We start from the raw sequence: 576,716 nt of genomic DNA on the forward strand, positions 1-576,716 counted from the left end.
CTTTAAAGCATTTATTTAAAAAACAAAGCTGAAAATTAATGAAGTAAGTCTCCACTATAAGAAGTCGCAAAAAAATAATAAGTGTAAAATAAATCTATAAGAAAGGATACAATAAAGAAAAAACATAAATTAATGAATCAGGGGAAAACACACACAAAATACATGGATTCAATATAACCCAAGTTGTTTTATTAAAACATCTAATAAAATTGATAAATTTCTAATGAGACTGATTAAGAACAACCCAAATTTTGATCACCAGATGAATGACTAAATAAATTTTGGTATATACAATAGAATGGTACGCAGTATTAAAAAAGAATAAACTATAAATATGCACAGCAACATGGATCTAAAAATAAGTAGGTGGAATAAAAAAGTCAGAAAAAAAGTTATACTGTATAATTTTATTTACATGAAACTCTCAAAACTACAAATTCATCCATAGTGACAGAAAGTTGATCCGTTTTAAATCTATATGTATCTAATAATATAATATCAAAACTAGAAATTAAAAACTGACAGAACTTCAAGGAAAAATAAACACACAAACTTAATCAAATAGACATATTAAGCTATTGTTTGAAATGGCAGAGGAAAGGTTGCATGGATTATGAAGGGCACAAAAAATATTTAGTATGAGATTGAATACATTCACTCTCTTCATTGTGGTCGTGGTTTCACAAGTGTACACATGTGCTAAAACGCATCAAATTATACACTAACTATGGATAATTTATTGTGTCAATCACACCTGAACTTCTTTAAAAGACTCTTACGAAGAACAAAAACATGAATAAAATAGAAAAACGTCAGTAGAAACAGACTCACAAGGACTCAAGATTGAATCATCAGACACAAAGTTTAATAACATGATAGATTTATCAGAAGATTAGAATAAAGTGATAATAGAGAACTAGAAGACACGCCAATCGAAAATATGTAGATTATGATGTTTAAAGTAAAAGGATAAAAAATACGGAAGAAATGGTAAGACACAGTGAGCATGTAATTGGATTGAATAGAAGAAATCAGAAAAAGAGAAAGAAATGGAACAGAAGTAATATTTAAAGAGATAATGGCAAATAAATTTTCACAACTGCTAAAAGACACAATACTATATTATGGGGTTTATAACTTGTAAATATATGTGACAACACTACCTCAAATGATGAAGGCTAAATAGAACTATAGTGCTTCAAGTTTCCTATATTTTATGTAAAGTAGCATAATATATGTTAAATCTAAGTGATATATTAAAGATATACAATGCATTCCCTAGAATAGCCACTAAAGAAAGAGAAATTTAAATGGAATTATGAACATTTTGATGAACACAGAAGAAGGCAGGTTAAAAAAAAAAAAGAAAAACTAAAAACTGATGAGACAACTAGAAAATGAATAACGAAGTGGTAGATCTAAATAAAGTATATTAATCATTAATCTAAATGTAAATAGAATAATTCCAATTAAAAGGCAGAGACAGTGAGGCTAGATTTAACTAAATGCTTTCTATAAGAGATATATTTAAAATGTAAAGACACAGATACATTGAAAGCTTAAAAGTTATAAAACCTATGCCATGCGGTCAGAAGAAAGCTGGAGGGACTATATTAACTTCAGGCAAAATAAATAAACTTGAAGACACAGAGTATTACCACAGTATTAAAAGACATTTATGATTAAAGGGTGAATTCACCAGAAAGACATGTATATGTATTTAAGTCAAATACACAATCATAGTTGGAGTTTACAACTGCTTTCTCAGTAATTAATTAATAGAATATGAGACAATAAAATGTGTAAGGTTATAGATCACCTGAGCATTATCATCAACCACCTTCATCTCACTGATATATATATACTAAACTTGACAACAGAATATTCATTCATTTGAAGTGCAAATGGAATATTCATCAAGATAGACTATTATGTTGGGACACAAAACAAGTCTCAAAAATTCCAAAAGATTGAAATCTTAGAGAAATTGAATTAAATTAAAAATCAGCAAAAATATCTAGAAAAGATATTTGAGTCAGGAACATGGGATGTTTATTCATTTATATACATCTTTCAACAATGTTTCATAATTTTCGGAGTATACATTTTATACTTTTGTTAAATTTATTCCTAAGTATTTTCTTCTTTTGATGTTATTGTGAATGGAACTGTTTCCTTCATTTCATTTTTGTATTGTTCATTGCAAGTGTATAGGTACACAATTGGTTTTTTGATATTGATCTTGTATCCTGCAACTGGGATGAACTATTTTAATAGTTCGAATAGTTTTTTAGTGGATTCCTTTAGGATTTTCTACATACGAGGTCATGTCATCTGCAAATAGTTTTACTCCCTTTCCAATTTGGATGCTGCTTATTTCTTCCTTATTCACCTCACTAGAATCTCCAGAAGTGGTGAGAACTGAGATCGTTGTCTTGTTCCTGATCTTAGGGGGAAGCGTTCAGGTTTTCAACAGTAAATATGTTAGCTGTAGTTTTTTCATAAATGCCCTTTATCAGATTGAGGAAGTTCTTTTCTATTCCTCGTTTGTTGAGTGTTTTGTCATGAAAAAGTTTTGGTTTCCTACTGTTTTACATTGCGTGCGCGCACACACACACACATGCATACAGTTTAAATTAACTTTGGGTTTGTGTCATACTAAGATAATTAATAATCTGTTTTTATCTAAGTATATATGAGATATTGTTCTGTGTGAAGAAAACGACTATAAATAGAGAATGGGTTGTAAACCATTTAAAGAGGTCTATCCCATTCCATCAAAGAGGTCACCAGCTTTATAATAAAGTTATATGTCCATAAAACACTTAATTCCTGAAATTACATACATATATTAAAGCGAGTCCAGATAATAATTACATTAGGACACTCTGAAAAGTAAGTACATTGGACCAAAGTTTTTAGGATTTCCCAAATTCAATGGATTCCATATTTTTATTGGTAAGAGGAAGCAACAAAGCTTCTTCTTACATAAATTGTGGGTGAAGAATTTTAAAATTCCAGGAAACTTAAGTAAAAATTCAACCCAAAATGTAAACACCCAAACATTATCCCCTTGCAGTTGCTAGATTCAAATAAAGTCAGATGAAGCGACTCACATCTATTCACTTCACCTTCTAATAGACACCCGTTCACTTCTGTACAAGCCTATCCTACTGAGTTTCCCAAAAAATAAGACCGGGTCTTATATTAATTCTTGCTCCAAAAGACGCATTAGGGCCTATATTCAGGGGAGGTCATCCTGAAAAACCATACTAGCGCTTATTTTCTGGTTAGAGCTTATTTTCGGGGAAACACGGTAGTGGTTTGTTAGCCTATGCACTTATGCCCACGCTCCTTGTCATTGTCCTTTGTGAGTTAAATACCCCTTTCAAACTTCAAAGTCTACCTGCAGTCAAGGCTAAACCCATGCAGAAGGATTCCTAATGCTGTCAATGTGTCGATTCCTTTGAGAGTATTATATAGCCAGGGAAATGAAACTGCACCACTATTTCTATAGGGATCTAATAAAGGCGTTCAGTATTTCAGTAGTCCCCCCTTGTCCATGGGGGATATATATTCCGAGACCCCCAGAGGATGCCTGAAACCACGGATAGTACCGAAGCCTGTATATCTTTTTTCCGATAAATACATACAGATGATCAAGTTTAATTTATAACTTAGGCACAGTAAGAGAGTAACAATAACTAATACTAGAACAATTATAACAACATACTGTAATAAGTTATGTGATTGCCGTCTAATTAATCTCATTGTACTGTACTCACGCTTCTTGTGATGTGAGATGATAAAATGCCTGCGTGAAGAGATGGAATAAGGTGAATGATGTAGGCACAGTGATAGAATGTCAGGCTACTATCGACCTTCTGACACACAGAACACTTTACCACGCCAGAAATGCCAGCATCACGACTCTTGCGCTTTGGGGTCATTGTGAAGTAAAATAACGGTGACTTGAACACAAACACTGAGATACCGTAACAGTCGAGCTGATAACCAAGATGGTCATTACTACCTGACTAACGGGTGGGGAGCGTCTGCAGCGTGGAGACACCGGACAAAGGGAAGTCATGTCCCAGGCCGCGCCAGGCTTCACCATGGTACTCAGAATGACACGCAATTTAAAACGTACGACTTATTTCTGGAATTTTCCACTTCATATTTTCAAACCACAGTTGGCTGTGGGTAACTGGAACTGCGGAAAGTGAAACTGTGGGAGGAGAGGAGGGGAACTACTGTATTCAAGACCCAGAAGAGCAGGTTTTAACAATTTACATTCAACACAGCCCTACAAAATTATGTAACTAAGATAAATAATATATTAATAAAAAACCTTATTACTAACGAACCTAACTGACCCATACAGGACTCTGACAGAGGAATCTTCTTAGTGAAATTAGAAACCATAAGAGAATAAAAGCAGTCATAAAAGAATGTTCTAGAATGACAGATGGGACAAAATTTATAATTACAAACCAAATACAGGGAAAAAAAGCAGATTATAAAGAGGGACTAAAGCCTTTAATGACAACGTCAAAGCAGTGTTTCATATTCTCTCCTCTTATGGAACAATGCCATCAATCTCCAGGCCTTGCTAATTGTCCTGTAAAACTGTGTTCAGTGGTAGACGATGAAAGCATCTAAATTTCTTTGCCAGAGGGGTTTCAGAATCATTCTGTATGCGATTCCCCCTTCAACCAAAAGAATATTAATACGGTCAATGATTCTTATCATTAAGGACTACAGAGATTGTTTCCACAACTTAAGGACAGTTGGATAGCCCTACTAAATTCAGATTTCTTCATTTGATTAGTCCCTCTTGAATTCATTTAACACTTTACCAACTCCTCCTGGTTTTTCTTCTACCTTCCCGCTTAATTAAACTATGCTTTCCAGGCTCCTTTTCTCGGTAGTTCCTTAATATTTATTATTCTCTAGTATTTGCACCTTAGTTTCCTTCTCCCCTTTATATTCTCACTACCGTGTTTCCCTGAAAATAAGACCGGGTCTTATATTAATTTTTGCTCCAAAAGACACATTAGGGCTTATGTTCATGGGACGTTATCCTGAAAAATCATGGTAGGGCTTATTTTCCGGTTAGGTCTTATTTTCGGGGAAACATGGTAGATGCTATCACTTCATACATTTATTTCAACTTTCATCACCTAAATGACTCCTAGCTCCCCACTTCTAGCGCTAGACTCTAAAACCACATTCCTGTGACGCTACCAGACATCTCACCTGAAAGCCCACAAGGCGTTCCAGATACATTGCCCAAGGTAACGTGTCCAAAAACATATTCAACTTCCCCTCCAAACTTGCTTTTTCTAAGAACCAACATTTCTGCATCGAATTGTAAAAGTGAAACACTTGTGAGTCATTGTCGACTCCTCCCATAAAGTAAGGATAGTCTGATCTCTTTCACGTGGCAAGAGGAGCCTGTTATGGTTTCTACTTGCTCTTCCCGCTTCGTCTCCTCCCTCACCTCTCCAAGAAATTTCTCCCATTCTGTGTACATACCATGCACTTTTCCTTTACTTCTGCTAAATTCTCTTTACCCTTCTAAACTGCGAATTCCTACAATCTCCTCTTGGAACCTTAAATTTTGTTCATTACTGTGTTTATTGATAGAAATCAAAGTAACTTTGGTACTAAAGACAAATCCTTGCACTACTGTTCGTAAGCTAGCAGAGCCAATAAGGCTATGAATAATTACAAAGCAGTTTGCTAAGTACCAGGATGAAATGACCACAGGGTGCTAAGGCAACAGAGAAAGCATACACAATCATGTGTATTACCTCTATCGGTTTTGCTTGGACTGAGCCTTGAAGATAGTTAGGAATTTATCAGGTGGGCAAGATTGGTCAGAGGAAGGCATTATCGGTACATTCTGGTAACCGCTAGTACAGTGCAGCACACAAGGGAAATGTGCGGGTGGGAGGACAAGGCTGGAGAAAGAGGGATTACATTATGAAGACCTAGAAAAGGTAAGATAACTAGCAGCCTTGGAATATTATAGAGCCCAGGTCAGAGGCAAAGAGACAATTAGGAGGCCACTCATTAAGCCTCGCAACAAAGGATGGCCGATAACGCAGTGGCCGTGAGATGGGACAGCAGGGTCACACTTGTTCCAGACAGTTACGTAGTTAATCTTCCTAACAAGCCCAAAAGGTAATGTTCCTAAGCAACTCAAGCTTCTAAGGATATTACTTGCTCAAGATGACACAGCTTACAAGCAAGAGGAGCAGCGATTCAAACTTCAAAGACCCTGCTTCTAAGGAGCATCATGTGCCAGTATCTCAAACACATGTCCAAGTAGAAATCAACAAATCATGTTTTCACAACTAATTCTGGCCAGTTCAACTTACCAGAATTGCTAACTAAATGTCTTCTCTCTAGAGAAGTATAGCAAGTGTAGAGGAAGAAATACGCTAGCAGGTTTAGGGTTACAATTCTTAAGATTTTAATACTATTCCAAGCTGTGTAGTTTTAGTTGCAAATCCAAACTCTTACGTTACAGGTATAACTTACACCTCATTAATAATTTTGCATAAGCCACAAAGTTGAAATGTAACCTTATTAGCCTATAAAACCTCTACCCTGCTTACTTATTCTTATTTTTGCTGGGCATATAAAAAGTATTGATCTAAAAATAAAACCTGCTGTGAAAATATGCTTATCAATATTCTTCCTTAAGCGGTAGAGGTTTAACTGGGGAATAAGAGTTAATATCTTAAAATTCATTTACCTAACATGCTACATGTGTGGGGGCGGAGCCCCAGAGAGTAGTTTCCAGGCTCTCGGCCTCACATAGAAGGTGCTGGCTCAGGTAGTAAATGGCCAACTGTGATTGCATGGCCATCAGCTGTGGCTAGTTGGCCGTCAGCTGTAACCAGTGAGCCATTGGCCACAATATAACTGCTGTGGCTAAGGGAGAAAAGAGGAGGAGGAGAAGAGAAGGAAGAATGGGGCTAGCAAGAAGATGGCGGCTGGGCTGGCAAGTGTGGATGGCGGTTTGCGGACAGTGTGGATCCAGCCTCCAGTGAGAGTATAGTGCCGCCAGAGAGAATAAAGTGGTATGACTCCCCTACCTATGGCTCCGTGGGTGTTCCTTTTTGGCCTCACCATATCCTGCGTTCCTGTATGGGGAGCGGGAGCAGAGACCCCGCAGGCCTCCCTGCACGAAAAATGGCGCAGCGAGCAGGGTCCCCCGCACGACACATGGCGTAGTCGGCAGGATACGGTGCCGGCCAAAGCTCTCCAAAGGGCGGTGGAGCAGTTTGTGCGTGTGAACACCCAGTCTGAGGAAGACCAGGAGGAGCAGCTGCCGGAGAGCTGGACCCCCGTGGAGGGGTGGGAGGACGTGGACAGTTCTCCCACCAGCACAGGAAAAGCCATGCAGCTGCTGGAGAGATGGAGCCCCGTGGAGAGGTGGAAAGATGTGGACGGTTCCCCAACCAGCACAGGCCGGAGAAAGCGAAGGTCGTTGCAGCCCTGTGGGCCGGGGAAGTTCCTGCTCAGGCAGCCCGGATGCAGGACTTACAGTCCCAGGAGGTAACGCTTGCTGAGTCCTCCGTGGGAGATGAGGGTGAGGTCAAGGTCGTCCCTCACCCCCAGGACAGTCCTGGCGAATGACTATGGACTATGGGGAATTGCCTTCCATCCCTAATTTAATGGACCGCTTGACTGTTTGTTTGGGAACTGTTGTTAGTGGAACTGGGGGATATTTGCTTTTGTTTCTTGACTGGCCGCCATTGAGAATATGTAAGCACCTTGACTGTGAGTCGCTGTTGTTCCAGCAGGGTACCCTGAGAGGCACAGAGAGAGTGGCAGTGCGCTGAGAGGTCTGGCTGAGCCCTGAAGATACCCTGGCTGTGCCCAGGAAGTCGGGCTGTTCCCAGAGAGAGTAGTAGAGCCCTGAAGGTACCCTGGCTGTGCCCAGGAAGTCGGGCTGTTCCCAGAGAGAGTGGCAGTGCCCTGAGAGCCCTGGCTGAGTCCAGGAAGTCTGGCTGAGCCCTGAAGGTACCCTGGCTGTGCCCAGGAAGTCGGGCTATTCCCAGAGAGAGTAGTAGTGCCCTGAGAGCCCTGGCTGTGTCCAGGAAGTGTGGCTGTGCCCAGAGAAAGTGGCAGTGCCCTGAGAAATCCTAGCTGTGCCCGGGGAAACTAGTGGTACCCTAAGAAGTCCAGGAAGTCTGGCTGTGCCCAGGAGTACTGGTGGTGCCCTGAGAAACCCTGGCTGTGTCCGGGAAGACAGGTGGTACCCTAAGAAGTCCAGGAAGTCTGGCAGTGCCCAGGAGTACTGGTGGTGCCCTGAGAAACCCTGGCTGTGTCCGGGAAGACAGGTGGTACCCTAAGAAGTCCAGGAAGTCTGGCTGTGCCCAGGAGTACTGGTGGTGCCCTGAGAAACCCTGGCTGTGTCCGGGAAGACAGGTGGTACCCTAAGAAGTCCAGGAAGTCTGGCAGTGCCCAGGAGTACTGGTGGTGCCCTGAGAAACCCTGGCTGTGTCCGGGAAGACAGGTGGTACCCTAAGAAGTCCAGGAAGTCTGGCTGTGCCCAGGAGTACTGGTGGTGCCCTGAGAAACCCTGGCTGTGTCCGGGAAGACAGGTGGTACCCTAAGAAGTCCAGGAAGTCTGGCCGTGCCCAGAAGCACTGGTGGTGCCCTGAGAAACCCTGGCTGTGCCCAGAGAGCCTGGCTGTGTCCAGGATATTGCATTCACCCCCAGGCTCCTCGCACAGGTCCCCTCGCGGAAGACGCTTGTCGCGTAGATTGTGAGGCGAGAGCCTGTAGGGGTGGAGTGTGGGGGCGGAGCCCCAGAGAGTAGTTTCCAGGCTCTCGGCCTCACATAGAAGGTGCTGGCTCAGGTAGTAAATGGCCAACTGTGATTGCATGGCCATCAGCTGTGGCTAGTTGGCCGTCAGCTGTAACCAGTGAGCCATTGGCCACAATATAACTGCTGTGGCTAAGGGAGAAAAGAGGAGGAGGAGAAGAGAAGGAAGAATGGGGCTAGCAAGAAGATGGCGGCTGGGCTGGCAAGTGTGGATGGCGGTTTGCGGACAGTGTGGATCCAGCCTCCAGTGAGAGTATAGTGCCGCCAGAGAGAATAAAGTGGTATGACTCCCCTACCTATGGCTCCGTGGGTGTTCCTTTTTGGCCTCACCATATCCTGCGTTCCTGTATGGGGAGCGGGAGCAGAGACCCCGCAGGCCTCCCTGCACGAAAAATGGCGCAGCGAGCAGGGTCTCCCGCATGACAACATGTATAAAACATACATGTGTTTGGAAAATTTTGTAAAATGCAGAGTACCTCTCCTAATGAAGTAGTAAAGCTAAGTGAACACAAATATTCGTCCAAAGTTTTCCTTTACCATGTGAACAAATTGATTTCTTATTCTAAGTTACTTAAGAAGAAATTATCTAAGGTTAGAAATGTCCAATTTTAGAAGCGATATACATCTGTGCAAAACTTAATGTACCAAACTGAACTATATAAATACAAGCAATGTCAGTAGCCCTAAATTTCTTTAAAGCTTACAAAGGAGGGTTTAAGATGACTAATTTACTCAACTGCAATGCTTTATTCTTATTACAACATTAAAGATTTATTTTATACATTAAGAGGAACATGGGAAGACCTGAACTATTTTAGGTAATCCCCCCCATATCAAATGTATTAATGGCAGCCGTATATAAAATGCTGAGGTGTACAGTAACAGCATACCTGTAAATGCTGCAAATATGTATGTATACACACACACACACACACACACATCCTCAAGCCTTGAGAAAAAGATGGCAGGCATATTTCAAGTCACATGTCAACTCCAACGTATTAAATGGCTACCTCAAACAAGATAGTGATACTGGGGGACAATTTGGGCACATGGATCACGAATGCCTGCTATGGGCCTGTGTGCTCCTCTTTACCTCTTTATGCTGGCAAATGCTATACTGAAATACTTTTGTTTCTATTATGGACAGGGCATTTCATTGTTGTTTCATATCAGATAATGCTCCCTGATGTGAAATATAACAAAATATGCAAAATCAAGAGAAAAAGTTCTGTGAGGTATTTTTTCCCATGTCTGACAAAACAATAAAGCTAGTATTAGTTTTCGAGAAAACATTATGTAATGGATAGCTTCAATTAAAGTAACTGGGGTTACATTTTTCAAATGCTCTTCTGATTCATCTGGAAAATTCAGTGTTATTTATGCTCTGTGTCTGTGTCTGTGTGTGTATACACACACAGTTTTAGGAGAAAACATCAGCATTTCAGCTTATTAATTTAAATAATGTCAACTATGCATGTTTATTTGTAAAACTTCCCAAAGTGAAACATGTTACAGTTACCTATAAACATTCATTTTTCACTATTTACAATTTGAATAATTATGGAATGTTTGTATAATGCAACCAATAGGGTTATAGAAAAGTCACATCAACAATATAAATCTGATGCCCAATCCTTTACAAATATGTAATTACTTTCACTGGGTTTTCAAATTGTCAAGTATAAATAAGATGAGGTCAGCAGTACTTCAGATGAGGCACTTTAACATTTACTCAAAAAGATTAAGTGTACAAAGCGTAAAACAAAACTCTTGATATTAATCTTATCCTTAATTTCAGACGTGATTAATCTGAGATGGTCTACATTAAGGAGTGTTACAAACTTTTATTTCTTGCCCTTCTGCCTTCACTTGACCCAAGGCAACATAAAAATGAAATACATAAGATATATAGACATCACCACAAACCAGTTAATGTACTTACATACAAAAGAATTAAACATTATCTAATGACACTGGGGTTTCAGAAAGTGATTATTTTAACACAAAAACTTCTGCATAATTTTTTTCATAAACCTGTATAAACACATTGGTCTCCCAAAGGCAAAAATGGTATCTCGACCATATTCCTAGACAAAAATGCCCTCAAATATACTATTTAATTAACTGAATCAAAATTAATATTCTTATGCATTTTCAAACACTGAATTTTTAAAACTTAGAGAAATTAAAATATTAAATTCTAAAAGTAGAGAAATTAAAAAATTAGACTTACCAATACTTTATAGTTTTAAGATTAAAAAATAATGAACAGATGTTTTGTTTTGCCAGCCTTTTGTGAAAGACCTTTTAAACACATACATTTGGCCAATTCATTTTCAACCTTAAATCAAGTTCTCTGAATATTTACACTGCATCTTTTGGTACTTAAAATAATAAATACTTGATTAAAAGATACAAATTCGTTGCTTCATGAATTCTTAGTTCTGTATTTTCCCCTACTGTGGGATTTCAACACACTTCTATTAGTAAAGACAACGGATAACTCAAATTTTTTAAGTTTATCCAGAAGGGATTAAAATATGTGGTCCTATTAATTCACAGTTTTAGGTGAGAACAGTTAGATTTCATTAAACTTGTTTTCATTTCTGGTAGTTTTTAATCTGAATAATTTCTATAGCTCAGGTACCCAAACGTTGTTTAAAAAACATGAGTTAGTACTCATTTGAACATGGTTAGCTGTTCCAAGTCTATTTATCAAAATCACTTGTTCTGTGTGTGTATAGCAACACATGAGGGCACATGTACTTCTTAATTCCCTAAAACAGTTTTGCTCCTCTAAAGAGAGAAACTTGGCTTTCACTCAATATGCTACCAGACATTTAAGTCTCTTTTAAAATCAGAAGTTGGCCAATTTTCAAATAAATGGAAAGAGAAAATACTTCTTTAGAATGACAAAAATTAAGCTTGGCAAAGTAGTGACTTTTATTTACAATTGCATGTATCAAGATTACAATAGAAACACTAGTGATATCATCTGAACAAAAGCAATGATTTATTGGTAATGGCAATGAATGGAATATTGACAGTCTCTGGCGAGAATCAAGCAATTATCCAGGAGCTGTAGATCTGATTGCAACAGGGTCTTCCAGTGTCTTTTGTACTTTAGTGGCTTTCTCCTTTTTTGCCAACTACCTAGAAAAACAAAAATAACTTTATACGTACATCTTATTGATTTAGAAATATGGGTTATTTTCAAAATAATATTATTAATTGGTAATCGTCTTTAAAACCTGGTATTAATTTTTATCCCTGCATTTTTGTTGGCATGCAGTGTATTTTCATTGTTGAACCAAACTGTGACCCTTCCCTTCAGCCTCAAGGAATTAAAAAGAACACACATGCAGGGTAGTTTTGGTTCCCACACTGTTTTAAGAAAAATACAATTTTTCAAAACAAGGTTCACAGTTTAGAGAAGTTAATAAAAAGATGATGTTATATGAATGAAATGTATTTGGCATATTATTTTTAGGCAATTAGAAATCAATGTCAATCACAAATAATCTCAAATTAAGAGAGTATGTTAAATTTATGTCTTCATGTCCAAGATGACAAGTTTCCAGACTTTTCTCTCAATATATAGATATGGAATGAAAACAGATTAAAAGGACTAATTTTGCCCAATTTTTATTTTTAGAAAACCCTGGTTGCTACAAATGTACTACTAAAAATGTAAAGAATAAATCTTGTCTGTCAATTATTAAAAATTCTCTATTATTGGGTTTTTAAAATGTGGCAGCTATAAATGCTGTAAATGTAGCAGCATAAAAATGTAAAGAATAAACATGGTTTCTTCTAACAGTTCTAGAAAACAAATCCTTTGTGGGAGGATTCAAACTATGTTCTAATTGAATAATTTACTTCAAACCTAAAGTTTATCATTAAATAATGTATTCTCATAGCAGAGATGCCTCTAAAGAAATTAACATGCAAGCTACTGAATATATATTTGTATACAAAAATATTTCTATGTACATTTGTAAATGTAAGTTTCGTATTTTAAATTGATTCTGTTCCAAATGGTAATGTCTGAATCAAGCAAAACTCATAAAAGTCTTCATTCAGCACATTTCTGGTCTAAAATAAAACATGGATGGGTCAAAGTCATTCATGAGAGATTATAAAATCCTCTGCACTGAATTCTCAATCACATGATGCTAGAACTGCTGTTTCCCCACCTCAAGTAAAACCACTTTTATTATTTGAAAAGAACTCCTCTCTGATCCAAGGAAACCATGTGTTAGAAAGCCCCAAAACCCAGAAAGATGCTAAAGAGACAGTTTCAGAAAAAGTATGTGGATGAGAGTAAGAAATTCAGGTTCTACGAGCCAAAAGGAGCTTTCTTAAAAAAGAAGGGGAGATGGAACTATGTGTATCATAAATGAATTTAAGCAGATGAACACTGAAAGCATTACTAATCATTGTATCACTTGGGAACACACCAAAACACAGAGCTATTAGACTAAGCAAAAGAAAACATAACCAATTAATATAAAAAATTAAAATTTTAGCAGATGTGATACAGAAGACACAAATCTGCATACTGTTTCACAGGTTGATAGCTCTCAACTTGCCAGTATGTATTCTCTGTAAAAAAGAAGAAATTTAGCACTCCAGTATGGATTTTCTCACCCCAAACATAAAGCTCTTTTATTCATGTTGAAGTCTTCATATTAATACCTCAGACAAACAAAAATCTAGGTACAGCAAAATTAGGTGTCAAAAATATTTATTCAGTAAGGAGTCAGTCCATTGATCTTCTATATTAATGTTTTAAACTAGTCTAACATTCAGTCCGTAAGTCTTTCAACTGGCCTTGAGCTCACTTGGGCAGGCAAAGCAGACGACGTACCCACAATACATCAGCAATGACTTCTGGGCTACAGTTCCAATGAGAAAAGAAACCCACATCTCTCAACTACAACCTAATCGATATATTGCACTAGTCCTAGTATAAAAGAACTTGATGAATCTGTTCATGCTTGATTTCCAAAATGATTCTATAATAGTTCCTAAAAAATAAAATCTAAACTTCAGATTGGATTAAAACATTATCCAACAACTAGTTAAATCTGAAACCATTTAACGACAATGTACATTTTATTGCAATAGTATTTCTCACAATGTAGTACAACACTAAATATGAGACAGGGAAAACAAAAGTCAGGAGCAATACAGTACGGCAATGAAACTAAGGCACCTGGTTGCAAGCCCCAAACAAAAACCAAAACAAAATGAAAGCCAATGGGAAACATGACTAGATGAGACGGGAAGAAAGAAACGGTTGAGGAAACCTAGGTAACAGTAAGTCTGGTCCAGACGACGGAAGCTGTAGAGATCTTGCACCGACAGTGATGAGAACATGGGAAGGGTGAGAGCGGACAGGTGCAAGATGAGCAGAGAAGCAAGGAGGGGAGTGAGATAAGGTCAATCTTTATATTACTTCATTTTTAAAAATCTTCTGGTTTTAGTTCATTTGAGTTGGATTAAAAAAGCTGAAAAATAAACAGACAGAAATGTTACAAAAATAGCTGATATGGTAAATGGCCAGTTTAGAAAAGTCTGTTTTTATTACTGTGATAGAAAATCTGCTCTGCTTCTCACATGCACCTCATTCCCTAAGCAGAAGCCCCTTCAATTCTGTTACACTTATATTTTATTATTTTTGTATTAAAATAAAGCAATCCATGTAAAGAGCATATTTTAGTAAAGAAAACATCAACTTCCAATTAAGACGGCAAGCTTTTCATGCTGCAACACGAAGAATCCATTTACAACAAATAGCCTAAGTGTATGTTATAATCTGTGCACAATGTCTGTAAGAGCCAGAGACACACATAGGTGTGTTTAGTCTACCAACTCTTAAAAGTATAGCCTTATAAGTTGTAACAGCATGCAAGGTGGTCTAAGATTTCTATCCACATCCAAGATTCATCAGTGTTACCTTAGCTTCCGTCATCTTAGTGACATAAGGAAAAGTTCAATGACACTCTGAAAACTAAAATTATCTAGGAACAACTCATACAACATAAAAATGTAAACTGAAAATGCTAAGCAATTCTATTTTATCATTCATTAAGCCATTTCATATAGTTCTCTTTACCACACAAAGCGGTATCAAAACTTTCTTCTGTGCTGAGAAAATACATGCCAAATCTATTTTTAAATTTGAAATTCTAATTCCTATGTGTAATCCCTGTAAAATTCAGACTCAGTAAAGAAAGGAAGTGCTGCCATACCCGACTTATCCCTGAATGAGTCCTACACTTCCCACTTTCATGCCCAAGTTCCTGTTTTCCGTTCTACCTAGAGTGCCCACTGCTATCTTTTCTTCTGTCTACTTCTACTCCCAAAGTTCAGTTCAAGGCCCTCTTCCTCCATAAAATATTCTCATACTTTCCCCAACCATTGATGGAAAAAAGGAAGTATCACTGGGCTGGGAAAGTATGAGAATACTCCGTGGAGGAAGAGGGGCTTGAACTAAGCTTTGATTAATTTTGATTCACTTTCCAAATGTTTGTGCATTATCTTTCAGGAACATACACTCGCTACAGCCAGGGATCACGACCGTACCTAGCACAGTACGACAGGGACATCAATGCCACACCACCTATCTGTCAGCTCCTTCACTAGAAAGCAAACTTTTCATTTTTAATAACCAACTCCATCTATACGAGGCCCAAATCGGCCAATTTCAGTTACACATAAACTAATTTTATTGCAATTTTCCTACACTGAAGTTGTTGACTTAACATAATAATAAAAAACCCCAAACTGAAATTGGCTTACTTTTGAGGAGTAGCCTACAGGACAATGAATGACACAAGCAGAACAAGTCCCATTCAGAAATTATTAAAAGGAAATATAATGAAATATTTACATTAAGAAAACCATTCAACCAATTTAAAATGCACCAAATATTACAAGCAAGAGATGAAGAAGTCCAGAACACCGAGGAGTCCATCACAGTATTAAATTATCTTGCAGCAGTTCTCAGTGTGGTCCAGGCTGCGTGTCCTGGAGACACTTTCAGGGTATCTTCAAGCTCAAACTATTTTCATAATAAAGCTAAATTGTTATTTGCCTTTCTAACTCTCAATGTCTCACAAGTGTATGACTTGAGTTTTCAAGGCTACATAACCTGTGGTAGAAAAACTGATTGAATGCAGAAGCACATAGGAGAACGAGAGGATTCTATTTTACTAAGCTAGACAGTAAAGAATTTGTAAAAGCATAAAACAATGCTTCTCCTTTCACTAAGTTGGTTTTGTTTTGGAAAATACACACTTTAATTTTAAAATATTATTTGTGTTAGTGTATAATAAGTTTATTTGTAAATAAAAATTTTTTATATTTCTTGTAAGTTTAGCTCACAGAAACAAAAAAGTCTTTTTGATCCTCAATAATATTTAATATTATTTGGTCCTGAGACCAAAAAGTTTGAAAACTATTGCTCTATAGTAATTTTAAATAAGGTAATAAGAAAGTATTTAGTTGAATGAACACGTAGCCAAATTATAAAGCAAGCATGAACACTCTCAAGCAAGAACAGTCTAACACCTTTGCTATCCTAACTACAGTCCAAAACAGGTGAGATTGGTAGTCAAAAAACAGAAAAACTAGTCTAGAAGAGGTGGGATGGGGGATGCTAAAAACAGAGACAGAGACAAATTTTTAGATGGACAATTATCAATGCACATTCAAGAAACTGGAACTAAATGGCAGGCTGGTAAGAAGACAGACAAGATAGAGTAGTAGCTACTTAAAAAATGGAAGTCAAATAGCATAAGCTAAGATGAGAAGCAGGAAACTAGAGTTGAATTAATGGTATGAGAAAATAATAGGTCTTATGAATAGTAATAGATCTTATGAAAACTTCGCAAGGCACAGTTAAAGCTAAATGCAACGGCATTTAATTCAAACAGGCAAAGTAACAAAGCAGGCAGCCAAAATGTCTTTGTTGCTCACACATTTTCCCAGTGCAGCATATTTCACATCATACAAATGTAGATGTTTAATCTCTGCTTCTTCTGACCTGTCATTATACATATGTCAAACATTTAACATGACAGATCTAAGTACATGATTGTTCCTACAGCTCCCAAAAGTTAATTATGCTGTGAAACAGGAAGATGATAGTTGAAAAATGACTAGTTAAAATATCTACTGTCATCAATTTTGTAAAAAACAGCATGTAAGTTCATCCACTGTTATGAAAATTTATGAGTTTTTCTGTAATTGAATTAAAATTAGATGTGTGGATACCATCAAAAATAGACGTTTTCAGGATGTTTTACAGCTCCATCTCCCCAAACAGGGGTCAGGCTGGGTCAGCCTCTTCCTCCAGGCCCGGGCAGCGTAGGGAAATTCTTCTGCTCGCACAATCATCTCAAGTTCTAGACTGCCTGCCAGAGCAGCCGTCAGGAACATGGTGATAACTGCGTCTCCCGTGCTGCTGCATATTTAATCTGTGGACAGCACTCGAGTGCTGTTCTGATAAAGCTCTTGGTGGCAATTCTATGATCTGTGGTTGTATACTTTAAGTGTCACCCTAAGGAACTGCTACCAATTAGAAGTAATTCCATGAATGTACAGAATTTTCTCATTCCTAAACGTCCCATGTTCTTTATAAATTCCTGGCAAACCTCAGGATTGTGTCCTCAAAATAAATTAGAAAGATAAATAAATATCTGCCTGTTCACTGCAAATTTATTTGCTGAAATGTGTTCTTCCAGCACACAGATATAGTTTCAAAGTTAGCATCTCAGTGTAACAAAGCCAAGTCCATTCTTTAAATTAAAATTATTCAAGTCATTTTAAACATTTTCATCAGAAACTATGAAAGTCCAAATCTTAATACAGTTCTTAAAAACTTACTAAAAACAAAGATTTACCTTACTTTGATTTTTCTATTACTCCTACTTTCTGTAACCAAACAATCATTTTCACCCACTTAATTAGATGTCATTCATTAAGACACTATATCAGTAGGGCTTATTTTTATTAGAGATTTCTTTTAGTTGGAGATCTAAAAATGTGATTAATAGAATGTACTGTTCTAGTTTAACCTTATAAAATTTCATGACATATGACTTTGATCTTTGTGAAACTATTTCTTTAAAATTATATTATTACTTCCCCCAAATACCATTTAAACAAACTTACTCGTTTGAAGTCATTCATATTTGTTGCCTGGACTGGAGTACCAATAAAAGTAAAATATGAAATTCTTGTTGTTTCTTCTTCACCTTGATTGGACTGAACAAATATCTACCAAAAAAATAATTTTATAGTAATGATTACAATCCTTTTTTTTCATAAAAATGCTTTAAGTTTAATTATTTCCTTAGATTACTAACAAAAATACCTTCTATTCTTTGTAAGGATTAATTCACATTACATTTAGACCAGCACTCCTGCAGGACGACTAATTCCACTGTTTGCCCTGCTATTCTCATCTTCTCCAGGGATGTCACGGCAAGACACCCACATATCCAAGTTCCTGATAATTTAGTGCAATGGTGTGGAGGGGTCAAAATTAAATTCTTTACAGAGAATGTTGAAAGAGTATGAAATACTTGATTACAGTGGGTAGACTGCTGTTGAAATTTTATAAAAATTATAGTGTTTAACTGAGGAAAATCTCTACAGTTATATTCTTTCTAATATCCATTCATTCTATTTCCTAGAACACTAAAAGAAAAAGTATTGGTAACCAGCTCCTAAAAATATACTATGCCCTGCCTATTTTAAGCTTGATTGTTTATGCTACTATTTAAAAACTCCCCTTAGCATGTTAGGAAACAGAAGCTTTACTCTTAAATCTTTGTTCAGTATATTGGATTTATTTTTTAATTCGCTCCGTATTTTAAAACACAATACTCTGGACGCTGTCTACTTAAGAATATTGTCTCTTTTGATTTGGATAACATATTTCTTTCATTCTCAGATGGCATTTATCTGTCAGTTTTTTTTGTGTGTACAGGCAACTATAGATTCATCTCAAACTGAACTGATCAACTAAAAACTCCAAGTCTATAATTAGTAGACTATTAAACCAGCTCTCCATTTATTTATTTGTAACGCTCTCTAAATCTAAACACAACAGCTTACATTTACTGCTTTTAAAATTCATCTACTTACTTTGATTAGACTTTCTGATTGGATAGCATTGCTGGGTTGCAATACTTAAATTCACAAAATCAATTAATAACTGCTAAGAAACAGCTGATTTGTTTTTACTGAGATCATAACCACTACATTAAGAACTCTATATTCTAGAAAAGTACAGTGAATTTTACAAAGGTACCATTCATTACCAGATATGAATAATAAAGCACAAATATCTTCAGTTGAAGTAAAAATGTTCTAGAATAAACTTTTAACAACAGTTGCCAACTATATAGATATAGATAGACATATAGATTTAGACATAGACAAGATAAACTGACAAATCCACAGATTTTTAAAAATCAACCTTTCCTTCTTGCCTTTAGGGCACATAGATAAATTAAAAAGAAGGTTTAATTAGCTCATTATATATTTTTACTCATTTCAAACCAAGTGGACAAATAACTACTTCACATGGAATCACTGAAGATAGCATGAATTGTCACCACAAACCCATTAATTACTTACAGTTACACTGTTAACATTCTGAAACTTAACATAACGAAGTGGGATGATGCCATCTTCTTTAATATCATCCTCTGTTAGTTCCAGAGCTTGGGTTGGTTCACTTCTTTCTGCTTCTTCAAAATCCATAGATCGGGGTAGATTGATAAAAATTTTTACGTATTTAGGACCCTGACCTATAAAATGGTAGAATGAAATATGTAATATTTTCTTCCCTTTATCATTACATCCACATTGTACAAACAGACACAAATACACACAAATACACACACACACACACACACACACACACACACATATGTATGTATATATGTATCTTTAGGAATTCTAAGAAAGACTGAATATTTTCACAGCCATTCTCCTCAACCCTACCTCCAAGACATTTACTGGTATATTCTTGGCCTGCTAGCACCATATTCTAGGAATGCTAGATGAAAACACATACCTACATATGCACACACACATACACAGACAAAGTTCTTGCCCTCAACTACAAAAGACACACTATGATAAATGTAATACCACTAGCAGGGCAGTATAGGGAAGGTAGCAATGGAGTTGGACAATATATGCAGGTTCACATGTTTCATAAAGAAGGAACCTTTGAGCTGGGTCTTGCAGTTGCCAAACAACGGGTACATTTTCTTTTTTTGAAAGAAAGCATTATCAGTGATACCATTTAGCCAAAAGGCAATTAATTATACAAACTGCCAAATTTCATCTGAAGAATTAAGATGTACTCAGTGTAAGATCACATTTATAGAGTGTCTTAATCCCTTTAACTTCAGGGTACAATATAAGATCCATATTTTATGGCTCATTCAAGAATCTTAAAATATTCACATCTCTTAAATATTCATTTCTACAGCGTTTGCTTTTACAACTACTTTGTATTTTCAGAATAAAGATACAGTTTTATTAATGAAAATTCATTAGAATATGAAAATTTAATTACCATTATATTGTAGTTTACTGAAATGTGGATGATAGAATGCTAGGTAGACCACTTTTGCTCTATATTTTTTAGTAAAAGCAACATCATCTTAACATTTTCCAAAATGTTGGTTTGAGCAAGAATATAAGCATAATCTCATCTATAAACATCCATGTATACATAGCCACATTAACTGTTACGTGTAGCTACTTTAATATTGTTTAACATAATATATATTTATATAATTTATATACTTTAACATATATACTTTATAATTTATGTACTTTAATATATATAATATATATACTTTAATATATACTTCTGATTTGTATTACTTTTCTGTTAGAGTTATGGCCTAGGTCCTTTGTAAACTATTCCTTTTTGATGAACTAATGCAATTTGGAATAAAAACTGACACCAAAAAAAAAAAAAAAATACAGAGGGTGCCGAAAAATGTATACACATTTTAAGAAAGGAAAAATCTATTTCAATTGTAATACTCAATATATACCAATAACAAAAGATGAATGCAAATCACATTTGACTTCTGCAATTACAAGAGGTGCTCAAAGTGGTTACCATCAGCGTCCAGACAGTTCTGATTACAGCGAATATTGCTTGAGCAACATTAGCCAGAGTGTCCACTTATATACATTTTCTTGGCACCCCCAGTACATGGAAACTTAGAATAACAAATGAGAAGGGAATGCTATCTGATGAACAGAGTGCTGACTGTTTCTCCTAATCAATTAAAAAAAAACAAAAAACCATCTAGTCTCTAACCCCCCAACTTTCCCCTACTCCAGCCCACCCCCACCCCACTCCTAGCCCTCAGCAACAAGAACGCTCAACAGAAACAGAAAAGTGGCGGTGGTGAATATGGAAAAATTCTCTATTTAATAAAAAGGGGAATGCTAAGCCTGTACAATCGTATTTACAGAATATGTACAAAGAAGATGAAACTATTAACAGGGCACAAATAGGATGATCTAGAGCCTTAGTTGTATCATCTGTAATAGGAGTTTGAAATAAATAACTCCAAGTTTTGATCCTAAAAAATGGTGCTTCGAAACTAGAGTTTTAGAGTACTAGCTGGAAGAAAAGGTTCACTTGCTTTCAGATTAAGAGGGAACTTAAATTATAAAATAGAAAAAACTTTACAAACAAATCTCACATTATTTGCCTATTCATTTATATCCTTGCTTTGTTCCAAAAACAATTTCACTCTTTCCCAAAACAAGGAATATTTACCTCTATTTAATAAAAAGTTTTAGATATGTGTTAACAGGTCCACAGAGCAGAAAGTTAGTTTACAGAAAAGCTGCCCGTTACTCACCATTATCTGGCCCTTGAAATTTCATTGAATAAAGCTTAACTGGTTGATTGAATGCCACAGTAATGAGTAGCTGTGAAGAAAATAATAATTTCATTTTAAAAGGGCTCTTGAACACCTTGAATACATACAACAACAAAGTAGAATTCAAAAGTAGAAAAAATTTAATTCAGCTAACAAACCCAATATAACATGTAAAATCAGTAAGTTGAAAGTAACTTGATTAGACTGACATTTTACAAATACAATCATCTATTATTCACATAAGAGAATGATGACGACAAACTTAATGAAATAAAATTAACTTAAATTATGCATAAGAAACTAAGGAATTGTGACCCATAAACGGGCAAGCAATCTGCTTTCCAAATAATCAAAATTCCCAAATTAAAACTTAAGCTGTATATTTTAGCATATAAGCTTAACGTTTTCTAGGATAGTTTGTTTGTCAAACATCTATCACGTCACTTGACATTTGGAGACAATGCACAGGTTGTGTGGAGACTCTAGCCCCCCAATGGACTCTATTTGACCCAAAACTCAAGAGAAAGGGATTCTCACAGCCTTACAGTCACCTCCAACTCTCCAGCCTTATTTGACGAAATTTAGAAGGCCAGTAAGGAAACTGGGATTAAAACACTGTTGTAGCGCCTGTCTGTCAGAAACTGATTTAATTTGCTGATCTTCTTTCCAGGTGAAACTGTGCTTCTCCCCTGGGAGGAAGGCTGCAGAGACGCTGAAGCCGATCGTGCGGATACGCGTCATCAAAATATATTCAGAGCAACATCTCCAAGAAACACAACGTGAACAATATTCCCAAAGCTATATAGTAAGGTCACTCTGTTAAGAGCATAAAAAACTGGGGCTTAGATTTATGGTTTCAGAATCATTATCATCTGTATGCCTGAGAAAATACTAGACTATCTGCTTTGGTTATATAAGTACTTTTTATACTTGACCTGTAATAGTCTGTCAAAAAATAATAAGCTGGCATGTTTACAGCCCCGAACCACAGGTGAAAGGGAGATGAGAGTGAAAAGCTAGAAGCAGATCAAGTCAGCAAGAATCTGACACCCTCTTCCTGAAGCCAGTGAGAATCATTTAACTCTTTTAAGAATGAAGCCTAATCAGATTTACATTTTAGAAAACTAACTTGTGTGAACATGTGGAAGATGACTGGAACGGGGACAAAGCAGTCAGTGGAACAGAAAGTAAATCAGGAAAACAACAGTCAAGATGAAAGATGGCTTGACCAAGGCAGCACTCCCCCATGTGCTCTGTGACAACAATGCAACAAGTACAACACCGGTTTCCATCTGGGAGAGAGACCTGGACAAGTAGGAAGTGCTCAACTAATTAGTCTCTATTTCTCAGGGACAAATTCATTAGGGTGGGTATAAAGTATGAAAGGAAGGTGAAGAATGAACAAAAGGACGTAAGAGTGGTGAAGATGCGACTTAGCGTGGGGTAATCCAAGAGTCCTGTGATTCTCCCTCCTGCGCCTGGCAGCTTGTGGAGAACACAGAAAAGGAGGTGGGGCTGCATGGTCAAAGGAGAGGCGTCAAAGAAAATGAAAGTTATAAAAAGGAAAGGAAGAGTGGTCATCTGGAAAGGAAAGACATAAAACCATGCGGTAGCAACAACAGCAGGCATACATACTGATAATCACTACCAGCCATAATTTAAGCATTCCATTACCTGCTCATCACAATCAGATTCCAAGAAAGTCATGTCTTTTCGTAAACAGTTGTCAAATCCATGCTCGTCGCTTTCATTAAGACATTCACAGCCAGCTTTGTTAATAAAAGGCATTAAATCCATCTGAAAAAAATAAACCAAGATATTAGGCAAAACATTGGGTTTGGTATAAAAATCTTATTAAAAAATTTAAGCAATTTTAAAGAAAACGTCTATCTCTTCTAAAATAGTTACTAAAACTTTAATAATAATCCTTTCATTTGAATTTGCGACTGAGATATACAACTCATTATTAAAGCCAAATCTAGGCTTAGCCCTCTTGATAAAGTATCGAAAACCAAGTGTAACACTAAGATTGTAAAATAATGACTTACACTTTTTTAATAATGCTATTTTACAGTGGAAAATACGCAAATTAAAATATCTGTAAGATCCAAAGAAAGTCTACCACATTCTTCTAGTGGCCATGGAATCTAAATCTATATTCATGAAGAATTTAGATTAAAGATGAATAGCAAATAAGGATTAAACATTTTTTTTTACTATGGAAACTTCAAACAGAATTTATGTTCACTACATAAAGAGAAGACTACAGTGAACTCCATGTACCCACCTCCCAGCTACAATTCTCCTCAATTCACGGCCCGTCTTATTTCATCGCTTCCCTGCAAGTAGTCCCTAGGCATTCCCCTGAATATTTTCAAGTAAATCTTAATTTCATTCATAAACATTTCAATGTGTGTATCTAAGATAGGGACTCATTTTAAAAAAATCCTCAATATCATTATCACAACTAAAACAAAAAAATATCATCAAATATCAGTGTTCAAATTTCCTCAATTGTCTCACATATGTTTTATAGGTGAATTGTTAAGACTCAGATAAGAATCAAAAAAAATTACAAAGACTGTATTTGGTTAATAAGTCTCTAAAACGTCTTTTAATCTATAGTCATTTAGCCTTCTGATATCACATAGTCTGGATCTTGCCAGCTGCTTCCCTGTGGTGCCATTTAACATATGCTTGTGCATGTGTCAGCTGGTATTTCCATACGTCCAACACAACGCCAAAGAGTTGCCGTGGTCGTGGTCATCAGTCTTATTTCTGACTTTAGTGGGAAAGCTTCTAGGACTTCCTCAAGATTTTACTGAATGCTTTATAAGAAATGGGTATTAAATTTTGTCAAATACTTTTTCTGCATATTAGGATATCATAATTGTTATCCTCTGGATTGCTGGATTTTGTTTACTAATATTTTATTTAAGAGTTTTTACATCAATACTCCTAACTAGAACTCATCAGTAGCTTTCTTTTTTGGGCACAAAGTTTTGTCAGATTGTGGGATCAATGTCATACGTACTTCAAAAAGAAAGCTGAAAGTGTTCTCTCTTTTCATACGGTCTTAAGTATTTGCAGTCTCACTCTTAGAATCTAGCCTCTTAGAATTCCCCTGTCAAGTCATCTTGGCCTTTATGGAAGAGCTTTTTACTGTTTTCTCTATGGTGACTGGTCTATTTAAGTGTTCTGTTTCTAGCAGAGTTGATTTTGATAAACTGTATTTTTCTAGAAAAGTATCCATTTCATCTACTAAACAGAGAATTTTTAAAGTTTACCAAGTATTATAGATTATCAGTTGAGTGACCGCCTTCCTATCACAAACAATATTCTATTTTTTTATCCACAGATACTAATGAATGATATAGTTCTGAAAGACTAAAGAAAACTTTTTTTTTACACATCAAATAAATAGCAATATGGTAATCATCCATTAGAATAGACCCCATTTATTCATGTAGTAGCCTAAATATTTTCAAAGTAAAAATATTATTTCGTATAACATTAAATGTTACAGTACATTAAATGTTAAATATATTACTCAGGATAACATATTGTAGCCAACTCAAAAAAGTGGGGAGGGAACAAAGGAGTGCTGTAGAGCAAAGTTCAACTATTTGAGAATTATGCTGAACTTCATGAATATTTGCCTTGAAAGGGTAGTTTTGACATTTCTTAAATGCTTAGTCTTCCATTCTACAGAGGTGAATCTTCAATATGGTATCTTGGGTTAAGATCCCAGGCATGAAGACAACATTGTAGTCATACTTCCAATATCTTAATGAGGCAAATAAACTAAATAGCTGAATTATTTAAAAGAGTTTTTATATTTATTTATTCTGCATGGAGCACACAAAATAAGTATCACATTCAAACAGTTACATTGAAGTGCTTTGTGTATCTGGAACAAATTGGCATGCTGCATATTTGACATAACTACAAACTGACGTATTCTGACAATATGCAATGGGAAATAAATATCACTACCTATGCAGCAACTTGCCAATAATGAGGAAAGAATCATGAAAAAACAATCAGACAAATCCAGATTGTGGGGCAGTCTGTAAAACAGATGGTCTAGACCTGTGCTGTATAATAAGATAGCCATTAGCCACATGTGGCAATTTAAAATTAAATTAATTAAAAGTAGATAAAATTAAAAATTCAGTTCCTCAGTTGTCATATAACAAATGCTCAACAGCCACTTGTATCTAGTGGCTACTTTATTCAGACTGATGCTGGTTAAAACTTTTTAAAAAGGCAGTCATAAAAGAAAAAGACAAAGGCAGAGAGAAGTTTCTAAACTAAAGAAAAATAAAGAGAATTGAAAACTTAAATGCAATGCATGACTCTTGACTTGATCCTAGATAGGTAAAACTATAAAGTGTATTTTGGAGATAATTAAGGAAATTTGAATGTAAGCTGTTCATGAGAGATACTGTATGAATGTTACATTTGTTAGGAGTGATAATGAATGGTATCACCGTTATGTAGAATGTTCTTGTTCTTAGCAGCTACATGCTGAAATATTTAGAGATGAATCGTCATGATGTCTATAACTCACTTTTAAATGCTTCTGCAAAAGTTAAGAGTAGATAGGTATCAAAACAGAGCAAAAATAGCAAAACATTCACAACTGATGAACGTGGGTGAAGGGTATATGTGGTTTTAGTACTACGGTCAACTGTTTTTTTTGTTGTTGTTGTTGTAAAACTTTTTAAAACAAGTTTTATCTTTTATTTGTAGAGGGGGAAAATCCAACACAAGACACAAAGAAGTTACAAAAACCTTTCCAAGCTTCAAGCTTTTGGTTAAAGAAAGATCTACTTACTACATCAATTAGGGTAATTTAATGTCTGATTTGATTCTGATGAATAACAAATTTGTAGACCAAAACTTAGTTCTGACGTCAGAACACTAGAATATACTACCATGTTTCCCTGAAAATAAGACCTAGCCAGACAATCAGCTCTAATTCGTCTTTTGTAGCAAAAATTAATATAAGACTGGGTCTTATTTTACTATAAGACCGGGTCTATATAATGTAATAGACCCAGTCTATATAACCGGGTCTGTAATATAATGTAATGTAATATGTTAAAATGTAATATAATGTAATATAATATAGTATAATATAATACCGGGTCTTATATTAATTTTTTGCTCCAAAAGACGCATTAGAGCTGATTGTCCAGGTAGGTCTTATTTTCAGGGAAACACCATAATAAGCCTCAAGATTCAGAACATGTGCAAATGGAAGTTCAATTCTGAATTGCCTCACATGCAAACTTCCGGAGAGGAAGACCTGATTTAGAGGGCATGAAGGGAGCTAGGCATGAGGGGAGCTCTTTACTATGTACTCTTAGCAAATATGGGAGAAAAAAACATGTAATGTTTTAAATTTTCCCAACTTCAATAAACATTTTCAAAAACTAGAAGTCATTATACTCACAAAAACACTCTAACTTCTGAGTAAGAATCTATTATGATTCTTAACCTTTTGAGTATCACAGCTACACCTTTTGCAGTATCTCAAACCTCCCTAGAAGAGATACATGTTTTCTTACTCTGGCTCATCAAATCAGGAGTTTCAAAACTATAGCATGCATAAAATCAGTAATTGTATACAGCCTCTTAGTGTTAAAACATAGTGACTGAAAATTGTTATTCTAAGAAACTCAAAATTATATTTTAAAATTGTCAATACATCTTTGTAATCCTTATATTTAAACCTACTTAAGACATTCAGTGACTCTTATTCTAATTAAGTTTCTATTTGTGTTGTGAGAGCAATGATGTTTCTTGGAAACACATTACCAGTTTTAAATATTTAATATTTTGTTAAGACCTAAATAGTTCAAAACTTTTAATTTCTTGACACCTGATGGAAAAAAATGAAAATGTTTTAACAGCTTTTCATTGTATTCATAACATGTGCATGAAAACTTTTTTTTTTATTTCTTAAAACTTATTTTTTCCTGCTATTTTTCTACCTGAGGCCAAAATGCTGGTATCACACTTAGCTGATGTGTAAAGAAACACCCCTGTAGCTAACTAAGCAGCCCTGAGGACTGCTCTTAAGATGTTTTCATGTGAACACCCTTAGCATAAAGGGAAAAAATGCAAAGATGTAAACATAACAGTTTACAAGTCAAATGATTTCCAAAATTTTCCAAAAGGTGTCACATGTTCATACTTTCTAACTGAATATTGTAATTTCTAATGCTTATATAACAGTTCTATTGTAAATAAATATTAATTGTACTTCCCTAACTAAAAACAATTAGTGCTAGTACCATGTTAAAGACACTTTTTGAAGACATAAGCCCCCACCTCCCCCACACAAAGAATCTCTCATATTTACCTGACTATAGATTCTCCTTATTCAGCATGAACCTGAGAGACTTACAGAAAGGACTGTAGCCCCACGGCACAGATCTGCTTTAATGTACTTGATACACATGCTTTCATCTATCAGCTTTAATTTGAGGTAACATTTTTTTAAAATCACTGTTGGACCTGCCAATACAATAACTTTATAACAAGAAAAATTAAGAAATATTTATTTTGTTATGCAGAATTTGCCAATTTGCATAAACAAATCAGCTACCATAAAGTGCTACTTCTGAATTTTACTTCCTTCCTATTGAATAGCTCTCAAATATAAAGATACTGCATTATAACTATTCATGTTAGGTAGTTTTCAAATACTTTTAAGTTCTTAAGTCTTCAAGTTATTTAGAATAACTTACTCTTAAAACTCTGCAAAACAACATCCAACACTAAAGTCACATTTGGTTATAAAACAAAATTAATAACTAACGCATCTTTACGTTCTGGGGCAAAAAATGTATTTTAAAAAAATCTTAAAATGGCTATTAAAATAGTTCAGAAAGCAAATTTTTAAAAAAGTTGACGAAAATATTTGTAGGAGAAATTCAGGAAAATAGTTTAGGATGGGGACTTAAGATTATAATACACACACACACACACACACACACACAACAGTCAACCAGTGAATTTACTTTTAAAGTTCTCATTTGAAAGCCCTCTGAACTAGTAAAAGATAAAACATGAAAACACAGTCAATTTCATTTTTTGGCAAATAATGGCAAATGGAAAATATATGATAATTTTACTTTTAAGTCTACATACATAGCCTTTTGGAATATCTGTGTCCTCATTGCTTCCAGGGTCATTTTCTAAGTGCTGCTTGATTTTTTCTTCTAATCCCACAGCATCTGCTCCTTGATATTGATCAATTCTCACTTTGTTTCGAAAAAACAAAAACGTAGGAGTTGCTGATATGTTGTTGGTGGCAGCTGTTCCCTAGAATTGGCAAGTTAGACAACGTTACGAATTAAAAGTAATCTTAAACCACTTTGAATATTCTTTCTACATCTCCAAGGAAGATAAATATCACAAGCATGTACTAAAACATGTAAAATAATTTATTCCTAATTGTTATTTAAGAAAAAGCAAGCCTATTCCCTAAACTGCGCTCCCCTTTGAGGCACAACTATATTACATTAGCTTTACATCCACAATGAAGAACAGCCCTGTATTTTTGTGTTTTAGTGTTAAATACTTCGTCCAATAGACAATTAGCTTCCAATACAGAAACAGTGCTTTACAACCCCACCAGGGCGCTCTCTCATAAGTACATTCTGTTTCCCAAATGGTTACTGACATGTCAACACAAACCGCTGGTACCAGGAAAAAGTACAGATGGGATAAACAGTAGCCCATGTCCATGAAAAGGAGGTAACATCCTTTGTATTACAATCCCCACCCAACTCCACTCTGACCTCCCCTCAAGCACGCTGCAACAGCGATCTTTTAAAGCTCTACTCCAACTCCACAATTTTATAAGACTAACTACTGAATGGAAATTAGCTAATAGCCACTGATTCATGGTTTAAACTTTTCATGAAAAATATAAAGGAAATAGTAAAGCCAATGTGTCGCTTTACATATTCAAATTCTATGAAGAGGTACCACGATATTGTTTAATGAAAAAAAGCATAAAGTTTACATAAATGTGTCTTCTCTAAGCCTCATTAAAAAAAAGGACCCTTTAGTGCTGTCCAAAAGAAATATGATGCAAGACATAAATGTGAGCTATATATGCAATTTTAAATTGTCTAGTATCCCGATAAAAGAGTAAAGAGAAACAAGTGAACAATGTAGCTATGGCTACACATAGGACAGCCCAGCTCCAGGAGACAGCACTTCTGGATCAGAGACAATGAATACTTAAAATAAGAGCTAGCATTGTAGTCCAGTAGTTGTGACACAGTACTGAACAAACGTGGAATACAGGGTTTACACCAACCAAATCCCCAAACAACTAACTGCAAATCATATAACATTCTGAAACTATTTTCACTAAAGACTATATTTTTAGTGTTGGAAGGAGTCTTCCAACAATTTTTTCCCAATACAACTCCCTCAATATTTCTACATATGAAAATGCAGAACTGCCACTAAGTAATAGCCATTCCAACTAAGTAATCAGGGCAATCTACCTACAAAACTGCGGCTCAATCGAAAGTAATCAACATTTGAAAGTTTCTGCTGAGTGTGCAGCTTTGGAGCAAAGATTACAAACTGATGAAATTCAAATCAAACCAAGAATTCTCTGCCATGGCTTTCTAATCAGCCAATGCCATTGTAGTAAAAAATGTAATTCCGATTTGCAAAAAAATAAACAAAGATATGTAAAACACAACCGCCAGGTGACCCATTAGTTTAATAACATATTAGTTTTAAATCAGAAGGCTATTAATATAAACAAACCCAAAAGTAATTAATAATTGGACTATCCTTCTTACTAATGCAGCCATAACAGTTTGCAATAATCATGTCAATATAATATTTTCCTCTTTTCAAAAGAATAAATGCTATGTGCATAAAGACATAAATGAATGAAAGATGACAATGACGAAATACAAACTGACTTAGAATTTTATTCTTTTTTAAAGGACGCCTTTCCCTCCTTACCTGACACTGATGTACATCTACTTCCAAGAAAACTGCCTGCGGATACTTATTACTCATAGTGCTGAATGCTGGGGCAATCCTTAAACACGGTCCACACCTGTGAGAAAGATTAGAGATGACGGGTCAAATAATACCAAAGATTGTACTAATTTATACTCTAAACAACTTTGTTGATTAAAACATAAAATAAAATAAAACAAACTCTCTGATCTTTCTGGCTTTAGATTTTCTAATCTTTTCCACTGGACTATTTTGAGATATACTTGCATCAATACCACACTGTCGTAATGACTACAGATTTGTATTATATACAAATCTCGAAATCTAATACTGTTGAGTTTTTCAGCTTTGTTCACTGAAATTAAAAAGGATCTAAATTATTGGAGGAATATACTATTCTTATGAATTGAAAAATGCAATATTGTCAAGATGTCAATTCGCTTCAATTTGGTTTTTAGTAGGGTCAACGTAAAATCCCAGGTGGTTTTCTTGGATAAATTAACAAATTTAAATTCTAAAATTCATAGGGAAATACCAAGGATAGTCCAAGCCATTTTGAGGTTCAAAGCGAGGAAGTTACATTACCAGATATTCAGAACTATCATAAACCTTTATAAATTAAGTGTACAATATTGGTACAAGGTTAAACAAATTGATCAATGTAAAAAGAATACAGAAACAGACCCATCCCATACACAATAACTAAACTGATTTATGAAAAGGTTGACACAGCAGTGCATTGGGGGAAGGATGGTCTTTTTAATAAACAGTGCTGAATCAACTAGATAGCCACATGGGGGTGGGGAGGGGGATGAATCTTAACCCCTACATCACACCATTCGCAAAAACCAATTCCAAATGGATTACAGATCTAAATGTGAAAGGTAAAACATAAGGGTTTTAGGAAAAAATAGAGAGGACACTTTTAAAACCTTGTAGTAAGCAAAAATTTCTTAAAACACACACACACAAAAAACACTGAAGAAAAAAGGAAAGAAATTATATAATGATATATTGGTATATACTTGATAAACTGGAAATATTAACATTAAGACTTTAGTTCATCATGATATCACTTAGATAATGAACAGACTGGTAAAAAATATCTGTCAACATATCCAACACAGGACTTATACTTCTAATATAGTATAAAGAACTCCTTCGAATCAATAAAAGCAAGACTGACACCCAAAAGAAAAATGAGTAAACTCTTGAACTCATGGTTGACAAATGAGGTTCTCCAGTCAAAAAATATGAAAAGATGTTCTACTTCATTAGTCACTATGAAAACCAGAGAACATGCAAATTAAATCTACACCCACCAAAATAGCTAAAATGAGAAAGAATGAAGTATGGTCAAGAATGTGTAGCAACCGAACTGTCAGTAACAGTGCAAACTGGTATAACCACTTTAGGGGAAAGAAAAGAAACGGGCAGTCTCTGCTAAAACAAGATTTATGCCTACCTATGATCATTTCTGGGAGCATATAAAAACAGAAATGTATGCTTTAGCGCATTTGAAAAAATATTGACCGTAGCAGTATTTCTAACAGCCCAAAACTGGGAACTACCTAAATTTCTATCAAAAACAAGGTAAGTACATTAATTGTAGTTATTCATACAGTGGAATACTACATACCAACAAAAATAACTTTTAAAGTCTCATGCAAAAACATGGATGAACTTTACAAATAATACTAAGGAAAGAAGTACACTATATGATTCCATTTATATACAGTTCAAATACAGGGAAAATAAATCAATGGTTATTATAAATCAGGACAATGGTTAACTTTGTCAGAGTTAGTGATCAGATGGGGTAACGAGAGATTTGAAGAGGCCAAAGATTTCTATTTGTCCAGAAGGTGATTACATAGGTGTGTGTTCAGTTTGTGAAAATGTACTAAGCTATACAGTTATAAATGTACACTATGTATGTTATATCTCAATAAAGTCAAAAAATGAGAAGAATCTAGGTTTTAACAAACACACAAGGAAAAGCAAATTCTAAAGCACAATATGTTCAAACTCACAAATGTTCAAACTTAAACTGTGATTGTGTCTCCATTACTAACATTTTAATCAGCATTTTCATCCTGTGCCATCCTTAAGCCTCTCACCAAAACGCTAAGAAAATAACTATTAAGTTCTTAAATATTACATTTGGTGCTTCTGAAAGTAGATTTTTGGACCTAACAATCATCAAATAGGCCCTGAGACTAAATTCTAAAGAAACACACATTTACAGTCTACTAAACCATATTTAGTTCAGCAAAATACTTCTAGCTATTAATGTCTTAAACATTATGGATGGGAGTACAAATTAGTAAATCCTTTCTGAAGGGCCATTTAGGCATTATTTATCAATTTATATGAACATAACCCAAGATTCAACAACCTCACTTTTAAGTCAATCCTATCTTAACACTTACTCAATTTCACAATAATATGCATAAGGAAGTTCAATGCAACTTTTAAAATAAAAAATTTAGGAACAATTTAAATAGCAATTAATAGAGAAGTCGTTTTAAAAGTTATGACATTCACACCAGGGGATAAGGATAATTTGTACTGTTTAAAGAAAACTAACTCTCATGACAAAAACATTCTCTATGATCACATCAAACACACACGCTCACACACACAGTTAAGTGGGTCACACAATAAACAGTTCATTACTTCTGCAAAGTGGGATTGGAAAAGGAAGAAAGTTTAGGGGAGACTTTTTAAACCACCCATACTTCTGCATCCTTTGCTTTTCTATGAACAGGTATTTTTATTTTAAAATATTAAATGTGTTGTCACAAATGAAGCTCAGGTGTTTAGGCTGTACAATAACACACTCATTCCTGAAGAATCTCCCTACTTCTGCAAAAGCATGCACTCAAAATAAAAAGCTGATGGGAAAAATAAGATTGAGGAAAACCATTGAAACCCCCGCAATTCTGTAAAAACATCCCTAAGAAAAACAGTAACTAGTACTCAGGAAATACTTGCGCAGCCAGGCAGGGGCTCAGACTACAGGCGACCTCAGGGGATAGATACCTGAAAGGAACAAAACAGTGAAGTGCCCGCTTCCACTCCAGGTGCTGTGACAATCCAGATGGAAGGGGAGCTTTGAGCCAGTGAGGCTGTCACCAAGGTAGGGACAGGAGGAAGTGCATGCGACACTGAGAATGAACCCTCTGGGAACAAGAGCTAGGTGCTCAGGTTTAACTTTCTTAAAATAACCTGAAAGGGAGCCTGGCTGCGTGGCTGAGGGCTTTTTCCCTCCCTGCTAAAGGTTCTATTTCCAGTCCTGCTTTTCCCTATGTAGGAAAAATAGAACATGAAGCAACACAACTTCCACATTACGTTGACATCGCTGCTCTATTTACCAATCAAGTAGGAGCCAACTGGTGTTAAAGAAACACTTCTTGTAGCTAAACAGACTTAAAATGGCTATCTTGTAAATAACTGTTTCCTTTCCAAATTTAACCTTATCTAGATCCTTTGTTTAATTTTAGTTAGCCTCATAGTTTGGAACTTCAGTCAAAAACTCAAAATAAGTCATAGAACACAGAAGCACAGCAACATACTTTCACATAATTCTAATGAATTGATTGGTTACTTTAAATAAGATGTTTGTCTTTCTTATCATTAGCATTTAAGAGTAAACTTAAAATTTCCGTTATTGGTTGAACTCAAACATGTCACTTGATTTCTGTAGAAATGAGAAGGGACAAGATTCTCCAAGGACCTTTCCCATCTCTCAAAATATTATGCCCCAAGTATGCCTGAATTTCAGAATTGTACTTTTTTTTCTTGCACGGACCTTGATTCGCAGCCCTTAGATACTAATTACACAATCATAGGACCTTTGAACTTGCTGTAAAAAAGACCACAGACCATCTAGTCCAGAGATTTAAAAAGAGTTCTTCTACCTCTGACCCTCTTTTTGATGGAAAGCTTATCTGTTAAGTCCTAGGTGTAAATGGCTATGTAAGGATTCTGTATTATGCTTTTTGGGAGTAAGAGAATACAAGCGACAACCCTCTAACTTTCTCCAATACATAAAGAACCAAACCCACAAAACTAAAACTTTAAAATTGACCTAACCTAACACAATTATTTGGTAAGTGAGAACGCAAGACCTGAAACATTTAAATGACATGTCCAATATCAGACACTGTAGTTAATTAATAGCAGGACCTCAGCTAGAACGGTTAGCTCCTGAATCCAATCCAGGATCAGCTTTCTTTGAAAGTACGTTAAGTTCCTCTTAACAAGATTTTTGTTTACAGTGGTAATATAAATAATTTTCATTTCATGAACTTGTTATTTTTCCATATTTGCTATTCCAGTCGTCAGTGCTCTACCTTGAGTAGATGACGGTACAACCACACTCAGCTAAGTAAATGGGTAAGGAAAACATATGTGCTTTCTAAAGACATGTTCAACTGCAGGGCATAACTTTAAAATAGGTAATTTCTAGATGTATTACATTTACTAATGGATAGGCATAATCTTAACTGGTCTTGTTAATAACACAAAAAAAGCTTGATTCATTGAGTGTTCACTGTATGTTATGCAACTTACAAAAGCCTTACGTTCATTTAAGCTTTACATTTCCTCACTTTCATGACAAGAACAATGAAGAACAGTACTGGAATTTGATCACAAAACCCAACTCTTAGCTGCCAGTCCAAAGCTCCCAAAACAGTGGCCTACACAGTGCTTTTTGTTGTTGTTATTTCTAAATTAACTGCGAAGATTAAAAATATTTTATATGCCCCTGAAAGGAATCCAGACAGATTACATACTGTATGATACCATTTTTATAAAGTTCAAATCCAGGCAGAATTACTCTGTACAGTAAGAATTCAAGAGTGATGAGAAGTAGCCTGCAGGAGGCGGGGTTGGAGAGATGACTCTGGAATGCTGGTACTGGTTAAGCTGGTGTAACCACTTTGAAAATTTTCAAACTACACACTTCAATGATTTCTATACATTTTTGTATACATGCTATACTTCAGTAAAAATAGTTTTAAAAAAATTCTCCGTATATGCTCTAGGGACTCAACCATCCCCCCTAGTGATCTTACTGCAGCTAGCTACCTGCCTCACTCATTAATATTATCTGCCTGTCCTTATGGACTGCTGGGTCTGCTAACTCTGTAATAGAGCTATCTTGGCCCACAGCAATTTTGCAATGTATTATTTGGACAAGCTACATTAACCGTCAGAACTCAACATCCTAACATACACTGCCATTCTTCTTGGATGGTAACAGTAACACCTAACCAACTACAAAGTAAAACCTGCTTAAGAAAATTGAATATATGGTAAACACATTACAAAAGTGATACATTCACCAATTCAGGATAAAAATAATTATACTAAGTTTTATGGAAGAGTAAAATGTATATTCTTTTAACGTTGGCCCTTAGCCACCCATGATAACAACCAAACTGGCACTGCTTATCACCACTAAAATGTATCTGGGTATATTTAAGAAGTAACAGTTTGGAGATACGAGTTATAAAAATATGTCACCACGGTATATAATTCACATTTATAATTTCATTCTCTAAACAACTTAGATTACACATTACTTTACAGGTAGGGGAAATAACACCAGAGCGTGAACCAAATTGTCATTGGTCATAAGATTAGTTGTGCGGGCAGAGCTGTAGCTAATTCATTGAAGGCAACATTTACTGAAAAATGTCAGGCTCTACAATACACACAGAAATGAACCTGCATTTCCTTTCTGCTTAGGCTGAGAAGACCAAGGATAGCACTTAACAATCCAAAGAGTACATTCAGCAATGAGACTAAAGTTATTTAACCTACCTGTAATTCAATTTCTACATTTGTAAAATGGGGATAATTTCAAAGATTACTTTGAGGATTGAATGAGTCAATATAAGTGCTTAAACAAGCCACTTACACAGACTAAATAATATATAAATGTTCATTATTTTAATTGGTTAAAAAAATAATGGAGAAGAATGCCGAGCCCATTCACTGGGGAAAAGACAGTTTTTTCAACAGATGGTGCTGGGAAACTGGATATCCACATACAAAAGAATGAAGTTGTACCCTTATTTTGCACCATGTACGTAAATTAACTCAAAATGAATCAAAGACCTGAACTTAAAAGCTAAAACTATAAAATTCTTTGATGAAAACATAAGAGGAAAATCTTGATGACCCTGGATTTGGCAATGATTTCTGGGATATGACACCAAAATCACATGCAACAGGATAAAAACAGGTAAATTGGACTTCATCAAAATATAAAAACTTTTGTGCTTCAAAGGGGATTATCAAGAAAGTGAAACGGCAACCATGGGAGAAAATATTTGCAAATCATGTATCTGATAAGGGGTTAATATCCAAAATATATAAAGAACTCCTACAACTCAACAACAGAAAATAAAACACTCCAATTCAAAATGGGCAAAGGACTTGAACAGACATTTCTCCATAGAAGATAAACAAACGGTCAATTATCATGCAAAGATGCTGAGCATCTTTACTGAGGAAATACAAAAACAAAACCACCAGATGCCACTTCACACCCACTTAGGACGGCTATTAAAATGTAAAAAGTGTTGGCAGTACATAGAGAAACTGGACCACTCATGCATTGCTGGTGAGAATGCAAAAAAGGTGCAACCACTGTGGAAAGTTTGGTGGTTTCTCAAAACGTTAAACATAGAATAATCATATAATCCAGCAATTCCACTCCTAGGGAAATACCCAAAAGAACTGAAAGCAGGCACTCAAACAGATCCTTGCACACCAATTGTGCTACGTGACATAAGCCAGAAATAAAAGGATAAATATTATAATTCCACTTATATGAGATAGAAAGAATAGGCAAATTCATAGAGACAGAAAGTAGCAGGAAGGTTACCAGGGACTGGGAGGGGGAGACTGGCAGTTTTTGTTTAAAGAGTACAGAGTTTCTATCTGAGATAATGAAAACATTCTAGGAAATAGCTGGCGGTAATGGTGGTACAACATTGTGCATGTACTAATGCCACTGAATTGACACTTAAAAATGGTTAAAATGGTAAATTTTGTTACATATATTCTGCTATCTGTTAAAAAAAATACTGGAGAGCCACTGAAGATTCTTAAAGAGTGGCAATCTGTACAGTGTTTTCGCAAAATTGACAGGATAAAGCATGGAAGTGGAAAATAGGAATAAGGCTTAATGTAGAGTTGGAAAGGAAGAAACAGGTGTCGGAGAAAACTATGTTCTTGGCCTAAAATGGGACAACCTTAACTTTGATCTAAGAGGTTTCTTATATGATTTTACTAGTTGTAGTTGTTTGAGGGTCTAATACTGAAGCTCATACATGTAAATCTGGAGCCACAGCCACAGTGGCAGAGTTCGTGTAGGAATGCATTCATGGCCAAAATATTAAAAGTACTTTGAAGAAAAATACAATCTTGCCAGATTTATAAATGTCACCTAATTATACTTTTGAATTTAAAAGTTACCTAGATTCAACCATTTTATTTATTTGCTCAGTTTTTACAAAGAAAATAAAACGTTCATCCCACCAAAATGCCTTTTAGAAGTAAAAAACAACAGCGCTTTACCAATCAATGTCTGCAGTTACGTTTACAGTTAAATAATATATATTGTTAATGGAAGTGTTTCCTTAGTAGCAACATTTCCCCACTTTTCTCACTTCAGTTACAGATTTATTACTGTCGTCTCTCCCTCCGCTACAGTAAGGGGGGGAAAAGTGTCACTGAGGGACAAAAGTATAAATGCTCCAACTAGAATTAGAAAAGTGAACTAAAACTGAGATTTGTTGTTAAAATCATCTCCTCCCTTTTCGAACATCGGCCTAGGTACTTAACAAATGTATAAATACTCCCCCATATTAAGAACATAAGACATTACAAAATAGCTAAATCTGGGAAGGTACACTTACAGAATGTCACATTCCTCTAAGACATATCTTTATATGTATATGAACTCTTTCCTCTTCAATTTTGTAAATGTCAAAATCCACATGTCAAATGGGTAGTCATTCCACCATATAAAATTCAATGTACTGCCCCTTTTCAATTCTGCATAAACCAGTCCAAAAACAAGTCCTAACTAGTTTTCATCTCTATCTGCATCCCTCCATCCCCTAAAACTAATCCTAATGCCACCACTTATTTACTCAGCATTCATTGAATCACGTTCAACAGATATGAATCACTTTTGTTCTGGGATTTGAAACACTGCCTCATGTTTATATAGTTAGTTGGACAATAACTTTATTGTGCTACATGAACAATTATACCTGCAGTGTACTTCTCCAAGTTGCTGTAAGTGCAAATAATGCCAGGGGATCGAGGTAAATCAAGTGGAAACCTCTAATCAGTAAATACACACACTCACTGAAACCTTGGTTCTCAATGCCCAGTTCCAACACGTTACTCACACAGGACACCGCACGCCCCATATTGAAAATCCACCAGCTCTGCGACAGACAAATCACGTTGAGATTTACCAAAAGCCAGTGAAAATCTTTCCAAGATCCCTGACCTCTTCAATTGTCAGGTAAAAAAAATGGAGTCTATCTGGTCAAACCCAGACGTCTGGACACGTGTTCACCAGCATTACATACACCTATTATTAAAACAACGTGTGTGACCACACGCAATCGCGTACACAGGGGAGCCTAAGCTCCAAAGTGACTAACCAAACGGGTAACAAAAACGTTAAAAGAATTAAAAAGCATCCTAACCCAAAATTAATTTAAAACGCATTAGCTGCGTTTTAGGACTAAACACTACGCAGATCAGTTGGATTGTCCCATTTGGATTTTCCAAAGGCTTTACAAAGATGCCGGTGGTGAAGAGTATCAAAGTGTTCCGTAAATTAACATTTCAGGGTTTCTAAGAGGCAAGTGACAGCTGACCCCCTGGAAAGAAGGGGACAGACGCAAGCAGGTGCGGCTGCATGGGGCTCCCACAGACTAGAAAGAATAGAGGGGGGCCACCCCCAAGGGCTCCTCTGAGGATTCAAAACGCGCAGGCCGGCTTTTCCCGGGCGGGGATCGCGGCCGGCCCGGCCTCCGTGCCCGCCAGACGCCCCTGGGCACAGATGGGGGCTCGGACCCAAGAGCTGAGGCCTATCTGGGCAGCGGCCTGCGGCTGCTCTCAGCGCCTGCCATTCCGGAGCAGGAGACAGACCGCAAGGGAGTCGGGACCAGGAAAGAGTGAAAGGAAAGCAGCGACGGACAGAAAGGGCCCGCAGGACTCGGGCCCGGCCTCACCCTCGCATGGTGAACTTGACCACGGCCAGTCTGGAGCCCGCGCCGCTCAGCTCCGGCTGGAAATCCGGGTCGCTCCCGACCGGCTTCACTCCCACCATTCTCAGAGAGCCCGGAAGGGCGGCCGCGACGCCACTGGCTTCGAAACTGAAGGAGACGTCTGGGAGAGGAACGGGGAAGGCTCAGGAAGGCCGAGGCCTGGACACAGGGCTGGGCGACCGCGGAGGCTCCTCCGGCTCTCAGTGCCGAGTCACGCCAGGGAGCGGAGAGGCCGAGGGGGCGGGGACCGGAGAGGCGAGAGAAGGTAAGGCGTGCGGCCCCCAGCAGCCACCGCGCGGCAAGGCCCCCTGCGCTTGCGCACTTTGGCGTCATTTCCGCGCCGTCCGTTTTGGCTCCTACCGCCCAATCCTATGACGCCAACCGTGGCCCCACCCTCAACTGAGGAGCCCCACCCCGGCTTCAGCGGCGCAGGCGCAAACAAGAGTAGCGGTCACAAGCTCAGGTGCAAAGTGCATCTCAAAAGTTCGTGTATTCCTCCGCGGCTTAGGACCTGAGGTTTTTACCCAGGAGTTGCTTGAGCTGGGAAAGTATAAAGGAACCCCTTTTTCTTCGGGGTTCATGGCTACTGCCTAAGGTCTTACGGCTTCCCCCCCGGACCTTGAGGGTGGTCTAGTCTTATATCCTGGACAAGTCGCCTCTTTAGACAGAACAGACTTTAGGAACAGTTATTTATAGATCGCATAATATGTGGGGCGCTCTTTGTGCAGACATCCAGAAAATATTATGCACTTTAGGTTGCGTCAAAAAATATGAAAACACTATCCCTCTTTTAGGAACTCGGTGATAGATGCAAACAGTACTTAACAAAGAAGTAACAAAGAAGTTTGCAAGGGAAACGGTGGAGACAAGTGAAGTAGGAGGTTGGGGCAGAGTCAACTGGCTAAGAGATGTGACCCCAGAAGGGAATCTCGATAAAGAAGAAAGGAACAGCCAGATGGTGAGAGATGACGGGGTATTCCAGGCAGAGGGAGCAGCAGTGCAAATGCACGGGTTACGAAACTGATAATAGGTAATATTTAACAAATTATGAGCCGGACACGATACAAGCTCATTTAATCCTTACAACTCTGTGAAGTAGGTTCTATTATTATTTCATGTTTAGACTAATTTTCCCAAGTTCACACACCTAATAAGTCAAGCTTGCATTCAAGCTAAGGCAGTCTAACACCAACGTGCTCTTAAATATTAGGCTAGGCGACAAGTCAAGTAATTTGCTTTTGGATTTAGCTGGGGAGATGAAATGGAAAAGGAAGGTCGCGGTCAGGTCATGACTAGCTAAAAAAAAAATTGTATTTGAACATAAAGGCAACGGAGTAATACTGCAGGGCAATTTTGTGATTACAAAAGTGTCTTTGGAAAAAGCCCTGGGGTAGCAGTGAGGAGGATGGAAGACAGACCAGGTTAGGAGGTTACTATAGTGACCCAGGAACTGAGTTACAGGTGCAGCTACAGTGGAAATGAAGAGGAAATTATGTACATGAGAAACAAGACTAAAAACCAAAGGGTTTAGTTATATGATGTTTGGCTGCACCCTCGTGTGTGTGTGTGTGTGTGTGTGTGTGTGTGTACAAATAACTGCTGCTTATTAGCTCATTTTTACCTTATTTCTGAAGTAGAGAACTTAGAATATTTTATATGATACCAATTAACTCTGCTTATCAACTGGATCATTTATTTCATATAAGCCTTGCCTTAAAGTTTTGAGGGAAAATATGCAATTTATGTAATATAAATATTAAATAAAAAAGAAATCCTGCTTCATAATTTCCAAACCCTTTTTAGCTGTATGCTACTGAATTTGAAAATTGAATACCATTTCCCAAGTTGTCCCTAGGTGGCGCAATATCTTTTCAGTCAAAGGGTATGATTTTCCCTTCGATATCAAGTGCTTCTTAAAATAATGCCAGATGGACCATTTGTCCTACTAACACTAGATTCTTTAGTTTTGGACACCAGGCAGTGTCTTGGAATAGAGTTTCCTAGGAAGTTGTAGAGTGATCTATAATCACTCTGATACAAATCTTTTTTTCCTGGAACATACTGAAGAAACTTGCTGACAATTCTGAATCAGTTTCGGGTGTTTCCTAGAACTGTAAATAGTTTATTCTTCTGAAATTTATTCCTGATGTTCAGAAATCATTAAACTGCCTAGAGCTTCTATTAAGGACAGATATTTAGACAAATATATCTATCACCACAGCCTCTGAAATAAAAATCCATATTTTAATTTTTTAAAAAGTGTGTTAGGGGTTGGAATGAACTCTTTGAAATTGAAAAACTAGACATAACTATATATAACTATGTTTTCACTTTATCACTTGTAAAAACAGTTCTCTTTTACTTGTGGTAGTGTAGTAGATATTATCCGGCTGGAAAGTAAAATAGGGAAGAAATAATAAAACTCTTAATAGAGGCTTTCACTGTATTCAAAGCCCTCTCCCAGGCATGCTCTCAAACACACACACACACACACACACACACACACACACACACCCCCTATCAGTCGGTCCATCCTTGAGCAATATCTGCTTACTTTGAATACATCTAAGGGCCAGGGACTAAAGACATTCAGTAAAATAAAAACCATATTAGTGGATTCCACACAACAAGGAAGTGGTTATTTACACAATGTTAAAAACACTGTTTCCCACAAAAATTCAGGATATCAGAATCAAAAAGACAGTAGGAGGAGCAGACCCAGCGTGAGTGGTAGTAAAGCATGACTGCTCGCGGTGGGTGGATGTGTCTCCCCACCAGACTGTGAGCAACTTGACCATAGAACCAGCTCTTCGCATTACCTGCATGCCCAGCTCAGCATCGTACCCAAAACCACATGTTGAATAAATGACGCTTTCCACCTCTGATAATTAAATTTAGGACAAGTAAAAGAAAGAAAGTACAGTACTAGTTTATGAAAAGGGAAGTAAAGTACTCGTAGCCACTGTCCTCCTCATCCCAGATTATTGTGGAGCAAATACCAGGCATGATATAGTTTCATATGTAACTATTCCGGTCTGCATGTCTAGAAAGTAAGAATTCCTTTAAAACAAACTAATCAAAATACCATTGTTACACCTAAAATGTTAACAATGTTCTTCAATATTGTCAAATATTCACTCATTGTTAACAATTCCCCATCTTCTCCTAATTGGTTTTATAACTTCTTTGAATCGATATCAAAATAAGGTATATACATTGTATTGGTTGACATGTTTGTCTTTTGTCTCTTATTAAAACTTTGTTTAATCTTTATTTACTGTTGTATTTTTTATTTGAAAAACTTCAACTGGACAGAATAGAGGAAGGAGGAGGAGAGAAAAAGGAGGAGGCGGAGAAGAAGAAGATGAAGAAGAGGAAGAGGGAGAAGGGGTTGGTAGAGTGATGAGAAGGGTACGTACTCCTTCTTGGTAGTCACTGAGTGGGGAACTCCCCGAGAAGAGTGTGCTCTAACTGACTTCACCTTGCTCAGGCATTCACCAGTTGCCACGCCAGGAATAGGTAACCTCGCTGGAAATCTGAGGTGACCCGAGGAAGCTACTAGCAGGGGCGGTGAGCAAACCACTCTTCATGAAGCTGGGAAATGGCTTTTTCTGGAAGGGGAATCAGGGTAGTGCACCTTTGTGCATTCCACAGTCCACTGTTTGTAGCACATGGATCCTCTTCTTTCACACAGGTTAGGGGAGCGACTCTTCCTCTCATCCTGATAGGAAACAGAAGAGGGAGGTTAGTGGGACAAACCACAGCCCCTGTTGCTACAGCTGGTGACAGGGCCACAGGTGGCATTCATCATCTCCTCCTTTACTGTCCTAATTTCCCCTTGCTGATCTTGGTAGCTTGCTGAGAGGCCCCCAAACGCTCATTTGTGAGGAGCTTGAGCACCCCCAATCTTATCACCTTCACTCCTTCCTAGATGTCATGAGTGTGGAGCAAATTGGGATATTTCTAGAAAAAGACATCCTGTTACTTAGAAATTATTTGATTCAGTGGAGTCATGAGATAGGAAAAAAAGAGAAGTCTCAACAGTTGATGTTTATGTCTTGTGAGAAAGTACTAAGGGAAGCTCTTAAATAGTTTTAACCATACAAAACCTTACAATGAACACTTATTAAACTACTCTTGTGCAACATGATAAAGTGCGAGGACTCTCAGTGCTAATATGAAGCCCCTAAACATGACATGACTTTTAGGGGAATGAGTTCACTAAGGAAAGGACAGAATTAGCAAGTAATTCATCTCTTTTCTCCATCACTCCTTTTGTTGTGTATTTCTCATACTGCACTGTTACAGCCACAAATCTTGGTAGACATTTGTCATTCTTTTTAGCTGCCCAGCATCCAACACACTTTCCAATGTTTAGGGAATTCCCTATTTTGTGAGTGTTGGTGGGAAACAGAATCTGACTTCCTCTATAGAAGCTAAACATGCCAAATGCTCACTTTCTCAGCTTTGCTTTCAGTTAAGTTTCAATAAATACACATTGAACTAAATTTATTGACTGTTTAAATCTTTTAAGGTTTTTGTATAATTCCTCCAGATGAGAGGAATAAATAAATAATTCAAATAAATATACTCAGGATCATCTTACTGAAGGTCTAAATCTTAATTTTCAGGAAGGTTATCCATGTAAAACAGATATGTATGTTTATACAAATGGGTGAATTTTTCTGAACCAGAAGCATTTTATTCACTATTTGAATATTTATTTTACACACACAGAGACTCGGGCAGTAAATTTTGTAAACTTTGGTAGAGGGGGTCCAAAGTGCTAAAAGTCTGAAAGCTTCTCATTAATATTCCTGTTAACCTTTGTATTCCTAGGAAGGTATTTGAAGCCTAGTAAGTGTTCAGTTAGTATGTGTTGAATACAAGAGTCAACCTTATCTAGGAAAGATAACTTACAGATTTCATTTAACGTAAACTAAGATTATCCTGTGGTAACCACTCAGTATTCCTACATTTCCAAAAAGTTCTTACAAGTTGTAAAGGGGATTATTTATGTAACATCTTAAATGTGTTCCTCATTACAGCAGGTATAGTAGGTATATTGATCCCAGCAGGCCCATGAATTAATTTCTTCTATTTAACATAACTTCCCTGTTCTTCTCCCCCAACTCATGTGATTGCAAGGAAGTTAGTCAAAAGTAAAACAAAATCATAGAATTTCAATGTGCAGTATAAGACATTTTCAGAATTATTAACTTTCGAGTGTTCTATTGACTTCAGTGGTCAACATTACTATTTAGTTTTTCTCATATGGTGGCAAGCAGAGCTGATCTCTACAAATGAACAGAAACAGCAAATAAGAAACCACACCTGAAGGCCTAAAAGGATGCTAAATGGCCTAATGAAAGAAAAGGGGGTATGCCAACCAGGACACTGACGGGTGTGTAATGTCTAAGCTGGGGAGAAGGGGATTGAAAAGTCTGCCATTTGCAGAAATAAGAAATTGTTCACTTTCAATAATAAATTGCTGAATATTAAATGAAGCCTTTTGCCCAAACCAACACTTCTCTTTTGGCAAATTAGCAAGGACATTATCCTGTCTGAAGTAGTTTCTGCCCTGTTCTAATCCCCTAATTCTCTGATTCAGGCCTGTCCAGTAGTATTTTACTAACTGAAGGTTTGTTCCAAGAACCAGCATTAATAGCCATCACCTGGAAACTTATTAGAAATGAAGACTCTCAGACCCCACTCCAGACCTACTGAATCAGAAACTTCATTTTGACAAGCTCTCCAGATGATTCAAATACACAGTTACTTTTGAGGACAACAATAGAAGTCTTACTTGTCCTATAAATCCATTAGTGAGATTATAAAGGAAAAACAAAGCCATGGAATGAAAAATATTTTCTCTTTTTAACAGAACTGACCACTGGTCACCAGAATGGTACCAGTTTCCCTTGGCTACCACCCATTCATTCATTTAATAAATATTTGGGAAGAAAATAGGCAGCAAGCATCATACGAAATTAACATTTGTTGAGCTGGTTTAATCTCCTAGATATCCAGGAGGTTATTATGCCGATTTTGTATATGGGGAAATTGAGGGGAATGAAGAGAAGCAACATGTCCTAGATGACACTGACAGTGTGCAGTGGAGAAATCGGGATCCGAATACATGCCTCTCTGCATGCAGAGCTCACGCTCCACCACTCTTGCCGCCCCCACACAGAGTGCACATTCATTCTCTCCTCTGCAGCACTGTTGCACAAGGTCAGACTTCCTCTAGTCGAGTAGCAGAGTTCTTCTATTCCTGTCTGGCCCCCTGTGAGGTGGGCAACAGCTGAATTTGGGGGTCACAAGGAAACTGTAACCAAATTCCAGAGCTGACACTTTTCAGGCTCTTGGACTGAGTCCCGGCGGCAGACGCGTAACTTTGCAATATCCTGGTCACAAGGAACAAACACGTAGACTTGCCATTTCATGCTTTCCTCCATCTTGGTCCTCCCAGCATGAGCATTCGAGGCGAGAAGAGCCTAGACTATACACTTCCCATAACCAAAATGGCAGCCGTGCACTCCTTGCCCACAGTTGACCCCTTCACCTCCGTCCCGTCTCCATGGTGTCAGCTTCGGCCAGGCGTGTATGGAAACGTTGAGCATTTCCCTCCCCCTCATTTTTGCGACAGTTGCAGCGAAAGTCACGGCCGTTGAGGCTGGTGTCAGCTGATTTACTGCAGCCGCGGTGGTGGTGGCGGTAGCGGCACCCTGCAGCCTCGGTGGGGAGACGGCGGCTGGGCTGGGGTTGTGATCCCAAAGATTTTTCCCACCCCACATCCTTCTTAGATACGTTCTTGCCTTGTGCTCCGTTGCGGGGGCGTCCACGAGTGGTCCGACAGACATCACGGCATGAGATGAAGCTGTGACAGGTAGGAGGCTTTAGAGCTTCCCCAGGGGGATCTCCAGCGCCAGATGTGCCCACAACTTGGAGGGCGGGGGGGGGGGTAGGGGGGCGGGGGTCAAGGGTCACAGCCGGCTTCCTCCGGTGGCGGCGTCACCTGTCAGATCTCTGCTGCTGGAAGCTCTGTTCTGTGCCGCGCCTTCAGGTTCAGGCCCACAGCTAGTTGCCTTTGCCAGGAGCGTAGATCCTGCCAGGGGTCTTTGGGGCTCCCTGGCCTGGTAAGTGACACTTGCTTTTGGTGACCATGGCTTTGGTCTTGACATGGGACCGCCCTGCTCTCAGTGGCAATGTAAACAGGGTGAGCTGGTTAGTAATGATGGGTGGGTGCTTATTGACTGTTTTCTGGTAATGTTGTGCTTGCGTTTGGGGTCCACATGGTCCCTCCTTACCTGTTGGTACTCCTCTTTAGTTTTCCCTTGCCTGAGGTATTGAGACGTCTGTTCGAACTTCATCTTTCAACGCCACCTGCCCCTTCTCATCCCCTTGCTCTAGGACTTGATCTAAGAGGACATCTGCTACTCCAGCTCACTAATGGAACCCAGCGTTCTGGAGCCATATGTTTGCAGTCAACGCTGCCCTATCTTTGATTCAGAAATTGCGTTGTATGTTTTGGTTCACTTGCTATGTCAGTTTCTCAGGTGCTAGGCAGAATTTGCTGATTGTTATGGTTTGAAACAATGGCAGCTACAGTTGCCCGGAAGAGGACGTTGGTGTTATTGATGCTCTTGGTGTTAGGATTCAGTGAGAGCTACAGCTTGCTTTCACAGTAACATTTGCCACCAGCCAAGAAAGACAAGCTACGACTCTTTCAGATGTTTATTGCATAGGACTTTGTGGACAAAATGGGAAGAATCACCTGTTGTATGAGAAATTGACTGAGTTTTTGAAATTTTGTTAGCCACGCACAAATTTTCTTGCTTTATATAAGCAGCTTGTGACAGGACGGAGTGGAGCGCAGTTAAAAAGTGAAAATAATGTGTTGAAATGCCTTTATTAGTACAAAGAATAAAAAACTGCCTTGATTTCATCCAAAATAACAGGTTATAATTATTTCAAATTGGGAAAATGGAACAATATAAATAGATAGTAAATGCCTTGTTAATTTCAATTAGTGATTATGGTGGAGAAATTCATTTGTTTAAATGTCTATTTTTATTTTTTAAATGCTCCAGAACCCTACTTCATAGCAAAACTAGAGTAGAACTTTATTATTTCTTGTTGCCACCTGTAGCTAAGTTTTAAAAGGTCTTGATAATTAATCAAAGGGAGTGTGCTTTGTCTTATTTGAGTATTACTGTGGGAGCTTAAATTTTGACATAATGAGCCCGTGTCTTACAATTTCCTTTTATTTTTATCTTGGATATAATTTCTGTTTTGAAACAAAGGAAATGGGGTAGTTTATCTATGTAATAGGCTCAGCACTGAAAACTTTAAAAGTAGTGAGCTGGTTTTTTGCCTTTGTCAAGGGAAAGGTTGGATGACATTTAGCTTTAGTGATGTGCTCTGTGTTACGAGCGAGTCCTTAAAGTTTGTTTGGGCTTCAAGTGCAGAAGATGGAGTTAATCATTCTTAATTCAATGATCATCATTGGGCTGTCCTGTTTTTGTTTTTTTGTTTTCATTCATTGTCTTTTATTTCCAATTCCCACTCAGTTCCCTTACTCATCAATCCGTAAACAACCATTCTAACATGTGTGATGTGTATCCTTCTCTTTGTATGTGTTATTAATTGTATATTGTTTTGGGTGCCCACATTTTTAATTTATAGAGATATCATGCTATATATCTCATGAACAATTTTTTCTCTCCCTACTGTATTTTAAAGATCTATTTGTGTCTCGGTCTATTGCTTCTAACTCCTGCACAGTGTTTCAGAACGTATATCTACTACATTTTATGTCTACTCTATTTATGGATACCCATGTTACCTCCATTTTCCTACCATTATGACAGTGCTATGATAAACATACCTTTCAGACCTCTATGATGCTTTCTTTGGGATTTAGATCCAAGAATATGATTTCTGGATCATAGGGCATTCATATACATATTTTATTGAAGGACTGCCCGATTGTGTTCCAGAACAAGCTGTAATGGTCTACACTCCTGCAGGCAGTTCATGAGAGTTTCTATAACCTTATATCCCAACCAGACTACCAGATAACAAAGTGAAAACTCATTTTAAATTGCATTTCACTATGCCTAATGAGATTGAACATTTCTTTGTGTGCATTTTTTTTTATCTTTTCAAGTTTTCCCTTTTGTAAAGTTGCCAGCTTATCCCTTGCCCCATTTTTAGTTCAAAGTTTCAGTCCTTTTCTTGTTGATCTGCAGTTCCTTCTATTTCCTAGGTATTAGTCCTTTAAATTTTATAAATACATCTCTTCCTAGTCTGTCATTTGTTTATAACTTTTTTCATGATGTCCTTCATTGAACAGAAATCTTCAATTGTGATATCAAATTAAAATTTTTTTGCCTTATGGTTTGTGTTTTGTTTAGGAACTCTTTCCCCAATTCTGTGTTACAAAATTTCTCTCGTATTGTATGTACTCACTTCATAGTTTTCCTTTAAATTTTTAGGTCTTCAATACATCTATCTTTTAACAGTCATGCTCTGTGAAATGATGTTTCGGTCAATGGACCGTGTATCTTATGGGTGGTCCCATAAGATTATGCAGCTGAAAAATTCCTCTTGCCATCATATGTCACAGCTCAAGGAGTTACATAAATACTTACCATTGTGTTATAATTGCCTACAGTATTCAATACAGTAACATGTTGTGTAGATTTGTAGCCTAGGAGCTGTGGGGGAACAGAATTTGTCACCCCAAAACATGTCTCTTTGCCATGTATTATTTTAGGCTGGTTAATTTTAAGAAACAGTAGACACAGGAGAAATTCTGAAAACCAAGAAGTTACCTTTTGTAAAAGATGTTTACATTTGTAAGGGTTTCTCTCTTGCTGGAAGAGGGGCATGACCTTTTCTCTAGAAACTCTTATTAATGCAGAAGATAATGTTATTAAACCTGCATAACAGCCTTACCCTTATTTACTGTTGTTTTCCTGGGAACCTTCCATAACTGACTCCCCACTTTCACCATCTTTTTTCTTCTACTGAAGGTGGTATTTTAGGTGGTGGCTTCAGCCATTTTGGCAGGTTACTCAGTTTTCATGGGTCTCTTCCATGTATACAAGAGGTATACGTGTTATTAAAGTTTTGCTTGGTTTTCTTCTGCTACTCTGTCTTTTATTATAGGGATAGCTCAGCCAAGAACCCAGAAGGATGGAGGGAAATTATTTTTCCTCGCCGACAGAGCAATATACCATATAGCCTAGGTGTGTAGTAGGCTATAGGTTTGTGTAAATGCACTGTATGATGTTTACACATGATGAAATCACCTAAGGACCGTCAACAGATGGTTTTTGGCGCCAATTCAAGACCAGCAGGAATCCCCAATTTGGGGTGTGATGGAAAAGGAAACTTTATTCAGTGCAAAAAGGATCAATTGTGATACAGCACTGCTTAGAACAACATATCTGGGGAACAGCTCAATATTCGTTATAGTTCAGTTATGAAGCTACATGGCTATGGAACTGTATGGCTGTGAGGCTCCCCTGGGGCAAGATGGCCCTGCTCCACTCCAGCAAGACTTTTGTGGTGTTTCAGCTCCCGCTATGGAAACATAGTCTTCAGTCTCTGGTGGAAAAGTGCATTCTCTGAGCCAGAGGGGAGCTGACTTATATAGAGATCGGTCTCGGTGCCTGGTCCCTGATTGGTCTGTCCTCATAAGACTGAGGACTCCAAGTCCTTGCAACTTGATTGGTCCAAAAAGCGCTGTCCTGATTGGTCATGATGGAGCTACTCTGATTGGTCATTGGAGATGCCAATGAGGCTATAGCTGCACAGCTCTGATTGGCTGGGGAAAGTCAGTCCTATTTGTTGAAATACAATTCCAGGAACTCCTTTATAAGCGCTGGCTGGGAAAGCAGGAGCACAGTTCAGGCAGGCAGGCAGTTCTGTGCAGGCTTCTCTCCCTGAAGTGTGGCTTGTGTGAGGACTCTGTTTAGAAATGGCTTCTAGGCTCTGTTTTTTCTCTTTTTCAATTGGAGTCCAGCTAGCCACTAGGCAGGCAGGAGCACTTCTTGGTAGGTACCTTCTTTCTCAGGGTCCCCAGGATGCATTTTTCAGAACACATCCCCGTTGTTAAGCCGCGCATGACTATATGTCACCAGGTAGAGATCCAGTTTTATTTTCCATGTAGTGTGCCAGTTTTCCCAGCATCCTCTCCTTTCCCCATAGATTAGTGGTGTCACACTTACTATATATTAAATTCTCATGTTTACGCTGAATACTGGCCTGTTCCTTTGGTTTATTTGTTCGTGCTCTAATACTATGGCTTTGTTTGTTTTTTTCCCCTACATGAATAATTCTTCCTATTTATTTTTTTTGGCTTTATTTTGAAATAATTATAGAGTCACGGGAAGTTCCAAAAATAGTACAGAGAGAGGTCTGGTTTCCCTCCATGTTTACATTTTATATATCTTCACCCAATTTCCCTCAATGATGACATTTTATACAACTACAGTACACTAGCAAAGCCAAGAAACTGACATTGATACAATGCCGGTATATAGTTCTGTGCCGTACAGAACTGCCCCATCACCAAGAAGATCTCCTTCCTGCTACCTCTTTCTGGTCACATCCATCTCCCTTGCCCCTACTATCCCTAACCTCTGGTCACTAATCAATTTTCCATTTCTATAATTTTATTATAAGAATGTTATGTAAATGGAATTATACAGCATGTGACTTTTGGAGATTGAAATTCATCCAGATTGTTGGATAAGACAAATTTTGAGATTCATCCAAATTGTTGCATAAGTTGAGTAGTATTCCATGTTGTATATGTACCATAGTACATTCACCTGGACATCGGGACAGTTCCCAGTTTTTGGCTATTACCAATAGAGCTTCTATGACGATTCCTGTACTTTTTTTGTGTAGATATAAATTTTCACATTTCCTAAAATAAATGCCTAGGAATGTGATTACTGGGTAATATGGTAAGTGTATGTTTAGTTTTTGAAGAAACTGCCAAACTATTTTCTAGAGTGGCTGCACGATTTTACCCTTCCACCAGCAGTATATGAGAAGTTGAGTTTCTTTGCATCCTTGTCAGCATTTAGTATTATCACTATTTTTAAAAAAATTTAACTGTTCTAATAGATGTGTAGTAATAGCTCATTGTGGTCATAATTTGCATTTCCCACATGGCAAGTGATGTTAAATATTGGTAGGACAAGTTCTCTATTTTCCCGTTTTCAAAGTTGGCTTGGCTATTTGTGAATTTTTACTCTTTTCTATGTATTTTAGAGCTAGAATTTCTGAAAACAGCACAACTAGAATTTTGATTGAGGATGTATTGAATTTATAGATTTATTTTAAGGAGAATTGACATCTTTATGATATTAGGTCATCCTATCCAAGAGCATGGAATGGTCTTCCATTTATGACTGAGTGGAAAGAAATCTTTGATGGAAGAAAATACTACTCATTTTCATATATATATATATATATATATATCGTATCCTACTAGATAAATATCAAAATTCATAGTACAAATCTTGAAATAATTTTAGCACTTGTAGAATTAGGTCTGAAACTAGGTGCTGCCTTTATCCTTTATTCCTGGGTTTTATCTATTACGTTTCTCTGTGACACTATTTGTTGGGATAGATAAACTTGATGATTAGAGTATGGGGTCAGTGAGGTTTATAAGTTCCGTTTCCATTTTATCCATTTCATTGTTGCACTTTATGAAGTGTTAGTAATCTTAACATATATGCATGCCACTGGTCATAGGCAGAACCAACGGAGAGCTTATGTATGGCTTAGTGAAATCCTGTCATCAATAACTGGATGCCTTATGTTCCTACTATGATAGTGATGTTCACTTAGAAATTGAACTCCATGTGTGTGGTTCATTTGTCTTGATCTGTATCTGACACTTGTAACTACTTTGTATTATAGATTAGAGCACAAAGATTTTGTTGGAAGGAGAAGTCCTACATGATAACTGCATTCAGAAAATCCTTGTCCAAGTTGAATTTTTCTTTCTTTTCTATCAAAGAGCATATATACTATATTCATAAAATACTAAATATTTTAAATAAAATTAGGCATCTTTTCCAAAATGTGCTGGTGATGTTTAATGAACATGTAGGGTTTTTTTTTTTTTTGGCTGTGGTTTTGGGTTAGTGGGAGCTATAAAATGATGGACCAATAAAATGTTAGGGCACTGGTCAGTTCAGGGCAGAGAAAATCTCTGAAGTGCTAAATCTCTTTTTTAGAATAGAAAATTACTGGAAATGTATGACTTTTTAACCACTGTCTCTCATTCAGCTTAGCAACTGTAGTTTATCAACTTTCCAGCTCATTCACTATACTTTGCTAGTATTTAGCACGTAAATATTTCTCTCTGAACGTTTGCAGCTAACATGTATCAATGATAAGAGTATGCCAGTCACCTGTTCTCACATTCAAGTTATTTATTTGGCTGTCTTCCTTAAGGGCTCTCATTAAAAAAAAAAAAAAGAAAAAAAAAAGAGGAAGAAGAATTCAAATACAAACAAAAACCACTATTAGTGGCAGTAAAAAGTTCACAAGTTCGCTCTAATAAAATATCACTTTACTTAGTTTAAGAAACAGTTTTATGATTGATTGACAGGCTTAGTGAGTGTATAGTGATTAAAGTAAACCATGTCAGCTAATTTGTTTCATAAGTCCTAAGCTCTGTCTTGCTGTGTGTGGGTCACATATAGAATAAAAGAGGCTGGAATGTAGGCACAACCTTTAGTTGGGGAGAAACAATTAGTGTGTTAATAGGAATTTGATTAAGGAGACATATTAATTATTGCCATGATTATAGGAAAGTTGATAAGCAGTTCTGTGAAAAACAAAGTATGTAAAATCAAGATGTATTTTAAGTTGCTGATGGGTACAACTTTTTCTAAACTAAGGCAAACATACTTCATGCATTGCTTTGTTCATTTATTTAACAAATATTTGGGTGCCTCTTATGTGGCAGGAAACCTAGACCCTGGGAATATAGTATAAAAAAAAAAAACAAATCATCACCTTCATGCAGCTTATGTTCTAGTGGGAGACACAAATGAGAAATAAGTGAAACATTTGGTATGTTCAATGATTGTTAAGTGCTCTGGAGAAATATAATAAAATACTGTTGGGATGGTGGATTTTGCAGTTTACGATGGTCAGGAAAGGCCTCACTGAGAAGAAGACATTTTGTCAGAGACCGGAATTGGCTGAGGGAGTGTGCCTGGAAGAAGTCTGAGGGACATTGTTCGGAAATGGGAATCTGCCTGCTGTCCTTGAAGAAAACCAAGAATCAGGGCAGATGGAGAGAGTAAACAAGGGAGAGCACAACAGCCTCGTTCGTACAGGTTAGGCGGTTGTGTGCAGTGTGGCTTTCACTCCGAGTGGGACAGGAAGCCACAGGAAATTGCTGCGTAGATGTGTGACACGGTGTGATTTTTTTCATCCGTTCGTTTGTTTAAATAGCATCACTCTCCATGCCATGTTGAGACTGTGAGGGAACAAGGGTGGAAACAGGGAGACCGGTTAGGAGGCTGCTGTGTTACCACTGCTGTGAGATGCTGGTGGGATGCAATAGGGCAGTTTGAGTGAAGACACTGAGGAGTCATTGTGTTCTGGATCTACTGGGAAGGTAGAGCCAGTAGAGTTTTCTGATGGATTGGAATATGGAATGTACGTGTGAGGGAAGAATCAAAGATGATTCTGGGATTTTAGCCTGTGGAGCTATAAAGATAGAGCTGCCATGAACTGAAACGAGAAAGTCTGTGGGGAAGAGCAGATTTGGGGAAGAAGACTCACTTTTGAACATGTCAAGTTTGCGAAGCTTATTAGCTCTCCAGATGGAGATACTGAATAGGAAGCCGGACATGTGAGTTTGGAGTTCAGAAGAGAGCCCAAGCCATACATTGGGGAATTGTTGATGTGCCTGTTGACATCTATAGATGGTATTTAAAGCTCTGAGACTTGGTGAGATCATTGAAAGGAGGGAGGGAGTGTTGCTAGAGAAAGAAGTCCAACATTTAAAGGGAAAAATAGGGAAAACAGACTAAAGCAGAGAGGTAGCAGGAAAGTGTGAAGACCTGAAGGCCAGGTGAAGAAGTGTTTTGAGGAAGAGGAAGTATGACCTGTGCCAAATGCTGCTGGTAGGTCAACAAAGATGCGGATTAGGACTTGACATTGGATTTAGCAACGGGGAGGCCATTGGTGACCTGACGAGCAGTTTGTGACGGGCAGAACATTTTTCTGTAGTCTGTGGAGAAGGAGGAGGGGAATGTTACAAATGAGGACATTCTGACGTGGAAAGAGGTGACACAGATCCTCAAGGTTTACAGCTAGGAAATGGGGAAGCTGGGATCTTGCCTTGTCAGTGTGATTCTCAAATTTTCACGCTCAGCCAGCACAATTTACCGAACCCCAGAATATTGTGATGATTCAACTTCTAGTTTGAGAAAGCATGTTCGTTTCTTCGTCTGGGTAGTTTAATTTATGGGTAATGAGAAACTTCGGTGCTCAATTTAAAACGTTGATGGCAACGTGAAGGAAAGAAGTAGGAATGATTGGAGATGCAGGTGAGAATAGAAGTGGGTGGGGGATAAAGTTGAAGTTAGTTCTACCACATGGGAATCTATTTTTCCTAAAATGCAGGGGCTTAGTGAGCGTAGTTTGCTTTTAGCTTAATCAGTGACTCTTGAAACTGAGGCAGGTTGTTGATGGATAGAACATAAGTAGAAGAGTTCAGACATTGTAATGGCAGCTGCAGAAATTTTAAACATGATTCATGTGCCTCAAAATCTATGATTCATTTTAAGAATTGTGATTTATTTTTGACTAGATAGCTCTAGAGTTCTTCAAAACCTGACTTCCATGCAATGAGGGCTGTTTTAGCAATAAGAAATAAGTGTATCTTCAGTTGCCATCTGCTCATTCCACATGTCCTTTTAAAACTGAATACTGGAACTTCCTTTTACAAAACAGTCCTAAAATGTCAAGTTCATTGGGAGTAGATTTCTTGCTACCCAAATAAGAAAGTATAATCTTGTCAATTCAATAACAAGGTTCGTGTTCAGAAGGTTGTGTGCCTCCCAACTCTTGACTTCCTTCTGGAAGTAAACCCTTTGTCCTGAAGAAGCAGCTCAGCAATTTCTTCAGACGTTTTATTACCTAAGCTTTCTCATTGCATTATAATAAACGATCTTCATTATCTGATTCCGTTTTTTTCCAAGTCTTCAATAAAATGGTAGCAAAAGCACAAGCAGAAAGAAAATTCAGATTCTTAATGATCACTTCCTTCATTACATCATCCGGTGAATTTGACTTGAACAAATGATGTAATCTTGACAAATGATGTTTGAGTAAACCTTCAAAAACGGTTCTTTCTTCTTTCATTGCAACTGTGGCGAGTACATGCAGCTATTTCGTGTAATCCCTGCCTCTCATATTCCCCGTCGTAGATGGCTAGTGTAGGCTCACTCTTTTTCATATGTGGCCGTTCCCATGAGAGAATATTTGAGTTTGTTTTTGTCTGCACATCTCGGAGGCCTGCCTGGGGCACCGGAAGTACACAGACCGAGATGAAACTGACTCTCCTGTGAAAATGCCTGTGTTCCTGGGATAGAAATATATCTTGCTTTTGCATTTGAGAGTTAGGAAAGCAATGTAGAGAAATTAACATTGATCTAATACTAGATTTTTCATATATAATCTTAACTGTTTTATAGCTTTTAGAAATCACATGGGATACCAGTATCTCATGGGATGTGGTAGAATGGGATGGTCTTATCAGAGTATCACTCCATAGGTTATTGATAGCTTTAAAGGAGAAAAAAGATCAATTTAAAATAAATTTAAAAATTTTTCCATAATAAAATGTTGGGGGGCTGGCCCGGTGGCTCAGGTGGTTTGAGCTCCATGCTCCTAACTCCGAAGGCTGCTGGTTCGATTCTCACATGGGCCAGTGGGCTCTCAGCCACAAGGTTGCCAGTTCAACTCCTCAAGTCCCACAAGGGATGGTGGGCAGCGCCCCCTGCAACTAAGATTGAACACGGCACCTTGAGCTGAGCTGCCACTGAGCTCCCGGATGGCTCAGTTGGTTGAAATGTGTCCTCTCAACTGCAAGGTTGTCGGTTCGACTCCCGCAAGGGATGGTGGCTTGTGCCCCCTGCAACTAGAAAACGGCAACTGGACCTGGAGCTGAGCTGCGCCCTCCACGATTAAGACTGAAAGGACAACAATTTGAAGCTGAACAGCGCCCTCCATAACTAAGATTGAAAGAACAACAACTTGGAAAAAAAGGCCTGGAAGTACACACTGTTCCCCAATAAAGTCCTGTTCCCCTTCCCCAATAAAATTTTTTAAAAAAAATAGTTGGGGAGAGTCACAAGGGGAAAAGTACATTTCATTTTAGGCTTTTTAGTAAAAGAATAATCGAATGAAAAAAATATTCCAAATCTAATAAAAAACAGGGATGAAAGAGCCTTCCTTGTCCCTTGCATTTTTCTTAGGGCTTCCTAGGCCTTCATATATCTAGGCAGAAGAAAGCTGAAAAAATATGAAGAAGATAATTATGGAAAGTACGGTGTACGAAGAACCAAAGAGGGTTGAGGATTACCAAGTGATCAGCCGTGTCTAACAGACAGCTATAGAAGACCGTAAGGACTGTATAAGGTGGTTGGATTTGGAAAGAATAGGTAGTGGCAACAGTCCGTTAGCTGCAAAGCATCCTCTTTCCTCCCCTCTCTCCTAAGGCGTTCTTTCTCTCTGCAGTTCTGGAGAGTTCTTCCTTGGATTGTCATATCAGAGAAATCGCTGACCTCTTCCTGTAGAGGGAGCCCTTGAGTGTCCTTAGATTAGCTCTGAGGATAGAGACTAGATTACATGAGACCTTTTGTATTAAGGAACTGAAAACGGGTGAGTTAAAGACCACAGGTTTCAAAATGTTGATTGTGATTAGAATGACGGGGAGAGAGAAGGCGAGTGGGAGAGGGGATGAGCGAGAATGAGCGAGGGAGACCTTGATACTAGATTTACAAGCAGCGGCCAGTAACAGGCGAAGGGGTTTTGGACAAAAATGAGATGTGAACATGTTTGAAGGACAAAGGCTAATTTAGGAGACAGAGATTAACATGGTAGATGGTGAGAGGATAATTAAGAGAAAGGTCCTTTAAAGAGTCCAGGAGGAGTTAGATTTAGCAAAAGAGAGGAGATAGTTCTCAGAAATATCTTGCTTGCCACACAATGAGAGCATAATAAATGCTAATCGTTGTTATTCTGTGTTCATTCATTCGGATTCAGTAAATACATATTGACCGCTCGTAAAACAACTATTCTAGGTGCTGGTAAGCCAGTGGACTGTGGTTTGCTTGAGAATAATTAAATAACAAAGGTGGTGGGTTTACATAGGTGATCTGTCTGGTTTTACCCTTGAGGAACACAGACTTTAGTGGAGTGGACGAATTGCTAAGCAAATAACTGCACACAGGTAATGAGTGTTGTGCACCGGCACATAGAAAACGTAGTGAAATGATGGTTGCAGGATTAGGGGTTTGGGGCAGGGCACTCAGAGCATGGAGGAGCTAGCATCTGAAAAGATTATAGGTTCAAGATGGATTCTTAAGGTTAAATGTTTTTTGAAAACTTCATGTTGTGTGTGTATGTGCATATTTAAAACAAAAGAATCCGGTGAATCAGGGCCATTTTATTAATTCTTTTATTTATTAAACTGTCTTTGTAATATAATGAAATACCCAAAGGTGGGGGAGAAACCTTAAGACCAGAGGATTTCTCTTGAGAATTAGGATTCCTGCTCAATCCAGTCTCCCAGTCATCGTTATTGGGGTGCTGTTGTTGTTTTGGGATTTGGTATCATTGCAGAATTATTCTAACCATTGTGTGTGTGTGTGTGTGTACATATAAAAACCCCTTTTAAAACCCAAAATGAAATGTATTTTACACACTATATTGCACCTTTCTCTCCCACAGTATGTCTTGGACATTATTTCATATCTCATACTGCAATGTTCCATTGTATGGCTCTATCATAATTTATTTAATCCCTAATTGATTGGTGGACATAAAATTTTTTCCACATACCCTTTAACAATTAGAGAAATTTTCAAACATATATGAGGTGTGATCAAAAAATACAGTGAATGTTTAAATAAAAAGTATTTATTACAGTAGAAGACATATTGCCATTAACTCTCCTCAAAATACTCCCCCTCGCTTTGAACACTTATCCCATCGTTCTTGCCACTTTCTGAAGCAGTTCTGGAAGTCCCTTCCTTCCTTCCTTTCTTCCTTCCTTCCTTCCTTCCTTCCTTCTTTTTATCTAAGTGATAGTGATATATTCACATCATGAATAGATTCAAATAGATCTAGAAAACTTTATTACACAAAAAGGCATGAAGAGAGAAAAAAATGTGTGGAAAGCCCCACGGGCTGTGGCATAACGATTGAGGATTATGTGGAGTTTAGGAAATTCATTGGATATCCATTGGTTTGGTTATAGGTGACAAGTACCACAGAAGGCAGAGGCTGGGTATCTTAGTTTAAGGTAAATTAGTTAGGCTGTAAAATGATCCAGGTTATTACATAAATTCCAGTGACTGAATTACGTAAAGCATCTTCCAGATCATGTTTAGTTATAATGAAGATTTCCCCAGTAGATGTTCAAGAAATTCTGGTTGCTCAATTAGTACACCATAACCAGATTTCTAGGTTTTAAAGAATTAATTAACACTCATTGAAATATTTAGTAAAAACAAGTATTAAAAATAACATGTCTTTTCCTTTATTTAGAAATTCAAGTTAGGATCGTATAGTCAGTCTTTCAATTTGTTATGAGTGGAATATGTCATATATGCTAAAGGGAATTATAAGCTTTTAAGAAAAATTGGTATCTATGACCTGAAAATAATTTGTTTTAATGGAAAACATGTTAATATACCTTAACAAAGTCAAAATACATGTAGTTTTTCAACACTAAGACTGTGTTCGTTCATTATTGGCTATATATCCAGTTTAGTATATATGACATTTCGTTATACATACCTCATAGTGTTTCTTCTTTGCTGGTGAAACAGCAAAGAAGGTTAGCATTCTTAAGGAGAGAACAAACTTTATGTTTTCTAGCAGAAAAGTGTTATTCTCTCAGGAAAGTGATAGGAAGAATTCAAAACTTTTCAGGAAATAGCCACAAAATGATTTTTCTATTTGATTTCTTTTGTTAAGTATTCATTTTGCCTCGTTAATCCTGTAAGACCAAGTTACATTGATTTGTACAACGTAACTTGTATACACTGAATAAGAGTGAAATACATTGAAACACGAGTGGTGAAATCTCATTAAAAAGTCAAACATACTACTTTGGCCTTGAAGACCTTTAAGAATTTACATTGGATTTAGAATGCACTTTTTTTTTTAAAATTTTATTGGGGAATATTGGAGAACTGTTTTTTTCCAGGGCCCATCAGCTCCAAGTCGTTGTTCTTCGATCTAGTTGTGGAGGGTGCAGCTCAGCTCCAAGTCCAGTCACCGTTTTCAATCTTTGCAGGGGGCTCAGCCCACCATCCCACGTGGGAATTGAACCTGCAACCTTGTTGTTGAGAGTTCACGTTCTAACCAACTGAGCCATCCGGCCGCCCCTCCGGCAGCTAGTTGTCTTCACTCTAGTTGTGGATGGAGCAACTCACTGGCCCATGGGGGAATCCAACCGGCAACCCTGTTGTTCAGAGCTCGCGCTCTAACCAACTGAGCCATCCGGCCGCCCTTAGAATGCACTTATGCACCAGTAATGTTTCATCAAAACTAGAGGACTCAGTGCTTCCCAAATTGATACATGAATTCGATGCAGCTCTAGTCACAATCTCAGCAGGCTTTTCTGCAGAAATTTACAAGTTGATTTTAAAATTTGTATAGAAATTAAGAGGACCTAGAATATCACAGGAATCGGAAAGTAAGAACTAGCACATTTCCATGCTGGAAGGAAATATCACTGTGTTCCTTTGGGGTATAGGTTCCTTGAATTCTTTTATAAATTAAGCAGGACTAGCTTTCATATGTTGGGCTTGTATAAAACTTAAATATACATACATTATGCAGTGACCCACCTAACCCATCTAACTCAAATTCATGTTTCACTTGTTGGCTGACTAATGATGGATTTTAGTTACCTTCTGCCAGTGTATGAAGGGGTCTGGCCACGGGGTGATGGTAGTATTTGTTTCCCTGTCCTCTTCTCCCAACAAAGCTGCTCCTCTCACTTGTAGGGGCCTTAAGCTTTTCCCTTTATGGTAATTTCTTATTTCTCTTACCACTTCATTTATGCCAGGGATATTTTTCTTACAGACTTCGGGGGTGTAGTGTATTTGAATGTGCAGTTAGGAACATTGTACCTTTACATGTAACAAAACTCAAAAACCATGGCCTTAAACAAGTAGGAGGTTTATTTTCCCTCCTGCATAACAGGAAATCTAGTCTAGGTTAGGAGGAGTTTTATAAAGGCTGAGCTCTCCTGTGTTTTGAACTAATGCAGCATCTTAGCAAGGAGAGAGATGGGAGAGATGGCAGAGCCAGTGCCAGTGCCTAAATGTCCTTGACAGTTTTCTGTTCAACGTTTGTACATTCCCCCAAACCCATTTCCCCACAGTCTGCCCTCAGCTCTGAGTTACTACCCTCTTATCTAGGAGGTTTGAATATCAAGTATGTGCTGAGCCCCAGGAGCACAAATCCGTTTCTTCATGTGAGTCCTGTGAGTAAGACTCTCTGTTCCCCGCTCTCTAGCCAAGATCTGAACCCTTATTCCCTTTTCTTTTAATACCATCGTCCAGTTGGTTACCAAGCCCTTTTGATTGATTATTTATTTAGAAGTTGTTTCTGTTTCTTCTATATTTCACTGAAACTACCCTACCCCCGGCAGTAAGACATCAATGTCAGCTACTGATTGTGATTGCCATTGCAGCTTCATTTCGGGCACTGTTTATGATTATTTACTTTGTAAATGTTTCACCTGACACTTGCTGTTTAGATCTTTCGTTATAGTATGCCAGCCAAGGAATAGCATTGTGCATAATTTAAGGACCTGTGACAGTATATGCATCTCAGGGTCAGGACAGGTTAGTTTTTACAGTCTAATTTCCTTAGACTGAATTGGGTCCCCTGAAATTCATATGTTGATGTCCTAACCTCTAGTACTTCAGAATATGACCTTGTTTAGGTCTTTATAGAGGTCATGAAGTTATTATTATCATGTTTCCCCTAAAATAAGACCGGGTCTTATACTAATTTTTGCTCCATAAGAGCGTATTTTCAGGGGATGTCTTATTTTTTCATGGACAACAATCTACATTTATTCAGTCACAGTCATGTCATCTTCTTCTGAACATCATCATAATGTACTTAAATGTGTCCGTCTGGCTGACGATCTTAACTGGGGCTTATTATCGGGGAAACACGGTAGGTGGGCCCTGATCCAATATGACTGATGTCCTTACAAAAAGGGGGAAATTTTGAGACACAGGGCGAATGCCACGTGAGCATAAAGGTGGCCGTCTGCGAGCCCCGGAGTGAGGCCTGGAACACATCCTTCCCTCACAGCCTCAGAAGGAACCAACGCTGCCAACACCTTGATGTCAGGCTTCCAGCCTCCAGAACAGTGAGACAGTACATTCTGCCATTTAAGCCACTCAGTCTGTGGTCTTGACAGCCCAGGAAACAAATCCAATCCCTTAGGAAGGTCCTTAATTGCCCTTAATGAGATCTCTCGGATTCTGGTTGGCCGTCAGTTCCTTACTTTTGTGAGAAGATGGGGATTTGTTTTTTCCCAAATGTTTGTGATGATTTTAGCTTCTGGAGAAGCTGAATTAGAGATCAGTGTGTTTTCTAATGACGTTAGCAATACCTTTATCATGTTATGGGCCATTATTTTCACTTGTTTTAAGGGCTGTGCAAAGCATTATTCTTCCAGTTACCTTGAATTGCCTTGTCGCTTCAAGACCAGGAAGTTCTTTCCTGTTGCATCAGAGTGAGCACATCTCTCTATAGCACACACATTCCTTGGTCCTGAATTTATATGTTTGCATTCTCTTTAAGCCAGGCAGTATGCACTGAATACAAGTCCTGAAATATCTAGAAAAATGGTGTTCTTTTCAGATCTCACCATATTGTGTTCGATGCTGCGAGCTTATTTAATTGAGGGAAATCGTCTTTGGGTGATATAATTTAAAACTGAATGTTGTCACCATGGAAAAATGAACTCCTTCCAGATTCTCTCTTGGAGAAAATCATTGTTGGATATGTTATTCAGCCAGGAACATGCTGTACCAAATGTATTAAAATTGATTCAGTGCTTTGTTTCATTTTCTGATATCAAATAGGAATATGGAAATAATTGCTAGTGTCAGGGTAGTTTATGAAATGGTGAACATGATACAGGGTTTTATTCATCGGAAGTGAAATTGGAATCTTTTTCTTTAGATGTATACCTTTTACTTATAGCAAAAAGATGATGTTTTGGGAGAAAAAAATTAATGAAAGCCATGTATTCTAACAGGAAAATAAAAGATATATATTGTTTTTAGGAAACATTCCAACGTCATTCATAATTTTTTGCTTGCTAATTTTCTTTCTCTTAACCATTTTTTAAAGAGATTTTAGTTTTCGTTCTTATTGATTGATTGATTGATTTAAGGAGTAAAGGTAGTCATTTAAAGAAGAGACTTTTGCTAAAAGCAGCTAGCAGTAAAACCATGGCTATCAGTCGTGTCTTTCACAAAAAGTGGCTATTCCTTCAGATGCTACTGAAAATTTCGTAAGACAGTCTTAGCATTCTAACCTGTCTACCATTATACACATATCTGTTGTTGTTGCCTAAAAATCTTGAGTAGAAAAAAATCACTACAGTGACATTTCTTTTGATTGACCATCTGTGAAGCCTATAGGTGACCCACCTAGTGTCTCATAAGATCTGGTAGAGTCTTCTGTTTTCTGTAGAGCCCTGTTTCATTATTCCAGTCTTCACTTTTCTGTAACTGCTCTGAACTAGTATTTAAGTCTTTAATAAGTGTTAATATTTATTAACACTTAAGTATTGAAGTGTTACTAACACTTAAGTCTAGTTGTTTCACCAACTAGATCTTAATTTTCTCATGCGAAGGAATAATTCCTTATATGCGTGCTCTCCTATAAGAGATATATTGCAGTATACGTTGGTTAATTGATTATTCATCTCAAATTTAAACCTTTGTATTAGAACTAAATTGTTATTATGCAGAAAGGAGTTTAAAGAGAAATTCTTTTTCCCTCAAGGATCAGAGTTTACAGCAAAAGACATTCGTGACCTTGAGACATAATAGGTTTGTGGTAAAATGGTTGAGTGAGTTTCTCACAGAACGTATTCTTTTGAATGTTTAGCATTCTGAAACAACACTGAGTGTTTCTTGGACCTTGATGTTTATTACTGGATTGGAGACTTAAAAAGATCTGGAGGCCTCATTTGTCATTGGTAACATAGCAGAGTGAGTTAGACCATAGGTTCTGGAGTCAGGCTGCCTGGGTTCTGGGGTTGGCCTCCATTACTTCACTTTTCACTTTTGTGACTCTATGACTCACTGTCTATCTGTGAAAGAGGAGTGATAATAGTACTTACTGCGTGATTTGTTGTGAGGATTAATTGAGGTTTTAATTAGATTTATGTATATATATATATATATATAAAATGAGATTTATATATTTTTGTACATGTGTGCATTATATATAATCATTAGAAGAATTCTTGGCACTTAGGAAGTTCAAGTTGGCTTCATAATAGAAATGTATATGTTTTAGAAGGAAATACTGTAATATTTGACATTATTCTGATGACATTTCCAGGATTGGAAACACAATGGCAGGAAACAGCCTTGTTCTACCCATCGTTCTTTGGGGTCGCAAAGCCCCAACACACTGCATCTCAGCAGTCCTTTTAACAGATGACGGGGCCACGATCGTGACAGGATGCCATGATGGGCAGATATGTCTCTGGGATCTTTCAGTAGAATTGGAAGTGAGTATTTGAAATGCCTGTTGTACTTTTTAAATACAAGAAACTACTTAATAGAGAATAACACAGTTCCAGAATAACACTTGGCTTCACAATATATTTTCTGTGAAGTGTATTTTGACTAAAATTGGTACTATGCAGATTGATTATTTCCATTATTCATCAGAGTTAACTTCTGCTGGCTTTTGCCTATTTTCAAATATCATATCTACCCTAAGTGGCATAATATGTTACATTTAAGATTTTTCAAAAGATTTTTACCCATTCTTAAAGGGGCTTTCAAAAAGGTATTTAAAAACAATTTTGAACATTTATACCTTTTAAGGTGAATGTGTTCAAGAGAGCACAACTTTTTATAAAGCGTAAATTTTGTTGTATTTATTTTAAAAATTACGATGTGTTTATTGCCATTCTATCATGGACATGAATGCTCCATGCGCTCTGCTCCTAGGCTTTCTCAGCTGACAGACTAGGAAAATAAGAGTTGGGGACACACACACACACACACACACACACACACACTCTCTTCACATGGTACCTACCATTCCAGTAGAACACCACAGGGTTTATTCTGCTTTTCTCTTTTTTCCATTTTTTTTTTTTTTTTAAGATTTTATTGGGGAAGGGGAACAGGACTTTATTGAACAGTGTGTACTTCCAGGACTTTTTTCCAAGTCAAGTTGTTGTCCTTTCAGTCTTAGTTGTGGAGGGTGCAGCTCAGCTCCAGTTTTAGTTGCTGTTGCTAGTTGCAGGGGGCACAGCCCACCATTCCTTGCGGGAGTCAAACCAGCAACCTTGTGGTTCAGAGCATGCGCTCCAACCAACTGAGCCATCCGGAAGGCAGCTCAGGTCAAGGTGCTGTGTTCAATCTTAGTTGCAGGGGGCGGAGCCCACCATCCCTTGTGGGATTCGAGGAATTGAACTGGCAACCTTGTGGTTGAGAGCCCACTGGCCCATGTGGGAATCGAACCAGCAGCCTTCGGAGTTAGGAGCATGGAGCTCTAACTGCCTGAGCCAACCGACCGGCACGTCTTTTTCCATTTTTAAACCTCCCTTCTGACAAATTTCCCCAGGAATTTTTCTGTAAAGGGGGACAGAGAAAATGGGGTGGTAGCTGGCATGGAATGTAGTGTCAAGAAAGTTGACTTTAAAAGGTGGGGTTGGATGGATGAGAAAATTTTGGATGTGTGAGAAAACTTTCAAGGCCTATTCTAACCATAAACAATGACTGAATTTTTCTCTTAATTATAACTGTGCAAAAGATGGCTAAGATAAATTTAATTTGGAAAATCTCTTTAGGTGTTACATATCAGAACTATAGAACAATCTCAATATTCTTCCCAAGCAATATTTGGTTTTGAACAATTTAGTTTTCCTAGTAAATTAGGATACATTGTTTGCAAAATGGACGCTATGAAGGGTACAAAGGGTCTTTAAAGGTGTTGGTCATATTCTGTTTTTTTAACTCGTATTGAGTATGTGGCTATTCATATCTTATACATATGTTATAAATATCATTTGCATGTATTAAATATTTAATTATGAAATAACCTGTGACCCTGAAGTAGCCTGAAGTAATAATGTGCCATTTGGTACAAACTAGATAAATTTGCGTCCTGATTGCCAGACTACTTTAGAGTAGGAGGCATTCTGTGCAGTTGTGTGACTCTGGGTAATGCTTCCTGTAAGACTCTGTTACTAAATGGTTAGTTAGTCTCTGAAGATCAGTTTTAGTTCCAGATAGTTAACGTTGATATCAGCATTTGTGAGGGTACCTGTCCTCTAGTTTTTATATTTAGGGACGTCAGCCTAGAGACTGCAAATGTGCTTTTAGATCATGAAAGTGTTATTTAAAAATAAGTGAGGTTAAATTATTTTATGTAGTAATTCCCATTCTTCACCCGATTCCTCAGATACTGTAGCTTGGTCCTTAAGACGGCCCTGGTCTGAACCTTGGCTCCATCACTCGCTGTATGATACTGGACAGGTGCCAACTCCTGGTTCCACCTTTGACCTCAGAACTACTTGGCAGGGTGATTGTGGGCATTAAATAGAAAGTCCCTGTTTCGCTGTTCTTAGTTTTTGGTGCTCTGAACAATTCTTCTCAAACCTATATGTGTATATTTATATTGAATATTTAATAGTATTCCTAAAAAATAGTAGTTTTTAAAAATTTGGTCCTTACATCAATAAATTTGTGTATTTCTAGGTTAATCCTCGAGCACTGTTATTTGGTCATACAGCTTCAATCACCTGTTTGTCTAAAGCCTGTGCTTCTAGTGACAAACAATATATTGTCAGTGCTTCTGAAAGTGGGTAAGTATTTTCTTATTCACTTTTTTTCCTCTTAAGTCTTTATTGAAAATAGTACCAGTGTATTAGTAAGTAGGAAATTTCTTTTTCTTTTGGATTATCTTTTAAATAAATGCTTTGGTTATCTAAAATTAAAGATATTTGAACTATGGTGTTAAAAATGTGAATGTGATTAGTGATTTTTACAATACTTTTATTATAATTTATGACTATGTCTTTGCCTTGCTTTTGAGAAACTCAGAATACCACAGAAGTTAAAGCCTGATCATGAATTCCCATGGCATTGTTATTGAGCTGGCAGACAACTTTGAGAGTTTGAAAAACCTGATGATGCTAGGCTAGCATAAATTTGGACGATGAAACCATGTAAATGTTCATACAGTTATATTGATGTATGTTACTACAGTCATGTAACTACATATCTTCCTAAGCTTCAGAAAATAACTTGCTTTTGGGGACAGGGTATTAGACAGTAGTTGTAGGATCCAGAGTGTGAGGAAGTTTTAAAACTTTTTTGGTGCTTAGAAAATTGTATATTTACACAATATGTTATTGAAGAGAATTGGGGAACTGGAAGAGAATTATTTAAGAAGTTGTCTCTTTCAACCTCCCCATAATTTTATGAATTTGAAAAGAACCTTGTGTAACTGTTTGAAACAAGACGAGGCAGCATCAAGTAAAAATATAGTACCTTTTGGTCGATTAAAGGATAATTCACATTAGAATACATAATCTAAATAGATCAAACATTTTTTGAAAACTTGTTTCATACCATGTGGGATATAGGAAAGGGTATTTCAAAGAAAAGCATAATATCAGGGTCATTGTATTTTAGTACTGTTGTTTTCTGTTAAATAAATCTTAGGTTTATTACTTTAAAAGACAAGGCACATTGATTGACATTTCTGATTTTGAATGTTGTGTCTTTTGTTTGAGATATAAGCCTCTTTGTGTGCACGCATATTCTGCAGTAAATACAGAATCAAACCTGGAATATTATGTTTAATTTGAAAAGGTTTGGAATTCAGTTAACTTTAATTTTGATTTGTTTTTTTGCTGTGTTCAATTTTCTAGCTATGTTGACAACCAATGGAAAAATCTCAGTGATTTCAAGTATACCTTTATTTCTTGTTTTTGTCACTTGCCCCTCATATGTCACTTGGGGCTCTGCTCTGCTTCATTATTATCCTAACTTTGAGGTTGAGGGGAGGGAACAACCACTATCTGAAGCAGCCAGTATCTGGAACAGAAGCAGAGGAGAAAGAGAGTTCTGGAGGGCCCCACATCACTTCTGGCCAGAAAGACTCCACGAACCAAAAGGGAGCTTGGAGGTCCAGTCCTAACATGTGCCCAGAAAGAATGCAGATCGAGGTGGGGGTGGGTAGGTTTGAAAGGAGGTGGGGATGGTGGGTTGGGACAACCAGAATTTTTGATGAACAGCAATAATGACTATACACTACTTTTTTTTTTTGTTGATGTACCAGTTTTAATAGAAAATTACTTTTAAACCATTGTGACAAAGTTGAACAGTATTTTTTAAAAATCAGATTTAAAGTTAGCTGTGATTTTGTTTTATAGAGAAATGTGCCTCTGGGATGTGAGTGATGGCAGATGTATTGAATTTACAAAATTAGCCTGCACACATACTGGCATACAGGTGAGTATTTCTGTAACTGTCCAAGTCAGCACAATTTTTTATGGGCATACAATTAAAAAATGTTTTTTAAACACTGCGCTGTGTAGTTTGATATGCAAAATGGGTGGAGATGACAAGAAGGCTAGAATTAGAGTAGTAAAAGTATCCTCATAAGATGGTGCAGTAGGGGGAGGTAATAAAGTCGAGGAGACTGATGTGGAAAGATGTAAGGTAAGCCGATCGCCACTGCTGCTTCTGCTCTTCCAGCCTCTCCTGTTACCCGCGTGAGAGCCTCTCTACTAGCTGGGTAACTCCTCTAGATCCGAAATCATGGGATTCTCGCTTACTAAAGCCTTTATGTTTCCATCATGATTGATACAAATTGACCTATTTTATGGATCATGTCTTTTTTATTGCTTGTGTAGTTGGTCCTTGGGTATATTTTTTTGACTTTCCAACTCTGTAGAAGAAGTGACTATTTCATATGCCTGGCTTATACAGGAATTTACATGGGAATCTATAGCTTCTGAGATACATTCCTAGTATTCTTTCTTCTATGTGTGTGTGTGTGTGTGTGTGTGTGTGTATTTAACCCACTTCACCATATATTTGACCCTCTTTACCCCCCTCCCTCCTTACCCTCTGGTAACCACTAAACTGTTGTCTGTGTCTATGAGTTTTTGTTTTTTCATTTGTCTTGTTCTTATATTCTTTCTTCCTCTTTCATATGGTAATTATCAGGTTCTTTGTGCTTCAGTTTACTCATCATTTACTGTGTTGGGAAAATTACAAGTACATAGAAAACGTGATTCTCAATGGGGCAGGAGAGAGAAGAGGAGAGAACTCACATTTATTGAGTCAAGATTGTATAAGCTTTTTTTTTTGTATGGTGTTTCATTTAGTTCTTCCCACATCCTTAGGGATTAAATAGGAGTCTATCATTTTACATATGAGGAAGCTGAGACCCAGAGTGATGAAATGACTTGGCCCCGATCTCAGAGTGAGTCATCCTGGTGCCACGATCCCAAATCAGATTTATCTGACTCTATGGGCTGTGTTCTTTCTGTTAAAACAAATACAGTCATTTGTTGCAGAAAAAATAAAAAACACCTGTGCCAACACAAATTAGAAAAACAATGGAAAATGTGTGTGAGGGAGATGGTGATTAGTGTGGTAAAGGTCTTTTGTGACAATTTCTTGCCCTGGGAAAGGCCTTTGAAAATTTTCTTTTTCAATGCTGTTGGGATATATGCTTTTTATTTAAAGGGCATACATTGTTTATTTTTGTGTCGTACAAAGAATCATCAAGGTTTATAGAGAGAAAAGGGGTAAAGAAAATTATGTAGAGTCATTGACTTTGTAGATAATTTATTTTAATTGAAAAATTATATAGAAATGTCTTAAACTCATTGGATATAAGTATTGATGGTTGCATAATTTTATGATTTAAAAATCTTTGGTTTACGTTTTAGGAAAAATTATATTTATTCAGCATATTTTCAGTGCCTGTGTATTTATCTGATCCTCAATTAGGCCTTCTGCATTTAAATTGGGAGCCATCTCTAAGAAGATGCTTTTTGGCAGATTGACTCGTGTGTGACAGTTATTTCCTGTGTGAGCCTCACCCTGTCAGATCCAGAAGCGAGTTGTGCTTTATATACTCAGAAATGATAAACTCGGTGACACTGGCACTTAGTGCAATCACAAGGAAGTGCCAACTTAATAAATTGCCATGTGGGGCATCCCTGTTTAATATTTGGAAAACTTATTTCTCCATTTAGGACACTTTCTTTGCCAGTATCAAAGGGTCTAGGAAGGTCAATATTAGTGTGCAAAAGATTGAGAGTATAACCTTAGAGAAAAAGGTGAGAGGTCTAATAAAATGCACCTGCCCTCGGAGAGAGCTCTGCTGTAGTGTCTGCAGTGCCATGTGTCTCCTGGCTGGTGTTGCGTGAACACTGACACGGTTTGCTCCTCTGTACCCACCCTGTCTTGACGCATCCTCCGGTTCTATGGGTTACCAGTAGTCACATTATTATATGTGAGTGCCTGGTAGTCCCTGGGACCTCTAGGGTGTGTCATGTGTTTTTCATCCAACCGCTGAGGTCTAGAGGTGCCCCCTGTGGTTGTCTGTGTTTTATCAGACGTCCTCTTCGAGGTTTAGTGGTGCTACCTTGAGCTAAGTTCATGTGTTCTGTGATCCATGTTTATGTTTCAGCAGTTGTAGCCCTTCTGATACAGGGTACTCCATAGTTGAGAAAAGGTGGTATTCCTCCACATACAATGTTGAGCTCTGAGAACAGGGCTACTAGTGAGTGTGGGAGCAGATCAGACCTGGGTTTCTATGTTATTTCTCCAGTTATGGAGTGGTTACAGCACTGCCCTTTGTGCTGTGTTTAGCTTGATTTGTGTAAGGTCCAATCCTCGAGAAGTACTAGTCTGATCTTTAGGTGTCTTCATCTTCTAAAAATCCTCTAGAAGAATCACTTGACTAAGATTGTCACTATTTTGAGGCTAAGGGAAGACGGGTCCTTTGATAAGTTGTTGGTCTCGTTTTGATAGTTGTTCTTCCTCTGCTCTTTGGTCGATGGGAACCCATCTTATTCTTTTGAATTTATGGTGGTGTTGGTTCTTCTTCTGTTTTTCTTCCACAAAGTAAATGTGCACCATGAGAATGATTAAAACCATTCATATTCTAGTGTGAAATGATACACTTAGATTACTCAGAATTTACTTCTGATTATAATGTTTGGACATAAAGCATCTTTACTTCTAAATTTTACTTGGTCATAGCTAGTAATTATAATACTATACCCACCTGTTCCTATTCATCTAAAATTCATCTTATTTTTGTGACCCGCTGGAGCTTCCCTTTTGCTTTGATTTGTGGAACTGATTTGATTCAAGTGTTTTATTAGTTCATTCAACAGTCCTGTTTCCGATGCTGCCAGAGGATAAAAAAGAATTATCATGAATTCCCCAAAGTTCAAAGGGGAGGATAAGATGTTAGGAAAAGAGTAATTTTTGTTAGATATTTTGAAATATTAACATACCTTGATGTGTGTGTATATACATAGACATATGATATGTACCATACGAGTATATTATGTCAGGAAATATTACTGAAGGAATTGAGCATCATAATAAGCTTGATGGATGCATGGGAATCAAGTATCTGAAGTAAAGGGGAACACTTAAAAATCTCTTTCCTTTTAGTTCTACCAGTTCTCTGTTGGGACTCAGAGAGAAGGAAGGCTTTTATGCCATGGCCATTATCCCGAAATCCTTGTTGTGGATGCCACCAGCCTTGAGGTGTTATACTCCTTAGTGTCCAAGATATCCCCAGACTGGATTAGCTCCATGAGCATTATTCGATCCCACCGGACACAAGGTCAGTGTGTGGTGCCCGTTACGAACTTCACCATGACTTAATGGTTATTTGTTGTGGCGTTCTGTAACGTTATATGGTAATATATCTGGTTAGATTCTTTTATTTAAGAAATAACTAACAATTGGTGGTCTGCCTCTACCTTCATTATGAATCTTTGATTGAATTAAAAATTACAGTGTTAGATTATCTCTATTCCATGGAGTAGATCACTAGCTTTTGGCAATCTTATAGGGTGGGTGTATTTGTGAAGTGGAGGAAGATTTGTCTTAACCTCTTGCAGGCATGGTGGGAGGAATCATAGTTTTACCTGTATATTTCTTAGGCCCAGTTTTGTCACTTAAGAGGCATAAGAAACGTTTCCATTTTTTATGGAGATAATGAAAAGGAAGGGGATGATATACGAGTATATTTAAATTTAATGAAAGTTTGACTGCTCCCTTACCTGAAGCTTATGAATTTAGGTTTTATGTCATGTCTTTCTCTCGATCACAATCTGTGGAGGGTATAATGTACAATAAAATGTCTAGAAGGCAAGCAAGGTAGGTGGGAAAGCAGGGAAACGAGTGCCTTGAAGAAATAAAGTGAGTATGCTCATTCATGATAATTAAAAGTTAATGAATTTCAAAGAATAAATGTTCTTTAATGTAGTGATCAAGAGCATTTGAAATTATTAAAAACTTGGTTGGAATTCAAAAATAAATTCAAGTAGCTAGAAACAGATTTTCCTTGTTGGCAATGTTTATGGTCATCTTTATTATGTTTTAAAATCTGGTTTCTGTTATTTTAGGAAATACAGAATTATGTTTTCATGCCAATTGTAAAACATACTGTTATTTAATTTCATTAAAGTGAACCATGGTTCATGTTACTATGATAACCATGTTCCTATTTAGAAATAAAGCAAATTGTATTAGTGACCTTGGCTTCTTGTTCCCTCTTGGCTTAGAGGACACTGTGGTTGCACTGTCAGTGACCGGCATCCTGAAGGTGTGGATTGTCACCTCCGAAATCAGTGGCATGCAGGTGAGACAAATGAGACGAACATGATTGCTCCGGGTTTCTCCTTACGGAGTCTTCAATTAGCGTTGCTATGTACCTTCCCTTTTTTTCTTGAAGGGGAAGGATAAAGCGATTCTTTTTTGATAGTCTATTGACATACGTAGCATAGACGATCCCCTAGAATGTTGTCTCTGTAAGTGAATTAATTTTTTCATGTTTGATGGTAGACATCTGCTTTATAGGATAGAAATAGAGAAACATATTGCACAGTGTAGGAAGAGGTGGGATTTTCCTCAAATGCTTCTGTTTAAGTTGAAATGTAGTTTGCTCGAGGGAAAAAAATAAAGCAAACCATCACAGAAAGTATATTTAAAACCAGTTTTAGTCTTCTCTCTCTCTCTTTCTCTCTTTCTCTCTCTCTCTCTCTGTCTCTCTCTGTCTCTCTGTTTTTTGGGCTTGAATTCCTTGTTACTTTTTTATCAATAAGAAAGGCAGATTAATTTTCTGACAATATTGATGCTAATCTCTTCAGCTAGGGAATTTTTAGACATTGTATTTGGGAGAAACTGGAGGAATTGATTAGTGTGTTGTTGTTTTTTTTAATTAAAAGCACTTATAGCTACAAAAATTAGGCTTGACTCAAACTTTTATCATAGGTTATAGTCAGAGTGATGACACTTATTACCGTCAGTATTTTAATCTTGAACAGCTTTGTAGCAAAGATGTCATGCCAAGATGTTTTTGTAGTGTTTTTTTGCTGCTCTTTACAGCCTTGGTTCTCACATGAAGGGCTAAAATGATGAACATATCAAGTGATGTCTTTATTTCATTTTTTTTATCATTGGGTGATAATTTTAATTGACAACCAAGCCATTCCTAAAATTTTACAAATCTTTCTCTTTCTAGGATACTGAGCCAATATTTGAGGAGGAATCCAAACCAATTTATTGTCAGAATTGCCAAAGCATCTCTTTTTGTGCATTCACACAAAGGTCACTTTTGGTTGTGTGTTCCAGGTATTGGAGGGTAAGATAATTACATAAGTAAGAAGTTGTAATTTTCTTCTTCAAGATGTTAGTTTATCAGACTTCCAAAGATAATTGTACGGAAGAGCTTGATGCAAGAATGTTTTAACCATTTGGAATTCCTGTGTGATTTTGATACCATATTTTGAGGTGTTGGGATTTGGCCTTATGTAGTTGTCTTTTTTTGTTTGTTTATAGAATGATTCAGTTAATGAGCATTATGGATCTTAATTTCTACCTTTTGCTACTGATTTAGTCATTATCTTGTCAGTACAACATATGCGGTGATAGTAGGTTTTCTGCAGGTGGACATATCTTTGAAGAATCAGCATGTTTTGACCACTGGTGCCTAGCCTAACATATTTTTCAAAGCTTTCCATGTCTTATTTCTTTTAATCCTTATAGCTCAGAGGGGAAGTATATTAGTTATCTAATCCTGCATAACAAATTACTCCAAAACAGTAGTTTAAACCACACACATGTGTCACCACCCATTTACACATGTATCTTCACCCATTTATACTCATGTGTGTAATCACCAGCCCATCTGTGGTCTGGAATCCGGGCATGGCTCAGCTGGGTACCTCTGGCTCAGGGTTTCTCGCAGGCTGCAATCAAGGTGAATGCTGGGACTATGATCTCATCCTAAAGCCCAGCTTGGGGAGGGTCTACTTCCCAACTTACTTACTTGGTAGGTGGCAGGCCTTAGATCCTCCAGACTTTTGGCTGGAAACATTAGTTCCTTGCCATGTGGGCCTTTCACAACCTGGGAACTGTCTTCCCTCAGAGTAAGTGAGCAAGAGGAGGTGTAGCTAAGGGCCGCCTAATCTTAGAACTGAGATCTCATCACCTCTGCCATATTCACTTGTCTAGAAGCAGTCACAAAGTCCAGGGGAGAGGATGACACAAAGGTGTGAGTACAGGGATCGGTGGGGTAATCTTAGAGGCTGCCTGTAGTAGGAATTGCTGCTTTCCCCATTTTGCAGATAAAGCACCTGAGGCACAGAGGGGATAAATGACTGAGGTTTCACAAGTGGTAGTGGAGTTGCTGGATTACATCACAGGTAGTCTGAGTGCCGCAGCTGCTCTGATTACTGCCATGCTGTACTGCCTCAAAGGGAATGGGCTGTGTAGTAGGACTGCCTGAGGCAGCAGTATCTGATCCTTGCCACTTCTATGCTTTCAGATTAAGATTAGAGAGGAAAAGCTACCAGCTGCTTAGTTATAGGAAGTTGTATGGGGTCCTTCTGTGTCTTAAAATTCAAAACACATGCAAGTAGTAATAAAAACAGAGCACAAGAGGATACAGTGAAAAGTATACAGTTTTTCCCCTGGTACTTCCCTTGCCCTCACCAGAGGTAGTACGTAATACCACTTTTGTGTTCATTGTAAGCATTTTATAATCCTGTGAGAACAGCCTTTTCTTAAATGCATACAAAAGAGTGACAAGGCAACCCACAGACTGAGAGATTGTTACCATAAACACATATGATGAAGGACCTGTCTATTATTATTTATAACAAAAACAATTCCTACGAATCAAGCTGAAAAATGCAGACAACTCAATAGGAAAATGGACAAAAACATTTCATAAAAGAGGAAAGCCAGATGGCCAATAAATATATAGAAATGTTCTCAGCTCCATTAATCATCAGAGAAATGCATATTAATGCTAAGATAGCACTACAACCCACCAGGATGATGTTTTCATATGTTTATTGACATAAGGAAATTTTCAGTTTTAGTATGGTTAAATTACCATCTTTTATTGTATGGTCTCCAGAACAGTTGTGACATGGTCTAAAGGCCTCACCACAAGCTAAGATTTTTTTTTTTGTAATCTTTTATTTTTTCCTAATAGTTATATGATTTTATCTTAAATACCTTTGAATGTTTAACCTGAAATTAATTTTGTATAAATTGTGAGATGTAAATCCAATTTTACTTTTATTCCAGATGGACCCTTCCCCCCCACCCCAGTTTCTGATGCCATTTGTTGAATGATTCATTTTTCTATTGTGCCTTTATAATATACTTTATTACTATATTACTTGAATCGGTTTCTGGACTTGATTTGTCTTTCCATTCATGCATGCACTCGTACTGTATTGCTTTATTTTCTCTAGCTTTATAATTTGTTTTGCTAGATAATAGGGTGAGAAGCTGGTCTCCTTTCATTATTCTTTCTTGGACTTTTCATGGCCACGTTTGTAGTGCTAATGTTAGATACTGATAAATAGTATAGCAAATTGTGGTGAATTTAGCTAGGATTTGTTCTAATTTCAAGGCTCTGCGCAAGCAACTCCATTTTCTTTTTTTTTTTTAGAGAAGTGAAATAAACACTCTAGGCTACTGAATTACTCATTCTTCCTGGGGAGAATTTCTAGCAGTATAGAATATATTATCAAATATAGAAAGTGATAGAAAATTTCTGCCAGGAATTATAAGACCAGGATTTCAGTCCTAGTTCTACCACTTACTGGACACTTCACCTTGAGTAGGTGATGTAATACTTATTTCTGTCAGTTTCCTCTCCATAAAGTGGGGTAGCAATACTTGCCTGCCACCTCCTGCAGTGATTCTAAGGGTCATATAAAATAATAATCGCATTTTGTAAACTGAGGTGCCTTACAAATATAAGGCCCTGATGGTCAATAGCCTGTATTGCTGATGAAATTATATAGACTTTTATATGTGAGAATTATGAAATAATAAAACTGAGTCTGTTAACTTCCTATTTACAGTGTTTTAGAACATTGATGAAATAAGGTAAAGTAAGGTCATTCCCCTATTAATAAGGAGGTGTTCTGATGTCAAAATGTATTGTTAGAAATGTTACTAAACATAGAACTAAAGCAGGAGTCGTAACCTTGCATGCTAGAGGTTGGCTCCCTGTCACTTGCCATTCTTCAATGAAGCACTTCTCCCTCTGGATAAGAAAGGTGAAGGCTTTTTGTCCTCACCTGTCCTGGTCTGCTGTCTGACCACGCAGCTGGAAACCTACCTGTGTTCCTGTTGCCGGTGGCTGTGCTCTGGGGCTCACTGACAAAGCATCTTTCACTGACGTAGTGAGCTTGAAAGGCCTGAGTTTGTTAAGTGTATTTCTAGAAGGTTTTCTTCATTTTGTTTTTGTTTGTTTTTTAGTTAAAATGTTGCTGTATCTCACTTAAATGACACCAAAATGGACAAGACTGTGAATTTCTTATTCTTTGTAGGTATTTGATGCTGGAGATTATTCCCTGTTGTGTTCAGGTCCTAGTGAAAATGGACAGACATGGACTGGAGGTGACTTTGTATCAGCAGATAAAGTAATCATTTGGACCGAAAATGGGCAAAGTTACATTTACAAACTACCTGCCAGGTATTCAACAAATAATAAGTTAGGACTTTAATCAAAAGCAAAAGATTCCAAATTTGGGGTATAACTATTTAATTTAGGTGAAAAAAACCTCAGAACTTCTTAAGTTAGATATGTAATTCCAGTTTAACTTTTAAGTACAAAAATTAGGTGAATTTTTATTGGAAATAGACTATTTGAATGATGTTCATTATTTAATTTAATGCCAAATTAAATTAGCTGTAATTTAAAAATCCATTTTTTGTTCATGTCCAAAAACCTCCTGGGGCATGACAAAATATTTAATGTCAGTATTTTAATTGAATGATGTATTTTTCTCATTTTCAGTTCCCTTCCAGCTAGTGATTCATTTCGCAGTGATGTGGGGAAAGCGGTTGAAAATTTAATTCCTCCTGTACAAGATAGCCTCTTGGATCGAACAGATAAAGAGGTAAAATTCTTCAGGTATCATTTACAATTGATGGTTATGTTGAAAAATTTTCAGAACTCTTTTTTGGTGTCTTTTTTGGTAGCTCATCATTTGAAAGGTACAATATAATTCAAGGCACTATGTTAGACATTTTAAAACAGTTTGATATGGTTGATTGTAAGTACGATTTTAAAATTTGCATATCTTACACATGTGATATGCCTATAATACAGCATTTACCGTTCTCTGAGAATACAAATGATCTAATGCTGATTACATAGTGGAAATGGCTTTTTGATAAAGTTCCTATTGATAATGTAAATTTATTTTACACTATCAAGCCATTATAAAACCAGTGACAGATGTAATACCCTTTTGGAAGGGCGAAGATAACCATGTAATAATGCTCACTAATAATAGTTCAGTACTTGAACAAGGCATTGCAGTATCTTCCAAAAATCATGTAGTGATTTAAATCATTAGCTTTTAGAAATGAAGAGTACAAGACATTTTTCTCTATAAAAAACCAAAGTTTATTACAATTTCTTAAAACCTGGTTAATATCAATTGAAAGTTGAAATGCAACAGCACTTGGTACTGGGGTTTCCACTCTATAGTCTTTGAGCAGTAAGAAAGAAATTTTGGTTTTGGAAATAAAGTTTCCTTATGTTCTGGATTTCTACAGCTTTATCATTCTGAACATTTCGTTCCATCTTTATGTAGAGGGGTAGTGAGTGGAAGGGAACTGTTATGTACCATGAGTATTTTGAATATCCAGAATTTATACATGTAGGTACAAATAAGATCCTTTATAACCTGTCCTATATTCTCTTAACGTAAACTCGTGCTGACTGCTCTAACCGAGACAATCACTTCCAATAAAACTAAGGGATACTGACTTTATAAAAAAATCTACACAAAGTAAAACAAATTTATATCATGTTTCCTTAAATATCACCTCCTTTATCATTTCCAATTAAAATATATTATTATTAATATAGGGTATGAGACATTCATATGTTAAAATGTGAAATATTGGTTATTCCAGCTGCTGTAGCAACTTCTTGTTCAGCATGTTGTTTATCCATTAATACTTTTACTAGTTTTCAGACTTTAAGAAAAGTCAAATAATTGATTATACTTAGTATATAGTTTCCATAGGCTAGGTCTTTTTAGGAAAACAACTAATATCAAACATACTAATTAGATTACTTGTTCACTATAATTGTCCAAACTGAATTCTCTTCATTACTGATTTTCAGGATAAGATTCTATGTTTTAATAATCAATTATCTGTGAATTGATACTCAAAAATTTAATTTTAGGATTCTATCACTGTTTAGAGTTTTCAAATATATGATCTGACTGAAGGTATAAGATCCTAATCAGAAAAATAATTTGTTTTAAAAATGAAAATATACAGAAGACCCTAATGAATGGTTTTTCTTCCTAGTAATTTATAGCTAACATAATTCAAATTGATTATGTAAATGTGACTTTGTAAAATGTTATACTATTAGCTGAAGAATATTCTCATTTAAAAAAAAAATGGAGTCCTCATAGATACAGAGAAAAAAACTGATGGTTGCTAGATGGGAGGGGTTGGGGGATGGGGGAGAAGGTGAAGGGATTAGAAAGTACAGATTGGTAGTCACAGAATAGTCACGGGGATGTGAAATACAGTAAGGGGAATATAATCAATAATGTTGTAAAGACTATGTAGGGTGTAAGATGGCACTGGACTTACCGGAGGGGGGGATCACTTCATAGATTGTATAAATGCCTAACCACTGCACTGTACACCTGCAACTAATATAAAATAATATAGAATGTCAACTATAATTAAATATATAGTTATGGGATGTACAGTACAGCATACGGAATGCAGTCTGTGGTACTGTAATAGCTGTGTATGATGTCAGATGGAGTAGACTTGGGGGGGGGTTATCACTTTGTGAGGGGTGTAAATGTCTAATAATATTGTTTTGTACCCCTGAAACTAATCGTAAAAATAAATTAAATTAAAAAAGAGTCTTTCATTGTTCCTAAGAATAAAAATGTAAAACTTATAAATGGAAAAAAAAATTTTTTTTTAATTTAAAAAGCAGAGTTTTCCAGTTGCACAAACTTAGTCGTTTAATTTTACTGTTGTTCCTAGTGATTAGTCAGGAATGGGCAAAAGGCGAGCGTTAGCAGTTCTCCCCTTTTGACCTTTTAAATGGAGCCTTCTTTTTAGTAAAGAGTAGTATATTGTAGTAATTGTTTAATAAGAGACAGTTAAGTAAATTGCATTGTTTTGGTGAGTTATAGATTTTTATAAAGCAGAGAAAAAGTATAAATAGTAATTCTATAGAAAGACTATATAAATATAATTTTCATTTCTTTGAATGCTTGTGATCAAATGGATTTGAATATTAGTTGACATGTACATTAATGCTACAAAGTTATATAAAAATATTGTTGAATACTCATGCTATAAACACTTTTTTTATTCTGGTACTGAAGCAAAGTAATCATTAACATCCTTACTTGAAAAAATGTTGATGGTGAAATATTTTGATTAAAAAGATAGCTAAACATATTTGAACAATTTTTTTTTTCCAGTTGCTAATTTGTCCTCCTGTTACTCGGTTCTTCTATGGATGCAGGGAATACTTCCATAAACTATTAATTCAGGGAGATTCTTCTGGAAGATTGAATATTTGGAACGTTTCAGACATACCTGATAAACAGGAACGTGAAGGAGGTAATAGTAAATCATGTGTAGCAATTTCTTAATTCTTTTAATTTAACAACCTAAATACTAACCACTGAATAACAAATTCGTAATGTACGTATGTTTTTTCCTTCTTAGAATTATGGTTGATGACAGTTATCATTTTTGGTATATTACTGAGTCAACCGTAAGTGTGTTGAATGTTTTTAATTTTTTTCTAACATGCACAAATGTTTTCCTTTTATACCAAACAAAACCTCCACAGGGTTGGAAGTGACAACGTCTGTTAGTTTGCAAGAGGCATTTGATAAGCTGAATCCTTGTCCTGCTGGAATTATAGATCAGCTGAATGTGATTCCCAGTAATAATGAACCTCTTAAAGTGACCGCAAGTGTGTACATACCAGCACATGGACGACTTGTGTGTGGCCGTGAGGACGGAAGCATCATTATTGTCCCCGCCACACAGACGGCCATAGTGCAGCTGCTGCAAGGCGAACACATGCTCCGAAGAGGTATACTGAAGACCCACCAGGGTCTAAAGTGTTCTGAGAGCTCTGGAACCATGATATTAACAATGCTGGCACTCTTCGTTTTTAACAAATACAATGAATCAGTGTAGTTGTAAGTGTGCTATATAGTTGGTAGAGTTTCATATGTAGATAATAACATACTCAGTGCCTCTTCTTGGAATAAATACCATCTAATGACTGTGAATAAAGAAGTATCCAATTTTATTTCTTTGATATATGTTAAGAGTTTCATTTATTATTAGTTATCTTAATGGTTTACTAAATAATCATATTGTTAATAATACTTGTAATCTTTTAAAACAGTGTTGTCCAGTGGACATATATAATATATATATATATATATATATATATATATATATATATATATATACACATACATACACACAGAGGGTGCCAAAAAATGTATACACATTTTTAAGAAAGGAAAAGACTGTATTAAAATTTTAATACTCCAAAAGATGAATACAAGTCACGTTTGACTTCTGCAATTACAACAGGTACTCAAAGTGGTTCCCATCAGCGTCCAGACACTTCTGATTACAGCGAACTACTGCTTGAGCAACGTTGACCAAAGTGTTAACATCTCTTAAAATGTGTATACATTTTTTGGCACCCCCAGTATATATCTCTATATATCGATATATAGATATATGTCTATATCGATGTATAGATATATATAAATATATGTGATTTTCTAATGGCCACATTAAAAAAAAGTAAAAATGAAGCAGGTGAAATTAATTTTAATATATTTGATTTAACTCAATATAGCAAAACTATTTGCATTTCAATGAGATATTTAACATTATTATTTTTTTGTACTAAGTCTTTGAAATCTTATGTATGTTTTACGTTTAGAGCCCATACGAATCTGGTCTAACCACATTTCAAGTGCTCAGTGGTCTCGTGGCTAGTAGCTGCTGTATTGGGTAGAGCAGTTCTAGAATGTAAAATTAGAAGCCTTTTCTATGATAAAATTTATAGCTATTTTGATGATTCATGTTTACTTTTATTTGTTGAAATTTTGTAAGACTTTAATTTTCCCATTTTTAAATCCAAAACCTCATTCACAGGTTGGCCACCTCACAGAACACTCCGTGGTCATCGGAACAAAGTCACATGTTTGCTATATCCTCATCAGGTCTCAGCTCGTTATGATCAAAGATATCTGATCTCTGGAGGTGTGGATTTTTCGGTCATAATTTGGGACATATTTTCTGGAGAAATGAAACATATCTTTTGTGTGCATGGTGGCGAGATTACTCAACTTCTAGTTCCACCTGAAAACTGTAGTGTAAGTTGATCAAACGTTATTTCACTGTATAGTACTGAGTTCTGCTGCTATCAGGCTTAACATAAGTGGAGTCTAGAGTGACTTAAATGTGACAAATGAATAAACAAAACCCTTTTGATTTTAAAACTGAGTAATGGTAACACATAATCTAGGCAAAGTTATGATTATTTACTATTGGGCACCTAGAAATAGAAGATGCACATAGTATGTTTTCCTGTTATTAGTTCCTAAATAGCATGGCTTGTCCCTGAAATATAGAAGCAGTTTAGAATATGTTTATTGAATGAAGTTTCAATTTTCTGTTTTAAAATAATTTAAATATCCCAAAGACATTCTACGGTCTCATTATTGTCAGGCCCATCTGAGCCAAAAGATAGGGAATGTGTGCTTTGGTAGAGGCAAAAATATTTATCAATACTTCTAAATAGGGTTTGTTTAAATGAACGGTTATTGGGACAAAGGAAACTAGAACAGTCACTGATGATAATTTTGGAAACTTTTGTACATACCTTTGTGAAAGTAGATTGCTGTCTCAGTGCTGTGTGTGTCAGTCAGGCTGTGATGTCAGATAGAAAGCCCAGTGGTTTTAGAAAGAAGATTTTAGGAGGGCTCAGGACTGATAAGTAACCGAGCCATAATTTCTTTTACTGTTTATTAACCACGAACTTCTTCACATGATCAGCCAACGTCGTGCATAATCACCAGCTCCCAACACACACACACACACACACACACACACACACACACATCCCATTTGCACACATACATACATGAACTATCTTCTTGCACACATATTTCATGCTTATTATAATCCATTCACTGTCACCAGTTACGGTCTTACTGAATTACAAAACATTTGCATCTGATGCAGTATTCACAAGGTATGTTATTCCAAAATCCAAGAAACTTTCTTTGGCCTTTCTGCTCAATCCTCCTGATAATGTACTTTATCTGCCATGTTCTGCCAGTACTAGATTTTGTTTGATTTGATATTGGTGCCTTTGTAAGAAGTCCTAGCACCAGTGTGTCTCTTTTATTCTGTCAGATTTAAAAATTCAGGTTATTAATCATTCTCTTCCTTCTTTTTTATTCCTGTCTTTTTCTTTCCTTCCAGTTTGGTTGTTAGTTTATCTTTGTCACTGTGAGAAATTCTTATGTATTTATTTAAATAACCAATATTATGTCATATTGTAGTGAAGTAAATTTAGCTCATAAATTATAGCACTATTACAACCCCCCTCCTAAAACTTCATTTTATAGTAATGTGCCATAATGAAACATGAAAATTTTTATCTCTGACTAGACACATTTGAAGAAATACCTAATTTTTCCATGCTGAAATTTATTTAGCTTATTTTCTATCAGGTGAGAACAACCTTTTCTGATTTGGCTGATTTTTGTTTTTATAAGAATAAAATATTTGGAATATTGTAGTTAATATATATTTATAACATTATGTTTATAGGTAAAAGGAAAATTTGGAAGGGTTTCTATAAAGTCATGGTTTCTGTTTTGAACTACATTAATACATTTTCTAATGGCCACATTAAAAAAAGTAAGCTCATGTGTTAGTATGAGAGTATTTTCTGGTTTCTTTTTTTTTTTTTAATTCAAGTGGTATTTAATATAATAAAATGTTTTTGACCAATTACATTTAAAAATAATTTTTGGTGCATAAAACGTCTCCTTAATAGACATCTATGTAAGTAAGTAGAGAATGGACCAGTTAGACTATGAGTGGTCCAAACGTGCTACCTAGTTGCCCGGGGAATATGAAAAAGCGACACAGATAAGGTACTTGAAAAATGATGTATAACTTGCTATTTACTTACTGAAGCCTGAAAAATAAGCGATTTTCTTGCTTTTAATTGCCATTCAAAAGTACTGATGAAGACAAGAATCTTGCTTTTAGCTTTGCAATAATTTCACAAGTAAGTAATGACTGCCCCGTTAATAACCTTTTCATTTAGCTGGTGTTTTTAGGTACATCACTAATGTCTTTAAAGATCAAAGATCCTACCTGATCAATGAAAAGCTAAGAAGAATTCGGTAGTTGCTAAATGTTTAAGCAAGTGACTGTTTAGCTGCGATTAGAGTCAACCATATCATATGCTGGTTCTACTTGAATTGCTGCTGCACTTATCAATTGATCCAGTGTCATTTTCCTTTAGCAGAAAATATTTTTATTTTAAAGTTGTGATCTCTGGTAGATTAGATTACTTCACAGTCCTAAGATGATAAAACTTACCGAACATAATGATAAAAGATAAATGCTGAAATGTTTGTCTTCTGCTTGTTTGATTAGAATAGAGTTTTGGTTTTTATCATAGCTGTATTCAGAAGGAAGTTAAGTTTTGCCTTCTTCCAATTTTTTTTTGTTTTTCAGGAAAAGATGTTCTAAAACAGAAATGGTTGTTGTGTTTTAAACATCACTTAAATCGTCATTAAGAATGTACAAGATTGATGATTTTTCTTACAGTCATATTTCATGTTTCCTAAAATATAGAAGGTTGTTAAGAAAAAGTAGTAAGCAAAATCAGTGTTTGTCTCCTAGCTTAGGTAGCTAGTGAAGAAATACCTAATGAAATCCTCTCTGCCAGATGGTAGAGCTGGAGACAGCTAAGTAGTTTTGTAAATGACTCCGAAATGTGAGATTTGACTAACAGTATATTGACTTTTGAGAGGTGCTGGAACTAGTAGTTTTGAGATCTCTAATATTAGGTTATTTGCCATTTCTATTTCTTTCTTCTTAACACGTTGCGTATGGCGGGGTTTAAATCCCTCGTGAAGATTCTCGTGATCCGTACGCAACGTGTTAAGTGTATGGAATGTAGAGGAAAAAATTCCCTTTGAGGTTGTTTTTTCCTTTTTTGTTGGTCTAGTTTCTGGATAAAACAAAATGTATATACATATAAATATATACATATATCAATAGTATATATGTATATGTGTACATATATGAAAACTGAGGTGATACTATTTAAATAGTATTATATAACATAATATAAAATAAAGTCCTATACCATTTTTGTTTGTCATTCCAAGTTGTGTTATTATTTTTAAATGAATGGCTTTGACCTTGTATACCATGTTTCCCTGAAAATAAGACCTATCCGGACCATCAGCTCTAAGGCGTCTTCTGGAACAAAAATTAATATAAGACCGATATTATACTATGGTATATTATATTATAGTAAAATAAGACTGGGTCTCATATTTTTGCTCCAAAAGACGCATTAGAGCTGACTGTCTGGCTAGGTCTTATTTTTGACGAAACACAGTACTACTGTTCAGATAGGATAGTTCTTTAGCAGTTTTAATAGGATTCAAATTTAAAGTGGAGCATTTATTATTAAATTAGATTGCCACTTCGAATACTCATATAGAGCTTTTTCAAAAGTCTTGCTAAATTTTTAACTGACTTACTAATTTTCATCTGCACTTAGAATATTATTTGCCATAGTATCTTAAAAATATTTTATAAATAGGTAATGATGCACGTAGTATAAAATAAAAAGGTATTAAAGGTTATTAATGAAAAGCCAGTATCCCTTTCTCTCCTATTCTCCAGCTTTGAGGTTCCCTTAACCCTGAGTGCAATGTCTTATAATCACTCAGATTTTCTGTACTATATTTTAATAGTTCAGAATTATAGCATTTTAGTTTAACCTTATTCTAATAACTAAGAAATTTAAGTGCCAGAGAGTGGTTAGAGATAGAACGCTTTCTAGATTTGAATATCTGTCCGAGGTAGGTTTGGGTGAATTTGGAAAATCTGAATCTCTAGGCTGGGGGAGGCCAAATGAGTGTACCAGTTAGCGGGGAAGTCGTAGGAAGACAACCACTGAAAGGGAGGGCAGGTATATTTATGGTGCTGGAGTGCTGCAGCAGGAAAGTTCTCCTAAATCTCGAGCATTAGGATTATGTCGTCATAGAGGAGAATGGGCCAATCTCTTCCCTCCCACCTTCCAGCCAGCTTATTTCACCTTCTCCTCTTATTTATCGTTCTCCTGTTACTACAGCTTCTGGTATAAAGGAGTCCACTCTCCGAGACTCGGGAACATTTTCTTTTATTTTTACATATTTTATTTTCAAAGAAACCAGACTTTGGAAAGAAAAATACTAAAAGAGGAAAATTTTAAAATACTAGGAGTGCTTTGAAAAGCACTTAGGGTTATTTTCCTTAATAAACCATGTAGATATGATTGACAGGACTGAAAATTCAGAAGTGGAAAAATAACCCTAGTGACTCGATAGTATCGTTCTTAACTGTAGAATTGTACTGATATCTTTGCACAGAACTCTCTACATTTCCTCCATTGATTTATGCAATGGGTGGCTGCATTTTGGAAGTACAGCTGTGACATGGAACATTTGGGTGTGTAATGCAATATGATACCATTTATTTACATTTTGAGAACACATGGATATTTATGGATACATGTATAGGTAGTGAAAGTATTAAAATTGAACTAGAAATGTAAGTGCCAAAATCAGATTTTGCTTTGTTTGGGGAGTGAGAAGAATGAGATGGAAGGGAACAAAAATGTGACTTCTTTAAGTGTCAATTTTATTTACTGTTAGTAAATATACATTTTTCATTTTCTTCTCTCATTGGCATGGATGATTGAATTATCAGAGCTTTTTGCTGCTGTTAGAACTATTCAGAACAGAATTTTTGGAACATGTTTCAAAATAAATTATTTAGTACCAATAATATATATGTGTCTCTGTGAGCATATAAGCTAAGTTCTTTAATAGATTAGTTAAATGATTATTTCTCATTTATAACACCTTACTAAAACTTTTAATGTCATGTAATCTCCAGAAATATCCAGAAGGGGGCAGCAGGGCTTTGTGAAAACCGCAATGCCAGGTATCTAACCTGTACGTTAGTTTGTGCCTTCATTTGACAGTATGAAATCCTTAGCCCTTAGAGACAGAGATACGATAATATGAATGGTATATTTATGACTATGTGTATGCGAGTGTGGCTAATGTTCACAGCTGGTTACAGCAGTTAGCAAATTAGGTTTTCTTTTAATATATTGTACTTTTCACCTATAGCTTTTACATGAATTGGGTCTTCTCTTACCTGTTTGAATTTGGACTTTTATTATTATTTTAACTTGAATATTACATTTATAAAGCAATGTCTATAATTAAAGCATAGTCTCTGAAGCCAAGCAGAATAAACTTTGGTAATTGAAATTAAGTGAAAGCAGGAAACAGACCTACCATTCGTTTTCAATAATATATTACAGTGGACACAGTGTTCTGTAACATTCTGTTTCCTCCTTAACACTTAATTCTTTTAGATTTTGAGACCATACATTTTTATGCATTCAGTACTGTCTTTTTGAAATTAATGTTTATTTATTTCAATTAAATAATACAGTGTTATATAAGATACAGATATTTTCTAAATCTGTTCTGATCATCTTTCTATGTCACTAAGTCTATTCTAACATCATTTTTAATGTTAGTCTGTAGTTAATTTTATCATAAATTTTTAGAATGTTGCTTTACTAAAAATTTTTCTCTTATCAACAGTGGTGATGCAAATGAATGTAGCTAAGCATTTTTGCACATGTGGAATGATATTTTTCAGATAAATTCTTAAATATGAAATTGCTGTATAAAAAAGGACACTAATTTTTAAAGGCTTTTGAATAGGTATTGCCAAATTGCTCTTCAAAATTTAAGAATAGGTTTATATAACCACCATTTACCCCCATCGTTCTTCATTATCCTGCTTACAATCTTTTAAGTCTTGCTCATTTTCTAGGTTTGTAAGTACAGTCTGTAGAGTAAGTGTAAGTGTATAGTAGTCGTTCTCATTTTGTAAACACAAATGTGTTAATGTACCCATAGTGTATTTGTCCATTCTGATTAATTTATATTTTATTCTTCATAATTCTGTTTTTCAAATTTTTCTACTATGATATTGCTATTGTATGCAAGATTAGAAAATAAAATTTTCCTGCCATAGATATTATCTATATATTCAAGTACAATAAACCCTGTCTCTTGTGGAAGGAGCTGAAAGAAAATTAGTAATATTCCAGAGACATCAGTGAGGAGTCCCTTCAACAGTAATGAGAAAGATTGTATTCTTATTTTAGCTGTCTGATATTATGCTAAACATTTTAGAAATGCCTCTCTTTTGGAAAGTTTCCTTTAGGTCTTACCTCATGTTCTTGAGAAGATTACATGTGGCACGAAAGTTACTTTTTAAAAATACAAATGATTTGGTGCTAAACTTTGTGAATGAAGTGGTTGATTAAATTGACTTTTTACTTTGGACTGAAAAGGTAGTATGACACAGGCAAAGACTGATTTTTCTTGAGTAACTTGATCATAGAGCAATTTTAAAATGAGTTAAAATTTCCTTTAAAATGGCAGAAGTTATTAGAAAAAGTGACCTTTTAAGGTGGCTGTTCAGTGAGCTACAGCATATTTTTGAATAGTCATTCATTCTGCAAATATCTGAGTGCCTGCTATATTCCAGGTCCTTCGAGGACCAGGTATATAATAGTGGTTAAGGTATAGTCCCTGTTTTAAAGAATTACATCTAATGGAAGAGCCAGACGAGAAAACAATTAGAATGCAGCATGATATTCTGAAGTACCCGTTTTGTGACATCCCTGAATATCAGGCCCTCAGGGAGGTCCGAGAAATTGAGTAAGCCAGTTTTGGGGGTTTGGGAAGACTTTCAAGAAGGGTGATACCTATTTGAATGTCGTAGTTTTTTAAATGTATTTGAATGTATTGGATGTATTTTGAAGGTGTTTGAATGTATTAGTTTTGTGGGTGAGTATAGAATCATGTATGTCTATGAACAACCTCTGTTTGCAGAGGTACGTAGTATTGTGTGCGTGATGGGAGCAGTCAGTCTGGAGCTCGTGATAAGTTGTCCTGACTAGTACCTGATGGATCTGTATGTGGCAAATACTGGCAGGCATTTGACATAGTTGTACATCACTTTGAAAATAATGACCAAGAGATCAGTGTAATGTTTTGTATATGCTGCAGGCTAGCTGTATGTGAGCCCATTAGGCCACTTTATTTCATCCCACTTAGGAAGAGTATTTGGAAAAAAAAAAGGTTAAGATGATAAAATACGAAATTGTACTCAAAAGTAAAATATTGAAGGTATTCTTCCTAAGAAAGATTTGACGAGAGAGTAAAGTAGAATGCAAATAGAATGATACAAATTAGAAAAGAAGAATGTATACAAGTGTGACAATTAAGTTCGGGAACTTGTCGCTACGATGTTGCTAACCTTTTCTGATATCAGAGGGAATATTCATTATGGATTTGTACCAACTGGACAAGCAGTTAACCAAGTTTACTATTTGAAAGTGCTGAAAAGGCTGTGTGAAAAAGGTAGACAATCTGAACTTTTCGCCAACAATTCATGGCTCTTGCATCACGACAATGCACCAGCTCACATGGCACTGTCTGTGAGGGAGCTTTTAGCCAGTAAACAAATAGCTGTATTGGAACACTCTCCCTACTCACCTGATCTGGCCCCCAATGACTTCTTTCTTTACCCAAAGATAAAGGAAATATTGAAAGGAAGACATTTTGATGACATTCAGGACATCAAGGGTAATACGATGACAGCTCTGATGGCCATTCCAGAAAAAGAGTCCCAAAATTGCTTTGAAGGGTGGACGAGGCGCTGGTGTCAGTGCATAGCTTCCCAAGGGGAGTACTTCGAAGGTGACTATAGTGATATTCAGCAGTGAGGTATGGAGCACTTTTTCAGGATGAGTTCATGAACTTGTCTTCGTACTACAAACACCACCAAAAAATACCAGTTATTGTACGATGATTTTTCTTTTCAGAGTCATAATCGGTGGTTTTTCTTAGACCTACATGAAAACTTTCAAAAGGAGTTGGAGAAAACGCCTCTGTAAGCCTGTGGAGCCTAAACTAATGAACCACTGGTTAGTCCTGTGAGTGAGAACAGGGCCTTTAAACCAAGCACACCTGCATGTTTGTCTTTATCTTGGGCGGCTTTCGCAGGTTACTTAACATCGTAGAGCTCTGGCGACACTTTCTGTGAAATGTTGGTTTCAAGTTTTGAGATAATGCCCGGCCTGAAATAGGAGCTAATTAAATCAATCTTATTGTTGTTATTCTATTTTCAGTCACCTACATCGTCATTTAGATGCTAAAGGACTAAATCTAGGCAATATCTTCATTCATTTCCAGCACTGGAATGATTTTATGATAGGTATACTTTGTTCCTATATTAGAAACTACTTTTCATTTCCCTGTTCCCAACTATGGCCAGTTGGTTGTAGAGTGTGCCCAAATTAGTGATAAGTCCCCTTTCTCTGTCAGTCTAACTTTGCGTCTTTTTATTGCGTGACAGAAGTTTGAAGGTATCAAGAGTAACTAGACGAGAGGGTTTTACTCTCCCCGAATTCCCTTGAAATTGTAGTCTTGAGTGGGTATTATTCTCTCCCTGCTCACTTCCTGAACACGGGGGTTTCCAACTGTCTGAGGGGACAAAACTGTCATTTCTCTGGAATAGTAGGTAGATTATAGAAGGGTATGACCATTGCAAAACCATCATGACCCCGATGATCTGGGGGTGGGGTTAAACCCATCTGTCTGTTTTCTTGGGGTACAAATTATGGGCTAGGCACAACTTTCTTGCCTAACTGTCGACACAGGGTTAGATTTCCCTGTGTTCTTTGATAAAGACTTCAAAAGCAAGCCAGCATCCTTTGTAAACAAAGATGTATTTTTAGCATATATGTTCTATTAATTTACCGCTAGGAAGCAGATACACAGATTCTTTCAGTATATTCCTTTAGAAAAATGGGGACACTATCTATTAACCCATTTGTTTCCATGCGAAAGGTAAAACTATTCTGGTTCTAGCAGAGGTCTGTCAATACAGTGTTTATGTCTTATAAGGGTACAGGTATGATTGGGGTGAACAGGTGGAGGCCAGGCAGGCAGGTTCAAGTTACTAGGTGAGATGGACAGTGCCATTCAAGTTCTAAGTGAAGAGTCAGGAAGTAGAAGGGCAGGACCTGCAGCGGCCTGGAGTCATAAGTCAGTGCACTCAGGTAAGTGAGGCCCTTTGTTACAGACGCTAGGCCCTGAGTGTGTGCAGCCCAAGATTTGGGTGAGGGGTTGGGCAGTAACTGTAGACAGCTGACTGGTGTGCAGAGAGGGGGAAGAGGGCAACACTTGAGTTTCTTAAAATCTTAGAACATTTTCAGAGTCCTCAGATTTGTCTATCTCAGTCCCTAAACTAACAAATTATCTCCATGTTGTTAAGTACATCTTTTTACTCTAATAGGCAATATCTTCATAATCTTACATTAAATTTTTCAATTTTTATTTTCTGTTTTACTAATAAGGGAGCGGTCAAAGAAAGATGGACCAGTGTTTCTCCATTGTTATATTTTGTACATAGTGAATGAGTGAAGATGTTAAAACTATTCCCTAAAAGTTTTAATATTCATGCAGAACATAATTATCCAAGTTGATGGTCACGGTTTTTGTTGGACCATATGGTCTTATTTTCTAAAATAGCTGTTAAAGTAATAGCTCTCTATCATTGTTTTTAAAAGAAGGATGGTCTATGGATTTCTGAAAAAAAAATTTCAGTTTTGTGAAAGTATGGGAGTGAAATTAACATTCGTCGGATCTTTTTTCCCCTTTAGGTAGAATATTTAAAAGTGATAAATGATGCATCTTAACTGCGCATTTATGTTTCATAGAAAGAGTTCTGGGAAGTACAAGAAGTAATGATTAAGAGAATAGTGGGATTGATTTATGAGTGAAAGAAGCTGGTCATTTATAGCTTGTCTCATTTAAAAGGAGAGACAGTCATTAGTGTTCATATATTTCAAGAATATTCAGACAAAGAGAACCATTGTTTGGGGGCAGCTAAGAGATTGCTCCTGAAATGATATGAAAAAAAAAGAACAGTTTAGAAAACAAATTAGCAAAACCAGAAAAAAAAAGCACAGCAACATGTAGTTTACATTGGGAACAGTTGGAAAGCAAATTATCTCCCCAGAGAGCTACGGGATGGGATAAACTAGCTGTCTCTCATTTCTGTAATTCACGGCAGATGCTTAGGACCAGGTTACGTAAGAGGTTTCTGGGAATGGTTTAAAGTGAAGTCTTGTAAAATGCGTAAGGTCAGGCTGGACGACCTAGGTGGTATATTCTGACTCTATCATATTCTGTGATAGTTGGTGGAATTCTGCTGCTCGTCAGCAATGTACTGTGAGGAGTATTTACTGGCAAATTCAATGACACTTTATTTGGTTTCGAATCAGAATTCTTTGAAAAAGAATAATTGGCCTTGGAATAAACTTGTTTTAGTCCAGTATCTTCCTCCCTCTCCTTGACCCAGTTATCTTACTTTTTTCATCAAATAAAAATAGCGTTTTGGGTTAAATATTCTGTTGCTTATTGTTAGCCTTTGCATTTAATTAGCTTTTGATGTCATTGGTGCACATTACTTCTAGGGCAGGGCTAATAGTGTTTGGAACACGAATTTGGGTAATTTTCACCTAAAAAGTACTAGCCAAGTTGATAGGATGCTTAATCTATGCTGTAGCATAACAATAAAAAGAATGTAAGATCTGTTTATGTGGGACTCTTTAAGTCAGTGGATGCCAGTGGTTGCAAGAATGGAATATGTGAGACCGTTAATTGGGGTATGAGAATAAAATATTAAAGCTTTCATTTATGGCTTTTTAATATTAAGATATTGAGCTTCTGAACATTTACTAGATGGAAGGCTACTGGTGTCTCACGTGTTTGACACCTCAGATGGGCACACAAGGGGACTGACAGCTTTCCTATCACTGGGTGTGCTTCCTGTTAAAAGGTTCCTGCTGAAGGGGTTTGCAGATTATATTGTGGAGTTCTCAACCTACTTATTGCAAAATGGGAGGAGAGAATGGTGATGGAAGACATTTCCAATGAAAATTAAATATCTTTTCATCAGCCAAATTATGAGATTCAAACACTGATTATTTGATCAATATGGTAGGAAAGCATCCAAAAAAATCTTAATTACATAAAATATGTATTTGCATCTATTATAACAATGAAATCTTTAAAAGATATACAGAGGGTGACAAAAAAAGTATACACATTTTAAGAAAGGAAAAAACTGTATTAAAATTACGCTGATGGTAACCACTTTGAGCACCTCTTGTAATTCCAGAAGTCAAATGTGACTTGTATTCGTCTTTTGTTATCGGTATATATTGAGTATTACAATTTTAACACAGTTTTTTCCTTTCTTAAAATGTGTATACATTGTTTTGGCACCCTCTGTCTATTCTACTTTGAGGTATTGACTAATGCTAACGTAAAGTTGTTAACGTTAGCAAGACATTTAAGAAAATGTTTCATTTAATCTTAAATTTGTTTATTTAAACTTTGAGACCTCCTTTTAAGATATAATTTTGTGTATGTTTTATAATGTACATGATATACTGACACAGAAGTACATGTATAACTTATAAATATATGTATATATAATGGGAATACATGGCAAAGATTTTTAATGAATGGGTGTGTGATCAAAAAAAGTTTGGAGCATAAATGCTTCTCAAATAACTTAAAAGATATGATGTTCACATTTTTTGTATTATTATTTAATTACGCAATTTAAATGTGTTACACATTGTTATAATTCCCTGATGTTAAGTCATGTTTAGGTGACTTTTCCAGTTGAAATGAAAGAAATTGAAGTAGAATGCAATTAATCAAATTATAGAATCAGTCGTTATAGGTGAAGTAATGTTCAATAATCGTGATCCCTGGAATTTAATTATGAAGGAATTGTGCTAATTCAACTCATTTGTGGGGAAGCTGGGTCTAAATCAAAGAGAGGTAGGAGTTATAAAATATTCTTTAAGAAATGCCCATTTTATAATTTTGAGGACAGATAAGAAACCAAGTTAATTGTGTTTTAGCAAATCTTTTAAATGCTTTCATTAAACAGGTAGCTGAGAATTATTTATCATTACTCTGTTCATTGTTTGAATTAAAATTAATACCAAAGTGGTGCTTGAGAATGGTCTTTTTTCCTTTTACATTTAAATAGGCTAGACATTTGCTTTGTTTTTACCTTTAATTTGTTTTCACACAGCAAGCAAAGGTAACCATCAACTCAGAATTAATTAGTGGAATCAAAATTAATGAGGTTTTACTGTATTGGGCCATTTCTACTCTAGGCCAGTTTTCTTCACACGAGTTGGACTAGCATTTTCTTGAAAGAAGAAAAATTAGATTTATTTTAATCCATATTTAAAAAGCAGAGAACCATCTTTTCTTGTGAGTTAAGTACCTCTAATAACTATGCTTTCTTGGGCTTAGTAATATTGATTTTTTTTTGTTTTCAGTCTTGATTATTTTGGCTATTTCCAGACTTGCTCATTACAGTAAAGCTATAGTTAACTCTTCAGATGTTTATTTTCATTTACATGGACAATCTATCATTTTTATTTTGGACCTTTTTATTGTGGATGGACCATGTCATTTGCCAATTTTCATCACTGAACTGTATGAAAGAGTAACAGAGTTATTCTTTAAAACATTGATGTAAATATATGTGTTAGAGAAAATGTGGAAACGAAAGTTAGAATTTTTGGAATTGTAATTCTGTTTTCCCTTTAGAAAATTACATCCTATAATCTACTTTTTAAAGCAGGTCCTATGGCATTATTTAATATTTGGTGTGTTGTTGTTTTTTAACTAATAGAGCGATAACATGATGTAGAGCTTTTAAATCTTTTTATGAGGATAGATTACATTTTCTTGAGTTTTTAAAATTGTCCACCTGCATATAAATGGGGAGAGTGAAAGTTCTGACAGTGAAGTTCTCATGAGGAGTTGATGCCGAAGGTCAAGTTTGTTTGCCTTTTTTGTTTGTTTGCTTAATGTCTGCGGTCCTTTCTCTACTAAGCTATACTACAGTACTAGATATCTGGCAGAGAGAGGATGTGTAACTCAGTGGTTGTCGCTAGTTTTCCATCATCTTAGATGTTGAGATCTACCAATAGATCATAATTTGAGGAACGCTGAACATAGTAAAAAATATTGGTAAAAGTTCACTTTTCTTTTTTTTTAATTTTAAAGAATAAACAAACTTCACCCTGACCTGTGTCTCATTTTCTCTACTCTTTGTTTGAAAAAGAATGACAAGAGTGTATGTGAACATTAATGAAATGACTGTGGACTTGGGGACTAGCAAGTAGGCTAGTTAGGTGAGTGGCATTAACTAAGGATCAGCTCATTTCAAAGAAGATTTTGGAAAGCTGGTTATGTCGAAGTAGCAGAGTCCAGAGTAGTGACACAGGTATTGTAAGCACTGTGGCACATCAGTGCTTGATTAAAAGACATGAATAGATGAAAAGTAATGCTGTTTAGGAATTATTCTTTTTTTAGTTTTTAATTACTGTTGACATACAATAGTTTCAGATGTATAACGTAGTGATTAGACATTTGTATAACTTATGAAGTGATCACCCCAATAATTGTAGAACCCATCTGACACCATACATACTGATTATACAAATTAAAGAAAGAAATCTTTTTAGTTAATTATACACAAAGAAAAAGATCACTCTTAGATTTATTTTCTCAGATGAGAGAAATACATAAAATGACCATTTTTAGGCAGATTGATATTGCAAAATAGGAAATAATAGTTAACCATTAATATAGCAAATATTTTGTAAGTTGAATGATGGATATATTTGATAAATACAAAGTCAACACTAATGGTAATCCGTAGAAATGCAGAACCATTTAATCCATTGTATTAAAATATTTTCAGTTACAATGTATGTCTGGTGAAACTCAAATATTTTGCATAGTGTGAAATAACTGAAAGTAAAGGCATATATTTTTATGGTATGTATTTTTACCCTATTTTATTCTAATGTTGCATATATTTAAATGAATTTTTTGTAGTTTGCCACTTTCTTTTGATTTATTGCTTAATTACAAAGCTAAGTTTCGCATGCCATAAGTCAATTACCCCCTAGTCTTTAATATCTCTTTTTAAAGAAAGAAATCATGTTTTATGTTTCAATTAAATGCCTAGGAGGGAACATGAAATCAGTAAGCTTAACCAATGCTTGGTTTAAGAAACTTCTATATGATGTTTTCATAAAGGTTTTTAACATATTTCTGAACTTAGTTCTAACTTTTAAAATTAGTAAATACCTGCTATGTTTATTATAGTGTTTAAATCATTTACAGAACAAAAAGTACAGAATAAAAGAATAAAACACCTGAATTTAAGAACAGAGTAAATAGTTAAATTGTACTTTGTTTTATTAATGCTCTGCTTCGTTCAAAAACTGTATAAAAAATAAATACTATTCATTAAGGTAAAAATAAAGCTAAATCATGGAGGAAAAATGAGAGAAGAAAGTAGACAAGACCGCTGAGACTATGTCCAAGACTATTTTCTGTTATGAACAGAAAATTCAGTCCTGAGTTTGTTAGTAGCCAAAACATGAAAGGAACCAATTAGAGCAGCTTTCCCCAAAGTGTGTTCCTCAAAAACTAGGTCTTATAAGATTACCGTAGGCATAAATTAACAGATGAGTGATGCTTTCTCCCCCTTGTAGAGATGATTATATTCACCTCAGCATGTTAAATGTTCTTGGAAGTTCGGGTAAAAACCACAACTGTAACTTTTGCTTCCCTTGCACATTTGGCCACGATCCTTTTTCATCTGATACCTGTCAACATTTCCCAGTGATACATACTCATACGGATCAGTGAGATACTGTTCTTTAGCTAAGAACAGTCTGTTTGCTTAAGCACACACAGCCCAGCAGAGTGCTGTTGGAGAGGTTTCCCCTTAGATCCCATAGAAGGGATAGTGTATATGAGCGCAGTGGGCCTCAACCTCAGCGAATTGCCACAGTTTATACTGTGTTTCCCCGAAAGTAAGACCTAGCAGACCATCCGCTCTAATGCGTCTTTTGGAGCAAAAATTAATATAAGACCCGGTCTTCTATATATAATATAACATATAATATATAATATTATATATGTATTATATGTTATATGTAACATAACATATAATATATATTATATTATTATATATTATACCCGGTCTTGTATTAAAATAAGTCTGGGTTTTATATTAATTTTTGCTCCAAAAGACGCATTAGAGCTGATGGTCCGGCTAGGCCTTATTTTTGGGGAAACAGTAGAACATGAGTTTCAGATGGCTGTTTTCACATGGTTTCACCGTAGTATGAACTGAAAGCATAATCTAGTAGGTCACTAAAAAGTTTTAAATTGCCTGTATATTGTCTCAAAAATTTAAAGACTTTAATTTTTTAATTTTCTAGGTCATGGTTTGTGTTCTGCGTTGCTAGTGAAAATCTTTACCGTCTTTGATTATATTTCACTTGCTCTAAAAAGGAATTGAAGGGCAGAAACTAGAACTGAGCAGGAAACGCACAGCAGAATGTTTAATTGGACTATTGTGTGTTAGTAGAGATGGGGCACCTGCTGACATTGTAGATGGAAGCTGTGAAGCTCATCTACAGATAATACAAAATATCTGTGGCTCCTCAGAAGTGATTGTGGCAGAGGGACCAACAGGGTATTGTTTTTGAGCAAAGGAGCAGGAAGGAGCATGGGTCTAAATGACAGTCACAAACAGAAAGAAGCACTAGAGAGAGCAGCTCTAGCAGCTAACAAAGGGTAGTTCATACTGTGGAATGAGAACACGTAATAACGGATCAATTTTTTTCCAGCTTTGCCTGCTCATGTATAGCAATCATTTTAGTCAGGCCATCTTCATATTTGAACAGCATATTTTCCAAAGCATCTTTCCCACCTTTAATGCAGGATTAATTTAGTTGTTGTTGTTGGTGGTGGTGGTAGTGGTGTGTGTGTGTGTTGTGATGATTGAACTGGGTGTTTTATGTACAATATAAAGGAACAAGTTTTCCAACACAACCTAATATTGCAGTTGGTTTTCAGGAATAGTGAATGTATAATTACTTTTGGTTTGTTATTGAGGGTAGGGTCCATTTCATTCTGAATTTAATCTAAATATAATTAAGGCTTATTCTTCTTTTCAGGCAAGAGTGCAGCACTGCGTCTGCTCTGTAGCCAGTGACCACTCAGTAGGACTTCTAAGTTTGCGAGAGAAAAAATGCATTATGCTGGCATCTCGTCATCTTTTCCCGATTCAAGTGATCAAGTGGAGGCCTTCTGATGATTACCTGGTCGTGGGATGTTCAGATGGCTCTGTGTACGTCTGGCAAATGGATACTGGTAAGAACAAGTGTTAAGAGAGAGACTCGAAAATTAAATGGGTACATTTGATTTCCTAGAAATTAAAAATCTTTTATACGAGGATGAGGAAAAATGCCCTGGAATGTAACAAGGTTGCTACGTTTATTTTTTAAATTTTTTTAAATTAAATTTTTTGGGGTGACAATGGTTAGTAAAATTACATAGGTTTCAGGTGTACAATTCTGTAATACATCATCCATATATTGCATTATGTGTTCACCACCCAGAGTCAGTTCTCCTTCCATTACCATGTATTTGACCCCCTTTACCCTATTCTATTATTTCTATTATACCATCCCCCAGACTCCCTTACTCTGGTAACGACTAAGTTGTTGTCTGTGTCTATGAGTTTTTGTTCCTTTGTTTGTCTTGTTCTTTGTTGTTTTCAGTTTTATATCCCACATATGAGTAACGTCATGTGGTTCTGGACTTTTTCTGTCTGACTTATTTCGCTTAGCACGATAATCTCAAGATCATCCATGTTGGCTACGTTTATTTTTGATCATTGCTTTTTCTAAGTGTTCTCATTATCGCCAAAGAAAAACTTAAATGCCCTCTTATCTGTTGTGCTACTATACTACATACTTGTAGTTGGCCGAATCTTTAAGAATGTAATTGAAGACAATATGCGTGTTAGGACAGACATACAGATAACAGACCAAAAACAAAAAATCAGTGATCAACATGAAGAAACCATTTTTGTCTCAGATTCAGAAACTGTGGGAAAAGGTAAAATCCTCTTTTATTTAAACAGCAGTAAAGCAATATGGGACAGTTAATTATAGGAGGTGATTGAAATGAAAGTTTTTAGTTCTAGAGAGAACTAAAATTTAAAGTTTCCAGTTTCAAAAATTATATGTGTAAGGGCATAATATTGAACAAGTAATGCTTACCTTAAATGTACAGGCAATGATTTGTAATGTTAAACATGGAATCTCATGATTTTCCCTGGGAAGTCTTTAAGCATATAACTAAATGTGCTCATTAGTTTAGGCTTTTAAAAACACATTTTAGTCTACTTTTATGATCTTAAGTAATCATGTGCCAGTGATTAAATTTTTGTTTACATTTCTAGTATTACTATATGATATTTTTACTAAGTGGTTTCCCTGTTCTCCATCTTCTGTTTATTTGGGGGCGGGGGTTATTTGTTTTAAATAGTCCTTTTAGAAATTAGAGTATGTACACATTTCTGCCTGCACTGTGGTGCCATAGGGAGTTCTAAGTGTTTTTTGGAACAAGTACTCTTCAGTGATCCTATCTTTTAGAGTCCTCGTTTTAACTGCTAGTCCAAAGGCTGTCGGACAAGATGAAGCGTTCTTGGAGAGTGTCAGGCTTCTTTGCCTTTGCATCGATCCTTTGTTCTTCCTGTCTGATTGTGTAAGAGATTCATGCCTTTTGTCAAATTTTAAAAGCACAAAAGTATTAGAGAAGATGACCTTCAATCACACTGCTCAGTGGTAAATGTTAACATGTTGACATATTTTTTTCTAGTCTTATTTCCCTGAGTTTTTAAAACCACAATTGCTGTCATACTACATCTGCAATTTTGTACATGTAAAAATTTTACTTCTGTGCTTTTTGTTAAATCCTGTCTGCTGTGCAGCACATTTCTGGTTTGCTAGTTTGGTCCATCCCACAAACTAACTATACAGAGTTTGATCTGGGCTCTTCAGTGAAACTGCTTGGTTTGAATTTAGAATTGACCACTGGCGCCACGGCTAGCACTGTAATCTATAGCAAGTCACTGGATTTTTGTCCCTCAATTTTATCTGTAAAATGACGACAATAATCCTGTTTTATAATGTTGCTGGGAGAATCAAATGAGATACTATTTACCTGGTATGTAGTAGACATAATGTGAGTGTGTATATGTGTATGTTTGTATACATGTAAGTTTCTCTGTGTGTGTGTACATGCATGTTATTAAAGAGACATGCTGCTTAAATTATTACTTAGTTGAACTTGGGAATATGACCTTATGTATATTTAGAAATATTTTCTTTGGGAATTAGTATTAAAGATAGTTCTTACAGCAATAACGACATTCATAAGACACTTTTAAAATACTCTAAATATTAAATTAACAATTTTTCTATCTCAAATGCAAATGTATCATAAACTGTTTTAGGACTTTAAAAAATGAAATAAATATGATAGAAGAAAATAGTATAATTTTCCTGAGTTTTTCAGATATGTACTTAAATAATACTATTTGAATATTTCAAATCCTTTAAATTTCATAATTTTTACAAATGCAAAATTACTGAAAGACAAAGTTATTTTTACAGTAATTTCACAAAGTTACTTTTACAATAATTTCCGTAGAAGGAAATGACAAATAGCCCCTATCTATAGGTATACTGGAGGATCTTGTTCTTACAACTGGTGTAGTATAATTAAGCCCATTTTAGATTAAACAATATATAATATTGAAAATTCACAATTCTGACCTTCAGGAGGATTTCTGGTAAACAGTCAGTCAATATGACAGTCTGAAGTCGAAAAAAGAATAGAGAAGCAGAATTTATTTTGGATTTCAACCATAATAGGAAGTGTCTATTCTTTTTTCCTTCTTGCTGTTCAGGCTTCGGCTAGTGATATAAAGGTCCCTGGGGAGTCAGTAAAGCACATCCTGACGGTATTGACATTATTTATTTATTAAATTTATTTATTTATTAAATAAATAAAAAATGAAGCTAAATAAATCACATTCGGCCAAGGTTTGATGGATGAAGTGTACTTAAACTCTGAGGAGATACTTTCTCCCTCTTCTTAGTGTTTTGGGAATGTATTTTTACAAATGAAGCCATATTACGCTAAAACTACTCATGTATATTGTATAATTTTCTGTGTTTGCTGTTGAATTGTACTGATGCTTGTAAACACTTAAAAATGCCTTTTCTTTATACTTCTATGCAGCATTTTCTTTTGTTTTACCCTTCAAATGGGTAGTTGTATCTTCATTACTAATTTCCTAATGAAATAAGTTTAAAGCTAGTTACATAAAGTTTAATTAGAGAGACAGAGGTCCAGAATCTTTATATATATTATATATTATATATTATATAATATGTATTATACATATAATATAATATATAATATATATTACATATATACACTATGTATATATATACACTATATATATACACTAATTACTATTGCTATATATATTACTATTGCTATATATATTACTATATATACACTAATTACTATTGCTATATAATTACTATTGCTATATATATATATATATAGCAATAGTAATTAGTGGTGACGTAGAGCCACATTTCTGGATATTTAGAAAATCAGTCAAACAAGTAGCAGGTCCGCCACTTATGAACTTACTGAACGTGGGCCACTGACCTAGATGGTGACTGCTCCTACCTGCAGCTCTTGATGTGATCAGCTCTCTCGTTCATCACATTGGGTGTTCCCAATAAGCATGTGTTGTCTTTGCCACAGGCCCTTGACAAGGTCAAATGCTGTCTGTTTGGGAAATAATGGCATGCTTTAAGTAATGACTGATGTTACAAGACGTTCTTCTTCATCATTACCAAGCCTTAACAACATTTTCATCTGCCCATTTTTATCATCTTTACTACATAACAAAAGTGATTCTCACATCATATACCTATTCCTATAGGGACAGTTATTAGGTGTTCTTGTACAAATGCAAACACCAAGAGTGCTTGCCAAATATTATTAGAAACTAGTGTCTGAAGTCTTGTCAATTTACTTTGTTCTGTTATCTTTTTTCTTTTTATTTATTCTCTGTCCCTCCAGGTTTTGGAAAATCTTCCTGGTTTTGCATTTACTTCATGAATATGCATTTGTTCATTTTAAAAACTTTATTATCTAATAGCATATAGCAGAGAATGATGAATTAATGTATACTTATGTCTATTAAAAATGTATTAAAAAGCATGGATAACCAATAACATAAAAAATAATACTTTTCTAAAATCTTGGTAAAACCAAGTATAATCAGAGAGTTTCTTTTTTCCCTTTGGATGATTCACTCTGGAATTTTGAAGGAAAACATTGTTAGAGTGGAAATATGACTGTTTTTACTACCTTCCCCCCTGTGAACCCTCTGTGCAATTAGTTACTAAATCCTACTCATTAGGTACCCCTGCCCTCCCTTTTTTCTTTGCAGTGTATCATTCTACCTTAGCTGAGGTGTGAAAAAAATATAGCCCTATCTTTAGTAGTATCTCTGTCTTCTATTTCTACCTTCTAATCCATCCTGTACTCTGCTGGCAAGTTAATCTTAGGATTCATGCCACTGTCTTAATGAAAAAAAAAACATGCTTTTTGTTGATATAGCCTTTAAAACAAGGTCCTCTACACTGTGGTACTCTCCTACCTTTGGCTTTATCTTTTACTATTCTTTTATGCAGACTTTGCTCTTTGTAAAGAATAATTGTAGTCAAGAATAATTGGGTCACTTTCTACCACTTGTCTTTTGTATCATCTGTATTGTTGCTCATGACTTTTACTCAGTTGGAACATTTTTCTTTCTATTTTCATATTTATTTAGTCTATCATCTTTTAAGGAAATATGAATAATAAAACAAAATCTTACATATTTACCCACGTACTTACCATTTCTGTTGCCCTTAATTGCTTGTGTAGATCCAAATGTCCGTCTGGAGTGATTTTTCTGTTGCCTAATATTTAATATTTCTTGTAGTGAAGCTCCGTGAGTAATGAATTTTTTCAGCTTCTGAATGTTTGAAAAATTCTTTATTTCACCTTTATTTTTAGGAGTTTTTTTTCCTGGGTATAGAATTCTAGGTTGCCAGTTTCTTTCTTTCTTTTTTTCTTTTTTTCCATTTATACTCCACTGTCTTGTTTGCATTATTTCCAGTAAGAAATCTGTTGTCATGCTTATTTTTTTCCTTTATATATGCTGTGTCTTTTTTTTTCTAACTGCTTTAAAATTTATCTCTTTATTATTGGTTTTGAGAAATTATGGTTTTCTTCATATGTCTTGTGCTTAGGGTTTGTTGCACTTCTTGGATCTGTGAGTATATACTTTTCAACAAATGTGTATATCGTTGGCCATTATTTATTCAAATATATTTTTGATCCTCCCTTCTCGTTCCTCTCTTTGGAAACGCCACTTATCTGACCATTAGGCTACTTGAAATGACCCACTGCTCAGGATTGTCTCTTATTTTATAATTATTTCTCTCTGTGTTTCATTTTATATAGTTTCTATTCTGTTTCTTACTTGGGGGAGGTCAGTCTTTTGGTCTTTTCATGCCTTCAGCTGATGGGTTGAGGCCTGTCCACATTATGGAGGGCAATCTGCTTTATTCTAAGTCCACCAATTTAAGTATAATCTCATCTAAAACACCTTCCCAGAAACATTCAGAATAATGTTTGAGCCAAGTTGACACATAAAAGTAAACATCACATGCACTTCATTTTGTTGTTTTTGTAACAACTTCCCAGTATTCATTTTAGTAGATATATCATGATTCATTAAACCTGTTTACTAATGATATATGTTTACTTTCTTCAATTTTTAAAATTTACAAATAAGACAATCAGTAAATATGTGTATCTGTATACTTGTATATCTGTACCTATATGCACATACACAGACTTATGAATATAGTTACTGTTAGTATATATGTAAATTTATATTTGTATATGGTTTGTTTACTTAATATAAATCTTAGAATGAAAATTCCTGTGTTAAAGAAAATGTGAATTTTAAATTTAATAGAATTTGTCAAGAAAAGAGTTGCTAATTTTTACTCATACTGAAAGTATTTTACCAATTTCCTCATACCCTTAATAATGGTGAATATCTGTCATGGTAAGACATAAATGATATTCATTGTTGCTCCAGTTTGGATTTCTTTATAGTGAGGTGGATGTCTTTTCATATGATTACTACCTATTCGTATGTCTTAATTTCTCGTATCCTTTGAACATGTTGGCTTATTTTTTCTTATAGATTTGTTAGAACTTTGCATTTTAAAACTGTTAACTCTGTCTCCACTTAATCCACAGGGAGTTATTGAGTGATTCCTATACGCATTGTTCAGTGTGCCAGGGATACAACAGGGAACAAAACACCTAAAACTCTCTAACTCTTAAGTAGTTTACATTCTGGGTGGGGAGAGGCAGGTCAAAAACAACAAACAAAGTCTTTAAATACATATGTATATACATATACATATATTTATATATATGTATATGTATAGATGATTAGTGCTATTGGTAAAATAAAGCAGAAAAGGGTGATAATGGTACTGGGGGAGGGGATGTTGAAATCGTTGATAAGGTAGCTAGGGAACAACTTATGGAAAAGGTAACATGGAACAACTTACGGAGAACATTAGGGTAAAGGAATGAGCAGAGGTGTTGAAGGAGGTGATGGAGCCCACACGATCAAGGAGCATGACTTCTGGGCAGAATGAACACTAGGTGCAAGGGTCCTCAGGGGGCAGTACACAATTCATGTTTGAGGTCATCAATAAGACAGTTGTGGCTGGAGTGGAGTAATCCAGGGGAGAGTGATAGGATATAAAGTCAGAAACATAATTAGAGGCCAGATCCTGGAAAGTCTTGTAAGCCTTTGGCTGTTACTCCGATTGATACAGAAAACCATTGAAGGGCTTTAAGTTTAAATGGGTTGAGAATAAGAAGGTAATTCAAGGGTGGTGATTAGCTTCTATGTTATTGCCCCTAGGCAATAAAGGATGGTGGGTTATTAGACCAAAGTAGCAACAGTGGAACTGGTGAGAAGTGGTTGAATTCTGGGTATATTCTGAAGGTACAGCCAACAGGATTTGCTAGTAGTTGGCTGAGGGGAATAAGAGAATGAGATAGGTCAAAGATGACTCCCAAGATTTTAATCATTAGCAAGTTGAAGGATGGAATTCATTTTTGGAGACTGAGAACTGAGAAAACAGTGGGAAGAGTAGATTGTGAGAAGATCAAGAATTCATTTTTGCTATATTGAGTTGAGTTGAATATTAGACATTCAAGTAGAGAAGTTGATAAGTAAATTGTATGTATGAGTTTGGAGTGCAAGGTGGGGAGTCAGGGTGGGTGATGTACATTTGGGAATTTTTTTAACATATACAAGCTATGACACATAGAAGATATAAAGTCATGACACTGGATGTGTCAACAATGGAATGCAGGTAGGTAATGATTGGGATACTCTAGGGTTTAGATTTATTTCTGTGATGTGTAGAAACCAGCAAAGGAGACCGAGATGGAACTGCCAAGGAAAAGAAGAAAATGAAGAAAGCCAAAGGAAAAAAGTGCTTTGAGGAGTAGAGAGGAAGATCCAGTTGCTGATAGTAAATGATAGTAAAATGAGGACAGAGAATCATTAGATTTAACAACATGGAGAGAGTAGGTTCTGTGCACGTTTAGGGGTGAAATATGATTTGAGTAAGTTCAAAGGAAAAATGGGAGGAGAAAAACTTGGAGATAGCAGATATAGACAACTCTTTGGAGGATATTTATAAAAAATGGGGTACTGACTAGAGAGAGAATGTGTCAGCTGTGCTGTGTTTAAACAGGTGAAATAATTTCATGTTCCTGTGCTGATGGGAATGATCCAGTAGGTAGGGAAAGCTGATGAAGACAAAGGGGAGAATTGCTGAAATGATGTCCTTAGGCAGACAAGAGAGGGATGGGATTTAAGTTACAAGAGTGTTAGGTAGGAGCCTGGATAGTTCATTCATAATTAAAGGGTAATGTGAGTGGAAATGTGGTGGTGGGAGCTGGCGGAACTTCTTTTCTAATTGCTTCTTTTTAGATGAAATAGGAAACAAGACTTTTCACTCAGGTAAGGGCAGGAAATGGAATGTTGGAGATTGGAAGAAAGAAAAGGTATGGAGTAATTAACCACGAGAGTAGGAAAGTGAAAGTTCTGTGGAAATGTGGCCACTACAAAGGGTCCACTTGAGATCAATGGTCATGACTTTCAAGTGGCGCTGTCAGCATGTTTGTTCTTCATGTCCGTTTTCATGGTGCAGGTGCAGAGCTGGTGGAGAGTTGCATTCAACCAGGGTTAGAGTTTGCTTGGCTAGTACGAGGAAGTGAGATGAGGGCAAAGCTGTGGGTATAAGGATGGACAATGGAATTTTAATTTAGTAGGGAGGGACATGAGGACATCAGGTAGGTGAGAGACAGTGCCAGGGTGACAGGTTTATGAATTGTTGGAGTCAGTGCTGAACAATCAGTTATTGGAGTTGGAGGGAGTGTAAGTGAAGAGTGGGAGTTGATGTCAGAGAGTGGAATAGTTAGAATTGGGATCATGTTGGGATTTCAGTCATTGGTAATAAGGTTAGAATGTGACCATTGGCTGTGATCAAGGAAAGGACATAATTTATTGGAGTAGAGGAATTCAAAGAAGGCAGAATTCATATGTGCCGGTGATTTTCAAACCTTTTGAACTTTTAAATACCATTAAAGTACTTTTGCTTTGCCTTCCAAAATATACTTGTCAACACTCAATGAATTGATTAGTAAAAGACTGATTTGTGTTAATACTGAAATCACCAAGAATCTTTCCAGGAGTACTCTTACAAAGAGGACAGTGACTCACGAGTTAAAGTCTTTAAGGAACGAGGAGCAAACTTTAATGGCATGTATATAACCAACAATGGGAAGAAAATATGTGTTTGGATGTTTGGGCACTAGCTCAAAAACACAGTAAATTTTTTGTATTTTGTTGACATTTAAATTTCTGGTGTTTTCTATGGTTATTTTTCACCATTGACTATCTTTAAAAAGACTCTGGAAGAATGCCTGACAAATCAAAATAAACTCTATTATTATTATAATCTCCAAAACATTAAATACACATCCTCACAATGAGACCCTTATCTACCTGATGCAATGCTAGGTACTGTACCAAACAAGGTATACCGCAAGGCTTTCTGCTTTATAGTAAGGAGTTTGCGTCCTTAGGCAAGAAATGCATATATGGACGTTAATAGAAAGGATGGCCAAATGAAGAAGCTTTGAAGTGGCTACAAGTTGATGTAGCAGTCATTTTCACAAACACACAGGAAAACATTTGATTGGGTGTTAAGTATAAGAGTCAAGAAATTTGCAGATTGAATGAGAAGTTATTTTTCCTGTTTTATGGGCATTTCCTAGAGAAAGAAAAGCTTCAGGAGTTATTCAAGTAGAAAAAAACTGGAAAAATCGCAAAGCTTAGTTTTTTTGTTTGTTTAATATTGATACACAGCACAGAGGATTTGAAATCATGGAAATTGATGTTTATAATAGAGTAATGGTGTGGAGTGATCAAGGAGACCATCTTAGAAGTAGAAAGAACATGGAAAAGCCTGGGAGGGGTGAAGTCATTCAATTCTTGCCTCTTGACTTTGGTGGGAAGTTGCGTAAGTGCCTTACCGGGGAGGAAATGATTAAGGTAATGTTATGTGGAAGATCGTTAGAGGAAGGAAGTACAAGGACATGTTTCTGGGAGGCACCGTAAAAACATGTTTCTGCATAAAAAATGTCCCTGCATTTTCCTTTCTTAAAAAACGACTTAAAACCTGCTTGTGTGTGGCATTTGTGACTGTGTCTTCCAGGTGCCCTGGACCGCTGTGTGATGGGCATCACGGCCGTGGAGATCCTGAATGCGTGTGATGAAGCGGTTCCGGCCGTGGTGGATTCCCTCAGTCACCCAGCAGTCAACCTAAAACAGGCCATGACCAGACGTAGTCTTGCTGCTCTGAAAAATATGGCCCATCATAAGCTGCAGACCCTTGCAACTAACCTCTTGGCTTCTGAGGCCTCTGACAAAGTAAGTTTTGTATGTGGGCTCATGTGTGTAGTCCCCATCTTGCTTCATGTAATCGCATAGCTTTGGCATGTCTTAGGGAATCATCTTGGGAGATGACACTGGTGAAAAAGCTGATTTTTATTTAGGTGTAGCCAACATAGTTTTAGAGTATTTCAAGTATTCGGCATTTTGAAAAAGTAAATTATTCTTACCATTAAAAATATTTTAACATGATTCTTACCGAACTAAGTGGCTTCAGTTTCTGAAATTAGAGCAGATGTTTTGTATGTCATGTCTTCCTGACTTTCTGAGTCTTCCTATTGCAAGATGGCGGAGCACTAGCTATTACCTCCAGGAGAAAAACATAATAATTTAGGTACACAGCTAAATGTTTATAATTGTGGCTTAGCTCTTGTTTTAAAAGGACGTTCTGATTTTAATAAAGTTAGGCCATTATAAGGATTGAGGAAGATATTTGACACAATATCATGGAGTTGCACAAGTGCCGGCATTTTTCTTTGAGACCCAAGTTCAGTGACACGTTCCTTTACTGACACTTAAAATCGAGGCATCAGTTACTTCTTTAGTTAACAGAAGATTATCCTATTACAAGAAGAACAAAGAATCCCAATTGTTTCATTGGTTACTTGTCTTTAGTTTTGTACGGGCTAGCCGGTATTTGGTTTGTGGTATTTGTTTTCTGTGGTATTAGAACCAGTTTGTCTCTGGTAATGGATAAATGAAACAGAGTCAATCCCAGCGGTTCATCTGAGTCAGTACTTAAAATTTGTAGTTCTAAGTATTTATTAAAATTACTAATGGGTAACAGAAATACTTGTATTTTCATTCTCTCTTATTCCTGATTCCTATTTTTTTAATGTTTTAACTTGAGAATAAATAGCGAAGAGGCTGAAACATTCATCTACAAACATTTGCGCATGAATTAGTGAGTGCTAATGACCGGGAAAGACTACAGGAAAGACTACAGCTCCAATGACTGTGGCCTCTAGTAATTGGCAGCAATATTTGATCATTCTGTCTTTTCCACAGATATTGGCTGTGTTGTACTGTATGTTTCTTAAATTAGAATTGTGAAATCCTCCTGTACTTTTTTCGTGCTTTCAGTCCCATGCTCTAAAGTTGGAATAGAAATCACAACTTAAATGCATTCTCCATGCCTATAATTTTTTTCAAGATCCCATAGCTGTCCCGAGGAATTTAGTGTTTATAGCACATTGTCTCACGTTCTATATAATTTTAATTTTGAGTGAATTTCGAAAACAATGTATTCAAGGGCAACCGTGTATATATGCTATGTAATTTCCAAATATATTCTTTTTTTGTTGGTATCCCCGCGAAGTACAAATTTGGAAAAATAATTATATAAGTGGAAAATTAAAGAAAAATAAGTGGTACGGTAACATTTATGAATGGCTTTTGTAAGTGGTCACAGTCCATTATGTGATTTTTTACAATCTTGTTTGTCCCTATTCTTAATAGCGCATTTTATAGTGCAATTAGTGATAAAAGCCCCAGATATCAGAGACACTACACTTATGTATTGTAAAATATACTGCTTGTGAACGTCCTCAGTCTTGTAGCAGTGGTAATTGTTGCCTGGCCTACAAGGAAAACAATTATAGAAGGGGGTGGGGGAGGCTTAGGAAGCTGAGGCTGCAGGAAGGTAATCACTTTATGAAAAATGTATGTTGGCTGGACCATTAGGGATTTCTGTAACTATTTTCTCATGTTGAATTTGAGGCTCCTTCTGAGGGGAATTTTTAAAGAGCTGTCCTCTGGATGGTTTTCTAACCTCAGGAGAAATAAAACCCACCCAAAGTTTAAAAAAAACAAAAAAACAACTAAGAGCCTCTCAGTGCAGGAGTTACTAGGCTATTGAAACTAATTTATTTCATCAGTCTCTCAATAGGAAGGGAAATCTCATGGAAATACTCTATAGAACTATCCTGCTTTGTCCTTGTTGGGATAGTATTAGCCATTGCGCTGTTTGGAAGTCACAAATATTTTATTTTGCTAATTATGTGGTTTTTTTTATGCCAGACATATACAGCTTTGCAAACAAAGATGGAGCATTTACTCTCCTATAAATTGTTTTCTTTCACTGGAAGATCAAGAGGATATTAAATAAAATTACTCTTTATTACTGTATTGAATCTTTGCAAGACGTGTGTGTTCAAACCCCTGTGTATTTCTCTTAGGCCATGTATCTTTTCCCCCCTTTTCTTGTAATAACTTACGTACTTATCTCATTCTTGCCGCTGAAATCCAGTCTTCTTGCAGACAGGGATCATGACTGACTTACCGTTGTGTTTCTCCCATGATACCTAGTAGCAGCTGTGCAATAAATACGCGTCAAATTGGATGACGTTTACCAAAAAGTGTTGCCAGCTTCTGCTTCCGCCTCTTTGCCCATGTCGTCTCCATTCCCTCATAGTTGGTTGTCTTGACACTCAGATCTGTCTCTGTTCATGAGCATGCGATATGAAACATGTGTTAATAACTTTTGCCCTCTGTTCAGTTTTGCTTTCTCCTCTTTGGTTTTGGTAATCAAGGTTGTCCAGGCAATCCCACCCATCTCTGTATTTTCAGTGTTACATCACATCCTGGAGTTATGGCCACTGTATCCTCTCCTTGACTCCCGTTCCTTGTGCCTCTAGACCAGGGTCGCTCAACCTCAGCACTACATCGACATTTGGGGCTGGATAGCTCTTTGTTGTGGGCAGCTGCCCTGTGTGTGCTAGAACACGGAGAAGCATTTCTTTACCCACTACATGCCGGTAGTTTGAGTACTCCTCCCGAGTTGTGACAGTCAAAAGTGTTTGCAGATGTTGCCAAATGCCCCTCCAGCCCCACCTCCCTGCCCTGGGGTGGGGAATGCCTCTGGTTTAAAACCACTGCTTTGGAGAAAAAAGGTTAAGAAATGGTAGGGATCCTATGTTTTCTATCCTACCTTTCTTTTTCCCTCCCCATTCTTGCTTCTTTAACTCCTCTCCTTTTTGAGGATAGTGAATCCCTTCCGGCCCTTATCTCCTCTGTCCCCAGTGGCAGAATTAGCTCTCTTCGCATTCCCTTTCTGCTGACACCTTCCTGTTCAGACCTTTCCTGAAACACTTCATTTTGTATGGGGTATTTCCTTTTTTCTTTAATGTCTGTCTTCCCTATTAGATTTTGAGCTTCCTGAGGACAAGAGGTGAGTTATTCATCTTTTTATTTCCAGTGCTTAATGTTGTATGTGAAGCATAGTGAGGACCCGAGAAATGTAGTGTAAAGTTAGTTTAGATTTGTAAAGAGGTGTAGATTGGATCATATTGTGTAATTCACTTGAGTGTGAAGTTGAGGACTCAGTGGGTAGCGACACACTATTCAATAGTCTTAAAAGGAGATTTTTGTTTGTTTCAGAAACAGTTTGCCTTGTCTGACATTTGTATGCAGGACACTTACAAATATCGATGTGGGAAGTGAATTGTGAGGCTACTAGAATGATACGCTGAGAGGTAATGGGGACTGGAATAGAATTAGGCCATGGACATGTAGGAGAGGGGATGGCTTGTAAGCTATTGTGGAGGTTGAATAAATAGGACTTCACAAATGAGCAAGGGAAGAGTGAAGGCACACAAGATGAGTTCAGAGATCCTAGCCTGGTTGAAGGGAGAATGGTGGGGCTTGCTGTTAACAGAAATGAAGAACTCCTGGGATGCGCTTTGAGGCTGACTATAACAGGAGACATTTGCCTCTTCTCTGTGGTGTTGGGAGATGGGGTGTGTGCAGGGGGAGTGAAAAACCTCTGAGAAAGAAGTGGGATTTTTTTTTTCCTTAAATAAATGCTGGAGTGCAGAGCGTGAACTGGACGGCAGTTCACATTTTGGGATGCCTGCTATTATTAGACTATTCCAGATGGGCTGTCTTCCTTAATTCTCACTGCATATAGATGACTTAGTTATTACGGTCTTCACATTTGCTCACGATGAACCTAAAAGACGGTTAGGACAGGGACTGGCAAACATTTTCTGTAAAGGGCTCGATAATGACCATTTTAGGCATTGTGGACCACACAGTGTGGCACAGTGATTCATCTCTGCCTTTGTAGTGTGAAAGCAGCCACAGACAGAATGCAAATGCATGAGTTCCCAGTAAAACTTGATTTACAAAAGTAGGCTGTGGGCTAGATTTAGTCACTGGGTCATAGTTTGCTGACCCCTGCTTCAGGAGATGCCATTATTAATAACTCGGTTGTGGGTACAGTGCCCACGTGGTGTAGGCTTTGGTTCAGTTTTGAGAAGCTGTGCAAAGGAGTGGTTAAGAGCCTGGATTCTGGTGACGGGCCTCTCTGTGTACATCTCTACACTTGCTGCCTGTGGGTGACCTTGGGCAAGTAACCTCCAATGGCCTAAATCACACATTTAATTGAAAATAAATCTTTGTAAAGGAAGCAAAGGTCAACAGTTGATCAGATAAATGAAACAACATTAAGACTTGGGGAAGAAAAAAGAGTGTTTTCAGTTAGTGATTGGGAAAGTCATTGGTGATCATTAAGAGAGATGCTTTGGTTGAGTTAATTGAGCCAGAACTCAGGGTATGAAGAGCTACCGTGTTTCCCCGCAAATGAATGTAGCCGGACAATCAGCTCTCATATTAATTTGTATTAATTTTTGCTCCAAAAGACGCATCAGAGCTGATTGTCCGGCTACGTCTTATTTGCAGGGAAACACGGTAAAAATGAGTAGAAGATAAAGTAGAGACAGAGCCTGAGGAAGAAGTATGCTTTTGGAGAAAAAAAGAATAGTTGGCTTCAGTGGCTTCAGGGTTAAAAGCAGACTTTATAGAGAAGGTCCAAGAAGACAGATTAACGTATATTATATATAAGTTAATATACATGTTTTATATATAATGTATAGAGAGGTTGTTTTGCTATTTCTATATAAACATGTTAAGTAGAAAATCTGCACTGTCACTTAATGCGCACACAACCACACACACACAAAGTAGGTAATATTACTACCATTCGAATTTTACAGATGAAAGAACCAAATTTAAAAAGTTAAAAAAAAAAAAGAGAGCAGACTTTATAGTTTGTTTAGTTGCTTACTGACACTTTTGTTGGTAGAGGGGTCGTTGGTGGAGCCATGTGGGGGAATGTGGTGTTGGGAAAAGACTTGGAGAATTCACCCTTACCAGACATTGCTTCCTAAGAATCGGGAATGATGGAAGATAGGGAGATAAATATGACCAAGTTATGTGCAGTGGGATAGGAGAAAAGTAGGCTGTGGTATCTGTTAAAAGGAAGGAAGGGGTTTTAATTCTGTGAAGTTAGAGTCATGTTTTTTTTTAATCCCCCGTAACACCCAGCATAAGTAGTGTACTGGATTAAGAGTTAGAAAATTTGTAAAATATAAATAGTAAGTCGTAGATAGCATGTGGTGGTATTTGATAAATATACACAAATGAATTTTTTAAGAAGATGCCCTGAGCATATCAGGTGATCTTTTTGACACGTTTTCTCATAAAGCATTTGCCACAGACCTTGGTTCTTGGTAAGGAGATCTTGGGGGATGCCTTGAGCCAGTGGGATTTTACTCGTGACGCTGGACAGCCCTGACTGCCATGCCGTTCATTGCTTAGGTCTCGTGCGTGCTTTCTGTTTGGCACCTTTACATCTTAGCACGATCATAGCAATCAGAGTCACCCTATTTATATTGAAAAACCACCAGGTTAAAGATATTGAAAAACGACCAGGATGATTTATTTTTTTACCTTACATTTCTCTTTATGTTGTCTAGTTAGTCAAAAGCCTGAACTCATGAATGGGTTATATTTGCAAAGGTCAGTAGTTTTGTATTCCATGTAACTAGGTGAGAGAATGGAATTCAGAAGTCAAACATAACCCACTGAGAACATACTCTGTGTTTTTTGCTTACAAAATTCACTCTGTAAAAAAAAATTTATACTGATTGAATTGATTTTCCGATTCATTGTGAAAAGGGAACTGACAGGAACAAGCCAGATAACGTCCTACCCAGGATGCTGGGCCTTGTGTGATGAACTCTTTTTGGCCTTAGAAAAATTCTTATGACACATATGACCTTTGAAGAATCAATTAAACTTGCTTAGCATTCTACCCCAAACTTGAATGAATTTTAATAGAAAATATGAATATGTTGATGGTGTATTGATGATGTATTTATAAGTACATATATATAAATTCAGTTTTCGCTTGTTCTAAATGGTTATGATGGTAAAAATTTTGTATTATGTTACTTGTTGTCTAGTCTTTACTAAATAAACTTAGGAAGCCTTAGCTAAGCTGTCCAGCATTAAGAAAACAAAGGAATAGATGTCTCTGGCCATAGGAAGAGAATAAACTTTTATGGAGTGCCCGCCTATGTGACAGGTGATTCCCTTTAACGGAGGATAGTAATTAGAAACCACATCTGGATGCTGTGTGCCCTCATTGCTCCTGGTGTGACATTACGTCTGGGCCTCTCAGTAGACAGAGCTAGATAATCTGTATATGTGAATATACATAAACACATACACAGACACATATATCTTTAAGTGTTTCTCTATCTTCCTAAATGTATTAAGTACCATGAGTTAACACCATTACCTCCAATTCTAAGCAAACACCACAGTGTAGCCTCGCCTCTGGCATATTATAACTGCAACCGTGAGAAACCTTACTCCCAATTTTTTCAATGTACTTATTTATTTGCTTAAATTACCCCTTTATGTAAACAATTTTCTACCCCCTTGACCCACCCCCCACCCCCAACCTCTTTTGAGGTGAGCCAACCAAAAGCTTGCTTCCTACAAAGGGAAAAAGCTTCATTTCTTTTTGATTTCAAACATTTTTCTTCTTCCCACCTTCTGCTTCTCTGAAGGGATTATTGGTTGTATTTTCTCACTCTTGTGTTTCTTTCAGTTTAGGCTTCATTGCTAAAATGATGTTTTCTCTTATTACTAATATTTTCTTGAGTTCAGTTATTTCACTTCTATTTTACTTATTCTCATTTATGTTTTTCTTTCATGCTGAGTATCATTGAAAAAAATGTTCGTTAGCTTGTTTTGAAATAGTACATTCATTTTGATCTGATTTGTGACCAGGTCTGGTTTTTTTTTAGTTTTGTTTTTCTGGTTCTTATTCTCATTTTGCTTATCATAATTTGACCTCAGTACTTTCTGTTGCTCACTCTTTTGTGAAATGACTTTTCCTGGATATTTTGAATAGCTTTTCTAGCTTCACAGAGCTTCCTCTTTCGTTGTCTCACGTGGTACAAAAATATGGTAGCTTGCTTTCTAATATTTCTTGGACCTGTTCCTCTCCCTCCTTTTTCTTTTTGAATTACCTGTCAATTTTGATTACATTTGTAGCAGTTTATGCTTATTGGGGTGGGGTGGGGGGCTCTCCCAGAAGGGAGCCCTGAGGCATCAGTGTTGCAAGTGCTCTGGCACGGTTTCGTGCCTGCCCCTTCAGACCTTTCTGTGGTGAGCCCTTGTGTTCACGCGCTATTGAGGTGGGTGAAACCCCTCCCAGGTTCAAATTGACCCCTTGTTTTTTCTGATAAGTATTGGTTAGCAATCTTGGGGTTTTCCTGTCCGATCTGTCAGATTCCTCCTTGCGTCCCTTTCCTTCCTCCTACAGAGATACCCAATACCAGGTTTGCTCATCCACTTGAATTTGGGGATCTGTGGATATAGTTTGTCACCTAGTTTTGTTGCCAGTGATCTTGGTGGGTGTGGTTATGCCATCTAGTTGCTCTGTCTCATTTTATGTGGAGATTTGGGAAAATCGAATCATTATGCTGCCTTTGCTGCCGCCATCTTCCAGTAATTCCTTTAAGTGTTTGTATTCTTGATGTTAAGTGTAAAATTCGGTGAAATGAATTAGTTAAGGAGAAATAGTATTAAACATTCATTTTCTTTATATTCATTGTGTATTATTTGAACTAGATGAAGCACATCTGTGAATATGTATTTTTTTCTCTTTTCTGGATTGCACTGGTAAAATACCAGTGTGGGTTTGAATGTAAAGGACACATACTTTCTGTTTATGTGAGAAGATCCTTAACCTACTGGCAGGTGACAGGTTGCCCACAGTCTGTCAGTCTGGGTTTGAATTTTCGTCATGTATTACCCCACCTACTGCCCTCACCCCGTAATCTCCTAACATCGTGGTTATTGAGAGTGACTTTAAACGCTCCAGTGAGCAGTCAGTGACTTTTATTTTTTGCCACTGCTTCCCTCTCTATTGTTTATCAATTGGTAGAAACTTAAAATTGCCGTAAAAGCTTCTAGAATGAAAATTTTAGAATTTAATGTGATGCTTTTGGTAAAGAGATTCCTTAAGGAGTGGTCTTAAAAAGTTTTGTTTTTTGTTTTTGGAACCATAAATGCAAAAAGATTTAAAGTAATCGATTAGACACAGGTATATAGGTAATGTAATGTGATCAATTTCTGAACATACATTATTACGTTGGTAGCTATTATCACAAACACAAGTAAATACAGGGCATTCCATGAAGTCCAGCTGGCCTGTCTCCCTCTTCCCTTCTTATTTCTCTCTCTTTCTCCATCTTTTCCTCCCTTCCACAATCCATCCATCATGTTAAACCCATCTCTGTAAAAATGGTTCACTTTCCTTTAACATATTTATGTTCTAATTCTGTTGTTCTCTCTTATTCTTTCTTTATATTTACCTTACTTTCAGAGTATTTTTCCCACACATAGGAAAGTACACTATAGGTTGAGAGTGCATGTGCTCCTATGTGTGTGTGTGTATGTGTGTACGCACACACATCATATGTGGATATTTCATAAGGTTTGGGACGCATGCTCTGCATATTTCCAACTCAAGTTAACTTTCCATCAATTCTTGGTTCAGATTGAGGAAAATGACTTTTAGTTTACTATGAACACAATTATTCCATTAAGGAATAAAGTTAAACTCTCAAAATAACTGCATATTTAATTCATATTTACTAAATTTGTTGATTACAGGGTTTTGGTTCTCTTACCTTTTTAAGGGAATTGGACATGACTGGATTTATCATGGTCCTTGCATAACCATCAAATAATGACACGTCCAAGGGAACACCTCTTCCTGAAACTTAACACACTGCATGGTTCTAGTGCCTTACTGGCCCTGTGCCTTGCACATGATAAGTAGTTAATGGATTTATAAATGGAATTCACAGTTCGTATAAACATAATTCTGAATCAAGAAAAAGTGGCCTTGTTCTAAGATGGTTTTAAATTCAGAACAGTTTCGTTTTTCTTTGGAAATACATTAACACACCACACTATCTGACAAGAAATTTGGATTGGTGTGCAATGTATGTGAGATACAGCAAAGGAGAAATTTATTTCACCGTCTTACATAATAAATCAAATGGCAGACTGCTGAGAGAATAGGAACACTAGATAGATTTACCCGGTGACCTTCTCAGCAGCCAGATCTTTCTAGCGCTTGTGTATGATACTTTATATTTAACTCTTATTTGAGAACTTGAAGGTATTGTGAAGTAAATTTGATAGAAGTATAAAGATCTGTGGCTAAATACTAATATGTTAGTACTTTGGGTAAGAAATAATTTATTCTAATGTGTTTGAACAATACACTCTATTAGACCATATAAAAGATTTTCAAACTTCTTGACTTTTATAAGCCTTTGTTAGAAAATAATTGAATCAGTCTAGTTCAGTAAACATTTATTGACTACTAAGTACTGTGTTAGGCCCTAGAAAGCCGAAATGAATAAGATGTGATATTTAACCTCAGGAAATATAAACAGGTAAATACTATGCAATATAGTCAGTGAGATGGCTGAGAAACGCCGAATGTATTGCAGAAACCTGGCCTGAGCTGAGGTCATCAGGACTGGCTGTTTGGAGAAGGGGACATTAAAGAATGAGTAGAATATAATCATATGATGAATGGAGATGGGTTGCAGTGTATTCTGGGAGGAGTGGATGGCAGATGCAGAGGAAACTGTGAAACACCATGTGTGTTCAGTATTTGCTGGAGTATCAGCTGAGGGGAGAGGGGAAGTGGTGGGAAAAGAGGCTAGTTCATGTATACCCTGTGAAGGTGCTTAAACTTGATGTTTTATCTCAGTGGCTTTCAACTTTTAAAAAATGAACATTAGAATACTTCCCGCAAAAAGAGTTTTTTGTGAAAGCCAGTATGTGTAACAGATACAAGGGAATATAGAGAAGAGTTTAAATTCAAGAATTATTTGTGAATGATATTTGGCTGGACCTAGTGATGAATGAGGTACAGGTGGTAAGGATGGTTGACTTCGGGTTTTCTGATTGGCTCTATCAAGTATGATATTGAATTTGTACTGTTGATACAAATAAAAAACCCCAAACTATATGGTGAAACTAGTAGGAACTTAGAATTTCAAAGCAGGAATAGCAGCAATTGGAAACCAGCCCTGTGTTATAACACGTGGATATTAAAACATTGTTTTATGGGAAATTCATAGGTTCATACGCAGTAGAATCTTTGTGTCCTTGTTCTGCATCTCATGATAGTGTGACATCTAAATAGAATGCTGAAAGTCTAGAAAACTGTAGTCATGCTAACTTGAAATTGTAAGTAGCAAAATACAAGAATATCACCTGGAACGTAATTAGCACATGTAACCTTAGTGACTCACTTTATGAGGAAGCGGCCTTATGTTTAACACTGGCATTTGCTCTCTGACTTTGAATCCTTTTATATCTGTAAGGAGGCCTCTTGTCCACCAAGGGCTGCAGACCGTAAGTTGAAAATCACTGACCGATGTGGATGGTGAAATGTCCTAGATGGCAAACAAGACTGTGAGCCAGTGACAATGATTTTGAGGTTTTAGATGTTTTCAAATATGAAACTCGTAAGATGATTTATATGACACGGTATTGCAGACCCTAAAATTAACCTTGGATGGAAATACAGCAATCTGACAGTCACCTCAGGGCGGCAGTTTATTGCATTGTCCAAGGATAGGAACTATATTTGGTTGTGGTCGGAGCTCCATACAGGGCTCCTCAGTAGCCTAGAATAGGCAAAGAAGATCCAAAGGTAATTAATGTCTTCCACGCATCTCTCTTTGTAGTTTGTGTGAAGATAGCTATTTTTCTTAGTCCCAGTCATATTGCAATCACACCTAGAGTTTCAGTCTGCCTCGGTGGAAGTGTTATTTTCTCCGGGGAGTGGGTGGATATACAGGAAGCGGTAGAAAAAAGAAAGGCAAAGACAAAAGCAGGGGATTTATCAGCATAAATCAGGATTTTAGTTCTGCAGGTGAAATGTAACTTGGTTCCCCAGCTGAGCCAGGAACGCCCTTCTCTTCCCCACGTCACCCTAACTCCCACTCATCTCCTGAGCCTCAGTTCTATGACCACTGTCTCTGCAAAGGCTCCCCGGTTTCCGGGTAGTGCCGCCAAGTCTAGTAGAGTCACTTGCATCTTCTCTGATCCTATGGTCCTTGGCTTATGTTTCTGTCCCAGTGCTCACTCTCTTGTACCAATGTGTGGAAGCGAGGAGATGTCTTTGTTTACATGTGTATTTCTCTGTATCAGGGTTTCTTAACTTCAGCACTACTGGATAATTCTTTGTTCTAGGGGCATCCTGTGCATTGTAGTGTGTTTAGCGGCGTCCCTGGCCTCTACCCGCTAGACGCCAGTAGCACCTTCTCCCACTTGTGACTAACAAGGGGGTCTCCAGACTTTGCCAAATGTCCCTTGGAGCTGGGGGAACCATCACCCCTGGCTTAGCACCGCTGTTCCGCCAGACTAAGGGCTCCTCAAAGGACCATTCAGTGTGGCTCCTTGTTGTTTCCGGTGCCCAGCACCATGTGTTCATTGAGTCACTGAGTGACCCAGTCTTTGAGGGCTCACTCACCTCCCCACTGCCCATCTCCATGAATCTCTGCAGAACTAACACTGAGAACTCGACGTGTAGAATTAAATGTCAGGCAGATTCAGTAGGACCATGGCTTCCTCCCGTGTCCTAATCATGGACCAACCTACGTGACCCGTGGGACCGATTGACTCACCTCTTAGCTTCCGTTACTTTGTAGCTCTAAAGTGGGGGTAATAAGGTTGTAATGAAGTTAAATGAGTAAATGTTTGAAAACATTTATCACACAGGTATTTAACACACATTAGTTTAATACTCTTGATTGACTGATTCATTCATTCAGCACGCGTTGAGTACGTACTCTATGCCCCAGGCTGGCACAGTCGGGGAATGCGTTAATCACGCCCACACCCAGCACGCCGAGTGCTGAGGAGCCCCAGGTCTGATGGGGGAGACACGGGTGCAGTTCAGTGTGGTGGGCTGTAACTTCAGGTATGAACTGAATGCGAGAGAGCCCGGGCGGAGGAGATGAACGGGCCTGAAAAGTGATGGGGAAGGCTTTTGAGAGTCATTTGCATAGAAGAAAGAAAAGTTCATGAAGAAAAGTAGGGAAGACTATCCCAATCAAAGGTAACAGTATGTGCAGGTGGCGGGGGAGGTGGTGAGTAGGCATCATGAGACTGGTGAGAAGTGGGCCGAGGCCGGCAGTGATGGGAGAAGAGGGTGAAAAGCAGGTTAGAACCTACTGGAGTGGAAATATTTCTGAAATGAAGAGATTGCTCGCCCCAGTGACCCGGGGTAGAGTAGAGCAGTTTTCTTTTCTCCTTTTCATTTTGTCATTATTAGTCTTACCCTTTTTCTTACCAAGTTGGCTTCCAAGAATCTCATCTCGTTTCCATTCATTCACAGTGTATTAGGATTTTGGTATAACCAGGAGGGCATGTTACAGTAGGACGCCTTTTTTATTTCTCTTTCCAATTTCATTCCTTCAGTTGGTTTAAACTATTTTCATATGTCTTTAACACATTCATTTGAGATAAAATGAGTGGGTTCTATTATCTCTTTTACCAGTGAAAGGAATACTGCCTGTGTTATCTATTAGCTGTTCACAATCTCTCTTTGAAGTAGGTAGTCTTTTCTTTATTTATTTGGAAGAGAGAAGAATTGATGCTAGGGAGTAAACTGATTCCTGCAAAGGTCTGTCTAATGGAGGAGTGGGGATGCCTTTAGCCTCCAGGGCTGCTGGTCTTGTTACTTTGGTAACTTGGCCCTTTGGGAAGAGTTGCAAGTCAATCTCTTTTGTGCTACTGTGTGGAAACCTAATATATTAATCTTCTAATCTCTTAATCTATTAGTACCACTTGGATATTATTATTCAAACATTATTAAGTAAGACATGGCCTGTAGAAATATATTTAGAAGATATTTTCTGTATAGAAGGCATGATCTAAGCGTTTATGTTTAATACTTAAAATTTACTTTTGAGTAATTTATATTTTATGTCGTGAAATAAATTATAGACAGTATCAAACCTTAAAATCCCTCAGGTTAACTGTCTCTTTTTATGCTTGTTGTTAATGAAAACACATGAACGGAATTAAAAACCTCAACTCTAATGAGTCTATTGTCATTCATACCTAAAATCCTGTCCTAGCCCAATTCAAATATGTAAGATAAGAAAATTGTCAAATTCCAACTTAAATGGATTCTCTGAGAAAGAACTCATCTTACTGTGTTATCCTAACCATAGGTATTAAGTGACAGCAGTACAACAGCAGAGGGCACCAAATATCCATTTCAGTTTTATACATTTTCTTGATACGGTTTTTGTTCCCTTTATCTTCTCCCCCCTCTTTTTCTCTTCCTCCCTCCATCCTTTTCTTCCTTTTCCCTATTACTTAAAATCATTAACATTAAAACCATATTTTTAATAGTAGATGGGATTTTCCCTTAGTTCATTTTAGAATATTTAAAAGTACATTAAGATATCAGTGTGCTTTTATTTGTTGAACCTTTTGCATTTAACATTATACATCAGAATTTCAGAAGTTCTTTTAAAGATCTTTATTCAATACAATATCCTATCTCTATATTTTTTTTCTTGTATTCTATTTTAGGATTCAGTGTTGATATTTATACAAGTGTGTATGTATGTGTGTTAGATATCTAAGACTACCTACTCTTAGTATCCTTGATCTCCGGTTTCAAAGTGGATTCAGATTTTTAAAAACATCATCCACTCTCTTGCTTTACAGTTTAGCATTAAAATCAGCTGATGGTTAATGCTCACTGGCATGAATCAACTCCATGTTTAGGTAGAAATTTGAACCATTTGATATTATAGTTATAGATCGGACTTGGTGCTCTTTTAGGAAAAATAATCAATTATTATGACAGGTAACTTTAAAAATAGTCTCAAAAACTATGATGTTAAAAAACAATTCAGAATTAAGCATAAGCTTTTAAATTAGGACCATTGATGTGAATAGTGCAAGAGTAGATTATTGCCAATGTCTTAATTTCCTGTGAGTCGCTGGGTATAATGAAATACACTTCTCCTATCACTAGAACATCGGTTTGAGGGGACAGAGCTATCAGATGTTTCTATCAGGCATGATTTAACCTAGCATGTATTCAAATATGTAATAAGTGGTATAACAAGAATGTATTGACATTTTCTCCTCTGCAGATTGTGACTGCTGTTGTTGTTGTTGTTGTTGCTGGGAGCTGCTGCTGGTGTTGTGTATGTGTGTGTAGGTGCCAAAAACTACCCATGCTTGAATAAGGAATAATTTCGTGATTGTCATTCTGTCATTTGCCTGGGGTTTTCACTTGAGACAATTTTAACTGCTACTTTCCATGTGATCACCACAGGTTCAGGTTCAGTGATGAACAAGCAATCCAATAATTTTCCTGTTGCTGCATTTCTGTAACATGTTAAGTTCCTGATTTAGTGTTTGAAATGGCTAAACCTGTATTTTCCCCTATGCAGAAAACAAAGTTATAATAGGTTTAGTACTTACAACGAAAATGTCAAATACATGTCTTACTAGCTTTTTAAGTAAGTGTGTGTATATGTATGTATTGTGCATTACCGTTGAGTTTCAGTGGCAAATTTGAGACCGTTTCATTTATATGCACCTTATGATTTAACTTTCCTTGTTGGCCTTTTTCCAGGAAGTTTTTAAATTATTGCCTTAAGTACAGGGGCTTGACGTTCTCCCAAGCATCTTACACATAATAGGCACTCCACAAATATTTGTTGAATTGAATTTAATCATCCTCCATGATAATGTAAAATGGAGTTTGTGAGCACACATTTCAGATGTTCTTAATAAAGGTGGCGGAGCCAGCATGCTGACATTCCTGTTAGAGAATTTCCAGGATCAGGTAGCCTGGATTACAGCCTGGATGGGAAGTTGTTCAGAATATAAAGGGAATTTGAATGAGTTAGTTTGCTCTAGACATGTATATCTTTAGATTAAACCAAGAGCCCTTTGGAGTTTGACAGATATTTTTATTCGTTTTCCTTTAGCTAATCTTAGTGTAACATACTAGAATATCAAACATGTTGGTGATCAACTCTGCCATCTCCAAGCGTTCAACTAAAATCTTGCCCTCACAGCTTTGCTGGATATCTATGTTTTGTGGTAATAAGGCTTTAATTAAGGCAGTAAAATCCACTGTCAGGCATTACAAGTCATATGCAAGACTTGGCAATATCAGAAATTTTAGTTCATCCACAGGCCTGAGGACGAATCATTTTCTGTCCCTTCTTTCTTTCAGTCTCTATTCTCTTCTAATCTGCTTTTATTGTTGTGTTGTTTCTCTTTTCTTTGACCCTGTCTTCTTCTGACTGTGGATTGCTATTGGTACAGTTTTTGCTGTAGTGACACAATTAGGAGCAGGTTGTGAGAGGTTGTGATAAGAGAAGTCCCACGCAATCACATCCAGAAATCATGGTGGTAGACACTAGATAACCTTTCGGTTGTCCAAGCACACAGGCTGTCTGCTGGCACGTCTCCTGACAGAGGCAGAAATCTGGGCAGATCTGAGCATCCTGAAAGGGGCACATGTGTGGCTGACATCAGAGGAGAGAGCTTAAAAGTCGATCTTTATCTTCACTCTTCCTTTTTTTCTCCAAGCCACTCTTGCTGCTTCAATAATTTTTTTACCAAACATGTTTGATTTTATATCCTTTGGTAGAAATGGTGTGTCTTTCTCCTAAAATAACTTTGTAGATCTTTACTGGAAAGACAATATCTACTAAAGTACTCTGGTGGGTCTTTTTTATTTAAATCTAATATTGTTATTACCTCTTCCCTCATATCTGTTGTCACGTCTGTGTACCTAATATTGCTATAAGATGATATTATACCTCTTGCTGTGGCATAACCAACCCTAATGCCTAGCATAAGGCCTGGGCCATAGCAACAGCTTAATATGTGGTAGCTATCATTATTAATGATTTTCATATCAATAATGTTATATTAGATATAATGTAGTTATTATAAATATACAATTTTATGTATCATTCAGTCAAATTAGTGTCAGTAGGTACAAAGCATTAAGTATATGATCTGACATTACACATTCAGTGTTTAACAAAACAACTATTACCATAAGGCACAGTGCTGTGAGAAATAAAAGGGTAACGTACATATTCTTCAGGCCTTCCCATTTTCTGCGTTTTCATACTTGTATCTCCCCTCCTCTGGATGGCTTCTGTTTCCTTCCAATTCATAATCATGGCCAACATTGCTGGTGGGTAAAATTTTATAATTTTAATTTATAAAATTAAGTTTAATCATGTTACTCCGTAGTGTAAGTCTTCAGACAGTAGTCCTCAAACTCTCCGGCTGAAAGTCATCTGGAGTAATCATGAGGCGGATGCTGGTCCATTCCCACAGATACTGATTCCGGGCTGCTGTCAGGCCCAGGACCCTGTATTGTAATAAGCACCTCTGATGATGCTGAGAGAAGCGCTGCTTATGGGCTCCTGAGCCTGCAGAATATAGTTCAGAAGCCTTGGTGTGGACCTTCAACGAGCCATCCCTTGCAGGCTACATCTTGATCCGCTGTGGTTTCATCAGCATCCATCCTATGATGATTCCTGCCTTTGTCCTTTTTTCACATCCTGTTCTCTTTCTGCCAAGTTACTCCTTCTCTGAGGATCTCCCTGGTCACCCATGGTGGACTTGGTGCTTTTCTCCATCGTGTCCCTTATCTCACCTGCAATCCCCCTTTTTATAGCACCATTCATACCACACTGTAATAATTTCTTTACATGCGCTATTTACTGTTAGAGTTCCATGACTAGAAAAACCACCTTATTTATTTTTGTATCCCCAGTGTCTGGCACAAACATATGTGAATGTGGAATGAATGAATTAAATATAGGAATGGAATTCAGAAAATCTTGACTTTTTTTTTTTTTTTACTTCATATGTTATGTAGTATAAATTTGTCTATAATGCACCTTAGTTTCTTTAGCTATAGTATAGAAATAGTATTTATTTTCTGCTTTCCTTTAAATATCATTTAATTCAGACCAGAGATTTATACAAACGAGGCAGAATTAGTGGTAATTCTGGAAAGGATTTTTGGAAGAGCAGCCACTTGAGATACTTCTTGAAGGAAGGATGGGTAAAAGTATGACTTGAGTGGCAGCAGGGAGATTGAGAAAGGAGCATTATCCTGCCATAAGCGACGCAAGGTACAAATGCCTGGAACTGCATGCTTCTGGGAAGTACAAGTGGTATAATTGGATTGCAGTAGAAGATTTAGGGGTTGTGGTTAGACATGAATTTGGAGGAGTAGGCAGTGATATATTTGGGAGGGTGTTTTGTGCTTTGCAAAGAAGTCTTTGCAAAGATATTATCCGTGGGTTATAAAATGCAATTGAAGCCTCTTAAGCCAGAAAGAAACATAGATAGAAGAACTGAGACAAAAAGGAAACCAGTTATTTTCTGGTAATTTTATGATAGAAGAGTTGATTAGCAATTTAAAAAAATTTTATAAAGTTTTTTTTTATGATGTTCTTTGTTCATTCTGCCCACTACTCTGGTAGGCTTAGGGTTACACAAAATGAGTAAGACATAGTGGTACCCATATAGTACAGGAAAATGTAAATACAGAAATTAGCCAATTATATAAATATAACCAAGACATACAAATTTGTGAGGTATAGTAGATATAAAATATTATGTGAGCTGGATTCATTGTTGACTAACATTCCTTGGGAGAATTAGGGTCTTGATGGAAGAGAAGGGACTGGAGTAGAGCAAAGGAGAATATTTTAGGCAAAGGAATAAATATATAAAAAGGTTAATGTATGAGGGACCCAGGTTATGGTGCTAGAGGCTGATTGTTAAAGCTGGAAAAATATTTGGTATCAAACTGTAATCAGCCTTGAATGTTATGCTACAGGATTTTGCATTTTACCCTAGAGCTTTACTTTCTAACTATGAAAACACTATGTATTACTATATATCGGTTATATATAATTTAAGACATATATAGAAATACAAGAAAATGAAAATCTTCTGTAGTTCCATCACAAAATGTAATTTATATTAACATTGTTGTGGATTTCTTTCCATTGTATCTTACCATGCTCCTATACACTTAAGCATTAAATAAATGAAATCAGAACCATACTGTGTGTGCATACGCGCATGTGTGTAATTTTATCTCACTTAAAATTGGAACATTGGCATTTAGCCATGTGGTTAAATGTTCCCAGAAAGCAAGATTTGTAGTGATTGCAGTATTTATTCTATTATCTGGTTATGCTTAAATTATTTACCTGTTTCCTTATTGGTAGATTATATAAGTTGTTTTCAATTTAAAATCATGGATATGCTTTCACTGAACATCTTTGCACATAAATCCTTGTCTGCATTTCTGACTTTTTAGGATAGGGTTCTAGAAATAAATGTACTGGATCAGACCGTCTTAGGGCTTGTGATACAGTTTTACCAAATTACTCTGCTGAATGGCTGCTATTTAAACTCCTGCCTGCAGTGTGTGGCTTTGACTTTCATTGCACTCCTGGCTGAGTGTTTTTAAGTGTGTACTGTGTACTAGTTTTGTAAATGGTATCTCTCTGGTTATTTTTAACTGCTATCCCTTGACAACTAGTTTGAGCAGGTTTTTCCCTATCCTTATAGACTATTTACGTTTCTTTTATTGTGACTTATCCTTGACCTTTATGGTATTTTCCCCTTTTATTTGGACATTAGTATTTTCTTATTGATTTTAAGAAATACTTATGTAGACTATGACTCATCAGTCCTATTTTTTACTTGCCTTTTAATATTTTTATAGTAGTGACTTTTATATTTAAGTCTGTTTAGAAAGTCTGTTCTCATCTTGAGGTCAGATATACTCACCTATATTTTGATTTAGTTTTTAATTATTTTGTGTTTTCTATTTTTTCTTAACCCACGATAATGGCAGCGTTTGGCAGAAGAGTGTCAGAAAAAAGTCCTGTGGCTCTGTGACGGCTGGATTGGAGGAAGGAGAGACGAGGGGCAGTGAAACCTGTGTAGAGGAGAAAAGATAAGGATCTGAATGTGGTGATAGTGACAGTGGGGATAGAATGGAAGAGGAATGATTCTCAGCTGATGACACAGGAGGTACAGCAGGTTTAGTAGGAGGGTGGAGATTAGTGCATGAGATACGAGGTACTGTGGGACATCCACATACAAGCAGTGGGAAATATAGGATTGAAACTCCTTCAGGAGTCTGGTCTCGCAGATGATGGAAATTAGGGAGCCACCTACATATCGGTGATAATTCTACTCTGGGAGGAAGAATGAGTTTTCAGAGTGACTGAGAAGGGTGGTCAGAATTAGAAGGCTGACCAGAAAGTTGTTCTCTGGGAAGTTGAGAGAGGTGGCTTTTTATTCTTTTTATTGATACTTTTTCTCTCTTTCTCTCAGTAAAAACAATGTCAGATACTGCAAAGAGATTAAGGAGGAAAGGGACTGAAAAGTTTTCAGTGGATTAGTCTACTACTTGCCATAAATTTGGCCAAAAGTGGGGAGAGAAATATATAGAAGACGGGGCACGGTCAAAGGATCACACTTTTGTAGAATCTGAGTACACTTGCACACGTTCTTTGTTGAGAGAAAGCAATCTGTGAGCAGGGAGAGATGGGAGGTAAAGTAGAAAAAAGGAGGGATTTGATGGTGCCGCCACTTAAAATCATGCGAGGCAGTGATAAATGCGGTCTTCTTTCAGGTGGAACAGCAGTTCATTCTCAGAGAGAGAATTTGCATATAAGTTATTGAAACCAATTTTAATCCACTCTATGAGTAAGAAGACTCCCAGCTTCACTAATAAACTTTTATTGTTTTGTTTCTTACAAATAAATCAATGATTTTACAATTGTTTCAGCATAAGGTTCTTTGGATTGTGTAAGTCCGTGTCGTTTGCATACTGCTGATGAGCAAAGTTAGTGAGTTACTTTCATGCGGTAGGTACTTAAAGAGACAGCTTTCTAAGTGTTTAAATTCCTTCGACTATTTATTGTTCATCAATGAATGTATGAAATTAGACGCTTTTAACTATAACCATCTTTCATAAATATTTGTTGCAGGGAAATTTACCTAAGTATTCTCATAACTCCCTGATGGTTCAAGCAATGAAGACAAACCTGACAGACCCGGACATACACGTGCTCTTCTTTGATGTGGAAGCGTTGATTATTCAACTCCTGACTGAAGAAGCCTCTAGGCCGAATACTGCGCTTATTTCCCCAGAGAATTTGCAAAAAGCATCTGGCAGGTCAGACAAAGGGAGCTCTTTTCTGACTGGAAAGCGAGCGGCAGTTCTTTTCCAACAAGTGAAGGAAACCATCAAAGAGAACATAAAGGAACACCTCCTGGACGACGATGAAGAGGATGAGGAGACGATGAGGCAGAGACGGGAGGACAGTGATCCCGAGTATCGGGCCAGCAAATCGAAGCCCTTGACCCTCTTAGAATATAATTTAACTATGGACACTGCAAAATTGTTCATGTCCTGCCTTCACGCCTGGGGTTTGAATGAAGTTCTGGACGAAGTGTGTCTCGATCGCCTGGGAATGCTGAAACCCCACTGTCCAGTCTCGTTTGGTCTCTTATCGAGAGGCGGTCACATGTCACTGATGCTTCCTGGTTATAATCGGGTGGCTTCCAAACTATCACAGGGGAAAGCAGAAGTAGGAAGGAAGCTGCCAGCCACCGAGGGAGTTGGAAAGGGCACTTATGGAGTGTCCCGAGCCGTCACCACACAGCATCTCCTGTCTGTCATCTCTTTGGCCAATACCTTAATGAGTATGACCAATGCCACTTTCATTGGTGATCATATGAAGAAGGGCCCGACCAGGTGTGACCCCAGACCTGTTTTATTTTCGTCACTCTTTATTCCTTTTTTTTTTTTTTTCTTTTTGGCTCTACCCACGTTAGCATTTTAGTGTCATTTCAGTGTTTCCCCTTTACATTTTAAAACACAACATGCATGATTTAAAACATAAAATTATATAGTTTTGTCAACATTCAGATATAATGATAGCTATTTTAAAAAAAGAATTTGGAATGAGGGAGTAGGTTATAGTTCGGTTTTAATAAATGAGTTATAGACTAGCACTTGAGTAAATGTGATCTTTGAATTGTATCTACTTAGCGTTTGCAACAACGTTTCATTCAAAATGTGTATTTGGTTAAAATGCTTCTCTTCATTTTGACCCATATGTAATGAATAATATATGTTGAGTGATTGGTTTCAGAATTTGGTGAGAAGTATAGTTGGAATTTTTCAATGGGAAAAGAAAACTTTTTTTAAGTGCAGGAGAGTACTGTTTTAATATTTCTAGGCTTAAGCTGAATTGCTATTTCCTATTTTCCAGAAATCATGAAGACTATTTTTTAAACTACAGTTTTATTATGTTAGTGAGAGTTGACCATATTAAGAATTTTTTTTTTTTTAATGTAACAGATACTTAAGTAGCATTTATCTTGTGTCTGGCTCTCTTGTAAGCACTTTACAGATACTATCTCAATAAGGCTCTTAACTCTGTAAGGTAGGTACTTTTATTATATTTTATTACAGATGAGAAAACTGAGACACAGAGAGGTTAAGTAACTTGTCCAAGGTCACACAGGTAGTAAGTGGTAGAGCCAGAATTCAAAATGAGGCAGCCTGCCTCTCCTGTCCAAGATTTCTTAATGCCTTATTACCTTTTTTTTTTTTTTTTTTTCAGATTTTAGGGCTGAATTCTTTTAAACCAAATGTATGGGTCCATGATTTCTTGGGACTAATGAAATGGGATGGGCTGAAATCTCAGCATGCTAATAATTAAACCCTGAAGGACTAATTATGGTATTTGTCTGTCAATGGTAACACATTAAAGTGTTCATAAATATTTCTTAACCTAGTATAAAGCATAAACTGTAGCTGTGAAATTTTTCCTTGCTATTTGCTAATCCTTTAATTTACTATATTAAAATTTGAAATGGAAAATGTGAATAGGTACGAAACAAAATGTTCCTATTTTTATTCTTGATATTACTATACGGAACAGTAAATTGAAAGTGTTCTGTATGTGCTTCTTTTGCAGTTCATTTGGAACTAGACAGTTTAATGTTTTCAGTGGTTCTGGAAATAGGAAAATATGAATATATAGATACACGTATTTTCTTCTTCTTTTTAAAGGCCACCCAGACCAACCACCCCAGACCTTTCTAAGGCACGGGGTTCCCCTCCAACTTCCAGAAATATCATGCCAGGACAGATTAAACAAGGTAAGATTAAATTTTATTAAGTAATTGACATGACATTTCAGCTCTAGAAACTGAGGAGGCACAGCTAATGTATAATCATAACATTTTGTTTGTCTCAGATTGTTAAAAGACAGAAAAGTTGTTATATTCCAGATGTAAATATAGATAATTAAGATGTCAGTTAAAAATAAATCAGATTTATTTAGAAATTGATAAATGAGCATATTTCCCATAATTTTATTGTACTGTCTTTGGCCTAATTTTTATGCATTAAAGGCACCTTAACTTGACAACACTAGTGCCTTAATTGTGTGTATCTTGAGTTTAAAAGTTATACTTACTGTTTACCTACGTTTAGAAATGTTTAAATTCTTCCATACTCTGGCTATTCTGCCATTTACCAGTAGTTCATGCATTGTAATCCAAAGTGGAAATCTTTTCTTTTTATTTAAATCATTATACATCTTAACTTTTGTCTACAGCTTTGTTTTTCATTAGGGTCTTTTTTATATCATCCTTAAGTTTTTTGCATATCTGGGTATAATTTTGTTGTGTTCGTGAGAGGAGGCAAGCACAGCTTTTACCTGATCGTCCATCTTGACCGGAAACCTCTAGCATGATTTTAATTGATTTTGTTTTCCTCATTATGGACTGTGCTTTCCTGCTTCTTCACATGCTGGTAGTCTTTGATGAGATGGGAGATAGTTGAATTTTACCTGGTTGGGTACTGAATATTTTTGCATTCTTATAAATCTTCTCAAGCTATACTATTCTGGAATGTTGTTAAGTTACTTGGAAACAGTTTGATCTTTTTTTGGTCTCACTTGTATGTTAGGTGGGTTTGGAGTGGTGCTCTCTGTTGAAGGCTAATTAGTTCTCAGTACTAAGGCAAGACCTTCCTGAGTACTCAGTCCGATACCTCATGAATCAATGGATTGTTCCATCAGGCTGGTGGGAGCAGGTACGGTTTCTAGGCTTTTCGTAGGTTCTTTCCCCACCCAGCCTCTAGTAGTTTCCTGACGCACATGTGCTACTGACCAGTACTCAGCTGCATATTTTAGGGGGATCTCGGAAGAACTTTGATCTTTGCAGCTCTCTTCTCTCTGTCCTATGAATTCTAGCCACCCTACTTTCCTCAGACTCTCAGCTCTTTCTCTTCAACTCGGGGAAACTGCTGGGCTCGTACTCAATTTCCCCTTCCTGTATCTTGTCCTAGAAAATCCCTCCAGGCAATAAGTTGGGGCAATCGCAGGGCTCACTTTTTCTTTGGGCTCCTGATTCTCAGTCCATCATTGCTTGATATTCTGTGGCTTGGAACAATTGTTTTATGTAGTTTTTCATTTTTCTCTCTCTCTTTCTTGGGGGCATTGTTTTAGATGGGATTGTAAATCTACTTCATGTTACTCCATCTTGGCCAGAAGGGCTTAAAAAAGATTGAGTCCTGTTAGAGATTTTATTTGTCATCATCGTCATCTTCATTATCATTCTTTACAGTTGATGTTTCTTCTTGGATTACATTTTCCTCCCTCTGTAATCATAGCAGACACAAGCGATCCAGTATAATTCGTGACATTGTCATGATACTCTTGACTTCCATTACGGTGTTGAGTCTGCTCACCTGGTCTGATCAGAGAATTTTAAAGTTGGAATGCTTCACTGCTGCTACTCAGAAAGCATTAAGTTTTGAGGGCAATGAGGAAGGCACTCAGAATTGAGTCTTTTTCTAAAACATTTACTGAAAGCGATAGATGTAGGCATTTCCATTTGGAACAGCACAAATGCTTGTCTTTTAAAGTAAATGAAGGTCAGTAATCTGCACTGAGAGTTACCGTAGTAAAATACTTAAGGATGGTATGAAACCCACTTTGAACATTGAAATGAAAATATGTCATAATTTTCTCTTTAACAAATATTCGTGAAGCACTTTTTTTTTCTTCTCCAAACTCTTATTTGAGATGTTAGAGACATTAGTCAGATATATATTCTCTTGAGTAGTTTTTATACATCTTGTAGGTGACACATGAGCATAACCAATTTAGTGTAAGAAGTAGTAACAGATACATAAAAGTGTAGCATAAAGGAAGTTGATAAAAAAAACAAATGTTGTTCTAAGATCTCTATATTAGATGGCGGACCTGGTGTGGCATGCCTTCTCCTGCCCCTCTCTCCTCCCCTCTGGAAGCTTCATGATGACCATGTAGCACTTTAGATTGTGATTCACCATTAAGGAATTTCATTTTTTTTTAGTGTTGTGCTTCAAAAAAAAAACTTACTTCAAGGATCACATTTGGTTTCCTGTCCTGTCTTGATTTTCTTCTTATGAAAAATGTATTGAAAGGACTATTTGTGTTCAGTACCAGGAAACTAATGATGTTTAGACCAATATGTAGAGAGCACTTGCTACCTAAAGTGTGTTAAGTTTCTGTCGTGTATACTGATGTTATCTTAAAATGTGTATACCTTTTTCTTTTTTTTTGGCACCCCCAGTATATATTCAATATATCAATGGCAGTAGGGAAAAATGGAGTTTAGAATCAGATTTCAAATGAAGACTAAAATAGACCTGTTCAAAAACAGAACTCAGTATTGTAATATTGAGTACTTATGGATATGCCATTTAAAAGGAAGCTAGAGCATATGGGTGCATGCGGTCACACAAGTTTATCTTCAATTTTCTTTTCATGTAAGAGTAAGCAGTTACAAAAGAGGCTCTTAGCTGCAAAATTACTTAAAGAACTTTCCCCGAATAATAACTTGTGTCAATTCTGTCACCATTTAGAGGTGTGCTGAAACTGTTTTCCCTTGTGTTTTACTAATCCTTAATAAGAGAAGCAAATTGATAGTTGACAGCTTTTCTGTTTTAGGAAATCAAATGCTTATGTTTTATGGTGTAAATCTTTGGTGTTCAATGCTACCCATAACTTCTTCAGCTGTATCGCTTGTCATGAAATCTTGAGCTTTTACTTTTTTCTTATTACTGCTGCTAATTTTTCAGTATGTGGACAGTTTTAAAAGCTTTAACAGTGTTTAATTTCAAAATTCTCAATTATTATGAACGTAGTTGTAGATTCTGCAGTTCAGTTATGACATAGTCTAAATAAAATATTTTTTGGTGGTGATAGATATTTTTAAAGCATAGTAAATCTGATTCCTTGACTTCTAGGTGAAAAAATTATTCAATGGAATATAGAAATATTTGGGATTTCTTTGCATGATTACAATGGAACTATTAGATCTTATGAAATATACAATTAAGAGCATAAGCATAACATTATAAAATAATTATAATTTCATAAAGACCAAGAAACAGGTCTGTTATAGAAAATAATTTCCCAGATAAAACTTAGATGTATGCCAGATATGCTTCTTAGGGTTTATAGAGTTGGATTTAGTTTTTATTACTGTTCATGTACTACTTTTAGTTCTACTGTTTACCTTACACGTGCCCAATTGACATTATGATGCATTCGTGTGGAAATTATGAAAAGTTGTTTTCATGCAGCTGTCCTATAGTTACAAAAGAACTTCACTGCATGAAAAGCAAACAGATCATTCAGCAGACAATGCGTAATCTGTTCGGGATCCCAAACCTATTGCTGTTCAATGACAGAAGAAAGGAGAGGGATTAATTTGAAGATGCTTGTGCATGACATATGGTAATTTCTCCATAGGAAGGAAGTGTCAAATGGTGACCTCTAAATCTTAACATTGACCTCCAGTTGTAGAATGTGTGTGCCATACGGTCCTTTTGCCTTTTCATATGATAATTTAAGCTGAAACATTTTCCTGGTAACATAACTTTGGGGGGGGTGGTGGTGGTGGTGGTGCATCTATTCTATATGGATTATAACATTCACAGCGAACTTTTAGAATATGAAGCATTTGTATCATCAAAATATTTTTTGAACTCCAAAGAATGAAGCTATTTTAGGATTCTTCTAACAGAAGTGTAGCATATATATATATATATATATATATTCTTCATAAGTTGGTATATTTTAAATTGAGTTTTTATAAAATGAATGTGGGAAATTGAAATGATCTCAGTGGATATTAGTTTGCGATATTAACAAATAATTTATATATAACGTTAGAAAATAAATTGTTTGAAAAAATGTAATTGACAGTATGAAGATCAACAAACTTTTCTATTATGTGATACATTTAAAAACCTGAGTTACATTTTTGCTAATTTTTAATATGTTGGCATTTTTTAAATTATAGCCATAGTTGTTTTAGAACTGTTTCTTGTATTAGCTGATACCTCATTCAACTCTAATATTAAGTAGATTTGGGGTTTAAGAGGAGTTTCAAGTATACTGATTGCTATTGAGTAAAATCCATCATTTCTGTGCTGTAACCCTTAACGACCACATCTTTTTGATGAAACATCATTTTTTAGTTCTACATTTACTATATTTTGCCAACTTTGTTTTCCATTCTTCACTAATACTGAGCTTTTTTTCAGAAACTGCTGTACCTCAATTCTCTCTCTTTTATTTCTTCTCTTTTCCTCTGCAAGTTCCTGCACCTGTCATTTCCGCTCGGTCTGATGCTGATCACTCTGGCTCGGACCCTGCTCCTACTCCTGCTTTACATACCTGTTTCTTAGTAAATGAAGGTATTCTCTCTCAACTTCCTAACGACTTTCTTCCCGTCTATGCTTTATTCTAATATGACATGTTCTTTTTATCTAAGTTACACATTTGTCTGCTTTGTTATGTATGAGATCATAAAGTTTGCGTTTTCTAACTTTATTTGCTAATGCCAATGCTAAGGGCCAGTTCTAACAATGTAATGTTAACTCCTGGTTGGAACAAACAGTGTTTCTCCTGTAATCTAGGATGCTGTTAAAAGAAGTGCAAAGATGCTAATGTTTGATGTGAAGCAGCCGTTACAAGGGGGATTGGTTTTCATAATGATGTTTGCCATGTGATCTCTGGTGTTAGAACTACCAGTTTATTTTATGTGTATCATTACTCTGAGAGACACACTTTGTTCTCTCTATGCACCATGTGCCCTGGTTCAAGGGGGATATGACGGGTCTCCTAATTTAGGTTCTCATTTGAAAAATCTTCAGAATGATTAGCACCAGTGATTGTAGACTGATAGGAACTGACCTATTTTATCCTCCTTACTATTTCCCTTGCTGGATGAGGCAAAATGGGTTATTTCAATTTTTAAGATGTAGTTAGGCTATCATGTTATCCCTGTGGAGTTACACTAGTGGAAAGTGTCTTTGGAGCTCTGAAAATGTGAATGGAATCCACAAACCTTTATACCCTAAGAGCCATCTAGGATTATTTATACTGCCTGGAAGCTTAACGGAACCTGTGAGCTCTGAGTTATATCCACTCTCTTCATTGCGGGCTCAGTCTTCACCAGTTTTATAATATAAAAAGGAGGAAACTTATAAAATTTCAAATGTAACTCAGAATGATTCTGACCCTGCGCTAAAAAACACTATTACCAGCCCATTCAAATGGAAAGAATGGTGCTGTATCTGTCAAGCACAGAACCCATGTTCTAAGTACCACTGCTTTGAAAAGAAAACATGGGAACTTAAAAGTATAACTCATTTTTTGTTAAGACTGGATTTTAGCAAAAATAATGAGGTTCATATTTGTTAGGCTATTGTGAAAGATTTGTTAACTCAAAAATAAGCTGTTCACTTTGGAGCATGGTAAGAATGATTGTATTAAAATTTAGCTCATAAATACACTTCACACTTTTATGAGACATTAAAACTCTTTAAGAAATTACTAGGTAGTATTTATGTTTATATATGTTTATGTATATATCTGTATTTCAATACATCCCCCTGTTGAAAATAAATTATAATCTAAAATGTGTGTACTCATCACCTTAATTATGTAATTATATATTATTCTCAGTTAATAAGAATTTCCTTACTGGAAGTATGAATCTTTAGCGAGGTGACTTTGTCTCTCACTCACTCACTGGCTCTTTTTAACAATCCCAATAATCATTTTGAGGTAGAATCTTTGTTGTTGTTTTAGAAGATTACAGTTGAGATTATTTCAAAACAATTGATTTGCTGAAATTCAACAATCACAGATAACTCACCTTATAATATAGTAGTAGACAATTTTTTTGCACTTATTCGTGATTGTCTTTAAATGTTATCCACAGGATGTAATGGTAATTATTAGGGATTGTTAGTGGCTTTATATATTTTTTGGGAAGAATGAGGCATTTATTATATGTATGTGTGTGTGTGTGTGTGTGTGTGTGTGTGTGTGTACATATATATACGTATATATATTTTAGATATCTTTAAAATAGGGTTGAAATGATTATTTGATAATGTCTGGATACTAGTACTTTTAAATATTGTGGTGACTTACAGTTTTGTCTTCTTCATATAATCAGGTTCCATGTTTTGGATTAGAATTTTGGAAAAAATAATTTTTATTCCTATAAATGAGAGTTAATGATGCTTAAGAGTTTATGAATTTTAGATGGTCAGGTTTTTATTTTGTGGAATGTCTGAATTCATTTTTCCTCTCAAAATTTTGTGGTGTGTTACTTATTTAAGCTATGATTGTGATTAAATATCTGATTCACTTTCTAAGATCAATAAGTACCATAATTAAAGGCCCTCTGACAGAGAAGGGAAGACATCGCTGTTGACGGACATGATGGTAATACACAGATGGCCAGGACTTAGGATGGCTATGAACCTGTCTGTGGATATCTGTGCGAATGCCATTTTTACTAAAAGTAGTTTCAAATCTATGGCCCTACGACTTGTTTATTTCTATGCTTTCCCACTCCTGAATATATGTTTTATTTTAGAAGGACTGTTTAGAAATGTGTTTTCTAGGTAGAATTCACATATACTTCATAAGGAAATTTATTTTTATTTAAGACTTTGAGAGTTCTTATAAGTACCACTTACATCTTTCAGAGATGAAATACATTTGATATAATTCATTGTACAAAATACCTAGTAATAAATTGAAATCATTTGGAACATAATTTAGCAGGTCTGCCTTTTTATGTTTGTTTCCAGTATACTTACATAAAGTAAAAGTCTTTGAACTAGGGAATGCCGAAATGTTTTAAGTATTTTTAATATATTACATTTTAATAGGATGGAGTCAGTTGGCTGCTATGCATTGTGTTATGCTGCCAGACCTGCTGGGATTGGACAAATTTAGGCCTCCACTTCTAGAGATGCTCGCGCGGAGATGGCAAGATCGATGCTTGGAGGTAATATCAAGGTGATATGGCTAGAAAACAAAAACATGAAAAAGGCACTAGACTACTGTACATTTGAAACAAAAATGGTTAATGTTTATCTAGTTTCTTATCACCTGTTTATTATGTGATAGAAAATATGGATTCGTGGGTTTTTTTAAGTTTATGTACTAAACAGTAATGTTTCTGCTTGCATATTTGTTTACTTTTTTTAACCAGTGAGTATTTGATAAAAAGTTTCATTTATTTTATGGAACTGTTTCTTAAGTATGGATTTTTATACAGATTGTACACATGCATGCATGCACACATACATACACCCACCTCCCCCCAAATCACATGCTCGGGTATAATCACATCACTCAAATTCTAAGTGAATAGCCGTAGTCCAATGGAAGGTACTGTGTTATATAAAGGAGAAGGCCTTTGGAATAGAGGAGACCTGGATTTAAATATCAGTTCTGCCAATTATTAACTTTGTGACCCTGGACAATTTACTTAACCTATTTGAAGCTCATTTGTAAAGTGGGGATAATAATATATTCCTCATGGGATCGTTGTCAGGGTCGAGTAAGGTAATGCAAGTAAAGCAGTAAGTACAGAGTCTGACACATTGTAGGAGCTCAGTAAATGGTAGCTATTATTCTGTGTTAATGGACTTAGGCTGTATTAGATAGGCTTCAAATATAATATCATCAGGAACTTGGAAACGTTTTACAGAGATTTTCCTTATTATGGCATTTGACCTATATAGCTGTATCAGTTTGTATCATTCAAGATTTTTAATTTACCAAACATAATTAACATATTTGCTTTTTTCCTGGTCTCCCTTCCCTCAATTAGTGGAATTGTAGCATAGTAAAATTTTCATGGTTTTGCATTGAATAATATTTGAATTCACTTCAAAAGTCACTTATCATAAAAAACTATTCAAGCTCTTATCAGATGCTGCTGCGTAATCTTTTTTTTTTTATCACATATATGTATAAAAGTTGATTGGGGTTACAATTGTTAGTAAAGTTACATAAATTTGAGATGTACAATTCTGTAATACATCATCTATATCTCACATTGTCTTCACCACCCAGAGTCAATTTTCCTCCCATCACAGTATATTTGATCTCTTTTACCTTCATCTACCACCCCCCGCCTCCCTCATCTTTTCAATTATAGTCAGTCAGTTGATTGGCACAGCACTTGACAATTGACTAGTTTCTTTAACCCATGCTTATGGCACTTTTGCCAAAATAAAACAGAGCTAAACTAAAACTGCAAAATAGAAGTTGTTATCAAAGAAAAGAAAAATTCTTATCATATAATTTTGAAAAATAGTATCCTTCTATAGAACTAATGTTGTTACACAGGCATACATTTGCTTATTTGTTGAAAACGAATTGTTTCAGCATGTCTTAGGTATACATGAATGTGTAGATTTATATATGTATTGTTTGTGTGAACAATACCTATTCAGTGTGTGTGAATAGGTATATATATATATAATAAAGTGTGTATATATATAGTAAAATATATATATATATAGTAAAGAAATTCACTAGATAAGGTTAAGTTTCTACAGGCTAAAAGAGAAAACAAATTTAATAGTTCTAGGGTGACTTAACAATAATCTTTATAGAAATTTTAAAATTTAAAAGGCTAAATTAAAATGCAAGTGCAAGAATATTTTGAAAACTTTGGAAAATGAAGTTTTAAACCCAAAGCTGATTAAATGTTCAAACATAATTCAGTCTATTCGTGTTAAAATATTTTTCAGTGAGGTTGTTAATTAAAATGTCTTTGATGATTTGCTGCCATACAATTTATTCCAGCTTAAGTACTTAATTCATTATTTGGTTAGTAGTTTTTTTCATGTAAATGAATATGGTTTATGTATTTTCTAGCTTTACTTCACTATGAACTTCCCAGGTTTTAAACACCTCATCAACTGGTCTGCTTTTTGTGATCCATTTGATCTGTGGTTTCAGGTCAGAGAAGCTGCGCAGGCCCTCCTTCTGGCAGAACTGAGAAGAATTGAGCAGGCGGGACGGAAGGAAGCCATCGATGCCTGGGCCCCTTATTTACCTCAGTACATGGACCACGTCATATCACGTAAGAGTTCTCATGCTCTTCTACGAAGCTTTTCATGCTCATGAGAAAAGTGTCAAAACTCACAAATATGCTTGCTACTACCTATCTACAAAAGAGAATCGTTTACCTTAAAGTGAAAACAAGGATCGTCAAATTCTGCTCGTTCATTTTCTGAAATCCCTATGGTTTGGAGTTTGGTTTGATATTCACTAATGGACTGATCCCTTATAAAACTAATCCCCAAACAAAAATTCTACTACTCTGTTTAACACTAGCATCTGTCTCTGCCCATTGCGTTATTATGTGTGTGGGTGCCAATGTTAGATATTGATCTGATGATATTTAAGTGCAAATACAACGCAGATCCTTTCCAAGCCAAAGTTGGAGTTGTGAATTTTAAGATATAAAAATCTGGTAGAGTTAGAGCAGAGTGCTATTGAAAAAGAGAAAATTAGCAAGGATTTGACTAATGGATCTTTCAAATGAGTATAAACTGAATGGATTGTGAAGGGCCTTGGGAAAAAATTGTTGAAATTTTTGAATATTTTTTGCAAATAAAACCTTTTTAATCATGCTGCTAGATCAAGTATGCATTGAAGAAGTTGTATTTGTGCTCTCATAATTTTTTTATTTTTAGAAAAAGTGTGCTTCATCAATCTCAGTTCAGCATTTGATTCATTCTTTATTCTTGTAAAGAAAAATTCAGAATTAAAATTTTAATCTGTTATGAATATAAGATAAAATAAATCATTTTTACATTTTTTAAAGATAGTCTCAATGAAACTTAAAAAAATCTTTTTGCTGTGAAAATTTGGTGTGGGTTTTAGGTGGATTCATTTTAAATGACCTTTCGCCAGTACCAGTTATTCTTGTTAATGAGATACTCATTATACATGTCAAGACAGACAATACATAATTGTATAAGAAGGAAATGAAAACAAGATTCAAACAGGATTATAATTGTTATATCTGGTGTAACTCTACCAGATGTTTGCCAGTGGTGACTATAGTGGTTGTTTAAATAGGTATGTGACCTTGGGCACTTAACCTTTCTCAGCCTCAGTTTTGTCACAGATAGAATGAAGATAGTGAAACTGTAGGGTTATTTTGAGGATGACTTGAGTTAATCTTTATTAAGCACATGGAACCGTGCATAGGCCATGGTACACACTGTATATTTGTTAAATACATTCATAATCTATAAAAATGCAAATATTTATTTCACATATAGCCAGAGCATCACAAATGAACAACTCCAGTTAAAATTCTTTCTATTTAGGCAAGACTATTTACTGAGACAATATTGTTTTTCATTTGCCTACTGGGATTTTTTTTCTATTTTAATAAAAGGAAATTAAGTTTTTGAAAAAACCAAGGGTTTCAGACACGGACTCTAAGGTATTAAGCTTAATGTTTGTATATAAATAAATGTGTATAGGTTTAAAATTTTTCTGGAATATAAAAAAAGTTTTAAAAAATAAGATTGGAATGAAAAAAGGTCTGCTTTTGAATATTTGAATAGTCTGGAACACTGCTCTTTGTTTAGTAACTTGTAGGTATTAACTTCATCATCTTCCAGAAAATAGAATTAGCTCATCAGCTCATCATAAACCCTATTAAATAAAAGGTCCCCCTATTTAAGGACAAACTATGAGGAGAGTAGTCGAGTAGATTGAAAGTGAAACTAAATGGCAAATCACCAGAGATTTCCTTTAAAAGGAGAACACTACTATGGAAATACTGAGTACCATTTTCAACACATGTTTATTTAGGATGGAGTTGTATAGAGTGGGAAAATGGCTTAAAGTAGAACAAGTATCTGGGAGGCTGTTACAGAAAGGAATAGGGGACCCCGACCTAAATGTAGAGAGGGTAGAATAGGAGATGATTCTAATAAGCCTTGATGACAGATTGAATATAAAGGTCTAAGAAAAACAAAGATTGGGACAGTTTTGTATTCTTGACAGTTTGGAAAGAGAGGTACCATTAGTATTGGTGGTGGATGCCATTTTATGGAAGAAGAAAATTAGTTAGTGCACAGATTACTCTCTGAAGCAATGATAAGTATGTGTATGTTGCCAGGAGAGATGTCTGTTAGTGGGTAGAGAGGATACAGTGCAAGTAAAATAATGACAATACCCCCCATTCACTGAACACTTTTCTCTTAGGCTTTTGCTACATGCCTGGTCTGTGTTGTTTCATGAAACAATTACAATAACCCTGTAAAGTAGGCACTATTGTCATTAGCACCCCTACTTTTACCCCCAAAAAAGAAATTTCTGAAGGTCCTTCAGTTACTAAGTGATTGTCAGACTACAGAACTCACTCTCTTAACCACTATTTATTCTGTCTTGCTTCCTCCATCTTCCTTACATCTTAAATGGGGTTGGCGGTGGAGGAATGAGGAGATATTTGGGTTAACTAATCCTGCTTTCAGACAGTGTCATTTTCAGCCGTATTAAATTTAACAACAAAATAGAGCAAAAAAAAACTAAGAAAATTATTCATAATGGTTCTCATCATGTTTAAATAAGCTTAAACTAGGTTGTTCTTTAAACCTTTCCATTAATGTAAATTAAGGTCCTTGGTATTTAGTTATAATATCCTGGAGTATTTTATAAATTAACTGAATGCTGGCTGACTTAAAATTTTAGTCTTATCATTTACTGTAATTATATTTATGTTTAGCAAAAGAATAAACACATGTATTCTACATGTAAATAAAACATCACACACCAACAGCTCTTGCTATAATATATTAATCTATTCTGGAACTTTATATTGACTGAGTGTAAAATTAGTTTTAGTTTGCTTTACTGGGAGCTTTCTATTTTAATAAGAGGATGTCTAGCTAAAGGAGTAGGGATTCTGAATGTATGAAAGGAGAAGAAAGCACACAGCCAGTGAGGAATGGCCGCAGAGGGCTGTTGAACAGATTTGCTGTCCGAAGGGATCAAAAGGTTATGGAGCCAGCTGGTGGACAGCGCACACCTGCCATCAACGTGCTTGTAGTGAAATCGCGTCTACCGTTGTCATTAATGTTTGAGGAGATGATGATTGTAGCAATTCACAGCCTAAAACATTCTTTTAGAAACTTAAAACCTATTCTAGCATAAGAATCTTCTTCATCACTAAAGTAGGTAAAGTAGGTAAAATAAGCAATATATCTGGTAAATACACCGTTCATCATATAATTTAATTATCCCGAGCATTTAAAAATACACAGTAATTACCTAAGCAATATTGGCAGCTCCTAACTTATGACTGGGCTTGCTGTAAGAGTCCCTTTGTTAGATATTGGTCTGAAAATCAGAAAATACTTTTACCTGAAGAGCGGGGTGTCATATGGGCTGATGGACTGTGATAGCCCTTTGTCTTAGAGACGTGGAGTCTGAAGTTTAAAGTGGGCAGTAACTTTCTCTGAGTTCACAATCAGTAAGTGATTGAACTGCGACTAAGTTGACAATCAGCTGGTCATACTGACTGGGGTCTTCTGGAATTTTATTTAGGTATATTATGCAGTAAAAGGCTTTTGTACGTAGGTTTGTCTGAGAACGTAAGGAAAACAGTGGGCCAGAGCCAGCTACTTGGAGCTGTTGAGAACATTAGAGCAGAAGCTTTGTACAGACCCAGCACAGGGTCGTGAGTGTTGGCTGCTGTCCCGTTTCCCTTCCTGTGCTGGATTCTAGTTCTGTTCTCTTTATCGTCACCACCTCAGAATCCACTTAAGTTTATATTGCCCTAGAGTTCTGGCAGTGGAGCGGAAATCGCTGGGTCGGAAAAGGAGCAGTAGTTTGCCTTAACTGAAAAGTCGGTTTACAAATTTTCATAAAACCTTAAGTCTTAATTGAGTGATATGAGAATTTTGTTTCAGGCGATGGAGCTCTGTCCTTGAATCTGTTAGAAAACCTTTTATCCCTTATAAATACAGTCAGTATGTAAACTTTTAATGCCTAATTTCTAATAGAAAACTTGAGGGTAAGTGCATTCTGATTTTTACTTGAACGATAATAGGACTGGAATTATAAATACTGCCTACATTCTAGTATAGCAATTTGATGTAAAAGTAAATATTTTCTGAATTATCACTCCTTAGCATATATTTGTAAACACTTTTTATAAAACACTGTAAAAATTCTGTTGATTATTCTGAATTAGGAAGGATTAATATTATTTTGTGCTGTTGTATTACAATGTGATCAAGATAAATGTTAGAAGTTGTCTCAGATTTATTGTGAAGGGAAGATATCTTGCAGAACCCAATTTTATGTATTTCTTATTTGTGACATTCTATGTATAGCATTTTGATAACTGACTCTTTGATGAGGTCACGCACCTGCTCTTGTATGAAATACACCCACACTTGCCCTTCATTCCAGGCAGTGACTGCTATGAGGTAAATGCTGATGGTCCCTGATTTCCTTTGGCCTGTGATGCAGAGTGACCTTCCAGGGCAGGAGGTCACACGCGTAATTATTTCTCGTACGTTGTATTCCGCTTGCTCACAGTGGCTCATCTCCTCCTTTAATTTCAGAAACATTAAGCACATAAAAGTTACTACCATTATATAAATCAAACGCTCTTCCAAAGAGGGTGCTATTGTAATTTTATGCAGTTATAGCCGATGTAGTTTAATTTGCAAATTTATCATCTCAGATATTGATAGAAGGATGTGTAACGCATCGTGTTTAATACGTATTGATGTCATCAGAAAGAACAATCCTTTGTTCTTATCGAGTCCCTGCCTTTTTAGCTTCCTTTTGTGTTAAGGTTACCAGGGTTAGACTCGTCTTTCTATCCCCCTTGGTAACAGAATAGGACTTTTTTGTTCAATGAAAGACACTCCTAGGCAATGTTTTGGGTTTGGCTTTCAACAAGCCACACTGTAGTACCTATTTTAACCTGGAATTTAAGTCACTTTTCTGGTGATTATAAAGTAGTGGTCATTCTGAGCACAAATGTGGATGGACCAAGAATATACAAGAAGGTAAGATGGAACTCTATATTACAGAGGTAGTAGAAAAGTGTATTGTAGCTAGTAAAAATAATGTAAATATTAGTGCATAATTTGGTAGGGTTTGCTGGCAGGGAGAGGATGGGGGAAAGAATAGGGAGGGGGTTAGATAAATATCATTTAAGTGAGTCCCCTTCCCTTCCCCTTCAAAAGGCCTTAAACGACATAGCATTCCTTCCTCCTTTCCTTTTTATGTATGCCTCAGTCATTTAAAGTCTTCTTAGGAATGATTTTCTAGACAATTAAGGATTTAAAAATCACTAAATGCTTAGATTTAAAAAAAATTTAACCCTTTTTGTTATAATATTTCAAGTTATAATATTTCAAGTTATAATATTTCAAGTTATCTTTTTAAACAACTTCTCAGTAGCAAAAGGTGTTGTTTTGGCTCGTGCTGTAAAATTACCACCACTTGCTTATTGAAGACAGTGAACCTCTTTGTCTGAACTAGAAGTGCCCAGGTTTATATGCATCTTGCATTTCATTTCTTTTTTTAAATAATTTTTCTTCCTCCTCTTTTTATTGTCTAGTAATTGTTACCAGTGTTTGCTTTGGGGCTGTTTTGTCTCACCCCTAAGTCGCTTTTGCCCTGATTCCTCGTTTACTATTTCCGCCGTTCTCGGAGTGTGGAAGTCAGTAACCAAACTTACCTGAGTTACATATAAGAGTAAATTGGCTAAGACTAAGGGCTCTGTGATGAAAAAAATCCCTCTGCTTTAGTGTAAACACTTTGTGGCGTCCCTGTGACGCCTCACATTCTCTCACTTGACTTTTTTCTCAGGGCTTTTGTTGCATTCTGGGTGTATCTTTCTTTTGGGGAAAGATATTATAATTAAAACTGGGGAAAGCAGGGAAAATCATTGGGTAGCTCATGAACAACTGATAATTCTAAAATTCTGCTTTTGTAATTAATGCCTATTTTATGAATCAGCTGAAATTAAAGGATGAGGTGTCCTCCGAAATACCTGCAATAGCTGTCTTGTAGAGTTCACACAGCCAGTTGGAAATGATTGTGCATGGTGATTTGAAAGGGAAAGTGTTAAATTATGACTAAGTGATCTACATAAAAAGTACTTCATGTTCTGTGGGAATTCTTATATTGTGAGGCAGAAAGGGTTTGTCTTAAGACGAACTATATTATGCAAAGCACACTGTATCTGTATTGTATGTTTGCAGTGTTTCATTGAGACCAAAGGGATTTGTTCCTCTTTTTTCTTCCCGAGTGTCAGAGCTGTGGAGCTTAATTTTAAGCACTCTAGACTGATCTTGTATTTAACAGCATTAAACTGTTCCTCTTATCTATATTTGGCCACTAACCTAATGGAATAACAACGAAATTTCTTCTTCATCCGTCACAACGATCTTAAGGAAAACCCTTTAGTTCCAGGTGACTTGAGTTCTTTGAGGTGATGTTTAGTATTCGTGTAATTTTCCTTGTGTCCTATTTACAGGTCTTAGAAATGAGAAGTGGTAAATTAAAAATGAAAGCATTACTGGATCGATTGGTTAGACTTTACTTCTAAGCAATAAACAGGAAGCTCTGCTGTAGGTGAGGAACTCCACAGGGGCAGGTAACTTCCTGCTGCCAGGAAGAGTCCTCTGTGTAAGAGGCACCGTGATGACACCGCCACCAGGCTGGTTGCAGGTTATCAGTGGGAGCCCCGGGACAGTTCTCCACCTTATGCAACAAAGCAAGGAGTGGAACGTAAGGAAATCCAATGACGTGTTCCTCCTGAGGAACTGGGATTCTATCGAGCGTGGGGCTCCTTACCTGCTTCTTTCCCTCTCATTCCACTGAGGGAACGGACTATCAGCTAGCACTTGTGGACAAGCTTCTGGAGCTGAAAGGATTGGAAATAATTTTAGTTTTCTTATTCCCCTTTCTTTTTCTTTCATAAGTCTCCCTATCTCCCTCCCTTCAGAACAGAAATGTGTTGCCTCTTCTAGAGTTGCAGTTGGTGGCAAGGCCCCTAGGAGGTGTGGCTGGCTTTCTCTGAGGTGTTTGTGCTTTAGTTGAAGATACTAGAGCCCATGAAGATTATTTTATTAAAAAAACAAACAAAACCAAAACCTCACCCACCCTCCCTGCTCCCAAAAGCAGCCAGCAACAAAGCACCCAGCAGCCAGCTGTGGAGAGAGACAGGGATGGGGGGAGGAAAGAAAAAAAAAATTCAACCTGTGACACAGTGTTTTTAAAAAAATGGCGTTCAAATAGAAATGCCTGGCATACCTTTAGCTGAGGGTCTAGTGGCCTTTGCTGTAATAAATGACCCGATATTAGTTGCTATGAAGAGTATGATATTGATTTGTGCCATTAGTCTCTTGCTGATTTGCTGAAGAACGAAAATTTATAATGCTAATGGAAATAAAGTACTTTACAAAACATTGCACACGGATACAGGAACATGTCTTTGTAATAGAACAAGTGTCTAGTAAGCTTTTAAATATAAATTTTCTTTAGTAAGATTATTCCAGTTCAGACGCTCAGAGTCCTGTTCAACTTGCTTTCATAGGGCAAAAAGCTGAATTGATAATCTTGTGATTTTTAAAATCTTAGACACTGAATGTGCCAGAATGAATCCAATTTTGATTGGAAATGAGACTTTTGTAATTTTATACCGCATTTCTAATTTTATTATCTCTTTCTGTTGACTGGATATTATGTGACTGCATTGTTTTAATATTTTAGTTTGAAGGGTAGTGATCTGCAATGTGACAGAATAGATCTTAGAGTTTGGAAAGTAAACAGTAATTTAAAGTTATTGTAAGAAATTTATATGAACCTATTTTACCTGTAGTATTTTGATATAATAGTTAATAGTAGATTTTATTCTCATGTGATTGATAAACTCTGGGATTAAAATGATCAAATTATACTAAAATATCTTTGCCTAATTCATTCTCCTTCCTTCTCTCTGCTTTTTGGGGGAAAGTATGGTATTTTATATTTAATTTTTACTTAGTATTATTGTCCTAATGATTTATTACATCTACTATCTACTTTTATTAAGCAGATTTTGATACAGATAGTATTGTAAATGTGTTTTAATATTTATAAATGGTTTCATTGTCCATGACATTTTCAGACGTGGTTAATATTTTAGCACTTCTAGTACACAAACATAAAGAAAAAAATTTGTTTTATTGGTTTGAGCACCCGAATTGACCTCAGCAAGATTGAGATTGATCTGGTTTCTTTCAGCCTGTTAAATGCCAATCCAGTCATCTGTAACAGTACTTAGTATTTTTGCAATTTTTCTGTACATATTTTCTGTGTTTGTCCTATAAAACTTACCTATCCCTTGAAAAGATTTTCCTCGCTTGATTTAGAGATGAAAGAAAACCACCACAACCACCTATTTCATTGCTTGTCATTTAAAAAAGATTGTTTCTACATTTAATGTCACTGCTATAATCACAGTCCTTTTTTGTAATTTCTTTTTATGAAAGGACTTTACATTTTATTGGGGAAAGACGATGAGACATTTGAAATGTCTACTTGGACTAAAGAACACTCGGCTTTTGGAGAATAGAAACAGACGAGGAGGGATGGTTCCTAATACATGAATATTCCTGCTGATTTTAAGACATATACTGAAATTACATCCCTCTAATTATTAAACATTAAACCATTTCTGGCATAGCTTGAGGACACAAAGATGTAAATTCATATTTTGAGATACTTTTCTAACTCAGACGTGAAGTGAAGAAGGCCTTTTCTTGACTCTCTGCTGAGGGCGGCTAGCAGGTCTTACTACAAAGGTCCAGTCCTCGACCCACCACCCAGAACTAGGAGATTCACTCCTAGTTTAGTTCCTCTGACTTTGATAGTATTTGTTTTGAAGTCTAACCCTTGCTTTAGGGGGGAAAACCAAATAACCCTAATGGTTCTGTATGGCAGCCTGCAGAATATGTTCTTGCGGCTGCTCCAGCTAATGACTATTCTTAATGGAGCTTCATAGTAGCTTGTACCTAGCTGAGAGCTGCCACACTGTGTGCTTTCAAATATTGTTTGCAATAGTTCTCTCCTGGAAGCACAGAGACAATTTTGAACACACTATATAATGTGTGATATATACTTCATTATTTCGATTTAAAATATGCTAACCTTTCAGATATGGATGGGCCAGCAGTCTGGTTTTATAGAACTTATTTGTTCTTATATAACTATAATTGTATAATGTGAGTATAGATTCATATATATTCAGTCATCTTTTAATAGTCATGATCCACTTGAGAAACCTCTATAATAATCACTTTTTGCCCATGTGATTTAATAAATTATCATCATCGGGTGAGGTTCAGTCCGTTGATTTAGATATCCCTCCCCCCCAAAGTAAGTGTGGTAATGTTTCTGTGGTATGGTCTATATGGAATCAGTAAATTGATTTGTATACCTTCTTAAGAAGCATGTTATTTGCATTTTGACTTTTTTTTTTGCACTACATATTTAAAGAGTCATTTGATGAGATTTTGTTTTGGGTTGAAGAATTCGTATGTAATTCTGCACATACTTACTTCCCCTTTTTATCATTGGCTCCATGTGGCCTTGCAGTGTGCGTGGGATGATCGATGCAAAACTAATACTCATTCTTGAAGTTGACTATTCAAGTGCATGAGCAGGATAACACAGATGATTTACTCTTTGTTTGCTTTTGGCCAGACCATATTGAAATGCTTCTTACAAAAAGCAACCTTACCTCTTTCTACTAATTACGTGCCAAACGGTTTTGGTAATGATTGTTAGAGGGGTAGGGGTTTGGGAAAACACCACATCAAATGGGCATTATTTCAAAGGAATTGTATTAACCTTTACTACTAATCAGTAAATCTTTTTTTTCTTCTTCTTCTTGGGATCGCTGCATAGAGGTGTCAGGATGTTTTGTGAAATGATCTGTTTGAATGTCAAGTATAACTTTAAAGACTAATTTTGGATAAAAGATATATTATGTGTTTTGCTATTTGGCTTTTAAAACTTTTTATTTTGGAATATGTTGAACGTACATAAAAGTAATGTAATGACTATCCATATACCTATTGCCTAGCTTCAACAGTTGCTAACTCGTGGGCAGTCTTTTATGTGTATCCCTCTAAACCAGGGGTGTCCAAACTGCAGCCCGCGGGCCAACTGCGGTCCGCAATCCATTGTTAATTGGCCCGCAGCAAATTCCAAAAATATATTTAGTTTACTTAAATAAACCAGGTGAGGCAATACGTACTTCACCTCGAGTGAGTGGCCCAGCTGTTTGTGTATTTTACCGCGTATGGCCCTTGGTGAAAAACGTTGAAAAAAGTTTGGACACCCCTGCTCTAAACCCTTTCCTGATGTTACTTTGAAGCAATTCTCAGATACAGTATCACTTTTTACATGAACATCTCAGTTTGTATTTTAAAAGATAAGGACTCTTTTCTTAAAATAAAAACTATAATACCATTAGAATGCTAAAAAAAAACCAATTAATATTATTTAATGACTCAGTGTTTATATTTCTCCGGTAGTCTCATAATTGGTTTTTTTTTACAGTTTGCTTATTCAATTTAGGATTCAAATAAACATCAATATATTGCAGTTGGTTTATATGTCTCTTACGTTTCTTTTAATCTGTAGAATTCCGATTAATCAGTCAATCAGTCAATCAATCCATCATCTATCTACTTGTCTCCAGCTTCCTCACCCCTCTTCTTTTCCTTTTCCTTGTGATTTGTTTGTGGAATAAATTAGGGAGTTTGTACTGTGGTAATCCATGCACTGTGGTAGGTATATCTACATTTTCCTTAATTTTATTAGATTTAAATGTGCTAATGAGTGATCTGGAGGGAAATGCATGGAATGGAAAGAAATGAAAAGAAAAGGTTAAAAAAAAAAATCAAGATCATCTCCAAATTTTCTTCTGTAGTTCGTAAAGTAGTTTGAAGTATTTTGTGTGTGTAGTTTTTTTAATTATATTAAGAGAAAAGAAATGAAACTAACTGCAGTCCTAAGGATTGAAGACACTTCCCTTTGCTTGAATCTTAGTAGTGGAATCTTATATGCAGAAGAAAAATAACTCCCTCTAATAGTTTATTGGCAATAAATGGAAAATTTAAGGATTCATTCGCTGTTAGGTGATTAATTAGTTCCACACAGTTTAAAATATATAATTGCCATAAAACAGATGTAAATAGGATACATAGGAAAAGGGGAAAAAGCAATTGATTCTTCTTTGAAGACTAAATTTATTAATATATTCAAATTTCTTTACCAGATTAGTGATCGTTCTCAGAGTCCATATCTTTTCATTTAGACTTCCCCAGTCCTAAAGAAACAATCCCATCTTGGGAATTCATCAGAATAAACTTTTATCAATCTGTCTAAAAATATACCAGCTAAAACATGAGGCAATGTTAAGTCATTTAACCAAATTGTGTTGTGCAAATACATGGAGCCTGACATTGTTGTAAGTGCTGGATATTTTTTAAAAAACAAGACCCCTATAGATGATGTAATACAGAATTGTACACCTGAAATCTATGTAATTTTACTAACAATTGTCACCCCAATAAATGTAAAAAATAAGTTAAAAAAAAAAAAAAGCAAATTAAAAAAACAACAAGACCCCATTTGATTTCATGGTCTCCATCTCTGCTTGGACATTTATAGCTTCTTCAAACCTACTGTATTTATAAATTTTCCTTTTTCTATTTTTTCTACCACTTTTTGGCACTGTCATCACTTTTATTATATATATGACTAAGGGAAATATACAGTAATTTTGGAAATATTTTTATAATCTATTATGTGATTGATGATTTATTAATGGATCAAAGATGATAATATTTCCTTGGTTAAAAGTGTTTTATTTTAAAAGGATACTGTGATTTTATTTTAGTGTTATAATAGAAAATGTTATTATAATTAGATAATCACTATCTGGAGAAAGGACCTCAGTCGGCCTTGGTGGGACATGTGGGAACATCACGTTTCTATCAATAGTGGCGATAGGGTAGGGGAAGGGTAAGTTGATATTCATACGATCCTTTTGGATAAAATATATCCCACTTCACCTGACTTGGAGGTTTTGACTTGGAGCTTTGAGAATCATTAGTCTAGAGCAGTCCTTCTTAACACAGAGTGATTTTTGCACACTCTCCACACTCATTTGGCAACAACCTGGAGACATCTTTGTCACAACTGGGGGAGGGTGTGACACTGGCATCTGGTGGCTATAGGCCAGAGATGCTGCCAAACAGAACCATCCCCCCACCATCGCCCAAGAATTGTTCACTGCAAAGTATCATAGTGATGAGGCTAAGAACCCTGGGCTACAGTCATTAAAAATGGTAAATTCCTTGCCTTCTCTCCAGTTACATTTCTAGGAGATGGTGTGCACATGCTTATGTGACTGAGGATAATATAGCAGTTGCGTAGATAGTGTTTTTCAGTGGTATTTATATAAAATTAAGTGACCTCGTTGATTATCTTTGCATTTAGTAGTCCATTTTTTTTAGGAAAAAGTTATTTTAAGATATGCATTGTATAACTTGTATGGTAAGACTTTTTCATTTGTAGTAAGAATATGTAAAATAGATCTACCAGGGGCACGTGCTAACACTCTGCTTATGAACGCTCTACATATGTGCTTGTAGAATTGCTTTCATAAACAGCAAAAGATTAAAAACAAAGTAAACGTGCTCGTCAATCTGCGTATCATATTTTCAGTCTCTCCTCCCTCCTTTCTCTCCCTCATTCAGCAGCTGTTATTAACTGGAGGCACTGGGGACGATAGTGATGCACGAGATGGTCCTGGGCCCTGTCTTCAAGGAGCTTATTTTCTATTAGGAAGGCAGGTCATCAAATGCGCACTAAAACAGTGTGGTAAGAGCTATAGTCTGGAGACTGGACAGAGCTGGGGGGGTGTCAGCAGCACCAAGGCCAATGGCATGGAAACATGGAAAGTAATCAGGGGCTTCGTGTAAAAGAGATGTATTCAGAGGGCAATCCTAATAAAACTCTTGTTAAAGGTGGAAACAGTGTGAACTCTGTAAGTCCATTTTAATTTTACATAAATTTAAAATTTCTATTTTTGCAATGTAAGTAAATGAGGGTAAATGGAACAGCACGGCACTATTTTAATTAAATAGTGAAATACTTAAAAATTATTTTCGGTGCTGTGGTCATAAAAGAGCTGGAAACACTAAGGTAGAACACAGTTGTACATATGTTTCATACACCATTTAGTGAAGTGTTACTTATACGAGTATGTAAAGCACTTCTTAGAACAGTGTTTGGTATATTCCAAGCATTATATATTTTAATATATTGACCTCTGTTATTTGCACCATCGTCATCATCCTAAGTAAAGAGAATTTGAAAAGAATGTGTAAGCCAGTCTGATAAAAGGTGGATATATACCTATTTATGTTGAAAAACTTAAACATATTTTTAAGATGTGCTGTGATGCACTCCAGGGGAAATTACTGGTGGGGGTGGAGTGGTTGCAGTATCAGGTTCCCTGGATTCTCATGACATCAAGTGGATCGGAGCCGTTCACCGAACCTCTTTAAAGCACACAAGCAGTTCTTTGTTACTGGCATTCTCTGAAAGAGAAAGTTGATCTACTTTTGTTAATCTCAAGTTTCTTGAATGATAGTATAGTTTTAGTGACTCTGTAGTTCCTTTCTTGGTGCTTCCTCACCCCTCAGTCCTCCCTGCCACCAGACTAGGGGGGATATATTCAAATTCTAATCTAAGAGTCGCTGCCTAATTTAAAAACATTTGAAGTTGTATTTTTATTTGTGGGATTGGGTTAAAAAATGGAAGTCTATATTCTTTGCACATTATAGTATTCCCTCTATCTTAGAACTCATTCATCTTTCTTTTTAGAACTTTGATTGCAAGTTAATTCTTTCAAAGCTCTGCCAGAGGCAATGATTGGTGCTCCCTTAGTTAATTCAACTTTCCATCCTCCTGTTAATCACTGGTTAGATATGAATAGTCTTTCAAATGAATTGTGAGATTGAATCAGTGTAATGTGGAATAATGATACGCTTCTATAGACGCATTATGCTCATTACAGTGTATGAGTGCTTCTGTCTTCAGCAGTTTGATGCCATTCTGTCATGTTTCCAAGCTGAAGTAAATATATTTCATGCATCTGCTTGCTTAGTGTACTTTAAGGTGCACCATTTTACTTCTTTCTGTATACCCCATGCATGAATATTTATTTATATTTGAGACATAATTTGTAGTTCGTTATGATCATGAAGCCGTCCAATTTGCATAAAAATAAATACATACAGTAAGTCCTGCATGGGGATCTTGGGGCCAAGGTCGATGACCCTAACGTTGGTCCCCAAGTGACCCAGCCCTAAGCCCTTAGCAAGCAATCCACTGAGGGATACATCTGTTGTAATGCCAATTTGTGGCTCAGGTTATTTTAGCATTGGGCATAGGGAAATCTATTAAATTGGCTCCCGTGTCATTTTGATGTGATCCCATCTTTTTTCTTTTTTTAAAGCACTTCCTTATCATCTTGTATTTTCCTTGCCCCAGTCCTAGAATCAGCCATTTTCCCGAGGTGCTCTGGTTCCTTCTAATGGAAGAAAAGTGTCAGAAACTAAGACCTGGGTGCTAGGTATGCTTGTTTTACTGGGCTTTCATTGCGTCCAGACCCTCTCACTGGACAGAACTGCAAAATAACACATGTGCATCACCAAGGAATACCCAAATATCTATTTCTGTGTCTGCCTATCTCTCCATACATGTTAAAATAGGTAAGAATTCATACTGTCTCCCATTTTAATCCACCACCACAGGATTTCAGTCTGGTCTTCCCCTTTTGCGTCTTTGTATTTTCTTTCTCTATGTGAGAAACCTGACTCTCATCTATAATAGATGTACTTGTGTTTTTCAACCCTAGTAGACATAAAAAGTAATTTAGAATTGCTAACCTGTATCTCTGTGAAAAAATCAGTTTACCAACTAGAACACGGTATTCGTATACAGTTCTTTTTGTCTTTAGCATTACAGTAAGCAGTAGTTGAGCTGTTTTTCAGTCCTTTAGGTCAGCTACTTTTTCCATTATACCCTTCAGTGAGGTTATGCTATACGTTTATAATATATTCATTTGGTCACGGTCTGCAGTTCATCCTGGGTTCCCTGGCATTCTGGTTAATTCATTTTTTTAAATTGGCCTGCAGTACAGTTTAGTCTTTGGGTTTTGACAAATGGATAATCCGGTATCCACCACCACAGCACCATACAGAACATTTCCAACACCTTGGAAATGTCCTTTTGTTACTTCTTTGTAATCAGTCCCACCCCCCCTCACCTATCCTTGGCAACCACTGATCCGTTTTCCATCTGTAATAGTTTTGCCTTTTCCAGAATTCTATATAATGAAACCATACAACATATAGCCTTTTAGGTTTGGTTTCTTTCACTTAGCAAAGTATATTTAAGATTCATCCATATTGTTGTATGAATTAGGAGTTCATTTTTATTGTTCAATAGTGTTCCATTATACGGCTGTACCAAAATTTGTTTATCCATTCAACTGTTCAAGGACATATGGATTGTTTCCTGATTTGGGTGGTTGTGAATAAACTACAATAACTATTCCTGTTTAGAATTTTGCATGAACATAGGATTTTAATTCACTTGGGCAAATACCTAGGATTGGAATTGCTAGATCACAGAGTAAATGTGACTGTAATTATTAAAAAAAAAAAAAAAAAAAAAAAAAACCCTGCCAAACTGTTTTCCAAAAGAACTACCATTATAACTTCCTACTAGCAATGAATGTCTATTTAGGTGTTTTGCCTAGCTTTGTTTGTTGGTTAGTTAGTTTGTTTTTCCACTGGGTTGCTTGGTTTTTTATTGTTGGGTCTTATGAGTTATTTTACATATACAGGGTACAAGTCCTTTAACAGATATGTAATATTCACGTATTTTCTTTCAATCTGTGACTTGTCTTTCATTCTCTTGGCAGTGTCATTTATAGAACAAATATTTTGAATTTTGATAAAATCCAGTTTATCAGTTTTTCTTTCATGACTTGTGTTTTTTGTGTATCTAAAAACTCATTGGCAAACCCAGGGTTATGCAGATTTTCTCCTATGTTTCTTCTAGAAGTGTTACAGCTTCACATTTATCTGACTTGGTCTTTCTATTTATTTTATCTGTAAGTAACATGGTTGCTTGTTTCATCCTTTTTCACATATAATGTATCTTCTAGGTCATTAACTTACTATCTATACTTAACACATCTTATGAGTTTTGTCTATAGTCTCACAAGCTACTTGTTTATTTACTGTTCATACTTAACACTTTTTATTGATTTCATCCATCCAAATGTTTTTATTTTCTGTAGAAGAACGTAATATTCTCAAGTAATGAAGTCAAAGCACATCACAATGTTTATCTATTACTGTGAAGAAATTGTTAGAATACCATTAATTGTTAGAAATGCATTATAATGTGATCTTAGAGCTGCCAATTAAATGTGTCATCTACTAGGATGATATTAAAACAAGGTTTCCTGTGTCTTAATTTTCAAATCAGTTATGCATTCCGTGTAAAGAGATTATGAGGTCAAAAGCTTTCCTACTTCTCTCTCTCTCTCTGTGTGTGTGTGTGTGTGTGTGTGTGTGTGTGTGTGTGTGTGTGTGTGTGTAGATATTTAAAAATAACATAATTGGCGGTAACAGAAGTCATCGTACAATCTATTGATTCTTTGAAATGTAAATATTTGCTCTAAGTGTTTTTGGCTTATGTATAAACAGATGTTATAGAAGTCTGGAAATGGAGCTCTAAAAGGAGGAAAATGATGCTTAATAACAGTTTTAAGAAAGACAAATAGGTTTGTCAAACAGGATAAAAGTTGAATATTGAATACTTGAGGAAAGTAAAGTACTTCTAGAGAAAAATAAATTAATGAGCCAAAATTAGTAATAACAAAAGCAACAGTAATGATATGAATAGTTGTTTATTGAGAACTTACTGCATCTCAGGTGATGTGCTGAGCTATACCCCTTATATCATCAGTGAATTTAAGAGATCATGTATCACTGTCTTTTATCTTGTATTCAGTGGGTTGTATACAAGGATGCAAGTCAGTTTGGCTGGGTTGCCAGAAGTTACTGCTTTTCATTGGTTGCCTCTCTGCGACTGTCTATAGGTATAGCTCAAACTCTGTGCTTTCATAATTGTCTTCACACAGCTGCTTCTGACTCTGCACAGACTAAATTCCTGGACTATTCTGATGATGAGAAAGAGAAGTTAGGGGTTCTTCTTACTTATCCTAAAATCTCAAGTTATTCAAGTTCTTGTTTACTGTCATTGCATAGCCAACCAACCCTAGCAGTCTTGTAGTTTTATTTACCACCTGTTGACTTGCTCTGCATCTACCATGCTGGAGCCTTAAAGAAGAAAAACAGATTCCTTTTCTGCTTCATTTTTTCTGTTAGCACCCTGTTTCTCACTGCTTTTAGGGCTCTGGCCTTAAATATCCTTTTACCCTCACTTTCACCTCTCCTCATACTTCTTCTGCTCCTACCCAGTTCTGTAGGTACATCAGGGTCCTTTAATATATTGTCCTGTCTTCCTGGGATTTTCTTCACTTAGTGTCATCCCATGGTGAATTTTCATATGTACTTGAAGACCCAGCTCAACTATTTCCTCCACATGAGGTTGTTTTTGACATGTGTTCTCTTACCCCATTCCAAGCAGAGTTAATTGATTTTTCTTCAAATGGACAATATATTTTCACTTATGCACTTATAAATCTGTTTTCCACATGGCTATAAGTTGCTATAGTTGATAGTCCTTTATTTTCCCCCTTCATTTCTATTCCCTTTGCCGAGCATAACCATTATTGAAAAAAAAGTTGATGAAATGAATCTCCCCTTCTTATCCTTCTCTGTGTTCAGAGCTCTCCTTCTATATGTTTTATGTGTCTTGATTTTCTCCCCATTTATACTGTCTTTATTTTTAAAAAAATCAAGATCGGTGGTTTTCACACATTTTTTAAAAAGTGGTATTCTTTCTTCAAATGAAAACTTCTATACAGTGTGTGTGTGCGCGCGCATGCACGTGTGTGCACGCGTGTGCCCGCACACACACCCACATGTGAAAAGGCAAAGATGGGATCTGGGAGGTCTCCCTTCTCCTGCCGGCATTTCTGGGGAACTCCTAAGGCTCCAAGTCGTATACGTAGTTTGAAAATCACTGGCCTTTTGCTACCTCGGTTTTTCAATCCTTCCAAATCATTCTTCGCAGAGAGATCTTTCCAAAACACAAATCACATTATTTGTCATGCTTAAATTTCGTAAATGCGTCCCCGTGGCCTCATCTCACATGTGAGCTTCTTGGGAGCTAAGACAGTCTATGCCTTTCTCACCTTGATGTCCCCAGTACCTGGTATGGGCTGGGTTCATAGTAGCCGGGGTTCTCCATGAGCGTTTAAGGTACTGAGGGGACTTTGTATGGTTACCTATCTTCACCAGTCTAATAGCTTTGCTTCATTCATACTGGCAGTGCCAGACTCTTAGTCAGATCTCTCTCATCCTTCAGCCCAGCCCAAATCTTGACCTCCTTATTTTGAAGCTATCCTTGGCTTTAGCAGCCTTCATCAGTTTCCCTTTTGATTTCTAAAGTTACTTATAAAGAACTACATGCTTAGTATACTGTATTTATTTATTTATTTAGCACACTGCTTTGTTACCACTTGGTGGTATAACGTCTGCCTCTAATGCTAGCAAAACAATGAAAATCCATAAAGGGTTTCAAAGGTACTTTCTTATCCAGGAGAATATACTTTGCTCAGTTCTGAGATATAGAATTCTCCTTTTAATTTGGGTTTCTAAATCAGCCGGAGGTTATGATTTTAAGTTCATGCTGTAGTAGAGTTGTGTGTTAAGACAGATTTGCCTTTGTTTCTCAACACGTTGTAGGTTGAACAGTAAATCTCTGTTTTATTGTGTCTTCTGAAACCAAAATTGGTCTTGAGTCAGCTCATAGCCTGCAAATCAAAAAGAAATCTTTGAAAAAGTGCATGCAATGAATTAAAAATATTACGTGTGATTTTTTTTTTTTTACCATGGACCCCTTTCAGGTTCTTGTTGGGAAAGAGGAATAATAAAGCTTTATACTTCTACATTAATATTCTGTTGATAGAGTACACTTCCTGTCTTTTCTATTCCTTGTGCGGTTTTCAGTAAATGTTTCTTTTGTTGTTTTCAGAATTGTTTATAATTACATTTAATGTGACAGCAGTTTTCTAAAAAAAAAAATCAAAATGCTATTTAGGAAAAATGTATTTCATTTCTTTAAAAAATAATTATTGAAATGCATTACCAAATTATATTCTTATTCAGGCTTGAAGACGGTTTGCTTATTTTTAACTGTATTTTTCATTTCTGTAATTGGTGTATAGCCTTTAATAAAATAACTTGTTTTTTGATAAATTGCAATTATCTCTATTTGGGATAAGGGTTAAATACCCTCAGCATTCCGTACAGGAAGACGTTTCTCTGAGACATCTGTACTGTTATATTTTATATTTTTTATCCTATTGCCGAAGGAAAAGTGGATACTGTGTCTTTAATGGAAAGCAAAAGGTTATCTTTCTCTGGCCTTTGTGTGTATGTGCTGATGTGAATGTAGGCAGCCAGACAGGCAATGTGTGCGGAGAGACTAGGGAACTGGCTATGGATCGATACAAGTGGTGTGAAGTGAATTAATGCGAGGCAGGCCGTCTGTCTGTCATTGGATTGCGGGGAATGTGGTCAGTCACTGCAGAGATCTGCTTCCAATAAACTCAAGCCTTCTGCCTGAAAACAAACTCTAGATACGCACATACTCCCTTCCTCACTGTGACATTTCACTTCATTCAAAGTGGATGTTCATATCAAATTATTGCCTCTAGTTTATTTTAATTGGACCACAGTTGTGAGAAACTGATGAAATAAAGATACCTGCTATTCTTTTAGCTCCATTTTCAATCTCAGTGGAAATCTTTATTACTATGAGAATGAGAAATATAATTTTTGTTAATATTTATAAATATTCTGGTATATATTTTTCTTTCTGAGCCCTAACAGTATTGTTTACTGCTTCATTCTAATCTTCAGTGAAATAATAAAATTATAATGAACTCACATGATTTTATATTCCAATATTGGTTAAAGTGCTATATTTTAAATGTTACTCTATTAAAATTTAGTATTTAATCTTTGATTATTAAGTTAATCTCATGACACTGAAGTCTTCTGAGTTCATATTATGTATCATTACTCAGATGTTACTAGCCAGCAGGAGAAAATGATTGTAAAAGAAATTTACAAGCTTTTGAAAGATAAATTTTAGCACAGTGTACCTGATTTTACTGGTGGGGCTAGGCAAGTGCAGCCTTGTTACATTGATTTGGAAAACTGTATTTCCATATTTACATTTTAAAAAATGTTTTTCTAAAGTGATTAAAAATATTGCATACAAATGGGAAAGGTGTGTGTATGTATGTATATACACGTGTGTGTATGTAATCTCTCTCACAGTGACGAGTGATCTAAGTATTTCGAAATCTAAATGGTGTGACGCTCTCCTGACAGCCTTCCACCCTTCCACGCCTTCTCTTCCTTCTGCTTCGAGCCATAGCACCACCCCCCGCACTCCCTTACTCTGCCATGTTCACACTTAACTCCTACCCAATTTCTGCTCCACTCCGCTTTTTCCTTATTTTTCTCCTGAGTCACAGCATAGAACCCATTTATAGACACCTATTGTCTGGCATGAATGTACCTTCATTTCTTTATTTTGCGAAATCTGTATTTGGGGACTAACTGGTTTTTCACCACTTTCCATTAATTTTTTGTGTATGTTCTTTATTGTATCTCTTTGCTGTCTTTATCTCTCTATCATCTCTTTATTGTACCTTTTTATTGTATGTCTTTTCCCAGAGCAAACTTATTATTTTATTGTGTATTTAATAACATAATTTGTGTCATGAGATTGAAGGTATTCAGTTCTATTCAAGATGTATTTATTGAACTTTTGTGAAATGTTCATTATTGCCTTTTATGGGGATACTCAGAAAGTAAATAAGTCTTAGATTTTATGGCACAGTTTGACAAATAAGTTCACTTACATCAAGTACATAAGAGAAAAGCAAAGTACCACCATATAATGGGTTGATGTTTATAATCTTGATTATTAATATGTAAAAAATTGAAGGTTCCATGTATTTTCTATGTGGACTGTTCTTCATATTTCTCAGGAATATTTCATCATTTTATTGACAGTGAATAGTGATGAACTGATTTTTATGTTTCCAAAAGTTTTGTTCTTTTATACCAGAAAGAAAGTAAAACAATTTTTTCCTAGTCTTTGTGTCTCATTGAAAATAGCAGTGTATTCTGGCATAAACCTCAAAATTCTCAATTATCTTTACCCCAATCCCAGAAATATACAGTTTTTGAGGCAGGCTCTGAGAAAATAAGGTTAAGTTTTTGTTTTAGTTGGATGTAATGGGAGGGTGGGGATTCAGAGTCAAAATGAAATTGAGTGATACGTAGAACCTTCGACTGTATCTTTTTTTCAAGGCAGGTTTATTAAGATATAATTCATTTGGTAAAATTGGCTCTTTTTAGTGTACAGTTCTATGAGTTTTTAAAGAATGTGGATGGTCATGTTCCCATTCCCACCATCAGGATGCGGGTTATTTTCCTTATTCTGAAATATTTGCTCCAAACACGCTGTTGTCAACTCTTTTGCTGTACCCTTAGCCTCTGGCAACCACTGATTTGATTTCTATCCTATAGTGTTGCCTTTAAAAGAATGTCTGCTGTAATGTTTGCCTATTATCATAAGATAGAAATATAATTAAATACTGAGGCCGTTAGAGATACCTAAGTTATGGCTGGGAATTTTAAAAAATGTTATTATTCCTTCTTTTGCAGTAGTTTCTATGCTTTGGAGGATTAAATAATGATTTTTGCTCATCTTTTACCATAACTTTATGGTCCAAAAGTTCAAAAGGAAAATTTTCTGTCATTTCCTTAAAACAAACTGTTAAAATTCATTTTAAACAACCTGTACCATTTGGATTTGAGCATTGATGGTAGTAATTTGGTCTTTCATTCTCAGTATTTCTTACCTTTACATCCTCCAACAAAGGTTAGGAATCAGAGATATTCTATTACTGTCTTAAGGCCCAGTTTGACTGAAGTTAGGATGTTTAGCTGATCTTTAAGAAATAAAATGTATTATCATTTTGAAGTAACCGAAATTAATCTTTTTTTATTGATTGGTAACAAAATAACCCAGGAATTTTGACTGAGGACTAACAGAGTGATTTACAAATATAGTCAAAACCAAGAATATAGTTGAATAAAAAAAAATAAAATAAGAACTGAACGTTGCTCCTTCCTGAAGCAAGAAATATACATGGTGACTTTTCTTACTGTGTGCATGTTCTATGTGGTCCTTTTTTTCCCTGGTTTTCTTCAGCTACACGGCAGGAAAGGTACCAAGAGGGTATATAGAAGTAGTGTGGATTCCTTGATTGATCTGGAAGGTTCGAAAAGCAATCATTTTTTTAAAACAGCTTTATTGAGATATAACACACGTGCCATTACATTTGCCCTTCAAAGTGTCACAGATCAGTGGTTTTTAGCATATGCAGAGTTGTGCAGCCATCGCCACAATCAATTTCAGAACATTTTCATCACCCCAAAAAGAAACTCTGTTCCCTTGGTGTCACTCCCCTTTCCCCCATCCCTCCCTTCCCTAAGCAGCCACAGCTGTACCTGTGTCTCTGTAGATTTGCCTGTTGGGGACATTTCATATAAATGCAATCGTAGCAACGTGGGGTGTTTTATGACTGGCTTCTTTTACTTGGTACATTTCCTTTCATTGCCGACTGCTATTCCATTGCATGAGTATTTCACAATAATCTATTAATACATTGCGATATAGTTTATGTTTATCAGTTGACGGACTTCAGATTGTTTAAATTCTTTGGCTTTTATGAATAATGCTGCAGTGAACACTCATGTCCAAGTCTTTGTGTGGACGTAGGTTTTCATTCCCTGGGAGTGGAATTGCTGGGCCATAATGCTAACTCTGTGTTTAACCTTCGGAAGAACTGCCAGACTGTTGATGTTGAGTTTTGAGAGTACCTTAGATAGTCTAGGTACTAACCCCTTGTTGGTTATGTGATTTGGAAACCTTCTCCCAGCGTGTAGCTTTCCTTTTCATCCTCTCAATAGGGTGTTTTGTAGAGCAAAAGTTTTTAATTTTGATGAAGTCCACTTTACCATTTTTTTTCCTTTTACGGGTTGTGTTTTTGGTGTCAAGTCTAGCTTTAGACCTCAGAGATTTTCTCCTTTTTTTTGCTAAAAGTTTTATACTTCTTTGTTCTACATGTACATCCATCATTCATTCTGAGTTAATTTTTGTATAAGGTGTGAGCCTTAGGTCAGGGTTCGTATTTTTGTCTGTGGATGTCCAGTGGTAGCAGGTGATTTATTGAAGAGACTGCCTTTCCTCCATTGAATTGCTTTTGCACCCGTCAGATGTCTGCAACAGAACAGTGGTGTTCTGTCATGCATATTTGTGTGCATCTTTTTATGGGTGCTCTATTCTGTTAACCTAGAGCCACAACATTTTAATAACGTTATATGATAAGTTTTGAAATGGGGCACTGATTTTTCCTACCTTATTCTTTTTTTCCTCCAAAATTCTTTTCGCTATTCTAATTCCTTTGTCTTTACATATAATTTTAGAATAATTTTGTCTATAGCTACAAACATTGTGCTGGAATTTTGATAGGAATTATGTTAAACCTGTACAGCAATTTATGGAGAATTTATATCTTTACTGTGTTGAATCTTCTAACCCATGAACATGATATGTTTCGGTTTCATTTATTTAGATCTTCTTTGATTTCTTTCATCAGTGTTTTGTAGATTTCAGCATACAAATCCTGTATATGTTTTGTTTTTTTTTAGAATTACATCTGAGAGTTTCTTTTATTTTGAATTGATGCCAAATTTTGTCAGATGATTGATATGATCGTAGGATTTTTTTTTCTTTTTTACCTTGTTAATATTTTAGATTGTGTTGATTGATTTTTGAATATAGAACCAGACTTGCATCCTTGGAATAAACCCCACTTGGTTATGGTGTATAATTCTTTTTATATGTTACTGAATTCTGTTTGCTTATATTTCGTTAAAGATTCTTGAGACTATATTTATTAGAGAGATTGATTTGTAGTTTTCTTTTATTCTTGTGTTTTCTTTTTTTCTACCAAGAGATAAAGGATTTTATACTCCTTACTTTGTTTTGGAAAGCATTGATCAAAGAATCAGTTTCAGCATAGCTACTTTGTCTTTCTACCTTGGCTACTTTGAGGTATACATGTTTGCTCCTTAAGCTTTGTCCCAAAATATTGAATGCCCTCAGTTGAACAGTTACCTGGTATAATCCCAGAACTCCATGGAGGGCTTGATAGTATTTATACTCAGTATCATAATCAGTACCCATAATTCCTCATGGTTGTGTAGTGGTGTTCTGTCATACTGCCTACCCTGGAGCTCCACTCCTTGAAAGACTCGGTGGTGAAAGGATATTGGGGTTTGATAGCAAAAGACCTACATGTCAATAATGGTTCCTGAATTTCGTAGCTGTGTTAAGTTGAGCAATTACTTAACCTCTCTGATTAAATGAGATCAATTTAAGTGGATTTGTAAACTTGTTACTACATAAATACCAGCTTTATTTTCATGGGACCTTTTAATTTTACAGGAAAGGAAAATGGTACTAAACTGTTCCTTAATATCTTTTTCTGTTTCTCTGATCATTTTCAGAATTATCAAGAGTTAAGTAAGGAATGAGACGAAGAGCTTTCAGAGATTTATATTTTGATTTAATAATACAGAATAATGATATTTGATTTTGTATTTAAGCAATAAATGTTTAGGAATGTGGCATTTATCTTCTCCTCAAGACATTTTTAAGTAATATACTTAATACCATTTTTTCTAGTAATCCCCTCCTTTATTTTAATATTTTATCTGAAAACTCAGCAACAAAATGATACAGCAAAGGGATGGCTTTGGCATTGTACATACATCAGGCACCCTTGATCCAGCACTTTTCATTTTTTATGTTGGAGCGATTCTGAACAAAATGGTGGTACTATCGAGGTGTATTCTCTTCCCCACATTTAAGTTGTTAGGAACTGCCTACTGGTAGGTCTAGTTCTGGATCATTCATGCTGTTTTATGACGAAGATTCTTCCTCTCTTGGTGCCTTTCATAAACCAGAGGCAACAAGGTTGAATTTCATATAGAAATGTTTAAGTTAATACACCTTGGAAGAAAGACGTTCTTGCGTATTTGTAGCTTTTGGTTTTTAGAATATTTTGATGGATGCTATGTATGACGTTATTATTAAAGTACATAAGATTTGATTAGAAGATTCAGTTCCAAAAGCTATTTCCAATGGTGAGATTTTTGTATTCCATGGTTGAACAATACCTGTTGATAACCATATGAAAAATATTGAGCCACCCGACTCTTCTTGCCTAATTAGAAATAATGTGGTAAATGTAAATTGGCAACAAAGTATATCATCAAGGATGGGAAGATAAGTAAGGAAAAGACATTTGTATGAACTATCAAATTCTCAGGTGATGTTACAGAATGGAAGCTTGGGGAGCCCTGATCTAGTTCCCGGTCTGTTTCAGTTAGGTTCTTTCAGTGGGATAATTATCTGAGCGAATATCTGATTCCTTCACATGGCTCTGTTATACTCTATGCGATGCATTTCAGGTCTCCTACCTTGACCCAGGGTTCAAACCCCTCTTTTGTCATCATCCTTCTTCCTAGCCCCCAAATTATAAGCAAACTAATAGTAAATAAACTTATAAAATAGTCCTTCACTTTCTAGGTCTTTTTCTTTTAGCATAATTATATCTAAATCAGCTAAAGTAACCATAGTAAAAACCTTGAAAGAAATCAAGTGAAAATGTTATTTACATCAGCACCATTTTTCTGTTTTTCCCAGATCTTATGAAAAAAACATCAATATTGTTTGTACCTGTGTGTGTATGTGTGTGTATGTATATGTATACACACACACACACACACACACACACACACAAGAAATAGAATACACATGAACATTTGGTTCATTACTTGGTGCCTTCTTAAGTTTGGTGCTTATATTGTATTTTTAAACAATGTATTGCATTTGCATCCAATAAGCAAGTTAAAAAAGCTTTAAGAGTTTATATCTATGTTTCTTTTAGTTCTTAAAAACTTAACCTTGTGGTTCCCCTTTGTTTTAGCTGGGGTCTCAGCAGAAGCCATGCAGACAATCACCGCTGCTCCTGATACCACGTCGGGGCCAGAAGCCAAAGTCCAAGAGGAAGAACATGACCTTGTAGATGATGACATCACAACTGGTAAGGGCATCACATCCTTCACATAACCTGCATGCGCCTTGTCCAATATTGGAAAATGGCTTTAGGTCATTTATAGTGGGACTAAATATGTTGGTGGAAAGGATGGAAACTTGTATTGATAGAGTGTTTAGTTTTATAGGACTCTTTAGCGTCCTTTTTGATCTTGAAGTGGAAAGAAGCCGAACTGTTTATTTGGTCCAGGTTTGCTTATTGTTGCTGTAACAATGAACCTGCTAGCTGTGCATTTGATTTTCTGGGGACCTTCTAATTCAGAGGTTAGGATCATCACTAAAGCCTCAGAAAACGTATGGGAATACACCTATTATATTACAAGAGGTTTTGCAATTATAGGGTAAATGAGAATTCTGAAGTTGGAATAGCAATATATGCAATATAGACTACATAAGGAAAGGTTCAGATACACTTTGTATCTATACTATACAAATAAATGCTGCTTTTAAAAGTTATTTACATTGCTCGACTAGTGAACATTCTTATCTGTATTATCACATAACCAGGCATAAAGTAAAATTTAGGAAAGCCATACAGCACATATATTCAGCCCATCTTTTTATAGCCTTAATGCAGTTCCAATTACTGGATCTACAAGTACATTCAGCTCAATTTCTCTCAATGCACAGAGGATAAAAACAACCTAGTATGTATAGGCATTTTTATTGGTGTTAAGAATGATAACCTTTTGTTTTTGGAGCAGATGGTTAAAATATAAAATCTGATGATATATATCTATAATTATCCTGAAGCAACAAATATTAACTTAATAGTAACCAATAATTTGAAAAGAAGCAGGCCCAGAAAATATCACTAAAATTTTCCACTAAAATTAAAGGGAGAAAAAAAACAAACGGGAGGGGGTTTTTTTTGTTGTTATTTTTTTTCTTTTTCTTTCACAGCTCTGTGTGTTATTTACTGTTACCACCTCAATGCCTTTAAAATATATTCACTGGGAAGAAGTTGAGGGAGCATAATGATCTCCCTGGAAAATATACAAACCCTGTATTAAAAGAAAAACCCATAGCTGTGCAACTGCTGCCAATAAGTAGTTGACTAAGTTGGAAGCATCTGGTTTTCAGTAAAAATGAGATGATGGTGGTTACTATTACTTGTTACTTTTAAATTCTTTTTAATGTATCATTTCATTGATTTTTAAAAATCATCCACCTTGAATATAAATTATTTCAGAAACTTTCAACTTTTCATAATTATGGAATTTGTTTCAGTAGCTACTAAAGGAAATTATTTGCAGATTTTTAAAACTAGTTTTTGTTTTATTCTATTTTCATTGCTTTATTTTATGCTGTTATAGATATTTGGTTGATTTTAACTACCTGTAAAATTTTAAAGGCGTTCTTATAGATGTTTTACTATATATTATTTTCCTGTAAATTTTAAAGGCCTTCTATCTATAAAAAGTGGTGGTATAATTCATAGGGAATAAGAAAGTTACCTTTTCAATGGTAGACTGACTCAATTTGCATTCTGGAATGAAAGCTAAATTTTTGAGCATTCAAGTAAGCATTCTTAAATCAGTACATTGAAGCTCTGCCTTATACACTACCAAAGCCATGAGACAGCACTATACTACATGATGGTGTTTTTATTTGATTGTTAAAAATAGTAAGAAGCTTTAAAACGAAAATCTAGTTTTGGAGAGTCAATTAATGCTCTGCAAACTTTATTTTAATCTGTAAGAAGTTCAGTTAAACATATGTGATGAATGGCTTTTATCAGTTGATCTATTCATTTCATGCCATGGGTTCTAGAGGCAAGAATGGTCAATGTCCAAAGAATTTAAATAACTAAAAAAGGCTTCTTTAACATGTTGTCAAAGCAACTAGCATGCTGCAGTCTGTAGATCATTCAGGTTGCCTTTAGATTCTGTGACTTGATTAAGACGTGCTATAGATTTTTGTGAAGGTTTAGAAGAAAACCATATTTCTCTTTATTGACTAGAATCCTATATAAATTGCATTATGAAAAATATGGTAGATGCATTGAGAGAAACCTGTTTAAAGCACAATAATCTTATTTTGGGATAACCAAATACAAAAGGGAAAACAGGTCAGGTTAGCCATTCACTTTGAAAAATCTGTTGTTGTTTTTTTCCCGGTTATTTAAAAGGAATTGCTCTATTAATATCGCCTATAAAATAAATAGAAATTATATCATGACAGAGATATTTGCCTGTAGTTTGAGTGAATTCTTACTTGATGGCTATAGTGACGCTAATATGCATAGTTGTATTAATTTTATATTTGTAGTAATCTGGAACTTAATTCTTCAGTAGAATTAGCTGACCAAGATACCAGTTAAAACATGAAGTATAACTCAGTGCTTTTGCTCTAGGCGGAATAGTCATTTTGGGAATTTTTCTTTTGGGTGAGAAATGAATGAGGTGTGGAGGTTGTCTTACGACACTTGAACCAGAGCCTGGCGGTCTTTGTTAGTGTTTGTTCCATAAAAGTAAGGAACCATGTGTGTTGGCTATGATCAATTGGAACTAATTAAATTTCTTTGAAATGAAAAGTCTTAACTGGAAGAGAACAGCTGGAAAAACTGGGAAGAAAAAATTGAGTCTTGATTGAGACAGTTTAAACCTTCTTGCTGTCATTTTGAAAATATGCTTCAGCTTCTTTCTATATCTCTTTTTTTTAAAGCTAATATCTATTGATCGTCTCTACAAAGTAATGCTGCAGTGTGCCTTAGTCAACACACATACTCGGTTTTACTTAGCATTCTATCTTAAGGTTCATCAAATTCTTTCCTTAACCAACATGTTTTAAATTACCTACCAAAGCTATATTAGCTATTTTTACATGTTAATATTATTTTTAATGTAGAAAAATATTAAAACTTACTCCATGTTTTTCTTTTTTATTGTTCAGTATGCATGGGAATGTACTTACTTTTTCAATGGCATTGCTTCAGGTTTTGCAATACTCTATATTTAAAATCTGTTTTACAACATAGTAGATTTAATGGCATTATGATTGTTTCTAGATTATTCATAATTTTAGAGTCACAAGAATATTACTATAAATCTGTGTATTTGCTTTCGTATGTATGCTTTTATTTGTAGTATTATAATTTACATGTTTACATAGACATAATATGTAATCAATATTTGTAAATAATGTGTTCTTATTTTCATTACAATATTAAGAGGTTATAATTATATTAGTAGAATAAATACCACTAAAACTGACATATACAGAAAAAATTTTAGATAATTCATAATCCATTTTTTTAAGGTAGACCTTTTAGGTGACTTTGTTAGCTATCTTTATGTAGTTTTCATCATGGTAAAGGATGGCATTCTGAGTGGGGATGAAGCTATACATCCCCTAAATGTTGCATTTGAAAGCAACCTTCCCATAATTGCAGGTTAAAAAGAATTTTTGAAGGGTTTCATTCACAGACCTGCATGGATCTGTTTCAGAAAGTCACTGTATTCTTCTGAGGTTCATACTGCAGTGTCCTGCCTCTTGTTCAATACTGCAAGGACACAAACTGACCACATAACAGTGATAAAGGGTCAAGAGTCACTGACATTGTCAAGAAAAGACAGCTTGGTAGTAGATCAGTAACACAGTTGACAGATTCAACTGCTTACAACAAAAGCAACGATGATATATGAATCTGGATGGGTTTGTTGTATTTTTTTGTAAAACTTAAATGTAATTGTTAAAAAAAAAAAAGATGAGAAGTGCTATAGAGAAAAGGAAAAAATAGAGAAGAGTAAGAGAAATTGAAAGTAACATCTATTGACAGCTTCCAGTATCCACGCACTTTACACTTGACTTTTAAACATCATTTCTTTAAAGTGGATACCAGTATTTTTCCAGCTATAGATGAGGAAACAAGCTCAGAGAGGTCACTTTTATAAGGTCACGCTCTTAACAAGTGAGAGATCTGGGACGTAGACTGAGTCCTGCCTGATTCCCAAGCTTATGTGTGAGCTTAAGCACCACCCCACCGTGCCTCACAATTCTCAAGCTCGTTGAACTTCAGCAGATTTCCGTTTTCTTTTGAAATGTGAGATGATGTTAGTCTACCTTCATTGCTTATAACATTAGGCATAAGCCTGATATTTGCCAGATATCCTCTCTTATTTAAAATGCAAACTTATTATTCAAAGGTAGACCAAGAGATGATCTTTTGAGAAAAAATCATTACATACATTGCTTTAAATTTTAGGCCATTATTTAGGACTACTGTGATATAAGACTGTACATATAAGTAGTGTTCATTACTAAACAGTTGTTTTATTCACGCATATATAAATGAAATATTTATTGTTTCTGTGTATCTTTTTGAAGTCATCAATATAAAACTGACTCTTGAGCATATTCATATACTAAAGTCAACATCTTTAGTATATTAAGATAGAGCTGAAAAGGACATCTGGTCAGAGACTAAATATCGATTTGTGCATTTTACCATTTACTAAAACTTCATAAAATGTTTATATGTTTGTTTTGGTTGAAAACTAGGAAATTCGTCCTGTTCAAGAACAGATAAGTTGCAAAGAACAAAATATATGGCATTATATATTCAGAAATCAGAAGTACTTTCTAAGCATAGAGACAGAAGCCTTATATTTAGTAAACTAGAATAAGACTTTTTCATTGCACGTCTTTTCTTTCTCATTCTTTAATGTATGATTAACAGTCTAAAGGTAGTACGAGGTCTGTGTGAATTTTAAATCGTTTGTTGTAAATTGTGATCACTACCCTTGCTTTTGATTTCAGAATATTAGCTACTACAAAATATAAATTTACTATATTAAGGTTTTGGGATAGTTATACATTACTAACACTGGGACTTATTTCCCACTCGGTTTTCATGAAAACAGATCTCAAGAAAAATAAAACTGTGGATTTCATAGTTTTCTGAGTGAAATATGTCACTCCAAATCATTTATACTTTTCTGTACTTTTTTTAATCGGGAGGATGAAAATGTAAATTAAAATATTTCTTTTTTGTTTAGTGTTTAACACTCAGTTTTAGTTGCATATTGACAGAATTTTAAGGAGAGTATTTCTAAATATGGTGTTTGAGAATTTGTGTCCGGAATATTAAGGTACAGACCAAATAATGACTTTCAGTCATTCATTTTTTTCTCATATTTTTCCTTCTGGGTGACTCACTGACTTTCCCTTTTTTTCTTTTTTTTTTTTTTGGTTTTAACTACCACTTACATGTTAATGACCATTAAATCTGTCTCTGTAACCGACGCCTTTCTGCTATCAGATTATGTCCTCCTGCCTTAATGTCCCATAGATACCTAAATACCAAGTCCAAAATAAGCTCGTATTTCTTCCTAAAACTCATCTCCTTTTATTTTTGTATCTAGTCTAAAGGAATCACTAAGGGAAAGGTATCATTAACCACCCCACGTTCCAAACTAGCAACCAAGGAATAATCCTGGCTCTCCCTCTTTCCCACAACGTCCACATGTAGTTGGTACTGGTTCCTGTAAAATGTTAATTATCTCCTGATGATTTTTCTGTTCCCCATTTCCACAGAGAATACCTAGGTCCAGACTCCCAGTTTTTCTGCTTCCGATTATTATTACATTCTCCTGCAACCATCTCCCTGTCTCCATTCCCTTGCCCTCGGACAGCTCATGTCTTCCATTACTGTGAGACTTGCAGAACCCAGTTCATCACCCCTCACCCTCATTAACTGCTGCTTAATGGCTTCCCATTGATTATAGCACAAAATCCAAGCACCTTAGTGAGCTATCGAGGGTCCTTCAAAGACTGAGCCCCATCTCTAGCTTCGCCAACTGCTGGAGCAGCACTGAACTTTTCCCCAGAGTTCCCTGCTGTTTCATGACTCATACTTTGTATGTGCCACTCATCCGGCTGGTATGTGCTCAGTTCTCTCACACATGTGCTGAAGTTCTGAGGGTTCCCTTCAAACCCAGCTTGCGTGTCACCATCTTCCTGAAGCTCTTCTAGACCCCCCTTATGTGAGATCTCCCAGTGTGTTGTGTGCACTTCTGCTGTTGCACTCTGTAATACTGTTAAATAACCACTTCACCTGCCCTCTCTGAGTCATGTGTGGACATGTGACTCACCTCTTTGTATTTCTAGCTTTAAAATAGCACCTTGGTACCTAGCATCTTCTCAGTTGTTTATTGAATGAATGATTGAATTAGTAAATCCATAAGATGACTCATATTTCAAATAGCATTCCTTATATACTATATACTATAGATTTACTTATATGTATTTATTATTTACTTATATATATTTACTATATATTTCTTATTCATATGTGTGTGTGTGTGTGTGTGTGTGTGTGTGTGTATTCTTAACCTCTCCCCTTCTTCTTACTGGGTATTTAATGGCTCAAAAAGCATTTGCAAAAGATTAGTGAGGGAATATAGGCTTATTTCCAGATAAACTATCTCTCGATATTGTGAAAATGAGACTTGAAACAGATCTAAGTGCATGATTACGTCTACTGAATTAGTAACTGTTGATTCCCATTTAAAAGTTTATCTTTTTCTCTTGGAAAACAATATGCCTTCAAAATTAGGAAAACGATGTGGTCCATGGGATTTAAATGAGAAAAGATATAAAAAAATACCTGAGGTAAATGTGTTTTGTAACTTAAATCTTAATCAGAGGATAGAGGTGGGATGTGCTATTACGGGATGCACAAGTAGAGAAATAAACCCTTAGAACTCTCGCACAGAGTCCCCTGTGGTCTGCGTTGACCCAGACAGACCCTGGAGATGTGCTGATGAATGATGCTCCTGGTTTCTTGTAAGTCTGTGAATCCCTGTTTGGTTGCTCTCTCTTTAATCCACGCTTTTCTTCCTCCTCTATGTGTCTCCGCCATTGCCCTGGGAGCTGTGCCACCTCATTCTTGGGCTCAGCTCTGTCAATGAAAACCCAAATCTCTTGTGATTTTCCTGGAGCTAGAGTTACCACGTAGCTGTTCTCCAAGAGATCCCTCTGGGGCTTGGTGGGCCACTTCAGGAGAAGCAAGGTGGCTTGTATGGGAAGATGGAGAGAGCGGCAGGGGACAGATACTCAGAGGAAGGAGAGAAATGCAGAGTTTCTCCAGGAGACTTGACATTTAACATACTCCACTGAAGAATGAGAGTGTGCAATCATGTCGTGTGACGGTGTACATGCTGCTTTGGTGGCATTCCTCTGGGTGTCTGCCATCAGTTATGTAGCGCTAAGAAAACTTGCTTTTTATCATCCATTGAAGATTGCAAGTTACACACTCCAATTTAATGTGTTCAGGCTTACGTTTAAAGGCTTGGCTAGGGTGATCTGCCTAAGAAAAGGCACAAAAGAAAAAGAGGCAAGAGCAAGGACACAAGATGGCTGATAAATAAGCATTTGAATGTTCAGTTTTTCTTTAAACTTTTTTTAGACTTTTATAAACAGGAAATCTACTTAATATCAATGTATTTTCACCAAAAAGGTATTTGTGTATTTAAATGAATTAAATCTGGTCAAGTATCAGAGGTGCCATAACGTAAATTAATCACCTGCTGCCTTGGCACCTTATCTTTCATAATGATATTTTCTAATAATAGCACTTTTATTTTTTTTAATGTGTGTCTACACGTGTACACAGTCTGTTTGCATATAACACTTGAGCAAAGGGTTGGTCAAATAAACAGTGATGGACATTATATTAGCAAACTCATCTAAAAAGAACACATTTAAAAATCAGTGACTTAGTAGCTATCACAGTAACGCACTGGCGTTTACTGAGTTCCTAATATGTGTCAGGCTGTGCTCCAGGCTCGTTTCAATCCTCACAACAACTAATTTTAGTAAAGCCTCATCCTCACTTCCATTTTACGAGAGAGGAAAATGAGGCACAGAATGGTTAAGGAACTTTCCACAGAAAAACCGCAGATAGGAAATGGCAGCGTTGGGATTTGAATCCAGGCCATCTGCCTCTAGATCCTGTGCTCTTAAATGCAAGTAATTTGTTCCAGCAATATGATTTAAAGAATCTTCTAAGAAAATAAACAAATACATTCATCATTTTCTCTATGTGTGATGTGGAAACTTACATTTTAATTTTTAATATAGTTTAGTTTTTTATGGAGTACAAGGAAATACTTAAAATGTGAAGAAAAGACCTCTTGTTTTCTTTAAAAATAAACAGATAATTAGTACAGGAAGATAATTTTATATTAGAATTATTTTATGTTCATTTGAAATTACAGACATAAATACACCAGCGCATATACAATATTAGGTTACAAAACCTTAAGGTGTGGTTATTCAGATTTAATGTGAGATATTTTTTCTAATGCATTTAGAGTAAATAGGAAAAAGCAGAAATACTTACATAGGCGTGTAGGGGCTATTAAAAAAAAAAAAGCCTTTTATGTGAGTGGATAACCTTCAGGATGAACTTAAAGTTTGGCCTTTTGTGAGCTATGTAATAATACCTCACAGATAAGGATGAATTGCATTAGATTGTGGCACACTGTTATATATCTGTATATTACATGCATTGCCCTTGTAATTGATAACAAACCCATATGACCAAAAGTTGTAATTCACAAAAGTAATGACAACAGTGTCTCATAATTCACAGACTTTATGTCATACCTGTGAGTGATTACTGCTACTGTGCAAACCATGTTAAAGGGGAAAACAGGTTTTCAACAGGATGTGGGCTTTTGAAGAATTCTTCCTGATTATTTTATAGTCACTTTCAATACACAAAAAGATAATTACATTCACTAGCATCCTTGACTTTCCCCATGATTTCTTGGACTAAAATTAATAGCCAAGCATAAAGCCTTTTATTACTCTTAATTTGAACTTTTTAATCACAAATGAAAGTTAGCACTTACTATTTGAAGGGAAGACGATCATGAACCTGAATGTATTTTCTCCCACGTGATAGACCGGAAGGAGGAGCCCTCCCTCACAGGTAGGACAAAAATCAAGAGACGATACTTACCCATCTTGTGTTGTTTTTTTTTGATAACTATATATCGTAAATAAAGATGGGTGACTTACATAAATAAATAACCTAATAATAAACCTAATTTAAAAGGATTCAGGAAGACAAAACCAGCTACTCTCTCTGTTTGTCCTTTTTGTATATATATTTTTTCATTGTCGTTGGTACCACCTAAAAGAAATGAAAGGAATATTTCATTTAATTCAACAAAAACATTAATATGCACCTTGTATTTTTCTATCAGCACATTCTAGGGAGGATTTAATACAGCAAACATTTAGTTGAGAAGCTGACAGTTTAGTTTTAGAGTGATGTAAAATTTACATTTCCTATGTATGTCTAAGGGTGAATCCATAGATTTCATAGAAATAGAGAATCAAAATAAAACAGATTAAAATCAACTACATGAAAAGCTGGTCTGCAATAGTAAATAGTAAGTATATAATTAGAATATTTCAAAATATATATGGTTGCTGCACAGGCTCTAGCATCTCGTGTTCAAATACCAGCTTCCCTGCTTATTTGCTCTGTGGCCTTTTGCAAGTTACCTGACCATGCCAAGCCTCCATTTTCTCACCTGAAATGTGAGGATAGTAAGATTGGAGGATTAAATGAGATGATGTGTGCCTTCTTAGCAGAGGAATTGGCTCATAAGAGCTCAAGAAATGCTATGTGCTCCTTCCTTCCTTTCCCCGACCTCATAACCACCGTCATCCTTAAGTGATTTGCTTTAATAAATAGAATAATTGATTTGTAACTAACAAATTATTTATAAATCAGTTCTTCTAGATGACTTGATGTTTATTCTAGGTAGTTTGATCATGACTCCCAGGGATATAAATTACTAGATAAATTTATACTTTATAGATCGAGAAATAAGCTACAACCAAAGTTCCATGCAAATTTTCAGAAATATCTAAAAATTGGTTCATGAAATACAGATGAATTATTATATTTCTTAAACACTTTTATGTTGACTTCTTTTAACCACACTTATTGTCTGATTTGGATCTGACCAAGAAGAATGAATCGTTTCATGAAATAGAAATAATGACAGCCTTAAAAGAAGATATTTATTTATACGTATGGTAGGGAAAGGAGAGTTAATTTGCATATTCAGACTTATGTTTGGCCCGTGGTGATCAGTGAGGAATGGGAGGGAGAGAATGATACAGAAAAGATTTCTGAAGATTCTGATATCACCATTTAGTTGAGACTCACTGATAGGAAAGCATATTTAAAAGATGATAAAGTCTAAATGATAAAAGAAAATCTTCACCACACTATCATTAATAATAACCTTGCCAAGAAAGAAAAAGGAAAAACATTTAATGAAGCTTTCATACTTGCAAAGGATGCTTACTTGTCAGGTCAGTTTTTTAAAAGTGTATGTTCAAAAGTAGAACAAGGTATACCACACCAAAATATCAATTAAATGTGAGAGTAGAATAAAGACATTTCCAGAAATGCAAGATCTCAAAAAACAAACAAACAAAACAATATCTCCCATGCTCTCTTATCAGGAACTAGTACAGGAGGTGCTCCACCAAAATAAGGGAAAACAAGAAAGAGGCAGCTTGGGATCCAGTGAAACAGGCAACCTTGTTTATAAAGTCTAGCTCCCCGTTTTGTGCTTGCAAATCCTATCCCACTGTCTTGTGAGTCTGCATCTGTTAGGAACATAACCTCAGGAACCCAGCCATCCAGTGGGTTGCATAGAGAAGAGAATTCTGGGAAACAGGTATTTGTATTTCAAGATCTAGCAGCCCCTCATGGGAAGTCACACAATGATTGGATTAATTTTATCAAGTTTTCTTCAAATGCACTGAGCTGTGTTCCAGATATATAGCAAGATCTGCTTTACTTCCCAGGCTGGGCTTGATTTGTGCTCCCTAGCCTGCTTACCCATTTTCCAGATTTACATAAATGGGTGAGAATTTGGAGTTGAATTATTGAAACCTATAAAAAATCATGTAAACAACAGCAACGAAAGACAATTATTAACTACAAGAAGGGAACAACAGTAATACTGAAAAAGTTCTCAAGATTGATAATCCAGATCCAGATTGGGCTATTATAAATAGCATGCACGTCATCATGAAAATAGAAAGATTGATTATGATATAGTTTCAACAAAAACTATGATATAATAAATTGGGAGGAAGAGGGAGAAGGCAGAAGACAGAGTGTGTGCGAATGTGGTATGTGTGTGAGTGAATATGTGTGTGTATGTGTGTGTGAGAGAGAGACATGTGCAAATAAGTTATGTACACGTATGTGAAGGAGAACCCAATATTCATGGACCACAGTGGGGCATTTAAGCCTAAAGATAAGATAAACCTGAAACTGAAAAATTAGAAAGTAGCAACACAGTATTTTCCAAAAGAGCCCAAAGTGATTTTTGCAGAGTGAAAAATGGGGATGGGGTTGAGGGAGTGCTGCTTTTTTATACTTACTTGCAGAACTGTTTGAGTCTTTAAACAGTGTATAGTTTCATACATTTTCATAAATTAAAAACTATACATATAATTCGGTTTTAAAAAGTAGAACAAGGAAGTACATAACCAAAGGTGATAGTAAAAAGTGACATAAAACAATGTCACCAAGTCCAAGCCAGAACCAACTGGAAGCAAGCAGAGTATGCGATTTGGTCCATCTGCCTTCCCTTCTTGTTTTCTACAGCTATGCACCAAAGAAGGGGAAGAGCTCCACTAGGGTGTGAGTTAGTGTAGGATGGAAAGAGAGGGAGAGACATTAAAAACATTTGGATGACATGGAGAGAGGAGTGAAGGGAATGCAGATATTTTAAGTTAGGTTTTTTTTTACTGTATCCTGAACTGCGTCGAAGAGTTACGAAAACCTGCTCCTGTGACAACAGTCACTCTTGAAATTTTTGAAAAAGAAACTGTGAAGAATGAACACAAAAAATTTGTAGATGGATGAAAGTATTTTTAAAAATGGAGATAAACTGGATCTCAGACACTCTAAACTGGTTAGTGTACTGTTCATATATACCGAAAATCGGCAGTAGACTTTAAATACGATTTGGGACCACCTAGAAGAAAAGTAAGAATCGGTAAAGGTGCCCTGAGCCTTCCCATGTGCCTGAATTTTATCACAGTGTTTCAGTTGTGTTGATTTTGTTGCCATCCATCACCTAAAATAATTTTGATGTTTTGGTGTAAGATGTGTATGATTTATCATAAAATGACATTTATACTCCTCTGTGGTTTTCACTGCAGACAATACACTACAGAATGGGTCATTCTGTTCATGGAAAGCTGTTTCTTATGATAAATTTGGACTTTTTAGAATTTGGTTTGACATGACTTGCTGCTGCTGTTACCGGCACAAGTATCATTGCTAATGCCTTACTCATTATTTTCTCATGATGAATTTATCGGCTGACTTAGGGATTAGGGAAGAGAGTTTCTGAGGAACAGGAGACAGTCTATAAAGAAAATACCAGCAACTCAGCCCAAGCTTCATTCAGCAGGACAGTAAATAAACATGTCAGTGGTAGCAATCACTCCCTGCTCCAGAGTTACCCCAGGTCATCTCTGGGAACACACCTTGCACACTTGTACTTGTGATGTTAAGGTGTGTGTCATACTCGAGTCTATTTTCATGTGGAAGGTTTTGCACATCCCATAAACACACGCTCTTTCAGAGGGCCTGGCTTGATGTCATAGAGCGTGTTTTACTGTGTAATGTGGAGAGAGTGGCATTCACTCTTTGGAGTCCAGGGGTGCATTTGGCAGACGTTTGCCCTGCGGAAGCATGGTCTTCAGTGTAGCCGGACAGGTCTGAGACAGTCCCTGTGTGGGGTTCATGATACACAGTTGAGCATCTTTGAACTTGAAGGAATTAGCCAGGCAAAAGGGGTGGCGGAGGGAGAAGCTTTCTAAGCTGGAGTCAAGGCTTGGGAGGGAAAGAGCAAGTGGTGGTGTCACATTTGGGACAAGTGTAAGCATTCACTTCACGATGAATGTATACCGAGTGGGGTGGGCCCACAACCGACAGGAGATGATGTTAAAGGAAAGGCCAGATGACAAAAGTCCTTGAAGGTCAGGCTGAGCTGCTTTGTTCTTATTCAGGGGACTGTTAGGAACCATTGAAGAGTTTTAAGCCATGTGAGTGGATAATCTGGTTTGCCCTTAGTCACAACGCACTGGCTATATGTGCTGAATATGTTGGGGTCAGTGCAGTTGGGGGTACACAGTTAACAAGGGCAGGGAAACCATTAGGAGGAGCATATTGCAGTCACCAGGTGCCAGCTGCTGAGGCCTGAACTGAGATGCTGCAGGTGCAGCTCAGGAGGTGGAGCCACAAAATACCTAAGAGCTGAATTTAATTCTCTAATTTTTTTAGAGTGATATTTATTTAATTGTGTTTAAACAGTCTGATTATTTGAAGTTCTCTAGGTTTACCATTAAAATAAGCTAGTTGTTACCTAATAGTAAACAAAACTTTCCAATAAAATGAATGCTTACATTTACAAATGTCAGTTGAAGTACAATAATTTATATTGTTATTTAAGTGCTTTATTATGAATTTAGTGTAGAGAATATTACTGTCATTCACGTGCCATGTAACCACCCCCCAGTTTTGCTATATTATCATGGAGCTGGAAAGACCTACTTCATAATCTAGTAGCTAGATTCTAGACCAGTCTTGACTCAGGGCAAGGAATTCCTCGTGTTACAAAACTACACATAAAGATTATCCAACCTCTGCTGGCACACGGCATCACTTTTCTATCATTACGTAATAAATTACCCCAAATGTTGCAGTTTAAAATGACCTCACAATTCCCAAGGGTCCGGGAGTCCAGGCACGGCTTCGCTACGTCCGCTGCGCTGGGTCTCACAAGCCTGCAGTCCAGGTGTTGGCTGGGGCTGGGTCTCGTCTGAGGCTGGTGGCCCTCTTCCTGCCTCACACGCTAATCAGCAGAATGCGGGTCCTGGCACTTGTACGACTGAGGTCCTCAGCTCCTCCAGGCCGGGCCCTGTCCCCTGCCACATGGCCCTCTCTGTAGGCGTTTCCCATCACAGCAGCTCGCTTCTTCAAAGTCAGCAGGGATTCGCTCTAGTACGTGCTTCCTGTAACCTAATGGAGAGTGCCATACAATGTCACCTGATTGTGGGCGTGGCATCCCATCACTGCTAAATTCAGTTGCTTAGAAGCAAGTCCCAGATCTCTGCCCACCCTCAAGGGGAGGGGGTGACATAAGGGTGTGACTCATTGGGGTCACCTTTAGGATTCTCCCATCACACCTATGCCATGGGGCTCACTGTTTGCACTATTGTTTCTTCCTATTTTGCTTGGGTGTGTGTGTGTGTGTGTGTGTGTGAGAGAGAGAGAGAGAGAGAGAGAGAGAGAGAGAGAGAGAGAGAGAGAGAGAATTTCTCCCATGTCCTCTCTTTGTCCTTAACAGCTTCTCATGTGACCTAATTTCTAGATCCTTTCCTCTTCAGTTGTTTGTACTGTGTTTCCCCGAAAATAAGACCTAAACGGAAAATAAGCCCTAGCATGATTTTTCAGGATGACATCCCCTAAACATAAGCCCTAAAGTGTCTTTTGGAGCAAACCTTAACACAAGACCCGGTCTTATTTTCGGAGAAACTCGGTACGTACTCCAGTTTGTCAGTGATATTTCTCAGAACTTGGCACCCAGATCTGACCATGCTGTCACTAGCAGACCGGTACAAGTATTATGGGACTATTGCTTCCCTTTATCTGGATTCCGTAATTCTCAAACTAAATTGGTTTTCTTTAGGAAGCATCCCACATTTTTGACTGCTACTAAGTATGAAATCACCTAAACGCTTCATTTTTACATGAAGTGTTGTTAATTCAAGTCTTCTCAATTTAGAAACTTGACTTGATATTTATCCTTTTTGATTTCTGTCTTGTTGGCTTCAGCCTATCATTCAGACTAGAATTCTTCCTTCTGTCCAGTGCATTAGTTATTCCTTCAGCTTCATGTCCTCCATGAATATGATGAACAGCCTTCTATGTGTCATATGCTAACTAGTTAATTGTGGACCAACGAGACTCCTGCAGCACGTGGCTAGGGAGCTGCCCCACCTGGGCACCAGCCCTGACTTACTGTGGAGGGTCAGTTTTTCAACTCAGTATAAACGGATCCTTTTGCAGTGTCGCCCAACTCAAATTTCCCCCATCTTGTTCATACTACTACAAGAGATTTCTTCAGATGCCTTGCTCAAATCAGAAATACATTGCATTTATGCACAGTATAGGTTTAAGAAAATGAGTTTTAAATTTGTTAAATTTGTGGTATTGAGTCTAACCTACAAGTATTTACAAGGGTTTTAAATCATTCTTGAAATGCATTGAGTTGCCATGATATTGGAAATATATAATTTTTTAATTAGCAAACAACAGCAGTAATTATCCTCAGGGTTTTTAGGGGTCACCTCAAGGGTTATTGACTAGATGACTGTCGTGATAGAAGAGATATAACCATCTGCCCATGGGTGTCAGGAAATCAGGAAGATACGTGTGTTTTACATATATATACACATAGACATATACATATTTCTGTTTCTGACTTTGTGTATATTGTGATTGTCATGACATTTATTGATGGACTGTCTATGAGAATGTGTAAATGCTTGATTTGCTCAATTTAAAACAGGTCTTGTGTTACTATGTTTTAACAAAAGGTGTAGTAAATCAGGTGTGTATAAGATTATTTATGTACTATATTATTTAAAAATATCACTTTAAGAAAACTTGGCTTGGGATAGAAAAATCTCTTCTGGTATTAATATTTTGATTATTTTTGATATTTAGGTATTTGCAGTTGACTTCATATGATTCATGAAATATGTAAAGAACCTTACATACATATAAATATACTGTATACTTTTTGAGAATAATTTCTATAACTATGAGGTATATTTTTTAAAGCTTCATGAGTTTAATTTGAAAGAAAAGAAAATATGAAGACTAATAGAAAGATATGTGTAGTCATATCCAAAGTAGTCAGATAGCCTACTTATAGTTTTATTGACCAGCTAGAGCCACATTTAACAGATTTTTTTCCTTATTCTCTTCCAACTGCAGTTGGTTCTTTTTGAAGTAAAAGCAACAGGTGCAGTAACAGTACTTGTCTCTCATCTCTGGCCAGGATTCACCTAAATTTTGGTGAAGGGCGAAAATGTAGAACAAATGAAACCATCTGCCACTCGTAACCAACTAGCCCTAAGCCATCATTGGGGACAATGCTAGTGACACAGGAGTTGGCCCCTGGACTGGGCTCCTGCTGGGCCTCATTTCAGAGGGTTAAGGCCGATCCTGTCAGCACACGTTTCAGGATGTGATTCCCTCACCAGACAGTCATACAGAGATCAAAGCAGCTTTTAATTTGCGTTTAATTACTCCTTGAGAAACCATCTACCATATCCAGCAATAGCTATTGCATAAAAAAACCCCAGATAAGTATGTACTTTTTTTTTGGAAATCTGAAATAGACTTAATCTCTTCAAATGCTAAATATGAGTATATTAATTCTTTTTGGTATCTCTTAATTGTTTTCCCAAAAATTATAAGTAAAAGAAGATAATATGAACAGAAAGGATTATTTTGTTTTCAGTGATTTATGCTTTGTAATAATTTTCATTTCTTTAAAAGAGGCCTTTCAAATACAATTTCTAAGAAGATGGTTTAGCCCCTTGTCAATGGTAATTTTTATACCAAGATTTAACTTCAAATTAGAATAAATGAATACTATTTTCCTAGACTTATTAGAATTCTAATAGGATTGTAATTTTTATTTATATATTAATGTTTTGTGACTTTTTCAGAGTTTATCAAAAAAATCACTAAGTGTCATAGTCAAAGGTGACTTCTCAGAGCTATAACTGATAAACATCTGTCACACAGCAAATTTGCATAAACAACTTCTCCTTTGTCAGATTTATGAGTTGACATGTTTGACTGACAGATGTCAGTGCAAGTTAAATGCAGTTTAATTTGGTAGTGCTATCTCAAAGAGGTTCACATTTTAATCTTTGCAGTTTGAAAACAAATGTGGCTATTGCCATTAATATAATTGGCTCCTTGCTTAGTGAAGAAGTATGAACATAAAACACTAGTATTTGGATTAAGCTTTTTATGGGTATGACCTGTAAAAGGATCTCAAAATTAGTCATTTTGTGAGCCATTGTGACCAGTCAGAAACAAAGTCTATCGATTAGCAATGGCTGACATTTCAAAATGGCTGTGTAGAAAAATGTTATTGGATTTATTAATGTTTCTCATCAGCTGTAATCACCAACAATTTTGAGTAAAAATGTCACAAGCTGATTCTACTTAACAATTTGCTATTGTAAAATTTTAGTTTTATAACCTCTAATTTTGATTAGTATATTAAAAATGCCACTTAATCAAATGATTACTTCTGGACTTAAGAAAAAACATATGGGAAAAATAAGTGAAAAAATAGCTTGGGAATTAGGTTTAGATATTGCAAGATTTTGATTTTTTTATTGAGATGAAATTCATAGAACATAAAGTTAACCATTTTAGAGTGAATAATTTGATTTGTTTTAAGACTAGAAAGACATTAAGAGCTGACATACTGGTACTGTATGACAGATATGGCTATATATCAATGTAAAATAAACTAGAACATTTCAGGCAAAATTCTGAGAGAGATATTTAAGAATTTGCATCTTAATAACCAGCATTATAAATAAAAATATCGGTATTTCAAAAACACTAGATGATGATGATGATGTACAAAAGAAAATCTGGGTTTGTATGAGGTTTGATCGAAAAATATGGTGAATCTTTTAAGAAAATTATTACAGTAAAAGACACATTGCCATTAATCCCCCTCAAAATACTTCCCCTCACTTCGAACACACTTATCCCATCATTCATGCCACTTTCTGAAGCAGTTCTGGAAGTCCTTTTTCCCGAGTGTCTTTACTTCATCCTCCATCATGACAGCACTGAATGTCACACATCCCTTCTGGTACAACAGTTTCTGTCAAATAAAAAACATTACAGTGTGTCCTCATCCACCTTATTCACCAGATCTGACACCATGCAACTTCTGGCTGTTTCCCAAAGTCAAAATGGCCATGAAAGGAAAACGTTTTGAATTGATTCAGGACATTGAGGCAGCCACGGCAGTGCAAATAAAGACACTCACAGAAGAGGACTTCCAGAACTGCTTCAGAATGTGGCAAGAACGATGAGATAAGTGTGTTTGAAGTGAAGGGGAGTATTTTCAGGGGGATTAATGGCAATGTGTCTTTTACTGTATTAAATTTTTAAAATTTAAATAAACATTCACCGTATTTTCTCATACCTCGTATGAATTAATTTTAAGGCACTTAGCCCTCAGCATGGGAGTCTATGGTGAATTCATTTATACACACACACACACACACACACACACACACACACACAGAGAGAGAGAGAGAGAGAGAGAGAGAGACAGCCAAAAAAATGTATACACATTTTAAGAAAGGAAAAAACTATTAAAATTGTAATACTCAATATATACCAGTAACAAAAGATGAATACAAGTCATGTGTATACATTTTTTGGCACCGCAGTATATAAAGTTTCTATATCAATGTAGCTTTATTTTGCTTGCCTTTTACTTCTTTATACCCAAAAGCATGTTCTTTGATCCTTATTTAAGTTCTTAGGCATATTAATCTAAAGCAGGGATGAACTGCTCGGGGAATGTCAAGTCCAGATTCTCTGCTGTTTATTGAACAGTACCGTGTTTCCCATAAAATAAGACCTAGCCGGACAATCAGCTCTAATGTCTCTTTTGGAGCAAAAATTAATATAAGACCCAGTCTTATTTTACTATAATATAAGACCGGGTCTAATATAATATAATGTAATATAGTATAATATAATACCAGGTATAATATAATATAATATAATTAATATAATATAATGTAATACTGGGTCTTACATTAATTTTTGCTCCAAAAGACTCATTAGAACTGATTGTTCGGCTAGGTTTTATTTTTGGGGTAACAGGGTATAGACTGGTTGTACTAGCAAACAGGACCCACCACCTTTGAATGATTAAATGATATTAGGAAGTTAAGCATAGTTTTTCCTTGATATTTTTGGACATCTGCTGATGGAGTATGAATACAAGAATTTTAATGACTAAATTTGTATCTACTTCTGAGTTTATATATTTTATATTTAATTTCGATCTCTGGGCACACCTAGCATGTGGACATCAAAATTGTCCCCACAGCAAAAAGCTTTTTAAACAAAGTGTTACTGATTCAATTATTTGGCACTAATTTATTTGGGTGCATGTACTCAAAACTGGAAACAGGTGAGACACAGGGCTGTGTTTTACAGTCAGACACACACATTTTCATGAATTGGAATTAGAACCAAGTGATGTTTATTCTCCATGTTAAGGAACTTAAGCCAAATGTGATATTAAATGTTTTGCATATTCAGTATGTATAACATGTTAACCATAAACCTCACTGTAATGGTTTGAAATTTCATTTCATCAGCTTTAATTTTTTTGTCATTTCATAGTGACATACGAGGGTTAAGTGAAAAATCTGGAAATATATAAAATATGAAATATTTTAAAGCAAGATTCATTACTTTCAAACAAAGACAGTGGGTATGCTTATTTTAAAGTTTATAAAGTTTCTCTATAATTGGCAATTGGCATACATTTATTCACATAAAAACCTCAACTCATTGACCATTGCCCACCTTGTTCGAACTCTGTGGTTATTTAACAAACCTAAACATACAAAAAGATCCAGTTTAATTCAGCATAAATTATTTTTGTTATGGAAATTTTCAAGCACACAGAAAATTAGAATTATATAATGAACATCCATTTACTGATTACCGGCTTCAGCAAATGTCAACACATAGTCTTAATGCATCTATTCTCCCTTCCACTGGATTATTTTAAAACAAACTCCAGATATCTTATTATTTTATAATTAATCCTTCTGTATCTCTTACTGATAATGACTCTTACCCACATTGTGTTTATTTAAAATTATTAACATTATTTCTTTATAATACCTAGTCATTATATTGACATAAATTCTGCATTAGTCAAATTAAAACAGTCTAGATTCTTCTCCCTTGAGAATCTTATTAGAGAAGAAAATAACAGTATAAAGCAGAAAGCTATGGCAGTTAGCCATTTAGCTTTTGAAGTTGACACATTATTCATGGCAAAAAATTAGATGTACCTGATAGGGGTTTGTCCAGGTGGAGTATTTTTAAATGATAGGGTGAGCATATGGAACTATAAGACCAAAGGGATTCGTGATGGCAAGGAAGGAAGCTGTGTATCATTTCTACTAGGGCATGGAGTCAAGAGAGGAAAGGGGTTATCCTGAGACAGGGTCAAGGGGGGGGACATGGAGAGACCATGAAAAGACAGTCCCTGGTGACATTGGTGACATTGAATTGGTGGGTTGCTCCAGAGAGATGAAGAATTCTAAAATGAAAGAGTAATGGAGAACAGTAGAAAAAAATGAGTGAACCCAAACGATCAAGAGATACAAAAGAAAGAAAGATATAAAAGAAGAAAAAAGCTTTTTAAAATCAGCGCTCTGGCTATGGGCCTGTTGAAGAGGCGTAGACTGTGGTATTAGTGCCGGTTATGGCCAGTCACCTAGCTCCACAGGGAAACATTTTCTGTAAGGCTGCGGTTTCTATTTCTGCCTCCCAGGAGTTGCCAGAGAGGTACCTCAACATTTGGATTTCGTGACTGGACTACCAGATGTGCATAAGTTCACTGGGCTCAAGTTCAACAGTCAAAGGAAACTTGGTCATTACTTCATGATTGGAAGTTAGTTTCTGCTTTTATCAGAATTATGAACGTGAAGTCTTACTATGTAATGGTTTCAGAGAAACCTAGTTCATTCCTGAACAGGGCAGAAAAGGAATTTTGTCCTCATTCTGATGTTTTGAGTTGCTGAATAAAAATGCATTGTGTCTGACTGAAATAAAAACGCACTGTGTATCTCAGTAATGTGTACATTACGAGACTCTTCTTTTGTTGACAAAACAACACGAGCTTGGAATTATAACCAGAGTGTTGCTTTTTGGGTTTGGGGAAAAGCAAACAAAACTTGACCTACACTTAAACAAATGCAACTTATTAGTTTTAAAGATTTAAATAGAACATTGATTTTGTCAATAATCTTCATGTTATTTTGTTACATTTTGTTACGTGTTTTTATAACTCCAAATATAGGAGTTGATTTGATGATAAAATAATAATTGTTACTACTTATTATCTCTAGTATTATAACTAGATGCTTTATCTCATCTGTTTTTTGTGTTTGTTTTTTGGTGGCGGGGGGGAGGCCGTATCCAAAATGTGTTTGTTGGGATGGGTCCTCCCTCGTCTTGACTCAGGGCTGCTTCCTTCTCAAGGAGCATCCTCTGTAAGCCTTGCTTTTCCTCCTATCGGCTGACAGAGGACCATGGAACAGCCAACACACAAAGCTACTGTTTGTGCATGGCTAAGCACGGTGATGATTTTATAGCCTCCTGGGCTTTCACATCCATGAAGTAGGAATTGGGGCTCTGCACCAGGCGCTTCTTCTTGTGTTTCCTCTTCTTTTCTGGAGAGGGATGAAGGAGATTCTTAGCGAGAGGCATGTTCTCATGGGGAGGTCATCACCGCCGGAAAGGTTATCTCATCTCTTTAATCCTAGCATATTACTCAGATGTATGTTATCCACATGTTAGAGATGAGGAAATTCAAGCTCAGAGAGGGTTAGTATGTTACTCAAGTTCACTGAGCTTATGTACAGAAAGGCTGGAATTCTAATTGGTGTTGTAGCACCAAAGTTTGGACTATTCCTTTTATTCCATGCTGCCTCGTAGATGTAAAATACCTAGTGTGGTGCCTGCGGTGTGATGCTTATTGAAAAAGAGTTGTCTTTCTTACCACCCATGGTGGGGAAACAGATACAGCTTCTCATAATAACCTATAGTCCTGTACACGTAAGTAACTATGGAATGGCCCAGGAATATGTGTAGGGTCTTTTTAGGCAGTTGGACCTTCAGCTGGCACGAGAGCCTGAATTAGAAGTTATTTATAATTCATCAATTCATTGATTGTGTCCTATAAGAAAGCATCTGGGGTACATCCTCTTAGTAAATAACAATTGCTATCTTAGAAATTTACTACTTTTTAATATTTACTCAAATATCAAGAGGTTAGCATTTTAATATTACCAGAATAACTTAAACTTTTAAGCCATTCTGGTGGCACATTGATGTATATTACAAATATAAATGTTCATATGTGAAAAATACACAACCATATACATACACATATATGGAAATATAGATTAGAATATTTCAATTGCTGAGTATCTGTGGATATTGATATTCATTCACAATAAACAAAATAGATACTTTTGCTGGTGAACTTATGGCTTTAACTAAATAAGAACTTCAGCATGATTTTATTTTAAAAAAATTTCCTACGCTTTGAATTATACTGAGATTTAACATGTTTGCAGGTTCTAACATCGAGTTACCATGGTCAAACAGTTAGTTTGCCCTCCAGAAATATGCAAATATATTTAAATTAATTGGATTATTAGTAAACTTGTAGACATTAGTTATTGGTTTATGGGGAAATGAAGAGCTCAGGTAAAATATGAAAATTTCCTAAAAGATTATTTTCCTTTGTGTGTATGAAGTTTTAAATACTTTTTAACATGACAAAGTAGTGTGTGTTACCTTGCAGAAGTTTTAGAAAAAAGAAAAGGTTAAGAAATATGGAATACCACTGCCTCACCACAATAACTATTAACATAGTTAGAATTTCTTTCAGTGTTTTCTATGCATTTTTAAAGTTATTATTGGGAATACACAATTTTGTGTCCTAATGCTTTATCCCCTACTTACCCTTAGATCATGAGCATTATTCTTACCGTTGATCCATTAAATTAAAGGACCTGTTTGATTTGACTAATTTTAAATGTATTTTATTTAATCACTTAATTGATTTTAATTACTATATCACACCTGAACCTACCACACCATGTAAACCAAGAACTAGAACATTGCCAATCGTTTATATTGATATGTGTGTTGTTCCCTATTCCATCTTCCTGCCTGCTCTGAGAGGGAGCTACTCTTTTGAATTTTGTATTTCTTGTTTCCTTGCTTTCTGTTTATTTGTTTTGTTTCATACATAGGAGTGCCTAAAGAATATATCACTTGGTTTCACTTGTTTTAAACTTTATAAAAATCTGTGATAGTGTATACAATCATTTATTTGGTACTTGTTTTTAACTTATATTTTTTGTAATACTGTGTATTACAAAGATTCATTTATGTTGTATGTAGCTACAGTTCAGTCATTTTTACTACTTAACTAATAGTAAATAGAAAAAAAAGCATGATTTATTTATTCATTTTACTGTCAATGGACATTTGAGTTATCAGGGTTTTGTGTTTTTTTTAACTGTTATTTAGTAGGGTTATGAACATTCTTACCCATGTCTTCTATACATATGCATATGATTTTTCTCTTCAATATATACCTACCATGTTTCCCCACAAATAAGACCTAGCCGGACAATCAACTCTAATGGGTCTTTTGGAGCAAAATTTAATATGACCCGGTCTTATTTTACTATAAGACCAGGTATAATATAATACAATATAATATCATACTGGGTCTTGTATAATATAAGACCAGATATAATATAATATATGACATAACATAACATAACATAACATAACATAACATAACATAACATAATATAATATAATACGGGGTCTTGTATTAATTTTTGCTCCGAAAGACTGATTGTCCGACGGCTAGGTCTTATTTGCAGGGAAACGTGGTAGGACTGGAATTGCTGTGTTTTAGGATATGCAGCTTTATAGTATAGAGTCAAATTCTTATGCACGGTGTATAACAGATTCTATTGAGCTGCATCCTCTCCTAGAGTTGACATATAGTGTAGAAAATGGTATCTTATTGTGCCTCCGATTTGCATTTTCTTGCTTACTAATGAGTTGCACATGTGTGTTTCCTTTTCTGTGAAATACCTGTTCAAGTATATTGCCCATTTTTTTTATTGGATCATTTGTCCTTCTAATTGTAGAAGTTCCTGATATGTTGAGAATACTAACAGTTCATCAATTATATTCATGACGGGTATCTTCTCAGTCTGTATCTTATGTTTTGAATTCTATAAGGTGTCTTTGGTGAAAAGGAGTTTTTAATTTTCACATAATTTACCCATCTTTCCTTTTGACTAGTGCTTTTAGGAACTTAATTATTCTTCCCTATAGCATCATCTATATTTTCATCCAAAAGTTTTAAACTTTTGCTACTGAAATGTAAGTTATCAATCTATCTGTAGTTGATTTGTTTTGTGTATGGTATAAAGTAGAATTCAGTTTTGTTTTTACTCATGAAAGAAACCTTTTTTTCATGATATATGTATGTATATGTATCTGGACTCTGTTTTGGCTCCTTATTTTACTCTATTTGTAAATTTATCTATCCCTTCACCAAAACCATGCTGTTCTAATTACTGTAGCTTTATAATTAATCTTTATATCCAATAGGGCACATCTTCCCTTTTCTTCTTCAGAAACGTTTTGGTTATTCTTGGCCCTTTGTTCTCCCATAATACGTTTTACAGTCAAATTAATTATTCATCACAGGCTGTGTTAGAAAACCTCTGCCTTTCCCTATGTGCACCTTAGTCTGTAAAACTCACAACTCTGAGAGCGGAGGAGAATATCCACTCTTTGCAAGTAAATAATATCCCAAAGAGAGGGGAAGGGGCTGAGCTGCTTACGACAAATTCCGTATCCTAGACTCATCCATCAGAAAAGTCATTCTACTGCTCGTGGGAAACACTAAGAAAAGGCCAGGGGGGAGCTTAGAGAAAATCTTGTCAAGAAAACTAGATGAGTGGTGGACAAGACCTCCTCCACCTTCCAATAATTTTCTAAACTTTCTAAGACTGACTATGGAAATGATCAGTGTGCCCTGACTCATAGCAGTTGGTGCTTTGTGTGTATTTATTCTACTGAAGAAATCAACTTCCATTTTTTGTGAGGATCCTTTAACTTCTAAAGCCTTTTTAATTTAAATAATAGTCCACATTTTACTTAGGTAGAAGATTTGTTGGTTTATATTTCTAGGCTATTATCCTACATTTAATAAAACCCTGTTGTTACCTATGACATATAACAAAGTCTCGAATAGCCTTCTGTTCTTCCTAAAATTAAAAAAAAATTTTTTTAGAAAACAAAATACTTTGAAGCAAGAGTTTAATTCCACTTTATTGTCTTGCTTTACTCTTCCCTGATGAATTTTTGAATAGAGATTATTAGCTGAGACCACAGCTGTTCTAAAATTTTTGCTTATGGCCACCTTTCTTCCCCCTTATATCATTCTTTTTATAATCTAGAAGGAGAAAATTCTGTAATATGAGGGAGAGTCTGCTTTTATTCCTTCTAATTGTGTCTTTGTCAGCGTAAGCTAGCACTAGGGGCCCCAGCAGAATATGTCACTTACCTCCCTACTAAAATCCCTTATGGGTTCATTACGAAATATTCCAGTGATTACCTTCCTTTGAGGTGAGATACAAGGCTTCTTGGTTCTTTTCTACTAGAAAGAAAGGAAAGCACTAAATAGCAGTGGTTTTTTATTTAATATTTTTCTCAGAGCATGGAACTCATAATGGACCAGGAACATACTGACAGCAGAAAACTATGCACACCTTCAGACACACATACATACAAAATACATACATACCGCAGCCCCAAATGTTATTACGTACTCAGACACGTGTATATACATATGTACTCACATGCATCTGTATGTGTGTGTGTATGTGTGTGTGTATGTGTGCGTGTGCGTGAGCATGCCCCTGGGGCACTCTAGAATACTCTCTGGGGATATGTGATAGAAGACATACGAGTATAAAGTGGCAAATCACAAAAGAGCCTTTTAATACGTCTATGAGGCTTTGCACTAAGCAGTGCGGGAGCATAGAGGACAATCCAGCTAACAGACCTGACATTTCACTTGCGACTTGAAAGGCTGCGTAAAGATTTGTCGGAAGGAGAAGGTAGGAAAGGGGACTTCCCCTCCATGGCTTCTTTTCTGTCTCCTAAAGTTTCATAGTAATTAGGTTTTTCCCAGAGTTCTCCGCTCAGACCACTCTCTCCTTTTCCTGGGTAAGCTCAGCCAGTTGCATAAGTGAAGTAAGGCTGTATGTCTCACCTGACCAGGAATAACTTCCAGCTTCCTCCAACCTCATCTCATCTGTCTGAGCTCCAGGCTTTTGTTTTCCTCCTGCTTACTGCACTTCACCTGGCTATCTTTAAGATACTCTAAACTCAGTTATGTTTAAACTGAACTTATTTTTATTAATGGCACGGTTCACCCAGACTTGAAGCCTTAAAATTCTCTTTGACTCTTCACCTCTTGCACCTCTTAGCTCTGTTAAACACAGAGACACAACACAAAGTTTTTATTGCTGTGTAATATCTCCTCTTTTCCATTTCACTGCCACTATCCTAGTGTATAGCTTTCCGTATCTATTGTCTCTTAGGTCTCAGATCTCTTAAGTGCACAGTTGCCAGATTGATATTCCTAATCATAGCCAGGGGTTCAAAAATTTTCACTGGCTTTTCATTGCTTCTGGAATATAATTTATTTCCCTTAGCCTGGTTTTCAAGACCTATATTCTAAAACCACTTCATATTCTGGGTTTAGCTTCTAATTATTGCTTTCTGGGTCTCTGTCTTGGGTCAAAGCAAACTGGTTCCTGTTTCCTGTGTGTGACTGGAGCTGCTCTGCTTGTGTGCTTTATTCAGTAATTCAACAAACATTTAGTAAGCATCTATGTGCCAGGCACTGTTCTGGATCCTTGAGCAATATTCTCAAACAAAATGACAGAAATCTCAATTCCCGTCCTCATGTAGCTTACAGTCTAGCAGGGCTAGGAGGTTGGCTTAATAAACATTAGAAATTAATACTGTGTTTCTCCAAAAAATAAGACCTAGCCGGACCGTCAGCTCTAATGCATCTTTTGGAGCAAAAATTAATATAAGACCGGTCTTAATGTTTGCTCCAAAAGACGCATTTAGAGCTGATGGTCCGGCTAGGTCTTATTTTTGGGGGAAACACGGTATATTGTACAGTATGTTAGAAGGTGGTAGGTACCATAGGAGAAAACAGAGCAGGGTAAAGGGGTGTTGGAGGCAAGAATGGGATGACAGTTGAAATAGGCCTCTACTTCCACCATATTTCTTATTCTTTAGATGCAGCCCCATTTCTTCTTGTCAAATCCAAGTGGATTTGGGGACCGATCTCAAATGGCACCTCCTCTGAGAGACCTGTGCTTCTCTCCCAGCTGAGGTCAGCTTCCTCCGAATATCCATGACTTGCTTACTGTTCCCGCCCTTGCTTAGTAACAAGTATTGCTTTCTTCCTCAGGTTTCAATTATTTGTTTATCTTTGCTTTCCTAGTAAGAGCTGCAATCTATGAAGATAGGGTTTATTGTATCTGCTTTTTATTGTTTCTTTAAGGTAGTAGTTCAAAGCCTTGGCTTTAGTCTGCCTGGGTTCTCATCCTGGATTCTCTGCCTGGGTTCTTATCCTGGGTTCTCTGCCTGGGCTCGCCGCCTGGGTTCTCTGCCTGGGTTCTCCACCTGGCTCTATCACTTACTAGCTGTGAGACTTGTGCAGCTTATTCCAGCACTGGGCTTCACCTTCCATATCTCCCATCCCTCTGTTTAAAGTTGATTGTTTTCTGCCTTATTTTCTATGGCAGTGTCCTACATTTTGTCATTTGTAGTTTCTTGTCTGTGTTTGCCTCCTTTCCCTGAGTGGAAGCTGCAGAAAGGCAGAGAACACCTCTGTCTTGTTCCCTGTTGTCCCCTTCCCACTCTGAATCTGAATGAGTGGATGTTTGTATGAGTCATGTGAATGTGTCTGAAACACTTTGTGTCCTATGGAAATGTGTAAATATGCAAGTATAGTAGGAGATGCACAGTGAACATTTGGGACCATTGAACACAAGTCTTTTGTTAATGTCTCTTGATAATGATGAAGAAAAAGAATATCCCTTCTTCACATGGTTTCTACTTTGTTTTATCTTGGGAAGTCTGGCTCTCAATCCAGTCTATTTCCTTCCCCCGTTTCCTTAGAATGCATGTGGGCATTTTCTACTTTAATGTTGTGCGATATTTATGGTTACAGTAGCATCAATTTTTGTATGGAGTAACCAGTAAATGATATTTTGTGAGCAGAAATGCAGAAAAAAGGTTTTTATAATAATGGATGGGAGAAGAGAGAAAGAGAAAGCGTTTCCACACTCTTTCATTGAATTTCAGCCCCTGGACATGTGGTAGTTCCTGGAATGATGGTAGTCAGAACTGATTCCCAAGCCCACCTCTGCTGACTGGAAATACAGAGTAATGGGTCCAGGCTTCCAAGAATATGTGACTGTTCTCGAGGGAATACTAAAATTAACCCGTCTTCTATCCAAATTCTTATAAACCATTAATACTTGATAACCATTAATCTCCATATGATTTCCCTATGTAAATTAACTGTGAGTGCATGGTTCAATGCATTTACTACTGAAGGGCTAACATGTAAAAAGAACCGTAGCTCATTACAGCCAAAGCAAAATGGTTCAGTTTTACCATCCCTAAATTTGACCTATGTTTACATCTGTTTATAAAATCTGAGCATCCCCCGACCCCCGCCTTAACCTAATGCTTCAGTGCTCTCTTCTAATAAAAAAATCAATATGGGCATCCAGCACTCATGAGTAACCCTGTAATAATAAACAGAGTACATGCGATTGAAAAAATAATTTCAGGAAAACACTGATTAGGATTTTAGTCAACCACAGTCTTTTTAAAAAATGCGTGTTAATGCAGTATTAGGAATATAATAATTCTTTTAATTTGCTTATGCCATTTTCTTGAGAAAACCTTAATCTTAGTTAAAATAATCTTTATTAGAGTGATTATGTTTGGTGTTCTTTCCCTTCCCACAATTAAGGATGCAGTTAATCTAAGGAATTCTCAATTAAGTTGTTTTTAAATCTCTGACTTAATTCAATTTTACAGTTCTTTTTCTGGCTCTCTTTATTTGATAAGCAATTATGTGAACAATTATAAAGGTGTATTTGCAGTCTGAATCATCAATTCTATATCAAATAATAACTGAAAATATTTTATGGTAACAGGTGTGTTTTTTAAACATGATATATATCTTTATCGTGCTAGAAAAAAATTGCTGTATTTTTATGCTGACTACTATGTGTTGCTAATTTTCCATTTCACAAAATTTTTACGTTAAAATAATATGGTTTAAAAATATGAATCATTTACACCTTTGCAAGCACATCAACTTCTTGTGCAAAAATAGTGAATGTACAATTCATACTATTCTCTCTTTTACTGATCTCTGATGGTTGCACTTTGATAAATAAATAGATCATCTAAGATTCAATAGGCCAATTGCAGCATATAATAGCTATTCAGAGGCAATTAAACTGCCTTTTTTCATGCCGGCATGTGAGCCGCCCTTTCACAACCTTCAACTTGATTCGTGGTGATTCAAAATTAACTTAAAAGTCTTGTTTGCTGACAGCTTAAAGCTTAATTGACTGAAAGCCAAATAGAGTGTGTTCTGTATTCAGCACTAAGGCTATTGATAAAGCCATGTGTAAATTGCGCCTGGTGAAAGACAGCGATTGGGCCTCCTGTTCGTGTATTAGTCCCCAACTTCGCATTGCAGCACAGTCATGACCGCTTTGTCAAGCCTTTTATCACACGAGGTTAACTCTCTGGAGTTCAGTTTCTGCAGCCGTCCAGCCGTCCACTGTTGAGCTCCTACCATACAGTGGGGCTTGCTGTAATTGTTACTTATCTGTGGTTTCATTTTTTTTTCTTTTTAATATGGTATTGGCCTTTCCTTTCTGAACACGACTGTTGGTAGCATATTTCAAGAACCTACTGATTTCCTGTATTTGTCACTGTAGGAAAGAGCAGGGTGTTTTTGTTTAAGGGTTTTGAAAAATATTTTAAGAAAAATCACCATCATGCTATTGGTTTGTCTCATGAAAATTAAATCTAGCCATTTTGAACACTAATTAGGATAAGGAATTCATGTTTAATAGCCTCGAGTGTAATAAAACCACTATATTACACTAACAATTACAGTGTTGGATTCCTTCAATATTTCTACACAAAAATATTTCAGTGATTGTACCTTATAGATATGTGCATTTCTGTTTTTAAATTGATGCTTAAGGAGTAAATGAGATGGATTATTAATATATGTTAGTGTATTTTATAAAATTTTATAGTTATGCCTTTTTCCATATAAGCCTAAGGAGATCCAGTTTTATAGAGAGTAGAAGATAATTTGCATATAAATATACATTAATGAGTGAAAAATTCAGGAGTAAAGCCAAAACAATTTTCAGAAGCACTTTACTTTTGTCAGCTATTAGGTTTATATAGCTTGGATCTGTATTCTTTATTTTTTAATGTGAAGATTTTGGTCTGATTCTGATTTAGTGACTTAAGAGTGTAAGTTCACCACGTTATGTGTTTTGAAGATCGTTTATAAGTAATAGTTATGTTGTAAGGCTTTTGGTTTAATTCTATCTGAAATGACATTTAAATATGTTTATCATGAACTCTCCCTTTTATTTATCTTAATTTTATACAGTCAACTCTTAGATTCAGTATAGCAGTCACTACAATTTTTTGAAAATTTTTTCATTTACTTAATATCTATATTAAATATTTTAAATATAATAAAATTTAGATTACCTATATTACATCCTTACATTTTAGTGTAATTGTTTTAGTGTTTAGGACATTCAAATGAAAAATGTAAAATAAAATCCAGCTTTGCTAATAATTTTGATGGAAATAATTATTATAATGAAAATGTTTTTTTCATTATTGTGTATTTCAGATTATATACAAGGGTATTGAAAATATATTCTGCATTTCAAACATTAGGTTGAAGAAAATGTCTTTTATTTTAGTATCTTTTATTTTCTTTTTATTTTAGCAATAAGACTTAGAATTGGATATTGCTATCTCTTATTGATATTCTGGTAACCATGGCTATCTAATTTTACCTGCCTTCCAATTGATTTTCAATAAGAACCTCGTCTATTCATAAAGAATCAGGATAAGTTGCAACTTAGTTTCAAAAAGACTATAATTTAAAATAGTGTGTTACTCCTATATACTTTTCAATAAAATAGCAATCATGCTTCAAAATGTAAAATCCAGACGAGTACCGGTTTTATTGAAGTTTCGCCGATACCCCGTGCGATTTGAGAGGCAAGAATGAATTGCTTTTATTGATGATGTTTTGTATTAACAGTTAATCTAACATATCTTTAAAGTCATGAATTATTTGAAAACAACATTTTGTTTCTTTTTCATAACATAGTTGTTTAGTATACACAAAACAATTGTATTGTTAGGGAGGGCAAGTAAAATCCCTTTTTTTTATTTTACCTTTAAAAAAATGCCTAAAATTAATTGTAGAGATAATAAACAAATTTTGTTTTAAAATAATTAAACAATTATAATGATAAAAGTGCAAAACTTGTTACTTAAAATTTAGGAAAGATGGTATACATTGTGATGTCCCCATCAGTAAGAGAGTAGGTTGCAGTTAGATGTTCTTGGTACAGATTCTGAAAGGGATGAAAGCACTTTGTTGGGCTTTGCTGACTTTGCCAGCACTGTTTTATAGATTTTAAAAAGTGAGAATTTATTTGAGATTCTGAAAGAGTTTACCTGTTTCAAGAAGAATGAAGTCAAAGTCAAGTTCAGTGGTGCAAATTTTGTAAATTATGCATTTTTGAGAAAATATTACATTTTCTGGCAAATTCTTGTACTTGCAAAACTATTTATTTATTTATTGCAGAACTCTGTTTTCAGATTTTTTGAGATCTAAGGCTCTTCTAGGAAAGTGTGGCATTTATAGTTACAATATTCACGCTTACTTTGGATAGTTCCTCTTTCTCTTATCTGCAGGTTGTACTCTTACATAAGGAGATGAGTTTTAGTTGTACTATTTTTCTTGCATTTTTCCAAAGTTTCTCCTTTTTATAATGACTAGACTGTGACTTTGTTTTTAGTTAACTGTTTTATGATTCAGTGTTACTACTGATGTATGGTAATAAGTGAAAAAGGAATGGCATTTTGTATCCCATTGTATATTGACAGTGTATCTTAAGGCAGCATCTGTGGGAAATTTTGAACATTAAAATTATCTGTGATGAGATTGGTTTGATATTATCCTCTTTAATTTCTGAGCCTTGAAATATTTCATAAATTAAAAAACAATGATGTTACATATGCCAAAGTGTCCAAGTAATATTGCATTTATTTGTCTCTTAGCCATTGAAACTTTATGTTGGCATATTGATAGAAAAATGGAAAAGTCAAAGATTGAATTGGCTGATAATTAGAATTCTAGAAAGTTTCTATTACATGTATTTGGTATTTTTAAGTACCTAATATCTGAAAGAATACTTTTATTTTGTATTTAGCTATCTAAATACTCCTGGGAAAATATCAGATGTTATCCTGTTAAATAAAATGTTCATATAATATCATGACTCTCACTTAGGTTGAAATCTATATTAAAATTCAAAGTAATAAGGTGTAAATATATAGATGTGATCGTAAGTATCTGGCTGTATATTTTTATTTGAGCTTTTATAAATGAAGAACAAATTAATGTCTTTCAGAAATGCCATTTTCATTGTTAGCTTGAAATTGAGAGGATTAATGCAATAGCATACAAGAAATAACTTCTTGTATGTACAGAGAAAATTACCTCGACCATCAAATTTATGCATATGGTCCAGTAACAGTACTAAATACAGATCATTCTATATTATTTACTTAATCTTTCAGGTAATAGAAAGAATATAAGTATATCTTAATTTTCTCTCTATCTCATGATATGTAAAATAATGCACAGTCCATGATAGATGGTAGTCAGCAATTGAAATGATCATGCATTGAAAGGGAGATATGAATAGCATTGATCAAAGAAGCATTATTTTAAAATACATACAGGATTAAAGCCAAGATTTCTTCCTGATGAATTCTCTATTGTGAGTAACTTAATTTTATTTGGCTTATATGTGATGCTGAATTATATATGATGCTGAATGTTAGGAAAGACATCAGCTTTTATCTGGATAGACCAGACAGGAAAGAGTTGATTGTAATTCTCTGAGTTGTGCCCTATTGTCCAAAAGAGGTTGGTCATTATGTTGGTGTCCTTTCTACTGATCGTTTGTATAAATTGCCCTCTAGTCTAGTGGTAAATATGTGTTAATATTTTGGGATTTTTTTTTTTTTTTTTTGATAAGACAACGCATGGTTAAACAGAGTGGTTGAAACATCCCTAAGTGCTAATGAGTACTTACTTGATAGTCTATACTAATGCTTTACTGGTAGCTGAACAAGTTTAGACGTTAAGCTTTTTAGGAAGAGTGAATGATGGCTAATGATTATTTAATGACAGATCTCTGGACTGAAAGGCATTTAGCACTCAAAGTATACTGCAAAGCCTATTTCTCAAAGCTTCAGACAGGTTTATTTGGTCTCACCTTGAATAGAACAGTGCTGTATTGATTTCATTGGTGTGGATTTAAACACACTATCGGCTTAGAATAGCACTAGTATGCAGTGGAAAATGATTGTCTTAACCCTTATGGTGACTCTGAGCTACTCTCTGATATCACGACATCAACTTTGGAAATGATCCTGAATTTTTTTGCAATATTTGGAGTTGAGTATGTGAGTTTTGAAAATATTTGTATCTGTGGGCTTACAGTGCCATTAGCTTATAGGGAGGCTTATGTAGAGGTAACTAAAACTTAGTTACATTTTTAATTAGTGTTTTCCTCCATATATTGTATTTAAAGAAGTTTTTCATCTGTGAAGATTGTTGATGTTTTTGTGGATGATGTGCTGATTTTGTTACCCTGTTGAGTAACGTAGTAAATATTTGGTCTCCAAATGGTATTAATATTCATACTCGGTACTGTGTATTTTTTCAGTATTTCAATATTCCACATATGTATCCCATGTAAAATGCAGTTTATTTATTTCATATACTTGATAGAATATCCCCCCATTTTTAATATTTATTATAGATAGCCCCCTTAGGAAATGTATATGACATTATTACATACTACTATAGACCAAAACTTATTTTAAGAGTTTTTTCTAATTATAACTTTTGTTTGTGTGTTATTTTTTTAAGAAGCATTTTTAATTATGATGCTTTGAAGATGCCTAACCATAGATTTACCATGGATCAGGTGTCAAATATTAACTAGTTTCTTTGCAACAAACACTGACGTATGGACCAGTGGAGATGCCAGAGATGAGTCTGGAATGATGTTGCCATGAGTGACCACTTTCTTCATGCCCTTCACCTTGTCACATGAACACTTCACCGACTTAACCTTCCTTATCTATAAAATATGGATATCGGTTTGTTTAGTAGAGCCCTGTGATTCCCTTTCCCTCTAAAATTCCCCCACTAACCGCTGTCTAATCTTGTGTTAGGAAATGTTTTACACACCCTACTTCTGATTTTTTCTTTCCCCTTTTAAATTCTTAATGGTATATTGGAAAGTGATTGTGGTAGGCATATAATTGTCATTATAACAAACATAATATTAGTAGATATTTGAAGCACCCTAAGTAAGCATATGTAATTTCTATGGATCTAATATTTTTTTGATCATTTAAAAGATGGACTTCAGGTTTTTCTGTTAATGGTTTTTGAAATGGGGAACCTTCTACCTTTGACATATTTTGAAGGCTACTTTTTTTTTTACCTTAAGTAAATACTGCTTATTTGCATATTTTATAGAAATCAAAAACACTGGATAAAGTATTACAGAAATTACTAATTTTTTTTCTTTTGCTAATAAGAGAAACAGGTTTATTTGAGAAAATTGTAAGGACATGGTAAATTCTTGCTTTGGATTGTTTTCATCAGTCTCTGTTGAACCCTCCTATGGTAATTTATGGTACTGACATGGGTGGTCTTGTGGCAGTGGTGATGGTAGGCGTTCTCAGTAAATTTTATCTTCTGATTTGGTGTTCCTTTCTTTTCCCTGCCAAAGTCTCAGAGCAGTTAAATATAATAAGAGCCATCCTGAATGTATGTATTTATCCAACATCAATACATATACATGTATTGTCTAGGTTTTTACATACAGAAGTATCTATCTGTCTTAATAAACAATGAATTAAGACAAGAGAAGGTTATAAAGCTCTCTCTTCACAATACCTGAGTATCCTAATGATTTCAGCGAGTCAGGAGAAGTTTGAAAAAAAGTGATTATGTGTTATGTAGCAGAAACAGACTTTTAAAAAAAATTCTCTTATAAAAATAGCATGACATCATACAAACCTGAGTATCTGACAGCACATTTTCCTCTTAGTGTTCCTTTCAGGAGTACGTAGTAGGTTTTCCCAATCCATAGTTGTAACAAATCAATGACTTAGTATCCAGGATTTCTAGGTGTAAGTGCTTACTTAGCTTTTTTGGTTAAACATTGGAAGGACTGTGCAATAATTCACAGCCCAAAGGCTTGTTTTAATTTGATATGTGCAAAATAGGCAACTCAGATCCAAATTATAAATAGAATTAACTAATTAATGGAAAATCATATAAAATAGTTACATGACTGAGAATAATAGTAAATGTTAATATCTGTATATGCTTATTTGAAAAAGCACATAGTAAAAAAAAAATCATGTAAACAGAAAAAAAGTCTGTGAAAAAAACATTTGCCAAATAACTAGAGTCAATTTGATAGACTAGTTATCTTCATCATAAAATGAGGAAATGTAAAATAATCTTAAAATCTATAATAATTTTAAAGGCACATCATTCTTCTTTCTACATGTAGCTTAAAAATGATGAAAGCATATATATGTAAAGAGATCAGAAATGAAAAATCTGTGCAGCTATCTAATAGCGATTCAAGCATTCTTTTTCTTCAAGCTTTTCAAAGTAACTTAGAAATCTCTTTAGAAAATTGGCTATGTCATTTACACTGGCTATGTCATTTACATACATACGTATTTTGTAGACCAATTTTTCTATAGATTGTGAGCTAATGATGAGTATATCCTTAACAGTTTAAGGCTATGGTTTATTTTGTCATTGGCTTTTATACTTTTAGCATAAATGCTTAGTTTACTTTTACTTTTGTTTATTTTCTATTTTCTTTTTCAAAGCTTTGCTTTGGATGCAGCTCACAGTGGCCCATGCAGGGATTGAACCGGCAACCTTGGTGTTATCAGCTCCATGCTCTAACCAACTGAGATAACTAGCCATTGGTCATCTATTAATATGATTAGTAAATTAAAAGTCAAAGTTGTCTTTGACCTTTTTATTTTTCCTTTAAATTTCTTTACTTACTTTTTTCTTGTTTCTTCTCTTCTGAATTTAAAAATATTTTTTCTTTAAATTTCTTTGATATTCAGTTCTTAGGAATGGTACCACATGTTAATCTATATAAAGTTATAAGAGCTTACAGGGTATTTTTTTAGAAAGATAAGATATAATGTATTTCTGCTAATTGTGGGCTGGGCTATTAAAATCTTTATATAAAACTTGGCGTTGGGCGTATCCACAACGACTTTTCCCAGTTCTGCTATCATTTCAAAGGCAAGGTATCGTGTTGCCCCTGACTGACTATGCTCCATTAATCGTGTTGCCCCTGACTGACTATGCTCCATTATTTCTACTTAACACCTCTCTTACAGTGAAGAACAGAGAAGAGAAAAACACTTGTGAAGTCAGGTGGTCATTTTTCAAAATCAGAGATAACGTTATGCAATCACGTACTGAGAAAAATTAAAGCAAGAAATCCCTTAGAAGTTCTAATTTACTGCAAACCTTTAAAAAATAACTTTTAGTTACATGTCATTGTTTTATTTTTATAACCAAATGTATAGTAATTCAGAAAAATGAATACTACAAATACTCCTTGTAAATGAACAGATGTACTTGTTAACTTCTCAAAGATAGAACAAGGCAGTTATCACTTTTGATCTGGTTTTGTATCATTGAGTTGACAGAGATAATTAAGTAGGTGAAAATATATTTTAAGTGAATCCAGTAAATGATTTGTCATTTTATGAATAAAAATGACTTCAGGTGTAGCAGTTTGTTTCTCACAGGTATAAAATCTTCATATAATAAATAGTCCACCAAATGTTAAGTCTCATGTGTTCCATTTGATTTTGATCTTTTACTCCAGTATTTTTATTTTAAGTGAATCTCATTGCAGAAGTTATCTTTTTCTGAACATTAACTATACTAAAAGGTTATTTATAAGAATAATTTGCTATGTTTTCAGATTTAAATGCTTTCACAAGCCACGAACCACTATTTCTGAAATATTTTTTTTCCTCCTGAACAAGCTAATAATGGTCTTCTTATGTTACAATTTGTAGTTTTTAAAACTTGATAAGTATCTCAGATTCACCCTTGAAAGGTAAAGTGAACCAAGAATTGAACATTATTCTTGATAACTATTACCTACAAGATTCCCAATGACATAGATGTCTTAGATATTTGGAATTTTTAAAATCTCAATTTTTTCCCAAACTGAGAATATTTGCATTCAAAATAAAATAAAAGGGGGGGGGGAGGGAATGGACTTTTTGATGTTTATGTAGAGACTAAAGGGGAAAATAAGGTAATGCAGATTGTGGGAAAATGGGTGCAGAATTTGTGTGAAGAATAAGAAATTGTTACAAGAATTACTTGAAAAACCTACAAGTTGCTCTCAAAGTTTAAGATTTTTAATTATCAAAATAATCGACATACCCTGAGATAGTGATAGTATTAAATGTCCTTTGAAAAAGACAATCATTTTGGAGTATTAATTTATTTTGCTTTTATCTGATTTTGTGGGAAATGGATTTGATGTATTTTGTCAGAGGCACACACACATAATACATGTATGTGCAAGAGGCATTATTTTAAAATGGCTTAATCAGCAGCCGCAGAAATATGCATTTGCAGAACCCATTGTGTTCCAGCAGGGGGCTATCGAGTATACATACAAATTAGTAGCATGTTTGATTACTTCAGTTTCCAAGTAAGGGGGGCACAAAAATAGCAAAAGCCTCAGAGATTTGGGGAGCAACTTCCATATGCTCATCAGTAGGTATGAAGAAAACACGGGCAGATGTGTCACAAAGCAACAGTGCAATGGAGGAAACGCCTAGCTGCTAACAGTAAATACTGCAGTTATTCTACACACACACACACACACACACACACACACACACACACACACATGCACGCACGCACACGCTTTGCTAAGAATGTGAAAGTTTGGAAGTAAATGTTGAAGTGCCCCCCCCATTGTCATTTTTAATCAGTTCATCTTTTTTCCCCCAGGCGCTTGAGAGGAGTATTCAGATAATTTGCATGTTTTCTTTTATTTACTCAAGGTGTACAGGTATAAATTTACATGGTTATTTAGCCACCTACAGTTTTAATTGTTTTCTACAGCATAAAAATTTATTTGCCATAGTTTTAAAAAATCGTAAATTGTGCCACCAGTGAAAATAATATGTAACACTTCTATAAAAGCACTTGACTTAAGAGAAGGAACGTAATTACACACATTTACAATGGCATAGACCCACAGGTTCTCCTTATGAGCTTATGAGACCCATATTCACCAAGGAGAGTGAGGTTTTTGAGTCCTTTTTCACATTGATTGTCACCAATCTATGCCTGTGTGTCCCATTTAACAAATTCATCATTGAAGTATTTGACTAAGAATTGGTATATATTGGATAACTGAAATTTGATTAGAATACTATTTTAAAACCAAATTGTTTTTAAAATGATTTAATATTAAAAGATATTTGCTTGTTTTTAAATGTTAACAAAGCTTATTTGGAAGATTACTATTACATGTCTAGTAAAATCTGACATTTTTATAGCATTGTACTTTATCATTCTTAAGCAACCCTAAGAATAGCAAGTAGGTATGGAAAATATTTGGGCCAAACATACGTGGAAACAATTAACTTACACTGTGTAAACTCTACTGAGGGCCACGTTTTTTTTCATTATGATTTAAAAACATAGATGACACATTTTAAAATCTCAAAAATACTTCTAGCTCACTTAGGTTTAATGTCTTGGTACCCTAATTAAGAATATTGTATAGTTATCTGTGTACATAGTATAAGTATGTATACTGATGTGTGAATGTATATGAAAAGTTAACGTATTTGATTAGTGCCATATAGTGATTATTAAAAAGGCATATCTTAAAAATAAATTGTTACTATTCCATTAATCAGTCAGGAGGAAGTTGAAGTTATTTTCATTAAAGAACATCTACAAAACAATTAGCACTCATTTTTAAAGATCTAGTTTTATTAAGATACTTCTGTTTATGTTCAGAAATGTATTAAAATATATTTTCTTTTTTAAAGTTTTTTTTTTCAATTACAGTTGACATTCAGCATTTTAGTTTCAGATGCACAGCACCGCGGTTAGACATTTGTATAATGTATGCAGTGATCCCCCTGATGAGTCTAGCACCCACCTGGCGCTATACATAGTTGTTGCAACATTACTGACTGTATTCTTTATGCTGAACTTTACATCCTCGTGACTATTGTGTAACTAACAATTTGTATTTCTTAATCCCTTCAGCTTTTAATATATTTTTCACTTGACGTATTTCACTGTCATGTACTACTTTAAACTCTTTATTTAATATACAGTCATATATGTTTTTCATAGACTATTGGTTGATAATGCCACTCACATTTAAAATGTCTTTGGGGCTAAAAAAAGCAAAATAGATAAAAATGAAAATTTGGAAGACTATTTTACTAGTCTGAAAATGGAAAGCAATCTTGTAGTCTTACTGACTTACATTTGTAGAGCTTTGAATGATGTATGTGCTAAGACTATTCTAACTGTATACAGACATTGTAACTACTAAATCGTGGGTCTTATTCCGAAAGTTCTCTTGTCCTCCAGATTACCAATATTGACAAAGTTCACTTTGCTAAGTTTATTTTGGTTCTTTAATAATTAGTCAAAACCTAACATTAGTAAATCCACATTCTTGCAAATAAAGTTGTAAAGAACCACAATAGAAACCATTTTCGAGCTTAATCCAAATTATTATTTTAAATAGTCTCCACCTGCTGCCATTAGTTTTCTGCCATGAGATCTTGCAACTTACATGTTCCGATCATTCCTATAAAGTCTTACAAAGTCAGTTATTTATTAATATATGATATATACATTATTAAATACAAATTGTGTTTTTTGCTCTGCTAGTCAGTGCACAGTAAAAGCAACTTACTTTTCTATACATATAATTCCAAAATATGACTAAATAATGAAAGAATAAACAAAAACATTAAAATTTTTATTTTTACTTATTGTGACTAAAAATTCAGAAAAACATTTCTGAATTTCCAAAGTCATTTTTAGAGCATATTAACATTTATATCAATTTCAGAAAGTACTTATATCATTGTGAATGTCATTTGCATTCTATCATGTGCCAGAAATTTCTGGCATAAAATTGGTATTCTAAAACCAATTTGAGTATAATATTTTGATTTTAAAAACCCTAATGATATGTTTGTGATATAGTTTTAAATGTTTTAAATATAATCTTGATGTCGATGTGATTGACTTTAACCACATCGTTTCACTAATTTTTACTAAAGTTTTAAATATTGTAACATATATGTCAACTTAGAAAGCATGCTGATACTCAATCCTAAACAAAGAATCAAATTTTTAAAAACAATTTTTCCAGGTCAAATCACACAGTTCTTAAACTATATTCTCAGAGTAGTAAATTGGTAGTCTCTTCTTATCTAAGGTTTTAATACCTCATACAATAACAGAGCTCCATCAATATTTGGCTAATAGCAGATATAAAGTATCTGCTGGTAGTCCATCTCTCGTAAAACCTCCTTCAGCCTTAATTCAAATCCATTGATTCCTATTCCAGTTAAAACTGAAGAACTTAATATGTCTCTTAATCCTTTTATTGTAAGCTCGGATAAAATTAATTTTACCCTGGAACTGCACAAAGCCAATTAACATGATCTTTAGAGTTATTTAGTAAAGTGCTTCAAACTGTTAAATTTATCTTGACCTCTTGGTTGCACTCTCTGACTGCTTTTTAAATGAAGTAATCAATATCTCACAGCCCTTTTAATAGCTTAAACTTCTCAAATATTTTACCTGTGTTCTAGTTAAGCTGTAACTAAAGTGTTTACTCCTGTTCGAGTAAATCTAGAGTCAATTATGCTAACTATAAAGACAATTATGTACTTTTGAGGAACAGAGCGCGAATTAAATGGTTGTTTTAATAAAATCAAAGCCTCATATTTTGTCTCAAAGTAACCCAATCATGAGTAGACATGTTTTCACACGGAACCAATGTTCTGTTTGCAACTTAAAACGTAGAACACTTATGTCCTTCATTACTGCATGTAGCTTCTGTTTTCCACACAGGGCTAGTTTGAAGGTATTAATTTTCTTACTGTGATAGGGTGATCAACCGTCCTGTCAAGAAAATGGATCTCCATGTCACCCTTTAGCATGATTAAATGGAGGCAAGTCTCTGTGAAAAAATACCAAATTTTCATGAGACAAATGAAACTGTAGAAAGGTCTCCTTTTACAGAATTGTTTTATTTTTAATATCTCGAAATCTCCCATTTGGTTGTCAGTATATTTGTAGGAAAACATTGCAGCTAATTGTATACTTCGTGTATTTAAGTGAAAACACAGGCAAAACCAATCATTTAAATATTTCCAAATCTGAAAACTTAAAGAATCAGAAATTGTTGTTATTGTTAGAGTCGTACTACAGATGGGCGTCTCTGCCTTATACATTCACTCATCAGTCCATGCCTCTTTCAGGGGGACCTTTTCTTACTCTCACTTCTCTCCTTGTTAACAAAGAGCTATCTTTCCAGAGATGAGTACTGATTAAAAATGATGTACCATAGAATTTCAGCATCAGTGGTGTTCAGAGCCAGTTGGACAGTGTTCTTATGAGCCTATGCACAGGCCAAACTTTAAATTACACCAAGTGATGTACTTGACAGCTAATTAAGATTTCGTATTTTGGCCACTTAGCAGAGGGCACCTGTTACGATTCTTTCTATTAGCTTAAGGATACAATTTGCAAATGGCTGCCTTAAAGTACATTATTAAAACTTCCCTAAAGTCTTAATTCTTTCCTGAGGGTGGGAGTTAAGACAAGATTGAGGTAATTAAACAAAAGGAACCTAGAGAAGGTGGGGGACCAGGGCAGAGGCGGAGCTCTCCAAATGCCCCTGTTGTTTAATTTCCTACTGGAAGCAGCCCATGTGTGCTTCTGTGCCCTCCCCCATCCCCACCCCCTCCCCCTTCAAGCCGTGGCCGTTGCAGAGGCTGAACGGCTGGGGTCAATGCCTTGCCTATTGATCAGTATCCCTGCAGTCCCTTGCTCCGGCAGCTGCTTCATTGGCTTCTTTCAGGGCCTGCTTCAGTACATTAGAATAGAAATCCATAACCAGAGCTGTGCTCATCCAAGCAGGGGAAGAAACTAAATTAAATGGTATAAAACAATCTTGGATCAGGAGTTTGTGCCAATTCATCTTGATCTAAGATGTCACACCGGGTTCTCTGTCTGAGCACCTGGGCTAGAGGCAGCCATAGTGAAAATAGATGGAGCTGCGATCATTCATTTGTCAGCTAAGGAGCAAGGCAGCGGTTAGCAATTCCCTTCTGCAGAGGTCAGCTGACAGAACAATCAGTGCAACTGCAGAATAGAGCTTTCCTTTGAACTATTGTTATGGAGCATGCTCTTGCTGAGGCCTGGGGGAGGGGAGCTGGTTTGCTTCCTGTTTCAAGAATACTATGTAAAGGGTAAAATAAAGACTGCAGGAATCTAGGTTCTCGCACAGAGCTCGTACTCCTCGTGTCTGTTCTTGCACATAAATAAAGTCGGTTTTTAAATGCATGTGCTGAGATATAGATGACCAAACTGTTAAATATTGCCCAGAATTAGGGTCCGTTTTCATCCATCTAAATACACAGGCAGTGATTATTGATTTTTTTTTTCTTCTTCGTATGGTTAAGCTTTTAGGGTTTTATTTCCCCCTTTAGTTACTATCAACTATCACAAATCAGTGCGATACTTTGAATCTATAATCACATGTACATACTAATATTTTTACTAACATTTTTTTCTTTGTCCTTAAAAAACTAGAACAATCCACAAAAAAGAAATGTGTACTATGGTATCAGATTAGAAGATACTTCTTATGTTACCTAAATATCTTCAAACATTTTAATTGAGGCTGTTTGTAAGAAATGTTATGAAATATGACTTACCCTGACCCTAGAACTTATAAAGTAATTTTATAACATTAGAGGAACATCATTATAAAGCAGCCTGCATGTGATTTGAAATATACTGTGCAAAACTAAATTAGGAAAATGAGATATTACTCAAACATCTCATAGAAACAAATTAGAATATTTTTAAAGATGAATCTATTCTCTGTAGACTCATCTTAGATTTTGTCATTCTATACACTGTTTAAAAACTAATGGCAAATATCTAGAACTAAGTTTTTTTTTAAAACAATAAAGTGTGACATGCAGAAGCTAAGAAACTGGCGCAACAACGACAAATCTTTTTTGTACTCAACTGCACCAAAGTTTTCTTGGAATCCAAATAAACAGTAACTACTCTTTGACGCTGCCGTCTTAGTTTTCTAGACAACCAACTCCCCCCCACACCCACTATTTTTCCTTAAGTACTTTATACCACTCTCTTAGTTCTTCCTTCCCAACTCTTAAATTCTTTATAATACCCTCCTATTTCCATTTCTTGGATGCAACTAGATCTTCTTGCCCACATTCTACTCTGACTCTCATTACAGCTAAATAAATGGAATTTAAAGTGTATACTTAAAAGCTTTGTGCTCTACAGGTTTTTTTATTCAGCTTCTGGAAAGGCCATACTTACCGCTCTTAACAAGGGTTTTGTTTTGTTTTACTTTTGTTTCAGTGAATTCTGATTTTTAAAAGAATTCAGGGCAGGACACCTGACATCTTCCGGCAATCATCTACACAGACCTCACTGTGGATCTTAAAGCTAGTCACTTCTCTGTGTCTCCTGTTAACATCCTAATGCCAAACCAATTTACATCTCTCACTTTGGTTTGTACAATAGCGTCCTAACTGAGGTCAGTTCCAGCATTCTTCATACACCACTTCATACACCGTTTTTTCTAAAACCCTACCTGTACTCTGTGGCTTGAACCCTATCTTATCTTCCCATGTTCAAAGGATACTAATTGAAATGTGAATATGACCGACAGAGCCATCTATAACTTGGCCATTTCTTGCCTCATTTTCTGCCATTCCCCTCTTGGCTCATAGAGTTCCAGCTCAATTACCTAGCCCTGAAATAGAAATCAACAAATTCCTTCATGCTTTAGAGTCTTAAACATACTGTTCTCTCAGTCTATAAAGTTCTCATTGATTTTGTAACCTTCACATTTCTAATTTCTGCTCAGTAGCCTTTAAGTTCAATAAGGACGGGGCTTTGCTTTTCTCCCAATTAATTCATATTAATTTATATTAGCATAATGCCATGTGTACACTAGATGTTCAATTTTTATATGCTGAATGACTAACCGATGGAACAAATGACCTGCCACCACTGGGACTTGCTCTTTTCCACTGGATCATCGTACTGGTTGTCTTTTGGTCCTACTTGACCGCTGTCTCGTTTTGCCTCACAACCGACCTTCCATACTTCCACTACCATGCGATCTTTTCTAACAATGCACGAATCTGATGTCACTACCTTATACAGAATTCTTCAGTGGCTTCCCATTGACCAAAGGTTAAACGTCTTCAGGTGCCATACAAAGGCTTCCCATGGTTTGGTGCTGCTGTAGCCTCCGCTGTTGCTTTTCGACTGCCTTACCTCTAATAGCATAGAATGACAGAGCAAAAGAATGACATCTAAAAGTACTCACGGGCCCCTACGGCTAATTTCTCGGTTGGCATACTGAGTTCTGAGGGCCCTTGATAGTATTGATTCAGTTAATGTATAGAACAATGTACTGAAAGAGGCCAGAAAAGCTACATAGATTAATAGTAGAAGGAGCAGAGCGCTGACCTCCAATCAAGATGGCTCCCGAAGTTCACTTTTTAAATCCCTCTCTACCAAATATATAGCTATGATGGATAAAATATACAAATAGAAAACCAAAGAGATATAACTAGGCTCAGGAAAGATAGTTATCTCCATGGACAAGTCATGGAATAGAAATGCAATGATCTGGGCTGAACCCGTTAGATGCTTTCCAGGAGCAGGCTTTGGGCTCCTCCATTATGAGCAAAAAGGACTTAAAATACGTCACAAATAAGCCTAAAGCCAGGAGCGAGACTTTGGCTTCCTCAGTTCCTGGAAGGACATTGAAAGGGTGTGAGTACATTGCTACTCAGTTAAAACTGAGGCTGAATTACCAAAAAAGAAGAGGAAAATGGTATTCATTATGTGACTAGCAATGATAATCATAACAGAAAATAATGAACATAAGTCAGTTGGGTTTAACCAAAGAACCTAGAAACAAAACAGAGAAAGAGAGATTAGAAAACCTAAAGAAAGTGGAAGAAGAAACAGGACCAATAACAGCAGAAATTAGTGAAACAGAAAGCAATGACACAGTAAGATCAAAACCAAAGTTTCTTTTTTTGAAAATCTGAAAACATATATATTTCTAGCAAAACTGATGGAGAAAGTCATGAAAAATAATTGGAGGATGCACAAATAAATTGTATGTAAAGGGATTATAGCACCTGATACAATTGAGATTTTTAAATCACAGAGAATATTATAAATAACTTCACAACAATATAAATTTAAAAACTTCGATGAAATATATGATTATTTTAAAACTATTAGCTGTCAGAAGAGACTCTAGAAGAAATAGAAAATCAAACGAAATAATAAGTAACTATTACGAAAAATGAATTCATAATTTAAAATATTTCTTCCTCCATAATTTAAAATACATGCTCCTCCCCGACATCTTTATCCCCTGCCCTCTGGCTCTGGGGGAGGAGTTCCCGGAGACACAGGCCCTGATAATTTTACAGGAGAATTTTCATTAAACTTCAAGATCCCTATAACTGTTTTCAAAAAATTGGGGAGAAAAAGTTACTTAACTCGGTTTTTGAGGCTTGTATTATATTGCTACTAAGACCCAATAAGAATAGTATATGAAAAGAAAATTATCGTCCAATCTCACCTATGGACATAAATGTAAAAAAACTATTAGCAGATTTAGTACAGAGTCTGTGTATTGGTCTGTTTATCTACTTACCTACCTACATACCTACCTACCTACCTACCTACCTACCTACCTATTGATTGATCGATCGGTGTCCATCTATTCATCCTTCACCATCCATCCACTCATCAGTTCATCCAGAGTTTATCCCAGGAATGCAAACATAGTTCAAGGCCAGAAAATACATAACATTTCAGGTAACGTTGATATAGTTATATAATAGATAGAAAACATTTGATAAAGTCAAGATTGTGGTGATATTTGGGGCATGAGGAAGGAGTAGTGAAGTCAAGACACAATCCATAGTAGACTTTAGTTATGTCTACATTAGTTAATTATTTTTTAAAAATCTGAAATTCGTCACCTATAGAAAAACATTTAGATTATATAAAGTTGATTGTTTATAGGTACATCATGATACTCTTTCTAGGTTCTCTATGTAATATGGATGCGTATAAATCACATAATAAATATCAAACATAAAATAAAAGGCAGATCATTTGTAGAAAGGAGCAGAACTAGAAAGCGGGTAGGCCTGAGCAAAGGACTAAGTCTTAGAATTTGGGGAGAGTGAATGAGGTGTATACCTTACTGAGAGAAAGATTGGGAAAAGAAACTAAGCAGTGTTATTGTTATGTGTTAGGAATGTAATTCCTCTAATTACCTCCTATTTATTGATACTTTAATAAAGATTTAAAATTGTTTTCCATTATGTTTTGGCTATCATGATGATATCTCTTCTGAATATGAAATTATGTTGAGCTTTGTCCAGGTTATAAGTATTTCTTCAAATGCCAGTTGTGCGTCTATATTCTGGTCCATCTGGACGAAATACTCATCCTTTGCCTTCTCAGTTTTTGTTGTTGTTGTTGTTGTTGTTGTTTTTTAGTTTCAGGTGTACAAAACAATGTAATAGTTAGACATTTATACCCCTCACAAAGTGATAACCCCTCTCCCCCAGTCTACTACCCCTCTGACATCATGGTAGCTGTACAGTTCCACTGACTCTGTTCCTTATTCTGTACTCCACATCCTGGGATGCCCAGCCCTCTGACTGTCTGGCAAAGTCCTATTATCCTTTGAGTCTTACTTTTAGCATTTGAGAACAGGCGCTCTTTTTTTCATGCACTAGTGAGCTTCTTGAGAACCTGGACTATTTATTTTTATGTTTGCAATTCTCTGGCCCAAAGTAGATGCTCAATAAATATTCCTTAAATTAGTGAGCAAATTAATAAATGAGTTAATGAGCAGTCTTTTGTTAAGAGATTTATTGAGATATAATTTGTATTTCATAAAATCCTTCCTTTTAAAATGTAGAATTCAGTGATTCTTAGTATATTTGGAATTGTGCAGCTATGACCATAATTTAATTTTAGAACATTCTCAACATCTCAAAAATCTAGTACTCATTAGCCATCATTAACTATTTCACCCCTGTCCTAGCTCTAGGCAATTACTAACCTACTTTCTGTCTGTATAGATTTGCCTATTCTGGACATTTCATGCAAATGGACTCATACAATGTGTGATCCTTTGTGAAGACCTGTCCCTTAGCATAATGTTTTCAAGATTATACATATTGCAGTATGTATTGGTACTTTATTCCTTTTTATTTATGATCAATATTTTATTTTATGGATATGCCACCTTTTGTTTATCCATTCAGCAGTTGATGGACATTTGACTTTTTTCCACTTCTTGGCTATTGTGAATAATGCTGTTGTGAACATTCATTTAAAAGTCTTTGTGTGTAAGTTTGTTTTCATTTCTCTTGGGTAGATACCCAGGAGTGGAATTGCTGGGCCATATGGTAACTCTATGTTTAACTTTTTGAGGAACTGCCAAACTGTTTTCCAAAGTACTGATACCATTTTGTTGTACATTCCCACCAGAATGCACAAGGGTTTCAATTTCTGTAAACCCTCAACAACAACTTATTTATGTTCTGTCCTTTTTATTACAACCATTCCAGTGGATATGAAGTGGTGTCTCGTGGTTTTGATTTACATTCTCCTAATGACCAATGATGTTGAGCATCTTTAATATGCATATTGGCCATTCATACATCTTTGAAGAAATACCTATTCAAATCGCCCATTTTAAAAGTTGGGTTTTCTTATTATTGAGTTGCAAGAGATGTATTCTGGATGCAATGCCTTATTGGAAATATTGATTGACAATATTTTCTCTCAGTCTATGTGTTCAGACTAGACTTTACTTTCTATCTAGACTTTACTTTCTTGATACTGTCATTTGAAGTGCAAAAGTTTTTAATATTGTTGAAGTCTACTTAAAAAATATTTTTAAATTATCTGTGCTTTGGTATCATATCTAAGAAGTCATTGCCTAGCTGAAGACCATGAAAATATGCATCTATGTTTTCTTCTGCAAGTTCTTTAGTTTTCGCTCTTATATTTAGGGCTGGGATCCATTTTTAGTTGATTTTTTTGTATGGTGAGAGGTAGAAGTCCAAGTTCTTTTCTTCGCGTGTGGATAACCCGTTGTCCCAGTACCATTTGTTGAAATGACTATTCTTTCCTGAATGAACAATCTTGAATGTTTTTCTAATCATATGTCTTTTTTATGTTGGTATTCTTTTAATTTACATTCTTATGTTTTGATTTACAGGTTGCTTATCCAGTGTCCCACAAATGAAAAAAATTTCCACGTCATATGAGGAAAGACGGAAACAAGCTACTGCTATTGTTTTACTAGGAGTAATCGGAGCTGAATTTGGTGCTGAAATTGAACCTCCTAAACTGTTGACCAGACCTCGAAGCTCTAGTCAAATTCCTGAGGGATTTGGTTTGACTAGTGGTGGATCCAACTACTCACTGGCCAGACATACTTGTAAGTTTTAAAATTCCTGATGCTGATCTATTGCTTCTCAATACATATTGTTAACAAAAATCTAAGAATATTGAACATATCCTGAGTTTTAACTCATATAGAATGCTTAAATGATTATTAGAAAGCAGTATAATAGATTTGGCACATTACCATATAACTATGTTATAGTTACCCGAACTTCTTTTCAAAAGTTAAAATGTGGTCTTTTAAATACTTAAACTAACATATTTTTGAGCTTCGTGTTTTCACATTTCGGTCAAGATTTTATCCAAAATTTGTGAAAGCTAGCTTCAAGTTAAAACTTTTATAAAATAATTTCTGAAAAATTATGCAACTTGTCTTGAATGTCATTTGAATAGTCAGGGGTAGAGGTGGAACACCAATTTTTTCTTTAAAAATATATGTATTTTAAAGAGCATGAATGAGGAATTATGAATTGCCTCTAATTTATAAAAGATTCCAATAACAGTTTTAAAATGATGAAATATTACAATCAGAGCACAAAGGGCTTATGTCACATTGCTTCTGTTCTGTGGTTAGTATGTTAATAATAGGTAAGGGTATTTTATAGTGATGGCTTTTGGTACTTCAGTGTTAGAATTCTTTTATGTAAGGTCAAAGTGTTCCTGCCATATTGCAAAATCATTTCTAGCGTTGTGTCATCTTAAGGACCAAATAACCCTACCAAATACATCACAAGATGTTCTTTGTAGAACAAATTACAATGTGTTCTCTTAGGTTTTTGGCCTTTAAGCAAAGGAAAGAGAGATGTTACATTGGTAGTTATGACAGCAGCAAACTTCATTGGACCATTGTCACATACTTTTGCTGTGAAACCAAGGCGCTATATTAGTGGCTTCTATTATTAAAGCCCTGTTGTAGATTTAGCTGCCCTCCTCCTTGTGTTATCGCATATGCAATAAATATTTATTCGTGTTGGCAATCTCTTGATCTCTATTTTACAATGAGAATCAGAGGGTAATAATAACAATACCACCACCAGCAACAGCAAAGCAACTAATTCTTTTGAGCACAATTTTAAGCTCTTTAAGTGCATTAACTCACTTAATCCTCATACCAGCCCTATAAAGTGGGTATCTCCATTATCTCCATCATACTCATAAATGCTAGCGGGGCAGAGAGAGGTTTAGTTAACCTGGCTGAGATGAGACCTCTAGGAAGTGGCAGTTTTTGTCTCAGCGCCGTCTGTTGGTTCCAGAGCTCATGTTTTGGACCATTATGCAAAACTGCTACTGTTCAGTGGTGCCTCGTTGAAAAAGGCTAAATGGCGAACTTGTGCTATCACTTTGTAATTTAAAAAGCACTTTCTTTTGTATCCCCTCATTTGATCTTTAAAATAGAAAATAAGATTTCCTCAAAGTGACTCAGCCAAAAAAGTGGTAAACCTTAATTTGAACTCAAGCTGCTGTGACCTGAAAACTCATGCCTTTGGGGATATTGTGAATATTGACATTTAAAATTGAACTATTGTTGTTCTCTTTAAAATATTCAATAGAATTTTTACCATAATTATTTGATATCCATAATCATCCATTTCTTAAAAATACATGACAGACTTTCCTTTAAACGTCAGAAATCTTACATCTTTGATAATCTTCCTTGAAGAGAGATAATTTCTACCTTCAAAGTTTTAGGGAAGGTAGTTATTTGCATATTTAGCATCCAAAAATTAATTCCTTTAAACTATTTCTTAAAACTATTTGTGCTTTTAAAACTGTTTTAAGATGTCTTAAGATGTTCCCGTTTGAAGGGAGTTACTTATTTTGAAGACCACTAATTTAGTCCAACACGTTTTGTATAATTTCTAAACAGTGTTCTTTTGTATTTTATACTTCTCTGCAAGGAACGTGAACATAAGCGCTGTTTCTCTATAATTTTCCCATAGCTCAGTATAAGTATCTATATGTAAGTATAGGAGCACCATACTTGTACATTAATGAATTGGTGACTGATTCCACCCAAGCCATTGGCTGGTCGCCAGGTAGATTAGTTTACACTACATTATTTTAGGCACCTAGATTAGTACTATTATCATCCCTTTTCTAGCCACCAATGATCTTTATATAAAATTCTGCTATCCATGCATTTGCTTCTGTATGTCTTATCTTTTAACTATAATATTTTCATCTGCAAATTATCACTAACTAGAAAAAGAAGAAATGGGTTAGGAGAAAGGGAATTAAAAGACTATGGCAGGGTAGAAATAGAGAGTGTTCAAAGAAGCCGTGGGAATTGATAAAAGAATTGAAGGGTCTTAGTCCTGCTCTTTTTGTTAAAAGACAGGGAACTAAACCACACGCAGTGGCGTCATAAGGCCTATTTCTGAGGTGAGGGAAACCCTGGGCCGAGCCGTACTACAGGGAGGGACTTTGCACGGTGCCTGCTTTCCAAGCAAGGGAAATGGAATATTCCCAAACGTTTAAAATATTGTAGTGTTTTAGAACCAAGTTTGTTCTTTGAGCATTTTGGATAAGATTAGATGTGCAAAGGGCTGAAGGGAATGCTTCTTAGCAAATTACATTTATGATTATGTCATTGAACCAAAAGATAGATTCTTAATGCTTTCTAGAAAGCAAGACATAATATATAAAACTGAATGCTGTCGTTAGTACCTATTAGTTTAAAAAATGTCAAATGTCCTTGATATTTTCCTCTTTAATTATGGCTGCCATGTTTTATTTTAATAGTTATAAAATATAAAGATAATCATGTGCTTTTAACTTCCATTCCCTTACTCTTTCATCAAAGGTCTTAGATTTCATGGTGAATTTGCCTACCATAGGGATTTTCAAGACCTTTCTTCTTTGAATTGGGATGTTTTTATTAAATTTATATTTATCAGTTTAAATATTGCTCTCCTGGTTGGAAACAGTTAGATATCTAAATGTTCTGTATCTTACTTAGGCTCTTTTCAATCAGTTATGTATAAAACGAACCAGTTATAATGTTAACCTTTTAGAAGTTGCTGCATGTATTTGTTTATGTGGCATTTAGAATGCATCAGTGCCATTAAATAATTAGTCTCTATAGCATCCTATTAAATGAGATAATAATTATTATCCTCGTTGTTAGATAAGGCTATTAAGATACAATATTTGATGAACTTTAATTGCCAATGTAGTTAGAGGTATAGATAGTGAATTCTAACCTTCCTCGTAAAGCCATTCCGTGAAAACTCCTAACCTAGTCAAATCCCAATTTACCCACATTGGTGGGAGGAAAACGTGACACTGACGCTTAATTCAAAAGTCATATGAATTAAATGCTCTGAAATGCTATGAATCTTTTGTGGGTGTTACATTTTACATAAAATGTCAAAATCACATATTGAAGACAAAGCTGAAGGACTCTGGCGATTTAGAGACCTAGGCTTGGCCGCTCTATTACCTTGTGCCCTTGGTAAGTAAAGTACACCTCGGTGTGGCAGTTTCCTCTTGTATAAAATAAAAAGCAGGAACTACTCTGTTTTTAAAGCCTCTTTCTGTCCAGTTAATCTGCTTCTGAAGTAAAGTGGAAAGCATCCCAGGAAATTCCCCTTTTTCATAACCTTCCCATTTTCTTCTCCATCATGCTGTTGTTTCCCATCAGCCCAACTTCAGGAGAGAGTCTTCATTTCTATTTGGATCCACAAAATGAAGCATTATTAGAATATTTTAGGGTGTTATTTACAATGTTACCGTATAGGTCTTTTGGTTCATTCTTTTATGTAGTCTCTTCTGCTCATTTTATAATTGTGGAATTATGCTGGCACATCTGTAGTAAATCCCATTTTGATCTCTCATTAGCTTTTTGACTTTGGGCAAGTGTCATAAGTCATTTCCCTAGGCAGCAGTCTCTGAGACAGATTTGTATGCAGGCGTATTCTCGGGATCAATACCTTCAGGGCAGTGAAAGAAGCAGGATTGGGCAGGTGGAGAAGTTGAATTGCATTTCAATTGCCTAGAAAGCTTCAGCTGACCGCAGGAACTCTGGAGCTGGGATGGCCCTGCAGACTTGTCCTGAACTGGGGCTAAGGGTTCGGCCCGGCCTGTATTTCCCCGGGTCAATCAGTCATTGGATTCAAGGTGCTGGTTCCCTGAGAAGGGGGTGTGACCTTGGGTGAGGCAGCTCTCTTCAACATGAGGCAAGTCCCACAGAGGGACTCAGGGGAGATTTATCAGCCACCCGTGAGCTCTGGGGAGTGAGTACTTCCATTGAGGAGGGGAGGAGATGGGAAGCCCCCCCAGGCTTCCACTCAGCATGTTACTAACTTACTGTGTGCCCCAGTACCCACTTCTTTCAGCAGAAATGGGGAGAGGGAATGCCATTTATTTAATAAAATGCTTTTTATTCCAATTCCATATATATCTCTTGTTACCCTGCAAGACAGATATTTTATCCAACACCTAACACAATACAAGGCACATCAATCGTAGCTAGTTATTGAGCATTTACTCAATAGGTGCCAAGCATTTTACTATGTACTTTATGTGTATTATTTAATCTTCTAATCCCATCAAATAAGTACTACTGCTACTATTCCCATTTATCAGATGAAGAAACTGACTTTGCCCAGTTCTCACTAAAGTTTTGTGAAATGGGATTACACGTTCTTCCTGCAGACAATAAATTGAGGGCACAGGTTAAATGTTGTAAAGTCATACTACTAAAAAGTGTCAAGCCTAGACTAGATAGAACACCTGTCTTCCAAATCAGTGTTTTTTCACCATTTCGCACAGTCTTCTTGTGTTACAAACAAGAGAGATTCAGAAGTAGTTTTGCAAAATAGGGGGAGCCAGTCAGCAAGCACTAGGTCACCTTTAAATATGACCGTCTGCTGAATTATCCGTGTAGGGCTGTGTTGGTGCCGTGAGGATACGATAATATACAAAGTCCACGTCTCGGTACTGACGAGATGGCTTGTATCTGTGGTATGAAACATTTAGATTAGAGGAAACAACTTGTTTTCCCTACAGAGTCCTTAGAAATGCTATAATATTAGGGTTCTTCAGCTGGACAAGGTGTGTGGCCTCATTGATAGTACGCGGGAAATGCTATCGTTATGTGCATTTGTGTTTCTGTTCTGGGAAAAAGATCCACAGATTCCATTCAATTCTCAAAAGATAGTCATTAAAATGAAAATGGATAAGAACTCCAAGAGTTTGTTAGAATAAATTGCTTCTCTGTTACTATGATTCTAAAAAACTGGATAGTTGTATCCTTCTTTATTAGTTCAGCTATAATACCCCCAAATGGAAGCCTCAGGTAGATGTGACCTGAGATATATTTTAATTCTGTGAAATCTGTATTTAGTTTTATGTTGTTCTAGTGCTATATTTGACTTTATTTTATTGCAGTCTGCTGTCATGAAAATGATCCCCCAACCACTTCCTCTGCTATCTCACCATGCACATTTTATTTAATGAATCTGTTCATGTTGGTTGAGAATGATTTTATAATGAATTTACTTCCTAAATTTTAAGGTAAGAAAGGTAAGGCAAATCTCAAATGTGTTATCATCGAGATTAGCGCAAAGTCTCTGAACTACAATTAATAACAAGACTAGTAGTCATCACAAAATATTTTTAAAAAAAAGTTAGCAGCGATGCTGAGGAAAGGGTCATGCCATTTGCAAGGAAAACCAATGACAGGAGAAGGTGTATATTTTCACTGTTTACAAACAAGTCATCAGATTGTGTTGCTGAGCTACTGCTGTAGCCAGAGAGAGAGAGACTGCATTTGTTTGCTTTCCCTCGTTTTTTGTAACCTGGCCTTTCTGGCACTGGATGTAAACCTGCCCTGCTGTTTGGCTTCCTCCTCCGGGATCTACTTCATCCATTCATTCTTCTCATTGCACCAGCTCAGCATTCCATGTTCTCTGCCAACACCTCTCATTTGTGATTTTACTTTGGAAATCATCCTGGCTGCCACTTGACTTGCATTGCCATTACATCTTCTGTGTTCAGAATTGTAATTCTTCACTCTGGCTAGGACTAAAATCCTATGTAGAGTGTTTCAAAAATACAAGTGGCCGAGCATTACCCTGGAGTTCCTATTCAGAAAGTAGGGGGTGGAATTGGTTATTTTTCAAGCTTCACATGTAGTTTTCAGTTGTAGCCAGAGTAGAGAGACCCAATAGAATATGGAAACCTTTAGTTATTTTAATTAAGTGTTCTATGGTAGTTCTGGTCCATAAACTACTTTAATGCACAAATTGCAATTTTCTTTGTATTTTAAAATGGAAGCGATAATGGGAACTAATCACAGTGAATAAATGACATTTATATTATTCTCAGAGCTAATTCTTTAGGTAGCTCAGCCTTTTTATTGGAATTTCATTATTCTGAATTGCTTGCGTTTCAGTCTTGACATCACCACTCAGGAGCTGTGTGGCCTTAATGCTTTGTGGCTCAGTTTCTTTAACTAAAAATGGGAATAATAATAGCACCTACCTCACAGAGTTATTGTGAGGATTAAATAAATTCGTGTATGTAAAGCACTTAGAAAAGTGCCTGACATGTAAGTGTTAGTTGAATGTTAGTATTTATTATTGTTACTAGAAACGTTTATAGAAGGATAAGGAAAGGAAGTAGCTCTTTTTAAAGCATCTGCTATCTACGAGGAGATTTATATGTGTATATACTACTTTTTTAAATCCTCCTAGGAACTTTAGGAGGTAGGTGTTACTGTTAATATTTTAAATATGAGTGAACTGATACAAAAATTAAGTAACTTCCTTAAGGTTATCTGTCTTGGAAGGGATTTGAATCCAGATGCATTTAGTATATTCTTTTGTCCCACTGTTTGTGGGCATGAGTATGTGTTGTAGAAAAGCACATTAGTTCCTAGAGGATATGTGTAAAAATATACTAAAACACAAAGTTTTTTTGGTAATTAATTTATTTGTAATTAAATGAATTTCTATGTTTATTACCTTGTTTCTCATTTTAACCACATCAGCATATTAAACTCAAATCAAATGGAACTTTTCACTATTTTGTTTTTATTTATAAATAATTTATGTTGTATAACAGCTTTATCATCTTTAACAGAGCTCTGGTACTTGCATAATAACTGTTTGGTGATGTAATCCCATCCTTGTTCTCCAAAAATAACTTCAATTTGCAATCGGTTTTTTGTTAATTCACTACACTTGCGGGTTTTATATTCCTCTTCATAAAACACGTAAGTTGAACAGGTTATGTCTCAGGCCACTTCCATCTAAAATTACAGAGTTCTATGAAATTACTAATGTGATTTATTATTATTGTAACTATAGAGTGCTCGCGTTTATTGCTGCCACTTGAACTTGCATATCTTATTTTGTTTGTTCTATACCAGTTATTCTATCTGATTTTATAGGTTCCAGTAGTTCACAGCTATGCCGAATGTTTGAAGCTGAACATCTTTGCTTTTGTGCCATGCCTCCTTTTGGGCACCTTATATCAGCTTACCAGGCTGCAGTTGTTTCTGTATAACACATTCTCTATACATATATCCAGTTTCGTGGACCTGTGTTATGTTGAATTTAATTAAGTAGCTAAATATAACATCTGTGGTACTTTGAGATCTGTATCTTATAGGAATGTAGTACGAAGGCATTAGAACAATTTTTTTTTATCTAGAATGTAATGAAGCATTGGTCTAAGATTCTGCCAACCATCTAATATATGTATTAGTTACTTTGATTCCGTTTTCAACTTTAGTTCAATTTTTAATTTCCTTGATTTCTTGTTAGTGGGCTGCCTGCCTGTAGTAAATTGAATGACAAGTTTTAGCATTGTATTGCCAGGGGCACCCCTCCCCTTTTGTTATTTGGCATAGGGCAGTCCTACTTACGGTTTTTAAATAACCTTGGTCTGTCAGCTCTGCAAAATGGTTCCTTCAAATTTGTCTTAATATATGTGTCCTCCAGGGTCACACTAATTAACATATTTCGTTCTATAAGTTCAAATAATTTTATATCAAACAGCAGCAACAGGGAACATCTAGTCTAATCCCTTTGTAAGCTACAGAACTTGTGCCGATTCAGTAAGAAGTACACAGAAGCATTTTGTGAACTGGGTTATAGCTTGCCTGACCTGTCCTTAGATAACACCAGTTCCAAGACTGTTGAATGGTAGGCTGCCTCACTGTTTTATTTCTTCACACATTGGTTTGTGTGGTTATACAGTTAAGTGCTGGTGAACTTCTTGATACTGACCAATCCAACTGGGAGTGGCCAGAGCCCAAGTCCCCTGGAGGACCTGAGCGCTCCTGTGAAATGAGGGAGCACAGAGCTCTTACCTTTTCCCTTTGGTTTTCAGATTATGTTCTGTAGTGCCTGGGGGCTCCATAGAGATGGCTCATTGGCTGGCTGCCTTGGCTTTAACGCTACTTCAAGGACAGTAGCACTGACTTTGTGTGTGTTTTAGAATTCGATGTTTGGCATCATGTTGAATCTGCAAAGAGAAACTGCCAAAGACAGGGCTAGACTCTCACAAAAAAACAAGCAAACAAACAAAAATCCCCCCAAAAACTCTGGATACTAGAAATTATGTAGCCTCAAACACTCAATGATTATTGAAACTCTTGATTTTCCAACCCAAAACCTGCTCTATTTGTGGCCTTCTCCATCTCAGCTGATCACTCTCTGTTTCTAGTTTCTTAGAGTTATCCCTGATCTCTTCCACTCACACACAACATCTAATCTATCAGGAAACCTTACTGGCTCTACCCTCCAATGTCTATAAATTCAGCTACTTCTTACCTCTTTTACTGTTATTACCCTGATTAGCTACCTTCATTTCTCACCCAGGTTACTGCCAAGCCTTCCAGCTTCTACCCTTATCTCTCTTTTAGTGGGATTTTGAGCATAGTAGCCATGGTAGTGATGCTTTTAAAACCTGAGGCAGATCACATCACTCATGAGTATCTAGATGGCTGATCAGCAAGACAAATTCTCAAAAATCAGTAGCTTTTCTGTATACCAGTGAACAAATAGAAAATGAAGAAAAGCATCATTTTTTGAAAGACCTTTCAAACTAATAGGACCCTAAAAACCAGGAAGAAAACAATAGAAAATACAGTTAAAACAACAACAACAACTACAACAAAAAACTGAATAAGACTACAGGCCATTTTACCATAGAAGGAATGCAGATGCCAAAAAATACTCAATTTACCCAATAATTAAAGGAACTATGGGATAAGAAAAGTTTACTAGAAACACTTATTTGTTTAGAATATTTTCTTTTTACAGTGAGTGGATATTTGTGTAACTAAAATAAATTAAAATGATAAATAAATGTTGATATTTTTAAAATAAAATATTTTTTAAAATCTCAATAATTATGGCAACGAAAGGAAGTCCCATAGCTAAGAATAAACTTAAGAAGTCAAAAGAAACTCTAATATGTTACTGAGGGAAATAAAATAATATTTGAGTAAATAAAAGGCATGCAGTTCTTGGATGGATAAGATGATTTCATGTGGTAAATATCTCACTTGTTCCCAAATTAATATGTAAATCTCACACAAACAATAAAAAATCTCAACCTCATTCTTTTACTAGCTGGTCAAAATTATTCTAAAATCAACATACCAAAGATAAATGGAATGTGTAATTTATTGTTTTTTATTCAATAAACACATATAGACCAGTCACTGTTTTGGGCACTTTACAAATATCAACTCATTTAATCCTCATTTGTAACTCTTTGAAGTATGTAATTACAAAGTCAACCTATATAGTACTCTAAAAATATAAAATACCTAGGCATTAACAAAGAATATACAAGACTTTTATAGAAAAACAATTTAATTTTATTGAAAGAGTTTTTAAAGACATAAATAAATAGGGAAATATACACTTTTATGGATAGGAGTATTCAATATTATAAGGATGTCATTTTCCATAAAATCAGTACCATTACAGACAAAACATCAATAAGATCCTTGTTGTTGTTTTTGTTATTGCATTTAACAAGCTGATTCTCAAGTTCATATGAAAAAGCAATGGGCTAAGAAAAGCCATGACACTTCTAAACAAGAACAAGGTGGAGGGATTTCCCTTACCTTACATCAAAAGTTATTAGAAACTCATAGTAATTAATAGAATTATTTTGGTGCAGAACAGACCAACAGACCTATAGAAGAGAATAGACAGCACAGAAATAGTTCTATGATAACATACACATTTAATTCTATGTAGATGTAGCATTGTAGATCAGCACTGTATATCAGTGAAATAAAGGACAGAAATCTTGATAAATGGTATAGTTACCATTGGCTATCCGTGAGGAAGAATAATGAAATTGAATCCCTAATACCCATCATAGCAAAAAGAAAAGAAAAAAAAGGAAGAAAAATCAATTTTATTTGGATTTAAAGACTTAAACATGAAAGCTAAAACCATAATACTTTAAAAAGATAATATAGGAAAACATGACCTTGGAATGGGGAATGATTCTGTAAACATGTGACAGAAAGCCCAACTAACTAATAAAGAAGATGTATAAATTCAACGTCATTGAAATTACAAACTTCTGTAATCAAAAATGCCTCCTAAAAAGTGAAAAGAAAGCCACAAAAACGGAAAAGTTACCTATAACACAGGTAACTGGCAAGAGATTGTTAAACATACTCTTATTTTTAAAAAATCCTAGGAAAAGACAAATGCAGAACAGAAAAATGGGTAAAGGTCAAAAGAGCACTTCACAGAAAGGAAACAGGAATGGCTGTAATCCTATGACAACATGCTAAGCCTTATTTTCAGGGAAACGCAAATTAAACGCAAAATGAACTATCATTTCTCATCTACCAAATTGAAAACTTAGAGTCTGACATCATCAAACTCTGGTGAGAATTTGGAGGAACTAGAACTCTGTACACTTACTTTGAAATGCAAATTGGTTTAAGCACCTTGGAACGCAATTGGGTGTGCTGTATTGTGAGTCTACCCTTGCTTGTTTAGTGAAACCTTTCCACATGTGAAATGAGTTTTTTCTCCCATTCTATGGATTGCCTTTTGGGTACCTTAACAATATGTTTCAAAGAACTCGATTCTCTGATCTCAGTGAAGTACAATTTATGTTATTTTGTTTTATAGTTCATGTTTTTTGTATTCTAAGAAATATTTGCCTTCCCTAAAGTCAAAGATTTTTTCCCTATGTTTTCTTGGCATTTTAGCTTTTACATTTAGGTGTATGCTCTATTTTGAATTAACTTTCAAATGTGATAAAAGAGCTAATATATTTTTTAATATAGATACAGAAATTCTGTTATTCCAGCAACAATTGTTGAACACATTTTTCTTTTTGGTTCCCACTAAAGTGCCTTTTTTGAAAATCACTAATCCTAGATATTTGGATCTATTTCTAGACCCTTTCATCTCTTCCATTAATCTATCTGTTTATTCATTAATGACTACACTGTCTTTATGACCTTACTTTAGAATAAGTGCTGAAATTAGGTAGCATAAGTCCTCCAACTTAGTTCTCCTGTTGTAAAATTGCTTTGGCTATTCTAGGTCATTTGTAGTTTGATAAAATTTTTGAAATCTATTTATTAATTTGTTTTTTAAAAAAAGACTTCCTGGAATTTTGATTGGAATTGTGTTGAATCTATAGATGAATTTAGGGAGATCGTGACATTTCAACACTATTGATCCTTCCAATGTATGAATGTAGTATATTGCACTATTTATTTAGATTTTAATTAATAATTATTGTTAATTTCTCTCAGCTAGTGATAGGAATAAAATATTTTTCATGCTATTCTCAATGAAGTTTTTAAGGTCCTATATTAGAGATACAATAATGTGCTTCTAAGACAGTGCCTAAATTTCTGAAAATTTTAAGGCACCTTTTGTTTTACATTTACAAGTTTTTCCTCTGTTCCTACCTATACAATTAATTGTTGTGTTCCTTGAACCTACACTAAAGAAGGCAGCCCATGGAAATTAGATCCCAGTACAGCATACCTTTCATTTATTAACTTCAGTTTTGTATTTTACTCTTAAAAAAAAATCATTCTAAATTGTACAGTAAGAAACTGACCTCAAATCATATCCGATATGTAACAAATTAAGTTTTTTGAGTTAATTTCTGATCATCATATGACATTTAAGAGTAAATGAGTGTTTCGTTGCCATTGAAAAGTGTTGACACGTTGATGAACAAGTATTTTGAGAAATAATCTATTTGAATTCAGAATATGCTTTCCATTGTGGATTGTGTGTCTGTACCTAAGTAATGTCTCTCTGATTTATGCCCCCAAGCTGCTAGATTTTCTCCTTTAAGCAAATATGATTAACAGCATGATTAATAAACGATCTCTGAATTAAACTCACTGAACATATGTATAAAAAGTAAACGTCATGTTGTGAATGGCATTTTGATTTAGGCATTTTAGTGAATTTTCACTAATATCAGAAATTTCATCTTGTCATCTATAAATTAAATTGGGCTGGACATTTTAGAGAACTCTCAAAGTGTCTGAAATGTGCTACAACAAAATTGTGTGAAGGAAGGAAGTAGAATCTTCTTGAAGACTCTAAAAGCTGTATAGTAGTCTCCACCCAGAGCAGTGAAATATTTGGAATGGTGTGATGTTGGTTTCTGATAATTCTTGACAGGAGATAGGGAAGAAACAGGGTGTGGTATATCAGTCAGGAGGCAGAAACCATATTAGTTCTCTGAACAGGAAAATTATAAAGAATTTCTTACTAGTAGAAAATGGTTGACTACTGTAATAAAAGAGACTCTTAGGGGTTCAGAAGTAGCAAAAGATCAGCTACTACCTAGTCTAGGGTGAGGTGAAATGGATAATGAAGGAACTAAGGACTGGGAGAGGCCCTCCTCCAAGAAGGGACCTCTTCAAAGAGGGGGTGGCTACCAAGGAACCCCCAGGCTGCTGCTGCCGGGGAGCTAGTCCCGAAGTTCTCCAAGGGAGGGGGCTGGAGTTGCTCGGATGCTTCCCACGGTTACTGGAGGGCATGAGATGGTCCAAGCTGACCTGTAGAAGCAGTGTGCCGTGTTCCTGGGGTTGGGCAAGCCAGAGCTGCTTTGGAGGGAAGTGTCTTTCCCCTTGCAGGATCTCTGTTGACCTCTATTGACAAAGCTTAACCTTCTGCCAGCTGGCAGAGGAGATGTTTACAGAGTCCAGCTCCAGTGTTATGAAGCAGGGGGTGGGAAATGGTAGATTTGGAGCTGAGATAGTATGACTTGATAACTGGCCCAGAAGAAATCATTTATCATTATAATTCTAAGATAATACTAAGATACCATTTAGTAAGTCAGAACTTTCAAATCACTAAAATTTCATTCTCTGCTTGGTCCTTTGTAATGAGCCAATTATGTTCCCCATAAATATTTTTTGAATTGAGTTACTACAGTATTATTTTATAACTTTTGAGAGACTGACCAAGAAATTGTTCTCTATTTTGTTTGTTCTTTCTGAGAAGTACCCCTTTCATAGCTGTGTAGATATCTAGGCCACGTAGTACTGTAGCTACCGAATGGGGTAAGTTTAAACAGAACTGGACCAGGCCTCAAAAAACTGAACTCTGTCCCTGTGTGGTAAGCACAACTAACCCCATTTTGCATTTACAGATAAATAAATGATGGTTGGCAACTACTGCCCCAAATTTGCATTTCAATGGCCTAGTAATGTCCCATCACTTACCTACTACTTTCCCGGGGATGTTAGTGATAAGGAATAATTAATGATTTGTTAACAAGATCAAATCTTTGATTATAATGTACAATAGATGTACAAATTCTATATTTAACTTTTATTTGCCTTTTAATTGCTATGGATTTCTGGGCCAGCTACTAGCTACTTTATCAGACTGAAGAAATGGTTCCTATAATCTCTTATCCTCAGTCCCAGTAGACATTACAATGTGTTTTCTCTAAAACAGAAAAGGCAGTCCAGTTCCATGATATGTTGTAAAATGTTGCAGTGCCATCCATTTTAGCTGCAGTTGTCAGTTTACTGGGACAGCATTTGGGGAGTTAGCAACAGATAAAAATGGCTAGCCGAGGATTTACTGGTGTTTTTGTGTTGAATGGTTTAAAGGGGGAACACTACTGGCAGGTGGAGGATTCTTCGGGTTTTAAGCACGAGGTAAGAATTTCGGCCCAAGAGAAGGTAGTGTATTAAGCCCGAGCTCATTGCAAATCCTCCTTTGTCTGACCAGCACATTATGGAGGAGTCTGCTCAGAATGTCTCCAGTGGCGGTTCTGTGACCTCCCCAAGCGGAGTGGAGCAAGCCATTCTGCTTCTGGGAAGAGAAGAGTTCTGGGCAGCAGCACAAGTCCTAAAATATTGATGTGGCCACTCCGAAAGCATAGCGGTATGATATAGTTCTATGCAGTATGTCATTCAAGCTCTTTTCATTGCCCAGAAATCATTATGCTGAACCTATAGGTTGTCAGTCAACTTAATTTTGGTAACTGCCAAGTAGATTTTGCCTTTGTGGACATTTCTATAGGACATATGTATATAAATATATAATATGGTGATCCAATGGATGTAGAAGATTAAAAAGTTGCTGTCTTTCATACTTAGTGCCTCCCTGAGGTCGTGTGTAGTCACCCGAGTGCACACAGGTGGAGGCCCCTTGTGACTGTTCTCTTTAAATGCATAGGCTGCAGGTGTGGTGCTAGTGAGGGCTACGACATGTCAAGTATCAGCTTGTACAGCAGGAAATTGCCATTCTTTCAAGTCAAAGGGATCAAATACCAGTATACCGCAGAAATACTGTGGGTTTGGTTCCAGACCACTGTAATAAAGAGAGTACTGAAGTATCGCAATAAAGCAAGTCATAATTTTTGTGTGGGTTGAGCGTCTTGCCTACAATTTGTGAAAAACGCAACATCTGTGAAGCACAATCTGTGAAGTGTGGTAAAATGAAGTGTGTGCCTGCATCGGCCATTTCTCATGCTTCAACCTAATATTAAAGTACCAGCTGTGCTGTGCTTTGGACGAGAACCAAGTTATTAAAGCAAATTGTGTAAGCCAGAACCCAAATTAACCACAACTGGACAAGAGACAGAAATACTGTTAAGGAAAGTAAAGCGAATGAGTGATTTATGACTCGGTCCTGTACCCTGGCAGCAGCAGTGACGTGTGGCCCTCATCACTGTACTGGCAGGAAAGATTTTGGTCAGTTTTTCACTCTCTGGATAATGTGTTTTATGTCTAGGATTACGTAAATCCATGCAGATAACTTCTTTTATATTTGCTTATGTGGTTGCCTTCCTGACATATCTAAACTAATACAGCAGATTTTTCTTTCCAAAGTCTTTGCTGCCTTTCTGACTTATAAATATCAAGATGATTGCCCCTTGGTGGTATTATACACTAGTGCCTAGGGTGGCACTTTTGTTTTCTAAAGATGAAGATCACTGAGGTCTTTCAAGTCTATGAATGAAATTGTAATTAGTTTGATATTTTTAATCTTCATTCTTGTAGTAAGATATACTCGTTCTTTTGAGAGTTACGGATAGTGAGTTGAGTATCCATTAATAAAACAGCACCCAGTTCACATATTTTTTCATTTTTAATGGAAGTTGATTTGAGGTCATTCTGTCAATCTCAGGAAAAGTGCTATGGACAGCGGGTAGAACCCAGTGCCATCTCACTGGTGATAAGCAGTCATTTTTCTTATTACCCAGAAATGAATTTATTTTAAAATTTTGATTGGGACCTAGTTTGATTTGACATTGCCACAGTTCACAAGATATTTACATTTCAGCAAACCATCCTTAGTCATAATTCACAGCTTTCCATTTAAAGCGCTGTAATGCAATGTTTTAAAGTTAATGGGTCGATAAATTTGTAGAACTCTTTTATCTTGAATAGGAAAATGCAATGACTAATTTTTAATGCAGTATATTTTTCAAAACCTCAGCTATTAATGAAGCTGTTAATTAGAGGTGTTTTGCACTTTATCACTTCTAAACTTGGTAACAACATGAACCTAACTTTGGGGACAATGAAGTGTTCTGTGGCCTTTTGATTCCAAAATACTCAGATTTTACGTGGGCTATTGCCATGCTTTAAAATACATAACCATGTGGAAAATAGAGATTAGCAGTTATTCCTACTTTCTACCTGTGGAAACCAAGATAAGTAATGGAGTTCATTCCTAACAGGCGGGAATTACCCAGTGTGCAGAGTCTTTTGCTCTCAATTATTATTAAGTCACTGTGTAAAAGTTTATGTTTGAACGTATTATGTTACTGAGGAAATGTCACTTTCAAATATCCTTTTCTTTAGCCTCTCCCCTCAAAATTATCTTTGTAGTATGGTCATCATCAGATGAACTACAAACTGTTTAAAATTAAAAATTTTTTGTAGAACAATGAGAAGATTGGAAGGGATGAAGCAGGTTGAAGTAAATATTAGGGCAAATATTCTGAATGCAGGAAATTGGCATGAAGTTATATACAAGTAGAATAAGAAAATACATAATCTCACAGATATTGAAGGGTAAGTATGGCTTAGCGAGTAGGTAGAAGGCAGAACTTAGATGAAAAAAAGACTGAAAGTTAAAACTAAGTCTAAGAAATACCTTATCCAAAACAATTAAGAAACTCCTACATTATATTAATTCAGTTTCTGATTGTAGATAATTTTTAGAAGATCTTGTTCAGAATTTTTGTTGTTTTTAACTGCCTTTATTCTAGTGGATTTAGAGATATAGATGTTATTGCACCAAGAACTAAGAATTCAAGACATGCAATCTGTTTTGTATATGACACCTACTTGAAATTTTATATATATTACAGGAAATCATATAAGTACTAAAAGTAAACTAATTTGATGTGGAAATACCTCTACCCATGACTCACAATCCAGAAGCAATTTATAAATTTATGTTTATTTAAGATAGGGACCCTAAGAAAAGTAAAATGGAAAAAAGAATAAGAACAAAAATAAACACATGGCTTGAAACAGAAACACATCCATTTATTTTGATCTAAGAGTTCAAAATGATTCTGAAGGGGAAAAAAATCACACAGACCTCATGGTCACTTTTGAATGATGCTAGAAATTAACTTGTTATTTTGAAAACTGGTAAATAAAGGGAAATAAACATTTGTCCTATGTTTTTTATACAGCTGCACCTCAGCATAATTGAATGGTTGATGAGAGAAAACTCTCCTTTATAATAGTATTCTGACCAATAAGTGAAGAAGAAATGATAGGATATCACCATTCCGCCGCCCTAATCAGTTAATGGCCTATCGTATCACTGAAAAAGAGACAGCCAGACCCTATATACTTCTTGATGAAAGTATGTAACAGCATCCAAGAAAGATAAAAAAAAAAATTCAAACCTGAATCTATTCAGCCAATTTATAGAAAATAACAGAGGCCAGAAGAACTCTTTAAATATCATTAAAGGGATATTAGCAGCAGGGTTGGATTTTAGGAAACTCGCTGGGGCAAAAAAAAACTGATACCTCCTAGGAAGTGTGAGGGGCAAACTGTAAATTAAGAGATTTAAGAGACATATTTGGATTATGACTGTAAGAGACAAATGTGAATAAGTGAAGAAAAGAAAGAAAAAGAAAAGGAGGGAGAGAGAAAGGGAAAAGAGGGAAGGTTGACGAGGGGACAGAAAGAAAATGGAAAAATTGTGAACACCAACTGACTATTTGATGATATGAAGGAATTATTGATAATTTTGTTTACTGTGATACTAGTATTGTGGTTATGTTTTACAAAAGTCACAATCTTTTAGACATATATACTGAAATATTCGTAGATGAGATTTGCTGCTAAGTAACTAAGTGTTGGGGAGAGTGAGTGAGGCTATAATGAAACAAGATTGGCCAGGAGTTCAAAACTGTTGAAGATGGATGATGGTTACAACAAAATTTGTTAAACTGTTGTGTATATTTGAGGTTTTATAGAATAAAAAAGATGTCTAACAATGGAACTGGCTGTCCCACAGAATAATGAACTCCATCCCATTGGACAATGTGTTCTAAATTTGTAGGTCTGCAGTGAGGCCACAATTTTGTGTTTTCATTAAGCTCATCAGGTGATTCCAACTATCAACCAAGATTAGAAACCTCTGGGCTAGATCATCTCTAAAGTCCACGCTAATCCTGAGCTTTCCAGATCTCTGAATGGTGTGGACAAGATGTGCTCCAGAAATTCAGGGACAAAATAGTTGGAGTGACCAGCGAAGCTTTGGTAAATAAAGTGTAACTTAACTGAGACCTTGAATGATAGTTAAAATGTGGACGATGGAGTATGCATCAAATCCATTCATTCATTCTGCAAATATTTGTAATACTGCCTGTCATGCAGGGTGGCAGGCGGGGTCTCCTGTCCCACTCCCCACATAGTAACACAGGACATGGTGAGGCCAAAAAGAAACACCCACAGAGCCATACATACGGGAGTCATGCCACTATATTCTCGCTGGCGGCTGGGTTGGAGACACCGAAAGCAGGAGCCGCACAATTCTCAACCCTCACGGCGCCACTTGCAGGCTCAGCCACCATCTTCTTGCTAGCCCCCATTTTTCTGCTAGCATAGCCACAGCAGTTATATTAGTGGCCAGTGGCTCACTGGTTACAGCTGACGGCCAACTAGCCACAGCTGATGGACATCCAATCACAGTTGATGGCCATTTACTACCTGAGCCAGCACCTTTCTACGTGAGGCTGAGAGCCTAGAAACTCTACTCCTGGCTCTGTCCCCACATTGCCTCAGAGCCAGACAGTGTGCCAAGCAGTGGGGGATATGGTTGTGGTCAACACAGTCAAGATGATAATAATTTTGAACCTCGTTTATTATGGAGGCTTTGTGTTACCATGGAGGGAAGACTGATTCCTGACACTGAAGCTTTGGCTTCTCGACCTGCCTGCCATAGCAGCTGCTCTTTAATTTAGAATAAGCCACATAACCTGTCTGGGCTTCTGTTTTCTAATCTATCATACAGAAAAGGTTGGACCAGCCAGCTCTTGACTTTATAGAATATGCTGCATGAAGACATTTTGCTCCTATAGCTTTTGCTATGTGTGTGGATGGTGTGGTAGGTGGAACTAAATGGACTTTTTGTTTGTTTTGCTTTTTTTTTTTATCCTATCAGTAGTCATGAAATTTCATGACTACTGTCAGTGGGGGTAGGTGAGGGTATTTCTCTTTTACCTGCCTCTGTAGTATAGTTGTATAAACAAACATTTAAGCTAGCATAATTAGATTCTCTCCATAAACTGAAACAGGTCTGATCTGAAGCTCATTTACTGTCTTAGAACAGAATTGATCTTGCTTTCACATTTGATTCACCTGGAACAGATTTTGAGAGGAAGAAAAATAGCATTGCTAGTAGCTCAGTTTAGGCCAGAGTTAACGGGAAGGTTGGAAAAACAGTGTTATGATATTTGTTTGCTTTTCTCAGTCTTCATTTCATGCATTAATATATACAGATCATTCAGATAATTTTGGCCATCCTTGAGGAGCTTTGCCGGTTAGGCTTTTCACTCTTCATACATGTTAAAATGATTCAGTGCTTATTACTCTATTGTCATAAACCCAGTTTAAAGTTTCCGGGATTACCAGGAACAACAATATTTTCTATTTCCATAGTAATATTAAACATAAATTCCCTTTGCAGATATTATATTAACTGTGGAATATGATATAGCCGATTACTTTTACGTTAATATTATACATAATAAAATGGACAGAACAGAGGATTTCAAGTCAGGTAAACCTTATTCTGGCATTACTAACAGTGTAACCTAGATTAAGTTATTTAAGGTTTCTGAGAAGCAGTTTTCCTCATCTTCAGATTTGAAATTAATATCATATTCCTCACAGGGCTATTTTCAGAATTAAATAATGCACATGCAAAGTCCCCAGTGCAGTACCTGCCACCTACCAGGCAGTCAACAAATATAATTTTCCTTTCTTCCCTCTTTCCTTTTCTTCCCTTCCCTTCATTCATTCATTTTACTGGTTTTTCATACTGTTTGGTAACATGCTTTATATTATATAAAAGTATGGAAGTTCCAGTAATTGTCCTCTTTTAACAGAGTCCCTTTTTGAAGTCTGAGTATAATATAAAAATATATCTGTGATTGAATAAATAATTAAGGAACAATATCTGTGTAATTACACGTAGGGAGGTGAGGGGAAAGGAATATGTCCAGAGCCTACCCTGTCTTAGGTGTGGTGCAAGTTATATCATTTGTATTCCTGTCAATTCAAGAAATAGGTCTCTTTGCGATCTCATTGTATCTCATTAGATGAGAAAACTAATACCCAGTTTAAGTTACCTAAAATCAAACTGTTACCAGATTGTAGGTTTGGGATTAGAATCCAGATCCTGCTTCAGAGTTCTACTGTCCATGGATTTTCAGTCACTGAAGAAAGAAGGGTAGCTTTAGCCTCTTAACTGAAAGGGACAGGCAAGGTGTGGAGGTGGGGTCGTATCTGAATCACCTGGACGACTTTCTCAGCTTATACTCATGGCGCTCAGCTCCCCACCTGCCATAATAAGAGATGGTTTGGTAATATGTCGTATTCTTCAAGTATGTTGGGATGGAAAAGAAGATTGAATATATTGTTCTGTGATATACTGCTTAGATAGGAAGTTACATAAAGAATTATATCGAATTAAATCTGTACGTGGATGGGAAGTCTTAAAAATATTTTGACAGTCTTATATATTTTCCTTTATTGCTCCTAGGTAATTTGGAAGTATTTGGACATTTTTATATGTTCTGTGTATAATATGAGAAGTAAATGCTGTAATATATTTTTTCAGGTTATACTTAACTGTCAATGACAGTAGAATAACAGAAGAAAAATTTTCTTGTTTTGGTTTGCAGCATTGCTTTCTTTTATTGAAAATGAAGACTGGTTTATAGTGATTTTCAATCTAAATTTGATTATATAAAAGAATTAACTAATGAAGGCACATATAGCTGTTTTGCAAATTTTTAAAAATTTTTTAAAACAATTAGAACTGTACACTAGGCAATAAGGTGTGAGGCAGCTAATTGCTTCCTATCCCTTTTAGAAATTACTCAGCCTGAAAAAAGATAGCACATATTGATTTACTGTATAGTAAATGTCCCATGTTTTTCCTCCTCTAGCACACAGACACACACACACACACCGCACAGGCACACACAGCAGTGGTGGAAACGAACTGCGTGTCTAACTATTTCTTTCATCAAACTTATGTAATAACAGAATTAGGATGGAACATTTTCTTTCTTTGTAAAATAAAATAGCATAAAATTATTAAAATGTGCAAAATGAATGGCATTGTAGTATTTATTACCTTGAATTCATCATGTGTTTACTATTAAGCTCAAAAGAAAAACAAGTTTCCAAAGGAAAAATATGCATATATTAGTATCAACTAGTATATTTTTTGCATATGTAACATCGGAAGCAATGTCAAAACTTAGTCTATGTTTAATAATTTTTTGGAAGTTAATATGAGCATTATGCAATTCAAATTGTACTCTTCAGTATGGTCTTTTGCTTTATTTCAGAAATGATCCACTAATCTAGAGAATTGGCGTGTTAGTCAGTTATGTTGTGTTTTAACTCTTCTGTAGATTCTGTCCTGCTATATGATTTTTCTATAAGCATCTGATTTTTTTTCAACACAGACTTTCAAATGCTAGTTTTGGTTGTCCTAAAGCCCACTTGGTGAAAATTAGTGAGAAGTTAAAACAAAACAAAACACCAGAGCTTACAGAGCAAGCAGTTATGGCAGTACTCATGTAAACATATATATTTCAAAAGTGTGATAGGATGTGTACATTTCTTTTTTGTCTTAATATGAATTATTATCTATGATTTTTCATTGTGAACTTGGTTGCTTCTATAGTTCAAATGGTCAGAAATTCATTGCATATAGTACCTGGCCCTTTCTATTGAAAGGATCAGAGCATCCGCATTTGTAGGAGAGAAGGATGTTTTGTGGTTCGAGTGACTTTTTCTTTGTCACGTTGTGTGGATGTTACTTACTCTATTGCTATGTGTGCTTTTGTTAAAAATACATATTCCCCCAAACATTTCTTTGGAAATACGTATATTTTCCCTCTCTTTTTGTGTGACTTTAACCTCTATTCCCACAAGAGCTCTGTTTCAGGAGCTTTGCTGATGACTCGTGCAAACCCGCCAGCACCCCTCTCCTCCCAGAACTCTGAGCGCAGGCTCAGCGGCTCTCGCAGGGCTGCTGTTTACGCGTGCGCAGCATCACCACCACCCCTGGGTTAGATAATGGACTCGGAGGTTAAGAGCAGAGGGTCTCAACAGCTCCAATCAGCCGGGCTTTTCCAGGGCTAATTACCTCTTTACTGCGCTGACTCTAATGTGACATGTTTATTGCCTTAACTAACAACTCATTAGCTTAGTTGATGTTTTTGTCAATATTAATTCGTTCATTTAAGCCAAGTCAAAGCTTAAACAAAGATGTCCAGACTGAGAAACGGGCAGCAGAATGACTTTTGTTTGCTCATCTCCCCCCTGCCCCACCCTTTACTCAACTTCCATAAAATAAATGTGTAGAAACATGAGTGCTTGTGCTGAGAATGTTGGTATTTGTCCATTTGCCTGCATGGAAAGTAATTGTGGATTTATTTTTCTTACGGTTACTCTAGTCTCCATATCACAATATACTTAATATCGAGTGTCTGAGGGCAACTTCTTGTCTCTGACTACATCTCTGTGAAGGCTTCCGCTTAGCAGTGCCCTTGTTCTGGTTGACTCTTTTAGTGTGGTTCTGAAAAAAGAGATCAAGTAATTTTTCACTTGATTTTAATCTCTACTAGACTACCTATAACATTACGTTGAGATTTATTATGTAACGATCACTAACTTAATTAGCTATGAAGAGGCAATTATGAAGTTACCGTGAAACATTTCAGTTTGTTCCCATACTTTTGGTTAACATTAATGAGATTTCTTGGAGAATGTCATTGTTTTGACTTCATGTATTTTTTCAATAATTAAATTCTAAAAGCCCTAGAGTAGTGCAAATCGGTAAAATGACTGAGTGTGAGCCTTGGATTGAGTAGTAAGTCAATGTCTTTGGAGAGGTGCATCAGCCTCTTCAGAACCCTGTAATCCATTTGGCCGGTTCCTCTCACAGCATGTGTACAGATGGCCACACAGGGTAAAGATGCATTCCTGGTCAGACAGGAGTGAAGCTGCAGTGTTAGTAGAGTTTCATTTCTGGGCGGTCCAGTCTCCGCTCTGAAAGCCAGAGACTCACTCTGATTGGTTGCTTCCTGGAGGGGATCAGGCTCAGAGACGGCTGATAGAAGCTATACATAGAACATGGCATACTACTTTATTAATTTTTAGTGAGAAATACATCCTAAATCAGAGATCCTTATTTATTTCATCCATCATCCTGTATCTGTAGAAGGTTACATGGACAGCAAATTATTCAGTAGTCATAAGAAATCAAAGTATAATTGTATGCATTCTGTACTAAATACTCTCACTATATTTTCCTTCCTTTCTTTCTTTGGGGTACCATTCTTTCCTGAATCTGTTTCAGTCAGGTTTCTCTGCCTCTCCGTCTACTGAAACCCTTTCAATAAGGGTACTAGTGACTTACATGTTGCCAAACCAATAAGCAATTCTCAGCCCTTGTCTCTGTCTCTTCATAGCATAGGATTCCAGCTATGTTGAATCGTGAAACTGCTCTGCTTGGTTTCTGTGACATTGTCCTCAGCGGTTTTTCCCACCTCATCAGCCACTTGTACTTGCTCTTAATATTCCCCTTCTTTTCAACCTGTGAAAGTTTTCCTGTACCTACCCTCGTTCTCGAGGTGTCACATGACTTCAGTGCTATCTGTACATGGAGGATTTCCAAATTTTTAATTCTAGCCCTGCTTTCTATACCAATGCACAGATTTATACATCCATTGGCTTATCTGAAATCTACGTTCATATGTTTGGTATGTATCTCAAGTTTGCAGTGACCAACAATGAATTTGGGTTACTGCTCCTACTTCAAAAACAAACAAAAACTTCCTTCTCTCCTCTTGTTACTCATGTCAGTAAATATTACCACCATTTACCTAGTCATTCATGCCCAAATTCTTGGAATCAGTTTTACTTCTCTTTCTGCCATGCATCCATATCCAATCCCTAAATGAATTCCGTCTGCTCTATTTAAAAAAAAAAAAAAAAAAAATTCAGAATTCACAGTTCTCACTACTCCATCACTACTGGTTTAGTCCAACTCATTATTATCTCTTGCCCAAACCATTGCAAGAGCTCCCATTTGGCCTCCCTAATCTCAGTCCGACCACAGTCTATTCTGTACTCAGCACCCAGCCGCTTTCCAGTCGACAGCAGATCACAGCACTCTCCTCCACGTAACTTCCACGAGTTTCTTGTAACACTTAGAACAAAACGCCATGTTGAAAAGGCCCTGCCTGATCCTTCCTGTCTTCCCCTTGTTGACTGCCATCCTGCCACACTGGACTTCTTGCTGTTTCTTAGACGTCCCAGGCCTACTCCTGCTCCAGGACCACTTGTGTTGTTCCCTTAGCCTACAATGCTTCTCCCACATGCCTCTCTTTCATGTCACTCGGGTCTTTGTTTAAATGTCACCTTCTGCAGAGTCCTTCCCTCTCTATCACTTTCTACACTCTCACTCTGCTTCATTTTTCTTCACAGGACTTTGTACTCTTTTGACCTATGTGTTTATTCGTTTGGTTTTTATGTCCCGACTAGAGTGTAAGCTTCATGAGAGCAGACTTTGTTGACCTGCATTTAAAACAGTACCTGGCACACGGCAGGCACCAGTAGATACCAACTGAATAAAAGGATCCCTAACAGGTGATAAGAACTAATAGGTGCTAGAGCTAGAACTTAACTCTGGTGTTGTCTCGTCTCCTTCCCGCTCCCCAGTCTGTCTCCCTCCTGCCCACTCATGCCATTCAGCAATCCTACACATTTTGGGAACAGGCCCTGGAAGGACCTAGAAGTATTGGGGCTGCTCAGTTAAAGATGTAATGGGCATCATGAACTTCTGCTTCTGTTATTTTACTTCTTTATTGCTGACCCCAGACTGTCCAAAAATCAGTACCTTTTACCTTCGACAGGCAGAAAAAGGCTATATGAATTAAGTAATAGTCTCTTGTTTGTTTATAGGAAAGTAAGACTATCTCCTATTTTAGTCTGCCATCCAAAATACATTAATTACTCAAAGCAAAATGATATTAAATTTCATTGTACGACATGACTTAATACGAAATTCAGTCGAACAGAAAGAGGTACTTTGAATCAAGGAGGTTTTGAATTTTACACTCTTCTGATTGTAAGACAAGAAGCAGCTATTCATAATTACTTTGAACTAGGACTATTTTGATAAAGCTATTGTTAGATTAATGAGTTTTAAAATGTCTTTATCAAATAAATTTTCTAATTTAAGAAAGTTATTTTATGCTTTTTATTAAAAGAAATGATGACTTGCTTTTTATGCCACGCAGGATGTAAAAAGTTTAAAAGCAGTTTTTAATAACTGCATTAACACAAAGCATCTAGTTATAGAAATATTTGTTAATTTTTCTATCTCCATGAATGATGCACACTGCATTGAAATTATTTTTTTTATTAAATTTTTGGGGATGACATTGGTTAGTAAAATTATATAGGTTTCAAGTGTCCAATTCTGCAATACATCATCTATATATCACATTGTGTGTTCACCAGAGTCAGTTCTCTTTCCATCACCATGTTTTTAACCTCCTCCCCTCTCTTCTGCCACCCCGCCCTCCTCCTCCCCACTCTCTGGTAACAACTAAACTGTTTTCTGTGTCTATGGGTTCTTGTTTCTGTGTTCCAAACAAACAATCATTGGAATTATTTTTAATCAAATTAAGTACGTGTATAAAGCAAAGGAATAGAATTCTAGACGGCACTCTGCCATCCTTGGTCTTTGATGGACATTAGCAATTGGGAAAAGGTTTCATTCACTAGGTTACTATTTGAAATAAGTGCCCAATCATTATTAATTCATTTTGCACTCATTGTAATGGCATAAATCATCATAAATTCATTTAATTTAAAGTGCATATAATATGTTCTCCCACAGGAATTTCCTTGTAATTGAGCTATTAATTAATGTATTTTTAAAATATGACCTTTTTTCCCTTCTCTACTATTCACAGCCAGGGATGGTTAGTGGCCATTTCTTCATTCATGACTTCCTTTTAAATATGAGGAACAAGTTTGTCTTAACTGGGCCTGTAGACTGGCCTAAGACGGAGCAAAGCCCAAGAAAACGGTTATGTATGTTACCTACCAGCCGTTCAGCAGTCATAATTGTGAATGATCTCTGAGGACTCTTTGGAAAATTCTATGAAATGCTATGATTTTGTAATACATCTAGTAAGAAAATTTAATTCTCTTTTGATAACCGTGGTTTGCCTCGGGCTTCTGTTTTAAGTTCTAATTCTTAAAATTTCTCTCTGTGGCCACTGGTTTTCTGTAAGCATTCATTGGCTGCCATAAAATCCACGTTCCCTTGCCTCCATAATCGAGGTCCCCCCTGTCCCCATCTAATTCACCACCCTTCCACATTTCCCTCCTTCAGCTTCTTCAGTTATCCAGTGCCTTCTTCATTCAGGGTGTACAGGTTGCTAGAGGGCTTATAACAGCCCGTTAGAGAAATTGCCTATGAGGTAACCAAGGATTCCTATTGAGATCTTCATGCTTCCAGGAAAGCATCATGGGAGGGAAAACTTAAGCCAAAAAAAAAAAAGCTGGAGGAGAATGTCACTGACTTTGTATGACTTATTAAGTTGTCTTTCTTACTTAGTACTAATTTTACACAAATAGAAACTGGGTAAAGTAAAAAGTATACCTGATTCACGTTCTAGTAGGATCTGTGGTTGTATGGAAATAAAGGTTGGATTTCACGTTAAAAATGTTCTGTTAGTGTATATAACTGGCAGTTGACTGTGTGTGTGTGTTTTCAGCGAGTAAAAGAAGTCTACGTGTTATGTATTATCAAATGAATGGTACTGAAATTGATACCTGATACTTACAGAAATATATAACTTTATAGTTTACAAAGTGTTTTCATCTAATAGGCATTCAGTAAAGGTAGGGTGCGTTAATGAAGTGAGTATACACTTTTTGACAGGGATGAATAAATGTTCCAGAAAACAAATTCACTATTACCTAAGTAATAGCGTGTGTGTGTGTGTGTGTGTGTGTGTGTGTGTGTGTGTGTTCATTTTATGGCTTATATATTCATCTTTTCAAAGACTTAGTCATCATAACCAGCCAGATACTATAAAAAATTTTTAAATTGATGTTTTTCATTGGTCAGTTCATGATTGGACAATATTCATCTTGACAAAGCAAAGCAATGAGTTAGCCACAGTATAATACTGCCAGCTTTTTTACCACGGTTTACATATAGATTTTCTTTTGCTGTCTGTCTCAATCCTTTTTTCATCTTTAACATTTTGCTGTTACAGCAAAGAGTAAATATTTTCTTGCAGCTTTGCTCTTTTGTCGCACTTTAAAAAAAAAAGCAACAGTAAGATTGAAGTTGGAACACAGACACACAAAAAGCTTGAGATAAAATAGCACTAAAATAGGAGCTATTGTCATTAATTACTCTTGACTGCATAACAACAGAATGAGTCTCTCAACTGCCAGAGGGTCTCAGTTAATTGTGATTTAGCCAATGCTGGATGGTAGTGCTTTCTGCTTTTTAAAGGGTTTTGTTTTGATTTGTTTTGTTTTGTTTTGTTTTGTTTTGTTGTTCTGACACTGTCTGAATTTTGGTAGTTCATTTGGACGTTTGACTAGATATGAAGGGGTGTTGGTGATGGAGTGCTGCTCACTGAATTCCCACTGTAGAGCTGCCACATTATCTGTATCACTCACCTATATTACACTTAAGACCCTGACTTGACTTTAAATATGGCCCCAGATTGCCCTGAATAATGCTGAATTCCACCCTGTAATAAGTTCAGTGAGGAGCCTCGTGGTAAGCTCAGCTAAGAGACAGTGACCAGTGATAGGACTTATTAGTTGTGATGCTTAGAGTGGTAGAAAGTACCCTTATAGTTCCATGCGACAGTAAATACATTGCAAAGAGCAGTTGTTTCCAAACTTTTTGATACCATGGGCCAGTACAATTTCCAAAAATAAAATTTGAGGTTATCTAGCAGTGTTTTCGTGTTTCTGTTTTTTGTTTTTGATGAGTACAAACATTAAAAAATACGACTATCTTCATCATTTTATTAAAAACAAACTTTGATTTACCAAAAAAGTAGAAAGAACGTAACTTTAGAATGAGCACTCCTTTAAGTTGAATCAATTTAGCTTTATGAAAAAGACTCATTACATTGTTTATATGTAATTTTTTACCATTTCACCAGAGAGTCAGAACCTGATATGGGCCAGCAGAAGCTCTTGGAAATTTCTGATCTGTGTATAATTTTGTTGACTGTGCTGGGCATACATCATGTAAAGTAATTTTCAGTATTTGTGAAAGCAACAATATGTATTAAGTACTTACTGAATATAAAGGACTGTGCTAAGCCTATGACAAACATAAAAGTATTTTTTATAAATTTTCATATGTCGTAGGGAACTTAGTCATTTAGCAGATGTGAAGAGAGATTAAAATAAAATAAAAAGAATAAAATTAGCTTTAGACAGTAGAATACATGCCAAGAGATGTTAGATTGTTGTTAATGTAGGGATAGTAATTGCTATATTAATAATAAGAATTTCACTCTAAGACTAGCAGGGAAGATGTTACAGAAATTTCTAGCTACCTATGCAATACCATTCTCGCCTTCCATGGGAACAAAACTTCAGTTTTGTGGAAGATGGCTGTGTGTCCAGCTACCAAACTACATTTCCCATCCTTCCTTGAAAGTAAGGGAATTATTATATGATATGATTCTCGCCAATGACACGTAATCAGACCTTAAAAGGGGGCTTAACTTAACTGGCACGTGTTCCTTTACCCTTCAGCCTTGTCCCTTTTCCTGCCTGGAAGATGGATGCAGTGTTGGGTGTGCAATTAACCATTTTGTGACCGTGATGCAACTAAGTTAGAGCCAAAACATTATAGGATCATGGTACGGGCATTTTTAGATGTTGAATCTGTGATAGCAACCTTCTCATTGTGTGAGAAAAGATAAAACATATAACTTATTTAAGCTTCTGTTTTGGGGCGACACTGGCAACTATAGCTTCAATTATTCCATGATTCAGAAGGAGGAGGAGATTGGTCATAAAGGATGTAGCTTTGAATCCGTGGTTGGGTAGAGTGTCGTGAATAAAACCCGGTTATAAAGATGTATGTTGTGTGCACAGATGTGTGCTGGTCATTACCTATGGCCCCAACAACAGAGGCCGGGAGTCTTACCAGGCCTGCCGCTAGCCACTTGCCTTCCGTGGTTCTCAGGTACCTCATCCAACACATAGGAATAGATTCAGATTTTTCTAAAGTCTTTTGAATTCAAAACTTCTATGATTCTAATCAATCCATTTGGCTGGGGATGAGTGGATCACAATTAAAAAGGCAGCAGGGCTTGCTCCTTTCTAATCACAAGACAGCCCAAGTATTGATTTTCTAAAATGAAAATCTGACCATACCTCTCCTTTGATTAAAACTTTCCATTGGTTCCCCATTGTCACCAGAATCAACAAACCCTTAGCAAGGCAAGGAAGGGCCTTTGTGATCAGGCTCTAAGAACCTGTCCTCACTGTTTTATTTCATCCTCCTTGCCCGCTTCCCCCTTGTCCATTGCCTCAACACTTTCCCTTCCTCCCAACAAGAGTTCCAGCCATATTGAACTTTGTGTAATCTCTTGATCCTGCCGCATTTTTGCTCATTCCCAGGTCTTTAGACATCTATTCTCTCTGCCTGGAGTGTTTTCTCCCCCTTTAGTGGTTCACTCCCACTTATTCTTTAGGTTTTCTCTAGAGGTCATCTTCCCCTGGAAGCCTTCTCATACCCCAAAGGTGGGGTTAAGTGTCTCTTCTAAGCTCGGTCGTGATAGTTTGTGCTCATAAATGTAACACTGTTCATAATATATTCAAATGACCTGTTTGCTTATCTATCTCCTGAACTAGAATGAGTTTCCTTGAGGGGAAGGAAATTTCCCCAGCACTTAGTACAATATAGTAATATTCTATAAATAGTTAATTACACGAATCTTTGGATGGATAGATTGGGACCAAATTATGGAAAGCCTTGAAGAATGTCAGGCCAGTTTGTTGAACTTTTTAATACTGCCCCTGGAGAGTCAGTCATGATGGCAGATGCTAGCATCACTTCCACCTTGCTTACTCAGTGAGGCACTATGGAATAATGGGCTATTTGCATAAAATAAGTAAATCTGTATTTCTGTACAAAATTAGATCCCATCCTATACAGGTTAAACTGCAACCTTCATGGGGTACCAAAGACTTAAGAAAAATTCTGAGAGAGAAACTTCAAAATCATAAAATTCCATCATGAGACTTTTTCTATCAATCTGAGAAGGTACTATCGTTATCTTAACTTTAGCTTTTTCATCACCTTGCTCCACTTTGCAGAGTACCTACATTATATGGGATTATAAGTTAAATCAACCTTACATTAGAGAATATGATGTAAATTCAGAAAAGAATAAGCGTATATATATATATATATATATATATATATATATATATATATATATATATATATCCCTTTTTATTATCACACAACCACTTCTTAAAGGTTGGTTCCAGAAAGAATGTATGATTAGGAAGTTGGAAGCTTTAGGCCTTCTGGATTATTCCTTCAGAACACCAGTGTCATCATTGCCAGTAGCTTTAAAGTCGTAAGCATCCTATGAATCAACAGGGTTAGAAACCGAAAGGTTTAACTTGAAAATCCTCTTCATCTTCTATTATTTACATGTTTGTTTGTTTTGGGTGGTTTTTTTTTAGTAAGTTGTCAGAGACATGTGGAATTTCGTATGGTCCAAAACAGACCATTGGAAAAAACAATCATACTCTTACTAGGAGATTTAAAATTAGTATGTTAAACGGGCCGTTTTTCTCTCCGCTTCTCTTGATGCCCCACACATGGCCTGCCAGAACTATAAAAACGGTCCCACCAGAATTGTGGGGATCTTCGTTCTGAGTTGAACTAAAGAAGGAGAGCTGCCGTAGGAGAATTTTACTTACGAGCTCACTGAGTGACAGGAAGCGATTTAAGGGGAGGACTGGCGGTACTACAGGGAACCTGTATTTGCTGCTCAGCTGGGCATGTCGCTGAGGGGAGATCCCACTTTGCAGTGGAGCCCAGGCACCCTGGGGGCTGTTACAAGGCCAGGCGTCTTTTGGAGAACCTTACTATTTTCCCTTTCCTGTCATTTCACGGGAGGGCAAGTGATCATATCTCCTATGCTGTCCTTCCCACTTTGTCAGAAAAATGATGGAAAATATCAAGAAATGCGCCACTTACTGTTTATTATTGCTCTCAGGAAAAATTTGTCAGAGTGGTGAGCCAGCTGCCTTTAGGGAATCCCACCACAGAGACCGAGAGGAACCAGCCCGGTCCCTGATCTGGCCCGAATGCTCCCACCCTCCATGAATGCAGAAATGGTAGAGTGCAGTTAAGGAAAACGGTGATTGAAATGCCATAAAACATTGTACATAGGAAACTTTACTTCCCCTTTGCAATATTACTTACGAGGCTACACCTCCAGGGAGCCCTAGCCCTTCAATTCAGGACGTCCTCAGAGAACGTCGGGGGGTTTCTGTGCAGCTCCTGCAACTTCCTAGAAGTAAAGAATAAACAGGAAAGTGGTCGCTTTCTTGACACTTTGAAATACAATCCTGACAAACTGGGGCAGGGAGCTGCATTCGAAATGTATGTGCCATAAAAGGCAGATTTACTTTCCACTTTAGGTCCATGATGTGTACAAAGCACTGTGCTTGGTGACTTGGGAGATGCAGAGTTACGTGAAACACAGTCCTACCCTCAAGGAGCTCACAAACTTAGGAACAGGGAAATGCACAGAAATGCTTATATTTTAAAATATCATGTGGTAAGGACACATAACTGCTGGCACAAAAGAGAGAGCAGTGGATCACTTTTTTAAAGGAGTTTATACTTTTATGTCTCACAAAACTTGAAGTTTTCCATATTACTTTGGAAATGGCTAAGGACGAGAGTAAAATTTACAAATACATGCATGAATGAAGTATGAATTGGGGACGTTTTCTTAAGGAGGCTTTCCTTACATATGTACCTTTCCAGTTTTCTGTAGGAGTTGTTAATCCAAGGTCCATGGCCTCCTGGATAATTTTCTGCAGGATTTGGTGGACAGGGATACGTATATAGTTTCCTGGGAAAAGGACTGGTGGCTTTCAACCGATTCTTAAAGGATTCCATGAGAAGAAATTCAGAACCACTCATTTACAGACTGCCCCCACAGACTCTTACCCTGGCTTGACAATAACCTGCGTTTTTCTTCACCTCCATTTCAATCCATTCTCATTTAACAAGCTGTTATAACATAACAATGAGTGTTTTTATTTGTTGAATGCATTACAGTTTATATGCCATGTTCTTCATTTTGAAGACAGACAAGTTCACCATGTGATGCCTCACAGGCCCTGACTGCCGTTACCGAGCTCGCCAGCGCTGGGCGCTTGACAATGCACTTTGCCTGGATTAATTCATTTAACGCTCATGAGAGATAGGTATTACTATCCCCATGTTACAGACAGGGAAACTGAGGCTCTCTGAGTACCTTCCTAAGCCTGCCCCCTAATAAGCTGTGAAACTCTGGTTAATTCTTTGTCTTAAAGCTGAAGCCTGCACTCCCTTAACCAGTATGGTATGCTGTCCTATGGTTTATTTGTCTCTTCCCCAAAAAAACAAATAAATAAACAAACAAAAACCTTCTAAATTTCAGTTTGCTCTTCACAGTCCCTCGTGTTTTTCTTTTTTAAATGTCAAAATGCCTTTTGAAACAGATGGGCTTTTGCAGCTCAGTCGCCTCTAGGCACAAGTGTACAAGCTGTCAGCATTATCTTCAACGTAAAGTGGTGCGTGTTAGTTAAAATCTAGATCATGTCATCAGATGTAAAACGTCCTGTTGAGCTGTTTTTAATTTAACATGCTTGAGTGAAGACGTGACCATACACTTCACACCATCGTCCTCAATCCGAGCACCAGAATGTGTAGGGGCACAGGCTTAGGACGGGAGCCTTTTTCAAATTCCACGTCTGCCTTCTCCACCCCTCATTCCTGTGGATGAACATTGTCTGTGATGAGACATGTCACTGGTGGGAAGTGTTTGAGCTCTGTTCGATACAGAAGAAAGGTGAAGAACTACATGTCATGTCATTTGAAGACGTCTCCGTTTTGCAGAAGACTGAGTAGGGAGAAATGTTGGAAGCTGAGGGTCCCTGATATGTTATGAAATTATGTATAGTTATTTATCCATAATTTGTATGTGATTAAAACACTTTAGAATATGGTATAAAATATTGTAACCCAAATATTCCCTTTAAAGCACGTAGCTGAGCAAACTATAAACTCGACATCTTTTATGGTCTTACTGTTCAAAACCATTTCAGTTAAAAAAAAAAAAAAGACATCCAACGTGGTTTACATTTTGAACATATACTTCCAAGAAAACATTACAAAAGTAACATTACATTACTGCTCTGTCTTTTGTCTTGTAATTGTAGGCAAGGCACTGACGTTCCTTCTGCTACAGCCCCCGAGCCCCAAACTTCCTGCACACAGCACTATCCGGAGAACAGCCATTGATCTGATTGGACGCGGTTTCACAGTTTGGGAGCCTTACATGGATGTGTCTGCCGTCCTCATGGGGCTTCTCGAACTTTGTGCTGATGCCGAGAAACAACTTGCCAAGTATGTGCTCACTCCCAGTTAATTTGTTCTTGTTTTGATTTGTTCGTTTGTTTTGCCATCAATGACCCATAAATTGTGTTTTCAATAGAAAAATAGACAAATAGCTCAATATATGAAATTTGGGGTTTGGACAATGAAAGGGAAGTATGTTCCTATCATGTTAACACCATTGGGACTTAGCATTGACCCATGAATGATTGATCAGTAACATAGTTTTAAAATTATGTTTATTGTGCCTTAAGATATTATTAGCTATTAGTGATAGGGTAAATGATAGTATAAATGTATCATTTATAAGGGAAATGATATATACACTTGCCCAAAAATGTTTTACTGATAGAATAGGTGACCAAATAGTTTGGGGAATTCCTTCTTTGCATTCATTTTAATTTTTAAATCTACTTTATTGAGGTTTTATTTGCATACAGCAAAAAATCAGCCATAAGGGGGTTTCGGTGACCCAGAGAAGCAATGATGAGAGTAATGGAATAGGAAGATGAGCTAAGGGAGTAGCTAAAATGAAGTGGAAAACACTTGGTAACCAAATGGCTAGGTCTTGGGAGGTGGGAGATTGGTGTTGACTTGAGAACTCAGCCTCCTGAGTCCTGGAGGAGTCTTTTTTTTTCCTTAGTATAATACACACAACATGAAATTTACCACTATAATCATCTTAAAGTACGTAATTCTGTGACATTAAGTGCATTTACAATGTTATGCAGCCATCACCACTATCAAGTTCCCAGTAGTGGTCACCCCAAATGGAAACTCTATACCCATTAAGCAATCACTCCACTTTCTCCCCTCCCACCAGTTCCTGGAAATCACTAATGTTTTCTGTCTCTATGAATTTGCCTATTCTGAATATTTCATAGGAGTAGAATTAAGCAATATGTGGCCTTTTGTGTCTGGCGTCTTTCACTTAGCGTGTTTTCAAGATTCATTCATGTTGTTGCGTATCAATACTTAATTTTTTATAGTCAAATAATATTCCATTCTATGGATATACCACATTTTGTTTATCCATTTATCTTTTGATGGACATTGGGTTGTTTCCACCTTTTGGCTATTGTGAATAGAGCTGCTGTAAACATTTCTTATATAGGTATTTGTTTGAATACCTATTTTCATTTCTCTTGGGTAGATACCTAAAAATGGAATTGTTGTGTCATATGGTAATTCTATGTTTAACTTACCGTGTTTCCCTGAAAATAAGACCTAGCCGTACAATCAGCTCTAATGAGTCTTTTGGAGTAAAAATTAATATAATACGCTGTCTTATTTTACTGTAAGAGCCGTTCTAATATAGTAATAATATAATATATATAATATAATACCGGGTCTTATATTAATTTTTGCTCCAAAAGACGCATTAGAGCTGATGGTCCGGCTAGGTCTTATTTTCGGGGAAACACGGCATTATTGGGGAACCACTATTTTCCGTAGTGGCTGCACCATTTTACTTTCCTACCAGCAATATATAAGAGTTCCATTTTCTCCACATCCTCCCCAACACATTTTCTGGTTGTGAGTGTGAATTCCTAGTGGTAGGAATTCTCAAACTATCCCATGATGCCTCTCTTGATGTAACTGTTACCACCTCTTTGATTTTCTCAATGAATAGAATTTCATTCTTATCACTGTTAATCTTTTTTTAAAAACTAGCGTTCTCTGCCTTTTCTTCATGGTTGCCTTTCTCATATCCCACAATTCTCTTTGGTGTCAGCATGCTTTGGGCTGTAGTCTTTCTGCTGGCCGCTCTATGCTCAGAAAGTGGAGACCAGTAAAACAAGTGAAGGCTAGACTGGAATACTTGGCTTTGTCTACAGATTGGGCACTCCCAGTCCTAAGTCCCAAGGTTGATTGACAGGAGGAGGGTATTCATTTCAAATGTAGGCAGCTGCCCTCCCCTGTCACCGCTTGTATTGCCATGCTTCCTAGACTTCACCTGTGTCTTCCTAGCTGTATGCCTTTCAGCAAATTACTTCACCTTTCTCCCTTGGTTCCATCTATAAGTTGGGGCTAATTAAAGTACCTACCTCACAGGGTTGCTGGTGAATGAGTTCATATTTGCAAAGTGCTTAAAAGAGTATTAGTGCATATTAAGACATTAAATGGATGTTACCTCTATGGTGGTAGTACAGTTGTGATGCCATTGTCCTTATCCTGTAGTTCAACAGATCAAGAACTGCCTGTTTCTAGAATGAACAACATAGTGGTAGCCAGGATCGTTTCTGGATACCGGAGGTCAGAGAACTGGGGGAATGTGAGCCCATGAGTTCATGCTTTCAACCTCTGTCCTTCTGTTGGCTGCAGCTGCCATGGACGCCCTCCCAAGAGTCCATTGCTGACCTCTGTTACCACAGCTCTCCTGGTTATCTTGAGAAGCTCTTAACATTTTTTTATTATCTGAAATTTTACTTTGACCTAATTTTTTAGATTATTTTCAAATCTGATCTAAAAACACAGTTTCACCAGTGTGCATGCCTATTTCATTGCCTGGGAGAAGTGATGGATTTCTATTTTTAGTATTTAATATTTCATTGTGTTTTTAAATAAATCTACATGAAGCTGATATCAGCAAACAGAAAGCTGCACTGATGTTTTACCTACATGTAGTATGTCTACAGACACAAATACTAGAGATTTTCAGTAGGTAATTTACACCTTGCTATTGTATCCTTTTCTGTCATGAAGATTAGTATGACTCTCTATACACAGCTTTGAATAAATGAATGTATCAGCATTTAGCCTTGAGGAGTCCAATGTAATTTTCATCATGATAAATTGCATAATAAGCAAGAAAATGTTTGCTTATTAATCTATAACAAGATTGAGATTGAAAATGGCCTGTTACACCATGACACCCAGGACAGTCTGCAGAAGGACTGAAATGGGGAGAAAAAGAGCAGCGACGTGTGCGGGGGTGCCATATGCCGCGTGCCCCGAGCCCCTTTCGCTCAGGTGCCCTCCCGGGCCGCCCCTCCCTCTTTGTGTGGGATGTGCTGTGTGTGCACAGCTCACAGCTGCCTCGCTTCTGTGATGTTGAACCTGCCTCTGAATAAGCTTTTACGTTCGGCTTACGCTTTTTAAAATTTAACTTCATGTTTATTGCAAAAGAAAACACAGAGGCAGTGTTTTCCTCTTTATTCTCATTCTTGTGAGTTTATGAGGGATGGGTTCTCAGGGAGGGGCCTGCTACCTTACTCTGGAAAACGCAGTGTACCACACAGTTAATTTTCTTTCTCTTCCGTATATCAACATCCTCTGTCAGAGATGACTCCTGGGAGGTCTCCTACAACAGCTATCTATGGCTCCACATTAACAGACTATTTTTCCAGAATTAATAATGTGTTTATTTTAGAAATATGTCTTTACATCTGTGAAATCAAAATCTCACCAGTTATTTTCCAATGTATTCAAATATTTTTTTTCCAAATTTGAAACTGTTTATAAACTAAGCAGGCATTTCTTGAGTAGCCGGTATGTGTAAGGGACCGTGTTAGGCCTCGGGCAGTTGCACATCTCACACAAGAGCCTGTCTCCACAGCACTTGCAGTCTTACAGGAAAGACAAGAGCTGCCTGGAGATAGCGTGATGTGAAGTGAGAGGGAGAGTGAAAGGTCTGGACGTTCAGAGCAGGAGAAGAGACAGCTGGGTAATCAAAGTGTGCAAGGAAGAGTATCCTATGACTCTTTCATTTGGACGATTATGAGGAGAGGACATGCAGTGGGACAGAGATGGGAAAGGACACCCAAACGATGCCAAATTATCCCTGAAAACATGTGGCGAGCGAAAGTAAATACTGCTTCTAACTAATTGTACTCACTTATTCCTTGCAGAACAAACTGCGGGATGCTCCCATCTAAAACTCTAATCTCATTTCCTTCCCGGTTATCTCTGGGGAATAGAATTAGGGTCAAAGAGAACATTGGTTTTACCTTTTCCTTTATAAAAAGAGTGTTAGTGCATGTTTTCCTTGCTTGTAGCACCTGCCACATACCTAGCACTAGATAAGGAAACAGAGGGATGGGATGCAGTCCTCTTATTGAATTTTTGCTCCCTATGAGTTTCTGAGCTGTACACACCACAGATATTTCCATCCAAATATAGGGAAGCTCAAAAAGTAGGCACTATATTTACCATTTTGCAGATGAGAAAAAAATGGATCTATTGTCTCTGGTCAGTGAAAAAGATGGGATTCAAACCCAGGTCTCGCTGACTCCAAAAGCCACGCTCCTTACACCGCACCATCTTGCATTCGACATCTAATACCACAGGATGAAAGACCAACTGAGTCCTAAATTTAAAACAACCTAATAAAAGGACGTAAACGTAGTTAACTCAGAATTTTCAGTGTACTTTCAGATTTTAAAAATATATTTAATGAAATCATATTCATTGAGAATTTTGTGCCTTCTAGAAAGTAAAAGCCTATTTTAAATATCAGTAAGCTTCTTGAGTGCTTGGGCCAGGTGTTATGCGTTTATTCTTATTCACAACTGTCAAGTAGTTTACATGCAATAAACATTGAATAATGTCATCGAATTTTAGAGATGAAAATCTTTTCAACAACATCTGATCCAATGCCCTCAATATGCTATTAAGTAAAAATAAGGAATAGAGAGATCAAACAACGTGTCTGAGGTCACAGTGGTACTTAGGTCTTCCCACTCCCGTTTTGCTGCTTGCATACTGTATGATTGTGCTACGTTTTCTATGACATGTGATCTACAGGTAGAATCCGAGGTGAGGGGTTTTTTAAATGAATGGTTATTTGTAAACGAATCGTCATTCGTAATGAACTGTTTACTCTAAAACGGAGGCTGTACTTCATTGCAATCATAGGTCACGCTATCCCCAGCTAATTGTAGAGAAAATGGAAAAAGGCAGTATTATCTTTTTTACAAATCCATATCTTTGTTAGATCAGTATGATTATGTACCCATTGATAAAATGTTAAAAACAGTAGAAAAATCCTACTTTATAAAGGAACAGAAAAATCCTTGTGTTTTTTGAAGGCTTGACTTACATCTATATGTGTTATGGTCTGCGATGTGGGATCCATTTTCCTAGTTTATGTTTCAGGGCCTTTATCCTGAAAGAGAAAGGCAGAGCCCTGGTGGCCTCGGCTTCTGAAGGTGGCCAGTGTTTCATCTCACTGCCACGACTGAGGGATGCTAATAAATTACATAAGACCATTGCTTTTCTGGAACATTCAGTTTACCAAATGTTAAGAGAAAAACGTGTCGTATCTGGAAGCTACACATGCTTTGATAACATATAGGTGAGCACAGTATGTTAGAGGGATACTCTATGAACTATTTAGAGTGGAGAAAAAGTTGGCATTTGAACTCAAATGTCAACCATATTTTTTAAATTTGAGGGACTGAGAGTGGAGAAAGTCATATAAACACTAAGGTGCTTTAGAAGTCTATATTTCAAGTATTTTTCCTATTCACATGACATTTATTTTTAGTAGAAAATGTATAATCTGAGGAAACCATTTAACTAAGTCATGTTAGCATTGTTTTATTCATTGTAAATGTATACAGCATATAGGAAACAGCTCTAAAAGATGAGTACTTGTTGGAAGAATTGCCATCTTTGAGTTTAGGAAATTAATGTCAGTTATGAATTAGCTAATTAAGGTTCAACATAACAGGGGAATTAAAGATTTCTTATTGCATTAAAAACAATTGTTAACACACCTGTTTTGCTAGACGGGGTAAGATAGAATTCCCAGATGTTATTAAGCATGCACTTTCAAAATTATTTTAGTCTTTGTTTTCAATAGGGAGTGTTTTCAATGCCCTGTTACTGTTTGTCCTACTCAGCTTGGACCACTCTAACAAAATACCATAAACAAAAGAAATGTATTTCTCACAGTTCTGGAGGCTTGGAAGTCCAAGATCAAGATGTTGGGAAAGTAGGTCTTACTCTGAGTCCTCTTCTCTAGGCTTCTAGGCCATCTTGTTGTGTGCTGACATGACTCCTTTGTGCTCACAATTGAGGAGACACAAAGTAAGCTCTCTGATGTCTCTTATAAGGGCACTAATCCCATCACGAGGGCCCCACCCTCATGATCTCTTTTAATCCCAAAGGCCTATCTTTAAATAACCATCACCATGCGGTAAGGATTTCACAATATGAATTTTAAGGGAGGACACAAGCATTCATCCATGACATCATTCAGACGGTGATTTGTGAGCTATTCAATGAAAGTTTAAGTACTTTTTCCCCGAATATTCCCTTACAGTATACCTTAATTTGACAGATGGGCAAGTCTGACAATTGTAGACAGTGACATTTAACTGAAGTGGTCTGACATGTAACTTTTAAAATGCTTTTACTGCAGGGGAATAAGGGTTAGAACAGGATTAATGAGCAGTCATGGAAGGAATGAGTTCAGCCTGAGTGGCCTATTTTTCTATTCATGTTTTTATTTATAATATCTATCATCTCGAGTATTTCATATTGGATATGTATACTGAAATGCTGAGTAAAATAGAGTGTGTCATATCATATTTTTTTAGAATAAAGATGGAAACCAAAGGCCCAACCTATAAAGCTACATAACAAATGATCTGCATAATAGCCAGATAAGCACAATCAGATGAAAAGAGTGAGTTCTGTGTTTACATACAGATTCCAGAATACGGCAGACACTGCTTTAATTTCACCTCCGATAATATGATCCTTCTTCACTCAGTTAGAATCCCACATTAAAATATATCACACGCACAATGCACTCTTCCCTTCAAAGATAACTATATGCAGAATTATACTGTCTGTTGGGACTACCAGATCAATTACTTTGACTTCATTGCCTGGTCAATTCAGTCAAATAACTGGCTTAAGTGATATTTTTTTTCCTGCTGAATTTGCCAGGTAACTTCATTTAGTGCATATCTATTGAGCAGCTTCTCTGTCGAAGGGCTGGCCTAGGCACTTTGGGGGGAGGCACTTGATTAGCAGGCATGGTCCCACTCTGCATGGAGTTCACAATACAAAACAAATTCCTAATGCCCAGCAGGATGGGATTCAGTGCTAAGGGCCCAGAACAAACTGGTGGTGTCGTGGGTGGTTTTTGTTTTGGTAGAAGGGCATTGCGACAGCAATTGCAAAATACAGGTGAGCTTCCACAAGAATTGAACAGAGGGGAGGGAAAGGGGTAAAGGAGAAGCATTAGCAAAATACTACCATAAAAAAAGGAATAGAATTTTGGGGACCAATTTTGACATTAGCCTGCCTCAGGAGCATTAGTGTTGAAAGAAACCAAGTTGTAAATTAGTGAAACTAGACTATGGCAGGCCTAGGGTCTGAAGCCACGGAGATGAAGATCTTTCTTAGAAGGAATAGGAGCCACTGGAGGTTTGTAAGCAGAGTAACCATAAATAAAGGTGGTGTTTTGGGAAGACTGCCCTGGTGATGGAGCATTGAATAGACCACAGAGGAGAGATACAGGGTTCTCTTCTTCTCCTGAGCCTTGGCAACCCCTTCCTGTTATCATACCCACAACCCTCCCCCTTTTGCACAGTGGATGCTCCAAAGGTCACTGCAGAGCCCTGACCTCAGAGCAGTAGATCTGTCCATGTCATGCCGTCCTGCACTCACTGCTGGACACCAGTGACGTGACGCACTCAACTGCAGACACTGACGCCCCCACAGCGCGGTGGGTGTTCCAGCTTCCACTCAGCTCAGCAGGCAGCACTTTTCTCTGCCTTTGGTCAGCTTCCTTCTCCGTTCCTCTACAGCTAGTCCTGTAGACCCCACAACCCATCACCAAACCTGACCACTTTTCGTACTGGAAGAAGTTTACTGATTGCCCCAAATTCACAAGATCGTTTGCTGAGATGGAGAAAGGGTGACGTTAACGAAGCCAGTCAGCTGATCTCATTTTCTTTTCACTGTTTCTATTTGCGAGAGGCAACTTTGGTCAGAAGGAGCATCATACATATAATATAGGGCAGAGCAGAGGTGGATGTTTTTGCAGCTGTTGTCTCATTAAATCTTCTCTTCAACATTGTCAAGCAGGTATTTCAATATACTCGTTTGACAGACATTGTGCTTATTTAGTGTAGGGTGGCCACAGGGCACAGCATAAGGGTGCAGGGAGCTGTCTACTTGTCACTGTGACATGAGCCTTGAAAGTCTGCCAGCTGACCATCCTCACCCTCAGATGCACACACACATGTATGTTCATTCATTCCCACTCCTTTCTCTCTCTCTCTCTCTCTCTCTCTCTCTCTCTCTCTCTCTTTCTCTCTCTCTCTCTCTCTCTCTCTCTCTCTCTCCCCCCCTCCCCCTCCCCCTTCCACCTCCCCCCATTCTCAGCTTTGCACTAAATGTTTCTCCTCCATGCAAGGAAAAGTGTGGAAGAAAGGACTTAGACATGGGTGGTGAGGTTATGTGAGTAGAACTCTAATTTCCACCTGCAAGAGGTCACAGCAGCACACAGCTGAGAATGGACATGACTTCTCTGGACTCAGGAGGATGCTGTCACTCTTGTCCTGCAGAATCCAGACCCCATCTCTTAGCAACTAAGGGAGCAGTGCATCTGTGGGGAGGGCAGACTGGTACCCAGAGCCTGATGTTCAGCAGGGTAACACTTCCATTGTATTTCCCTTGACACAACCTAGCTCTGTAGGCAGCCACAGCCCTGACATAGATACCCGTGTTTGAAATACAACCTGCAGGTGTGTCTCGTAAGCTCGGTGGAGCAGTGTATCACCTGTCCCGTACCTGTAAAGTTGGCCTGTAAAGTCGTACCCACATATACGACTTCTTTGTTTAGCTGAATTTGATCTTTTTGAGGACTTTCTGAATCCGAATTCTGTTATTTAATACAGTTGCTCTCCATTACAAGTTTATATCCACATCAGTTGATAACTGACCATCCGTATCTTTCTTCAAAACACCATTGATGCTGAACAAAACAGAGCCGAAGTCCAAGTACTACAGCAAACCACTAGAAACCTCTGTCAGGGATACGATCTAGCCATTCATCCGAAGCCTCATGTTACCATTTCATTAACCCAATTATCCAAAATATCATCAAGCCCTTGCCCCTTTATTTTCTCCAAAGGTCAGCTATCCTGAAAGACATTCCCTACTGCCATGACTCCTCACTGAACTTCTCTGGACCTGATTTGTCTTCCTTAACATGCTGATATCACCCACCTGGGAGGGAGGGATGTTTGGAGGTAGACGCAGGAAGCCACGCAATAGCACCAGAAAGCCTGACTTCAGCCCCCGGGTTCCATGGCCAGTCGCTTTCCTCTGTATCATGCTTCTAGCAATGGATAGGCTGCCTAGGAGATAGACTCGCCTTTCCCCTGGCTGACTGACTGCTTGGCCCGGATGTTGCCTAGGGGATCTTTTCCATCTCCAGTATTCTGTAATTTTATTGCTCTTCTGAAATTTGACTTAGGTTTGTTCAGAATTATTCAATGAACATACCATTTTTATTCATTTCAGCCTTTCAGGTGTTATCAGCATCTCTTATCCACATTGAGGGAGAAAAAAAAAAAGGAAACATCATCATTAGTTTTTGAATGTCTTCAAACTTGATTTAAAATACGATCTGAACTTTATAATTAGTTAGGAATCTAGCCCTAGCACTACTCACGTAGTAAACATTTCTTTTGCTGAATTCTCAATATTAAAGTTTAGTCCAGAAAAGAAACTCGCTGACTACTCCACCATACTTTGCCGCTTCAACATCTCTTTCTAGCTCCTTCTGTGCCCCGGGCATCAGGGTCTTCCGCAGGGGTGATGCGTCCTCCAGCGCATTCCTTCTGTTTATTGTTCAATATGTGTTTGTCTTCTTGCTCACATCTTTCTTTTTAGTGGGAAACATTAAAGGAAGGCTCACCACCCTTCTCTCCTCTGAGTTCCTGCTTTGCCAGTTATATTCTCAGTCAAAGATTTAAGCAGCACAACACTCACAAAGGAACTATAAGCAGAATTTTCTGTAATCAGTTTACCTTCTTTTAACAATGATGGACGTGCCTACGTAATGCATCTTTATTTTCAACTAAAACTTCAAATAATGACTGCTAGATGTTATAGAAATACCTATAACTTCCAGAGAATTTTTCGTAAAGGTAACCCAGTTTACACATGAAGTACACAGACTAATTAGAGCAGGACAGATCTTCTTATAACTTCATGTAGGTATTTAAATATCAAGATGATTTGACCAGAGGGAGAAGCTATATTTGGATCTCTTACCGAATAACAAAATACACCTTGAATAGAGTTGCTGTGTGGATCACATGTGGATTTTAATTAAAAGTCAATCTTTTTCCCAGCAGTCTATATAAAGGAAGCTTGGAAACAGAAGAGTATCTTTTTTATGTTAGGGATGGCAGAGGAATATAATGTCACTGTCCTATCAGGAAATTCTCACGTTTTGGAAAGATTTATTTTATCATGTACATATTCTTATGTATAGCCTGGACAATGCCAGGCTGTATGTTCTTTATAGAGAGAGAATAAGTCTCAGTTAATATAATTTTTGCATCAATACTACATAACTATTGGCAGAACAGACTGAGTAGCGGATTGCTTGTGAAAGTATTGAGTGTGGGATAAACTACCAGTACTAGTGAATTAACTGAAAATAATATACATACTAAAAACAATTTTGTTATTCTGAGTTTTTTGATAATTTTATACACAGGAGTGAATTTTGCTCCCTTTCAGATATATGTCCTTAAATATAGCCTTTTTGTGCAGCATATAAACAAATTACCTTTAACTTCTTTTTAGGAAAACATTTGAAGATTTCCAACAAAATATTTGTTCTTGCTTTATTCTGAGCTTTGTGATACGGATTCAGCGCTAGTTCTTGATAATTTGTTAACAAGGCGTTTGTAACACTTTGGACAGATGCACATACTGTTTTCAATCTTCACGGTTAATTATTCGATTTTGTATTTGATGCCAGAACACCCTGACGCCTAATCACTGCTCATTGTTGCAAGTCTATTATATTCTAACTGTTTGAGTGCTCCCATTGACCTTGAACTGACATTATAAGCTGTGTCTAATCTTTGCAGTCTATATTTCTAATGCTTCTTTTCTTTTTTCCTTTTTTTCTGATCCCTGGTTAGCATCACAATGGGGCTGCCTTTGAGCCCAGCAGCCGACTCCGCCCGCTCCGCTAGGCACGCCCTGTCGCTCATTGCCACTGCCAGACCACCCGCCTTCATCACCACTATAGCCAGAGAGGTGAGTGGACCGTCTCCGTGTGCTCTGCCTTCTCATTTAGAGGAATTATTTGGCATTGTGAGCTGAGGGTCCACATCCACAAAAAAGCCTTCCAGGTTGTTGTAGAAAAAGACAAGTTAATCATTTGGTACTGAAATGAATGCATTTTACCTGTGTGCATGTACTCTGAATTCCATGGAGGTGCGTTCATTATTTTGTGCTTTCCTATTCATTTCTGTTCTCGAAGTTAATTCACTTGTAAATATCTAACAATAATTTTTCAATCTGAAATATAGCAGGCTTATTCAAATTCAAGTATATTAAAGGCGTTCCTATTTTACACGTATATCTACCTGTAATCAAAACCAAACTTCTTACTTAACGCTGGCTTTCCAACTGTGAACAAAAATGTAAGTCATAAACTTGCTAATTGTTTTTCCTGTTACATGTCACAGATAAAGACTTCAATGCCGATTGATCCCCACATTCTTAGTGTTCTAACTAATTGCCCACATCTAACTGAAAGGCTAGTAAAGAACAATGAACCAATTATAGGATCTTTCCTATAGGTCTTAGTAGTGGGAGAGAAAGGAAAGGATGAGACGCTCCTAAGTTTTTGCAAAGGTTTGTTCCATTTTAGCAGGAATAATGTCCATGGGGTTTGGGCTCTGTCGGAGTTGTTTTTCCGTTAGCTGCGATGAATTTTTAAAATACTAAATAAATACCTCTGCGTCAGTCCTGATAACCTGAAACCTATTGGGCCTGTGTCTGCCCCGGAGACATCCTTAATCGGCCTGCAGCAAATATCTGTGACATAAAGACAGCTAGAAGGAAGGAAGGTCCTAATAGCAGCTTGTATGGGTTTATAGAGGCAGTGGAACTTTGTTCATAGCTAAACTACATTTGTAGACTTAAGGCTGTGTGTTTTTCTAATAGTGCACAGTAAAGTGAGGTTCCACTGTATTTAAAACATATGTATATGTGTGTTTATATATTTTATAGCTATTACATACTTATATCAAGTGTATGTTTGTATAAAAGAACAGACTTATTAGCCATGGAATTTTTTTTTTACCAGTTTTTCCCATCAGTAGAATATGCACAGATTGTAATACTGAATATGCTAAGTAAGTCTTACAACAGCCTGACCACGTACACACATCCCATAAATGCCAGGCATCAAACCGCTTCTTTAAAGAGAATAAACAAGTATTTATATTGTGTGTGTTTTTTTTAACTTAATTTGCCCTGTTTATATATGTGAGTATTTTGAAATGAACTGTTAGAATAGCCATGCTTTGGATTTATTCTACTCCAGCATTTGGTTAGAAAGGTAATGTTTAAATATTTTAATGTAATCATCCACTTTGATTACCTTTTCAAAACAAGTTTTCCATTTCACTTAGAGTTTTCTAGTAAAATGCTAAAGTATTTGTCCCTGTTGTTGCTGTCTCCTATGCCCTCCCTCTGCGCACTCCACCAGCGCTGGTCCATGGCCAGTCCAGGGCCCACTGAGGCTCTTTCCCCTCTGAACTGTGTAAGACTTACAATTTGGATGGGGAAAATCACACTAAACTTACATCATTTCCAAGGCTCACTATTTTTGGAAGCATGTTTATTTGAATCTCCCAACTTAATTATAAAGCACCTAGCATGGTGCCTGTGACATAGTAAGTGGCATATAAACATCATTATTACTTGAGAGAAAGGATCGTATTTTATATTTGCTGATATCCCCTAACTGCTATCTATCTCGGTGCCAAATATACCAACTTTACGAACCTTCAGTCTGTCTCTTTTTAAAAAATGTCATGGTGACATTGTGTGCAAGTCTCTTAGACCCAGAAACTTACAGAATTTTATTAGAGAATACTTACTGAGTTTTCGTTGTGCTAAATACCTTCTTTTGCAATCCGAAGTATTTCCTGACTCACTTCAGGAGGTTTGTTTGTGTTGATTTTTTTAATTTTTCTATGGTAATAAGTGAAAAATAAACCAGCAGCTAGAAATGTAAAACCCTATCATATGTCAACCATATCTACAGTGTGAATGTTTTTATAGGTACACAGGCATACTGCTCTTGCAGCAAACACCCAATCGCAGCAGAATATACACACGACAGCTCTTGCACGAGCCAAAGGGGAAATTCTGAGAGTCATTGAAATTCTTATTGAAAAGATGCCCACAGATGTGGTGGATCTTCTCGTAGAGGTAAGAATATCCTGTTTTAAATGACACATCAACAGCCTCAATGAAATACCCCAGTGTAGTAATACAAACCATCATCTTTATTTCCAGCATTTCTAAAAGAAGGAAAAAGATAACTACAATAAATTAACATCTGTACTATTTAAATTTTCCTCAAAAATCAAAATGATTGCTCTGTCCATTTACTATTCACAGGGAATTAAGTGGTCTGTGTTAGCATAACTCTTAAAGGTCAGTTCTCTTTGACATCTTTCATTATAAATAAAACAAAACATACAGTGTGCTTGAATAAAAGCTACCTGTACTGTACATAAATATGAATAGTCTTTAAAGTAAAAAGTCCTGTTTCTTCATTTTACTGCACTGTCTTACAAATGTTTTTCACCGACAAAAAAAAAGATAAGCCTCTAATATAAAGTAAAAATACTGTAGTTCTAGTAAACATGCTGTAGTAGTTTTGAAGTAAATATTAAAATCAAGCTATCTAGAATTTCCATGGGCAAATGAGGCCTAAGTTAATAATTTAAATTTTGGAAAATCAAGAATTTGAAGTTAATTTCAGATTTCTATCTTTTCTCTAAAGGTTATGGACATCATTATGTACTGCCTTGAAGGTTCTTTAGTTAAAAAGAAAGGTCTTCAAGAATGTTTCCCAGCCATCTGCAGGTAAAGAAGCCTATCATAGCATGCAAAATAAAAATTTTCAGTAACAAATAATTTTTTTTAAAGTTTGGTATAGTTGTCTTTTTAAGTTAGAAATCCAATCATAAATATCTGCTTACTTGCTAAATCAATTTAGGCAGCATATAGTCAAAAACACAAATATAATAGAACTAACTATTTGAAATTGGGTCATGAAGAGGTTTTTCTCAAAACGTGAAAAATGAATAAGAGCATGTATTGAATATGTCTATTCTTATATCTATTAGTAAAATTAACATCTACATTACAAAAAAAGGAGAGTTAGGAAGCTTCTGGCTTAGAGGAGAAGGTACACTTTTAGCCAATAGAAACATTTATGCCACATTTTTGCTGGTAAATTTTATTTTTAATGTAAAGGTGAGCATCTGCCTATTACAGATGTTTTGTCTATGAGAAAGTAAGAAAAGAAGCCAAGAGCATTTAAAACTTTTATAAACAACGCTGCATATTTTAACTATAACTTGAAGATCTTTATGTGTATGGCCTATAATTGTTATGAAATGAAGATTTTTTTTTAATGTAAAAATGTAGCAATATTATGCTTATTTTTCCTTTAAAGTATTTTAAGTTAGTATTTATATCTTGAGGTGCACTTAAAATTTTTTTTTACCTCCCTGTATTCAGTGAGACTAATGTTTAAATCTGTTGAAGGTAATCATTTTTGTAAAAAAGAGAACTTCCACTTGGTCATAGTTACATAACTTTTTTCTTTTTAAGACAAATTCAGTGATATCCTACCTTATTTTTTGCTCAGTTCTATAAGTGTTTTGTAGTGGAAAGCTATATTTTAAACTCTAAGTTTTCTGAGAGCAGTGACATTACACTATGCATGTTTATGTCTTCTGTATTTCCTGGTATTTCGTCAAGTTTTTGCTGAATTAATTCCACTCTTTCAGCATTCTCATGGATGTTTCATATTCACAATAGACTTTATAGTTTATATTCTAATCTCTTCATTTTGCTGTTTCTGATTTCCATCACCCAGAAGTTAAAACATGAACACGTTTAAGAAAAAGATTATGTTGTATTATACACGTGTACAGGTGCATATTTTCTTGTAATATGGATTAGGCATGTTAGAATACCATAATTTTTTAAACATCATGCCACATCAATTTAGGTTTATGTCCTTTTTGTTAAAAACTATATCAATTTTTTTATGCAGATAATTGATGTTAAGAATTAATGTAGCTGCTAGATTCCCAGTCAATTGTTCTCTAAGAAAGTATCTAAGTGAAAATGGTCATTTGTCTGTCACTTAGTGGAGGTGAAGAAGCAATTTTATTAGGACTTATGTTACTGAGTGTTAGCAATGCATTCCTAATAGCACCAGTCACCGCTATGTGAATAAGCCTCCTGGAGCTAAGGTGAGGAAATGGCTCAATGTTTCAAGGGCCTTTTTTCTTTGCTGGAAGCCTGCCTCCTCTGCAAGCAGCACCCTCAGTGCCTTGAGTCACCTTAGTTTGCCGGGTCTACTTTTGTTTCCTATTGCGTTATCACTGGAAAGGAAGAATCCTGTGTCATTGCTAAGGAGGCAGGTGTGTAAAGTGAATGCTTAGTACCAGTGTTTTTTTCTGATAGGCAGAAAGCAGTTGTATTTTGTTTGAGCACCTACTGTGTATCAAGTACTCCCCTAGGCCCTGGGGTACAGTGATGAATGGGAAGATATCCTCAAAGAGCTCAGGGTCTAACTGGGTTGGTAATTATAACAATAAATAACTCCAGGGTGCTATGTTATATGCTGGAGTAGAATTACATACCAGGGACAAGGTTGGCCAATAAAGAGAGGGCTGAACTCTGCACACGGGAGTCTCAGAAAGTTTCACAAAGGAGAAGGCACACTGATAATATCTGTGAAAATGCCAGATGGAGGGAAGGAGTTGTCCTTCACCGGGGGTTGGGTGGTGGTGGTAGGAACTGTAGTCAGTTTTGGGAAAGTTTCACGGAAAAGCTGATGGGGTGGTCTTGGCAGAATGAATAGGTGGGTGCCATCTTGAATCACACAGAGAACCAGGCCAGTGAATGTTTAGAGGTGCAAAAGTATGCAGTGAGTTTGGTAAGTGCTGTGTCGTCAGGGCTAGAATGTAGATTGAGGATGGAAGTCTAGTACACAAGTAGTGCTTTGAATTCCATATGAAGGAATTTTGCCATTCTATAAGCAATGGGAAGGCAGCAAAGTTTAAGCAAAAATGTGTACCCTGTTTCCCCGAAAATAAGACCTAGCCGGATAGTCATCTCTAATGCATCTTTTGGAGCAAAAATTAGTATAAGACCCAGTCTTATTTTACTATAGCATAATAATTTTATTTATTGTAAAATAAGACCGAGTCTTATACAATAAATAATATAATATAATATAATATAATATAATATAATATAATATAATACCGGGTCTTATATTAATTTTTGCTCCAAAACACACATTAGAGCTGATTGTCCGGCTAGGTCTTATTTTCAGGGAAACACGTTAATTCTTTTCCCAGAACACAGTTGATGAGACTTAACTTTATGAAACATCAGATTTACGATGAACAGTTGTTGACTACCTCTTATTAAATTATGTCAGATATTATTAGAGCTGTGACTAGAATTAGCTACATAGGCCAACTTATTTAAGAATCAGCCCATAAACACAGAAAGATGATTAACAATGTCAGGTTGTAGCTTATGCCAAATGTGAGTTGAAACAGACAATAAATTATGGAGGACTTCACAGAACACTAAGCTTAGTTGGGACCTCCAAAGTTTTATAGGTCAATGCCACACTACCTACTGGCTGGTTTGTACTAAGTTGATAAATGAACAAAGATATCAACAGAAGTTAAAAGTATTTTATTGAATATCTGCCATGCCCATGCCATCGCACTAGGTATCTTACAGTATTTACGAGCCCTCTACTTATAAATAAATGCCTTTCACTAAATATGAAACTCCAGTCATGTTGATGACGTGTATGTCTGTGGTCTAGTCGTGTGACATTTGTTTTTAAAATCTTTATATAGCTTTGTATTATTTTTGCTTTTCCTTTTCTTTACCCTTTTTAAAAGATGCTATGGATTTTAGCTTAGGCCGATTTCTGTAATGTTGCTGTATACCAGTATTCAGTTACTATGGTTGGCAGATCACAAAAAGGTGTAAAACTTCATTCAGCATTCTTTTTAAATGAGATATTTGTCACAGCACCCAGCAAAAAGCACATGATTTAGGTGTTCAGAGAATGGTAGTTTCCTGTGGGTCTCTTCATAATGTGAAAACCCAAACTATGTACAGAAGAAATTAGTTAATCTATATTTGAAAGTATCTTATATGTATAAAACGTGTAAGATGACATTATCATTTTTATATATGTAAAAAAATCGGTTTGCTTCCCAAAATACTAAATAATTTTTTAGTCAATGTTGTAAAGGTGATCTTCACATCTAAAATTGTATTAATTTAATTAAGAGCTAATATAGTACACCGAAGTCACTGAGTATTTAAAACTAAAAATATTCTGCCTTGAGTTATACATCAAATCCAGTCTTTTCTGTGAGTATCAAGGTGAACTAGCATCATCAAATGCTGAATGACCCTGAGTTTGCCTTTCTTGATAAATGGGCTTGTGATTCTGATATGCATCTGGGTTTTGAGTTTTGAGTTTAGAATTTTAAAACTTTTAATGTGGTAATTTTTCCAAGATTTTCTTTATTGTTGGCAAGTTCGCATTTCTCAGATTGCATATTAAAATAAAATTGCTGTTTTATTCTTATTATGAAAGTCTTCAGTTTTAGCTGAGGCTAACCTCTATATGTTGCTGCATGCCAATAGTCAGTTTTATTCATTCAGGTGGGTTTTTTGTTTATTTGTTTATGTATTCATGTTTATTAATTACATAATGACTTATTTATAATTTAATGAGAGGTGAATTTATCCACCCAATTATATTGCTAACTGCATTTCTTTTCTTTGATATCTTTGTTCAAATCATATTTAAAGTTTAGGTTATAAATTGTAAATTCATTGAAAGAAAGAAGGATTGGTACAAAAAGTTTGATTTTTCTAATTTTGTTCATATAATAGCTTTTCTGTCAATTGTTAAAACTTTTTATATCTTCTGCTTAAAAATAGAAATGGATTAAAATACAAGCCAGTAAAATTTGATAGACATTCTCTCTTATCACTCACCAAAAACTCACTTGCTGATACATATTAAAACATGAGGTTATAGAAATGCATAATTAATAAAATAATGTAATCATATATATATATATATATATATATATATATATATATATATATATCACTTTACAGATTACCAAGTGTTTTCAAACCCATTAATTCTCAAAATTATTTAAGCAAGGATTTTATATAAATTAAAATTGGGGGAGAATTAGATTGTGGTATTTGTTAGTCAAGTTAGTCAAGACTAATAAAGTTGTACCTTCCAGGTAAAACCCAAACCTTATTATTCATCATTTATTGCTTTTGCAATCCAGTTTTTAACCTGTAACAATTTACTTTTCCATTTATACACACACACATCACCCACATAACTTGTTCCATAGAAGATCTTAAGCAGCTTTGAAAGTTACTATATAATGTAAAATGGAAAATCGAGGCAAAGGGAAGAAGATAAGAGTAGGAAAGACAAGGCCCAGGTGAGTTTGGAAGTTCTGTGTGTTTAGCATAGGTAAGCCATACAGTTCTCTAAACTTCTTAGCAGCCAGTGTACAAAGAGGAGCCGACCACCAATACCTAAGTCTAGTGTTCATATGCTAGAAATAGTTGTTCAAGAGAGAAACGTAACTATTTGTAAAAGTGAGATCAACAGGAAATTGAGAGTCCTCAGATAGTAGACATAAAATGTGTGTGATTTATTGAGCGCGTCGTTTTAGAGATTTTGCCACTTCAGCATGTGGGAAGGAGCTCACAGAACTGAATATTAAAGTACATTCAGTCCTTATTAGTTGGGAGAACTGAGGACACAGATAAGAAGGTGAAAGGTAAAAACAGGTATTGAGCGCTCACCCCTGTTAGGCCCTGTAGGGTAGAAGGATCCCTAAGTATAGTTCATGGACTGTCTTCAAGAGAATTACCTGAGTTCTCCGCTCCCCCTGGGAGCCGCCACTTCCATCTATCGTGAAGCCTGGGAAGCTGCAGTTAACAGCCTCCCATGGTGATTCTTATGTTCACTAAAGTTGAAAAGTACTGCAATAATCCCAAACCAAGAGAAACAGCGCCTGAGTCATTGTTCTTTGTGACCATGTTCTGGTATGTAAAACCTTGGATCTTGGAATACTTCTGTGTTTCTCTATTGAACAAACGGAATTTCCAAGGAAACACCTAAAGACACCCCTTCAGCTCCTGCATTCCAGTGATGCACCATTAGTTTTTAAAGACTTGCCCTTAGCCTGTCACAGAAGGCCTGCCAAGGACTGTAACTTCAAACTGTTCGTTAATCAGCTTTTATCTAAAACTCGATTGAAAAAAACGCAACACTTAGAAGCTAGTTAAATGGACACATGGTCCATTTATTCCTCCACACATTCTAGTTTATATCCCTAGATTAAACTCAACCATCGGAGGGCTGCATGTCTGGTCTCCTTCAGAACTGCCTTCCCCAAGTGTTTCTTCAGCATTATCCAGCAGTTGGCACTGAGGCCCTTCCAAGAGGTCCGCGTCGTAAGAAGACAGCCAGAGCTCTTATTGTCGGGGGTCATGCTGATGGCATGCAGTACACTGCTTAGGGTCCCTTCTAGGAAGGCTCAATCAAGACACTTCTTTTAAATCAGGAAGATGAAAGCCTTCTTTATATTAACGGAAATACCCTAGATCTTTCTGGAGGAGTTTATGTATCTATAAATATTTTTCTATAATGTATTTAGTACAAAATACAAAGTCACGTAATTTTAACTGATGTATAAACTTTATAACCATAGATTTAAATATTTCCTAATAATTCACATTTTAGTTCTAGGGATATTATTATTAATATGGTGGCATCCATTAATAATAAAAGAAAATTATTTAGATTTTAGTGACCTTGAGAGAATGTAGCACCCACCACATCCTTCAAAAAGCACAGTTACACAAAAATAGTTCTACTGCCAGATTTTTCATCGCTATAATCAATAAGGCTATATTATTATATAGGAATTAAACTGCATTTTTTTTAGAACAGATATATTAGCAACAAGATTGTTGCAGCATTGAATTAATTTTGTGTTTATGAATAAGCAGAGTACGAGATGTAATAAGGTAATCTTTAAGGAATGAATTCCTTAGATTCTCTCCAATCTCATTGGGCATTGTTTTGTCTTTGTCCGTCTCTTAGATGGTCTTCAAAACGGCCTCATCCAGCACTGTATATAATTATTGTTAGGCGCAGAAGTACAGAGGTTCTGAGTAATTTACATTTAATTGTCTGGACTATAAATAATGCAGCATCCTCAGTTAAAAATATCCTAGACACTAAGAAAGTAGAATTAACCTCTTTCAAGTTTTGGGAAGAGAAACATCACTAAAATTTCCTCACAATTCATCGTTAAAATTTAGTTACAGGTTGCTGTGCTACTGAACTTGAATATCCTTGTGAAATCCCTCATAGCAGACCAACCAGCAACAAGCTTGACTCAGTTTGATTAATTATTCCTCTTTTGTCACTGTATGAACTCTAACGCATTTTACACTACTATATGAGGTTGCATAAAATATGAAAATGTAGAAATGTACAGATGTTACCAAACTAAGAGAAAAGCAGTATAGAACACACGTGTGATATATACTTGTTCTAAAATGAACACTTTAAGGGTTTGTTACTCATTTTGCAAAAATATCCTTTACTAATCTCAGAATAGAAAAATTCAAGCTCTTATAAGCTACTGACTATCAAAGCTGAGTTAGAAAGGAAGATAAAGTGCCTCTGGGAATATAATGTGATTATAATGTAATTTAAAATTTTAAGGCTATTTTATTATGTTATCGAGGACTAGTAGTATTATAATACATAACAAATAAAGGATTAGGGATTCTTTAATGGAATTGTAAGTTGATGGGAAAATATGATTATATTTGGAGATATAAGAGATTTCAGGGTTTTTTCATAGCAAAGAAATAGATATGTCTACTAAATGTGATTGTTAGGCATGTGCAACTCCTCAGTTTTGCACACTAAGGGTATAAACCCATTTTGTTTATAGTGCCAGTAGCAACTAGAAGAGAGAATCATCTGGCCAAAAGCTCCATGCCCGAGAATTCCCAGATAGATCCTTATTTCATGCATTTTTAGTCTTTTAAGTCGAGGCAATTTATTTGATGTATAACGAAGAGTAATTTAATTTTTATGCCTTTTAAAGACCTGTCAAATAAATTCACAGATTCAAAAGAAATCCTTCGTTGGGCTCTGGCCCAATTTTTAGTTTAGAAAATACGAACACTCGATATAGGCATTCAATAACTGTGGTTGAGTAATGATACCAGCTATGCCGCTTCACGTGTGTAGTCCTTAATTTCGTCATAATAAATGGCACCAGCTATTTCACTTAAGCAGTGACCTTGCTGCATTATTTTTATAGAATTAGGAGGTGTGGGATTTTGAATCTGGAAAGGACTTCATGTCATATGTTTCCTGCTCCTGTTCTTCATTTGACAAATGGACACATTTAGAGCATTTTTGTGCTGACAGTCATATGAAGGTGAAGCCCAGCATTGCTGAAGAGATCTTTCACCCGCTCTGCGTTCTGCAGGGGTGGGTGTGCACGCACTGCACAGGCGGCATCCACAGGTCGGGGACACGCGGAGCTGTGCCATCTCATCCAAGGACAACATGACTGCTGTGTTCCAGGCCTCTTCCTTGCTTCATCCTTCATGCCAGCCTCCCTCACCTCCTCTCGGACTTTGTTCTTTAGAGAACCCTTCTCTCACTTTTATCCTCAACTGCTCTGTGGCCTCTCTTCCTCGACCTGGAAGCCTGCTTCATCACCTCTCATTTAAAACCCTGCCTTCCCTTTTCATCTCCTGTAGCTGCTGTCCAGTCTCTCATCTCTCCTTCTCCAGGAAAAGGAGGCTGCGCACATTTTCTCACCTCTTGTGCCCTTCAGGTCTACTGTAACCTGACCTTTGCCCCGACTATTTTACTAATATCTCTCGCTCCCTTTGGTTCCAAACAGTTTTTTCATTGCCAAGTGTTTTCAGTCTTTAGTGTGTGGTTCTCCAACTTTTTGGTCTCAGGACCCCTTAAAAATTGAAGGTTAAATAAAACTAAATAAAAGGTTAAAATTTAAATAAAAATAATTTTTACTCCTTCATCAAGGACATTCTTAAGTGAAAATGCTTTGTTACTTTGTTTTAGTTACTCCCAGTGCGTGGCAGTGAAGAATAGTGACAACCAGTATAGTTTGGTGCCACTGCCTGATATGGGCTAAAGCACCAGCAGTTTTAGCCATCATTGTTTTTACACCATCAGTACAAAGTCAACACGATGAAAATGACGTCTCAGTATTTTTACAAAAAGTTTTGGTCTCACAAACTTCCTCATAGGAGCATAAGTTCCCCAGGCACTCGTAGACTATACTTTGAGAACCACTGATTCAATGGAACCTTTTTTTGCACTGAAATGTGAAACTCATTTCTTCTTTCTTAAAACTTCTACTTTCTGCATTCCCTATATCTCAAAGTCATAACCTGCCCTGGGATCCAGTACCGGGGAAGAAGCTAAGCTAGACGAGGAACACCTAGGATTAGTTTTTCTGAAATTGATTCTACTTACTCTAAAGGACCCTTCCCTTTTCCAGGGATTCCCAGCTCTCTTTGAATTTTAATGCTGCTGGTCCCAGAAGGGGCGTCGTTCAAGAACTCAGGACTTCTGGTGCTACACAAACCGCCATGGTCCATAATACCTGGCAGCACTGCCTGTCATTTAGGGCTCACATTACAGGTGATACCTTATTAAATGTATCAACCTGCGTTCTTCAAATCCCAATCTCAAATTCATTATGCGGAGGCACATTCGTCTTTTTTCTATTCTTCAAATAAGGTCAAGCTTATTTCTACCTCAGGACTTTTTGTTCTCTCAGCCTAGAACACTTCTCCTCCAGATCTCGATGTGGACTGTTTGGTCTCCTCATTCCTTCAGCTGAACCCTCTTTACCTCTCTGTCTACAGTCGCCTCCTCACCATCACTATCCCATGACTCTTTTATCTTCATGGAACTAATATCATCTGAACTCATCTTGTTCATGTTTTCGTTGACTTCTTAGGCACAGAAGACCAGGGAACTTGTCTGACTCATTTTCCTATGTTCCCAGCAGCCTTACCTGTTGAAGGAACAAATTCAGAAACCCTGTGGCTGCAGGGAGGGGTCAAATGGTCTGCTCCTGGAACACAGGGATGGAGCAGACACGCAGGCCTCTGCTCACACCCTCTCCCTCCCCTGGGTTACCTCAGCTCTCTTCCTCGACACCTCTTCCCAGTCCTAAATCTTGTCTCACCCCGCTGATTCCAAAGTTATCCTATTGTCTCTTCTCAGCAACCTACGTGCTTGTTAAGTGTTTGGCTTGCTTTTGTTTCATTGAACTCAAATTCTTAAAGATACAAAATATATGATATATAGAATTCCCAAAGATATGAATTATTAGGCGATACACAGACACACACACAGACACACACACACACACACATATATCTTAAGCTATATATGAAATATTAAGGTACACACAGAGGGTGCCAAAAAAAGTGTATACACCTTTTAAGAAAGGGAAAAACTGTATTAAAATTTTAATACTCAATATATACCAATAACAAAAGATTAATACAAGTCATGTGTATACAATTTTTTGGCACCCTGGTATAAAATATGTATGAGATATTAAGATATATATATATATATATTTATATACACATGTATATATATACATACACATATATATATCTTTAGATATATACACATATACATATATATACACACATGTATACACACACACGTATATATACAGAGAGAGAAAGAGACTACTTTTTCAAAGATAGGAGACTCTATGTCAACAATTCTCAACCTTTTTGGTCTCAGGACCTGTTTACACTTCTAAAAATTACTGAGGGCCCCCCAAAAATTTTATTTATATGGGTTATAACTATCAATCTTTGTCATATTAGAAATTAAAACCAAGAAATTTTAAGATTATTTTATTTTTAAACAACCCATTATATGCTCATATAAATAATATATATCTTTTTTTAAATTAAAGTCTATTGGGGTGACAATTGTTAGTAAAGTTACATAGGTTTCAGGTGTACAATTCTGTAATACATCATCTATATGTCACATTGTGTGTTCACTACCCAGAGTCAGTTCTCCTTCCATCACCATATATTTGATCCCTTTTACCCTCAAATAATATTTTAATGAAATACTATATTTTCCAAAACAAAACAAATTAGAAGAATAGCATTGTTTTCTATATTTTTGCCAGTCTCTTGCTTAATAGACATCATTTAGATTCTCGTGTCTGCTTCTGCCTGTGAGGTATCACGTCATGTAGGATCTGGGAAACTCAACTCTACACTCGTGGGAAAATTAGAGTGAAAAAAGCTATTTTTTCACCTGATAAAATTTTGTGGGGAAAAAAATAGGTAGAAATCAAAGACATAGTTTTAATATAGTATTACTGTTGTGCTTTTGAAAAGCATATTATATATAGTACGTTCAGACAATGGAATATTATTCAAGACTAAAAAGAAATGAGCTATCAAACCATGAAAAGATATGGCGGAACCTTAAATGCATATCTAAGTGAAAGAAGCCAATCTGAAAAGGCTACTACTGTATGATTCCAACTATATGAGATTCTAGAAAAGGCAAAACTTATAGAGACAGTAAAAAGATAAATGGTTACCAAGGGTTATGGGGGAGGACTGAATAGACGGAGTACAGAGGATTTTTAGGGCAGAGAAAATTCTCTGCATGATACCATAATGGTGGACACATGTCATTACACATTTGTCCAAACCCATAGAATGTACACCACCAAGAGTGAACCCTAATGTACACTATAGATTTTGAGTGATAATGATGTGTCAGTGTAGGTTCATTGATTGTAACAAACGTACCATCTGGTGGGGGATGTCGATAATGGGGGAGTCTGTGCGTGGGGGTGGGGGTAGCAAGAGGTATGTGGGAACTCTCTGTATGTTGTGCTCGATTTTGCTACGCACCTGAAACTTCTCTAAAAAAATAATTTTTTTAAAAACATAATCTACTCATTATACTTATAAAAAGTCAAAAAATCAATATGAACTTCAGTGATATTTAATGTTGATCATTCAGTATTTGTTTTTGATGAATCAGTATGTCATTCCCAATCACGAAATTTTAATTAATTAGTCACTCCATTATGGATTATAACATCCAATTATTTCAAATAACACTAGATGGTGTTTATTTTTAGAATTGAAAATTAATATTAAAATATTTTAATTGACTGATTTTTTGCATATACATGTTAAATCACAGCACCCAATTCCAAAATTGGAAACAAAGAAGTCACTGACTAATTAGGAATCAGTAAATGGAGGGCAAGTGATTTAACCAAGTAAAATACTTTTTAAGCAATTGTGTAGCTTTTCTTGATTACAATTTTCTGCAAGTCTTGTAGAATTTATTCAGCAGAGTTTTAACGTGTGTCTGCCCTGTGCACTGTGCTGGTCTGGGTGGTGTGGGCCACTCAGCTGCATCTGGTCAGTCAGGCACTGGCGCTGCCCTCACAGACCTGACAGTTGGCAGGGACAGACAGAGTGGTACATCAGGGAAGGGTTGCATGCTCTGAACTAAAAGTGTATCCAGGACACATAGAAGAGTCCCAGGTGCTATGACCAGAGGGACACAAAGGCAGGACCAGGCAGTGTGCACAGGAGGAAAAAGGAGAATTGGTGATATTTTAAGCCAAATTTTAGCAGGTGAATAGATGTTCATCAGGCAGGCAAATCCTTCTGATTCCAAATTTTTGAGCTATTTCCATATGCAAAAATTGGATGTCATCGAGTGAAACACTATTAAATCCCATTGTGAATCTCTGGCTAATGAATCAATGATCACTCTTCAAAAATTACAGTGTGTATTCTTTTACATTGCATATTTCACTGCCAAGAATGAAGAAATGTTCAAACAATCTATGTTACGCATAGACCTGAGCAATATATTTAATGGCTCAACTACTCGGGCTTCTTAGTAGCTATTAAGACAGTAGAGTAATAGTAGTTGTAAGAATAATAGTGGTAGTAAGGAGAACACTGATTTTAAAGGACGTAGAATATAAATTTCTCTAATTTACTGTAAGTGGATAAATCACCTAAATTTTAGTAGTATTGACAATGAAATTTAAAGTGTTTTACATGGTTTTACTGGATTTAACTGATTATCTCTCAATTGGCCTTTCTTGGGAACCTCTTAGTACGTGCTATTTTACATAGAAAATATACTTTATATTAAAACACTTTACTCACTTCTATCCTCTAAAGGTAATTTTTGCTTACCAACAGTTGTTTCCATTAAAAGATACTAGAATTGTGGCATACCATACAGGCATTAAAAAGATTGAGGTCAATCCATTTGTACTGACATGGAAAGGTGTCAGTAGAAGAGAAATTTAAAGAGATACTAGCAAAGCTTCAGAGGAATAAAATAAAATCATTTTGGAAGAGAATACTGTATGTAAGGACTGATATTCATGCATGTACATGTAAACGTATGAAGAGAAAAAAATCTATTAAGACACACCCGAGTATTTGTCATGGTTACCTGGGGGAATGGAAGGCACTAATGGTAAAGGGTAACTTTCCTTTCTTAATTGTTTCTTTTCTATACTCTCTGTGTTTCTTTTTAAATTTAAAATTGGATACATATTAGAATAATTGAAATGAAAAATAATAAAATGAAATCATTGAGAAAACACTAAAGCTACGACATAGATAAGATACAAAATATTCAATTACAAATAAGTATTTAAACTTTTGAAACTTTTTGGAAAAAAACTAAATGAGACAGAAGAGTTAAAAGTCTGTATTTTCAGAGAGTTTACCTTTTCTTAAACTTTGTTATTATGTAGACAGACTGATTGATTCTGCTTTTCAAGTGAAAAGCTGAATCAGCTTTGTTCACCCTAAATGGGCACTTAAAATCCAGTAAGGAAATGAACACTGTCTACTTTAGAACAACGCATGAGCTCATTTTTTTAAGAAGTCTTCCAAAACTGTGGTTTGTTCTTATCCCATATGGTGACAATAATAATGGGATATAAAATAGCTTCTGTCCTGACTTCCAGTAAAATTCTGAAATTGGTTATCATTTTGTAGTATACTCTTTGTAACAAATAATTATAAATGTTGCTCCTATACTCACATGAGTAGAAATCCTTCCCACACCAGTTTAGTCCATTTCCCGACTCCTAAAAACTTCCCAAAGATAGAGGTCTTTCAATATTAGTTATTCATTTAAAAAAAAAAAAACAAAAAAAACCTCTAAAGCTTCCAGGAGTATTCCATTTTACTATATAACAACAAGAATATTTAATTCTCAGACTGTTTGAAATGATAAAGAGTTTCAAACTAAAGTAATTTGCAGTTGTTATCAGGTTATATTCACAAATCACAAGTATTTAAGAAATAAGCAAGTTGAAAATATTTTAGGGCATTTATTTCTCTTATTTATTAGCATATTATTAGTCAGTACTTATTTGCCCTAGGAAAATAACAAATTTTATTTATTCTTTCTGTAGTATTCCATGTTTCCCCAAAAATAAGACGTAGCCAGACCATCAGCTCTAATGTGTCTTTTGGAGCAAACATTAATATAAGACCTGGTCTTATTTTACTATAAGACCGGGTATAATATAATATAATTAATATAATACTGAGTCTTATATTAATGTTTGCTCCAAAAGATGCATTAGAGCTGATGGTCCAGCTAGATCTTATTTTCGGGAAACACAGTATATTAAGAGATGCAGCTGATGATGATGATGATGATGATACAATCATAGCTGCTAAGTTTGAGTGGACTTACCATTGTAAGTGCTTATTATGTGCCAGGCACTGTTCAAAGTGTTTTATATGTATTGTTCATTTAATCCTCACAACCTTAATAGTTACTATTATTGTTCCCGTTTTACAGATGAGGAAACTGAGGCATGGGCAAGTTAAGTAACTTGTCCAAGGTCACACAATTATTAAGTGGCAGAGTCAAGCAATAGGAGACCTCTCCTCTGCCATCATATGGTACAGCCTCAACATGCATGGTAGTTGTCCTTGCAGAAGTTCTCCCTGTCCAATTCTCCTATTAACACCCCAGCTACAGCGTTTTTTAGAAGGCCAGTAATTCACCTATTAAATACTCAGCAATGTTATTCATGAAATATCTATTGACTATAGTGTGCAAAATGTTGAGTGGGAAGTCATGGCTATGAAATGGAATTCGCCACCAGTGCCCATCACCACCCCAGAATGAGAGCTCTTTTCATCCTGTCCTTTTGGACGGGTGAAAACATTTCCCCGCCCTCTACCGCTCACACCCCCAAAAACTAACACAGCTCCCCTTGAGTTGATGCCTTCACCAAAGACATTTTCTTGTCTCCAGATCTTTCAGACACACTAGCCTCATGGAGGCCTGGAGTCTTGGTGGGTGGGTCAGAGCGTGCTCTGTAAAGTGCCTCCTCCTTTACAAAGCATCCTTCCTTGATTGCAACTGTGGCATCTCTGAGGGCTGTTGACCAAAGCTCTGAGAACCTACTCCTGAGTCTCTTAGGCCCTGGCCCCTTACCTGGTGGCCCTCCGAAGAGCTCTTTGGCATCTCACGTTAGCCAGGGAAGGGATTGAGTAGGTACCTTCTTATAGTCACAGTGACCTATACATCACTCCACTGCAGAAGACCTCCCAATCTTTCCAACAGGACAGGATTGCCTGTGTTTAAGGCTCGGATCTTTTCCATGGGTTATTGGCAGCACAACATGGAAATTGAGGAGACTCATTCCTTATCCACTATGCATGATGAGTAAAAGGGTGCGGTGTATTGGTTCGATTTTACATAATTTTTGTTTACATTAATAAACCTGCATGCATATCCTGCAAAGGGTAATCAAATGAATCAATCTAAAAAGTTACTTCATATAAACTAAAACAGAAATGTGATACCATTTTTTCCTCGTATTGGCAAAAAAAAAAGGGGGGGGGGAAGTTTATTGATACCAAGTGGGGGCACTCTTCTCTTTTAGTTTTAGTGGAAATGAAAGGTAATTTGTCATTGCCTATCAAAATTTTAAATATGTGTATGCTTTAATCCAGAATCTTGCTTTGGGGAATTTATTCTATAAAAGGCTCACCTAGGTATATAAGGATCCATGTATAATATACGATAACTTAAATGTCTGTCAGGAAGGGAATAGTTAAATAATGGAATATACACATGCAGGTGTGAGAAAGAATGACATGGGATCACATATACTGACATGGTAGGGTTCTCCATGAAGTGCTGAGGGAAGAAAAGTCAGTTGCAGAATAATCAAATGTTTCATTTTTGCAGTAAAAATTAGAAAATGCTCTAGAAAAGTCCACCAAATTGTTAACAGTAGTTAACCCTTGGTGAGGGAGGGGGATTTGACAGGAAAGACTTAATTTTTACTTATACCTATTGGTGGTGTTTGAGTTTTTTATAAGTACCTATTGCCTTCATACGTTTGTAACAAAAAGAATCAAAAGTTTGTGAACCATTTTAAATCAACATCATCAAGAAATTCTAAAAGCAACTCAATTAAGAATTGCTTCTAATACTCAGTTACCTATGAAAATACATACCCAAGGACTTAGGACAACGCCTGACATACTCAATACTCAGTGAATATTAGCAGCGAATAGTTGCAGTTAGTGGATCGTAAATGCTATATTTCATACATTCTATTCCATACCTGCTTAGATTTTAGATGGGTTCATGTTAAATTGGAGATTAATTTTTGGATTAGTTGAAGAGTGTTTCTCGTTGCATTTTAATGGTCAAGAATATGATGTACGGTAGTAACTCAGTATCCTGAGACCACTGCACATTACCAAATTTGTAATTAAGGAATGATTTTACAGGTTTCTTTTTCCCAAATCATATTGCTGCTGAGAGTTGCATGTTTCCTTTAACTATATTTTTCCAAAGTAACTTTTAAATTTCACACAAACTTTCTCTGATTTGGGGGCCATTTTTAATAAAGATAGAAAAAGTCATTAATGCAAGGGAGACTGTAAGTAGAAAGCACCAAAATAATGTAGAGATTCGGGTACTGGGTACCCGGCAAACTCTCCAGCAAAGTGATTTGCCCCAGGATCCTGCGCCAGGATGAAGTCAATTCACGTTTGTGTTTCACATCATAACCCACCCCGGTGGCAGTTACTCCAGAAGAGCTGAAGTCACAAATATGGCTTTGGAGAAATAAAATCACCTATTCTACTATTTAATAATGATTGATAAGTGATTATTTCATTCAGTAATGTTCTGTGTGATAATACCATGTTCATTGAAATTTATGTGTGGTGATATAAGTATCTGGCAAATTCATTCTTATAATAATTTTTATTCCCAGGACCACGTTTATACCAAAAACATGTACTTTATTGTATAGATCATTATTTAGGCTATGTTTGCCTCCGTAAGTTTCAGCCCAAGTAATATTTTCTAGTTCCCAAAGATATAATTAAATAGTGTCCATTATGCAACTATCAGTCTGACGCTAATGTACCCAGGCTCCAACTTCTTGTAAATCTGCAATTGTTTGTCTGAATTGAAAATACATTTTTAGAAGGGTCATGGGGCAGTTTTGTTTCTTGATTTCTGCCTAACTTTTTTGAACAGTTTTTGTTTGCTTTGTGTTTGTCTCAATTATTACTTTAGACCCTATAAAATATTCATTGGTCTTCAAATTCGATATGTTGACTAGAGTTTGTACACTAGTCCTGTATTTTGAATTAAACTACTGCTATGTCCTGCTTGCTTGAACCATATATATGAATTCTTACTGCATTAAACTTTTTACTGCTGTATCTTTGCTTGGACCATATTTACATATTCACACATTCTTCAACAAAAGAGAGTCTCAAAGGAGGGAAACAAGCAGCAAACAAAAAAGTTATTGTTTAATTTCTCAGAAATGCTAAGTATAATAAAGAAAAAGTAGGATGTTGGACTCAAGAGTAATGGAGGATGAGCTGCTGTATTCACTAGGATGGCCCACGAGCGCCCCTTTGATCAAGATACCCTGGGAACAGAGAACCAAATGAAGTGAAGTCCTGAGCCATGGAGATACCGGGCAGATGAGATTTTCAAGCAGAGAGAGCAACACGTGTTAAAACTCCAAAGTGGGAACGCTCTCTGCATATTCAAGAAAGTACAAGGAGATCAATATGACTAGAGCAGAGTGAGCAAAGGAGAGAGGTGCTGAAGTCTGAGATGTGGGAGGGCCATATCACGCAGGGTCTTGAAGGACGCTTGTCAGCCTAAGAAACAAGTGATTTGATTTATGGTTGAAAAGGATCACACTGGCTGCATGTGGGCAATAATGAAAGGTGAGGCCAGTGACTAAACTTTGGATGAGGATCACCCCAGCCTCAGCAAGAGATACATTTGCAACATTACTCAATTCCACTTTACTCTCCTTTCACGTATATACGTACACATGTGAGTGGCAATGTTCTCTCTGACTTAACTGAGTTTCCTTGTGGTGAGCTGAGGAAAGAGCCATTGTTCTAACTTGAATATAACAAAAGGATTCTTACCCGGTTGTTGCCCAAGAAATGCTGCCCAAGTGACATGTTATTAATGCAGTGAACTGGAGACTGAGATGCCATTTCCAGAAGGCTCAGCACACATGAACCCTTACTCTTAACCCTACCCCATAAATTTTGGAATTCAAGACTTCCCTGCAGCATCAGGTCAAGACTAGAATAGTCTTAAAAACTGTCATGGATCCTCCTCTTCAATCTATTGATACTTTGGGGGCAAGTAATATGTATCTCACCATCCCTAAGCTTGACAGCCACCCCAGCGGAGAAGAGTAGTCTAGGGGTATAGTAGGTTCTGGAAACCCTCAGCAGAGATAGGCTCACTGCAGCCAGTCCGCAGACTGGATACTTAGGAAGTGATTGCATACATATCATAGATTTATTCTGTTAAAAGCGACACTATTAAAGGAATAAAACGTTGATCAAGAAGTCCTAGATATGCCATAAGATATCCACTGTCCAAAATTCTTTAAGATGCTGTTTAGAATCATTAATCTAGTAGTAAATTGCAAAGAATGGAAAATGCAGATCTGTAATACGTGGTCCTTTCAGACCAACTAAAGATTTGATACCAATAACAGATTTGTTCTTTTTTTTCTCCCATAAATACTGGTGTTTGTGGATGATACAGAAGGATGAGGTTGATATCCAGAGCATAGAAAATGGTCAATGTAACAAACCTTTTTAGATTCTAGTTAACTAAGTAAAATTTTTTCAACATAAATGTATTTTACCAATAGTTGTTTTGAAGGGGGTTATTATGAGGGGTAATTATATTCACATTTTGTGGGATTTGGGCAATATAGCTGTTACATCTGTGCAAAGCTTAATGATAGATTATTTTTTTAATACCAATGGAATACCTGTGGCTTATTAACCACAGAATAAATATTTGTTAAAATATTTGTTAGATGTTATATTCCATGTGACTGTACTATCATAGAAATTGTGTGTGCTTATGTGTATAGATAGAGATACAGATACAAATATAGGCAGAGCTATAGATATATAGTGTTGCCCAATATTTAGACCACTGTAATTAATTATTGAATGACAAACTAGTAAACATTTTTTAACTCTTCTTGATCATTTTTATTTCTGAGTATAAGAACACTAGATTTTGAGTGCTGATTCCTACCTTCTGTATGAAGGTAGCATAATAAATATACTGTAACAGGAAGAGCTTTGAGAAACTAATTTTTTCCTGACCACTTAATAATGGGGAAGCTTCCTATGTGTCAGCAGCCTTCCATACCCTTCCTCCCCTCAAACCAGTATACAAAGAGGACATCCCATACCTGAGCCCAGCAAAACCCAGCAGTACATCCTAAAGCAGGGTCTTGAATGTAACTAAATATGAAGCATTGATCTTCCACTAAAGAGGAAGGAGTTTGCATCACTGGGTAAGGCTTAGGGATGGGACAAAAGTATTATTGAATCTATTACTTAGTAATAGGTAACAAACAAAAAATTTAAAAACTCAGTGGTTTTCCATATTGATGAAATATGTGTTCATGTCATGTCTGCTAATACAAAACTAGCTTTGTTAGAATGTCCCTGGTTTCAAAATACTCACATTCATCTCTCTCTCTCTCTCTCTCTCTCTCTCTCTCTCTCTCTCTCTCTCTCTCTCTCAACTTTTCTTACCAGAATTTCAGAAACGCAGTCCCATGCCCTAATTCTTTTTTACTCTATATCAATCTTAAGAAAGGGATAGAGAATGATATTTCTTTTCCGTTGTTTTACTTCCCCCTCCCGGGTTTTAAAAACTAATAACAGAAAAGTTACCAAACTTTTCTGGTAGTGTAGATCCAAAGGGGGAAAAAAGGCAAGGACTGTGTAGTAGAATTGATGCAATATCCTCATAAATATTTAGGATAGGCCACGTGTTCATCCGGGCAACTTGCACTGAGATAGCAGGACTAGATAATGGAAAGGTAACTCAAAACTCTTTGGGGGTATAAAACATACCTTATTTACACTTCTAATTATTTTCATTGTTACTTTCCTGAATTCTAGACATATGGCAATGAAGTCATTATGACAAAACCTATATTAGGAATTCATATATTTAATCCAGTCATGGAAATTAATCTAGAAAAAAGAAAAATAAATAAAAATAAACCAACCTCTTATAAACTTCAAACCATCTTCCCTAAATCCTACTTTTGTGCAATGCCAAATAAGCATCAAATACGTTTATTTATACACAGCTGTCACTTAGATAAACTGATAAATGTGGACAATCTAGGGAATTTGCCAAATAACTTTTTTCTGGTGGGTAACTTTCTACTTTAATTCTAAATTATTGATGTGAACCTAAGCATAACATTTATATGGCTTTTTTATGATTGTTCTGGTAGAAAGTACATTTCACTCCTTAATACTATAATAAACCATGGGAACATAATTAGATTGAATATGTAAGCCTTTTCATCTTTTCCAATTCTGTTCAAATAGAAATATTTGCATAATAGTACTGTAGCAAAACTGAGTTTTTATATTTAATCTTTTTTGTATCTGACCCTTATTTCTTATTTCAAAACCAGGTTGTTTGTTACTATGAAATTGTTTTCTATTGAAAATTATTATTAACAGGCCTTCATGGCATTCTGAATCATTTTTCTTTCAGTTGATTTCAAGAATTACCAAAATGAAACATTGTTGAAAAAATCTCAATATATTAATTACAGATACCTTTATTTAAGAGTATATATCAGGGTTGGCTTTAATCGTTGACATGTGTTGCTGTCCACTTCCATGTGCAGGTCATCTCACCTGGGTTTTTTTGTTGTTGTTGTCGTTGTTGTAAAAATGTTCCATTCAGGTTCTACATGGTCAGCTATTACGAGCGGAATCACAGAATAGCAGTGGGAGCGCGCCATGGTTCAGTGGCCCTGTACGACATCCGGACTGGAAAATGTCAGGTAAATAAATCATTATGACTTTCTCTCCATAAAGTGTGGAAGTTATTGAAAGGAGTGAGAGACTAGCACTTCGCCAGTTGACATGCTGAGCTGCTGGAACATTATGGATAATGCTAAAGGGATCAATAGTTTAATGAAGGACTCAAAGAATATGGAGTCCTACTGTCTTTATTCAGTGGGAAGAAGGGGCCGCCAGAAATGGGTCCTAATGGAGCCCAGTCAGGTGATACAGACCCCTTCGCAATCAACCTTTTTTTTTCTTTTCAACGAAGTATTATGATTTTATTACAGATTTCTGCCCTGTGTTTTCTGAAAAAAATTGATACATGATTATGGTTAATGGCTAAATAAACATTTTCTGACTGGGTAAAGTGAGATATTATAAGAGTATTCTCTGGTCAAATTTCAAGAAAAGAAGAAATCACAATAGTATTTAGTGGGACTCTATAAAAAGGAAGCTGATGCTGTGGTCGAAATAATAATATTACTTTATACACTTTTGTAACTTTTAATGTTTTCATGACACTTTATTATTTGTGAAAAATTCTTGATTTTAATCTTGGTCTTGGTCACTTGATTCTCAAAATGTACCAGTTGGGTAGACAGGGCAAGTGTAGCCCCACTTTAGATATAAGTGAACTGAAGAGACTTGAAATCTCTTTATCCCAGAGTCACACTCAGTTAATCCAAAACCAGGGCGAGGCTCTGTCACGATCGTGATCATTTACGGCGCTTACTGGCGAGTAGTTCCAAGTCCTACTTCCATTTCCCTGCACCGTTTATCAGCGCTGGTACATTCAACCTTATTAGAAGTTACATTCAACTGTATCAGATTGACATGTTCAACTCTATTAGGAATTTCCAGAAAGAATGTGAAGAAATTCATAAGGATGTGGCTAAAATTTTAAACTATCTCTTAAATTCCGTAAACTATGAAATTAATTCTCCGAAAGCTTCCCTGATTGCTTTCCACGAAATAGTTCTAGGAGATACTAACAGGTATTGGGGGTAAAAGTTTCAGGGCTCAGACACGCTTAGAGGGTACTGCTGTTTGAGTGTTTCCATAGCAGACCATCTCAACACCTCTAATGGATGACTGTGAATTGTGCTTCCCTGGGAATGCATAGGGTATGCACCACTGACCCATCCTTACGTCACTATTGAATTTTGTTAGTGTTTTTTCCAAAACATTAACTCCTCACTGGTGACCATGTTTCTTTACTCTGAACTCTCACTTTGAGCAGTGACTCACTCTGAATACTTTCTTAAAAATTAAATTACATATTGTTGATAATACTCACTCCTCTAATATTCACTTCCCTCAAACCAATATACAAAGACGACATCCCCTACCTAAGCCCTAAGAGACCGAGTCTTCACATAGCATTTTCAGAATTTGTTTTGGTTAAGACAGTGTTTTTAAATTGGAGTATATTATTATTAGCAGACTTGAGAAAAGTAAACCACAAACATCTACACAGTAAGGACAAAAAAAATAAAACAAGGGAACCTTTTCAAGCTTCTTTAATATCGAAGTGTGGAAATCAGAGAGGGGACACTTGTTACTGGACAAGACACAATTGTCACCAGCAGAGAGAAAAGCGAAGTAACTCACATACAGTGAAGTAACCCAAAGAGGAGTGAGAGAAGAACAGCAGCTAAGAATTAATGAGAAAGTACCAAACGGTACTAAACTGCATTTCTTTACAGTTTCCTTCTTCCTAAGGGGTCTCAGTGAAGATCTTGGTAATGTACAAAAACAATCATTTGAATATCTTATTCTTTTTAATTAAGTTACTTGAGATGTACTTATTAATCAGAGACATTCTTTCTTAACAGGAATTTGTAATGTCATTTATATTTCATTTTGCTTTCTGTGTATCATTTTAGTACATTTAGACATTTTAGTGTCCCCATGATTTTTTCTACCCCAGCGTCTAGATTTTGATACCCAAAGTCATCGTTAGTGTTACATGCTTGAATACTTCTACCTTCTAGTTGTGTGAAACTGAACGTTACCCTTTTCTCTCATTATTCAGAACATGAAAACAAAGCTAAATCTCTAAAATCAATCTTAACCACTTTTGCCAGTTACCAGTTAGATCCAGTGACCATGAGCTCTTAAGTGACAAAGATTCTCTAAATTCTTTTATGGTATCAGTGTTGTAGTACTTGAAATAAGTGAGGCAACAGTTAAAACAAGACCCACAAGCAGAGTTGACATATTTAGAAATGATGTTTTAGATGTGAATCAGGGGACTAGGGATTTTGAACTAGCAATGCAGTAGAGCATTTCTTGAATTAGCTATTGGACTCAGTTATCGGAGAGTGGGACATTTTTCCTAGCGTGAGTGAAAACATAGAAAATGGACCTAAAAAAATGTAAATTCACTGGACTCTAGGGGCTGAGGTTCCAGCTAGGTGGAAAAAGATAAGGCATGACCACCTAAAAGAGAGAGTCCACTGATGGGATATCAGCTGTGGCCTGGCCAGGATGCCAGAGGCTGAGAGAGTATCCATGGGCCCAGTGGGAGCAGGGAACCCAGGCCGCAGAACTGGAGGGAAGGTCATATAGGTTCCCTGTTGTTATCAGATTGGCTGGTGAGGGACAGAAGAGACAAAATTTAATCCCTTTCCCTTTTCTTTTGCATTGGTTTCTCTCTCTCTCTCTCTCTCTCTCTCTCTCTCTCTCTCTCTCTCTCTCTCTCTCTCTCTCTCTCTCTCTCATTTTTATTCGGTTTTCTTGCAACCTGTTTTTCCCAAACTGGATTATGCAAAACCACAGAATAAATATTCAAATGTGTCTGCAACGTGCGTTTTACTTATATCAAGGGTTCACAAACTATTGACCAAATCTGCCTGCCACCTGTTGGAGTAAATAAAGTTTTACTGGAATACAGACCCGCTCATTCATTTAAGGATTGTCTATGACTGCTCTCACACTGCAACTGCAAAATGGAGTTTTTGTGGCCAGCAAAGACTATACGTGGTCCCCAAAGCCTAAATAAAATATTTACTATATTTTACAGAAAAAGTTTGCTAATCCCTGACGTAGATAACTGAGGAGGAAGAGTGGTTTACAACAGTGTAGTGTAATGTGGTGGAGAAGAATGATTAGAAACTTGTGTGGCTTGAATTCCATCTCTACCACCTATTAATTTTATCACCTTGGGGAAGGTTCTTAACTTCTCTGAGCTGACGGTTCTTCACTGTAAAATGGTGATAGAAATAGTGCCTGTTATTATGAGATGTAAATAAGATAATTTATGTAACATGCTTATCCCAGGGCCTGCCAAGTAGCTAATATTCAGTAAATGTTGGTTATTATTATATTATACTGAGCTTGGAAATCCATTACATTGCAATTAAAGTACATGAGGTTTAAAGATAAAACTTGAGACATTAGGATGTTTATAGACTCAAAACTTTGAGTTCCCATTCCTTTCCTGGGTTAGTGGAAAAGTGAGACAGCACTGCCTGAGGCCATGCGTAGATTTCCTTTCTAAAGGCAGCTCTTGCCTGTGGTGGTAAACTGCATCTCTACTGATTATGGAAATCAGAAACTTTGATGCAGTTCAATAGTTAAAATCCTGCTGTGCTGCTGGCTGCATTTTTACTAGGCGCCTGCTAGCAATTGAGGGATATATGCCTGACTCTCGAATTTTGCTTAATGAAAAAAAAAGAAAAAAAAACAGTAACTCCCTATGAAGTGCTTAAGTTTTGTTGGTAGGTGTTGTTCTCGATAAGCAGGCTAATTAAGTTCCAGGAATCCTTAGAGCTACAGGTATGTGTTTGGTTAAACCAGCAATGAAAATCCTCCCTCCAGCAATATTTGCCTTTGGTTTGGCAGACTTGATATTGTATCTCACTGATTTTCCAATCCTTTTTGAACTGATTTTCCAATCCTTCTTTGTAATGAATAACTGCTGGCTCCGTGCAAGATTCTCTTAGGCTGATGGTCGCTAGTTTTCCTTATGACGTTTGTACTGTGTCACTTGGAAGTATCTGATTCACTTTGGTAAATCTAGGCACTTACTTTCTTGCTTTTGACATAGTACTACAAAAAAGGCAGGGATGTATGAGAGGAAGAAAGTGTGGCTGATGCCTTAGCTAAATCTCAAATTATTAAAAGAACTTTATTATTGAAAATTTTAAATAAGTTCCTTAAAGAACTCATTTTTAAAACCCCTTATTTTCTAGTGCCTACTGCATAGTAAATGCACAGTATTTATACATGTGGATCAAATAAAACACCCTGAATCTTTGGAGTAAAAAATATAAGATTTATAACATGACATGATAAACGAAGACAAAATGTGCCTTAATTATGTCAAAAATACATTTGTAATTTGGGTGCAGTTATATTTGGGGATGTCAGAAACACCTCATTAAAATGTTTCTCTATGAGGGATGGTAGGGTATCTGTTCAACAAAAGCAGAGAGAGCCTCTTTCTTATGAGTCATGAAAGATGTACCTATATTTCTGTACTGGACCATGACCAGGTCTGCCCGAGGCCAGATAATGAAGGGAAAAATAGAGGTGAAGATTGATTGTATGTATAGAACTGTGGCAACTAAGGTCTAGCTCTAATCCCTTAACAAGCAGGAGGTAGATTCTGGAATGCTGACGTGTGCCCCATCACACCGCCTAATGCTATAAAAAGCTGTGGGCCAGCAATTGGGGCTTCTCTGGCCTCCAAGATTCCGTACTCCCTGGGGGATGCATCGACCTTCATGAGGAAAGAAGGAGGCCACAGGGTACTTTGTCCACTTACTTTCCCCTCAACTCCAGAATGTTCTCTGCCCTGCTCCTTTGCTGACTCACTGGTACTGAAATGAAAGCAACCCTGAACTCTGAACTCTGTCCAAATCCATTTCCACCAGTCTCTACACCTTGATTTATCATTGTCCAGCTGGGCTTCCCTTTATTTTTCCGCCAACAAGACTTCACTGATTGGGCCAGTCAGATTGTTATATTCCGCCATCTGCCAGGCATCTACCTAAACTAATGAGAAAACCAGGAAAACCACAACTACATTAAAGCGAATATGGAATATGAGGAAGACTACCTCATTGCTTTCCTGTCAATCTTCTCTTCCCTCATTCCCATTTGTCTTCAACTGCGAATTTTGAGAATTAGACTTACTAGATTGTGGGGAGCATCCGTGGTTGCTACAGTAGAGATGGAGAACAGTGGACAGATAAAGGATATGTTTTGGTAGAGCCAACAGGTCTTGATGATTGTACAAATGTAGGGTTCAGGGCGTAAGGAGGTAAGGGGCAGGCAGAGGTGAGAGACGGAGAAGAATTTAAGGGTGACTCGTAGGTTTGAGTCATGAGCAACTAGATGGATTGTGGTACCATTGACAATTGGGAGAAAAGCAGTCTAGGAGTAGGAATGAAGGTCAAGACTTGGGAAGTGACATATTACATTTGAAGGGCTATTTTAATCTGTTTGACCACATAGTATCCCAAAACACAGATGTAGCAGAATGCATTAATCAGTCCTCTGTCCATTGACATTTAAGCTCCGCCCACCACCAATTTCTCACTATAAGCAAGGCTACACTGAATAGCCTTATTTATATAACTTTTATGCCTCTCTGAATTTTTTAGAGTGAATTCCTGGATGTACAGAGCTAGGTCAAAAGATTTGTGCATTTGATCACCAGAATGCTCTGAGATTATTTTCCCATTGTTTATGGGCGTTAGTTTCTTCACATCCTTCCTAATAGCCCTGTGAATAGCAGAATGACTTTTGAACCACAATTATTCTCGTAAAAAAAAAAAAAAAAAAAAATGAACCCCCACAGTTGGTCTGTTTCGCCTCCTGTACTTGTCATCATGGATAACAAAGTGTTAGTTAATTTATTCATGAGTTATCACTCATTTTATTTATAAAAAATATTTTTTTAAATTCTGATGGCTCTTTTTGTATGTGCCAGACGCCATATTATATGCAAGAGATCAAAAAATCAACATGAATTGTTCCTACCCTCAAGGAATTTATAACCTGGTGTGGAAGACGGGTATAAACCCATAGTTGAGATACTGCGGCCACCCTTTCCGGGAGGGCAGGCCGGGGAGGGTGCCTGGGAGAACACAGCAGGGACACCAGCCTAGGAGAATAGGGAGAATGGGCGGGGAGAGCTTTCTAAAGGAGCGGACATCTGAGCTGAGCCATTAACAATTAACAATTAGGAGTTCGGGAAAGAAGGGGAAGGAACATGATTCCAGGAGGCACATCTACAAAGGCCCGAGGAGTAAGAAAGCGTTGGGGAAGCAACTCACCAAAAGCTAAGACATGTTTTCCCGCTATATGTGACTGGTTCCTGTTACAGCAGTTTTCAAATTAACATCACACTAGGAATTGCACAAATCTTATATGAAAAACAGTCATTCCGAGATAAGCAGAGACACCTCTTATCTGTGGCTCAGGAAATGCTAAGCCAGTAACAGATTTTGCAAATAGTTACACAGTGTTAGCGAAGTGTTTAAGAAATAACTAAATGCTGGCATCTTTCATAAATAATATTTTTAGGAAAACGGGGGCTTGGAAAGATACAAAAATGTCTTCAGCGTGGGATTTAAAGCATTCTAATGAACGTAAACCAGAGTAATTTTCTATAGTCCGTTTAATTCTGGCAAGTCCTCTGCAGCTACTACATATCAAAAGAGCTAATATTCAAGACTCAACAGAAATGTCAGCAAACACACCTATATTAATGGAAGTTTGGAAAACAATGTGTTCTTCTCTCTAAAAATAACAAAGATTTTACTTCTAGTTAGGAGGAGCAATGGACCTTAGGGATGTGGTAGACAGCAAGATTGATGTTTCTTTAAGGCAGAGTTTTGAAGCTCCAGGCACAGTTTTCACTGAGCAGAATTCTATAACGCTTATACATCAAGGGCACTTACGTGGTGATTGCAGAAATTGCAGCGAGAATTGACTACAGTACTTAGTCAGACAGTGACATTTTAGGTATTTTCTTCCTGCTCTTCTCAGCAGCTGGTTTTATGGCAGGTGCTTTCTATGACATTCTGGAGCAACAGCCAGAAATATGGCATCGGGGTGATAACAAGATGAATGGTTGGAGAAGACAATGGCTTCCTGACACTGTGTTGAAGAATTACCGTACAAGCTTCCCGTTTTAAAAATGAAGTGCTATTTAGGGAAGAACCTCTAGGAAGAGAAACACATATCTGGAGCAGTGCTTGAAATTGGATCATCATTTATTCTGAAAGTTTAAAATTTTTTAAAGAATATTTTTAACTGAGTGTATAGAGGAGTGTTTTTCTATTGTTTTTTTTTTTTTTTTTACTCCAACACGCATTGAATGTTTCTTATATCTGTGTTGTACTTTGAATGGCAGTATTCAAGATTTTTGCACCAAGAAAGAAAAAAATTACATTCTTGGTAATATGTGTAGTTGGAAATATATGAGGCAGAGAGTTTTACCGTTTACAGACGCAACAGTTATTACAAGCATTTCAACATCCTTGCAAAAGCACTAGGTAGGTAGACTGAAATTTATTATGATTCTCACAATTCACATTTTATCTTCATTTCTCAATGCCATTCAGTTTCCTTCCTAGCCATTGTCTTCTTCCTCTCAACACATAAAAAATGAAAGTACAGACGTCTAAATATACATATCTCACATAGATTTAGTCCATAAATTAAGAAAATATTAGGTAGGAGAATCATGCTACGTTGGATTCATTCTGGATTGTATTTTTTATATCCACTCCTGATATATAAGGCACTTAGAACAAGGCCTGCCGTGTAGTAGTCATTCAATAACTATGAATCCTGAGTACTCTAAAACGTACGTAATGAGAACATGAGTCTATAGTTCATGGTGGGTTCTAAAGAGATGTTGATGGTGATTTAAAGAAGCCTATTGTCAAATGGAGCTGGTGGCGCTCATGTCTGTGGGGCAGGGGCAGATACACAGGTACCACAAAAGCCCTCGGACCTGGCATTCTCAGCCCCAAAAGTTGCTCAGTTAATCAAAAATGTTGCGCAAAAGTGGGATTATATAAAACGATATACATCACAAACATTTCATTTAAAAATTATCTTTATAGCATTTAAATTATTTTCCATCTCTTGGTGTGAGACCAAAACCTTTTCTTTCCATAACCGGTCCATTGATTATAGTTTTAGAACATTTTTCTTTCTAACCCTCACCAGCTTCTGTTTTTGTTTGTTTTTTTCAAGTAGATTGGGAAGTGAAAGGTCCTTATAAAGCAATCTCAGAGTATAATCCTAGATGTTTATGCTTTTCCCAGTTTTTCAGTTGTGTCACACCTAATTTTATGAGTGTGTGTATGTATATGTCTTTCTAAAGCTGTCCTCCCATTCTTATTTTATAGTTTTATGTGGCATTTAATTCTACTATATATTAATATTTACATTGACAAGCCCAATTTGCATAGCTTTAGTTAACTCCAGGTCACAGAGCTCAGCCGGTGGGAGAGGTAGCGAGTGGGCCATTAAACCGCTGACATTCCTTATGGTGGGCGTCAGTCAGCATATTTTACAGAGGGAATCGAGAGTATTGGTTAAGCCCGAGTCAGTAAAACAGAAGTCAGGTAAGAGAGATTCCAATACCTTCAAAGCATAGTGCCTAGAAGTACTTACATGGCACCATGAAATGCAGACGGGAATAACTACTTGTGTGGGTAAGGTATTTACAGTCTCGTAGGGATGACAAAAGTGAAACAAGTACGTAAGTACAATAAAGTGCTTCCGTGCTGTTAGGTTGGTGCAAACGTCATTGCGGTTTTTGCAATTATTTTTAGCCTTTTAAACTGCAATTACTTTTGCACCAACCTAATACAATAGACTATGACAGGCCACAAAGAAGGACAGAGCCACTCCTTTAACAGTAGGAAACAACAGGAAAAGGTTCGTAAAGAAGATGATATTTGAGCTGAGTCCTGAGTAGGTAGGTATTCCGAAGGCACACGTGGAGGAAGAAAGCTTTTCAGAGAGAGAATGAGGCATCGACAAAAGTGCAGAGACATCATTTAGCTAAACGTGCATCCCGGGGAGTGTAAGGTTTTGCTGTGCTGGGAGCAAAGTTGCAAAGGAGTGTGGGAGTGTGATAGAGAGAGAGAAAGCCTAGTAGTTAGGAGGGCTGAGCTCATGCTAAGCCTTGCGTGGATAGATTCCTTCATTGTTTGGAGCCTCATGGGTCAGCAGTGACAATCTCAAATGCCTGCAGAGACCAAGAAGGTAGGATAAATGAATAAGACAAGGGAAACCCTTTTAATAAAACAAGGTAAGAGTTATCTTTCATTTTTTTCATTTTTGGTAGCACCATCCAAGGAATATTTATCTTTCTTTTTAACGCTACTCTCTATAAAACAGTAGCGTAAGCCTTTAATAAACTGTCAGCTGATGGTCCACTTGAGTGTTGGGGACAGAACTGGGAGGTGTGGGGACTGCGGCAAACTTGAGAGCGCCTTGAGTGCATGTGTAAAGGGATCAGGCAGGTCTCAGATCCTGTCAATTGGTGCCACAGAGCATTGTACACCTCGTGTTGCCTAATCTGATTTTTTAAGATAAACCAAAAATCTGGGCTTTTATTTTCAAACCTCCCAATTTTTAACTGGTAGTGACTGATTTTAAAAGTTTTTAGAGTGCATAAATCAATACTACACTGACTACATTGAGAGAAACCATTCGGAGAGTTTTAAGCAAGGGGCAAGAGGATCAGGTATTATTCCATTTTGGAAGGTCAGGGCGACAGAGGATGAATTGAAGAAGGTTTGCTCCTTGAGGCTTTGGGAACAATCCAGGTAATAGGTGATAAAGGATTGACTGGCATCAGCGGTGGCTGGGTGAAGAGAAGGAGTAGGGAGCATGATATACAGCAAGTGGATTATGATAAGCCTTAAAAGGTAGTATTTTAAATATATACGCTAAATTAAAACATAAATTGATACCATAATGAAAAAGTAAAAGCAACATTTTCTAAAAAAGGAAAAGGGAAAAAAAAAGGTGGGCTATATATGAACTGATAGGGAAGACAGACAAGTGAAGATTTACTTTAGGCATGGAGAGGAATTTTTTTTTTTTTTTAAGTCGGGCGCAGCTCACAGTGGCCCGTGCAGGGATTGAACTGGCAACCTTGGAGTTATCAGCACCACGCTAACTGAGCTAACAGGCCACCCCTAGAGAGGAATTTTTTAAGTAATTGTGGAATTGTTGGAAAGACTTAAGAGTTAGGATGTTTTATCTACAAAGTAATGGGAGCTACAAAAGAGGCTTTAAGTTACATAATTTATTATTTCCTGTAACGAAACATGCAGAGGTAGTTGGTGAGTGAGCAGCCCTGTAGCGTCCTCAGGGCCCCAGTCTTTCCTTCTCTGTTCCACAGTATTCAGCGTGTTGCTCTCTCAGGCCAGACTTCCTCAGGGTATGAGGTGGCTGCCACAGAGCCAGCAGGCTATGCAGAGGACACCATCCAGAGGTCAAAAGGAGAATTTTTGAAAGCACTGTTGTCTTGTCTCAATTGACCAAAATTGCGTCACATATCCTTTTTTTTTTTAAAACCTGTTGGTTGCAAAGAGAATGGATTTATCACGACTGACAAATTGAGATTCACTCCTGAGATGGCAGAAGGCTGTCTGTCACCCTACATGAGCACAGGATTGGCCTGAGAAAGGCAACCAATATTTGTCTCCCCAAGGGAACTGGGAATTTTTCCCCTGGAGTGTTGTAAGATAAGCAGGAAAGACGGTTGGTAGCAGATTGCCCTTGCACTATCTTTGGGAACTTGAACAAGGTACTAGCCTTCTTTAAACCAGTCTCCTCACCTATAAAATGAGGATCTTTTTAGTTCCTCTTGATTAATTCAGCTGACATATGTACAATGTTTAGTTCCCTGCTTTTACATTTTAAGTGCTCAGTAAATGGTGGTAGTAGGTTGACTAACAGTTGTCTTTAAAGGCCAGTCCAGTTTTGAGTTTCTGAATTTGAAAGAGAACTTTGTGTCTTGGTCTATGAACAAAACTCTTACAAGTAGGAAACATTTAAAAACTCAGTAGACTAATAATAGAATTACTTTAAAAGTATCATCTTTCCCTTTTATTCCTACACAAACAGTGAGCTGGGGTGGAAGAGTGCAGGATATGCCTCCAGAGACCTGGCTCAGATCCTTTCCCAGGCCCCGTCCGAGAGCAAGGACACTTTCCCTTCACTGCACCGGAGGGAGAAGGTTGCCTTCCATTATCTCATCCTCTCCCTCTTTCCTCCCAGCTTAGCTGATCTCTGCTGCTGGTCCAGAGCTGTGAACAGCACACCTGACGACCTAGTAGGAGCTTAGGAATAATTTTCATTTATTCCTTTGAATGTTTAACTATCTAAGCAATTCTGCCCTTTACCCAAAGTACATCTTAATCTAGAATATTCATTAATGTGGAAAAAGGTATTAAAAACATAGTTTACTTTCAAAGGAATGACGGGAGCAAGGAAACGTGTATATAATGGCCACCACCCCAAATTAAATGCTTCTTTCTCATATATTCTGAAATCGGCCCTTTGTAGTGGGGAGAAAGCCAGCTCCTTTAAGCCTCTTGAATGTCTCTGGGCGACCATCCCAGCATATGGCATTGTTACTGTGTTGCTGTAATTTATGTAAATGCATTGTCAGAGATGAATTAAAACTTACAGTTGTAAATCTACAAGGACACAGCTGTAACTCACACAGATTTATCACTTGTAGACATGTATATCAAGTCTCTGGAATTACTGCTTCTACCGTAGACAGAGGTTAAAGAAAAAGGTAACAACTTACATGCCATTATACATATACAGCAGTTTGTCATTCACTGGTAGGGGTATGAATGCAAAATACAGCAGGTGGACCGTCCTTTACCCAGCAGTCTCATTGGCAAATTTCAGCAAGAATGCTGAAAGAATGACCACCAAGTAAGTAGTGAGACCATTTAGACCCAATTACTTATTTTGTTACTTACCACCTCTGCGGCCAAGTTTACTAGGTATAAGACTGTTTATCACAAACCTGTTAACACCACCCCAGTACACTCTGCATGGTTTTTGTAAGGTAGCCATGCATTCATTCAACAAACATGGATTGTGCCTACCATATATCAAGTACACTGTTTTTTGTTTTCAGTCTAAACGAAATAATTTAGGTCAACATCCTTATTTTTGCAGAAAACCAAAGTGAGGCCAGAAAGATGAGGTGGTTTACAGAAGGCTGTGAGCGGGCTTTGAAAACTACAGAACGCACACAAGGGAAATAATTATTAACTGTCACACAAAGCTAATTAATATCTCCGGTATATGGTGATATATATGTGTTTAGTTCTCCATAGATGTTTCTACCTGTCTAGGAGTTCCTTTGATATAAATTCACTGGGCATTGTCATTTAGAATTGTTCTTTCCAAACCAGGTGACATATCAATCAGTAGGAAATTTTTAAATAGATTTCTCCTACCTTAAACCTTCCGAATCAGAATCTCTGAGGCAGGGACCCAGATATCTGCATTTTTATAGGATGCTCCCAGGTAATGCTAACATAGACAGGAGTTGGGAAACACAGGATTTACCGAATAAAAGGACAGATTATATGAGAACCAAATAATGTGTGAATTCTTGTGAATTAATGTTTTAAGTCCCCATGGTCTATAAAATCAAATAATTTAAATATAAGGAAAAATAACTTGCATTAGATCTAGAATCATATGGTCGGAAATAGAGCCTTAGGGTGAGTGGAATTTGGTTTGGGTAGGGGGTGTCACCACTGAAAAGGCCATGTAGCAACATTAAAGAAAGGTTTAGAGGAGAAAATCATAACCCCCCACAAAGATTTTGTTTATACCTCACTTATTTACATGTATAACTATTTATAGATACTTGCAATCCTAGTCTACCTATTTCTGTATTTGCTTTGAAACATTGCATGAAATTATATCTTTTTTTTAGTTTATGAGATTTTAGTTATTCCTTTCTGTGTAGAAATTTCTCTCATTGTCCTGAGCTGAGGCCAGAATCCCTAGATTTTCTTATTACATTTGAGAATTTCCCTATTACCTATATTATGCCAACCTGCCCTGACAGTGCTTTAAGCAACTACTGTTGGGTCCATGTATAGCCTTCCTTTCTCTCCACAGGTCCCCTTTCTGATGACTTTTCTGTTCTTCAAATTACAACAGGAGGGAGCCAGATAAAATCACTAACAGAAAATGTGCTTACAGAAGTCACCAATATCTTGTTAACCCCTTATAGCTTTGTCTTTCATTGGGAGTTTTCTCCAGCTATTCAGATAACGACACACAATTCTAGATTTCTCCATCTCCACATATCCCTCCTAGTATGGCAGACTCTTTTCTCTTGCTGCAGCATCCATTCAAACAATTTCTTAATTTAATAAATGTTAAATATTTACTGTATACCAGCTACTATGTTAGTGCTGCACTCTATTGAAATAATATATTTCTACTTAGTGATTTTGAGGAAACTACTGCTTCCTCCAGAGGCCTAAGTGGAAGAACATTTTTAGCTGCCTTTTCCAAATTGTGAATCCAGTGAAATTCCCAGGATGTGAGCTACTTTCATATTTGGGGAAAACACGACGCATTCAGTTTGTCAATACATCGTTAATAACATACTAAAAGAAATTATACACCAAGGAGATTTTACAGTAGAGCAAACAGGAGAGAAGACGGGAGATGGGCCAGAGCTAGGTCACAGAGGCCCTTGAGCCATGTTGAGGAATTTTGATATTATCGTAAATGCGGTGGGAAACTATTAAGGTTTCTAGCAAGTGACTTGATCTGATTTAACTGCTGTGTGGGGGAATGGATTGAAGGAGGACAAGAGTGGACATGGGAAGAGCGGTTACACGGCTATTGCCGAAGTATTCCACGCTAGCGATGACAACACGCCAGACTGGTAGGAGAACAGTGGAGATAGAGGGAAATGGACCGGTCTGAGATGAATTTGAAGATACAATTGAAATCGCGGTGACTTTGGTTTGGTAGTTGAGAGAATAGGGTGTTGAGAATGATTCCCAGGTTTTTCGTGTGAGCAACTGAACAGACGGGAAATACTGGTAGAGGGTCAGGTTTGTGGGTTCAGGGGTGATAGAAAAGTAATTGCTCCGCTTTTGATGTTAACTTCGAGATGCCTAGTGAACATTCCTGTGGAACTCTCAGATATGTAGCTACACACATGGCTCTGGAGAGAAACATTTAGACATGATTGATACGCTGGTGTCTCATAGCCATGGCAGTGGATGAGTATAGCACGAGAAGGGAAAGGGCTGGGACAAATCCCTAAAACGGTCAACATTTAGAGATGACATGCAAGAGACGCATCTGGCAAAATCGTGAGACTGGATGGTGTGAGGACATGAAGAAAATCAGAAGACTGTTTTGTCTTAGACACCAAAAGAGGAGACTTTCTCCTGCAGGAAATGCTGCTGAAGATCAAGTCAGATAAAAAGGAAGAGGATCCCTCCAGTTTGGCAACAGAAGGTCATCGGTGACTCTCCAAGCAGCCTCAGTGCAGTCGTGGGGGGTGGAAGCCTGGCAGCCGAGCAGCAGCAGGCCGGAGCACTTGTGTCCACCATTCTTTCCAGAAGCTTCACTGGGAAAAAGAGAGAGGAAAGAGAGGTAGTTAGGAGGACATGTGACGTCAAAAGAGTTTTGTCCATATATATATATATATATATATATATATATATATATATATATATATATATATACACTTAAATGTGCTACCGAATATCTGACTTCGGAAGTACAACACCTGACCTGTGGTTTACCAAAGTAACACAGTTAGCAGTAGGAAAGATTTAAAGCAGGTGTGGAAGATGCTGCTTTGGATTGGCATGACAGAAATACTCCTGCGTGATGGCCACATTAACACTGTCGTTCTGAACCATTTTAATAGTAATTTAATGCCAACCCAAAGAATTCAAGTGGTGTCAGGTCTGTGCTAATGAGAGTAATGAAAGGACCACTAAGACAGACCTTTGAAATCACAGGCTAAGGTGAAAAGCAGTGTCGTCATACCCAGCTTTAATAAGGCTCATTTGTCCAGAGGTTTCAAAATCATGAATTACTTTACAATTTGGTGGATTGCAAAAGCACTCAGCTTCTGAGTATTCTTAAAGGAAATTATGCAACAATCCTGTACTTCTAGAATTAAAGGGCATATCTTTTTTGCCAAGGATGGAGCATTATATGGATATGTATCTTACATATTTGATATAAATGTATTATGGCCAAAGCATTCTTTTTGTGTTAACAAGGAAGACGTATCAGTTTCAACGAGCACAGTTTTTAAAGCCCTTCTCTTAGTTTTCTCTGGGCAAAAGAGAAGTAGGTTCAGTTTGCATTTCTGATTTTCCTCCAAGGAAAGGCAAGGGCCTCTTGGGCTTGAGCTATTGTCTTAGGATTTAGCCATCTCACTGAAGAAAGAGCTACACTCTGGTTTTCACCTTTTCCGTACAGCAAATAGAGAGCTGTTTGCAACAGCCTTTGTCTGGATTTCGCATCGATTTTAAATCACCTGGATTGATCATGTGGTTATGGGACTTTAAAACTCGCACCAAACACCAAAGCCTCTAAACACAATTAAAATCGAGGGGTTTTAATCTGCTAGCTTTATGTCCATAGGAGTACATTTTAAATTATCCTTAACCTCTGCTCATGTTTGGTGAAAACAAGCTATCCTAATGTATAATGTCTGTAGCTTTGTAGATGCTCTCTCTAAGCATGGAGAAATCTTCCTAGTTTTCAAAATGAGGAAGCATCTCAAATCTTTTGAGTGTTTCGCTGCCTGAGCGGTTTCCTCGGCCAATAAGAGAAAAATATGCAAATTGGCCAGCTGTCAAGTCACAGGCTCCTCAGTCTCAGAACAACAGCACAGGACTCAGGCAAGCTGATCTCAACCAGATTTGACAAAGAGGTGGAAGGTCTAAAATTAAATAGGTCAACGCAAATTCTCTAATAATAGGAAGATGTGAAGGGACAACGAGGGATCCCTTAGGAAAACTGCTTCTTACAGACTGCTGCTGTTATTGCTTTTCATTTCAGATTGCCCATCATTGGCTGCTAAATCTGAGTTACCTCATTTGAAGATGAAACATTCCTATTTTTTACTAATTATGCTTTAGATTATTTCTATGAGATTAGTGTTTTAATGGAGTAACTATCTATAAAGATTCAAACTACTTGAAGAAGCCAACTTTCTTTTCTTCAAAGCAGCTATTTTCCTAAGGCTTGCTATGCTACTTCCATTTTGTTGTCATGGTGACTAGATAGAACTTTTCAGAAACGGAAACCTGCTTTTAACCATATTGTACCAACCTGCTAGTCATAAATGTAGAGTGCAGAGTGGACGATTTGCACTCAGTTTCTACCTAGCTGGAGTCTAAGTTTACTTAAATCAGATTTCAGTAATTACACACACACACACACACACACACACACACACACACACACACACGGTAAACTCCCTGTCAGTCTCCTAATAGTAAAACATAGTAAGAACCAACAAAGGAATTGGTTTTGAATTCATATTCTTTCTTGTTAAAAACATGTGTCCCCAGAATAATTATAATTTTGGAGTATTGTTGCGCTAGTGCCCTACTAAACAATATAGTACTGATTTCCTCAATACCTATAAATAATTGTCAGTGAATAAAAAAAAGAAACAAAGTCCTTTGTCAGTAGACTGAACAAATAGATAACATTATTATTTTAAAGTGCACTTAAAATCCTATAAGAGATCAGTGCTTTGTTTCCTAAATTCACTCACAAGGCATTTTACACAACTGTAGTTTTTTTTTCTTCTTTTTAAATATTCTTTTCATGTAACAATAGGAACATATTGCAGCCCTTCTCGTACATTATGTTGGAGGAATGTTTACAGTATTTCACTCTTGAGATAGTGCACATTTTAATGCTTTTATATGTTATTTTATTTGTTTGGAAAAATAAATAAACCTTAAAATGTTTTTCACTATTCTGTTTTTCTGGCAGCACATTTTCTTCATGTTTCAAGAAAGATGGCTTTACATAGTAACTTAGAAATAACACCTAATGATTAACAGAATGATGGATGTGATGAATCACCTTTTTCTTGAGAAATAATAAATCAACATATTCCTACCCATAAATTTTTACTGAAAAATGTAAAATATTAGCATCATATATTTAACAAGGTGTCAGCTACAAAAACTGTCAACAAAATGTTGTCCTCTTAACCATTAGAATACATTAAAATGTTCCTGTTTTGGAAACAAATTCAAATATAATTCATAATTTCCTAAATTTAGTATGGTTTCCTTTCTTGCTTACTCCTCTAATTATAAGCATGATCTGCTTAGGCATTATCAATATTAGACCCTAACGTTAAGAAAAAAAAACCTCCTGATACAGAATATTTTACTCACAAAAATTTTGGTTCTATTTAAATAATTCTATCTTGGCCCCTATTTAGGTAGTATTTTTTTTTTTTCTTTTTCTTGCTCTCGTTTCATTTTTAGCCACACTTCATAATTCTGTCTGGATTTCTGGAAGTCTATTTGAAGGGTGAATTTGTGATTACATTAAAGGTTAGTTGATTGTTAGTTGCACAGCAAGTTTGCTTTATTTCCGTTTGGGGGTGTATTTCCTAGAGTAGCCATATTGTGGGAAGTGGAGCGGGCAGTGTCCTTCCCCTGGCTGTATTGATTTGCCCTTCAGCTGTGTGCAGTGCAGGGAGAACCTCAGGCCTTGTTGTTGATTATCTACACAGGGTCTCTGGGAGCATTATTGACCCATTGCCGCTGAATGCCTGTGGCTCTTGATTTTTCACACCGTCTCCATGACACTCATAATAAAACATACTATCTTATTGCTACTCAGCTCTGAGAGGAGCCTTAGAACGCCGCGATGTTTCTGGAGAACATTTATTGTATGTGGGATAAAGTGTTGTAGCAATTTCAGGACTGTGTCTTGTGTAGTTTTAATAGCTACCTCTACAGCAAGATTCCACACACACTGTTACATTTTCATTTTCTTTAAAAAGCCAATACTACGTTTGCATATATTGTTAACATGAAATTTTGCATTATTGGTACAAAATTAATTTTAAAACATTGGGCTAATGAAAAGTATATTCCATATTACCGTTAGGCTTGACAAGTTGCTATAATATTCATTTTGAAATATGTCACAAGGATTATACTGTGATTTGTTACTATAGTAAATGATGGTTTTTTGATGTTTCTGATTGTACTGGATTAACATGTTTCTACTTTGCTATTGTCAAAATGTCCTCCATCATATATTTTAACTTCTGATAGGGTGTCAGGTTATAGGAAATTATGTAAAACCTTTCTTCTTAGTTATTGTGGAAGAATTTTTTTCTATTTAAGCTGTAATTAGTGGAAAATGGATTTCTTTGAGCATATATCTTTGTTTTGTGTTGGAGGTTTCATATTTTGATGTTGTATTATTTTAATTTTTATTTCCCATATAGTTCCCAGCCCACAATTAGCATTAGTAATTCCTTTGTGCCCTAAGTGTTGATTTACAGTGTAGTGTAAAAAGAGCTCAGAGAGCCTGAGAAATAGGGTCCGATTTTATTGGTACAGAGAGAATAAAATGCACTTTTCTTAAAAACACTTTACATATTTTAGCCCACGAAAATAGTACAGATTTTAGTACTATTACTAGTGTAAATGGTAATGTCGCTCAAAAGAGAGCAATGACTTTATTCTTGCCAGAAGTATCTGGACATTTTTATAGAAAAGCAAAGTCAGAGCAAGAGCTGTAGGTTAGGTTCGTATTGTTAGTAGTTACTTTTCATCTAAGTTGTCTGAGAGTGTTTCCATTATTCAGAAACAAACAAATATGCCATTAACAAACCTATTTTCAATAAATTTGGATTTGGGGGACTTATAATGAAGCTAATTTCTATTTATTAGTACATGTCCCACTTCAGGAATTCCCTGACCTAGGGTCCATTTCAAAAATGTTTGCTATAACACCGATGACAACATGTTCAAATTATTAGTAGCTCACCACTGGAAAGTGTTAGTAGTTTGACAGTTTATCTCAATGAACTTTGCCGTTTAATTTTTTAATATTTTGAAATCATAATTTGTGTTGGTTGGTGGGTTTAGTTTTTGTGTCTTCTTGTTTTACCAAATTTTAGTAGGTGGGTTTTATGCTTCAGGGATACATAGTTTTCTTAACGTGTGCTTTTTAAACTATCAAACTGTCATAAAATACGAATTTTTTAATTAAAGTTTTTAGCAAGTACTGATTTTGGCTGGTGGGGGTACAGAGCATAGCCTCAGTAGACTCTCTCTGTGTGGCAGACCTGCACAAAACGCCAAGCCGCTAAGTTGTCTCTAATTCTGACTCTAGTTTTTTCTAGCTGATTTACTTTTAGCTTTTGTCCAGTTGATGTAAATAGAACCCAATGACAGAAAAATCAGCAAAAGCATCCCACTTCTCATCCCTCCAAGTTAGTGTCCTCCTTTTAAATTAAAGAATTGTCCTCCCTGCTTCTGCATGCCACACCTCACGAAGTTTTGGAACAAATGTCATGAGGATAGAACAGAAAAGCTCTCTAACTCTCAGGCAGAGGCCTTTTCCGAATCGGTACACAGGCTTCGGCAACATTTCATTCACCTCTGGGGAAAATTACAGGGCACATGGGTCCCATTGTGATGCAAACATTGTTCTGTCAGAGCTGACTTTCACTTACATGAGTTTAACACCCATAGTATGTCAGGTTTGAATTCTCTTTGTAGAAGTCAAGTACCAAGTTCACTACAAGCTGTGGTCACAGTGGTTTTGAGCCCTCCCACCTGAGGGTTTTTGAGAGTGCGAGGTTTGTGTTCCACTTAAGCCTAAGTATTTCAGTGTCTTCGGACATTCAGAACCACTTTAGAGTGTACAGAAGGCTTCCTCTAACCTCGTCCTAGTTATCAGGTATTGCAAAGGTTAAGCCTTATCATCTACACCAAAAAAACAAAAAAGAAAAAAAAAAGGTGAGGTTTCATCAAAAACTTCCATCTTCACAACCTTTCGACCACAATTTGATGATTATTATTGATTATTTCACAGCCTTTCACTCACGCTCTGCCACTGCGGCCAGCCCTGATATACAGATAGGGCTGCAGTCCAGCTAAAATAAGGCTCCATCTTGATAATGGAGTGAGATGAGATACTGTTATTTGATAAAGATAATTGATGTTTCACAGTGAATTGGAACGCAGCTTCAAGTGCGCCGTACGTGGAGTTACATTCCATCCACAAATATGGCAGTTGTTTATAAAAAATAGAACAAAAGAACTAAAGTTAAATATTTGGGTATGGGTTTTTAGAGCATTTAGGGCTATGAGTGTGTGTGTGTGTGTGTGTGTGTGTGTGTGTGTGTGTGTTAAGTTCTAGTGGGGGAAAAAATAGGAAGGGGCTTATCACGTTATTTTTCCTCTTTGGTTTCAGGTTCGTTTGTTAAAATCCTATCTGGCATGGGTGTTATTGATTAGCTCCCTTGCAGACTTAATACCTGAATTCTGTGTTTGGATTCTGATGGATCACCGTCATGCATAAACTGAGTATCTTAGGTCAGAGTTAAATTTCCTGTTATCGTTAATCTCTGGAACATTTTACAAACTGTATGAAAACAATTTAAATTATTGATCATCAACATCACATCTCATGGCAAATGCAATTCAAATAATCTGTGAATGCAGATTGGGTTTCTCCTCATTTATTATTAACAAATTTCTCTAAAAAGAACGTGTAAGTCACTGTATGTGTTTGTTCATGATGACTTCAGCCACCAGCTTTAAGTTGATTAAGGTATCATTCATCTTAGGTACGGTTCATCTGATTTCTTTTAGTCTTATCACCCTCATAACCCCTAATTAAGCAATAAGGCTTGACAGGGAGTATGGTTATCATGAGATAATGACACCCCAAGTGTGTTGTGAAGTACAAGGTTCAGCTGAGTGCTTCTAAACCTCTAGGGGTGTGATTATCTCATGATAAACATGCCACGTTGCCACTCACTGATATTGTTGCGTACACACACACTACTGGACTTGGGGTACAATTGACATTTCCTCGCCCACCTTCTCACCCATCCAAATTGTTGATTTTATAAGCTATTGGTTCATATCTCTGACTTATAAGCCCAAATTTGAACCCATAAGCTTTTATTTTATTGTTTAAATAGTATCACTTGCCAAGTACATCTTTGAACAAAGTGCAGATTTACTATTTTTTAAGGTAATGTTTCCCCAGAAGAAAGGTTTCATGGAAAGCAAATATCCTTTTTTGTCATAATTTTGCTTCAATTAATGGACCCCACTCCAATGACTGGTAAAAGATTAGGCATTCTTGTAAACCTGGAAGAAACATGCATGTGCTTTCATGCAAATGAAGTTATTAAATAGTTGAAAGTTCCTTCGGAAATATTAATTGAATTTTTGGTTTGGAAAACCCCTTTTAGCTTATCATTTGTAATCGTCACTGTTAAAAATAGACCAATGCAGGGAGAACAAAATATTAACTTTGGAACCAATATATTTCAGTTCAGATTTCATGTGAATTCATAATATGTCAGGGAAGAATAATTTTTATTTTCTTTTAATAGGCTCTAACTTGGTATTTAAAAGGAAAATGGGATTGTCTATAGTAGTTTTTACCTGTTAAAGAGAAGAAGAGGCCACATTTTAGATGACATACCTTCTCAGGAGAGGGAGGGACGGAGGGAGGGAGGTAGAGAAGGGGAGAGAAAGAGAGAGAGAATTGTTGTAAAAAGTAATAATAGTAATAATAATAATAAAAATAGCACGGCTAACTTTTGTATATTTTCAGTATGAATCTAAGTTAACCATGTCTTCTAAAACAAAAATATCTACTGGAACTTTCTGTGATGAAGAAAATAGTCTGTATCTATGTTTTCCAATACAGTAGCCAGTAGTCACATATAGCTAATGAGACTGAAGAACTGAATTTTTTATTTTATTTTATTTTAATTAATTTTAATTTAAATAGCTGCATTTGGCTAATAACATAGTTGTAAAGAAAAAAGAAAACCTTGGAAAGTTAATCTTTTCTTGAGCTCCTCTAACAACATTACTGAGAAATGAATGGCTTTGTGGCTTAAAAGAATATATTCCATTTATGGTCTTTTTAAATTTTAATGTGCAAGCCACAACTGAAAAAGGCTGTTAGTTTTAAAAAGATCTAAAAGTCTCCTTAGTAGAACTTGTACTATTCTGTCGCTAATTTGTATTCAGGTTTTCAGATGTTTCTGTTCGGTAGTTTAGGTGTTTAATGAATTTTGAAACTATGAATCTAGTGATGAAATTAAAGTAATAGCTTTTCTGGCAAAGTGAAACATTTTTTTTTAGGAAGAATATCTATCAACCAAAAATGCTGAGACTTTTTGTGCCTATTTATTAAATAATTTATAATCCTTGATCATAACGTGTAGTTTTATTTCTCTCATAGAGAAAAAAATATTTTTTTCTTAATAAGTATGTGTGATGCTGAAGCATGCACTATTTTTTCTTAATAAGAATTATAGTCTCCAAACTTGTCTTTATTCTTGTACGTACGATTTTCTATTTTGAAAAGGTCCAGAATACTATTTAAACTTTGCCCTGTTGGTGAGCCCATCTTCATCGCTTTCATGACCTAGTTCATTCTTAAAACAAACTTTGCATTTTAAGCTAAAATATTTATCAAACCCCAGTCTATGTGTAGATGTCCTTTAATTCAGCAAACAGGAACATGTAAAATTAATGTCTTTCTTTAAGTGGAAAGTAAATATTTCTTAAAGGATAGGCTGATAATTACTATTCCTGTTGCTGTTTTGTATTTGTATTATTTGTGTTTTTTAATTAATTAAGATTAGAGCATCCCAGCCAGAAAACTGTAAACAAAATTGCCAGTACATAAAAGTATAGAATGTGGCATTAAATCCATAAAACTGAAAGGCACATGAGCTAAAGACCCTGGGAACCCCCATTTATTATGTGAACTGCAAGTAAAAGTATATTTGAAACAAAAGTATATTTGAAAAAATGTCTAACTGAAGTTCTTAGGTGAGTAGCAGTAGAGCAGCTCCCATAACAGTCTAGAGAGAAGGGAAGCTTCCGGCTCTTCGTATGTGGCAATCAGAGAATCAGAGGGGCTAATCTGTAGCCCAAAAGCACATTTAAAATCCTTATTTGCTTTGCTTAGATCCCAGTAAGAACCTTCACATTTAATTTTAAACAGGTTAAAAAAAAACAGTGGTAGAGAGTTATTTTAAAATAAAATATTCTGTATATGAGATCATACGATCTCTAAGATTTTCTTCAAAACTATTTAAGAAGGGGGGGAAATGGTAAACTTTTCTGGATGAACAAAATTCACTATGAATTGGTAATTATTGAAGCTGGGTGAAGGGTATATTAGAGATTCATTATACTCTTCTGTCTGCTTTTGTACATGTTGAAATACTCCATATTAATTTTTAAATGCAAGTAAATATAAATACTGAGCTAATGTAAGTATTAATATCAGTACTAATAATACTTATGAGGTAAATTTTACTTATATCACAAGTAAGCTCCTACCTATTGCTCCAGCTCCATCTCTCACCAGGCTCCCCTGAAGTCTCTGTGCTTAGGCCATGCTAACTCTTTTTGTATTATTATTATTTACTCTAATGTCTCCTTTTCTGTTTCTCACACCCCAGGACCTTTGTACATGCTCTTTTCTCATTTAGGGCCTCTCTTTTTTCCATCTCCATATCCTGTCTCCCTCCTTCACTTAAATTAACTACTGTCCTTACTTGTTCCTGAACCCAGCAATCACTCACTACCTCACTAATACATCAAACATTATTGTTGGGGATCAGACTGATTCTCGTTAAGCTCAGTACCAATCCAGAGGTCTGGTTGTTCACCTCCTGTTCGCTTGAGGCTAAAATCAAGGCATGTGCCTTTCTCAGCTTTGGGTACATCTTATGAAGATCATACCAGCTCTCACTTGCTACCCTAGTCTTCCTCCTGTGCTTCATAAATAGTCGGGGAGAAACTGGTCAGATGAGGTTTGGGATAATCTTCAGGGCGGTGTGGGGCCATGGTGGAGTGGAGAGTTCCTGCTCCACTGGACGACAGGGGTAAGAACTCTAAAAATTGCAGACATCCTATACACCGAACAAAACAAGTTTGCAGACCACACTGGGGCTGCGGGAAGTCTATAGACGTGGACAGAAACATGAGTGATTTTAGAGTGAGAAAAAAAAGAAATCTGTGTCTGTTGAACTCTCAGTGTCTCAGACTTCTATTTAGAATGTGCTTTATTATCAGCCCAAGATATTCTTTAGAATGTGAATCCCAATACCCTGCCTTAAAATGTGATCCCAAGAAATCTCTAAGAGGAACAAAATATTAGTGGAGAGAAAAGATCCATAGCTTTCATTTCAGCTTATTATGGGTTCAAGTGTAACTTAATAAAATGTCCAAACTATTCATGCCTTTCAAAATCTATTATTATTTATATTATAAATATATTTTGCCCAAATTTTAACATTCTCTATTTCTCCTTCTAATCAATCATATTAATGAAAATTAAAGACATGAGGCCTGCTCAGTGTAAAGTAACCTCAAGCTCATGTTGTTTAATTTTATAAAGCACTCATAATGAAAAAGAATAATTCAGCTAATCAAATAACAACTTCCTTTTTCCTTACCTATCTTGATTAAGGCAGCTGGTCTTCTATAATCATTCCTTCAGCCTAAGAATCCGTTCCAAGCTAGACATGGCAGTAGCAAAATGCGCTAATATGAATTCTTTAGAGCTGGGAAGATGGGGGTGCCTACCTTCTTTGTAGAAGTAGCAACTGTGCACAGCAACTCAACATTTGTAAATTAAAGTCTGTCTATGGGAAGAAACTGTGGAATACTTTTATAAAAATGAAGTTGTCTGTGTGGAATGTTTCTTAACAAACTAAGATATCTCGAAAATGAGAGAACCAGTAGCGAGACAAACATGGGCTTGAGTGGCGCCTTTACACACAGATTATCCGCAGAGGAGTGTGTTTTCTTATGCTAATTTTAAAATTAAAATTAAAGCTTGAGTTTGTCCAAAGTTGAAAATAACACATTTCTAACAATAGCACCTACTAATTAATTGTGAACTCTAATAAGATCTGACTTAATTAGGGGTGTGAATTAAAAGTTTTATGGTTACATCCATATGGAACACATGATGGTAATGGAAAACTGTTCCAAGGAATCGTAGTAATTATTTTGAAAAACAATGTAATTAGTACAAACATAGTCGAATAAAGGCATCTGAGCCAGACTTTTTCTGGGTGCATAGCTTCCCCAGTCCTGCTGTGTGACATCTCAAGGCCAGTCCAACCCATTCCCAAATATCTCAGTAAACTAGGAGTTCAGGGCTAGGATGGTCAAGAGAACCTGCAGCGTGTGCTTGTGTAAATTTTTCATTACGAGGTATGCTCCAACTCGGTGAAATTATTTGCCCTTCATTTGGAGCTTGAACAAAAGAAGAGGTAATAGCCTAGTATTTCCTAAAAATATATAACTCCCAACTCAAATCCATACTGAAAGTAATATTGCTGGTGGTTGGCTACACATCACATCTGTTTTTATATATGTGACAGGTAGGTTGAATGTCATAGTAATTTGGGGAGAAAAAAGGAGGCACTTTGTAGGCTAATAAACTGACCTCTGAAGAGAGAAAATAGAAAAGCCCCTTGAATGATTTTGTAAATATTCAAATCATTTAAATATATATCTGTGAGCTTAAGAAATTACATCTGATAGCAACAATTTGGGATTCAAGGAAGAAAACTTTTTCTCAAGTTTCTACCAAATAACTTAGCTCTTATCAAAGAACAATTTGGCATAGGGATGCCGAGGTTGACACAGTAATCAATTTAATTTTTTCTTTTCTTTTCTTTGGAATGGCGCCATTTGCTATAATGAGATGCGGCTGCCTGGAAAAAATAGAAAACTTGCTGACCACTCTGAAGCCACACACTGTGATTTTAAATTTTTATTATCGTAAAAAGTGTGACGTCGTGTCTAGGGTACAGGCTCTTAAAAAATTGAATTTGCATCAAAAGAAATGCAAAAATGTATCTGATTTACCTCTGTCTCCCTGGATAGGCCTTTTCAGCTTTTAGCTCTGTCAACCCTCCACGTGAAGTATGTCAGCAAAGCACTTTTGTTTGGGCTGTCGAGAGGAACTTCTGTCTGGGGAAGGCGGTGAGATGTGGGGGTTGTGTGTTTTTCCTGCTCACCCTAGTTTATAGGAAACCCTTTCACAGGAATGGTATTTTCCTGTAAAGTGATCAATCATCTCCCAGGCTAATCTTCGGATTACTGGCCATATACTTGGCAGTGATCAGGCAGATAAATTCCTGTCAGTCAGTTGTATGGCAATCGCTTGGGGAAACAGACGCCTCCCTGCTGGTGTGTCGTTTGTTTATATTTCTGTTTATTCAAATGATACCAATGTGACTGCTCGTCCATTAGTACGAAAGGGGCACTTTTGCTGCACCTACATGTAGTCCGTGGGCTCTGTTGCAGTCACTGGAAATCCTTGGAAACTCGTGGCTTTTGTTGTTCATACAGCATTTCTGAGTTCCTTCTTTTTTGCCTATTCTGTTCATTTTTGACCACTACGTGTGGTTTCTGATCTTCTTAATAATAGGAATTTATTCACTGTGTCCCGGGAATTTTTTCCCTATTTTGTGTTTTCTTTCCTAAAGTTTTCCCTGAGTAATTTCATTGTAAACTCTCATGACACTGGCTGAGTATATTTACATTTGCAAGAGCATTATTTAATAGACTCTGTGATTTTAAAATAAGGAGCAGCAAGGTTTAGCATCCTGTGTTGGTAGACTATCCATGAGCCCTACCTTACAGTGACCATTATAAAAAAAAAAAAAAACAATTGCATGCTACTCTAGCATAAACTAAATCGTTCAAATATCATAGCATAGCCTCACCTCACTGTAGCATCAACAAAGTTCTAGGCTTCATGATTGTAAGAGGGGATCTTACCAAACAGACCACATGCTACGCAGTATTAAATTTCTAGGAAGCCGCTACTAAGATATCAATTCATTTAACAAAACTGTCAAGAGCAGTGGTACATTACTCAGATGAATTAAATTCTCAAAGTGTTAGAATTCAAATTGCTAAAACAATTTAGGTTTCTTCGCTGCTCATCAAATATTTGGTCTGTTGAAATAACTTAAGCTGCAGTATGAGAGACAAAAGCAACTTCCTTTGGAAACTCAGACTTCCAGATTTTCTGAGCCTGGTATAATGCTCAGGATGTTAAATTCTGCAAAAGATCACATGGAGAGCAAAGCTACACTGGAAGGCTTCCCCTTGGCTCCTGGATTCCAAAGCTTTTCCTCAGGCAGCCACAGCACAAATGGAACGTTTTCTCACGTCTAGTGTGTCATGCACCCTTCCACTCTCTGAGAATGTCAATGTGGTCATGTGGGGGGGGGGGGGAGGATAGAATTTTGTGAACTATTTTATTGGTGATAAAGAGATATGCATAGAAAAAAAAAATTCTGAATTTGATGACTGGTGAGCTTAGTATCTCCCTACAGTTAGAGGATAATGGAGATAAAGGACGACCTTGAGAAATCGACCTTTGGTAAAATCCTGCCAGTTTCCTCAGCAGCACACATTTTACTTCAACTCAGAGGACGGGTTCCTCTTCAAAATGTTTATTTCCTGGCAAAAATAAGTTTAAAGGCATAAAGTTTGTGATTGTTTTTTTGTTGTGTTTTTTTTTTTTTTAAAGCACAGTATAAATGATTACAAACTGTGTAGTATTTATTTCCTTGGGGGAAACATCTGACTGATGGCCAGAACTGCGTCCTGTGGGCCTTGGTCTCCTGGGAGCTAAAAGTGTATCCGGAGCGTCACGCATCCTGCCTGCAGGAATCACCACTGGGATTGTCTGAAATTATGGCTTTCTTCTAGGTCTGTCCCTACTGGCTGTTTCTGAACCGAGCCTGTGTTCTTCCTGAACTCATAGATTTGCTCTTCTTTCCTCACCTCCAGGCGTTCACCCTAGACTCCTAACCTGTGGTCTTCTGTGCCAGAAAGTGATAGAGTTATTTCACTTGACAGTTCATGAGAGCTACTAGAACCCGCTTGGGTGCTTCCAATTTCAGGCCTCCTACCTCCTGTCTATGCTAAATCCCCAGGTTCAGTCACAGCGCGAGCCGCCTGAGCTGTGTGATGTGGACACATCTGTGGGTTCCTTTTCCATGACGTTATCGTGGAGCTAGAACCTGGTCTGCAGGTAAAGGCTCTTGTGCCACATGTAGAGAAACTCAGATTGACAGGCCGGACAGTTGGAATTAATGCACTTGTGGTAGGTAGCTGGGCCACTTGCTACTTTTGAGGCTTACTAATATCAAATCAAAGAATAGAGCAGTAAGATGAGAGGACTGTGAAAAGACATTGGAGCATGAGCATGTGCCCCTATTTTAAAGTGAGCCCAGAAGTACAGAGGGAGGCCAAAATATATATACATGGTTTAAGAAAGGAAAAAACTGTATTAAAATTGTAATACTCAATATATACCGATAACAAAAGATGAATACAAGTCACGTTTGACTTCTGCAATTACAAGAGGTGCTCAAAGTGGTTGCCATCAGTGTCCAGACACTTCTGATTACAGTAAATTACTGCTTGAGCAACGTTGAGCAAAGTGTCCACTTGTATCCATTTTTTGGCACCCCCCCCCTCCGGTACTTAATAAGCTGACTGTGATCCCTTTCCACTTATTTATCCATGTGTGAAATACAGGTTTCCCCCTGATGTCCGAAGGTATCGCATTCCTCTGAAACCTTCTGTAAGCCAAAATGGTGTAAAGGGACAAAGCAATTGCCATTGATTTATATGGAAAATTTTTTGAGAGTTCCCAGATCCAACATTCAACGCAACCTTTATTTCATTCACAAAAATTGAAACAATTATGTTCAGTTTTATTGTAAGTGTAACACTCTTGCAAACTGTCTTAGGCTTTTCGGATACCTTAGGAGGTACCTTGCTAATGGATACACAAAATACATCGAGAGGAAGCACAGATACGCACAGACACAGTTCAAAGCTATGACAGCTTGAAGCTGAGATCCAGTGTTGTTCCCAGGGAAGAATGTGGTGGGGCCACTCTCGCCGCTCCATGTGTGCTGGCTCCATAAAGGTTCTCTCCAAAATTCTCTTGATTTCTCTGAGCCAAAACAGGTACTAATGTAGGTCTTTGGTAAAAGTGAAGTGGAGTAAAGCGAACTTTTGAAAAGTGGGAAAACGCATATTTTTTCGTAATACAAATTGATTATTTTTTCTGAACCAGCTTATTGGCCAAGCATCTACACTCTGCATGAGGGTGAATCAGTCCTGTTTTGTTTTGGGGGCTTCGGGGTTGTTTTAGGTGAATCTAAATAAAAGGAAAGATTAGATTTCTTTTGTGCATATACTCGTGCTTAGAGAAGAAATAGGACTTCTCCTCTTAGATTCTGAGGCTTTCAAAGAGACATTTAAAAATAGTTTACAAATTACTGAAAACATTTCAAAATTAAATTTTCAGAAAGAAAGATGAAATGCTATTATAACCAAATTTACCGGAGAGATTAAATTCCTTAATTTGGAAATGTAAAATTTACAGCAGTTTTGACCAACAGATGCAACCAAGAAAATACAAACTAGGATATAAATAAAATTGCGTTACTTGGTTCATTGGGAAATCATGTAGAATTAGATAATGCCTGTTAAAAATTCTATTTTCCCTCCAACTTCGGGGCAGTTGGTCCAATAGGGAGGAGAACCCCCCCAAGGAAGTTAGAAATGCCCAGAACTTTTCGGAAGCGAACACAAGAAGCTGCCTCATTTCTTCCTTCTGCCTTGTCAACCAGTACAAGATGGGGCTTCAGCAAGCAGGACAATGTTCTGCAGATACGCTATTCTTTATTCTTTTTAGCCTGCCATGGTCAAGTAAGCATTTAAACATGTTTTTAAAGCTTCGTTAATATTCCACTTGAGGTAGAAAAGAACATGTGATATTCTATAAAAATTACCTGCAAATAGCCAAAAAAAAGAAAAAGAGAAACGGGGTATTTTCCATACCTAATACAGAAAGAATCCCAGTTCTTAACCAGAAAGTTTCGTGTGAGTTTAATATTAGTGAAAGTTATAGTATGTAAATCCTTAATTGCCTGAGCATTGTATAAGAAATGTGACTTGCATGAGACCTTTAAAAAATCAGATTTAAAACAAGCCTGGATTAAACAATGAATTGTTCAGAGGAGACGAAGCAATTACTTTTCAGAAACAACATATGTCCTTCTGCATGGTCTCTGGCAGAGTGTTTTCAAGTATGATTTGATCAATAACCTCACAGTAGTGGCAGATATAGAAAAAAATAAATGTTTATCACACTTGTAAACATCTGAGGCAAAGCTGAAGTATTTGCTGAAAAGACAACATCTATTCTTGAATTTCCCCATGGGTCAGATCCAGGGGGTGGGAGGAAGACATTTCTATTAGATCTGTAAGGTTGGGTATTAATGACCGAAGTACAACCAGCAATGCTTTTTTTATTATAAATATCTGTGTGTTTCCCAGCAGAGTGAAGTAAGGAGTTGTACTGAATTGTCCGAAGGGTGTTTCATTTCTATGTGGACAGATAACACAGATCTTAGCAACCAAAAGAAACTAGGAAAACTGATTTGTGGCTTCTTAAAAACATTGTACTCTTCATAAAAACATTTTTTAATTCATCTTGGGGTGATGATTGGCACACGGGTGGATCTGTAGATTCCAGCTTTTCCAGAAGAAAGGTGAATAAGTTACTGAGATTATAGGCAAAGGAGCAGATGGCTGCTGACAACGGATGTGCAGTGTTTAGAGCAACAGCCACGGAAGTTGGGGAAGATGGTCAACCTCCCTCACTTTCAGTTTGTTCTTTTATTCAGCCGTGTGCCCTCTAATTAAATAATAAATGTGTGTATGTGTCGGTGTTCTAAAACATTCTTTCCTCCTGATGCTAATTTAGAGAAGCCATGTTTTCTGATTATCTCTATAGGGAGGATAAAAAGCAGGGGAGAAAGTCACTCTTATTGTGTTGTTTTCTTTACATCCTCTGTAAAACAAAAAGAAAGGTGTACATGTAGGCATGGTGAGTCTTCTAAAACCTGGGCAAGAGAGTGCCAAGGTCACAGGCAGTTCTGAAAAGAACAGTTTGATATCCAGAAGCCTCCATGGTGAAGCAGTGAACACCTGTGTATCCTGGGCCTGCCTGCCCCAGAGACCTGGGAGAGGTGGGCTTCAACTGCAGGTCTCTGGGTGCCAAGTGTATTCCTGGAACTCTTTCCCTGGGCCTCCAGGAGGCAAAGGTGAAGTGCTCCCATCTCTGGATGTGAACGTCTGACACTGCAACTATAGGCATAAAGTGGATTTTTTTTTATGGGTTCTATTTAATACAATTGGGTCGGAGTAGACTCTCTCAAAAGCATGGAGGGAGGAGCATACTTTATGTGGGACAAAATGGTCTACAGGGAAAGAATTTGAGTTCTGTCAGCATGCTTGAAACCAGTGTAGCCTCTGGTGGCTTTGAATTAATCATTTCACTTCCACACTTCTTTACTCTGCTGTTTACTTTCATAACCCCTCCCGTGTAGAATTCTATTAAGGAATGATGATTTGAAGCTGGGAGGTCCATTCCAGTGAGTTAATCATCAAATAATACAACAACTGTGAAAAATCTGTGTAAAATATTATTAAAAGCAAGTCACTAAAAAATAAAATTTATGAGGTTAAGCACATAGAAAATCATCTTTTTATCCAAAGAATAGTACTTTGTGGATTTGAATGTGATTTAAAGGGCTGCTTACCCAAGAGAAATTAAAGAGCATATTCTACTTACAAAATGAGAAAACATGTTTTAAAACTTTAGAAATTGTGAATATTTGCAGAAATCGCAGGCCTTGTTCTTGACTGTTCCAAGTTCTTTATAGCGCTTAATCGCTGAGGTAAAAATAAGCTTTTAGCAAGAGTATCCCAACCTAGTACCAGTATGAATAATGTATCATATAGAAGGGATAATAATTTATCCCCTAATTTCAAACATCTGGGGATGGCCTCTCCATGAAGAAGTCGGAGCTATGAGAATATTAGAGAGCCTTATATTATAAAATACAGTATGAAAATGTTTATGGAATACGTCAGTGAAATAAAATCCCAAGTGTAGAGTGCTTTAGTTTAATGTGAGACTTCATGGCAAACAATCGTAGAATTCTGAGTCTCCCCATAATCTGTAACACCCATCTTTGTGTGTATTAGAAGAAACCAGGGAAGGATTTAGGATTGGGAGAATGTTTTTGAATATAGAAATATAGAAAAGTTAAATTCATCAGATAGGTGGAGCTAATAGAGATAAATATTTTAGGAATAAGTAAATACCCAAGACTAAGGAGAATGTAATGCTTCTGCGTGATCTTATACCAATAAATCCAACAATACAGAGGGATAGAGGGGGAGAGCGCAAGAAAGACAGAAAACTGCAGATAGCTACCTCGCTAGGGCAGAAGTAGGAGTCCATAAACCCTTCTGAAAGCATGAACCTGGCCTTGCCAAGACCATTCCTTAAACAGAAGGGACCCCTGCCCACTGGCCACTGTGAGCTTCTCTCTCTTCCACTGGCAAAATTCCTCTTACTGTAATTGCATTTGGGATAAAGTTTCTTGTGACACGTTCTTTGGAATAGTGCTGCAGCTGGCTGGCAGACCACAATTTCCTGTGCTTGGGAACAGACTCAGACATGAAGAACTGCAGTATCAAAATATTTATAGAGTCATATATTAGGAGATATGGTATGGAAACATTTAGGGAGAATGTCAGTAAGCTAAAATCCTGGCGATATAATCCTTGAGTTTATAAAGCAGTTTTGAAGAGATTTATTGGTGTTTGTATTTAATTAACTAGAATTACATTCATATTTTTAAAAGCCTGTCATAAACCAGAATTTATTCAGTGGCCAAGGGGAAGAGAAGCCTTAATGAATAGTTCTCTAGCTCTTTTTCATCTCTGATGTCACTGATCCTATACTATTTAATTTCCCGTTTTTCTTAATAAAGTGTGAATTAAGGATGAAACAAAAATAATTGATTTTTTTTCCTTCCTTCATGGAATATTGTTTTTGTTTTCCATGCCCCTTTGTTGGGTGTCATTTTAATTATAGGTATCATATTCTGTAGACAGATTTATGTTTTCTAATAGTCCCTAATCATTTTGATTGTTAATGCTTTTATAATCTTCCTTGGAAGAGGATTAGTGTGTTGAAAACTGGAAAGCTTGAACAGCAGCTCCTTAGCTGTCACCCTTACGAGCCTGTAGGGAAGCACAGTCCTTTTAGGAGTCTACGGTGACATACAAGTAAAGTGTGTGGATCTGTGTTTTCGTATAGCTTCATTGTTATTCTGGAAAATGTTCGAAAGTTTTCCTCATGTAAAAGCTAGACTGTCAGTTTCAGTACTGTGCCATTTATTAAATATAAGTCTTGAAAATTATCTGGTATAGAATCTTTAATGTGTAGAAGTTTATTTTCACAGATTCTAGAATTTCTCAAATACTTTCCTAAATCTTCACCTTTTGAATTGATTATAAATATTTGTGGACAATAACAGATGTAATTTTAGGTTTAGGACTTTAAAACAAAGAAGTTAGGAATGGTTTGGACCAACAATCCTGAATCAATAGCCAGTATTATAAATTGAACAAAAACGTATAGCTTATATTAAAAAGGGAGAAATGTCCCTTGTGGCATACACAAATCTACTCCAGAGTGATAAACAAGAATTCAAGGGAAAGAACACTTCTAGCAGATTTACAGGAAAGGTATCCTTACTGAGAAACGGCAGGTTGTGGTTAAGTTTCCCCAAGGGAAATTGTGGGAGCACTCTCCTTTGAGACCTGATGAAAAACTAGAAAATGCATTCCGGGGAACAGCCGTAGCCTCGTGATCTAAGTAATTAGCCCTTTGCATGGCCATTTCTCAACTCTTCCGGGCAGTAGCAACAAAAGCATCAGTTATTACATAGCTCACTCTCTCCTAATATATCTGTGTGTCTGTATTTACATATTTGTAACTGCTTTAATGAGGTGTAATTTACATATAACAAATCCACTCATTGTAAGCACACAATTCGATGAGTGATGGCAAACGTATACAGTTTTGTCACCGCCACGCCAGTCAAACTAAGGACATAGCCACACCCCCAGAAGTGTCCTCTCCCTCTGGCAATCACTGATATTTTTCCGTCACTGTAGTTTTGCCTTATTGAAAATTTCACACAAATGGAATCATACAGTAAGTGGTTTTTTGTGTCTGACTTACCTCATGTAGCATCCTGTTTATGTTCATCCACCGAACCGTATTTTCATTCTGTTTCCTCGCTAATAACTCATATTGAACTTCTAGAAACAGAATCCCAAATCAAAATCCTAACTAGAGAACTGAGCCTATTTACAGTGGGACAGAAATTGTTTAGCCACATTAAATAAAGAAAAAACAAAAAACAAACAATTATGGGAGTGGTCATCGTGCCACATATATGTGGAATTTATTTTCTATACCTTATTATTCCTCATTGGGATTTTTATTTCTTTTGTCTGCCACCTTCTAAGGTGCTTTCTAGTATGTGTATTTTTTTAATTTAAAGGAAAAATTGGTTTTGTTTTCAACATGTCATGATAATTTCGCATCTCTTACAATAATGTACTGTGCCCTGAAGTGTCATAAATGATGCCTAGCTATCAGTGGGTCACAGAATCCTTGTATGAAAAAAATAAATTAATCATCACTTAAACCTATATGTGACTGTACTATAATTTTCATTACAGATATGAATATATCTCTAGTACAAGTAAATTATCTAAGTGAATGTATCGTTTTTTGCTTCCTGGGAACATGGAAACTGCATTGAGACTGGACAGGAATTAGTTAGTTATTCTGTCGTCAGACTTTAGGTGGATCCTTTTTTTAAAAGTATCCAAGCATGTTTTCTACTTCTCTCTCTAAATTGAGTGTTTATCTGCATTTCACACCTCAAATTATTTAATTAGAAAAATAGATTGAATAGGATATAAGAAGTTGTTTTATGAGCAAAAAGTGTCCTATGTGTCTGAAACATTTCCTCCCACAAATGAAATAGACTAAGGAAGTGAGATAACTTGTTAGCTGTCACATTTAGTGATGTAATATTTAGATTATATAATTGTGCCTTTTACAAACATGTGTAAAATGTCCTGTAACACTTGAGTGGCTGCAGCTGTCATCTCATTTTTTCTGGATTAAGTTTGGTCAAGAAAGAAGCTGCCTCATTTTCTAGTTGTCATTTGCCCAGGAAGTAAAAGCAAATTGTAATGAGGGAATCACAGCAGGAGAGCCTCCTAACAAATGAGAGGCATATATTGACTGGCAGCCAGCATGCCATTTCAGTGATAAATGTATTTTTATACACTGCTGTTCAAGGTCATTCACTGTTGTCCTTGAGTGTGCAGCCATCAAAAACCATGCAGTTCACATTCAAAACAGTTCTAATAATCAGTGCAAAGATGCCTTACTAAAAAAGAAATCAGTCACTAATTTTATACAACATTTAGATAAACATTTTTACATTTTACTGTGGGTTTTTCTTGCTGTTGTTGAAAATTGACCAGAAATCAAAGAAAATATAAATTTATGAGATAATTGAGAAGTATATTTATGTAGATTTATTATAGTGTTCACAGAAGCCAAACTTGAACTTGAATTTAAACAAACCTCAGGAATTAACCCTTCTTTGTGGTTCTTCAGGTTTGATTTTTTTTTTCAATTTGAAGAATTTATAATCTAAGAATTCTAAAACAAAACTATTTTCATTTTCAAACGTGTACCATATGTTTGAAATAGATTTTTAATTAAAAATACTGAAAAGAACATTTTGCTTTAAGATCTGCCCAAATCCAAAGAAAATGTTTTCACTAACTTTTTGAACCTATTAGTTACACTTTAATAAGTACTCTGTAATTATGTGGGGAGAAAATGATCGAATTAGTCACCATTTTTAATTCAAAACTAAACCACAGTTATCTAAACATAAAATGACCAAAACCATGTAGTTACCAATTTTTTAATCTTCTTTTATAGCAAAAGGTTTAGATGTGAATCTAATATTAAATAACTGTATCTTAAAAGTTAAATTATGTGGAAAATGTGATGGTTTGGATCACACGATGTCTTTCAGCAAGTAATTTTTAAAATATTGTGGGGTTTCAAAGCCCTTCTCACAGTATGTGTTCACAGTTCACATATATTCACTGAAAATCACTAGGCCCTTCAAAGTCTGTCTTCACTCTAATTCTCCATCCACCTTTATCTTTGTACTTCATCCCCTTCACCAAAATCCTGATCATTCTGAAGGTTCTTCAGTTCTTCTCACAAGGTCCACTCTCTCTTTGCTGTAGGCCGTTGATTATATTACACCCTCTGCATGGAACACGCTTTCAGTCTTGCTGTCCCCCACTTCACCCCGACATACACACACACAAACACACACACACACCACCACCACCACCATCACCTAATTACTCATGGTTATTACCCAGAAAATCTCCAAGGTTTCCTACAGTCACTCCATAATTGACTTCTACCTAAAGGTGTATGCATAGGGGCAAGTAAATTAGTGGCTCCCTGACTTGAGCTTAGAACTTTGGGTAAATCCAGTGTCTAGGGGTTCAAGACAGGTAACCTCATACTTTTCTCGGGCATCTCACATATATTTCTACTGGCCTAGTCACACATATATACCCCCCATATATCTAAAGACGTCAGAACTTGTGAGTTTCTGGTGTCTCCAGTAGATCATTAGCTCCCAGTGTCTGACTTGGACCTGAAAATCCTTTCCCCCCATGAAAACTGTTAGACTTAGTGCTTAGAAGACTGAGCTGGCACTAAATTCTGAAACATTAAGAATTCTCTATAGGCTTTTGAAAGCTGACCTAGAAATCTGACTGCTCTTCGTGGCATGGTTTCTGTGGATAAATGGGGTCAGAGTTCCAAAGAACTGAATTCCAAACAAATTTAGGACCTCTTATTTGATGACCATCTTTATGGAAACACTGCAACACTCTGCAGGTGAAAGTGTCGCTGGCACGTGATCCTAAGAAAAATTAGCCGTTTGCATGTGGAGTGGCATTGTGACACAGTGACACAGTCTGTCATGAATATACAGAACTACAAATATTAATAGAATGATTTCTTATTTCTTATATGTAATGTAAACTTAATTATCAAGAATTTAAGAAACGAAAACGTTCTTACAGTATCGGTCCTTTTTAACCTCACATGCTTCATTTGCCTTTCTGTTGGCTCTGATTTGGGCTCTGACTTTTTTCCATGTGTATAGCAGGAAGTATGAACCAGAATTCTCATTAAATTTTAAACTTGCCAGAGATCCACAAAGGGTACCTTCTGTTCCGTATTAACTCGTACTCAAACCTTGAGTGTGAAGATTGCAATGGTTTTAAGGAGTACTCTTAGGTTTACTGGTTGTTTGCTTTGTAGTTTAAGTTCCTTGTTAAAGCAGTTCTAAACTCAGACACCTGAATAATGATACATTTAAAATTTGTAAATGCAAATAGTTGACAGTTCTGCAGCAGGCATTCTTAATGTACAGTGCTCTATCTAAACATTAATCTCTTTTGAGTGTTAAAGGAAAACGTTGACCATAAAACGGGTATTGTAATATTATTTTTAAAAAAATGTTTCTTCAGCTACAGTATTTCCTTTCAAAAGAACCCTCTCCTTTAAAAGAGCACACCTGCCTTTTATTGTTTTACAAAAATGGTTAGTGAGTCTGTCATTTCCAAGCTATACAAACAACTAAATAGGTGATAAATAATGTTTTTTTAAGCAGAAGCAGATTTGGGGGGGAGCATACACTTACCGTAGTATGCACAGTTTTAATTTTAACATTTACAATGATCTGACCAGTATGAGTCTCATCTCTGAAAAAAACATTTTTATTAAAAAAAAAAATGAAATAGTGCAGAAGAGTACTAAATTGTTCCTACTAGGAAAAACTGATAAACTGTATGATTTCAAAGACGCACTCATACAAATTCTGGAAGGATGTATGCCAGATGGCTCATGGTGGTTTTTCTAAGGCATGGAATTTGATGAATAAGAATAGTTGGATAGAGTTTCCAGTTTTATTAAAGGTACTTCAAAAAGTGGTGGCATTATAGGTAATTTTTGGTTTCCTTTTTTGTGTTAGTCTCTGTATTTTAAAAAACACACACACAAAAACCTTCCTATATAAAAATCATGCTTCTGGTAAAAATCGCTTTTGCTAATACAAAGCTCATATCTACACTCTAATAGGCCTTCAGAAATGTGTCCAGAGTACCTTTTTATACACATACTCCTGAAAGGAAATTATTATTTTAAACGGAAGGCTTTTGTTTGAGTTTTACATGCTTTTGCACAAAAGTGAATAAAATTAACGTGCATAGTATTAAGTATGCTCTTAACAGTATCTGTAGTAAGCCATAGAATGCTATTTTAAGACTCTCATCTGTGGTTACATACAAGATAGCAATTATAACCAGGTTACTAACGAAGTGCCTTCTGAGTTCTAAACAAACACAAGCTTCAAAGGATTCATGTTTTCTTGGGAAGGACATAAATTAAAACATCAAAGCAGTTTGTTTCCCTCAAGGGTCATAGTTATTTGGATCGCTTGTCAGTGCTAGAGTGCAACAAGTGGGCCAGTGTTATTGATTTCCATGTGTTACCAAAACATTTTCCATTGACAGATATTAATTGCTTATTAAGTGCTAAAGAGTTTGATGGTCCAAATATTGAATTTTATAATGAATTGGCCTTTTAGTTTTGCTTATCGTTAGGCAGTATGATTGCATTAAGGATACAAAGATTTAAGCCAGCCTATCTCCTACTCTACGAATATCAAGTAGATATTCCTGTAGAGTTGAATCTCAGCGATAGTCTATTTAATTCATTTTCCTTTAGATTTAAGTGAATTCTCTTTGACCAAACTATAGGGAATGCTTGTTTAAATACGCATTGTATGACTATAATTAGTAAAGTATCCAGTATATCTTAACATTGATTCAAATTTATGAATCTACTGAATCATTGAAATTTCTGTCAGAACAAAATTGGTAATTGTGATCATTGATCTGAGTTTTTCTATAGCATTCATTTGCTTAAACTACTCTTCCTTTTATTTTTGAAAAGGATTTATATATCAAAGTGAGCTACCAAATACATATGTGTGTATATATGTGTACATACACATACACAAATACACATGAGTTCCATTTTAATTTCTTTTTGTTGTCTTTCCTAACTTTTAAGGGCATGGCTTTTTTTGTCTCTTTATAATTACATTCAGAGAAATCTTAAGTATATTGTATAATGACCTTCCTAAAATATCGAAATTTGAAGATAACTGATGAAATTTAAGCAAATTTAAAATTAGAGATATTAGACTGTCAGTTTTGGCAGTTGATTATTGTCAGTCGTTTAGAATTATAAATCTAATTCTAATTCAAATATATGTTTATGATCCTAGAAATTTGACTTTTTCATAATTTATTTCCTGATCTCAAATAATTACTGCTTGATAAAGGGTTATTATTTAAAAGATAAAATATTATCAAACTTCAAAGCAACTTTGTCAGGTATTAACTACAGTGATCCATCACAAAATTCTCTCCCCTAAAAAGGGATTTCCACGTTAGGAGCAACATTGAAATCTTTTACTTAAAAATAAAAGTATTAGCTAAAAACTGAGCTTTCAAATATGCAATTTTTAAAATAGACCCAGCTCTTTCTTTCCTATCCACCCCTTACCCTGGTCATGTCCTGTGTTGTTTTCATCCTCATCCTTTTGGTCTTTTCACTCGGTCTGCTGGGTTATCTCAGCCACCTCCACTCGTCACTCGTTTAACAAATGTTCATGGGGAGACGTCTGCACCAGAAACAAGTGAGAGCAGGATGTATGCCTTCAACATCTGTCTGTGTGCTAACAGCTCCCAGATCTGTCTCCCCTTGCCTACGCCTGTTCCTGAGCTCCAAAGCCATCTTTCTCTCATTCTGGCATATTTCTACCTCCTCAGGTGCTCTACCTTAATATCTACTTGTCCCAAACGAAGCTCCTTATTTCCCTTGACGACTTCCCGCTTCGCCCTCTTCTCCCCTAAAAGCATTTTCTTTCTCGTGTGCCCCCCTGTCCTGGTCACAGCGTCGCCACCTGCCAGGTTGCCCTCTCTTTCCTGTCCACAGGCAGTTCCTCATTCAGCTCCTAATTTATCTACTACCTTTGCCTGCCTCCCATCCAGACCTTTTTTTTTAAATCCCCCGAGTTTTTCTCTCCTCCTCTCTCTGCCAGAATTTTCTTAAAACTGGGCTTATCTGACCATTCTCCAATTTAAAAACTCTAGAAAACTCCCTATTGCCTATGAACTAAGTCCAAATTTCTTAGCACGACAGAAAGCCTGGGCATCGCGGCCTTTTTGCGTCCCCCCCACACCCTGGCTCTCCCCACCTCCCTCTGCCTGCTGGCACTTCCCCTGACAATGCCACAGGCGTGCTTACTGGTTTCCGGCCCTCTCTGCCATCCTCACTCTCACGTGCTTGCTTCCACGTGTCCGTCTAGATCTAGGCCTTTTCACTTCCTGTCCTTCTAGCCAACTTCTGCTCATCCTTTAAAGCTCACCTCAACTACCACCTTCTCTCTGTACCTTGTTCTGACATCGCCTACCGCTGTACAGAGCTTACTGCTTATTTTTCTGTGTTTTTGTGGCACCTTGTGCACATTTCTGTTATACCTTCTATTTCATTGCACAGGATCCTTACTACCAACCTGTCCCTCCCCCTCCTATTCACTGGCCGGGGTCATATCTCTCTGTGTACTCTGATATCTAACACTGGGCCTGGAACCCAATAAGCTCCCAATAAACCTTTTTAAGTACATCCGTGCTAAAAATATTTAATCCCGTGATGTTGGCAAGATAGATATTACCCTTATTCTACAGATAAGCAAATTAATGTCTCAGAAAATTTTGCTCTTTCGTAAAACTACAGGACAAATTTTAATCTACGAGGTAAGTATGAGATAGTCTAAGAATAAGTCAGAGGACTGACAAAGTAATATCAGTGTTCTTTTGCCACAGTAATTGTTCTGGAATATTTATTTGCAAATGCAATTGCTGTGTGAAAAAAAGGTCTACATAAACTATTGTATTGTTTTAGTACTATTTTACTATTAAAGAAAAATTTAAATATTACATCTAAGTTAGGGTAATTTTATATTTTTATAACTTAGCTTTTTTGACTTAAGAAATTGATCTTGTAATATAGGATAACACTAAATTATGTTCCAGACTAATCGGGTTTTCTGTTTTAATAAGTTGATGAGCCATAGAAGTGTAAAATTCTAGAATCTTTATTATGTATTAGTGTATATACTCTATCATTCTCCAAAATAAATATGAGCCAAAAGATACGGTAATATATTGGTTAATATATGTATGGTTTTAAATTTTTTGTAATTCGTAATTGTCTTTAACAGTTTCAAGTCAGTTCTTTTTTTGAAATGTTGAAGATGTCAAATCCTTTTGAAATGTGTTTTTGAAAAATACAATTCTGTAGCTTTAGTACTATCTAGATAAGACAATTTTATGTCACCAGGCACCATCCCAGGCAAAATAGAAGTTGGAGGGAATGTGTGTGAAGGCCCTGTCCTACTGCTCTGGCCAAAAGCCATGTTCTGTTAACCTTAACCCACATCAGAACCACAAAGATAAAATGTATATGTATGGGGGGAGGGGGTACCAAAAAAATGTATACACATTTTAAGAGATGTTATCTGTGCTCAAGCAGTAGTTTGCCATAATCAGAAGTGTCTGGATGCTGATGGCAACCACTTTGAGCACCTCTTGTAATGGCAGAAGTCAAACGTGACTTGTATTCATCTTTTGTTATCGGTTTATATTGAATATTACAATTTTAATAGTTTTTTTCCTTTCTTAAAATGTGCATATTTTTTTTGGCACCGTGTGTGTGTGTGTGTGTGTGTGTGTGTGTATGTATTCACGGGAAGTGGAATACCACATATGGAATATGGTCAGTGGAATTGGAACAGCTATATTAGATGTCAGAGGGGTAGTAGATTTGGGGGGGGGGTTATCACTTTGTGAGGGTTGTACATATCTCACCATTACATTGTTTTGTACACCTGAAACTAAAATTAAAAATAAAAACCCACAAAGATGCTGCATTCCCTCGCTTCCTATGGACACATGTCCGCGGAAGGTCTGCTGTGGAAGGCCCTGCACAGTTTGGAGAGGGAGCAGAGACAAGCCAGATCCTGTGCCTGAGGAACTCCAAGTGGAAGCAATTGGGGTTTACTTCTGGGGCTCAGTGTTTACTACCTTTAGCAGTGCTTTCTCCTGCATTCTTTGAAAAATTACAGGACCATTTTATGTTAGTTCCATTCTGAAGAATGCATTGAATGTTTACAACAGAATTTTCACGATCTGAGAATACAAAAGCAAAAATGTGTGCACTTTCCAACTTCCAGCATGGGTTTGAATAGATTTATATTAGCAGTACTGATGAAAACATGTGTAGCGTTAGGTCTGCCCAAATCTGAATGAAACATTTTCTGTAACTTTTTAAGCATGTTTGAGTTATACTTTAATGAATGTTTATAATTATATGAATCTTATGTAACAATTTATTCACTATCCTTTTGTTTAAAACTGAACCACGTTTATCTAAGTCACATTAGCATTCAGTGTTTGAATTAGTCATATCTTTAATATGTCATATCCATGAATTAGTCATATCTTTAATATGACTAATTATTCTTAAATGTTGAATTATATGAAAAATGTTATGGTTTGAATTTTGTCTTTAGCTAGATTTTTTTTCTTATGTTGCCATTATTTAGCTTTAGACTCTCACAATACTAAAAGCATCAACCAAAATGAAAGTAGATGGTAAACGTACTCCTAAAACTCTAGTACTGCAGAGAGCTCAGCTTCTCTTATCGGCTGTGCCGTCCTGCCGTGTAAGCACAGAGCCTCAAGAATACTACTATTCTTGTATAAGCCAAAAATTGGTGGCAATCATATTTTGAAATAATTGGAAGTTTGCAGTGTTTGGGATTTTTGGCAAACAAAATTTTTGAAGTATAACTCAATAAAAGCGATCATTTCAACATGCAAAGAAAGGACCTATCAATTATGTATAATTTAATTGAGTATTTTGTAGTTACTTCGTCCTGAAAATATTTGACCTAGTAAAGCAGAAGGGTTGGGGGGGAGGGGTTCAACTCCTGATTATCTGCAACAAAAAAAGGAAAAAGAAGGACTCACTCATTACTAGGTGAGACTTGCAGAAAATTTATTCTTTGAATCTGGAAAAGTTCCTCAGTTGACTAGAAGGGGAAACATTCCTAAAACCAGTATATATGTTTAACAGAGGTTGCCATTATGATGACTATACCAGTTTAAGATTGGAAAACAACTATTGATTTAAATGCTTATTCTCCATTTGTTCATTCGTAGACCTTTTTAAAATTAATTTTAATAATTTATAATTGATATTAGTGAAAATAAAAGCCCCAACATAATAAAAATCTGAAATTATTACTAATGCCTAAATTACAATCGTGAAACGACCTTGACTATTAATGTTGATTCTGACTAGTCCTGGAGAAAGTTGTGTGTCTTTGTGTAAAAGTGCCTGGTGACGTACAATCCTCCACAAAAGAAACTTCAAAACCTCTTGCTGGTTCCTAAGGATTCCCAATATGTAGATATTAAAAAACTCCTTTAATTCGTCACTGTCGGTTTATCCCCAAATGACATTTAAGTAACTTTCAGGAACTGAAAATAGGGAATAAATGCTACAGCTATTTTTAAGGAATAAAGAAAATCTGTTTACTTGAGGCCTTATATTTTATAATAAAACTTAAGATAGCTCACTTTATTATATTTATCCTTAAATCTATTTTCCATTAAGATGTTAAAATGATACCAAATCTACTTGGTTTTTGCCCCGAATGTGTATTCTTTTCAATTAGATAGCAATAGAAAGTAATTCATTGGATAGTTCCAATATTCCTTGGACTGAAAAATGCCGCAATGGGTTGACTCTATAACATAAAGTTGGCATAATGTGAATAAAAAGCATCACCTTGGCCCTCCATCAAGAAAAGAAATTATAGAGATAAACAACCCATTTTCAGACCTCAAATCTCTGTTCAAAATCATCGTAGAATTGCCCGAGGGCTGCATCGAGGCTCTGTGCTTACACGGCAGGACAGCACAGCCGATAAGAGAAGCTGAGCTCTCTGCAGTACTAGAGTTTTAGGAGTACGTTTACCATCTACTTTCATTTTGGTCGATGATTTTAGTTTCTGTATTTTGTGTCCCAAATGAGAAAGAGCCAGTCCCCTAATTTTGTAATTATCCTTTCCTCAGGAAGTACTTATTTATTGTAGGTAGGTATTGCCTCTTAGGGGCACAGATAAGCTAGTGGGAGGGTGAAAAGCTGACGAGAGAGGTGGGGCCACCACCCTCCTGTGGCCTAGGTGTGTGGGGGAGCCGAAATGTCCATCTTCCTCCTTCCCAGCTGATGAGAAGGCCAGGGCAGCCTCTAATCCTTAAGCCTCTGTTTTAAGGGGTTTAAACTACTGGAGCTGGATCAAGGAGAAGAGTTCTCCTACATCTACCATCATTGCAGTGGGATGGGGGACCCTGCCTCTCCCCACGGGTGTGTAGGACTGCTGGGTGAGCGAGCTCCCTAGGGAGACCAGGCCTCCTCTGTGCCAAACAGGGCTGACTGTCATTCCGCCATCCTCCCAGGGAGGGAGGGAGGGCAGGACATTTGTGGGCCTGACCACATCAGGAAGTGAAGGGATGTTGGACCATTCCAGGAGTCTTCCACTGGACCTGCCCTGAATATGGAAGCCACTCCAGGGTCACCTAGGCTCGGGAGTATAGGGGTTCTGTACGGCCCCTGGTACGTGGGGAATGGGGCGGACACGTCCCCCCAAGGCCCAGCTCCTCCAGGGCCTTGTTCTCCAGCCGCTGCTGCCTCTGCCTGGGCTGAGGCTGTGCCCAGCCCCCGAGCACCACCAGGCATCCCCAAATCTTCATTGTTTCGCCCGGGAAAGTCGTGTAGTAGTGTTGGTGTATAATGTACATAAGTGCCAGTTACACGAAAATCCAGTGTGTGCAAGCTGAAGATTGGCAGTGTGTAGTTTCATTTGATAGGATATTCTGTGAGGTAATGGACTGGAGCCAGACGGCCTGGATTCCAGTCAAAACGAGTTACTCCACCTCCACATGCCTCCGTTTCCTCATATGTAACTTAGGGGATAATATATTCATAGTATTCTTACGTCATGGAGTTAATGTGTTAGGATTAAGACGTTTCTGTGAAAGTGCTCATGTGAAAGTAACAACCGACACGTCACAGGTACTGCAAACGTTTCCTTACACCCTTAGGACTCCCTGCAGTGCCTCCCACAGTAAGACACACTTATATAGCTTTTGGTATATAGTTTTACATTTTATTGGATTGATGACCAATGCTGTTTTGCAGTTGGTCTTTGATAAACCCAATTTTTTTTGTTTTAAATGAAAGTATGAAGTGATGTGATTCATTTTGATCAGTGACCACAAGGATGAGACAGAAACATTCTCTTAAGCACCCATGTGATATGATGTACAACTGGAGAAGGAGACAAAGAAATCGGCTCCACAGGCAGTAGTTGAATGGGAGTGTACTTTTAAGTGGACATGAGCAGCCAGAATGCAAAATCAGTACAAAGTTTGGGAAAGTGGCCCACACGAGGACCGAGAGCGGGCACTGGTCACCGGGGTTTTGTTGGTAGAGGCCGCTCAGGATTTCAACACAACCAAGACTGTCTGCTGGGCTCAGATGCCCACACCTGGTCTCCTGGAGGTAATGGGGGGCATTCTGAATGCCCGCCATCTGCATGCCAACGGCTTCTCCAGCTTCTCTTCCTCTGGGAGTTCTAGTACATTCTCTTCTAACAGTATCATCAGCCACATAGCAGTTTTCTGATAAAGCATAACGTTAGCCTTTCTGCGGAGTGCTGTGCAAAACTAACTACATGCAGCTGCCTGTTGCAGTCCACTTGGAAATTCCACGTTTTGAGACGTGGTTGAATAAGGTAACCTTTAAGACACCATCCAACTCTTAAGATGTCATGATTTGAAAGCTTGGAGAACATTTAAGGAAAAGCCAGAGAAATGATTTAAAAAGTTGGAAAATGAGACCCGAAAGGAAAGGTTATAGTCGCTGGGATTTTGTTGTTGTTGTTTTAATCCTGAAAATAAAAAATAAGTAAAAAGGGGGCCAAGTTGCTATAAGAGACATCAAATCTGTAGAGGTAGAGTCTTGCTAAGATGGGTGACCAGCCGTTGGTCTCCATCTCTGCTGAGGCTAGAACAAGAGGAAGCAGGCTGAAACTGTAGCATTTGGGATTTAGAGTTGATATAAGGAAAAATTTTGTGACAGCACACATTGTTAAATGCAGGGAAAGTAAGGTTTTGGAATCTTCCCTAGAGATAGTGTAAAGAATAGATTTTCATCTATCCTTCTGCTTCAAGGTCACCCTGCCCACATACAGAAAAGAATGGGTGACCTTTCAAGGTTCTTGGCAATGTCATACGGCCTTAAGAGCCCATGCACAAAAGGGCTGCAAAAGGCTTAGTTCCGAGTGAGAATTAAATTTTACTTGAGCCTTCTCATCGGCCACAGATGAGACTGTCTTTTTTTTAATGTCATTATCATCTGCCTAAATTATTTATTGAATCTATCATTTCTTTCTTTGAGCAGCTAAACGTTAAATATATAATAAAATTTTTACAAATTGGTTGCTTCGGAGAAAAGAAAGAGGGTGTTTTTTTCCTTGAAAGTAATTAATTCTTAACTTTTCAACTCTTTTAAAATGGCTTTTTTTTTTTTTTTTTTTGATGAGTCTTTCCCTTGCTAACAAACAAAGCTGTCAATCAGAGCAATGTCTTTGTCTTCTCTCTGCCTTGAGCAGTTACCTCCCTGCCAGTCAGCTCTGAAATCTGTGGCCTCCTTCCTATATTGGGATGTTGGAAAGGCCTGGTCCTCCCTCCTTCTCTGCCCTTTTCTGACTTTGGTGCAATCCGCAAGAGACACCAAAAGTATGGCTGGTGCTTCTGGTACAGAGGTGAGCGCACCCTGGACCTCAGTTGGCATCATCTGTTATCCCGAAGAGGGACCAACACTAGGAAAACAGAGGTACCTGTAGGTCTTTGGTATTACCTCCCTTCTCTTTTGGGGACTCAGCCTCACTTCCTAGACACTTACTTCTCTGAATATCTGGCCCATCTCCAACCTATTTCCTGCCTCTATACGCAGATGGACATTTCATTCAGGCTCGCCCTCCATTGCAACTGCCTACCCTATCCCAGACCAGCCATGCTGCTCCCCAGAGGCCTGCGAACGGGGAGGCAGCCTTCCTCCCGGCCCATATAGACCTTGGACTGTGACTCTTCAGTCCACGTTCTTCTATCTGTCAGTTTATTTTAGCAAATGTTACACAAAATACGTGGGTCAGTACTTAATAAACCTTTTCCTTGTGGTGGGATTTATGATAGCAGAATTTTACCTACTTTTGGAAATCGTCACAATTTATGTTCAAAGGAGGAAAATGCTTTTGTTTGGATGGGTTTTTTCCCCCTCCCCTTTAAAAAAGTGATGAGACCTGCAAATAAATATGAAATGCTTTCCTTGATCTCATTTAGTTTTTAAAGTGGGTGTAATAGCGTCCCACTTTTTGGTTTTAATTCTCAAATTGGTCATCTGGAAGCTGAATATCAAGAACTCCAGGAAGAGAGAGAGGACAGGAAGAGCAGTTTTAAAGAGAATATTCTAGGCAGTTACAACTTCTGTGGACGCCAACTAAATCGTTTTAGAAATCCGTGTCTCTCCTTCTCTGTGCAACAGGGCTCATTATATTTCTTTGCAGAGCACGTGGAAAGTGCCCGTTAAAAACTGTTGCTAAGTGCGAGTGTTGCTCATTCTTAATCCTGCCTCTCGCATCCTTTTCTTTCCTAAGAAAAAAGGAGGCGTGGGTGTTTAACAATTCAACACTGTCTCCTGCCAGGGATAATTACTTGATTTCTTTTATTGTCCATAGCACTTCTTGAATTAGATTAATTTCTTCATCTTCCATTTCTGTCTGTTCAAGACAGCGATTTCTTTGACTGAAAATATAATAAATAAGACATGATACTCATTCGCATGTAAAAAGTAGACCAAACCTCCTTTGATTTCAAAACCTGTTATTTTGGAAAATGTTTTTTACCGTTTAGCATTGAAGGTCCCTACCGTTGGGTTTGCCCCATCACAAAGCACTTGCAAGTTGGCTGTGATCCCCACACAGCTGCATCTCTAATGCCAAAATAGAGGTTAAAGTCAGTTCAGGTGGTGCCTGCACAGATCTTAGAAGTTCAGAGATTCTGAACAAAAGACAATGGCAACATTTCCATTACACTGAGGGCTGAAGCACCTCTTAGGCTGAGATTGTAATGAGCTCACCAGATGTACCGAACCATTTAAAACAGCGAGCTTCTCTGAGCTACCATGAGTGGTACTTGCTTTCTTATAAGACAACAGGTCTTGTGGCTGACACTGCCGTCGGTACTCAGTGGGATTTCTCTGTGTTTCTTCAAAAGGGCCCTGCGGGGTACCTCGCGATATGGGATGGTGGGGGGGGGTGTGTGGATGTGTTCTGATCTAAAGTGTAGTTCCCCCTTTGTCTCAAATAGACTTTAATAAACTAACAAATTAAGCCCAGTGTCTAACCGGACCTCAACAACAACAAAGGAAAACAGGACAAGGATTAGTGAAATGAGTAGAAAGTATTTATTATCAGACACACAGAATGAACATAAATTTAATTCTGCGTTTTTCCTGGCAGTAAAGCAAGCACATGTTAGATTCTGTCATTATTGTTACATGATAAAAGAAAGCAACAAAATGTATCTGGAAAGATAAACATTTTCCTGGCAGAAAATTCCAAGATGAACTTAATTCACAGGATCTTCTTTTGGACGTTAGATAACATAATGACACAGAAGTACGTATTCAAGTGGATGTTTTAAATGCCAGCCCTCTATAAAATAGGAAGACATAATATGAAACATTTCATGAAGACTTTTCTGAAGGAGCCCCCTGTGTCTGGTTTTCTGCCTTTGCAACAGGGCTAACTTAGCGAGCCTCGCAGAGAGGTAGGTCAGTGTGGGCGTTGGGTTGGTACCTCCTCCAGACCTGCTGGTTTCTAGCCAACACTGTGTTGCATTCTCTTACTGTCTGAAGCACATTCTGGCTGCTGATAAGGAGGGATGCTAATCTGAAGGAGGCAGGCTTAGCATTTTGTTTTGAGATTTAGGGAAGGAGGATCAGTCCACCCCTACACAGAGCTGGGCTTTGGGGGGCTCGCAAGAAGGGCCAGCCATTCTTAGAGGTACTTGCAGTCTGCTCACACTTTTCGATGCAAACTGGGACCCCAGGGCATGGAAGAAACTATTTTTGAATCAAATATTTTTAATGGAAGGGTTGCATTAAGTACCATGAGGGACCAGACAGGAAATAAAGGAAGCAGGCAACTAGTGTTACATACACAGGTCCCCCTTTGTGTGGAAGGGCCACTTTCGCTCAGCTCTGACTGATCTCGCCATGTGTGAACAAAGGCCCAGGGTTGCCAGAACCTCCGGTTTCAGGAGAGGCTAGAAATCTTGGTTTTATATGGTATCTGATGAATTTGAATACAGGCTCAGGAAATATTTTTTAAAAATATTTCACAGGCTAAACATAACACATCTACAACCAGGTTTCATCTTAAGGGTCTTCAGTCTGCAACCTCTGTTATAAAGGAGGACCTTACTAGTCAATTGTCTTACCCATAAATTAGCCTCAACGTGGTCCAGTAGAATTTCAAATTTTTAGCATAACTGAATCTTGATTTTAAAAAAACAATTAAAGCTGCTTTCCCAATGAGCTCATTAAACTAACCTAGTAATTGAGAGTAGTCCGTTTTTTTTCTTTTATCTGGTTACGTTTTTCTCTTTTTCTGCACCTACAATAATTTTCATTTTAATATAGATGGTGTTAAGTTGGTTTCTTGCAATAATTATTCAGCATGCTCACCCTGTTGCCTAATTTAGCACCACATTTGTGGGCTAGTACCATGGACAGTTACCACAGCTGTTCAATAAAATGCCACAGTCTGAACTCTGTTTCTGGACCACCTAGTAGTATGTTAGCTGAGGCTGATTCTGGCCTATATAATTAGGGCTTTTGTGTGTGTGTGTTTCACTAAATGGTATACTCAGGTAATTGAGTTATATGATTGTTTACATTTGTCTGGTCATTTTTTTCCAGCTTTACTGAGATATTATTGACATATAACTTTGTGTAAGTTTAAGGTGATTTGATACACTTACATGTTATAAAACAGTTGCCCCCATAGCATTAGCTAATACCTCCATCCAGCAGTCACTGTGTGCGTGTGTGTGTGTGTGTGTGTGTGTGTGTGTGTGTGTGTTAAGAACATTTAAGATCTCCTTGCTTAGCAACTTTCAAGTACATATGTCTGGTCATCTGTAAGTAAGGAGGAGTGACACAAATATTAATAGTATTTATTCAATTTTTACTCGGTGCCATGCATTGTTCACAGTGATATAGATAGATAGGTATTAATAGACAGACAGACAGACAGACAGATATAACCTCGTGCAATTGTTATAAAGCTCTACTTGTCATCATCACCATCACCATCATCATCATCAGTCCTACTTTATAGACCTGGGTACGCTAAGGTTAAGTAACTTAAATACCTTGCTCGAGGTCCCACAGTCAGTAGTAGAGGAGCCTACATGCAGCCAGGCAGTCTCCTGACTCAGCCGTGTTCTCCGCCAGCCCCAAAGCCCAGTGCTATCCCAGTGTAACATGTTCCTCTGTTGAAAAACAGGCATTATTTTGGATCCCACAGTGCCTTGAAAGTCTAATGACAGGAAAGAACGGGATCCACAGAGCGCTGAGGAACGTGCTCGTACTCCGTCCTTCTCTCCTCCTCCCTCCCTTCCTCATTGTATCCACACAGATATGAATTATGAGCGGGGTGTTATCTTACAGAAATGTATAACCTGTATGGCTCTGAATCACATAATGTGCGTGAGGCTCCCACCGAGACTCAAGCTTCACAATTCTTCATCAAAAAATAACAGATGGGGGGGTGGTCGGTTAGCTCAGTCGGTTAGAGCGTGGTGCTAACTAATAACACCAGGGTTGCCGGGTCAATCCCTGAATGGGCCACTGTGAGCTGTGCCCTCCTCAGATAGATAGATAGATAGATAGATAGATAGATAGATAGATAGATAGATAGATAGATAGATTAGATAGATTAGATTAGATAGATTAGATTAGATAGATAGATTAGATAGATAGATAGATAGATAGATAGATAGATAGATAGATAGATAGATAGATAGATAGATAGATAACAGATGGAAACAAACCTTACTGGCAGTGTCCTGGTTTACGGGAACACATGTCCCCATTTCTGTCTTGACAAAGGGAGGAGACCAACCTACAGCTTGTAAGCAGACTGAATATTGATTAATGTAGTAGAGGGATGGTCCTTATTAGTTGAGTGTAGGGACATTTGGTCTTTAATACTTGAGTGTAGGGACATTAATACAGTATTATACTAATTTGCTTAGTATCCCAATGTTTTTGATAACTTAATATCATTAAACTTGAGTATATTTTTTATTAGTAAAGATCTATTATCAAAGACCTAGCCTAAAATACAACTTCATTTGTTTAATTCATGGTTAAATCAATGAGAGCTATTTGACGCTATTTGGCAAAGTCTCCAAATTATCTTGTTAACTTGTTTGTAATAGCGTTTTGATTTATATGTGTGCTCAAACCTACAACACATGTGTATATGCATGCATGTTTACTAATTGCAGCCATATGCATTTAAACACAGTGTTATTGGTGGGAAATGAAGTATAAAGCATGAAAAATGTATAATTATTAAGGGGTTGAAATTATAGTTTTTAACTCCTCCCAGAACAGACCTGTTACAACTTTGGTTGTTTTTAATTTCAGATGAGTGAGGTTCCTGGGTAGATTTGGTGATCCGTTTCTTAACCTTCCTAATTAATTGTGAAATTCTTCCCTCTAATGGGCATCAATGAATTACCGTAGTGGTTTGTCCATTAATATGTCTATGCTTTCCCTTGGACTCACGCTGTCTGCCCAACTCAGAGACAGGCAGATTCCGCAGAGCAAGACTGAAGTCCTTGGGTAAACCAGTGAGAGAACTCTGGTTGCTTCCCCAATTTTTCTAACCTGATTTTATAAATAAAATGAAGATCATAACAGCCTGTAATATCCATGACATAGCTTGTTCAACACTGAATGCATTTGCACGTCTGTGTGTCCTAGTTCTGGGGCGTGCATGTAATTAATGACTCTGAATTTTATTTTAGACAATCCATGGACACAAGGGACCAATCACTGCAGTGGCCTTCGCTCCTGATGGACGATACCTTGCCACCTACTCCAACACCGATAGCCACATTTCTTTCTGGCAGGTAAGTGTCGGTGCTACAGGGTCTTGAAGTACATGGATGTTGGGCTTTTGCTGGGAAAGCCTTCCTGTTGACCATGCCAGCCTTCTCTCTTCTTTCAACAAATACCAAGTATTCATTGCTTGCTAATCATGTGCTGCTCAATGCTAGCCAGTGGGGTAGACTGAGAAGACGTTTAGCAACCTGGAAAGGGTGGGGGCACTGCTCTCACAGAACTTTCCATCTGAGGGAGACACAGGTAAATAACGCAAGTAATTACAGTACAGAAGGGAACCTGAGAATAGGTGGTGGGATGGCTTCACAGAGGAAGTGACATCTAAGCTGAGACACGAGGCTGAGGAAGAGCAGGGAGGAGTGGGCATTTTGGGAGAGGGAGCAGCCATCCCGTGGGAAGCAAGGGCATGGTGTGTGTGAGGGCTTGGCCTGAAAGGAGTCAGGCAGGAGGGCGCCGTGCTCGGGCTGTGCATTTACACACGGTGCTCAGGCAACTCCAACAAGGGGTTGGGAAAAAGGCAGCCTGTGTCCCGTTTATATTGTCTCAGTTTTGTTTGCATTCTGAATTTCCCACATTACGCTCTTCACTCCCAAACCATCAAAACATTTTTAAAACTCCAAGTGTCATTGACTGGCAGTTCATGACAATGCCTGTGTTTGACTCTGGTTAAAGCGAATGTTAACTTTGAACAACTAATTTTTTTCAATAGAACTTGTTTCATCCTCACCAATTAATCTTTATCCTGTCTTCTTTTTAATGACCTTACCTCTGATAATTACAAAAAAATTAAACATTACCAACTCTCCCCCAAGAAAAATTAATTTAAAATTTTGTTGTTACCTTTACTTTCCTAGGCTGCAAATGTTTTATGAGACTCAGTTTATTGCTTTGAAAACTGAAAAAAAACCCGAAAGTTTTAACAAGACTTCAGTACAGCTTGATAATGTTTTTTGTAAAAAATCAGTAGCTAATAAAATGTAAAACAGATATAATAAATTGCTTAATTAGCAACATTCTATTAAAACATGACAACTTCCAAATCTGTCACAGACTTTTACTAACTCATCTAATTTAGTTTTCCAGTTTATTATCTCATTATCCTTTCTTCCAGAATATATCTCCAGCATCTGAATTAGCTCATATTAAACTCTTTTCCTTAGAGATCTCACCCAGTCTTCATTTTTCCCAGTGGGTAACCACAGGACTCGTATTTTATACTATTGAAATCCCACAGCAAATCCATTAGGTGTCCACAAACTGGGCTCTTGCAGCATTGATGCTTAAAAGAGTTTCCCTACCAACTGTTTCTTCTACTTATGCCTACACAGTGATCTCTGTTACACCAACCATACTTTGATACAAATTTTTCCTTATTTCCTGATCTCTTGAAACCCGGGAGGAGTGTTTATGTAGAGTTCCCCTGATTCAGCATTTTTTCAGTGTCTGAGTGCTGGGGCTGGCCAGTGCCTCAGGCATAAAGAGTCAGCAGGTCGTAGGTCCCTGCTTTCAGGGAGCTGGTGTCCCATCCACGCTTTCTTCTTTGGAATCACAAACACAAATCTCAGTTGTCCAATTTTACTTCCCCAGAAAATGTAATTCCTTGTATAAAAGAAATTAGCCAGATTTGAAACTTGCAGTATTTTCTTGAATGTCTCTGTAGTAAACCTTTTCCCCCCCTATCTAGATGTTCAAAGTTCTATTTGGATGTGTTCATCCCTTGCTTGACTGTTTCTGTTTCTATCCAAGTTTCCTCCTGCCCCCCTCATTGATGGAGTTCTGTGCAGCACCCCTCCTTTCCCTGGACATAAGAGGATCCATTAGGTGACATCTTGTTGAGGCAACTTTCCGTCTTCCAGTTCTCTGCAGGCTCTGGCCGCAGTGTCTGCCAAGTGCACGGAAACCTGTGTGACTGTACGGGTGGCACTGTGCACAGTGTCCCCTTGTCCCATACACGTCTACTGCGGGGGTGACCTCGTGCCGTCTGCACGCATGGGTGTTCCAGGGACACAGCAATGCAGCCAGCGCCCAAGTCCGCCTTAACTCGAAACCCAGTGTCAGTATTTAAAATGCAGCCCATTTCTCACGGGCTTAAATTATACCCAACTCGATCTTGAAATTTAAGTGGAAGACGCAGAAACATTTTTTCAGCCTTATCAAGAAAATACAATAAAACCTCTTCCAGAAGTATTGTGGGTTTTTATTTGAATTAAAAAGAATCCAGAAGGCAGTGTTGGATCTACCACTGCTCTCCCCAAATGGGCTTTGCTGATTTATTTAGATACATATTGTTTAGTTCTAATGATGTATGATAACACTTTTATATTATTCCAGTAAATGTACTGTAATATATTTTGAAAACGTAATGAAGTCTTATTAATACAGAACCTTACAAAAGCTATCAGCTATTAAAACCTTTGCTGAGAAATGAGTGTTAATGAGAAATATTGGTTGGATAATTACTCAAGTGAGACTTAGTAAAAGGTTTGCGTGCAGCATTACTTACACTGAGAATTGCATTAAAACACTTCCTGTTTTGATGAATTACATCTGTATGTGTTTCTGTGTGTTCAGAAAATAATCTTCACAGAACTGGTTTTGTGAAGCATTGTTTTTAAAGGGAAAAGAAAAGCCAAAGTTACATTTTAGTTATTTTATATACCCAGCTATTATCAAGTGATATAATTTGGCAACCTTTCAGTCCCTTTGAGTCTCCAATACCATCTTTCTACAATTTGAGTATTTCACTTCAGTGTTTCAATCAAGGGGAGTGTAGTAATGCAATACAACCCTAATTCTCCCACCTAAATTTGACCACTGTCTCCAACAAATAAGTATCCTCTTTTAGACATGTTAATAATAAATTAGGTGAATAATTGGTTTCATTTATTTTTATTTATTCCATCATACAATAGAATACTATTCAGCCATTTAAAACGGATGGTGTAAATCTATAGTCATTAACATAAAAAGATTGCCCTCCACATTTTGTTGAATGAAAAAAGCAGATTGTGCAACTGCCTTTTAATAGGAGCCTGTTTATGTAAAATTTTTTAAACCAGCTCCTCCTTATATACTTGGAGGTCTAGGAAGGTGTTTACCAAAATGCTAGTGATTATCTCTGGGAATAGATTTCAGGGGATTTTTGCTTTCTTTTTTACACTTCTCTTCCTTATTTAAATTTTCCACGTGAGTATTTCTCTTTGTAATCAAGAAGAAATTTAATGTGCATGAACATTACAATTCCAGGTAGTTGTCATTATTCAAGTCTCAAATTGCCCTTACCTTAGCGTAGTTTATAGCCAGTCACTCATCAAGTAAACGTTAACAATGAATAACAAAATGGTGGTTGGTTCATTGTTTTGGTGAGAGTTCTTTGAGCTTATCGGAAAAATTAATACTCATCTTTACTACTTCACATTCATCTCTAATTTGAAGAAGTCACAGGAAAAGGGAGGTCTGAGATGCAACACATTATCGCTAACGTGAAGGTCTTCATCATTCCACCTGTATGCCACTGTAATAGTTATATACCTTAGAGAATTTGGCAGAGCCCTATTCAGAGGCGGGAAGGCTGTTTGACCAAAGGCATTTATCAATGGATTTATCAATCGTTTGAGGGATGGCTCAGCTTGTAAGGGGCACCCAGATGTAATAATGGACTTTAAAAAAAAAAATCTTTCCTTCTGTAGCATCCGATAGATATTCTCTCCCATTAGCCCGCAACCCATTTCTTGTCCATGGCTAAATTTGAAGAGAAGAATTAAAAATAAGGAAATGTCTGAACATATTGGATACCCTTAGCATTTTAAGCCACCAGCAGAAATCAAGTTTCATACATATTTTCATAGAAAATCCATAAAGAATGAAAAATACTTTCTGGTTATTTATCAACTGAGAAATTAGATTTCTTTAAAGGAACAGTATGCCTGTTGATGCCAGTTCATTTTAACCAGCAATTTTCTGGATCATTTGGATATGTCCTGTAAGAGGACTAAATTATTATGTACTGTTGCTTTTTGTACAAGTGAGAACTCTCAAATCAAGCTCACCGTCATTATTTATATTTAAGCTATTGGGAACCTCCAGAAAGCAATAAGGCATTGACTTTTTATCTTTTACGGAGTTTTTGGGAAATAAAGGAAGGAAAGGAAAAAAGGGAAAGGGAAGGAAGCAAGGGAAGAGGCCTTTGGGGGATGACAGTAAGGCAATGCCCAGCTTTAAATGTTCACTGAACAGTAACAGAAAGAGTTAATGATAACCATACATTTGGTTTTAAAATGTGACCTCGTACACTAGTGATTTTTTTTCACCTCTGTGTTGTGTTCGGCACTATTATTAATGCAGTAAAATCAGTAACATTAGTCATCTTAAAAGGGTTATTACTCAAGATGATTTAAATTGTGAAAATGTCAGTGGAGCCTGCACGCTTCCTGCTAGAGACGCCGTGATTTACGCCCTCTGACACCATCCTGCTGCTGAGAAGGGCCAGAAAAAGGAATGGCTTATATTTTGCACTGATCCAAATGCAGAGCATGATATCAGCAATAACATATCTTAAATGTCCGAGGATTTGCCAAGGTTTCATGTGTCAACCATTTATGTACGTTGGATTGTAATCTGCATGCTTCATACAAATCCCCAGAATCTTACACGTTTAGTTGGAGGTTTTACTGCAGAGCAGAATTGGAAACAAAAACTAGTGCAAAGAAAAACATTACTTCTGAGGCCTCTTTCCTGATTTTCGGTGTGCCTTCCCTGCAATTGGTAATACCACAGAAGACATATATCGCAGAAATGTTAAGTAATATTTAGAATCTTAAGGCTTTGTTAGACTCAGTCCCTCGGACAACAGTTCACAGAGATAACTGCCATTCAATATTTGGCATTTTGACCTGAATGCGTAGTTGTTCATAAGCCATAATTTCCATGTTATTTTCCACTTATGTGAATGAATTACAAGAACTTAAATTTTAAATCAAATCCAGAAAAGCCACCAAAAAGCAGAAATCACCAACTAATAAAAATGTATTCCCAATAAAGTGTTAAAGTATATTCTCTTTAGCTTGGCAGCAAAACAGGGAGCCACAGAGCCCAGGGCGACATGGGGTCAATTCTTGTTTTTTCCCTTCAAAATAAACTAGAGCTTTCCAGAGACTCAATGTTTTAAAAAGCAGGTGAGGAGGGCAGGTGTTGGGATATGGAGATAAGAGCTAAATTTCGAACTCGGATCCAGTGACCTCTCACTCTGTCCCAAACTTGTCTCCGTGGACTCATCCTTCAGGGGATGCAGGTAGCACTTTTGTTGAAGAACAAAAAGGTCCACAGTTTGAAATACCTGTAATTTCCAAACAATGTCTGATTGAACCATTTTATCCCACATGCAGTTTAGCTCCCTTCTTTAAGATCGGACTTTCCTGCTGTCAAGTTCTACCCACAAAGTAAAATTTCTCTGGATGTATGCGTTTACTGTAACAGCGTCAGAACAATTTCAGATACACTGGAAGGAACCTTTCAAGGTTAAGAATAAACTCTTAGGTGAACGTGAACAAGCATTGTAGAGGAGGAAGTGACCAGAAGAGTGTGTCACTCCAACCACTGTGTGGTGGGGAAAGGGAAGCGAGTCTTGATGTGACACGTGTGCTCTCCTGTCCCTGTGTCCCCCAGATGAATACGTCACTGCTGGGAAGCATCGGCATGCTGAACTCGGCACCTCAGCTGCGCTGTATTAAAACCTACCAGGTGCCCCCGGTGCAACCCGCCTCACCCGGGTCCCACAACGCCCTGCGGCTGGCCCGGCTCATCTGGACTTCCAACCGCAACGTCATCCTGATGGCCCACGATGGGAAGGAGCACCGCTTCATGGTCTAATGCTGGCGTCTGCCGCCGTGACTGCAGCCTAGCACTTCAGCTCTCTAGGCAGAGATCCCTCCGTCCTTACATGTGCTGGGTCCTTCCTCAGTGCCTGCCCACTCCCGTGTCCCCCAGGGCGCGGCCAGGTCTGTGTCACTCCTGCATGGTCCTCGGGCAGACTCCTGCTCGTGCCACCTACCGATTCAGAGGTATGCACACGTCGCTCTGCAGGATGTGGCCCTCCTGTCACTGGGTCGCTTTTCCCTGCTGAGAGGGAGGGGAAGCCGGTGGTCCCTAGGGAACGCCCCTGTTGCTGGGTGCACCAGAAGCCCGAAAATCAATAAACACTGTGATTGCACTCCCAGCCCAGATCAGCATTTTCCTCAAGCTAAACCCCATCTCCGAAGTACTGCTTGAGCCTGGTCGTTTTGACATTTGGGTTTTGAGGGAATGTGCAGTCCTAATTGTTGAAATTATTTTCCTTTGGATTTCCTAAAACATGCTACTGTTTACCAAAAAGATTCTGTGTTTACATGGGTTTTTTTTTTTTCTTTTTCTGCTGATTGTTTAGGAAATCACTCAATCCAATTTCCTAGGGTTTCGCTACTAGTTTCTTTACTAACACCTAACCAATTTGAGATGAATGAGAAAATATACAAAAAGAATGTTTTGTTCCTCATGGAGAATTGCGGTTTCCCAGACTCCTAGCCTTCTAAAATGCTCCTTCCCTGCTTAAGTGATAGTGTGTTTAGTAGTCTAAAATAAAAATCACCACTACTAATGATCTAGTTAATATAATTATCCAGTCGCTGTAACTAATCTCTTAAATGGGCTTTTGTAATAAAGAACCAAGTTTGGAAGCATCACCTATACCTACAAAGAAGACGCGATGTCTACTGCTACAGATCTTTTAAAGAAAGAGCTTACCCCTTTCTTCAGAAACGTTACAGACCTATAGTTCTCATGCATCCGACCTCTGTCATTCATCATGTGATAGTTACAATTCAGCCTGCAAACTACTACTGATTAATTAAAGAAAAACTAAGATAGCGTTTCTTTCAAACACGTATCCTAGAAAATTAGTAAGTATAACACAAGCATTCAGGACATATATATAAAATGTGAGTGCTCCATCAGTCTGAGCAAACACTGAAATGAGAGTGTTCATGACACTTGGAAGGAAGTCGGCTTTAACTTGGCTGCTTTCTTCTCATTCAAATTCTGCTGATTCCTGCTCATAGTAATGAGGGAAAATCCATAAAGTAATATTTTGTTTGAATTGCTCCTAACAAACCTTGATCTGTATATTGTTGGGGAGTTGGTTGGTTGGTTGTTGATTGGTTGGTTAGTTGGGTAAAAAGTTTTATTAATGTAAAAGTAGAAAACGACTTATGAAATTCAGAGAAAATATGTGACGTTTACAGAGGAACCAAAATGATATTGGGAGCCTTTAATTTAAAAAACATAGATGTCAGAGTTTATGTAATATACAAAAGAGTAGGATCGTAGTCTGGGAACAAATACGTCTGTTATTTTATTGAAACAGCTTTTGAAGAACGTGTTAAGAAATTAAGACCACTAGCACGTCTCTTTCATGTTGCTATGAAGTATGTTATTTCTGTTGATGGCAAACCTGCACCATTCCCTGGTTATAGACTTTGGGTGTTCTTTCAAAAGTGAATTTCTGCCACCTGCATGTACATTGTATTTATAAAGATTATATATGTAGTTTCCAGGAAGAAACAAAGAACTACACAGTGTAGGCTTTATTTGTTTGCTGAACTTGCCATTGTATTCGGTGTAGATAGAGGTACCTGAGGTAAACAAAAGGTGCACTTGGTTTTTCCAGTGGGCTCCTGAGTCATCTCAATAAGCCAGCACGTGTTTACTTTATGAACTTAGATGGGGATTAATTTATTCTAGACGACACGGCTGTTTGGGAATGATGAAGGAGAAGTATACCTTAGGGATTTTCTAAAACAAAACGTTCAGTGCATCTGGAGAAAGGTGTGAGACCGACAGGCGGGCCACCACACACGCACTGATGGATGGCACGTGCCGTGGAGAGTTAGAACAAAGCTGTGAGGGCCAGAGGAGCGAAACGCCTGGGCAATCGGCATAGACCAGCCTGTTAACACATTGTCCGCACAGATAGCCAAAATGACTGGCCAGTGGAATGTTACGATCGTAAAACTCGGGGGGGTAGATGATGGTTAGACAGATAGCTCTAACTGTTAGGCTAACATCTGCATTCTTGTTAACACAAATCTCTCCTTGGTTATTTTGACAACTGCAGTCCAAACTTCATCACAGCACTGAGGTAAACTTTGTATTTGTCATCCAGTGTACGCTGTTCGTGTTTTATTAATTTCCTTGGCACTGTATTTGGCCCTGTCCTTGTAAATGTAGAGACATATGTGGCTTCATTGATAACTTCCAAGCAAAAGATGACATGATGTGACACCTGTATGAAAATGTAATGATTGAACTCACTGTGTACAGCGAGTGAATTAAAGTGTCTGCCTCTCAAGACATTTCTTGATGATTCCACTTAATAGATCCTATATGTGCTGAATGTTCCTCTGTACATATGTGTGTTAAATAAAACTGAGTTGTACTGAAGATTGTTTTTTCCCATTAAAAACATGTCCACTCTTAAACATTCTCAATTGAAATCCATATGCCCCCCCCCCCTTTAAGCCTTCTATTTCCATCTAATTATTCATTTCCCTGGAGAGCTAGCTTCAGGAAAGGCAAACTTGTTCACAAAGGGCAGTAGGACAGTAGAGAAAGAAGTCCCTCTCTTATACCGCCAAAATGTGAGAGAACCTGAGAAACACTCCTACCAGAAACTCAACAGCACCCTCTCTGGTTTGGGCAAGGGAATTGCGTACATGTTGTTCTATCCCCACCCTAAGTTGCTCCTAAGTAGACTTTTGTTCCTTGTGCCAAATTATATCTTGTCAGATTTGATGACATGAGTTGGCTGCCCCAGCCTGGGGGGCTGGGCTAAGATCATTAAATTCATTTTATTTAATACTCAGTTTGGAGTTGAATTTGAATCCTCTAGGTAAAGGGTATAATTGGTTTTCAGAAAAAGAAGAGTAACCAAAATAGGTCATCGTGGCTCACAGAATGTTGTATGTGTAAGTAGTGAACGTATTTCTTTAATTTTCAGATAAGACTAGAACATCTTGAGTTGAGTCAATCACCATGTAACAGTATAATTTTCTTTAAGAAACAGATAAACAGTAAAGGAGTTGACAGCAGTATCTCTGGCCGTGTCTAGTCAAACGCCCAGTGTCTATCCCAGATATTGTGTTAGCATCGCCCGATGACTTAAATGTATCCTTGTAGGGAAAACGGGCAGTACCCGTTCTACATGATTGGTGATCACATGAACTGATCAAATGTGGAAAGGGCATGACATTAATAGGAAGGCAACGCCAAGCAGTGCTGGCTGAACTTTCACCTTTCACCCCTTCGGCAGACTGACAGAGCTGAATGTGGAAGAAAATCAATACTTTGGAGCCAGGAGGGAAATATTTCCAACCCCTAACTAGAGAATGTGTTTTGACAAGGCCAAGATAATCCAAGCTGCACAGGAGAAAGAGAAAAGAAGACTCATTTTTAAAAGCTTGACACTTCAAGGTGTTTTTGTACAATGGTTTAGAGATCGTCAATACATACAAATACCAAAGGTCAAAAAGAAAAGCCAGAAGAATTTCAAAAATTAGATGTTCACTTCTTTCTGCTGTTTACAAAAAAAAAAAAAAAAAAGACCACAGAAAGGCTTCTGCTTATAATTGTCGTTTAAAGGAACCTAGCTCACAAATGTGTGCTTTCAGGTTGTCATCCCCTCTTGAATCAAACCTGAAATTTTATGAAGGCAGCACTATGCATAGGGAATGCCTAAAAAGGTGGTGGGACTTCTTGTGTCTGTACGTTTTTTCCTTGGTTCCTTCATTTTGTGGTACGGTAACATCTCAGCATCTTGGTTTTTGATTCGTGCTAATCCTGCCCTTCATATTTGCCTGAGAAAGGAGTTCATGTACCTTTGGCACTTGAATTGTTTCTAGTTTCCCGAGTCCCTTGAAGCAAATTACTTATGAAAGTATTCTAATTAGGGTTCTCTGAAGTGAGAGGCTTATGCATCTCTAGGAAATAGGTAGGAAATTCACTACTCTTACCAGTGAGATTAGATCCATTCATTCTATCGACAGGTACCACCATCAGAGGGATACAGATTCCTTTCTTTTCTGCAGATAAGAAAACAGTCAAAAGGTGCCTGTACCTTCCGGCCCAGCGCAGGAGGACAAAGGAATCCTGAGTACGCAAAGCATCTAAGGTAACTCTTTGTCTTCTCATGGGCGGGCATCATCAGGCGTTCCATTAGCATATGCTAATTATATGATGATTAGAATAACAGTGAAAATATAGCCGTAATTTATGTATTCTCTTTCTCATTAAAAAATTCCAATCCTACTGTTTCTGAGAAGATAGATCTGGCTGGAGAGTTTTTAGTTTTATCTGTTGCAAAAGGAGAACACAGCCAGCCAGAACTCCATAGTCTACGATTTCCCAGAGAAGGCCAGGTATCTAGCACATGCCTGATTTGTAGGTATCAAGTCACTGTGAAATCCATGAATCCATGAGATTATGCCTGTAAAATGCTTGCGAGACTGGTACTTAGTAAGCACTCAAGAAAGGGAGCTAATATTTTTAGTAGACATTTACCCATTCTCATTGAGTGTAGGTAAACAAGATTGTAAATTACTTATATTCTTTGGAAAACTGTTGCATTTTTGCATTGTTGTATTTTCATCACAACCTAGACTCTAATAATGGGGTCTAGACATCTTACCCAATGGGGAGTCTCTGGTTCTACCTGTATTCCCCAGGCTCTCCATCACGTTGCTATGTGTTGCTATCTTCTCACCAAAATTTATAGACACAGGAAATTCCAAAAGAGATGGCAGTGGATGGGACTGGTTGATTATGGCTGTTGAGGTTATGACGGGTTGCTCAAAAAGAAAGTGGTTCACCACATTAAATTTAGCATGTATATTAGCATCGGGGATGTGTTTGACTTGTATGAGTATCTTTCAAATATACATCTGTCAAGATTGAACAAGACTCTAGGCAGGGGATTATAGAGTAGGTTTCATGGAATCACCAAAGCAAAGGAAACTGTATGCATAGGTCCTGTTGCCAATATCTTCTTGTTTTGATTAGTGTCAAAATGACACTTCGATTTACCCAAATGTGAAATGTATTGTCTAAAATTTGCCCCATCCAGAGGCATTTTAAGTTTTAGTGAAAATGTATGAATAATTTAAAGATGCTACAGTGTCACTTTTTTAAAAATTTCATCTACAAGCATTTATTGAATCTTAGCATATGCCAAGCATATGTTGTTTTCTTCCTGCTGATGAGGTCACAATCTAGCAAAGGACTATAACCCTACAGAATAAGTGTTCAAAACAGAGATGAGCAAAGAGAACATATGGAGTGATTAATTCTGATAGGATCGTGTCAAGTTAGGCTTCGCAGAGAGGAAGTATTTTGTCTGGTCCTTAAAGAATAGAAATTAATTGGGTGGATGGAGGAGATGTTATAAAGTAGGAATTTATGGGAGTCGAAATTATTATGTGATCTGAATGGAAATAAACTATTTCAAACCTACAACCTACAGAGTATTGCTGACGGTCCAGGTAGCTCTTCACTGCAGCTACAGGAAACAAGACTCCTGGGGTGAAGTGAAGGCAAAACCCTAAATAAATAAATAAACAAACAAACAAACAAATAAATAAATAAATAAATAAATAAATAAGATTAGAGCAAAACCCTAATAAAAGATTTCTCTGACTTTTACTCATTTTCCAGATTTCATTTCCTTTTTTAAGAAGGTAATTTTTGCTTTAAAAGTCAGTTATGCATCCTCCATCTCCTGTTTTCTAGTGTATAGACAGCAGTGTGTTGGGTGCCTGCCATGAGCGCTGCTCAGATTTCCGCTCCCCCAACTCCCACCCCAGGACTGAAGCATTTATTCTCCCGGCCTCTGGAACGATTGGTGTCTAATAGCTCTACTGAGCCCTTCCCTGGAGGTTGCTTCACAGTCAGAGAGCTGTCCGACCCAAGGACACGCGCCCTCTCCTGAGGCTGACCACCCTCAGGGGTGGTTCAGGGAGGAGGTAGAAAGGCCCAGCCCCTAGCTCCGTTTCAGAACAACTTTGGCCCATCCCAGCTCCAGAACTCCCTTTGGGAGTTGACTGTATCACAGTTGACTGGGGATTGACTGTCTCACAGTTCAGCTGCTCCCTGCACCCGGCCCTACCTCCTCCACTTTCCTACAGTGTTGGTCCTGAGGACACTTCCATAAACTTCCTATCTGCAGACTTCTGTCTCATAGCCCACATCCCCCAGAACCCAGCCTATGGCCCTTGGTACCAAGAGTGGTCCAAGAAAACAGGATCTAAAATGGAATTTGGGAGCTGGGTCACCCACTGAGCTACTGGCAATGAGGATCCTCTCACTGGCAGAAGGTGGTCTTCCTTGGGTAGCCTCTGGCGTACTGGGGCCGTGCAATTGTTAACTTTCAGTGAGGCTAAACATTTGATGATGAACTTAGGGTGGCGTACTGATGGAAGAGGATGCACTGGAGAGTGCAACGTGCCAGGTGTTTGAGAAGTAAGGAAAGAAAGAAATTATAAGGACAGTGGATTTGGGTGGCTGTCGCTGGGCACACGGGAAAAAGACGATGGAAAGAAAGCTGAGGGTGATTAATCCCTAAAGACTAACTGTGAAAGCCAGAGAGACAGTCGTTGACAGCACTGAAGGAGAGACTCATCTCCTGCAGCCGAACAGGAGCCGAGGATCAGGCCGGACTTGTGTTGTGAAGAGAGGTCCAGAGGAGGCTGCGGTCTTAGCCTGCAGAGGTCTCCCAAGACCAGGTACTGGGTGGTTGGCCGTGGAGTCCTGCTTCAGGAATTGCCTGGGCTGTAAAGAGTCACTTTTCTCAAGGCCCTACCTCTGTCCTGAAGGCAGCTGCATCCAATGGCTGGTCATGGGGCTACAGAGTCAACCCTCCTGACCTTAATTTGGGCCATCTCTGCAGGGCCACCCCAACTTCTCCCTCGGCCCATTTTTCTCTTCCCTCATGTAGTGTTGACCCCAGGAACTCTTCTCAGCAAATCTCAGTCTCCGAGGCTCCATCCCTGAAAATGAACCCGCCTGGGTTCAAATCTCGCTCTGCCACTGATTAGCTAAATAACTCTCCTTGAGCCCCAGTTACTTAAATCTCCTTGTGCCCCAGTTTACTCATCTGTGAAATGGAATTAGTGATCACACCCACCTCATGGTCCTGTTACAAGAATTAAAATGGAAAGAAGGCACTTAGAACGGTATCTGTCACTTAGTGACAAATATTCAATAAATCTTAACTATTATTATCTTAAGGTATAAATATGAGATTTTTCAGGTCTTCGTTTCCTGCTGCTGCGTTACAGGGAAATATGGTTTTTCACTCATTGTTTTCCTGTGTCTTATTCCTCTCTTCAAACCAGATCAAAGGGTTCCCTTTTAAAAAGTGAGGCAGAAAGTGGAAGGAACTGACATTTCTGAGTACTTTTCTTGTGCCAGACACTATACTAGCTGCATTCATTATTCTGCTTAATTCTTAATCGTCCAAAAAGCCCTGAATTATTATCTCCCGTTCACAGATGAACAAATTGCAGGTCACATAAGATGAATGGCCAAGATCACAGCTAATAAAAGGCATATCTACTATTTACATCCTAGACTGTGTCGTCAAGGCCCGGCTTTCTCTGTTCTTCCAGGGTTCCTCGAATGACAGGAGATGAACAGGCAGAAATCAGGAGGCTGGCCAGCTATTCTCTTTTAGAAGCTTAAGGAAATGGGATCGAACAGAAAAGGGTTTGAGGTCATTTAAGTCTTTAAAGCCATTGTTTTTTTTGTTTTTTTTCCTTTGCGTTTATGGCCATAGTGCCAAATTTTAAAAACGCAGGAATTATGGTGAGTCTCTGTTGCGAATAATAGAACTATTTTACCATGAAATGGTTGAGTGAAAAGATGTGAGCTTTCAAATGGGTTACATTCCATGGAGTGGTTTTATTATTACTCAGGAACCAGTGTTTTCCTTTATGAAATGGATATCTTTGGCAAAATAGAATTAGATCTACAAAAATGGGCCCGCATTTTCATTGATTATTCGGTAGCATTTGGTGCTGCCAGCCAATCCTCCTTGACCTCCCCTGTCTCCCTGCCTTCCTGGGGCCACGTCTTTCTGACCTCCTTTCCTGGTTGGTTTTGCTGGGATTTCTTCTTTCTTAGGATACTCTTCTCTGGAAAGGTGTTTTCTAACAAGTTGAGAATCACTGACATATATATATATAAAACACACTCCAGACACTTTTAAGATTTTAAATATGGAATCAAAAATCAAACTTTTAGGACACACCTCCCAGGTGACTTGAACTCCCATCCAGACAGAGAAACATAAAACAGTTGCTCCATGTGCCAGCATTGGCCAAAGAGAATGTTCTCCCAAGACAGGGCCACTCTCTGTACTATCCCATGTTGGGTTTTAATACCTTAGGTTCCCACACCCCTGAGGCTCTCATTCCAGGAAAGATGGGAATATATCAGAATTTTCTGGAGCAAACCAGAACACACCACCATCCCCACATCCCTTAGCCTGAAATTTCGCTCTCGAGCATGTGTCAGGCTCTGATTCTGTGATGTACAATTCTTAGGTCTCTTTCCTAATGGGTCAAGGGGTCTTATCAGAGAGCCCACATGTGTTTTGCCTGTCCCTTTATTGCCCAAATATCTGCTCCTGTATCACCTACTTCCTCCCTACCACTTCACACTTAGCTTTCTTCATGTTGTTTCCAGACCTTTTAGAGGAAGGGAGTGGATGAGGCTTCCAGAAGGCATCTACAAGTGATAACTGCAATTTACCATTCAGTTTGGCTCTAAATGCCATAACAGCTGGAGCAGAGGTGAATTAAATAGTCCCAATTGTCTGATACGAGGAAGACCAATGTCCTATCCTTATATTCTGAATGGAATATATTTTCCTGGATGCTTAAATAAAAGAATTTGAAGGGAGAAATTACATTTATTGAGGCTCTGTTAGGCATTTTATATGTATGATTTCATTTGAGCCTCTCAAAAGTCCTGTGAGTTCGTCTACATTCTGAGGCTTAGAAAACTGATACACTGACATGTTAAGTACCTGGCCTAAGGTCACACAGCTAGTTAGAGGGGGGAGCTAGGATTCAAATCCAAAGAGCTCTTTCCTCTCCATCGACAGATGGTACCTTCAAGGCCAGTTACATAGCAGCTGAAGAGACATGCTTCATTCTCATATTGACCTCAATAAAAAACCAAGGACCTCAAAATTCAATCTTCATTTATTTATTCCACAATGACTCATTGAATGCCTATTATTTTCCAGGCATTTCTAGGGAAGGCTAAATTAATACAGCCTGGGCACTCACATCACTTCCAAATCTCAAAAGCTATCTAGCTAATGCAGTGTATTTTGTGAAGCCCATTACACATATTGTGCACACACACACACACACACACCCTTATGATGCTCTAACTTAGAGCAATTCTTGATGCTCAAGCTCAGCCAGTGTCCCGATAGGTGACCCAGGCACTGGATTCTGGGTACCTTCCCCTGGCTGACTAGGACTCCGCTTTGTGAAGTGCTTGGGGCTGTGCTTCCCTGGATCTGGGCTGCCGAGCCCCAGACATCCCTGGCTTCATTGCTTCTCCTCTTCCAGGCTTTGTCTCCAGAGACTTCATTTTCCAGGAAGGAAAAGACAAAGGAAATAAATATTGGGCCTTGGAAATGTGTCCTTTGACTGTACAGTGATGAGACTGGTGGAACATTAAGACAAACGTGCATTTGAATATATACGTTCTGGTAGAGCTGGTTGAAAATTAAACTCATTTATTCACTTGGGAAATAGTTATTGAATGTCTACCATGTGCCAGGCAGTGAGCTAGGTGTTGGGATCTGGGGTGTGTGGGGTTGGGGGGTGAATGAAACAACTGTGATATCTGCCCTTCTAGGCCTTCCGTTCTAGTGGGGTGGGACAGGAACCATGGGGATGGGAGGATAAATCAACCACAAACCATAATATGGGCTACGAAATTAAAAAGGAGAGGGCTGAGACCTAATAACCCAGGGATGGGGCGTAAAGTCAACCGCAGGTCTCTGAAGGAAGGGAAGAAGCAGATATCTGAAGAGGAGTCGGGAGGGGGAAGACCTCCTAGCACAGGAAACAGTACGTGTGCAGTCCCTGAGGCAGAAGGGAGTGGGACTGCAGCCTGTGAGCCAGGCCTGCTGTCACATGACCAGAGAGTCCCGATTCGGGAGTCACATAGGCTGTAGTCAAGGGTGCTTATGTGGAATCCATAGCTATTTAAAAGTTGTAAGTTGTAAGGTGTGATAGGACTTAGCTTGGAAAACTCAGCTGCCATGCGGAGAATGCATTGGGGGTGGGTTAGAGGGAGTGGCAAAGTGAAAACGGTGTATTATCTATTTTGTATTACCACAAACTGAGTGGTATAAAACCAAACACATTTATGACCTTAGTTTCTGAGGGCCAGAAGTCCAGGCATGGTTCAGCTGAGACCCTCTGTCTCAGGTCTGTCACAGGCATGATCCGGGTGTTACATGGCTAGGGCTGTGGTCTCATCTGAGCCTTGTGTGGGAAGGAATTCACCTCCAAGCTCATGTAGTTGTTGACAGAAATCGGTTCCTTCTGGTTGTAGGACTGAGGGCCTCGCTTTCTTACTGGCTGTCACTGGAGGCCCTTGCAGGTTGTTGGCTGGAGCCGCCCTCAGCTCCCACGGGTTTCCCACAGTTCTTTGCCACGTGGGCTTCCCACACAGCCACATCACACAGATGGAGGCACTACGGCTAGATCTGGAAGGATGAATAGAAGCTGCCTAGGATGGAAGAATATTCAGTCAAAGGGGAGAGTATGAATGAAGGCGCTGAGGTGTGAAAGTGGTTCATGTTTTCAAGGAATGGCAAATATAGCCAGTTGCTTACCCAAGCGCCATTTCCTCTTTCCTCTCTGGTAATTCGTCCGGATCTGGTTCTGTTCTTCACACCACAGGACCATGTTCTCAGGGTGGAATCCTCATCAGTGCTGGGGTTTGAAGTTTGATTAATTGAAGCCATGATCTAATTCAGTTCCTAGTGGTGGTTAGGAAAGGCGGCCCTGAATACCATTCTGGCCAATGAGGTATGAGCGGAAATTTGGGTAGGGGGTGCTTTGGGGAAACGTTTTCCTCCCCCATAAAAAGAGATCCTCAAGTAGAAATTTCTATCTGTGAACCTAGCTGGGGGCGTGCGTGCTACCTGGGGCCATGCGAGCCATCTTGGGCCCACACTGGAACCCACCTACGGTCCAAGCCAACCCACTGGGGTTTGCAGAGCAGAGAGATGGAGAGAACTGAAGTCTTTAGCGACACCATTGGGCTTCTAGAGTAGCCAACTCCTTGTTATATAATAACATCAACGTCCCCATTGGTTAAGCCACTTATAGCCAAAGGTTGAAAACAGACTGTACATGGTCCAATGACATGGCAGGAAATAATGCCTGGCCCGTGAGCTGAGGCCAGCATGACACTCTTCACGGCCAATGCCAAGGAGTTTGGCTTTTTCTTGTGCGATCTGAGATCTCAGTGACTTCAAGGGAGGGGACGATACTGTTTCTTGACTGACCCTGGTGGCAGGGTGAAGAAAGAATTAGAAATGGAGAAAGTTGTGACTGGAAGACCTGGAAGGAGACAGCTGCAAATCTATTCAAGAGATTCTCAGAACCGAAACTACAGCGGGTGCAGTAGATGCCGAGAGGAAGGGCTGAGCGCTGTCGCGGAGGCAGAAGCCAGGGGATTTAACAAGCTTAAATGTCAGGAATAAGGGAGAGGCGTGAGTTTCTCCAGTGGGAGAAACAGGTAGCTGTGTCTGCCAGCCCAGACCACTCACCATTCTTAGAAAATACCATTCACATCACACCTCAATCCCTTTTTTTTTTTCTTTTTTGCATTTTAGATTATTTCTGGAAGGCATCAGTGCTTTTATTCCTACGGTTCTCTCCCTTGTGGGAGCCTTCCACCGTGAATTCCCATTCCCATAATCCCACATAATAGCATTGCTGCTATGGGGAAGTCACGTGCAATTTGTACCATTTCGACTTGCAGCGCCTTGATCAGGAGCATAAGCCCCAGGAGTGAGAACTACCTACAAAAACTGTATTCAGGTGACCCTTCACACCCTTATCCCACACTGCAACCCACTGGGGAACGGGGAAGCTGAATTGCTTCCAATATATTGATTAAAAACTTGGCCAAACAATATAAAGCTACAATCTCACATTGGATCTGTGTTTTCAAGGAAAGGCTAAGCTTCCTTGCCAGCTCAGAAATGCACTTAAAACAACGCTTGTTGTATATTTCACTTCCCAGCATTTATATTTCTTTATAAAATACAGTGTTACATAACAAAGGGGGGGGGCTCAGTATAAAAGGGTAATACTTTCTTCATACTGAAAACCTGCTGAGAGTGATTTTGCTGTTCTGGTAGCAGCTTTCATAAATGTTATCTCATTGGTAGCAACAACTTGAGTTAAGCTGAATTGTCCCTGCTCGACGATGGGGAAAGGAACTCCAGCAGGTTAAGTCACTTACCCCCAGTGTCCAGTGTCTTGCTACATTCTCAATGAGCTCTGCTGAGTGATAAAAAGCATAAATGAAGGAAGGAGTGGACAGCTAGTTAATGGCAGAGCTGGGAGTCCACCTGGCCCAGGTGTTCTCACCTGTATGGTTTGGTGATCTGTGGGACAGGAGAGCTGTGATCAGGGGACCAGAAGAGGTGGCCTCTACCCAACATCGACCCACATGAGGAAGAGGAGCAGAAACTAACGGGACACTTAGGTTCTCTGGTAATGCTGGAAATGACCAGAAAAAGTGCCACTGACAGTGCACAGGAGGGGAAGAGATGCCTGTGGAGAACCTGAGCCTTGACAGCCCAGGAAGCCCTGCTGCCCTGTCAGTGGTCTGAGGGCACCAGGCTTCCGCACTGACCCGTGACTGCTCGGCTCTGAAAAATCAGTTGATTGAGTATGAAACTGAATAAGGCAGACTGCAGTGCCACAGCTTCTGTGAGCGTGCGTCATTCAAGGGAAACATGTACCATTCAAGGGTAACACAGGGGAGGCCTAGAGGACAGCCAGGCACCAGGAATGTGTGTTCACATGGATTGACTTCGCAAACTTCAAAGCAAAAATTCATTCAGAAGCAAAAGGCAGCATCTTTGTTTCATGTGTGTGACCTGGCCCAGAGCTTCCTCAGGTAGACTGCCGCATGAGAAGGCGTGGGAGCTGTTGACATGGTGATAAACCTCTCCATCGAGCCAGGACCTTGGAATTCCATCCCCTGTCCAGGGTGGGAATAGGGGAAAATTTTCCCCCAGATAGTTTTGCTAAATCTCAGGTTGACCAATGAGCTAGAGCAGAGGGATCAGAAAACTCCAGCCTGTCTCATCGTGCATACAGCGCTCAAGCTCGGGATGGATTTTACAGGTCAACACTTGCAATCAATTTGGTGATGGGGTGTGCTAATTTTGAACCCCAGTTAAGTGAACTGTATCCCTCCCCAAAAAGGAATTCCAGCCTTTTCAGTAGTAGACCTGTATTACCAAAAAAAAAAAAAAAAATCGTATTCAACTATTACCATCATATTTAGAATCCCATCACTGAAAAAATGTATGGAAATTCATTGTCCTGTCTGTGGAAGACAGGACAGTGGCAATAATAAAACTGACCTGGGAACTGTTGTGAGGATTCAATGAAATGTTCATAAATGACTTCATCCAGTGCCCAGCACACAGTAGGTACTCAAACAGCTTGTGCACTGGTGTTCTTAATTTTTGTAATGTCCACACACTCATCTGTTTCTGTTAGCAGCAACATCTCAGATCTTACAGACAAACACATGTGATTCCATTCCATACTGCAAGGGCCCTTCAGAGCAGAAGGCCTTTGAGGAATGGCAGGGTGATTTGGTTCTATCTGTTATCTGCTACAATTTTTGTGTTTGGAAATTCGTTAAGTATTCAATTTGATGAATCCCAAATGCATGCACCATGAAAAACAATTAGCATTAATAGTGTAAAAGAAGGAGATCAATAAATAGATTCATTTTTAAACTGTAATAATTTATTTGCTTCCTGACTTTTGGGAAATACTGCATCTTCGGGTGACACGTCGACCATTAAATAGCCACACCACAATGATTTGTGAAAGGAGGTTGACATGCAGTCCTCAGATCCTGCTCTTGAGTTCTCAGCACCCACACCCAAGCAGCAACAAGAGAGCAGCCTTTTTTAGGAGACAATGCCACTGGACAGAAAGTGCATCAGGCATTTCCCATCCTTCCGCACTTCCCGAATGCAACACAGCAGATGGTAAAAATTAAGGACACCAGTGCACCAAAGACAGCGAGGAAAAATCTGGCATTCATCAGACAATGAGCAGAGAGAAGGAAGAAAGAAGTATTTGAAGATGAGCTGGTGAGGCTCTAAGATGCAACACGTGCTGCTCCAGTGTCTGTCGACCCAGGAGCAGGAAGGCTCAGGAAGGAATGTCTGGGTGAAGAAGCAGGAGGTAATTCTAGACTGAGGAAGGAGGAAAGGGACAAATGAAATGAGAGTTCTTAGGCGTGGAGGGGAAGGAGGGCAATAGCGATGGTCATTCCCTCGTCACTCACGTGTGGAACAGAAGGCTGCCACCCTCATCCTTTCTCACGATTGCAGATGAAAGACAATGACCTCGCACTGCTTGTACTGAGAAGCTGGAGCAGGCATTGAGAGCTGAAGAAACGAGGGTTTGCTTAATGAAAAGGGGCAGTGGGGTTGCAAGGAGGACCTCAGCCCTGCACTTTTGCAGCCCCATGTGGAATTTCATGAGGGACGGCAGTGGGGGACAAATGTGTGGGTTCTCTGCCAGAGAGGACACTGGCACCAGGCTAGGACTTAGCCATATGGACAGACAGACGCACAGCCCCTGACGCCCGAAGGCCACTGCCCGGGTGCTGGGCTGAGCGGGCAGCATGGCTGACAGCAGCCTGGTGTGGCAGTGACTGCAGGGGACCCCATGGCCAGCAGCACCCGCCCCACCCGCTGGGGGAAGGGGGGAGGCAGGGGAGGGGCCGCACAGATTACATTTTAAGGTGATAGTCATCTTTGACCTTTGAGACCTCTGGGGCCACTGGTCATCCATCTTAGAGCCGCTGACCAGCAACCTCTGGGCTATTTTTATGGCCAGCAAACATCACCCATTGATTGAATTGATTGAAACCTGCATCTGGTTCTCGGGGGGGAAGGACACGGCCTAACGGCCCAAATGTATGGCTTCGTTTTCTGTTATTGTCTTTGACCCTCTTCTCTCTTCTCCCCACTCCCAGCTCTGACATGTGCGTGGAAACACAGCACACACAGAGACACACACATACCAAACACACACACACAGATACACACCACAGCAGATTTCCTGGCATGGTGCTCATTTCCTGTCAGAAGTTGAAGGGAGTCTCAGAGGAATTCAGTTGAGAAAAGCAGAGGTATGTTTAGTTCAAGGGGAGTACACACACACACACACACACACACACACACACACACACACACATAAACATACACATCAACATCGGGAGCTTGAAAGATAAAAACAAACATAGCTGGAAGAAAAAGCATGTCTGGTGATTTTGCAACGCGTCACCTTGGCTAAGCTGAATAGTGTTTCCCATGATTCCCTTTCCTGTGTCTTTAGGGTGAAATCTGTGTGAGATGCACCGGGAGGAAGGGAAGCAGTAGCTCTGTGTATTCTGGAAGGTCGATGCAGGCACCTGGGCCGCTCTCTTCTCTATAAAAAGAGGATAATAATATACCCACCAAAAGACTCGTAGATTCACAGGGTGATGGTGATGTGACAGTTTTTGTAAGTCAAGTGTCCTCTGAATGTAAGGTGTTCACTGTTGGAATGGTGGCCCCTGAGGGCAGGGCTTTTGTCTGGTTCACTGTCCAATCCTGAGCGGCCAGGTGCAGGGTGCTTGCTCAGGAAATGGGCCCTGAAGGCGGAGTGAATAACCCATGCACTGCCGCAGGGTCTGCTGAGCTGGACTGGCCCTGACGTCTTCAGCAGTGAAAGTCGATAAGATTGATTCATCTGTGACCCTTTGACCCCCGCAGCAGGGCTGTCACTGGGAGGTCCGTCTCAAACTGGGATGTGCACGAATCTGCTGCAGGCTTGTCAGAAACCCCAATTCCCGGCCACACTGGTGGGGGCCATGGGGTGGGCCTGGGAGGCCCCGGAACCTGCATTTGGACTGGTTCCCCTTGTAAGATGACTCAGTTACACTGCCCCCCATAGTGTCACTACTCCTGGGGGAACAGAGGTCCTTGGCCTGGGAGCCCCTGTTAGAGCAATGGGCAGCTTCCCAGCTCGGCCCTCCAGCTGTGGCTGGGGGGCTACAGGGGGAGGCACCCTACCTGTCCAGGGGCATCCGCTCGTGCCCAGGTTCAGCCACCCCCACTCCTCCCAAAGGGCCGGTGGGCGCCAGTGTAGAGACCACGGAGCCCCTCCCCCTCCCTGTGTCCCCAGGGCCCAATAACCAGCACCAGCCACCCCGCTGTGGGGCTTTCCCATGCCCTGGATTTGCTTTCTGATTTGCTTTGTTTATTGTCTTGGTTTGGAGAAAACAGCGGAAGGCAGCACCAGGGGTTGGGAGCATGGGCCCCACTTTTGGAGGCCACAGAGAGGGCCCTGAGTCAGAGACCCTCACACACAAGCTGGGTCCTAGTGTCTCTGTTGACAAGCTCTGTTGTCATTGTCCTGATGGTGTTTGGAGAGCAGCCTTTCCTTGGGCCTAGGAGGTCTTCAGTAAATTCTGGTTTTAAACAAAGCATGATTCTGGAAATTTGTAAGCAATATCAAGCTCCCCCAGAGCCCCGCTTGTATGTAAAAGCCTCATTGCAGCCAAGAAGCCACCTCAGAAACCACCTTGGACAGATGCTAACATGTCCCCGTGACTCAGAAAGGTCCCAGAGCCTCTCCTGAGCCCCTTTAGTTCTGCTGCTTATGCAGGAACCCACTGGTTCCACAGAAACGCAGCACTGATAACCTCAATTTAAGACCCTACTAATTATTTTTCTTTCGCTATCCAAAAGTCCTCGTTATGCTCATTGGTTCTTAATTGCTTCATTTGCAACTGTTTTGCCCCAAGACTTACCCAGGGCCCCAGCACAACTGGCTGTGGCTCCCCAGTAGTGGCTAGAGAGAGCCCCCTCCCCATCTTGACACAGGACATCCAAGCTGCACCTGGGCTGGCGGGAGATGAGCGGAGGGGTGGAGACTTCTCAGGGAGTCGGAGATGGAGCAGCCTGAAAAGCCGCCCTGGGCTGCAGACTGGAGCCCCTCAAGTGGGCACAGGTGCAGAGGTACAGGCGCTGCTTGCAGGGCTATCTCTGTCCCTTTCCCAGGCTTTCCTCCTTGGCACACCCTTTTCTGCATGAAACCGCTCCATTTGCAATGATACACTTCTCTTTTGTCCTGACTTTCTACTTTATCATGTTCTTTACTCATAGACAACATTTCCAGGCATTCCTGAAGCTTTGCAAAATACATTGGATAGAAAAGAGGCGCCTTGGATGGGGTGGGCAGTTGCCCTGGTCACTCTGATTTCTGTCATCATCTACATGGCAATATGGACGGGGTTCACAGTGTGGCTTTGGTCCTGATCTGGGGGAGCGGTATGGAGCTGGGGTTCCAGTAAGAAAGTTCTTCCTGCTTCTCAACCACACTCAGTCCCCTCTCTGTGTCCACAGAGAAACATGCAAAGGGCAGCATCCTGGCTCTCGGACCTCTTGCCCTCCGGGTCAGGACTTCTAGGTCTGTGCCATGACCTTGGCACCTAAACCTGGAGGGAGGCATGGAGACCGGTGGAGACAGGTTCACAGGCAGCTCAGCCATGGAGGTGGGACACAGCAAGCAAAGCCTGTGTCCCGAAGCACAAGGAACCCAGGATGGGTCAGACACCGGGTTCATACAGGTGGGCTGGACAGATGGGCCAACAAAGCACCGTTAGACGTCGCCAATTGGGGCAGGCGTTCCACAGGGGCCACGAGGGCAGCCCTCTGGGCCCCATGGTGTGATTATGATTTTGGAGGGAGAGCTGATTCAGGTGGGCATCCACGCGCTTCCTGCCAGTTCCAGATGGGAAGGGCACCCTTTTCCTGCCTGTGACAGGTGGGCAGAGTTTAGGTTCTGACAACAGAGAAAGCACCTCAGTGGAAACCCAGAAAAGCTAAAGCAGATGACATCTCCTAAATTAAACCTGAGGGTGGCCGAACCGTTCCTAAAGGACTCTAGGGATCATCTTCAGCATCAAAACCCGAGGCCCACGGTGTCTCATCCACCAGGACACAGCTGCCGGGTGGCCTAGGGGCCCTTTCTCCTCCCGGTTCTCAGCTCTATCAGCCCAGACGCTCACTTTACATGACAAATGGCTTGTAACGACCTCTTAACTATCTTGATATTAAGTTTATAGATAATATAGCTTCCCTATATACATAATAAAAAATCAATGTAATGCCCTCCATGTAATATAAGGGAGGAATAAAAGGAAAGTGATTCATAATGAAGTGGTTCGATGCGTAAATACTCAGGCCCAGCTACACTCAAAGACAATCACCTCGAATGCCACCGCCACACGTGTAGATGGAGAGAAGTATGTTGTATTGGTGACTTCAATACCTTACGTATTGCTGCTATCGATTATGTGATTTTCCGAAATGGTCTACATTGCTTGGTAAAGTTGCAGCCGAGACAGAGTCCAATCTCCCTTCTTTAGAAAAATTTTAGCCCAAGTTCTCTAGAAAGCAGTATGAGGCAGAGAGAAAGCAATGGGTCTGTCTGCAGGACGGAGTCTCAGGACAGCCACAGGGAAGGGAAGGGAAGGGAAGAAGGTGTGTGAAGGGCACAAAGCCGCACAGTATGATGCCTTCCTGGGCGACTGCCTTCTTCAGGCGCACTGCGAGGGGAGTGAGTGTGCTCAGTTATGGAGGACGTTTTCGGACAGACCAGCTGGAGAAGTCACACTTCAGGACAGTCCACCAGAAGAAAGGGGGCAGGAATCCTCGGGCCCCTTGCCTGAAGCTGGTTCCAACCAAGGCGTTAACTCTCCTGCCTTCCTGGGTGATGGCAGCTGCTCCCAGAGGCACCCGCTCAGATGTGGTGGCCTTTGATCTGGCTCTGGAAGCAACAGGACTCTCCAGAGACTGGGGGTATCGGGGCTGGCTGACCTCAGAGGGTGGCACCATGAAACCCGGCAGACCAGGTGGAGCAGGATGCCACCACCCAGGGCCTGGCAGGCAGATGCAGCACAGAGACCGTGAGGAGGTGGATCCCCTGCGTCTGACAGACGACGTAGTGGTTGCCTTCCTGGGAGATTCAGTGTATGTTAATGAAAACCTTTACAAATTGTTTTGGGTTGATGTATTTTTAAAAAGAGTTGTGTTTCAGGCTCATAGCATTATGAAGTCACTTTCCAACCTACTTAAATGTTTAGTGAAGCATTTCAGAGTCACTGGAACACAGAACAAGTATTTGTGGGTTGGGACTATCCCTTAGATGATAGGAAAACAATAACTGCTGTGATAAATTCCAGGCACTGTTCTAGAGGCTTTGTACAGGTCAATTCACTGAATGCACATAACAACCTTAGGAGGGAGGTATAATTATTGTCTCTAATTTATAGATAAGGACACGTGGGGCCAGAGAAGTTCACACACCCAGCGAGTGGCAGACCTGGGAGTTAAACCCAGCGGTCTGGATGGGGAGGTTACACTCAGCTCCAGCAGGCCCAGCCCGGCTCCACTAACTGCCAGTGTCTCGCCCACCAGTCATGTGACAATCAAAGTACTCCCCAAATGTCTTTGCTCTCTCCCCTGGGAGCTGTGTGTTCTCCACACACCTATTGTTCCCTTTATGAATACAGCCTGCTCCGTCCCTGCTCTGAGCTCAGGCTTACTAGCCCCAGGCAGGATCAGGGACCACAGGGGCCTGGAGAAAAGGGAGGCGTGAAGGAAGAAGTGTTTGGAGTATCCTAGTGAAATCCATTTTATTATAGATGCAAGACAGGCTGGGCCTTTGGCCAAAGTGATCCCTGAAGATTTTCAGGAGGTGTAACTGTCATCGCCCAGATTCTGCTGGGGCACCAGAAAAAATTGAAAACAGAGAAACCCTAAACCCAAAGCAAACCAACCTTCTGTTTTTGTCTTCTTACAACTCAATTGTTGCTCTTTGTGACCAAAGCCAGCGGGCTGTCACGAGGCCCTGGAGCCCCTGGCGTGCCAGTTGGATCCCATCTGAACCTCAGTTCCCAGGGTGGCTTTGAAACAGCCGCTGCCAGAAATGTCTGGTGACTGTGGGAGTGCAGCGCCCGAGGGGTGGTTTCTCCCCGCAGAGCTTCGAAGAGGCATCTGTCCTGGGAAATCTAGCTCCCAGCCGCCTGGCGGGTGGTCTCAGATGTGCCAAGCCACCAGGCACAAGCGCCCAAGCCAGTGTGTGGTGGGGGCGACATGAGCTCTGGAATTCCAATAGCTGACGCTGGCCCCTGGTGGAGAGGAGCGCAGCTTTGTTCTGGGGCCAAAGCTGCTTTTCGTTTTCTCCACCAGCCACAATGACATCTGAGCCTGTCACCTTCTCACCCCTGTGATAAATAAAACAATAATAATGACAATGGCTAACCCTCATCTGACACCTACTGTGTCCTGGATACTCTTCTAAGCACTTTATGTATATTAACCCTGGCAACCACCCAGTGAGGTGTGTGCTTTCATCAGCAGCTACCCCCATTTCACAGATGGGGAAACTAAGGCACAAGGCGTTCAAATGATTTGCCCAGGGTCATTCCACCCACTAAGTTGCTCTTGGGCATGTGTTTCTGACCATTGCCCTTAACTGCCCCGCTGCTGCAGTCCAGGGCTCCACACAGGGCTCTGCTTCTGCCTGGCTGCCAGCTCCCCTGCCACGTAGAGCAGGCGACACCCAATCGGGCAGCGGCGGCCCAGGATCTGCGATCACAGCCCTTTTTGAGTTGAGACACCTGTCAGGGAATGTGGCCTCCATGCTGCCTCTCCATGCAGCCTTCCTGGGGCAGACATTGCCATTGCATCCCCAGCTCCCTCTCTCTTTCTCTCTCTCTCGCTCCAGCCAGCTTGGGTCCCAGGACTTGGGGGATTTCAGGGGAGGCCAGCACACACCTGATTGCTGTCACCACTTTGTTCCTCAGGCAGACTCTCCTTTCTGCCCCACTCTGGACCTTTGGGCCTCCTGACCTCCCTTGTCCCTCATCTCACTCCTGCCTAGAAGGGCCGTGGCACCTGCTCCTCTTCCTCCTTTGGGCTCTGAGCCTTCACGATGCTCCAACTCTGTCGCCCTGGCCCCGGGAGAACAGACTTGCTGGCCTGGAATTTCCTGGGTACTAGACGAGCAAGGTGGGAGTTAAGGTGGTGAATGGTGTGTAGCTAAAACAGCATTGGTTCTCTTATGAAGATAGCTGCTGTTTAACGTCATGCCAACTCGTGCCATACGTTAGAACAGGAAACAGAGAGAAAGAGAAGAGAAACAAAAACCAATATAAGGTGGAGTTCCATTTGGAATCAGATAGGTCCCTGGTTATCTGCACCTGAAATTCTGGAGTCGAAGGAATTTCAGGCCTGGTGGGTGGACCCTGAGCCCTCCTTTCCTGCTCACAGGCTGCGGGAACTCCAGGTGTGCAAGGGCCCCTAGAGAGTCGGCTCAGGCCCAGGCTGAGCTGGGTGTCAGCACAGATGACTGTTCCCAGACCCTGCAGCCCAGGAGCCAGAGCGCCCAGCAGGCCCTTTGTCATCCAAGAGCAAATGTACACTCTCCAGTGGGCACAGCAGGCCGCCACAGGCCTCTGCCCGAGCGCAGGGGATTACGGGATAGGCCTCTGCGGCAGATGGTAGCGCTTACAGCTAAACTGCACTCGGGTGCTTTGAACATCTTGAAAAGATTTCCTTAGAAGTTAAACTTGGCTTGGGAGCGACAATATGGTTCAGTCTGTGGCTTTGAAAAGGCCTCGGGGTGGGGTGAGGGGGTTGCTGTTTCATGTTCCCGGCCTTGGTTTGGCTCTTGTTCCCGGAGTCCTGTGTTTCACGTGTCCTGTGGCCGCAGCAGCTCCTAAATTTCGACTCCATTGTTTAGGAGTCGCCTGTGCTGCCAGAAAGGCCATGCTGGCTGTACAGAGCCATGCTGGGGGGCGGGGGGGGGCACATTTAGATGCCCCAGGGGCAGCTGGACGGACCCACATCCTCGGGATATCCAGCAAGGCTGGGGCATCGTGTCTGCGGGCCACGGCAGTGTTTTGCTGTTGTGCCTACTTCAACCCATTGCCTGCCAAGCATCTAAACAGGAATCTGGGTCCCCCCCACCTTTGGGCACCAGCCAGGACCAATTTACAGCTCCTTGAATCCTGGAGCTCATGGCTAATTGCACCGGAATAATACCCTTCAAATCCCTATCCTAAGCTTGTCCTATTTAATGAATCCTTTGAGAGACAGAGTTTGGTCATCTCTGTGCTCAGATAACACCTCCCCTCCCCACCCCACAATTTTCCTGTCTTCCGTTTGGTCAGTCTAAACTCTTTCCAGAAAGACCCAACCTTCTCCCCAAGGAAGTCACCCAGGAGCCTCTTCTGGGGTGAAAAAGGACTTTAAATTAGCAGAAAAGCAACGCGATCCCTGGCGGGCTGGCCACCGCAGCTCCGAGCAGCTTCGCAGCCAGAAGCAGGCCCCATTGACCATTCATGAGATGTCAGGTGGGCTGCAGATGGGAGCACGGTGTTATTGATTTTTACTAGCCCTGCTAAAATTGAAAGGGAAAAGCCCTCCTTAAAAGCTCCCGGTTTAAGCTTTGTTTCCTAAATGATCATTTCAGGGCTCCAAGTTTGTCAAAGGCGAATTTAACATATCAGGGCTGTTGGAGATATAATAATATGAAATCTTCTTACAGCCATTAACTTCAGAGAGGAAGGATCTCAGCTCAGGCTTGGGGGCCCCAGGGGAGGGGGACAGACTCCTAGGGAAGGGAGGGGGAAGCCGAGTGAACGAAACTGGCAGTTCCTCCCACCACCGCAGGCCCTTTATAACACTGGTGGAGGATATAAAGAAATGAATTCGAACCGCTCTAAACGGACAGCAGTTCCTTGGCGAAGCAGACAGGGGACAGCATCAGGGAGCACGATGGGCCATCAGGTGCATTGACTTGGAAAATGGGGAAAGTGTGGGGCCAGATGGATGGACGCTTTGGGGAAGAAGCCTCAGTGAGGAGGCCAGATTGTCCCCCTATTACTTAGAGGTTGTTTTCTCTGTTGTTCGTCTTTCTGGGCTCCCCTTTCCAACAATGGGGGCTATCCCCTTCCTGGCACAGGCAGGACCGGTCACGTCTGCAGTGGGGTCTGCACTTCAGTTCAGCCTGCTGGCATCGGGGAGGTGTTTGGTGCCATCTTGCTGATTCTGTGTTCTGGTTGGGTCACTTTCCCTCCAAATCTTTGAACCCAGCACAGCTTTTCAGGAAGACTCCCTGTGAGTCCACCAAAAGGTGTGTGCTCCTAAGGTGGCCTCCTAGAAATCAGAGGCTTGCTGGTAATTGTGTCACTATATCCTACATGCAGATATGTATGTGTATGTGCATGAATGTGTACATGCATGTATGTGTGCATGTGTGCAACACGTGTATACACATGCACATGAGTCAGCCCCTGCATACATGTATGTGTGTGCTTGCGTGTGTGCATGTGCATGTGTGTGTGTGCATGCACGTGAAGGTCTTTATTTGCCTGTCAGATGGAGGCAGGGACACTATTTGGCTGGTGCTGACTTCCTAACTGCACAGTGACACTGCAATATTGCAGTAAAATGTATTGATTCGTTGATTGACCTTTTTGAAATTAAAAGAGCAAGGAGCCGGGAGCCGTGAGACCAGGGATCTGACCAATGGGTCGATCAGCAGATGTCCACTGAGCGCTGGCCAGCACTGGGCTGGGCACTGGATTCACAGAAGCAAACCACATCCGCCCTGCCCCAGGGTTACAGAATATGTGCATCAGTCTCTAGTTTCTATCAGGTCACTGGACTATGGGCCCTGGAATCGCAGAAGTTCAGGGTTAGACAGGGCTTTGGGACCCCTTGCCCAGCCCCCTGCCCTGTGCACAAGGAAGTGAAGGCATCGGGAATTGACGTCACGTCAGGTCCCACTGGTGTCCTGAATTCCAGTCTGTGACTGGTGACCAGCCAGGCAGCCTTGACTCTCCTAAAAGATACCATCAGCTCTGCTCTCAAGTTGCTAATAGGCCCAGCAAAAGTTCAACCTCCCCATCTCCAGGATTTCTCTTCCATCAGATGGGCAGGGAGACCATTCACAGGTGCTGGGAAGCTCAGTGAAAATGCCTTGGAAACCTCTTTAAGTCCATACCAGAGGAGTGGGGCACATGACCTTATTGCAATGCTGATGTGACAGTTAACTTTTGTTCAGTAAGAACAGACTTCCATGCACTATCCACTCATCACGGATTTTAATTCTCAGAATAGCGTCATGAAGTGAGTACTATTCCTATTCATGGTTTACAGGTGAGAACCCAGAGCAGTGGTGTGTGACTTGCCCAAGGAAACACAGACAGTGGTGCCAGGATTTGCCCTCAAATACCAACTCCAGTCGTCAGAGTGTGAAAAATTCAGCAACCTCATCGCATTTGTTTCCATGTTTCCCACTGACTGTATAGCATCTACGGTATTAGTTGCTAAAAGCACTGGCTCCTTCGATGTGAATGTAGAAAGTATGTTCCCACACCCCTTTCTAAGCCAAGGTCAGTGACTTCTAGTGACAAACCCTGTTTCACTAAGGGTTGGCAGCGTGTTGTCCAACCTCATAAGCATGTGGCAAGAGGAGCTATGATTAAGTCTATGCTCGAACAGACAAAGTCAGAATGCCAAATCATTCGTCTTGTGGTTTGGGGTAAATCTTCCCTCCCCAGCCCCAAGAAAGACAAATCGGTTTTGAAATAATTATTTTTTTTTCCATTTTAGAAATAAAAAAATGAAGTAAGATTCTAATTGCCTGTCATATGCCTTGCACACAATTTCAAGGCAGTGATCAAATTCCTTTCTTCTCTGGCAATGAAATCTGTTCTTGGTCAGGGATGGTCACCTCTCAGATATCATGACGATCAGTCAGAAAGACACAAACAGTACCAGCGTCATACTCTTGTGTATTTAGCATTACCCCCAATTATAGCATTGGAAGAAGCATAACATCGGGATTTGGCTTGATGTTGGGTGAGCTGTTTGTGGCAGTGTCTTCAGAAATAATGGCATTTGGTGACATCAAAAGAAATATCCAGAGAGAGCAGAAGGGAGAAGTTAGTTGGAACTCTAGCAAGCTGGGGAGTTTGACTCTACTCCATTTTAAGGAAGGAACTATGGAGGTGCTAGAAATTTCCAGAGAAATATCTCATACACCCTCCTCTTATCAACCCTACCCCGTCCCCCTTAATTAGGTTGTTAGGTTTGTCTCTGACTGTAACCAAGGAAACCAGGGTCTGGCAGAAAGAACATTTCTTGGTTCTTGTCTCCACTGAAAGAGGATGGACTCCCAGCAAGGGTTTAACTCAGAAGGGACCCCGGTGACCAGGGGTGCAAAGGCTTCCTTCTCGGAGGTGCAGTGACTGAGTGACAGCTGGATGGCTGGAAGTGTCACCGGGAGACAGAGGAGGACCAGGAACTATGGATAGATTTTTATCACTTTTGTGAATACTTCAAATTACCGGTATTAGTTGGAGGCTTTGTTCAACAGTCGGTGCCACAGCAATTGGTTTTTGTTAATTGATTTACATTAATGCATATTGTAGCTGGCTTCTCCAGATACATAATTTGCCTCGTGGGGTTGCTTTTGTTCCTTGGAACTCTTTAGGAAATGTGGGAGAACTAAAATACCACAGGGAGGGCAGTCTCTCTTCTCCCCACAAAGTCTGATTAGTTGGGACGTGGTAACACCCAGATTCTCCAGGTCAGGGCAGGTCCAGGCAGGAAGCAGGCACCTCGTGTGTTTCCCCATCCTGGCCTCTCTCTCACGGTGGCCCTATGCTCAGGGCAGGCTTTCTCACCCTGCGCAGTGAGGACATTTGGGACCAGATAGTTCTTTGTTGTGGGGCTGTCCTGTGTCTTGTGAGATATTCTGCAGCAGCCCTGGCGTCTCCCCACTAGATGACAGCAGCACCCCTCAGCCCAGTCGTGATACCCAAAAATGTCTCCAGACACCGCAAAATGCCCCCTGAGGGCAAAGTCACCCCTAATTGAGAAGCACTGGCTCAAGGTAACCAGAGATGCAAACAGACCCAGACTGGCCCCAAGGCTTGGTGCAGTACCTAGAATTTAGGCTTCCTAGGGATGCCTCCTAGGGATGCATGGGGGCTGGGGAGGAGGATGAACCAGGGCAGAGTCACCTGCTAGGACGCAAAACGTCTCACCAGAAAAATATAAAATTAGCTAACCCTTCCATAAACCTCACAGTAGCCCCGCACTTACATTAGCTAATTTAATTTCCGCATCAAACCCCTGAGAGTGTGGCTCTCATTCTTCTCCTTTTGCAGATGGGGAAACTAAAACAAAGAGAAGTTAAGTAATTTGCCCAAGGCCAAAAAGCTAATTAGTATCAAAACTGGGATTTGAACCCGAGCCTGCTGGGGCACCTTCTATCTCCCCAGGGGATTGTTTAAGAGCCTGGAGAAATCAGGCCCACAGACCTGTCTCTGGTCCGCACGGGGACCCTGCTGGCTCCCTCTGGGACCCTTTGATTGCATCTGCTGTGGCTGTGCTCACAGCCAGGGGCGCTGCTGGCCAACCCCTTGGCATTGTTACCATGAGCATTGTCATAATGCTCAGAAAAAGGACAAAGAATGACCAGAGCACCTCGCTGGTGTCCAGGCAGAATCCCGTGAGCACTGCTTGGCAATGACCCCTCCCAGGCCCAGTTCCTTTCTCCGGGGCTTGTCAGGTGGCTCAGTGAAAAGTGTGTGGCTTCGTCAGAAGATGCCCCTGCCAGGCCACAGTCCCATGTTGAACCTCCCCCACGGGGGGAGCCATGTTTACTAAACAGGCTGCTGCACGCCTCTGGGGAGCTGGGCTGGATGGAAGGGCAGGGGTCAAGAAGCGGGGTCAAAGGGCTGGGACCCCGGGGAGAACAGGAGATTAAACATCCTCCTTTTCAAATCGGGAGGTTTGGATAATTAATTGGTGCCCGAACGCGAAAGCCTTGGACGATTGTTCTGGGCAGTGGCCGTTCAGGTCCTGCCCTCATTCTTCATGTCCTGATCCTTTGCAGCACCACCCACACCGCAGCCACACCACGGTTTGGCCTGTGCCAGCGGCTGTCCCCACACAGTCCTCCCTGTTCCTGTGGAAGTGTCCCCTCCCACATGGGCATGGGGGCTATCTCTAGAAGGACACAGCAGCCCAGGGCAAGGAGAGTGGGGCTGCCTTCACGCCCCACGGGGCCAGCCCTGGGTCCAGGCCTCCCAGCAGGCATGGGTCTCTTTGGAGCCTGGCGTAGGGGGAAGCAGCCAAGGGGACATGCCTGCCCTGCACACACTCGGGGCTAATCCGAGGCTGTCTTGCTCCCACCTTCAGAATCAGAAACACCCCCAAGAGCCTTCTGACCTCAGGGTGCTTGGTGGGAGCCGGTGAGTGTTTCTCCCACAGCATGCCTGTCGGAAACTTCCTCTCCTCTCCCCTACTCCCCGCTTTGATAAGCACGGTGAACATGAGCATACACCAGGACTTTCCACACAGACGCCATCTTACAGAGGAGAAGACAGGAGCTCCTTAGGGGCTCACGCCCCCCAGCTCCTGGCGGCAGCTGTCTCTCTCCAGGGAGGGAGAGGCACCTGAACAGGCATCCTCTCCACCCTGGAAAACAAGTGGCTGCAGGTGAGTGTGGTGAGAAGGGCAGGCCAGAGGGCCCAGCCTGGTCCCTGCAGGGTTCCAGCTGGGCTTGGGCACAGAGGAGCCAGGCCTGGAGCAGCCCTGGCAGGACTCCTCGGGCCAAGGGCCAGTCAGGACGTGTGTCGGAAAGCTCTGTGAGGCTGTGGCAAACCTGAGCTGTGGGGATTGAGCACCCAGGGCAGACACCACGCTGAGGTGAGGCGGGAGGCCCTGAGCCTCTGTGGAGGGAGCAGCCCTGCCCCCCACTGGCCAGAGTGGTTCCTTGGTGAGGGGTGGAGCAGAGGCCCAGAGGACCAGGATGCAGGTGAGGTGGGGGCCAGGGCATCGAGAGCTGCTAAGTGCCCTGGAAATGAAGCTTAAAGGGCTCTCAGGCTCCCCTTTCTTCTTCCTGAATCACTCTGGAGCTCTGCCTTTGTGTGTGTGATGCTTCTGCTGTGAAGTACACTTAAGGAATCAAGTTTGCTAAAAATTCTATAAATCATTATTCTGGCTTCCCCCCAGCCCCTCCAAAATCATTTGCCTCCTGAAATATTTAGTGGTGTGCGTGTGTCTGTGCGAGAAGGGAAGGGGGGGTGCAGAGGGTTTCGGCACCTGTCTCATCTTCTGTGCTGGCACCCGCCTAAGCAAGGGTTTGGGGAGAGCAGTGGTGTGTGGAAGGTCAGTCTGGCCTGCGGATTAGGAGGTGGGCAGGGGAGGGTGGGAGTACTTGGGTGGACTCGGTCCTGTGACAGTGACAGTTTGGGCCTGGTTCCTGTACCCTAGCCAGGCACTTTCCAGAATTTTCCACCTGCTTCCCTCACTCCCCTGTACACACACACACACACACACACACACACACCCTAACACGTGACCAGGCAGACCAGAGCAGCCTCCGCCAAGGTCCCAAGGCAAGGCCTGATTGATTTGCAGTTGTTGATCTGTTTAATGTCTCTTCTCCCTGAGTGCCCATCTCAGCGGCCGAGGTGCTACATTACCTCGCAGGCCTGGCTGTTTGACACCCCGCGCCCCAAAGGAGGCTTGGGGAGGTTACAGGTGCAACAAGCAAAATGAAAATCCATAGTTTTTAAACCTTTATGAATTGAGAATGTAAACCTGGAAAATGGAACTGGAGTTACTAATGGACAATGGGTCTGACCAGCCCATCCATCCTTCAGGCTCCTGGCTGAGGGCATTCCCCTCCCCCAGCCATCACTCCCTCCCCTCTCTCAGAGGCAGGAAAACAGACTCACTGCCAGAGGCCCCAGGGGCCCAGCTGAGGCCTGAGGGAGGTGTGGGTTTCGAGAAGCAATTCAGGCCTCAGGCCTCGTGGCTGGGCCAGGACTTTGACAGACAAATGGTCACCAGGAGAAACAGAGAGCCTGTCCCACTTCCTCTTAGACCCAGACCCAGGCATGAAAACGCCTCCTCAGATTGGAAGGGAGGGGAGGTCCCAATCAAGTGTTTGCCCTTGATTCAATCCCCGAGCTGCTGGGGAGAAGGGAGTCCATTCCTGGGTCCTGACTGGTCCCGGCTACTGTCCATGAGAGAGTGTACTGTCCTCTCAGGGCCTGCACACTGGTCATCCCCCTGTCACCCCAGGAGTCACTCACCTTTTCTGACCACTCCATTTCCTGTGGCCCTGTCCTAGCCCTGCGTTCTGACACCCTGCCCGCTCTCTTTTCGCCATGACAGTGGTCATAATCAGAAATACTGTGTAGTTTACTTATCTGTTGATTTAATACCTGTCTCCCTCCCAGGACGTAAGCTCCAAGAGGGCAGGGGCTATCATCTGTTTTGTTCAGTATTTTTTCTGATGACCCAGCAAAGTGCCTGGAACATAGTCTCCACATCCCGGAAGGGCGAGCCCCCCTTCTGTTGCTCCCTGGCATAGCTGACCTGCACCTGCCAGCACCCTCCTGCTTGGTCACCTCTGGTCGCTGCTTCTCCACCCCAGCCCTGCCTCACTCTTCTGCTCCGGGTGTCTGACAGCGCACCATGTGCTCCCACCTTTGTCTTCTCTCGTGTCCTCTAGGCCCAAGGCCACTAACTGAGTAAAGAGACGTGGCTTCCTGTTCCCCGCACAGCCCTGTTCTTCAGCAAACGCTCCCCCTCACAACACTCACACACAACTGGTGACGCTGGGAGGATGGACTTGCCCTCCAGACAACACAGGAGCCTCCTCTCACCCCAAGAACATAGGAGCAAGGGGACCAGGTCGGCCTTTTGAGGATTAAACTATGGAATCCACCTATGATTGACTAGGGGAGATGAACTGCCCTGAGAAGGAGGAAGGGCACAGAAGAGGTGATCACTAAACGTTAGTGTTCTTCCTCTTCCCCGTCTTTTTTCTCCTCACAGTCTGGGCGTTTGTTAATCAGGTGATGTATCAGTCAGGGTGAGCTAGGTCACGCTGCAGTAACGGAGGTTCAGTTCTCCTTCATGCTCCATGTGGCCTGTGGCTGGGAGGCTTTGCTCTACTTCTCCTTACTCTACGATAAAAGAGTTGATAGAAGAGTAGATACAAGGGCTGATAGCAGAGTCGCCATCTTTAAAACATATCATGGATTGACATGCTCTTAAATCTCCTACCTGGAAGTGACACCAATACTCCAACTCACGTTTCATTGTCCTGAGCAAGTCACATGGCCACATTTAACTTCAGTGGAGCAAGAAGTACGATCCAGTCATATGTGTTGGGATGGGGGAGGGGACAGCATTATTGGACAGCGCTACTCACTCCCAGATGAGGTCTTCTTCCCGAAGAGCATGTGCCCCTGACCACCCAACACCTTTCCTGCTTGACGACCTTGGGAGTCCCTGTCTGTCATGAGGACAGGCTGCTGGAGAGATCCAACTCATTCTCAGATTCTGCGTGGTCCCTCCACACCCACCCGCTCTGGGGGCAGGCTTGGTTCTGTGCCTCCCACAGCTGCCCTGTCAGCTGCAGACTGCAGTCACGTGGCAATGGGACTGTAGCTGGATCATTTCTGTTGGAGGGAGTCTGCTCAGCAGACCCCTCACCTCTGCCCGCAGGTGAGCCCACCATTCACCTTCAGCCCAGAGCCCAGCGGTAGGGCTGCTGCACCTGCTGAGGCCCGGGCTGCAGACCTCTTGCCCCCTTCCAGCCCCCGGGCCACAAGGAACCAATTCTGATTGTGCTGTAGCAGAGCCGGCTCCCGAGGCTCAGGGAAGGTAGCGAGTGCCTTCTATCAGACTTGGCTTTTGGGCTTTTCCTCTTTTTCGTTTTCTTTAAAAATAAGTGGCTACATGGTATATCATTTCAATAATACTGTTTTTAATAGAAGAAACTCTGGTTCCATCTCCTCCCCGCCCCCAGTTTTATTGATATATGTTAATTGACATATAACATTGTGTTAGTTTAAGGTATACAGCATAATGATTTGATAAACATATATATTGTGAAATGATTACCACAATAAGTTTGGTTAACATACATCACCTCACATACGAACAATTTTTTTTTTCTTATGATGAGAACTTTTAAGACCTACTCTCTTAGCGACTTTCAAATATACAATGCAGTATTGTTTCTATAGTCACCTTGCTGCACATTACATCCCTAGACCTTATTATCTTATAACTGGAAGTTGGTACCTTTCAACCACCTTCACCACCCCTTGCCTCTGGCAACCACCAATCTGATCTCTGTTTCTATGAGTTTGTTCTTTTTTTTTAATTCCACAAATAAGTGTAATCATAGTTTTGTTTTTCTCTGTCTGACTTATTTCACTTAGCATAATGCCCTCGAGGTCCATCCATGTTGTCGCCAATTGCCAAGATTTCCTTCTTTTTTTTTCTTTTTTCACTTTTTTATTGGGGAAGGGGAACAGGACTTTATTGGGGAACAGTGTTTACTTCCAGGCCTTTTTTTCTTTTTTTCCAAGTCAAGTTGTTGTCCTTTCAATCTTAGTTGTGGAGGGCACAGCTCAGCTCCAGGTCCAGTTGCTGTTTTCTAGTTGTAGGGGGCACGGCCCACCATCCCTTGCGGGAGTCGAAGACAGCAACCTTGTGGTTGAGAGGACGCTCTCCAACCAACTGAGCCATCCGGGAGCTCAGTGGCAGCTCAGCTCAAGGTGCTGTGTTCAATCTTAGTTGCAGGGGGCACTGCCCACCATCCCTTGTGGGACTCGAGGAATTGAACTGGCAAACTTGTGGTTGAGAGCCTACTGGCCCATGTGGGAATCGAACCGGCAGCCTTCGGAGTTAGGAGCATGGAGCTCTAACCGCCTGAGCCACTGGGCTGGCCCTCCTTCTTTTTTATGGTTGAATAATACTTCATGAGATATATATATATATATATATATATATATATATATATATATATATATATAATGTTATGTATATTCTTAACTTTTCGAAGTTGAATTACGTAGCAATGTGCAGTATGATAATGCACTCAAAAGATGGCTTTAATCAAATGAATGCTAGCGTCATTTGTTGTATTACAATTTTAATACAGTATTTTTCCTTTCTTAAAATGTGTATGTATTTTTTGGCACCCTCTGTATATACTATTTTCTTTATCCATTCATTCGTCGATGCACACTTAAATTGTTTCCATGTCGTGGCTCTTCTATCTTTTTAATGCATGCCAACCTTGGATGACCCCCATTATCTGCTGGCGTTTGTGTAGCTGAGGACAGTTGGGAGAAGCCTCATAAGAGGGCTGATGGTACCGTAAACTTACAAACGCCAATCCCAAATGAGGCTTCAAAACCACCAGCATCCTTAGGTTTCTCCAGCCAGCTCTCACTTACTCATTCTCCAAAATTACCTGTTCCGAACTCTGCCATTCCCTTCAAATCATCAACCTCTTCTAGCCTTGCCTTTCCCCTCACTCTCGACAGCGTTTCTCAATCTTGTTGCTCTAAAGGAAACTGTGACATAATTTTCAGGCTTAGGAAACTCCTGTGTGAACATTTATTAAACCTAGCGCTCATGGTACATTAGCATAGTTAGTAAATTATACATATCATGACCCAATAAAATTGTCAATGGTTCTTTGAATTAAACAAAGTGGGGGGATTGGAACAAAAACAAGACAAAATAGAGAGAGTGAGAGAAAAAGAGAAATGACTGGGGGCCACAGAAGGCTTTGAGTATGTCAAGTTTCTTTCAAGTCAATCTTTTAATGAATGAAGTGAGAATGGAGCACATGAATAACGAAGGATGTACAATGTAACCAAGGCAAATGTGTCTTCTTGGCAGATGCGTTTCCTAAGTTGTTGGTGATACAAAGTCCCTGTAGAATCTGTCTTCATAAGACTTCTTGTAGCCTTGAACCACTTAGCATTTCAAAATGCAGCCAGAAGGAAGCTCCATAGATGACATCAGATTTCTGGTCTTTTGTGCAGGAGTCAATGTGTTGGCAGGCGTAAATGAATTAAATATTAAAAACGAAAGATTATTCTTTCCTGACACACACACAAAAATATCCACAGGGGAATTTGCTTTCTTATTGTATAAATGTTCTATGTGGCTCTTTTCCCCCCTATTTTTCTTCAGCTTCATGGCAGAAAACGTACAAAGATGGCACAGAAACGTAGCATTGGTGCCTTGGTTGGTCTGGAATGTTGGAAAACTTTTTAAAAAAAAATCAAAACAGCTGCATTCAGATATACTTCATGCATGGAACAATTTATCCATTTAAGGTGTACAATTTGATGACTTTTAATATATGCATATTTACAGAATTGTGCATCCATCACAAATATCAATTGCAGAGTATTTTCATCCTCCCAAAAAGAAACCCCATATTTCTTAGCCATCCCCAATTTCCCCATCTCCCCCAGCCCTAGGAAACCACTAATCTACTTTCTGTCTCTATAGACGATCTCTTCTGGGCCCTCCATATACGAGTAAGCAGAAGTTGTACAGTACGTGGTGCCGTGTCATTGCTTTCTTTCATTTAGTGTGATGTTGTCAAGGCTCATCTGTGTTGCAGCATGAATCAGCACGTCAGTGCTGCAATGCTTGTTATTATTGAATAGTATGCCATTGTGTGAATCTAGGCCGTTTTTAATTAGTTCAAAAACCTCAGTGGTGTGACTTGGGAAGCAAGGGGTCATAACTGGGGCAGAAAAGAAACCTATAGACATTTTAATGCTAACTTGAAGTCCTCCTGTTGTAGGCTGACCTCAAAGGATTATGGCTTCAAGAAGGGAATGATGGTAAATTTTTAAAAAGCATTTGGGTCAGTCATTGATAAGATCAGGGTAAGGTTATGCAAGAAGGAACCACAGAGCTTTTCAAATACCACGTTTTATCCGTGTCCATATGTTTAATGTTGTATATGTATTTGGAGAGGAAAGTAGAAAAAAAAAGTACATTTCTTTCAATGCTGGTCATTCATTTTCTGAGACCATGTGGTTGAGCACAATGTCCCCCCACCAGCCCCCAGAAGCATACCCCAGTGTAGAAGGGAAAGGTCTTTGGGGGCTCTGAGACCATAAACCTGAAGGTAAGAGAGCAAACCCATAATCCTCCACGGATGCAGCTGGTCCGGCAATCTACGCATCCTGGCGTGTGGCTTGCTGGAATCCAGACCCTCCAGCCACACAGTATGTCTGTGCCTGTCAGATGACCATGTTCTCAGGCCCAGCCCCAAGTCCAGAGATTACAGATTCAGAGCACTGGGGACTGCTGATAAAGCAGCTACCCTTGAACTTTTGCTAAATACCGTACTCCTGTTTGATTGCAACCGTGGGCTCCGTTCTTCATATCCTTTGCCAAGTGGGTTTGAGTTCCCACCCTTGCACTGCAGACAGGGTGACTGCCCCACCCTTTAGCACTGGGCTCAGCCTTGTGACTTGCTGTGGCCGGTGGGACGTCACATGAGCGAGCCAGCCTGGATGAGCCCAGCCAGGATCAGCCAACCCTGATGTCTGAAAAACTGGCATTTCAGCAGAGCCTGAGTTTGGCCCTTAGCTGACTGCAGACATTTGAATGTGCACGAGTGTTATTGTTGTATGTTGTTGAGTCTTTGTGGTTGTTTGTTACTGGCATATGGAGGCCACGAATACCTGATATAAGACCTTCACTATATTATTGTTAAATTCACTGATTAGCTCCTGTTTTTTTCTAGTAAGTATAACGTCCGTGTTCTCCTTGCCTCAAGTATCTCATCCCTGGGCTTCCGGTTTTCTCAGTCCTCTAACATTCTCGTTCCTCACACGTTCCCTCCATGTATGCTTTTCCTGCTCCTCCCTCCCTCCTGTTCTATACACCAGGGGTTCATTATATTAATTGTCTCTCCCCATCTCTCATCCCTTCATTATACAATGTGAACAAGACGACAAGAGAATGAAAAAAATAGAACTTTGGTGAATTGACTGTTCAGCTGGAAGATTGAGATATAGAATGAATGAATGAACTAGAAAATGGAAAACATTGATTGCTTTCCATTTTCATTGGCTCCATGTTCATCATGTATGTCCTCACATTGTGGTAGGACAATTATTAACCTGTCTTAACTACACCGGGAGAACTTTTACGTGATTGCTTTCATTACAAGGTATTAATATGAGCTGCACAGGCTACAGCAAGACAGAGGGGAACTAAGAAGTAGAGGAGAGGCAACGTGTGGCTTACTGCCCCAGCCAGCTGGTCAGATGGGGTTTGTTTTGTTTTTTGTTTGTTTGTTTGTTTGTTTTTGCAAATGATACAGTAAGTCTCCAAGATCTGCACTCAAATACAGAATGTCACTAAGCCCTGATGGCTGCCTCGAAGGGGATCAACTGTTTCTAGGTAAACTTTTGCGCTGTGTTCTGAAAAGAACAGAAACAAGCGCCTGAATGCAATAAACAGAAAAATGAAAGATGGGGAAGGAAGTGGTTGTATAGAGATGTGAGAAAAGGGAAAACCGAGAACAGCCATCGGAGCCTCTGATTCTGAAGAATCGTTGCACAGACCTTTTGCAGCCTGGTGAGTCCCACTCTATCTCCCTGAGACGTCTTGCCTGATCGTGGCTGGTGGAAACCAGGACAATCAAGGAATGTAGAATTAGGGCTCAGACATCTCTGTTAGCCGCAGTCCTGTACACACACGTGATGCTAAGACTTGTAGAGCTGCTCCTGTGCCCGATCCTGGCAGGGGAGCAGAGGCAACTAGGAGAGAGAAAGAAACAGGGGGACGAGTCAGGAGTGAAGCAAGAGGCCTAGGGAGACAGCGGGGGTGCTGGCGGGTTCCTGCCTTGGCTCTTGTGTTACCTGCATTTGGGTTCTTGAGTTCTCCAACACAGAGATTGAGAGGAAACCCCAGAAAAATGTCCAGAAAAGGTTTATTAAGCTTATGCTCGAGCACAATGGCGGTAGCACAGAGGAAAGGAAGGTCCTTGGAACTGACCTGGGGGCTGGCTCTGCTTGCTAGAGACAAAGCAGGCTTGTGTGTAAAGGCGGGCTTTTTGAAAGTGGTGGGCTTTTTGAAAGTGGCGGGCTATTTGAAAAAGGCAGGCTTTCTTTACTGGTTTTGTTGTCTGGTGAGCACGTTTGTGCCTGTGCTGTGGGGCAAGATGGCAGACTGCTCCTTACCTATCGCCACCTCATGAAGGTCATGTAGGGGTCAAATCTTGATCAACTGTGCATGCAGGACAGTAGTTTCCACACTGTACGGAAGTAAGCAGTTAGAAGGAAGATAATGAACTACTTCTGCATTTTTGTGTATGGAGTGATGGCGTGGTGGCTTTCTTACTATCAGTCTATCCTGCCCATCCCGGGCCCTGTGCAGTGGCACCTGTATTCTGATTCTAGCCTCTCAGGGAAAGGAGCAGAGGTGGGTTTGAAGAGATGCTCCATATCCATATAATTACCCCTCCCCCATACTTCAGCCAGCTGGAGTAGTTTCCTGTCACAACGAAAAGAGCCTTAGCTAAGACAAATCCAAGGATGGGAATGGAGAAATAACCCATTGCCCAGGCATCTGCTTCACTCTCTCCCTAGGTTCTTTTTCATCTGTCTGCAGCTCCAATTTCAGTGGTCCATTCACTAAGATCCTTCTCTTCCCAGTGTGAATTCTTTCAACTTCTCTATTATTCCTTGGGCCTATTTTGAGTGTCAGATGGTACCAACATACCATCCATACACTGGTGAAACTTTCTGGCTGTTGAGGAGGCAGTATTACTCAGAAGTGGAATCTATCATATTGGAGGAAGGGAAATATCATGGTGAATTTGTAAAAATAAAATGAGTTGAGGCAGTCCATTTAGGAAGGAATGCAGGGTTGATGGGAGCTGGTCCAGGCAGAGGTGGGAAAGATTGAAGTGCAGAATGCTTTGCATTATTCCAAGGGAAGGAGAAGGGGGAACGGAGAACACTAGCAGAGTCTGACCAAATAGAGTTAAGATTTGGGCAAAGGCTAAACTGCCCATGTACTACCCCGTTTGCCCAGACATAAGATTGGAACGTTATGTTCTAACCTTATGATAACGGTCCTATGAGGAAACTCATATGCAAATGAAGTATAGGGTAATTAGAATAATTAGAGACAGAGCAACCTTGGGGAGGTGCTGGAGAGGGGGTTAGGGGTCCTGTGCAGCAAAGACAAGGAAGAAAAGACTGCGATATGCAAAATAGGTTAGAGCCTGTGTGCTGGAAAGACAGACAGGAAACACACAAATACATAACCAAGAGAAACAACTGCTAGTTAAGCGCCTAGCAAAGAATTAAAAGAGGGCAACGAGATTATGACAGGGTGGCTATTTGAGATTCGGTGGTTAGGTAGGGTATCTGAATGAGTTCAATAAAAATTATTAGTAAAATTCATTTATTTACAGTAAAAAAAAATTGTATTCCCCGGGCTTTTACGACTCACCAGGAGCAAATTTGAGAAACACTGCAGCACTGACTCTAAAGAAATGCAAAACCGAGTCCAGTCGATGCACAGGACATTGACCATCTGGAGGGAGGGGTGGAGAATCAGAAAGCCTATAGAAAGTGCTCATTGAACAAGGGACAGTGTACATTCAATAGATTTCTCTGAAGACCGCTTCTCTAAATGGTTGGTTACTTATGTGGGCAAAGCTGAGATTAGAGGCTAAGTCTGTGTCATTCCCAATTCCAAGCTCATCCTACTTCAGAACCATATTGCCTCTCCCTGGGTGGTGGAGTGATTTTAGTGGGAGCTGGAGCTACAACCATTTGCCCACCGCCCATGGCAGAAGGAGCCAAGTGCTAGGCGGCATTACTAGCAAGGGAAGCAGTGACTCATTTTGAAGGAGAGTAGACATAGATGCAGAAATGTTCATGTCTTAGGAGAGAACCCAGGGCTGAGCTGGTGGTCGTAGGCCAGGGGATAAAGTATCCAAAATGCTTCTTTACTATTTTCCCTCCAGTTGCACCTGTTAATAAGCAGGTGCTCCCAGGGACTTCCTAGGACCACCCTGTCCTCCACCAGCTCCAAGGCCCCACTGTGTCCCTAAGTGTATTTATTGCTTTTGAATCCCAAGACCTATTTCCTCACGACCTTGTTAGGGGGCTAAAGCTAACAATTTCACACAGGTAAGTGCTAAAAGGTTTTAATGACATTCCTGGATCATGCATTTGCATTTTGCAAAGGCAGTTCAAGTAGAGCGGAATAGTGGACTACACAGATGTCAGTAGAGATACTGGGGCAAAAAACTGAGTTGTTCCCTCCTCCCACCTTGAAGCTTTCCTTCTTGCTTTCCAATCTTGCAGTGCTCTGGGGAGGGCAGGGGAATGGGGTAGAGAGTGAAGGTGTCCAAGGAAAGGAATATTCCCGTCTAGAGCTGGGCTTCGGAGAAGGGGAAGGAAAACCAAGGCTTCCCTGGGGCAAGCCAACAGTATTCAAACCAGCCTACACACATGCGCACACACAAACACACACTCACACTCACTCACACTGCAAATTGCTACCTGGCAGAATCTAAACTAGTCTTTTGCAGAAAGGTGCCACAAAGATTGTCCCCAAGAAAGAGGGGCTTCTTGTGCCCCTGTTATACCTGTGTCAGGGAGCACAGCCACTTGCATGGGGAAGGAGATGCAGCTAAATGTTGGTAATGAGAAAACTGGCGAGTGCAGAAGAAAACACAGCTGCTCCGGGATGTGCTCTGTAGTAGAAGAGGGGGGGTGGACGGGAGGAGGAGGAAGGGGCTGTGGGGAGGGGTGGGGAGGAGAAGCAGGGAGGGGGTGGGGAGGCGGAGGGAGGGTAGAGAGACTGGAAGAGACAGCAGGAGGGAGGGAGGGAGGAAGGGAATGCAGAAGTGCAGCACCGGAGACTAGGGCTCTGTCTTGCTCTCAGATGCCCTAAGGAAAGGGCTGAGGGAGAGGTGGGAGTCCAGCCATCTGTTTTCAGAGCTCTTGCAGCTCGGAGCCGCTTTCTCTCCCATTTTGCCCTCTTTCTTCTCCACATAGTGTTGTGCTCTATCGATCGCTCTGGCCTTTGCAAAGCCTCAGGCTCTTCTCAGACTCTGGCCCCCAGGGAGCCCGGGGCTTTGCTCCCTTTTGCTCCAGCAGAAATATGGTCCAGGCAGCTCCACCCAGTCCGCGGAAAGGACCAGAGCCTCCCCAAAGAGCCTGAGGGGGTAGGGGGTCTCACTACTGCCCCATCCCCAGCCAGAGGCTGTAAGGTGTTGCCCCTGCAGATGTCACCCCCTCGGCAGGCAGCCGCATTCCTACGGAGGGTCCATCACGCCCCACCCCCAGCCCTGACCCAGCACCTCGCTCACCTCAGGGGCCATCACCTCCCGCCTGCTCCAGCCACCCCCCAACCCCCACCCCCCCACTCCCACCCCTCCCCCCACCAGCCCTTACGTGCCACCCAAGTGCCATCTGAGCTGGATGCCCCACAACACTTCCCCAGTTTCCCCCAGCCCTCGGGGTTCAAACCCTCCAGAGCTTGGGCCATGCCTAGCTCTCTGTCTCATCTTCCTCCCCACCCCCCCACAGACTTCTAGTTGGTAGGGCCACACCAGTGTGGGCTCCTCACAGTTTTCCGTTCCTTCCAGTCCCACCCAGGTTCTGGGCTCCGGGGAGGAGAAGGCCCTTCTCAACAGACCATAGTTCTTTCCTCTCTAAGCCCTTTGTGAATAACTTCCAGAGGGCTCCTTATCTTAGTGACATTCAAAATGACAAAATAAATATGTATTCCAACAGCGGGGGGTGGGGGGGGGTTGGTGAGCGTGGAAGTCAGAGACAGGCGCTTTAACACAGGCTCTGCCACCACCTGGCTGCATGGCTTTTGGCAGCCTTTTTGTGAGATGAGGGGACCAGAGCTCCAGGCTCCTCCCAGCTCCCAAATCTGTGATTCAAGACAGCAGCAGAGTCCGCAGCAAGCCAGCCTGCTAAGGTCCAATTCTGATATTTGCTGACCTGCTTCATGTCCTGGGAAAACCAATTACCCTTTCTCTGTATTTCTTCTCCCATCTTTAATTTTGGCATCAGGGAGCATTAAATGTTGAAACACTCAACTACGAGCATTTTTTTTTTTTCAAAGCACAAAGTGGCCATTTTTTTCCATAAATAAGGCACATTGGATCGAAGTGGCAAAGCTGGGTGGTGACCCCTACTAACCTGGGTAAAGGCAGAGCTTTTGGGTGGATCTGAAACCCTGTACTATAGGCAGGTGAACCTGCAGCCTGTGTGAGGGACCCTCGAGCTCCCCGCCCCCCATGCTCTCTCTGGCCCCCTGTGGATAGTTTCTAAGTGTTGCACAGAGCTGGGTACCCTTCGGGATGTCTGCTGACAAGCACATGTGCTGGAGGAAACCAGAGTCTGAAGAATTCTCTGTGCTCTGACATGCGCTGAAAACGTGTCAGGCTTCAGTTAGAGGCGAAATCTGAGCCTTCGGTTTCCTGCAGAGAGCAAAGGAAAAAGGCAGAAATATTGAAGCTAAGAAGTCAGACAGTGGGAAACAAGAGAGAATGATTCATGGGGGGTAGACAGCCTGGGAGCAGTGATAAGAGGAAGAACAAAACCAGACACACAGGCTTGAAAAGTCAAAGAAAAATGATCTTGAGAGATCGCATGAGTCAAGGGTGAACACACACTTCAGGCTTTGGGCCACATCCTCCTGGGTGGACTTGGGGCCTGCTTTGTTCTGAAGGAAGACCCTCACTGCCGATGGAGAAAGCCCACAATATGGACGACCTGCTTGGAACATAATAAAAACACTTCAAGTATGCTTTGGAGGAGTTGGCCTTTTCCCTCCATTGTTTTAGCAAGGGCTTCTGGCTTTGTACTTGGTACATTCAGTGGCCAGAGAAATTCTCTGCAGGAACTGACAACATCTGTGTGGTCCGGAAGCCAAATTATAAAACAGCGAAGCTGGTCTTTGCTGGCCAGCTCACCTTTCTAAGATTATCTACCCCCACTTTTCATGTTTTCAGTGATACCTCCTCTATCTTTATTTTCACCATCTCTCTCTCTCCCCCAAAGCCTTTGTGACGACCTCCCTTTTATAATGAGAAATCTTAGAACTTCCTCTGTTATTCCTACCAAGGGATTAAATCATTAATAGCTCTTTGACACCAATTGGAAAATAGTAGACTTTCCCAAAGCCCTGCACCCTTATAATATAGAACAAACCTTTCCTCCATCCGTGTGCAGACCTGTTGAGTGCAAAGTCTGTGGGAAAAGTTGTTTTGATAAGTATAACGGGCATCAAAATGACATCTTTGAGAGGAGACATAATGCAGTGGTTTAATTCCAGCTTGGCCACTTTCTAGCTTTGTGACATGGTGCACACTTCTTAACCTCTTTATGTCTGTTTGTTCTTCTGGAAAACAGTCATAAGAATGGCACGCACCTCTTGGAGCTATTGTGGGGATGAGACAACGTCAGGCGCAAAGCAAATGCTCAGTGCATATTTTTTGTCACGCGTCCTTGAATTTGAGGTACTTGCATGGAAGCCTATTGGAAGCCTTGGTGGCCCCAATTGTTGGGAATCCAAGTATATCTTTATCCTCCATAAGTTCTACCTTAAAGGAGAACTCCGGTCAATCTTAGAGATATTTACTGGGCATCTACTACATAGCTCAGGCTCTGTGCTTGGCACTGGAGTACGGAGACAAAAAGCCCTCCTTGCCCTCAAAGGGAAGATAAGCCAGTAAATAAATAAATTTATCTACCATCTTTGAGGCAGTAGTCGAGGCGTGACAAGGTAGGAAAAAGGTGCAGCAGAAGGAGACTTAGACTGTTTGGTGGATGGGGTTGGAAGGTTCAGGAACGACCTCATTGTGGAAGCAACACCAAGGAGGGTGGTGAGAGATAAGCTGGAGCTTCGCAGGTAAATTAGAAGGGAAGAGATCATCCCAGGAGGAGGGAGAAGCATATGCAAAGCCATATTGGCATAAGAAAGGAGGATAAAATCATGGGGGTAAGTGAGACAAGACCGTGGAAGAGGAAACAGCAGGTCATGAGCCCCCTGCCCCCCACTAAGGAGACCATGCCAAGGAGGCAGGCATCTTTTTGGGGTGATGGAGGGAGAGTTGAAGTGGGGAGGGTCCTGAGCAGATCTGATGGCAAAGTGGAGGATGGGCAGGAGGGAAGTATGAGTGGAGGTGGTGAGCTGTGGTCCAGCTTCCCTTAGGAACTGCTTTTAGCTATGTTGGCCTTAATTTTCTCTAATCCTTTTCAAGTGTAGTTTTATTGACTTAAACATAAATCCTCAAATCTTTTACTGTAATTTGAAAATCCAAAAACTCTGAAAAATTTTGGTTTCTTTTTTCTTTTTGACAAATAAAAGTTGTATATATTTATGGTGTACAAAGTGATATTTTGACAGATGTGTATATATACATATATAAGTATATATATAAAAAATTACCACAGTCAAGTTAAGTACCATATCGATCACCTCACAGACGTGTGTGTGTGTATGTGTGTGTGTGTGTGTGTGTATGTTGGAACATTTAAGATCTACTCTCTTAGCAAATTTCAAGTATACAGTACAAGTCACCATAATATACATTAGATCCCCCAGAACTTAGTTATCATGCATAACTGAAACTTTTTACCCTCAACCAACATCTCCCCAATTCTTCCAGCCCACTCCCACCCCCAGTCCCTGGAAACTACCACTCTACTTTCTGCTTCTATGAATTGGACTTCTTTAGATTCCACATATAAGTGAGGTCGTGCAGTATTTGTCTTCCTGTGCCTGGCTTGTTTCACTTAGCATAATGTCCTCTAGGTTCATCCATGTTGTCACAAATGGCAGGATTTCCTTCTTTTTAATGGCTGAATAATATTTCATTGTTCATATACACCAGACTTTCTTTGCCCATTCATCCACTGATGTACATCTATGTTGATTCCATATCTTGGCTATTGTGGATAATGCTTCAGTGAACATATAATGCAGATATCTCTTTGAGATGCTGGCTTCATTGCTTTTGGATATGTACCCAGAAATGGGATTGCTGGATCATATGGTAGCTGTATTTTTAATTTTTTGAGGAACCTCCATAATGTTTTACATAATGGCTGAACCAATTTACATTCCCACCAATAGTGTACAAGGTTCCCTTTTCTCTACATCCTCACCAAACTCATTATCTTTCACCTTTTTGTTAATAGCCATTCTAATTGGTGTGCGGTGATATCTCATTGTGGTTTTGATTTGCATCTTCCTGATGATTAGGTATGTTGAGCAACTTTTCATATAGCTGTTGCCCATTTATATGTCCACTTTTGAGAAATGTCTATTTAGGTCTTTTGCCTATATTTTGTTTTGTTTTCCTTGCTGTTGAGTTATTTGAGATCCTTATATATTTTGGACATTAGCTCCTTATCATATGTATGGTTTGCACATATTTTCTCCCATTCCATAGGTTGTCAGTTCACTGTATTGATTATTTCTTTTGGTGTGCAGGAACTTTTTAGTTTGGTGCAATCCAACTGGTCTATTTTTTCTTCTGTTACTGTGCTTTTGGGGTCATATCTGAAAAGTTATTGCCCAGATGAATGTCAGGAATTTTTTTCCTTAGGTTTTCTTCTAGTAGTTTTATAATTTCAGGTCATATATTTACATCTTTAATATATTTTTAGTTGATTTAATATACAGTATGAGATAAGGATCCAATTTCATTCTGCAGTGAATATCAATCGTGTGTTCTTGGCATCTTTGCTAAAGACCAATTAACCATAATGGCATGGATTTACATCTGGAATCTTTATTCTGTTCCATTGGTCTATGTGTCTGTTTTTATGCCATGCTGTTTTGATTACAATAGCTTTTTAGTATATTTTGAAGTCAGGAAATGTGATGCCTCCAGCTTGGAAGTTTTTTCACAACTCATGTGGTGCCAATGACCTGACTTGAAGCCATTGGTGGCTAAATGTGAGTGAACTGACATGGGGTTGTGTATAATATTCTATTTATATGGCTACGTATAAATATTCATACATTTTGCTGCAGAAGTATCAAAGTTTGATTGTAGGGTGCTGTCTCAGATTCTCTGAGGGTACTAAGTAAAATATGGCACATGCAACTGTGTTGCCTTTCTAATGCTCAAAAAATTCTGAATTCTGAAACACATGTGGCCCTAATAGTATGCCTAAGGAAAAGTATACCTATAATGAGTTCTGCCTATTATATGAAGGAGTATTTATTTTGTTCTGATCTAAGCTTCCCTACATTCCCCCCGTTCTACATCTCAGGTTTTTTAAACTCTCATTTCCCCTGAGATCTGGATACACATACGTTTAGAGCACAGACTGTGGATTTCCCAGTGTAGGTGAATGAACAAGTGTCAGACTGGCTGAACCAGAACCACCTAAGGAGCTTATAAAACACATTTCTGGGCCCACATTCAGAGGCTTTAATTAAGTAGGAATGGGGTAGGCTTGAGAATTTGAACAATTTTTCTGATGCCCAAACAGGTTTGGAAAGAACTGATCTACTACCCAGCAGCAGTAGTTAAAAAAAAAATCATGGATTGCTACAAGTATTTCAGTTTTATGAGAGCCTTTATTCATCATTGAGTAAAATTTGTTAAGAGTCATACTGAGCCCTATGGGTCAATTCTCTGACATGTAGAAATTGATTGTGGGGTAGATGCCTGTTGGATGCCCTACCCAACAACATCTCTTACCTAGGAACTTCCCCTCTCACTTATGGGCTTCACGTTGTCCTACCCTTCGATTACAGTTGGTTGGCCCCAGGAGAAAGATGTTGCTTCATCTGGGACAATGCATATCTTTGTGATTCTTAGATTTGGGTCTAAAAGAGTTCAGTCATTTTTACCCCTTCTTCTCTGTTACGTGGAGAAATGGCATCTGTAGGGAGAGGAAAGAATGTAGCTGATACCCAAGTGAAGCAGATACCAAAGACAGCAATCTTGATATTGTCTGGTACCAACTGTTCCTGAATCCCTAGTGAATCCCTGCATTTTTAGAGTCTTTGTTGTTCTGTCAAGTGCCCCCAATTTTCTTCCAATTAAGTCCTCATTTTTTTGGTTGAGTTAGTCTCTGTCATTTATATCCAATATGTAGTCCTGACTATTATCATTGCCACAATATTAAAATAGCTTTTTAATTTAAAAAAAACCCTCTGGAAAGGAAATTAGTATTTACAAAAATGGAATTTTATCTGTGATTGCAAGAACGAACCTCAACAAACCTCCTGGAACTTGGGTATCACTCTTCGGACCCAGAGCTGAGAAAATCTTGTCACATTGCCCTCTTGCCCTCTTGATACATTGAGGGTGCTTGCCTTGGCCACATATCTTTAAGTTAATGTGATGTACCCACACCCATCCAAAGACCATGAGGACGAAACTCCAACTTTTTTACAGTACCAAGTTCGTGCTAATCCTAATCCATTCCTACTTTTTAAAAAATACGTACCATAACATCTATCATATGTCTTTTTTGAGGAATGGTTTCTGCCTTGTTGTGTTCTACATGTATGCTAGTCTCTTGGCTTTACACTCAGGTCTCACTATAGGGCTTTGCCTCAGAGACACTTCCTTCCAGATATTTTTGCTATGAACCATATTGGGTACGTCACACCTTGGATGAGACCTGGTTTGGGAAACTCGAAATGCAATATTGGGCTAAGGCCAGGGTGTGATGGAGCAGCTTGCACTAGCTCATGAGAGCTAATGATGCATATCTCCTCCCACCTTCGTATTCAGTGACATCTTGTGGGTAATTTGAAGCCAGCCATTGTGGGAATACTATTTCCATTATGGAAATTAGAAAACACTACAAGTCATGTTTTTGCCCCTGGAGAAAAATGTTTAAAATGGGTTCAACGTTTACCAGCACGTCACTAACCACCACCCACTTGACAGCCCTTCCCTGAGGAGTCATTAGAAAGAGGAACAAATTTTGACATGTCTGGTTAAGTGAAGATTTATAATTTCTATTTATTATGTTACTTGATTTTGTTTAGCCACATAGTCCACCAAACTCATCAGATGTGTTATAGAGGATCGGTAACTGCGTTTCCCACTCAGGCTGCTGAGTCGCTGCTGTTGCTAATATCAGCACCACGGACAGCGACAGTAAATCCATAGCGTGGCCAAGCTAAGAACAAAAAATATCTCCAAGTTAAGGGTCTGGAGGTGGCAGTGGGTTGCAAATGAGAAGACAGTGTGGAATCTCAGATGGAGGAAGAAGTAAATGAATATCTAACATTCAGGGCCTTTCTAGGTGATGCACCCAGGATTCGAGTGTCAGGGTAAAAGCGGAGACAAAAAACCATGGAAGTAAGCAAAAATGAGAGCATCAGCCTTATACAACAATTCATGAAGGCGACTAGTAAGCAATTGGGTGACAATGTAATGTTTCATGGTGTAATGGAAGGTCAAAATAGAAAATAGGTAGTCAGGCAACAGCTGAATCATGGGAAGTGGTGGGGGCGGGGGATGAGTAAGAGAGAATACAATAAATAGGACATGATAGCAGCAAGGTGGTCTGTATACTAGATAGAGGGTGTGTGTGATGAATGCAGCATGGAATGTGTCTTGCCCTGGCTCTCCCACAAGCGTGCTGAGTGACCTTGGTCATATCACTTGACCTTTCTCAACTCTGGTTTTCTCGTCTGTGAAATGAGGACATTGAAGTATATGGTCTCTGAAGTTCCCACTGGCTCTGTCACTTTGTGGAGAATTTTGTCCAAGCCAGGGAATTTCTTATATGCGCTCTTAGAAATTGAAGTGGAATCTGATAAGTGAAATCCTTTGGAGTAGAAATCAAAAGGGGCCCATCGAGATTTTGGCTTTTACGTTTCACTGAGACAATACATTGGGATAAGCTTTTGTGGAGAAAAAGAAAAAAACACCAGCATCCTAAAGAGACTCGGACTCCTAACTCATGGCTGTCCCCAAATGACTACTCATTCATGCAATAAATTAAAGCTGAGACACACTGTGTGATTTTGCTTTCTATCCCTTAATGTACTGTCATCATCCAGAAATCAGTTCAACCTTTACAGTTATTTGGGATGGAGCATCACTTACATGTCATTTTATAAAGTTTAAGGTTAATCCAGATACACAGAGGAAGGAAGGGAATTCTTAAATACAACCTGCCCCCCACAACACATACACACACCATAGCGAGAAGTTCAGAAAATATGTCTAAAGAGAAATATCCTCGGAACTGACAATAGAGATTCATGAACCATGAGTCAAGAAAATGTGTCAATTATTTGTCAGGATTAATGAAAAAATGAGGCTGAATTTCAGACAACTCCACCTGAGTTTATGTTATTCATGTTCATAGAAAGCATTTAGGTAAGAAAAGAACTATGTTAGGTAAGAAAGGAACTCTTTCTTGTCACACTACCTATGTGTGATAGGTTAGAATCACATAGCACATTTTGTCACATTTAGAATACAGGGGCAGTGATCTGTTATGAGAAGATCATGCACTGATATATGATCTAACTGCTGTTCTGAAACACAAGTAGACATTTAAGGAACTGCTGTGAAGGCACCGAGGACACTGTTTATAGCATAGAGATCTACAAAAGAATGAGTTCAGTCCCTGAGAAGTAAGAGTTCACCTGTGCCAAAGGAGAAGCACACATGTCTGGAGAATATATTCCCAGGTCCCTTGTTGTGGGCTATCTGCTTATAGAAACACAATCTCATACCAAATGTACCGGTTTTTCCTCAAATGTTTGTATAATTCAAAGTTGACTGACTTGGGCATGCAGAAATCCAAGTGTAACATAAAAATCATTGTCATTGCCTGTAAGTGGAACCATCTTTCTCCGTTCTTCCCCCTTTAACGGCTGTATTCACTCAGCATCATAAGATTGCTCTTATGGACTCAACTCTTATTATAAAACCACCAATAAGAAATGTTACTGTTTCAAAGATACTTTTTCCCCCCCAACATAACCTGTCCTTGAAATCACCATAAAACTTGAACTTCTTAGAGCTTGATGAAACCTAGAAAGAACATTTACTCTGGCTGATGGTAAGGTGGCAACACGAGTAGAAACATGTCTTTGGGGAGAACTGAGTTTGCCTGAGGGAGGTGTAAGGGTTTGCACATGACAAAAATAATGGACAAACTGATGATCGATTCCAGTGCTTGCAGTGTCAAGTATGACCTTTCACCCAAGCCTTCAACAAGGGCTGAGGCTGCTCATTTCCTCACTGTGCAGGCAGTGGTCTCCCATCCAAGTACTGACCAGGCCCAACCCTGCTTAGCTTCCGAGACCAGGCAGATCAGGTGCATTTAGGGTTGTATATGCAGTGGGCCCAGAGTCTGGCGTGGTGCCCACTCTTAGAGAGCTCACAGGCTGATGGGAGGGGCTGGCAAGTAATCAAGTAACCGAAGCCCAGTGGGAGCCTAGCTGCCCCTTCAGAGGTTATGCCATCACCTATCCTAATTCTTCCACATAGACTCTAGGCACACTTAACGTTTGAGGAAACTTCACGGTAGTGGAATTGTCATTGAGAAAAAAAAGAAAAAAAGGTTGTCATAGAGAGTACTCTGGAATAACCAAAGAGTTGAAGAAAACATGCTAAGGTCTTTTCTCATCTCTAGGATTTCATAAGTTTTGGTTCACTTTCAGATCATGAAGCTACAACCCTCCATAGCTGCTAGTGGAATACATTCCAGGGCCCAGCTCAAAAGCCCCTTCCAGAAGATAGCCCTGGTTGAACCAGTCTAGGCACAACCACAAGACTGATTTAGCCTGTTTCCATCACTATGGTGAGTCGACAATCGCCATTTTTGTTTGTCTTGCGTCTCCTATTCACGAGCACCTCGTTATTTCCTCTGCCTCCATCCTGTTTCTTCCACTAGTTTATAAAGGCAAAGACCACGTGTCCTAATTTTTCTGAGTTACCCTGTGCCACTTAGCAGAGTACTTTGTACCCAGGAGCTGTCTGATTGATGCAAGCAGAGCACGCCTTTCATCCGCAAAGCTGGCACAGTTGAGCACTTGTCGTTATTGTGAAATCGGTACTGGTGATTGTCCCTCCCACTCTTTTTCCTGCAGTACTGGGTTCCATGATAGACCAGAATTTTCCTTCTCCTTCAAGTCTTTCATTAACCCTTTTGGATTTAGCTGACTCACTAACCAAGTGCTGAAGTTCAGGTGCTGGTAAGTTATTTAAAAAAGCCTCTTAAAACTTTGTAGACGTTCATCATATGTTTGCCATGGTTACAAAAGGGAGCTGATAATAACTTGCATGTGACAGGAAGTAGTGAATTGTCCATGACCATGAAATGTGACTTCCACAAAGGGATCTACTGAGGAGCCCTTTGCAAGAGGAGGGGATGCACGGAGGGAAGAATTAACAAGTCATTGTTGGTGTCAAAGAATAAGCCACTTTGTGTAGTGACGTCCACGTTATGGCGTCATTCGAGGCAGCGGTTTTCAGTGATTTTTGTGATGCAGAAAGTCATGCTTCAAAAGCTGTCATTGTGAGGAGACTCAGTGCTGTATCAATAGCACACTCGTCATCTGCTTTAATAGAATTCAAACAACCTGGTCAGGTAGTGGATGAGGCCGAATTTCAGACAAGCTGTCACATCCCAGAGCAATTGAATTGATTTGTGCTTGCATTCTCATTTTGTTTCTAATGTATGTGGAAAAGGAAAAGAGATGCTTGTCCATTTCTGTCTTCTGCAAAGGACCACCACGTTCCCCAGTTTTCTGGTTACTCTTTAGTGCTTTGTGTGAAACGTGGCTGTGAGCTTTGGCTGGGGGCTCCCTGCAAACCTGTGTGATCAGATAGCCCCAGAAGATGGTTTACATTCTGGCTTCACCGACTGCAGCAATCTGAGGCGTGCTGCTAAATATTTTACAACCAGCTCCTTTGGGGGTGGGGGGTGGGGAGTGGGCAGCCCAGGTTTGTAGCATTTCCTGATTTCCACGGTGTAAATACTCCCATCAGCGCAGATTTCAAGCTGCTAACATGACGTCACTGAACGTGGAGAGGGGAAGATGTGCACAGTCGGTTCTTGTGGGCTGGCACTAACGGGCTCATAGAGAGGACAGAAACACCAGCCTGATTCCCTAGTCATTGTGCGCTGTATACAAGTGCTTCGGAGGCCTTTAGGTACAGGTCGTATATGGCTAGGCAGCAGGATGGGGCCTGTGTGGCCTCGTTAAGTAGGATGACCTTTTTTATTTTATCATTTTAACAGGGACACTTTTGAGACAAAAGGGATGTTATTAATAATTATAAGTGTTAGTAATAATTGCCAGGACACTGGGCACAATTAGGGCACACCAGGCCAATGTGATCACCTTCCTTTAAAGCGAAGTGTGAACTTAGTAAAGAGTCCACACTGTATTGATCTGAAGCCTCCTCGCTCCTCTCCACCCCTGGGCTTTGTCCTCTGCTCAGCTGGAAGAGTGACGCTGAGTCCCTACTCAGCCTGGGGCTGCAGCCAGCCTGGCAGGAACAGGGGCTGCTTGGCTTGTCAAAGTGTAGGTTTTCAGGCTTGCAGCTTTCTTCAGTGCATATTTTCAACCACTGCAAATGTCCCTTCCTGTGCAAGCAACTGTATCAGCATCTAAATACTTCTCTTGTTGGTCTAAGTCCAAACTTCCTGTTCAGAAGAACAGGGGGAAAAAAAAAAGTATATGAGAATCTGTGGGAGAAAAAAAGAACGCAGTAAATAATCCTCTGTTTACACTACCCTAAATTTACTTCCAGTCCTTGCTTATGAGTGTGCAGATGTAATTATTGATGGAGTGGTAATCAGGGTGCAAACTATTGGGAGTTCTGCTTGTTCCCGTTTAACATTATTCCACATACTCATTTCCATATATTGACACAATCCACACGCTTATCATTTTTTATGGCAACGTAGTACTCCATCATGTTGACACATATGCTCTAGTTTTACATCCTGTTCTCCAAAGACAAATGTCCTGGCTCCATGGGGATGGGCTGTCGTGACCGCAGGCCGGCAGGCAGAGCTCTGGTCCCCATTGGGGGAGGTACAGGCAGCCCTGGGCAAGGACTCAAGTTTGTCAGCAAACACACGCTCTGTTTCACAACCAAATCTCTGCCTGGTCACTGTGGCACGCGGGGCACTGAGACAATGGTACGAAGTTTTTCATGGTAACGTTTAATGTGAATATTCATCTGTCTTCCACTTTTATAACTTCAGCTCCTCTAGGGTCTCAGACACCGGAAGAGGCCACAGGGGAGTAAAGCACATTTAACAAAGAGGCAACACACATTAATGCAGGCACTGGGTGTCGTCTAAGGCCTGCCTAAGAATGGAGGTGTTTCAATTGTGCCGTAGGTGGCAGGATAAATCTGCCAACTCCTCTGGGTTCCACCCGCCCGCCCAGTGGTTCCTCCAAGGCCACGCAGCTGAAGGTAGCTAACTCCACCCTGGAGGCACAAGCCTTGGGATGAGGGTTTAAACTAGGGCCTCAGGCCACAGAATTCACTTCCTCTGCATTCAGACTCCAGGCCCAGACTGGCTGTTGCTTTCAGCGAGTGTTGCTTTGGATGCTAAGGAAGACCGATAAGTAGTACAAGGGAACCCTCAGCCTTGACCTTCAGGCTGAGTTATTTACATGTCATGACCTTGTTGGGGTTCAAGTCTCATCTTTTATGTAATGAACTTGCTTATTGGGGTGTGTGGAGGGCAGGTTTGACTTAGCCCTCATAGTGCTTACTATGTGCCAGCCCGTTTTGAGCACTGTAGGTATATTAACTCACCAAATCCTCACAATTGTGTGAGGTACGTACTATTATTATCCCCATTTTATCCATTGGAAAACTGAGGCACAAAGAGGTTAAGTCACTTGCCGAAGCCGCAAAGTTAGAGCATAGCAGACCTGGGATTTGCACCCCAGTGGTCTGGCTCCAAGGGCGGTGCCTTAGACTACCACACTCTTCTAATGGGATTCCAGTTCTTTCATCCAGATGTGGGCCTGGCCTTCCTCTGCTCTTGGTCTCCTTCTTCCCCAGGCCAGACTAGGCCATCTTCAGCCTTAGAGGAAGAACCCCAGACAGGATGGGCTGACTTCATCCATCTAAGTCTTGTGGGCTGAACAATAGAAAACACAGCTAAAATGATTAACCCCAATTTTGCCTCTAATTTCCTTCCTAAATAGATTTTTCCCCTGCTGATGAAATCTGTCTCAATTTGGGGCTAGATGGGTAGGTTGGGGATTCTGGACTGATTTGGTATCAGAAGGTCTCACATGTCTGCAGGGAAAAATATATGGAGGGCATATACTCTTCAAATATGGCGGGGAAACCACAGCTTCTGTTCTGGTTCATCCATCCTTCCATCTCTCTCTCTCTCTCTCTCTCTCTCTCTCTCTCTCTCTCTCTCTCTCTCTTTCTCTCTCTCTCTCTCTCGTCTACCAACCTATTTTTCTACCTAAGCATCACTTTTGTAGAAGGTGATAATAGCAGTGTTGAGGCCACCTCTCAGAATGCTGCCTGGGTGTCACCCTGCCACAGCCCTGTTTATGGCCGTCATAAAAAGTCTGTGCCTAGTCCAACAGCTGATTTTCCAGGGTCTTTTTCTACTGTCTGAAGGATCAGAAAAAAAAATCTATCAGCTGGAGAAATTAAGCCATTTTTCTTCAGGGGAAAGAAATGGAGTAGCAGTCTTTCCACATTAAAATGCTACAGTGGATTCCAGATGAATGAAAAATTGGTCTGCATAATAATGAGACTCGAGAGAGATTTGGAAGGTTTGTAACTGGCTCCTGGCAGAGGCGCAGGTGGCACAGTGCAACAAGCCTGGAGGAGTCAGGAAAGCGGGGTTCTGGGGGCGTCAGTCTGGGGAGCCGAGTGCCAGGGTCTCACTCTCTTTATTCTCCCTGCCATTTATTTTTCCAAAAGGCTAGTTGTCCAGGTGGCTTTATTAGAGAGGTGCAATTGCTTGGCTCCTCTTCCAATGACTGTCCTTTGTTCCCTCTAGGGCCATGAAACAGATGTCTGACAAAAGCTCCATTGCCCCATTGCACACAGGCCAAGCCTGTCAGAAAGAGGGGTTCAGCCTTCACAGAGGGTGCAGGGCCTGTTACAGAGGAAGGACTTAATCCAGCGTCAGGTGATTAACCCAAATATGATCCAGGTATAATATTATGACCGGCTGGAAACCGGTCCATCTAAGGACCGTAACAAATAGGAGTGGCCGCTGCAATGACAGTAAGCAGGTTAATAGGAAGCCACAAAAGCAAGAGAATTCACTTAAGGATGCCAGTCCAGACCCCGCCCTTCCTGTGGGCTTCCCACACCTGACCTTCCTGATTTGCCCTGGGGTTCTTGGCTCAAAAGGGCCATTCCTCATCTCGGTGGGTTCTTGGGGACAGAGGCTACTTTGTCTTGTCACTGCCTTTTCAAGATGAGTCTTCTGCCTATAGCTCGTCCTCACTTCCTAGAGGGGCTCCATCATGGTAGGGGGAGAGAAAGCCCTGCGCATCTGAGCGCAAATCTTAACTGCTAGGTGGATGGCTAGTGGCTTAATGGCTCAGAGGGTCAGTTTCATCATTGCTAAGGTGGGGTGGCAATGCCTATCCTGCGGAGAAGCTGTACCTAGCTGGTACCCGGTAAACGGTAGCTGCCATCTCATTATTGTTTGTCTGTCTGACATAAGTGGAGAGGCTCCGAATTCCTGCTATTCCCAAGCATGCCTGATATACAATATCTATGGTCCTACCATCATTTCATTTATTTGTGTTTAATTTCATTTCGGAGAGGTTTATGTGCTCTTCTCCCTGAGGTCCTCTTAAAAGGCAAGTATTCATGGGAAAGGTAACACATCAGACCTGTCATTTTCACATTTTCCCACAAAGCACCCTCGTGGCAGCGGGCAATGAACGTGTATATCACGGGGGACGTGTGGATCAAATCACACCGCATAGCAGGTGCGGAATTTCTTTTGAGTTTTTTTTTTCCTTAAAAGTTCGTGCAAACTTGGAAGTCTACTCTGTAACATAAGCAAAGTCCAAACGATTGATTTAGAAAAAAAATCAAAATTAGATGCTGTAGGAAGAGGAGCAATGATTGGTCTAGTTAGTGGTTCCCAACACTGCTCCCCGACCTGCTGCATCAGAGTCACTGGGGGACCTTAAAAGCCTAGAGCTGCCCAGACCCGGGCTGGACGCTGACCGTGCGACCCAGCTCGGCCCACCTGAGACCGGGCCCAGTGTGGGGAGGTCACAAAAGCTGCCACTTGTCATAACAGCACTGCAGAAGCTGCATGGCATTGTTTCTCTGGCTATTGATGGGGGGTTGGCGGGGGGGTATAGTTTGTCTCTCAGAAGACAGGGCTCTGGAAGGTTCTCTAGACTCCAAGTCCAGGACAGAACTTCCTGATGACCTCAGCCAGGGCTCTCCCGTAATACTTCATGACACCCAGGGCCTCCATGGGGGCAGCTGCCCTGTGTGTTTGCTGCCCCTTTTCCCAAGGTCAGACTCAGGGGAGATGGCGGCCGTACAGGCTGTCCAGGAGCTTCCCACTTCAGGTTTTCCAGTTAGCCGACCAGGCAGGCCCTAGGCCTGGATTTCTGCAGAGGCAGGTGAGCCCCTGGGACCTGACCTCTGCTCCCTGTCCCTCGGCAGGGCCAGTTGTCAAGGAGATGACAGGATTGAATTCCGAGTTAAGGGAACCAATCTTGTCTGTCTAATTTTATCTTGACTCTCTCTTCCTCCTGCTTTCCCTTCCTCCCTCTCTTCCTGCCATTTTTTTTTTTTTAATCCTATGCAGCCATTAAAAGAATGGTGGTCATTTTCTAAAGGGTGACCAAATCATTATTTGACTAAAGCAAGACCTTTTGCTAGATTTTAGGAGATCTTTGCTATAGGGTTTATTTTGGACAGAATCCACACAGTGCTTGCTTACATTTTTGACAGCTTCCAAGCACTTGGCAAACTCACCTGTAATCATCACCACATCCCAGGAAGACTTCATTACCTCCAATTGCCTGATGCAAAAAATAGAAATTAAAAGGCAAGACCTACCGCTAACCAGTGACGGAGCTGGGCCTGGATCCCAGGTCTCCCACGCGCCATATTCATAGCGAGCCAGGACTCTTAACTGTCCCTGAGCTGCCCGAGGCATGGCACCTCTGGGGACAAGGTAATTGCTTTCGGTCAGCTGCAAACAGCTGGGCTTGGACTTCATTTCCATGCCTGATTCAGATGATAGCAAAGCTGACACAGATGGCACGCAGCGTATGGGCTGTTGTGTCCTCTATATGCTTTGTCAAAAGCTGTCAGCTTTTCGGGACACATGTGTACAGGGTGCTTCTGATTTCTTCTCTCAACACCCATGTGTTCTGGCTCACTGTAGGAGAATAAATTATGTGACACTTCCAAAACTCCACTCATCAGCGGACCTTAGAAGTTAACTTAGAAACTTGCAAAGCAAGAAATAAAATAATGGCCAAATTCAGTGGGCTGGACTTAACCCTCTTCCCATTGGAGGGTGATGAGGGGGTCAAGTTCAGATAAACAGGGTCCTTTTTCTGTTCACCTGGTACCTACAAAAAAGTATTCCAGAATCAACCCCCTTTATCCATTACCCTTCCACAACCAAGAAGCATTTTTGTTTGTCCTTATTTCAATTTTTAGTAAACGACAATCAGGTGGAAAGAGCCCTAGGACACCAGGACTTAGGGAGCCCCACCCCAAGGATGCCAGGCCCAGCTAACAGATGTGCTACTTCCTTCCAGCCCTCTGGGTGGACCCCCCTCCCCATGTGCCTCCTCCCATCTGCCCATCCCCGAGGTCCTCCCTCCTGCCCCTGAGATGCTCAGGGTCATCACCCACATGTCAATGGCAGCCAAATGTCTTCCTCCCACCCATGGAGACTTGCCCAACCTGTATCTCCAGTTTTTTTCAAGAGCACAGATACACTTTGGGGGAGGGTGACCATATATCCTGGTTTGCCCTTGACTGTCAGAGGATGATTTGACAGGAAATTGTATGTTCCTTTTGACTCAAATAAAATATGCCAGTTTGAACAATAAATGACCTGGTCTCCTAATTATCAGGCTCCTGAGGCAGGACACCTTCCCCCATGTTACCTAAATGTGAGTCCCACCTGCTCCCCATACAAAGTCATAACAGACCCTGCAAAGAGGGAGAGAGCCAGCGGTGGGCCTATAGATGGCTTGCCTCCCCGAGTTACACGTTCCTTTATCTTGCTTTCCTCAAGCTTAGCACGGAGCCTGGCATACACGGGAGCAGCGTTGCTCAAACATCTGGTCTCAGAACACTTTTACTGTCTTAAAAACTCCTGAAAACTCCAAAGAGCTTTTGTTTATGTGGATTGTATGTAACATATTTAATACATTAGACATTAAAACTAAGAAAGATTTAAAATATGTATTAATTTACTTAAAGCAACAATAACAAACACATTAAATGTTAAAATGAATGTATGAGAAATGACTATATTTTCTGATACAAAGAAGAGCAGCAAGAGGAGCGATTTGATTTACGTTTAGAGAGAAGAGTGGCTTCTCAACTCTTTAGTATGTAGCTGGGGAAGTTGCTTCTCCAGACAGGAGAGGTCTACCTCCCTGCCTCAGGCTGTCAGATTTCATCAGAGCTGGGGTCTCAATTTGGATGTGGGATCAGGGCTGCTTCTGGGCCCCACCAGGTGCTCAGGGGGCCCCCAATGCAGCCCTTCATTCCCCAGGTAACTTCCTTTATTTTAAATTAGGAAATATTCAAACACAGAAAAGACAGGGGATACTGTAAGACTCCCGTACCCACCACCCAGATGTAGCAAATAATATTTTGCCTGAAGGCTTCAGACCATTATTTTAAGAAATAAGCTCACAGACAGAGTGGGACAGCACCGTCACCACCTGTCCCCATCCTTTGCCTTCTCTCTTCCCAGAGGGAATCGCTCTCCTGATATTATTGGATTCCTTCCCTACCCATATCCATATGTTATCTACGTACATAGCCATAAACAGTATGTATTCCTGTTCGTAGCAATGTCCAATAACGGTTTATTGGGTGCCTAGTATGCACGAGCCACTGTTCTAAGCACGGATGGACCAATGGAAAAATAAAATCCCAGCACTCGAGCTTAAATCCTAGTGAGAGAGGCAAATTACAGACCAACAATGTCAGGATGCTGAAGAAACATAAAGCAGGAAAGGAGCCGTGGGTGCTGTCCACGGACTTCCTGGGGTGGGTCCAGTCCTTACACTGTCCTGCGCTTTGATTTCTTTTAGTGGAGGTGACTTTCTGTAGGGGTCCCATTGCCCCGGGGGTACGGAGGGCCTGCATTTGCTTCTGGCCTTTGTGAATGGCCTCATGAGAATTCCTTCGCAGTGCTCTGGCCCGTGGGTAGTTTCCATTCAGACTGTCCCTCTCTGGGACCTGCCTGGGGATATCAGTTTCACAAAGGAGACATTTTTTTCTTCTAGTGTCTCAGGCAGAGGATGCATCTCTGTGCTGTTTCCCGGACCTATTGGGAGACATTTTTCCAGTCTTCTCTTCATGGAGGGGGCAGATCTTCCAAAGGCCTGTTGAGAGGTAGGGTCTCTGGTCTGCTCCCTGCGTCACATGAACCTGGACCCCACACTGTGTGTGTCACGTGTCCGGGACCTGTATCCACCTGGCTCTCAGCGCTTGTGGGCTCCATGTCATAGTCTCTTTACGTCTCTGGCTTCTGGGGGGTTTTCTTTCTTTCCTTTCCACTTGGCTATACACTTAAAACAGTTTTTCGTTATATTTTATTCAGGACTTGTGTGTCTTTGGAGCATGCTACCGGGAGTTGAAGCCATCTCCTTAGTATTGGCTTGACTCAGTGTCTTAAATCCTCCCTCTGATTCCTGGCATGTGGTTAGGAGCACGATTCTAGAGGCGGGCTCTCTGGGTTCAAATTCTGGCTCCACCATTTATTAAAGGTGTAGCTGAGGAGGGACTGGCTAACTAACCGGTTTTCTCATCTGTACATTGAAGACAATCATAATATCGACGTCCTCGGGCAGTTAGAAAGATTAAATAAGTTAGTTTTGGTAAGGTACTCAGAATGGTGTCTGGAACTGGTAAGTGCCGTGTAAGTACTGTTACTCTTGTTGATTTAAAGCCGTTACTGTTAGTTTGCTTCTAATAAAAGACTCGACTCTTAGAAAATGTGTCCCATTGGGTTATTGCGACGTGTCCATCCCTAATATGTTTAGTGTATTCAGTTCTTACCTAGTTGTCATGGAGAAGAGACACCAGCAGTGGAGTTGGAGTAGGTAAGTTTTGATGGGGACGGGTGATGACGCAGTATGGGCTTTTCAGGTGTGGCCCCAGAAAGGAGTGACCTGGCCAGCATGAGGGATTCTGCTTCTTTGATAAAAATTTAAAAATTAATAAAGAATAGGAGGCATTTCAAACTTTGGCTTTCTCCTGTGATTTTGAGGAAGGAGTCTGTCCTTTTACCGGAGTTTTTGCCTAGGTCACTTTTGCACTTACTTTTTACTGAAGGGAATATTACTTCCTGGCAGACTTGTCTAGAAAACATTTTTAAGTATTACTGAGGGACGCTAAGTAACTGATGAGTTTCTCCTCCTGATATGCAAAGTAAGTGCTCCACTGCCGGGGCTAGACTTCCTGTGCTTTGCTGTAACCCAGCCGGATGCATCAGGCTGCAAAGATGTTTGCTACAGATGGGCATTCACTCTCGAAAGCCAAGACATCTTGGCTTGGGCACTGGTGTCAACTTTTAGGGGGATAAAAACAACTGGATACATACACTTCTGTTTCATGCTTGGTGGAAAAATGAACATTGGCCAGGGTGGATGTGGTCCATCCAATCACAGGTACTCATTGAGCACCTATGATGTGTCAGACGTCAGCACCCGAAAGGCAACCACTGTTTGCAGCTTCCTAGACATGCTCTCAAATTAGTCTATACAGGCAAACACATACACATTTTGCAGAAGGACAGCACACCACACACTGTCAAGTACCTTTTTACTTAACATTGTATCTTGTAGGTCATTTCACATCAGGACATCTGCTTTAATGCAACTGCTTCGTTTGTTTTTAATAACTGCATGGTATCTCCCTCCCCTTTCTATGTACCATAATTTATATGAAAATCCCCTACTGATGGGGAGTTAGGTTGTTTCCAATCATTAAAAAATGCTTCAGTGTATCACCTTGTACACAGGTTTCATACACAGGAGACTATAGCAGCAGAATAAATTCCTGATAGCAGTTGAATTACAGGGGACTCATTTTAAAAACAAACAAACAAAAACCAAAAAAACAATGCACATGCGTCTTTTCTCAAGATGGCAGGAAGCAGATGTCCATGCTGTTAAATGAACTAACGGGCTGTGGGAAAACAGTGAGGCAAAGAGCAGTGGCCTGGGGGGTGCTTAATTTCAGTCAGATAAATAGCCCGCTGACCTTGGGCAAGTCTTTTAACTTCTTTGAAACTTAGGCTCTTCTTTTGTAGAATGGATCATTGGGTCATTCAAGGCTGATGGACAAATGTCCCTGGACCTGTGCACCTTTTTAAAGCATTTATGATCCTGAGATCCAGTGTAGCGTGTCCTCTCTCCTCCTGGGCGTCTCTGCACTGAGTTGTGTGAGGTGTTTGTCTTAGTTCTGTTATTTCTAAGGGCTCAGCACACCCTGTTGCCAGCCTCCATTCTGCAGGAACAGGCAGTGAAGTGAAAACAGCCGTGAGGAGCTGAGGAGTCCAACCGGGACCCCTGTCCCAGCCATGTGACACTGAGAAGTCTTCTTCTTTTGTAAGGGCCTCATCCCATTGTGGAGTGGGTGAGCCCAGAGTGAGGTTTCAGCATTCCAAAGCAGGGTAACGCCCCTTTTCCCTATTTTCTTTCTTTCTTTTCTTTTTTTAATGCAAGGGGCACTTTGTGGATAAACACATCTTCGCTATGTTTTATTTTCATTATATTTTCCAAGCGTGGCTGAGTCCCCAAAAGCGTCCTTCCTGTGGCCAGTGTTTGCTCAGGAGAGTAGGCTGGCTGAGGAGCCCCAGGTAGACAGAGGAGAGAGAATTGCCAGTGGGAAAGATTCGGCTAATCCCCATAAGCCAGCAGAAATCGTTTCTTAGGGTTCTGTCTGCCGTGCTCTTGTGACAGGTAATTATTTATTACCCGAAGTGAGCCCTGAGCTTTCCTGAGGGTCAGGTTATTCAGAAAACACTGGCCCAAGTGTGGGCACCCGTGTAAGATCTGAGCAGCTCCGTGGACGAGAGGCGCTCGGTTTTCCCTTGATCAGCGTCCGTGACCAGTGGCCAAACAAGAATGACTTGGCTAGTGAAGGACTATTGTTGGTTGGTTTTGTAAACATAACCTTGAATAATAAACTTTGCTTATAGTTTCTCTTTATTTATAAATACTTTAGCTCAAGTTCAGGCTTGAGCCTTAAGGGATTATTAGGGGAGGAGGTGGGGTGTGTGTACACAAAGAAAGAGACAAGGTCTTAGTCAGGAAATTTGATTGTACAAGATTCCACAGAGCTGAGAAATGTAAATAAATAGAATTTGCTATTGTACAGAAGCTTCTTACCTCGCTGAGGAAAAGTCCCACCTTTCACCTGAATCGTGTCCATCCTTAAACTGATTTGACATTAGGGATATTCCCCAGGTTTCCTTAATGTTCAGACGAGGGGGAATGTCCACACTCACGAAACCCTAGAATGGGAAAGGAGCTCTGATGGCTCCTTAAATTGAGGCCTCCCCCTGCCTTCAGGCCATCAGAGGCAGCCCGCACCCCTGGCACTGGACACTGGACGCTGCGGGTAGGATGCGTGCCATCTTGGTCAGATCTTGTCAGACTCAGCCCTGAAGACCCTCCCTAGAGTGCCTGGTCTGTCTCTCAGCACGTTCTTGGAAATTCCTGGGAGTTCAGCGTCTGGAAAGTTGGTATTCAGGTCAGACTTTTCCCCCACAGCCACTAAATGGAGCTCAACTATCCTTACTTCTAGAACTTTCTCCCTTGAGCCTGCCCCACTCTTTGCACAGTCTGTGATCCCGACACATCTTCTTACCTCCTTTGTTGCCTGGGGTTTTCCATGCTTCCAGACTCCCTGGCCATCAGCCACCTCACAGTGGCTTTCAGGCGATGCTAGTCTGAGCTCCCTCATGTCTGCCCCTGGCTCTTGTCCAGATGCCCACCCTGTAGGCTGTACCTGTAGGAAGAACAACACCACGGCACTCTCAAGATATCAGTTTTCCAAGGAAGCCTTTGCTGCCCTGCAGGTTCTTTGCGCCACCACCGCTTCTGCTGTCTTTTGTAGCGTTCCTCTCCTTGGTTCTTTCTAGCTCCTGAGACCCGAATTCTCACAGCTCCTTCTGCTTGGTGGTGTCCCTCTGTTGGTTGACCTCTCTCATCAGTAGGCAGCATGAATGACTCGTCTGCTGACCCTGCTCTGTTTTTCAGCTGGTGTGTAACTTTACAGCTTAGTTCTTTCCACACTAGCTCTGAACTCAGAGTGCCCAGCCTGTCCGTAGTCTGTGTGCGAGGGGTAGGGGAACACATATCTCCCTCTTCCTCGTTTCCCCATGGTAAAGCAATATTAGAGTGAACTCTTTTGGTCTCATCTCCACCTCCTCCGGACTGTGTGATGGGATCAGCTGGGATCTGTTTCTGTCAGGACACATTTCCAGGAGCAAGAACATTCCACTGAGACGCAGGCATCATGGGCCCATCTTTCTTGGCCTCCCTAGACCTGCCCCCCCGCCCCTCGCCCCTTCCCCAGCTGCAGCAGCTTCCTCTTCCACTTCCCAGCCTGGGAGTCACTTCCAGCTTGGGAGGCAGGTAGGACATCCTGCAGGGCTCTCCAAACTCACCTTGCCTCCTCGGATTCTTCCACTTTGGATAAAGGGGCTAACACTTTGATTCTTTGAAGGCAAATGGGTCTTGTTATCAACTGATCAGGCCTGGAAGGGAGGGTGAGCTAAAGAATAGGACCTCCTCACTTCCAGTAAATAGTAAGAATTAAAGTGCCGTGACTCTTTTGTCTGCTTTGCTACTAACCTCAGAGTTTTCTTTGTTTAACTTCTCATTCTGACATCTTCCTGGCTGCAGCCATCAGAAGAATGATCTTCTTCTGATTTATTAATCCTGCTTCCTTTCTAAAGAAGCCTTTCCCTCCTCCTTAAGGCCAGGCACCTCTTCTAGGCCCATGTAGTAGATATTGGCACTGGTCCTCTTTTGCAATAACAGGAGTGACCCTTTTGTCCCTTCCATGTGCCTGTCCTTCCAGATCAGAAGGCACCAGCAATCGTGCATATTCTGGTCACGAGGGCCATGCCATCAGACCCTGCCATACCAATTTCATCTTGATCCTGCTGAGCATGAAGTGTCTGGTGCCTTCTGGGTAGTTCCTGTACTTGCAGAAGCAGGTGAATCAACCTGAGAAACCTTTGGCTGCCAGTGTCATCGGGCCACTGCCCACCATGCTGTGACCTTTTCCAGTGCTTTCTGCAGACACAAAGCAGGTGTCCCCAGAGGCAGCTGCCCACCACAGCAGCCACCACACAAAACCAGGTTCTGGTTTTCCTGAAAAGATTCACCCTGCTCAGTACAGCGGTCTGGAGAAGGTTTTCAGGGCCCAGACAATGCCCTCCCCTTTGTCCTTCTTTCCAGCTCCATCTTTCTGCCTTTTCCTGACTTCGTTCTTTGTTATAAAGGTCCAGAGTGGAGCAGCACTGGCTGCCGTTGTGCAAGGGATGTAATTTTGACCCCCTCTGCTCCTAAAAAATCAATACTCCTTTTGAGTATCTGTGAAGAATGTCTTACAGACTCCCTTCTGAGCAGCCCCAATCTGTAAAAGCTGCTGTTATCTGATGACCCTTCTCATACTTACACATTTTTCTTTTCACAAAATATTTCCAGAATCTCACCTTTCTCTATAACTGAGACTTAACTGCACATACCTGCTTTGTGACAGTCCATCTTCTCTGTCTAGTTTGGAAGGAAATGCTCCTCATTTACATACCTGAAGGCACTGGGGGATGACAAAGGTCATCAGCTGACAAGGTAGCCTTCAGCCGGATCCGACTTAAACATGAAAGCAGGATCTCGGCCACAGGCTTGCCGCCAGGGGAGAGGAAAATTCATCAGCTTGAGAACGTCTGTCACCTGTGATCAAGGCCAGCCTTCACCCATGTTTTCTCCCAGACAGAAGGCACCTAGGTTTTATTTCTCCTATTCTTCACCCCACAAGGGAGAAGCAAGCAACCTCCACTTAACTTGCCAAATTCCAGATCTAGAAGACGCTTCAAATGTCACGTAGCCCAGACATTGCAAACGGGTGGCCAGATGTGTCCCCACGACGGACATGTCTTTTTTTTTTTTTTTTACCTCTTCAGTGATTTAGCTTCTTTAAGCTGAGTTTTTGTCAATATTTAAAAATCAGGAAATTTCTAATAAAAATAAAGTTTGAGAGATTTTCTTGAAAAACTGGAAGCTCTGGCAACCCCGGGCCACATTCCCACATGGAGCAGTGGCTGCACCTTGCACGTCTGGAGGCGGCCGTCCCGCTCCCCGCCCCCGCCCCCACTTACGGAGCATACACATGCTGATGGCCTTAGGGTTAGTGACCCTTCACCTGAATCCCCTCCCCCCCCCTTTCTTTTTATATGAGGAAAGAGGAACCTAGAAGGTGAAGTGACTTCCCAAGGTCTACGGAGACTAACTGGCAGAAGCCCTGCCGAGTGTTCTCTAGTTACTGTGCTAGGGACTGATCCAGGCGCTTTGTTTTCGTGGAAGCATTCCTATACAGTTAAAACAGCAACAACAAGAACAACAACAATGACAAACAACCCTGATCTTTCAAGAAAAGGGAGGCAGCACTCCATGGTGGAAAGAGCATTGTGGTGGGCTTCAGGCAGACCCAGATTCAAATTCTGGTACTTACTACTTGAGCGCCATTATGTGGAGACACACCAGTGAGCCAAGCAGAGAGAAAATATCTAGTTTTCACTCTTCGTTGCTGTGTGACCTTGTTCGGGTTTTTAACTTCTCTGATCTACACAATAAGAATATTGATACCCTGGGGGTGGTTGTGAGTGTTGGAGCTAATCCAGTGAAATCTTTCCTGACACCCTATGCCTGGTCATCAGTCCCCTCTGCCCCATTGACCCCAAGAGATGTGACAGCTCCTTCCTTTGTGCCATTTGGCCCTACAGACCTCTATTCCTGTACCTGTCACCCTACTGCATTTGCCCCCATTAGATTGCAGATCCAGACATGGGAGCCCTATAACTGCTTTATGACCACGGCAACTAACCCTTCATAGGCACTTTGTGACAGTTTGTTGAAAGCCCCTGACACAGTGGCTGCAATTTTTAGCAACTAGCACATTGGAATGAACGCATCTAAGCCCATCCCACCCTCCAAATCAGTCCCCTTAGCAGATCAGTGAGGCCACCATCACTCAAAGCTGGTCCAGAACTTGGCCCTTGGACTTACTTTGGGGCCATCCAAGAAAACCTGTCTCTTTCCTTTGTTATATGTCAACACTTCTACCCAAACAACGCTCTCACCTTCTTTGGTTGTAAATCTTAATTCCAAATCTATCAACATCAAGGATGTCCTAGTTCTCTGAACCGGTAACGTGCTCTGTACATTTACAGTGTTATTTTTATCTGGCCAAACAGCCATGGCCAAACCCACCCCCAGGGATGAAAAATTGCCACCACTGAGAATTATCCAAAAGAATATTTAACAACAGTGAAAGAAATGCCACAAGAGATATCAATACATTTTGAACAATGGGGATGTCATTAGAATAAGAAAGTACTTTCAAGGAAAGTCTTTTCATTTAAATGAATGGAAAAAAATCAATTTCATTGCTATACAGTTACTTTGTGCCTGGGGGAATACGGGAGGAATGGTGAGGGCCAAAGAAGTAACAACACTGTGTCCAGAAATAGCAAGATGCAAGGCGGATTACTTTCCAATCATTCTCCCATATTGCCTGACTCCTACTAATTTCCTTTACTTGGGGTGGTCTTGTTTTTGTTCCAAATTAATTGATGCAAATACCTCCTCCAATAGACTTTTCTCAGGGGTGGTGGCAGTGGTCATAGGAACAAAGCTGGGGCCATGGACACTGCAAAGAGGACCCAGAAATGAGCTGACCATCTGGTTGAGAAGAGACAGGATAGATAGAAAGGCATGAGCTTCATTAGGTTGGTGCCCAGGGCAACTTCCATTGGTGGGTCTCAGGAAGGTGCCATGGGAGCAACAGTGTTTCTGCTGTTCTGTGAAATCCTGGGAGCACTGGGTATGTGTGAAGGAGCAGAATGGGCAGGGGAAGGGGGCCACCCAAGCTGAGGGAGCAGGGCTAATTAACTATTAATTAAATGACTCAACTAAAAACTTACATAATAAAGATGTGATTTGTGAAATAGTCTCTTACCTTGCTTCTCATCTTTCTTCCAGAGTGGAAAGAGCATTGTGAGTTCTAATTCGGTGTTAATTCCTTTTCCATGTAACCTTAGGATGTCGTTAGGTCCCTTTGCACGTCAGTTTGCACACCTGTTAAAGAGGGGAGGAATATCTGACTTTCGTATTTCATCACATTGTTCGGAGGATGGAATGATATATTGCATGTGAAAAAATATTCATTCATTCATTCATTCATTCATTCCTCCATCCATTCATTTGGATAACCACATATTGAGCCCTATCAGCTTCCATCAAAAGCAGAGAGGCAAAGGCGTGGAATTCCAATCAGATCAACAGCTGTAACCAGTTCTTTCAGGAGAGAGAACCCGACAATAATGACTAGAGACAATTGAACATTGGGTTTGGAAATGCTCTCTTAGACCCTAACCTGCTGGCAATTGTTGTGGGTTTTTTTCTTTCTTTTCAATAACTGTTAAAAGGATAAAATCTCTATACCGACAGAGAGGCATGTCTTGTGAGAAAGTCAGCCAGGATCAGGAGTGCCCCCCAAAGCTCGCCTCTGCATTTGAATGTCCAGGCAGGACCAGCAGTCCTCACCCTTGCTTGTAAGATGTAGTGTCTCTACTGCTCCTTCCCTTTTGCAAACCCTAGCACCTTGCTTAAAAATAGGGGTGCTTAGCTTTTCACTTCTCTGCACAAAATGGACAAACAAAGGGACAAATGGGGGGCACATTTTTTCTTGATGTTGCATCATCCATGGAAGGGTGTGTCCAGCTCCACGAGAGTCAACTTAACTTCTTTGAGGAAAATTCCAGAATGAAGCCTCTCAGCTTCCCTCTCCTTGATTGATATTGGTCAAAAGACTAATTGCTTTGTCTGAGTTCACACCACTCTGCTGATGACCTTGGGTTCTTGGGGCAGGACAGTTGCTAGGAGCCCCGGAAGGAAGATTAGGAAGAGGTGAAAAGGTAAGGTCTGGGCAGTATTTACTCTCCCACGGCAGCTTGTGTGACCAAGAGAATGAATGAGGAGACTACAGATAAGGTTAATCAACACAACATGTCATTGCTTCATAGGGACACTGGTTACAATTTTATTAAACCCTGAGAATGTGTTTTGATAAAGGGAAAAATCATCTGTGTTTTTCACTGTTGAATTCCCTCAGAAAATCAGGCCTTTCCAGAGGATGGTTTGACGTTCTTTGTAAACACAATTAGTCTGGAGTTCCTGCCACATGGTAGTAAAGATGCCTTCACAAAAGCAGGAGCAAGATTAAACGATTACATTAGTAGAGCAAATATATGTATGATAAAGTTTTATGGGCTCTTCTTCCAAGAAAGGGGCTCTGCAAAAACAATATGTTATTATCTTCATTCCAAGGCTCAGGGAGATGCTGCCTCCTTGATTCAACTTGGCAGTTTGTGTTTATATTCATCTATTCATGACTTATCCTTTTTTTATCATTCAAGAAAATTCAGACCAAACATCACCATGTTATTAATATTGTTTAGTGTTGGATTTTTAAATGTCTTGTTTTATACCACATATCCTTCTCTTCTTGGTGGTAGCTCAAAATTTCCCTCATCATATCACAAAACCTTATTGTAGCAAAGCAAACATTGAAATATTAATATAATGTGGTTTCTTGCTGAGATTATGGGATTTCCTTCTTTGTAGCATTTTAATATTGTTTCATTGAGTCTCGGGAAACTGGATGGAGGCTTCTGGATGGGCTCACGGATGCTCTGGGCACTAGTTACCTTCTCCATGAGCACAGTCTTTTAGTAAAACAAGAACTTCTGTCTGGTTGCTCTACTTGTCCTTACAGCCAGGGGCTTGCAGTCCACAAGAAACAGACACTTGTTGCAGGTTACGTCATGCCGTTCTCATCATATAGCTAAATTAATGGAATGCATGCAAGCTAACTTTTTACACTAGGTAAAAGGAAATGTACTTATATCCAGTGTGTGAAAATGACGTTATGGAAGACGCGTGTTAGTGGCAATCCCTACCGGTGTTCTCGTTAGTTGAGGAAAACATCTCAGACGAAAAGTTTTTATTGTTTGTTTTATTTTACTGAATGACAAGACAGAGTTTACAGGGTGGGGAAGGGGGTGATTCTAGGTCTTCCAGACTTTAGTCTCAATAATTGGGAGGGAAGCATAACAGCAAGAACGCTATTGCTCTTCATTTCTAAAAGGTGTACACTATTTCCCAAAGGCTCATCCCACTAAAACATCATGGAAATCCTGCTTAACTGTATTAGTTATTGCTGCGTAACAAATGACCCCAAAACGTAGTGGCTTAGAACAACAATTAACATTTATTCTCTCATAGTTTCTGTGAGTCAGGAATTCTGAAATGGCTTAGCTTGGTGGTTCTGGCTCAGGGTCTCTCATGAGATCAGATGACAGTGGCATTGTACTCATCTGAAGGCTTGACTGGGGCTGGAAGATCTGCTTCCAAGATGGTGCACTCTCATAACGAGAGAGTCAGTGCCAGCTGTTGGTGAAGCACCCCAGTTCTTCATCAGTTGTACTGCCTCCACAGGGCTTCTTGAGTTTCCCCTGGACATGGTAGCTCGATTTACTCAAAGTCAATGATCCAAAAGAGAGCAAGGCAAAAACTACACTGTCATTCCTGACCTAGCCTCAGTAGTCACACTCCATCATTTTTACAAAATCCTACTGGTTACACAGGTCAACCTGTGTGGGAACTACACAAAAGTGTGAATACCAAGAGGTCAGAATAACTGAGGCCCATCTTGGAGGCTGGCTACCGTATTAACTTACCTGAATCTTTACCCTGACTTTTACCCACTGGAGCCGTGTTTTTCCAAACACTGTTCTGTGGTGTTCCTCAAGATGTTATTAGGCATTTGGCAAAAAACACTACCTACCCCAGCTTTGCCCCCACCGCACATATATCCCACAACCACTACCAACAGGAAGCTTCCACGGTCAAAAGAAACATGGCAAACTACATTGGAAGATTCATAATTCATTTGGCATCATGGAAGCTCTGAAGGGCACTCTAGTGAGGAGAGTGTCCAACTTTACCCCCAGCATTTCTTAAATCACAGGAATGGTGCAGCGCGATTAGGGACTTGGAGAGTGAAAAGAAATGCTGCAGATTAGCCAGTTTGAAGCCTCATTTTATAAAGGAACAGAGAACTGGAGAGGGTAAGCGTGCTGCCGAGATTCCATGGGTTGTCAGACGTGACACCAGGCTCCTGGAGCTTGCCCTGGACTGGTTGCCCATATGTGAATTTTAATAATCTGTTAAAACAAAAAGGTCCCAATAATACAAGGCCAAAAGCATTCTCTTAAGTTGATGCTAATATTCTATATCTACAGATCCATACTCTAACAACCATCATGGGCAAACTATGTCACAATAATTGGTTGTTAGGACAGATAGCTCTACAGAGGATGAGGTTAGAGCCTCAACGTTGCCAAAATGTGAGGGAAACCTGGTTCTGTGTGTTGTTACGATGACATTAGTTTTGCTTGTCTGTTTGTTTTAATCAACCTTATTTAAGTATGATTTACATACACATTTTAATTATACAGTTTGATGGGTATAGAAAAAGGTATATATCCAGGTAATACTACCTCAGTCAAGAATTAAAACATTTCCATCACCCCATAAAGTTCCCTCATGTGTCTTTAAAGCCAGTCACCCCCTGCCCCATACAGCACTCCCTCCCCCCCCCCCACCCCTCCACCCTCAGTAAACAGGGATCAGATTTGATGTTAAGGTTTAAGTCAACTGAAGTTGGGATCATTCTGACTCGTTGCTCTGGTGCCCTGGGGTGAAGGGTAGAGAGAGGGGCATCTGTGATCTGCTCAGGAGACAGATCTGGGAAACACATGAGTTGCAGTGGCCCCTTGTATGACAATTAGGACCAGAATGACAATAAGATGAGGTGATTTCACAGGTCTGGAGATGACTACAGGCTAATATGGTTGGGAAGGTCTTGAAAGTCTGAGGATGCTCTGTGGGATGTGTGTGGTTTGGTGTGAGGAGTGGTGTGGCAAGCAGGGCAGGTAGCCCAGCAGGTGACAGGGTGGCCGGGGGCTGACCTCCAATGTTGGCAGCCCTTTCATGGACGCAAGGAGAAGGCTGTGCTGGGGAGGTCGCCGGATTTCTGCTGAGCAGCTGCAGAAGAGTCTGGAACAGCAGGAACGGATTGTTTCCATAATTATTGCATAATATAGCATATGTTGCATTAACATACATTATTTACTAAATAAATGTAGGTTTTAAAAAAATGTCGGACTGTGATCCTGCTGCCCTTTTGCTTTTGAAAATGGCCTTGGTGCCTCTCAGCCCTTGGCCAGCTCTCCTGGGCTTTGGGGAGCCCCGGAGCGTGAGCGTTTGCCAAGCCTCTAATGACAGGGGCCCATTAGAGTGCATGGCTGGATTCCTGGAACCACCAGTTAGATTAAGAAATGGAGCCGGAGAATTAGCTTGATGCACGCTCTGCCAAGGAGGGACATGTGTCCCCAGCGGCAGCGGCTCCCTGGAGGGTGAAGCAGATGGGGAGGATGTGGCTAGGTCATTAAGGCAGCGTCACCACCAACAGGCAGGCTCTGAGCGCCCTTCCACCCCACTCCGGTTCCGGGCAGCCCAGGAAGACCTGTGGCCTTCGGAGCCCACTGTCAGCACTAAGAGTCACAGCATAAAGAAAAGGAGGTGCGGGGAGAAGCATGTGAAGTCGTGGGAACAGAAAGGAGAGTCACACAAGGTCCCTGCCCTCAGTGAAGGGGACGGAAGAGGAATGAGGCCAGTTAATACCTTATAATAGATATGAAGTGATAAGGGCCCTGTTATGGGTTGAATTGTGTCCCCTCCAAATTCATATATCAAAGTCCTAACCACCCATACCTCAGAATGTGACCTTATTTGGAGAAAGAGTCTTTACAGAGGTCACTATAGGGTGGGCCCTAATCCAATATGACTGTGTCCTTATGAGAGGGGAAAGTTTGGACACAGAGACTCTCACAGAGAGAAGATGATGTGAAGACACAGGGAGAAGATGGCCATCCATCTACAAGCCAAGGAGAGAGGCTGGGTATCACCTGTAGAAGGAATCAACCCTGCCATTACCTAGATTTCAGACTCAGCCTTCAGAACAGTGAGATAATTAATTTCTGTTGTTTAAACCACTCAGCCATACAGCCTTAGGAAACTTAATACAGGCCCAATCAGACAACACTGGAGGGTCCCCTCAAGCAGAATGAGGGGTCCAAGAAAGTGCCTGCAGGAATATCTAAGCTAAGACCTACCTGGAATATCCAGTCGGGAGGAGGGGTGGTGTAGAGTGAAGAAGGAGCAAGGGGCTCTGGGCAGAGGCTGGGAACTAGAAATATAAGGAGTAGGTCATAAGTGTGTCCATTTAGTAACTGTAATAGTTAGGAGCTCCTCCTGTGTGCCAGGAATTCTCACCAGGATGTTACCTGTATTATTAAGTTAAGGTGGTTTTGCTTTCTGAGAAGAGACCAGAAGCTCAGGATTATTTATCCAGTGGGTATCCTTTGGGAATTGTAAGGGAGGGGCTGGGTGCGTTGGGGGGATGGGGGGATGGGGAGAGGCCTTGAGAAAGAAGCCCAAAGACATCAAATGCTGAGCTAAGGAAGCAATTCTGAGGATGAGAATGGCCAAAGGAAGGCAAACCACCCAGCATGGGTTTCTGGACATTATATTCTCAGAAATGTCTCTGATTGTACTGGCAACTTCCTCCCCAAATTCTCGCCTCAGATACAAGATGGTAAGCCCAGGTCACTGACCTTTTCTATAAATTTATCACCACACACTCACACACACATTTTGGCTGTCGTGATTGATTTATGTGGGTTTCTTGGATCGGGTTAATTGTCAACAATCAGTGAGCTTCCCCAGCAAGACTGGGCATGGAGTTACTAGCACACCATATTACCACGGTCCTTTGGACTGCCAGCTGCAGATGACGCAGTCCTGTGTGGACTTGCGTCTGGCCCTGTCGGGCAGTTGGGCTCACCTGCCCACAAACAAGGGGTGATGACGGTCATCTGTAACCAGCTTGCCATGGAGCCAGCAAACTTCCAAAGTCAAGCTGGAGGTGAGGAAGTGGCCTCGGGACTTTGGGTTTTAATTCATTAATGTTTAAACAACAGGGAAGCTTTCTGAATGGAAACAAGCCAAAATAATTGGCCTTAAAAATCCTTTCTGGGAGCATGTCAGGGTGAGGGTCCCATGAGGCATTGGTTAAACAAAGCTAACATCCCAGGATGCTGGAAAGACAATACTTGCTTTGCAAGTGGGTAGAAGAAGACAGTTAAAAGTAAGAGTTTGGGCCTGTAGTTTTGTTTCTTAAGGTCACACGAGGATGAGTGATGAATTTTCTCAGGGCTAATTCCTGAACACTGGATCCTGTTTTATCATCCAGAGAAAGGTAGAGTCTATTCTCCAACATTCTGTAGGCTGTCAAGATGGGGGATAAATCTGAGACTGCCTTTAAATACTGGGTTTCAATTGCTTTCTTTCTTCCCTGGGCAGATACATGGGCTGGAGGTATGATTTAGTGCCTGAGCCCAAGGGACTGGTATGGTTCTGCAGGATGGAGATGGAGCTTTCCAATTATTTTTGTGTTTTCTGCCGAGGACGAGGCTCAGTCCCCAGCAGAGGGACACCCAGGGCTGATGATTCTCAGGAGGGAAAGTGAGAGACCGCAGCACACTGGCCTGGCTCCCTTGCTGCTTCTGGGTTTGGGGAGAGGGTTGGTATGACAGCAATGGTGACAATAACAATAATAAGTAACGATAATACTAATGATGATAAGGAGGAGGGGGAGGGGGCGGTGGGGGACGGGGGAGAAGGAGGCGAAATGCTCATTGTGGTTGAAGGGGGGAACTGCTAATCATTTACACTTTCTCTCCCCTCTTGGTTCTAACTAATTAAGGAGCTATCTGGGATCAAAGAGCCAATAATATTACCAGAAGCATAGGGCTCCCTGATAAAACTGGACGGCAGGATCTTCCAGTTGGTTCTCCAGCCTGAACTTATGGTACATACCCAGCCGCAGATCTCCCTTGAGCATGGGAGTGGGCAGGGGAGGGCAGCACGCTCCAGACAAAGCCAGGAAGGTCTAAGTGAGAACTAGCAAGACACGTCCATGTTCCACTCAGGGTCCCAACTCCTGGCAGATGTGGCCCCATGGATTTGCCTGGTTCTCCTTGATCTCACAGAGCAGAGAAGTCACTCTTTGTCTGGCTGGAGCAGCAGCCAGCGACTGGGTAGGGAAAGGGACTGGCCGTGTTTATTCCTGTGTTTCTCTCTTCTGCACCTGGGCTGAGGGGTAGAAATATAAGGAGTAGGGTCAGAAACATGTCCTTTGAATAACTATAATATTGAGGGCTCCTCCTGTGTACCAGGCATACTGGTCATGCTGTCACCTGTATGCTTAAATTAAGGTGGTTTTGCTTTCTGACAACAGACCAGAAGCCAGCTTTTCTAAACAGCCACCGGCCTCCCCAAGCCAAGCTTTGGGCTAGCACCGTGCTTTTACCGCTGTACAGCCGTCAGGGGCAATGATTGGCCACAGGCTGGGTCTGTTCTGGCTATCAGGGGTCAGGAGCTCGGGAAGGGAAGGGGTCTGGAGTTTTGTGTCCCAAGCCCCTGGTCAGTGGGGTTGTTTCAAAGATGGACTCAGGTTAGACCACGAGACAGAATCCTGGGACTTGCGCTGGACCCTCTCTTCCTCAGAACCCGCAGTTCGTTCGTCAGTGAAAGTTGCTAACTATCTGGGTAATGTAAGCCTGCGCGTGTTAGGGAAGCCCTTATGGAGAGATCCTGCCTGGGAGGAAAGCCAGTCCAGAGACCAAAGTCACCAGGAAAGCCATGTCCTGGTGACTTTGTCCAACCACTTGGCTCCCTTGCTAGAAGGAGACATACTTCTGGCTTTGCAAAAGTGATGCTCTATGTCCTCCGTCCTTTTTTGAGCTGGGTTTCTGTTGTATACAATAAAAAAGCCTTGGCTAATGCATTTGTGGGTCTTTCCAATGCAATGAACAGTTTTCAGGCAGTTTATTGTGGAAACAAAATAGGAAAACACACACTAGTGAGATATGAGGGTCCTCAGAGCCTGTATGACCAAAAATAGCCCAGTCCCGCCTCTGGGTTGAGCCGGAGTCCCTGAAGCTGCCAGCATGTTTACTCTTTTGAATTTAGGATTAAATGCTCTAGTTAACTATAGGAGTGGTATCCAAAGATATCAGCAGCCTTGGGTGGCTATCTTAGAGTTGATCAGTCCAGCTCTAGTCAAGGAAAGGTGTAGGTTACATGGTTAGAGTGACTTAGGAGAGTACAGAATACAGAGTATTAGGATGGGGGCGGCGGGGGCATTGAAGACGTAGGAAGAGCTGAAAACAGAAAGCACCAAAGGTTTTGTCGGTAGAGATGTCAAAGGAAGTGTAGTGAAGACAAGGTTGTCCTTGGTCCTGGCTCTGCAATGGGCCACCCCTCCTCTTAGGCATCTCGGAATAGATGTCACATAATAAAATACATCAGGAAAATCGATATTGATAAAGACTATGGGTGTGATGCGAGTCAGACTCCAGGGTGATTGTGGGTGAGGGTGTAGTGGGTGGCGGGAAATGAGTGTGATCTTTGTGGGGTCTGCTGTGATTGTGGGTGCACTTGGGGAATGGATGTGGTCTGAGACAGGCCCGGTGTGTTCGCATGTGTGTGTGCATATGTGTAGTGATAGAGGGGTCAGAATCAGGAGGCAGCTCGGCCTGGCCGACAGGCAGCTGTCAGCCAAGGGGCACTTCCTGTTGTAATTGAGAAATGGCAGTGTGCTATCTCTCCCAGAGTGGGATGATAGTAATTAATTGTTCATTGATCCCCACAGGTCAGCTAGAGGTCAGCGAAGTTACTACAGTGGCCTTCCAGTTTGCCGGGCTGCCGGGAGCAGTGGTGTGAGGCCTCGGTGGGAACTCTGTCCTATGCCCTAAACCCTGACGAAAGGTGACGGGATAATTATGGTAACCTAATGGCTATTATTACAAATAATACACAAGTGAGCCATTCAGGAGAACCATGCCCGCACACTAACGAAGGCTTGGCGGGGGAGGAGGAGGAAACGTGTCTGACAGTGGACATTTCCAGCTCAGAGCGGACCTCTGCAATCTGCTTGTTCTTACTGTCACTATTTAAAGCTTCAGTAAGTGTGCGTCTGAGTACGTGGCTACGCCTGGAGAACCACACCGACTCATTGCTGCTTCACATAGGCAACTGCCATCTAACTGAACGCTTATTCCACCTGAAGGGCGCACACAGTGAACGGATAAAATAAGACGCAGGTCAGCCCCAGCTCTACTGCAAAGCCTTCTGCCATCTGCCATGTTCTCCGAGCCTCCGACGTCCTCCACAATGATAGGGGCGCCCACCTTTCATCTATGCGGTGTCTTCATTCAACAAATATTAACAGAACCCTCCTTTGTGCCAGGCATGTGCTCAGGGCTCATGTTACATCTGTGTTCCCACGGAGCTTGTATAGGTTCCGCGTCACCTTCCTGGTCGGTGTCTTCTCTCTCCCAGTAGACTGGAAACGTTTGCAAGGCTGGAAGCATGCTGGGTATCTTAAGCAGCAGCCATAGCAAGCGTGGACTGTTACATCGTGCCAGGCAGATGGGAAGCTCCGTAATGCTCAGTACCCGGCCGCACAGGTACTAGTCCCTTAATAAATATTGATTGATCGAGAAAACAAGGAACCTAGCTGCATTGATCATAGGAGTAGTGGGGGTGGGGGTGGGGGGTTGCTTTGGCGAAATCTTGGTAGGTTCACTATTTCCTGTGCGATGAGATTCCAGGTATTGTCCTTTCTAGTTATCTGCACTTGCATCTTAGTCGCGATGGGGTGAGATTATTGATGGAGTCTATAACTGTGAATTTTCTGGGTGAAATATACCGTCTCTGAGTGATGCTAGAGCTCTCAGAACAATCTGGTGTCTATATTTCAGAGGCATAAACATTTTAACTCAGGGGAGAGAGACTATTGTAATGAAATTGTGCTTTTTCTTTTGAAATGCTACGTGTTCTTCCTGCGCACCTGGCACGGCTCTATCAGGCAGTGCCTTTGCCGCTCTGAGATGTAATGTGGTTCTCTCGGTGGAACTACCCTCCATTGATCGATGCCTCCACCCGAGGGCCATCAACCAACACCAAATCCAAAGGACGCCTTTTGGAGCCCAGTGTGGTACCTAAAGGATGCCTTAGAGAACCTGGTCTTTTGCAGCCTATGATCCAGGCTCTCCTGGTTTCCTCCCACCTCCTTGGCTGTTTTTCTCAGCCCCCTGCCTGAGTTCCCCAGGTGGTCCTCATGTCATCTAAGTTCACCATTGCAATCGCCACTTGGGTTCCCCATCTCCGGAGAGATAGATGTCTCCCCCAGGCCCCAGGTCCCTATTTCTTTGGACTTCTTAGACAGAAGCCTCCACCTGACTGGCCCATAAGCACCTTAAACTCAGTAATAAAAGTGGAATGCATTATCCACATCTCTCTATCTCCCCATCCTCATCCCCAATCCGGTTCAGCATCCAGTAAATGGCACCTGCATCCATGTTACCCACGTCAGAAACCTGAGAGTCACCCTGAGCCTCTCCTTTCCCGCATCCCTCACACCCCATTGGTCCCCAAGCCTGTGATGGGCCTGTCTCCCGACTGTCTTTTCTATCATTAGTATCTTATTCACCTGTCAGGCCGCTGATATAATTCAGTCCTCAGCATCATCTTCCTCCGTCATTGAAATAGTCACTTAACTTGTCTCCCCTCCTTCCCTGTTGCCTACTTCCCATTCATTTGCCACCTCACTATTAAAGATCTTTTAAGAAATACAGATTATATCCCTCCCCCTTTAAACTCCACCACCGTTTTCTGACACCTCTAGAGAGTCCAACATCTGGCATGGTTTATGAAGCCCATGGTAATCAGGTCTCTGGTCGCCTCTGCTGCCCCAAACACTGTCATTTCCATGTGACAGCCATGCCACATGGCTGTCACTGTCCTGTACATACCACATTCCCTCCACATCCATGAAGGGAGTTCCCTCAATTACTTGAGAAAATCCTACTCTCCTTTAAGACCCAGCCTCTGGGGAGCCACTCACCTTGTTCTCCCCCATCTCTGCAACCAGGTGGAGTGACAGGTTCCTTGCCCTGTGCTCCCATAAATCCCAACAGGTATGTCAGCACTTTTAATGAGAGCTCATATTGACGAAGCACTTGCTAAATGGCAGGTGACGTAGTAAGCGCTTTACTTCACTTATCGGGTTAGTCCTCATAACCTATTGACTTTTATTCCCATTTTACAAATGTAGAAACTGAGGCTCAGAGACCCCCCAAGTGGCAGGGCTGGTCCTGAGCCCCTGTCTGTGCAGAGACCACACTGTGTGTCCTGGCTCCTCACCACCTGGCCTCCATCTCTCTGGGGAGCTGTCTTTGCTGAGATATGTCCCCACCCCCACATTCACCCCCAACCCCAACTGTGAGCTTCCTCCAGGGTAGGGACTTGCTTTGTTCAGTTGTTTTTTTGTGTGGTTTTTTTTTTCCCTTAACCCCATTGCCTGTCACATCATAGAGGCTCCACAATTTGTAGAAAGAAACTAGCTCTGGGTCTGTCTTTTCCAGATGTATTCAATTTCTCAGATTGTGCCTTTTAGAATCTAAAATGTGAAAAAAATTAATTTTGCATCTGGTATCTTCATGTTCAAGCAAGAGAGAGTTTTCTACCCGGCTATTTATCTATTTATCTATCTAAAATGATTTTCCAAAATTTAGAGTCTTGAAGGCAGTGGGGCTGGACAAAAATCGTGTCTTCCAGGAAGGGGACCCTTCCTCTCCCGGGTTATCAGGCTCTTTTTAAAATTAGCTACTGAATATGAACATCCCAGCTCTTTAAAGTTTAATGTCCCAGCCATTTTAATTGTTTCTTTCAAAGTACAAAAGAGCAGCTGGGCCACATCGGCACTAATCACTTGCCAACTTTCCTTTTTACAAAAACTGCTAAGCTTTTTCTGAGATTTAAAATCACTCCATCTGAGACCCCAGCTTGGCACCTACATTTGCACTCACATAAAAGGAGCCTAATTTCTGCTTTTAAGAAGTGCGCTGGGAAGCAGTTTTTTATTTTGTTCCTTGTTTTAAAATAACATAATAAAGGGTAACATGATTTTTAAAGTTTTTCTATCTTTTTCCTCTGTTGTGTCCCTTCGTCCTTTCAGTATTTGAATCGTCCTTAGTGTTGCCAGATAAAATACAGGACACTCGGTAAATTCGAATGTCAGATAAACAACAAATGCTCTCTTAGTCTACCTATGTCCCATGCAATAGTTACGGTATACTTATATTAAAGACTTATTTGTTGTTTATTTGAAATTCAAATTTACTGGTGCCCTGTCTTTTATTGGCTAAATCTGGCAGTCCTGGCCTGGTAGCTTCCTGTTTCCACCAAATGGAAAACGTTCACTTATATGCTGAACAATATTCTGAAAATAAGTAAGTAAACACATAAATAAAACTAACATTGCGTCTTGAGAGAGCTCATCCTGTGTGTGAACACACAGAGATGCCCACGCCCTCGCTGGTCCCTGATAAATAATTCCTTTCTTGCAATCCAGAAGGATACATGAATGTAATTTCAGGAGCCCTAAACAGTCTTTCTCAATGAACTACAAGCATTTATTGAAAACGTGTATTTTTTAGGGGACTTGGGATCTAAAGGGGAAGGTGGCATAATCACCGTCCTGGGGTCACATTCTAGCTTTCGTGAAGCAAGCGAGAAAATGATTTATTTTAGTGTGGATGAGGAGTGAAGGACTAGAGCAGTAAGAGTCAGGGAGAGAGGGACAGGAAGTGGGAGAGAGAGAGAGAGAGAGAGAGAGAGAGGGAGGGAGGGAGGGAGGGAGGGAGGGAGGGAGGGAGGGAGGGAGGGAGAGAGAGAGAGAGAGAGAGAGAGAGAGAGAGAGAGAGAGAGAGATTTCCTTTGTAAATCGAAGGCTGTCCCCTCCACCCCCCTCCCCCACTCCACTCCAGATCTGGCTGGGGTGGGACCTGGGGCCTGGGCGGAGTCAGCGCCTGTCACAGGCACGCCCCCTGGGGCACTATTTGGCCCTGGGTCTGAAATTGATTCTTTCTGGGTTTCAGGGCAGCAGCAGCAGGCAAGAGCTCCTGCTGTCACTTCCCAGACTTTTATAGACTCTGACAGCCAGGAAAGCTCCCTGTCTTTTGTCTTTTGTATTCTGTTTGTGTTCAGCCTCTAATCCAAATGGGGAATAGCACGAAGGGGCCTGAAGGGGAGGGCCTGCTCCCTGGGCAATGCGCTGGGAGGATGATCCTAGGAGGAAACTGTGTGGTCTCACTGCCCCAGACTCTCCGTTTTGATTTACACACTGGCCCTGGGGTCTCCTTTGGAGAAGCTTTCCGGGGCCCACCACCTGGGATCACCCAGGGTGTGCGTGGGACCATGGGGTCGGAGACATAGGGAATTCCAGGGCGAGGGCGCTGCCCCCCACCCCAGGGAAACGGGTATCTAAAATAGGCAGGCAGGGGCAGAACAGGGGTCACAGACATGAGTGCCTGTGGCTTCGGAGCAGGAGGCGGGCTGTTCCAGGGGCTGATGGCTCACAGGGCTCTTTGGAGCAAGACAGACTTGAGTAGGATTTTGAAAGAAAGCTGGGGAACGGATAAGAAAAGCCGCTCTGATTTGAATGGCTCCCACTGCAGGAAACTGGGGTGCAGCTGGATTTGAGGGCTTCTTAATCTTGAGCGGACATCAGTGTCACTGGGGAGGCTTGTTCAGTTATATTCACTGGGCCACTCCCAGAGTTTCTGGGGCAGTGGGTCTGGGGCAGAGCCCCAGCATTGGCCTTTCTAACAAGTTCCCAGGGGTGCTGGTCTGGGGCCCACACTCTGAGAACCACTGCGTAGCGGGCACTGCCCGGAAGGAACAGAACTACGTCCCTTCCTGATCCATTCTTCCCCACTTCTTAGGACTAGCTATTTTCTGACTCCTATTAAACAGAAAGGGTGACATTGCTTAATTGCCTATTTTTGTTCTGTTTGGCGGGAGGGGTGGAGGAGGAAGAAAGCTTTTTCTAGTTTCTTTTGTCCATCTACTCAATGCTTGGAAATTCAGCAATCACTTCTTGGATGCTATTTCCACCCCCACCCCAAATCGCCCCACCCCCGAAATACACACACACACTCCCAATTCACAGATAATTACAACTATCTGGCAGGTCTAAATCCTTCACACTAGCCTTTTCTCTTCTTTGCCCTCCAGTGAAGGTACCACTGGAATGTGGGGAGGCCAGATTTGCCCAGTGTTTTTAATGAAACCTGCCCCCACCCGCTGGAGACTTAAAATCACCCGACTCCAGACAGAAAGAACTAGAAAGGGATTCAGTCAGGTTTGGTGCTCTAGACCTGTCATCACTCGAGGATGGTCAGGACACATCAGGCGGGCTCTGTGACTGAGGAAACAAGTCATCCAATGGGATCTCACAGGTGGAGGGGGGCGTGGTCAGCTCTCACCCCTGGGAGCAGCTTGTGCTGTTGACTGGTGAGCATACCGGGAGAGGGACCCTCTCACTGATGTTTCAATTGCATATTTCTTGCTGCTTCCTGTAATTTTTTTTTTCTTTTTGCGCGTGGTGTAAAAATCATCATGTCACTATATTACCCTGAAAATTTTGAAAAAGTGCCAAGGGTGGGGAGGGAGATGCCAAATGGTCCCATCTGTTGTTTTGGACAACATGGAGGAGGGGTTTTCCATGCCTTCTATAGCAAAACTTTTGAGCTGGAGCTTCCTTGCCTGGTCTGGAAACCACCACTTGGGGCTGCAAATGGGCGAGGCTGTTCCGGTGTAGGTCAGAGGAGACGAGACAGAGGAAAGCAGTGTTGTCGTAGCAGTGCTGGAAGAGAGGAAGAAAGATCTCTGAGAGGTGTCAGGAGTGCCAACAGCTGGTGGCAGGCTACTAGGAAAGGTTGGCAACCTATGGAGTCTAGGCATAGGGGTGGTTAACCCCATTCCCAGGCCACATTCACAGTCTTCCCCAGGGCAAGACAGGACAGCTGGCTCCCAAATCCTCAACCCCATCCAACTAGGGAGAAAGAACACTCTAACACTAAGAGGGCCAGTTGCAGCTTAGCTCTCCCTGCCCTCAGATTCCACCACGATTTTCTCTCTCATCCTCTCTTCTTAGTTCCTCCCTTGCTCTGGCAAAAGGAAGGCAGCATCTGTTGTCTGGTCGAATTCCCAGCAGGGCTGCTAGTGGGTTCATGAGAGCACTATTTACTTTAGGACTGAAACTGATTATTTCTGGGTTTCTGGATCTCGTTGCGATTGCACACACTCTTTTTATATTCCCTTCATGGATGGTGGATGGAACATGGATTGAACACAAATGGCGGGGAGCCACTGCCATTCTCAAAGCGGGAAGAACCTTGTGCGGGGCTTGGAGACCGGAGATCTGGTCATGGGCATCTATACAACCCCGTGTGTGACCTTTGGCAACTCACCTGCCTCCCTGAGCCTTGGTTTCTTCCTCTTCCTGAAACGCTCACTTGTGATTTCACACCAAAGGTGGAAACCATCTCAAGAAAGCCTCTACTGCAGTCCACCTTTGTAACCTGGAAAGATCAGGTGAGTCTCAGACTCTCAGAAGCACACATTGATTTCTTAAGTTGGTTCAAACGAGATCGTTGAAACCGATGGTTGGGTTTGAATGGTCAGACATCCTTCTGGGAGACCTGAGGATGGAGGCCTATGGGGTATCTGGTGGGACCAGGAAGCACGGAGACTGAGGTGGGGAAGTTGGGGCTGAGTAGTCAGTGGATTCAGCACCGGTCTCTCCTCCCTGTGGCTCCCACCAAGCACCCCTACCCCCATGTATGAGACATCTACCCCATGAAATGCCTTGATTCAGAAATATTTTATGTTTCTAGTTTTTACTTGTCAGCACGCAAAATTGATAACTGAGCGTCTAGGCAACCACACTGAGTGGATGAATAATTCCAGGCAAAATTGTTAAAAAAAATACACATACATACACATACAGATATATGACGTGACATATTTGGTTAGCCTGTATGGCCTATTATGGATAAATACATGGTGGGTTTTTTGTGTGTTTTTTTCCTTTCTCAAAGATAAAAATAGGTCATGAACTCTGGCCTTTGACACATCCCAGGCCTGGGAAGCTCAGGTTGGGAGGATGAGTCTCTAGATTAGAGGCAGGGAGAGGGCTCCAGAGTACTGTGTTAGAGTCCCCTTTGGGCTACACAGCGGCATAACTTCCGCTCACAGGAGCTTCCTGCCCCACTTCAGGGCTGGGACGGGTGGGGGGCGGGGGGCAGGCAGCACCGCCCTGGACCCTCGGCAGCCAGGCTGCAGGCAGGCAGCCCTCCCCACTGACGCTCTTCCTACCTCAGCCTGTGTCTTGGCCTGTGTCTTGGCACGCAGCTCATCTCCCCAGATCCCTGACACAGGCTAATTGCTTGTAACAAAAGTTGGCCTTAGAAATGTCAGGCATAATGGGAAGGGGGAGGAGGAGGAAGAAGGGAATCAAAAACAAGGAGAGGAATTTGGCAGAAGCCACCATGGATGGTGCAGCCTCGAGGCTCCCAGCCGCCAGGTTCATTAACTGCTCCGGATTTAGAAGGTCACCACCTTGCACAGCAGTTGCTCCAGCCTGCAGGCCCCCAAGTAGCAGCTGTCATGAGAACACCTTGGAAAGGGCAGGGAAGCATCAGCGGGCCCCACTGCACTTCCCAGGGCTCTGAGGCCTGGCCCGGGTCTGCCCTCCTCCAAATGCCAAAGGAAAAACATTTATTAAGCCAGTTCCTTCCAGTCCGCTGGGCCCAGTGCTGACAGGAGCAGGTTACTTTGGAGGCCCAGCCTGACTCTAGGAGGCCGCAGGGCACCCTCCCGACCTCCTCCGGTCCGGCTGGAGTTGCTCTGGGTGGGGCGGAGCTGGAAGCTACAATATGGGAAGCAGGACCGTGGGTTTGCACCCAGAAACCCTAAGTACTTGAAGGGATTTCTGTTTTTAGAGCTCTTGTTTTCACAGTCATTCAAAAACTATTAACAATGGGTTTGGCTTCTGGAGTGTTTGCAGTTCTCAGCAGAGAGGTCTGGCCCAGGGCAGTGCCCCAGGCAAAGTGATGCTGGGTTTTCAGCCCACGGTGGGGTCTCCCATGGCTTTTCTGCTCTTCCTGCAGCAGCCCCACGACCCCATTTCCTCAGCCCCAGCCCAATTTGGCCCCATGGGATGTGTGGGTCACCAAGCTGGGCCAGTGTGGGTAGTGTTTCGGGTCCCCCCCATCCAAATGTCAGAATCAGTCACTTATGAGGTCAGCTCCTTGCCTTTCTGCTGAGGTCCCCTTGTGTTAGAGACAGACCCTTGGCATACAACCCAACCCACAGAGCTTGTATTCTGGTGTCCCAAGCAGACAGTGTGGAGGTTAAAAGTCAGAGAGCCTGGGGTCCCTTTCTACCTCTGCACCGTCTATCTGTGTGACCTTGGGCAAGTCACTTCACCACTTTGTACCTCAGGTTCCTCACCTATAAAGCAGAGCATGTATGGTACCTACTTCTGTGGGGTTATTGTAAGAATAAATTAATTAATATATGTAAAGCACTTAGAACCATGGCACATGGCAAATTTGATTTAAGTGTATTAGTTCATTTGCTGTGCTATTTGAAATCTCTGTACTCCTGCTCTTAGGGACAGCTCTCCTTTCCCTAAAATCCCACGATTAGGAGAGGACCTGATTGGACAGCATCCAGTGAGGGTTATCGATGACCTATTATGTAGTGTTAGGTGCTGTGCGGACAAAAATGAACAAACCAGATACCAGTAGGATGCCAGGCATTTGTGCCTCGTGATGGAAGCGGTTTTTCACAAGTAGGATGTTGGCAAGCCTGGGCCTCAGTTTCCCTGTTTGTGAAGTGGGGATAATAATATGCCCTACCGTGGGAAGTCTTTCTGGTGAGCATTAAATGAGTAAAGCTCTCAGAAAAGCACCTGGGACAAATGAGGGCTCAATGACACTGAGCTATGTATGGCCATGATTATTGCACTTGCTGCTGCCTGTCACCTGTGATTTCTGACTCAGCACTCTGGCAGGTGGGGGTGGGGGTGCGGAGCTACTGTGTTGGGTGGTGGGGAAGCGGTGAGAGTATCAGTTATCAGCTCACCAACAGGGAGGAAGCCTGTGTCCTCTGGCTCATCCGTTACCTGGGAAGCAGCCCAGGCCTCGTTTGTACCCTTTGGGGTTCACCCTGCACCTCTCCTTGGCCAGAAGTCCTGGGGCGGAGTGAAGGGAGGGTCAGCTCTGTCTACTGACCTCAGGTCCCACACCTAGCCTCTGCCTCCTGACTTTACCCCTTCTAGAGTAAGCCGGGAGGAAAACCCAGTTTCGCTTGGGAGGTGAATGAGTTCCCTTGGATGCCTCATTCGTTGAGAGCCTACTATGTGCTGCCTCTTGGCCAGATGCTGGGGATCCCAGACTGCAGAGGGCAGAGGCTCAAAGTCTCCTATCAGCGTTGAGGCTCCTTCTCACGGCCCCCCCCCAATCCCCACCCCCACCCCAGGTATAGGCCAAGTGCCCTCTTGCCTCAACCCTTCACCTTGTTGTTCTCTTAGCTTGGAACCCTCCTCCCCCAAGACATATACACGTGACTCTCCCTGGTGTCCTGCAGGTCTATGTCCCAATGTCACCTCCTCAAGGAAGCCTTCCCTGATTTCATTGTTTAAACCAACCTACAACTCTCCATGCCTTTCCCTAACTTTCTGTCTTCATTAAACTTATCACCTGACTTTACCTACATATTCACAGAATTAGTGTTTTTGTCTCTCTCCCAGACTTGGATAAGTATCAGGTGTTCTCAATTTTGTTGGGTCCCATGACCCCACTGGCAATCTGGTGAAACCTACAGATCCCATTTCAGAATAAAGTGTTATAAATGCATAAGGTACAATACGTAGGATTACAAAAAAACCCAGCTGTGTTGAAATACAATTATCAAAATACAGAAGAACCCACAAATTTGATACAGGGATCTATGTGCTTCTTTAATAGCACATAAAATAAGAGTATCTAAAGTGGTCTACCAACGCCCTCATTTTGAAGTAATACTATTTCTAATAAATGTTTCTAGATATCTGTGTGGGGACAGAGTCCCATCGAGCAGTTTCCAGGCTCTCGGCCTCACGTGGAAAGGTGCTGGCTTGGGTAGTAGATGGCCATCAGCTGTGACTCGTTGGCCATCAGCTGTAACCAGTTAGCCATGAAACACTGATATAACTGCTGTGGCTACGCTAGCAAGCAGGGATTGCAGTTAGCAAGGGGTTGGTTGGCAGAGAAGTGGACGGCGGGTTGCAGATCGTGTGGCTCCTGCTTCCTGTGTCTCCAACCCAGCTGCCAGAGAGACTACAGTGGTGTGACTCCCCTATCTATGGCTCCGTGGGTGTTCCTTTTGGGCCTCACCACATCCTGCGTTCTTATGCGGGGAGCGGGACCAGAGACCCCGCATGACACCCAGCATGACAGTCTGCAATAACTGTGATGTGATATGAAAATATGTATTTTAATTGGCGACTGTTAATACTAGCATGGTTTGTTGCCTACATTCATAATCCAAAGAAATGCTACATTTTACTTTGTGAAAATAAAGATGCATTTTTCCCCCTTCTGAGTTCACAGACTCCTTGAGTTCTTAACCTCTGACTAAGCTCTTCCAGCCACAGGTACTGTGTTTTCCTCTACTAGCATCGAAATCACATTACAGGTGCTCAATAAATATTTTTGGGATAAATAAAAGCCCATATTACAATCTAGTAGTTAAAGGGTTAAAGTTTGTTCCCTAGTCTTTCACATTTATTTTAATAACAAAATGATAGCAACCGCTAGTGTTCAATGATTGTTTGCGCTGTGCCAGGCACTGTTTTATAAACATTGTCTCATTTAATTCTTCCAACAACTCTAATATGTACTATTAATACTCCCTCTCTATGGTTATGGAAACTGAGCCAAAGAGCGTCTAAGCAACCTGTTCAAGGCCATGCAGCTGGTGTTAGAACTCGGCTCTGAGTCCAGAGCCTGTGTGCTACACTAATAAGGTCAGCTTCCTCTGGTGTCTCCGCCTCAGAAACTGGCCCTCAGTCCCAAAGGTGCAGCCCTGGCCCCTGCACGGGCTAAGGCTCAGCTCTCTTTCCCCCTTGTCTTCTCAGGGGACCTGTGGTGCCATGTGCCAGATCTCAGCCACGGCCCCAGCTTCACACAACCACCTCAAAGCTAATGACCTGTACAGATACAGGTCAGTATCTGTAGGCCCAACTTTTTTTCTGCTCTCCAAACCTCAGTGTTCCCTGCCCACTGCACGCCTCCCCCCGATGTTCTTCAAGCCCCTTTGTGCCAATGGAAGGGTCACCTTCTCTGTGAGGACTTCCCTGACCCTTCCCAGGTAGATCTACCCACCTGGTGTCCCCACTGTTCTCTGTACACAGCTCACCACCACCCCCGTAATATTGTTACCCAATTTGTTGACATGTCTGCAGCTCCTTACTATTCTGGCAGCTCCTTGAGGACGGGCCTGTTTTTAGTTTGTCTGTAAATGTCCAGGACTTAGAACAATGTCTGACACAGTAGGGGCTCCATGGGTGCTGTTGAATGGGTGAACTGAAGAAGGAATGAATAAATGAATGAATAATACAGACCAACCCTACTTAGCAGTGCGGCTATTGCGTTTATTATCATTTACACCTCGCCGAGTGTCTAGTGCCATTATATGACCAAGGGACATGAATTTGGAAGACACAGGGCGAGGGTGCCTCTATATCCACACTTGAAGTCAGTCTTTGCAGTAAAAATACGCAGAACTAGATCACGACGGGGTACAATAGCTGTTTATTTCTGTTCCTCAAATCAATTCAAACCCCGTTAATACTTAATTTAATTCACTGGGGTTTTTTCCTCGAACATTAACAGATATGTTATTAAGCTGTAGGGTCATCCATAATTGGTCATCACTCCGTGAATTAAATTTTAAAAAGGAAAACTAAGATCAAAGAATAATCAGATTTCCTATTTGTGTAGGGCAACCGAGTTAAATTATATTTACTTTCTAAAAATAGATTATTTTCTTAAGAATCAAACATTTATTTTTATTTCAGGCAATCTCAATACATCTTATGTAGAGTTAACAAATAAGATCCAGGTAATACTATTACATATTTAATAAATATAGCCTGTATTGAATGATGTTTGAGTGCAAAGCAGCAAGTAAATGCTGGAGGCAAACAAAGATGGATTGAACATAGTCTCCTCCCTAAAAAGGAGCCTGCGGACAATAGAAGGGAGTGAGCCTTGAGGGAAGGTGACTCTGGAACGTACCCTTCAAAATGCCAGTGACATGGTTGATGGTGGAGGGGCCTGTTGAGTCTGAAGATAAGGAGCATGTGGGGTAAAAGGCTTCTTGAAACCACACTTCCCTTATTTCTTCGCCTCAGCGATGGGCACCTAAGTGTGTCCCCATTCCCAGTTGCCATAAACAGCGGTGTGTTGAGCCTTCTTGTACACGTGGCCCTCGGAGACTTCTCTGCATCTGGACCCCGGATTGCTGGATCCCCCAAACGACTCTAGCTGTGCTGATAATGCCTAAGGTTTGGGTATAGGCCATTGGTACCCAACTGGGGACGATTCCCTCCACCGGGGGACATTTGGCAATGTCTGAAGACATTCTGATTGCCGCGCATGACTGGGAAAGACATGCTATTGGCATCTTATGGGTGAAGGTCAAGGGTGCCGTGCATGCTCCAATGCACAGGACGGCCCCCAAACAAAGAAGTAGCAGCATCTTTCTCATCTGCCGGAATGAGGAAACAAGCTGCCTGGACAAACCCCTCTTTCCCTTCTCCCCCTGCCTTTCATCACGTGGGGATGTTTGATGTGGTCTTGATCAGACCTTGGAGAAGATACTATAGTAACACTGCAGTAGCTATTCTTTTTCTCCACTTTCTCCTGAAAAATGACCTTTAGATTCTGAGCAAGCTGTTGCGTGATTGTGACCTCAGGCTGGGCAGGCCTGAGGCGGGGGTGGGAGGGGGTGGGGGTGGGGGAGCATGGCAATATAACTAGGCCTGTGTCCCAATAGTTGAGTTAACCTCCAGAGCCCCCTTAGGAACTCAGGGGGATTTCTGAAATTGACCTAAAACTGCAGGCAAGCTAAATAAGCCCCAGAAGGATATGGATTTTAGACATGTGTGACGGAATCTCGATACAGTATTAACCATTGAAGAACAAAGCCAAGTCTTACAGAGGAGTTTCCTCGTCGCCCCACCTCTACCTCTCCTATTTGTGACGGGCAGACATAAAATCAGAGGTCCTCGGACAGCTGTCTCACTCAGCCTCTTTGTCTTGTATGCCGTGAACCTGAGTCTGGAAAGGTAAGGGAAATCCTCCAGTATGACAAGAGCTAATTGCAAAGGTGGGTTCAAGTCAGGCATCCTGACTGGCGGTTTTAACACATGGCGCCCAGATTCTTTGACACTCTTCCCATGTAGGGGGAGCCGATGCCTCCACTCCTTGAACCTGGGCCCTGTGATTGACAGACCAATAGAATATGGCAGAAGCCACGCTGTAGCAGTTTTCCAACCCAGGACTTTCGGAAACTGGCAGCTTCTTCTTCTGTCTCTTGGAACTCACATTCTTGAAACCCAGCCCATGCCGTGAGGAAGCCCAAGCACCCCGTGGAGAGGCCCGCATGGAGAAGAACCCAGGTCCAGGGCTCTCAGCCCCAGCTAAGGTCCCAGCTGACATCCAGTAGCAATTCACCAGTCAGGAGTTGGTTATCCCAGAAGTGGAGCCTTCAGCCCCACCCCCACCGCAGCCCCAGCTGGTGCTACATGGCTCAGAGATGTGCCTTCCTTGCTAAGGTCTGCTCAAATTGCAGATTGCTGGGCTAAATCAATGTTTGTTTTTAGATATTTAGTGGTTTAAGCCACTACATTTTTGTGTGTTTTGTTACAGAACAGTAAATGACTGGAACACTCCCTGTCCGAGTCATTCCCTGTTACACCACCAATGACATCTCTTTGGGAATGGGATATGGGGTTAACCGGGAAAGGGCTACCCCACCTAACCAGATACAGAATGACCTGGGAAGCTTGTTCGAAATGCAAATCGCCTGACTACTTCAGTAGGCCTGGAGACCTGGTGTAGGTCTGAGTACTGCATTTTTTTTTTATTTTTTTTTTTTATTTTATTGGGGAAGGGGAATAGGACTTTATTGGGAAAGAGTGTGTTTTCAGGACTTTTTTTTTTTTTTTTTTTTTACTGGGGAACAGCTCCATCCAAGTCAAGTTGTTGTCCTTTCAATCTTAGTTGTGGAGGGCACAGCTCAGCTTCAGATCCAGTCGCCCTTGTTAGTTGGAGGGGGCGCAGCCCACCGTCCCTTGCAGGAGTTGAACCAGCAACCTTGTGGTTGAGAGTTGTGGTTGAGAGCCCGTGCTCCAACCAACTGAGCCACCCGGGAACTCAGCGGCAGCTCATTGACTTCATTCTAGTTGCAGAGGGCGCAGGTTGCTGGCCCATGTGGGAATTGAACCAGCAGCCCCGTTGCCCAGAGCTCGTGCTCTAACCAACTGAGCCACCCATCCACCCGAGTACTGCATTTTTAACACATGTCCCAGTTGTCCGAGAATATTGTATAGTCATCAGTTAATTAGATTATAATTACTCAAATGACAGAGCAAGCTCAGTGGCCACAAATGCTTTGGGAAAACCACAGCTGTCCTTCTGAACTATCTTCTCTCCCACCTTTGTCATTCTTTAGCTTGAAAAAGACTGGTAGCTAGCATTCCACAAAGAGGGACAAAATATTACTATAATCTACGTAATCACATGAGGCACAGCTTCACGATCTGAATTCTTTCATTCAAACTCTGTATGTTCAGAACTGCCAGCCCCGTGTCCACCCAGCTGTCCATCACTTACTTAGTGGTGAGAGCACATGCCCTTGAGTCAGACAAACCTGGCTTCAAAACCTGGGGGCCTCTTATTAGGTATGTGACCTTTAGCCAATGACGTCCCCTTTCTAGGTCTCAGTATACTCGTGTAAAATGATAGTAATAATGTATTTTATCTCATAGGGTTGCTGTGAGGATTAATCAACTAATGCATAAGTGTTCAGCACAATTCATGGCATGTAGTAACTGCTCAATAAATATTTTATATTATGACTTGTCCAACAAACGATAAAGGGAGGGGACACTATATAGCTAGACATAGATATAGATATACCGTGTTTCCCCAAAAATAAGACCTAGCCGGACCATCAGCTCTAATGCATCTTCTGGAACAAAAATTAATATAAGACCCAGTCTTATTTTAATATAAGACCGGGTCTTTATAATAATATATAATGTAACACTGGGTCTTATATTAATTTTTGCTCCAAAAGACGCATTACAGCTGATGGTCCAGCTAGGTCTTATTTTGGGGGAAACACAGTAGATATAGAAATAGAGATGATAGAGCTAGAGAGAGAGATAGGTATAGGTAAAGATGTAGATATAGGCATAGCTATCTACACACACACACACACAAGGTGTAATAAAAAATACAGTGACTGTTTATGGCGGTGGCCCGTTAGCTCAATTGGTTAGAACGTGGTGCTGATAGCACCAGGGTTGCCGGTTAGACAACTGCGTGGGCCATTGTGAGATGTACCCTTCTTAAAAAAAAAAAAAAAAAAATACTGTGAATGTTTAAATAATTTATTACAGTTAAAGACACATTGCCATTAATCCCTCTCAAAATACCCTGCCTTACTTCTAACACACTTCTCCCATCGTTCTTGCCACTCTCTGAAGCAGTTCTGGAAGTCCTCTTTCATGAATGTCTTTACTTCACCCTCCATCATGACAATGCTCCATGTCACACATCACTTCTGTTACATGGCAATTTCTGTCAAATAAAAACATTACAGTGTGTCCTCATCCACCTTATTCACCGGATCTGGTACTATGCAACTTCTGGTTCTTCCCCAAAGTCAAAATGATCATGAAAGGAAAACGTTTGGAATCGATTCAGGACATCGAGGCAGCCACGACAGCGCGACTACAGACACTACATTCAGTGCCTGCATTTATACTAGAAGACAGGGAAATGGACCCAATCCGTGGTAACCTCAGCCTGAGGTGAACCAGGGTCAAATCACTATGGCACGTTTTACAAACACAGATTCCCAAGCCCCAGTCTCACAGGTTCCGATTCAGTAGCTGTGCATGGGCCCCAGAATCTGAGCAAATAATTCTAAGGAGTCGTCAGGTTTGGGATCCAGTAGAACACTCAAGATTCTTGTTCCTGAGCATGAAGAATACCTTATGCATTAAAATAATTGGCAAGACGTTGTTTCATTCCAGCAGATTTCCATGCATGCTATGCACCACACCTGCGAGAACGAAGGCACCGTACTCCTTAAACTTGAATGACACAGGCCACCATGAGCCAGACCTGTTTTCATCCTCCAAGGAGGCTGGGACGCCAGCCGGCCCAGGGCACAGCCTCAGGCTGAGGGACGTCCCTGGGCACCTCTGTTTCCCCACACTAGCCACCTCCACACCTGACCCAGCTCCCCACCCACACGATGGAAGTAGATGTCACTCCTGGAGATTTTAATTAATCGTCTTCCTATTTTTTTTTTTTTTTCCTTTTGGGTCAGACTCTTAAGTGTCTATCATGTTGATAGCACTCTAGGGAGTCTTTTGTTCTGAATAGGTGAAAAATTGTACCCACAAAAAGAGTTCCCCATCCGATCAATTCTCTCTAACAACTTTATTGATTAGCTGCAGGAACATTTTTCATTTATTAATTATGAAGAAGATGTTTCCGAGATTTCTTAAAGTTAACTATTGTAATTTTTTTTTTGGAATACTGATTTCACATTGATTGACTTGCCTCAAACTGCTTTCCAGGGCACAGAGTCCTAAAGCAGGTATTTGGGGTTCTGGCGAAGGAAGCTATTAAAGAGCCTGGGAGCACAGGCAGTGGTCTGAATCTTCATTTGGGGCTGATTAATTGATTACTTGGGGGGGAAAAAAAAAAACATGGCTTGTCCTTTTCAATAATGTGTTAGCATCAAAATATCATCCCATTATGATGTCCAGGCTAGTGATGGTTAATTAATTAATTGCCGCCAGTTAAAAACAATGTTCGACCCAAGTAAATCTTTCATTTATTAAAATCAATTTTGATAATGGCTTTGCAAAGGGATTTGGGGGTAGAGTCAGGAGTCTTGACTGGCTCCTCCCTCACTCCCTGCTGCTTCCCTTCCTCTCCCTTCGGCCTCCCCCTCCCCATTCCTCTTCCCTCTGCCCCCTTTCTTCCCCTTTCTTCTTTGCAGTCCAGTTCCCAGCTGACCTGTCTGCTTCATGTGTCTGTTAGAGCCCCATTCAGCAGAGCTAGCTGTTCAGTGGCTGGCTCCCCGGGCTGTGGATACTCTGTAGGTCGAAGGCTGGCTTCCTCTCCTCTTGAGCTACTCAGCAGAAAACCAGCTGGTGGCAGACATACTTGCCAGCTCCATTCCTGAGGCTTCCTGAGGAGGAAGGCTGGGCCTGTTGGAAGTGAGGGAGTGCCAGGAAATCAGAGTCTTGCTCCCCGGCACCCAGAAGCATCCCAGCCCTTTCCCTCTCCATACCTGTGCTAGGTAAGGCTCACGGCAAGTAATCTAATCCTGGATGCAAGAAGCAAGGATCCAGTTATTCACCTTCATTGCATGAACATGCGTAGATTGGGCTGGAGGAACCAAGCACTGTACTGGGCACAGCATGATTATGGGCCCAACCCTGCCCTCAGGGTGACTGCAGTCTACAGAAGGAGACTGGAACCTTCTTACAGTTCTAGCAGAAATGGGGAACATTCAGGAGGAAAGCATGTGGGTAAGATCAAAGACAAGAGGAGATGGCCAGCTCACCTCAAGGAGGAAAAGTGAGTTTGATCCCAAGGTAAGAGATTATAAAAGAGAATATGACTTATGAGGAAAGGAGAAGGTAAAAATGAACCAGATTATTGAATGTGAATAATCCCAGTGAAGATGAAAAGAGAGCAAGAGGCAAAACAAAAAGCAAAAACCCCGATGGCTGCTCAGGGAGATCAAGGCAGCGTTTGGGGTACTGGGGAGTCCTGGAGCATAGAGGGGTGGGGTGGAGGGCTGAGTCACAGGAACCTGGACTCCCAAAGGGCTAAGTAGAACATCCAAAGGTCTAAACTACATGTTGGGTGTAAGAAGATAAAAGAGGAAGGGAGGGGTCAGATTTGAGAAGGTTAATGAGGGACTAGTGGCTGTGGGGCTGATCTGGGTTCTCTGGCAAGAAGCAGCCTTGCTAGTGATGGGAAGAGCTCAGCAAAGGAGATGGTGAAGGACACAAGTCACCAGTTGAAATGGGTCGATGTCTCCAGATAAATTGCATGGCAGGCTTCTAAAAGTACATGCCCATGTGACCTTAGGCCTCCTTTCTGTTGTTAAGAAATAAAGGAATGAGGGGAGGAAAATAGGCAGTGGTAAAAGTCCTCATTTTCAAATAAAAAGAAAAGGTGGATTCTAGAAACCTTGAATTTGAATCCCTTCTTCCCCGCAACATGCATATAGTCCCCTGGTAAAATTCCAGAACGCATTATTACAAGGAAGGTCAGGGGCTTTTAGGAACAAACCCCAAGGTTCTTAATAGTTACCGTGGATTTGTGACTAACAAGCCAAAACTAACCACATTTCCTTTCTGATAGTGTTATAGGCTTGTGTATCATAGGTATGACAATACTCACGGGTCATCTCGATTCTAGAAAAGTAACTGAGCTGATCTTGCCCGACATTCTTATGGACACGTGTGTAAATCCTGGGTTAACTTCGTGCAGTCATTTTGAATCACTATCAATAAGGGTTCTTACCCAGAGGATCCTGATTATTGCGTCAAAGGAGGAATTCCATTTAGAATTCTGTTCCTAACCCTACCTTGTTCAACAGTTTTCTCAAAGAAGTGAATGAAGGCACCAAAGACATGCTTATCAGGTTAACAAATATGACTCGTGTCTGGGAGGGATAGTTAACACAGCAAAAGAACAAATCAATATTCAAAGTTATTCTGTGAGGTTGGAAAATGGAAACAAACCAAGAGGATAACAGGAATATACATAAAGTCTGAGTTTAGGTTAAAAAAATCAATAGCCAAAGGCACAGCATTAGACAAGTATGACTTAGCCGCAGCTGACATGAAAAACAGGCTGGAGGTTTATGTGGCTGCAAAATCGGGAGGAAGCCACAGCACAATGTGACTGCTAAGAAAGCTGATGCAGTGTTAGGCTCTGTCTTAATTTGGGTACCCCCAGAAGCAGAACCCATGGTAAGGACCTCAGTACAAGTAATTAATGTGGGAGATGACCTCACGGCTTCTCTTTCTGTAGGGGTGGGGGAGTGGGACAGGAAAGGAGATAGGAAAGGTGAGTATCAAGACAGCAGCCATGCAGGTGATGGAAGCTTAATGCTCCTAGGGCTCTGAGAAGGGTGGAAAACACACATCTCAGGGTTACCCCAGCTGTGGGGTGAGAGAGCTCTGACATTCATGTTCCAACTGCCGTCACTCATCACTGAAGGCTCCCCTGGGGAGTGTGCCTTGGCACTTCTGACTAGGCATAGTCCAAGTGGCTCTGGCAGCCAGAGAGAGCCCTCAGGCAAAACATACAGGTGCTGGCAGAAGTCAGGCTGGCATGCACTAAAATGGTAAGGCTCCAGGGGATAGGAGCCATGCACCAGTAACGTCTGCTACAGGCCCTGAGAGTTATACAACAAGTGTCCTTCTGGCCGGTCAACCATTATCTGGAATACTGCATTTAACTCTGGGTGCCACATGAAAGAGTAACTTTGAAAAATGGAGTAGTTTTCAGAGTGGGGCCCAAGATGACAGGGAGTTTGAGGACAATGTCATCTGAAAATGAAGCTAATGAGTCCTAGCTTAGACTTACGGGTGACATCTCATCTTGGGTGTCCAATGGACATCTTCAACTTAACATGTTCAAGTGGGAATTCAACATCCCCCCCAAAAACTAGAACACTACGTTTGAAATAATTGTGCACTAATCCAGAAAGTACAATATGACCCCTACCTCCCACTAAAAAAAAATAAAAGTGGTGATTCTCTGTTCTAGAGGGATGGTGGGGGAGGGGATCTGAATAAATATGGAAGACCAAACACCAAACGTCAAAATGCCTGGGATGTGTGTGTGTTTATGTGTGTGTGTGTGTGTGTGTGTGTGTGTGTGTGTGTGCATGATTTTAAAGATGCACTGAATTTTGACATTGAAGCAATTGATTGAAAGAATACACGAAACTTGGACAAATTCCTAATCTGAGACTATAAAAGAACAAACGGATTCATTTTTTAAAAACTCAAAACAACACCATGGATGAACAAATACAAGGTTACTTACTGCTTATGTGAGCATGTATTATATGGATAAATACCCTTACACACAAACACCTATACGTACCTGCATATAGATAACGATATATTTAACTGGTTAGTATTCATTTGCACAGGTATATACCTATAGCAAATTACAGCTGGGTGTGTGACACTGTGTTGGGTTTGATATTAATACCAATACCTCCTAATTGATGAAAATAAATTATGACATACCCATAAATAGAACATTAAGCTGGAGAACTCTGGAAGTATTGATATGGAATAATCTTCAAGATACGGTTTTCTTAAAATAAGCAGACTGTCCTCCTTGCCAGGCACACTGGCCCCGTGATTCACTTGGTTTCCATGCTAAAGGGACCCTGAGTTTCCTTTCACTGCTCCTGGGTCCTGGGCAGGCTAGTTACTAACTAGCCATGTGGCCTTGGGAAAAAAGTCCTTTAACTTCCCAGGATTCTAGTTTTCCCCAAAAAGCCTTCGTCTCGGGCTCACTGTCGAGAACAAGTGGGAATAGGAACGAGCTTTTGGGATTTAGAATTTGATTTTCTTTTGAGTTGGCCCGGGGAAAAAGAGGCTAAAATGTCCCTAAAGCTGTTGTAGAAAGCATTTATTCCTCTCTTCATTTCCTATTAGTCTAGGCATGGGACAAAATACTTATTCTCATAATCCCTGCTTCCCTGAGGAGGTCATCAGGGATGCAGTGACCTGGGCCAGTCATAATGGACGTGGACAAATGGAACAAAAGCAGGAGAACAATACAGAGAAACAAAGAAAGCATCCGAGACACCTGGGTTTGTACAGTTCAGGTCCAAAGCCGCGGCAGAAGCACCCTGGGAATCGCAAGGCAGCATCCAGCAAGAAAGCTGTCAGCTCTCATCTAGGTTGCTCTGAGACCTCCCGTGACAGACAGGATTCCACAGCAAATTGAATAAGCAGAACGACACAGTGTGAATAGCAGACAGACACAGGAAACGTCTTCCAAAAATTAGGAAGAGCTGAGAGGATGCAAAAAGAACACTTAAATGTCTAGCATTCACAAAAACCGGAAAATACCGATAACAGGAAAATTTGTTACTCTACAAATCTAAGAAATGGAAGTTAGTGTTTGAGGCAAAATTAAAAAAAAAAAAAAGAGAGAGAGAGTTGACCCTGATGATGTAAAGATTTTAACAAGGGTTTCATGGTTTATTGTTGCTATCAGTACTTTCTAGAGAATGAGCTGGAAACAGGATAGAACAAGTTTGCCCTCCTTTCTCACCAAGTGGTTACCTTGCACGGGGCTGGCAGTCTTGGCAGCTCAGCCCTCTGGGTTTTGGGAGATGCTGGTGGAAGAGTAATGCCTTGTACCTGGACAAGTCTTCACTGATTACAAATACTTGCAAATAATTATCTTAGTTGACCTCAAAACTGCTATGAGAAATGTATTATGAGGAAACTTGGGTTCTGCAAAGTGAGAGGCCGTTGGCATCACCAGTCAGAAATGGTGACCTGGAACACCCATTTTTCAGGTGTGTTCTTTCTGCCACGCCATGAGCCAGGCTACCTCTCCAAGCCACCCATTGTTCCCTCAGACCTCTCACCCTTGACCAGTCCTGATGCAGGAACTCCCATCCCTGAAGTGCCGTTCTTTCAGCAAAAGTATCACGAGAAGCCCCAAACCAAGCTGAAAATGCTCTAGGAGGATTATTGCAGTGATGACATCTGCCTGTGAGGACGACTCTATTTAATAGGACCCTTAGGAGATGGAAGAAAGGACAGGTATGTTCTGAAATAAGGACAGGGGTCTATAAGAAATCTGGAACACAGAGCACCGTTAAAAACAGACAGGGAATCCAAGCAAGGGGTCCAGAGGAACTCTGGGCAGCTGGAGAGCATTTTGAGGGCAAGGAGTAGCTCAGAGAGAATGGATAGAAAAGCCCCCAAAAGTGTCATCTTCATTCTGGTTTTGTCTGGAGATGTTCCAGATCACGTGACTTGTGCTACGTGTTCAGTTTCAGTATGGCAGGCCAGCTGAAAGAGATGAAAAGTTGGGTTTGACTGAAAGAGACAAAAGAGAAACTGGATACAGAGATGACTATTGAGGGGGCCAGTTAGCTCAGGAAAGGGCACTCAAGAGCTTTAAATCTAGACATGGGACTGTAATCCCAGGGTGTGGGGACCAAGGCCATGAAGAGAATGAAAATACGGCAACCTACTGTGATGTGCAAGCCTGCAGAGGCTGAGATGGGTGGGGGCTGCCAGTGAGCACACTGGACAGGTGAGTGCAATTGGACTGAGCAGACCTGCTGAAGTGCTCCTGGAGCCACCAGCCCCAGCAAATCAGGGACCCAGGTTAGAGACTTGGGTCATAAAGGAGCAGAGGCCTGGGCTCTGTTACCAAGGGTACCAGGGATTAGAAATCTGGCTCAGAAAGGATGGGAAATCGGAGTTAAGCACAATATGACCTTGACCCACAATTCCATTCCTGTGAATTTTATTTTACAGATATTCCCATACGTGTGGGAAGTAACATACATACAAGAATATTCACAGTGGCATTGTAATAACCAGAGGTTAGAAACAATCAAAACGTTCATCAATAAAGGATGGTTGAAATAAATGATGGCACACTCAGGCAAAGGAATTAAGCTGAAGAACTCTCTATGCAAGGATCTGGAACAATCTTCAAGGCGTATTTTCCTCAAAACATACAGAGCAAAAGAGTATGGAGCTACCATTTGTGTTTCTTTTTGTAGAACATGGCTAGGGGTCCCTCTGGGCATGAGACCTGGGTGCCTGGCGAATAGAATGGGAAGGAGACATTTCTCAATAAACCCTTTTGTAACTTTGGAGATTTGTACTATGTGTATATATCCCCTACTAAATATATATCTATCTATATCTATCTATCTATCTATCTATCTATCTATCTATCTATCTATCTATCTATCTATCTATCTATCTATATATATATATCTCCAGGATTGGAAGTAATTAGATGACAGGGAGCCGGAACTCAAACCCAGAGAAAAGAGTTCAAAGACAGGAGCTCAGGCAGAGGCAGGACAGCGGGTGGGGGCCAGGGTGCTGCCATATATTCCTAGCCTGGGCTGGAGGGAACCACTGAGGGTGGGGTGGGGTGGGTGGCTAGGCCCAGAAAGAGGACACCTTGAGAGTAAGGAGTGAACAGAGGTGCAGATGACCAGGCTGCTCCCCAAGTCCCCTTGTGCCATGGAGCCTTAGTTCTGGAAGGGGATTTTAAGGTCGCTCAGTCTGGTGGTGTCAACATTTTGGTGTATGATTTGACTGTGACAGAACCAACCAGAGCCCTTGTTAACAAAATTCAGACTTGTGGCCCCAACCCTGATCCCTGAGTCTGGACATCTGAGGGTCTCAAGGGTGGGGTGGGGCTCGGCATTCCTGCAGATTCTGTTTAGCCAGGATCCACTGACATTGACCGTTTGTCTCTCAGCTGAAGGGAATTTCCAAGAGAGATGATGCTGGTGTGGGGAACCCCCCAGATCAGTCAGGAGCCTGGGGGTTAGGCAGTGTAGTTCAGAGAACACAGGCTTGGAGTCACACAGTCTGTGCTTGAATCCCTGGTCTGCCACGTCACAGCTATGTCCTTGGAGATGACTTAATATTATTATGCTTCAATCTCCTCATCTCTTACATGGATTTAATTATGCCCAGTCCATAGGCTTAAAATTTAAATAAGTATATATCCCCCCAATATTATTACTGCTGTTTTATTGGTGTTGCAACCTCACAGGAAGGGAAAGAGCTTGCCAAGACAGGAAGGGCTGTCATCACAGGAAGAGTCAGAATGAACCAACTGCCTTCTGCAGTGTCATCGAAGCCAGCGTCACACCATCAGAGCGTCACACCATGGCTTTGTTTTCTGGGAGGATCATGACCCTATGGCTGCCCGAGCCACTTAGATCTCTGTCCTGGTGAACATTTAGTGCTTAATCACCCTCAGAATACACCATTTTATGCTTGTACTGGGATTGCCTTGGGCTTACGCAATGAGCCACACTAGAGGGGGAAATAGACAAGTTCTGGATCTCTAAAGGACTTAGCGCACTCTGCACTTTTTGTCATATTTAACAGGGCTCCTAATCAGATCGCTTTTCTAGGATTACAGAATTGGGAGCTCGAGGTATTCATTTGATCTCCTTCCCCTCAGCGTGCATAACTCCGTTAATGGCTGCAGGAGCACATTCCCAGCACATTTAATGGTTTGGGCTCAGACAGTTGTTCCAGTTCCTCATTATACCTGGCCGGTGGAGGCCCTAAAGGGAACCAGAAATCTGGAGGGCTTTGAGAAGCTTGTCTCAGCCCCTTTTTCTTAGGCAGGGCTAAATCTTACCCAGAGGTCCGGCTCCACACACATATTTCTTCGGATTTGGAACTTTCAGGACAGACTATGCACAGTGCAGAAGTTCAGTTGAAAATGTGTGTATTTTTTCTAGTTTGATTGAGAAATAATTGATATACATCACTGTGTAAGTTTCAGGTGTAAAGCCTGATGGTTTGATTTCTATATATTGTGAAACGATTACCACATAGGTTCAGTTCACATCCATCTTCTCATATAGATACAATTTAAAGAGGAAAATAAATATTCTCCTTGTGATGAGAACTCCTAGGATTTACTCTCTTCACAGCTTCCCTGTACATCACAGAGCAGTGCTAACTATGTAGGGTCACACGCTGTACATCACATCCCCAGTGCTTCTTTACCTTATAACCGGGAGTCTGTGTCTTTTGACCACCTTCCTCTAATTTCCCTTCCCCCCACCTCTCATCTCTTTTTCTATGAAGTTTTCTTTCTTTCTTCTCTCTCTCTCTCTCTCTCTCTCTCTCTCTCTCTCTCTCTCTTTCCCTTCCTTCCTTCCTTCCTTCCTTCCTTCCTTCCTTCCTTCCTTCCTTCCTTCCTTCCTTCCTCTTTCTTCTTTTTTTAAAATTCCACATATAATTGAGCTTATAGGGTATTTGTCGTTCTCTGTCTGACTTATTTCACTTAGCATAATGCCTTTAAAGTCCTCCATCTTGTTGTAAATGGCAGGATTTCCTCATTTTTTTATAGCTAAATAGTATTCCATTGTGTGTGTGTGTGTGTGTGTGTATCATATATATGTATACATACCATAATTTCTTTTTAAATTCAGAAAAAAGCTCAGCTGAGTGGTAGAAAAGTAAGAAAGGAATAGAGACACTAAGATGGTTGGCTTTGCTGAGAATATCCCCAGAGCAACAGACATAACGGGGCTTTATAAGGGTTTCCAGTTCCCATGAGAAGTGTCTGTTGAAAATATGGGCATTTAACCTCATGGCACTCCATGAAAAGTACCTGCCTGAAGGTGATGGACCAGAAGGCAGCAACTTCTATTCAATTCCTGGTTCTGGTAACTAGTTTTGTGACTTTAGGCAAGGCACCTCATTTCTCTGAAAATGAAATTGTTGGACCTGGTCAGAGTGAGTGAATATACGGCACATAATTCCATTCTTGCAGCTAGGGTGACATTGATAACTGATTACTACACCCCCTATGACCAGTCCCCACAGCAGCCTCGGGACCCTGAACCTGGCTCTCCAGGCAGATACTACCCATTGGACGGAGTGCGCCCTCGAGCACCATCTTGGAACCAGACAATCCTGGAGATCATTCTGTGATTTTGACTTGGCCTCATTCACTTGCTCCCCTTGAAGCTGGGATTATTTAGCCTGAGGGGAGAGAAAAGTGGAAGCTAAGAGTGGAAAGGGCTATTTGGTAGGAAAGAACATCTGTTCTCTCCTCAGAAATCAAGGCTGCTATGGCCAAATGCTCTGACAGGACCCCAACAGACCTGTGAAAGGAGGAACCAAGAGTCCTTTCCAGGGACTGGCTTCCTACATGGGTTTCTGTCATCTCCCAGAGGAACATAATTTTGTTCTCCTTGCTTTGGGGGATCTGAAGTAGCCAGAGGGCTGAATAAATGGTGGCCTCCTGGTCAATAATGTGGACCCGTGACCAGGTGCCAGTCTCAGGACGTACCTCGGTCTCGGAGTCTCCGAGTTGGTGACCTCGTGGATGGCTTCAGGAGGAAAGGACACCACTGCTTCCGGCTGCTGGGACCTGTGCCTCTCCTGGTACCTGAACTGCTCAATCTCTTCCATCGGCCCCTTGGTCTTTCTAGGCCCAGGGATTTCTGAGGAGAAAGCAGCCTTGGATTGTGAGAGCAGCACTAGAAACCTGCAGTGCTCAGAGGTTTGATTTCCAAGTCTCTGTCCAGGTGCTTGAGCGTGACCTTGCCTTAACGTGCGATTCCAGCCCTTGGCCATGGGGCAGAAGACAGAGAGGACAGAAGGGTCTCTCCAACACTGCCACTGGGATCAGAGACCCCGTCATGTTTTGGGTCAAACAGAACGGACAAGTGTAATGATTGGTGATAAAGAGTAAGCAAGGCCAGGAGAAGGAAGCAAAGGAGACCATCAGAGGTGAAGGTAAAGCATGGATTCTAGGTCAGAGGGACCAACATGACTTCCTCACTGGACAGGTGGTGGAACAAGGTGGAGCTCTGAGGTTGATCATGGGCGGAGCACACCTCTTTGTCATGGTGGTTCTGAAGGTGGTAGTGAGACTAGGCTCCCAGGCCAGGAGAGTCCAGGTAGGGACCAAGGGACACAGACTGGATCCAGGCCCAGGGAGGAGAGGCCTGGGAGACTGAGGACTGGTCGTCAAGGTGGGAGTGGATAAGCAGGAAGAGAAACCAGGCCAGCAGTGGGTGAGGCGAGGCTGGGAGTCAGAAATCAGGCAGAGGGCTGGGGGGAAACATCAGCAATAGGACAGCCCTGGAGAGGGGCAGTTTCCCACTCCGACAGAAAACTTACTACATGCTTCCTCCTGGGATGGGACCAGCTACTGGGCAGAGCGAGACCATAGCCTATAGGAGATAGGGAGGTAAGTGCCCACCTTGTCTTAATGGGGGAACTGGGTTGGAGATAGGGGAAGATTCTGACTGCAGTGATTAGGGCTGGGGTCTCAACTGCTCTGTTGTGGCTCCTTTTTTCAAACCTCTTCATAGGAGTACACTAGATTTCAATCAAAGTGTATGACATATTTTTTGTGCCACTAAATAATGCTACTTTGGTGCCTTTCATGTGGAACATGAGTGGCCTAGTAATTGGGTATGGCTTGTTGAGAGAAATAGGTAAGAAGCATAGCACAGTGTCGAGATGATGCCAGAGAAAGAAGGAGAGTTCACTGGAGCAAGTAAGAACTTTGCCTTCAGAGTGTATGAGAGAGCGCAGTCGGGGCCCAGGCATCCCAACTCAGTGGGAAATGGCAACTCACTCAATAGCGTTCACAGCCACTTATCCAGACACTGCAATGACTGGTGCCAACTGTGCTGTACTGATTGCCAGCTGGTCGGTGTTACTGTGAGTCTTTGAATCACTTCAAGTGGGCTGCCAAAACTCTCAGGGTTCAAGAGTGTAACATGAACACAGAGGGACTGACAACCACTGGAATGAGGTGACAGAGCCCATGCATGGCGGGAGAGGGGAAGACAGATTCAACAGGGGTTCAGCCCCACCCGAGTTGGGCTGCCTGAAGATGTAGACCAGCAAACTCAACGGTTCTCAACCTTGGCTGCACATTACAGTCACCTGGGCAGTTTTATACCTTCTGTTGTGTGGGTCCCCACTCTCAGAGCTTCCGCCTGATTTAATTGGTCTGGGTAGGAGTTTTAAAAGCTCCCCGGGTGGTTATAATGTGCAGCCAAAGCTGAGAGCCACTGAGACAGCTGTCGGGCATTGACTTGGTTTGGGGCGGGAGAAGGGAAGGCGAACAAAGTTCAGTTCTGCTTTAATTTCCCTTTGCAAACTACTGAACTTGAGGAGGACCACAGCAAACCACTCTGCTTTAGGGAGGAGTTGTTACTGACAGTAGCAGTTGGCTGGAAACAAGCCGAGTAGCTTTTGAGCTGCGTGGAAGAATAGATTTCCCCACATCGGTGCCTTCTGGAAGGGCTCTTCATTTTCCCAGGAAAGGGGAGGGCATCCCATCACTGCAATAATTTAAAACTGAACTTAAAGCCATTCCAGGAAGACGTGTACCATTTACCCTATGTTGGCGTGACTTGGGGCATATCACCAAATGGGCCTTCCCCATCTCGCTTGTATGCTTTTTATGTATTCCAGTATTATCCTCCAGCTAAATGTTCCTGGTGGAGCGTCACCATACCCCCACCCTCTTGACTTCTCACCTTCTCGCTTTCTTTGTCAGAGCTTCAAGGACCACTCATGGGCCCCCTAATGCCACTCCTCACCCTGACCTAACCCCCCACGCCCAGGTAGCAGAGCAGATGGCAAGTTCCTTCATAAGTCATCAGAATTTACTTACCCCATGCCCAGTTCTTCAGAGTCCTTCCTGATAAATGATTTCAGGTTGATGAGCTGGGGCGTGATAGTAGCTTACTGAGTTAGGCATGGAACACAGGCTCCTGGAGAGGGTGGCACTAATTGAGACCAGGCAGTAGGACAGGATTGGGTAAGGAGAGCTAGGGGACAAGCCAGGCTTTTCACATGCCTCAGGTCTCACACATGGCTTCCCTGCCCAGGACCAGCAGGAAGACACCGAAGAAGGAGAAATGTGGAGAAGTTGTGTGTATGGGGGGCAGGGTGGGGAGGGGAGAACATGGAACAGAAATAAAGCTGGAAGAAGTTTTAGGCTATGCTTGGAGTTTCTTGGTTCCTTCGTGGGAAAAGAATTAAACCATTTCCTGTAATAAGTGCTAAGCATACAGTTAATCTATAAATCTAGGGGCTGATATAAGAAGTATCTGCAGGGCGGACCAGTGGCTCTGTTGGTTAGAGCACGGGCTCTGGGCAACAGGGCTGGCGGTTCGATTCCCACATGGGCCAGCGAGCTATGCCCTCCGCAACTAGAATGAAGTCAATGAGCTGCTGCTGAGCTCCCAGGTGGCCAGATGGCTCAGTTGGTTGGAGCGCGTGTTCTCAACCATGAGGTTGCCTGTTGGACTCCCGCAAGGGATGGTGGGCTGCGCCCCCTGCAACTAACAACAGCAATTGGACCTGGAGCTGAGCTGAGCCCTCCACAACTAAGATTGAAAGGACAACTTGACTTGGATGGAGCTGATGAGAGTCCTGGGAAAAACACACCACTGTTCCCCAATAAAAAGTCCTGGAAATACACACTGTTCCCCAATAAAGTGCCATTCCCCTTTCCCAATAAAATCTTTTTAAAAAAGAGGAAATATCTGCATATCTGTCTGCATCTTGGGGAGATATGTGTGAGTGTGTGTAAGGGAAGGAGGGGGGCAGGAGGGAGAGAGAGAAAGACAGAGAGAGCGAGCAGAAAATATATTCTCTTCTAAAATATCTGCAGAATAAACCAGGACAAGAATTGCCACATTCTAATGGTACACTAGGAGCAATGTACTTTATCTTGATCCATTTCCTTGGAGGAGAAGAATTAGAGATTTGGAGCTGGGTGCAAAACTCCAGGATCCTAAGTAGAAGTTGGTCGTGAAGAAGAAAGGAGAAGAGACCCAGGGAGAACCTTTAAAAAGCGGATCTCTAGAAACTGAGAGAATGAGTAAGAAGTTTCTTATTATCTAATGGAGGGGAAATATCAAATAGATAAGGAAATATGGGGGAAAGCAATAAAGCTTAAGCAATGAACTCGGGGGATTTATGAAAAACACTGGAACACAGAAAGGACGGGAAGAGTAGCAAGATGGAGCTGTGTTCAGGGACCGACATGTGGGGGAGGTGGGAGCAGATGGAGGAGGGAGAGCAGGGGAAGGAAAGAACAAATTACGGAAGAACAAAGAAGTGCCCTGATCAGGCAGGCCCAAGAGCAGGAAGGTCAGACAGGCTTTTATGAAATTTTACCAGAAATAGTCTTCGTTTGCACGATACGAAAGAAAAACCCAGGAAAATGCCATTCCCGATGGACAAAGAGGGCAAGCAGGTAACAGGAGGATTAAAAAAAAGCCGAGGTTTTAATGTGTATTTTTACTTCTGTGTTTACCAAAAGACGTTACATTTTGTTGTCAGGTCTGTGGGTTACACTCAGAAAGCAACCACAAGCAGACATTTTGTCTGGTGTGGAAGCAGTTCCCAATAATTCTCAAGATTTCTGATCTCCTTTCAGCCCCATGCTGTGGCTAATGAGTACAGGTTGCTTCTTTGAGCCTCCCTTTGTCTTTAACCCTGGGGTTTGTTTTCCAGGCATGCAGTCCCACCCCATGTGACATGGCCAGGGCCGGCATACCGGATATAGACAGGAGCATCCTTTGCAAAAAGCTGCCTGAAACTAAACCCACAGGGACTCACAACACTCGATTGAATGGACATGTGGAATTGGCAGGGACCACTGGGGAGGGACCAGCAATTATTCTCAGCATTTCCCAGAGAAGGGGCGTTACCTCAGGAGCGTCACAAAATAAAAACATGATGACTATTTTTTAGGAAGCAGAAAAAGATGACCACATTCCTTATAGCGTGATAAGCTTAACCTGGCTTCTAGGGAAGATGCTAGAACAAATCATCAAGCAATCAATGTGCAGTCAGCCAGAAGGGGGCAAGGCCTGCGGAGCTTATGGACACAGCCGTGTAAAGAGTAAATCAAGTCGGACCAATTTAATTTCCTTCTATGATAGAGTGACAGGCCATGTAGATAAGGTGGAAGCAATAGATGTAATCGACCTGAGACCTCAGCCAGGCATTTGCTTCTGCCCCACGTGACAGGCTCCATGACAAGCAGGCTCGCTATGGTTCAGGCCAGGGGTCAACAACCCCGGAGCTCTTACACAAGATGGCAGGGGATTCGGTTCCTGCCACGCTCTTCTCTTAGCCCCATCACCTCAGTGAGTTGATGTTCATTGTCACACAATTTTATTTGATAAACATTTGTCTTGTGCCTCTTGGATTTGTGCACCGAGGCACTTAATAACTGTGTGTTGAATGAATGATTGAATGCTTAGGCATAGGAGCTGCAAACTCAGGAGAGTGGCACAAGGAGCTTAAACCCCACTTCACCTCCTCCACTGCAAACAGGCAATGAGGAAATACTCAGTGTTTTATTTGCTCCTCCATTCATTGAAAATGCCAGAATCCAGTTTTACATTTATATCATACTGAGACATAGTGTATAGTGGAAAGCAGGATCTGCCTCCCAATGTTTGCCATTTTCTCAGAATCAATAGAGAGAGACAGAGGCAGACAGAGAATTCCAGAAGGGAATAGATGGTCTTCAGATTACCCATCTTTATCTGTAGGCTAGATGATGGAATTTTACTAATGCAAACTATCCATGGGTCATAACACATCGAACCAAGTTGACGAGGCACAGAAAACAGACCAGTGCAATGGGGACCCATGAAACAAAGCTCAGGAATGAAACTGAACTACTCAGACACAAGACTGGTCTTTGTCAAGACGGTAGGTCAGGCTAGAGCTAAATGGACCTAAACGTACATAGGTTTCAACAGAGCCCAGGAGGCAGGAGCAGCCGTATGGCTTCAATGAATGGCATAATGTGAACACCATCAGCCAGGAAGCAAACTTGCTTCAGTGCTCCACGGAGCAGAGCTTATGTGATTCCCAGCCCCACTTCTTTGGAAAGATGAGGAGAAACTGGAATGAGAGCAGAAAAAAAAAAGCGACTAAAATTATTAAAGGGACAGGGAAATGCTAGAGGTGTAAAAGAAATGGCTAAAACAGTTAAACTAAAGAGAAGGCTACGAGGTATGACAACACTTGTCAGGGAGCTGCAACAGGTAAGGGAAGCACAGAAAATGAGTCTCCTTGTCTACTCTGGGAAAGGAAAATGGAAATGGAAGATTTTGTTTTTAAAAATTTATTATTATTTTTTTAAAATAAGACATGCACACATTTTAAAATGAAAAGTGTTAAAAGACATATTGAAAAATAGCTGACCTCTGACCCTCATCCTTCTCACCTCCAAATCCTGGTCCCTGGGCAGCCATTTTTGAGAAACTCTTAGCCGTTTGCAGCTATCTACCTTCAAATAATATGCTTACGCTGCATGTCTTGCTTTTACTGATTTTTTATATTGTTTGTTGATTTTTATTGCAGGACAAGATAATTTAGCTCTCATTCCCTTCTTTCCACTCTCCCATCCTCCTGGTATTGTTACATTGCAATTTTTGCGTAAGTCAATATTTAGAGTGTACATTGTTACAATTAGGTAGCTGCTGCTTACTGCCAAGCCAAGTAGTGTGCTATGATTGCATTTCCTTTTTGCGTGTGTCTTGGAGTCAATAGTTCTACCCAAACATACCAACAGAGCTGTAAATCTTCTCCCTGTATTACTTTCCACTGGTAAAACAGAACAAGTGATATATTAGCGTGGTTTTCCTCCTGAAGACACTATTCCTGAAGCCCCTGTCTTCTTACTCCAGATCAACGGGCTGTCCACCCAGCCTGCTGCCCCACCATCATTCTGGGACCACACTTCCCATTATCTCTTGATGTCCTTCCACCTCTGAATTAATTTCCTATAGCTGCCATAACAAAGTAACACAGCCGAGTGGCTTCGACAACAGAAATTCATTGTCGCAAAGTCTTGGAGGCCAGAAGTGCAAAATGAAAGCATGGGCAGGGCCATGTTCTCTTTGAAATCACTAGGGAAGGATCTATGCCAGGTCTCATCCTCGCTTCTGGTAGCTATTGGCTTGTGGCAGCATAACTCCAATCTTCAATGGCATTCTTTGTATAAGGACAGCAGTCACATTGGATTAGGGGTGCACCCTGCTCCAGTACGCCCTCACTTTCACCAATTACACCTGCAATGCCTCTATTTCCAAGAAAGGGTTAGGATGAGTTTTGGGAAGACACAATGCACCTCAGAAGAGCCTCTCTCCCTTATTTCTTGTCTCCCATATGTCATGTACCTGCTTTCTGGGTTTATTCCCTCTTTGGGGAGGAGCACATTTCAATAGCTTCCCTCTAAAAGATGAATGAAAAAAGTATCTCATATTTTGCATGTCGGAAAATATGATGTATTACAGAATTGTACACCTGAAATCTATGTAACTTTACTATGTGACTATGCAATAATTATCAGCCCAATAAACTTTAATTAAATAATTTTAAAATTAAAAAAAAAGTTTTCTTCTGTTCTATACATTGTCTCTGTTTTCTGAGTTCCTTTTTTTCTATTAGTTTGTTTTTTGTGTTGGATACTTTCCCAAAATTACAGGTTCTATGTGTTAAATTTCTGTCTAAGCTGCTGTAATCGAGTTCCCTAAAATCCTATCTTCAATATAGAATTTAATTTTTTTGTCACATGCTTGTCCAGACAGAGGTTGTCCTGGTCATGTGACTCTGCCATCTTCAACATATGGCTTTCATGTCTGGGTCCAAGTTGGCTGCCTCAGCTCCCACCATCACAGCTGTATCCCACCCAGAGGGAAAGAGGAAAAGAGGAAGGGAGTACATGCCCATTCCCCTTGAGGGTATGACCTGGAAGTGGCACATATCACTTCTGATCATACCCTATTGGCCAGAACTTACTCACATGGTCACACCTAGCTGCAAGGGAGGCTGGGAAATAGCCTTATGCCCAGTTACCATATTTTCAGCTAAAACTCCAGAGTTTTAGAATTAAAGAGACTAGATATTAGTAAAAAGCTAGCATTTTTTTGCCACAGTCCACTTACTACTGTATTGGTTAAGGTTTAGGAACTGGCCATAAAGCAGAAATCACTCTAGATATTAAAGAAGAAAGGGATTTAATACAGGGGGTTGAGTGCTTTCAAAATCAGTGCAAGGGCTGGATGACTGGGGTCTAGGATTTTATGCTGACCACCCAGCATCTTCAGAGAATGACCTCCCAAGGGAGCTACTACTTTGCCCCATTCACAGACAGGGAGTCAGGAGGCTGCCACAGGAAGAATTAAATTCAAGAGCACTCTGCCAGAGATGCAATCCAAGGGTCAGGAAGCTGCCACCACTCACAAGGCCACCACAGTCACTCACTTCCCACAAAGCTGGTGACGGGCCCTGGGAGGGCTGCTGTAGGAAACCTCACTTTCCTGCGGAAAAAAAACCCAAAGCATTAGGAAGATGGCTTCTACCTCCCTTCCACCTTCCAAAATTGTTCAAGGGCTTCTTATTGGTGGAATCAAATGTCTTCTCATATCCTAGTTGTAAGGTCATCTGGGGAATGAGGGTTTTAGCTTGCCAGGTTCAGGAGTATAAGACGACAACCTTAAAGGAGGCAGAGATGGAGCTGAGTGCTGACCCACCATATCCAAGACTCAGTGGTCCTGGGCTGTTCGTGCATCTTTAAAAGTACGGCAGAAATAACAGACCAGTGGGCACTTTGCCTTTTTATTTGGGGGTGGGTTCCCCAAATGTTATTAAAGACAGTCTTTCCTCTGGACCTTTCAGATTCTTCACAGAAGAAGCCCTCAACCTCTGGCCTGGGGTTATAGGCTGGTTACCAGCATCCTGAAAGTTGGAGGTGTCAGTGCTGGGTGTGCAGGATTCACTCTGTCCTCCCTCCACCTGAAGTCTTTGAGTTAAAAGTCTCAGTTTTTAACCTAAAAATTCATGTGGATTTTGCAATCAATTCCATGATAAATCTTAGTTTGTCTTAATATAAAACTATTCTCTGCTGGATCTTTGGGTGAAGTAATGGCCCAGAAAGCTGTTCCATGCTTAATTTGTGCTTTAAAAACTACCCTCTGATGAATGGCCACAGATTCCCCCTAGAGATATGTATCCTCTACTTTGAAAAATACAGGCCTGGATTATTTCTCTAATATTTGGAGTCTGATAACTATTTTTCTCTTCTTAGTGGGTAGGTAAAAATGAAAAACAACAAAAGAAAGGAAGAGAAGCTTGAAGAAGAACGACCTGCCTTCTATTTTAAAAATAAATCATAGCAGGACAAAGCTGGAATGGAAAATTCAGAACAGTGATCAATACTTGGAGAAAAGAAAGCAAAAGGCCATGTTTTATTGCACGATCCACGCACTGTGTACAAGAAAGCAGCTAACTGTGAACACAGGTTTCCAGGGCCAGGAGGAGGTAGAGACAAACCCCCTTTTCAAAGAAAGGAGCCAGTAAGAGCCTGCTGGAAGTAAATTCAGCGCTTCTGGAAAATGCCACAGTCCTGTTTTGGGAAGTACCCAGCCTGCGTTTTATTACTGCCTGAGCACCAGACATAGCAAATCATGCAGTGTTTCCTTCCAGCTCTCGGACTGGCTGATGGTGGCATGTCCAAAGCACCACCCACTACCATGTTTGGCAGTCATGCTGGGAAAAATCAGTTGGTATGAATTGGGCAAAAGAAAATGAAAATGGAAGCGGTGTGCAGTGAAGTGAAAAAAGAAAGGTGTACAGTAACTCCTTTGAGTGGGAGAAAAAAGAACGGGAAGGTGAGGGAGGAAGAGCTTGGGTGTGTGTTCCGCTCTGAGGGCAGAGCGCATATACAGACATGACCTCATCTGATCCTTTCAGCTCCGTCTGATAGCCTCGTTTTGTAGATGAGTAAATGAAATCTGAGCAAGGTTCACAGATTTGCTCACTGTCACAGAGACAGTAAATAGTAGGTCCTGCATTCAAACCCAGAACTGTGGGATTCCCAGCTGCATACTCTTTTAACTCGACTCCTTCCGTGTCTGAAAGGGAGGAGCCAGGAGGCTGGGGTGCCTTCTCAGCTCCACCACTAACTGGCTGTGTGACCTTGGGCATGTTACTTAAATGCTCAGTTTCTTCATCTGCACAATCGACATGATAGTAGTATCTGGCTCCTTAGATGGTCAATGGAATTAAACGAGATAACACACGTAAAGTACTTAGCACAGGGCTTGGGGCATAGTAAGTGCTCCAGAAAGGCAGCTGCTCTTCCTTTGCAAGCACATGGGAACTATAGAAGAAAGGAGCATTGCAGGAAAATGTCAAACAGAAGAACTCGGAATGTTATTCCAGGTAAGAGACTGTTCTAAAGGCATTCATTTCCCAGCCTTCCCCCACTCTGTATGGAATCACAAAGAGCTACGTTTCTCAGGCTCCTTCGCCAGCTTGTTTCTGGCCAATGCAAGGCTGTACCAGTCAGGGATCTCCAGAAGACAGAACCAATAGGCGACAGAAAGATGACAGATGATAGATAGATAGATAGATAGATAGATAGATAGATAGATAGATAGATGATAGATAGCTGGATGGATGGATGGGTGGGTGGGTGGGTGGGTGGGTGGGTGGGTGGATGGATGGATGGATGGATGGATGGATGGATGGATGGATAGATAGATAGATAGATAGATAGATAGATAGATAGAATAAGATAGATAATGGATGGATAGATTACTGATAAATAGATTTATTTCCAGGAGCTGGTTCATGTGATCCTGGGGACGGGGATGGCAGGTCTAAAATTTTAAGGCAGGCTGGTAAGGCTGGAAACTCAGGCAGGAGTTGATACTGCAGTCCTAAGGTAAGGTAGAACCTCACTGTTCCCTCTTAAGCTCGTCAGCTGATCGGATGAAGCCCACTATGCAGAGTCATTTCCTTTCCTTGAGGCCGACGGATGGTAAATGTCAGCCGTGTCTACAAAACACCATCATAGCAACATCGAGGGCAGCGTTTGATCATATAACTGGGTACTGTAGCCGATACAAGTTGACACAATACTAACGGTCACAGAGGCGTGGTCAGCGTTAGGAGGTGGAGGAGGGGGCAGCACAGCGTGTGCACGCACAGGCCTCCTCTGATCAAGACCAGGGCTGCTTCCGGGAGTCTGTCAATGGATGAGGTGCTAAGTAGTGAGTGGGCAGCTGCTGCTGATCCCAAGTCTGTCAGCACCCCACTGTTTTGTACTAGAAGCGTCTGTCTGAACACATTGGGGCTGGACAGTGAGGAGAGTCCAGGAGCTGAGGAGCGAAATTCCCACACATACACCCCGCCCCTTTCCCTGCTTACGCGTTCCCCCAACCACTTCGCAATATCTGAAGGACTGTGCATCTGGATTGTTTATTTGCTTCTCTCTTCCGCCAAGAGTACAAGCTCCATGAAGGCAGGCAGTGCTGCCTCTTTGCTCACTGCTCTGTCTCCAGTGCATACGACAGTGCCTGGCTCGGAGTAGCGGCTCCGTGGACGTCAGATGGAGAGCAACCTATCACTGCCTTCTGACCCAAAGGATCTGCTTACAGGACCTGCTGCCACTATCAACTTTTAGCCTTGATGCTAATAGTCCAGGGCATGGCTGTTCTTCCCGAGTTCCCTGCACAGCAGCCCAGAGGGGTAGAACATTGGGAAACAGCCCCCATTCCATGTTAGGTAGGGGCAGGGGCGGGTTGAGAGACGGGCAAGGAAGAAAAGTGGTTTCTGTGGCCGGGAACACATAAGTCTGAGACTGAAAGCCATCAACCCCCCTGTGCGACTCACGTGCCTGCACATGACACATGACACCCCTTGCCCTCTTTCCCACTAGTAATTAGAGCTAAAGGCTGTCTGACAGCAGATACCCCTCCCCTCCCTTCCACTTTCCCTTCCACTTCCCCTCCTCAAGCTTTAACACCATTTGAGCTCTGCTCGCTTTCTTCTCCTCTCATCATCTCTCAGGCTCTGTCCCTTCTCCAGAGTTAATGAAGCGCAGACATGGAGGGAGGAACCGAAGCTGGGGGGGCAGGGGGGGCAACCTACCCTTCAAGGCCCCTTGCTCTCCATCCCCTGCAGGGCATTGCCCCGTGTAAACCACCGGGACTGATGATTCAGTAACAGTTCCAGCAGGCACTGGAGCCCCAGTCCTCCCCCACTTCTAGCTGAATGAAGTCACCTTTTCCCTCCTCCCTCCAGCCCAGCACACTCTGGCCTCCCCTGTTCAAGCCAATGACCAATGGCTCCAGCCCAAAGCAACAGACTCCTCATTGCAACCTTTTCACTCTCCAAGGTCTAGATCGAATCCCACTTCTCCACTAACACCGACACTCACAGATGGACCACTTCTTGGAAAGGACAAAAGCCTTATCACTATGGCTGTGCTGTTTCCTTCTGTGCTTCTTCCTTTCTCCATCCAGACTCTAAAGCCCTCTGCACATTCCCCATTTCCTCCCACCCCATCACCTAGCCCAGATGTGGGACATGGTGTGTGATCAACACAAAGATTCCATTGCTTCATGGACCTCACCTGGGGGAAGCCATTTCCTCCCAGTTCCCAGCCAGTACGCTAACAGAATAAAAGGGCCAATCACACTAAGAGCTTAGCCGAGACTCCCAGCCATCTGTACTCCTTTTAATCACCATAAAAGTAACACATGTTCGTTTTTAAAAATTTGGAACATACAGAAAATAATTTTTAAAAGTCACATGTATTCTGGTATATTTCCTGCCACTGCAAATATGCACGTTTTCAGGGAAATTGGAATCACGACAGTTTTTTTTCAATTGGAATATGAACATATTTCTCTATTAAGATGCTCACAAATATGACAGTTTTTGATCCTTATTTTCCCTATATTATTTTATAGGAAATCTTTTCACATTAAATAATTTTCATGCTGCTAAACACCTTTCAAACATGTCATTTTTGTCAGCATGTGGATGCACCTTGCGGTACTGCCCTGTCTTTGGGGCACTCCAGACGCGTCCTGTGCCCCGTCGTCTCCAGGCTGTGTGACACCATTTAGCCCCATGATGTGTCTCCACAAAACCCTGCCTTACCTGGACTGGCCCCTCCACCAAACTCCCAAGCTCTCTCTTCCTTCTTTATTCTCAGTCTAACCAAAGAAGCACATAATCCTTAGGACTTTCTCAGCCACCACTCCCCCCCTGCCATGGGCCCCAACTATGGTCAGACTCACCCAAGACGCTGTACCCAGTCAGCCTTCTGGAAGGTTCTAAGTGCCCTAACACCCAGGGCTGGTGCCAGTTTCTCAGTTTTCTCTTCCTTGTCTGCTTTACCTCTAAGGGACCTATGGTCACACCCTTCTTCCTGAACCCCACCCCTCTGTGGGCCTCCAGGACAGGGTCCTGCCTTGCTTCCATCTTTCTTCCTTTCTTTTGCTGCCATCTCCACCCCAACCCTCAGATGGGGAGGGACCGCAAGCCTCTCCTCGTCCTCTTTTCTCTTCTTGACCAGCCTGGACACACCACTGATGTGCAGCAATGAGAGCCGAGTAAGGTGGTGCTGGGGGGATCGGAGTCACCTGTGTGTCTACAGGTGGCTCCCACTCAGCCCTTGACAAGCTGTCCTCTCTAGGGCCTGACGTGACATCTTCAGAGCCTCTTTTCTGTTTTGGGAGGGCTCACTCTGGGCCTTAGGCAAGCTTGCCTTTATTTATAAAGGTCAGGTCTTCTCTCTTTTGGGGGACTTTAGGGGCTTAGTAGAATCAGCTGGCACTGGAGCAAATAGCCAGAGCCCTGATTTCTAAGAAAAACAGTGTCTGGGTTCACTTTCTAGCTGTGTGACCTTGGGGCTTGGGCAAGTTACTTACCTCTTTGTGCCTCAATTTCCTCACCTGGGAAAACAGAGACGGAGTACGGTCTACATGAATCACGGGCACAACATGCTTACAACAGTACCTCGTGGGCAGTGAGCATTTACCAAACGTTAGCTGTTACTACCAAGGCTCAGATCCTTCTCTCAGGCACACGAGGAGGCAAAAAAGGATCCCTGCTTCACCCATGTCTCCAGAATGAAGGGTCCTGGGGGTCAGAGAGGGATGTCATGGTCCGAATAGATCAAGGAAGACAAGATTGGGAAGGTTGCTTTCCAAACCGTAAGTATGATCTTCCTCTCTCCCTTGCATGTTTGGATTTGTGAATATGTGACTGTGTCCCCACTTCACCTCTCATGTCGGGTTGTGAGACTCTTGTAGACTTGACCTTGCTGTACTGATCTTTGCATCTCCAGGGCAAGCTGCACACATCAGGCACTCCACTGATGTGACAAATGGAATAAGCTAAGGGAGGTATTAGAAGAAAGAAAAGTAAGGTCAAAAAAGCCAAGGGTGAAATCATCAATGTTTGCAATTCTCGACCAATCTAGGAAGTTAGCTTCCTGATAATTCTGAACTACAGCTACTTGGACTGAACAGAACAAAGAGCTGTGGGTTCTCAGACTATAGGCAGTTTGCTTTCTGTTACACCAATGCCCCCACCCCCACCCCCACCCCGACACACCATTGGTTAGGAAGGCAGCGTGGGGGGGGGGGGGAAGAAAAGGAGTATGTTTTCATGGACATGATTTTGAGATGTTGGAAAATGAGCACAGATGGTTATTAATAAATTTAAAATGAGATTCAAGTGACACCTGGGGACTCATCAGGCACTGAGTTGTGCGTTAGCTGGACAGAAATCATCAGAGTATTTCTGTCACCGATAGGTGGAGTTTGCGGAAAACTACACCTTGACTCAGAATTAGTGAAGTGGGGAGGATGACACACCTTGTTGGGATCATCAGAGGAGATGGTGAAGTCAGTGCGGGCCATCTCAGGGCCTCCTGGGTGGCCTTGTGGGGCCCTCTCCCCCTTTGGTGTTGCCCCAACCCCCCATCTGCTGGGCCCTTGTGTTGTGCAAACCCCCAAAATGGGGCTTCAGTTGGACTGTTAACTGTGCTTCAGACCTGTCCCCCACCCCCCACACCCGTTTCCTTAGCAACCTGGCCCAAAATATATTGCCAGTGTAGTGTGTTGAATAGTGGCCCCCTCAAAATTCATTTTCACCTGGCACCTCAGAAAGTGACTTTATTTGGAAATAGGGTCTTTACAGATGTAATCAAAGATCTCAAGATAAATTAGTTAAGGATCATAAGGGCCCTAAATCCAAGGACTGGTGTCCTTATTAGAAGAGTAGAGGACACACAGAAAGACACAAAGAAGAAGACCGGCAGGAGAGATTGGAGCGATGCTGCCACAAGCTAAGGAACGCCTGAGGCCACCAGAGCTAGGAGAGGTCAAGGATTCTTTCCCAAACACTTCAGAGGGAGCACGGCCCCGCTGACACCTGCATTCCAGACTTCTAGCCTCCAGAACTGGGAGACGATAACTTCCTGTTATTTTAAGCCACCAAGCTGGTGATGTTTTTATTTAATAGCCACCCTAGGAAACTAATACAGCCAGTAGGATGCTAGTAACTGAAAATGGGTAAATCTGGTGCCTTCAGGAGCGTTTATACTTTAAAGTATAAACTTGAGAACTGATACCTTAAACCCAAGGGGATAAATCTCAGCTGGTGGAGTTTCCAGAAGTATAGTGAGTGAATGGGGTGTTGAGGTAGGGGGTCCTCTCCAAGTTACCTCAGAATGGTACACGATGCTTCCGTCTATGTAGCCCCAGCAAGTGGGTGTGAATACCTTAGAAGGTGGTAAGAAGTTAATGGACATTCATATTCTAGTTTCCCAAGTCATTACTCATGTTGGCTTCAGATGAAAGTTTAATTTCAGACTGGAACAATTAAGGACCTATGTAGAAATTGCGCTAAAAATGCTTAGAAAAATAAGGAACGATATTAGGCAAGAAATTTGCTCTTTGATGTGTAAACATTGACTGATCTATTTTCAAAGAACTGCATTGAGAGGTAAGACATACAAACGTGATCTAAAGTAGAGGTTAACTACGCTACCTATGAAGTGGTCTGAAAATAAAAATTTCTCCTAACTCTGAACAGACCTTTAGCTCTAACTGCGAATTACATTCACTATAGAGAAGAGGACCATATGAGGGGACACCATGGGGACGCTGTCAGCAATGCTGCTTCATCCTTAGCTGCATGCATTGCACCTGGAGCACTTTGCAGGCTGGACAATTCTGATTCAGTCGTTTTGGGGTAGAACCTGAGATTCTGCATCTCGAACAAGCTCCATTCAACTGAGACCACACTTGGAGAACTACTGTTATATTGTTCATTAACTACAACAACAACCAAAATTACGAGAGAGAGAGAGAGAGAGAGAGAGAGAGAGAGAGAGAGAAGGAACTTTTATATTAAAAACACAGAGCTATATCAACCACTACAAACTCGTGCACACGTGTGTGTGCATATGTGTGACAACCCAGGAAATTTGAACACGGAATGGATATTTGATGATCTTAAGGAAATAGTGTCCATGTTTTAGGTGTGGTAAGTTTTTTTTTTTTTTTTTTTAAAGAATACACTGCAATATTTATGGATGAGAGAAGAAGATGCCTGGGGTTTACTTAAAAACAACTCAGAGAGTAGGTAGGCAGGAGTATAGGTGACACGTGGTTGGCCATGAACTGATGAAACTGGGCAATGGGGACATGGAGATTCCTTATGTTATGCTCTCTCCATCTTTCTGTATATATCTGACACTTTGCATCATAAAATGTTAAGAACAGATAAATCACCAGAGGGTAAGGGGGGAGGGCGGTGGTAGATGAGGGTAAAGGGGATCCAATATATGGTGATGAAAGGAGAACTGACTCTGGGTGGTGAGCACACATTGTGATATGTAGATGATGTATTACAGAATTGTACACCTGAAATCTATGTAACTTTACTAACAACTGTCACCCCAATAAACTTTAATTTAAAAAAAAGAATAAATAAATCAAGCAGAGGGTCATCTTTAGATTCATCTACTGTATATGCAGGGCCCACTGTGTGAGGCATTTGCACATGTATTTCATTTAACTGTCACAACACAACTACCCGATTTTATGGAGGTTCCCTTGGAGTAAATGACTGACTGGCCTGATGGCACACTACTAGTCGGTGGTAGGGTTGGGAACTCACATCCAGGCTTTCTGATTTCAAGTATAGTGCTCATTCCATTGTGTCAGTGGTTATCACACCTAAGGAAACAAAAGAGTCACCCGGGGAGCTTATTTAAAATGCAGACTCCAGGCCCCCCACCCAAGTTTCTCTGATCCAGAGGATTTGGGGTGTGGCTCAAAAATTGGTATTTTTAGTAAGTCTCCCCAGATGATGGTAACGCAGGTGAGTGGGAGGCTGCACCTTAAGAGACATGGCCCGAGAGCGTTCAGCCAACTGGAATGAAAAGGACAGAACATGCAGCCTTCCAAGTTCAGACGCTCAAGAGAGGATTTGGTCAATCGTCGATTCCTTCTGCACTGGGGTGATGAATCCGACTTTGGCTGGGTTTCTGGGCTCTGCCTGAAGGGCTACATCATCAATGCTGTACTGAGGTGGAAAGGACAGGGTTCGAATCACCTAGAACAATCTCCTGCAGGGTGCAGAGCAGAAAGGGGCGTTTAACTCATGAACAAATACCAAATACCATACTTCGCTTAGAGGAGAAGCTTCCCAAGGTTGTGAACATCAGTTGTTTTCCTCCTTTGCCTCACAAAGGAATGAGTTCTTGTCTAATTCTAATCTTGTCCCCTGATGCCTGCCAAAGCCTTCAGTTAATAGTCTGGAGTTCTCTGTCTTCTCTTGGAAATGCTAATAGAGCAGCTGGCAGGGGCGAGTGTGGGGGGAGGATGTTATTAAGTTCCTTTAGAGATGTGGGGAGACAAAGTTAACTCCCCTCCAGATACCCTGTCTCTCTGATGGAGAAGGCTCCTGGGACCCGGTCTCATTATTTTCTAATGAGCAGGATTCAGAAGGCAGATTATGCCCTCTAACTCAGCGGTTCAGTACCTCAGCTACGTATTTTTGTACCATCTGGGAAATGTAAAATAACTCTGAACACCTAGGGCCCCATCCAGGCCATCATATCAGAATAACTACAGTGGGATCCAGGTGTTTGCATTTTTTGGAACTTCCCAGGGGATTCCTAAGTGCCCAGATGTAGGGACTAGAAAATCATTTGTAATATACAGTCCTGGCTGTGCAAAAGTTGGCAGTGAAGTTGGGGGAACAACATAGGCCAACATAAATGTGAAAATAGAAATGAAAGGATTACTTGAGACATTTTATTGCAGTCACTTGTCACCTGTGGACCTACTGAGGGGTTTCAGAAGAGAGAGCAGTTATGGGGGCTCTCAGGAGGCTTTCCTTACGAGGCTGACCTTGCAAGTATGAAAGATTTGGGCAGTGGAAGGAGAGAAGAGGGCAGAGAAGGACTAAGGTGTGACTTCTCCAGGTAGGGGGAGAGGCCCACACTCAAGTTTCCATGCCGAGCTTCACGATGTGGAGTCCTCCACTTCTAGAACACACTGACATTTTAGGATATCTCATTTTTAATTCCTCACTGAGACTCCAAAAGATTTATTGGAAAAAAACTGTACCCTGAATTAGGAAATCAAATGAGGATGGGCAAACCTCAACCTCTCTGGCCCTCCATCTCTGTTAAATGAGAGGTAGGAAGTAAGAGAACTGCAAGGCCCTCTTTCCACCTGAGAATCTATAATTCAGGTCCCAGGACCATGTGATATAGACTCTTTGTAAAATAAATCTTGTGAAGTTATAATTTATATATCGTAACTGCACCTATTTATTGTGAGTGTCTATTTTGATGAGTTTTCACACCATTTGTATATCCATGCAATTACCACCATAATCAAGTAAGAGGACATTTTCATTACACCCAAAATTTCCTCTATGCCCCTTCCCAGTCAATTGTCACTCCCCCCTCTCCAGCCCTAGGTAACCACTGATCCAATGTCTGTCACTATAAATTAGATTTGCTTTTTTTCCAGAGGTTAATAAATTATGTGATTAACATAATCTTTTGATTCTGGCTTCTTTCATATGGCATAATCTTTTGAAATTCATCCATCACTATATATTAGCAGTTTGTTCCTTTTTAATACTAAAGAGCATTCCATTGAATGGACATACCACATTTGTTTATACATCAGCTATTAATCTGATTTCTGGGCTATTATGAATAAAACTGCTATGAACTTTTATGCCTAAGTTTATGTGTGAACATATATTTCCATTTCTCTTGGGAAAATACCTAAGAGTGGAATTGTTTGCATGGTTACATGTCAAGTAAAATATTTAACTTGATAAGAAGCTGGGAAATCTTTCCAAAGTGGCTATACATTTCGCATTTTCACCATTAATATGTAGGTGTTCTATTTGCTCTACATTTTTGTTAACACTTGGTATTGTCAGTCTTTTTATTGTTGCCACAGGGTCTGCTTTGAGCTTACATTATACGTTATGCTTACACAGCAAGGGACAGAAGGGCCCTCAGGGCATTTCAGCAGGGACCCTTGTATCATGCTGCTTGGCCCTAGGACAGATTTGGCCTTGTAAAATATAGGTGACTCAATGTTGTTTGAGGTCCAGATACCCTGGTCAGTTTCGCTGGAAGTTAACATCAGGGTGATCCTGGTGAATTGACTCAATCTTTACCATCTACAGTGAATGCGGCTTTAAGTTCCGCTGCAGTCTGGTTTCATAGGCCCAGTACTCCAGCCGTGCCTCCCTGGGCTCTGCTAGAGGGCTCCTGACATATTTTTAATGAAGAGAGGCCGCCTTTGGGTAGCAAGATGCTTTTCTTCCCACTTGTGCCAACCCCTTCCTTTTATGACATGTTTTAATGAGGGGGGATGAAAAGAGAAAATGAGTGCCAGATGTATCCGAAATGGGTCTCAACAATAATTACTTTCTGCAGTGAAATTATGGAAATTCTCCATTCAATACACTTTGGGAAAGGCTGGCAGGAGAGAAATATGTGTTCCTGAAAGCACAACTGAACGAGCACATTTTAAAGTTCTAGCCTAAAAAAAAGATTTCTGAAACCATTAAGGAAAGCCGAAGTTGAACATGCCCCTTCCACTTTTTAAAAGAAAAAATAGGAATTGAACCTCAGTGACGAAGGTCAACGATCAACCCTACTAGTAACGGATTCCTCCCACTCTGGACTCTAAAACAGAAGGGAAGATGATGTGTTCCACCCAGCCACCTCAACTTCGCAGGAATTTAACTGAGGGAACATTCGTCAGACACTTATCTAGAATCCCGGGACTGGACCACTCTGGCCGAGCAGCTCCCTCCTCCTGGGCCAGACAACAGCTCATCTATGGCAAAGAGCTGGAGTGAAAATGAACTGTATCTCCGTTCTTGGAGGATGACCACCAGGAGGGCCAGGGCTGCTGACTCCCCCAGGGAGACCTGCTGCATCCATCTAGAGTTCCTGATGCTCCCCTGAGCAGCCCTGGCCCCTGCCTGCAAAGCCCAGTATGTGAGTCCCCACCCGCGTCAGCCTTATGCAAGGGCAGCAGAGGCCAACTTGAAGTAGGGGCCTAGAAAGCCCAGCCATCCAGACTGCCCACCTCAAACTGCTACCAACAGCCATTTTCCTTTCCTTTCCTCATGTACCAACGTCACTGCCCCTCCCGTGAAGTGAGGTAGTCTACAGAAAACACAAATTGCAGAATATAGAATTAAACATCAAATCTAGAGCAAACATTTTATATGGGAGGGCAAGTGTGAATGTGTCCACAGTTCCTAATCATCGGTCAGAACTTTCCTACCTTTCAGCGAGGTTCAGTTCATATCTTTTCTTTTGGAAAAAAAATGGTTATCAATGTCAATATCTCGATTGTGATATTGTACTATAGTTTTGCAAGATGCTACTACGGGGGAAATTGGGTAAAATGTACATGGATCTCTCTCTCTCTATTATTTCTTATGACTGCATTTGGATCTACAATTATCTTAAAATCTAAAGTTGAATTAAAAAGAAACGGAAGGGCATACAATCCTAAAGAGATACAGTAAAGTATGGATTTGGCTTGAGTTTCAGGGAGGCCAAAGTGAAAAGGGAAACGAGATGATTCGTGTATTATAAGGAATTGGCTCGTGTGACTATGGAGGCTGAGAAATACTAAGATCTGCCATCCATAGTCTTGAGAACCAAGCGAATTGATGGTGTAAGTTCAGGTCTAAGTTCCTAAGGCAGGAGAAGACTGATGCCCCAGCTTGAAGACAGTCAGGTAGAGAGCAAATTTTCTCTTGCTCAGCCTTTGGTTCTTCTCAGGCCTCCAACGCAGTGGATGAGCCCCACCCACACTGGGGAGGGCAATCTGCTTTCCTCGGTCTACCCACTCAAGTGATTGTCTCACCCAGAAACACCCTCACAGACACACCCAGAATAATGTTCAGCCAAATTTCCACGCACCCCGTGGCCCAGTCAAGTTGACACATAAAATTTACCATCACAACCTCAAACAAAGTCATTCGCCTCTCTGTGCCTCAGTTTCCTCACGTGTAAAATGGGCACGATGATAGTGCCTTCCTCACCCACTTGGGGAGACATTCGAGAGCACTAGAATGTACAAAATTCTTAGAAGAATGGTTGGAATACAGTAAGTGCCCCAGCTCCCAGGGAAGGACAAGTAGGAAAGGAACAAAGAGAAATTAGACAAGGGTTTCCGAGCTAACCTGGCCCCAGTATCCCCTCTCCTTCTTTCTCTTTCTCTGTTTTGCAGAATTTCTGATACCGATATTTGAAAAGGTTCTGATTCCCCAGAGCGACACCTCCTTTACATCCCATTTTCAGCGAGAGTCTAATTGTACCACACACACACACACACACACACACACACACACACACACACACACAGGATGTCTGATCAGGAGCAAGGCAGCGAGAGGGCTGGGTGGGTCTCCGGGACTTCACTGTCTGCTGCCCTGACATTTGATAGCGTGGGAGCGGAATGGCCGCCTCCCACACCGTAATTGCTGTTGACAAAACACAAGAAGCCCAAAGGCATTTCCCCAGTGCCGCCCCAGCTCCCTCCCTCCCGATGCTGCTGTGCTTACAGAAATGATGGGCAGAAAGTACCTCCGCGGACGCAGTTGGGCGGTAACATCACAAGCTGGGGGTTCTGCTACACAGTCCAAGAGCAAGGAGGCAGGATGAGGTGGCGGCAGAAATGGTTTATGGGAAAGAAGTCTCCCCTTTACACACAAATATCTAAAAACTATTAATTTGGGGGCAGCAGCAAGGAAGAAATACATGAAAGGAAAATTGATTTCTATTTAAATGGTATGTTTTCATCACCTTTCTTCAGACCCTAAGCATTCATCTTTGAGTACCTGTGCTAATTGATTTCAAATGCAATTCAACGCAATGGCTGTAGAATAATAAATCTCAGGCAAAGAGGCTAAGGGGGAACTTGAGCCGAACGGGAGGGGGATGTCACCTGTGGCCTTTCAAAGGTGTGTCTGTGTCATCCTGGGGTGAGCTGGCAACGGGCCCCTGATGGGAGGTGGGACAGAGCTGGCAGTAGGAGCTGCTCCGTTGTTTGTGTGGTGAGTAATCCCTTGAACTTGAAATTGTGCAAAGAAGTTGAATAATCACGAAAAAGTGATGCACCGGCTCCTGAGAATTATTCATGGGAGATGAGCCCGATTTCCGAGCACTGGGTCAGCAGGTGGCCCCACTCAGAAGGAAAGAACGCGTGGTGTGACAGATCTGCAGGAGCCAGAGAAGAGCTGGGACAGGAGACCTGCCCCCATCTGGACAACAGCGGCGTTCCGGTCGACTTGGACAGGAGTAGCTGTTAGGTTAGTGCAGGGCGCGGTCCCACCAGAATCAGCATCCAATCTCAGTAACTTCCCACCTTGCATTCCAGAATTCTTCCATGGCAGCTCAGTCCCATGCAGGACTGAACTCTCTCCAAGGGTTTTTCTCCAAATGGTTGAGATGAAGCGTTCATTTCTGAGAATGGACAGCCCTACCCAGGATGTACCTACATACATTGAAAGCAACATCTATAAAATATCAAAATGCAGAGCTATTTCAGTCAGTTTGGGCACAGAGGTAATTAATCTAAAATTCCAATGCATAGACAAAGTTTCCTAAGACAGACTAAAGTATAAGTGGACCTAATGGTCTCTTTCTGATACGGATATCACTTCATTCTTTATGATAAGCATTTCAGTAGTTATATAAGTACATTTAAATTTAGAATAGTTGTTTCTGTTTTATACATGAAATGAGCTGTGTCCTCATGGCCCTTCCTATTACTTTCACGTTCATTCATTCATTCATTCATTCATTCGTTCACTGTCTCTACCCTCATGTAGCTTACTGTTTAGTGGAAGAAGACAGACATTCAACAGCTGAGCATTTCTTCCTGTGTTGTGGGGATATGATAAGAGGGATCTAAAGCAGAAAGCCCTGGCGACTGGCTAAGCTTTCATTTCCCCAGTTTACCCATCTCCCACCTGCCAAGCCCCCATGGGGCTATTGATTCCTGACACGCCGGCCAGCCATGATGTAACTCACATGTCATGATATCAGTCAGTGTGATGCTGACAAAGGCAAAGGAACCCCTCTGGCTCACGCTGAGAGTTCCTCCTCTCCCACCCACTGCCCACTGTAGCCAGTTCCTGAATTACCTTTACAGCTGGGAAAAGGTACCAGCAGCCAAAACACCTCACGGAGAGCAGCAGATAAATAGCATTTCTATGGGGCCCGTTGATCTCCCCTCTGAGCAACGTAACAGACAGGGAGGTGGGGAAGCAGCAGAAAAAGTGCTTCCTCACTGCTGGTGACCTCTCTTCTGAGGGGCAGGGGTATATCCCTAAGTCAATCTGTGACTCGCTGAAGCCACACTCCCTGCTAACAGTCCCTGGTGACAAACCCCTAACTCCATAGCGCCAAAACAGGAGGAAAAAAAGAAGGCGGGAAGTAATTTGGAATAGGAAAGAACAGGTATTAACAAGCTGGACTTAAAATACCCATTAGGTGATTAAGGGGGATTAGACTGGTATTATTTCTGCAGCTCTCCTCGGAAAGCTGTGAGGGAGGCAGAGACTCCACAGCCAAAGTTTCCCTCCAGTTCTGGTAGAAACATCCAATGACTCATCTTTCACTTCTCAAGAGCCAACAGGCACTGAAAGAGTATTTCTTGGTCTTTCTTCTGGACTGGGCAGAGTACAGATCTCATCATGAAGAAAATCAACCTTTTCCCTGCTGAGGGCGAGTTCTGGCCCCTCATTCTTCTGCTCCGGGTTCTGTGCTGTGAGGGGTTCTGTACTGTGGGGTCGTAACTCTGTGCCTGTCTTGGGGGTGTTCTCAGTTTAAAATTCTATCACGCGATTGCGCTGGTGGGAAAATCCTCCCTCTTGGCATGGCATCCCATAATACACTAACCCTGAGAGCAAGTTTAGGGAGTTCTTCATGATTACATGAGGACAGGGAGGACCCCGGACCAAATGTCACTGAGCTCCACAAAGGCAGCTCTTGTCACCCCCCATGGCCTCTCAGAGGAACAGCCCACCAGTGTCCCCTGGTTTGAGCGCGGCCCACGAGAGGCCAGGGCCAGACCTCACAGAGAGTGAAGGCCAGGACGCTGATCCTGTTTCCTAAGCTCCCCTGCTCTAGGTCCTGCGCCCTCCTCACTCCTCCTGCCCCTTGCTGAGGCCCGGTTTCCCAGCACCCCTTCCTGGAGCCCAACCTTGGGTCTCTCACTTACCCTTCACCAGGCGTCCATTCAAGGGGGAATCAGCATTTTAACTGCAATCTATATGCCTTGAGCTGAAGGGAGGGACTCTAACCATGGCAGACAGGGTGGGGCTTTCCCACATAAGGGGACATTTTTGGTGCTGCTGGAGCCACACCACATGGGTCCTGACGCATGTTAGACATTTCTGTGGTTGAAATCTGCTGAGTCTCCTACCCCTTTGCCCCAGTGGAGCAAGATGGCATCCAATGGATATAAAACTCCAGAATGGTGCCAGCTCACTGTAGGAGGCTCCCTCCTGAGTGCTCAAAACTTGTGGGTTCAGGAGGCCCTCTGAACTCTCTTCAGTAGGTAAAACTTTAAATATTTGCACACAGCTCTCCTGCCCCTCCCAGACCACCCTTTCCTGAGCTCGGGCTCTCAGGACTTCCAGTGGTTTTCGTGGCCTCCAGAACCTTTTCACTCTGGACCTTCAGGTTTGCTTCAGATTGTCACATATAGGGCCAAGTGTTCCCAACAGGCTAGAAGGAGGCCTTTTGGATGAGAGTCAGGAAACTCAAGGCACTTGTCTCTGCAACTCATTCATCAGGGGAGGAGATGATTCCTAGTTTTCAGGGATGGGTAGTGACCCACGTGGGTTTTTTTTTCCTTTTATCTTCAATGTAATCCAATTCAATTACATCAACAGGTATTTACTGGGCATCTCTTAGATGCTAGGCCCTGAGGTGACAGAATAAACAAGCTGAACTGGTCCCTGCCCTCCTAGAACAATTATTCTAGAGGATGAAACGGAGGGGATGGGGAAAGAGAACAGTCTAGTGCAGTGCGATGAGTACACTGGCCAGGGAAGCAGAGAGTGCCGTAGGGACCCTGGCTCTTAATGGAGGTCAGGAATGGCGATCAGTGAGAAAGAAGCGATGTCCGAGCTAAAACTTAGAGGATGCGCTGGAGTTAGCAGGCACAGAGGATGGCATCGAGGGGGGGAACACGACTGCAGGAAGAAAGAAGAACACGTGCATAGAGTGAGGCAACAGATTGCTTGGCATAGTATGAGGAACTGAGAAACGTTGGACGATGGATGATGGGGAAATGAGGAGAAATGAGGCTGGAGAAATCATGAGTGTGCAAATCACAAAGGGCTTCGCAAGCCTGACTAAGGGTTTGGGCTTCATCGCTCCTAAGGGCACTGAGAGGCCAGTGGGAAGTTTTAAATAAGGGAGTGATGAATTCAGAGGTGCGTTTGAGAAAGATCTTCCCGGCTGCAATAGGACAGGAGGTGAGCAGAGAGTGGAAATGGCAGCAGGGAGATTCGGTCAAAGCAACTGCAGAACCCAGGCTAGAGATGCCCCGGGGAGTACGGGGGGGACAGAGACAAGGAGGGGCACGGGAAAGTGACTGAGAAGGACAATTGATGTTCTGACTGTGAGCTGTGACGCCATTCCCTGGAATAGGGGACCTCAGAAGAAGGAATCTGGAGGGGGGTACTCTCCCCACTGTCAGCCTATGTGCTGGTGGAGCCGTGTGCCCTGTGCCACAGCAGGCTCTAAGGGAATTACAGGACCCTGAACTCCTCGTCATGGGTTGATACATCATACTCTCCATTGGGTCCTCAGCATCTGGCACAGAATTGGTGGTAAAAATTATTTACTACACGCATGCATGAATGAATACATGAATGCATTAATAAATGAATATAACACGGAGTGTCTGACTTCAAAGTTCTTAGAGGCTTCTTGCAAGACAAGATTATCCCACATCAAACAATTAAAGAACAGCACAAGATAGAACATAATTAAGTTCTAAATCATCTGGTTCAGGCTATAAGCGCTGGAGTTTCAGAGAAGGGAAAGATCAATGTGGGCTGCCGGAGTTAAGGACGGCTTAAATATAATTCCCCGACATTACAGTACCCTGGAAACAACAGCGCTGGTCTTAAACTGAAGAGAGATGAAAGCCAACACATAGAGACTTATTTACCCAGCATTGTACAGTAGACCACCATGATATTAGGGGACTGAATTAATAACACTGGCCTTGGGAGGTTAATGCTGTTCAGCTGGATTTGTTCCTGTACAATTAATAATGGGTTCTGATGCAATTAATTTCTCACTGTATGCTTTTTGTGAAGATTCTTTTTCATTACAGTGAAATTCACATAACATAAAATTACCCATTTTAAAGTATACAACTCAGTGGCATTTAGTACATTCACGCAGTTGTATAACTGCCCCCTCTATCTAGATTCAAAACATTGTCATCACCCCAAAAGAAAACCCTGTTTACTACATTCTTCAATGAGCAAAGCAATATGGTGGACTGAAAAGAGCCCTGCAATACAGGACCTTGAGTTCTCATCTGAGGTCTGTAATCAAGTGGCTCAAATTTGACCCGGGCCAAGTCACCAATGACTTCAGGGCCTCAGTTCCATCCTTTGTAAAAAGGGGGGTTTGATTAAGATGATGACCAGGGTCTCTTCTAGCTTTGTAACACTGCAATTACCAGTGCAGTTGTCTTTCACCTTTGAAGATGATTAGCATAAAAATAGATTTATTGGTTGACTACAAAAGAAATCACAGTAAATGTGTGTGTGTGTGTGTGTGTGTGTGTGTGTGTATGTATGTGTGTTTAAGGGGCAGAGGTGGGAGGAAGGGGAAGTAAGCAGCTGAGGCTAAAATAGAACCAGAACGAGATCTAGGTGAAGAGAGTGGCTTTTGGGCCAGATTATCCAGCTCGCTGACCTGGTTTCTGATTGATTGTATATTTTGGTGTTTAAACCCCTTAGTGGACTCTGGTTGAATTCAGCGATGGGAAGAGCTTATTCCAGAGCTGCATTATCCACTACCAACGAGCTGTGTTTGTATCCTGAATAATTTCATATCTAATCCCAATGCTAAAAATTTTTTTCTCTTTCTTCCTGCCTCAAATCTTTAATTACCACTTTTCTTTACCAAGTTTGCCATGCACATCTTATGGAAAGAACCTGTTCCTAGTCCTTCAAATAATTTCAACCGTGTACAGAGGCTTTATAGTCCAAGAAAATGCATAGATTCTCAAAACTAATGGAGCAAGAAAAGCGTGACCATACGCTAGGTGCCCTGGGCTCATGGAGAGTCTTCTAAAATTCAGTTGCTATTTGGATGTAGTTCATTGCCAAAATTTGATCTTTTGTGAAGAATCTGTTCAAGAATCTTGTCTATTATACCACTGGGTTTTCCTGCCACATTTTTTTTTATTGTTTTGTAAGAATATCTCTATATAGTCTAGATCTGAGCCCTTTGTTATTGTAAGTGTTGCAAATATTTCCACAGTGGCTTGTCTTGACACTTTTAAAGCTGTCCTTTGATGAGCAGAAGTTCTAAATTTTCTTGTAGTCCAATTTATTAACCTTTTGTTTTATGGCTAGTACTCTTTGTATCCTGTTAAAGAAAACTTTGCCTACCCTAAAATCATGAAGACATTTTTCTGTGTTATCTTCTGCTTTAAAAACAAACAAGCAAAACAAAACTATCTTTTCTCCTGGTGTGCGGTGCCATCTTTGTAAAAATTGCAGTGTCTGCATATGTGTGAATTTGTTTCTGAACTTCCCGTTCTGTTGCTTTGGCCTATTTGTCTATCCTTTTGCCAGTTCCACACTGTCTTAATGACTATAACTTTATAAGTTTTGATATCTAGTAATAAAAAGTTCTCTACCTCAGTTTTCTTCTTTAAGTGTTCAGCTTCTACAAGGGATGGTATATACGTATATTTGGTTCACCCTTACTTCCAGGTGTTAGCCCTTTGGGTTCCCACTCTAACGTGGGGTGGGGTTTAACAATCGCCCTTCCTTGCTGTACCCCCAGATTTTATCTCCCAGCCTTATAAGCTCCCCTCAGCTTCTTGGTCTCTGTCTTTTGAGATAAGCAGGTACTTCTATGGTCAAACTCGACCCCCCAGTGCCAAGCTCACCTCTCTGGGCTTTCTTCTTTGGTTGGATCTCAGCATCATACTTTTTCAATGCCTTCAAACTGATACCTTTTAGGTCCTGTCCAGGTCCTCTAGTTCTAAGTGAGAGGTTTAGTCTGAATTATGCAGTCTGCCATTACTGAAGACAAAATTTCTTTTCCTCTTTAATATTTAAACATATTTGGAAATGTTCATAATAAAATACATTTTTTTAATGCAAAGAAGAAAGTGACCTCCTATCCACATGACTTTGGGTCACTACGTGACTTCTGAATCATTAGATGCTAATGACTGTTTGCTAATGAAGTGCTAACAAAATGTTTTGATGTTGGCAGATGTCCTCCGAGCAGAAATGCCTGACAGAGGCAGAGGTTGGAGTCATACCTGGAGATGGTGCCACCTGGACCACCACTTCTGACATGTGAGCAGCCCAGACAAGTGAGGCAACTGAGTGCCAAGTACTTAGAACTAAGAGGGAAAAGAGCTTAACTGACCGATTTTTTTTCACTTTGCGAAGCATTTCTTTGGGCTATGTCAGAAGCGCCTTATCTTGACATGTATGTCACTGAGGCCTTTGCTGTTCTCATAGGTGGGTTTTGAGATACAGAAAAACTACTTCAGGTGTGGTTTTGGAATAAGATTTTTGATGTATTATTAATGAAAGCTGACATTTAATGAGGTCTTATGCTATGGCTGGGACTATCTAAGAGCTTAAATCTATTATCTTACTTAACGCTCTATTAATATCCTGCTATTAACGTCAGCACTCTTGTTTCATAGGTGAGGGTACTGAGGCACAGTCAGGTTAATTTACCTGCTCGGGATCACACAGCAATTAAATGGCAGTGCTGGCTTTTAAACCCTGGCAGGCTGGCTCCAGCAACCAAACTCTTAACCACTAGGTTCTACTGTTTCTCCTTAAAGAGCTGGATTTAAAAACCTGCTTCTCACTTAGTTTTACATTTAGCTTATAAATCACGTTATTCTATGTGTAAGTCTAACAAATTTTAACAACCACTTTAAGGGAGACTTTGATTCATGGGTGATTCCATTTATAAACCTGGTTAATTAAATTCCTTTAAATATTTTAAACTGCAGTTATAGATTTACTATGTTCCATTTCCTTTTAAAGTACCTGATTTGACTGATTTAACAAACAAAAACCTCCCAGCTACCTATATTCTTATAAATCTAATAAATTAAACTTATGAGTATGGTGAACGCTAGGTTCTCCGAGATGTTTTAACTCTGTATGTTAATTTCATAAGGTTTCCATTTAAGATCACAAGTCCAATGACTCACTCAGCTCACATTTTAAAACTAAGCTCACAAGGCAGAACTGTTACTACAGAAGACAAATTCTCTTAAACGTTACAAACTTAAGTGACCAATATGCACAGAATTCCCTAACACAAAAATACCAGTTTGATTTTTTAAACAGTTATATTTTTAATTTTAAAAACTCTTGGATTCATGGAATAAGATTCTGCCATAAGAAAAGATGAAATAGTGCCATTTGCAACAACATGGATGGACCTTGAGATTATTTTGCTAAGTGAAATCAGTCAGACAGAAAAAATCGAGAACCATATGATTTCACTGATATATGAGGTATAAAACTGATAGCAATAAAGAACAAGACAAACAAAGAAAAAAAACTCATAGACACAGACAATAGTTTAGTGGTTACCAGAGGGTAAGGGGTGAGGGGGGTGTAGATGAAGGTAAAAGGGATCAAATATATGGTGATGGAAGAAGAACTGACTCTGGGTGGTGAACACACAATGTGATATATAGGTGATGTATTACAAAATTGTACACCTGAAACCTATGTAACTTTACTAACTATTGTCACCCCAATAAACTTTAATTTAAAAAATAATAATGCTTATGAATAAACATGGGCACAGAAAAAAAAAACAAAAAAATTCCTGGAATAAAACATGCTTGCACTCGAAGGAAACAATTTTGTCATCCTAAACAAATTTGGGGGTTTCCTTCCCAATGTTTTCTTTCTGTCTACTAGCTGAGGTTTCTTAGGAATGACCAGGGCTGGTAACCATAATTTGACCAGATTCTTATCTGCAGCCCCAGTATCCAGGCGAAAGCCATGTTACTAAAGGTCACTGCTCACGGTTTCCAAATCTCGAAGAATGGAGTGGTTATGAAGTTCTGGGTCTCCCCAGGTCAGGATTTGAGTTCATTTTCAAGTCACACAGTATCTATAACCTCTCCTCAGGTAACTGCATACTTGATTGGGTTCAATAATCTATTTGCCACTCCATTCCATCCTGATTTATTTTTTTATTCTTCCTCTCTGTTAGGGCTATGCTCGTATGGATATTAATATAATAACTGATTGAATTCTGTCTCCCATGGCTGTGTGTGACTCAAATTACAACTTTTACCAGCAATATTCACGCACATATACACAATACTCACTCACACACCCCAAGATATTTTTAGGTCCACCTAGAGTCCTATTCAAGCTATTGGACAATTTTTATTATGTAAAAGGATCATAAATCTAAGCATTTGCTTAGGTGAGTTATCAGAGGGATAAATAAGGACATTTACAAGTACATAATTTAAACATGAAAGTGTTTCCTAAAGAAACCTGGTGTGGTTGAAGATTTGAAATGAAATTTCAGACTAGCTTGGGAATTGCAAATCAGTTGATGGCATAATCCCCACCCCCAGCCCCACTCCACCAGGAAACTATGTCCTTTTTACTTTAAGACTTTTAAAGACAATCTGAGGGAATCAGAAGTTCATTTTCTCTCCTCCAGAACTAACACGTAAGCCCCTTGTACTTGCATTATCATAAAGCCTTGGTAATTGCTTGAACATGTTAATTTATCCTGCAACCTGCTGGTTTTATCAGCCTGTATTTAAAGGATTGAAGGGGTGACAGGGAACAGCTGGAGAGAAGGGTTTGGTCTGTGAATGAGGTGAGTCTGAGCTCGAGATGGATGTGTCAGGACTCAAGTTTGCTTGGAGAGGCTGACTGCATTGCTGGGGTTGAATCTACTCTTTCCCTTTCTCTCCTCCCTCCTCCTGGAGCTCACCTCACTGCTGGCTCTCTCATGCACTCTCCCTTCCTCCCTCCCTCTTTTCTCCTCCCTCAATCCAGAGATTGTAACCTTGGTAGATTGACAACCCCCCTCCCCAAATCTTATTACTGTTGCTACAGTCAGACCCAGGAGCCGTGAACGCATGTATTGATAATCGCAGCTGGGACTGCATAAGCAAAATAAAGCCAGCAGAATAAGAGCTAGTGGACAGTCAGAGACCATGGAAAACCCATCGATTGTTGCTGTGGCTTCTTTCCATATAGCAGAATGAGCGCGAAAGAGCTGAACTCTGGGTAATTTCTAGCAAACAATGTGCTGTAGAGCGTTATTTGTAGGTCCTGAAAATCGAAGTGGAACCCCCAGCTCCCCGTAGAACATGCTTCGTTAGTGTGGAACAAAGAGCTGGCTGCTGGCTGGAGGCAGCATTTCCCATTCTGCAGCACAGTGGGGGGAGGGGAGGGGGAGGCAGCAGGCACAATGGAAGCTCAGAGAGGCTATGCTGAGAGTCCTGCAGCAGAGAGGGCTCTCCGACAGAGGAGAGCCACCCTCCTGCTCGTGCAAGGTCCGCCATTTGGGAGGTCAAAAGGCCAGCCTGGCCCTAACTAGCTGTGTGAGCTTCTGCAGCTGTTCAGCCCAGACTCCTCAGTTTCCCTTCTGCGTCCATTGCAGGCTTCCTGTGAGGACCAAGTATGACACAGTGATGTAAAATCATCTAATTTTTATGCATTTATATGATTCTAGAGCTATGCCTACCTAGCATCACGATGGGCCAGCATGATCAGGCCCCAGAGGAAACAGACGGTGTACTCAGTTAGGGTAACAGGAGAATTGGGTGCAGGGACTCTTACAAAGTATGGACAGGGTTAAAGGAAGCCAGCAAAGGATGGCAAACACCTGGGGTTAGCACAGCAGAGAGAGGTTCCATCCTTGGGTCTCAAAGGAGACAGGTCCCAGAACTTGAAGAGCTGCAGCTGTAGCTATAGAAGAAGGCTGCCCCACAAAAGCCGTTGCCTTTGTTAGGAGAACTCAGCCACTCCAAAGGGTGGCCCATGCAAGGAATAAGGGTCTGGGGGAAACACCCTGGCTTCACTCTCATCAAGCCTCTGACCTCCTGCCAGATCTGCATTGGCCCAACCCTGCTGGAAGCCAGAGGATGAGGACGCCCATGAATGCAGACTCCCAGGTCCACCTCCCCGGAGCAGAGGCAGGACAGGAAGGGTGGAGAGTGGTTCTGCAAAGGTCCAGTACGGCATTATTTTTTGGTACTTATCAACTCATATATCTTTTATCCACATTAGACTCCTTGGGAGCAGGGGCTAGCCTGACCCCAGTGGATTCCACAAATAAGAAGTAGATGGAAGGTTCGGGGCTGTTCGGGTTGGTTCAACAGCAACAATGGCAGAGCAAGATCTCCGCCATTCTCTTGGCCTTTCTTTTATGCTTGTCACCTTGTGGTGGCATGATCCAAGCCTCCCCTCATTCTAACCTCAATGCCTAGTATGAGGACACAGGATACTCAGTAAATTAGGACTGAATGAAGGAGAAATGGCCTGACCTCCAACAGGAGACAGTCGAGAGGGGAGTGCTTCCCAACATGCATTTTTTTTTAAAGAAAGCAAACAAGCAATGCTTAGCCTATATGCACAAAACAGCATGGTGAAGCTCTAGGCACAGACATTTTGGTGGATAAGATATTCGGTGGCAGGAAGCCTTCTTGTACCCTCAGATCACAATCAGATCAGGACCCTCTGCCTCCACGGACCCCTAAACCCACCTTGAAACCTTATTCCAATTACCACCAGCCAGCGCCCTCCCTCAGCCCCCAGGGAAGTTAGCCTCAGCAGGAAGGCAGAACCACCAGTGGTGCAGCTTTTCCAGTGCATTTGGGGCTCTGCATGCTAAACTGGGTCAGAAACTCCAGAAAATGGAAAATTACCCAGAAGCGATTCTCCTGACAGACTCCTAGGCGCTGCCTCCCCCTCCTGCGGGGTGGGCACAGGTGGGTAAGGGAGGGAGAGGTTCCTTACAAACACCTCCTCTCCACCAGGCAAACCGGGAGCACATGAATAAACACGTGCCTTGAACTGGTTTTTGCCTGAGGCGCCCTGTTCTAACACCAAGGATTTCCAGGAACATCAAACCCTGCTTGGCTGGCTTCTCTGGAAAGAAGGGAGCCCAGAGAAGTTGGCAGAGGTGTCCTGGCCTTCGGTTACTCGGCAATAATCAAGGTCAGTCCCAAACAGAGGGTGTCAAGTGGGCCTCATTATATTTATGACAGTACAAGTGCGGGAAGCAATCAGTCCTGTGGTTTCTTAGTGATCAGCCACCCCAGGGAAGAGTGTCCAGAAAATTAAACAACTGACCTAAGAAAGGGAAGCAGAGTAGGACCACTGCGTCTCCCCTCAGAGCCTTGGGGTTACTTCTAAGATCGCTCCCATTTTTGCTTGGTTTGAGCTTAAATGTTTTCTTTAATATATTAGTTTATGAGGGTTTCATTGATTATCATAAGATAAATGATGTCACTTTGAAAAACATTTTTCTCTCTTTCATCATTTTAAATAAAAGGGATGATACATCAAATGGCAAAAACTCTCCTTAGGTTTGGGTTCTTTCTGGGCCCATATGTTTTGCAAAATAGATTTTTCAACTCACTGGAAAGAGACCCAGAATGGGAAAGAAAAATGTAAGGGTTCTCTCTGCTCTTCATGCCAATTTCCTTGAAGGTGAAAATCCATCTTGCCTGGCCTGATGTGGGCTAATTGCCAAATTGGGCTGCTGTCTCCTTGCTTTCCTACTCATTTAGCTTCTTGGATGGTCTCCAGACCTGGCTCCAAAAGGGCCACAAAGGGGTTGAAACGGATTTTTTTCCTGGGCCAATCCAGAAAGGTGGGAGCCCAGGGCTATGCCAGTCGTATCCATAGCAACCGTTTAGCTCCCAGCAATAAATCGGCTCTCTGCCATCAGGCCCACTGGACAGGGGTGCCCCATTGGAGGTCCACATGGCCAAACGTCTGCTCGGCTTCTGCACACCCTTTACCGGTCTCGCACTGAGGTTCATGGCCAAACCTCAGGCCTATTGGGGTGCGAGACAGGGTTGAAGGCCACCTTTTCCTAAGTGCCTTGAAGTAGCATTTCTTATTTGAGTCATTTCTTTAATGTCTGTCAGTTATTTTGAAAACAAATGTTGGGGAAATGGCTTTTTTCCGATTGTGTAAAATGCCCTGAAAGGCAGAGATTTCAGCTTATATCAGCTTTGTGTATCCAATACTCAGGACCAGGTATGGCTCCATGAGGCAGCTGTGAAGCAGAGGTCAGTGCCCTGACCTTGGGCTCAGGAAACTTGGAGGTGAGCCTATCTCTGCCCCAGACCCGCCACTAACTTAATGTGTAAACTGGGCAAGTTACTCAGCCTCCTTACTCTGCACGCGGTATGAGGACCAAATGATGCCATTGTTTTTCAGCCACAAAAGCTTTTAGAAAACAGCTCCGGAGAAAACAGGACCTGGGGTTGAGTGAGCAGCAGCCTGCTCTACTGGTCTCGGAGGTACAGGACAAAACCCCGGACAGGGGCACCCAGGTTTTTCCAAGCGGGGGTGTCATATCCACAGTGAAGGTGTGAACACTTGGGAAAGTCTTAAATTGAAATTCTGGAAATGTCACCTTCATGGTGTCACTTCCTTGCTCAAAGCCACCCATGGTTTGGAATATAGTCCAAACTCTCAGGTTCAATAGTCAAGGCCCACCTGCCCAGGCTGCTCTCTTATTGCATGAGCCTGCCTTTCCATTCCGACTGGTCTACGCACACCCCCAGAAGACAGCTTCCATTTCCCTACTCCACTCCCAAGAAGGATTCCTCCTCCAGGAGGTCCAGAGTCCATCTCACACCTCTTTGTGGAGGGCATCTGCTCTCACCAGCCCCTCCACCCGGCCCTCTCCTTCCCCTGGGGCACAGTACTTCTCATCACCCCTCACTAGGCTAAAACTATGCCCTGCCCCCATGCTGGGATGTTTTGAGCTGCTATTCAACTCATGGATTAAGATTTACCTTTTTCTGAGGTTTTACCTTGTTTTTGCAAGTGGGTTGGAAACTCCTGGGGGGCGGGGGAGAAAGTAGGTGTTCAATCAATGTGCACTGAGTGATCAGTATGAAATCATTCCACCTCTAGGAATTTGCTCAGAGCCAAAAAGAAAAGAAAAGAAAAAAAAAAAAAACCCCACAAAGAGCAGAAAGCAGTCTCACTCAGTGACCAAGTAGAGAGTGCTCAGGTGCTACGATTACAGGACTGGCCTGAAAAAGAACCCTGTACCTCAATTTACCCCACTTCCCCAATGCCTGAAATGCCTCTAAGTAATGCCTGACAAGGAACGCCATCTGCTTACAGAACCAGAAAGGTACAACTCACCTACTCATCTTAGTTCTCTCTCTCCCCCTTTCACCTACTCCAATATAGCTGTTCACTCACAACTCGATGTAGCTTACTAACAATTGCTAACATTTATCGAGCGCCTACTGTATGCTCAGAACGGTGCTCACCACTTCCCAAGTGCTATTTCACCTACTCAGGATGCCAACCCTTTGAAATAGGGTCTATTTCCCACTTCAAAGTTACTGAAAATAGCAGTGAGGCCCTTTCTCAGAGTCACATAAGTAGTGGATGCATGAGTTGGCACCCCCTCACTTCAATCTTATTCCAAAAGCCCCTTTTTTAAAACTATTGTCAATTGCAAAGTAGAGTCTTCATCTCGGTGGGGCATGGGGGAAACAGACTACGTGGACCTGCATTGGCTTCATCTGTGTAGAGTCCGGGAGCCCGGATGTCTCTAGGCATGTCCTAGAGAAGACAGGGAAATCAAAGCCACTCCCACTGATACTCAGGAACAGGGCAATCGATTCATCTAGGAGGTGTCCTTATCCATGCCACACCATCAGGGCTGAGTGACACACTCACGTGGGATTGTAGAAGACTCACGACTGACCAACAGAACATACACGGAACTCCTCCATCCAAGTGTTTACTGTCTACTCTATTCCAGGCACTGTTCTAGGATCATCAGGTAAACAACACATCCTTGGCTTTGAGCAGCTCACTAGTGAGACAACAGATATGGAGACACGTAATCACAGAGCCAACCTGAGGAGGGAACAACAACTCTGCAGGAGCCTGCAGGAGGGAGAGACTGTCGGCCCAGGGAAGTCAGGGGAGGTTCTTGTGCAGGCCCTGGGGTCCTGTTCTCTCTCCTCACAGATTTTCATGCACGTTCGCATTTGACACCCATGACTCTTCCCACGTCCCCACCTTCTTCCATGACACTGACAGATTTCACCCCGCTCTCTGGAGGAGACGGGAAGTTTGACTGACAGCTGCTCAGCTTAGAAGCTCTGAGAGCTGCCGCAGAGACATGAGAGCAGGTCTGAGTCTTCTGGAGGGAGCATAAGGTGTGGGAGAGAGAAATGAAAGGTAGGAGGAGAGACCGGGGAGGGGAGAAAGCGCATGGAGTGCAGCACTTACCTGGAAGCACCTAAAACCTCTCTCTCTCTAGCTCTCTCAATCTTTGGCGTGGTACTCCCTGCCCACTGCTGGAAACAAACAAAAAGAAAAACGAATGCATTAAAAAACATATACATTATATATATATATGTATATACAAATATATTTACATACCTGTACACACATATACATATGTATATATACATATATACATCGATATACACATATATATGTGCATACACATATCACAGCCTCCTACTTCCCCACTGAGCTCAAAGGTACTGAGCTTAGTCCCTTCTGTCCTTCTCACTGTGCGCACCCCAAAACGGTCAAACCCCCACTTGGAGGTGGTTTGGGATCTTATCTGGCTTTAAGCCAGCTGGCACCCATCAACAGACTCGCCTAGTCCCTTGTCTAGGAAGCCATTATGGGGGAAGTTAATTCAGCACAGTCAAGCTCATGGTGATGGAGGACAGAATGAATCGATCCAAACATTCATATATATTTGATGAACGAGAACCTTGAATAAACGAATAAATGAACCTCCTATGTACCAGGGCCTGTGCCAGGAATGTTTAAGGGTATTATTTATTTGAATCCTCACACTAACTTTAGGAGGTAAGGATTCTCATCTTCATTTCGAGGGCAAAGATTCTGAGGGTCAGAGAGGAAACGTTTCTTTTCTGAGATAACATAAAAATGCTAGCACGTGGCCAGACTGGAATTTAGTGGATTCTGCATTGTTCCGCTGTTGAAACCACATGCGATGCCAGATGGTAGGCACATGGGAGAAGTGTAAAAACTTCTATAAGGCTATAGGAGCTATAGCCTTATAGCGGAACAGCTTGGGGACTGGTGGAGAGGGCTAATATGGCCTTCAGATACAAGGAGATCGGAGGGCAGGTACACCCACCCCCAACAGAGCAGACAATGAGGCATGTCACAGGGATTCAGGGTGGGGGGGTGCGGGGTGAGGGGGCTCAGGTCCTGCCCAGGGTGTAGACAGTGTGTGAAAGCACAGAGCTCTAAGCTCAGAAGAACATGGTGGTTTCTTAACGAGGTCCAGGTTGGTGGTGCAGTTCCAGGCAGATAGATCAATGGAGAAGTACAAGAAAAAGCCCAGAAACAGGCTCGTGGGTAAAAATAGTTTACTCTATGATAAAGGCAGCATTTCAAGTTAGTAGGCACAGGGTAACTTAAGTCAATAACCAGTCTGGGGACAACCAACTAGCCATTTGCTAAAAAGGAAAGCTACAGACTGGCTCTTTACAGTACATAAAAATAAATTCCAAAAGAATTACAGATTTACATGAAAACAATTCTAAAAGAACTAGAACAAAATATAGGTGAATAGCTTATCTTAGAGGGGAAACTTTTCTAATTATATTTGTGAAGGAAGGTTTACAAATAAAAGAACAGATAGGTTCAACTCCATAAAAATTTTAAACTCCAATATATCACATCAAATACCATTAAAATCTAAAGGATACACAACAAACTGGGGAAAATATTTGAAATATATATGAGAGACAGATGTTAATATTCTTAATATAGAGGATGCAGTTGCAATCAATAAGAAAAGAAGCTTCAATTGTTTTTAAAAATTGGCAAAGAATATGGATGGCCTAATTCCCAAATAAGAAATGTAAATTGCCTATAGGTCTAAGAAAAAAAATGTTGAAATTTATTAAACATTTTAAAAGCAAATTAAAATTTTACATCAGAAAAGTGAGTGTTTTGTTTTTTTTTTCATTTTATTTTTTCTAAAATAAATAAATACATAAAAGTAAGTATATTTACATGGTCCCCAAATCTAAAAACAAAGAATATGGTCTTCCTCCTACCTCTGTTCCCCATCTGCCTAGGGCTCACCCCAAACAGACCACTGCTGTGGATATATTGTGTAATCTTCCAGAGAGAGAGAGAACATACAAATATCAATATGCTTTATTATCTTCCTCTCTTCTAGCATTTCATATATACAGTCTCACACCTAGGTTTTTTTCTGTTAACAATACATATCAAACAACTTTTCATATGGGTATATTAAGAACTTCTCTATTTATTATTCATTTAGTTTTTCATTGCATAGATGTACAATAATTTATTTAGATGGTTTCCAGTCTTTTACAATTACAAACAATACTGCAATGAAGAAGCCTGGTGTACGTCATTTCTCAGATACGCCAAGGTATCTATAGAATGAATTCCAAGAAGTGAAATTACTGGGACCAAGGATATATGCATTTTTTATTCTGAAAGATTTTGCCATATTACCTCCTACAAGATTTTATCAATCTACACACCCACCCAAAACATATGAGCGTAACTATTTCTCTACAGCTTTGCCATCAGAGTGTGTTATCGAGCTTCTGGAACTTACCAAATGGATGAGTAAAAAGTAGTCTCAGGATAATTTCAATTTGCATTTCTCCTGTTATAAGTAAGTCTGGGCATCTTTCCATATATTAAACAACCATTCTTTATTTCCTTTTCTATGAAATGTATGTTTATTTTATTCAAATGATTTCCAATTTTTTCTTTATATGATAATATGTAGGGAGTATAAGAGCACAAGGACCCAGATACATGCTACAAATAGGGGTAAAATTGATAAAAACTTTCTGCCTCTCTCTGGATACTCTTGAGTGCTCACTTATATTTCTCTCTGCACCTTTCTTCTGCTTTTTTCTTTCGCCTGGCTTTTCTGATGTCTGTCAATGTTAATCACTGATCATTGCCTCAAAATGGCTGCCCCAGTATGGCAGCCTCAATTGCGAAGACCGTCTGCATTGACTCACAGTGTTACATCAGAGCCAGTGCTGGCAAATACGTGAGCCAGCCTCTCTGAATCCCCATTCCAAATCCCTGGGAGAGGGAATATCATTGTCTCAGGAGGACTCTGGGGTCAACTTTTGGTCTAGAAAATTACAGTATTTTGGGGCGGGGGATGCCACACTTCAACAGTGAAGTTTGAAGAGACACTTCTTGTCTAGTACTTTTGAAAATGGAGCAGTGCCCTAGCGGTTAGAGCTCTGGAACATCAGAAGTATGCATCCATTTATCACTTCCTAAGCACCTGCCAGGATCCCAGAGCTAGAATAAGGGTCTAGACCCCAGAAGTTTAAGGAAGCAAGATGGGTCCAATGGGCTATAGTTGTTATTTATCATATTACAATGATTGTTTCTTCCATTGGTTGGCATTTCAAAAACAAAGCTTATCAAACTAAGCCACAATTCCAGTGATTGAGTCGTTGAATCAGCAGCCACTTCTTGAGAAGAGGAACAAAAACATGTCAGCTGCAGTACACATATTTGTAGAGAAAACATATCTTTCTGGTGTCCTGAGAGCATTCTGCTCCTGCAAAACCTCCATGCCACTTTTGTGAATGCTTGGGGAAGCTTCCATAATTTCTTTGCTGGAAGAGAAAAAGCCTCCGATGAGTTGAATATTTTCCACAAATTTCTCCTAAATACAGGACAAATTGAGAGTCATTTCAAAGTTAGAAGACTTAGTGAGTAATTTGACGTGGTAGCTGAAGTAAAAAAGAGAAATCTACTCTGTATTTTCTAGCTTGGGAACTTGAGTGGCTCATGCTAACACAGAGTGATCCAGAATGCAGAAAAGAACAGAGGCAGAAATCGATTGTAGAGACAGGGGCAGAAATCAGTACAATGGGTTCAGATTGGGTCATGTTGGTCATGAGATCATATACATCTGTAGGTGCTACAGGTCTGAAGATCCAAAGTGTCTTGCACTGAAATTTCAGCCATGGAGTAGTCTAGAGTGGGTTTCCCCTCCAAAAAAAATCCCAAGACAGAGACTTGGGTGCAGGTAGTTCACTTGGGAGGTGATGCCAGGTAGCAGAGAAAAGAGAGGAAAGAGTGAGACAGGGAATAAAGAAAAACCAACAAAACATGGGTTTACTGATTTGCTTATCTCAGTGGGCAACTGGAGTTCAATCCACGGGAGACTCTCTGAGGAACCATGCAGAACTACATGGTAGTAACTACTTCAAAACTATTCCTCTAAAGATGGAAGCTGGACCTTTTATCCACGTACCACATCCTCCATTGGTTGAGAGTTGCACCCAAGAAGTGTTAGCTCCTCTATGCTGTCTACCCTCAAGCTGGGTCTTCCACAGCTTCAGAAAAAGGCCCGAGGCAGGAAAGTGGAGAGACACCCAGAACATTCTTATGTAGGCATGGAGCTGCTGAGCACAGCTGCACTACAATCCAGTGGGCTGAGGAGATGAGGTGCATTGCACATAAAGAACCTGCTACGGGAATCAAGTGGATTTGAGTCATATTTGATATCACACCTGGATAAGATTGGTGACTCTAGAGAGAAGCGAGAAGAAGCACACAGACAGAACTTCGCGACCCCGAGGAAAGGGCAAACAGTGAACAGAGCGGAAGGGGAATCAGGATAGTGTCACCTCCGCCAAAGGAGACAGATCATCAAGAAGGTGAGAACATCAACAGCACCAAATGCTGCAGAGTTAAAATGGACGGAGGTCATCGCTGACCTCGATGGTAAGAGTGGAGACAAAAGCTTTATTGCCTTTGGAGGCAGTAGATATACTTTGAGGAGAATGAGGTAGAGCAGTGTAAGCTACACTTTCAAGAAGTTGGTTTTAAAGGGAAGGAAAATATGCTGGTAGCTGGAAATAAAATATGAGGATGGGAATAGTGAGATGCTGGCAAACTTTAACAACCAATGTTCAGGACCCCAAAAATAAAGACCTGACTTGTCCAAGTAGCATTTGCTGATGTCCATGTAGTGTAAACACTCCCACTGTGGCTGATTGCAAGCTACTAACATGACGTCAACTGTCCTGCAGAATTCCTGGAATTTTAACAATCAGCGCTTGTGAGCTGGTAGGAGTTAGCTGCGGCACACCAGTGGATGGGAAATTCAGAGGGTTGCTGGTGATCATCTCATTGTTGTTAGTAGGAGCAACTTGTAATTGAGGGGTCTGAGCCAATGCAGAGGGAGAGATGGAAGATAGAGGAGAAAGAGTATGGTGAAAATTCTTGGAGCCAAGTCCTGAAGGAAGCTGAAGGGGATGGGATATAAAAAGCACACTGGCTGATTGCCTCGGAATGGAGTAGAGATTTACCTAAAGGCCATGAAGGGCTTGGGGGTAGAACAGAGAGGCACTGAGGAAGTCAAGTGCATGCCCTGGGAGTGGGGGTTCATTTTTAATAGAAAACATCATCTGCTGAAGATCCGGGCAGGAGATGAGAGTTAGGAGCATTTCGTACCTCAGGCTACAGTGGAAAGAGACACAACGGGGAAAGTCGCATCAGTGCCACCGCCTACCCACTGGGAGAACTGGGGCAAGTTACTTAACCTCTCAAGCCTTCATTTCCTCATCAATAAAAGTTGGATAAAATGGCTACTTCGAAGGATTCTCCTAAGGGTTACAGAGGTAAGTGTGTGAGTAGCTGGAAATAATAGCAGCTAGAGTTTGTTGAGCACTTAACCTTGTGCCGAGCACAGACCTCATGATAATCTCATTAAATCCTCAGAGTAACCCCATGAGGTAAAGTCTGTTATAGCCCAATTTAACAGGTGAAGAGGTCAAGGAACTTTTTCAAGCGCAGAGTGCTAGGACTTTACAGTAGAGTCAGAATTTGAACTTGAGCAGTTTGACACCTCTAATAACAATTGCACTGCCTTCCACGATATCTGGCACACGGAAGCCAGACGACAATTTTATCGCTTCCATGAGGAGGAAGAGCAGGGTTTGGAGAAGCAAACAAGGGCCCAGGATGGTGCTCAGTTAGAGATGAATGGAAGGATTGCTTCCCAGTTTTCACAAGTGAGGTCAGAAATCATAAACTATGCCACACAGCACGGTCCATAGATGTTTGTAGAATTGAATGAGAAGCCTAGCTTCTTTTCTGTGAGTCAGTTGACTGAGGTCCAGACCTTCCACTTTCCTCCCCTAGATTGGGCCTTACCTCTATGGTTGGCCGGAAGAACGGGCAGAGGATTCCATGGAAATCCAGTAGGGGCAAACCAGCAGAGATTTTAACAAGAGTCACGGGCAACCTATCCCCATACCCTAGTGGGTATAGCCAAGATGTATTTCCAAAGAAACAATGGTCTCAGAGCCTTGCCCCCAAAGTTGGTGATGGGAAAGGAAAGGCAATTCTTGAGTGCTCTGGAAACTTAAAGGCAGGGCACTTACCCTAAATGGCTGTTACCTGGCGCCAGAGAGATAACAATGGTGGCTGGGTTCTGGACACCTTGCCCAGCTTATCTGCTAAGTCCACACACATCTTGGTAATTTGACCGGATTGCTTGATCACTCTGGGCAGCTTGTTATAAGTCTTGAAAGCAAGAGAGACACACAGCACACAACGTATGGCCTAGACTTTGTGCTTCCTTGAAAAGCTCTTTGCTTCCCACGTGAGATGGCAGGAAGGGGCCTCAGAAAGCCATCTGATTTTCTGCGCAGCTGTAGATGGTGTGAAGTGTGCAGTTTTATTTACTGCTCAAACATCTGGTAAACCAAGGCCAGTGTTTCAACTAAGAGCAGCTGTCAGGAAAAAATGTCAATAGGCCTCAGCTTTGCCTCCTGAGGACGGAACCTTGCCCTGGCCCATCTTCCATGGGGAGTGGCTCAGTTGAGCTTCCAGGCCACGGGACCTGAAGGGGTGAGAGTCACCTCTCATCTCCTGTAACAAAGAGATTGCAGGCAGGCCCGGCAGTTGTGAGTATGACATACTGTCTCATAGTTTTTAATGAAAAAATGATACTTCATCTTTCTAATGACAGAGAAATTGGAGGTGGCTTACAGTAATATATGCCTTTTTTAATACGTGGCTCGTCATCTCTGGGCAATGGCAGGATGAAGGATGGAGCAGCAGACAAAAGGTTAATAGAGCATTGGGGCTTTTTTAATTGAAAAAATGACTGAGGGACCCCACAGCAGACCGAGTGGTAATAGTATTACAGACTATAAGTACCTTTCCGGAGACTTACTATTCATCTGGGGGTACAGCAACAGACATCAAACCATGTCACAAGCCTCAACATGAACGGAGGTCCATTCCCAAGGAGGTTAATAAGAAACACACGGGCATTTCTCAAAAAGATATATATTTTTTAAAAGACGTCTCTCTCTTTTTTATTGTTCCTAATTTACTGTTACCTCTAAGAAATAAACACACCATGTGTTGGCCCAATTTGAATCAATTCTTCTCTGTCAACATGTCTGACTCAAACTTAGGCTCCAAGACTAGTCTTCCTTCGGGGCAGAGTTTTATTTTTTCACTTGAGAAAAGAAAAAATATTTTAGTTTCTGAAGTACACTCTCTGAAAGGACCCAGTGTGCAACAGACGTGGAGTCATTTTTGATGGGATGTGAAAAGGAGATCATGGGTGAGGAAGAACGTTGAGGGTATAAATAGGTAAACCTGAACTTCTTCAATTCCTATAACTGCATTTGTTCATACTAGGATTTTCAGTCTCCCAGAAATCTGCAGCCTTTGGAGTCACATGGTTTGAAAGGCTGAGCCCAGGAATGGGTGAATGGTGACAAATCAGCCCAAAGTAAATCAGGGACTACCATTTAACCTTGAGCTTCCCATGTGCTTCACAACCAAATACAATGAACCTATTCAGAGGAGGTCTCGGGGGGCTGAGCAGGTAATGGAAGGGCTAGCCATGGAGTTGATAAGGGGACACAATGGGGCCTGTCACAAAACTGTCCCCAACTCAGGAGGGGCTGGTTCCCTCAGGACCACCATGGTTCTGTATCCCTCCTGGCTGACAGTCAGTTATCCTTTACCCAGGCGAACAGAAATGGAGTGATTAAGATCAACAAATATGAGGCATCTCCCTCTACACGAGGCCCAGGCTAAAGCATAACTGCAGACGACAGAAGGGGAAGGAGACAACAGTCTACCCAGCAGAGAGCTTCCAATCCAGCGGTGATGACACAATCCCTGTGACTCTTTTGGGTTTTTCCAAGCCCCAAAGAACCAGTTAGTTTTCTGGCATGCGTCATCAGAACGTGTGCTCTCAGCAATTCTCTCGCCCACAAACAGAAACACTTCTAAGGGGCACTCCCGCTTCATAGAAGCCAAGTGAGAATTTATTTACAATCATGATTAACTTTCAAAATGTGTCTGGTAAGAAAGGTGACTTTGTCCAAGGGCTTTGCTGATTTTGAAATTGACATGGGGCATCTAGTAATGGTCATTGCCACCAAGCGTAACCTTGCAACAAGGCTCCTTTGCAATGTTCCAGTGGGTCTCGTAGAATGCACAGCTGCTCTGTTGCTGTTCCAACTTTTTAAAATGGAATTACCACAATTTTCAAAGACCAAGTAAAATTAAGTTGCCTTTCTACTCCAAGACAATGATGGGGTTTTTTAACTCCAGTCTTTTCAGACTTTGACTATCTCCAAAAGATAAATGGGTGTGGGAGAAAGGCATTTCATCTTTCTGAGAAGTCAAAACAACATGTTTTGTCCCCTGAAATGCTCCACTGTCTGGAACAGACAGGAATGGGGAGAAGGTTTGACATCTGCATGGGCATTTTGGGGCCAGCTGATGAGGGGTTAATTGGGGCTAATTTGAAATGCACAAGCTAGAAACATTTTCCCTGGAGAACCCATAACAGCATCTTAGCTTCCCTTGCTGAGAGATGATGGCTCCCAGCTCATTGTCAGTTGCTCTGGGGATCTCAGAGAAATGATATGTACATGGGCCCAATAGAAAACATAAAAATAATAAATGAAACTAATAATGCAAAAAGGGTTTGGGAAATAAGTAGTCCCTTTTGACAGGAGCAGTGCTGGAAGCCTTGGGGAAAGAAAGCTGGAATATTTAATGAAAGATGTAAATTGTAAAAATTGGAGCCGTAAATTTTCCTTTGGAAGAAGAGGGAGCCAACAGTTCTGCTCGGGGGAACCGAGCTCACAGAAGCTGGTTTCCAGTTCAGGTTCAATCTCAGGAGGGCAGCCCCCCTTCTTTCCCCATAGAGGCTGGGGCTCAGGAGCAGGGAGGTGTGGGGAGGAAAGAGGGGGGGGTGAGCAGGACTTGCAAACTGACATCCTTGTTAAATAGAATGTGCTGTTTCTGTGGAGGCCGCAGAGGCCGAAGGCAACACAGGGAGGCAACTCCTTGTTAAGCTTTTCCTTTCTCAGCAGAGGGCTCCTCACCACTGGCCCCTTTCCCCTGAGATGGCCAACCAAGGAAATAATGCCACAGTGGTCAAGTGGGAAATCTTGACGAGGATGAACAGAAAGAACTAATGAGGCAAACCTGCTCGAATCTGATAGAAATGTATTTCCAAGTGAGTGTGGGGCCACAGGATGGAAACATGAAAATGTTTGGTCTGTTTTGCTCTAAAAAGAAGGAACAAAAGAGAAAGAGGGTGGAAGGACCACCCTCCATGCGCCACCAGTTAAGAGAAGCCGGTTCTTGCCATTTATTTGTATGCTGATGAGTTTCTGATCTTAGTTGTGGTGCTGACAATTTCATTGGGTTGGTCATTTTCAACTCAAAGCTCCTTGGGAATATTCAGACATTCTTCTAGGCTGTGGCAATCCAGAGAAGCCAAATCTCATCAAATTCCATCCTTTCTCTGAGGTATCACCACTCTGCTCTGAACCCAGGCTGGATACACCTTCCCCCCTACCTGCCGTCTACCTTCCTGTTCTGAGCAGATGGAAAATGGAGGCTGTGGCCCCATGGGCACCCTGGTCCCTCAGTACTGCTCCCCCTGTCAAGCCAAGATGCAAAAGATAAAAACAATCCAGTACTGACAACACTCTTGTGACACATTATGCCTGATACCTCCCACCCCAAAGTGAAGGTCAGTAGCACGTGAGGGACAGACCTGGGGACCAGTCCTTTCGCTCTCACTAACTCAGTACACAGTCTTTACTATTAATTTACTCAGTCAGTACATCTCTACTGGGCACCAGGCATGGGCTAGGTGCTGGGCCGATAGTAATAAGTGAAGCAGATGTGACCGACGTCCTCATGAGGCTTTGTGCAATAAAAACCAAATACGCCCTGAGCACCTGGGGAGGGTGGGAAGAGATATGATTCCTGCCCTCCAAAGGTCTCCATCCCGTTGGGGATTATAGCTGGACCGTACGAGTGAAGGAAAATTCCAAGGCAAGGCATCCCCATTCTGCAGAGCAGAGAAGCACGGATTGACCAAGGTAAGTGCTGGTGCTGGGGCCGGCGTTCCATCCTCCTGCTCCAAGTCTGTGGCTCTGCGTGGTTGCAGAATGTGAGGCAGCACCTTTCAAATGCTTTCGTCATGGGTGGTGGCCACTGCAGTGATTCTGTCTGGGTCTACACCTCCTTCGCTCCCTCCAGCCAAAGTGCAGCTGAATGAATCTTCCCTGACCAGCCGGTAGAGTCCCTGTATCATTGTCACCACACCAGTTCAGCATAAACCAGATGTTGATATGTCCCAGGGCTCCCGTAATGAAGTATCACACACTCAGTGGCTTAAAACAACAGAAATGTATTCTTTCAAAGTTCAAAAGCCTGGAAGCTCAAATCAAGGTGTCAACACTCCCTGTGAGGCTCTGGATAGAACTCTTCCTTGCTGCTTCCAGCTTCCGGTGGTGGCCATTAATCCTTGGCATTCCTTGGCTTGCAGACACAACACGCCAAGCACTGCCACTGTTGTCACATGGCATTCTCTCGGCGTGTCTCTGTCTCCAAATTTCCCTCTTCTTACGAGGACACCAGTCCTACTGGATTAAGGGTCCACCCTACTCCAAGATGATTTCATCTTACTTTAACTAATGACATCTACAAGGACCGTATTTCCAGATAGGACATGTTCTGAGATCCTGAGGTTAGGACGTCAACACATCTTCTGGGGGGAGTGGGGGGACACAATTCAAGCTATAATACCACATCACCCCAATAAGCTCACCACAGTTCCCTCAAGGAAGTTTCCAGAACTGTTGTGCTGTAAGGGAGAAAAGAAACAGCCTTCATGTCCCCTCCTTCACCATGACCACTGTGTACCACACGGTGCCGTCAGTCAATATTTATTGAATGATTCTTTTCAATATGCTGATACCGTCACCCCAAACATCACTGTACCTGTTCTTAAAAGCAGAGAATCACAGTGGCCGCTAGTCTTTCAAAAGCATGGCTTCGTTTCATAAAATCCCCACTCATTTTCTCCTCCAATATTTATTGTACAACGCAGCCTTTGAAAGGCATTATGGGGGCTATAAAAACATTTTAAATGTGCTTACCTGAAGTCAAGTGAAGATAAAATAAAACAGTTGACCTTCGACATGCCAAGATTTTTAACTCCTGCTATCTCCTCTCTGGGAGGTAAGCTGCAATTTAGCTGAGGTACAGATTTGAATCATGGGCCCTTCAAGGACGTTTGTGGGAAAGCCAGCGAGTGAGCCGAGTCCATGTAATTCTCTTCTTGTCAGTGTCTATGCCTACTCTGTCCAAAATGGTGGCCACTAGCCACATGTGGCTATTTAAACTGAGTATCAAATTAATTTAAATAAAATTATAAATTCAGTTCTTCAGTCGCACTAGCCACATGTCAAGCCTCAATAACATATATAGCTACCCTATGGGATGGTGCAGATACAGATTTCCATCATTGCAGAAAGTTCTATCAAGACACTAGTTAATGCAGGAACTCTAGCGAAGGGGCAAAGTGGTGTTGCTTTGTAAAAAACAAAATGGTTCCCATAAGCAGGTGCTTGAATAGATGTACAAAGTGAAAAGGAAGGGAAGATAGTTCTTGAATAGAAAACCCAAGTTCTATGGAAGCACTTATGCCCTGCAGAAAGTGGCAACTACCACAAGAGAGGGCACCTCCCGCTGCAGTGGGCATGCCGAGCCAAGAGGCTCCCTCTGGTTATAGATTAAGGGAAATATTTATGAAGAAGTGACATCTGAGATGGACCTGGAAGATTCGATGGGGTTCAGACCTGCAGAGATGAAGGGAGAGGACTGCGGGGGTGGGAGGGGGTAGGGGTGGGGGGGGGGGACCATGGGAGAAACCTTTGCTAAGCTCCCCAGATGCAAAGCAACAAGAGAAAGTGGCGTTTCGCTCCTCAGGGTTGCAGGAACCATAGCAGCTGCATTTGAACTAAAGAAGAAACTCAAAATACTGGTGCATAGATAAAACACAAACGCCTACACATGGTTAATGAAATAGGATTAAGATGAAAAATGGATCGGAGTCGGGTCGCTGTCTCCGCGGCCCCTCGTGTTGGGTGCTATTCGCAGCCCTCAGTTCTACTGGCTTCTGGCATTTTCCCAGAAGCCACGCACTGTGCTAACGTCTCTGCTAGGGGATCCCTGCCTCTTGCGCTGAAAGTGAAATTTCCTTGACCACCACCCCTGCTTCGGAAGCCCAAGTCCTTCCTGAAGATTTCTGTGACCGCCTGTGAGAAGTACAGGCTCCTTCCTCGCCCTCAGCCCCTCACTGTCCCAGGGCCCTGCGCCACCGGGACCCAGGGCTTCTACACCTTCATCAGCCTCATGAGGGATCCAGCCTCACCAAGCCGTTCTTGAATGTTCCCCAGAACTGGGGGAAATGTCACTTGGAAGGGTGCTCTGCACACCATTTCCCATTTTATTTGCCCTCCCTTCTCGCACCCCCACCTGGGAAGCCCCTGTCCCCCACCCCCACCAGTTCCCACTTCCTCTCCATCTACTTTGCAGAGCAGCTTCTGCCTTCCTCCGAAGCCACGACCAGTCGATACCCAGGCCCTGGAGGCTCAACCCCGAGTGAGCGAATCAAGGGATGTTTTCCACATCAGAGGCTCTTCCTTATCCCAGCTCCAAAGAAAATAAAGTGTTCTCCATCTCAGTTCACATTCAGGATCTCACGTAACCTCCACAGTCCTATGGGTGGCACAATTACTGCTCTCATTTTATAAATGAGGAAACTGAGGCTCAGAGAGATTATGAGACACGAGGAAGGTTAGGTAGCAGGAAAGCGGCAGGACCAATTTATAAACACAGGGCTGCCTGGTTGCAAAGCGCTGAACCCAACTCACTTACTGCCTGAGCTGACCCAGTCAGAACCTTATCCCCGCGGCTGCCTCAGGGGAGATGGGGACAAACCAATCAAAAGACAGTGGGGTTTCCAAAAGCTCTTTCTAAGCCATTTAAAGTGACTGGGAAAATAGAACCCTCTGGAAGACATGTAAGATGCCGCTTGGCAAGAATTCTAATGAGCCAACAGGCTCTGCTGTGCCTGTCTGGACTATATCTATTGGGGGTCAGGGATGAGGGATTTATTCCGTCAGTGAAACAGAGAATAACTATTGTTATTATTTAGCATTGATTAATTGTTCCTCTGGCCCTCTAGGCCTCTCCACACAGTTCTCAGAAAATCATTAAGCTTCCAGGGCTGCCTGGGCCTTGACGTTCTGGGTAAAGAGCTGCAGCGTGAGCCCTGCAAGGCTGAGCCAGGTAGAGTGGCCTGGCAAGAGACCACATGAGTGGGATGGCCCAGCCCCACAGCAGGATGCTCCGTGGCCCTTCGCCCCACCCAGGCCCCCAGATTTATGGCAGTGACTCAAGCAGAGGGGCAGAAACCACAGACCTGTGCTTCCTTATGGAGAAAACCGGGCAGGCTCCGAATGTTGTCCAAGCGGCATCTTACATGTTGCGGACCTTGGGAAATGCACACATAGTGCGGAATTACTAACGAGCAAAGGCACGCTCTTCAGGGTGACTGCAGCAGCCAGCGCCTCGGCGGCATTTGCACGGGCCGGATTAAATGTAAAGGGAGCCGAACAGTGAATTTTCATCCTGACATCCAATAACACTCCCTGACCCTTTGGGTAGTGCCCTCCCCAGAGGTCAAAAATATGAATAAATTATGGTTCTGACAACCTTGACACTGAGCGGAGGTGGGATGAAAAGCTCTCTGGGAGAAAAAAAAAATCTGACATTACATTTGTGATCACAGAGAATAAAAGAAAATCCATATCCTAATTTTGCTAAATTTAGGCTTGATGGGAAGGACAGAGAATAACCTTTGACGTGATGTTTATTCAGTAGACAAGGAGATCTCGGAGCTCAAAGCCAAGATACATCCTCTATCATTCAACGTGAGGTGGGAGTTACTGGTTACTAGTTCCCACGGACAATTTTTATTGATTAGAAATGATCAACCCCGGGATAATGCCAGCCAAAGGAGTTGGCTCTGAAACAATATTGTTAAGTGGTTAGCAGTAGTGCTTCCGGTTGGGTCAAATGCATGTCGATAGCGAGGGGCCATCCATTGTGGGTGAACAGCCTCATTTACAGACAGACAATGAGCCAAGGCAATCAACCTGTGATCTGCTCAGCTGGGGATTTATAACACTTGGGAAAGGAAGGTTGTTTCTTGTTTTCGGTTCTGTCAGTAGGTGGGGGAGGAGCAGAAATCAAGGCTGCAAGAAGAGGAGAAAATGACTCAGGTGGCCTTGGGGGGATCGTCTTTGGGATGCAGGGTTAGGGTCAATGTACAGAGACCATCATCCATCCATCCCTCTGAGCCGGGAGCCTATCTGCCAGGCGTTCAAAGCCCCAGAACACAGGACATAAAACCTCCCAGATTTGTCATTGAAGCAGCAGCGAACGTGTCCAGGAAGGAGCCCTACATCACTCAAAAGGCTGCACTGATGGCAGAAGAGGGACGAACAAAAATGTCTTTGTCCTTGGACATCGTGACCTTGATTTAACTGTGTCACTGGAGGCACAGTCACCGCTCAGCAGACAACATGGGCTCCCTTTTCTCCTGAGTTCAGAATGGTGCACATGCCCATCCCACAGACCCTAAAGCATCACGATCCAGCTCCCAGCTGTTTGTGGCCGTTGGCATTTCTATTTCACAGAACAAGGAGTAGATTTGACTCTGGAACACAACAGACTTTACAACTTTTCCTGTGGCTTCGATTATTCCTTTCCTTTAAAATACTTCCTCTAGATGCTTCCAAGCAGTAGAGGGCAGTGGTTATGCATACAGACTGTGGAGTCCTATGCCTGGGGGACTCCCGGTGCTAAACCTGGCTTTACTTCTTCCTGGGTGGAGTGGACGTTATGGTGTGCCACCCAGATATCCCCTGCAGGACCAAGGCACTCCTTTCCACAGCTACAGGGGGCAGTGCTGTGCCAGCCCATATTGCAGCCTGTGGCAAGAGGAAAGCATCTCTACTACTGACCCTGTTTTATGTAAAATTTTGAGAGGTGCGTCTGTTCATCATGGATGTTTCACTGTAATTATTTATAATGTTGCATTGAAATGTTGTTTATCTTCAATGCTGTGCTTTAGTACTCCCTTAAGTTTTGCAGTTTGGGTGAGTACCTCACTTTTGTCACGCTAGTCCTGGCTCTGGTAGGGAATGTTGGCTGCCAACCGCTCAGAGTGGCCAGAAGAAGCTGCCTTGCCCCAGTTTATGCCCCCAGATACGGGGGACAGCCCACACACAATGACAGGCCAATGAGGAGGTTCAAAGACCTGGCCTCCAGACTCAACTGGGACAACCCCTAAGGGCCACCCCAGCTCCAGAGGTCCCCATGGGGCCAACCGTATGGTTCCCTGAAGCTGCCAGTCACGAAGTGCCACAAACTGTGCACTTAGAACAACAGACATGTATTGTCTCACAGTTCTGGAGGCAAAGGTCTGAAATCAAGGTGTCAGAAGGGCCGTGCTCCCTCACCAGGTGATAGAAGAAGGTCCAGTCCAGGCCTCTCTCCTTGCCTCTCGTAGTTCCTTGACTTGCAGCAGCTTAACTCCAATCTCCACATGGTATTTTTATAAAGGCGCCACTCATATTGGATTAGGGGCCCACCCTACTCCAGTATGACTTCATCTTAAGTAATTATATCAGCAGTAACCCTATTTCCAAATAAGGTCACATTCCCAGATACTGGGGGTGAGGCTTCATAATTCAACCCAACCCTTGGGCTGGACTGCACTTCTTTCCAGTGGCCTCCTCTGCCCAGTCCTGTGCCCCCTCCACCCCACCCCCCTCACAGGTGCTAATCCGAGGCTAGTTTCCCGGTTACTTCCAATTACTCCCCTGTAAGCTAATCCAGGTAGAAAGTGTCATATTTGACACTTACAGTTTCCTCCCCCAGTATTTTGGACTTGGACAGAAGGGGTCACATTACTTACTCCTTGTTCCCAACTTCAGCCCCTTGGTCTGCCCTTTTCCTTCGCTTCTCCTCGGCCTTCTGGGCCCCTTCCTCCTCTGCTGCACAAGAGCAAAGAGAAGCAGCTCGCGCTTACCTGAGCTGTTGTGGTCTTCTCTTGATTAACACTGACTCACCACTCTACAACCCCTGTGTGCCTGGCCTCTTATAGGGCACACGTGGGAGTTGTTGAGGGCGTGTTGGGGTGAGGGAAGAGGGTCCCTGACCTGGGCATCCATCCCAGCCAGCTCCTGCCAGCTCCTATTGGCTTTGTATCAATAACTCAAGCCTACCTGCCTCCCACCACGTGTGTCTGGCCCACAGATAACTATGCACCTTGCTCCAAACCATGGGAGTTCAGAAAGCTGCATTGCTGCCTCCTTTCTCTATTCACCCTGCCATCTTCCTCCGTCTCTTCTCCCCCCTCAGTTAGACGTGGGGGGAAGATCAGGGGGTCTGCTGCATGAGCACGAACAATCAGGAAATGAGATATCAGGCTCCCATTCCTGCAGACACGCCCAATATCCATAAGAGATCCTCTTAGAGTTCTTCCCATTGGGGTTTGGGGGGGCATCCCTCTACCACGCTGTGTGGGGAGGACAGACTTGCAGCAGTCTCCACGGTACCAATAAGCCCCAAATTTTTATCGGTTCTTCCCCCTCCTCTTCCGTTCACTGCTCAGTTGTTTCCTCGTGCTGACTGGGGAAGAGGAGTTGTGGGGGGGGACCCTGGGATGGCAGTGAGGGGGCAGCAGAGTCATGTGGTGGGCCACGGGACCACCCTGAACCCCAGTTGTTTAGAGCCTCTGTCTTCACCTGTAGATCCTGGTTACGGATCCTGTTGTCACAGAAAGTATCACCCAACATCCTGCTCCTGGGATTTTCTAAGGGCTCTGATTCCCATGCCCCTGGGGATGGTCACTGAGACACTGTGTCTGCAGTGAGTCTCCCTCCACGAGGACAGGCTGCCATTGCTGTCAGAGCTGACATCACCCCAAGTGGGGAAGTGAACTGCACTTTTATCCAACCCGAGGGACACGTTGCTCTCGTCGGTACAGCTTCCAAGAGGAGACTTTGGCTAATGATTCTCAAGGGCACCCAGCCTGGCACAATATCTCCATTTTCTGCATATTCTGTGCATTTTCTGAGTCTGAAACGCTGCTTCAAAGTGCCCAGTGATTGCTCACTGATCAGGGATCAGTGACTGCCAGGTTGGTCCTGGAGGGGTCTTAGCTTCCTGGGGACACCCTGGCCTGTCTATCCAGGGGATCCATCAGCTGTCATCTGGGATCCTCTTCAGCACAAAATCCAAGCAAACACCATTTCCAATTATTGCTTCACAGAGGCCACTGTAATCAGTCTAGAAACACCTAAGGCACCAAACACCCTCCCTGCACCCTCCTAGCCTCCTCCCCAAGTCTCCCCCAAACACTCCTCAGCATGCTGGTGGTCATGTTCTGCTTTGAGAAGTTCATTTTGATGCGATTTCCTCTGGATGCAGATTTGGGGCCAAACAAGGGAAGACCATGGACAATCAGCGTGGCCATTGCTGGGACCGTGAAGCTCAGAGGGAAGGCCCTGGTCATACAAGAAGGGCGACAGAATGAAGGCAGCCTGAACCAGCAGGCACCCGACGCTGGCTCTGGTCCTGCTCTGACACCTCAGGCAAGTTTCTGTCTGTCTCAGTGGCTCCCTTTCATCATCTGTAAAAATGGGCATTCATTTCTCCCACTAACATTTATTGAGCATCAACTGTGCACCTGTGGTCTCTGCTTCATGTTGCTCGCAGCCTGCTGGAGGAAGTAGGTGGTGAATACGGAGAGAAATATGTGTTTAGTGCTGCAGGGGAAAAGTACAGCAGGCCACGGCACAGGTGACAGGCCACCTCAGGGTTTTTCAAGTATTGATGTTTGTGAGAGGACTCAGTTAAGGGTGCTCTTTGGATGTGAGCGGTTATCTGGTCACACACATACGTCTGGAGGCGCTGCTTAGATGCACGTACCTACTAACTCTCACCTTTCATGAAATTGAATGTTGAAAACAAAAAAGAGGAAAGCAGAGATTGGAGGTACATTTATCTCACTCATTTCTTCGGAAAACTCTCCATAGAGATCAAGAAAAGTAACTTGCCCTTGAAATCAGCATCCAAACTCTTGCCATTTCATGGGTCTCAAAGTTTCCAACCTTCTACATTTTGGCTTGATTCCTGATGCCTCTGATGGGTTTGGTCTGCTTGTCACACCATCCCTGCACCTCATCTCCCTGCACCTCAACTTCAAGTTCAGTTCTTGGTCAATGGCTTTCTCCCCCTGGCACTTGATCTGACATTAGCCCAAGATGAGAAGTGTCGGGTTTCCTAGGAACAGTTCCTAGATCAGTTCTTAGTCCTGGAATTGATCTGCTGAGAAAACATTGCTTCCCAGAGTCCCTTTCAAAGGTGTTCTCTCTGCCTGTAGGTAGGTGGTCCTCCCTGCCTTTTCCGGTAACTCTAAAACCCAAGAGAGAAGCAAAGCAGAAGCCAGTCTCAGGTTGGGCTTCTATACAGCTACTTCTCTTTGAGAACAAAGCGACTTTGAATAAAGGACATTCTTCCTTCCAGGGAAAACAGATTCCTCCAAATCCCACCCCAGCCTGAACCCATCAGTCCTTGGCATTGGTTGGGGTAAGAGGAGACACACAATCTCCCCTTTGGCCCAGTGGCCAATTTCAGACAATAGGACATGGACTTAGGGTTAGTCATGTCTGGGCTCCATGACTAAAGGTGAGCTCTGCTGTGTGCTGGCTGCATGGTCTGCAGGAAGGAACTTAATCCCCCTGAGTTTTGGGGGCCGCCATTTCTACAATGCAGACATTGCAGTAGCGTCTGCAGTTTTTATCAGGGTTGGATTCTAAAGTCGGTGCCTAAGGAAGGAATCACTACTGATCGGGCATCCCTTGAAGATCCCATAAATTGGCCTCACTTCAGTCACAGACTCTCTGGAGATCAACACAGCATCTCTCACTATGCAGACCAGGGCTTCTTCAGTTCATCAAAAGCGTCTATGGCTGGTGTGTCTTCGGGGGACAGGTTCCGTGAAAAGTCGCTCTCTTAAAATATAATGTCATTCTTGACAGTGAGATGCCCACACTTTGGAAGGCACTTAGGAACCAAATCTGACGGGAGGAAAGCAAGTTTGTGTCTTCCGTCTCACCCTTCTTCCATCTTTCCAAGGAAGCATGACGGAATAGCCCTTGTTTCTCTCTCTCTCTCTCTTTGTCTCTCTCTCTCTCTCTCTCTCTCTCTCTCTCTCCTCTCTCTTCTCTCTCTCCTCTCTCTCCTCTCTCTCTCTCTCTCTCTGTGTGTGTGTGTACAATTTGTTATGGGTTAATTTCTGTCCCTCCAAAGAAATATATACAATGAAGTCTCAACCCCTAGCACCTTATTTAGACATACGGTCTTTACAGAGACAATCCATTTAAAGAAGTCATTAGATGGACCTTAACCCATTATGCCTGGTGATCTTATAAAAAGGGGAAATTTGGATGTAGAGACACAAACAGAGAGAAGGCTATATGAAAACACAGGGGCACAGGGCCAGCTACACGCTAAGCAACGCCTGAGACTGCTGGAAGCTGGGAGAGAGCCTGGGACAGATTCTCCTTTGCAATCCTCAGAAGAAACCAATCCTGTCAACATCTTGATTTCCGAATTCTAGCCTCCAGAACTGTGAGACAATAAATGTCTGTTGTCTAAGCCACCCAGTCTGGGGCACTCTGTTATTGCAACCCCCAGGAAACGAATACACAGCTAGATTTGCCCATGTTAAATGTGTCTTTGATGAGACTCCCCTGCAATACAGACCTCGTAGGGTCTTTGTGAGGCTCAGATGACTTAATTTCTGAGTTCAGTGCTTAGTTCTGTACCCAGGACATATTAAATACTCAGCGCTATCTCTCACTACTGCTGCCCCTTCAATTCAGCTAAAGAACATTGGACAAGACGTCACGAGACCCGTGGTCGTAGCCCTAAGCACTCGTATGTGCACAGTAAGGCGTATCTCTGGGCAAAATGAAGGCTTGAATGTCTACGTTTCCTTCCGGCGCTGATGCTCGGGAGTTGCATGACACATGAAGTTCTGGGACACCAGTCAAGATGCCACATTGGAATGTCACGGTCTGCTCTGACCCTGAATGGGACACCAAGGAAGCATGCCTATAAATATTTCTGGGTCATTCTGTGCTGGGCCAGAGGCTGACACACGTTGACCTCCTTGGCTTGTACAGAAACCAAAAAATCAAAAGCACAAAATTCTGTGCCTTGAAATTGAAACCTAATACCGATCCGTTTCCCATCGAGTAACTGCAATTGCTTTGCTTCTCTGGTTGGTGATATTTGCAGGGAAAAGTTTTTCTACTGATCTATATCATTTTCCCAACAGAAGATGTGGCGCCTACTATATCCCAGTGTCCAGCTGAGCGGGGCCAAGGCATTCCTCCCCCTGGGGTAGCCCTCACACCATAGTCTCGAATCGTCACCACTATTCCTGATATTGCTCTTCCCACACAAGGAACTCAGCCGAGCCAGCTACATCATCAGCTACATCATCAGCTGGGTTAACACAAGATGAAAATGTGGCACCCTGGGTGGGGTGAAGAAGTCAATCTCCCCCCCCCCACAGACTGGCTCCCCAACCCACCACTGATAGGCAACCCCCAAAGATTTGCAACTTCTGCCCTCGGACGTGCTCAGCACCTAGAGTGAGAGCGAATGAGGGGCCCGGCTGAATCACCTGTCAAATGCACTGCCAGCCCATGGTGGGGATGGCTGCCGCCGACCTCAAGACACTGAAGGGCACACACCTAGTCCCCACCTCCCGTGTCCACCCCTGCCTGAGGGCAGCAGCACACAGGCATCCCCCGTTAACACCCAGGCAGAGGGTGGCAGTGATGGAGAGGAGGGAAGAGGAAGGGGGCTGGGTAGGACCTAGGGTGCCAGGAGACTGGGGAACAGACACCTGAGACCCTCCCTGGGGACAGCAGGAAGGACTGGGAGGTGGCACTTAAGTACTTACCTGAGGCTTTAAGTCCCCAGCGCATATGCCATTGTCCCATCGGACTTCATTTACAAAGCACGAATTCAAAGACAAAATGAGTAAGAATTTCCAGATTCAGCAACCACAGACCTTCCAAGCCCAAGCAGGAGGCCTGAGCACAGGGCCCCATGTGACTGCACAGCTGCTCATGAAGCCAGCCCTGGTCTAAAGTGTCCATTGCTCAAAACAAAGGCCATTCAAACTCATCACTTGGGAGCTTTGGAGCAGAGGCAGAACGCAAAGGTGTGGGTTGTAAAGGTGGGCCAGGCATCCGTTCTCCCACTGGTCCTCTCGTGCCCCGGGTGATCTGCAGATGGGGATCAAGTGCACTGCACGATAGCAGGCCCTCAGCAAGGACTCAGTAAGTGGTAGCTGTCCCTGGTGGAGTGGTGCATCTCTAAGAACAATGCTTCAGGAGCCAGAGTCAGTCTTATAAGCAGCTCCTGTGAATCTACTAGGAACCCAGCAAAAGGAGCAGGGAGGAAACTAGATAGACACAGAGGAAAGACTGCCCAGAGAACAGCTTCTAAGGGGCTGGGGGAGAGCAAGAGCACATCATGTTTCCAGTTCATAAGCAGCAAAGCCATAAAGCTGGGCTTATCACCAGTCTAAAGGACACTCCACTTGGGTCTCTAAAAATGAAAAAAGTAAACATCCCGGTGGAGGTAGGGGCTGGGGGTGGGGGGTGGGACAACAATAAGACACAAATCAGTCATTTGGGGGAAATGCAGCGTATTGTCTGTGAGTTTAAATATCCATTTGAATATAGCCCCAATGCTTTGGCGCCCAGAGCTTAGATGCAATTGCAGAGACAGATTTTGCATTTTGTCACACAGTGCAATTAAGGGGTAGGATTTCTCCAACATCGTAAGCCTACTAAGAGAACTGTCTAGAAGCTGGCCATGTGTTCAATGACTCTACTGAGACTACATGTCCTTGTGGTGCTCACCTGTACCAGTGTCCCGGGATTGTTCATTCCCAGGCACGGCAGCTCAGGCCACATGCCGCAGGAAGCAGGTAACAGTGGAGGGGCCAGAGGAACTAGCCAGCCTGCTCCCTCGTGACTCTGCAGCACTTCAATACATCACCATTGTGGCCCCTGTCACCTCTGACAGTAAATATGATTTTAGCTGTCAGGCAACTGACAGAAAGCAAAACATAATTTACTGCCAAATTCAGCCTAGAGAAGCACACACCTGGCTCCTAGAGGCGCAGGCTGCAGAAATACACCCACGGGCAGGATTTCAGGGAACCAGCTGAGAGGACGTAAACCCCCGCCCTGGCCAGGCAGTGCTTACTTGGAGGAAGGGGAAATAGGGATGCAGCTACTATTTCTTACAGCTATAAGTTGTGAAAAAGACTTTGAGAATTTTATTACTAATAATATGTTTTGCCATAATTGTACTATTAGCAATACATTACCTACTGAAGCAAGGCCTTTTTTGCTAATTCCAAGGGGAAAATGACACTTTCTTTCACTGCCTGCTTTGCAGACTTAGTCTTCTCAAGTGACATTGGGGAATGTCCCCGTGTCCTCGGAGGACACAGTATGAAAGCCCCAAATTCTCACACTAGCTGCTTGGAGTGGAGGGGATAGAAAGCGGTTGGGAGAAAAGAACTGAAACTCAGAAATGTCAAGACTTGTTTTCAAGTTTGGCGATGGGCTCTCAGAACTGAACAAATGAATGTGTTTGGGATGTGCTTCTGTGTGTCCTAAAGGAGGCAAATCTGCATCAGCAATAACTAGAATGAGCCAAACAGATTAGGCAACGGGAAATCTAAACTGTGAAAATGGAAAATGTTGGACTATGGATTCTTTTGAAGAATGCTCCTCAGCTGCACCGGGGGGCTCTGGGCACTGACGCCCAGAGCAAGGAGACCTGGCTTCCAGTCTGGTTGGCTCTTAACACCTTGTGTGACCACCATTCAGTATGGGGTAGTGATGAAGTACAGTCAGCAGCTGGACCAGTCCAGCTACCCAAGTTTAAATCTTGGTTTCATCACTTACTAGCTGTATGACCTTGGGCAAGTCACCTAACCTTGCTAAGCCTCAGCTTTCCCCTCTGTTAAATGGGGATGAAAAGTATACTTACTCCAAAGGGTTGCAGAATTCAATGGCATTATGTTAAGGTGCAAAGCACCGTGGCCAGCACACAGTAGCTGCTCAAGAAACGATACCATATGAGCCACCTATTGGTTCATTCAACATGCAAAGATTGAGCATCTCTAAGGTGCAGGCCCATAGAATCATACAGGGGTTAAAGACATGGGTCTGCTTTTAAGGAGCTCAACAGGGGAGCAGATAACCCAAGGTAAGAAGAGGTAAGACCCACGAGAGCGACATCTGGACAAAATGCTCTGGAGCTGAAAAGATGGGGTAGGAAAACTTCATATCAGGAAAGTTGTGCATATCACTGACTCAATTTATTTATTCATCTCCCCATCTACAAAAGGGAGTCGTAATTCTTTCTTCTCTTACCTCGTAGAGTTGGTATGAGGCTCCCCCCACCAAAAAATGTACAGATTTAAACAAGTGTTGGAAAGTGCAGTACACGCTGAAAACCAAGGGGGTAGGAGAAGGGTGACACTGGCGGTGACATTGGGAAGCGTGAGAAGAATTCCTGGAAACGTTGTAGCTTGGTAATTCATGAGACCTATGAGCGGTTCTCAGGTGCTCCAAAGTCACAGAAGATCACCTGGGGCCTGAGAATTATATCATGATTTCAAATTCCCACCTCCACTGTAGTACAGGCTTTTAACAGAATCACATTCAATTGCATACGCACTTATAAATGCGGAGTTGAAACGCTATAAGAAAAAGTAGTACAAAGCTTATCTTTCCCAGGAACCCTGTGCTATCAAACCTCCCCAGAGGTCAAGAATATAGGAAGATAAGTAACCCAAGTGCTGTCTATGCACCACCAGACCTTGTGATGGCTCTGGGTAGAATTGTGAGTTTGACCATTAGTAGCCCCAATTTTAGTAAAGAATATATCCTCCTCTTCGTGTGTTTTCCAGTAACACTTCCATAGCAATTTATATGTGTCTGGAAGAGGTAAGGAAGTAGAGTACCCACTTGCAAGTGCAGAATAGACACAGATTGCTATCTTACTAGCTCATTCATTTACTCCTGGACAAACATTTATTAAAGGGTGTTATTGATAGGCTGAATTGTGTCCCCTCAAATTCATCCGTTCAAGTCTTACCTTCCAGTCCTTCAGAATGTGACTGCATTTGGAGTCAGGGTGTTTAAAGAGGTGATTAAGTTAACATGAGGTCATCAGGGTGGGCCCTAATCCAATGTAACCAGTGTCCTCACAAGAAGAGAAAATGTAGAACAGACACACAGAAAGGAAAGACCGTGTGAAGACACAGGGAAAAGATGGTCTTCTACAAGCCACAGATGGAAGCCTCAGGAGAAATGAAACGTGCTGACATCTTGAGGCTGGACTTCCAGTCTCCAGAACTGGGAGACAATTAAGTGTCTGTTGTTTAAGTCACCCAGCCTGTAGCATTTTGTATCACTAGAAAACTAATTCAAAGCGCTGCTATGTGTCAGGCACATTGCTAGGCCTTGGGGGTACAAGAAAGAATAAGACTGTGCCCACTTCAGAGAGTTCATAACCTATGAGGGAAGCCAATTCTTACAGAGACAATGTGCCTGATGCCGGGCTAGAGCCCAACCAAGCAGCAGTGAGGGAATAAGGAAGGAAGAGTATGACTGCTCTCGGGAAGGGTGGGGTGGGGACGGAGGGGTGGGCGCATACCGAGGGCCTCTGCTAAAATGACTCAGATTCAGAATGGCCATATGACCCGGCTCATTCCTCAAGTCCAGTTTTTTGTAGGCCAATCCCTAATGAATGAATCAGGCCTCTTGGGATAGCATTGGTTTGTCTACTCATGGGGCTTGTCCTTTTGGGCAGTAAATAGGCATAAATTCTCAGGGCTGCAAAGTCTGTTGGAGTTTGCTAATTCCATCCAGCAGCCTGCTGAGAGGTTAAGTCAGCAGCCAATTAATTCTAGACAGCCAATCAACAAGATCAAGGGTATCTGGGAAGAGAAGGAATGGGGGAAGGAGGCAGGGAGGGAGGAAAACAGAGACTGTCCAAGTTTCACACAGCTCTAGAAATAGAGGCGGCATCCGCGGCTACATCGTGTGGGTAAGTCAATTGCTATTAGACTGTTGGATCTACAAGGAGCCAAATAAAACCTCAAGAGGGTTGTCCAAGGTTTCTCTACTCCTCCTGGACAGGTAGCTTTACCCAGGCTCACCTCGTAGGAGAAGGTGGTGTGTCTCAGGGAAGTGAAAACCAGATGCAACCAGACCTCTGAGTCCCATCCATCCTGGTCAAAAAGCTGGCCTCTCTCTGCTGAAACTAATAGCCCGTCGAGCTCCCTGCTGTCAGCTGCACCCTCCATACGTACACCTGTATTAGCCACCATACCTGTCCTTGCTAGCCGCATGGACTGTGAGAGCATAAGGAGCCTCAGGACTCACCTAGCTGGTGGTCCTCAGATTCTTGGGTGCAAGACGCACCTGGGGGAGAATTAAATATGCAGATTCTCAGGCCCCACCCCAGTGCTCAGAGGTCTGGAGTGGGGGCCAAAAGCCACACTTTTTACAAGAACCAAGTGATGTGAATGAGCCACACTTGGAGAAATACTCATCCAGCAGGATCCTTTAAAATACAGATGAGAAGGAGGGGGGTGGTAGGTGAGGGTAAATGGGATCAAATATATGGCAATGGAAGGAGAACTGACTCCGGGGGGTGACCACATAATGCAATGTACAGCTGATATATTATAGAATTATACAGTTGAAACCTATGTATATTTACTAGCCATGGTCACCCCAATACACTTTAAAAAAAACACACCAAAATACAGTTGAGGAAATTCAGGCTTCAAAAGGTGTGGTGACTTACCCAAGACCACAGAGCCAGGCAGCGGGAAAACCCAACAGAACTCTATCATTCTGACCCAAAGTATCAACAGTGGCAATTCAAGACAGTGAATTCAGTGGTCCCCAGGGCTCTGCCTATTTCCCCATTTCGCTCTACCTCTCCCCATTTCCCAAAGACTTTTTTCCAAAGATGGAACAAAATCCGAGGGAGATGAGAATTAGCGGCAAGAATTCTCTAAATGAACATTAGGAGCACTTTAAACCCTTAAAATATCTATGCTCATTTATTTTCTCTGGCCCCTTCCCTTCCTTCTCCTGTCTATTCCACAAAGGAATATGTGGTTGTTGGAATGAGCAAAAGGCGAATACAAGACAAATAGTCTGACGGGTAAATAAATTTCAAAATTCAAGTGGGAACTGGAATTTTATGCCAAATTAACATGCTGTGTAATTAATACTTCTATCAATCTCTGCTTCTATCAATCTCTGTTTATGACTGGGTGGTACCACAAGCGTTACCTCACAAAAGACCATTTTCCACATATCCGTTTAGGGTTGAAAAAAATAATCTTTCGAGATTATCAGAGGAATCCAAGGTGGAGGTGATTTTCCCCCATCTTGTGCTTGAACTTGGGGAGACTTTCCACATAATGGTTGACATATAAAAGACATTCATAATAATTACTTAGGTACGACTGACAGTTTGGACAATAAGAAGCCTAGTTCCAAAGTTCCTTGGCCAGGAGTGTTTGCTGTGACTAAGGGCCATGTAGACAGCAGCCATTGACTTTGCCTAACCTTTGCACTTGTAATAAAAATGCAATAAAGTAATTGGTTAAAATAGAGACATGTCTGATAAAGAGTATTTGCTTTTTAAAGTAACTGGCTAAAATAGGAGCATATCTGATAAATGAGTTTATGACGCAGGGGCGGAAGGCTGGGCCTTACTAATTGGTCAAGGTTTTGTTTCCTACATAGAATCCTTCTTTACCTCTTTGAAGAGAAAAACAACGGAATGGTGAAAATGCTCTGTAGTACTAACCGGTAGCATGTGTACTCCTTAAATAATAGAGCGTTGTTTACATGCTATAACACTTGCTCTATAATTCCCTAGCCTCACCACACTAGAAGACACAGCCTTGTATGGCATATGTAATCACAAAGCTGTGTTCCCATCAGTGCCAAGATACTTTGAGCTTCTCTGTCATAAAACAGAAGACACTGAAATGCAGGAAAGAGACTTTCTGTTCCTCTGGCTTCTTAATTCATTGCCATCTACACCAGAGTTGAAAACCCATAAATGTCTTGATCAATCTTATTTCCCTTGAGAATTTGTTCCACCATTAGCTCCCTTTTAAAAAGTTCCAGTTTTTAATTAAAATTTTATTTCTTAACAATTAAATATATAAAGGATGACATTCCGTATAATTATGAGCAGACCAGAATGCATTATACATCTCAATGGTAATAAGAACAACGAGAACAAGGGTATCATAAATACGCATGCATTGATTGCTCACCTTTTTGTGGCCCCCCAATAGCAAGGAATGAAGCTGGAAGGCAGCCATCCTGGCTCTAGGCACTGGATAAGATGGAGGCCCCTGGTACCCAGGCCGCTGGCACTCCAGCTGCTCCCAGCGTGGCCCTTGGGACTCATTTTAATGGAGGTACCTGAGGTTACCAGCTTCTGCTGGGATGAACTCTCTCTTCCCTAAAGGCTGCCAACCTCTGACCAATCTTGGGGGAGCTACAGATCGTGAAACAATCTTTAGGGACTTGTTGGGCAAAAGAGCTCTTTACAGAACCCAGCAAGGGGAGAGAGGAAATTCCCAAGTTCTGATGCCACCTGCCCTGGCACCCAAGCCTGGGAACATCAAATAAGGGCCACAGACAAGATCCGGCCTCACCTTCATCATCAACTGGTACTTGTGGGGCGTCAGCATAGATACAACCGTCTCCCGGGAAGCAGCACATCACCCAGATGAGACCCTTTAAATGCCCGGCACGTCCTAACCCGATTGACTACATAATGTTCTGTCTTTCTCTCAGTTAGAAACAGACTTATTTTTTAAGACTTTCGTATTAACAGAGGAATCGCAATTAACCAGCTCCTCCCTAATCAGAATACTTGGTTAAGTGGATAGTTCGCCCCCCACCCAGAATACAAATTTTTAATACTTATAATAGCCAGCATTTGCATAGTACTGACCACATGCCAGGCGCTTCACACTTAAGCCCCACGATAACTGTGTGAGGCGGGTTCTATTATTACCCCTGTTTGACAGACGACACGTCTGGGACTCAGAGAAGGTACCACAACTAGTCTGCAAGACTGCAGACGGAACACTGGCACCTGAGCAGAGCTTAACTCCCACACGATCCTCAGGAAAGATTTCATTGTGGCAGCAAGACTGGATTTATCACAGCCCAGCGCAGACTCAGAGGCTTGGGAAATTTTTGAAAATATCCAGTATTAAAACAAAGGGAACCGAAATGGTGCCAGTGCAGCCGTCCCAAAAGTTCATCCGGGTACTCCAACGGTCCCCCGGTTCTCTTTAGCCCTTGCACATCACCCTCCCGGCCCTGGGATTCATCCCTCTGAGGACAAAAGTGCTGCCAGCATCCCAAGCGACTTCCAACAGAAACCCTCCAGTTTTCGGGCCTGGAAGATTCGGGATGCAGGTGTCAAAACACAACACCCCAGACTTAACACTTCAGCCCCCCAGCATTATGTGAACATCACATTGATGCCACGCTGTCCTGACGGGACTTTGCAATTATTACTTTAACAAACTTCTAAATGATTATGATTGCATTGTATTGTCTCCACTATGAGGCTTTAAAGGAAGAGGTCTGACCACCACGGGCCTTTCCATGTATCACCAGGCCCTGAAAGAGGTAATGTAGCTATTTTATAGCCAAGGACAATAACCGGGACGGTGAGGGGGATTGGTGGCATTGTCACGTTAAAAGAGTAGAAGTCCTTGACTCTTCCTGCCCCAGCAAACACAGAAACACACTGGGTGCCCAGCAGCACGGGGTGGTAGTGATGTAATATGAAGACACATTTACTGAGCATTTACCACGGTCCGGGTGCTATTCTAAGTCCTTTACCTGTGTTACCTCATTTGACCCTCATAACAACTACCTGAGGTAAATTCTATTACCCCATGTTACGGACAGAGAAACTGAGGTACAAAGAGGTGAAGTAACTCCCCTACAGATAATAGCTGACGGGGGATTCAGTCTCCGGCAGGCTGACTCCAGAGTCTAGGATGAAATTCAGGGCTTAATAAGTGAATGTTGATTCGATTAACTAAGAGACTAGCGTGCTGTGTGTGGTTAGTCACTCTTGCACTATAAGTAAATATTAAGTCCATGAAAGACAAACATTGGACCAGCTCTCTGATAAGGCTGGAATGTCCAGTTACAAAAACACGAGGCCAACCTGTCCGGGGGGAAATGAAGGAAAAGGAAAGGAATGAGTTGCTGGAAGCTGGAGGCTAGAACACAGCTCTGTGATGTCTGTTCAAAGTCTGTGCAGGTGTCCCGAGACCGGCTGGCCTCACGCGCCTGGGCAGACAAGCTGCTAGACGACCCCTGGCCTGGGGAAAGTCCACATGTCCTCTGTACATGTCCTCTGAGGTCTGAGGATAGCTCTCCTGCCACCCTCCCGGTCACATCTGAAGCCAGGAAATTTGGGGACCAGGAACAGCCCTAATCTCTCCTTATGTTCTCCCCCCATAGGTCGCAGGATTCCAATGTGGCAAAGACATCCCATAAACAGTTTTGCTTCCCTAAGGGTCTCATTGGTCGATGGGCAGATTAAATGATAACAGCGTCTGGCTCATAGTCGTTGGAGACTGGAAACCCAGTCGTCTCTTCACAAACTCCCCTTGAAATGTCTGCAGACTGCCCAGCGTCCTCCTGAAACGCCTCTTCCTCCTCCAGGACCCCATGTGCCAACTCCCGATGTTTCAGGCTCTGGAATGAAGGAATCAAGGCTGCTCTGCTGACGAGCAGTGTTAACCACTTTCTTCTTATCTACACATCTGACCGCAGAGGGAAGGGCTGCCCATGGGGCGCTGCCCCAGACGCAGGCTCCATTTGTTGGGTCTCCAAACGCTCTCTTCCAGTTGCAGTGATTTGTAGAAGGCTCCGTGGCACAGCTCACCACCGGCAGCTTGCTTGGGGTGCCATCCCCTTTTCACTTTGTTCCTCGATTTCAATTGTGATCAGTCGAGCCAAGCTTTTGGAGCGGACATTTTCATTCAATGTCAATTTCCCGAGCTGTAAATTTGCATAAATGGTTAAAATCAAAAGGCAAACACATACATTGAAGACTGGCATACTCTACCCAAAGGGTTAATTCCAAGAGGGTTCCCTAAGAAAATGTCATATACAACAGCTGAAGGAGCAACAATGAGAGGGAATGTGTATCCTGGGTGACACATCCAATTCAAAGATTTTCCAATAGAGATGTCTAGGTCTCTGAACCGCAGGCAGGGCACACCTCCTGTTATTTTCCCAGTAGCCTGTTTCCCTGTTATGCCAATTCTCTGACTTCTTGCTCCTGAGTATACAGTTAATAACTGAGGATAAAAGTACAAAGGCTACAGGTGACCTCTATATGGTTCTATCTCAACTTGAGCAAAGCAAAGAACTGAGTCAGCCAGGCTCCTGATTTTGCCCACCACAGAAGTACCCCTTTGGTTGATACTATTTACTAAAGGAAATTGTCTGCACCCTGAATTGACCAGCTGCAGCATCAAGCATGAAGAGCATGTTGGGAGTAGTTCTTGTTGGCACTGGGTTAGGTTCACATGTAAATTTGCAGGCCTTAGAATGAAACCGTCCTGGCTGTAAAATGTTTAACTCAACCACTCAAAACCGTGTCCCTCTGTGACTGCTTTGAGTTTGTGAGCCTTTCAACCGCCCGCCTGTTCCACTGACCTATTTATTTCTCATCTTTGGCTCCTTTTGCAGCCAGGGAACGAGGAAGGCATTTACGTGACAGGAGCCTCGAATCCTAAATCCTCTTTTAGGAAGTGGTAATAATCCAAATGCGATTTCAGTCATGTTAATATGCTCACGGAAACAGGAGTCAGCTGGTTAGGGAGCCAGTGGCAAGCCACTAAGAAAGCAAGCAGACTCTTCTTTCCTAGGCCCCCACATTTTGGGCCAGCCTCTCTGGGATCTGCCAGGTTCTAAATGAGCCACATGAGGGCACCCAGAGGTTTCCTGGAATGCAGAAGCAGGTGGAGACGCGCAATTAAAGCTCAGCTCCAGGCGCAGACACAAAGACAGTTTAAGTTCAAAGTGTTTCCCCGCCCAGGCAGTTGCTCAGGTGTAAGTAATGAGGACAGGGAGAAAAGTGACAGGTGCTGTGGACACCAGCTTAGCAAGAACAAGCTCAGATTTGGGGGACCTGCAGGGCAGGGGAGCATCGCTCACCCTCTTTTTGGGAAAGTGCAAGGAGCTGCTGTTTGCTCATGATGTAGAGTCAGCCGGTGACAGACCTAGATGTGGGGCTTCAGAGCAGAAAACTGGGTGTGGGTCCAGATTCTTCTTCTCTAAACCTTCTGGGATGCCCCACAACTCTACAGGTGAGTCTGGAGGAACAACTTCCCTTACCCTGTGCCCAACCTCCTCAGACATCAAAGGACGTTGCCACGACTGGGCATTCGGATCAGGTTGGGAGAGTAACCACAGGGCCACCCCTTCTACACCCATAACCCACCCAGCCTGAGAACTGCCTCTCAGGAATTATGTTCCTCGTTTCATCTGAGCCCTGGAGAGGCCATGAAATTAACCTTTGCTCAAAGTACACTCCAAAGCTGGCGGAGACCAAGAGCAAAGTTACTCTTTACCTTCCTTTTGAAGGAGGAAAAGATGGTCCCCACTCTTCTCACTGACAGAAGACCATGAAGAGGAAGAACCACCAAGTTCAGAAAAGCATGAACCCTAACTTCTGCCCCCACCCTCTCCCCCTTCTTATCTCTTTCCAACTAAGGAAACGGCACGGCTGGCCTATGAGGAGTCCTTGCCTGGTTAATTCTGGAAAGTGAATTTCATGGAACTAGACTCAGCTTCTAGAATCCAAACTGGTAAGAGACTTGCGAGATTTGCTCCTTGGTCGCCAGTCACTGCTCTATTCCATGGAATCTCCACCGACATGCTGCACGCAAACTGTCCGCTATTTCCCTTCTATGCTGGGCATATGCATCAAATCGGGTCACTATCTGCACCCTCCCTCGCTCTTCACAGCTCTAAAGCTCCCTGAGGGGAGAGAAGAAGCTGGAGTTTTCATGGCTGGTAGCTTGTTCTGTGGACAGTGGCAAGTTGTCCTGTAAGAATTTGAATAGAAAGAGCCCATAAAGAAAGAAGGGACCAGAAGGGATGATTTACAAAAGGCCTTACCAGTTTACCGTTCCCCAATTCCATGACATTTGTGAAAGGAATGGCCATTTAAAGTCTTTCAAAGATTTAGGAATTGGGCATTCAGATGCCTCTTCTTAGGAACTGGATTTAGAACCAAGATCCAAAGCTGGCCGATGAGCAGAAGAATCAATGCAAATTGACAGACAGCCACATCTTTTAGAGTAATTGGAAGCAATTATCATGTAACTTCTGATTCATCAGGGACCCAGCCCACCAGCACTAAGACTTTTAAAAGAAATGTTAGACTGTTTTGCTGTTCAACGTGGAATTGGAAACAGAAATTGGTGTCATGGTCTACGTCCTTTTACTACAAATTAGCAGGTACCCTTTGCTCAAAATATCCAAGGCTTTTGTTGTGGAGCCAAAATTGATCAAAGGTTACTGCAATCTAAAAACAAAAGAAAGAAAGGGAGAGAGAATTCTCCAGTTGCCTGGTTGCTAAGCAACCATAGTCTGTTCTGGTAACTGGGTCTGGGGGTCTTTGCTTTCATTTGCTGCTGACTTTCACTCCATATATAATATATACCAGCATGTTTATTCTCCTGTAAATGCCCAGCAAATAAAAAGCGATAAAGCCCTTTCACTGAAATTATTCATGTGCTAAAAGCTTTTATCCACATCACTGGTGTGATTGACAATATCATACCAGCAAGCTTCCCAAATTAGTTCTTGTTCTGCCATTGTACTCCTGGGCTTTCTTTCTTTAATAAAAGAAAGAGAGCTACAGTTTTATTTAAGCTTTCTATAGTCTGGCATTACAGCTCCTCAGTACCAATGATTAAGATGTCATGTCTATTCCTGGCACGTTTTTCCTTCTAGTTGATGGCAATTTTCACATGATTTTTTCCCCCTTAAAAACTTTGGTTTGTCTTTAGAACTAACCTGCAAGAGAGAGATGAATGAGCTATTTGTCCATTCTGAGGGCCTTTGAGGAAATCCAAATGGTGTAGGATACCCTTACGACTGTCTTCAAAGTGTGTACCAAGGACCACTTACATCAAAATCACAAGTCAGGGGCTGGGCCTGGGAATCTGCATTTGACCCAGCACCTTTTCCCTCTTCCCACCAGGCCACTTTGATGCACTAAAGTTTGAGCACAACTGCCTGAAAGGACTTGAATGTTTTCATTTGCACAAATTAATCTATCAATCCTGAGCAAACCTGCATTTTCAAAGCAGAGATGAGAGGTCTCTATTTGGGCAAAGGCTTCAAGCCCCTCAGAAATGACCGATTCCTAGAGTTAGGCTGTGGGCACTGGCAGGCAGGCTGGTCACTGCATGGCCAGGAAAAGAAGGCCGCCCACGAGACAGAAGTTAAAGGCAAAGATGGCCACATACGCAGGGCTGGCCAGGTCCACAAGCACAGAAGGGGGAATCTTGCTGGTCAACCTCACCTCCACTTTTCCTTTAATTAAAGATTTTACCTTGGCACTAAAGATTAGTACCCAAAGTGTGTGTAGCAGGTACACATTTCATCAGTCACAAACTCAAAAGTATTTTTCCTGTAACAGGATTTCATTTATTTATCAATATTTCATTTCTACTTGATGGCCAGAAACTCAATCTTATTAATTTCAGGAAAACTGTCAAATTCAGTGGTGACAACTATTTTAGGTTTAAATCCCCATCACATTTAGGGCTTCCTGCCCTCCCTGTGCCTTCCTGCATTTGATCCCAAATTCCAGGGTGGGAGGGAACAGGGCTTGTGCAATGTTGCTACTGCCCTGTGTGGAGAGGAATGACTCCTTCTTGGCTGTGATCTAGCTCCGTCTTCTGCTGCTGTGCACCCAAGTCAGGGGTAGGCTGCTCATCCTCCCTGGTTCTGGCCTCTAGAAGGCCCCTTGCAGGCTGTCCAGCTCTCATCCTCCCAAGGGAAACCCAGAGACTGCTCTGGGACTCTCCTGCCTGTATGTACCTCATTCCACCATCAGCTCCAGCCTACCATTCCACCCTGAAGGTTTGGAGGACTTGCCTACAATCCTTAGGCTTCATCTTAAGAGGAAGTCACACGAGATTTCCAAATGTAAAACGGGGTTCCAAAAAGAGGGAAGGGTCATTTCCCTACGCTGAACCTAACACCCTGTCTTCTTTCTCATCACTGTCTTCTCCCCTCCTCCAACCTAGAAGTTTCTGTCTGGGTGAAGATAGGGGAGATACAAGGTCCATATCAGAACCTGAGCCCCTAAAACTTTAAATCTAAAGGAGAATGGGGATGGGGGAGTGCGTGAAGAGAAACTAAAAGAATTGCAGGAATAACAACAACCCACAGAAGACAATACTTCACATCTCATCACATCTATGCTGAGTCCCCAGCACTATATTTATGGTGCAAAATAAAATATACACACAGAGTGAACAAAAAAACCTTTAAGGTTACTATGACTTTCGGTTAAAACAGAGCCCCTTGGTTAAATAGCCAGTAAAGCGCCTCTGCCCTCTGCAATAGACTTCAGTCTTTCTTATCTTGCTATCAAATGATAGCAGTCATCAAGACTTTGAAAATAGTCTCCTAATTGATTATAATAGTCATGACCACCATGACTACATGGGACAAGCTCTACCTCCAAGCAACTTCAGCTAAAAAGGGACTTACTGAGTTGCATCACGGAGACTTACAAAGGTTTTGGGTACAGCTGCATCCAGCACTACAAATGATGTTTTAGGGCTCAGTTTCTCCATCTCTCGGTTCTGAGAACTGCTGCCTGACTTCAGTCTACCTGCTGCGCTATGCAAGACTGTTCCTACCCAACTTTAACATATGTTCCCCCCTGTCAAGTATTCTGGTTATTTGCATATCTGTTTTTTCCAGCGGATTGCAATCACCAGCTCAGTGCTGGCATCCACTAAGTATTAGTTTAATGAAACAGCAAAGCCTAAGCAGAAAAGTATTTCAGTGCCATCTGCCCTTCGGTCTGCCCTCACTTTGGCCATTTGCTGGCGATAAGCCAGGCCATTGTGTGATGCACACATAATTATAATACACCTCTGCACATCTCTGGTTAAATAGATGCAGAAGCCATCATGAGACTCCCTACTCCTAAACATGTTGTCCCATAACTTGGTGGAAAACTGTCATCAAATGTGGAATGGGGTTTTTCTTGTTATCCCAGAATTCCAGCTACAATCCAAGGCTGAAGACAACATTCTTAGCTCAGAAAACAACACAGAAGTTAGGGTCCTTCTTCCAAGGCTGACTGAGAGGTGCCATTTTAAAGCCAGCTCTACCACCCGCAATCACTATAAAAGGGGCCATTGCACTTGAAGAGATTGTCAGCATTTGGGCAAGAGCGTCCTTTCTAAGCTACTCATCAGGGAAGGAAAATGGAGCATTGCCTGAAACCTCTTTGTAAAAATTGGGGTGTCTGTAGGAAGAAGAGAATGTCTTCAGGTCTAAAATACAATCTCTGAAAAACCTCATGAAAATAAGGTCCTCATGTCTTCCCAGACAATCCACGTGATCACCCCTCTCCTCTGCTTTCCAGGCTGTTCATGAAGCCGAGTGCGTCTGACCCTGATTTGGCCTTCCTCAGCACTCTGTGAGGCCAAACTGGGAATTCCTGTCATCTGAGCCAACACTCAGAACAGAGAGCTTTACACTGTTTAAAGGCTTCCATGTATAGTTGCATATTTAATTCTCACAGGAAAAGTAACTTAGTCTGGACTAAACTTGAGATAGAACCAAGTAGAACCTAGTCATCCTGTCTCCTGGACCAGCTTGCTAGCACCCCTCCCATTAGAACACGGAACGCGGACTCTGTGCCCACGCAGCCAGCATGGACAGGTAACCGGTACGCAGGCTTGTAGACGACAGGTAACCTGTACGCAGGCTTGTAGATGACTAGTTGGTACAGAAGTATCATTTTTCCTGTTACTATTCCTCCTTCTACCAAATCTGGAGAATTTTTGTAAAAAAAATGAAATTTCCATAGGCAGGGTCCGCAGCCTATACAACCACAACTGACATCTAAAAAATGACTACTTTGTTCCAGGCTCTGAGCTGAGCCCATCACATCCATGGCCTCTAATCTTCTTCAACGCTGAGAAGTAGATATCATGATCCGTCCTTCATGAGCAAAGAAACCGAGGCCCAGAGAGGTTTAGCAATACGCTACGTGCTCCCACCTGGAACCAAGATTGCTCTATTTCAAAGTCAACACTAGATATGCTGTGATTATAGGGAGATATACTTGTCAGGAGGTCTAAAATTTCTCCTTGCAGGCCACTCCTTTGGGTTGCATTGTTGCCTGCAGGAGGCCACCGTTCACATAAAAGCCAGTTTACCTGCAAGCAGCATAACATAGACAACCAGGGGTGAGGAAGACCTTAAGGGGATGGGACACTAGACAGATGCACTGTGACGGCAAGAAGAAGGTTGATAGAAGGGGTGGGGGTTCTGACAGGTCTGAATAAATTTCCACAATGAGACATGGATCCCAGAGCTAAGGAGAAACTATTTGAAATCAGGACATAGTTGGGGATAGCCTGGGAAGGAACAGATGCCAGAAACTTCCACGGGTTCAGGTTTGCCCTTGGCCAGCCTTCTTTCCCAGCATCATCCTTTGGACAAATTCGATGGCAGCAATATTCCTCTTCTACTTCTAACAGGCTCTAAGGGCCATTAGCTCAGAAGGAAAAGGAATCTTCTTCCTGACTGCATCACCATGACCAGCATCCCCGAGTAAAGCCTTGGATGCTTTGGATGCATCAAGTGCTTTAAATAGTTGCGTTCATACATAGCCCTCTTCCAACACGCAGCATTAATCATTTTTCCTTTTCTTCCATTGAACAAGCTTTCAACCAGAGAGAATCCTAATTAATTTGAGGCAAGAATAATTTTTCCTACATCTTGCTGCTTCCAGTCTGTGATTAAAAGGAGTAATTTCAAAGTATACAGCTTCAAAACTCACATGTAATATTGAGTGGCTCTGCTAAATAGCTTTTAGATGTGCTATTCATTGTTATTTTGATGAGAGCTGGTGGTGGTGTTAATTTCTGATGGAATATTACAGAATGCCATGTTCTCTTTCTGACTCATAGATGTCTTTGTGCAAAGGGAAGGATTCCGGCACCTTGTTTAGTCAGATTTTGTTATGTTTGCCGTGATATTGCTCATGGCCTTCCCTCTTCTATGGTCTCCCTCACAGCTTGCCTTGGGATATATTGCTTCACATACATCTTTCCAACTGAATTGTACCTTCTTCAGAGAGCGGCCAAGCTTTTCCGTAACCTCACTGGGTGTATTATCTTCATGAAAAGTACCAACTCAATTCTGCCACCTTGAATTAGAATAGAGGTCATTTCATTTTATAAAGAATCATGTATGTTTCATGGCCTTGATGGGGGACTGGCACCAGAAATGGAGAGCCATTCTGACCCCAAGGGGGTATGCAGGATCTGTCTATGATTCAAATCTGGGTATCACTGGCAATTCGAGGGTTATGAAAACGAAGGGTATGGATGAAATTACTTATGGAGGGAACAGACGTGAGACAGGAATGAGAAGCTGGGGTAGTTCTTGAACAGTACCATTTAATGGCTAGTAGAGGACAATGAGCCCCCAACGGGGCAAGAAGAATGCCTGTGACAAAGAGAAAGAATACAATAGCCTTATAGCATTGGGGAAAGAGTGATCCAATGCAGGTCAACTCTGTTCAATGCTGCTGAGGAGCTAAGAGAAGGAAAGATGTCTGTTAGAATTAGCTACATGGAGACCTTCGTGAGAAATATTTCTCAATAAAAAAGTAACATCCAAAGCTATTGCTTTGACATCAACATACCATCCAGCTCCAGTGGCTAGCTAACCAATTGCATAATGATGTTCGAAACCCCTCTCCTAGGAAGCACAGAGGCCTCCTTCCATAGGGAACGGCAGCCCCAATCCCACGATGCAAGGATTCCCAGTGTTTATATGGCCTTTGCCCTATGAAATCTCAGAGGCTTCAAACCATGTGCCTTTTGTCTCTGACAAAATGACCCCACAGTACTCCTGTGTATTTTTAAACAGTAATTTATACCATCTATTTTAGGTCAGACAGACAGGCCTGGGGGAATTGTGACTTGCCATTGACAATGGCAAAATTGGGCCTGGACCCCCAAATCCCTGAAGAACAGCCAGGGTCTTCCCACAAAACAAATAGGCTGCTTCATTATGCTCTTACATGGTGACATTTGACTCATCTTGACTCACAGAGAATTTTAGCTTGAAAACCTCGATGGGTTACTTGGCCACACCACTGCCGCACCCACCATTTTACAGGTGAGAAAAACTGAGATCCAGGAAGGGTAAGTGACTTAGCCAAGGGCACCCAGCCAGACCTAAACCCAAGTCCTCCCATTCTCAGATGGCGGGCTTGTGTTTGAACCACGTGTCAACACATGTAAACAGACAAGTCGAGGTACCTCACACTGGCTCAGCAGAAGGAGTAAAGACCTTGTCTTAAAAGCCTGACCACCTCCCTTCAAACTTCCCCCCACCAAGGACTTGACATTGTCTGACTTATTCCCTCTGGGAAGAGCCCTAGGTTTCCTGAGCTATAAATGTTGAATCCCATGAGGTTTCCTCTCAGAGCTGATATGCAAATAATGTTTGACCTGAAAGAAAAGCCATTAGCTTTCAGGCCCATCAAAGTGAGGAGACTTTTCTTGCCCCCACCTTCATGAACAAACAGGGTCTTCCAAAAAAGAAATCTTCACAAGTAGAAACTATTGAGGCATGAGTGGTTACTTCTGATCACCATGGAAACCCCCCAAATCATATCTCTTGCGCCACAGAGGAAAGACAGCCTCACCTTACCCCATTTTCTTCTTACCCCATTTTCTCCAAAGACGACATGGTCTTTGAGTCCAGCAGCTTTTATTAGCCACCCATCAGGCAGAGTCTGTGCCCTCCACATTGGCCCCAACTTGTCCCTTCATCATCTGCCACACTGCCCCTGGACCCATTTTTTACTAATGTAGAAGATTTCAGTAGATTAATTTTACCTCTAAACACAACTTCTCAATGGCCTAAAACCCTCTGTTTCCTGTCGTGGTCCCAGTGATCTCCATCTCAAAGTCTTGAAATTCATTCTTGGTGGTTAGACAGAGTAATGTTACTAGTGCCCTTTTAAGACCTTTGCCCTACCCCACATACACACACACTTGCTGCCTATTCTCCCTTAAACCTTGGCAACCTGATTGTCACCATCACATTACCTGAAACTGTGTTCTTTATGGCCAATTCTCTAGTGCTTTGTCTAGCCACCCTGCTGTCCTTTCTTTATAGTATTTGACACATTTGACAACTCCCTCCCCCCCACCCCGACACACACTTCTTGAAATTCTCTCTTCCTGCCTTCTGTGGCTTTCTCTGCAACCTCTCTACCACCTCTTTCTTCTACAGTCTGATGACTTCTAGACCCTTCCTCTTGGATGTTCTCAACCTCAACATATCTAAAACCAAACTTGTAGTCTTCCTTTCAAACATACTTTCCTGTGCCTTGAATATCATCACCATCTCCCAGCCTGGAAGGCTGGGCACCAAGAAATCACCTTGGATCCCTCTCATGCATTCACTTACACCCCAAGCACTATTGATTCTTCCTTCAAACTGTATCCCAGACTTATGCCATACTCTTCATTACCACTCTATTATCTCCTTTCTAACCCATCTTGCCCGTCACAGATGGATCCTTAAAATACCCACCAAGTCTTATCAAGAGTGACGCCCATCTCCCATATGAAACTGAAGTCCTTGTTCTAAATTTAAAATCCCTAAACACGATGGCCGTATCCTGCTTAATCATCTTGAGTTCACATTACTCTACAGCATGAATGATTTGCTGTAGTCAAATAATTTCTTGTTATATTTCTACCTTCAAGCAAATGAATATGATTTGCTTGCTCCCACTGCCAACAGGTAGATGGTGCTATTCTCTGCCTGGGAAACATCCTCCACTCCACTTTGCTTCACTTCTTCCCTCACACACCTGGTGACACCTGGTCACCTTGAACTCTAATTCTTCTTGCTCTCACTACTAATACATCTTATATTAGTACACAGTGCTAATTATTTCATGATGGGTGTAAACTATTCAACTCAACATATGCTAAATATTTATTCTGACAAAGTCACTAAGATAGAGAATATGAATGGTAGGAAGGGGATACAATGATTGTTTTTAATGGTCTATGCTGCTGGCAGGCGTGGGGATAGGGAGAAGGGTTTTAGTCTTCCCATAATCTCCTTCAGCCACTCCCTCTATTCTTTAACATGGATAATTGATGTTTTCTCAATTTTAGGTAACAATGTACGGAGTCTACAGAGGTACAGCATTTTCTTACATCCAGATGGAAATTCTGGAACCTCCCTTATCTATTATTTATTTTTAAAAAATGATTATCATGTAGTGTACTCACTGACCACAGTGCAATATAGTTAGATATGAACAACAAAAAGAAAACTATAAAAAATATCCAAACTTGGTTAAAATAAAATGGGAGATAGGCTTGAAAACTCTCCAAGCAGACATAGACATTTAAGGCATATAAGCAAAATTAAAACTAGCTTATTTCATTAACATAAGCAAAACTTAACTTAGGTTATTTCTTGTAAATTCCTCTAATCATCATAACAGATATGTCAGTCACCTTCCCAAAAATGGTATAAGAAAATAATTTTTAAAGAATCCCTTGCCACCCAGAAACCGGGATTGTAATAACCAATCACTGTAAAGGTTAAACAACTTCCTCATGTTCACTTTATAAGACATTCCATAAAGAAACTTAAGTCATCTTCCTAAAATGGTACAATACACTAACTTCTACCCAATTCCCTGGTTCACTTTATAAGCCACCCTGTAAAGTCATGCCCCTGAGTTTCATATCAGTTTTGAATTTGTAAGGTCCCAGTTCATGAACTGTTCTTTTATTCACAATAAACTCTTACTAAAGACTATTGTTATTGGCCTGGTGGTTTTAATTTTGCTATTCCTGGGTTTTTTACAGTTTCTGGTGTCATAAGTGGGATAAAAAAAAGACTCCCAATAGAAGCTATTTGCCATTGATACTTCCAATAAAGAGTTAGTGTCGATAATTTATAAAGAATTCATACAACTCAACACCAAAATCAAAACAGAACAAAACAAAAATCCAACTCAAAAATGGGCAGAGGACCTGAATAGACATTTCTCCAAAGAGGATATACAGATGGTTAATAGACATGTGAAAAGATGCTCAATGTCGCTAATCATCAGAGAAATGCTAACAAAAACTACAATAAGATATCGCCTCACACAGTCAGAACGGCCATCATCAATAAATCAAAAAACAACAAGTGTTGGTGAGGACATGGAAAAGAAGGAACCCTTGTGCATTGTTGGTGGGGTTGTAAATTGGTGCAACCACTATGGAAAACAGTTTGGGGGTTTCTCAAAATATTAAAAACAGAATTACTTTATGATCCAGTTCATACCAATTCCACTCATGCGCATTTAGCTGAAGAAAATGAAAACACTACTTTGAAAAGATCCCTATGTTCATTGCAGTATTATTTACCATAGCCAAGATAAAGAAGTAACCTAAGTGTCCATCAATAGATGATTGGATAAAGAAGATGTGGTACATAGTATATACAATGGACTATTACCTGGCTATAAAAATGATGAAATCTTAACATTTGTGACAACATGGATGGACCTAGAGGGTATTATGCTAAGTGAAATAACTCAGACAGAGAAAGACAAATACCATATGATCTCACTTATATGTGGAATCTAAAGAACAAAATATTTTTTTTTTTAAAGAAAAGAAACAGACTCATCAATACAGAGAACAAGCTTATGGTTGTCAGATAGGAGGGGAGTTGAGAGGCTGGGTGAAAAAGGTGAAGGGTTTAAGAAGTACAAATTGGTAGTCACAAAACAGTCACAGGGATGTAAAGTACAGCATAGGGAATATTATCAATAATATTGTAATAACTACATATAGTGCCAAGTGGGTACTAATTGGGGGGATCAGTTCATAAATTATATAAATGTCTAACCACTAAGTTGTACACCTGAAACGAATATAAAATAATACTGAATGTCAACTGTAATTGAAAAAATTAAAACAAAAGACTCCCAGTGACTCTGAGGCGAGTGAGCAACCAGGTAGTGGTACCCACAGAGCCCCCTGGGCTCACTGCTTTCTTGCCAACCATGGAATCCATGGCTAGGTCTCCCTTGGATTCCAGCTCTGCTCCCTTAGCATTTGGAACGCTCCCTTTTGATTGTGCATACCTGAATTTTGGTTAGTAAGCTTCTTGGTAAATCACCCTATTTTGTTCAAAAGAGGAGAAACTATGTGGTTCCTGTGTTCTGGAACAGCTGTTGAAAAACAGGGCTCTTCAAAGTTAAGACATCTTGGAAATTCTAGGCAAAAATGTGCTCCACCTGGTCTACAACTCTTTCTGCACCTCCCTCGAAAACTCCAGCTTCCTATGTGTATACCAACCATGGGCCAGGATTTGTGCCTTTTTGGAAAATGGGCGAATTTTTGGATAATTTGAAATTGCAGTGGCCACTTAGGGGAATCTTTAACTTGGATAAGATAGTCCACCTTAAGGGGACCCTTGAAAATTGAGTGTCCCCGACCTCTGGGGGACAATGGAATACATTCTTTGATGGGAGTGTAGAAGCTTCTAAAAGACAAAATGACTCCAAAAATAACTTCTCTAAAAAAATCCTTACAGCACACAAAAATTAATTCTGCAATAAAAACTTTGGCCATCTGAGCAGTTAAACTTAACTTAGACCACTTACCACAAACACAGTTTGGATCAAGCTATTCTTTTGAGTGTGTATTGCTATACCTGAGACTTGGCAAAATATTTTAAAAGAGAGCTACAAGATCTCTTTTTGTGTCTGTTTGTACATTTATGTATATCTATGTATGTATGTATATTGCATATATGTGATGTTTTAAAAAGAGCTCTATGTAGTTGGCTGAAAGAAAAATAAGGGCTTATATAAATTAAGTATTTCTAAAACTCTCAGGAACATAGAAACTAACCTAAATGTTTTTCACATTTACATGATCTAGGATAATCTTTGATAAAGGAAAGTTACTTTAAGTTTTTTGGCTCAATGAAAGCAGGCATGTCTTTAGAGTTGTCAATGTTAAATGAAATGCAAACATGCAACTTTTTCTATCTAGGTTTACTGATCAAATAAACTCATGCTATCTCTATGTTACAAACTTTTCCAACAAGAAAAATAACTTGAGATGATGGTTAGCTGTTTCCAAGCATAATTGCCAAAAATAAGTAATTTAAACGGCTGTAAATAAGATAAAAGTTAAACTAAATAATGGTCATTCATTGAATATGTAGATCATTTCCAAAAACATACTGAAATATGAATTGCTAGGCATAAGTTTATCTACTTTTCGTTTCCTAATTTTTACACAGAGACAGAAGCTATTTGGGTCTATTTAATAGACATGTCTTTTGCCATATTAAAAATTGTACTATGAAAAACGTGTCTCCAATAAAATTATAGTTTTTCATAATTATGTATCGTAAAATGTGCTAATCTACTATGGGATGCTAATATATGACAGACAGTTCTCAGTTGCCTGCTTCCTTGTTTTCACTGGAAAGTCAAAGTTACTAATAATTAAAATGTATGATCAATAAGTAAAAATAAAACTAGAAATCAGAGTGAAGGGAAACAATTTTGTACACAAAGTATGAGAAGAAAATGAGATGTGTTTTTATACGAAGATTATGCAAGGAATATAGGATGTGGTTTTGTTAAGGAAAAATTAGTAATTTTTTTCCTAAATAAAATGATTGGTTGTTCCAGAATAAGGAAGAGAAAAAAGAATAAAATAAAATCTAAATGAATATAGTAAATTACAGAATGTTCATGGGGGAAAAATATGTTGTGAGGTCAATTCTGGCTAAAACTGAATAGATTTATTTATAAGGGTTTTCTAAATAAGGTCAATAACATACTGATACAAAACTGGATTCATTTTGATGACTTTCTCACTCTCTCTGTGCAGCTAAATTTACCAAAATTAAATACACAGATGATGCACGTCTGTGTGTCAGGAACAACGGAAGTTACTGAGACATACGGAGGACAATAGCCTGACCTCACAAAGATCTTAGCTTTAGAAGAGATAGTTAACTGTGCACCAGAGATTCAGACTTGCCCTTTCATTGACGAGAGTTGTCTCCAGGGCAGCTGCCCAGCCAGGGACTAGTTCCCAGCCTCCGGGCATCTAAGTGGAGCCACGTGACTGTGCTCTCCAACGACACGTGAGCAGAAGTAACATGAGTCACTTGAGAGTCAAGATGGTTAAGAAGCATATTTTCTGGCTGGATGTGTATGACTCCAAAGACATAGGGGACGACAGAGCCATCAGATAGAAAGAACCTGGGTCCCTGAATTCCTACATGGAGGTGCTCATCAGTCAAGTAATTGATAAATATACTTCTATTGGGCTAAGCCTCTAAAACTTGAGCATTTATTCATCATGGCCACCAGCATTCTCCTAAATGACACAACAGTGCAGCAAAGAACACCAACTATGCAAACTGTCATCACCCAGTATAGTAAGAGCTATATAAACAATGTGCTACGAGCGTACCACAGGCGGAATGATGGGAGAGGCAACTTCTACCTGGGAATTCAGAGAATATGTACCACAGAGAGTGGGCATCAAAGGATTAGTCCCTCTGATCTCACAAACAACCTCATCATCACCATCTAACATATTAAAACTGAGAGATTCAGTGTAGTTCAATGACCTGGACGAAGCCACCCTACTGGTCATTGGCAGAGCCAGGCCCTGACACAGCTCCAGTTCTCTTCCCCTGGCAGGTCACTGTCTCAAATATATATATATATATATATATATATATATATATATATATATATATATATATATATATATATATATTTTTTTGTTTGTTTGTTTGTTTTGTTTTGTTTTGTTTTTTTGTTTTGTTTTTTTTTTTTTGAGAAGCACAAATCCCATAATCTGGACAACTGATTGGACCTTCCAGGGTAGGTTTTAACCAAAAACTACTCCCCCTGTTCCTCTCCACATGACAGCTAGTGCCCCACTCCAGAAGTGATCCTGCTCAGGGATTCATTAATAAGCCAATTCCTTTCTTTCCTGGGTGGCAGGGGAAGCTAATCAGGACATGTGACCTCAAGCGCTACGAAGGGTCTTGTCCATGGGAGAGGTGCTCCCTGCGGCCATGCGTCTCTGCCCACCACAGATGCTGACCGGCCCGCTCGCCATCCCATCCGAGAGCGAGCTGGCAGCATGGGAGGCAAAGAGCAGAGGAGAGAAGGGAGTGTGGCAGGGAGGAGAGGGTGTAGATAATAACAGTTTCTATTTTTTACTTTGAAAGAGATTTCTTTTTTGACACATTCAGAAGAATTTTAATACATCTGCGACACCAAAAAGCCACTTTCCCCATATGCAGCTCTTCCCTGCTCCAGCACTCCTCCTGGCAAGATAAAATGGCCCCCACTTGGCCTCGCTTTTTCTTTTCACTGAGCATCTCAAAGCAGATTTTTTTTCTTATTTTTTTTCTATTGAAACAACCAGCCTTTGAATTGGGGGCTAAGAACTGCAGGATGAATACGTCAACCTCCCCCCACACACAGTACAACACACAGCTCTCCAGAACACACTGCTTTTGCCCACTCAAATTATGCTGAAAACAAATTCACCTGCTTTATACTCATGCAAATGTACGATTTCAGACATTTTGCAACCTTGCGCCAGACAAAAACTGGATCTAAACCCACAAGTCTGTTTAAACAGCAGCAGAATGCAACCAGAGCAACTGAATTAAGATAAACAGCTTTAAAATACATTAACTTAAAGTTCTTTCTTCCCAGCACACCTCTGCCCAGTTTGTATCCACATACACAAACCAGTTTGCCTGAATAATCTTAAAACTAGCTGGAATGCTGATGGGGGTGGGGGGTAAATTGGTGTGACCTTTCTGGCCATAGGTGTTAAACACCTTTAAAATCTTACATTCCCTTTGACCTCGTAATTCCACTTCTATGAATTTATCCTAAGGAAATAATCACACAGGCGTGCAAAGGTTTATATACAAGAATGTCCGTCAAAGAATTTATAATAGCAAAACAAAACAAACAGAAAAACACTTAAATGACCAACAATAGATAACACTCGTTTTCTGAAATATGGTACATTTCCATAAAATGGAATAGTATGAAGTCATTTAAAATGATTGTTTTATATGTAAGACAGAAAAATGGTAAGTAAAAACCGACTTATACAATAGCACATGTAGAGTGTATGTCTTGGCATTGGAAAGTCTGAAAAGATGGACAGCAAATATTCAGAGTGAGTTATCCTGAGTCACAGAAATTCATGTGATGTTAATTTTTTGTTTGCGTATCCATATTGTCTCATTGTTTTTTCATTAAACCAATATTACTTATACTACAGAAAGTAATGAAAAATAAAATAAACAAAGTATAGTGACTCCAAGACATTTTTGATCACTGCGATAGCAAGTGCCTGGTGGAAAGGGCCTGGGCTTCATTCCGCCCTTGTCGTGACACTTCTATGAGACTTTATAACGTAAACATATATTTTAAAATACAGGTACAGTCATTAGAAGATACCACTAGTCCCCTCTTCCCTAGATAGGTAAAGAAACAGGAACCTTAGAAAGAGGGGTTTACGGGGGTGCTGGTTAGCTCAGGTGGGTAGAGCGTGGTGCTGATAACACCAAGGTTGCAGGACTGATCCCCGCATGGGCCACTGTGAGCTGCACCCTCCTTAAATAAATAAATAAATAAAAATAAATAAATGAATAAATAAATAAGAGGGTGTGTGTGTGTGTGTGTGTGTGTGTGTGTGTGTGTGTGTGTTTAAGCAGGAAGAGCAGAGAGAACAAAGAATAACCTTCAGTGGACAGGTCATTTGATGGATGCCCTGCTCATTTAAGAGAGGCCCCGAGCGCCTTGGATCCTGGGAAGTCAGCCAGGAACCGGGCAGCAAGGAGGGCTCTGCAGCCCAAAGGCTCCGACAGGGGCTCCCCTCCGCAAAGGCTGGGTCGGTGGAGTTAAAGAAAGTCTGCAAGATTCATCTGTTTAATCAGCGAGCTCCCAGGTGATGCTAGCAGTTTGATATGGATCATTCCAGCTTCTCTCCAATCGATCAAGAAGTATTGATTGAGTGCCTACTGTTTGCAGGGCTTGACGCTAGGCATTTTGGGAGATGCAGAATGAGTATAGAACAAGGTCTCTGTCCTCTTCAATTAGCACTACAAGCCCATGTGTAGCAAAGTGGGAACAGAAATGCAGAGGAGAGAGAACAGTGAGATCGGTGAGGCCAGGAGGTACTTCAGAGGAGGTGGACGTGAGCTGGAGTTGGCGGGCGGGGATGTCACTGGTGGAAGGACGATGCATATGTATGAGGGAACACTGGCTACAGCAACAAAACACTCCGAAATGTCAGTACCTTAACACAACAGAAGTGTATTTCTTGCTCACATAAAGGCCACTAGGCAGTGAGGGTCGGGGTGGGGCTCTTCTCCAGGCAGTCATTCAGGGTCCCTGGCTGTCAGGGGTTCCATTGTCTTTAAAACATGCCTCTCAAAGCTGCTCAGGTTTCAATACCCACCCAGCAAACAGGAAAAAAGTGGGCAAGGATCACATGGGAGGTTCGTATAGTCCAAACCTGCAGGTGGCTCGTATCTCTTCTCCCACATCCCATTGGCTTAAGGTCCATTTACTGCCCTCCCTAGATGAAAAGATGACAAGAACCATGGTCTCTGGTGGGTTAGCTACTTTCCAGGAACAACTCTCTGAAAGGGAAACACAAAACTTTGGTGGAAAGTTAGTCACAGAGGACAAAGGGCAAAGGTGGGACCCAGAATATCTGGGTGTGAAACTGTAGATGGTCCACCAAAGAGGCCAGAGAGTCTGATAAGAGCGCCTGAGACCCAGGCTGGTAGGAAAAAAAGGCAATCCAACAGAGAGGTTATCTTAAAGCTAAGACTACGCACACAGCGATGACAAATTGTAAGCCTAGAAAGCTCAGTCCACGCAGAAGCCAGCCTTGGGAATCAGCACTGTGGGGTTTGGGGACCGGAATGACCTCAGGGAGGGCCTGTGCTCCCAATGCTACAGCAATGACCGCTGGCAGTGTCTCAAACGGGCCCCACACCCATCGTTGTTAGATGCTTGGCCAGGAAGGCCAAGGAGTGTGCAACCCCTTCCTTAAACAATACTTGGAGCTCAGCGAATGTTTACTTTCCTGAAACAAATGAAAGCGAGACCAGGAGCTCAGTTAGAACAGAGGATCCTAGGGGGACCTTAGCTAAAGAGAACCTTACGAGTGGGTTGTCAGGGAAACCGATTCCCTACCCCTGAGGCTGAAGGGCCTGTTCTAAAGGCCCCTTCACGGGGATTGGAGTCCTACCCCTTGTCAGGGCAAGAGAGGGGATGAGGTGCTATCTTATAACTCTACGAATGCACATGGCTACTTTGTTTTCCAATGATGGCACCATGGACAGTGGCTTTAGACACTGGACCTCCCCAGGCCTCAGTCTCGGGAAACACGTGAGTTTGACACCGTGATCTCTAAGGTCCTTCAGCTGTAACAGCCTGTGCACGTGAGCTCTTCCCACACACGCATTAATAAGCACATAAGAAGCTTAGAATTCAAAATTAGAAATCAAAATAGGGGGAGAGAAGAGGACCTTAGAGATTGTTAGATTAATGCTGCCTAAAACGTGTTTAAGGAATATTAGTTCTACAGACTCTTAATAGGATGTATGTGTGCATGTATGTTTTTGTGTATGTATTTCTCTCTATATCTCCGTCTATATCTATATAATATATAGATAACTTTATAGTATTTATATATCTAATCTATCTTTACCTATAGTAAAAGATGACATCCATACGTCATCCTCATTTTACAGGTGAGGAAACGGATGTTTAGAGAGGTTGATCACTGCCCAAGGTCACAGCAGTTGTAAGTCAAAGATGCAAACTCAGCCAAGTCTGACGCCAGACGACGCATTCAGTCATTACACTACGTTGCTTCCTTCATAGTTCTTCAGTCACATCAGTTTGGGAATTGAGGGCTTAAAGCTAAACTGGTTTGTTACGGCAAAACTGCCTGACTGCCGCGACATGCCTGGAGTAACATAGTGGTTAAGGGCACAGACGGAGGCAAGACTTGAGCCCCAGCTCAAGGGGCCCCTGGCTGTGTGATCTTGGGCACGTCACTTAACCTCTCTGTTCCTCATCTGTCAAATAAGAATAACAATAGCACCTGCTTCACAGGATTGCCTACAAGGATTGAATCAGTTAATATGTTCTCAGATCAAAACCAAGTGCTATTTGAGTGGTGGCTGTTACTAGAGCGGGCTGTGCTGCCAACTACGTGGATCCTGGCGGCCGGTTTTCACAGAGCATTTCTCAGGGGGAGTGATCTGGACCATCCTTCTCACTTAATGATAAGGATGCTGAGGTGAAAGGTCTGGCTCACGGCCACTTGGGCTGCTAGTGTGAGAGCCAGCAGAGCCTGAGGTCCAGTCCTCAGACTCAAAGCCCAGTCCTAGCCCCACAAATCCGCCCTGCCAATCCCTGGCACGTTCAGGCATTGTCTGTACATCTAGTTACAAAATTGTAACTAACAGGAAACCACACAGCCCCAGCCTTTTTTTCCCCTCTAAGTGTCCACCCAATGCCCAGTGCAGGGACCTGTTTTCACTCAGAACAAAGACTAGGAACTAAGTTCCCGGTGGCAGCAGCTGCTGCCTCCCTGAGGGCGGGCCGTCTTGCAGCAGGAGTGCTCAGGCCTTTCGGCTGCCCGGGGCAGAAAGACACCGTCCACCAGGAACGCGGGGCACTTGCAGCCAGCAGCTCCCGTCCTGGCCCAGCACCAGCCTAGCGCCTGGGGAGCCAGGTGGGGAGGAAGGCAAGAAATCATCTCTCTTGGCTCTTGGAGGGGAGCATTTTAAGAAATACAAAGGATTAAATGTGACAAAGACCGTAGATTGAAAGTCAAATCAGACAGGGAGCTAGGATGAAAACAGTCCTATTAGGATGATGTCCATTCCGTTGGTGTGATTTCCTTGTATCTGTGTGACGTGCCGCTCTGGTGTGTGCATGTGTTCAGAGTGGTTAGGGAGCCTGCACGTGTGTGTGTGTGTGTGTGTGTGTGTGTGTGTGTATGTGAGAGAGAGAGAGAGAGAGAGAGAGAGAGAGAGAGAGAGAGAGAGAGAGAGAGAGAGAGAGAGAGATTTAGGAGAGAAGGAGGGAGGGAGAACCGGGAAGAAGCAGGAGCTTCGGGCCCTCATCCTGCGGTTTTTCCTCAGGCCGAGGCCTTGTTTCACCTGCTCCCGAGTTATGCCTGTCAGTTTACAAGGTCTGAAATCAGCACCCAGCCTGCTCCCCTTTCCCACCCTGACTACACGCGAGAGCTCATGATTTCAGGCCCAGGGTCCTCCTTGTGCTTCGGCTACGATGCACCTTCAATTCTGGGTGATTAATAACTGAGTATCACTCACCGGGTGCGGAGGACCTGGACCAAATGCTGCCGCGGCCTCACTTCCTCTAAAAGAAGAGGATTCTATGGGGTCGCTGCCTCCCGAACGGCCTCGGGAAGGGTGTGCAGGGCAGCCAGTGGCTTGGTTAAGGGAGTGAGTTAATGGGCTTCACAAATAAAGTCTGGGTGCCCTCGGCTACTTCCCACCTCCAGGGGCAAACCTGTGGAGAGGAGTCTGCGAGCTGCTGGGAAGGAAATCTCGCTCAGGTCTTCCAGCCAAATAGGCACAACCCACAGCAATTCAGCTCGTACGTTAGAGGTTCCACATTTTCAAACGGACGCAATCCATTAAGCAGGCGCTGGACTCTTTCTCTTGAACCCGAATACGAACATTTTTTTTTCACTAAACACAAAAATAACCTAAATGTGTACATTCTAGTCATTGTTTCCAATATGCCCAGGAGTTTCTGACTGAGTTATATCGTTTTGCTATTATCCCTCTTTTTATTCTTTTCTGCTATGTGTGGATTCAGGCAGAGTGTGTACGTAGCATAGGGATGAGAAAGGTGAAACAATGGTAAAATCCCCTCAGCTTGCCCAAAGCAGCTCATGCATCTGCTAAGTCCCCTTCTTGCTTATCTCTCCCAGATGTTTTAGATCAGCAGCCTCTGTTGAGCTTGTGGTCATAGCTGAACTGCCTTGGGTCGGTCATTTATTCGAGCCCATAGAATCCTCTTCTTTTAGAGGAAGTGATGCCGCTGCAGCATTTGGTCCAGGTCCTCCACACCTGATGAGTGATACTCAGTTCTTAATCACCTAGAATTGAAGGTGCATCGTATCCCACAAGCATTTACTGAGAATTTACTATATGCTAGATACTGTGCAAGCCACCAGGAACCGAGGTCCACACAGGAAGGATACAGTCCCTGCCTTCTGGAGTTCCCATCAAGAGTCTCAAGAGATGAGACCATAAGACACAACCCCTTGGTTAGACAGACAAGGACACCAAGACCCAGAGAGGAAAAGGGACTTGTCCAAACCCACATCGCACATGAGAGCTGAAAGACCTGAAATCCAGGTGTGCTAGCCCTAGGCTGGGCTCCATCCCAGCGTGGGCCGTCTGCCTCTCACGGAAGAAAGCGCCCTCAGTCGGGGTCCTATGGTGCATGGCTGGTCATAGGACTGCGACCAAGAGAGCCAGGGGAAGATAACACGTTGCTGACATGTCTTCTGCTCTCTGCCGCCTCTCTGCCCATGCAAAGCAGATCACCAGCTTCCAAAGGGCAGCTGTCCAGGCTCGCTAATTCCACAAAGATATTTAAAAGAAAATTAAGTCCTCAAAATATTTATAGAAAGGAAGGAGGGGAGGGAGGAAGGAAGGAAGGAAGACATTGCCTAAGAAAAAATCGTTTTCTAGACCAAAAGAGACTGGCTCTTTTCAGATTCCAAGGAGTTCACAGGTGGAATAAAAAGTGAGTTGGGCTGCGGCGAACCTCAGAGGTGGACCTCAGCATGGAGTCGCCCCGATCTAATTCCTACTCCCCTGGTCCATCAGTCTCCCGTCCTCCAGCAACTGAGATCAGGAAAATAGACAGGCAGCAGAGGAGAGCCACAAGAAAAGGCCGAAAAACGACACTAGCTAATATTTACTAGCATCTTCTGTATCCCTGGAGTTTCCAAGACTTTCAGCATGTCATTAAATGCCCACTATCCCCTGTGTGGTTGGTGTTAGTTTCCCATCTTATGAGGGAGGGAACTGAGCCTCAGCTTCCTCCCGGTGACTCAGCCAGTAAGTTGCAGGACGTGGCTCCAAACCTGAGTCTATGTGACTCCAACAACCATCCTTTGTCCACCACACAGCAATACAGGACAGGAGTTTTCCCAGGAGAGGTGATGGGAACAAGGAAGGAGCATGATTAAAGTGAGGAGAAAGGGAGAAAGCTCAGGTGGCGAATCAGTAAACATTTAATGAGCACATGCCACACATCGGGTATTCTGCCAGGCATCTGCTGAGAGGACACCGGGGAGACCAGTGCCTCCTGCCATCTCCAACCAGGGCATGGGTCCAGCATTCACCTCCTTGTCAAGCCAGGAACTGGGGCAACACCTGTGACTACTCCCTGACCCTCACTCCCCAGCTCTTATAACTTGCACCGTCTTGATCCTTCTGTGCACCATCTGTCTAGTCCACTCATTTGTAAACTGGGGATAGTCAGGTGTCTACTCATTACGGCAAATGTAGATAAAGTAATTAATACAGCCCAAGGCACATAGCAAGTCCTCAGTAATAGAACATAGCCAGAACGGTCCCAGTGAGTTCTCAGCTCACTAATGTTAGGTGTCAGTATTGTGCTCTCCTTACCAGCACATTGAAATGATGGTGAAACTGACACCTGAGTCCTCAGAGAACGAGATCAAATACAGGGAAACCTAGAGGTGGGTTGGTGGCCAACTGGTCCACCTGTTTTGCTAAATACACCTTGTAGTGTTCGCTGTCTGCATTTTGCCCACGTGGGATCCCACTCTCCTCTCTATCTATTCAGATCTTACAATTTCTTCAAGACCTAAATGAAATATAAGCATTCTAGGAATGGGCCCCCTGACAAAGTATCTTTTAGAGCAGCACTGCCCAATAGAAATATAATGTTATCCACATGTGTAATTTTAAATTTTATGTAGCCACATTAAACAAAGGTAATAAGAATGATAATTGTAATTAAAAATTTTTATTTAACTCAACATATCCAAAATATTATCATTTCATTGTGTAATCAATACAAAAACTATTAATGAGAGATTTCCCATTCTTTGGTTTGTACGAAGTCGTAAATAGCTGGTGGTTATTTTCTACTCACAGCACATCTCAATTTGGACGTGCCACATTTCCAGTGGTAATAGCCACCTGTGACCAGGGGCTACCATTTTGGACACTGCACATTTAGAGCAATCTGAGACTGTTCCTTTAAAAACAAAATCACTTCCTGCCTTAATGGTGGGGAGGGGATGGATCACGAGAGGGGCAGGTGGTCCTGTTGATCTCTCTGCCCCTAGGGAGCGTGTGAGGAAGGAGCCTGTTTCTGGCCATAGCAAATCACACAAACCCATCTAAGGCCCTGCTGATAATACATTCATAGAGTTTCACACCCCAGCACACAAACAGCTCTGGCTAAATAGGCTTTTAAAAATACCTTTAGATCTGTAACCACCCCTCGCCAAAACTGGCTTCACAGAGACAGTACCTCTGCGTCCCAACACCCCCTTTTAAATGAACACCCACAGCCCCATTTTCTCCAGCTGCCTGACAGTGACACAGTTTTGATTAATTTATTCGTTTTTACAAGTTTCCTGAGTACCCACTATATACTGGGCACCACGCGAGATAAATACGATGTGGTTCCTGGGCTCAAAGCTGTCAATGAGAGAACACAAGCAATGTGAGGACCAGCCATTTCCGGATCCTTTCTGGAATCCCAGTCAGAATTATCATGAATATCTCCCGGCATGGGAACTTGTGTGACCCCCTGGCCTGCGAGTTGGCTTCTGCTCTTGTTTTGGTTTCATCTGTTCATTTGTTGTAGATCCTTTCCCCGCTGGGATACCTAAATCAGCTGCCTGACACAAGCTCCACTGCAGAGCTCAGGGCTCGAGATTGTGCAGGTTTCCCAGGGCCATGTAAGTAACCTGGGGAAAGGATGCTTATCTAGCTGTGCCTCTGACCAAGGTCCTTTTCCTTCAGGAGGGGTAGTCTCCAGACAACCGTGGACTGACTCCCGTAGGACACCGAGGATAATCAAAAGCTCTGCTGGCCTCAAATTGCTCCTTCTGAGGCCAGGCTAGCAATCATAACGAGGGTGATAAGGGAAGTCCCCACTGAGAGGAAGGTATAAGCCATGCGGATATCTGGGGGAGGAGCATCCCAGGTACAGGAAAAAGTAAGTGCAAACATCCTGAGACAAGTGCATCCTCAGCCTGTTTGGGTATCGACAGCAAGGAAGCCATTGTGGCTAGAGAGAATGAATAAATGAGGAGGTGGGACAGGGAGGCTAGAGTACAAATCATGTAGAGCCTAAAAGACCTTTGTAAAACTTAGGTTTTTACGCTTAGGTGGAAATTTATTGGAAGGTTTTGAGCAGAGAATTTACATAGTGTGATTTACATTTTGAAAGGATCATTCTGACTGTTATGCAGAGTACAGTGGTAGAAGGGAAGCCCCGAGGCCGGGAATCTGGAGGTTGTCTGCATGTTGAATCCTGGATACACTGTTAAGATAGAACCAACAGGACTCGCTGATTAATTGAATGTGGGGTGTAAAGAATGAGAGAATCACGGTTGACTCCAATGGCCCTGGTCTGGACACTTGGAAGGATGCAATTGCCATGTGGAAGTTGTGATGGGAAAGTCAATGGGAACAGCGAGTCCGGAGGGGAATATCAGGGGTGTAGTGATTTGAAGATAAAAAGTAGAGGTGTTGATGCACAGTGGTGTGGCCAGTCTTAGTAGTGGATCCTGCAGCCTTTCGATGACTGCAGCCTCCTGAGAAATCCTGACCCAGACCACGAGCTCCAGGTTCCTGACATAGAAAATGCAAGAGACAATAAATCTTGTTTAAAAAACAAAAAGAAAAAAGAAAAGTAGAGGTGTTGAAGCGGCTATTGAATATACGAGTCTGGAGTGCAGGAGTGAGAACCAGGTTAGGAATAGAAATGTATGAGTCATCAGCGTATAGATGACATTAAAAGCCAGGAACCTAGAAAAGATGATCAAGGGAGGAGAGAAGATAAGAGGTTCAAGGACTAAGCCTTGGGGATGCCAGTGTTTGAGGTTTGGGGAGTTGAGGAGAACAGCAAAAGATTCTGAGGAAGTGTAGCTCACAAAATAAAAAGGAAGCCAGCAAAGTCCAGTGTCCAAGACCCAAGTGAAGAAAACACACCAAAGAGGAGAGAGGGATACAGAGTAAAAGGGATACGCGTTGCTGTGGTGGGACACGAGGACTGAGAATTGCTCATTGGTTTTATCAACATGGAAATCATCAGTGACCTTGATGAAAGCAGTACTTTTGGGTTGTTGGGGTGAGAGCCTTAGTATAGTAGATTCAAGAGAGAGTGGAGGATAGCAATTGGATTAACAAGTGTAGACAACCTCTCCAAGTTTCTGCCATGAAAGGGAGCAGAGAGACGAGGCAATAGCTAGAAATGGTCATGAGAGTTTTGAGCTTAATTAAGGATGTGAGAAAATACAGCCTGTTTACATGGTGATGGAACTGCTCTATAAATGGGGGGGGGGGGGATTTTGATAATGAGGAGACAGAGGATAATTTCAGAAACTATGTCCTCAAATGGACAGAGAAGCTAGAATCCAGTGTAAAAGCTGAGATTTGGGATCAAAAGAAGCAGAGATTGCTCAACCATAGCAAAAAAAAAAAGAAAGACAGAATTTTCTGGTGTCAAAAATCCAGAAATAACAAAATTAAAACAACCAACAAAATAGTATTTAGTAGAAGTTTATTGTGCATATAAGAACAGTTCATGAAATGGGACCTATCAAATTCAAAACTGATATGAAACTCAGGGTCATGACGCTACAGGATGGCTTATAAAGTAAAAATGAGAAAGTTGTTTAGCCTTTACAATAATTGCTTATTACCATGTGGGGTCCCAGGTGGCAAGAGACAGGTGCAGCCACTATGGAAAACAGTATGGAAATTCCTCAACAAACTAAGATTAGATCTACCATGCAACCCAGCAATTCTACTCCTGGGTATTTAGCTGAAGAAAATGAAAACACTACTTTGAAAAGATATATCCACCCCTATGTCCATTGCAGCATTATTTACAATAGCCAAGATATAGAATCAACGTAGATGTCCATCAATAGATGAATGAATGAAGAAGATATAGTGCATATATAATGGAATATTACGTAGCAATAAAAAAGAGTGAAATCTTGCCATATGCAACAACATAGATTGACTTAGAGGGTATTATGCTAAGTGAAATAAGTCAGACAGAGAAAGAGAAATACCACATGGTTTCACTTATAAGTGGCATCTAGAAAAACAAAACAAATGAACACACAAAACAAACCAAAAACAGACTCATAAAAACAAATCAAACTGATAGTTGCCATAGGGGAGGAGTACGGGGGTGGGTGAGAAGGTGAAGGGAAATTTTGTGGTTTTTAACAGAGAGAAAATTAAATTCTAGTTTTTATCACTATATGATGGAGCTTATTTTAAAGCTCCTTATAAATAAACCTATTGAACTTTAGCCAGGCTGGAACTTGAAACATAAAATTTCCTTTTGTAAAACCACAATTTATATCTATATCCACTTAGGTTTCCTTATTCTTTTTTTCTTCCTTATTCTGGAACAACCAGTCATTTTACCTTAGGACAGAATTGTTCTCATTTTTCCTTTTAACAAAACCACATTCCATATTCCTTGCATACTCCTCAGATAAAAACACATCCCATTTTTTCCCCATATGCAAAGTTATTTCCCTTCACTCTTATTGTTTCTACCAGTTTTACTTTTACATATTCATTACACATTTAAACTACTAGTAACCTCGACACTCCAGGGAAAACAGGAAGGCAGGCAATTGTGAACTGCCTGTCATCTACCAGCATCCTGCATTAGGTTAGCAAATTTATAAACACATAACTATAAAAATTTATGACTTTTAGAGGCAGGATTTTATAGTATGATTTGTAACGTAGCAAAAGATACATTTATTCATGCATTCAAATATCTTTTGTGTCTCTGTAAAAAGAAATCAAAAGTAGATCAACTTAAACAATGTTTAGCAATTAATGCATCACATAGTATCTTATTGGAAATGATGCAGCTATTCAATGAATATCCATTATTTAGTTTAACTTAGTATAAACTTTTATCTTATGTACGTTTATTTAAATTACTTGTTTTTAACAATTATGCTTGGATTAGACATTAAACAGCTAAAAACTATTTATCTTGTTGACAGATTTTGTAACATAGAGATAGCAGAAGCTTATTTGATCAGTAAACCCAGGGAGAAAGAATTGTATGTTTGCATTATATTTAATGTTGACAACTCTAAAAACATACCTGCTTTCATTGAGCCAAAAAACTTAAAGTAGCTTTCCTTTATCAAAGATTATCCGAGATCATGTAAACGTGACAAACATTTAGGTTAGTGTCTATATTCCTGAGAGTTTTAGAAATACTTAATTTACATAAGCCCTTATTTTTCTTTCAGCCAATTACATAGAGCTCTTTTTAAAACATCACATATATGTAATATACATACATACATACATAGATATACATAAATACACAAACAGACACAAAAAGAGACCTTGTAGCTCTCATTTAAAATATTTTGCCATGTCTCAGGTATAGCAACACACACTCAAAAGGATAGCTTGATCCGAACTGTGTTTCTGGTAAGTGGTCTAAGTTAAGTTTAACTGCTCAGATGGCCAAAGTTTTTATTGCAGAATTAATTTTTGTGTGCTGTAAGGATTTTTTTAGATAAGTTATTTTTGGAGTCATTTTGTCTTTTAGAAGCTTCTACACTCCCATCAAAGAATGTATTCCATTGTCCCCCAGAGGTTGGGGACACTCACTTTTCAGGGGTCCCTCTTAAGGTGGACTATCTTATCCAAGTTAAAGATTCCCCTAAGTGGCCACTGCAATTCCAAATTATCCAAAAATTCACCCATTTTCCAAAAAGGCACAAATCCTGGCCCATAGTCAGTATACACATAGGAAGCTGGAGTTTTCGAGGGAGGTGCAGAAAGAGTTGTAGACCAGGTGGAGCACATTTTTGCCTAGAATTTCCAAGATGTCTTAACTTTGAAGAGCCCTGTTTTTCAACAGCTGTTTCAGAACACAGGAACCACATAGTTTCTTCTCTTTTGAGCATAATACAGTGATTTACCAAGAAGCTGTAATAACCAAAATTCAGGTATGGGCAATCAAATGGGAGCGTTCCAAATGCTAAGGGAGCAGAACTGGAATCCAAGGGAGACCTAGCCATGGATTCCAAGGTTGGCAAGAAAGCAGTGAGCCCAGGGGGCTCTGTGGGTACCACTACCTGGTTGCTCACTGGCCTCAGAGTCACTGGGAGTCTTTTTGATTCCACTTCTAATGCCAGAAACTGTCAAAAATTGAGAAATAGCAAAAGTAAAACCACCAGAGCAATAAAATAATATTTAGTAAGACTTTAATGTGCATGTAAGAACAGTTCATAAACTAGGAGGTGTCGAATCCAAAACTGCTATGAAACTCAGAGGCATGACGCTACAGGGTGGCTTATAAGGTGAAAATGAGGAAGTTGGTCAACCTTTATAATAACTGGTTAATGCAACATGGGCTCCTGGATGTTGGGTTAGAAGTGAGTATCTTTTACTATTTTAGGAAGATGAGCAAGTTTCCTTTAAGATGATTGGAGGCACTGACAAGAAATAACATAAATTAAATTTCACTTAGATTTAGTTTTGCTTATGTGGCTTACATTGTTTTGTCTGCTCAAGGAATTTTCAAATCCAGTCTCCATTTTGTATTTGATTTTAACATGGGCACAGAGGCAGGTACGGGGATGGATTTGATAGTAGATGTGTGTGCAAGTTCTCTTCTGACAGCCTCGATCTCCTCAGTGACACATCAAAACAAGATCATCAACTGAGCGTGAACATGAGAAAGGTTTCAGGAGAAACGAAGGTGAAATTAGTCAAATACGAAAGTGTGAGCAGACCTGAGAGATGCAATAGAATTGTCCACTGGAAGTTACTGGTCGTGGATTCAGGACTAGTCAGTGTGGCTGTGTGTATTTCTCTGGTCTCGTTCAGCTATGTAGGTGCCGGGAGCGTTGGATTTAACCAGGGCTGGGATTTTGAGAGAGAAGCTAGCAAGGGGAGCATGTCCGTAAGCATGTAAATATAATGATGGGCCATGGAAATTAAGGTGAGTAAGAAGGAAGTGAGGCCATGGTGAGGGGAGACGAAGGACAGTGACAAGGTGGGAGGCTCAGTCAACTGCAGGCTCTGAGCGAGGGCTGGTTGTTAAATTTGGGGACCACAGAAAGTGAACCGAATCGATGTGATGTGGGATTTGCAGCGTGAGGTGACTGGGATTAAGGGACTGGCGACTGGTAATGACAGTCAAGGGGGTGACTTGGGAGGATGGCAGGGAGGATGGTGAGATGAATTGGGAGGGGGGAGGTCAAGAAGCAGGTAGGATAAGGGAAGAAAGAACCACCTACCAAGAATTATGGCAGGAATATTATTGGTGAGAGTAAGAGCCAGCCAGGAGGGAAAGTCTTCAAGGAACGAGAGGAATGACTGTGGGGTGAATGAATGACTGCCACTGGAGGAATGGGTGGCAGAGGGGGACGAGAGGAGGTCAGTGCCAAGACTTTCGGGAAGTCACAAGGCCTAACAGGCAAGAGCACGGACTGGAGCCAGCTGGCCTGGGTTTGCATCTCAGCTCTGACATTAATTTGCTAGGTGATTTTCCGTAAGTCTCATAACCTCTCTGAGCTTCAGCTTCTTGGTCTGTAAATTGGGGATAATGACCCATTCTGTCCAGCTCTGACGCACTAGGCCACACTACTCAGAATGGTAATGAAAGATAGGTATTATTACAGCACAGCTGACAGACGTGCCAGCCCCCAACACACACACACCAACTGTGGGAGAACTGAGGGGCCCCCTGCTGCCCTCTCAGTGGTCTGCTACCTCTCCCTCTGCGTACCTTCCCCTCGAGGCCCTGAGTCACCCGACATTTATGCATGCTGAGACGTGAAGGGCTTGACATAGGACACTTGTTCCCTCAGACCTCGGTTTTGAAACCAAAGTAATCAAATATGAATAATGGATTTCCGTGATGAGAAGGGGGCCTACTGGGGATTTGGGTAGGCCTTCTGGGCTCCCCTAAACACCCTGCCCTGCCTTTCCCAGGTGGCTTCCTGTAATGACTAATATCGGCCTCGCTAAGTAAGCTCTGGTGGGCAGATGGGAGTGAGGGCCCTGGCCTTTGGGGTGGAGGGCAACGGCAGGCAGAGGTCCCAGGTAGGCTAGGAACCAGGAGCTGACCGTCGGAGCTGAGGTCCGATGCCCTCACAGGAAGGCACCTGGCCTCAGAGACGTGAAGCCACTTCCCTGAGGTCACACAGCTGTTTGCTGGTAGAAGAAGGGCTGGCAGAACAATGCAGGTTGTCTGATGCCCAGCCCTGCGCTCCTTGCACAGCCCCACACTCGGGGACAGAACCAGGAACCAAGAGCCAGACAAGGGTTGCAGGTGTCGTTTCCCACCATTTAAAACACTTTTTTTTTTTTTTAATGAAAAGTCATGGAGATGAGCTTTCCCCCTCACTTTGCTACAGACACAGTTTTGTCATTGCACCATATGCTGCGAGGACCAAGTATAGATTTTTGTGACAAAATTAGCATGGTTATTAAAGACTGTAAAGGAAATCATCAAAAAGCCAGAGTTAGAGCCAGAGGATTTGTCCTCCTGCAGCTCTGCAGCACACCCAGACCACCCATCCAAGCTGGGAGGGGCTGTGACCACACTCTCCTATGCCCCGTCAGGCAGAGGTGGCCTGGAGAAGACAGTGGGGTAGATAGGGAAGATAGAATAATGTGATGGGGGAGACAAGGGGGAGGGAGAGGGAGGCAAAGAGGGAGAGATGATGATAGCAGCACATACCGTATTGCACTCGCTATGTGCCAGGTACGCTCTGCTCTCCACAGCCCTTTGAAGCAGCTGTTGTTATTAATATGCCCATTTTACAGATATGGAAACTGAGGCCCAGAGAAGAAACAAGACTGGGAATGAATCAGATCCCAGCCTGGGAAGAAGGTGGAAGCCCTGTCAGTCAGGTTCCCCTCTCCGTCCCTCCTTGCTGGTGCTTGACTTCCGCACACAAACACGCTCAAGTTCCCCATTTGAACACAAAGTTGTCCCTTCACCTTGTCCACAACGTGCTACTACTGATTTGGGAATTCTTTCCTTTTGCCACCAACTGCCTTGAAAGAGAAATATAGTTTCCATTCCTGCTTTCTCAACGCCTGGTCCCTCATCATAGGCAAGCTTCCATCCCCACCCCGCCCCCAAACACACCCTTAAAATGATTGGACCCAGTGTTAGATCATTCATGGTTGGACCCAGTGTTCCCTCCTCCGCAGTCTCTCTCCCTCGCTCCTGCTGTCTCTCCTTAAGACATCGCCGGCCTCCCACACCCCCACCCCAGCCTCCAGACTGGCATAGCTCTCCTCCATTACCGGTCATACCACGGGCCCTTCCACCTCTCTGACACTCAGCCTCAGGCACCTTCACTCACTCCTGTTCCGATGCCTACCTCCTAAATCAGCTCTTCCCAAAATTCCCAAGAAGGCTTTTGGGCACAAACATGACAGCCTGGGCGCGGCTTCTCAGCCCTGGTGAGACATTACCATCATCCAGCCCCAGTGCCAAGGTTCTGAATTAATTGGTTTGGGATCCTACCCAGTATCTGTACATTTTTTTGAAGTCCCCGCAGGCAATTCTGATGTGTGGCAATCCACTGATGGCAGGCACTGAGCATGTCTAGGAGAAGGGGGACTCAAGGGACACGTTCAGGTGAGAGGAAAGGGCAGAGGAAGTCTCCAAAGGAAGACTGAAGAGGCTAGGGACGCTTTCCCCTACCCAAAGCGGGTGCCTGATAGCTGTCCTGCTTTTGGTTCCTTCAGCCACTTCTAAATTGTTTCTACTTATAAATCTTCCCTAGTAAATCCTATCTTGCTCTCAAGCTGAAAGCAGACTGCTGGAAAGGAAAAAGGAGAACAGACCAATTTCTCCCTGTTAAGACAGCTCCATAAGAATTGTTTTATCGCTTTATTTGGAGCTTGGGTTGTGTGTGGTTTTTTTTATATAAGATCAGGCAAAAATGGGCCTTAGTATTCTACATGGCCACAGATGTGACCCTTGGTATTCAAGGAAAAATAACACAAAGCAACACACCGTTTACATTAGGCTCATGATCAGTGGTATTTCGTTCCCTAATTGCGTTGTCATGAGTCAGATCATTAGTAGCATCATTAGAAGGTCCTTTCAAGGTCACCTGGTTCAGCCCCTCATCCCATGAGGACTCAGTGAGGCTTCATTCAAGGAGCATACACTTACCATCAGACCGACCTGTCTCAGTCCCAGCTTAGCCACTTTCTAGCTGAGCCACTTGGGCGTGCAACTTACATCAAGGTCCACACATTGGGGATCACCATCCCACAGAGCTGTTGTGAGAGCACACACGTCAATGACAAATGTCAGTCCTCTTAGTTGAATTTGGAATCTGGAATGTGGTATCTCATCCCTCGCACCACGACTACACGCAAAAGCCTTTTGTGACAGCATCTTGACACTATCAGTTTCTGTCACTAGCACTGCGGACACTCTGTGGCCTTACCCTCATTTGCAGGCAGACCATGTGTGGCCACCTAGGCAGAAGCCCCCCTTTGCCAAAATACCATCAAGCAGTTTGTCGCAGTGCCTGGAAGCCCGTCATGGCTGACATGCCTTAACTAGAAAGTGATGTAGTGAAGGGGGCCCCCATAGGAGTCAAAAGAGTTCAACTGACCCCAATTCTAGTTTCTAGTTGTGTGACCTTGGGCAAGCAATGTAACCATTCCGAGCCTCAGTTGCCTCACATAAAGGTGAGGATGATGATATTTGCTCTGCCTACCTGTGCATTATGGGGGTCAGATGAAACTATATGTGGCAGCAGCTCTGACTCAGGAGCAAGGAGAACCATGACGAACGCAGAGAAGTTAACCGGACATCTCCATTTCAGTTTTTCAAAGACACTTCAAACTCAACCTGATTAATACCAAATGCATGCCCATCCCAAACTTGCTCCTTCTCTGTGGTTCTCCCCATTATCAAATGGCACCCCCACCATCCATCCATTTGGTAGCTCAGGCCAGAAACCCAGGAGGAATTAACTCTGTCCTCTCAGTCACCACTCTTGTCCAACTTATCACCAAATACAGTTGATTTTCTCTTAGAAATATTTGTGGACTTAATCCACTACCCTAATCCCAGCCGATTGCATGGACTATTGCAATAGCCTTATAACTGGTATACCCTTTCCCACTCTTGGCCCTCCATTGACTTTTCCTGATTCTCTCTCTCTCTCTCTCTCTCTCTCTCTCTCTCTCTCTCTCACACACACACACACACACACACACACACACACACATACACACTGCTAAAATGCCCTTCAAATGCTCTGAGATAAGAGCAAAACACAGCCTGGACCCTGGCCTGACCCTTTCTTCACATTTACTCTTACTATTCTTCTCATTCTCAGCACTGGACAACCAGTGAGGCTTCTTTCAGTTCCTTGAAGCCACCATGCCACAGGACCTTTGCACATGCCTCCTCTTTTTCCTTGGACACTCTCCCACTCCCTTCTCCTAATTAACTCCTACTCCTCCTGCAGATTTCAGCTCCCAGCCTGGAGTCACCAGTTCCTCAGGGAACTGTTTCCTGAACTCCCTGACCCAGCCAGTCCCCTTGTTATCACTCGGGTGACCCCATCACCTGTCCTCCATCGCGCCTACCATACTAGTAGTTTTATGTTTTCTTGTAAAAGAGAACATTCCATCAGATCAGTTGCAAACCATTATATTCACAGCATAAAGTGCAGTGTCTGGCACATAGCAGGAACTTTATAAATATTTGTTCAATGAGTGAATATGGTTCACAAAGGCAACTTTGAAGCCAACTCTTAAAAACAACAACAAAAACCTCAGGTTCATTTCAGTCTGTTAAATAATTTTTGAACCTCTTCTGTGCCCAGATTAGCTTTTGGGCGGATGTAACATCTTCATGCTAGAATGTCCCAAATGCTTTCCCATTCCTCGGAGCACACCTAAGCAAGCATGTCTGGTACAAAGAGAGATTATCAGACAATCTGCCGTCCCCAGCACCAAAGCCTGTTTTCCTTGTGCGCCGTCCTAGCATCTGCTGATAAATCTGCTGAGAGCTCTTCCCTGGCTTAGGAGCACCCTCTTTTTCTCCCAGGCCTTATCAGGCCAGCTTCAAGTCAGAAGCAGCACTCCACCTCGGCTATCAGGCTTGCCCTATACAGGGACTCATTTCAGGAGGCGCTCCTGAAAATGATCTGGCTGCCCTCTGCTTTTCCTGTCTGTGAAACCCACAACCAGCAACATAGCTGGGAACCAGGCTCTGCCCTCTGAGGCTGGGAGGCTGCCTGGTCAGATGAGGAGGTGAGCCTTCCATTACCTGCGAGTAGACCCCGGGGAGCTTCTAAAGGGAGCCCGGGTCTGCTCCCGGCATCCTACCCCAGAGGACAGTTCTCAGATATGACAACTGTGAGGGATCTATTTTCCACACACAAAAATAGTGAGCTTCTAACCAAATGAAATTTAAACCAACATGAAAGATGAAATATGCTATTTTTTCTTTCCTAAGGTCCTCGATGCCACATCCAGTAAAAATGGGTTACTCTTACTATGGCATGTATTGTCTAAGAATTTATTTGTACAAAAGGAAATGTGCATGTGCAAGAGAGAAAGACAGAGAAACAGAGACAGACAGACCCTGGACACTGGGATGGAAGAGAGGAAGAAATGAAGGAAAAAAGCAGAAAGAAGAGAGAAGACAAAGAGAAAGAGGAATGGAGGAAAAGAAGCTCGTTCCAGGGAATTTTTTTTTTTTTATTAAATTCCAACCCAAGGAAGCTGTGTACACGGACGTCCCATTTCCTCCTCCTGAAGCCCAAAGGCAAACCAAGACGCTGTGTCAATTATAGAAAAAAATCAATGAAGATACTGTTCAGGAGTCCTTTTCACCATTCAGTGCGGATGGTATCCTTCACTTTCTAGCACTGATTCATTTACTTTCAGCCTCTCTGGGGGCTGCTGACATATTGCTATCTCTGAAGAATCAGAAGCGAAATCACCTTTGTTTCTTACTGCAACTTGTTCCTCTGCACAGTTTGTTACAGGAACTGCCACATGACCTTGCTAAGCCTGTATGACTGAGGGGCAAGAACGTGCGGGGCCAAGCCATGGACTGGGTGCCTCCGTCCCCCACGCGGGCATAGGTGCCCAGAGCCCCATAAGGCCTCCAGCCCGTAGGCTGAGAACCTCTCATATTTTTGTACCCTGCTCCCTTCACTGTATCTGTCCTGACTCTAATCAGGTACAACCTGTTCCATTGCTACGTAGCGCCCTCCCAGCTCAACAGCATGATGGAAGAAGCCTTCTCTAAGAAGGTTTACTCCAAAGCAATAGCATCGATGAAGGAAGTGCAGGCATCATGACACATGAAGAACATTCCAGGAGCATGCCTTGTAGATGAGGCTTCCTGCATGGCTGAAATCCCACCATAACAGGGTCAGCCATTTGAGTTAAATGATGCCCTTCTCCTTTGGGCCCATTTTGATTTCAAACATTTCTAGGGAGGTCCCTTCAGTTCCTGCACTGGTTTCCTTTGCTGCTATAACAAATTACCAAGAACTTATGTCTTAAAACAACACAAACTTATTCTCTCACAATTCGAGAGGTCAGACATCTAAAACGGATCAGCAGAGCTGCATTCTTTCTGGAAGCTCTAGGAAAGGATTCGTTTCCTTGCATTCTCCTTAACTCATGGCCGTCTTCCTCCATTTTGAATGTCACAGCACAGCATCTTCCAATCTCTATCCCTCTATCTTGGTCTTTCTTTCTCTCTGCGTCCATCACCATATCAGCTTTTCTGACTCTGCTTCCTTTGTCACATGTGTTTCTCTGCCTTTGACGCTCCTACTTCCCTCCTATGAGGACCCTTGGGATTCCATTGGACCCACACCCATAATCCAGGATAATCTCCCCATTTCAAAACCCTTAAATTAATCAAATCTGTGAAGTTCTTTTTGCCCTATAAAGTAACAGATTCACAGGTTCTAGGGGTTAGGACATGGACATTTGGGGGGTGGCATTATACTATCTGTCACATTCCCCAACAGTTAGTATGAGTGAATTATGCAATCATATTTCTTCCCAGCTAGGTGACAGGGGAGATAAGTGGAGAGACAAAAGCTGGGCAAGAGGGCAATGTTGGGTACTAGCAGGAGGTAAAGAATGCAGGATTGAGAAATAGAAGTAACATCATATGGATTTCAATGGCTTTTTTCCTGATATTATGTGACTAATACTCGGGGAAGTGGGGGGAGAAGCAGTCAATAGAACAGACCCCATTCCCCCAGGATGATTCAGGAAATAGATTAAACAAATTCTGGGGTGGTTTTTTTTTTTCACAGTGGAATATTTTCTACCAAAAAAGGGAATGAGCTACTGGCACATCCAACAACATGGTTGACTCTCAAAAATGTTTTGAGTGAAAGAGACCAGACACAAAAGCTGTACTCTGCATGATTCCTTTTATAAGAAGTTCAAGAACAGGCAAACTGATACATGATGGGGAAAATCAGAACACTTGTCTCTGATGGGGTGACAACTGCCTGGAAGGAGCTCTTAGTGATGGCAACACTCTAGATCTTGACTGGGGTTGTGATTACACACGTGTATACATTTATCAAATTGCACACTTAAGGACTATGCATTTCTCTGTATATACATTTTGCCTCAATTAAAAAAATAGTTAAGAAACAAAGAGGATAGAGTGAAAGACTCAAACATACATGTAATCAGACTTCTAGAAGAAGAGAACTGAGGAACGGTTGCCAAGGCAATATTCAAAGAGGAAATGGCTAAGAATTGATGGGAGAGGATGAATCCTCAGATTAAAAGTGGACCACGCAGAATAAACAAAGATAAATCCTCACGTAGACACAGCATAGTAAAACTGCAAGATACTAAAGATAAAATCATGAAAGCTCTCAGAAAGAGACAGAGATAAAGATAGAGAGAGAGAGAGATTTCCTACCAATATGCTCATTAAATTGACCTGAATCTTTTCAGCAGCAATAATGAATGTCTTCAAAGTGCTGAAGGAAAATGTATAATAATAAAAACTACATACCCTGCTTGCGAAATGATTATTCACAAGTAAGGACAAAATAAAGACATTTTCAACATACAAGAACTAATAGAAATTTTTTTTTTTACCACCCACACTCCCTCTCTGTATAAACTACTAAACGGTGTCCTTTAGCAAAAAAAAAAAAAAGAAAAAAGTCAAATTCGTGGTAAGATGTAGGCTACCCAATGAGCCCAGAAATTGTAACACTCATTGGCAATTTTCATTAACTAGTAATATAGTCAGTCGAAATGACACTTCATTTTTATTTTAAAAGGTAAATAATATAAAGGTAATATAGTGAGTGTTCACTGTACAAAACTTGAAAAACACAGAAAACTGTAAAGAAAACATAAGAACAACCCACAGTCCAGCACCAGCACCCAGACATCACCCTGTTACGTCCACTGACCCTGCACCCATCACTGAGGCCAGTGCATAATCTTTCCAAGAAGATTCCGAATGATCGACATCATTACATTGTACGGTTGCTCCACAATGGACACAACCAAAATCTTCTGATTTGTCTCTGCATTTTACTATTTTCCATAACGTTGCTATAACGATCCTCATGCATATTTGTTTAATGAGTTCTATTTTGTCAGGATAAATCTCTAGTAAATACTGTTCTAGGAAATTCTGACCACGTGCCAAAACCTGGCCTTGCTGGAGCAGATGGCCCACTCAGTGCCCCTCAAAGGAAAGGCACTGGAGGACTGCAAAGAGCCCTGGGTTGAGAGATCAAGATGTCACTTCAATAACAGTGCCAAGAATACACAATGGAAAAGGATAGTCTCTTAAACAAATGGTATTGAGAAATCTGGACATTCACATGCAAAAGAAAGAAATTGGACCCTTGTCTTATATCAAAAATCAACTCAAAATGGATTAAAGACTTAAACAGAAGACCTGAAACTATAAAACTCCTAGAAGAAAACACAGGGGAAAATCTTCATGACATTGTTCTTGACAATAAATTCATGGATATGACACCAAAAGCACAGGCAACAAAAACAAAAATAGACAAGTGAGACTACATCTAACTAAAACGCTCTGTACAGCAAAGGAAACAGTCTAAAGAGTGAAAAGGCAACCTACAGAATGGGAGAAAATATTTGTAAACCATGTATCTGATAAGGGGGTAATTTTCAAAATATATTAAAAACTCCTACAACTCAATAGCCAAACAAACAAACAAACAAACAAACAAACAAAAAACTGAAAACTAATAACTTGATTAAAAATGGACCAAGGACCTGAATAGACATTTCTCCAAAGAAGACATACAAATGGTCAACAAGCACATGAAAAGATGTTCAATGTCACTACTCATCAGGAAAATGTACATCAAAACCACAATGAGATATTTCATCAGATATCTGTTAGGGTGGCTGTTATAAAAATAAAATAAAGACAAGTGTTGTCCAAGATGTGGAGAAATCCAAATCCTTGTAGACTAATGGTGGGAATGCAAAATGGTACCGCCACTAAAAAAAACAACATGGATTGCCTCAAAAATCAAAACCAGAACTAACTTATGATCCAGCAATCCCACTTTTGGGTATATATCCAAAAGAATTGAAATCAGGATCTCAAAGAGATGTCAGCACTCTCATGTTCTTACAGTATTATTCACAATATCTAAGATGTGGAAACAACCTAAATGTCAGGAAGGAAGGAAGGAAGGAAGGAAGGAAGGAAGGAAGGAAGGAAGGAAGGAAGGAAGGAAGGAAGGAAGGAAGGAAGGAAATGTGGTATATACATACAATGGCATATTATTTGGCTTTTAAAAATAAGGAAATCCTGCAATATGTGTAACATGGCTGAAGCTGGAGGACATTATGGTAAGTGAAATAAGCCAGTCACAGAAGGACAAATACTGCATGACTCCACTTAAAGGAGGTGTCTAAAATAGTCAAACTTACAGAAACAAAGAATAGAGTGCTACTTACCAGGGGCTGGAGGGAGGGAGAAATTGGGGAGTTGCTAATCAGTGAGTATAAAATTTCAGTTATGCGAGATGAGTAAGGTTCTAGAGATCTACTGTACAAAATACAGTACTATATTTGTACACTTAAAAATTTGTTAAGAGGGCAGATCTCATATTAAGTGTTCTTATCACAATAAAATGTTTTAATATAAAAAAAGATGTGATTTAGAATCTGCCTCTGCTGCCAACCTGCGAATTGCCTCTGGGCTCCAGGTTTCTCATCTGAAACACCGGTTCCAAACTGCTCTCACCTTCAGTGATTCTACGCCACACAGCCCAACACCCTTCTGCTCAGACCCCCCAATGAGCAGCCCTGACCCAGTCCAAAAAGAGCTGTCTCCTCCCCCCAGAAGAGGCCCTGGCTCTGACACAGTGGAAAATTCTCTCTAGTTCCAGCATCCTGGACAAGTGACACCCAGAAGCAAGAACCGCCTGCAGAGAGGCGAGGCTGAAACCACAGCCCTGGGTGGGATCGGATTGCCCCAGCGAAGCCTTCTTCTGCAAGGCTGTGCTCCGCTGCTGGCCCAGGTGCTGTGCCACAGGCCAGGTCAGCACCGTGCTCACTCACTGGGCGGACCCAGGGGCCTGTCTCCTCCGCCTGTTCACTCCAAACAGACCCACAGCATGTTCGGTGCAGGGCTTCCCACCAACAGAACAGGCGGCAGGGAAGGCAAATCCTCTGGGGTCTGGGAAGAGGCATGAAAGGACCTGTAGCAAAAATCTATTTTCACCTTAAAATAAATGCATGTGCTTTTTGTATCTTATTCCATCCTCTTCCCTTATTTACTTGAGCGTAAAAATCCATTCCCCTGACCTTTACGTAAAATTGATACAGCAGCAAGATACACCACTTTCACCTCTTGGCTTTATTACCCCCAGCACATATGACACCTCCTCCCCCCGCAGAGGGTACGGCAGCCCATTAGAGTAGCAGGGGTCCCTCAGGACTCCGCCCCCACTCTCTGTACTTTTTCAGCACCTACTCTGGTCCCCAGCTTGGGGGCTCCTCCAGTTGTTGCCCCTGCATTTATACTTGGTTGTTTACTGGGCCAGCAGCTGTGGCAGCTTCTTCAGTCCAGACACCCCCCTTTGCTTCAGAGGAGGAAATGGGAAACCCCATTTCCCAGCATCAGTGAGGAGAGGGGGGCATATCTGACACCAGATGCCAAAATGCAGGGCCCTGGGGGACAATGTCAGATCAGGCCACCCTGGCCAGATGCAACATGTGTGTCTAGGTAAGACTGGTCTAGACTTACAGCATGCATCTTGGATATTGTGAGTAATGCCAAGTCTGACAAAGAGAACACCTCGGGCTGCTGGGAAGAAGAAGAGTGCCGTGGGATGAGGGCGAGGGTTGAGCAGAGCAACAAAAGAACGATTTACAAACCAGGATGTAGCCAGAAAAGATCTGGGAGAAGAGGCAGCTTGCAGGCAACCAGCCCCAGCACCTCAGTGGGTTGTCCCTACAAGATCACCAAGGTGTTCAGCTCCGGTGGGGAAGGGTTGGCCTCTCCCACCTAATGCTGGTCCTCACCCAACCGAGAGCTGACCTAACTCCCAACAGAAGAGCAAATCGGTTGTTTGGGCCCTTGGAGTAGACAAACTAGAGGTAGATGTTGCAAAAACACTTGCTCAAATCACTGATGCCTTAGAATAATTGTTTCCTTTCTCCTCTCCTCCAATAGCGGCAGCCTAGAATTTTCCACGAGAAACCACTGAGGGTGCCAGCCAGGAATTTCTTGAAATCAATGGTCTCCGAAGTTTTTTGGGTTTTGTTTGTTTTAATTAAAAACATTTTATTGCTTGAAATGCTAACCATCACCTAAGGCTTCAGGGAGTTGTAATTGTTTTACTGGTGGAGGGTCTTGCCTGACTCAGTGTTCATGGCTGCGGACTGATGAGGGTGGTGGTTGCTCAAGTTTGGTGTGGTTATGGCAATTTCTTAAACTAAGACAACGTTGAATTTTGCTTCATAGATTGACTCTTCCTTTCATGAATGATTTCTCGGTAGTATATGATGTTTGACAGCATTTTACCCACAGTAGAACTTCCGTTAAAACTGGAGTCAATCCTCCCAAACCCCACCCCTACTTTATCAACTAAGTTTATGTAATAGGCTAAAGCTTCCAAAGTTTTTTTGATCACTCATCTCTATTAGTAAAAATTTTAGACATACTCCCAATATATGTGCATTTAAGAATTTATAAATTATACCCTGTTTCCCCCAAAATAAGACCTAGCCAGACCATCGGCTTTAATGCGTCTTTTGGAGCAAGAATTAATATAAGACCTGATCTTACTTGAATATAATATAAGACCAGGTCTTATTTTAATATAAGATCAGGTCTTATGTAATATAATATGCATATTATATTATATTAATTTTTGCTCCAAAAGACGCATTAGAGCTGATGGTCCGGCTAGGTCTTATTTTCGGGGAAACACGGTATATAACTGTACCAGTATATTATAAAGCATACACAAAAATAGGCATTAAAAATATTTTATTGCTTGAAATGCTAACCATTTAGCATTTTCAAAGGATGAGTTGAAAATTAAATACAAATAGAAGGGCTAACGTTTATTTCTCTACTGTAGCCAATCATCAGATACAACCCATTTTAGAGACTACACTGTAAACCTCACTGTCTGTTACTCTTTTTCCCTAAAACTTTGTTGGAGGCGCCACACCTCCTCTCAGCCATTGAGATATGCCAACTTGCTACAAAACGTGACTGTCTTTGTCACCTGGATGAACGTGTCTGAGGGTGGAAAGAAGAGCTGGCAGGATTAACCCCTGTCCTCAAGCTTGAAGGATCAGCCAACATATTCTGCAATAATTCAAAGTGCTTAAGTGACCACTGTGTCCCTGGCACTGTGGGAAATACAGGGAAATACAAGGAGGAGCCAGGTGGAGAGCCTGCTCTGCAAAGCACTCCGTCTTCACTACTGGAGGGGATGGGTGTACATATAACTCACATTCAGAACAGCTGGGTGGTCAGAGAAACAGTGGACCATGGGAATATGATAGACGAGCTGGGCGATAGTGGGGTTGGAGCTGGTCTCCAAAGGATAGGCAGGGCACTGACATGTAGCATGGGGTGAAATAAGACTTCCAGCAGAGGGGTAAATGTCTCCAAACTTATGGCAATAAAATATGCCATAAGGGGCTGCCCTAATGAATATTCTATCCTGGAGTCTGTTGGAAATAGGAAACCACAGGAAAAACGTGCCTTCAGTTTAAATCAGGCAGGTCTGCACTCCAGTGTTGTCTCTTCCACCAGCCAGCAGTGTGACATAGGGCAAGTCACTGCACCTGCCTGCGCCACAGCTACCTCTCCTGTTAAATTCTGATAACGATGACTGTCAGGGCTGTTGCAAAGTGTCAATAAAGTGTCATGTCAGCATCTACAACAGTGCCTAGTAAGTATGGGTTCCCATAGAGAACAAAATTAGGGAACGCCCACGGGAATGAGGCAGTCCCCCACGCCTGTCCTCCCTTCAGGGACGACCCCACCCCTGGATTTCCCAGCCATGAATGTGTGCCACACCATCCTGACCAACTTGTATTTTCACTTTGGCCCATCTTAAGGCCCAGTGAGTGACCATTTGTGCTTCATTTAAGAGCACAAGGTCAGAAAGCAGACTCCCTCGGACCAAATCCCTCCCTCCCACGTGCTGGCTGCATGCCAGCCTCTTTCCTTACCTATAAAATGGGGATGTATGCATTCATTCAACAAGTATTTATTTTGCACCTACTCTGCACCAGAGATTTTTCTGGATATACAATAATGCCACGGGTATGACAATGAACAAAACAGAGGAAGATCCCAGGTCTAGGAAAGAATATGTACAAGATGGACTTGGAACATTCTGTCACCCCAGAAATCAAGGCAGCTATCCATGGTCATGACAAAAGATCTCAGCAGCCAACTTGCGGGCACTCCTACTGGTCAAGGAAGAGTATCAGTAAGAGTAACAATGGCAATGGATTAAAATGCATCACATTTGTAAAACTCCAGGAGTTCATCCTTATTTTATTTTCACATGGTAACACTTTGCGGACGCTAGATGTATTATTGTGAAAACAAACAAAAATAAAACCTACCATTTATCTCACCTTTCCTGAACGAGCTGTATAGCAAGGTAATTCAATAGTTGACAAGGGGATATTTCACTCTATAGGACTCTTCTGGATAATAAATGGAAAAGAAATCATAGAGAATCTCCATCTTGAGAGCCCTTAATGAATTAATGGATCTGGGGATAGTCATCAAAATGGTTGCTCACACCACAAAAAGAGAGACAACCAGACACCATGTGACTTCTGACACATTACCGCCTTTGAAGTATTCAGTCAAACGAAAAAACCCAACCTGGATCTGAAGAAGCCTCTAGACCTAACTACCAGTTTGCAGGAAATACAGGGGACAGAGGAACATGTTAAATGACATCAGGGAATACATTTAGCAAGATCTAAGCAAAACCACCCAGCTTCTTCAATGATAATTGCAAGGGTGGGGAGTGAGGGAGGAGGAAATCTATGAACTTAAAAGAAATATCAATCAATTGCAATCCATAGATCTCATATGTTCTGATACAAACAAACCTGCTCCTAAAAAAATCATTTTATTGAATGAAATCTTTCCATTTGTGACAACATGGACAGACCTAGAGGTTATTGTGCTAAGTGAAATAAGCCAGACAGAGAACGGCAAATGTGATATGATTTCACTTATATGTGGAACCTAAAAAACAAAATAAATAAACAAACAAAACAGAAACAAGCTCATAAATACAGAAAACAAATTGGTAGTAACTAGATACGAGGGGGGTTGAAGGAAGGGTAAAAAAGGTGAAAGAGATTAAGAACTACAAATTTCAAGGTATAAAAATAGTCATGGGAATGTAAAGTACGCTACAGGGAATATAGTCAATAATATTGTAATAACTGTGTATGGTGTCAGATGGAGTGATCACTTTGTAAGACATATAAATGTCTAATCACTATGTTGTACACCTGAAACTAATATATTATGTCAACTGTAACTGGGAAATAATTTTTAAATGTTTAAATAAATAAATAATCATTTATGTGTTTAGTGAGTACAGCTTTTCAATTTGGGATGATGAAAGTTCTGGAGCTAGACAGTGGTGATGGTTGCAAAATGTAAACTTACTTAATGCCACTGATCTGTACATTTTAAAAATATTAAAATGGTCAATTTTCAAAAATCAAAACAGCACGGCATTGGCAGAAACACAGACCAACGGAACAGAATTGAGAAACCAGAAATAAACCCACATATATATGGGGAAATCATTTCCAACAAAGGAGCAAAAACATACAATAGAGAAAAGAAAGCATATTTAATAAATGGTTCTGGGAAAATTGGAAAGCCACATGCGAAAGAATGAAACTAGACTGTTCTTTGTCACCATACATAAAAATTAACTCTAGACCGAAATATAAGACCTGAAACAATAAAATGCATAGAAAAAAACATTGTACTAAACTTATGGATCTTGGTCTTAGGATTTTATGAATTTGACCTCAAAGGTAAGGGAAGTAAAAGCAAAAATAAATAAATGGGACTATATCAAACTAAAAAGCTTCTGCACAGCAAAAGAAACCATCAACAAAACAAAGAGGCAACCAACAAATGGGAGGGACTAATACCTAAAATATAGGATGAACTTATATAACAACAAAAAACCAACAATCCAACTAAAAAATAGGCAGAGGACTTGAACAGACACTCCCAAGAAGACATATAAAAGATGCTCAACTTCACTAGCTATTAGAGAAATGCAAATCAAAACCACAATGAGATACCACCTCACACCTGTTAGAATGGCTATTATCAACAACACAAGTAATAACAAGTGTTGAAGAGGTTGTGGGGGGGGGGAGAACCCTCATACACTGCTGGTGGGAATGTAAATTGGCACAGCCACTGTGGGAAATAGTTGCTCTAAAAATTAAGAATAGACTTACTATATAATTCAGCAATCCCTCTTCTGGGTATCTACCCAAAAAATTTGAAAACATTTACCTATAAAGATATATGTGCCTCTATGTTCATTGCAGCATTATTCACAGTGGCCAAAACATGGTAACAACCAGTGTCCTTCAATAGATGATTAGATAAAGAAGATGTGGTATATATATACAGTGGAATATTACTCACCATAAGAAAAGATGAAATACTGCCATTTGTGATAACATGGATGGATCTTGAGATTATCATGCTAATGAAGTAAGTCAGACAGAAAAAGTCAAGAACAATATGATTTCACTCATATGTGGGATATAAAACTGAAAGCAACAAACGAACAAGACAAACAAAAACTCTGAGACACAGACAACAGTTTAGTGGTTACCAGAGGGAAAGGAGGGAGAGGGGGAGGTAGAAAATGATAAAGGGGTTCAAATATATGGTGACAGAAGGAGACTTGACTTTGGGTGGTGAACACACAATATGATATACAGATGATGTATTATAGAATTGCACATTTGAAACCTACATAATTTTATTAACCAATGTTACCTTAATAAATTTAATTTTAAAAAGAGGAAAAGGTCGATTTTATATAACGTATATTTTACCACAATAAAAAAAAAATAGTTTATGAGCCTGTTGGAGAAATTTGAATACTGACTGGATATGATGAGATTAAGGAATTGCCATAATTGTATTTTAAGTGTCCTTATCTTTTAGAGATACATACTGAAGTATTTATGGATTAAATGGTATGATGGCTATAATTTGCCTCAAATTAATTCTGTGGAGTGGGACAGATGGTACAAATGATATAAGATTCACCAGGAGTTGGTGATTATTGAGGCTGAACAATGGATACAAAGGATTTATTACATATTTTGAAATGTTCCATAATACAAAGTTCTAAAAAAAAAAAAAAAAGTCTCTACTCTCCTAGAGTTTCCATTTGACTGTGGGAAAAATAAACAAATAAATAAATAAAATACATAGCATGTCAGGTGGTGATGAGTGTTATGCAGGAGAAATAAGCCAGGAATACAGGGGGAGGTGCAGACTGGAGACATAAACTTGGAAATTTTCAGCACATGCAGGTATTTCATCACAAGATTGGTTGAGTTCATCTAGGGAATGAATATAAATAGACAATAGTAGTCTGAGTTCTGAGTCCTGGGGCCCTTTGCAGTTGAGAGTTTTGGGAGATGAGGAGAATCCAGCAAAGAACTGAGAAGGAACAACCAATAAGGGAGAAAGAAAACTTACTGGAGCATGAAGTCCCTGAACCTAGAGACAAATGTTCTAAGAAGGGAGTGATCACCTGTATAAAAAATGATGCTCATAGTCCAGTAAGCTTGGGACTGAAGATGAACCATTAAGTTTAGCAATTGGGAAGTTGTCGGTTATCTTGGCAGGAGTGGGTTCTGCGGAAGGGTACAGACAAAAGTCTGATTAGAATTGGTTCTGGGGAGCGTTGGAAACATCAAGAACAGACACCTCTTGAGTCGCCCAGTGGCTCAGGTGGTTGGAGTGCCACGCTCCTAACACCAAGGTCACCAGTTCGAATCCCACATGGGCCAGTGAGTTGCGCCCTCTACAGCTAAGATTGTGAACAACAGCTCTCCCTGGAGCTGGGCTGCCGTGAGCTGCTGTGGGCTGCTGCGGGCTGCCATGTGCCAGTGTGAGTGGCTGTGACCTACGACCGGTGACCAACTGCCTCAGCTGGGGGGAGCACAAGGTTCATAATACCAGCATGTGCCAAGGAGCTGTGCTGAGAAACAATGACTTGAACTGGAGTGCGGGGGGGGGGGGGGGGGAGGCGGAAGAAGGGGAAAAAAAAAAGAACAGACAACTCTTTCAAGTATACCATATCACATTATTAACTAGTACATTAACTATGCAGTAAGTATACTTGAAAGTTGCTGAGAGTATATCTGAAACATTCTCACCATTAAAAACACAAGAATTGAGGAGAGAGATCCAAGATGGTGGAGTAGATAAACACCATACCTGTGTCTTTCCATGAACACATTAAAATTACAACTAAATTACATAACAATCAACCTGGTGAGCCATCTAAAGTATAGCCAAACAGAAGTCCTACAACTAAAAATTAGAAGCCACGTAAAGACTGGTAGGAGGGGTGGAGATGCAGAATGGGCCCCAAACCTCCCTGTGGTGGTTGAGAATCAGGAAGGAGATCTCAGCCACGGAGGTTCCCCTCCCCCAAGGACCCCAGCCCCCAACACCAGGCTCCCCAGCCTGGAGTGCTGGTGCCAGGAAGAGGAGACCCCCACAACATCTGGCTATGAAAAATAGGATTCCGATTGTTTGGGTGGGATAGAACACTGCGAGAAACTCAGACATTCTCTTAAATGGCCCATGCACAGACCCACTTGCTCTCAGGCACTCACCTTGGGCTCCAACAAAGGGACGGTGACTCGGGGGAGCCTTGGAGACATATGGGGGTAGGCTCAGGTATGTGGCTTCAGGAGGAGAAATGGAGAACAGTTGGCATTTTTACGGTGAAGGATCCTACTCCTGTGCAGCCAGCAGGTGGGAGCCATCTTTCCTATGTAGAGCCCACCCCCACAGGCCAGATCTGAATCTGATTGGCCTGGTGAGCTCCACTGCTCCACCCTGCTGACTCAGCTGGGACCCCACCCCTCCCACTTCACATACCAAGGGAGGCTCTTTCTCTGTAAGCAGCCAACCCCTCCCACATTGCACTCTTTCTTGGAAAACTAGCAGAGTCCACAGGCCTTAGGTGGGCAGCTACGGGCCTCAGTGTGCTCTGAGACTTTTGCTGAGTCACTCCAGGCTCAGCACTGGCACCAAACCAGAGTCTACATTAACCTGGTGACCACAACTCTTCCCACTCTAGTGACTCCCTGAGACCCTGCCTCACCCAACTTGCTTACTGCATGAGGCTTTATTAGTGGCTGAACCTTAAGGGAGCTGGCAGGTGGCAGCAGGACTCTGGATGTCCTGACTTTTTCTGTACCCCAGGCCTGGTACTGGTGGCAACCATCCTCAGTTCACAGTGTGGCCTCTCCCACATGCCCCCAGGTGAAGCATAGGCAGCAAACAACTACAGATTGCTTTATAGCTCCTACCAGGTAACCCTGGTCAGTCACAGGCAGTGGCTGACCTGGGCCTGCACCAGAGCCCCTCCTAAGAGGTCCCAGGACCGAAATACTTGGGGGTTGGCTTCAGACCATAGCAGAGCACCACCCAATTAGCCCCACAGTGGCACACACAAAGGGTGGTCTCAACAGGCACCACAGCCTGCCTCAAACACAGCAGCCCATAAGCAAACCCCACAGTCAGTAAGCCTGAGGGTCAATCCCACCTACTAACATGGCAATAGCAATCAAGTCTCAACTATAACAGGATGGCGCACCCAACCCACACAAGGGACACTCCTGGAACACCCAGCTCAGGCAACCAAGGTACTGTGCCACTGGGCCCCACAGGACACCTACTATATCAGGCCACCTGGCTAAGACTGGGAGACATAGCAGATCTACCTAGAACATAAAAATAAACACAGAGAGGCAGCCAAAATGAGGAAACAAAGAAATGTGTCCCAAATGAAAGAACAGGAAAAAATCCAGAAAAAGAACTAAACGAAATGGAGGTAAGTAACTTATCAGAGACAGTTCAAACAGTGGTTATAAGGATGCTCAAAGAATTTAGTGAGAACTTCAACAAAGTGATTGCAAGCATAAAAAGGACATAGAAAGCATAAAAAAAAGAACCAATGAGAAGTGAAGAACACAATAACTGAAATGAAGAATGCACTAGAAGGAATCGCCAGCAGACTAGATGAAGCAGAGGACTGAATCAGCAATTTGGAAGACAAGGTAGCAGAAAACACCCAATACTTATGGGGATGTAGGGTACAGCATAAAGATATAGTCAATAATATTGTAACAACTATGTATGATGTCAGTTGGGTACTAGATTTTTTGGGGTGATAGATGGGAGGGGGTTGGGAGGCAGGTGAAAAGGTGAAGGGATTAAAAAGTGCAATTTGGTAGTTATAAAATAGTCATGGGGGTGTAAAGTAAAGCACAGGGAATATAATCAATGATACGGTAATAACTATGTATAGTGCCAGGTGGGTACTAGACTTGTCAGGGGGAATCACTTCTTAAATTATATAAATGTCTATACACCTATAATCAATATGCTATACACCTGAAATTAATATAAAATAATATTGAATGTCAACTGTAATTGATAAATTTAAAAAGGAGGAAAAGGGGAAGGAGGTCCAAATTTTCAGCTATAAAATAAGTAAGTCATGGGGATATAATGTACAGTATAGGGAATACAGTCAATAATATGGTGACAGCATGGTACAGTGTCAGACGGTTGCTGGATTTACCATGGTGACCGCTTCTTTAGGTATATAAATGTTGAGTAACTATAGTGTACCCCTGAAACTAACATAATATGGTATGTTAGCTATATTTTAATAAAAAATTTTTTAAAGATCAACTATGCTAACTATGTGAGGTGATGGATGCATTAATTATCTTGGTCTTGGTAATCATTCTATAATGAATATGTGTATGTATATTAAATCATCACATTGTACACTTAATTATATTTTTCGATTATTCCACAATAAAGTTAAAAAAATACAACTCTTTTGAGGAGTTTTGCTATAAAAAGAAACAGAAAGTTGGGTTGGTAGATGAAGGAGAAAGTGCAAGTCAAGAGAATTTCTTTTTAAGGTGCAAGACATGAAAGTATGTAAGTATGTTAGTAGGCTGCTGGGAGTGAAGTAGCAGAGAGCAATCATTTGATGATGCAAGAGAATTGCTGAACCAATGCCCTTGAGCAGACAAGAGCAGACAGGGTCTAGTGCACAAGTGCAAAGGCAGCAGACCTTGTCTGTATCATTCACCAACATGGAACATTGCTTGGGACACAGTATGTTTTCATTAAACATTTAGTAAACAAAGGCATAGTATTCAGATAAGTTCAAAGATGCTTTGGGGGAATGCTAAAAAGTTATTACCTGGTTCAGGCATGAGGTGGTCAGGACATTGGATAGATGATACAAAAAGAAAGGAAGAGGCAAATTGAGAAAAAATATATTATTTTCCAAGGAAGAAATGTTAGTACTAACATTGATAGAATTGATTATGGATGAGTGTTTACAGAACAGTCATATGCCAGCAACCTTAAGAAAAACTGAATTTCTATAAAGGATTCACAGGACTGGGAACGGAATCTAGAAAGCCATTCAGTGTCTAAGCAAGTTGACTCTCAAAGTCACTCTGGTAGTTCCTCCATTTCTGTCCGTCAACGCTCTCCACCTTCTCCCTCCATGTTCCAAGGAACTGAGAGCCTTTCTCCATGGTCACTATATGGGCCAACAGCCAATGGATGGGTGGACCCACTCCTGGACCAGTCAGTGCCCAGAGGACAGCCTCACTACTGCTTCCCCAGCAGAGGCCATGGGCTGGACAGTGTCAGCCAAATGGGGAGACCATGATGCAACCTGGGCAAAGGAGAAAGAGGATTGAAAACTGATTTGCAATATAGGAAGGATGAGGCTATTGGACGCTGTAAAATGGTCAGAAAACATTTTAAAGAACTATTTTGTAGGAGGAAGGAAGATGACGTGCTCAGTTTTGAACAGATTAGGTCTGAGAAGATAGTGGCACATCCAGGAGATGGCTTTAGAGGGGCAGGGCTGGAATACAGGTCAGGACTGTGTACACAGGTATGAGATTCAGTCAAGCAGATGTACTTCTTCATCCAGTTAGTGGGCATGTGTCTTCTGTAGGTTCCAGAACTATCTTAGGTTCCAGAACTGCAGTGGTGATCAGAACAAAGCCTTTTTGCTCTTGCATAGCTTACGTTCTAATGTCCAAGCCCTGGAAAACAAATGATGCTTTGCACAACCTCCCACACCATTCCCTGGACCCTGTGTGACCATGCAGAGGAAAAAAATAAGGTTGAAGTCATGTAAGTTGGGAGAACAAAACAAAAATGGTGAAGAAAATAAGACAGGGAGGGCACCATCAGAGAAGAACAGGGAACAGAGAGAGTGTCATTCCACGGAAACCAAAAGAAGAGCGAGTTTAAAGAAGAAATCATTGTCCAATGGGTCCAGGCTAGTAGCAAAGAAAACCCATTGAATTGGATGCGAGGGTTGCCATTGGTCAGCTTCTGGTTTTTGATCCTCACTGTGCATCAGAATCACCTGAGGAGCTGTAAGACACGCAGATGCCTGGCAGCTACTTCCAAGACCCCGATGCAACTGGTCTGGGGTGGCGCCTGGGCACTGGCATAATTTTTCAGTTGCCCAAGTGACTTCAGTGTGCAGGTACAGTTGAGAAACATTGCTTTAAATAAAGTGATTTCAGCAGCAGGAGTTAGATTGCAGAGAATAAAAACGGAGGGTGTTTTGTGTTGTTGGGGAGTTTTTTGCATTTTTGTTGTTGTTTTGTTTTTCTTTTTCTTTTTTTTTTTTTTCTTTTTTTTTTTAGTAGAGGGACTAGCAGTCTTAACATCAGACATAGATGTTTGGCCTCAGTCTCCTGTCTTGCTGTGTGATTTAACCTCCTTTGTGTCTTATCTGTGAAATCAGGATAGAAATGCTTGCTGTGCCCAACTCGCAGGTTCCTTGGGAGGTCAAGATGGGATAATAGATGTGAGAGCACTTTGAAAAAAGATTGAAGTACTATAAAAATGTAAGATTTATATGATTGTCAGTGTTTTCCCCAAAGATGGCCCTAAAGATAGTGATTATCAACTGCAAAGACCTACGTGGGACCAGCATCTCTTTCCACATTGAGCTCCCAAAGAGAAAGCCCTTTGATAAGTGCTCGCAGCCACTATCTAAAGGTCTAATGCTGTTTGCAACTCTCGCTTTTGCACAGCTAGCCTTGCACGGTATCTATAATAGATGCCGTTTCCATAGTCTTGCAAAGCCTACCTGAAATTGCTAAACACATAGCATCCAACATAAGACTAAAGAGTTGAAGGATGCTGTTACAAAGATTAAAAAAATAAATTTAATGTTACAAGGTCCCTATTTAGTTGTAAATCCTAGTTGTTACAGAGAATGGGGAAAGCAGAGGAGAGGTTAAGAGACGAGACATCTGTGAGTGCCGGTGATGCTGCAGGATCAGAAAAGCCTAATTCCCCAGGCAGATGAGGGAAGGACTGTCCAAGATCTGAGCCAAAACCAACAGAATCCACTGACCACCTTGGGGGCTACTTCAGGTACTTGGATATCCCTACCTACACTTGTATGTACTATATGTCATGCCAGTTCTCCAAAAAAAGAAGCATACTCTCCATCTTATGCACTCAGACTGCCCTTGAGGTAGCACCTGGCCCCAGGTGAGCAGTGGTACCTGTTTGTGGGGACTTAGTTCCAATTAGGAAGGCTTTTTTAAATCATAGATGATCATAGATGTGAAGAGTTAAAGGACGCTCTCTACTCACTTTTGTTTGATGTTTTCCTTCTATAAAAATACAAGAAATACAACTCTTTGACAAGGAAATAGCACACATAATGGTTGACTTTCTTTTTTTTTAATAAGCAGCTTAAACTCAGAGCAAGAACAAAAAGATGGGCAAACTTCTACATAGGAATTGAGCCAGGTGTCAGATAACTGGGGTGAGCATCAAAGATATTGTGGGGAAGATCGGTTACCTTTCTCTCGCCTCTGCGCCTGCCCTGGCCTCTTCTACTCCAGTTGCTATCAGGGAGAAAGTGCTAATTACATTCTTGATCTGCCTGTAACTCCTAAGATACTCTCCGCCCAACCTCTTCCAGCTACAGAAAGACCTGCTTCAAGACTGCCCTCCTCAAAACAGAAGTACAGACACCCCAAGCCAGACACTCTCTCATCTTACACCACCTCCAACAGGACTTAGACCCTTTTGCACATAAAATTGTAAAACAGAACAAAATGGGATTTTGAAACAAACATATAAAGGATTCCTCTTCACAAGTTCACATTGATCCTCTCATGCATTGAGAAGCCCCTTTTTTGTGTTTGAACATCCTCATAAGAAACTAAGCATGAAGAGAAAAGGGTACAGAAGCCAAGGTGGGTACCACATCCTTGGCTCCTTTTTAAATACGAAACAGCCACTTCAAAGAAGCATCTTTCATGCCCCCATGTACAGACCTAAGCGTTGGCATAGGAGGCACCCAGTTTTGGTGAAAAGAGGAATCATTGTGCACTCATTTGGTCCTATATGAAAATCGCATTTCTAAAAAAGCTGTTGTGATCTTGGCTAAATTACTTACCCTCCCTGAGTCTCTTGTTCCCATATGTATCATACAGCATTATTGTGAACATGACTTGGTATAGAGCACGAGGGGCCACGATATAAAACATGGCGTCACTCAATCTCTCCCCACACACGCTGGGGAGTGAATGCTTATCTTATCCCTGTGGATCCCCCATGAACAGGATACAAGAAATCTCAGGTAGGGGTGCGTGCTTCTAATTGGGAGAGGGGGTCAAGGGCCAGGGAAGGTGATGCTTCTCAGTCCATCCTTCAACAGTTCTACCATTTCTTCTGTGGAAGCAGCACTCAAGTGGTAGCGCATTCTTTCAAATTACACGGAGATTTTACATTTTTTTGGTATAGTATATATACAGGTGGGTTTTCCCCCATGCTCTCAAAGATACGTTGTTGACAATTACAGTTTCAGAAGCATGAGGGACAAAAACTGCCCCAAAACTCAAGATGAAGATTAAAATTAGATTTCTTTTTAAAACACCTCCCCTGACAGTATCTAGGTAATGTTACAGCAGCTGCTCTAACCGTGGGTGATTTCCTATACCGACAGCCAGTGCAATAAAGGGGCAGAATAGACAGATGATACCTTAAAACTTAATTGTGAGATTATTTTTCAAGTAGCTTCTCCAAGTATAATACCTTAGCTTCTAGAAAAAGTAATTGTTGCAAACATTTGAAAAGTCAAAATTCTATGCAAGGACCCTGGAGATGAACGCAATTGAACACAATAACTCCTTCCAAACCATTTCCTAGAGACTAGGTCTAAGATGGTTTTTCAAATATATTTTATTTATTCAAGGAAGAAAAGGCTATTTGAAGTTCTTGTATTCCTTTCACATAGGGATGCTTCACTGAGCTTTAAGGAAAGCATTCATCTGTAGGTGCAAAATGAGTCACTTCTCAGCATTTAGAAAATGTAATTGTTGTAAACATCTGAAATGTTAACATTTTATGCAAATGTCTTTTGTAAAGCTACAAAAACCATGAAATAAATATAATTGCAAACTGGTCTCAGAATTTATGTTTAGAAAAATTAATACATACTCACATGCTTGTGGATGCATAAGCACCTCTGAGCAGCAACAGTGGTTGTCTGAACGGAGATAAGGGTGGGAAGGAGTTTGCAGATACATCTCTCCAGTGCTTTATATTTGGTACTGTGTGCACGTGTTACTATTAATCCAGATTAACCTAACTAATTAATTTAATTAAACATGGTCTCTTCGATAGGCACGCCAACTCATGCGTCCCACTCAAGCTGGGTCATCTTTCCCTACAATCGGTACTAGAAACAGACCCGCTGTCTAACCTGGACCTCAGATACGCTGCAGAGCAGAGAAGATCTCTGCCTTCTTTCCACTCTGAGCAGGAGCTGTCCTGGGTGATGTGCTGGCACTAAAAGATACAAAGAAAATAAGATGCTGTCTCCTGGCTGTCCCCACAGGGTGGCTGGCCCTCAGTCCCCAGGCTCCAGCCCGACCCAGAATTCTCCCAGCCCCAGAGCAGGCCACTGCTTTTCAGATGTACCCCTCTGGTCTCTTCCTTGTTGTCCCCACCTCTCCATCTCTGTGACCACATGGCTTTTTCAAAGAGGTTAGTATGCACTCTCTCCCTCAGTAACCTTGTGGCACTATGACGAAGGGAGGAGGTTTAGGGCTTTCTTCCTCTAGACCCTGGGATACCAATGGAACACACTGAAGCCACTTTCTGTGTGACCGTGGCAAGTTACTTAACCTCTCTAAGCCTCAGTTTCTCACTCTTGAAATCGTGGCAGTCCTTGTATCCACAGAGGGATGAAACGGAGACTGAATGAGCTCAGTTACAAAAAATGCCTAGTACCCAGCACATAGCAAGTATGCAATAAATGGGAGATGACGTCATCATCATCATCATCAGTTGTATTAAGTGGTTCTCATTGCCAAAGGATGATGCTTTCAAACTTCCCAGGCATGCACATGTTTCCAGTTCTGTCTCAGGACCTGCGTGCAAGCAGTATAAAATAGTGGAAATGGTGGGCTTTAGAGTCGAAGAAACTCTACCTTGAGCAAGTCCTTAACATCAGTTTCTTCAAGTATAAAGGGAGGATAATTATGCCTTCCTCACCAGACCAGAGCAAAGGTAACCAGTATTGTATAAGAAGCCTGGTGGGGGGTGGCCGGGTAGCTCAGTTGGTTAGAGCGTGATGCTACTAATACTAACACCAAGGCTGCCAATTCGATCCCCGCATGGGCCACTGTGAGCTGCGCCCTCCTTAAAAAATATAAAATAAAAGTAACTTAAAGAAGAAAAAAAAAAAGAAGCACCTGGCACATAAGAGCTCTCTATCTCTCAGCCATTTTCACTTTCTTCGGAGGGGGTTTATCTAGTTGCTGGCCCCAACATGCCTTTCCCTCTTTGGCTTCCACATATTTTTTCACTGGCTTGTCCCTGCCTGCCCTGCCCCCCTGTTACCATCTCCATTTCTGGAAACTTCCATGCATCTTTCTAGTCTCAGTTCCATCTGAGAGCTTTTGTGCAGCTTTCTTTGACCACAATGGCTTTTTCCCACCCCTGAATTCATAAAGTATTTATCTCCTGTGAGGCAATAGAAGGTAGAAACCCAGGGGATCCCAGGATGTTTCCTCTGTGGCCGTTGTTAGACCTACCAGAAACTAAGAAGTCAGGCAATAACGTGCAGAAAGAACTCCAGTCACACATGGCCAAAGAGAAGTTTCCCAGTGGATGCTCCTCGAGCTCGCCGGACTTGGATCTCCATGTCATCTAGGAGTGGTCACCTGTCCTTCCAAAAGTCAACCCCCTGTTGCCTTATTTAGGACTATCTCATAACAGAAAATGGTCAGCTGGTCATTGATAAGTTCAGGCACACTGGGCTTCTAGCACGTGGACAGGCTAGGCTGGTGGGCAGCTGGATACATCAAGTGACGTCCACATGAGCCCGCTGCTTTCATCTCCCCGTGGGCCTGACTCCAGCTGCTCCCACATCCATTCAATGCAAATTGGATTGAGCCGTGCCTCTCTATAAACACTGGATGGTCTGAGCAGTGCTGCTAGAGGATACAGCCAACTCCTCAGCATGCCATCTAGGACCCTTCACAACCCAACCCCCAACTCCCTTTTTAGGCTCTTCTTTTGTGGATCACCTCATGCCTCTTGCTCTTCCCTGAGCCCACCCTCGTCTTCCCTGCCTCCTAGTCTCCCCTCTATTTGGAATGTCTTCTTTCCACTGTTACCTAATGAATCCTACGCATGCTTTAAACCCTCGCTCAGATGTTGCCCTCTAGGAAGAACCCTGCCAGGCTCTCGCAGGCAGAGTTCACTCCCCAGTTCTCTCATCAGCCTTCTATTGTTGTAGAAGCACCAGCAGTACGCTCATTCCTCGCTCCCCTATAAGACTGTAAGCATTATAAGATCAACAGAGATTTTATAGCCCGTGTCTGCCCAGCATGATACTTGATAACAAGTACATTTCATTTCATGGATTGATTAAGAAAACAGAAATAAATGAATAAATCAGGCTGTTTCTAACAAAAGACACCATCCTTCCCAGCTTTCCCCACCCATGTGGGCAAGTTACTCTTAGTAGATGTGGGTTGGTGAAGGACTACACATGGCAGCAGAGCCATGTTGGCAAGATGGGCACTCATGGGGGTGGAAGAGGGAAGTACTTGTGTCCAAAATAACAACTCCCTTAGAAAACTTAAATCAGAGGGGTCTTTCATTTCTGTATTTCTTGTTTTCAACCCCCTATACACTTGTATAGGTCTGATTTCCAATGAAATTTGGTGATTTTTTAAAAATATCATTATTTTATAACATAATAGGTAGCTGTAATCCCAGGTGTGAAAAGTTCCATGTCCAGTAGCTGCAGCTGCTCTCTGAAGCACCATCCTCAGGACGTTTCCATCTAGTAATTACTGAGCAATCCATTTTCACCTCTAGGCCCAGCATATATCGCAAGGATTCCTGCCTGCCTGCCCGTTTCTTTTCTGGCTAATTTAGTCCCATTACATCATCTGACTTTCAGTGACCTACATGCAATATGGGCATCATCCCAGTAGAACTTTCTTTAGATGGTTCACAGAGGTGTGCTAAACATAAGTAGTATATCAATTTTTAACTCCAGGCAGAAGGAGTCCTTAGCATATATCCCAGGAAAGCCTCTAATGCTATTTTATAAAGGGAACCGAAGAGCTTCTTGATCTTTGCCATTTTCTTTAGGCAAATGCCTCACCAAGTACATCCTTTCCCAGGCATTTTGCAGGGGGACATGTATGGAGTGAGAGGAGGACACTAAAAACTTGCCCTAACTGTTCAGCTGATAGTTATTAACTGCTGGATACAGGCCAGGAGCTGTGCCAAGCCCTTTACATGCTTTGTTTAATAGTCCCCCAGCCCCTGGGAGGTTTTTAGTCCAGTTCTGCAGATGAGGAGCTGAATACAGAGAGGCTGATAGCTTACCCAAGGTCACGTGGCTCGTGGGTGCCAGAGGAAGCTTTTGAAGTCAAGTCTGCTGGCTCCAGAGCCTGAAGCTGCAACCATTCCCCTAGGCTCCCTGGTGTGTCCCCTGACTTCTTGTCCAACAAGAATTGTTCCGACATGTGTAATTCCTAGGCAGCTCTCGTAAGATCTTACTCCTTTTGGCATTTTACACTATATTCACATGATCTTCTTAAAAAAACAAAACTATAATAATTATTTTTAAAATGTGGTTCAAATATTCATCATGTTCAGATGTGCAGACCTTTTCTAATTTTTTTAAATGATAAAATGCTCCATGGGGGAAAGATTATTTGTGTCCTCTTGACCCACATTTTTAGATTTTTGTATAAAATGTCCATAGTGGGTGCAAAATGACCAACTCCCTTTGTCACTAGAAACAGACAATTGCATTCTGTGTGCCACTGTCCATACCAGACAGATGGGTTTCATAAGGGCGTTCACTCGGTCCCCAAGTATTTATTAAGCATGTCCTCTACATGAGACAGTTGCTGGGCAGTACATGGAAACAGAAGAAGAAGACATAGCCCTGGCTCTGCTGGAGCTTACAGCCCAGCGCCACCCCCCCCCCCCCCTTTGAAGAATTCATAGCCCACAGACATTAGCTCCACCAAAACCAGTCAGGCGAGAAGTTCAGGAGAGAAAGAAATCATGACCAACTTGGAAAATATCAACTTGCTTTGTTGGAAAAGGCTCTCAAAGGCCAACTTCTCATCTCCAGCTTCTTTCATTAGCGCTTACTGACCACTAATTGGAAGGACCAAGACAAGGGTAAAGCTAGGGTGAAAAAGCCACAATTGCAAAGAGCAGAGCTAAAGAAGCATGCGGGTTGCCTCTGAGAAGCCAACAGCCTGACTGAAGGTGGCTTAATTTTGATTTCCAATGGATATTACAACAGGCAACCTATGAATATGCTAAAACACACTGAGGGGGGTCAACCAATACAAAGTGCCAGGCAGTGAGCTTCCCTTCCACTCTCAGAGGCAGCCTCTCTCACCTGCTTCTTGAGCTCCTTCAAAAGAGAGTTCGGTGCATTTATAATGGACAAGATTTATAATGCCTTCAGCGTCTAGGCCTCTCAGGACTAAGTTAAGTGGCCCATCCCCAAGGCCTGGCCACAGGGATGGGTCAGGAAAGTGGAGAATGGAGAGTTAAATTAGGGAGACCTGCTCCAGGCCTGGTTAACACGTGAGCACTTGGCCCGCTGCTGGGCTGAGGACTGGGGAGTGGGGGCCAGGCCCTCCACACTCACAGCTCACCTCACAACTTTACTAGGCACTACCCATCTTTTAGAGAGAAGCAAAGTATGGAGTGGGTATAGGAGGCATTTAGGGGAGAGATCCTGGAAAATTCCAAGGTTTACATACTCACAAGGCGGGTTGGACCAGCTGCTGTTTAGGATTTCCTTCCTGGGGTGCTGGGAGGGTGCTACCCTGTGGGGCCCTGGGCAATGTCTCTGTGGTGAGGAGAAGCTTTTAAATGTCTGCTTTCCTAAAACCACTCTCCCTGCATCTCAGAAGTGCACAGCTGGTGTGTATCCTCTAGTACAGTAAATCCAGTTATTTGTCTCCCTATTGTGTGATATATTTATAAAGTAATGAATGGTCTATTAAAGTAAGTTTGGGCGTCTGTCTATCCACAGCCACCTCCTCACCCTCACCCTCAAGAGGAGGCTGTTGACGTGGGCAGCAGCCTTCCCGCCTCAACTCCCCTCCCTCTGCCACCTCCCCTTCTACCCTCCCTCTCCCGCCCCTCCCCCGGTTATTTGGGAGATTAGAGTTCATTAATTAAATCCTGTGCTTAGATCGAACTGTAACGTTATTCCAATCACATTTATCTTGCAGGCGGCGGAGGAGATGGCAGCCTCGTTGGAAACGCGCGGGGGAGCCTGAGCCGGCAGCCAAAGACGCACAGCGCGGCGCGCTCCATCGCTGCGCAGCCACGCAGACCCTCCATCTTCCTGCTCAGCCTGGGGACCCCGGTCGCCCCAGCCTTGTGGGGGTCCGGCTGATCTCTGGGGCCCCGGCCCGTCCCCACCCCCACCCCCACCCCCGGGCATCCGCGGCTCCCCGGGCCGGTCCCCTCCCCCGCCACACACGCTGACACGCGCGCGCGGACACACACACTCACACACGCCGACACGCCAGCGAGCTGCTAGCCGCTCAATGGACCGATTTCCCCGCTGTCCCTGATCCCAGACCAGCCCGGGATGAGACATTGCAAAATGGCCCGGGTCGCCAGCGTGCTGGGGCTGGTCATGCTTAGCGTCGCCCTGCTGATTTTATCGCTCATCAGCTACGTGTCTCTGAAAAAGGAGAACATCTTCACCACTTCCAAGTACGCCAGCCCGGGGGCGCCCCGAATGTACATGTTCCACGCGGGATTCCGGTGAGTGCGGGCCTCGGAGCGCCCTCCGGCATTTGGTCGGGGGGTCGGGCGGTGAGAGGGAGTTGTTTTGGCTTCTCCGAGACACTGTGGGCAAGACACTGCGCGATCCTTCCACTCCTCTTTCATTCTCCCTCCTTCCACCCCTTTATTATTATTTTTTTAACCCACACCCCTACACGCCGTTGTCCTAATCGATGTGATTGCATTTCGCGTATTCTTCCTTGGCATCCCTTCCCCCATTTCCAAAATGGGGGTAGGCTTTAAGGAGAATGGTGGTTGAGGGAGAGGCGATGTGTGTGTTTGGGAGGGGGCGGTGAACCTGGAGACGGACGTGCGTGAGGTGAGCATCTTCCCCGCGCCCGGTCCGCAGACTCCGCCGCCGGGTTCTGGGCGGTCCAGGGGCGATTTCATGGCGCAGACGCCGCACTCCCCTGTAACTCCTCTCCCTCACTCCCCAAACCATCAAATGATGCGCGGGTCTAGTCTCACGAAGCCCCTGGGGTGTTCTACCTCGATCCTTTCCCCCACGCTGCTATCTCCCCCTTTCCGGGATTTCTGCAATCCCCCCGCCCCCTGCGGGAAGCGAACCTCCTAAGGGCCGCCCACCCTCGCCCCAGGTCCGAGTCACCGCCGGGAGCGAGGCTGGACTGGGCAGGCGCCAGGAGCAGCTTGGCGCAGCTCGTCGAGAACCCCTTCCCCTACCTTTGACCCCTAGGAGCTCTCCCGGCAGGGCCTCCTGATGGGCGAGTGGCAAATACAAACCGCAACCTGTGGTCTAGGCTGGGCCAGAGGTGCAGAACCTAGAGAAGCCCCACCTGGGCAGAAGAGCGGAGCTGGCCGGCGGCTTCCGGCGGACCCCCAATTAGAAGTCAGGGAATGAAATCAGACCCAGGGTCGGGAAGGAAGAGGTTAAAGCAGGAGCCATCCCCAGCCTTCCCCTAGGTCTCGGGTTTCCTCTGCCCTTTCTCCAAAAATCAATTCACCCGGACAGCAGGGGCGTCGCGGGTCCGACTTGACAGCGGCGCGGCCGCTGTCCGCGGTGCTGACTCCCGGGTCCGCACCGCGCACCAAGCTCCAGCAGGGCGCCCAGCTCCCGCCCCTGCTCTCCGCGAGACGGCCATTTTATGGTCTCTCCCGCACCCGGAGGGCTGGACAATGGAGACGGATTTCCCTAGTTTTCTTTCTTCCTCCTGGGTGTGTGGGGCGGGGGAGCAGAGGGTGGACCAAATGAGAGGGGGTTCTTGGGTGGGATGGAGCCTGTGCTGTGCCAGCTGCCCGCCCCCGGCTGGACTTTAATGGCTACCTTGGCTTGCCCCCAACTGAGGCCAGTGTGTGTACTCATACCCCTCTCCAGGTCACAATTTGCGCTGAAGTTTCTAAATCCGTCTTTTGTGCCCATCACGAATTCTCTGACCCACGAACTCCAAGAGAAACCTTCTAAGTGGACATTTAATCGGACAGCGTTTTTACATCAAAGGTAGGATAGGTGTTTTTGAATTCTGGAGCTCAAAAAAGAAAATACTAAAACAAAATAATCCAAAATAACAAAATTCTATCCCGCACCCCAAGGTGTATTTGCATTATTTTCTTGGCCTCACTGTGCAAAGGCTGATTGGTAACGTTTTTTATGTATGTAGTCTCTTCTCATAAAAAGAAAGCATCGGTAAGACCAATTTGAATGACAGAAAAAAAGCTATTTCCAATATAGTCCCTAACTTGGGCTTAACTGAGCACCATGACATGCAAGGCTAACACTGCCAAAGCCATTTTTTTTTTTTTTTTTTTTTTTAGTTAATTGTGAAAAGACCACCTAATGCATTTTCATCCTACACTAAAAAAAAAATTGAAATAAAATAATATTGTCTCATTGAAACACACAGAAAATACTATATTCCGTCCCTATCAAATTTGTAGTGAAAATTTTGGCCCAAATATATGCAGATATTTAAGTGTAATTTTGTTTTGGTTTTGTGTGTTCGTTTTCATTAAACCTTTACAACTTTTAACATACTGTAAAAGTTACCCAATATCATTCTTATTAGTTGTCTTGTAGCAGCCTCATCTACACATGGAGGGGTTGATGAGGAGTGAGGGAAAAGTAGTTGGTTGAGGTTTGTGTTGTTTTGGGGGTTTTTTGTTTTGTTTTGTTTGAAGTGGGAAAGAAGGATATGATTTATGAACATTTATTTATTCTCCTCAGTGATTCTGGTCTACTCTTAGCAACCCCAGATAAGCTATTACTCCTTCCTTCTGGGTGGGACTATTATGCTGCTAAATGGAATGTGGGCCATCTAGTGTATTCATTAGGAGTGTGAATACTTATTTTAAATACTTATTCTACCAATCTATTCAGGGGATTGTGTTTTGGTCATAGTATTTCTAGTTACTGTCCTCTCTTTTTTATTTTAATCTAATGACAGAATTAAAACAAATTTAGTAGATATCCACAGTGTCATGAAAATACTGTTTACTTGAAAAGTTGACAGTCATGTGATTGTGATTAAAAATTTTAAAACACTGTTCAATTAGAAATTAGTCTATGACAATAATTGATTAATTCAAAAACCGTAGAAATGCCTTTTTTTAACTACTGGGTTTTTAATCCAATATTAATTTTATAGACAATGCAGAAAACTTTAATGGGTGTATTCTACCTTTTCAAAAACATACTTCTAACCCAATAAAAATATTTTTTCCCACACAAGCCATGTGACCCAAATGACCAGCCAGAACAATATTCCTTTCTCAAAACTTCCCTTCTTTCAATCCATCTATTAGGTAATCTTTAGTTATTAATTTTCCAAGCATCATTTTAAACTTATTTTATCTTAGTAACAGCTTGTAAAGAACAATATTGGTAACTTTGGAAGTTTGGGATTAAAACTTTCAGTTTATGTGGCTCTATACGTTAATAAATGAGGTAAATTTTTTAAATAAAATTGCAGGTAACGTGATGATATGCAAAGCAGTTAGTTTCAATCCTGCTATTTTTTTAGGCAGAAGACACAAAAAATTCAATGTGATTTCTTAGAATTGGAGACTCTAATAGCTAAGTAACATGTTACTGGTCTCTCTTAAATATTTTAAATAGCTGAGACTTTAGGAGATGCTTAATTTTA

At 40.2% G+C, this 576,716-nt stretch overlaps 3 protein-coding genes, 2 long non-coding RNA genes and 1 pseudogene across 10 annotated transcripts in view; 2 read left to right on the forward strand and 4 right to left on the reverse strand.

The window, feature by feature from the left end:
• Positions 1 to 10,680: 10,680 nt before the first annotated feature.
• Positions 10,681 to 40,395, reverse strand: TXNL1 (thioredoxin like 1). 3 transcript variants are annotated; one of them, XM_019722207.3, is made up of 9 exons: positions 40,086 to 40,395; positions 30,808 to 30,904; positions 28,960 to 29,133; positions 23,470 to 23,592; positions 21,775 to 21,844; positions 19,508 to 19,680; positions 18,035 to 18,139; positions 13,414 to 13,456; positions 10,681 to 12,004 (listed from the first exon to the last, which is right to left on the reverse strand). In XM_019722207.3, the coding sequence occupies exons 1-8, from the start codon at positions 40,181 to 40,183 to the stop codon at positions 13,418 to 13,420; spliced, it is 879 nt and encodes a 292-aa protein (XP_019577766.2). In that variant the 5' UTR covers positions 40,184 to 40,395; the 3' UTR covers positions 10,681 to 12,004; positions 13,414 to 13,417. The 3 variants fall into 3 exon arrangements, with proteins under 3 accessions (XP_019577766.2, XP_019577771.2, XP_019577794.2); XM_019722212.3 differs by lacking the exon at positions 13,414 to 13,456; XM_019722235.3 differs by lacking the exons at positions 10,681 to 12,004; positions 13,414 to 13,456 and adding an exon at positions 13,582 to 14,364.
• Positions 40,396 to 46,805: 6,410 nt separating this feature from the next.
• Positions 46,806 to 346,705, forward strand: WDR7 (WD repeat domain 7). 4 transcript variants are annotated; one of them, XM_019722246.3, is made up of 28 exons: positions 46,806 to 47,010; positions 65,025 to 65,196; positions 67,403 to 67,509; positions 69,085 to 69,163; positions 72,359 to 72,533; positions 73,480 to 73,556; positions 74,439 to 74,558; positions 77,773 to 77,918; positions 78,243 to 78,345; positions 80,929 to 81,070; positions 81,306 to 81,554; positions 82,646 to 82,866; positions 98,985 to 99,180; positions 108,783 to 108,997; positions 129,445 to 130,214; positions 131,541 to 131,629; positions 136,131 to 136,229; positions 138,726 to 138,844; positions 140,815 to 140,938; positions 167,264 to 167,380; positions 216,484 to 216,705; positions 250,414 to 250,600; positions 261,718 to 261,835; positions 263,876 to 264,025; positions 264,606 to 264,688; positions 285,333 to 285,432; positions 338,137 to 338,241; positions 343,898 to 346,705. In XM_019722246.3, exons 2-28 carry the CDS (start codon positions 65,038 to 65,040, stop codon positions 344,099 to 344,101), a joined length of 4,476 nt encoding a protein of 1,491 aa, XP_019577805.3. In that variant the 5' UTR covers positions 46,806 to 47,010; positions 65,025 to 65,037; the 3' UTR covers positions 344,102 to 346,705. The 4 variants fall into 4 exon arrangements, with proteins under 4 accessions (XP_019577805.3, XP_019577821.3, XP_074196016.2 ...); XM_074339915.2 differs by lacking the exon at positions 46,806 to 47,010 and adding an exon at positions 47,110 to 47,260; XM_074339914.2 differs by lacking the exon at positions 46,806 to 47,010 and adding an exon at positions 54,485 to 54,505.
• On the reverse strand, positions 188,788 to 189,037 carry LOC109440821 (small ribosomal subunit protein eS27 pseudogene; annotated as a pseudogene).
• Positions 346,706 to 434,787: 88,082 nt separating the features above from the next.
• On the reverse strand, positions 434,788 to 482,407 carry LOC141573138 (uncharacterized). Its single transcript, XR_012498743.2, has 3 exons — positions 482,338 to 482,407; positions 436,439 to 436,632; positions 434,788 to 434,983 (listed from the first exon to the last, which is right to left on the reverse strand). It is a non-coding gene; the product is annotated as an uncharacterized LOC141573138 (long non-coding RNA).
• LOC141573137 (uncharacterized) lies at positions 444,704 to 448,423 on the reverse strand. Its single transcript, XR_012498742.2, has 3 exons — positions 445,511 to 448,423; positions 445,084 to 445,200; positions 444,704 to 444,921 (listed from the first exon to the last, which is right to left on the reverse strand). It is a non-coding gene; the product is annotated as an uncharacterized LOC141573137 (long non-coding RNA).
• Positions 482,408 to 572,961: 90,554 nt separating the features above from the next.
• Positions 572,962 to 576,716, forward strand: part of ST8SIA3 (ST8 alpha-N-acetyl-neuraminide alpha-2,8-sialyltransferase 3) — a 16,641-nt gene continuing 12,886 nt past the window's right edge. Inside the window, exons 1-2 of the mRNA XM_019722272.3 lie at positions 572,962 to 573,597; positions 574,952 to 575,074. Coding sequence (XP_019577831.2) covers positions 573,419 to 573,597; positions 574,952 to 575,074 — 302 coding nt within the window. The 5' untranslated portion in view covers positions 572,962 to 573,418. The remainder of the gene's footprint in view (positions 573,598 to 574,951; positions 575,075 to 576,716) is intronic.

The sequence above is a fragment of the Rhinolophus sinicus genome, chromosome 4, assembly GCF_057876585.1.
Source record: "Rhinolophus sinicus isolate RSI-liver-muscle chromosome 4, RSI-T2T, whole genome shotgun sequence".
NCBI lineage: Eukaryota > Metazoa > Chordata > Mammalia > Chiroptera > Rhinolophidae > Rhinolophus > Rhinolophus sinicus.

What these genes read in the sequence shown, in the direction of transcription:
- WDR7 (XM_019722246.3), top strand. Translation starts at nt 65,038, where the DNA reads ATGGCAGGAAACAGCCTTGTTCTACCCATCGTTCTTTGGGGTCGCAAA. An exon ending in ATCTTTCAGTAGAATTGGAA is followed by an intron (nt 65,197 to 67,402) that starts GTGAGTATTTGA and finishes GTGTATTTCTAG; the next exon opens with GTTAATCCTCGAGCACTGTT. An exon ending in GGCAAGATCGATGCTTGGAG is followed by an intron (nt 138,845 to 140,814) that starts GTAATATCAAGG and finishes CTGTGGTTTCAG; the next exon opens with GTCAGAGAAGCTGCGCAGGC.
- TXNL1 (XM_019722207.3), bottom strand. Translation starts at nt 40,183, where the DNA reads ATGGTGGGAGTGAAGCCGGTCGGGAGCGACCCGGATTTCCAGCCGGAG. An exon ending in GTCAAGTTCACCATGCGAGG is followed by an intron (nt 30,905 to 40,085) that starts GTGAGGCCGGGC and finishes TCTTTCTCACAG; the next exon opens with GTGTGGACCGTGTTTAAGGA. An exon ending in CAGATATTCCAAAAGGCTAT is followed by an intron (nt 23,593 to 28,959) that starts GTATGTAGACTT and finishes TATTTTTTTCAG; the next exon opens with ATGGATTTAATGCCTTTTAT.